Genomic DNA, 525,840 nt, shown 5'->3' with positions numbered 1-525,840 from the left:
ATGGGACGAGGCTGATTCATTGTCAAATCATGTAGAATACCGATTCAGTTTTTTTTGAAAATTATATAAATTAAATTAAATAAACATTTTGGGATTTAGATGACAACAAAAATCGAGATGACAGTAAATCTCTACCTATCATGCAATTTGAAGATATTTGGCATCCTTTTTTCAAAACTTCGATTCCATGCACTTGGGTGGTTTTACGGTTTTCGGAAGACTCAAACCTTGGCAACTTTGCGACAATAATAAATAAGTCCAACTCTAGAGATGGGCAAATCAAGACGGGTCTATGGTACTAGGTGAGGCCGTTTCGTCACTAAGTTGGTTAGGGGAGCGGTATATGAAAACAGTACGGAAGAAAGCAGAAGGGGAATTATTTCCTTGAAGCGTGAAAGAGACACACTGATCACGAGCGAGCTTCGGCACTAGCGTATTGTGTTTTGTTTACAAACAAAACACAGTAGACTTCCAAGATGGCTGAAGAGTGGTTTTAGCAAGTTGGCCCACCTTAGGATATACTTTTACGCGCCTTGGGGCAAATCAGCTCATCATGGTGAGCGGCTCAGAGCCGTTCAGCTCATACAAGTGAGCTGTTCATTTGGAACAGCTCTTCAGCTCAGTTGAATTTTGCAGTTGTCCACACAATTGCATATGAAACGTAATCACCATGGGACATTGCATAGTGTGCATTTTCTGAATAGACGGAAAGCAAAAAATAAACGAATTTAATTTGTAACTGTACAAAAACTAGAACTGATATGAATTCTAATAATATAATATACAACAAATACTGAATGCTTTAATCCAACATTTCCATTGGCACTCGTTACTTATGAATTTGTTTTTAAAATTAAATAATCATTTGCCAAACAAGTTTTATTAAATCTGTTCTGCTATAATATTGTAACATATGAAGAATATAATTAGACATATTTTGAAAATCCAATAAATCAATGAACTATCCAAGCAATTTCAAAGACTTATCACTTATTTTGTATTCTTTGAAACAATCTCAACACTCTAACCTCAACTTCCACTTCCAACCAACTACATCCGTGATTATTTGAATGATAATATTATGGGCCCTATTCCTATTCGTTGTAAGCGCGTAGTTATAGTTGTATTCATTGTATCGAGTCGTACTATAGCTTGTTGGAAAGGTAAGGCGCGCTATAATATAGTCCTTGACAGTGTTTTGTATGGTTAAGTCGTTCGTGAGTTATAGTGTCGCAAATATGGAGCAAAATAAAGAGAAAATCCGACATATTTTGCAGTACTACTATGACAAAGGCAAAAATGCATCTCAAGCTGCCAATAAAATTTGTGCAGTTTATGGACCCGATACAGTTTCCATTTCCACCGCAACAAGAGGTCGTCGAAGATGCGCCACGCTCCGGAAGGCCTGTCGAAAATTGCGACAAAATCGCTGAATTAGCCGAGAAAGGCCGGCATAGTAGCAGCCGTAGCATCGGCCAAGAGCTGGGGATAAGTCATCAAACCGTTATTAACCATTTGAAGAAGCTTGGATTCACAAAGAAGCTCGATGTATGGGTGCCACACACGTTGACGCAAAAAAACATTATTGACCGTATCGACGCATGTGAATCGCTGCTGAATCGCAACAAAATCGACCAGTTTTTGAAGCGGATGGTAACTGGCGATGAAAAGTGGGTCATTTACGACAACGTGCAGCGCAAACGGTCGTGGTCGAAGCCCGCTGAAGCGGCTCAGACGGTAGCCAAGCCCTCATTAACGGCCAGGAAGGTTCTGCTGTGTGTTTGGTGGGATTGTCAAGGAATAATCTATTATGAGCTGCTTCCCTATGGCCAAACGCTCAATTCGGACCTGTACTGCCAACAACTGGACCGCTTGAAGGTAGCACTCATGAAGAAGAGGCCATCTTTGATAAACATAGGCCGCATTGTCTTCCATCAGGACAACGCCAGGCCACACACTTCTTTGGTGACGCGCCAGAAGCTCCGGGAGCTCGGATGGGAGGTTCTTTTGCATCCGCCGTATAGTCCGGACCTTGCACCAAGTGACTACCACCTGTTTTTGTCCATGACGAACGAGCTAGGTAGTCAGAAGTTAGCCACAAAAGAGGCCTGTGAAAATTGGCTATCCTAATTGGTTTTTTGCCAATAAGGAAGCGAGCTTCTATAACAGGGGTATTATGAAGTTGGCATCTCGTTGGGAACAAGTCATCGAACAAAACGGCGCATATTTGACTTAAAACAGATGATTGTAACTAATTTTATGAACAAATGAAAATTTAAAAAAAAATACCGCAGGACTTTTTTGACAGCCTAATATATCTTTTGGTTCCATTGATATTTTTCCTCGAGCATATGGGTTCGTCACTCAGACGTTTTGTTATTATGGATTTATTGGGGGCAATGTTTGTTCACCTAATCAACGATTTATCAAGAAAAGTCTTAAATCTATATATATGTATTTCCAATAAAGTAGTTGTTTTCAATTACTCACTTTCGTTCAATATGTGAAGACCCTTTTCGTGCCGTGTTAATATATTCAAAATAGTCATCTAGCATCCCTGGATATGACTTCAATGTTTACATTTGGTTGTGTTGTTTGGAAGAGGCCCATTTAAAAATCTGTAAAATCTAGCAATTACTGAACTGAATTTGATGGTTGCAGTTGAAAACATACACTGCTTATACAATACTAGTTTAGCCGTGAAACAATTTTTGAAGATAAAGGCGGAGCAGAAGAATACCGATGCTTTCAATCGACAAGGTGAACAAACACATCAAACAAACTATTCGATTCGACTGATTCATCGACGAGCGCGGCAAAATGGACGTCGAGCCAGAAGAGCTACTCGTCTGTTTTTAGTTGAGCTCGGCTTCTGGAATATGAAAACAAATGAGACGAGCACTCGTCTGCTCGTCTCGTTTTCTGGAATAGGGCCCTATATCAGCCTTTTCATGCCAAAACGATATAGCAGTTCTCAGATTTTCGGCAAAAGTGTCAGTTTTGTTATTTTTTTTTTTGCAAAATATTTCACCCGTACTTTTCTATTTTTTATTAGGGTGCCCATTTCAATTTTAGGGTTGTCCGAAAAATCATCCCCTTTTTTTCCAAAAATGCCTTTTTTCAAAAATTCATTACTTTTGAACTACTGGACCGATTCAGATGATCGATATATCAAATTGAAGCCAATTAGCTACTCTCTATCAGCAAACAACTGTTCGACTTGTTTCCTATCAGCCTGAGAGCTTTGTTTTCCTTTTTTACGACTAGCGGCCACGGCAATCATCACGCAGCACAAATCATCACTCAACATGTAGACTTCATGAAATTCCGGCAGGGACTGTTTGCTCAATGTGGTTGCACGTCTGTGCTCGTGATTGTGCAACATTTTGCACAACCTTCGATATCGCCTCCACACGGTACAACTTTTGTACGAACCAAATTTGTAAAATTTGTAATTGTATTAAATAATCTGGGCCTATTCACCTAGAGTAATAAATAAAATTATTGAGATATTGAGGTTTGGTTTTGGTTGGGGTGGCATATTTTTCCAAGGTCAAAGCAACATAAGGAACCCCGTGAAGAGCAACATGTGATAAGGTATACAAGCTTTAGAAAACATAACATTGTAAGTCGTTATCCGGTGGTGGTTCATTTTATCCCAAACAACAAAGTAATTTCGAATGCGAATTAATCGCTGAAATCGAAGAAATATCTATCTACCTCTCATTGAATATGTGAACAGTTGTCAAAAGGAACCCCTTGTAGAGCAACATTTGATAATGTATATAAGCTTTAGAAAACATAATATTGTAAGTCGTTATCCGGTGGTGGTTCATTTTATCCCAAACAACAAAGTAATTTCGAATGCGAATTAATCGCTGAAATCGAAGAAATATCTATCTACCTCTCATTGAATATGTGAACAGTTGTCAAAAGGAACCCCTTGTAGAGCAACATTTGATAAGGTATATAAGCTTTAGAAAACATAATATTGTAAGTCGTTATCCGGTGGTGGTTCATTTTGTCCCAAACAACAAAGTAAATGTTTATTATTTTTCATATTTGACGGTTTCATCCAGACTTCCTGTGCACGCGTTTTATTTTCGAGAGACGAGTATCGATTGTATCTTCCTCACAACCCTTCCATGTGCAAGTGATGAGATCGGGCTTTAGCACACGGGTTTGGGATTGGCTCTTTCTCTTTTCTTTCGTAAAATATTGAGAAGTATTCAGACTTCCTGTGCGCGCGCCTAAATTTCGAGAGACGAGTATTGATTTTCTCCTCCTCACAACCCTTTCAAGTGCAAGCGATGAGACCGGGCACACGAGCCTGGGTTCGGCTCCTTTGTCTTCTCTTTCGTAAAATATTGAGATGCGCTCAAGAATACCTCATTGTACCTCAACATGAGCGATGCACATGTGTTGGTGCTCGCGAGACTTTTTCGTGTATCTGCCTCAATGTGACATTTGGTGCTGTCGGGGGAAGTTGTGCTTCTGGTGTTCAAATTTTAATCTTCGTAATATGGCACGTAGAACAATTAGTGTTTCACAAAAATATCGCTGTTGAAGTCATCCAATTGATTGGATGACTTAAGCAGCACTTTATTTGTTGCAGGAATGAGGCTGAACAGGGCAAAGCACATTGTCTCTTCTACGTGCGTGCGAGATCTCAGAATCAAATGTCGCTTTGAGCCAGTTACACGAGAAAGTCTCGCGAGCACTAATGCACGAACATCTCTTCGTGTACACAACACATGTTCATCGTTCGCATCGAAATGCGACGAGGTATTCCTGAACGTATCACAAAATTTTACGTAAAAGAATAGAAATGGCCAATCCCAAGTTCGCGTGCTAAAGCCCGGTCTCATCGCTTGCACATGGAAGAGTTGTGAGGAAGAAAAATCATAGGAGGTTGTGTCCAAGATACGACCGCATTGTTGACGTAGAACTTGGCTGTTATTTTATATAAGTCGCTTGTTTATACCTTCGGATATTATTCTATAATGCTGTGAAATTTTAGAAACAACTGCTTAGTAGAATACTCTCTGAGATGTTTTTTTCATTGTAGAATCAGTTGACGATAATTGATTGATGATTCATTCTTGCCTTCGCAGAACAATACACTAGCTGATCGTATGTCGCAATTTATTTCATGTCAATGCATTGAATATTTACCTCGAATGCTATTCCGGTGCCTTTATCGCAATTGACAGACTCGGCTACAGTCGATTAAATACATGTTGCACCAGCACCATTATTCCACATCTCATAACTACATCAATATATCTTTGGCATCGCGAGGAAACAACAACAACGACAACACTTGCAAGTATCAAATATCATGCTGCATGTTATTAAGTAATGCCTTAGTGGAATTGCACCTTCAGTCATCGTTCGTAAAACGTAAACCAAGCGCCAAACAAGCGTTCGTCATAGCATGCATACATAGCCATACATAGGTGGCTTGAAACTACTAGGGATATAAACACTTCTCATCATTTTGCGCTATTCTCAAAAGAAACGCTTCTGTTTATATTACTGGTCTCGAAAAAAGTTACTTTTTCATGCTCGAGATAAGCGCAGCTGTCACGCAGCTGTGGAGGAAATTAGCTACTGGCAAGCGAAACCTAATCACATACAAAATTCCAGAACGACATTTACTTTCTTGGTGACTAAACAAGCGAAATAAACTCTTTGTTAACATCAACAACCTCGAAAACAGTAGCATTGCTTTATTATGATTAAGATTAGCGCAAATGCAATCCTAGTTGAAGGCAGTTTTGCGACTGGCACGCGAACCCAAATAACTTATAACATTCCAGTACGACATTCAAGATGCTTGGTATTCCCCAATGGATTTTTTGACGCACAACCTTAATGCCTGCTTCGCCATAACATCAGTTCAATGCATTCATGCAATGTCAAAGGTACCAACGAAACCCTTATGATGACGAAAAACAAACAATGTTAATTGCTTGGAAAAAGACTGGATTATGCCACATAGCTTGTACTCTGCTGTAACACCCATCGATGCGAATTCGCTGATAAGTTTGTCAAGAGCGACCGCCTTCACCACCAGCGGGGGGAGCTTGAATCTGATTGCTGCCTGGGTAATGGCGTTTACATTTTCGACCAACGCGCCGAAGTCGCCTACTTCGCTGTTGTTCGATGCGGTGTCACACTCGCGAAGGTTCGGTTCAGTGCGAACGCTTTTCACTGCACCAACATCGCGTGCATCATTGGATGACGCTTCGTTTTTTGCAGGGCTCGAGCCAGCCTTCCTCTTCTTCTTGCTCATCACACACTACGCGAAGCGTCCAATTTATAACGCGGAAAGAAAAACAAACGATACGAATAACGCGAAAAATGAACTGGAAAAACCACACGACGATATCCAAGTTGAATTACCACTGGTGGGATCCAATCTTGGATCGAAGCGCAGCGAAAACAAAGTGAACTGGATTGCTCAACAGTCCGATACCGAATGAAAGTTTGCCTCAGCGAGATCCACTGTTTATACTCTAGGCAAGTATTCCCCTTCATTCTTCTTCTTTTCCTTTGTTCACGGAGACTTCCTATCAACGATATCCCCTTCGTTGCTCGTCGATAAGTTGCTCGTTATTGACAGCTCTGTTCGGAAAAGCACACAAATGGACAGAACAAATGTATGGGAAAATGGAAACGCTTAAAGTTTTCATGTATTTCAACCATTTACAAACCAGGAGATTCTAATGTGTAGCATATTAAACAAATCTTAGGGAATTTCCGATTCGTTTGGTATGTAAATCGCCTAAATCCGTTCGCGGCAAAACTAGTTATTAACTTTAACTTTATTTCATAAAAACGTGACCTGTTTTCTGATTTGGCACCCTTAATGAAAGACGTAGTTCTACGTCAAAAATCGATACTCGTCTCTCGAAATTTAAGCGCGCACAGGAAGTCTGCCTGCTCAGCTGCCTTCTGTCTCGCTCATTTGTTGCAGACAGCTCCCAATGACTTTGTGAGATGCGAGATTGGATAACGCAAAGCACACTGTCTCTTTTGCGTGCTGTACGAGATCTCGGAAAGTATAGTTCCATCCATGACAGGATGTCTTAAATAGTTTCTAATGTTCTAAGAATAGGATAATCAAGAAGTATCAATTGGTTTTTAGTATAATTGTCGAAGTTTGAGCACCGGTTCATTTCAATTCATTTCAACCGCATTTCCCCTACCTATATACGTTGAAAATTACAAACGAGCTTTTTGCACATCGTATTTCTACAAGTCTTTTAGTAAAATTTGTCCATCAGGTTCCTGCCTGTTCATGTATTTTTTAAAGATTTTTCCACTTAGAGATTAAATTTTCTTCACAATGTTTTGTCAATGCTGCCGGTCCATGAATGCAGTTCCCCAACCTTGGGCTAGACCAACTCTTACCAAGAACAGATACACTTGGTCCTTGTTCTTTACCGTCGATCACAGCGTTACCACCAAGCGGGATTGAAACCCGCACTTCGCAGGTTGCAGGAGAGTCCTCTGTAATACCATGGACAGACATACAACTGTACTAGCGCTGTACGTGTACAGCGTTGTACAGGTACCACGATAGCATGACACACATACTTTGGTTGTACATTGTACCGCATGTCAGACTGACAATCAGAAGTTTGAATTTATTGCATTGTATTTTCACCAATATTTCAATGAAAAAGGTTTTTATTTAGCGTCTAAACTATCGAACACAACAAATATGTTTCCAATCTGAGTTATTAACTCAAGAGAAAGTCAATGAAAAGAATGTATACCAAATGTTTTGATTCGTTTTGTTCATGCTACCCACCACTAACCGTCTATGGCGCTGCGCACAGTACAACTGTAGCCATGTACAGCGGAAAAATAGGTCGGTACAGGTACAGCGATTGTACCGAGTTGCTTGCATGGTTCTAGCGCTGTACATGGTGACAGACATACAAATTTCGAAGTACAACGCAAGTACAGCTGTATGTCTGTCATAAGTATAAGTCTCAATCAATTCCAACATATCGCCTAAGGGTGAGTTTAGACTAGTGATATATTCGTGTGAAGAAATATGATGAGATTTATAGAAATCGCATCAACCGTTTACACTAGCGCGAACTTATATAATGAATTTATTCATATTTTCGGTGAATTTATTCACCTGAAGTAGAACTTTATCCAACTTTAGTGATTTCTCACCAGTAAGAAATTTACCAGCGTTTACATATGCCTGAATTTATTCTATACATTCTATACATATATACCTCGAAGAAGTGTATCATATATATTCGTTTACATCTATTTTCGGGTGAATAAATCCATCTATTGCTATAGATCTTCCTAATGTGAACCCGCCATAAGACCAAATACTTGCTAGCTGAAGGGGCTGATTGTCACAAAATCTCTCTTGGTAGTAGCATTGTAATCGACGACGACAAAATCGAGGTGGTCGACGAGTTTATCTACATTGGCTCGCAGATAACAACTGACGACAACAGCCGTGGAATTCGAAGACACATAATCAACGGAAGTCTTGTCTAGTAAGGGCTTCATAAATCCCTGAGATCCAACAAACTTCGACTCCGTACGGAGTGTACCATGTACAAATCTCTTATACGATCGGTAGTCCTCTACGGGACGATGCTCGAAGAGGACTTGGTGTTTTCAAAAGCCGAGTGCTCAAAACAATACACGGCGATAAACCATGAACTGGCACAACTCTACGGCGAACCCAGCTTTCAGAAAGTCACCAAAGCTAAACGAGTGCGATTTGCGGAACATATTGTTAGAATGGTGTACAGTAACCCCACGAATTTTATGGGGACAAAAAGAGGAGCTCAACGAGCGAAGTGTTTGGAATGCAGCCATGGACCGGGTTTATTAGTGAACGTCGTGCAGATCTAATCACAATTCGATGTAGAATCATTGTAAATAAAGTATGTGTGTGTATTGCCGCGACTAAGTATAGGGTTTTTCAAAAAGAGCGCTATAATATTTTTTTAAAATAAAGCAAAAACGATTTTGGGACATCGATGAATTTTTTTTTCATGTGAAAGTACATTTGATGCCATTATGTATGGAACTCGATTTCTTTTGCATGGTCACCATGGGCACGCTTGCAGAAGTCCAGCAGCAAAACACAATTTTCGACGATTTTCAAGCATAAATTGGCCGTTACTGCTACAATTTCACGTTCGATATTCGTACGAAGTTCATCAATCGTCGCTGGCTTGTTGGCATAGACCATAGACTTAACGTAGCCCCGCAGGAAATAGTCTAACGGCGTCAAATCGCACGACCGAGGCAGTCAATTGACTGGGTCATTTCGTGAGATAACACGCTCACCAAACTTGGTTCTCAATAAATCGATTGTTAAATTCGCTGTGTGGCGCCGTCCTGTTGAAACCAAATATTGTCCAAGTCCATATCATCCAATTCAGGCCAAAAATATTCGGTTATCGTTGAGCGGTAGCGATTCCCATTTACAGTAACGTGCCGGTTTTGATCATCACGGAAGAAGTACGGCCCAATGACGCCACCGAACCATAAACCGCACCAAACCGTAATTTTTTGCGATGCAATGGTGACTCATGCAGTACGTGTGGATTGCTGCCTGACCAATAACGCAAATTTTGCCTATTGACGAAGCCAGAAAATGAGCCTCATCGCTAAAGATGATTTTTCGATGGAAATACGGATCATTTTCAAGTTGTTGCTCAGTCCAATTCACGAACATACGACACTTCTGGTGGTCAAACGGCTCCGATTTTTGCGTCAGTTTGATCTTTTAAGCATGTAGGTCAAGATCTTTTCGCAAAATTTCGCCACAATAACGTCACAGAGATGCCCAACGCTTGTGAACGACGTGTGAGAGACTGATTTGGGTCTTGCTCAATTGATGCGTTAGCGGCAGCAATATTCTCGACACTTCGGGCACTTCTTTGTCTGACTGGCACGGGAACATTCTGTACTGTACCTGTGGATTCAAATTTTTCCACTAGATGCCCAATTGGTGATTTGGCAGGACGATTATGACTATAGATTGGACGTAGCGCTCTTTAAGTTGAAGCTATAGACTCCGAATTTCGGTAGTAAATTTTAATAATTTCGACTCGTTGTTAAGTCGTATATCTTCCCATTATGAAACGACAAACCTTACTGAAGAGAAATGTCAAGAGAGTGGGAAAAAATATGGCGTCGTTTGAAATATTGAAATACCCGTTAGAAGTTTATAAATCAAATAGGAGAGGAGATGATACAAGAGTTCGATAGAGGAAACATCAACGTTGAAATCGGCGTTTCTTCATCCGCTCAGTTCTTCAAACGAATTTGGGTACATAACACGAATGCTTTCTCCGTAGAGAATAGATGGTTTACTCGCATAATCGTGAATTTTTTGTTCACCGCATCGAATCATGGTTTCCACCATATGGCATTTTCGACATAACAACAAAACCGTATATTATTGTGTTACATTTCATCGTGTATATATTATAACATAAAACATCCTCATCTCTGCTTTGCTGCCGTGTATAGCACTTACATAGTGATCTTGTGATCAATATCTGAATAAAAGCTTTTAAAAAATTCTTATCGTACAACCACGTGATCATCTGAGTAACCGAACTAGCTCCGAGGTGATGCGAAATGATTCTCATTCTACAGACGAAATTACGGTTGGAATTTCTCGAATAAATACGTAATATACATATATGATGATTAAAAATGTTTGAGCTAACCCGAGTAATTAATGCGCTTATGATTTTTATTAAATAGATAAACATCTCACAAAACGTTGGAAGGATTAAGTTCCAACAGACAAAATACTTTTTACTGTAAATATACGTTCGGTGCTCAACGCTTTCTCGTTAGTGAACACTAATTCCTAGACAAATGAGAACTTTAACAACAAACGAATCTTTGTTCCCCATTTGAAGCACAATATGAAAGCACATTTAGTAGTTTAAACATTCGAGACGATGTGCGATTTGATTTTACGAGTGGTGGAAACCCACCCGCACGACGACGGCATTATGTAGTGTTTGTAGAATTGTTAACATTCTATCGTCTTTTTTTGTGCTTGAATGGTCCTACTTTTAGCTGAGGTAAACCTGCCGCAGTATTTAAGCCTTGTTATCGATCTCAGTCATTTGTAAACTCTGCACGGAGAACGGTTGCTTCGTTATGGGAGTCAATTCGACATTTTGCATCGGTGCTTCCACAGCGTCAGTTTCAGGATCCTCACCAAGCAGCCGAGCCAAATTACTTTCCTTCCATCGGCCCGAATTGCCGTTGATGGTCTTGTCCTCACAAACGCAAAGGAAAAGTGTATCCACGACCATCTACAAAAGAAATATCTTTTTCTTAGTAACCTGATAATTTAATGAACACTTTGGGGAACTACTTACCTCGTACAGTGATAACACGATATGAGCAATGAAGAAGGAGAAGATCGTTATTATTATAACCGGAGCGATGTAAAAATTCACGTCCGGCTTGTCTCTCAACATCAAAATGCTAATCAAACCGCAAAGAGTGGCCACAGCCAGTTTTCCCAGGAACAAAACAAAGTCACCGATTCCGTTGATTGTGGCCACTTGAAGAGCGTTTGTGACCAATGCGTTCCAGGCCTTAAATCGTGCGTTTCAATAGAAACGTTTTGATAATTATTGATTATTCGTATTTTTTTTCGAAAGGATGTGTACTTACAATTTTTGCAGCCGGACAGAAATTGACACTTTCAATCGCGATCACGGTGTAAGCGTTGTGGTTCAGATACCGAATAAATGTCTCCAAAAGCCAGAAGCTGCAAATGCAACACTTCAGACAGCAGCTGGCACATTCCGATCCTTCCTGTTGGTGGCGTTTTAGTCTAAACGAAGAGACGACAAATAAGTTCATCGCTAATAAGCCTGACACAACAAAACCACTCACTTGGCATATAGATACGTCAATATTAATCTTGGAATTTTAAACAGTGTGATGATAAACGATCCCTTGGCGACGGAACCGAGATGGTATTTGATCAGTTTGCCAATGGCATGAATCACTGGGGTGTCGGTGGGTTTGCGGAAGTACCAGTAAGCAACAGCTCCGGCGATTGCTAGCTGTTGGCAGGCGAAAATGAACTCCGTCGTCCAAACGAGACCGATGATGTAGATCCATAACATGTGGCGAAGGTAGTCCGCTTCGGGGTATTCAACCAGATCGAACGCTGTTCGGAGATTACGATATATCATTGTAATGTTTAAATTTTTGATTGTGCATTCTGTCAAATATATACTGGGAACCGAAATTTTAAATTTCTCTGCTGAACATTTTCCATTTTTTAAAAGTTGGTACTACTGTCAGTGGCCTTAGTATCAAATTTAAGTGTTTGTTTACAGCGTGATTAAGAACAAGTAATATCAGTAAGTATAAGGCAGGTATTTTCAGATTTTTTTCAAGGTGGAGCACTTCTTATAGCAAAAATATTTGACGGAGCACCATTTTTATAATCAATAGATCAGTGAATCTCTGCCAACGCGAAGAGAAAAAAAATAAAAAATTCTCGAATTTTTCGCAAACATTACCCTTTTCTCACGTGTAATTGCTATGAAAACCAGTCTGTACTTGGGTTCAATTTTCATCAGCGCGCGTTCATGACAAACAGTGATAACACGATATGAGCAATGAAGAAGGAGAAGATCGTTATTATTATAACCGGAGCGATGTAAAAATTCACGTCCGGCTTGTCTCTCAACATCAAAATGCTAATCAAACCGCAAAGAGTGGCCACAGCCAGTTTTCCCAGGAACAAAACAAAGTCACCATTCCATTTTTTAAAAGTTGGTACTACTGTCAGTGGCCTTAGTATCAAATTTAAGTGTTTGTTTACAGCGTGATTAAGAACAAGTAATATCAGTAAGTATAAGGCAGGTATTTTCAGATTTTTTTTAAGGTGGAGCACTTCTTATAGCAAAAATATTTGACGGAGCACCATTTTTATAATCAATAGATCAGTGAATCTCTGCCAACGCGAAGAGAAAAAAAAATAAATTCTCGAATTTTTCGCAAACATTACCCTTTTCTCACGTGTAATTGCTATGAAAACCAGTCTGTACTTGGGTTCAATTTTCATCAGCGCGCGTTCATGACAAACATGAGACAAACACACACACACACACCATCGACAAAATCAACAGATGAAAAGACGAGAATGAAGACACACCAACCGGAGAGGCGAGCGTGTTCGCAAGGAGCGGTAATCTCCAGAGATCACCAATTCGCAACCAGACAGCCATAGCGAACCCTACTAGAAATAATCCTGTAGGATCCACAACAAGGAGAGATTAGCCAAATACAAGTGCTAACGCATAAAGCCAACACCACCACTACCTTAGAAGGACTGCAGGTCGGGAGGTCTAGCTTGATGGAGGTCAAACAGAAAGTAAACGAGCTTTACGAGTTCATTAAGGACAAAAACAATGTCCACACTAAGATCAAATATTTAGTCACAAGCATCAAATCGGCCGTAACGGCTGCTGACCGTAAACAGAAGGAGATAATCACCCGAGCAGAGTTTGTTGAAAAGGCACTCGCTGAAGCAAGGGAGAAGATGTCCGTCAAGATACAGGAGACGCCGAAGACGCCTCGAAATCCACTATCGGACAAAAGAAAGAGGGATACCCCAGGTGATGAAGAAGACTTGAAGAAGGTTAAAAATGATAACCTGGGAAATAAAAAGAAAGGTGAAGGCAGTGGGTGGCGTACTGTCGAAAACCAGACGGAGAAACATAAGAAGAAAGAAGAAAAGAAGAAAGTGGTGCAGGAGACAATAAAACCTAGGTCCCGACGCGAGCGAAGCAAGGGAGATGCCCTAATCATCGAGGTGAAGGCAGGAGTGACTTATGCATCACTCCTACGGAAAGTGAGGGACGATCCGGAGTTGAAGGAACTGGGAGAATGTGGTGAAAACCAGGCGCACCCAGAAAGGAGAGATGCGCTTCGAGCTCAAGAGGGATCCGGCGGTCAAAAGTTCAACCTTCAAGGAACTGGTTGCGAAGTCGCTCGGTGAGGAGGCGAAGGTGAGGGCTCTATCCCAGGAATCAGTGGTCAGTGGAAGTGCAGAAATCTGGACGAAATCACGACAGACGAGGAGCTAAGGCGCGAATTGATAGAACAGTGTAAGCTGGGCAATACACCAATAACGATCCGTATGAGGAAGGCGTATGGTGGTACTCAGACGGCGTCGATTGGCCTTCAACAGTCGCAGCCAATAAGATGGTAGAAACGACCAAAATAAAAGTCGGCTGGTCGATTTGCTCGCTGAAGATGGTGCCTCGGGTGACCAAGCGGATGGAGAGATGCTTCCAGTGCATGGGCTTTGGACATCAGGCAGGAAGCTGCACCGGCCCCGACAGGTCTGACCTGTGCAGGAGATGCGGTGAGAAAGGGCATGTTGCAAGAAACTGCTCGAAGCAACCGAAATGTCTACTCTTCAAATCAGAGAACGGCATGCGACAGGAACCTTCAAGTGTCCCTCGTATAAGAAGGCGTTAGCCGAATCGCAGTAATGGAGGTAACCCAGATCAATTGCAACACAGCTCATCAACTGTTGTGGCAGTCGACAACAGAGACAAAATGCGATGTTGCAATCATAGCGGAGCCGTATCGAGTACCCCGTGATAACGGCAGATGGGTGACGGATAGATTAGGGATTGCTGCAATATATGTGATGGGCAGATATCCTATCCAGGAAGTGGTTGGAGGTTCACATGAAGGTTTCGTAATCGCCAAAATTAAGGGAATCTTCATGTGTAGTTGTTACGCACCTCCGAGATGGACAACTGAGCAGTTCCTCCAGATGCTAGACGCAATGACCGAGGAACTAATCGGTAGAACACCGATCGTCATTGGAGGCGACTTCAACGCTTGGGCGGAGAATTAGAGAATGTAGATGTAACAACGTTAGAGGGTACAGTAGGGTGCCAAAGAATGTATGGGGAAAAAACGACCCTCAAATTAAAAAAAGTTACCCTATACAAAATGTTCACCACCTCGAAAAAACATCCTATGCCAAATATCAGTTCAATCGGACTTAAGGGAAAGTGGCGCAAAGCTTTCAAAGTTTGAGTTTTTTGAAAATCGAAAAATCACCCAAGGGGAAATCGGGGTTTTCGAAAAAAAAATTGATGCCAAATGTCTTGAAATTGCATGAAACGTGTCATTTACGTTCGAAATTCTTCGGATCGTTTGGCGTTTACTCGCAACCGAGTAAATGATAAAGTATAAATCCGGCTTAAGTGCTGGAAACTTTTTCAAGAGTCTTATGTGAGAGAACGGGATGTATGTACGCGTGAGTTCATGAGAGAGAGAAAAATTTGGGAGAAAATTCATTCGAATTTGTTGTGCTCTCGCCATTAGAGGGCAGTCGAGTTCATTCACCATTTCAGTGTATATTGGCAATCGCTTTTTTATAGCTGTGTGTGTTGAGTAAAGTAAAGCAAAATGGAAACCTGCACTGGTAAAGAAAAGAAAAATGACTGACGAAGGACGTGTATTCCAGGTAAAATTGTCCGAAATATACTTTATTATGCGGGCGCTACACGATTCGTCCAACGTTTGACTCGAATGTTGGACACAAACATTTGACTCAATGAGTCGACAAATGTTGTGACGAATGTGCATTCGGTCCAGAACATCGGCGAGTAGTTGGATCGAATGCTTATTATTTTTGTTTACCACCGAAAACATTTGGAAATTGGATGACGATGCGAGTATAGAAATTGCAGCCGTAGCAAATATACTTATATCGGGCTGTAAATCAAAAATGCTTGAAATTAACATTATTAAACTGCAATATTTTGCCGCAAATTTTGAATTTTAGGAAACATTTTCATAGTTCCTTCATCTACAACTTGTAAATTCGGACGAATTATGTAGCGGTGTATCGAAGGTATCGAATACCATCGAGTGTCAAATCGAGCGAATGACAAAAATCCTTTGACTCGTGCCACTCGCGTTGGAAGGTAATCCACCACGAACGGATTACCTTCCAACGCGAATATTCGACATTGGAGGTTCGTAGTTCGTCCATCGACTACACGATGCGTCGAACCAACGAGCGTCCAACATTTGGGGGTGTTCATAGCATCGTGTGGCGCCGGCTTTACACACGTCATGGTTTATTTGATTTGTCATGAAGCTGATGCTGTTTTGAAGGTTCAATCTGAAACAAAAAATATGCTGTATGTGCTGGAAAATCGGCTGAGTTAGGAGCGAAAATGGTTTGTTTGAAAGTTTGAAAAAACGAGCTGCCGACTATGTATTTTATTCAGTGATGATAGATGAGAGAAAGATTTCGAAGTTACCGAGGAATTGGCTTGCGTTTTTCCTGTGGATGTAGGATTCGAGGATCTCTTGATCCTCCAAATCATCAATCAACTCGCACGCATTGGTTCATCGTGAGTTCCATGCTTCTTTTCTTCGTTCTTTTTCTCACTCGAAAACAAACTCATGTTCAAACAACAAAATTTTTATTTTTACCATTTTCTATTATTTTCTAATTTCTTAAGTGTCGACAACTATGAAAAATATGGATGCACTTTGATACTTCAAAGCACATGAAAGAATTCTCCAATTTTCTCTACCCCGTTCAATTTCAATGATTTACATGCCGCTAAAAACATGCAGATTGAACTCATTGGAACGCAGTGTGATTTAGAGCTGCGTGACAAATTTGAAAACTATGATGTCTTGGATTTCTTTTCCAGAACTAATAAAACATGCTTAGTTTATTACTTCTTTTTTTGAATCCACAGATATTTGCTAGAAATTGTTTCAGTTCTGAAAGAAGTGAAATCAAAGTCAAGGAACAATTCACTGACAGTCACTTGGAAAACACGCTTCGCATCGCTATCTCTCACATTCAAGCTGATTTAGATAAAATGGCTCAAGAAAAGTAGTTCGAGTAAAATCGAAACGGTGTTGGAGTATGTTTGTATTTAGGAATTTCCTATATTGAAACAAACAAAAAACTATGGATGGGTTATACCTATGATATAACCGCAAGGTTGACGTAGGACTGCCGTTGGCTTATTAATTATTTGTGATTTTTCAATTAGTAATAATCGCACTTCGAATGTTCCTCATTGGGTACGATAGCGCCGCTGCGCAGAGCTATCGATTAAATTATTGATTAAACTAGTGCATGAATGAAACAATTTACGAATTCAATTGCAAACAAATCTCAATTTAGGTCAATTCACGCATTATGGTAGTGGTTATCGCTGCAAATAGTTATCAACATTTTGCCTAATCATCAAACGGTATCCGTAGAAGTTCAGTGAGCTGGCGACATGAAGGGGCATGCAGTCTAGAATAACCGAGCCAAAGCGTTGCATTTGTATCCGCTTTTATAGACCGTGTTAGCAAAACGCATTCCGGAGTGTAAAAATGCATGGGGGTATATAAAGTACTGCCGAGATCTGGAATGCCGATTTTCCCAACTTATTGATTTCGGAATCTATGTTGGGAAAACACATTCCGGTTTGCAAAAACGCAAACGAGTACAAAAGTACCCGCTGCTTGCATCTATTTTGCCATGTCGATTTCCCCAGGCTCCATGGTTTAAAAGTCTGTGTTAGGGAAACATTCCGATTTGCAGAAACGCAAACGAGTACAAAAGTACCCGCTGCTTGCATCTATTTTGCAATGCCAATTTTCCTTGGCTCCATGGTTTTGAAGTCTGTGTTAGGGAAACATCCATTCATTCCTGCGATGGTACCTCAATCGCTGTTCAATTATAACTGAGTGGATTTCCGAGCGGCGCTCGCTTATATACCGTTTGGTGATTTCAATAGTTTTGAAAGCAATTTTAAGGCTATTGAAACAAGTTTTTGGATAAAAAAGTAACAAGTATATAAGGCGTAGACATTTTATCTTTCGAATGAAGTGTTTATCATGCCAATTCGTTCAGTTGTTTAGGAGCTATTAACGCTCAAAATCTCGGTCTCCGGCGTAACGCTTTTGTTTTCGAAACTTTGATTTACATCCCGGTATAGAAATGAAAGACGTAGTCCTACGTCAAAATATTGTGGAAACTTTTTGATGATTCAAGGAACGTCCAATTTAATCGTGATACCGTATTCACATAATCAAGTATAGCCATAATTATATCAGTGAAATCGCTACTGCTCTCAGCAAAGAAATTTGAAGCAAAGAAAAGTGGTAATATTGCAGTCGTGTAGTTCGATGTTCCTCTCACCAAGTTTCGTGGTCCCATCAGTAATCATTCAATTTCCTAACAACGATAAAGTTCGGTCTGTACGAGAAGCGTGTGGCAATTGTCATGCCATTTTAGTGCGGGTAAACGGAAAACTGCTCAAACCGTTTTCTATCAATGAACGATTTATGTTCCGTACACTAAAACATTACAAAGAAACAGCTGATAGGCCCAAAAAGAGACGTCCGAGGTCGGTACGGTTGCACAGTGTTATCTATGTTATTCATGGACGCGTTCAACGTAATTCTTTTCGGAAATAAAAGCGTTCATCAGTCGAAATGAATTGGAGAAATTAATTGATGCGTACATCGATGTGTGAGTCGTTTATTGACGGCCAGATTGAAGCGAACTTGTTCGGAACTATGCAAAAAACTCCCAGAATGATTAAAAAACGAAACTAGCAACAAATCTATCAACTTCATCTTCGCAAATGATTGGCCATTTGTCAATCCATCGGATTATTCACTTTGGGCCAAGTTCGAGGAGCATGTCTGTGGACGTTATCATTGGAATTACCAATCGTTAAAGAATTCTATCGAGAAGCTGGAGCGACTAACGATTGGCCTTAGCGTTTCCGACTCTGCGTGGAGAAGAGATGGTCGAATAATTTTGCCAAAAATTCTGGATACTTTTATACCTTCAATAATATTTTTGGGTTTTTATTCCATTTTGTTTTTGAGTCACGAATTCAACAGGTATAGAACTGAATGATTTCTAATTTGAAATAAAAAGTGAGTCAAAAAAAGTACCAGTTAAATTTGTATGTTTCACATTTCATTATGAACAGTAGTGAGAAAAAAATAATTGCGCCCCGCGGCTATAATGAACATTCAAATGCGGCCCGCACCATGTTTATATCTGGCCGCCACTGCTATAACTGATGAAAATATCGACAAAATAAAAGGAATGTACTCGTAAAACGTCGTTTAAGTTCGAAAGAGCTAGCCCGTGAATTAAATATCTCTTACCATTCGTCATATTTTGGTTGATGTTCGGGCATGAGAAAAGTTCGCAGTACGGCTATTGCCAAAAGAACTCAATTTTCTTCAAAAATTTAATAGCAATCAAGTGACTGAAGACATGCTTGAACGATCCAATTCTGATGTCACGTTCAGCCAATTATGCGCAACGAGACATGAGTGTGACTCTTTCTATTTCCGAAACTCAAATTACCGCTTCGTGGGACCCGTTTTGACAGCATTGAAGACATAAAAAAATTCTCTGCGTGAACTGGAAATTATTCCTGAATACAGCTATAAAAAGTGTTGACAGGATTGTTCGTTGGAAAATATGTATTGCTTCCGAAAGAGCCTATTTTGATGGCGATTACAGGTGTCGGTTAATCGTTCAATTAGTTCAAATAATCGAATATCTGCAATTATAATCTTGTAATTATGTATCAAATAATAAAAAATCAAAATATGAATAAATCGAATAATGATCACAGTAATCGCGATTAATGAAAAAAGGAACTATTGTCAAGATTAATACATTTTTAGGTTAAGAGTTAGACTATGCAAACTTTCTATCCAACAGCGACTATTTAACGTCGACAACCCGATAGATGCGACTCTGGTATTCAAACTCAATTATAATACAAATTCATACAAATTCAATCGGATCGGTGCCATAGTTATAAAATATGTAACATGGTTTATTATCCAATATGCATTTTATCCTTTTATTCAATTTAAAATCGAAATTACATACATAACAAGTACATACATTTGTACATTATATAATAATAGACTCCGAAAACAACTTCATGTTACATAAAATTTGTGATTGGTTCGACAACTCGCAAGCAGATCGGACAAGTTTTTAATCGATCCAACAAAGGTGTTTTTTTCACATCGAATAATAGTGTTCTTTTTCACCGGTTGCGCTTGCGAGTGGAGCGAAGTTTAAAGTGGTGCGCGCTGAGGATCCAAATCAGACACATTCATCACACACGCCACACAGCCGCGGCAAGTAGAAATTTATTTTTCTTTTGTTTCCCTATCATTCCTTCTTCCTTCTGTGCACGATTTACACCATTGTTCAACTTTGTGTTAACCAAATCGGCAAACGTTGGCATTAGGGGTGATCATTATTTCTTACATACCGTTGAACTTTTATTGGAATTTTTTTTCATTTTATCATTTTATTTAACATAAAATAAATTGAATTTAATATTCGCATCATAACCCTATAAAAAATATTTTTTTCACTTATTTATTTATTTTGATTATCATTATATTCTGTTCATATCGAACAGTTGACCGATTTTTTTGATATGGCTGAGGGCGGGAAGGATCCCCCATCGACGCTATTGAATATTTCCGATACCGATCCTCCTCCTGAAGAGCAGGAAGATGAAGCTGAAGTTGAGGAAGAAACTTCTGTATATGAAGTTGGAAGTTCCGAAGATGAGGACATTGACGAAAAACAGGATTTTCGTCCAAAAGAATACCATGAAGGCTCCAAAGGCCCATTCATTGTATACTTTAGACGAAAATCTAAACCTCTCAATGTCATTCGTATCTCGAAGGAACTTACTCAGAAGTTTTCTGCAGTTACCGAGATTACACGGATGGGGCCAGACAAACTACGAGTTGTCGTCTCAAGCAGGACCCAAGCGAACGAAATCACGCGCTGCGACCTCTTTGCGATTGAGTATCGCGTATACGTGCCCTGTTGCAACGTCGAAATAGACGGCGTAATAACCGAAAAGGGTTTGACTCGAAAAGAGATTATCGATGGTGTCGGTCGCTTCAAGAACTCTTCACTAAAAACTGTGAAGATTCTTGCATGCGATCGACTGAAATCTGTGTCACAAAAAAATGACAAAAGGGTTCTCAATCGGACAAACTCTTTTCGTGTGACTTTTGAGGGTTCCGCCCTTCCAAACTACGTTGCAATAGGTGCACTTCGTTTACCTGTTCGGTTGTTTGTACCCCGGGTAATGAAATGCAACAAATGTATGCAACTCGGTCACACGGCCGCCTATTGTTGCAACAAAAAACGTTGCGCAGATTGTGGAGAGAGCCATGATGAGAATCCTTGCGCGAAAGAGCACAAGTGTCTTCATTGCGGCGGGACTCCTCATGATATTATTCAATGCCCGGTGTACAAACAACGAGGGGAAAAAATCAAGCGTTCCTTAAAGGAACGTTCCAAGCGGACTTATGCAGAAATGCTTAAGAGTTCCGTTCCAACGACTCAGGACAATCGCTACTCCATTCTGCAGAACGACGAGCCTGTTGCTGACGCTCCCAATGCAGGAAGTTCCGGTACATCGCAGGGTGCCGTCAGGAAAAGAAAAATTACTTCTTTTCCTTCACTCCCCAGAAAGACGACCGAAACTTCCCAAGTTGGAATGAAAACTCGAATTGAACGTGCTGAGAATAGACCGAAGCAAGTACCTCCTGGTTTAAGCGGTTCTTCTACGCACCAGGGGTCCTCAGCACTTCTCGGAGCAGCACCCACCTGGTCTGTTCCATTTTCGCGGTCGAGGCAACAGCCACAATCTGGTTTGCTTGCGCTTTCTGACCTGGTGGACAACATTTTAAATGCTCTAAATATAAATGACCCTCTTAAAAGCATAGTATTATGTTTGCTTCCGATTGTGAGAACATTTTTGAAAGAAAAATGTGGTTTTTTAGCAGCGTTCATTTCCCTCGATGCCTGATTCAGTGCAAGAGGTCAAGGATTTGACCACTGTAATACAGTGGAATTGCAGAAGCATCATCCCTAAACTAGATCAATTTAAATTTTTAGTTCATAGTTCTAACTGTGATGTATTTTCCCTCTGTGAAACATGGCTTTCTTCAGCCGACGAGCTGAATTTCCACGATTTCAACATTATTCGCCTCGATCGAAATGACTCGTTTGGTGGCGTACTATTGGGGATTAAAAAATGTCACTCCTTCTATAGAGTCACTCTCCCATCGATGATAGGCATTGAAGTTGTCGCTTGCCAGACACAAATCAATGGCAAAGACTTCTGCATTGCCTCGATATATATTCCTCCAAGAACCATGGTCGGCCGCCATCAGTTTTTTGATATCATCGCGGCATTGCCGGAGCCGCGGCTAATCTTAGGTGACCTCAACTCCCATGGAACAGCATGGGGGTCACTCTACGATGACAGCCGTGCCACGTTGATTTATGATCTGTGCGACAACTTCACATGACAGTTTTAAATACAGGGGAAGCAACTAGGATAACCAACCCTCCTGCACGGGCAAGTATGCTAGACATATCACTTTGCTCTTCTTCATTATCCCTGGATTGCACGTGGAAGGTAATCCAAGATCCCCACGGTAGTGATCACCTGCCAATAATTTTATCGATCGCCAATGAATCAGGTTCTCGTGAGTCAGTCGATATTGCGTATGACCTCACGAAAAATATTGACTGGAGAAAATTTGCAGAAATAATATCTGAAGCACTTGTTTCAATGCATGAACTTCCTCCACTCGAAGAGTATAACTTTATATCGAGTTTGATTTACGAAAGCGCACTTCAAGCTCAAAAGAAACGTGTTCCTGCTACCACTTTCCGACGTCGTCCTCCATCACTTTGGTGGGACAAGGAGTGCTCAAAGGTCTACCTTGAAAAATCATCCGCTTTCAAAAAATTCAGGAAAACTGGATTAGTGGAATGGTTTCGAAAGTACCAAGCTCTAGAAGCCAAACTAAAAGGTCTGATTAAAGCAAAAAAGCGTGGATATTGGCGGAAGTTCGTCAATGGTTTGTCAAGGGAGACAGCTATGAGCACTCTTTGGAATACGGCTAGGAGAATGCGTGGCCGGAACCATACAAATGAAAGTGAGGAATACTCTGACCGTTGGATTTTCAAATTTGCAAGAAAGGTTTGTCCCGATTCCGTTCCTGCACAAAACGTCGTACGCGACATTCCGCTCCAAGGCGATTATGAGAATTTTTCGATGGTAGAATTCTCAATTGCACTTCTCTCATGTAACAATTCAGCTCCGGGGTCGGACAAGATTAAATTCAACTTATTGAAGAATCTTCCCGACTTGGCAAAACATCGTTTGCTGAACTTGTTCAACAAGTTTCTGGAGCTGAATATAGTCCCGCATGACTGGAGACAAGTGAGAGTGATAGCCATACGAAAACCCAACAAGCCGGCTTGCGATCACAATTCGTATAGGCCGATTGCAATGTTATCCTGTATTCGTAAATTGTTAGAGAAAATGATTCTACTTCGTTTGGACAAGTGGGTTGAAACGAACAATTTGCTGTCAAATACGCAGTTTGGCTTCCGCCGAGGTAAAGGAACGAACGATTGTCTCGCGCTGCTATCTTCTGAAATCCAAATCGCATTTGCTCGCAAAGAACAAATGGCTTCCGTTTTTCTCGATATCAAAGGGGCATTTGATTCAGTTTCCATGGAAATTCTCTCAGAGAAACTTCATAATCGTGGACTTTCACCAATTCTGAATAATTTCCTGTACAATTTACTCTCAGAAAAGCACATGTTTTTCAATCATGGCAGCTTGAAATCTTCTCGTTACAGTTTTATGGGCCTCCCACAAGGCTCCTGCCTAAGCCCCCTCTTGTACAGTTTTTACGTCAATGATATAGATGATTGTCTAACTAGAGATTGCACGTTGAGACAACTTGCAGACGATGGAGTTATTTCCATCACGGGTACTAATCCCGCCGTTCTGCAAAATTCCTTGCAAGATACCCTGAACAACCTGTTCACGTGGGCTCTCAAGCTGGGTATCGAATTCTCTACGGAGAAAACTGAAATGGTCCTTTTTTCTAGGAAGCACGAACCCGCCCAATTCCAGCTTCACCTATCCGGCAAAACGATCAAGCACTCGATGTTTTTCAAATACCTTGGAGTATATTTTGACTCTAAATGTACCTGGGGAATACACATTGCGTATTTGAAACAGAAATGCCAGCAAAGAATCAATTTTCTCCAAACAATAACCGGAACATGGTGGGGTGCCCATCCAGGAGACCTCATTCAGTTATACAAAACAACGATATTATCAGTGTTAGAATATGGCAATTTTTGCTTCCGATCAGCTGCCAGGATTCATATTCTCAAGCTGGAGAGAATACAATATCGTTGCTTGCGTATAGCCATGGGGTGTTTGCATTCGACACATACGATGAGTCTCGAAGTTTTGGCAGGAGTACCCCCGCTTACTCTTCGGTTCACAGAATTATCCTACAGATTTCTCATCCGTTGCAAGATCATGAATCCATTGGTGATTGATAACTTCGAAAATCTACTCCAACTGACTCCTCAGTCAAGTTTTATGTCTCTATACCATGAGTACCTTACCCATGAAGTGCACCCTTCACCGGGCATCTCCAACCAAGTTTGCTTCCCATACTTTTGCAATTCCTCTGTCAATTTTGATCTGTCCATGCGACAAAAGATCCATGGAATCCCAGATCATCTACGCTCCGATTACATTCCGGAGATATTTTCGGCAGAATATGGGAAAGTTAGATCTGATAAAATGTTCTTTACTGACGGTTCATGCATAAACGGGTCCACTGGCTTCGGCATCTTCAATGAAAATTCCAGTGCCTCTTTCAAACTCAAAGATCCTTGTTCCGTGTATGTCGCTGAACTGGGTGCGATATATTACGCATTAGGGATCATTGAAACATTGCCCATCGACCACTATTTTATTTTTTCAGACAGTCTCAGCTCAATAGAGGCAATCCGCTCAATGAAAGTTGATAAACGCTCATCTTATTTCCTAACAAGAATAAGACATCTATTGAGTGTTTTGGTCGAAAAATTATTCAAGATTACCTTAGCATGGGTTCCCTCTCATTGCTCGATTCCGGGGAATGAGAAAGCGGACTCGCTAGCTAAGGTGGGCGCTTCAGAAGGCACACTTTTTGAAAGGCAAATTACTTATAACGAATTTTTTCACATTCCTCGTCAGGACACACTCGTTAGTTGGCAGCGCATGTGGAGTGAAGATGAGTTCGGTCGTTGGTTACACACGATTATCCCTAAGGTTTCGACGAAAGCTTGGTTTAAGGGATTGAATGTCGGTCGTGATTTCATTCGCGTGATATCTCGGCTTATGTCCAATCACTACAACCTAAACGCGCATCTCTATCGAATTGGGCTCGCAGCAAACAATCTTTGTGATTGTGGCGATGGCTACCACGACATCGAGCATATTGTCTGGTCGTGTATCCGGTTCCATGCTGCTCGCTCTCAGCTCTCTAGAGCACTGAGAGCAAAAGGCAGACAATCGGATATCCCCGTCCGGGATATCTTAGGTAGCCGTGATCCTGATCTTCTGCTTCATCTATACCTGTTCCTCAGGAACGCCGATGTCAACGTTTAATGATTTTTCCTTCGTTGTGTCCCTGTTTCGTATCCCTCCTATTCGATCTATAAACTTTTACTTAGTCGCGGCAATACATACACACACTCTTTACAGATACACGGGCCAAAGGTTGTGCAATCCACTGATGATTCAACAAAATTTGTGTATTTGTACTGCAATCCAAACCACCACTATATCGATACTTCGATCGTCTAAATTGGTTCAGTAGTCCAAAAGGTATGAATTTTTGAAAAAAGTCATTTTTGGAAAAAAAAAACGGGAAAAGTTGATTTTTCAGAACACCTTAAAATGTAAATAAGCATCTCTAAAATAAGGCACGTTAGTCACTTCCTACTGACAAAATTCTCGATCAAATGGTGACTGACAGAGTACGATGCAGCAATTTGCCTGTTACTGAGTTTTGTCAATACGCTTTGACCGATCAAGTAGGCGGTAAAATTGTCCATAATGAATTGATGATTGTCGCAGATTGCATTTTATTTTCATCGATCAAAACTTCGGTTTTAATTCCGGTTGTTGTTTCTTGTATTTACTGAAGTAAATACTATGTCGAACACGCGAGAACGTGTGAGCGATTGGGCAACTGAATATATAATTGACCAAAGCTTGAACAATCTCCACACGCTGAAATAATGACGAAATTTCTCTTTTCGGTGAAATTTCTGCCCGATATCGAAATTCACGCATTTGAAAGTCCGTTTAGACTCATTTATATCATTTATTCTCCTCGAAGTTTTAGCATTTTATATAAGAATGGTATTCAGGTAGCAACGTGAACAAATGCATCCTGGTAAACGTGTAAACTTTCATTAGGTGACATGGTCTTGTCTTGACGATCATAGTGCACTGACTTGCAACATGCTTTGATGGTCAAAACACTCTGACAAACTGTCTAGCATCAAAGAGTGAGGAAATTGTTTTGTCGGTTTATATTTTGTTGCACGTCGTTTGGTGGTAATGTTGCAATGGTCGTCATAGTAGCCCAAATATATGCAGTGACTGTGACAAATTGCAGCTCTGATTTGAACAAGTACTAAAATTGAATTATTCAGCAGTGACATGTTAGGCGTGACGCTAACCACTCGACCACGGGAGCAACAATTTTGGCTGGATCTTTGAATACAAATGGCCAATACTGCTTGTTCGCGACGATCGCGACCCGAGCTATAAAACGAGCGGAGAAGAGGAGAAGAAAGGATGATGCAATCGCATGCACACATAGCATATGTTTTTTTTTTTTTTTTTTTTTCTTTAAAGAGGTGAGGAACGCTCTACCAGCCTTACCTGGGAAGGGTTAACCCAGACGTCGAGTGGGGATCGCACCCACAAAAACCAAGCCCTCTACTCGTTGCCTTATTCCCCCTGGGACCACATCTAGGCGACTACTTCAGGGGGCGGCTGTGCTCATGCACTTCTCGAGTTTTCAACGCTAACTAGCGTTGTCCTTCCCTTTTTCTCAATATTTTTTTCTTTCCATTCGTTATTAATTCCACTGCGCTGATGTCCTCTTCGCAGGCATTTTGAATTTACCCGTCGAGACGTGAACCGATTAGGAATTGCCCTCCAACTTGACGCGCGCCCCGTCACAGTCACCCTCGCAGGATTTCTCTTCCCAACGGAGCGCCGATTAGGCAGTACCCTCCAACCTGACGCGCACTCCGTCACAGCTACTCTCGTGGGGTATTCACCATTTTGATCGTGGCTTCATCCTTGATGCTCGTTCCTTCGAAATGTTCGCGGTGTTCCTCCATCCAGGCCACGATCAGGCGTTGTCAGGCAGGCCTTTTGCTGTTCTCCGCGGCAGTATCTGTTTACCTGTCGAGACGTGCACCGATTAGGAAGCGCCCTCCAACTTGACGCGCGCCCCGTCACAGTCACCCTCGCAGGATTTCTCTTCCCATCGGAGCGCCGATTAGGTAGTGCCCTCCAACATGACGCGCACTCCATCACAGCAGCTCTCGTGGGGTATACACCAGTTTGAAGACGCCCTCCTTGACACTCACTCCGTCGTAGTTATTAAATCGGCATCCGTTTACCTGTCAAGACGTGCACCGATTAGGAAGCGCCCTCCAACTTGACGCGCGCCCCGTCACAGTCACCCTCGCCGGATTTCTCTTCCCAGCGGAGAGCCGATTAGGTGGTGCCCTCCAACACAACGCGCACCCCGTCACAGCTACTCTCGTGAGGTACCATCTCTTGCAACAGCCGTCGCCGTTGTTCACCTTTCACCGTCGGACGTTGTCAGCACTTTGGTCAGCCCTCCACCTTCGCTGCAGCTCCGACATGATTTGTGTGATTGCACTGCTCACGGCATTCCAGATCATCTCGTCGCGACACATCTCCTCCACAATATTCCCGACATGAAGTGCAGGCAGCCCCTCGCGCCTTTCGGTGAACCTGGGACAGACAAAAACGACGTGCTCCGGTGTTTCCTCCATATCTCCACACTCCGGACAGAGGGGTGAAACTGCGTGCCCGAACCGGTGTAGATATTGCCTGAAACAGCCATGCCCAGACAGAAACTGCGTCAAGTAAAAGTTAACTTCACCGTGTTTCCTGTTCAACCAGGTCGAAAGTACCGGTATCAGCCTGTACGTCCATCTACCATTTTCTGCCGTACCCCATTCATACTGCCATTTGTCCAACGACTCCGCTCTCATCAATTTCCGGATACCTCTGCTTTCCCGTCGCTTGTAGCACTCGCTATCTTCCGCCAGAGTGATGCAGATGGGAATCATTCCGGCGATTACACACACAGCTTCTGTCGAAATGGTCCTATAAGCACTTACGACTCGCATGGCCATGAGTCGGAATGTGCTGTTCAGCTTCCTCCGATTTCGGTGGGTTTCCAGAGCCGCCAACCAGGCAGGGCCACCATACCTCAATATCGACGAAGATACACTTGCCAAGAGACGCCTCTTGCTGCTGCTTGGGCCAAAGCTATTTGGCATGATCCTCGCCACCACGTTGATGGCCTTTGACGCCTTCCCACATGCATAGTCGACGTGCTGGTTGAAGTTCAGCCGGTCGTCGATCATGACTCCGAGGTACTTCACCGCCCGCTTCGAAACGATGGTATGTCCTCCGACCGATACCTCTGCCCGCAGCACTGCCTTACGATTGCTCACTAACAGCACCTCGGTTTTGTGATGTGCCATCTGGAGCTTTACGCTGTCCATCCAACTACCGATCATGTCTACAGCCTCAGTCGCCAACATTTCCACCTCCTGAAGCGTCTCGCCGATTACCGTTGTTACGATGTCGTCCGCGAAGCCCACGATCTCCACACCTCTGGGTAGCTTCAGCCTTAGAACACCGTCGTACATCGTGTTCCAAAGCGTAGGACCTAGGATGGAACCTTGTGGAACTCCCGCCGAGATATTCTTCACTATCTGTCCCCTGTCTGTGTTGTATACCAGGATCCGATTCTGGAAATAACTCCTCAGTATCCTGTACAGGTAGCTAGGGACCTTCAATCTGTGTAGCGCCTCGGCGATGGCCTCCCAGCTGGCACTATTGAAGGCGTTCTTCACGTCAATCAAAATCACCGCGCAGTAACGGTCGCCTCTTCGTTTTTGTTTAAGCGAGACCTGAGCTTTCTCGATAACTGTCCGAATAGCGTCCACTGTCGACTTTCCTTTCCGGAACCCGAACTGCATTTTCGACAATCCGTGGTCAACCTCCGTGCATTTCACCAGTCTGTTGAGAATAACCCTTTCCAAGAGCTTTCCCAAAGTATCCAACAAACAAATAGGCCTATACGACGCTGGATCTCCAGGTGGCTTTCCTGGTTTCGGGAGCAGCTCCAACTTTTGTATCTTCCATTCCGCAGGGAAGAGACCGTCATCCAGGCATTTCTGCAGCACCACCCTGAACATGTCGGGGAAAGCAAGGATCGCCGATTTCAGGGCCACATTGGGGATTCCGTCGGGGCCGGGTGCTTTTTTCAACTTTAGACCTTTTGCCACCGCGATGAGTTCTTCGTTGGTGACTTGTGCGTTCTCTGCATATAGCATATGTAGTGCAGTGTAAGTGTAGCTTACACTGTCAGTTTTTCCTTCATTCAGTTTGTGATAACATCGAGAAATTAATGGTGTGTTCTAGCCGATGAAATTTCTCTGCTGGTTCTGCTGTGTGCCGCTGAAGGTTGCATCTAAAACTAATTTTTGGGTATATATTTTTTTGGTCAACATTTGTACGACGTCGCCCGCTATGCAGTCGGCTCCCCAGACTTTAATTGCCAACATGCACGCAAAAAAATAGAAAGCTTCTTTCTATTCAGCGAATGTTTTCTTTGAACGAAACCAAGGATTATTTAATCAGACTTGCAAAATGTGCATGAACGATCTATAAACTTTTACTTAGTCGCGGCAATACATACACACACTCTTTACAGATACACGGGCCGAAGGTTGTGCAGTCCACTGATGATTCAACAAGAGCCAAAGGTTGTACCGCTCATGACAACTCTACACGAACTGATGATTGCGCCGGCTAGTGTTCATTCTATCCTGGATTCCTCGAGTCGAAAAAGACGCACCACGCTAGATATGGGGTGCAGACTAGGGGGTCGTTGCTGATTAACGGTCAGCTGCATCCCAATAGGAAGTATCCCATGTCGGGCACACGTACAGAGCACTGAAGACTGCAACAATTATGAGAACACTTGTAATACTAACCTTGAGCCAACCGCGAGTAATCGGTTACATATTACTAACATAGTTGTAAGCAAACATTGTTAAATTATTGAACTCCCGGCCCCGTTAGGCTGACGCCATATGAGCCTTAATAAAAATATATATTTTGGGACATGAACTTATAGCCTCTTAGTTCGAGCAATTTTTGAAATGGGAACTAAATTTCAAGTTCGTTTCTGTGAAAAAGTATTCTACGAAGAAATGTTTTGGGATGAGAAATACGGGTCCACTATTGTTCGACAAGGAACAAAACTACCAATTTTTACGAAAATCTGAGATCCACTGAATCCACTATAGCGGTTTGACATGGAATGGCTGTATATCGACATCGAAAAAAAGTTTTTTTTGCCGTTATAACGAAACATTTTAAGCCGTAAATCGAAAACGTGACTTAATTGAAGAGGACCGTTATAGCGAAATGCCGTATAGCGGGGTATGGGTGTATGCTTCTTTTAAACTAGTAGTTATAGGGCCCAAGTAGAAATTTTCAAACAAATCAGCTATTTCAACAACATTCGAGAAACACGTAATTTTGAAATGTATGTTGTAAAATGTAAAAATGTATGTTGGTACAATAAAATGGGTGGGTTATATCTAAGATATAACCGCAAGGTTGACGTGGGACTACCTTAGCTTAGCAATCATTTGTTTGTATTGATTAAATTTTTGATTGAATGAAACGATTTCCGAGTTCAATTGAATCCAATATTTTTGCTTTGTGATTAAAAAGATTGTATGATGCCATGTAAGGTCAATTCATGCAATTTGATAGATCATCGGAGTGTTCTTCATTACAAGTAAATTTATGACTGTCATCTTTTTACGATTGGTATGATGGCATCTTTGTTTTGAAGTTGAATATTAGTATAACTAATTATTTCTCTCAGTGTAATGATTAATCGATTATTTAGGATGATTAATCGTGTCGAATAACAAACTGCTGGAAAGTATTCGATTAGCTGATGAACGTTTAATTTCAAAAATCGGGGATCACTACTTACATGTATTTGCAAAGCCAATTTCCCTACGCTCCATGGATTTCAAGTCTGTGTTAGGGAAACACATTTCAGTCGGAACAAAAATATCCCTAACTTTCATGTATTTGCAATGTAGATTTCCCCAAGGCTGCTTGGTTTTGATGGCTGTGTTGGAGAAACCGTAAATCGGGCCAATCAAAACCATGCAGTTAGGACGATTTGATAACGCTTAACATTTTACAGTTATTCAATTGTTTCTCTAATGAAAAATAACATTTTACTAATTGCGACAGAAGCGTAGAAATATTCCCTATCAATTGATGCACACATCTTTCCGATCCAGTAAGAAATGTTCGAGTTATAAGCATTCGGAATCTTTCATTTTTTCCTGCATGTTCTGTGTTTAGGTTTTCATTTTACCCCCCACATACTCCGGTTAGACGTAATCCCACGTCGAAAATATTGTGCGTCATTTCCATGATGTGCCCTTTTTTCAATAGTCCACAAAAATCATTAATTGGTAAATTTATCAATATACTGAAACTGGGTCGTTCAAAAAGTAAGTTTCAGTGCCCCAGCGCCATCTCGCATGAAAAGTTGAAACAATTTCTTGGAATTTTTTTCTATGTGATTTCACAACATTTTTAAGCAGTTTGCAAGAAACCTTTGTCGGATCGGACGCGTCGTTCGTGTTTTATTGAGTTTTAAAATGGATGTGCCGCTTGAAAAATCGTCCAAATATGAGTTACGTTCTACCATTCGTTTTCTGACCGCGAAAAGCAATAGTGATGCTGAAATTCATCGAGAATTGTGTTCAGTGTATGGTGTAGGGTATGTGAGACTTCAAATGGTGAACCGATGGCGGAAAGAGTTCCAACAAGGCCGAGAAGAGGTGTTGATGAAGGGCATGCGGGGTGACCTACCGAAAAGTTGGACGCTACGCACTTCGCGCTCGGAATAGAAAAACTCGTGCCACGCTATGAAAAATGCCTCGAACATTACGGCGAGTATGCAGAAAAATAGAAAATAAAACGTAGAATCCGAAAATCACCGTATTTTTTGTCCTAACTTTATTTTTCCGCGATTCATGAGGCACTGAAACTTTTTTTTTAACGACCCTCGAACCATTTCATTCAAAAACCATTATTCTGAACTTTGATGCAAGAATTTCAGAATTATATTTAATGTAGCTTTTAAAATTGTCATAATATTTTTTATTATCAACGTCTGTTCATTATTATTACAAGAAAATATATTAGCTCGATTAATTGAATATTGAAAGATGTCATAACGATTAATCGATAATCGAATAAACGAAAAATTTAGACATCTCTAATGGCGATAATATAAATTTAGACTATAGATAAAATATTTCTTTAAAACACAAATACCTGGAATATATTTGATAGAATGTGTATTGAGATATGAATACTTCATTTAAAAATATCAAACCGATGGTTAGCCACAGCTCTGATATTGACAATGATGTTCTCTTGTTCTTCATTTTCGTTATGCAATGATGGAACTCAACGAAATAAATACTAAAGGTTGATTGTCTCAATACCAATGTATTTATCATGACTATCATTAGTATTCTTGATTTGACCAACGACAAGGAAAGACAGTCACTTGGTCGATGTACGCAAATTAAACGAGAAACGATGTTTGATGAGAATACTTACACTTATAGGTGTTGTTATTTACGGTTCCATCTGATCTGGCCGCACTATCGCTCTTGTTGGGATTCTCCTTTAGCTGAGTAAATGGTAACAAAGGTCGCACATTCGGATAATTAGCGGTAGCCAAACAAACAACCACCACCACCCAGAAGGAAAGAAATATGCACAGTGCAATAAACGCTAGCACAGGAGGCCCGGCAAGACCAGGAATTTCCAGCATACATTTACCCGCTTCCTCGAACAGAGCCGCCAATCCGCTGATTTTCTCGCGCAAATAGTAAATTATCACTAGCAAGATGATCATTATGAACGTGGCGAGGATCGCAATCACGTAAATTGTGGTCTCATTCCGAACCAACTCCTCCAAATATGACAACTTGGGATCGGTATCCAGACTATGTTTGGCCTTATAGTAGCTCCACCAGAGGATCCCAGTGAGTCCAATGCTAGCAACAGCGACAAAGATGCAAATCAACCACGATATAATGGAAGTCAGCCAATGAAGCATCGTTATCAAAATAATCGAGAATATTAAACTCAATCCGCATATCAGCACGATGATGGGCCACGTTTTGTAAATATCGCTAAATAGCTGCTGTGCTGCTCCCCAAGAATTGAACAGTGCATACATATCCTTAACCTGACTCAGTGGGGCATTTTTGCCGGTGGGTATACAACGATGGAGTACCGGCCGGCCTTCGTAAACTGGAAGCTTGGGACATGGTCCTGCGAAAGCGAAATATTTTGGGCCGGTTGCTTCTTGCGTCGTCAGTAAACTCATGTTAAAATCATATCGGCAAAACTTGGCATCACGTTCTTCGTAGTATCTATACAGCTCCATCGCATTGGCGATGTCTCTATTGGGGCACTCCTTCACACAGATTTTCAGCGATTGGCGCAATTCTTTGATATCCAAGAAAAACAAGTACGGTTTGTCCAGTGTGTTCATCCCGGAAAGCGGGAAGTGGGAGAATTTTTCGTTACTCTTGACGCCACATGTGTTACCGAATGAGTCGTAGCCATTGATGATACGCAGTGGGTTGCCGTAAACAAAGGAGAACACTGCAATAACAAGCTGGGGATAAAAAAGAACGATTAAAAATAGTGAATGGATGAGGAAGACTCTTAATTATAACAATAGTCATCGGTTCATTGATGAGTCACATATAAGTCATCATACGCTTCCTGGTAAAGTAACGAACTGTGAAACAATGAATCAGAAATGTCTTTGATGTCAATAAAAAAGGAATAAACATTGTCATTTATTGAAAATAGCTAATAAATAATATTCATTTTTTTTATGTTATCATGCAATGAAAATCAAACAGCATGCCCAAAAATAAATGTTGTCCTAATATGACATCTAGTTCAAAGAGGCTATTCTACTGATATCAGCGTACGCGCAAAAGAAGTTCATACTAATTGAGCTTTTCCGTGCATTTCCCTCACAAGGACATCCGAGATATTTTGATAAAATACGCCATGAGGGACGCACTATTTGACCTAAATTCTCAGAGTTGTGGGAAATTACATTACGAACATATACCGGAAGGGGCAGGCGGGCGTGGTTGTGTGCGCTAATTACGCCTGTGTATTCCATACATGATGTTATGCTACGCGTATGAAAAAGCTCATCTTACTCACCAAAGCAATCCAAAATAGAACGTAAACGATGAGCCAAAAAATATCGGTGCAGCCTCGCACGGCAGTTGGCTGATGCTGCTCGGATGGTTTGCTTTCGAAACAACCCATTGATGGTCTTGTTTAACAGAACAATATGTCTGTTTTCTACAGAGGAAATAATTAGCCACTACGAATAAAATTCCATACGGGTGACGCGATTCACTTGCCTGTGCACTTACTTCTGCGGTGCAAAGATGTTTATTGTTTTGATGGCGTCGGTTTTCGGCTTTTCTCGGCAAATGGTGGGTTCACATTCCGAAAGGGCGAAACTCAGAAACAGGAACAACGATATCACAGACATTACTATATCACAGATGTTTATTTTCACGCACTGTTGCATAATCCGCCAAATAATATTAGTTACAAGTTACAAGTCTAGAAGTTACAAATTCTAATATTTTGCGTTGCATAATAATCATACATCGGACTAACAATATTAGTACATGTTTTATTAGTAACGCCTCTTTAATCTGTAAAAGTCACAGTTCGTTTATGGATATTATGGTTTTTTCCCCTGTTGATATGTGAATTCCCTGACATAACCCAGTATCATTGCATTGACTTCCTAGCCCGAGCCAATGTAAAGTTCATTGTCATCATTTTCTTAGTTCCAAAACAAAATCCAGATGTCTCACTGATCGTTTACATTTGGCGATAGATCGCCAATCAGCAGATGCAGCTTTGAAATGTTAAAATTTGTTTCGTAGCCGTATCTGAAATCTTTTGACCACAAATTGGGCTTTTGGGAACCTACATTAAACTCTGGCATGGTCAGGTACTAAAATCGTGACATTACTGAAATTAGCTGAATCGACATTGTATTATGTGCTGAAACGCTTCTGTAAACGTGTAAGGCAAGGTGCAAATTTAGACGCATATAGCGCGAGTAACTTGGCGCGATATAACGCCTGTTTTTGTGGCTAATGGAAACAGATAGAACGGCGCAAATTGGCCAGATGACGCGAGATGGTGGAGCGCTCGTGAGACACGACTCGCGCGACGCTGTGGCTGAACCACAGTTTCTCGTGCTGGTCATGCCAGATGTGGTAGTTGTGTTGGTGAACAATCATATAGCGCCGTGGGTTTGACACTGTATGGCTGTACTGGTCGGGTGATTGTGTTAGTAAATAAATATATCGCGCAACTCTGTGTTAATCAGTCATTGTATGCGAGTGGCATGTTATTTACACCAAACTGCGACTCAATATGCGCTCCACCACGCTACGTTTGTGGCACGTATGAGTCGTGTTGGTAGTCTCGCGTTCGCTTACGAGCGCTATACGCTTCTCAATTTGCGCCTAGTCTGTTGTTCAGATGGATCAGACGACGCGTCAGTGAAGAACGTAAAATCGGGAGATAAAGTTGAAAGTATTGAGCGCGTTTAGGGCAAACCCGAGACTCTCAAGCTACGACATCGCCAAAAAACACAATTGCAGCTGGGCGACAGCGTGGCTTGGGCGAGGCGTGTGTCGCTAACGATTAATCCTGTGTGTTCTTACCGATGTGTTCACACCAGGCTGACGTGCCGCGAGCGATGTTTTGGCGTGTTGCTGACGTGTAAACGAAAACATCCATGCCGGTGATATTTGTACTTCTCCGCTTCTCTCTTGCATCCGTTTGTATGTATTAGTGACATAATTTATAACTGCACACATGTGAGAGGAGATTTTCCATACATGCCTTCAATTTGATTTTATTTTATTATTCATGATTTTTGATTTTTACGTTTTTGTGATTTTTTACATTTTTTACCGTCGCGATTTTGACCCGGATACGTTCAACTGTGCTGGAATATTTCAAAGCAAAACCAAACTACATTCTTTCATTCAAAAACACACATTGACAATGTCCATAAAATACGCCGAAAACACGAAAACAGGCACGGTGTAATGTGAGTGAATTAAAATATCGTAGCGAGAAGTAAACACGCCCCGCTGTAGTGAGAACATGACCTTAATCCTTCACACTTATGGCTACATTTATCTAATGAGTCTAATGAATCTTGATAAAATGATTATAATCATAATCATAATTAGAAACGATTATCAGGAACAATTGTCCTTCAAAACTCTTTCATTGCTTGAAAAAAATATTTAAACTAACTTTTCAAACTATTAATTAGGATATTCATAACTATTAATTAGAATATTATGTTTGATATGTGGCAATCATAGCCGGTTAGCGTTTCTGCTTTGGAAATGTTGCAGATGACGAAGTTCATCGTGGCATGAAGACTACTATATCAATGAACGTAAGTTTGACTGTCCACTCATCGTTATAGCTGGGCTTAGAACACCGTCGCATAGGCTATCAACGCTTGCATTATCACAATCTAGGGCACATGCCACCGCTTTCTTGTGTATACGAAAACGAAACAATTCGTCATTCATCGATTGAATCTGTAATTTCAATTCATGTCCTGCGTTTCATTTGATTTACTATTTAAAACTAAGTTCAACATCTATATGGAGACACACATCTTTAGAATGACTACGCGACGTGAGGCATAACGCGGCATTCTTATTCCATTTCGAGTCGCGTGCTAACTAAGAACGACATAAAACAATACTTTGTGCTTTACTTAGCAAACATTAAATCTTACAATTTATATGTTCTAAGCCGTATATAAACTGGGATCGAATCATCATAGTATATGAGGGGCTTAGAATGCAAGGGGTGTATGTGACTTGATCGATTTCTCTTTATCGACTTTCTCTTTTGATCATAACTTAACTGCAAACACATTCTCTTGACAATGTGGATGATAGGTCAGAACCTCAATTGTCGGTTTCTAGAGAAAAATCAAATTGGAACGTTTTTGTGCGCTGAGTTATTCACGAAAGAAAAAGTTGATGAAGAGAAATCGATCAAATCACTTACACCCCTTGCATTCTAAGCCCCTCATATAATGTCGATTAAAGTATACATCGTGTGTATTTGAAATTATATGAAATGTGGGAAATCCGATTTTATTCATCATGATAGATTATGTCGTAATTCGGTATAACAAGCTTCTGTTTTATAATCGATTCAATCGACATCATATGCATATCAAACAGATGTAGTTCGTGAGTTGAATAAACGTATAATTTAAATAAATGGATTACTGTGAAAAATCGTCTTACATGCTGTAGAAAACTATTAAACAGTGAATCATGTTAGATCTCAAATGAGGACATATAAGAAGAGCATCCCCCATAAGCGCAAGCAGATCAACACCGACCTACCGATAATTGCGGTCAGAATAGAATCTCCAATTCCGGTAGTTATTGTCTCCGTTTACCTACCATGTGGCAAGATCCCGGATTTGAGACGCAAACTGCTAGAGGTGCTTGAGAGCTTGGAGGATCCTAAAATCGTTCTGGGGGACTTCAACGCTCACCACCACAACTGGGGGATGCAAGCAACGGACGTAAGGGGGAACATCATCGCTGATTTTTTCGAATCGTTGGAGCTCTCGGTCCTGAATGACGGTACCGACACCTTCTGTCGAAGTCGTAGCAGTTCAGCCATCGACATTTCCGCAGCCAGTATTGATTTGGTAGGTAAACTGGGGTGGAATAAAGCAAACGACCTACACGGAAGTGACCATTATCCGATTTCAATTATCCTCAACGCACCGTCGCCTCAATCCACCCGAAGATCAAAGTGGATTTTCGACAAAGCTGACTGGGATTTCTACAGGACTTCCTCCAGCCACCTGATCGCCCGAGACAACCCGACCTCCATGCAGAAGCTCAACGAAATCATCATCGAGGTAGCAGAATCCGCCATCCCTAAAACAAAGCCCAACCCTGGAAAGAGAGTGCTGCACTGGTGGTCTGAGGACATCAAAAAAGAAATCAAGAAACGGAGGAAGTTCCTGCGTGCGACAAAACGAATCCGGCACGATGGTCCGGAGAAAGAAACGGCAATGAACAGATACCGAGCGCAGCACATAAGGGTGAGGCGAATAGTGAGACGGGCCAAACTAGACAGCTGGACCGGCTTCCTGGAATCCATCAACGAAAGTCAGTCCTCTGCGGACCTATGGAGACGTGTTAACGCGCTGAATGGGAAAAGAAGATTCCAAACCCCTATCCTGCATGCGAATGGCACGACCTACAGCGATCCAGTCGACACCGCGAACATGCTAGGGGAATATTTTGCTGAACTGTCCTCGATTTCGGGATACGATTCCGAGTTCATCCGACAACAAAAAGCGGACACGAACTCAGTCGATCGATTCGTGGTTCCGAATGATCGGGTTGGAAAACCGTTCAACAAACCCTTCTCCGTCGAAGAACTCATCGTCGCTCTGCGCTCCACCAAAGGGGAGTCCACTGGTCCCGATCACATCGGTTATAAGATGATCAAGCAGCTATCCCCGTTAGGTCAAACCAGTCTCCTCGACATTTTTAATGATCTCTGGTTAAAGCACGACTTCCCTGCGGAATGGAGACATAGTATTGTGATCCCCATCCCCAAAGTCGGCCAGAACAGCTGCTCCGTGAAAGGATACCGACCAATATCCTTGACCTCCTGTACGTCCAAGACCCTAGAGAGGATGGCGAACCGACGGCTCGTCACCTACCTGACCGAAAACAAGAAGTTGGACTGCCGACAGTTTGCCTTTCGACCGGGGATGGGCACAAACACGTATTTCGCATCCCTTGGAGAGGTGGTAGCTGAGGCCAGAAAAAATCGACAGCATCTGGAGATGGTAGCCCTGGATCTAGAGAAGGCGTACAACCGAACCTGGATTCCATTAGTTCTTAAAACACTGGCTGACTGGGGGGTAGACGGCAACCTGCTGCACTTTGTTCAAAACTTCGCGACAAACCGGACCTTTGAGGTAAAAGTCGGGAACACCAGCTCCAGGCGTTTTCATGAAGAAACTGGTGTACCTCAAGGTTCCGTCTTAGCCGTCACCCTCTTCCTGATAGCGATGAACAGCCTGTTCCGGGTTATACCGAAGGGAGTATGCGTATTCACGTATGCGGACGACATCCTTTTGGTAGTGGTGGGGAACACGCACAGGGCACCACGCATCAAGATCCAGGCAGCTACCAATGCTATCGGTAAATGGGCTGTCGAACGAGGTTTTCGACTTTCGGCGCAAAAGAGTGGTCACATGGTGGTATGCAGTCACAAACACCAAGGTTGCAATTCGGGAGTCAAAATCTACAACGACCGCATTCCCCGCCGTAGAACGTTGAGAATCCTAGGAGTGGTGGTCGATTGCAACCTGAACTTCCAGCACCATTTCGACGAGGTGAAGAAAAGCTGTGCCACCCGGTTAAACCTCTTAAAAACCATCTCCAAACCTCACCGGAGTAACAACCGAACGATCCGTTTACGGGTGGCCAAAGCCATCATCAATAGCCGCCTCACCTACGGTCTCGAAGTGACATGCTTGGCCAGAGATAAACTCCTAAAAACTCTATCACCGATTTACAACAATGCACTACGGATTATCTCTGGTCTGCTACCATCAACACCAGCAGCCTCGGTATGCGCCGAAATAGGAGAACCTCCGTTTGACATTTTTGTGGACGCGGCGATAGTTTCCAGAACTGCGAGCTTTCTCGCTAAAACCAGCGGAGGTAAGGAGACACACCTGACTGTTTTAACGAACGAAATCTTGCAGCAGGTGACACACTCAAACCTCCCATCGATAGCTAAACAGCTTTGGTTTGGGACTAACGACTGGAGGTTGCCGGTGGTCAAGTGGATGATACAATCAGGAACAACTTTCGAGCTGGGGCAAGCTCTGTGGGTCTGGAGCAAACCTTTGTCGAACTTGTCTCAAGAAAATATCACAATTATGAAATTCGCTACACGGACGGTTCCAAAGGGATGCAAGGAGTTGGTTTCGGGGTAAGCGGTCATAATAACTCTCTTATTTCCAGCAAGAAGCTCGTCGACATTTGCCAGGTTTTCTCGGCCGAAGCTGCCGGAATATTTGAAGCTGCCACTATACCGTCAAGCAAATCGATCCTGATAGTTACCGACTCGGCTAGCGTCATCGATGCCGTTGGCGCGGCTATAACTAGGCACCCATGGATACAAGCTATCAGGAGGTATCTGCTGCCGGATACAGTCCTCATGTGGGTCCCCGGACATAGTGGCATAGCCGGCAATGAAGCGGCCGACCGTTTTGCTGGAATCGGTCACCTTGGACAACTTTTGACGCGCAAAGTACCGCTAGACGACATCAGACTATGGATCGCCAACACATTCAAAACTTTTTGGGCGGAAAAATGGTCCGTTGAAGCGACGTTGTTCCTCCGGAGAATCAAAGGATCCATCACCAGATTCGAAGACGTCAAAACGATGAGAGAGCAACGAATCTTATCCAGGTTAAGAACCGGCCACTGCAACATGTCACACAACTTCAACAGAGGACCCTTTCATCCCCTTTGTGACTTGTGCGAGGTTCGCAATTCAGTCGAACACATCCTCTGTATTTGCCCAAAGTATGAGAACCTCCGGAACTCACACGGGATCAGCGGGAGCATTCGAGATGTGCTTGGCGACGACCCTTCACAAACTACTGCACTGCTCTGTTTTTTGAAAGATGCCGATCTGTACTTTAAAATCTGACCAAAAAACTTGTGATTAAATCGAAGATCCTTGTTCCTTCCCCTTCGCGATAAGGGGAACAAGAACAGTCGGCATCTTCGAGTGGCGCGGATTCCCCATCTGTGGCCTGGGGCCATGGCAAGCGGACATCCTCGTCAAACCAGGGGAAAAAAAAGCTCAAATGCGTAGAAATTCTTGTGACGAAATCTGTTTTTGTTTTATTGTTTTATTGTTAATTGCTTGTCCGTATGTGCATGTAAAATGGATAGTAAGCGCACTTTGCGGCATGGTTTCGGCCGTTTTTACTGAGACGAACCAGCCCAGGAGGCTGAAAGTCTCAAAAATAAAGAAAAAAAAAAAAAAAAAAAAAAAAAAAATGAGGACATATCATATCATATTGTGAATTTGACACATCGAGATCTACGATGACGTATGTACAGTAGTGACGTTTGGTGGTGATATTCATTTAAGGAGGCAAACTAATCTACCAGATCAGCAGGTCCGAATGCAGTTTTGAATTGTCAAAATTTGAATAAAGTTTTTTCTTCATGTTATTTGATGAGTAAAAGGCGTACAACTAAACCATACTTATCGTTTTTCCACAAAACAATTGGACATATCAACAAACACAGCATAATGTGAAAAACAAGTTTAAATAGGAAAATAATCAAAAATCTAACAAATAACCATTTGAAAAGAGTACAGAATACGTAATCTAGTAAAACGGTTGAAAACACTCATAAAAAATTATCATGCTGTAAAAATTTGCACAAAGGATGTCTACAATAATGTGCAATTAGAGGATCAAATCTAGATCAACATGTCAAAAGGGCCTATCTTCTTCAACGATTCTCTTCATCTACATTCTCTTTCATTAATAACATAGCAGTAACATCATTTCCAGATGTGTTCGACGATAAGAAGTGTCAAATGGGACCTCGTTTATCAAACTACATGGCTAAACCAAGACGGGTCTATGGTACTAGGTGAGGCCGTTTCGTCACTAAGTTGGTTAGGGGAGCGGTATATGAAAACAGCACGGAAGAAAGTAGAAGGGGAATTATTTGCTTGTAGCGTGAAAGAGACAGACTGATCACGAGCGACCTTCGGCAATAGCGTATTTTGTTTTGTTTACAAACAAAAACAAAAACAGTAGACTTCCAAGATGGCTGAAGAGTGGTTTTAGCAAGTTGGCCCACCTTAGTATATACTTCTAGGCGCCTTGGGCAAAACTAGAGCTAAATTTGTCTGAAAGACCATGGTTATCGAAGAGAAAGTCGATGAAGAGAATCGAGCAATGAAGATAGGCCCTTTTGAGATGTTGATCTAGAATTGTTCAATTCTAGATCAACATATCAATAGGGCCTAACTTGAGTGTGACAGTTTCGAAAAAAATTACTTTGAAATTTTAATTTTCTTTTTAAAATATTTTTTTAAATAGTAACGTAATTAAAATCATAATGACACAGAGGTGGGAAAATATATGCTTCATTTATTGATACGGCGCTGTACGAAGAATCAATACTAACATCACACATTTTTGGAATGAACGAAAACTTAAATATGTAGTATCTTTATACTTGTAGATTTCAGTTATTTCCTTTTTGTTAGATCCAATGTTTGTGTTGTTTTGATAAAGATCCTTTTAGATATGCCCTTTTGTGATTTGATCCTTTTCGAGTTGTTTGGTTATTGATCACTTTGGTTGTTTTCAACCAATCCTGCAGCCAACATGAGACAGATGGGCAGAAGCTTTGCTTCAAAGTTAGCAGCCTAAAGCAGAGCGGAAACGAGACGCGTCAACGGTACGAATCTAGGAACAATAACATGAAGACGTGTTTGCAGGCAGAACAGAAATAGTGCGATGAACTGCAGAATCGATATCAAGATTTGGCTCCAGCAGGAACACCAGAACATTCAGGCGACGACAACGACTTGGCGAAGAATGACACCTCCCACCGTCGCTGGAAATTTAACTGCAGAATGAGCGCAAACATCGGAAGCAAGCGGAGGAGAAAGCTGCTCGTGCTGAGTGCGGCGAGGAGTGCAAGCTCAAGCGCCAGCAGATGGAGATGGAGATTCAGAAACTAAAACGTGATCTGATCAGCTCGGAGGACACGAAACACAATGCCAAAAGCAGAATCGTATCATCGAGCAGGAGATGTGCAAATTCGAAATGCTCTGTCCGGATTCATCGAAACGTTCCTACCCACTGCATGTTGTAATCAATACGAAAATGCATAACTATTTCATATTTTGCTAAAAGGAACACCGATCCAATCCAATACCGAGCAAACACTAAACTGAATTTAAACCAGGAGGCTCGTCCGATGTGTGCTGCTAACGTTCATGTCCAAAGACGAAAGAGATTCATGAGGGCTGTTAACATGTTGATGAGATTCAGCCGATGCAGATTCATAACTTCATCTTCAAACTCCTCTCTATAACTGAAGACTTCGTTTAGTACAGTTGACGGTAACGCCTTTAAAAATATGGCTTGCAACCTGAAATTTTTTCATTATCTTTATTTCTAATGACAAAAAAAACGAAACCCCAACTTGCTCTTTGCTTCGATACGTTTTTCCTCCAATGCATTGTGCTGCTTTGCGGACAATTTTGTCATCCCATCTAATACCTGCTGGAGTGCTACGTTATACGAATCTTTTTGATGACATATGTAATCCTTTGTTGAGCCCGTGACTGCAGTTGACAGAAAATATAAAACGGATGCATTCAATAAAAAGCCATACTTTTTTATTAGATCCGATTGAAGTTAGATCCTTTTGCATCAAAATAGTCTATCTACAAAGTTAAGCGTTATCTTTTAAGCCGTTTTTCAAAATGATTTTCACGTGTTTTACTATGTATTCTGAGTAGTTTTTGTTATTTATATGGATAGAGGGTTGAGTTCTCAAACCAAAAATTCATTAGAAAGATTGTTTGCATTTTCGAGTTAGGCCCTTTTGACATGTTGCTCTAGAATTAATAGTGTCGCATTATAGGTCTGTCAAATTAGCTAGATGTCCAATTAGAGTGAAATTACTGTAGTTTTATTCAACGATACAAAAATCTGCTCACATCTCTCTGCTTTGATGCAAATGAGTTCTTCGTATTGTAAACACAGGAACGTCAAGCATTTAGTCATTATTTTTTACGGTCCGAAACTATTCTTTAAAATATTTAAATATTTGATCATATCATCAATCATTTTTTGTTGTAATCTGCATTCAAAAGCTGTGGTATTTCCTATATAACAATTTTTATTTCAGTCAAGTGATTTGCCGGACCAAGAGGAAGTAGCACAAAAATGTCGATGCGCCCAGATGATCACCGTCGAAAATGGGACCGAAAGGAGTATGAGCGTTTAGCTCAGGAGCGTATTTTTGCCGAAACGAAAACACCCACCGAAGATGGTAAGGAGAAGGGAAAAAACACTTGGAGCATCGAATTATGAACTGGATAATTGTTTCTTCCAGAGCCCCTCACAAAGGAACTGCTCAAACAGCGCGAGTACAAGGTCGACCTGGACTCAAAGCTGGGCAAGAGCATGGTTATCAACAAGAGTACACCTTCCTCCCAGTCTGGCGGATATTATTGCAATGTGTGTGATTGCGTGGTGAAGGATTCCATAAATTTCCTGGACCATATAAACGGCAAGAAGCATCAGCGGAATCTTGGAATGTCAATGAAGGTCGAACGAAGCTCGCTGGACCAGGTCAAAGAACGATTTAAAATAAACAAAAAGAAAACCGAAGAGAAAAAGAAAGACTACGAACTGGAGAGTCGCGTAAAAGAGGCTAAGGAGGAGGAAGAACGCTATCGGGAATATAAACGCGAAAAGAGAAAAGAACGCAAGCGAAAGATCGAAGAGGTTGATGAGTGCGAGGGTGGAGCTTCAGAGTTAGCCGCTGTTATGGGATTCGCTGGATTCGGAGGGAGCAAAAAGAACTAAGCTTACTAGTATTAACGTCGTTTAAGCAAACTATTTTTACACCGATAAGATGGACGAACAATCTGCAAACGTAGAACACTGAAAGATCTATTTATAGAACTGGAACCTCATATATTTTGAGTTCTCTGCTTCTTTTCCAGAACGTCTACGGCATCTACGTTGGCCGGAATTCTGGGAATATGGGCAGTTAAATCCCTTAGTGTATTCACTGAAACAGTAGATGATATTGACTAGCCGACTCGTTAGATGCAGCATTGAAACAAACAAATAGAGAAATACATTGCAGAACTCATTCCAATCATATTAAAGTGACATCTTACCATATGAAAGAAATCAGTTTGTCTTGAATTTTTCAGTTTTTATTTTACTCCAAATGCGTTTCTTATAACAATACTCTAACGTCGAATATACGTATTCTATTCACTATCATCCATGTTTACTTTATTTTTATTTTTTTTCGCTTTTACCTTTAGCGTCTTCTTTCCTTTATCAATTTTCTTGATAGTCTTCTTAGCTTGAGCCAATTTCTTCAACTTTTTAATCTGTTCCTTTTTCTTCATGCGCTGATGCTGCTCGTCGATAGCTCTTCTCTCTTCCTCCTCAGCCTTTTCTTGTTCTTCCTTCGCGAGAAGTTCCTTTGCTTTCTCTTCCTCATTACCCTGGAACACATCCGCCAGCTTGTCGAAATCATGCGTCACCTTGGGAGCATTAACTTCCTGGTTGACTTTCTGTTTCTGCCTGTTCAGATATTTATCCTTGGCGGCATTCTTCAACATCTGCCGATGTTTCGCTGGACTCTGGTACATTGGATTTTCCCAAATTGCGTCCCCACTGAACGACCCTTCGAAGATTTTTATGGGATTCATCACGAATCGTGGTCCCACCTCGGATAAGCCGCCATCCTCCGACAAAATCTGATAGTGGCGATACCAGATGCGGTGGTCCAGATAAGTGAAACTAATCACCCGATCGACAAATGGTTGACTTTTTGGGTGGTGATTAGGGACACCGAAAACCTGCGTCAATAGCTCCTTAATAACGGCCAAATGCGGATGCTTCGTAAACTCCTGATCAAACGATAAGACGGGACGTGATCCCCGTAAGCAATTTCCGGTAAGCTTCATTTCACCCATCGTGTTTATGTTCTCCACCAGAAATTTTACCGATGGGCCCTTGTCCACATTTGACAACCACAGATACAGATCCCGTTTGCGGCGCCCTTCAAACAGCACAACCTTGCTGCAATGTTTCATTACACTCATTTCATTGACCACCGATAGTGTTTTCCAGCGTTCCATTTTAGGTTCGGAACGATGGTGAGGCATGAGCGTTTTCAAGTCCTTCATCAGATATCGATCGCGGTGATTGATTCCTCGAGCACAGAGAACAAGCACACGCTGCCGGTTGATCCATTTACTCTGGAATAACAAAACATCCTGAATATAGCAAATTCATAATATTGATTGAAATATTCCTTACCTTTTTCGGGATCGGCTCATCTGAGGTTCTTGTTTCCTTCAGGTGGATTCCTTCATCTTCGGAGGATGCATCCAAATCTTCAATTTTTCGTTTCTTGGTTGCTTTTGTTTTTTGCCTATTTATTTTAGCTTTAACTTTCTTGCCGTTGGCTTTAGGCTTCCCAGGCACAGTTTTTATCTTCATTTTGAAAGCAACTTTCGAAAAAAAAGTTCAATTATCGGAAACAGAAGTCAGTCGAAAATATATGACGGGCTGCGCTCAAGAATATGAACAACACACGCGGTTTGAAATGTGTTTTGAGTTGTTTCGGCATGTTTACCTCAGAGGGGTGGCACGATGGTTTATTTCGATATAGCTGTCATGTAATTAGCATATAGGGTAAAGTTTTTTTGGTCGAGGCAATATTGAGTACACTCAAAATGAATACTATTAATTTGGTTAGTTATTTCTCAACTGCATGTTGATTTGTACATTAATTAGCAGACAAAAAAAGGTAGCGCACGCAAATATCAAACAGATTAGGGGTTGTCCACATATCACGTGGACAATTTAAAGGTTGGGGGAGGGGGTGTAGGTGTTACAAAACTGTCCACGCTTGTCCACGGTGAGGGAGGAGGGGGTAAAGATAATTTCCACGTGGACACATAAAATGATTTTTTTACATACATCTACGTCTGATCTGTAAGTTTCTCGTTTCTAATTGATTAGACCAATTCAGCAATTGATGGTACTGTGTAAAAAGGTTCTGAGAATGCCGGTTAAACATCCATACTACAACACGCGGTCAATTTTTTTTTTGTTAGTAGAGGATTATTCGTTCCACCAGGATGAAGATATCACTACAGATTGTTAGTATTGTAAAATCAAAAATGCTCGACATTGTTTTTTTAGTTGGGGGTTTCTATCCAGCTTCCGTTTGCCGTTCTTGTTGCAAATCGTGACATCAATTTTGAATGGAAAAATCTTGGGAAAATTGACAGAAACTATGTTATAAGCTTACATAAAGCAATCACTCGATAAATTACAATAAATAAAGCTGGACGAATCGTATTAATCAATATGAAGGACGTCGTGTTAGACCAGAGTAACGTACGGCATCACGACTATGAGTTTGGCCGACAACTTGAATGTTGGACGATCCAAAATTCTATCACACTACGAAACCTTTTCATAACTTGAACAACGTGATGACAATATTACTATTGCAACCATATCGTGACTTTTCGAGCCAGCAATGCTGTTGGGAAATTGAATTCCTTGCAGAGAATGTGGGTGATGCAGTTTGTTTGTGAGTGACAAAGTAGAACGGCTCGAAACACATATGGGCGAGGCTATCGAATACACTGTTGTAGCATTTTTAGACTATCGACTAGCGTGAGTTGAAAGTGTGCTTTATGATCTTGGGATGCTGGTTAAACGGGAGCTTCACGCAAACGAGTGTGAAGCAGTTCCCTGCAGACCATTTCGTAAATTCATTACGAAACGATTGATCAACTTTGAGATGCAGGATGTATACCCATTGCCAGAAACAGTTATAGCATTTTTTATGCACAAAAGCTAGCCGAAGACAACATAAATGGAATTCGGAAGAAGAGCGATATAAAAAATCTTCCCGGGTAATGTTGAAGAAGTCAACGAATAAAGAACAAATAGCTACTATGGCATTGCGCACCAATGACATAACGCTGAAAAATAAGGATTTTGAACCCCCTCTCTCCCTAATGTAACGCAAGACATATAGCATTACATGTAACATAACCTCGACCCGTGACTACTTCATTTTTTGAACATCATCATATCTTTATTCATTGAAAATCATCATACTTGTTCGAAGATATGCAAATTAAACGACTCCTCAGACTCAACATCAAATCCATGCTCAATATTGTGGAAATTTAGACTAAGGCTATTCCCAGTGGACATTCCGGGCACCGACCGTCACGTATAAGAAAGAAAGAAAATTAAACTCGGGAGTACCAGAAAAACTACGCGTATATTTATTTGCGTACTGCGGTGGAATGAAATACGACATGGATGTTCGTTTCACTTCGCTGCTGTTCGATTCAACGACGGCGTTTAACATCTACAGTGCTGCCATATAATTGGAAAATTGTTGTTGTGTTTGGCAACACAGATCGTTTTGTCATGAATATGAAAACCATCAAATGATTTTGTTCAATGCATAATTTTTTTTTGACACTTATGGCGGGTTTACATTAGGGAGATCTATAGCTATAGATGGATTTATTAACGTGAAAATAGGTGTAAACGGGTGAGAATAAATATGATACACTTTTTCGAGGTATATATAACCAAGACGGGTCTATGGTACTAGGTGAGGCCGTTTCGTCACTAAGTTGGTGACTAAGTATATGAAAACAGAAGAAAGCAGAAGGGGAATTATTTGCTTGTAGCGTGAAAGAGACAGACTGATCACGAGCAAGCTTCGCCATTAGCGTATTGTGTATTGTTTACAAACAAAACACAGTAGACTTCCCAGATGGCTGAAGAGTCGTTTTAGCAAGTTAGCCCACCTTAGGATATACTTCTAGGCGCCTTGTATATAACTTGAATAAATTCAGCATATGTAAACGCTTGTGAATTTCTCACTGGTGAGAAATCATTAAAGTTGTATGCAGTTCTACTTCAGGTGAATAAATTCACCGAAAATATAAATACACCGAAAATGTGTAAACGCTAGTGTAAACGGTTGATGCGATTTCTATAAATCTCATCATATTTCTTCACATGAATATATCACTAGTCTAAACCCACCCTTAGTAGCCGCCACACAAATTGTTACCGCGTGTTTTTTATTTTTCTAAATTAAATGCTAATTTTTCCCTGATAAACTGCGTGTTTCATTCGATAGATCCGAAAACTGTCTCTGGCCAACAGGTTATGGGCCCAGCGGAGCAGATGGACAAAGTGTGCGGAACCGTTTTTTGATTTGTTTGTTTTTTCAGTCGGATTTTCGTCTCGGTTCGTTTGTTACTGTATTACTCAGTAGCTTGCCTGATGAATACGAAACACTCGTAACTGCGTTGGAGGTCCGTTCAGATGAAGATCTAACATCAAATCTAGTGAAAGGAAAGTTAATAGATGAGTGGCAAAAAAGAAAGAATCGCTATGATAATGATGAAGATTCCGAGGTGGCCTTGCATGTTGGGGGCTGCCCACATACCACTTGGACAATTTTTGCTGGGAGTAGGGGGTATGAAAATGTCCAAGCTTGTCGGAGAGGGGGGAGGGGTATAGACTATGTCCACGTAGACACGAAAAACAAATATTTTTTCAAATATAATCACAGATACATTCTAAATTAAATAAAATTACAAATTACGGATTTTACAGAGTGATCGAACATTCTCGCTCAGTATGGGATGAAGGTGGCCCCAACGTTCGTAATGGTTCAATCATGTTCTACACTGATGGGTCGAAAATGGGAATCAGAACAGGTGCTGGAGTGTATGGTCCCAGAACAAAAATCTCTGTGGCTATGGGAACTGGCCAACAGTTTTCAGGCAGAAATAGCTGCAATAATAGAATGTCTAAATGTCTGCCTCAAAAGAAAGTATAGACATGCTAACATCTGCATATTCTCTGATAGTCAAGCGGCACTTAAATCTCTAATTGCCTTCAAGTGCTCTTCAAAAATTGTCTGGGAATGCATTTGCCTTTTACGGCAATTAAGTCAGATAAGTTCGGTACAATTGTACTGGATTCCTGGCCATTGCGGTATAGAGGGCAACGAGCTAGCAGATGAACTTGCCAGGAACGGCTCAAACTCACCATTCACTTGTCCAGAACTATTTTGTGGACTCTCCGACTGTGTGTTGAAAAGCGAGCACCCAACAGGGAAAAAAAATCCCGGATTTATCAATAAACGAATTGGGCCTGCTTGAGAGTGCTTCATATATTTTTACTAATATCATTGAACTTCTTCACTGAAATCCATATTCTGAAAATAACTTACGTAAACTATGAGCGACCGAGATATTTTGTATGATCCTATAACTTTTGTAGTTGCGGGCTATGCATAGACGTTCATAGCTCAAATCTATAAAAATAAACGATTCCATGATGGTTAAGTTTTCATGATGTGGGAAATTTTTCGCTGTTTCCGATTTTATAACTTTATTATAATGCGTCGTTAAAAAATCCCTAGAATACACAGATACACATCATTACAATCATTACATTCACATCAGTACATTCAATACATTCATTCATGTTACTACATAGATTACATAATTCACTTCATATTCATTGTCTTCATCACAATAAGCTGTATCAGATAAGTTTCAATTTTTCAGGATCGCTATGTCTCAGGTAAGTATCTATTTTCTAGTATTATTGATCATGATAATCAAACATGTATTCAAACAATTCTTTCTTTTCAGGTTTATTCCTTGTCTTTGTTATGCAAAATAGTCTACTACTCACGTTTAATCTCTCGCTAAAATTCCCCAATTTATGCGGGCTGGGCTTCTAAGATTTTTGTTACCTATAAAAGCTTTCCTTTAGAGAGTTTGAATAATGTATAGATTTATACCTGTTACCTTTTTGGAAGGCTAAAATTGGCTCAATTTATATTTGATTATTGTATTCAATTCACTCTAACTTGTATTTCTTTCTATCGATGTTTTGTTATTCTTATGCTTCTCTTGTGACAATTCGCGATGCAATGTTATTCAAGTGAGGTTAGCCACACTTCGCAGGGGTGTGACACTACCCCCCAGTACGACGCTGGTGCTGAAGCGGCTTACTCTCCTTAGAACTCACGTCCAGTACAGCGATCTTGACCGCCGGTCTTTCCAAAAGGCCGTGCATAGTTTGCACTGTAACTCGACGAACCTGATTGTCTGTGGAACGGACAACCTTGACAATACGACCCTTCGGCCAGCAGTTTCTAGGAAGATTACTATCTACCACAACAACAAGATCTCCTTCTTCAATTGGTTTCGTTGGTTGGAACCACTTCGTCCTTCGTGTTAAAGTCGGCAAGTAATCCTTCACCCACTTCCTCCAAAACATGTCAGCGTACTGTTGCGACATCTTCCATGATTGCTTCAGGACGGTGGCTTTGTCATCAAATGCGATCGGGGGCTTACTTCCGTTTGAGCAACCCAATAGGAAATGGTTGGGTGTCAATGGTGGCTCAGTATCAGTATCTAGTGGTACGTGAGTGAGCGGTCTTGAATTGATGATCATTTCGATTTCCATCAGCATTGACCGCAATATCTCGTCGGTTGGTAATCGTGGTGGGTTGAACTCATTTAATATTCTTTTTACGGATTGCACTAGTCGCTCCCAACAGCCTCCGAAGTGTGGAGCGGCCGGTGGGTTGAATATCCACTTCGTGTTTGGCTGGACGATCTCCGCCATAAGCCTACACATGTCTACCTGTTTCAGAGCTTCCCGTAATTCTTTTGAGGCACCGACGAAATTAGTTCCATTATCGCTGATAATTTCGAGTGGAGCACCTCTTCTTGCGATGAAATTTCTCAGTGCCAGAATGCAAGAATCTGTGGTTAGTGTGTGTGCGATCTCGATGTGGATACCTCTTGTCGTCAAACAAGTAAACAGAGCTCCCCATCTTTTCTCTACATGTCTCCCCACTACAACCATTATTGGCCCAAAATAATCAATTCCGGTGTATGAAAATGGTCGTTGAAATGCCGCCAAGCGTGCAGGTGGAAGGTTTTCCATATTTCGGAATCGCGTGTCGGATTTTGCAATGCTGGCAATTTTTTCGAACGCGGTTATACTCCGATCTGAGCCGCGGAATGTGGTATTTGAGCCGTATCTCATTCATCACGGTCTGATGATTTAGATGACGGTACGCGTCGTGATAATGTGCGATCACTAAATCGGTCACATGATTCCGTCTTGGGAGAATGATCGGATGCTTAACGGATTCATCTACCCATTCACAAGCTGCAATACGTCCCTGCATTCGGAGAACTCCAAAATTGTCGATAGTCGGACACAAGGTGTACAATGAACTGGACTTCGGTAAAATACGCTCCCATGGCTGTGTTCCTGGAGCGATGTTATTCAGTATTTCGAATTCGTCAGAGTAGACTTGTCTTTGGGTTTGAGAATATATAATCTGCTCTGCACGATCTAATTCCTTTTGCTCGAGAGGTCTTTGTTTAGATGGCATGCGATTGACACTCTTCCGGAGATTTGTAATGAATCTATACACATATGCAACAGTTCTTAACAGTCGCTTCCATTTGGTGAAACGTTCGAAACACATCAATGGTGAAATGATATGGTGATGGAAAACGCTAGAACGTATCTCTTCTGCAGTCGTTCCTAGTTCACCAGAATCGCCTGGCCATTCACTGTCGGGCTTCCACAAAAAGGTCGGTCCATGAAACCAGCGACTTGTGGGTTGTAGGTCGGGCAACCTTTGCCACTTTGTCCCTTCATCAGCCACGTTCGCTCTTGTAGGAAGCCATCTCCACTCATCTACTACTGTTGTCTCGAGCAATTCACTGATCCTGAACGCTACAAATTGGTGATAACGTCGGTGATCAGATCGTAACCAGCATACCACATCACGGGAATCAGTCCAGAAAACGCGGCGTGAGATCTTTATTCTATGCGACCGTGTGATCCCATCTGCCATGCGCGCTCCGATGACTGCAGCTTGCAATTCCAACCGAGGGATCGAAAGAAATTTCAGAGGGGCTACACGGGTTTTTGATCCAACCATTGCACACTCTATCGTTTCATTTTGTTGGAATCTGAAGTATGCCACAGCAGCTACCCCGCTTTCGCTTACATCGCAGAATATGTGCAGCTGCACCTCCGTGGAAGCATCAGAAGACGTTATCTGGCGATAACATCGAGGAACGCTCACTTTCCGGACTTCAGGGAGAACTTCGATCCAAACTCTCCATTTTTCGGCATGTTTTCCAGAAATTTGTTCATCCCAATCACAACCACTACGCCAGATTTCTTGCAAAAGGATTTTTAGATACATCAAGTAATTGGCGATGAGCCCCATGGGATCATACACCGCCATCAACGTTCTCAATACCTCTCGTTTCGTGGGCATTCTTGCTCCTGACAACAGATCTGCATCGTGCTTTGATGAGATTCTAAATGTGAACGCATCAGTTGCCGTATTCCACCACATTCCCAGAACCTTCTCTGTCGCCATCTCTATGTTCAAATTCTTCTCCGTTCTTTCTCCGATACACTCTGTAACCTTGGGTGAATTCGATAACCAATTTCGGATCTCGAATCCTCCTTGAGAATGCACGAAGCGCACTTCTTTGGCCAGCTTCAATGCCTCCTCTTCAGTCTCCACACTGGCTAACATATCATCGACGTAATGTTCGTATTTAATACAGTCGACCGCCCGGGGATACTGATCCGCAAATCTTTCGGCGTTCTGGTTTTTAATGAAGTGGGCACTACTCGGGGAACATGCTGCACCAAACGTCATGACGGTCACCACATACACGTCCGGATCTTCAATGGGACGTTCACCTCTCCATAGGATCATCTGACTACGCTGGTCTTGCGGTTTCATCATCACTTGGAAGAACATTTCGCGAATATCTCCGACAACCGCGATACGAAATTCACGAAACTTATGGAGAACTGCGAGCAACGATACCAGTTGATCTGGACCCGTGAGCAGAAAAGAATTCAGGGAAACTCCATTCACTTTCGCGGCCGCGTCAAATACGATCCGCATTTTCCCCGGTTTATTTGGGTTAACAATCGGGAATATTGGTAAATACCAGTCGTTCGGAAGCCTTTTCGTTTTCTCGGCAGGTGTAAGTCGCCGGATGTAACCTTTTGTCACATATTCAGACATTTTAGTGGCCATTTCCATGGCTAACGCTGGCTCCCGCCTCAATCTTTTCTCTAGACAAGCATTGCGCTTCAACGCCATTGCTTTGTTGTCGGGCAACCGCACCTGATCGTACCGCCATAATAGACCTGTCTCATAACGATTTCCCTTTAAACGGGTCTCATCTGAGAGAATTTTTAGCGCACGTTCTTCGTCCTTGGATAGGATTTGTTTAGACGACCCCGTAATCCCCAATGAATCTACCATAAAATACTCTTTCAAAGCCACATTCAGCTCTTTATCTACTTCTTTATTACACTGACAGATGTGGAAACTATGGACACCACTGAAGCCTGCTTTCAATGGTCTAGATGTCATCGAGCAGGGCCCGTACACGATCCAACCCAGGCGGGTCTTGGATGCTACTGGTTCATCATCGGTTCCTTCAGCGCTTCTGATCGTACGGCCAAGGCGACAGTTATCCATACCTATTAACAGTCTTGGTGACACGTTACTATAGGACTCAAGCGGTAGTCCTTTTAGGTAGAGGTATTTAGCTACTAACTGAACTACTGACAAGGACTGCTTTGGGAGCGCCAGGCTTCGAACTGTGTGGACCTTCGGTAACTCGTATACTTCACTAACGTCGCAATTGCCAGAAATCTTCACTCTCAGCTTTATCGACTCGTTTTCTTCCCTTTGTTGACCCCCGGTCCAATTCAGACACAGTGGATGCGATGTTCCTGTAAGATTCAGTTCCTTCATCAAGCTGTGCTCCATAAAGGTAGCTGACGAACCGTCGTCGAGAAAGGCGAAAGTCTTAATCGTTCGTCCTTTACCATAAAGAGTCACGGGTGCGTACCGAAACAGAATATTTCCAACCATACTGGAATGGATATGACAATTCTGCGTTGTCGTGCGTCCACCCGAGGACGTCGATGGTTCTACCGCTTGATCGTTATATCTATGGTCGTCGTGCAGTAATTTGTTGTGCATAAACGAACAACCGTTCTTGCCGCATGGAGCTCTAATATGGCAGGCCCCGAAATGCTTCCGTAGACACTTCCTACATAGTCTCCAATCTTTGACAATCGCCCACCGTGAACCGATGTTCATGTTGAGAAACTCGTGACACGTTTCCAGGCTACTGCATTCTCCCTGACACACGAAACAATCTCGCGAACCGCCTTCTGCTCGAGTCTTCGGGGTGTGTTCTTCGACAGGGTTAACATCCGAATGGATATTTATGTAATTGTCGTCCCTTCGACCCCTTCGCTCTGGTTTCGGAACTACCATGGATGGAATAGTGACAACGCTGGCTGCTTCCACCAATTTCCCCAGCCAATCTCCAAGGTCAGACAAGGTTACTCTTTCTAGAGTTTGTCGATGATATGCCCAGTTCAATCTAATCGAGGGAGGTAATCGCTCCACCAACTCATGTAGTAGAGCTACGTTACACAAATACTCATCAAGACCAGACGCATTGATAGTAGCACAAACGTTTTGAACGGCTACTCCAAAATCGATTAACGTTTGTAGCTTCTCTGCTTTCGGTAGCGGCATTTCCCTGATCTTGTTAATAAGTGAATGCACGATCACCTCTGGTCTACCAAACAATGTTCTCAACGTGGCGATGGTTCCCGAAAGGTTTGTCGGATACAACAGACGGCAACGTACCGCTTCCAAGGCTTTCCCCTTAAGACTTCGTTGAAGACGCAATAAATTTTCTTCGTCGCTGTACCCGCAAATTCTAGTCGAGTTCTCATAGCTTGCAATGAAGAGCGGCCATTCTTCAGGGTTGCCGGAGAACGTCGGTAATTCTCGACTAATACATTGTCGTGCCGAAATTTGGCTTTGACTGAGCGTGGAAGCGCAAAACAAACTGCTGGGATTAATCGGTTGAGACCCACTCGCCTGAGGATTCAAATCTGCCGCATTTCCGTCTTGCACGCCAAATCGCAGCAATAGCTGCCTTCGCTCCTCCAAATGCCTTTTCTCTAATGATTGCCTCTCCTCCAAAAGCTGCAACTCCCTTGACAATAAGTCTCGCGCCTCCCTATCCTCGTTCGCAATACTCTGAGAGGGACGAAACCTCGTTGAATTTGCCGTTGGTTCACCGCAAAATGAGCCCAAGTCACGCTGAATAGCCTCCGCAGGCCCGTGCACTCGACGTTCCGTAAGTAGTTGACGTTCGTATATTTGCCGCTGGTCTGAGAGGGCCTTCCGATGTTGATCATCTTTTTCCATCATGATCTTCTCGAAGTTTTTCATCTGGCTGTTCAACTTCTCCTGCATTTCTGTTAATTGCATCTGTATATCCCGAACTGATGTAGGCTGTCCATCGTTTGTTGACATAGCCGTAGCACCTGTAGCGGTTGGCGTTGAAGTACCGGTTGGGATCTGAGCTGCCGCTCTAAGGCATTTCTCGCAGCTCCAATCACGATCCTGTATACTCGCATCCACACCAACGCACACGAAATGATACCACCGCTCGCACACATCACAAGCAACCATCCGACTATCATCTGGATTTCCGCAACATCCGCAGCTTATCTGCTGAGATTGATTTACAGGAGAAGTTTCCCGCCTTTGTACATCATTCATTTTAGACATAATGACTTTGCCTCCCGATCGCATAAACGGATTTTTTAAAATGTGGGAAAATTTTCGCTGTTTCCGATTTTATAACTTTATTATAATGCGTCGTTAAAAAATCCCTAGAATACACAGATACACATCATTACAATCATTACATTCAATACATTCATTCATGTTACTACATAGATTACATAATTCACTTCATATTCATTGTCTTCATCACAATAAGCTGTATCAGATAAGTTTCAATTTTTCAGGATCGCTATGTCTCAGGTAAGTATCTATTTTCTAGTATTATTGATCATGATAATCAAACATGTATTCAAACAATTCTTTCTTTTCAGGTTTATTCCTTGTCTTTGTTATGCAAAATAGTCTACTACTCACGTTTAATCTCTCGCTAAAATTCTCCAATTTATGCGGGCTGGGCTTCTAAGATTTTTGTTACCTATAAAAGCTTTCCTTTAGAGAGTTTGAATAATGTATAGATTTATACCTGTTACCTTTTTGGAAGGCTAAAATTGGCTCAATTTATATTTGATTATTGTATTCAATTCACTCTAACTTGTATTTCTTTCTATCGATGTTTTGTTATTCTTATGCCTCGCTTGTGACAATTCGCGATGCAATGTTATTCAAGTGAGGTTAGCCACACTTCGCAGGGGTGTGACACATGATGTTACACATATAGTTTTTTCATAAAATATAATTTTCTATAGATTTTGTTCTATCTCGAAAACAGTTAGTCTTAGGATAATAATGTATATATAGTTTTTCATGCAGAATTACGTGTGAAATCTTTTTTTCGCATTGCTTAGAATTTTTCAAAGTATTGGAATCCCGTCAATTTCTAGGAATTAATATTTACATTTGCGTGAATCATTGCATGGATCATTGCATCACTAGTCTTGAATCAATGACCCAGTGTTCTATTGTTTTTAGAAAATTCCGCATTGAATGCAGCTGTAAAACATTTGTATTGATGGATTGAAGTACCTTTTAAAAGTGAAATTTTTTTTGAGGATTTCCCCCCTTAGAGAGGGGGAGGGGTCTCAAACTATGACGAAAACCTTCCCCGGCCCTAAAAACCCCTACATACCAATTTTCATGTTGATCGGTCAGTAGAAATTCCATGCTAATATATATATATATTAGCACGGTCAGTAGAAATTTCATGCTAATATATATATATATTAGGGCCGGGGAAGGTTTTCGTCATAGTTTGAGACCCCTCCCCCTCTCTAAGGGGGGCTACCATACAAGTTAAACACAAATTTCGGCATAACTCGAGAATTAATCAAGCAAATGAAACCAAATTTGGCATGCGGAGGTTTTAGGGTGCAATAAATTTTTTACGGTGATTAGACACTCCACCCCCCTCTCTAAGGGGGAGCTTCCATACAAAATTAAACGGGGTCGATTAGAAGATCAATCAATGAACAGTTTTGGACCCATGAACTTGCTCATAGTAAGAAGACGTGAATGTTTGAAGGTATTGATAACAAAAAAACAAATTTTGGGCGGTACGAAGTTTGCCGGGTCAGCTAATGGATTTGAAAAATAAAAAAATTATAAAATATTTTAATACGCTTTCAATACGCCCTGAAAATTCTCCGATATTCCTCGGTTTTGAATTGCGCTACCGACTAAAGGTGAATCGAAAATTCAGAGTGAAGATGAATCGGCATTTGCTGTGATCGATCATATTCCGGAGTGGGCAAAGAAATTACAGTAACACTGTAACACTGTAACACTGTAACTCTGTCATAAAACAATGCATTTGTCAAAGCAATAACTGGATCTTGTATAGAACATTTTCATGTTTCCACAACTGCCCATCGATTTGCTGTGCGATCGTTATGTCATGAGATATTCATAATCCAAAAAGATAGGAGATAGGATTCGATCGAGAATATCTCTGCAGGAAAATCTAGTAAGGTTCTGTGTTGGTCAACTGGAATTCCATATGAATCAAACAGAAGCAAATTAATCAAGTTGATTGGATTATTACTGGCGTCTATGTGATATCAACACATTTTTTGCAAGTGTTTAGAAAATCGTGAACTTAAATTGTATTTAAAATGCTTTTAAATCCATTTATTTTAATTCAATTGGCGCTTGCAACCACAACTAATTAAGCTCAATGATCAATCTTTGAAGTTGTGTAGTTTATATTCAGATGCGGATTGTTCCTCACCTGGTCAACTGTACATTGCGTGTTTTCGTGTTAGCAATCAGATAGCCTTTAATTCTTCGCTGCTAATAAAAAAAATATAAAAATATCGTATACTCAAAAATATTTCAAAATAAAACTCATATAAAACATGTGCTTCGTTATGCTACTCATTTCTCTACCATACAAGAACAATAGGCCACAACAAAGCAGGTACAGAGTACAGCTAGTAAAATTTGAAATATAAACAACTTAAATGGAATTTAGGCGTAAATCAGTTCTTTTCTTAATTATATTAATTTAAAAAGGAAAACTGTCCACGTGTACAAAGGGGGGTAGGGGTATGAAAATGTCCATGCTTGTCCACTGAGGGGGAGGAGGAGTCTAAAACCGCGCTTTTTCTGTCCACGTGGTATATGGACAGCCCCTTACACATGCTCTCAACTGATTCGAGATATTCGTTTTTTGAGTCTTGGTTGTCTCAAGGCGCCTAGAAGTATATCCTAAGGTGAGGCCGTTTCGTCACTAGGTTAGGGGAGCGGTATATGAAAACAGTACGGAAGAAAGCAGAAGGGGAATTATTTGCCTTTTGCGTGAAAGAGACAGACAGATCACGATCGAGCTTCGACACTAGCGTATTGTGTTTTGTTTACAAACAAAACACAGTAGACTTCCAAGATGGCTGAAGGGTGGTTTTAGCGAGTTGGCCCACCTTGGCGCCTTGGGTTGCCCAATGTGTAGACCAAGGCGCGTAGAAGTATATCCTAAGGTGGGCCAACTTGCTAAAACCACTCTTCAGCCATCTTGGAAGTCTACTGTGTTTTGTTTGTAAACAAAACCCAATACGCTAGTGCCGAAGCTCACTCCTGATCAGTCTGTCTCTTTCACGCTTCAAGGAAATAATTCCCCTTCTGCTTTCTTCCGTACTGTTTTCATATACCGCTCCCCTAACCAACTTAGTGACGAAACGGCCTCACCTAGTACCATAGACCCGTCTTGGTGTAGACGGCCTTAGAGTGCTCATACACTGTTTGATCGAACCCAAATATTCGACTCTTTTTAACAAATATATTTTAATCAACGTGTACTGATCAAATATCTTCGACACAAAACACGACAAGCAAATATTCAGTAATTGGATGTCTTAAATATTTTTTCGGTCTGTTCTTCGAACCTGTCGGTACATGGTTAGGGTACCTTAAATATTTCATTCGATTTTTTTCCATGATCGATGTTTGACATTGTTTGTTACTGTTGATAATTGTAGAGTGGCAAACAAAATTGTATTTGTACATATTTCAAACCAAACTTTATCTGTCAAAAAGTATCAAATATTTGACCTTCGTGCAAACAGTGTACCACCACCTTTAGGAATCACCCTGTATCTAGAAATTCGAATTTGTCATTTCCATGTAATTCGAGCTGTCATTTATTGTTATTCTTTCTTCGATTGTGATTTTGCCAATTGGAATCATTCAATCATTCTCTGTGTCTATCTCGCTGCAGCCAGTCGGGAGCAGCGTCGGTTCGCGTTTGTGTGCTATCTTTCTCTGTTGTGCAAATGGCACAGCCCGAGGAGTGAAATAAGCAGCAAACTATTTTTTTAACATGGTGGTGCAGTTCCGTACAGTCATTTTCATTGTTAGATAGAAGTACGGCCAAACTAAAATAGTGAAACGTTTAGTTTTGTATTTTCGTTGCCGGGATTTGTCGGTTGAAATTAGCAAAAGTGCCAGTTTATACGCAGCCAATTGGAATCCTTTTCTTATCGGAAACATGATTTTTTTTTTCAACCTAGCTGGCGATTGTCAAACTGAGAACAGATTAGTGTAGAACTAGAAAAAACCAAAGTTTTCCTTTTTTAATTTGCTTAGGTAAACTAAGCACTAGAGTTATTCTGTAAACTACTAAGATAGTTTTCGAAGCAAGTGAAAATTGTATTTTTTCTGAGTGAAACACCAGTGTAACAATGGACGGTGATTCGGAAAAGCAGCCGCTTCTCAAGCAATCATCCCAGTCAGGCCAACCAGATTCCGGTTCGGAGCAAGGTAAGTTGAAATAGTATTATAGAAATCTCCACTCTCATCGAGACGGAGTGTTGTGAGACTTTTTTTGGTTTCCCTATCAGGTTGCTTCAAGCAATATTACCGAAGCCAATATAGCTTAGTTGAGCGGGCCTCTGCCTGAGACGGTCAATCAGAATGTCTTAGCAAGTGTGAGTCAGACACTGCCTTCGGCTATCGTTTGTTTTTCACAGCTGCTCCAGTTTTTCGCCACCACCCCGACGACGATGTGTTTCGAGTGGCAAAAGCGGAACGTTTAGTTATAAGCAACAAATTCTGAAGCTCAATTATTCTAATTTGATAAAGTTTCAATCAGTTGATGGATACAGCATTAATTTGATAACATTTATGACTCATAATCATATGCAACCGTACTACAGCGATGCAGTTAACTGGCGTAGAGGCACTGCAATCTTGTTTGCACTTCAAACACATTTGGAATAATACGCGTTGTTATCAGCATCAACATTTTTGACAAATTTAAGGGGGTTCAAATTTGGTTGGATTTTTCAATTACGGTTTTTTGTAGTCCTACGTAACAGACACAATTATTTCTAATCACCCTGGAAAACTATTACTGATTCGTGCTATGTGAACGACATGTTTTCAAACTGTCTGTAAGTCCTATCATATGGCGAATCATGGATGTCATTTTACACTCTGAAACGTATTCCTACATTAATAACACTGGGGATACATCTACATACTCATTACCCTCAATAAAGCTATGTTGTTCCTCAAACTTAATCTCATTGTAATTTCATAAATTCGTCAGACAATCTGGTTTCATGAAATTTTCTAGCACTGTTTTGAAAATTCACAAAACAATGGAGGGTAGAAATAAAAAAAGTTAAATACAGCTTTGCGTCTAGAGAATTTAATTTTAATTTTTTAATGTAATGTATACAAGTGCGAACCGGAGAACTATCATGCCAGAAAACTTTGGCATGGAAACCAGTATATTTATTACGAATAATGTAAAGAGTACAAAAATCAGCGAAAATCAGGATAAATTGAGTGTTCGTCGGAATATCATGGAGCGTGCCAAAAAATCTGGGAATCTTGAAAAATCAGTAATACCAGGGACAGACATACAGCTGTACTTGCGCTGTAAGAGTACAGCGTTGTACAGGTACTATCGTACCATGACAGACATACTTTGGTTGATCATTGTACCGTATGTCAAACTGACAATCAGAATTTTTCCAATTTTCACCACATATTTCAATGAAAAAGGTTTTTATTTAGCGTCTAAACTATCAAACACAACAAATATGTTTCCAATCTGAGTTATTAACTCAAGAGAAAGTCAATGAAAAGAATGTTTGTCAAGTGTTTTGATTCGATTTGTTCATGCTACCCACCACTAACCGTCTATGGCGCTGCGCACAGTACAACTGTAGCCATGTACAGCGGTAAAATAGGTCGTACAGGTACAGCGATCGTACCGAGTTGCTTGCATGGTTCTAGCGCTGTACATGGTGACAGACATACAATTTTCAAATACAACGCTAGTACAGTTGTATGTCTGTCATAAGTATAAGGTTGGCATCCCTGGCTGTCAGAGAGCTTTAATTCGGTTGATAGAAACATTCAAGTTTATGATGTATTTTTTGAATAAAATTAAGAACAACACTTCTAGGTTTCTAATTCTAAAATGTTACTCAAATCCACTTATTTGGAAGTTTCACCACTGTATCCTGTATACATTTTTACATCTTTTAAATGGAAGCAACAGAATTATCCAACCTAGCGTAATTTTTAAATTAGAGTCAGAGAGCCGAAAAAGAGAAAAAGTTCAATAACTCTGTCATTGTTCAAACTCAAACATGTGCATAGAATGTTTTTTTTCATCTAATATCCTCTATCACCTCCTGTAAGAATTCGGATTTTTAATTTGGGAAAAGTATTTTATGAGGGGATGGATCAAAAATTAAATTCATCTTTTACAATCAAAAAACGAAAAATTTCATACATATTTTATACAAACAAATATTTTTTTTGATTCGATTATAAACAGGATTCGAGTGCTCCCGTGGCCGAGTGGTTAGCGTCACACCTAACATGCCGGGGGTTCGATTCCCGCTCTGGTCGGGGAAATTTTTCGTCAAAGAAATTTCCTCCGACTTGCACTGTGGTCACGCGTATTCTAGAGCTTGCCACTCGGAATGCATTCAAGGCGTATTATTTGGCATAGAAATCTCAACTAAGTACTAGTCAAAATGACGTAAGTAATATTAAGTTGAGACTTCCTCTAGGAATGTTAGTGCCATTCAAGAAGAAGCAGAAGATATACCGGGTTCGATTATATACAGTGAAAAGAAATCGAAGACTGTATATAATCGAGTCCGCGCTGTAATTGTAATAGTAGCAGGAAATTATATTCCCGCGAAAAATGGGTCAATCGACTTAAACGCTTCCAAGAATTCGAGAATTATAAGTTCGGAAACTTCCCAAACAGGTGTTATCGGTGACATAGCAGCCGATATGCTCGAAAAAGTAACTCAAAATTGGACTTCACGTATGAATTGTCTCAAACGTAGCCGTGGCCAATATTTACATGAAATAATCTTTAAAAAATAAATGGCAAGGATTACTTTCCAATCCCCAATAATAAATTTAATATTTTTGACATTTTTTCTGTAAATTATAAACCAAATGCATAAAAAATCATTCATTACTAAATCGCGCTGCCTGCCGGTGCTTCCATACATATGAAACACAAATTTCTGCAAAATTCGAGAACTAATCAAGCAAATGGTACCAAATTTGGCATGTGGAGGTTTTGCGGGTCAAAAAATGTTTTTATGGTAGTTTGATACTGCTTATAATTTTAGAGATTCCTACATTGTAGAGAGTGTTATCTTAATGTCAAACCAAACTCGGAAACTTTACCATCAATGCAGGAAAGTGGAGAAAAGTGAAGGAAAGCGCGATGCGTCTGATTTAGTAATTGAGCTCTAACACAACGGCACCTTTTACCAACGGATATTCTGATTTCCTATCTTTCTTTTCATAACTATATCAACAAGACGAGAGACGAATTTTCGGAAATGAATTCAGCAATTCGAGCAACTCGAGTCGACATCAGTTACATCAGACATCAGTGGTCCAATTTAGCCCTCAAATTATAAAACACAAAATCATTTCAATTATTTTCAACTTCTTTTGATGCAGGGCGTATGATCATGAGTTTGTTAACGAGACCGTGTCACAAACATGAGTGTAAGTGCTAATAAAACAAACATTGAAACTGGGAGATTTATCTCATAGGGAATAAATTTTCAACGATCCACGACAGCTCAAAAATAACTCCTCTGTGAATGGCGACAAATTTCCTTTCCAGCAATAATCGCATGCAAAAACTCCGTTACGTGGCTGGCGAGTTCAATTTTAGACAACGTCAGCTGAAACTCTGTTAGTGTTTCTGATAACTGCTGACATACATAGTTGCCCACAGAAGTACAGAGAACGATCAAGCGCTGGAAAGATGGCATACGTATGATTAAATATGTTCTTCGACTTTTTCTTTCTATTATAATTGATAAGGATTCATCACGAGTGTTTGTTTACATTGGTTCTCCGGAGTGTACGTGAGAGAACACTCACTTTCTTCCTAGCTCTTGCAAATCTCAATTATTAAAACGAGGAAAAAAACATCTGCTTAATCTCATCTTCCTTTCTATATTGTAGCAATCGTCACGGCATCTTCGATCGGGCCGGATGAGGTTCCACCTCCGTACCAGCAGGAGCAGCAAAATAGTGTTATCGTGACTTGCCGCGTGTGCCAGGCATTGATAGACATCTCTTGGAAGAAAGAACAGCACGTCGTCAAGTGCTCACAGTGTAACGAAGCTACGGTAAAGTAATGAGTACAGTCAAAATCGAATATAATCCGTTACTAAACAAGCTTTCAGTCTACGAGTAGTTTATTTATTGCCTAAAACAGCTGGTTGTATAAATGTTTACGTTTCGCTGATCCTTCTCAAGATAACGGGAGTATATCGGGTTTTGTAATATGTAAAAAAGTATCACGATCGAAGTCATACAAGTGTCCTCGTATAATAGGCAGTGGAATCATGGGAGTAACATTGTTCTTGTGCTTATTTACAGCCTATTCGAAATGCACCACCGGGTAAGAAGTATGTCCGCTGTCCCTGCAACTGTCTGCTCATTTGCAAGAGCTCTTCCCAGCGAGTGGCATGCCCGAGGCCTAACTGCAAGCGCATCATAAACTTAGCTCCAAGCCCGGTGACGCCGCCACTGCTTTCAATGCCAGGCATGTGCCGTGTAACCTGCGGTCATTGCCACGATACGTTCTTGGTAAGTTACCGAGCTTTTCTCTTCATCGCATTCGCTTCTTTGCTTTAGAATGCCGTATATCACTGACACTGCCATTCGCCCTTTTAGTTCGATACGCTGAAGAATAACCTAGCCAGATGCCCCCACTGTCGCAAAGTTTCCTCGGTTGGGGCCGAATTCTGTCGCAAACGGCGCAACTTGCTGTTCCTCGGTGGATTGATATTTCTAGCTATTGGAATGGGTGTAACATACGGAACCTTGTCTTATGCTAGGGTGAGTAACGAAGGAAACCAATCTAACCAACTAATGATGTATCATTTCGGAGCACTAACACGATTCATGGGATATTTCGATTATTTGGGTTTCGAATAAATCCTTGTTGTTCGCTAGCAGATAAAGTTTCTAGAATTGCGTGCGAGGCCAGCAATATACGATTTTTGAATCATAGATCCTTCAAACAAAACTCGAATTTTTAGAAAATCGAGGAAATTAAAGTTTGAAATTTTATACAAGCGAGTTAGAAATACACAGTGTAATGATATAACAGAATTGCTGTTTAGCAATTGCTTGAATATATACAAGATTTTTTCATAATTATCTAGCATTTATTAAGTCAAATTCAACTTTCGATGCAGCTGACCATTAACCCTTTCATTACGGCAGTGTGCTCCGCCGAAGTGCTACCCCTGTACGGAGCACTGCGCCGAAAAGTATGCACATCGCGTTGGTGTGATCGAAGAGCAGTATGAATTTCATGTCGTCTAAAGACGACGCTCGTACACACAGGACGTCGCGCGGATGTCGTCTATAGACGACGCAGGGTGTCGACTACCTGGAAAACCCTTGAAAATCAGGGAATATCAGGGAATTCATGAAATGTCAGGGAACATCAGGGAATATCATGTAATTTCGTCCTCAATCTTGAAAAAATGCAATTCCGACGATTAAATTTTGATTACTGCAGTAATCAGAAAGACAATGATACAAAAAAATTGTATTTGACTGTAGGTTTTTCAGTATGTAGTTTGGTTTAGTCAGTAGGTGGAGTTAGTCCTTCAGAAGGCTTCTACATTCGCGCTGTTTCGGCTGGCAGTTGGCAGATATGTATGCGTAAGCAGAAAGTTACGTTAGAGTCATACATTTTTCTGGCATTCTTTCCCAACTGTTAGCTGAAGCGAATGTATGGATTTTTGACAATTTTCATAGTCAATTTTCAAGCTATACATTATCGTTCGTTTCGACGAGATCTTTGAGACGAGGATGAGAAGGGAAGCCTGGACTTTCAAAATGGAGAAGAAAAGCTTTTGAATTTAGGTGCAATCCACAATTTTCACATGGTGCAACCAATGATGGATGGATACAAAAAACTCGTCAACATTTTATGACAGACAAATCCTGTAATTTCGTCTGGTATGCGAAGGGATGTTACTGGTTTCCGTCATTGATTCCGATCAAAAATTGGCTGGAAAACGATTCGAGAAGCTTTTGACTGTGGCACTGAAACGGTTAACAAATTAACAAGTTTATGATGCTATGTTTCACTTTGGAGATCAATATAAATGTCGATCTCGAAATTCTCATTCGCTTTATCTAGAAGACAAGGAAATTTGGAGAAAAGAAGGTTTTGCAGTCTCGTGAAAATGATCCGAAAGACCTTCGAAAATGTTAAGCTGACAAAATGTTTTAAAACTATAAGTACAGAACTAGTAGAAAATTTGATTGCTGGTATGCATCTGGAATTTTCCTGAGAAATTACTGAAAAATCAGGGTATATTAGGGATTTTTTTTTGAGTTTTGAGTCGACACTCTGGTTAAATCACACGTAATTCACACAAGAGGTGGAGGAACAAATATAACCTGTGGGTGTAGTTGTAGTGTCTGATTTTCTGACACAATTGCTCGAAGAAAATTGTGACAAGATCTAACGGGACAATGTAGTTTTGAGATAGAAACAGCGAGGAGTTGATAGAGAGCGGTCGAATATACGCTGTATGGAAGTGCGAAGAATAAACGTTATTGCTATTTTAAGTTTCTGTTTACTACAGCAGTGTGTGTCAAGAAAAAAGGTACATCACGTGCAATAAGAAATCATGAAGAACAATAAGAAATCATGAATCAAAAAATCTTCAGGCGATTCCATAAAACCACGTATACTATCGGTCCATCTCAAAACATCAAAACATTCCACACATTCCAAAAATCTTTTTTTTAAATATTTTTTTACTGGAGAGCGAAAGCTTGTGTGAATTTAGGAGTGTGTTTGGATTTCTTTGTGACTTGTTCCGATCGTTCAGTTAGTTTTTGTGAATTCCATAATTACAGATTGATTGTTTTTTTTTCAAATATAGTCTTGAAACTATAAAGTTCCCTCACATCTAACATTGGAAAATGCTGATTAGGAGATACTCAATGGAGGGCCTAAGATGGATGTAACGACCATTCGCATAGATAATTTTGTCATATTAACAAATATACCACTATGCACATAAAACAGAACAAAGAAAACACGAAAGTGGACTTTGGACACTTTGCACCAAACGATAGACCCTAGAACAGTGATTGCCTTCAAATGGACACGCGCGAATACCTGCAGTGAAGCAGAATCAAATACATATTGAAAAAAATAATTTTAGAACTATCAAATTTATTTTAAAAATATTAAATAATTTTTTTGAACAAAAATTAACATATTTTAAAAAATCTTTTGAAATGCTCTCTGCTCTCATGGATTCGCTTGCATGATCTGCTGCAGTAACTGCATCGTTTTGGTATCTCATCTGTGAGAAATGAATAATAATGTTACAAATTTGCAAATCATATTACTCTGGAATAAACACTCACGACATATTTCGTCAGTGATATAGGCAATCCAGTGGGTCAAAACTATGGACAGGAGATTCGCCTCGGAAGCTCGTAAATACGCAAAAAACACAAGAAAAAATATTAATAAAGTTATCAACAGAAAAACAAAACAATCAAATAATATAAAGTATGAATCAAGAAAATTATTATCATCAAACGGGTTATTGTTAATATACCATGAAATATATAACAAAAATGACATCAAAAATCACAACATTAAATAACAATGTACAACAATACACAGAAAACAATACACAGGAAACGTTAACAGGACAAATAATAAAAAACACTACAATGAAAACAAAAACGAAAATAAATCAAGAACTCTAAAAAAAAACATAATAAAAGCAGAGACTACAAAAAAAAACATCACTACAACGAATTAATCGAAATCAACAAAGGAAAAATCTAAAACAACAATACAGGAATCTGAATAAAAAAACCGCTACAGAATACAGAAATATATTAAAACTGAATGCAACAAAAATAAAGAATACAATGACAACTCACAACAATAACCAAAAACCATAACATAAAATTGATTCCGCTACCTCGCCTACCATTAATAATAAGGATTCAAAACGACAACGATTGACAAAATTTACCCCTTTTGTTGCTTTCAGTCGTTGATTTTCCTGCCGCAGTTTGATATTCTCTGCTTGCTCCTTCCGAAGATCTCTCTCAATCTTCATTCTCTGGAACACCGCCATCTCCATCTCGGTTGCATCCAATGGCTCCCAGTCGAACAATTCCTCGTCATCATCAACGAGAATTACTTCACTGGGAACCAGAGGCGGAGGCGTTTCATCTTCAATCATTCTCTCGTTCCACTGCTGCATCTGGTTTGGCTTTGAAATTGGCTGCAAAAAAAGAGTTTTGTTAGTACCATACAACACACTCAGAAATGATTTTTGTTACCTTAATGACGGAGTGTTTTCCACTCGATTCTCCATGCACTCCGGGTTCCCGGTTGGCCCAAGAGCGTTTTGGGACCAACGACCCGGTGGGAATCATCGACGTGAATGCCGCTCGCTGCATATTGAATTGTGATGGGATTTATACTTGCTTCAATCTTCAAAGTATAAACCTCAGTGAGGAAACGTATCGCACAAACAAAAAGCTTGCTTAGATTGAATTAGAAATTAGGAAATGAAATCGGGTCTTCATTATTTTTTAGTCACCATGACATTGTATATTATGTCATGTGTAAGCTGATTTTGTTGTGATTCTGGTGATGGTATGCAAATTAAGTTATTTATTAACTAGTTTCAAGCTTTTAATATAATTTCTTGCAGCTTTATTGAGCATGATGGAATTCGTCTTCAATGGAAAATTGCAATGAACATAGCAAGAATCTTTATTGAAATTGCCGAACCCAGTGAATCCATATTTTGTGGGTGTGTTGCAAAACGCTTACACAGTTTTCGGAAGAATTACCTCAAAATGGCATTCAACTATATCGCTCGGAATAAAGAATTGTTCGACCAAGGAGGAATTAATGAAACGCAAGAGCCAAAGAGATGTTTCTCTTGGTGAATACTTCTAGTGTAAAATAAAAGTAGCGAACTAGCAACCTCAGTTCATTAAGTGTTATTTTGAAGAGCCGCGATTCTTTGCTTGGGCCAATTGTTTGTACTTCTGGTGAGCTTTTGCATGTCGAACCGGCGAAGATGTTAATTCGCGACATGATGATTATGTCGCGCGTGCTCTGGTGTTCAATCCGGAAACCGGATTGCTCTTTCGATAGTGTTCCGATACGTTCCACATACGTCATCAACTGTTTACAATCGTCTCCAAAACCTTTTTGTAAAGCGGCAAAATATTTATCGATCTGGCTTCGTTGATTTCGGTAATTTTGGTATAGGAATCACCCCCGTCTTCTTCCATGCTTCTGGCAACATACCCAGGCTGTCGACTAACTACCTTGAAAATCAGGGAATACCAGGGAATTCAAACAATGTCAATGTCAAACAATGCCAGGGAATATCAGGGAATTTCGTCATCAATCTGGAAAAATGAAATTCCGTCAATTAGAATTTTGAATATTGCAGTAATTAGAAAGTGAATGAAACCAAAAAAGTTGTTTTTGACTAGTTTGACTCTCTGTAGGTTTTTCAGTATATGTTGTTCACTTTTGCTTGTAGGACTTAGAAGTACCCTTCAGCGCAGCGCAAAAGTAGACGGCTTTTACATTCGCGATATTTTACTAGTATTTGGCATCAGTATCTGCCTTTCTGCTTCGACCAAATCCCTTCCTTTTCTTCTTGGAAAACTATCGATAAATTCATGTTTGAAAATCATTCTATGAAAGCTGAGCTCCCCTGTGGTGCCTGGAAAAAGTTATGTAGCACAATTCATTCCACACTGCTGAAAAAGACATGGTTATATCGAGAAGAATGTTCCACGACAGCAAGGGGGCTGAGAAGGGATAACTAGGGCGTGATGTAATGAGCTTTATTATGATTTTTGGCTCGATGAAACTTTGTAAGCTATATATTGTCGTGGGTTTCGACGAGTCTTTGAACAAGACTACAAAGAGGCTACAGATGGATTTGAATGTTTTGGGGTGAAGAAAAGAAGGATTTGGTAAATCGTTACATGACGTCAATGTTCTTGGGAGCATCAGGAATCAATTTGCACCTTTTAAAGAAGGCATGGGAATTGTATATTTGAACAAACTTCTTTCTTTGTTGATGGACGTTATAAACGTGAATTGTTCATATTACGAGAGCTGTAACTGGTTTTCAAAATGGAGGAAAAAAACTCTTGAATTTGGTTTTTACTTAAAATGGTCTTCTTACTCTCGTTAGAAACGCCAACATTGAGAGGATTTTTGCATTAGCGAATGTTTTTATGAAAACAAGTTTAAGATGCTATACTTCACTGTGTGAGCTCTCTTTATTGTCATATGAATCAAAGTGATTAAAACGGCTACGGGTAACAGAAGTGGAATCTCCGGAGATAAAACGGGGAAAATTTTGGAAAACGCACAAAAGGGAGCCCAAAGATTGCAAGATAAAGCATTTCGTTAGAATCGTAACAGTTTCATGAAATTGATCCGAATCAAAATGAAAATGTCTCATTTTGTACTAATATTATATTATACACTCCTTCAAGATAACTTTGAACTGTATTAGTAAATCATTTTTTTAAATCTTTTACGAAGCTTATCAGTCTTCGTTAAACTCAATTAAAAATCACAAACATTTCATTTATTGGAAAATATCGACAGACGTTCTTAAATTTCATTGTTTAAGCTAACTAAATGTTTTAGGAACTACAGCTAAAGTACTTTTAGAGAATTTAATTACTAGTCTACTTCTGGAGTTTTCCTTAAAAATTACTGGAAAATCAGGGAATATCAGGGAATTTATTTATTTTTATCACCCCATATCTAGCGTGGTGCGTCTTTCTCGACCCGAGGAATCCATGAGCGGTACAATCCTCAGCTGTTGGTGAATGATCAATGGGCTGCACAACCTTCGGCCCGTGTATCTGTAAAGAGTATGTGTTTGTACTGCCGCGTATATGAGTATGGGAGGTGGGGAAATAGGGATATATCAAGAAGAACTTCAATTATATCTTCAGAAACTCATGTTTCTCCAAATCTAAATGCAGTTTCTTGCATTTCAATATACAGGGAAACTTCGATATAACGTATCCTCGTTATAACGTACTCGATATAACGTCACTCGATATAACGTCACTCGATATAACGTCACTCGATATAACGTCACTCGATATAACGTCACTCGATATAACGTCACTCGATATAACGTACATTTTACTTCGATATAACGTACACATTTCCAAAGTGTAAAGGAAAAAAAAATTCAATGTTTTTTTCCTGATAGAACAATGAATTGTCTGTATTGTGATGCTAAAACAAGTTTTGTACCTTCAATCAATCCCGAAATACAGCTGGTTTTTTGATTCCGGATTCTAAATGAATCATGCTTTAATCAACACTACGAAGGGAAACATCATGTGAAAGGCTGGCTTCGTCTTCTGATTGAAGTTATTCATTAACTTTACTAAAACAGCAACACAATAATGTATTATAGACTACGTTTGTGAGTCGATATAACGTACAATTAGATACAACGTACAATTTTGATAGTGAAATGTACGTTATATCAAAGTTTACCTGTACTATTTTTCGAATCAATCGGCTCAAACTTTGAAAAACTTCAATGTTTTCACTAAAATTAAAACAGACCGAAAAGTAGTTATAACGTACCCTCGATATAACGTCACTCGATATAACGTACATTTTACTTCGATATAACGTACACATTTCCAAAGTGTAAAGGAAAAAAAAAATTCAATATTTTTTTCCTGATAGAACAATGAATTATCTGTATTGTGATGCTAAAACAAGTTTTGTACCTTCAATCAATCCCGAAATACAGCTGGTTTTTTGATTCCGGATTCTAAATGAATCATGCTTTAATCAACACTACGAAGGGAAACATCATGTGAAAGGCTGGCTTCGTCTTCTGATTGAAGTTATTCATTAACTTTACTAAAACAGCAACACAATAATGTATTATAGACTACGTTTGTGAGTCGATATAACGTACAATTAGATACAACGTACAATTTTGAAAGTGAAATGTACGTTATATCGAAGTTTACCTGTACTATTTTTCGAATCAATCGGCTCAAACTTTGAAAAACTTCAATGTTTTTACTAAAATTAAAACAGACCGAAAAGTAGTTATAACGTACCCTCGATATAACGTCACTCGATATAACGTACATTTTACTTCGATATAACGTACACATTTCCAAAGTGTAAAGGAAAAAAAAATTCAATATTTTTTTCCTGATAGAACAATGAATTGTCTGTATTGTGATGCTAAAACAAGTTTTGTACCTTCAATCAATCCCGAAATACAGCTGGTTTTTTGATTCCGGATTCTAAATGAATCAAGCTTTAATCAACACTACAAGGGGAAACATCATGTGAAAGGCTGGCTTCGTCTTCTGATTGAAGTTATTCATTAACTTTACTAAAACAGCAACACAATAATGTATTATAGACTACGTTTGTGAGTCGATATAACGTACAAGTAGATACAACGTACAATTTTGAAAGTGAAATGTACGTTATATCGAAGTTTACCTGTACTATTTTTCGAATCAATCGGCTCAAACTTTGAAAAACTTCAATGTTTTTACTAAAATTAAAACAGACCGAAAAGTAGAACATTTTCTCGATGATTACCCGCATGGACATAGTGGGGGGGATATGGGCAGTAGAGTGTCAATGGATGTATGAGAAAAAAGTGACATTCAAATTCTCAAAGGGAACTTGATTAATCCTTTTAGATTAAGTCCTTTTATTAAAAACATTGAAGTTTTTCAAAGTTTGAGCCGATTGATTCGAAAAATAGTATATTGAAATGCAAGAAACTGCATTTAGATTTGGAGAAACATGAGTCGATCACACCAGCGCGATATGCATACTTTTCGGCGCAGTGCTCTGTTCAGCGGTAGCACTCCGACGGAGCACACTGCCGTAGCGATAGGATTAAAAATGTTGTAGAAATTGCCACAAAAACTTTATTGGATACGCTAAAATTTGCGATCCGCGGAACATTTACAGTTGCAGACTCTCACGCATTAACGCTACCGGATTCGCATTAAAATTTATTCTGAGGCTGAAGTAATGAGGGCGAAGTTCCTATCCAACGTGGATAAGGAATCGAGGCGGCCCAAAGCCTACAGAAGACGTTTCCTTAGTTAGAGTAAGTGTAATACATCTTCCATACTTCAAAGCAAATAATAATCGGGCAAACGTAATGCGCCAGGTAAATCTATGTCGTTCGACGCTCGCTAACTTTCGGTCGGACGTAACTAAAGGATCACTCTTATGTTTCAAACTATCCGAGCAATCGACGGAACACATGTTTGCTTGCAAGATCCCGCCGCTTCTGACGGCGGGCCGGCGGCTGACTCAAATTACGTTACTTCGGCGGCTTGGGGTCGCCTTCGTTTCCTTATCCACGTTACATTGACCTCGGAATAAATTTTATTACGAAATAGAAATTCCCAACAAAAATGGCAGGAAGTGTCAGCGGTGCTCGACCTTGCATAATGTAAAAGCCACAATCAAAACGAAAACAAACAAGAGCCCACCACTCATTGAAGAATTTTGGGTAATTCTATAGAATTACAGTAGTGGTCAGATAATGTAAAAGCCATTACCAAAATAAAAATATTAAGAGCTCACCGCTATCGGCACCATTACCACCGTTCGCAATTTCAGAGGCCTGGTTTGCATTTTCACCTTTATCAAAGAAAAAAATGTGGAATGTGCCGCAATTTCTTTTTGTCGACTTCTCTTGTTAACTCCCTGTAACTCACAACTGAATAGAACAAACAAAAAATCACAAAAATTTGTTTTTTTGTTTGGAATGCCACCTTGACAGCTAGCATAACTTAAAATTGTATGATCGACTTTACGCGATATATTTATTGCAACAGCCATCTAGCGAGAAAATGATGGATTTCTTTTTACCCAACCTAATACATATTACTATGAAACTGTTTTAGCGGATAATCCACTCGCGAATGATCGGGTATAACTGTATCTAAATTATATTTTACCTTTTTTTCACATGTTCTAGAACACAATTTTAATTTTTAAAAAAATGTATCCGTCGTAATTTTTCCCCTCTTCTTTTTCAGGAGCATAACGGAATGTATATTGCCTACATCAGCCTGTTTCTGATCGCTCTGTTACTGTTCGTCAAGACGATATACTATTGCACCTTGAAAGTGAGTAATGTGGAGGGACCGATTTAAGCGAACGGGGAATCTTATGCGACCCGGTAGGAGAAGGGAGCAGGTCTGCCTTGCGCTTGCCTTGGTTTTGTTTCAAAAAGTTACGTTTCTCCGTACGAAAGATAACGCGAAAACGATTCAAACTAAATCTGAAACTAGAGAATACACAATCAGAAGATCCCACACACACACATATATACACACATTCCTAAGGTAGCAAGGGGAGAGGTTTCGGTTCCAGTTGAGAACGAAGAATCTTTTCATCGGCTGAGTTGTAAATTATATGAAATGTGCACAACAACGTGAACATCAACATATTACGAACGAATACAGTGAGCATATTTGGAAACACTACATTGAATGAAAAAGAGGCAATTCAGAAATATGGATCAGATTGGGTAAACTCATATATACAAATGTCTGAGTTACTGATGATTGTGTGTACTTTTAATTTTTTACAATTTGTATTCACTCAATCTAAATTTATATGATGTATAAAATATTCAGATAAGTGATGAAAATATTTTTTTTGTGTTTATAAGTCATATTAAAACTAATCATTGCATAAGTATAATAAATATATTGGCCGACGGAATAAACCGTTGTAATGAGCATGTGATAAGATGAAAGGTTACAAGAAGGTAAAAATTATCAACTCAAAATAGAACACATTTGGAGTAGGCAGAGCAAACAATAAACATCAGACAGAGGTTAAACATCTTACACTCTATATATCAAAAATACAATTATAAATACCGGCTACATTTAAATGGTTATTCCGAAATAAAATATAAAGAAATCAGTTACAATTTACATTGAACCGACTAAACGATGAATGATCTATAGGAATACTACATGTGGCATTATTTTAATGTAGAACGAATGCTATGCTATTACCCAACTATCATAGATCTTCGGTCACAGCTTATCCGTTTCTAGCGATTCATTGCTATCAATCCACTGAAACGAACTCTATAAATACAAATCCGTCATATTAACTCTCATATGAAACTCGAACAATTGCTACATTTCAATAATATTGGTTCACATCATCAAATACTCTCCCCTTTGAATTTGTTTCGCTGAAAATGATATCATAAGGTATAGATATTACAATAGCATGCTTGGTAACAACAAAGTCAGCAATCAGGATGTTTATAGCTCTTTGATGTGGAAATTTTATATTCGAACTGAAACCATACCGGAATTATAGACAAACGCATACGGAACAGATCATAGTAAAGGTTGGTTAGAAAAAAAGTTGTAGGAAGCCATTGAGTGTCGTGATTTGATTTAGTAGAACAAAAAAGAAGTCCGCATAATTTCTCTTGCATTTTTATGTTTTTTTTTGCATCAACATTTTTTCAGCGGAATGATTGGCTGCGTAGATTGGGTTGTTAGTTCACAACCCGCCTCCAATCGGATTGAAATTGTGCAAAGGCTCTTGATACGGAATGAATGGAAAGGGCAGCAAGAAAAATTTGGGGCTATATGTGTTAAGAAGGGCACTCGACCACATGAATCGTTGAGGACACAGGAAAATTTGACAGAATTTATTATCACATACTGCTATCACAATATCAATGTCGATTCCAGCTCCCAAAGATAATTACTATCTGAATAGAAAAAAGTCCGAAATCCGAATAGAAGGTAGTCACATTTTGTAAAACATCAGGAAACAAACCGTTTATATTTTTATTTTCTTATTTCTCAGTTTTCTTATTTTCAGTCACAGTCACTCAGCGCTTTCCTACCAAAAAGCTCAACGTCGGCCCCTAGGGACATTTTTTCCTTATACTCCCTCAGATCATATTACTTAATTGGTAATTGTGCTTGTAACGGAGCTTGGCGCTTATGAAGGAAATTATTGCTGCACCTTATCACATTCTTGCGTGGATTTTAGGTGTTGGGTTGGGTAATACGTTTTATTTTCTATTTTTCTACATAATCGCCGTAACGTTCGAGGCTTTTTTCATAGCGTAGCACAAGTTTTTTTTATTCCGAGCGGAAGATGGGCACTTTTACGGGGAAAAAGTTTTTCAAACAACAACTTTTTCATGCTTTCTTTGAAAAAAATACAACTAATCCTAATTTTGTGCGAAGTCAAGATTGCGATATAGTGTATTCGACAAAGTTTTAGACCTTATTAAAATATGAACTTTTGTGAAGACATCAACTTTCTATCTTTTATAGTTTTTGGAGTATAACGGGTGTTAAATAAAAAATGAGAATTTTTTCAATACCTTTCAGAAACTCAAATAAAGAGCTTAAAATTTTCTTTCCCCAAGAAAATAGCTCTTTGGGCTCCCTAGAAACAGTAGGGGTGTTTGGTTTTGCTAGTTTGAATTTAGTCAAAGCAAAGATGGTGTCGAAACAGCACGTGCTCCGCGAACGCATTGTACGGTTCTACGAAACGCATTTCCAGCAAGGAAAAAAGTTCACGGTGGCACATTTTAAGGAAGAAAATGTACCTGTCAGTACGGTATATCGTATCGTGGGTTCCCTGAACGTAGAGCGGAAGGTCGGAAGTGGTCGTCCGGTGACGATAATGACGAAATGACGAAGCAGAGGAAGACATCGTTAAAGAAGCTGTTTGACAACAAGGACGCAACCAGCCTGCGTAACGCCGGTCTTAAATATGGCTGCTCTCGCGTATTGATCCATCGGACCCTGAAGATGGAAGGAATCGTCTGCAGGAAGAAGACGAGGTCGCCGGAGTACTCTGAGGACCAGATTGAGACGGTTAAATCACAGTGTCGGTGGATGACCAAAAAATACCGCGGGACGTCTTTCGTTCTGGACGACGAAAGCTATTTTCCGCTGTCCAAAACGCATATTCCAGGAAATGATAATTACTACTCCAGCGACAAGTCATCCACACCGCCTGAAGTGAAATACAAGTTTAAGCACAAGTTTGAAGAAAATGTTATGTTGTACATCGCCATTTCCGACCGGGGCATTTCAAAGCCTTGGTTTCAGCCGAGCGGTCTGGCAATTAACCAACAAATCTATCGAGAAGAGTGCCTCGATAAAATCCTGCTGCCGTTCCTGAACGAGCATCACGCGGATGGGAAGTACGTCTTCTGGCCGAACAAGGCGTCTTCCCATTACGCCAAGAAGACGCTGGCGTATCTTGAGGAGAAAAAGATACCGTTCGTGCCAAAAGATCGTAACCCAACAAACTTGCCCCAGTGCCGCCCAATAGAGGATTTCTTTGGCTCACTCAGTGCCCTAGTGTGTAAAAACAATTGGAGGGCCAAGGACACGAAGCAACTGACTACAAGAATCCGGAATTGTATCCGGAAAATGGACGTAAGTGCCGTACAACGTTCTTGTGAGAGCATCGCGACAAAGTTGCGTCAAACAGCAGACCACGGCCCTTACTCAAACATTCACTGACATTTTTTTGAAGAAAATACATTATGTTATTAATAAAAAATACTGAAATCGATGATTTATATGTGATTGAAAAAATTCTCATTTTTTATTTAACACCCGTTAAGTTATTTTTTATGAAGACTTCTGAAATTAAAAATGTTTTGCTCGTAACATTTTTGTATGTAAATTCTCATTTCATACAGAAATGACTTATATTCCAAAAACTATAACACATAGAGAATTGATTTCTTCGACAAAAGTTCATATTTTAATAAGATCTAAAACATTTTGAAATACACTATATCGCTATCTTGACTTTAAACAAAATGAGGATTAGTTGTATTTTTTTTTAAAGAAGACATAAAAAAATAGTAGTTAGAAAAACTTTTTCCCAGTAAAAGTGCCCATCTTCCGATGTATGAACGACTTGTTGGAAATTGTAAAGGTCATTCATATATATATTTTCGTGAATTTAAAAAAATACGTTTTGAGAAAAATTAATTTTAATTTTTAACATAACTTTTTTTTCAGCAATTTTTTTTTCCAAAAAAATGTTGGTGAAAATTTTTTGTCAAAATTTAAAAAAATCCTAAGTTTCATCCTTTGACAATAATTTTGTAGGTATCATAGTTTTTAAGTTATAAATTTTTGTAAAAAATTAAGAAAAAATTTTGGTTTTTTTTCCAAAAAGTAGTCTAATTCTTTTTCGAATATTTCAAGTTGCTTGAACGACATATGTCTTTACACCCACAACGTTTCACTACTATCTGAGATGATGCTGCCAACAGCCAGTCGAGTTGACATGAAATTCGTCAGTGTTATCGAGTCGTTGACCGCCGAACGCCTGTTTCATCACCGGGAATAAGTGATATTCGCTAGGGGCGAGGTATGGGGAGTAAGGAGGATGCTCGAACACAGTCCATTTGAATTTTTTCAATTGCTCTTGAGTTACGCGAGCAGAATGTTCTTAATCGCGGTTCTTGAGGTGAAGGTGGAAGCTAGCCATTGTAGTAGTATAGGTAAACCCACGAGTTAAAATTGGGTAATAGTGTTTGTGAGAGAAGAGCAAAGCACACGTAAATAGATCAACTCACTTATCAGACAGTGTGGCTCTTCATGGACACGAGTTTTTGAATACATTTAAAAAAAAAATAACAATTCAATACAAAAGCAAAATGTATGAACGATATGTTCCGATGAACAATTGCAAATATAAATATATATCGAAGGTGCTTTTGCATATGAAGTAAAATTCTGATAATACGTCAACGTAACATGAGCAAATTTATAACACATGCGAATTGGGGCTCTTTTGGTATGAACAAGTTCTTCCGCATAATAACTCGATGTTGATAATTCCTTAATATTTTCCTTCGTTGATCGTATTGTTTTCACATATTCATGTTGGAGAGCCTCAACTCTTTTCTTCGTTGGCCGAGGCATTTAGATTGAATTTAATACTTTTCCGTTTAGTGTTTTTGAAAGTATAGGCAGCCGTGGCAGTGCTCCGAGCTCTGCGATACAATTTTCTTACCCAATGTAAAAGTTGCAGAACTTACATTATAGACCCATTAAACGTAAAAATAATAATTGTGTTGGTATCAACACAATTTTGTTTGCTATTACTCAGGAATAACATTTTATTGAGTGGTTTTTATATATGTTTCGATGATGTTGTCTGGCATCAACTGCTTTTTGTGTACAAGTGAAATTTTATGTCGTGTTTTTTTCCGTTGTTTATCGTGTTTAATCTCGTTTTCGTGTTATCATTGTTTATTAGTGTACTGTTGTGGAATCTGTTCGTTTGTATACCGATTTTTTTTGGTCGTGGCTAATATTACGGTTTGCGAGTGTTGTGCCTTTTTGACGCAAAACAACAAAGCCGTACTGCTCTCCACGTCGATTTTTTTCTCTCGAAGCGCCATCTACCGGGATAATAGAGAAGCACTTAAAAGCTCCTTCAATTGCACGCTACATCGTCTTCTTGCATCCAACCGACTTGCACTTGTATCGTATTGCCTACCCAAAGGCGCATCATCATGACGAAAAACTGCGCAAAGTTCTGCAATGCAATTACGGGCATCGATTACGTCGTCTGCCGCGGCTATTGTGGTGCAGCTTTTCATATGAATGCATGTTCTGGTATATCTCGAGCGCTGCAGTCGTACTTTACATCCAACAGAAACAATCTTTTCTGGATGTGTGACCAATGCGCAGAGCTATTCGAAAACTCGCATTTTCGTGTTATCTCACGTCAGGCCGATGGAACTCCTCTCCGCACGCTTACGACGGCGATCTCTGAGCTACGCACCGAAATAAAGCAAATGCACTCTAAACCTGTAGACCATTTTTCACCCGCTACAAGCGTACGCTGGCCAGCGCTTGAACAGCGCAGAGCTGCAAAACGACCTCGTGAGATCGAACCCACTATGCGTGCTGAGAGTTGCCAAGTAGGGAGCAAAAAGCCGATGGCAAATGTTGTTTCAGTGCCTATTTGTAGCTATGATACCGATCGGAGGTTCTGGCTGTATTTATCAAGAATTCGTCCTGACGTCACCACGGAATCGGTATCTGCCATGGTCAAAGCCAATCTCGGGATTAAGGATGATATTTCTGTGGCGAAGCTCATCCCAAAAGGTAGAGAGTTGGATTCCCTCACTTTCTTATCCTTCAAAATTGGGTTCGACCAATCATTGAGAGAAAAAGCACTGGATCCATCAACATGGCCTGAAGGGTTGCTTTTTCGGGAATTCGAAGATTATGCCGTACAAAAATTTCGAGCTCCACCGAAGTTCAAAAAGCCTACTACACCGTTGCTACCACCAGAGACTATATCCCCTCCAATCGTGCCTATTTTGGATTTGAATTTGATTCCTCCAGCCCGGGACGCACCAGTTTAAGCCGTTCGGAAGGCCCCTATCCCCCTATCACAGTCGTGTCCCACCCGTCATCGGCCAGCAGTCGTCCCGGACCTGTGTTTAGACATGGGAATGGGGTCTTCCAGCAAATTAGCACAGGCGAGTACAACCCTTCAAAAATCAAATTGCTACCTGATACTCGTCACGTTTCTAGTCACATCTCGTCACCAAGAATGACAATGTCATATAGTCGTCGTTCATCTGGTCGTCTATGGTTACTTCCAACGGAATGCACGCAAAACAGCATAATGGAAGCTCCCACGCCACCCGGCACAGTCGAGCACCGCTCTCGTCGCTCCGCTGACTTTTCCTGCCATCCAAGACATTCCGTTCCTGTGTCCGGAACTGGCGAGGGAGTCTTCCAACTTGCTACCTCAGGCAAGTACGACTACAGTACCGTTTTTTCGATCCCTGATACTGGTCTCATTGACAGTGCCGCTTATTTCAACGATGGGGTAGATATCGTACCGAACCCTGATGTCTCCTTGGATTCCGCTGCACCAATTATCAAATATGCATCGTCACCATCACCACTGATCGATTCTGGCGAATTAACAGTTTATTACCAGAATGTCTACAACAGCTGCTGGATCGTTTCACCGAATGGTGTACACGGAACATGCTAACGCTAAGCATTCACAAATGTAATGTTATTACGTATCACCGCAAGCTCAATCCGATAACATTTGATTATTCAATTGACGGACAGTCTCTCGATCGTGTTCCTAAAGTTCGTGATCTTGGCGTCATCCTAGACTCATCATTTACCTTCAGATTGCACTACAACGACATGATTTCTAGAGTCAACCGGCAGCTGGGATTTATGTTTAAAATATCCCGAGAATTTAATGACCCGCTTTGCCTCCGATCTCTATACTGCACTTTGGTGAGATCGATTTTGGAATCTAACTCTCAAGTATGGTGCCCATATCAATCAACGTGGACTGCTAGGAACGAATCAATCCAACGGAAATTTGTCAGACATGCCCTTCGTCGTCTTCCGTGGCGGGATCCTATGAACCTTCCCCGATACGAAGATCGATGCAGATTACTGGGATTGCAGACATTACAGCAGAGAAGGAGCATTGCTCAAGCTATGTTTATCGCAAAAATTTTAAACGGTGAAATTGACGCACCTGAATTGCTAGGGCAACTCAACATTTACGCCCCTGAACGATTGCTTCGCCAACGGAATTTCCTGCTGCTTGAGCCCCGGAACACTCTATACGGACTACATGACCCAGTGCGCTCCATGTCCGCTAGCTTCAATGAATTATTCGTCTATTTTGATTTTGTCTCTACTGCGTCTGCATTTAACCACCGACTCCAGGAACTGAATAGATACCACTGACAACGAGGACTGCCATGGACAAGGGCTCAGTTTCCACTCAGTTATTTTGTTTTTTTTATGACTTGACTACAGTTGATGCTCACTGTTATTTTTTTTTACTTTAAGTGGCTTATATGTTGTGTTCAAAATGTACTGTTTGTTTATATATATATTGTTTGTAAGTCATGTAAAAGATGTGGGGTTTTTATGCCTTCCCTTGTCTGGCTTTTCCCCATCACATATTTAATATTTCATTAAGACAGTAAAAAGTCAGATGAATAAAGAAATGAAATAAATAAATAAATAAAAAATCAGTGTTGAAAAAATAACGATATCTCCACCAATAAAAACAAAACCATTGCTGAAGATTGAAAAACGAAAATTCAACTTCCAGAGCACTTGCTCGAGCTTTCCGACGTTTTTCACTATACAGTGTGAAAGCAGATGAAAATTTAACATCTTGTGAGTATTCGATTAGAATTTGGTTGATATTACTTGATGGGAAGTGTGCGAAAAGGATAATTTTCTTCACACTGTTTCGCAAAATTATTGATTTTCGGACGAGAGGTGAGGGAGAGAGATGAAAGAAATGAGCGCCATTGTGTCAGCCATTTGTGGCTAGCTTCCACCTTCACCTTAATCGGTTGCAAATCTAAAACATCACAACAGTACGGTGATGAAACAGGCATTCGGCGGTCAACGATTCGATAACGCTGAAGAAATTCGTGACGCAGTTACATCGTACTTCAAAAAATTGGACGCTACGCACTTCGTGCTCGGAATAGAAAAACTCGTGCCATGCTATGAAAAACGTTACGGCGATTATGTAGAAAAATAGAAAATATAACGTAGATTACGAAAATCACCTTGTTTTTTGTCCAAACTTTATTTTTCCGCGATTTCTGAGGAACTGAAATCTATTTTTTGAACGACCCTCGTATATCATTAGATGACATGGTTTTTTTACGCGGATTTTCCAATTAACGCGGATATTCCAATTAACGCGGTTTTTTTTGACGAGGATTTTCCGATTAACGCGCTTTGTTCTAACGCGGATTTTCGAATTATCGTGGTTTTTTTACGCTGATTTTGCAATAACGCGGATTTTCCAATTAACGTGTTTATTTAGCGGTTCGCTTCACGCGGTTTTTTTTACGAGGTACTAAGGTTTGAATCAATTAGAATTCGGCCTAATTCATGCCTACCAGGGATATAGGTAGGTAGGTAAGTAGGTAAGATTGTTCATCTTAAAGCAGCGAAAGATTTTGGATACGCCTACTACGCGTATCCAAAATCTTTCGACAGCAAATTGTTTGGAATAGCTGTATCTTTCGACAGTAAAAATCTAACGTTTTGTTTTGAAAAAGTAGGGAAGCCGACAGAAGAAATTTGATTTTGAACACTCACATTCAATTCGACGTGGTCAGACGCGCTCGAAATTTGTACAACAATGTTTTGACGAAATACGAAGGGTGAATTCTGATGAATAACGTAACCAGATGAAAGCAAAGGAGATGTGCCAAGAAAATTTAAGTTCGTTTTCGCTGGAAGTTCTTGATTTGGCAAGGGATTGGTGGCTGTCGACAGAAATCCAATGTTCTCGTCACAAATAAGAATTTCTACAGAAACGTTTTCTTCCGTTTATTAATGCTCATAAAGGTCCGGTGACGATGTGGCCAGATTTGGTAAGCTGCCACTACAGTCGAAACCCCTCCCCCCTCAGAGAAGTGGAAGGAGAGTTTAACCACCTAAGAAATGTTTTTTGTCCCCTAAAACCTCCACATGCCAAATTTCGTTTCATTTGCTTGATTAAATCTCGAGTAATGCAGAAATTTGTGTTTCCTTACTCAAATGGTCCACAGAAGTCCACAGAATGGTTCTGGACCAGTGAATGGTGAGTTTGAGCCGTTCCTGGCAAGTTCATCTGCTCACTCGTTGCCCTATATATCGCAATGGCCAGGAATCCAGTACAATTGTACCGAACTTATCTGACCTAATTGCCGTGAAAGGGAAATGCATTCTCAGACAATTTTTGAAGAGCATTTAAAAGCATTGAGAGCTTTAAGTGCCGCTTGACTGTCTGAGAATATGCAGATGTTAGCATGTCTATGGGCCCTATTATAGAAATCGAATCGAGGATTCGATACAATCACTATCACTATCACACCGAGTAAAATCTGGAATTATAGAAATCGAGGAAAACTGCTCGATTCGTTAGCAAGCTCGAATGTCAGCGGTTGTGATGAAATATTTTGAAACAAGCTTGAAATGTTTCACGAAGCACTATAGAAAGGATGCCAAATCTTTTTTAGAGGCATCTGCTATGAAAATGTATTTCCAAAAGTGTTAATATGGTTATGTTTTGGAGAAAACTGATATTCCCTCAACGAATGAAGCTTAATAGGCGTAATGCATGCATGGATGTGTAATATAAACGATATCATGGAACAATTTGCTTTACAAAAATATAATTATTAGAAAATGAATCTTTTCATTTATTTTCACAACTGCAATCTATGGAGTTCCGTAAGGAGACAAACATAAATTCCACATTATTAAGGAAAACATTTTTTTTTATGTAATTCTCTTTTAGCGTCGATTACTTGTTGTAGCGGCGTCAATAGCTTTATTGTATTGGGCCACCACCCTGAATTCTCGCTTGTTGTGTGCTAGTGTTTGTTTACTTTTCACCTCATGTCAATCCAAATCTGTAATTTAAAAAGCTTTAGCATATGGTATAGAAAGTTTGGTATAGTATAGCAATAAAAAAGAAAATTGCTGACAAAAGTAACACGTAAAGGGTGTGTCACATCAAATTGCATCACGGAAAAAACCCTGTAGAAATTTAATTTTTAGGAATTATATCTTCAGCTTTCGCTTATAATCAGATAAGAGTGTATAGATTACGTTGGCCATGCTTCACTGTCAATTTTTCGTAAATTTGGAAAAATGTCGTCGAACGAAAAAGAGCGTCATGAATTAATCCTGTGCACTCATTTCGAGAATCCGGAGTTGTCACGTCGGGACATCGGTAAGATGCTGGGAATCGTCCAATCCACGATCAGCAGAGTACTAAAACGATACTTTGAGAACCTAACCATCGACCGGAAGGTGAAGAACGGCAAAAATGGATGCTCCGTCAGTGAAAAAGATCACAAGCGCGTAGTTAAGCAGTTTAGACGTGATCCGAGAAGTTCGGTCCGGGATGTCGCCAATAAGCTGAATTTGTCAAGTTCATTCGTTCAGCGGACCAAGCAGCGGGAGGGCCTGCGTACATACAAGGTTCAGAAGGCTCCTAACCGCGACGAAAGGCAAAACATGGTGGGGAAGACGCGAGCCCGGAAGCTGTACACCGAAATGCTGACGAAGCCGCATTGCCTGGAAATGGACGACGAAACCTACGTCAAAGCGGACTTTCGTCAGCTGCCGGGCCTGTTGTTCTTCTCCGCAGAGGACAAATTCAGCGTTCCGGAGGAGATTCGCAAGCAGAAACTATCCAAGTTTGCCAAAAAGTACATGGTGTGGCAAGCGATCTGCTCTTGCGGAAAGCGGAGCGCCCCCTTCGTGATGACCGGCACGGTAAACGGGCAGGTTTACCTTAAGGAGTGCCTACAGAAGCGCTTACTACCACTATTGAAGCAGCACGAGAGCCCGACCATCTTCTGGCCGGATCTCGCTTCGTGCCACTATTCAAAGGACGTGTTGGAGTGGAACGAAGCCAACGGGGTCACCTTCGTGCCAAAGGAAATGAACCCGCCCAACGCGCCGGAGCTTCGCCCAATAGAGAAATATTGGACGATTATGAAGCAGACCCTCCGGAAGAACCCAAAAGATGTCAAATCGGAGGCGGACTTCAAGAGAAAATGGATTTCTGTTCAAAAAAAAACTACAACCTGACGTTGTACAGAACCTTATGGACGGGGTAAAGAGGAAGGTGCGAGCATACGGGCTTGGGCTCGAAGTATGAATAAAAAGAAAATGCCAAAAGTTGTTTAATAGTTTTTATTTTACTGTCTAAAATTTTCAAAAGGATCGGTCTACTGGACGAATTTCTACAGCGTTTTTTCCGTGATGCAATTTGATGTGACACACCCTTTACTAACATACGCTAGCAGGAATACGACATTTTTAGGTAGGAAATTCGTTTGATAGTAATTCAAATAATATGATATAATTTACTAATGAAGTTGTATCGTAGAAGAAACACTTACTTTCTGGCATTCTGAACCAAGACGCATTGATGGTCTCAGCGCATTAAGCTCCTCACTGAATTCCTCCCACGTTTCCTTAACCGGGATTTTATTTGAACTGCCTCCACAAATAACTCGAGCAATGTTTACATTCGCTTCCATTGGTTCAACGAGTCGTTCAAACAGGTGGTGATTTGTCTGTCCACTCGTTTTCAGCCACTGAAATATGTGCTGGAAGTAGGTTCTGCATTGTAAATTATAACATAATTAATATGAATAATGTTGGATTGAACACTTACCTTGTATAGACTATTCTGGCAGCACCGTAAAACAAATACTGATCAAAACAAACGAACATGTGTTGAAAATTGCATATATTCAAGCGTTTCTGAAATGTTTCCTAAAGGAAAATATCAGGGACGCAAACCAAAACAAAATAATTCTCTGAAGATATGCAACAAGTGAACCAAACAACTCGAAAAGTTGTGACACTTGCATCGATAGCTATCACTCGCTCGGTTCTATCGAATTGCTCGATTTCTATAATAGTAAAATAGGTCTAACGAGCAAAATTCTTATCGCCTCGATTTCTATAATAGGGCCCTATATTTCCTTTTAAGGCAGATATTTAAACATTCTATTGCTGCTATTTTTGTCTGAAAAACAGTTGGCCAGTTTCCCATAGCCACAGAGATTTTTGTTCTGGGACCATACACTCCGGCACCTATTCTGATTCCCATTTTTGACTCATCAGTGTAAAACATGATTGAACCATTACGAATGTTGGGACCACCTTCATCCCATACTGAACGAGAATGTTCGATCACTCTGTATGCAATGTCATAATTAGCCCTACGTCCAATCACTGTTCATCTCTGAGGCCGGTCCAATGGGTAAGAGATTCAGGATGCTCAAGTGACCAGTTTTGTCTACGTCTAGAATTTTTTTTCCATTTTTTAAGTTTAGAGCGCTTTTTTCCTAGCCTCTAGCTGAACATATTGGTTCAAAGGTACCAGGTGAAGGATAGCCCCCAATGCATTTGAAGGAGTGCTTCGCATCGTTCCAGTAATTGCAACGCATGCTAGTCGTTGGAGTTTGTTTAACTTTTTTGTAGCTACAGTCTCCTTAGTCTTTGGCCACCATACAAGTGAGGCATAGGTTATCCTAGGCCGCACAATTGCAGTGTGGAACCACATAACCATTTTTGGCTTAAGGCCCCATGTTCTTCCTATCATTTTGGAGCATGCCCATAGGGCTGAGTTGGCCTTGCTGATTATTGAATCTAAGTGCGCATTCCAGTTTAGCTTAGCATCCAAGATAACACCTAGATATTTCATGCTGCTTCTTATTTCCTCTTTCCCAAGATGTAATGACTGCAGATGCAGTTTTTTCTTTTTGGTGGAAGGAATAATTGTTGTTTTTGGGGGATTTATGCTCAGACCTTCTGTGATACACCAAGATTGTGTAAAGTTTAAGGTCATCTACATTCTGCTCGATATCACGTCGTCGAACTTGCCACGTACCATTATGACTAAATCATCGACAAAGCCTACAACATGAATCCTTTTACCTTTAAGCTCATCGAAGGTCGTCAACTACAAGAGACCAAAGGAGAGGTGATAGCACGCCTCTTTGTGGGCAACCCTTTGTTGCAATCACAGAATCGGACGACCCACCCAGTTCCGAGGTTATTCGTCTATGTGTGAGCATGCCCTGGATCCATTCGACTATACAGTTATCGAAGAGTCTTTTTCTCATAGCTTGTGCCATTGATAGATAAAAAGCATTATCAAAGGCACATTCGATGTCAATAAACGAGCATAGAGCGGTTTGTTTTGACGAGAGAGATTTTTCAACTTTTGTTACAAGCGTGTGTAGCGCTGTTACTGTGGATACTGGTATTTAGATATTGGGCATTTGCACAAGAATACAGACTTTATGTATTCATATAATACTTTTTCCATTCTTTTTTCCAGTATTGATGATAAACTAATTGGTATGAATGCCTTCGGGAGTGATTTGCACGTTTCCCCGCTTTTGGAATGAAAACTACCTCAACAAGGCTTCATATCGAAGGAAGGTGCTCTAGTATCAGACTTGCCTTAAAAATCTCGATTATCGTTTCGTTTAATTCTTTTGAAGCTGATTCAAGCTGCTGAATCGACCTTATTTTTGAGTATAGAGTTTTTGACTCGAGTTCAAGGGAATACCGATCCCAGTTGATTTTTTTTGGGATCTCAGTATTCTCTTTGAACTGTCATGCCACCATCCCATTCAAAAATAATGTGTCTATGATCAGACAAAGAAGCCTCTTCGGAAACGTGCCAGTTATGAATCTTGTCAAGAATAACCGGGCTACACAGCGTTAGGTTTAAGACTTTTTGTCTGATTGCGTTTATGAATGATGGTTCATTTCCTCTGTTAGCAATATTCATATTGTTTGACGAGAGAAATTCTAAAAGACACTCACCTCGGTAGTTAATGTCGGTATTTGCCCACATAGTGTGATAAGCGTTGGCATCACAACCGATGATGAAGTCCTTGTTGATTTCCCTACAGTAGTTAACAAACGCCGCTACTACTGTAGGAACGTCGCCAGGAACGTAAGTCGACGCAATTACCATGTCGGATCTTCCTTTGGCGGTTGGTACTTTCACTCTGATTGCGACGATGTCCCTTTGAATGAACTCTGTAATAGGAAAGCATTTAATGTTTGCATTTACTAAGACAGAGTGGAGAAGACAGAGGGAGAATTGGAATCCCATCTGTTTTATTGAAATTATGGTCAGATTTTTTGCTTGTTCCAGTGTCCATGTTCATTATGGATCTGGTGTGATGGGGGTTTGAAGAAACTCACCTTTTTCACTTGTTGTAGTTGAAGTTCCTACCCTTGCCTACCTTGCGATTGCCGTTGAGTTTGAACCACTTGGGCCAGGAAAATTCAGATTGTCAAGTTTCTTGTTTTTCGGAGAAACTTCTCGAGGAAACTTCGGTTTACCAGAAACCCTGCTGACGACTTTTTAAAAATTTCGTGGCTCCTCAAGTTTGGAGTCACTGGGCTCTGAAGACTTCAGATTACCTGGGTTTTTGGAGTTATGAGGTTTCTGGTTTCTTGGCACCAGATCTCCTTCGAGCACACTGAAGTTTTTTTGAGTTGTGGTTTGGCTCTGCTTTGGATTTCTTTTCCTCAGCTTAGTTTCGCCAAATGGGGAGTTTATTTTGAAGTTGTTGCTAACAAGTTGACGCATTGAAGCTTCGTTGACTGTTAGCGTCCAATCCGCGTGGATTTCATTGGGATTGGATCTCTTGAGTATACGCCATTTATCGGTGGAGAGAATCTCGTTTTGGCTCTCTATGATGCTTTTGAGTCTCTCGTCGCTGTATGTTGCACTTTGTAGAAAAAAGGCATGAAGAATCTTTGGACGCGGAATATTTTTTGCGTCTAGCGCAACCAACGTTATGTTATCTTCTAGGGTTATCATGGGAACCACTTTCTTCAACCATTCCGAAGTTTGATGGTCTTTACAAGAAAGGATTAGATAATCCGACTTATTTGAGCAGTTGAAAAACTTGGGTTTCACCGGTTCATTTCTTTGTTGCTCTATTGCAGTGAGTAGAGGATTCTGGATGGAATCTAGCTGAGCTGTAGTCAGTTCAGTGTTGGGATAGTTCTCCGGGAGAATTCCAACTTTGATCTGCTCTAAGGCTTCTTTGAAAGAGATTCCAGATTCGATTGTGGTTTTAGTGATGTTGTTTTGAAGAGTTTTATGTGCATTCAGCCCCGCTCTTTGACGGGGGCAAAGATTTTGCTTCGTTTTTTTAGGAATCGGTTTTTCATCACTACTAGGTAGCTCCGATCCTCGGGGGCATTTTGTTTGCCCAGAGATATGCAGACTCAGTGCTTTCAGCCGAGCTTTCTTTGCAGGTATCCCAGCTGCGACCAAGATCTTCAGCTTCCTTCTCTGACCCTTGGCGAGGATCTTTTTCCACGAAGAGTGGACCTCGGCTGAATCTACAATTTTAGATCCAGTTTTTATAGTGACGCTACATTCGTCACTATCATCCTCTAGCAATTCACAGCGATTCGGTGTGTTGAGGATGGAAGAGGAGCATGACTGAACATCCACGGTGCGTCACTCAGTACTTCATCCTCTTCTATACTCATAGAGTCGATCTCTATGGAGGTTTTTTCGACAGAGAGAGGCTGCCGAAACCTGAAGTTTTATTATTGTTGTCATTTGGATTATTCATAGAAGTCCCACGAGTCTTGCGGTAAAGAAGGTCCGCTGCATCAGTGACCGGCTTAATGCGGCAGGGGCAGACGATACTGTGGAGGGTGCCCTGGTGCTCCACAGGCTCCGTTAACGGCAGGGTCTAGATCCCCCCTACCATTCATTCCTCGACACGGGTCGCGGTTTATCCATTACTTTCTTTACAACCATCCTCCTTTTTTGGGGCTCTTCATTATTTAGACTTGTGTTTAAAAATGACTCCTTGTCTTCATCTGCATAATTGAATAAACAGTAGTAATGTAGTAATGGCTTTAATGGTCTTTTTATGTACATTTTTGAACAGAATGTGGTTCAGGATTCTACCACGTTATTTTATCTAACCCGTTTAAAGGATATAAGTTCATACAGGAAACTATTTTCTTCAGGGCTTTCATTTGATGTATCAAAAGAGAAAAAAAAAGATTTTGAACAATGAAAACACTCAATTCAAATGCCATTACTACAAAGAATCACAGTCCTATGTCAAGATCCCGTACGTGCCCCTAGTCCTAGACTCGTCAACTTTTTGGAAATTGGGCTTTTTTTTCTTTTCATTTTTACGGATGGCTTAGAGGGCATGCGACAACTCGCTGTGTCGTTAGAGGACCATCATGCACAACTCTGTTTTGAGTGATGAACATAGGCACACATAACTTACACCCTCAGAGGAGAGGAAACCCCCTTCGTCACGAGCAGAGATGCCAACCTTCCTGATTTTTCAGTATTTCCCAGACTTTTTGGCACGCTTCCTGATATCCTGACAAACACCCAATTTTCCCTGATTTTTATAAAATGATCCTGATTTTTACTTTTGCTTTTTGCATTTTTACTTTTTACTTTTTGCTTAGAAAAAAAATTCCATATAAATATACTGGGAGTTTTGCTGGTTGTGTATGAGAACTGTCATAATAGTCTAGATTAAAAAGCTTTCTGGTCCGCGCTTATATTATGCTTACGCTTCCTTTCGATTATACTTTATTTGTTCGCATTTTCGAAGGTACAGTGTCGACATTTTTTGAATTTTGAAGTTAACGTGAAAGAAATATAATCTATAAGAATCACATGCCCGAGGGTTCTCGCAATTCAATCTCAATAAAACGAAGATTAGGAACAGAATTGGAACGGAAACGATGAAAGGAATATTAGCGACCAAAAATTATGTACAGTTAAATAAAAACGATACAGGTTTCATTACATGTTCGCAGCAAATAACATCCAATGTACAAGAATTTTAGAAGTAAGAACGTGTAAGCATCTTTTTTTTATTAAACTGTAATTATTATTAAAAAGTTTTTTATTTCTTGAAGAATATATTAAATTGTTTGTAAAGCAAGAAGTTGTAAGAATGATCCGTGAGACACGACAAATGAATTAGCAGGTACACTACATATGTTTAAAATCTCCGTTCATGTGCATCAGTTGAAACATGGTTACGTAAAACGACTTGTGCGTTTCATCTATGCATCGATTTTTTTTAAAAGCAAATCGTGGCGGGTGATGAAAACAGGTCATTTCAAAAAATCAGACTGGCGCGGTCTTCACCTGAAAAAAAATTATGATCTGGTTCAGGTGGTATTGGAGAGGAATTCTGTATTGTGAGCTTCTACCAAGCAACCAGTCGATACATTTCCACAAATACTGCTCGCAACTGGTCAAATTAGCTTCCATAATAAGATAATGTTTAGGCTACCTGAAAGATTTCAGAACTTCCTGAATTGATTGCAAAACAACACTGTGCATATAAAATTCAAAAAGTAATACTTTTGTTTTCTCAAAAATGGGTACGAACTTTCCGGACAACCCAAAATGAGCTATCCTGATTTTCCCTGATTTTATTTTTCATTCTCCCTGATTTAAAAAAAAATAGTTGGCAACCCTGGTCACGAGACACCAGCGACTCCGCGGTGAGGTAGGCATAGAAGTTACTGAACAACAGTGGGCGATAACAACCGATAATTTGAGCTTTATACGTCGCTTAATAACATTTATTGACTAATCTACAACGTACCACGCAGAATAAACCCTATTTAGATGTTTGATTAAAATATTGTCTTCATAATTCAAAAAAAACTTGGACTTTTTAGGTGGTATTTTTTAAATACATTTATTTAGTTCTATTATTTTGAGCATATCAGTCTGTGACATTTTTCTTTGGTAACAAATTAGATGTGCTAGTCACCGCTTGGTGGCACTGCTTGATGGTGCAAGGAAACCTATTTGTTTTTGTATCATAATGTTTTGACATTTTAACGCAAGTGCTTTTGGGGCGCGCATCGTTATTAGGATTTGACTTCGGATTTTCCCTCGGGATACTGAACCAGCAAAATATGTCTGAACAAGTTGATGAATTGGAAAGTTCCGAGCTCGGCACGAAGGAATATTGGGAGTCAAGCTATGATACGGAGATTCGGAACTATAGAGACCATGGCGATGTTGGTGAGGTATGGTTCGATGAGGACAGTCAGCTGAGGATTATCCGATGGATCGAGAAACAAGAGGATCGGATAAGTCAGGATGCTTCTATAGTTGATTTGGGTACAGTGATGGTTTATTAATTCCCCCAATTTGTTTTAATACTTAATTCATGTTTCAGGATGCGGTAATGGTATGATGTTGATTGAGTTGGCACGTGAGGGTTATTCACATTTAACCGGAGTAGATTATTCGCCCAAAGCGATAGAGCTTGCCGAAGCGATTTGCAAGGACCAGAATCTTTGTATCAGCTATAAGGTGGTAGACTTATTGAACGAAACGGCAGTGCACGAATTGGGAAAGTTTTATGTTGTCCACGACAAGGGCACATACGATGCGATTAGTTTACACCCAGAAGATTCTAAAAAGATGCGAGAGATTTATATGAAAAGTGTTGATAGTCTCTTAGACGACGACGGACTATTTATTCTCACTTCGTGTAATTGGACTGAGAGTGAGTTAGTGAGAAGCTTCGAGGGAATTTTCGAACTGCATGCAGTTGTTCCAACGCCCACATTTAAATTTGGGGGTTCCGTGGGGAATGTTGTTACATCTGTGGTATTCGTTAAAAACAAGAACAATAAAACTGGTTGAGATTTTGAAATATGCTTTTTATTTATCTGTTGTTCTTCAAAGTGTTGTTCGGCTGATTTCCGTATAAAATCAGGAAGGAAGCAAGAGGGACAGAAATAACCACACAGAATAAAGAGTAATGCCACAAGTAGGCTAGAAATATTCTGACGCGGAAAAACATGACGGGTATAAGAATAAGACCATCTGATGGTCTGTTTCTAATGATTTCTGATGAGAAATTAACCGGGCAAACGCGGTCGACTCGGATTGCGTCATCTCGGTGGATTAGGCCGCCTCAATATCTTTTCCTCGTTAAATGGGGACTTTGCCTCCGTGACATTAACCTCAAAATAAATTTCGAAACACGAAAAAGTAATCTATGTATACAGTCATTCCATACCAAACCGATATACAGGCAATTCTGTTTTTGTGCGGTCCCTTTCCGCATGATTCCTCGTTTGTGCGACTCTTTTTGTGCGATTTTATTATGTCTTGAATCACACAAACTAATTGCACAAATAATAATATCGCACCTAAACAGTCACATAAATGATAAATCGCACAAAAAGCAACCGCACAAAAACAGGTTTTCCTGTAGTGGTTCTCAGATTTCCATGAATAGTTTTAGCTTTGTTATTTATCGCAAATTATTAGACCCATATTTTTTTATTTTTGATGTAGAACTAAGTCTTTCAAGAAGGGTGCCAAATCAGAAAACAGGTCACGTTTTTATGAAATAAAGTTAACGTTCATGACTATTTTCACTGTGAACGAATTCTCATGATTTGCATACCAATCGAATCGGAAATTTTCTAAGATTTGTTTGATATGCTACATTACAATTCGCTAATCTCTAAACGGTTTAAATTCATGAAAACTGGAATAATTTTTTTCCCCATACATTTGTTCTGCCGTACTCGCTTGTCGTTGTGCAGACCGGAATATGTGTCCCTAAAACTTACATTTAAACTGAGAAGCCTGGAAAATCGTCATTTCAGTTACTTGAGGTGAATGAACTTTCGCGGTTCGAGAACTACGTAAACATGAGATGTGCAATAATTTCAGAGGGAAATGTAAAATACAATGATCATTTGACAATTCTTCCGTTCACATATTTTGGTAGTCCTAGTCATCATATCAAACGTAAAAGGACGTTCATCAAATTTATTTGTAACGAAGAACATAATCTATTACAAAAATTTCGATGCATTCTAAAATAATCTTCGAAGTGGTAAACAAGTGGATTGCGTAATATAATTGCGTAGTTCTACGTCGAAAATATGCAGTCGTGTCCTAGATACAACTCCTTACAATTTTTTTCATTAGGGTGACTATTCCCATTTTAAAATGCCTTTTTTTTTCAAAAGTTCATGATTTTTGAACCACTGAACCGATTTAGATAATCATCAAATTGAAGCCAATGAGTTAGCCTTTTATGGATTTATGGATTATGGAAATCGATTACATTTTTGTAATTATTGATTGTATTCGTTTTCTATTGTTTTCATGACATTGGACAAGAGCGCGGTATATTTTTTAAATATTTTTTTCTCGAAAGCTGGGGATTTTTTACATAATATACCTTGATATCAGAGATACTATTTTTTTGGTTTTAAGATATGGTTTTCAAAGTTAATCGGTGGTCCGAAAAACTTTTACCTTTTTATCTAATGAAGCAAGTTGAACAAAAATTAGCATATGGAGGTTTTAGGGAGCAATAAATGTTTCTATGGTGGTTCAACACAACTACACCAAACAAATCAAACACTAATTTCTGCAAAGCTCGTGAACTAATCAAGCAAATGAAGCCACAAGTGGGATGTGAGGGTTTTTGGGTACGAGAAATGTTTCTATGACCTCTACCTCCACTGGAATGGAAAGGGGGTCTCATAAAAATATTACACATATTTCAACCAAACATGACAATTGAAAATTTTCGGAAAATTCTTAAAGAAAATGGTAAAATTCAAAAAATTCAATTACATAGTGATAAATGTTATGAATTTTGACGAATGTATTGATAAGAACAAAACTTGAGAAAGGAGTTGTCCGATTTAGGGCTGTCTTTATTTTATTATATTTCCTGTATCAAACATTCGTTCCATGTAACAGAGAAACATGTTATTTGCAAGTGGTTGAAAAATCTTGAACGAGAATTATGTCTGAAAATAATTTGATATTATAAAGACAAGTTTTAGTAGAAGTACTGAGAAATTTATAGTAAAAGGTAAATTTGAAGGGTCGATTAGAAGATCAATCTATGAACAGTTCTGCGATTGGACCCATGAACGTTTGCTTAGCAAGAAAACGTGAATGTTTGAAGGTGATAACAAAAAAATAATTTTGGGCGGGACGAAGTTTGCAGGGCCAGGTAGTTTATAATAAAAAATACGTTTTTTTGTGTGAAGCATTTGTACTCATGATGTCTTTCCTCACGTCACAATATGTCTAGTCTACTTGTGATATTACATTTTCTTCTGTGCGGTTCTGGGCGGTCCGCCCGGGGTGTCACCCCTGTAAGGATAATATACTTGTCATGACCATGACAAGTATATTATATTGAAAAAAAAACAGGATTTAACATAACAATTCACTATGGAGAAGTTCATTTTATAGAATCTTTCTTGGTTTTTTTATGTTCATTATTTCGTCATACTACATCTTTTATTTCTGTACGGGGGTGTAAATTCAAAGTCTCGAGAACGAGGGGGTCGAAAACGATTATGATTTTTCGTCTGGGTGTCGTAAAACGAATTTCAATGAATATTTTGAAACTTTAGGACATTACCTAAAGTGTTACATAGAAGTTTTTTTGAGAAATCGAAAAATTGCCAAAATGATGGCCATTTTTGTTAAAAATGAGTTATTTTTCATGAAAAATCGCTGTTTAGAAGCTCATGGAAAAACATAAAAATGAAAAAACGGCTTTGTAACGCTTTAGATAATTATTTTTTACATGCTGATAAAAAAAATTTAGCCAAATTGGTCGAGCAAATCCTGAGATATTGATACCACCAGCTGAAAAGAAACATGGGTTTGAGAAGAATGCATTTAAAAACTCGTACAGCAATGCCATATCCCTCACACTTTTGGCTGTAATTTTCCAATGAAATCAAATATCGAAAGATCCTTTTAGGACAACAAAACAAAGATGTTTTTCGACCTTTCAGACCGGGGTCCCTCTTAAAAGACTGTCGATGGAGTGCTCATTATAATGGTGTGAAACCAATTTATGGGCGGATCACAAACACTGGAGTATTGCGCGACTCAAATACTGGATCATGTGCATCGGGAATTCCCGATGAAAATGACTAATGCACTCCAACATTTCCAAGAAGAACGGTCAAAATCGTCTGAAGAAGAAGCCGAGTGTAGAGGCTTAGTGTTGCGTATTCCATTGAGCCCCCAACAAGAGAGCGAAAGCTAACTTAACGGGAAGCACTTTTACAAAATGAGTGTCGGTCTCTGCTCCAAAAGATATTTATTTGATAATATTTATTAGAGTCACATTTCGACATCCGCAAATAATCCATATTTTATTTGTTTTCTTGTTTTGTAACTGTTTGATTTTGCATTCGAAAACCAAAACTGAATATTATAGGGGGGTGACACCCCAGTAACTCGCCCCGGGTGTCACCCGGTCACGCTACGCCACTGGTTGTTATATAATGTGTTCAACCAACCTAATATATACACATACGGCAATACATACACATACTCTTTACAGATACACAGGTCGAAGGTTGTGTAGGCCACTGATCATTCAACAAGAGCCAAAGATTGTACCGCTCATGACAACTCTACACGAGCTGAAGATTGTACCGCTCAGTGACCATTCTACCCTGGATTCCTCGAGTCAAGAGAGATGCACCATGATTGATATGGGGTACAGACTAGGGGGGCGTCGCTGATCAATGGTCAGTTGCACCCCAATAGGAAGTATCCCGTGTCGGCCATACATACATAGTACTGGAGACTGCAACATCCCAATTATGAGAATCTTTGTAATACTAATCTCGAGCCAATTGGTTACATATTACTAACATAGTTGTAAGACAAAAAATGTCAAAATATTGGACTCCCGGCCCCGTCAGGCTAACGCCACATGTGCCTTAATAAAATATATATTTTGGAAAAAAAACCAACCTAACCTACCTTCATTTCATCAAATTTGAACAAAGAATGTATTGCGGAATCTAGAAATGATAATTAACTTCAATATCGCTCAAATACTTCCACAAAAACTAAACTATGATAAGTGTTCTATTAAGGTGGGCTGTACAAAGATTCAAATGCCAAAAAAAAAATAGAATGGACGACTCTGATTTGTCAAAACATTTTTATAAATACAGTAAGGCGGTCACTGGATGCAGAAAAGTGGTCGTACGAATTGTATGCAATAGTGAAAGGAAACAACCACATTGAGTTGTATTGGTGTGGTTCAGCCGGGTGCTATGATTGATGCTAGGATCGTTAGCAAAATCTCAAGCAGAACTGTCAGTGGGATACCCAATTCATATGAAAACAAAGGGAAAATGTCAGTGGGATACCCAATATGTTGGCTCCTGTCAGTTCAATGGGGGTTCTCTAAAGACGTCACCCGGCTGGTGTGGTTACATTGCTTCCCCCTTGCTTCGTTCGAATTCGTCAGCTTCTATCGAACAAAATTGTTTGTTTCTATTCGTACAATCAAATTTTCGTGCGTACTCCTATCCAAGGCGCTTATATCAATGTATAACAGGTGAAGCAACATCATCACTTCAATAAGAAGGGGATTACGGTTTGTGGAGCGGGGGTTGTTTGTTTTGTTATTGCTAGGATACGCCATTTTTGCATTTCCACATGCGAGAGTAGTGGATATGAGAATGAAATTCTACAAAACCATTCTATCTTTTTCATATAAATTCGCGAAACCCGAACATAGTAGGCATCGTTCGAATAAGCGTTGTAGCAGTTTGTAGAGAGCCGCCGGCAGCGTTCTGATGCTGTTTGTAAACAATACCGACAGCATTTCCAATATGGCTGAAAGTGCATTTTATATGATTGTTTCACCTGGTACATATAGAGGCGCCTTGCTTCTATCCAAAGTAACCTTAGCCTAAGGCGTCGTGAAACCTTGTCAAATTATTACCCTAGCAGTAGTTTTGTGATTGTAATAAGTTCATCTACCACTGAGAGCTTGTGCCGATTTTAAGGAAAACTTAAAATTATAATTAAAACTGGTTTGTTCCACAATCTTTCGTCAAAAAACTGTCATTGGGTTTTTTATACTATGAGCACGGCGAGTGGAACAGCACATCCCTGTCGAACTCCAAAATGCGAGGTTGTCGAAGAGACATGAGGTCTGACGTTACTCTGGTGCAACGCGACACCCTTTGTATTCATTGATACTGAACGGATCTCTGCCCTCAATTCGTCCAGTTGCGTGCTGTATTTATTGAAATTTATAGACTGGTTATTTGTTTGTAGCCCATAACATAGAATTTCTTTTCAATACCACCAGACATACAGCATGACTTTCTGCGAGTGAGGACCGGCTTTGGGAATAGATAACGGTTTATGTCGATTATTTTTTTTCATTCTAAATTGTTGTTAATTATTAGGCTTTTCATCGCCCATCAAACGGCGTTTTTAACGCTTATAGAACGAGTCGTAGATAAAGATGTGATCAATAGAGTTTGTTTCGGTCAAATAATGTGGAACCCATATGCCCTAGCAGTTTGTGTAAGCTTGCTTCACCAGATGCTCAGGGACGGTATGTTTTGATATCTGTGTGAATCTGTTAATTCATCTGTCATGTGCCGAGTATTATTATTCTTGATAGATTCCTCGATTTATTTGTCATCAATGGCGGTACGAACTTTCCGGGCCAACCCTTGGAAGAGTATTTCCCAATTTACCACATTTCAATAAAGAGCAATAAAGAGGATCGCTGCTAGAAACCCTTCTTCAGAGATACGACCCGACACCTCAAATAGAATTTTTTGTTCGTGTTCCATTTTTGCAAAACCTTGAAAGTTCTCAAGAGATAGAAACGAAGTGGTTTTTTATCATGAACGGAAACTGAATCAAAACCTGCATTTGAGAAAACAATGGCGACCAATTTCAATACTACAATACTAACATCCTGTGGTGTTACCTTCATTCTGGTGGAATGAATTATCATCTACTAACAATGGACAATAGCTCACAATTTATGTGCATTACTTTCAATATATATATTTCAATGAAAATGGCCAAGAAAAGAGATAATAGAGAAGTATGGATTAGGATTGGGCGATCTCGGATCGGTATTTAGAAGATCGATCTTTTCCTTTCCGATTTTCGATTTGTTGGATCTATTCTTTGTGCTCCAAAAAATCGCGAAAATCGATCTTATCGATCTTTCCGATCTTTTTGATCGTAGAAAATTTTATGTAAATTTGTTTTCAACTGAACATTGATTTTAATTTCACCAAAAATCACCTGACAAATTTCATAACCATTGGATCCATTTCAAGTCAAGGCTTCCATTTATCAAATTGGTGGTCGTAAACTTAGAAGATGCAGTTTTGTAAGTTTGGTCGTTACAAAATTGGTCACAAGCTATATTTACACCATCACATTCACTAGGCTGACAGCGAAAATTGTTACGAAATTGGATGGTGACATCGGGTCCAGCCCAAACGTTCTTTTCTAGAACAGAGACTACTACTAAGGTTTCGACTAAATGTCAGACGTATGGAACGGTTGGATTTTATGTGATTTATGTCAGCGGAGTTCTGGACAAATATCAGTTGTTAAATTACTAATAATAATGTTCAATTAATTTATTTAATGTAATGATTTCAAAACGGCACAAGATGAATGGAAACGTAGAAAACGTAATTTTTCTGGGCTTTCGAGTTTTTTCTTGTTTTATGCTGAGAATCAAAATAAAATGCCTTTGATGTTTGAATAGAAATGTGAAATGTTTATTCCACGTTTAAAGATAAGACGACAATTGAATAGAATACGTAAATAAATAGTACAAATACATTCGATTTTTCAAAGATTCAGCAAAGATCGATTCTTTGGTACCGATTCAATCAGTGAATCGATCCCTATGCTGTTTAGAAAATCAAAATCGAGATCGATCTTTTCTCAAAGAACGCCCAATCCTAGTATGGATACATGACCGGCACTCTCAGATTCTCTTTACACAGTGCCAGCAACTGCTAAATCGGACGAATCAATTAGAAACGAGGGCGAATAGGTTGTGAAAATTGCATGCTACCTACATAAAAAGTTTCTTTTTGTTTTGACACGGACCGATCGCTACATTTATGCATACAGATTAAAAAATGGAGAATAATTTTATTTGTCCACGTGGAAATTATCTATACCTCCTCCCCCCTCATCATGGACAAGCTTGGACATTTTCGTATCCTAACCCCCTAACCCCCCTAAAGTTGTTCACGTGGTATGTGGACAGCCCCTTACTGCTCGGGTGTGCGAGCCGCCTTAGACAAAAGACTTACTTTTTTGGCGATGTTTTCAGTCAATAGTAGGAATTTTATGGAAATAATATCTCCCAAAAATCCAAATACACTATCATACTGAAATGTCTTCACATACTTCATATTGTATTCAAAATGTCGTCACAAAATCAAATGTCTTCACAGCAAGTCAAATGTTTTCAAAACGAAGACATGTTGTCAAATCTGCCATCTCTCCTCCTTCCATGCCAGAATACGACCAAGACCCCGACACATAGTCGTGTTTTGGAGCTTCCGAACTCGGATTCTGGCCACTATTTGTTGTTTTATTATAAACAGTTGCTCTGATGAGCTTGAATTTGTTTATCTATTTTTCAACAATAGAACAAAAATGATGGGAAAAATTATAATTAAAATAGTTACAAGCTGATGCAGTGAGGTGGTTCAATCGGCGTGCACGATATCCAGCTCTTCTGGATATCGAACATATTCTGAATTAGTAAAGATGTCGCTATCGCACTAACCTCGGACAAGTCAAAAACATTTTTTTTTACAAAATGGCGGCCGTTTAAAGCAAAGAATGCTGTTTAAAACGATTTTTTTACGTTTATCGATTTAAAAAAAAATTAAGCTTGAAAAACTGTTTTTTATGGGTTTATGCGATAGAGATGTGCATACATATTTTATATATATTGTATTCATATAAAGACGGCATATATCGGTTCAGTTGAACTTGAGATATCATATACGCCAGTTTGATAAAAACTAGTTTCGAGAAAAACGTGTTGAAGCTTATTGTTATGACCGTACTATAACTCGGTAATTAATGGGATTTTCGAATAGTTCTTTCTATGGTATATTCTTGGATGCCTAAACTTCAGAAATATGCAGATTTTGTTTTAGTTTTTCCAAATTTATAGACTAGAATACTGCCTTGAAACACTTGAACATAGACAAAATATTGATGGGTAAGGTACTGTTGGGTTCTGGGTCCGGGATTGTCCTGGTATTCTTGTGGAGCTAAACGTCTATGGACCCGAGAAAATCCTCCGCCCAAGAAGTTTTCTCGGCTCGACCCTCTAACCTCGGACGGAAACTACAATTACGTGAATTAATAGAGATATCCCTATGCCCTTTCGATTTCGATTTGTCTTTCCTCCCAGTTGAATCGATCTTAGAATTCAGTGTTTTTAGTTTTCCCAATTTTTAGTTGAAATCGTTATTCTCATCGAAGCACAATTAAATATTTTTCCGTGTAGTGTTCGGGTAGTAATTGTAGTAGTGGCAATGAGATAAGGATGTCTACTTCCAATATTATTCCTTCTGGTTCTCGTCTAGGTGTTTGAAGCTGTTTTGTTTTTTAGAAAACGAGAAGAGGGTAAACTGTATGTGTGGAGCCCATTATTATATCGGAAAGCACATAGACACGTATCGTCTGTCACAATGGCTGTCATCGGTATCAGTAATAATATCGTTCGATTACAACATATCACAAAAGAATATGTTTTAGTAAGAAATTTGATATTTTAAAACTACAATTATTTTATATATATTAAAATGAGCTGAGTCTAAATCAATTTTCTGGAGCAGCACTGTTTGCAACAACGGTCGAAATGATAATCTTAGCACGGGAACCGTGTGCATATATATCTTTTCCAATTGCTGCCGAAATATAAACGCACGAGCTAATTAAGAACGTTTTTGTGGTTGAGTATTTGCCGAAATAAAAACATCCTTCGAATACAGAGTACACTTGCTGTCGAATCGGTTTCCGAGTGGTTTTTTTCCCATCACACTTGCGTAAGCTTCGTAGAATGAGACAATTTATACATTAACTATAATACTAAGAGTGTGTGTGTATATGTTTTGTCTGCGGTTTCACTTTTCTCTTTTTTATAAATATTTATCTAGTTGTTTTCTGTTTTTTGTTTTCCGTGTACAGTTTTTCCGCATCTTCATCTCTCTGCTGTTTCACTAGTTTTCGTTCGGCCTGCTCTATTGGTTTTATTTCTTCATGTGTACTCCAAAGTGTTCGTTCGTAGAATATCTGTTTTTTTGCCCTAATTGTATTAACCAGAACACATATGTTAAAATTTCCGTTTATTGTTTAGCGTCTTTAGACTTTAACACAGATTTTGTCCACTTTACGCTTTCGTTTGTTTTTTTTCCTCTTGCAATAAGTTTATCTGCTTTGTTTTTAGTTTCTGTTTACATAGGTATTTTCAACGTTGAACATCAAACATACATGAGCTGTGTTGGGGATGAAATGGGCATTCCAATGGTTTATTTTTCACTGTTACCTGTCTAACGCTATTGGACAATAGAGTTTAGCTCGTTGAGAAACCACCGAGCGAGAACAATCGGAATATTGGCCACACATAAATGAAACTACAGAATCGATTCAATGTCAGAATAGGGTACGTGTTCAACTATGATAGAATTTTACAGGTTTCCGCTACAATTTGGCATAGGAAATTGCTGCGTTCTGCTTCTCTAGGTAAGGTAATCAATTGAATTTACGGGTAGTTTTAGTGTGAGTTTGTAATCCAGCAGCTGTCTGAAACGGAGAAAGTACTATTTCCTATTTTAATTCGATTATAGTATCCTACCGATTCTTCATTTGTCGTTGGTTTGCTTCCGGTGAATTTCATATTTTGTTTCATTCCTTCATAGATTCCGGGTTTCCACTGTCCAGTAGTGGATGCGTTTCATTTCTGTATTCTTATGGTAGTAGAAATTTTGTTTTATCCTTGTTTAATAGCTACAATTAATTTTATTCAACACGTAAGTTATGTTCGGCTTTCTCTTCCGTTGCTCTATTACTCTCCATTTAACTTAATAAACTGGTTTAAATTTACTTACTTTACAAATGTCAATTTTAAAAACGAATATATGAATGTGCTTTTGTTGTTTTTTTTTATTTTTCCATGTAAGAGTTCGTAATTAACGTTTACTCGTAGGTTTGATTGTGTCAGTTAGTGTATGAGTGTGTCGTGTTTCCGCTGTTCATGTGTGTGTGTGGGTGTTTGTGTGTGTAAACTTCACAGTTAAAATTTGATTTTCTTATATTTTTTGTTGTAATATCTTGGGCTATTATGATAGGTTACTTTCGACTGCAAAGCCGCTCTGTTGTTGCTGGAAGATGTATAACTCGATTTCACAGTTTATCAAGTTTTTTTGGCAACTATCCGCTGAAACGCAATCAGTACTCATTATCAGCAACAGGTTTAGTGTTTTTGGGGCGCACGAATTTGCTTTCTTCGAGGGAGTTGCACGATGATCAATGTGTGTTGTTATGGTTTTGTGTGACGGTGATGATGAATTATTTAAAAGGATGCTGTAGACGCTTACTGGCGATTCTTGCGGAGACCTTTGGGAGGAAAAAAAACAGAAAAAATATTAGTTTTTCTATTAGGAAATAGGTTTCGTTAGTATTGTAATGTGCTGTAAAACAACTCAGTGCATCAAGTCGACTAAAGTTCATGTATCTTACAATTTTTATTCGTTCTCGCATAGAATTGTTCTATGACGAAACTATGAAATGCACTCAAATTCTTCTACCGCTTGACGGCATCTGGGAATTGTTCATTCATACTCGCGTGGATTCTCATACATCTATTGGATCTATCCAGCAGATCTCGTGGGTTGTATTTCAATTTAAAACCTGGGACAGATTGTTTCAGAAATTCAGGAAAAAAAGTATACCAAGAAACCTAACAATAAGTCTGAAGATTCCCGTATTACATATTTGATTAGGTGTATAACTTTGCGCTCCTTGTTTTGAAAATTGTGACAGTTAAAAGGAACAACTTCTGGAGAATCTGTATCTTCAGAACATATGCTTGAGCATTGACATACCGCAAAATGACCATTCTTGGGTACGAAAGCGACCCTGTTGGCTTCGTATCACTCCAACTCTTCGTATCATCTTTTGAGTAGTGGCACGAAGCTAGATCCAGTCAGAAGATTGTGTTGCTTCATAAGAGGGAACAGACGCTTCTATAGACACTCCTTGATCTGCTCGTTTACAGTCCCGGGAATCACGAACGGCACACTCCGTTTGCCACATGAGCATATCGGTTGCCAAAACATGTATTTCTTGGCAAACTTTGGAAGTTTCTACTTCCTTACTTCCTCCGAAATATCAAACTTGTGCTGGGCGGTGAAGAACAGTAGCCCCGGAAGCTGCCGAAAGTCCGCCTTGACGTAAGTCTCATCATCCATGATGAGACAATGACTTTCCCACCGTATTTTGCCGTTCGTCACGATTTGGAGCCTTCTGCACTTTGTACGTATGCAGTCCCTCCCGGTCCTTGGCTCTCTGAACGATAGACTTAGACAGATTCAACTTTTTGGCCACATCCCTGACCGAAGCATTGAGATTCCGCCGGTTTGTTTGTATGACATTTGGTAATTATCTACCGCATCAAAAAATATCTACGGTGTGGTATTATGGCAGGGTATGTTATTATTATTAAGGTATTATTGAATTTAGGAATTTATCTCAAAAATTTTCTGCTATGCTCTCCTATGCCATTTTAATACCACTTTTTTTTCGGATGAATCAACATTCAGCTTCAATGCATCTGAAAGAGGAATTTAGCAGTCGAGGAACTTAGCATCGTCAAGAAATCTTGGGGACCTTGATGCCGTTGACATTTAATTATTTAGTTACAATATTTATCTGTAACTAGCTGATCCGGCGAACTTCGTTTCACCTACAATTGATATCTTGATTTGAATCATTTTAAACACTTAAATTCCCACAGAAATTATTTTTATGTACGTGATCTATACTCGTGGTATCTCATTTTTTTCACATATAAACCTAACCCAGACTAAGACGCATCAAACTGTTTAAATCCGTTGCTCCTATCTTGAGTTCAATCGTGAGGAACGGACACCAAATCATTTTTATATATATAATTATACATAATTTGCTGAAAAAATGACAATTTCCCATCTTTCCGAATGGTCCTCATAGCATATAAACCTGACGTAGACTAAGACGCATTGAACCTGATACTGATAGTTAAATCCGTTGCTCTGCTGTTGAAAACTGATTTCGACCAGGTCTAAAATCGACCCTTATTAACTAACGTAAGTTCTTTTTTGAAACTTTCAAGATACTGTTTAAATTGTGTAATGTGAAACAACTTGTTCTAAGAATGACTAATATTTTAGTAGAAAATATTATTGTTATAATTTGTCTTAATTATTATTAATTACACTTTATGTCTTTTTATTGTTGAGAAAATAATGTCAAGTTTACTCACCTAACAAATCGCAATGTTTTTGAATTCGTAAGTAGGGGTAGTGGGGGCAAATTGGTCATGGGGGCAAAGTGGTCACCTGCTTGTTTGGTAGTATATCTATTGACTGTAGATGCCGTATTGATAGTCACCTAATGTTTGAAGAATTTAATGACTTTTGAGTCACCCTGTACTTCAGTAGAGCTGTCGCATGTCAAAATATAAATAAAAACAGAAATTTCTCTCTCGATAGCCATTACGGCGTAGTTCTGTGCGCATGGTTACTAAGGAATTTCTCGTGAAATTTTGTTTATTCAATCTGATATATTGGACAAATCATCAGTTTGGACAACTGTTCATATATTCTAGGAGAGGTGAACAGATATTTCGTTTAATCTCAGCGATTAATTAGCATAGAAATTATTTTGATGTTTGGGGGCAAAGTGGTCATAGGTGAATATCGACTTACAATGTTCTGTTTATTAAAGCTGATATACCTCATCACACCCGTGGCCGAGTGGTTAGCCTCATAACTAACATGCCGGGTGTTCGGGTTCGATGCCCGTTCTGGTCGGGGGAATTTTTCGTCAAAGAAATTTCCTCCGACTTGCACTGTGATCACGCGTATTCTAGAGCTTGCCACTCAGAATGCATTCAAGGCGTGTTATTTGGCATAGAAATCTCAACTAAGTACTAATAAAAATAATGCAAGTAATACTACGTTGAGACGGCGAAGTTCCTCTAGGAACGTTAGTGCCATTGAAGAAGAAGAAGATACCTCATCACATTCTGCTCTTGAAGAGGATCCTTTTGTGGCTTTGACCCTGAATAAATATGCCACTTCAACTAAACCAAGCCTCATTATACGGAATGTTGTTTGTTTCATACTATGTTTTTTTATGCATAAGAAATTTGAATTGAGACTCTAGGTGAATAGGCCAAGCTTATTTTATATAGGTACATACTATATCAAATATGATTTGAACAAATTTGGACGAAAAAAAAACGCATAAATCTATCCTATTTAGCTTGATATGTGTGGGTGACCACTTTTTTCTAACGATGAAAAGTGTACTATTATGAATTTTTATAATAAAAGCCGTTTGCTATCTTGAACAACAACGAGTTGAACTATAATATTTTCCGAGAAACGGGAATTGAATCGATATGTGGACGCTGAAAATCTGCATATTCCTTAGGGTGACCACTATGCCCCCACTTCCCCTATGTATAAGATGAAGATAAAATTTTCAAAGAATTTTGGCTATAGGGGGTCGATGGTATCACTTCATTCTGGAAAGTGGGTCTTTTGTCCAAAATATTTTGAGTATCCCTGTTCTAAAACAACTTGGTTACTATGAATGTAGCACTGAATGGGGATGGATTGTTTTTCATTAAAACATGGAGTGCGACTTTCTTTATGCTAAACGTCTACTATGAGAACTGTTGTTATGCGAAATTCACTGTCCCATCTCGTTCATCAAATGCCATCAGATCAGAACAAAAAACACATCGTATCACATCGTAACATCGTAGTGCAAATGGCGCTTACGTCACATTATAGTGGAAATGGCTTCACTTCGTTTTCTAGTATTTACGGGATATTTTTTCACATTTCTATATAACTTCGGTGTTTCCTCGAAGTATTTGGTATTCTTCAATTTGGAAAGCAGAGGCTTTCATTGACGATTGAAACTGCTACACTCTGTCCAACTTCTATAAGACCTGATTCTATTTCGTTGCAACACAAACCGTTATAATTTCAACGAGATACATTCATTGAACGCTTAGAATAAAGTATATTTAACGTCAATTTCGTTTAAAAGAGTTTTTTTTTATTTATTGTGCTTAAATATGATAATTTCAGCTGTCAAGTTTCTATAAGACCATTTCAAAATTCATAAGTATTATCAATGAAAAATTCAAAACGATCGGCTGATTTACATTGGTAACCTTGCCAATTCGGCTAATAACCTGGAAAATTCGTGTTGGAATACAATTTACCAAATTTTCTGAACGGATTTCTCGATATTATTCCATGTTTCCGGAATTGAGACCTCGAGCTCCTCAATCGTGGTGTACTGTTTTCCCTCAGTGTAGATCCTGCGTACAAGGATCCCCCTACAATTTTCAACAAGATTCAAGTCTGGAAAGCGAGTCGGCCAGTCCTAAAAATTAAGTTTTTGGTCCTTAATCCATTGCTTAGTTTTCTTGCTGGTATGAATAGTAGCATTGTTTTGCTGGAATGTGAATTTTTTGTGACGATATCCACGCAAAAACGGTAGTAGAGAGGACTCCAGAACATGTATGTAATCCTTGAATGATATGAAAGCTATCTTGAGCTTTCCGGTTGGACAGAATCCCGCCCAAACTATGCACGAGCCTCCACCAAAATTCCTGGTTGAAAAATACTGTTCCTTCTTTCGTACATCGCGCCAGTACCCGTTGAAACCATCAGGGGCATCCAAATAGAACTTTTTTTTCGTCAGTGAAATTAACCTATACATTGAAAAACTTTTCGTTATGATATATAGCAAAATGTATTCTTTTGGACACATCCTTTATCACAAGATACCATGTCCCACTGTCGGCTCATGTGAGCTTTGGCAAAACTCAGACATCTTCCGATGTGAGATGGTGTAAGGTGAGGAACTTTAACTTTTTAAGCCCTCTTTATGTGAGAATATATTACCAAAATATGACGGATTGTCACCCGAGCAACATTTACATTGGAATATTGCTTTATTTGCATAAGCGATTTTGAGGTATTCGAAGCTGTTCTAGTTATTTCCCGCTTATCTCGGTCAGAGAGCTTCGATAAACGTGGAGCTCTCTCCTTCTTACCGTATCCTTGAGGATTTTCCAAATAATTGAGCACTACTTGATGGGATCGTTCAATTCGACGAGAAATTTCTCTGATACCAACATTCGCTTAGTGAAATGCATCGATTTGTCTTTCTTCTTCCTCCGTGAGCACTTTTCCCTTCGGCAGTTTCCAGATTTATTGATGAAATCAACTAAAACAACGAAAGATGTAACTGGTCTTATAGAAACTTGACACTTGAAAAATACAAAAACATTCATTTACGTTCAGTGCTTGCACACACACATATGAAAATCATGCAATGTATGGTAGTTACCAATACCTACACACTAGAATATAAATTGAAGCATTGTTTGTTTACAATGACACAAAGAAGCAAGATCATCATCTGGTTTTATAGAAGTTGAAAAGAGTGTAGAATGTGCTATATCAATTATTATAGAAATGTTACATTTCGCATGCGAAATATCGAAATATCGGTTATCCAATGGAAGTTTCATCCGTTTCTTTCCGCAGTAGGTTCATTATTGAGTGAAAATTGATCAATGAGAGTGACTTCGTAAGGCCCTGTGATACATGAATAGATCGATCAGATGATACTCTATAAATTTGAGTAGGAGCTTGGGTAGACTGTATACTTCGTACACCCAAACTAGCGTTGGTAGAAAACATGTCATCTTTGGCAAAAATGATGCCATTCAGTGTGCTGGAGAGTCAAATGCGCAAATAATGAGCTCTTTAAAAACCTTCAAAATGGTTTGTATGTATGCGTGCAGACATCTCTTTCTGTTTTCTTTTCTCATTTCATTCATGTGCAAAAAAAAAGTCCATACGACGTCAATGGGGATCGAAACAAGGCCGACTGGAATGCAACTATTTTATACGACCACGCTATCCATATGGCTAATGATGCTTCAGCAGTTGTTCAGCGAATACATGATAATATAGCACCTGATCATAAAATGAAGTTGGGAAGTGTTTTGTAAGAGTAAAAAAGCAGCGCATGAAGGAGAACAATATCTATCTCGTTCTGGGCCGTATATGTGGCAAAGTATACGGAAAGCTTATTTGACTTTTGTTCCGCTCGCTCGTATTAATCTTATATTGCTGTACCATGTATATTATACAAATGCTTACCAGTATTTGTGAGTCATTACATTTTCTGCTATGTTATGTCTCATTTTATGTCATAAATAAGGATGACAAAACATGAGCTAAAAATCAATTTTGGTTGTAGTTGCTCTCCTTGATTGACCTGAACGAACTTAAATAAAATAACAGATATACACTGCGTTTCACAACTATAGAACCACTAATTTTTTCGGAGTTTCCAGAGATATGTAAGAAGTCGGTTGAATTGAAGTATACAGTGTAGAATATAATAACTATCTTCATTTAAAAGACTGGCTTTTTTTGAACTTTATTGTTGTGTCCAGGCGCGAAACATAAAAAAAACTAAAATTCCAGTGTTATATAACTTTAGAACCGGATGGAAACACTCTCTACGAAACTAACGCCAATTTAACATGAATTACGATAAGTTTCTAATTCGTAGATCATCTCTAGTTCTCAATCAGTTCAAATAACACATTCGGGGTGGTTACGACCATGCTGCGCCATGTTGTAGTGTGTATCTAGTTCTACGCAGAGGATACTGCCCGTTGAGGCTCTTCAAATGACTCGTACTGCTTGTATGTTGCATCCACTATTCGTCCGATCACTCCTCATAAGTTCCTGACAGGGTTTTGATTTGGCAAACAGAATCAGAAGCAAGAAGAAGAAATTCAATAAACCATGCCATAACCTTCAGGTTTCGATGAATTGATGTCAAATTACCCAATTATCACATACCGCTCGAAGTAGGGTCAAGAATAGCATCATAGCAGTGGAGAAATGTGGAAGTGGTGTGAACAAAAATGAGATGATCTTCGCTCTGGAGCAGCATGTAAAGAAAAAACTTCATCCACACGCCGTTCAAGAAAAGCATTTCAGAAGATGATTACTCTCTTTTTTTGAAACGACATCACAGCTTTTCTAATAAAAAAGTGGAAGGATCTGAGCCTAGGGGCACGGACGGAAGTTTGACCTAGGATTGTTATTGTTCAGAACACTTGATTATTTTAAATGTAATTCTTTTCATTGTTCAGAAAACTGTTAGTTTGACTCTTTTGAAACTCTAAATAGTAGCCCTGAAAAGGGCCGTTTGTTGTTTGTACTCATAACCTTCAAACGGTTTGTAACGAACAAAGAAAGACAATAAGCTTCTGGCAGGAAAATACTCACGATTTCGTAATATTTTGAGGTAAAATATACATGAAATCATGAAGTTGCTCTATTTTTAATTGATAATTATGGTATTGTGTTTTCTTCCCATTGTCTTTTTCCTATTATACGGCATCGAGAGCAGTAGCTTTTTCGGTGAAATAATGTTCGTTTGCAGACTATCACAATCAAGTCGTATTGGTTCTACTGCTCAATCTATCATAGAAGGAATATGAGTCATGAAGAATATTAATATTTCATTTTGTTTCATTTTTGTGATGCGATGTAATGCCGATCTCAATAAGTTTTCGCATGATAATCGCTGTTTCCTCCTAATTAATGAACGATCACTGTATGGGTGACATTTTCGTCGTTGCTTCGATGAAATCTTGCATGAAGTTTGAGTGATGCATGAAATCTTGCATCTGATTACTTTAACATCATGCTAATTTGTAAGATAGAACGAATTATTGCGCGCAATTTCGTGATACATACAACATTCATGGGAACGAAGCTGGAAGAAAGAATGTATAATACATGATTTACCTTCGCATCCGCTCGCAAAACATAGCTCTTTTATTTGTTAAATAGCTTACTTGTTTTATTATTTCCACTGTTGATGTTTTAGGCGAGAAAAATGCTGGATAATTTTTCCGTCTAATGGTATATATTATAACATATATCGTAAGAACGATTCTGCGTAATATGCATTTGAAAACTCTTAATAAACGTTACATTTTTCGTAGAGTTACCCCCCTATATAGAAATCAAAGACGTAGTCCTACGTCAAAAGTCACAATCCGTTGAAGTGACCAGAAAACGATCGACTGATCAGTGACATTGTGACGTTCCTGCGAGATAGTGTCGAGATGAAACAAACAGCCGATATAGTGGTTTTCAGATTTTCGTCCAAAGTAGTTATTTTGTTCTTTATCTGCAAAAATTAGACCCGCATTTTTCAATTTTTGTATTATGGTGCCCATTTGTTTCCATTTTAGGGTCATATCTCGACATATCTCGATATCAGAGAGTCTTTTCTTTCGTTTTTGAAACATGATTATTCCGGTGGTTATGATGTTACCCGCTGGTCCGAAAAATCATTTCTATCCCTTTTTTCCAATACTAAAATTCATAACTTTTTATTTTATTTTCATTATTACTGGACCGATTCAGAAGATCGACATATCAAATTGAACATTATGAGTTAGTTGTCTTTGAAAAAAAAATAATTTCGCGAAAAATTTAGATTCTCGTTTTTGTAATTATTGATTGAGTTAGTTTTTCGTAGTTTTCTTGGTTAAAGATAGAGGGCGCTATATTTTTTTCTGGAGAGCTCGAAAATCAGAGAGGGGTTATTTTTTGTTTTTGAGTTATTATTTTCCAGATTGAACATGTTTTAAGCCATCGTTCAATATTCATGTGTCACTAGACTAGACCTATGCGACTAGAATTCAATTTCCCCGCAAGTGTGATTAACACATCGGCTTCAATTTGATATGTCGATCATCTAAATTGGTGCAGTGGTTTAAAAGTAACGAATTTTTGAAAAAAGGCAGTTTTGTGGAAAAGTGGGAAAACGTAATTTTTTGGGCCACCCTAAAATGGAAATAAGCACTCTAATAAAAATAATTCAAAAATACGGGTCTAATGTTTTGTGATAAAGAACAAAATTACCACTTTTGATGAAAATCTGAGAACCACTTTATCGGTTGGGCAAGGAATGGCTGCAAAGAAAGTTTATTTGTTGTTTGAATTTTTTTCGATGATTTTGATTGAATTATGATTGAATTGAACTGATTAAATAAGTGTGTAAACAAAATTAAAAGCTTTCCCGGCAATATTCGGCCTAATTATGATGACTTCCTTTAACAAGATTTTTTTTTTTAAATTCTGAACCCCGAAGGTTGTCACTTAATTGATATATAAGTTGCAAATACGGTATTGTCTCTATTCGGTAGCCATTTTGTATTTGACGCTTCATTTTATAACTTAACACAGGAAGACGGTGAGCCGATATACCTTACCTCTATTGTTTTGTTAAACAAAACAGCCAATACTGAAAAGGCAAAAATCTTTTGTTGGATCGATTTTGAGATAGTATTGGACTGGAAATCGTGGTTCAGCTTGACATGTGTGTTTGCCGAACGTACTTTTGTGAAAGCCGAAGACCGGAAGGCAGCGTCGACGAATAGAGTGGCCAGTGCTTCCGAACGGAACCCCAAACTCTTCATCGATAATAATAAACATGCCTGGAGTTTCATTGACAGTCGTGAATCGAGCTTAATAAGCAAGTCGACTTATAAGAAACTAGTGACGCCCAATCGCGACAATTCACTAAAAATATCTGGTTTTACAGGGTATTTGTACACGTGGTTTCAAAACGAGTGTCTTTTGCCATTCCTGAAGCAACACGTTCACCGAACACGTTGCTCCTCTGGCTCGGACGTCATTTTGATAACTGAAGAGCAAATGCCAAAATCTCTTGATGTTAAGGAAGATGCTCTCCAATCATCCCTTTATGCTTTCCAATGTATACTTTTTTCAGTAAGCGTAACATACTTTTCTATCATAGTCGGAAGAGTTGGGTTACGGGTAGTGGAAAAGTTTCCCTAATTTGACTGAGGTAGACAATCCATAATTTATCTAATCATTAGTATTCATCAGTGAAAAATGTTGTTTTACAAACAATAGTGCATAAAAGTTCCACCCGTGAAGAATACTGTTAGTTTTTTTTGTGCAAACCGTTACCGTTGCAGTTGTCCTATCGTTGTGCTCCTGTGGTATCTTTTTGTTTCTTGGCAAATCTTCGCTTCCATTTGCGCACTGTAAACAGAGTTCGATGATTTGATGTCAATAAAACAGCATGACACTAGAACATCTCCACTTGAGGGTGCACTAGTTGGTGACTTATTCGCTAGTTTGGCCAATGTCAATTTGTGTTGGAATTTTGTGCTACATATTTCTCAAATCAACAAAATTCAGTTAAATTTTGTCACAGGTCATTTAAAAGGGTTTTTTTTACTGAATCGCCAATTTTATTCGATTTTCTACTGTGAATTGTTCTCCTTGGATACACCATCCACTGAAATTCAATTGGGTCGAGTCCCGTGGCATAAATTATCTTCCGATTGTCCGTAACTGTACTCGACCGCAGTGTTAGATCATGTGTTTTGTACCTAGTTTCTTAGTAGTAGCAAATTTTGTGGGAGAAAAAAATCCTCTGAAGCTCACCTTTTTCCTTCTTTTCAACCTTTGCTGGCTTGTTCTGTTTGTCTTTCGATTTGCCCTGATTGCAGTTTTTGTTGACCACTCGCGTCGACTGGCAGGTGGCATCGCTGCTCGATTTCAGACTATCGGTGCGGGACATCTGGCCGTTGGGGGCACACTCGGACCAGGCTCCTTTGTCGTAACGGCATGCTGAAACCAAAGCAGACAGTTGGTCATGCGGAAGAATGCGTCAAAAAGAGAGATTGATGCCAGGTGGAATTCCGATTGTCTTGGAATAGGCATTCGAGATCGAGTGTAATTGCTGAGAAGTCATATTGCTAGATTTTTTTTAGTACTCCGACTGGCATCACTGCAGTATTAATATTCCAAAGCACTATACGTTACCCTTTTTGCATTTCTTCTGAATGGTGCGGGTCTGGACGCAGGACGTTTCACCCTTTTTCAGTGCCAGCGTTCTGGAACGAGTGTTGGTCTTGGCGTCGCACTCTGTCCACGGTCCCTTTGTGTAGCGGCACTGCGAGTCAGCTAGGTTATCCCGATGATGAGAAATAAATATATATTCAAAGTTATTTGGAGCTTGAGACATTTTTGTTTCAATCCTTCATTGAATTGGATTGATTGGTAGGTTAGTAGCATACATACACTCACACGGAATCACTCGCATACATTAGTTCAGGATACTTTCAGTATTTTCAATCAATAACAGAGGTCAGAAACCCTCCAAGATATTAAGAAGTCTATTGGCGATCTAACGTACAAATCTACACCTAGGCGGCGCTGCGGTGAAAGTGATGATGGTTTTAAATTTTGCAATGTTTATTGGGAGTTTATGAGAGGTTTGTTGTTCTTTCCATAAATTACAATGTTATAATCATAAAAGATTATTTGACTGCGATGAGTTTGGAAGAAAATTAATTCTGCGCAATTTTATATATAACATGTTATTTTCTTACCTCTTACAGTAGTGAAAACTGTTAAAGATTGACAATGGTTGAATCAAATAAGAAAATTCGAGAGCACAATCCAAAACAAGTATAAAAATGCATGGTTCCTGGATGTGAGAACTACCTTGGAAAGCCCGGAAGTAAAATATACGTGATTTGTTTTTGAGTTTTAGGTTACATTATCATCATTTTTTAGTTCAAAAACAAAATCCAGATGTCTCATCGATCGTTTAGGTTTTGCGTTAGATCGCCAATAAAATTAGGGAGATTGGGATCTCTGATTTAGTTTGTGGGTTTCGCGATCACACACGTTACCATTTATCATGCAAGCAGAACATCATCCCCATCGGTTAGATGTTAGTTCCTCAGTGCTATGTACAACTTACTTTTCAATTACCAGGATTATGTGGCATGAGATGGACAAATGCTTAACTCAAACCACAAAAGTCTTGTAACGAGTTGTTAGTGTATAATATGAACAATAAAATAAAACTTAAATGTTACGTTTATCGACCAAATATCAAACCAATATCAAATCGAAGATAAAACGATATAAAAAACCGCGTCGTGGGGTTGGAACTTACTTTGCGCCTGCTGTTTAGTGTTGTCGAGTTTGGATTTTATGTTTTGTTGTTTGAGTTTCTGGAGGGTGGCCGACGAGGAGGTGGGTGATGATGATGATTGTGATGATGAGGAGTTGGAGTTTTTGTCTTTTTTGCGGTCTTTCTTACCAGCGGTTCCGGCGCCTCCGTTCTTGGTGCCCCGTTCGTTACGGATCAGAACCTCGCGATCGTCCTCCTGCCAGATTTCTTTCAGCCCATTATCGTTGACGGGTTTGACCGCCTCGGCGGCGGCAGCCAGCGACTTCTTCGGCGAGGACACATCTGCAGCAGCCGCGGCTGGAGTTCCAAAGGTCTGCGTGGGGAAGGTGGATAGCGACGCCAGCGCCAGGAACGAAATAACTAGAAGGTTCATCTGAAAGCAGAAGAAGGAACCTTAGTTAGCGATATTAGCCGTGGGTGTAGGGAGTAGTAACGATAAAAATATACATTGTTTGTTTTTATACTACACTAGCTGACCCGACAAACTTCGTCTCGCCCAAAATTTATGTTTCATTATCACATCCACGGTTTCTTACTAAGCGCACGTTCATGAGTCCAGCAGCCTCCATGCCCTCAAAGGCCCTCAAAGGGGTGTTGGTAGGTGTGTAGAACCATCATAGAAACGTTTCGTGCTCCTTAAAACCTCCACATGCCAAATATGGCTCAATTTTCTTGATTAGTTCTCGAGTTATGCAGAAATTTGTATTTCATTTGTATGGGAGCCCTCCTTATAGAGGGGGGTGGAATGTCTTACCACCATAGAAACATTTATAGCACCATAAAACCTCCATATGACTAATTTGGTTTCATTTGCTTGATTAATTCTCAAGTAATGCAGAAATTTGTGTTTCATTTGTATGGCAGCCCCCATCCCTTAGAGAGGGGGTGGAGTGTCTTACCACCATAGATACATTTATTGCACCCTAAAACCTTCTTCTTCTTTTTGAATGGCGTTAACGTTCCCTTGTGGAACTTTTGCCGTCTCAACGTATGCATTAACTAGCGTCATTTATTAATACTTGGTCGAGATTTCTTAAGCCAAATAACACGCCTTGAATGTATTCCGAGGGGCAAGTTCTTGAATACGCATGACCACAGTGCAAGTCGAAGGAAATTTCTTTGACGAAAAATCCCCCGGCCAGAACGGGAATCGAACCCGAACACCCGGCATGATAATGTGAGACGCTAACCACTCGGCCACGGGTGCCCTAAAACCTCCATATGCCAAATTTGGTTTTATTTGCTTGATTAATTCTCGAGTAATGCAGAAATTTGTGTTTCATTTGTATGCCAGCCCCCGTTAGAGAGGGGGGAGGGGTTTCGAACTATCATAAGAACCTTCCCCGACCCCAAAAACCCTTACATACAAATTTTCATGTCGATCCGTTCAGTAGTTTCCGAATCCATAAGAATCAGACAGACAGACAGACAGACAGAAATCCATTTTGTTTATATATAGATGGGCTGAGTTTTCCAACAGATAGCGCCACTAAAAAATTAACAAGATTGACATTTAGTTTATTTGTTCACAAAATACAATTATTTAAGTGTCACTACCAGAGCATTCGAATAGAAAATGAAAAAAGAGGAATATCGTATTTTGATCAAACGTTGTTTTTTGATGGGAAACACTCCTGAATAATCGATGCAGTGATTGACGAAATGTTATTCCACTACTGCTCCTACGTGAATAATAGTTAAACGGTGGTTTAGCAAATCTAAAATGGGTCGTACAAACACCGCAGATGCATCTCGCCGTAGGAATTTCAAAAGAACGAGTGGGATACATTTTGCACACCATTTTGGACATGAAGAAGCTATCCGCGTGATGGGTGCCGCGTTTGCTGACCGTTGACTAAAAACAGCGGCGAGTTGGTGATTCAACAGCCGGTTTGGGGTTGTTGGAGCCTAATTGAGGGGACTTCTTTCGACGTTTTGTGACAATGGGTGAAGTTTTGGATCCATCACAACATTTCTGAGTCCAAAAGGTAGTCTGCAGAGTGGCACTGAGGCATATTTCGAGGATTTAGACATTTCGTACCACAGAAAGGGAATCGAAATGTTGGAAACTCGGCATACCAAGTGTATTACCCGTGAAGGAAACTATGTTGAGGAATAAATACAGTTTTGCCCAAAAAAACACAGTTTTCATTAAAAATCTCGGGACTTTTCAGCCCATGTAGTATAGAGCTTCAAATTTGAAAGTTCGTTTGCCTCTATGATAAATTACACAATATAGCCTTTTTGGCGTAAGAATTTTTCCTTTTTTCCACAGTTCAGTTGTATCTAACAATTGCGTGGTAATCTAGATTGAGTGTGTAGTGGAATAATAGCACTAGTGTGTTGCTTTTCTACCTGAATAAAGAGATGGATGACTGTTTTTCAACAGTTAATTGTGTTGTACATTTACCGGAATATCACATTGGCGATCCTGCCATGAAGTATCCGCTGGATAGTAGAATAAATTTACAGTCAAAACAGTTGTGTCGGTTCAAGCCTAAGGCTAACTTGTACTAGAAGTTTTTAGTCGAGTATACAGTGAGGAAAATGTATTTAAACGCAGGAAAATTTTTGTTCGAAGTCCTCAAATAAGGGATCATAAACCTGTCTTCACAACTATATTTGATTGGTCGAGATATCGAGACATCGAGGACTTGGACTGGCCAGCACGTAGTCCAGACCTGGGGAATTCTTGCACGGCGTGTATACAGCGATCCGAGATCCCTTCACTGCTGCAACGCCTTTAAATCTCTTGATTTCCACGCCGAACAGAGTTTTCGGAACTATTCGCGGAAAGCAAACTAAATATTGGCTATCGTTTTTCCTCAAAATGTTCACTAAATCATGATTTTAATGGGACAACAGTTGCAATTACTTTGGATCAATTATTATTTGTTGTGCTATGGTAGCACTAAAATAAGGCATTGCGTTCAAACAAATTTTCCACAGTGTAGCTCAAGGCCAAAACAGTTGAGTTGGGTTAACTTGTACTAAAATGTGAAACAATAAATAAAGGAATAAATGAAATTAAAAAGTAAAAATTCGTCGAGTGTAGTTCAAGGAACAGTTGAGCCGGGTCAAGACCAAGTTGTTTAAGTCAAAACGGTTTAGTCGGGTAATAATGTATTCGGATGGAAGTTAACGAAAAAAATCAATCAGTGAGGACAGAAACCTCGGTCGCAATCAGCAGTGGTGCGGGGAATGCATATGAAGGAAGTGTTGTTGAGCCTTTAAAAGCAAGGTTTCGTCAGAAGTCAGAGCCCGTTCCGATACGCTGCAGTTCATCCTGAAATGTTCAGTTATACAAGATTTTGTGCTGTACCCGGAAGAACTTCTTCGAAGCTATGCAAACCATTATCCGCCAAAAATGGGGTGCTCCTTTAAGGTAGTATTCTTGTCTAGAAGAAGTTTAGAGTGTATTAGAGTGTATTGTTACACTGTATTTTTATCGCTGTCAGTTTTTCGAAAATTGGAAAAATATGGCCTCATCCGCAAGTACCTCAACTCTCTCATCGGGACATAGGAAAACAACTCGGAATCGTGCAGTCAACGGTGAGTAGCGTGGTTAAACGTTACTACGAAACTCTGAAAATCGAACGGAAGGCTAAATACGGTCAGGATGGATATTCTATTAGTGATCAGGATCACAAGCGTTTCGTGAAAGCGTTTAAGCGGAATCCCAATGCTTCGGTCAGGGATGTAGCCAAAAAGTTGAATCAACCCATGTCTTTCGTTCAGAGAATCAAGGTCCGAGAGGGACTGCATACATACAAAGTGCAGAAGGCTTTCGTACCCAAGGACATGCACCTCCCCAACGCACCGGAACTAAGAAACATCGAAAAATACTGTGCTATATGAAGCAGCTACTACGGTAGCGTCCGAAGGAGGTCAAATCTGAAGAGGACATGATGAAAAAGTGGGTTTCCGTACACAAGAAGCTGCAGCCAGATGTTGTACAGAACCACAAGCTTACTAATGGATTACATTTTATTGTCCGAAAATTTGATAATTATGAATTTTTGGAAACCAAATTCAAAAATCTTATTAGTGTCAAAAAACGCAGTTACTGGCGGGTCAATGTCATTAACAAAGGGAAACTTGCGCTTCTTTCGAGCAATGATTCAGCTCCTGGTTCCGATGGAATCAGATTTAATCTTTTGAAGAACCTTTCAAACGTTGCTGAGAAACGTTTATGAGGGACATTCAATAACTTTATTAAGTAAAATATTGTCCCTACCGAATAACGAATAACAAGTGAAAGTGATAGCCATTCAAAAAACGAATAAACCAGCTTCCCACCACATCTCATACAGACAAATAGTCATGCTATCGTTCATCTGTAAGCAGTGTTTGGATGTCGATCAAAATCGAATGATACACAATGTGTCATACAAGTAACCTCTCACGAACATATAACCAAATATGAGTGGATCATTCAGATACTTGTATGAATGACAGTAATCACTTGTGTTACACTAAATGATTAAGCCAAGAGAGGAACGAAGACTGTTGTTTGCATATTCGAGCTGTATTAAACATCGCAAACCATTTTCAAAGCCTGCATACAAGTTTGAACCGCATATTGTGCGATTCACATAGAACGTTACGGAAAAGAACTGTCCACGTTCCGTCAACGTCTTCACCAATTCACACATGCAGTCAATACTCACACCAGCACCGTCACGTCAAATGTCAAATGAATGATTTATTAAATGTTATTCATGGTGTCGCCACCTACAACAGTTTTAACTTGCAATGACCTCTTTCGAATCAGCATACCTAGAATCAGTTCTAAATATGGAGAAAATCAATGAAAATCATTGAATTATGTTATTTGAATGCTTAAACCCCGTAGTCCCGACCTTTATTCAACAATAATAATATATAGACTATTTTTCTCGGCTTGTCGCGAATGATTTTGACTCCGAAGTTTGGAATCAAGAGATATGTTGGCATAAAAAATACAACCGAAATCAAAACAAAAGCCGAGACACAAAGTCCAGACAAAAACCCAACGAACCGTCCCTCTCCGTCAATTATTCTTTTCTACAAATCCTGCCGGTCATTTTCGTTGAACGTAAGCTGACGGGTCGTTACGTTGCCGGTGTATGTGAATGTTTTCATAAGAATTGCATGGTAGAATAACTGACGTAAGTGGACGTGAACGTGACGTGGATGTTGTATGTGAATCGCACTTATATCGTCCCGCTCTACTATAGCGAAACCCACTACACAGACAAGTGCAAAGCAATAAATGATACAAGAAAAATTACGTCATCATTCGGCTATTTGCGGAGAGCAACGAATGGGAAAAGAGAGCGGTGTTGCTAGTAAAACTATGCGGTTTATATGAATATACATATTTTAAGGGATAACGGCGTTAAAAATGGAAAATATGATCTGTCTACCCTTCCCTTAGCCACTATCGAGCTAAATATGTGCTATGCTTTGATGTTAGCTTCTCGAATTTCTGCAGATCTTCTGTTTTTTTTGTCCCATTTGTTTATTTATTTAGGCTCATTAGAATTTTAGCTGTAACATAGCCGGATTTAAATCGTGAACATGTTACATGTTTTATCGTATCTATAAATTGTACATTACACAGTAGCCATTTCTCAGGCATAAGAGTATTCATTTAGGAGTAAGAGTATTCCTCCTGTTCCTCCATTGTTCAGTTAAACCATCGGATAGCGAGACAGTTGATATAATCATTGTTGTGTTATTTATAGCACAGCACAGCCCGATGTTTTTAGCAGAGCGAAGCATTTGTATGGATGAATCGATCTCCATTCGAGCGTAGATCAATCTCCATCGCTTTTGATGGTTGCGTGGGCGTAGTTATTCTATAACAGCACAATGATGGTCAATTGAGGGCCCCCGATCTTCAGTTGATTTCGATCATTCTATGAAGGAAGAAATTCGTGTAATTCCAGATCATCTCCGATCGTCGATATACCTCATATTTTTCTTCAATATATAACCATATCAATTCTTCAAGTATGTTTTTCGATAATGGTTCAAGAATCAATGGATCCATTGGCTTTGGTATCTTTAATGAACATCAAATTTGCTTCCATAATCTAGAAGACCCTTGTTCAGTGTATGTTGCGGAGCTGGCGGCAAAATATCACGAAATTAGGACCATTGAGTCCTTACCCCATGATCACTGTTTCATTTTCTCGGATAGTCTTAGCAGTACACAAACCATTCATCCCTTGAAACAAGAGACACAAGCATCATATTTTCTTGTCAAAATCAGGGATGCATTGAATATTTTTGTTAGTAAAAGCCTCCGAATCACTTTCATTTGGATTTCTTCCTATTGCTGTAATCCCAGCGAAGTGAAAGCTGATTTTCTCGCCAAGATGGGTAGTATGCAAGTCATTGTTTTTTTAAATACCTACTGCAATATGCCGCGAAGTTCATTTGACGGTGAAAAACTAAACGAACACGGAACATCGTAGAGCAGTTAGCGCCGAAAGGGTGCGAATAATTTTTGGTTTTAAGTCTGTCCACGTTAAATTTCGGACACCAAGATGATGCCAGTAAAACAAATAAAACCGATAATACAACAAAACCGATTGTTTATTTTAGTGAAATAGACTTCTTTCTAAAACAAGCAAAGCTTACTTCGATGTTAATTACGTTGTCTGTAAAATTCACGAACTTTCTTGGGAACATCTGCCATTAGGTTCCGTATCCTCAGATATGCTGGCAGCGACGCTTTTCCATCTCCTCTTGAACTCATTAATGCCATTCGCTTTCTTCTGAGTTTCGAATAGATTTCGCTTGATCAGAGCCCAGTACTTTTCCACTGGACGAAATTCTGGACAGTTCGGTGGATTTGCTGTTTTTGGCACATAATTGACCTCAGGTGCATTATACCATTCCAGGATGGATTTTGCATAGTGACAAGAGACCAAATCTGGCCAAAACAACGCTGGAGAGTCGTGGCTTCTTATGGAGACATTCCTTCTCGTAGACATCTTTGTTGATAGTGCCGGTAGAGACGAAAGATTTGGATTTTCGGCCACAACTGCATATGGCCTGCCAAACCAAGTACTTTTTGGAGAATTTAACTGCTTCTTGGTCCGGAAACATCCGACTACGGCATTCCTTCACATTGCACTATAAAAAGCGAGACCCGGAAGCTGTTTGAAGTCTTCGAGAACATAAGTTTCATCGTCCATTATGGTGCATGAACACTTTTGCAAAAACTGGGTGTAGAGCACCCTAGCACGGCTTTTTGCAGTGAAATTTTGCTTATCATCACGATTGGGCATCTTTTTCACTTTGTACGCCTTCAGTCCATGCCTCTGCTTCACCTATTGTACACATGATTTTGATTTTCCAACCTTTCGAGCCACATTTATAACTGAAAGATTGAGATGTTTCTCAATAATTGCAACCACCTTTCGGTCCATCTGTCGGGAGCATTCTTTTCGATTTGTTCCGCTTCCAACCTTCCGATCCACAGTTAAGCGCTGGTTAAACGATTTGCACACACTAAACACGGTACTCTTCGGCAGTTTTAGCTTTTTGGCGAGATCGCGTACCGACAGTGTTGGATTTTGCTGCCGTTCACGCAAAATGCGTTTGCGTACTTCCATTTGATTCGACGCCATTTTACCAAACTGAAGAAGAATGTAAACATGTTGAACATCGAAATAAAGAGGAGGATTTCAGCTGTCATGTAAGTGAAATATTTCATATGGCTTCATATGGTCCTGACTACTCTCAGTTGGATATGGATAATCAGGATAATACCGACGAGGCAACGAAGGAATAAACTATATTTTTCATGAATTATTGTTCCGTAGTTATAGGCTATTAGACTTAGGTTAATAATTTGTGTAGTTATAATTATTTACACTTAAGTTTCAAGATAAAAGGTAAAAACCATCCGCCCACAACAAATCACACTATGAGCAAACTATCGAGCATATAGGAACCTTTCTGCGTTTCAACACAAACTGTTCCTGGGACTGTTCCAAACTGGGATGTAAACTCAATTTCATCCTCCCTGTAGTGTGGCTATTCGCTCTGGAAGATCGACAGTAGCTACCACTACTCTCCACCAACGAGCGAAGCGTCCTAAATTTGATCAACACGTTATGGTTCCTTCCATGCACAAAACTCATCTCTATCATACGGCAGCAAACGACGCCCTCACCTTTTTTCTGTTGCCCTTGTGCACCCGTGCAGCATGCTAGTTCCATGCGGCTGTCTATCTAAACAGCAGTCCCCCGGGGGGACCAGTATTGCTCCGCGTGTGCGATTCATGACCGCTCTGGCTGCAGTGTGGGAGTGTGAAAAATTACGCCCGCTTCCTGTCGTTCAGCAAAGTTTGGTTCGAGTGGCGCATTTCCGGGTCTCGGCCACAGACAGAGCGACGGATAAGCGTGAGGCAATCAGTTTTAATTATTCAGAAGCTGGTCGCTCATTTCGACCCAACTCCGATGGTCCGAGACCCCACTTCTCCCCCCACAAAAAAAGGGTGCACCAAAGTAATAAACTTTGCAATTGAGCCCGGAATACTGCACAAAACGGTCGGAGGTTGGAGTGGAAGAAGTTTTTGAAAGGTTTCAGTAATTAGAATTTATTATTATTCAGTTGAGAGTATTCGTTCGTGTGTGTGTGAGAGTGTCTGCCCCGAGATTTGAAAACAGTCAGCTATCCGACCATACCCGGCTGTGGTCCAGTTTGGTTGCTGGACTGGCAAATATCGTTCGAAATTGGCCAAATGGTGGATATGGGTTTTATGGATGTGATGTGGCTAGGCAGAGTGCATCACCGACGGGACCGATAAAGGCCGGCCAACTTGATCTAAATGGTTGTATGATTCGGTAAACTCTCGAGTCCGGGTGTCGATAGTGATTAAAATTTGTGATCAAGAGCTCTATCTACAGCGTAAGTGGGAGCCTTTGGCCGGATGCTGAGGCCAACATTTTGTGCTTGATTGATTTCTAATGGGACAAGATTTAATTACGGAGTTCCATGTGCAGATTTTCGCACTTGGTCAATGACTATTATGAGTGCAATGTATTAAATCCTGAGATTCTCCTTCGAATGGTTCTTCTAATAACATCTGATAATAGATTCTGTCAATAGTATCAAAGCAAATAGAATGACTGAGGGGTAATATTTTGTTGCTTTCGTTTCTGCAGAACCGATTCTAATCGATTTTTACAACACTGGAAAAATCGATTAGCATTTCTATGATGCTTCTATTTTTTCGTGAACTATTCAATGACGCTTATGTGCACGTCCATTGGCTGATGGAAGAGCAGTTCATACTCTCGAATTGTCTGTCTGAAGCGTGAGAGCAATAAATAACGTTTTTTTCAATGGAAAAAGTTGCTAATATTCAGCTCAAATCATTGTGGATCTGGTCTTCTGTAGGCGGAGGATAGTTGCAAACTTTCTATTTCGATTAGAGTAGTTCTATTGAAAAATTAATGGCATTTCCGATAAGAGAAAACTATAGAAAACCATTTATACTACTAATACAGAGTTACAATAAATATTCAATATATATTATGATCAACCTTGGCAATTTCTAAGCAGAATTTGGGTTTGCTGATATTGATCAGATTTTCATTCAATATGAAGAAGCTTTATTATTTAATCCATTAGTGGACAAACATATCGAGAAGAAATAAAAAATCGACTTATTTCTGTTTTTCAAAGATTTTGTGGACTAACACAATGGGAAACAATAGGAAATAACACGGTGCTTATGGTGCTATTACTGGATTGCTGCCAATATTCAACCGTGTAGCTTCTATGTTCGATTTTAGTTTGTCACGTGAGTGTATTAAATGTAATTTCTTAATGTTTTTCAGATCTAGTTTTCACTTGGGCAATCAAAAATTTATTATGTTAATATATTTAAGAAAAAACTACCATTGGGCCTGTTGGCGAAAAAAATGTGAATAAATGTAAATAAATACTATTAGCATTATCAGCCAGCTTTCATTTAATTCCTATAACGGACAGCTATACTCAACCTGCGGCCCACTGGACTCTTCAGGCGTGCCTGGCCTGTTACTGTTTCGTATGTATAATCACGAAAAGTTAAGAAATCATCTCGGAAACATGGACAATAATGCAGTTTGACACATTACACGTTATTTCACATTACACATTTACACATTAACGTTTCAACGTTAATAATTATTTTAGCTCTGAGCGGATTTTGATGTTCCCTATCGAATCGGAAATTCTCTAAAATTTTTCGGAACGATTCCCTAACCCGTAAAAAATTTAAATTAAGTAACATTGGAAGGATACACATTTTCCTATCGTGTTCCCGTGGCTTAATTTGTATCAGCAAGATACAATACTTGAATATCACTGCTGATCAGACGAGCGTAAATCGGTCGTTTGAAATGCAAATGCAGCATTCACTCTACGGACAATGTCGATAGAGAAAATATTGCAATCTTAGTTCCGTAGTTTTCTATTCATTGAGTATTCACAATTCATCAGTCATTTAAATTTTAATTTAACTTAACTTGGTCTTTTTCGAGGCTAGAGGCGAATGAATTGATTAGTTTGAGAGCCTCTCTAATTCAAAACAACAGCATCATCATAATTCAAGTCATCTTGTTCCAGTTATTAGACAGCAGTCTTTTTCAGTGCTGAGGTCCCAAACACACTGTGGTTTTGCACGATTCTAAAGAAGAATAAAAGATATATATCGCACAGTATTTTATTCGGTGAGGGCATCACGTCAATTTACATACCGTCGGGTGAAAAGTGCCTTTGTATTTTTGCATCAGATTATATTTGAAAATCTTTACTGGGGTGTGAGTTTAAAACAGGAGCGTTAGGTTTGAGATGCAAAATTTCGAGCGTTAACACCTCTGTCAGTCAATCAATGTCAATAACTTTATTCGGAATTTAAATGATGTATGAATAGTGCTGGTTACTTATTGACCCAAAAACTTGTCTCAATAGCTGAAAACTGCTTCGAAAGCAAACCGTTGAAATCACAAAAATATATAAATATTATTCATGATTTCTCGATGCATGTCGTTGATTGTATGCATCTTCTGATATGAAGTCGTATCAGACTTCAGCAAAGATAACGTTGTTATTTGACTGTAAATATTTTATATACCATACAAACCGTACTTTTCATTGTAAATATATAGATGAAACATATGAAATCGTGTAAAACACATATTTTTACATCAAATATGAGACTTTTCATAATTAATTTTCCATTAAAAAATTCATACAAATTCAGACAATTTGGGGGGGTGGATCTGATACGTTTTAAAGGGCTTCATGATCCAGGAACATATATTTGGAAACAATAAAGTAAAAATATTTTCGCAAATCGGATTTCAAAAATCAATTTTAAACTAACAATACAATATTATTGATTATTTATTTTTGAGAGTCGGGAATTTCGCGGAATCATGCGGGAAAAAGTCGGAAAAATGCGGGAATACAAAAATTTAAATTGAGTGGCCACTCTGTATCCAGCATTAGGCCGCGCTCTACCTTGGACATAGTTGGACAATTCTCAACAGGCGTATACGTGAAGAGTGCTCTCATGCTCATGTTCGGAAACCACAACGGTGCTGCGCGATCGTCAAGTGCAGCAGAGGCAGAAGAAGAAGATCGGATGCAAAGTGGCCTCCAGGGTTTCACAATTCCGAAACTAAAGTATGAAAATGACTTTTTGTGAGTATTTTCGTTTATTTATTTTTCGCTACATACCATTAAAGGATTGGATCTTATTCACAACATTGTCCAACTGCTGAACGCGCCGGGCTCCTCTTCTTCTTGTTCCTACCGGATTCGATGAGAACACAATCTAGAATTCCGAACTCTTTTGCTTTCAATTCCGGACACTCTTATGCATCTCTTTCAATATGAAATTTAATCGTTTACTTTGATTCGCAGTCCGGATTTAAAATCATTTTCAGAATGTGCATTTTATTCCGGACCTCGGTTTGTGGAACACAAATCTTGGTTTTAGTTGGTCGTTTGATCTTTGAAGGTAAACTGGGGGACTATTTATTACAATCGTAGTTCATATATGTGTGACATCCATTACCGAGGAATCACCCAACGCGCTCTAATGAACCGAATCACTGCTTCGTTGCTGTTGGAGTGTCAAATGTGGCGATGCTGTATGACTCGTAACGTGCGTGTGTGCATCAAGTATATGTATACAAGGTGGGATATTACTGTGAGGCATATCGGCAAGGTTATTAGCTTATGGGTGCCACACATCTTCTCTCTTCTCCGAAAAAAAAGAGTCGATGAAAAAAAAATGTTGAGAAGAACAAATGCATGTGGGTTTTATTTCAGTGTATTTTCCTTCACAGAAAATATTTGAACCATCTTTGGGGATTTGGCTCCTTTAAACTTATGTAACTGAGCCTGTAAAAATAAACGATTTAATAAAAAAAAAATCTTTGGGATGTATGAGCCTATTTATGACGTTTAACCAACAAAATATCGAGTCAAGTTCTGTTATCCATACGGTCGTCCCTAGCCGTACTTTTTCTGCGCGGTCGTCCCAATCCGCAGGTAATTTTACTTCCACTCTTACACAGCACGGTCGTCCTGATCCGCACTCTTATCATTATAATTCTTTTCATACGGTCGTTCAGATCCACATATAATTTTTCTTCCATTTTTACACAACACCGTCATCCCGATCCACACTCTTATCATTATAATTATTTTCATACGGTCGTCCCGATTCGCATATAATTTCTCTTCCATTTTTACACAGCACGGTCGTCCTGATCCGCAGTCTTATCATTATAATTATTTTCATACGGTCGTCCCGATCCGCATACAATTTTTCTTCCATATTTACACAGCACGGTCGTCCTGATCCGCAGTCTTATCATTATAATTATTTTCATACGGTCGTCCCGATCCGTATATAATTTTTCATCCATTTTTCCACAGCACGGTACTCAAAATGCATATTGATGTTTACAAAAATGTCCAATTAAACGTGTCGCATTACAGGTCTACCCAATTAGCTAGATGTCGAATTAGTGGTAACTTACTGTATTACGATTGGTTACTGTATTACGAATAATGTTTATAAATCCGATTTCTTCACAACACTTCACACATACAAACGTATTAACTCACTTGCGTTGTGGGTGATTGCTAAGTAAAAAAAAAACGAATATCCAAATTTCCTGCTAAAAATTAGCAGTCTGGCAGATCGCCAAAATGTGTGACATCCATTACCCAGGAATCACCCAACGCGCTCTGATGAACCGAATCACTGCTTCGTTGCTGTTGGAGTGTCAAATGCGTCAAATAAACATCCAACTTACGGTTGTGTTCGAGATAGCCGAGGCAATGCATCGATGGTCACGTTCACAGTATATATTGAGCCATAACTTTCACGCAAGGATGCTGTGTGAATATCACCCAAAAAATCGACTGTTAACAAGACTGCTAGAATTGGGCGATCTTGGATCGATATATAGAAGATCGATTTCTTCCATTCCGTTTTTCGATTTTTTGCATCGATTTTTTCGAACTTAGAAAAACTTTTTGTAAATTTGTTTTCCAGCGTACATCGTTTTTAATTTCACCAAAAATCACTTGATAAATTCAATAAACAAAATATCAACATTTGGATTGCTATGGAGCGCCCCATTAAGCTTGCTGGCAAAGTCAGTCTGATTCTTCTACGATTTACTTTCATACAAATTATATTAGGTACAGAAGTAGTAGCAGCTACAGAGGTGTGTGATCTACTACAACTCATACTGGTTCATATGATCACTGAACTGGGAGAAGAAATGTCTTCTCACTTAGGCAAGACAATATACATTTTACTGGATCCCCGTTTAAAGATTATCAAATGATATGGATGCCATACCATTTGATAATGGTATGCTATTGTTGTGTTATTGATAGTACCAATTACCAATGCAGCAGACCGTAATGGGACCGGTAAGGGACTCGGATTACTGTCAAATGATGATTGTTGCGTGGACGTAGTAGCTAGAATAACACACAAAGATGGTCAGTTAAGGACCTGAGTTATAAGCTCATGATCGTTCGCTTAGTAGCGGACACGCAACCAATCAGGCTACGAAGACCCCCTAAAAACCAATTGTTGAATACAAGACTAGGAGGAGCAAGAATCTAATACCTCTGGAGGTTTTTTCGGAGACCCTCGGAATTTCCTACACCAAAAGATTGTAATATTGGGCTCGGATTCAAGAGTTTTCGACTATATTCCAGACGTTTGGTTCGGTTAGCTCTTATGGGATCGTTGTCTGCTGAGTTCTGGGCAGATACCAGTTGTTGAATTTCTAGTAATGCTTTTTCAATTGATTTATTTAGTTAAATGATTCAATGACGGTACAAAAAAAGGAAAAAAGCGATTCCTTCAGGTTGTCCTTAAGGATGTCAATGTAGACATCTACTGCCACGATTTCGTGAATTCGCACCATATTTCCAACACCAGTCGAGGAAGAAAAAAAAATTACAAAAATGGCAAAACTTGTTAATTACCTGAAAGAGTAACACTGCCGTTCAACGCATAGCAGTACCAAAAGCTTTAAGCATTTCAATATACTGGGTTTTTTATAAGCAAAGAACTATTGTTTAATGAAATGTGAAAAGATTCCCTCATTCGAATCAATCAATCTTGGTTACAAGCATAAATATTCATGGTGGGACAGTAATGCCAAGAATATCAACATGGGACAATTGAATTTGATGTTGTTTTTTGAAATACTGGGAACAAACAATAAGTATTTTTGTGTTTCTCCGAAAGATTATGTATTAAAACATCGTTTTATGAAGAATGGAGTAATCTGCAACACTTTGCAGAATATAAATATCGTTGGTTTTAGGCAATCTTCCGAAAAACACTTACACATATCCACGCGATGTGAAAATTCCATGTTTTTGTTTGAATACGAACATGATTCTCGCTAGTGTTGAGTGTCTATCCCCAACACGAACAATGATACACAAACATAGACATGTGAAAACAAACACGATGTTTATAATTCAAGAACATCATGTACAAACATATCACCCGATGTCGCAGTATTCATTACTTTCGTTTCGTTTCTTTTCATACACGGAAAGAAATTATTCATCCCAAAACATTTCTTCGTAGAATACTTTTTCACAGAAACGAACTTGAAATTTAGTTCGCATTTCAAAAATTGCACGAACTAAGAGGCTATAAGTTCATGCACCAAAATATATATTTTTATTAAGGCTCATATGGCGTCAGCCTAACGGGGCCGGGAGTTCAATATTTTGACAATGTTTGCTTACAACTATGTTAGTAATATGTAACCGATTACTCGCGGTTGGCTCAAGGTTAGTATTACAAGTGTTCTCATAATTGGGATGTTGCAGTCTTCAGTGCTCTGTACGTGAGCCCGACATGGGATACTTCCTATTGGGATGCTGACCGTTAATCAGCAACGACCCCCTAGTCTGCACCCCATATCTAGCGTGGTGCGTCTTTTTCGACTCGAGGAATCCAGGATAGAATGAACACTAGCCGGCGCAATCATCAGCTCGTGTAGAGTTGTCATGAGCGGTACAACCTTTGGCTCTTGTTGAATCATCAGTGGACTGCACAACCTTCGGCCCGTGTATCTGTAAAGAGTGTGTGTATGTATTGCCGCGACTAAGTAAAAGTTTATAGATCGTTCATGCACATTTTGCAAGTCTGATTAAATAATCCTTGGTTTCGTTCAAAGAAAACATTCTCTGAATAGAAAGAAGCTTTCTATTTTTTTGCGTGCATGTTGGCAATTAAAGTCTGGGGAGCCGATTGCATAGCGGACGACGTCGTACAAATGCTGACCAAAAAAATAATTACCCAAAAATTAGTTTTAGATGCAACCTTCAGCGGCACACAGCAGAACCAGCAGAGAAATTTCAGCGGCTAAAACACACCATTAATTTCTCGATGTTATCACAAACTGAATGAAGGAAAAAACTAAAAGCTACACTTACACTGCACTACATATGCTATGTGTGCATGCGATTGCATAATCCTTTCTTCTCCTCTTCTCCGCTCGCTTTATAGCTCGGGTCGCGATCGTCGCGAACAAGCAGTATTAGCCATTTGTATTCAAAGATCCAGCCAAAATTGTTGCTCCCGTGGTCGAGTGGTTAGCGTCACGCCTAACATGTCACTGCTGAATAATTCAATTTTAGTACTTGTTCAAATAGCTAATAATAGCGAATGTTACATGAATTCAATATATAAATTGATGCGTGCACTAAATAATGATATCAAATGTGAAAAACTCTCATATCAATCGATGTTTATTTTGTTCAGAACAGAAAAATAGGTTTATTTTATTTGCTCAATAATTTTGATGAAGCACCCATTGTCATGAAAGGGAATTTTTTCCATGTCAACATACCAACACACCACGCGTTGAGTGGTGGTGGTGTGGTGTCCGATTCGCTTCTTCTACTCTACGCACTGCCGGTGCTTGGGGTGAAAATGTAAGAGAAACTGTACACCATGTTCGAACATCATGTGAAACATTGGGATTAAACATCGTATGTCCAAACATACCACGAAAACAAACATGTCACATTTTCTAACATAGGTACGAAAAAATCATGTTTGTACTCAAACACAAAACTGTGAACAGCAGCGTGGACATGTTTATTCCGGACGCAGTGTTTTTTGTGAAACATGGAAGACTGGTTTTAGGTATTTGCTAACAAGGTGTACACGTGTTCTGTTAAGAAAAATTTTTATTTGTTTTTTTAATTAGTTCGTTCTTTCAAACCAGAAATGAGTACATTAGCCCTGTGAAAGCGTGACATAAAATTCTTGTACTTGAATCGATTTATTTGAAATGGATCTACACAAGATATATGGTGGGACAGTTTTGAATAGAATATCAACATGGGACAATTGAGCTTGATGTTGTTTTGACGTAGGACTACGTCTAACCGGAAGATATAGGGGGTGAAATGGAAATCTAGGCACTGAACAAGTAGGAAAAAATGCAAGATTTGAAACGCTTATAACTTGAGCATTTCTCAATAGATCGCAAAGGTTTTTGCATCAATTGATAGGAAATATATCTACGCATCTATCATAACGAATAACATTTCATTTTTCTTGAGATAAATAATTCAATAATTGTGAAATATCAAGCATTGTCAAAATGCACTATGTGCCCATTTTTGATTGGTCCATTTTGTGCTACTCAAATCGTACCGACCAAAACGGGCAACCAGAGCAGCAGCGAAATAGAATGAAGCACGATTGGAAAGGAAAAAGGAAAAAAAAGAAACATTGGTCGCAGTCTCACACATGCGTAATTCTCGAGCCAGCCAGTCAGCTTAAAAATCCCCGCTCCGCTGCCGTAACGATCATTCTCATTCGAACCGTACACCACATCGGTTCGCATCACAACACATCAACAAACCAACCCAAGCAGCCATGTCTGGTCATGGTAAAGGAGGAAAAGTGAAGGGAAAGGCAAAATCCCGCTCGAACCGTGTTGATCTGGAGTTCCCCGCAAGGGTAGCTAGGCCGAGCGCGTTAGTATCAGTGCATCAGTCCACCTAGTCGGCGTTATATAGTTTCGGCCGCCGAAGTGGAAAAGCTGCTCGCGACGATAAGAAAACTCGTATTCAGAACAGACCACATTCGGTTCTGTGGACATCAAGACAACAACAGGCAGTTGCAGCGAGTGGCAAACGCAATCGCAAAACGACAGCAGGTAGCGGAAGAAAAAAGTTTGTTCTTTATACAATCTGCTTTGGTGGCAAAACCAGAACAAGGCGGCATCGAGGGCGTTCGAAATGGTTTTTCTTAAAACCACGAGTACTAAGTTTTCTAAATTGGAACCATTCCATAAAACAAGGCGCTTTTCAGGGCCATAAACCTTCCAAAAAAGAGTTTAGGAAATACAGTTCAATGCTTTCTAAAACATTATCCAAAATAATAATAAAACACAGATTGATTTTTTCATAATTTGTTTGCCAGGATCTGATGAGTATGTAAATTTGGCAGTTGTTCTGAGCTTATTGATTTTCACCAATTCTTAAATTGTTTCTAGATTGAAAGTACAGTAATTTACACTTATCTCGACATTTAGCTAATTGGACGGACCTGTAATGCGACATATTTAGTTGGACATTTTTGTAAACATAGAGTTCGGGGTCCAAATTATGACCCCACATTGAAAGTCGACACTGTACCACTGTCATCGCAAATGATCAATTACAGGTTAAAATTACCTCCAATCCGATACTGAGTGGTGGTAATGCGACGTGCCATTGAATGTAATTTATTGTACAATATGTCACAAGCTGGATGGGAAGAAATTTTCCAACTGTAAAAGCTGTGGCGAGTGGCAAATGCAATCGCTAAACAGAAAGGTTTAGCCGAACAAGATGGGGATATCGAGTAATAACAAAACAATAAACTCTTTAGATTGAAGATAATTTTGTGATCCTGAAAAGGACCCTTTTTAGCCTGCATGTGAATCCAACGAGCGAACAAATCGTAATGAATGTATTTTTTTGCCATCGCTCCCTTTTAACGCTCATTCGTTCGTCTCGTTGGACTCGCCCCTCTGGCTGAGTCTGCCGATTTGTCTCTATCCTGTGAGTGTGTACCGCTAGAGTATAAAGCACGCGGACCCCAACAAAATATCTTATTTTCTTTCAAACCGTATACCCGTGTGGTTGTACGGCATCGGCATCGTGGACGTAACAAAGGAGGACAAGTTAAGGGAAAGGCAAAGTCTCACTCGAACCGTGCAGGTCTCCAGTTCCCTGTTGGTCGCATTCACTGATTGCTCCGCAAGGGTAACTAGGCCGAACGGATTGGTGCCGGAGCACCAGTATACCTAACAGCGATTATAGAGTTTCGGCTGTCGGAGTGCTCGAGTTAGCTTGCAAAGCTGCTCACGACAATCAGAAAACCCGCATCAAGAACAGAGCAGCTTCGGTTCGGCGCTCATCAAGGCAACAATTAGTTTCAGTGAGTGGCAAAGTGTTTCTCCGGCACGTTGCATCAAATGTAATTTACTGAACAACATGTCACAAGCTGGATGGGAAGAAATTTTCCAACTGTGAAAGCTGTGGCGAGTGGCAAACGCAATAGCTAAACAGGAAGGTTTAACCGAACAAGATGGGAATATCGAGTGATAACAAAAACACAACACCAAAGGTTCTTTTAAGAACCATCAACATATTCATAAAGAGTAAAAAGTAAACTAATCCATTTTTCAGGTAGATAGGTAGGTATTCACGTAGGAGAAGAAAATAAAACAATATATTTAAAATATATATTTAACAAAAGCTGTCCCCTTTGTATAGTCCTACGTCACTCCGGTTATGTCCCCGACATTACCCACCCGTCTTTTTTAAAAGCTGGGAACAAACTGTAACTTTTTTTGTGTTTTTTTCCGAAAGATTAGGAATAAAAACATCGTTTTATGAACAAAAGCTAAAATTGTCAAAAAGTAACATGGGACAACTATGCGTAGAACGGCAGAATAATTAATACACATTTCTTTGAAATTGCGGTAGTAGTTTTTGACGAAATAGTCCAGAATTCGAGAAAAGGTTTTTAAATATGCAAGGTGGGCTTTTTATGTCTATCACTGAATAAGAAAATTTCAATTACGACTGTAGGTAAAAAGGCCCAGTTTATTTCATACATGTTCGTACTATTTCAATAATGATTTGAACTAATTTACTTGAGAAACGACGCATAAATCTATACCGTCAGACCGTTTTGGGAACCCTATTATGGCAACCTTTACAACACTGATTATACGGTCGGCGTTGTGTCAGAGCGGCTGAAGTCATTTTTATTTTCCATCTTGAGGAAAACGATTTCAAAATTTATAGCTCTGTATTTTTTGCATTTTGCAATTTTATTCTTCATTTTTCCCATGTCTCGCCATCACCTCTCAACAATGTCATAAAAGTAGTTCTGGCCTCTATGTTTTTTATGGCTTAAGTTATGTTTGTCTCAACGTTTTGTGTTTACCTTATTCAGACCCAGTGAAGAGTTATCACACAGAGAGACCTTATGTTGTATGCTTATTCTTGTCTAAGATATTTAAAAAATGTTCTAAAACGAATAAAAACCTAAAAATTATGAAAATTTACAATCCCAGATAGACGTATGGAATATACTAGAACAACCAACATAAATACAACGTCCGTGGTGCGTGGGTTTAGATGGTTTTATATCTAATATCAAGACTTTAGAAATAATTATCCTTCTGAATGATTTTATAATTTGAAGTGCCTGGTCGTAATCGTCAATAATTCTCCTGTACAAACTGTATTTCGGCAAAACGGCATACCTAATATTATCACAAACAATATCAAGTGCTTTTCATTGGCTTCCGAAATGGTTACATTATCATATCTGCGGAATCGCCTCATTTTTCATCCAATTCCGTTGGATTATACGGTGGCCGACGAAGCAACCCCTCTAGGCTTATCACGGTCTGGAATGGGGCATTACGACTAATGATGCTTTCTCTGAGCAAAACCCCCCCCCCCTTTTCGAAAAAGCAAGGTGATATGTTTTCGCAAAAATTAATAATGGTTTCCACCTGAATGCTCATGGCTTTCCGGCCTCCGGCGCACACTTCCAGGAAATATGTGAATGATAAATTTGATCCCATTTAAATTCATTAAAAATAGGGTAGCGGTCGGATTCTCGGTTGTGTGATGGAGAGAAAAAAAAATCATCGCCGAAGGGATTAAATCTGGCCGAGATGAGACGAGCAGTGCGCGTCCGTGGGCACAATTTTACAATATTGCTGAAGCGTACCTATTCAAATATAATAAATCCTTCGAGGGAAACAACTAATAATGAACGAAAGGAAAATTACGGACATTAGAGAGCGGACGTCTGCGGTCGATTACAACAGAAGGGGAGGACCCATTTCTGTCAACATTAGATAAGGAAAACTTATGCAATTCTGGGCCCCATGAAAATCTTCTTCATGAGTTCCCGTTGTATAATGTTTAGTTTATCTTCCACAATGTTCCACCCGATGTGGCTATCCATTTCGCCATAAATTGAAGCACAATTGGTCGGACAGCAATTTCCACCGAAAAGCTCTATCCGGTTCCGTTATGAGCTCCGACAACTTCAAATGATTTATAATGGTTTATTAATTGGATGCTTTCAGCAAGCGGGTGACCACAAATGGTCCAAGCGTTCAATGGGTGGGACACTAAAGCCGAACCTGGTTTCAACTTGGTAATATTTTTTTGTTATCCGGGATTGAGCGTTGGTATAAAACAAAAATCTCCTGAATCGATTAGGTTACTGCTCTTTCTTTTTTCTTGCTTCATTGCGTAATCGTTATTTAAGACCTAGGGATTGTAACTTTTTTTTTCGTTCGCAAACATGGATTACACGGGTTGACTGGAGCGATATAAATATATTGCGACCTATACTGTAGCCGAGAATTTGAGGGCAGAGTTGTAGGGAGGAGAAAATTTTTCATAATGGTTGTTTTTTTCTCGTTAAATTGCTGTGGCATACCTCTCTGAGTACAATCAAGGCGTGATATTCGGCATAGAAATCTCAGCTAAGTACTAATTAAAATGACGCAAATAACACTATGTTGAGAAGGTGAAGTTCCTCCAGAAACGTCAGTGCCATCTAAGAAGAAGACCCTTTGATGCTGTACCACCTTGTGATCCGGTACTATTCACTCCATCCAGCCACCGAAGCCGAAATAATGAACAGTGATAATCTGCAATTCCGTTTCTCGAAATTGAATTCCTGTGAACCATTTGTAGTTTGTGCGTTCTCTCGGCAATTCTTCCCGGGAAGAGCTTTCCGCTTCGTTTGAATTATTAACGGTGCCATCGTGCCCTTTCAATGGCAAAAATGTTGGCCAAATTCCTTTTCCAATTTCTTTGGTTGGAGGAGTTGGTTCTGTCGGTACGACAGCACAGAGCAACAAAGCGATGGATTCCGTAAGTGTAGCAGTATACCCGCCCGCCGCCCAATCTCTTATCAGCTCGTTTCTTGGTGGAGCACTTGCTCGTTACTGGGGGTTTCTCTTCGTGTTTGCTGCTTTCCGTACATTTTAATGCGCTCTTCACTGCCATCAAGATTCATAATTTTTCGCTCACCTGAACATTATTAGGGTTTATCGTTTTATTGCTTAACAATTTTATCAGTTTTCACGATGATTCGCCGTCAGTAGATAGCGGATCAAGGAAATGTACAATTCGGAATTTAGGAGTGAAAATAGAGAAACTCCTCTGCTCTAACCATCTCTGATTCTGACGATATTTTGCAAACGATTTCCGTATAGTGGTCTAAGTATTTCCACGAATGACTTGTTCTGGCTGAAGACTAATTTTTGAAAAAAGGCGCGTTTATTCTGGAATGATATTTTCATACAAAGAATTTCTGTGTATTCTCCATAATTCTCCAATTTTTTGTGTGAAAATTGAAAGATTTAGCAAACATTGCGAATAGTTATGCATAAAAATCATTTCTTGGAATAGTTTAACATAAAAATCATTTCTTGGAAGTCTACATTTAGGGCATCTTTTGTATATTATACTAGCTGACCCGGCAAACTTCATCCCGCCCAAAATTTATTTTTCGTTATCACATTCACGTTTTCTTACTAAGCGTACGTTCATGGGTCCAATGGTAGAACTTTTCATTGATTGATCTTCTAATCTATCCTTTAAAATTACCTTTTACTATAAAATTCCTAGTACTTCTACCATAACTGGTCATTATAAGATTGTTTTCAGACACAATTCTCGTTCAAGATTTTCCAACCACTTGCAAACAACATGTTTCTCCCTTAAGCCTGGTTTAGAGTTCCCGTGAACGTGAACTTGAACAGGTGGTGGAATAGTACGATCATTTCACGGTGAACTACATTGCGAACAAACAACTCAAAAATTAGTGGTGAATAGAATGATTTTGTTCACGCTCACGTTCATATTAAAAGTTCGGAGTAAACGTGAAGTAAATAAACATCGATCTTCAATAAAGTAATTCGGATAAAATATACAGTTCTTCACGAATCAACCCGAAGCAACGAAGTTTTTTAACCCGCGCAGAGATCCTATTGAATAAAATTTCATTCATATCAGAATTTTGATTGAAAACTTGAAAATTGCTAAACATATCCCTTTACAGTTCACGGTGAAATAATGTTCACAATGCTTTGGGACATTCGAACGTGAACATGAACGGGGAAATATTTTGACGTCTATATTCACCACTGTTTTCACGTTCACGTTCACCGAAGTCGGTGAACTATGGTGAGTTCACCAACATCTCGATTCCACGGTAGAAATTCGGTTGTGAAATATTGAATTAATCCACTTTTATCAATATGAATTGTGTTTAAACATGTTTTTCAACTAGAAAATGTTTCTTCCTATCGTTTCAAGATGTTTTCCTTGCGTTTTATATGTGTACTGATGAATTATTAACGAAAAAGTGTTTCTCCGCGTTCACGTTCACGGGAACTCTAAACTTACCTTTACATCGAATAAATGTTTGATACAGAAAATATGATAGAATAAAGACAGTCCTAAATCGAACAATTTCTTCCTCGAGTTTTACTCTTATCAACACATTCGGCGTTCCATTTTCATTTATATAGATAGAAGAAGCTATAGGACTGAGTTTTATCACATTAAAATCAATTTCTACTTTCGAACAAAGATCAATTTCGTTAGCGCAAACATCAAATGGACTAACAGCACTTGTCACTATGTAATTGTAGAACATATGGGAATTAATTTTCCGAATTTTCCCTTTTTCTTTCAGAGTTTTTTGAAAATTTTCAATTGTCATGTTTGGTTGGAATATGTTTGATTGAAATATGTGTTTTAATTTCTTGGAAATCCCCCCCCCCTCCTATCTAGAGGAGGGTGGGGTGTCATACCATCTTAGAAACATTTCTCGTACCCAAAAACCCTCACATCCCAAATTTGGTTCCGTTTGCGTGATTGATTCTCGAGTAATGTAGCCTCCCTTAGGGAGGGAGGAGGAGTGTCAAACCACAATAGAAACGTTGCCCCCTACAACCTCCATATACCGAAATTGGTTCCGTTTGCTTGATCAGCTCTTGAGTTATGCAGAAATTTGTGTTTCATTTGTATGGCAGCCTCCCCTTAGAGAGGGAGGAGGAGTGTCGAACCACCATAAAATCGTTCACCGATCCCTAAAACTTGTGTATATCAAGTTCGATTCCATTTTCTTGATTAGTTCTTGAGTTATGCAGAAATTTATGGTTTATTTGTATGACAACCCCCTCCCCTCCCCTTAGAGAGGGGAGAGGAGTGTCTACTCACCATAGAAACGTTTCTTGCCCCTTAAAACCTTCACACGCCAAATTTAGCTTCATTTGCTTGATTGGTTTTTGAGGTGTGCAGAAATTTGAGCTTTATTCGTATGGCAAACACTAACACATTTTTATTAAATTACTGTTTTAATTTAACACAGTATAATGTATAGTGATGCCACGTCAGACTAACTAAAAATGATAAGAATACTGTTCTTAAATGGTTACTATTTCGCTTTAATTTCCCATACAAATTCCCATACAAATCGTTTTCGTTTATAATTCCCATACAAATCTGTAAATGTAATGAATAAGTATGGAAAAAGTTAACAGTGTTGTTGACATGTCCGAATTCATGGCAACGACGAAACCTTTGCAATGTTTAGTTTCGTATTGAAAGAAGTTCATTAACTATGGACAAGTGTATTGTGTTTTGTTTACAAACAAAACTGATTAGTAGGAATACGCAAAACCGTACGGACAACCGCTCAATGTGCTTCCACATAAATGAAAGTGCAAATGTTACAACTCATTTACATAGTGATACAAGTTTACATAGTTTACATAGTGATACAAGCTAATCTGAACAAACCGTTGAGCTTGAGCTTGAGCTTGGGTAGACTGTACAATTCGTAGTTGCTCTCCGTGGTTGACCTGAACCAACCAAATTGCACAAAGAACACACAGAATGACGCTTGGGACTAGCAAATCATTCTCGTTGTGGAATTTTCGGTGATTCGAGCTTTGAATGGTCAATAACGACGCCGGCCACGTCCTTACAGTCACCAGAGGAAGGGAAGGAATGTTAGTATGATATTCGCCGCCCGAAGGCCAGAAGGGTCGCCCCTATAGCGTGGTTCCCTAGCGTTTACCATGGAAGGGATAGTTGTTAGTGGGGAGGATTAAGAATCAGGATTCACTGCGGTAAGTGATGTGATTATGTTGTCATGGACCCTGACGCCGGAGATTATTAATATTAGGTTACCTGAAAAGGTTATCGAAAGAACTCCTCTATGATGGCTCGAATCGACGATATTTTATGGGATCGTTCGCGCCTAGTGCTCTATTCTAATCCCTGAAGGTTCTGAATGGGCTATCTGAGAAGGTAACCGAAGGAACTCCTCTACAATGACTCCAATCGCGTATTGACAACTTAATTTATTCTTTTCACGCATAGTACTCTCTTGTATTTTAAAATTGCTACACCGGAGATTATTATTAAACTACCTTAGATGTAACCGAAAGAACTTCTCTACAATGGATCAAATTGGCGATTTATTTTATGACTTTTCGCGCCAAGTACTCTATTTTAGTTTCAAATCGCGATGTCGGAGGTTATCAATGGGCTACCAGAGAAGGTAACGAAAAGAACTCCTCAACCATAGTCCGAATCGGTGCTATGTTCTGTGTGTTTTCCGGCATAGCACTGTATCAGAGATTTAGAGCGCGACGCTGGAGGGCTATTAACACGTTGAGCCTCGATTTTTCCTTGCTATACTTTCCGTTCAGTCCGCATCTAGAGCATTTACACACTATCAGTTTCGATCCCCGCTTTCCAAAGATATTTATTGTACAACGTGAAAAAAATCATAAATTCGATCACATAAAAAGTCACAGGTAATCACATATCATAAAACATCCGAAGACAAACAAGGTTTCTTTATAGTTGATTATTTGTAACTATCAGTTCCAGTGATCAACGTTTTCCCGACGAAAAGCTTAACGTCAATTCCATGGGACCAACACGGGGCTCAACGTGTTAATGAGCTACCTAAGATCACTTTTTGAAGCATAGAAGTACATATTCTTATCAATATAAATACAAACTACAGATAAACATAGTAAATTATCTAACAAAGCGTCCAAAACCATTCAAATACTAAAAAAAATCCTAAAAATAGAAATTCAAAACCTAAAATTGTAAGCGTAAATTCTGGAAAAAACAATTATTATCTAATACATGAAATAGAAAATAAAACACATTTCTCAATACCTAATCCATTGTAAATTTTTAAAATTTCTTCATCTAAATCCTACAGATTTCAATAACCTAAAATCACTATTCGTAAGTTTAAAATCTCGATATCTCGAAAATAAATCTAAAATTCTAAACTTGTGGCTGAAAGAAACGAATTTTATTTGATGTAACACACATCACTACTGCGGAATTCGCTGTAAATAATATTATTATTAAAATAACTATTATTATATAATGGACAGTAATATTAATTATTAATAATTAAAATGTCATTGGTACTATTCAGGAAAAAAATAATAAGAACCACAAATTTGGCAAATTTGGCGATTAAATAGGGAAACTGAGAGCAACATTCTGAGAGAGCTGATATGGAAGCAATCGTGCCGTTAGTTTTCTAAAAGGAATAGAACTAAATGAAATATGTAATGTAGGAGAAATGCATTAGCTGTGTGTGTAAGAGAGATTGATAGAGAAAGAGGGGGAGAATTCGAAACAAAAAAAAAATATCTCATGCTGAAGGCCGCATAGCATAGCGCCATGCCGGCGATCTTGTACGGTGGCACTCGCACCTCGGCACACACACCTCGCACTTGCAAAGCGAAAACTGACCGCTAGAATCCTTCAAAGATCAATCGAGGTCACATCGATATCAGAGGAAGCCGAATCGTTTACAACAACCACAACGAAGAAAACGATCGAACAAAACGAAAAGTTTTCACTAACACACTCACAAGTGAAAAAAAAGACTTCGTCCGTTTCATCACTTTACAAATCCATGTTTCCCAAGGAGCCCGATCACAAACGCCACCTCACGGTGAAAAAGTAATGGAATTTACAAAACCTTGCACACACCCGGAGCATAAATGTTGGCCGTCGGGCCCAAACTCAACACGTCCCCCCGTGTTAGACTACCACACATATTCCCCCAACACTCAGCAAAGAAGCGAGAGTTTGACAAAAGAGAGAGACTGACCTTTCTACGATGATGCGATATATAGAAATGGAGCTCAGAAAAATAGTTACGACAGTAGAATGTTGAAAGATAGAGAGACTAAGAGAAATGAAGTAAAAGAAATAGAGTAAAGTAAAGTAATATGACTTAGCTTGTTTAAGTCATCCCGTCACTAGCGCAAACATCAGTCACATGCCAAGGTTTACATTGATTTTCTCTCTGAAGACCTCTCCACACTACACACACATAGGACGCAGCTATATGTGTCGTCACACACAAAGGATAAACAAAATGGAGGCTTCGCAAAACTTCGCGCACCGCGTATTAAATTACTGGTTAAACATGTTGCTGCAGTTTTCTCCGATTCATTTAAACACAAAAACACATTTTGAAAGCACCTCACGACGCAACACTTGCTTCAAACAAGCGCTTCGGATTTTTTTTAGAAACAGTGCCCTTTTTTCTATTACGATATTGACGCTTCGAGAGAAAACCCGAAATATAGATATACACAGAGCGAACGAAAAACACAACCGCACTCGATCACTGCTCGCGCGAGACTCCAAGCTAATCTGAACAAACCGTTGTCGAAAAAATGAAACGAAGAAATACGAAATGCTGATGACTGCTCGCTGGCTGGAGCGAGACCAGATTGAAAATCGCCAATGAAGTTTCTTTCATACGGAGCATCCATATTTGTTTTCTGCTTTATCTCTGTGCGTCATGGAAAGCTCTCTTCTTAGCTTACTTTGTGCATATTCTGGGAATGCAAACAATTCTGCGCGTCCATTCAACATGGTAGCGATATAGAAACTGACTGTTTGCCGCAGCAAGGATAGTACTTATTGTGATGCTTCTTGTTCATTTTTGGTTTGAGTAAGTTGATGAATGATGTCCAGCTTAGCTACTGCTTTTGTTATGCTATTGATAAAATTATTAAACTATTAGTATTAAAATTATGCCTACGTAGCGAAGGTGCTGATTTGGGTCGGCACAGTTTGAGAAGGGCATTTTGGACCAATCATAACGAGGAAATTTGGATCAGATAATGCTTTACATTTTCCATTTATTAAATGGGTTTGTTCTAGTAACTACTAGTCAATCCCTTTTATTTCATACCCATATTGATGGGGTTTAAAGAAAATATGAAATCCACCATTTTGTAGTCTTGGATTTACATTTTTCATAAATTACTGTATTCTACTAATCAAGCTCTTTCATTTGATTTGATATATATATATATATATATATATATATATATATATATATATATATATATATATATATATATATATATATGGCGCCATCTTGTAGAGGTCATGATGTGAACATACAATAAATAATGGAATTAATAAAAAAACATTTGAATGTTTCTACAATAATTGATAAATAATTTCTCTCAAAGAATTGCAAAGAAAACACGTGTCCGGATTAAAAAGCAAAAGTGTCCGGAATTCAAAGCATGATTAAAAAAGTGTCTGGATTTAAAATCACGACACGATAAAAGAAATTTCAAATTCTGAACAAATATAACATGATTTTATAGAATTCTGTGATTCATAACTTAGATGAAGGCCTTCTAATTCTATAGGAACCCTAATTTTTCATGCTATGATATGTCAATATTTTTTTGTAGTTGAAGTTATATTCGTAAACGCTTAAGCGTCCGGATTTCGATGCATTACTATATTAACGAATAAAAAGTTGAGTAATTATCAAGATGGTTAGAGGCGAATGAACTGAATAGTTGAAAGCCTCTTAAAAACAAAGAGTGAAGTGAAGTGCAAGATGGTTAAGCGGTTTGTAGTTGGTATCAAAGCAGTAAATACTGCTACGTTATATTTATTTGACTTGAGAAGTTCTTTAACTGATAAATCATTCTTAGTTTTTAGAATTCCATCAATTAAACCTTTAAGCGGACAGTGTGTTATATCACGTAATGTCGCCATTTTCGGTAACCGTCACATACTGCCCTTGCGCAAGAGTTGCGGCTCAATATGTACTGTGAATGTGACCACATCAGAAATAAATGTACAGCCGCAAACACGACCATCAGTTGAACGTTTATATGTTCTCTTTCTGTCGAACGTACACAGAAAAACGGTGAAAATATGCTATTTTCATCCTATCATCCGTGGACATAACCATCCTTTAATTGCGGCTAATTTGACTGTAGTTTTAATGTCATTTGACTTGATGTCAGTCACCGGTGACTGACGTGGCAGTCAACGTGTTAAGCAGATGTTGTCTGTCGAGAGAGCAGTTCTATATTTCACCGAAGGTAAAAAATGTCCCTGAATCAGTGAAGGCAGTTTGCTCCAAAGAAGTCGGCAAAAGGGTTATGGTTTGGGTCATATGCGAATGTAAAAATCATCCCGTCCATTTATTACGACAGACACAATCAATGGAAATATTTACGTCTGAAAGTTTCTGCAAAAAAAATGCTACTGTTGATCACGCAGTCCCTTTCATTCCGCGCGGCGAATGACGTCAGATGACTCAAGTCACGGTGTCTCCCGCAAGCGAATGGCGTGACTATAGTTTGTCACTTAGACGAAATTTGTAGTCGTGTCCTCATAAGTAATCGACTCGGGTATCAAATAGGAGGTGAGCAGTTTCTGGCTTCCACAATAAAGCGAGAAACTTTGCCATCTCATGTCACTCGTCGCGCGGAATAAAGGGGAGTATAATAATTCTGCAATCTTTTAGCCCCCTGCCGTTACTGTGAAAGTGGAAAGTGGTACGAAACCAACGCCACATGTGTATCAAAAGGAAACACTTGGAACCATCGAACAGTGTTTTAAAAATTGATGAAAGATTGGCCCAAACGGGCTACAAACGGTTGCGAATGGCTTCGTACGTAAGGTAATGAGCCGTGTTAAAGGAAATCAAGAACTCGCCAATCCTACGAAAAAACTTGAATTAAAATTGCGAAGAAAACATAATTATGAAATATCTTTGAGACTTAAATGTATATGACGGATTTAAACAGTCAGTCAGGGCCGAAATCTTCGAAGGTGGAAAATGAAGACCGACTCTACTCTCAGTAGCTTCGCTTCGACTAGGACTACTACGGCAGTCGCCGTTAACAGAAAGTGAATTGACTAGAAATTAATTGACTAGCGTTGAGAGCGAGAATGACTGATGAATTATTCTAGTCAATACTTATCCTAACTGACGCGACTAAAGAATACAAATCTGTGTCTTCATTCAACTGACTTCAATCCACACTTCCATTTCCTCCTGACACTTATTTCATACCCGCGTACACAATCCACCGTGAACTCAAACCAACGAATTTAGACAGTTATTAGGTTGTTACCGATCATTTTTTAAGTCATCGGTCACAATATGTGGTCTGTGTCAAATAATATCTGTTTAGTGTGTAAGTAAAATTTTGTTTTGTTGTGACTGGTTTAATTGTTGTTAAATGTAAATACCTTGACAAAAAATCGATCTAAACCGACTAACCCGACACAGGGCCGACGTGGTATGACATCAGGCGAAAAAGACATCTGTCAGGATTGACAGATGTCTTCCCGGGAGGAAATGGAAGAAGGAAATGGAAGAAGGAAATGGAAGCAGGAAATGAGCGAGAGGAAAGGGAAGGAGGTAACTTAGAAGGAGAGATTGGGTTGACTCGGGCACTTGGAGTGGAGAGTCTTAGAAGAAAAAAAGGATTTTTTTATATTTATTGAGAAGGAGTGAAGGACATTGTGTTGGAAAGCTGAAAAAGTAAAGTAGAAGTAAAGAGTCGTGGAAATAGTGAGTGGTAGTGTGAAGTGGAAGAAGCTGGAAGGAAAGAACACCTTCTGACCACCTCAGCAGGACCCAGAGCGACACGAAACCATTCTCTAGTGCGTCCTGTATAGGTGCTCCGGCCACCTACCATCTCCGAAGCGATAATATTTCACGCACTCCACGTGCGAGAGCGGCATCCTTGCCGTCGAGCTACGACGAGCTCATCCGTCAGGACCAATAGCATCCCTCCTCCCGGCATCATCGACGATAGCAGCGCGACGACAACGACCACGAAGGACGAAGCTAAGGGCCCCAATGATTACGGTGCCGAAACTAACCCTAACCGAATTTACAGAAAATGTATAAAAATAACCTAACTTTTCTCTCTCTTCTATTCTTTAATAAACGCCAGTCCATTTGCATAGACAGCTTCTTGTGTCCACTTTCCGCGGTTCGTTTTTCGGTATTGAAAACAATGTCGAAACATTCTTCCCGAGGTCCAAGTCGACCCTGAGAGAAATAACCACGAGGTGAGCTTAGTCGGAAAGTACGGCTAAAGCCGTAGTTAACAAGGTATGCTAAAAAATTCCTCGCGTTAATATTAGTAAATAGCGTGCAGTTTGGGCACAACATTGCACGCTATTTCATACATGTGAGTAATTTTCGTCTACGATACAAAAGAATCTAGCTCACCTGTAGAATGTGTCAAACCACGATGGACTCAAACATCGATACATGCATACGTGGCACATGAGAGAGAGGAACGAATTCGTTTTGGGGGAAGTGAGATAGTCGAGTCGTAGAGGGGGAAAGCGACTAAACGCCCGACTGACTGTTTAGTCGTTTTGGCGGAGAAACTGCGAAAATGGTTTGATCGATTCGTCATTTGGAGTTGAAATGCTCGTTTGCAGGGTTACCAACTATAATTTAAAAAAAAATCAGGGAGAATAAAAATAAAAATCAGGATAAATCAGGATAGCTCCTATTGGGTTGTCCGGAAAGTTAATGTCGATTTATGGGAAAACAAAAACATCATTTTCAATCGAAGCCCAATTCCCCAATCTTTCACCATCTTTCACACAGTTTAAATATTCTATCCACCCAGAACATGTTTGCTTCCTCTTCGAAGACTGCTGCGAGCCATGCATATGAGAAACAGGTTGCTTGGTAGTAGCTCATAAGACAGAATCCATTCCAAATCTCACCAGAAACAGAGCATATCTTCCTTCGGGCGAAGACCGGATATGTGAAAGAATTAATAAGCCTGGTATAGATGCTTGCATAAGCGGAAATGCTAGTGTTTCACTTGACTTTTTGATCGTTTATATTTTTTCTGAAAAACCTACAGCATCACTACAGTGCAGAGTTGTAGAGCAATCAATATTCAAATTTTCATTTTCATTGAATTCATCATCCATGCTTTGGAATCTTTACTCGACAAATGAGGAAAGCATATGAGCAGTGGAAGACTTGTTCAATTTTTCCTAATTTTTATGATGTTTAGTACTGTTATAGATATATTTGCAATAGTCCTATCATTAAAGTTGATTCTACTGTGAATCAGATGAACAAATTATATATAAAATCTTTTTATATTGACTGCGGATTCAAAATTTTTCTCTTGAGTAATTTTGGAAAACCACGAAACAATTGAGAGTAGAGATAAAACAATGTTAAGTACATATTTGTGCCTAGAGAATTTAACTTAAGGTATGATATATACAAGTGCGAACCCAAGAACTATCATGAAAGAAAACTTTGGCATGGAACATATTTATTACAAATAATGTAAAAAGTACAAAAATCAGGAAAAATTTGGATCATTTCAGAAAAATCAGGATAAAATGAATGTTCGTCAGGATATCAGGGAGCATGCTGGAAAATCCTGAAAAATCAGGAAGGTTTGCATCTCTGTTCGTTTGTGTTAAAATCGCTCCTAAAAGTCTTCAGTGAGGAGTTTAAAACGGACTAGAGAGAATGTCAACATTCAATATTCAACTAGATTTCTCGTTCGAATCTCATTCTAACACGTTTGCTTGCGATTATCAAACAATCGCCAAGACGACAATGGGACACACTATACTGTCAACTACATTGCTCAGAGCTGTTCTCGGAACATCCAACGCTGCTGGTTGCTCCCGAATTGTGAAACCCAGCAAATTGCTTTTCATTTACATTTACACCCAGCGGCTTCTGCATGTGTAGATCGATCATGACATTCGAGGGACAGCAAAACCACCAGCATCATATTCCCTTTCTGCAGGGAGGGCAGCTTTGCATCGTTTCGCTTTGCCCCACAAAAATGAACGTCATCATCTGTACAGACCCCCGCGGAAAGCGATCCCGGGTGGGTGTCTTTGGTAATATATTTCCAATTTCGAAACTTGTCATATCTCTTCCACGATCTGTTGGAATTGTAATCTATGTTTGCATGTGAATGTGGCTTCTGGCTGAGCCCCGCCCGACGTGTGCCCCCCAGCGAACGAAGCTTTCCTGCCGGGGGCTTCTTCCGGTGTCACGCTGGGAAAACTCATCTGTCTTGTTTAACCACGACGTTTCCGCTTACAAATTGTGTTACAGATTGGCATGGTAATACGGCGGAACTATCGTGCGGGAAGAGCTTTACTTCGACACGTTAAACAATGATGGATAGCTGAATCGGCAAATCATCATGAAACCTACGAGAGGATACACTTTTACCTTTCGCCACTGTGCGTTTAAAGTTCTGAGTGTGCATTCCTCTCCGGGCGACAAACCCCGCTGGGAATTATCGTGGAAGAGATGATATGAAATATTATCTTCCGGGCTCTTGCGATTTTTTCCCGAGCTCCGGTCGTATATTACTGTCCCATTGTCGTCGTAGGGGTGGAAAATCTCGTATTTTACGAGACGCGCCCAATCCTCGGCTTACACATCCGTTCGAGCCTTGGTCTGTTCGATTCAACGTATGTAAATACTTTCGCGAATGTATGCTGTGTTTCGATGCGAGGGAGGAACGTTTCAACCATTCGCCAGGCTCGATGTGATTATTCCATTCTTTTTTTCTTTGTCAGTTTTTCATTATCCCGACGAGGTGCGGGAAGACAGCTGGATAAACATTTGAGCAAGGAAATTGAGTTTGAGCAAAACTAGCGGAGAAACACTATAGACGGAAGCGAAGGTGTGTCTGTGGGTAGTGGTCACGGTGTGTTGCACTCATTCGATCGATATACAATACTTTTTGGTGAGAATGGTGTCACGTGGAACAATCTTTGACTATTGTGGATGTAAATCAGATGGTAATCTTGATCTTTAATTCACTGGAATCGACGGCTAGAAATATTACGTTTTTTTCACATGTATTCTTTACATGTTTTTTTCACTGGTCTTGTTACTTCTAACTTTACCAAGTGTATCATCAATGAAGACGAAACGTGAGTTTATGAGTACGGCACGCAGCAATACAGAAATACAGTTAGACAATATGCATTGGTAAAACGAGGCAAACTCCTTGTAAGCATAACATAAATTGTATTTTAAAATATTCACTGCGTATTCTGGCTCTCTCCCATCTCAGTTAATATTTCTTCTCTACAAAAGAAACTGAACTATGATGTGGTTGTACCGAACCCATTTGCGCCATCATTCAACAGATAAATACAATCGCTACCATTCCGTAGATCTTTTATTCAAAATTAGCTGCACTAACGTTTTTAATCAAGCTACTCGTGCTCGAAAAATATTAACGTTTGGCGGGGAAAAGAGTGCTGAATATACCCATATTCGTTTCGAGTCAGCATTCCTGCTCGCATTTCTGCCTCACAATAGCCCCTCGTTATGGACATTTGTTTCAAAGGAGAGTACGTCCGAAATTTCTCGTTCCATCATATTCCCCATTGGAGCGAGCAGCAAACATCCCCTGGAAGAAGACGGTCGGACGGACGGATGAAAGTGGATGGTTTGGGAGCGTTTTATTTTCTATTTAGTTCCCATCCTTTCTTCCCGAATCCAGCAGAGATTCCTTAACGCTCCAACGCTATTCCCATTCCTCACGCACAGTCCACTTTGAGGGGGGAGATGGTGTTCATTCGCCGCCACTCGAAAAGATGATCCGGCAAAAACTGCCACCCCCTTGCAAAAGAATATATGTACAAGACTAAAGTGCTTCCACATTCCTCGGCTTGTTTCCGTTCAACTTTTTTTTTCTTGCTCTCGTTCTTTTATCCTGCAATCCTTCCATAAACTGTTACCATCTTCACCGAAATTTCTTCGCCCGTTGCAGACGGATAGCGAGCGTTCGAGAGGGGCATTCCAAGGGGCTCGGAACCCCAGAAACGGCCAAGGGGAGGGGTGTGGAGTTGGTGATTATATACATATAGTTTTAATGTATTTCTTCGTGTTTGAACTCATAAATATTGATAACCCTTAAGTGCCGTTCCCATCGACACCATTTACTGCTGCTGCTGTCGCCTATAGATAGTCTCTGCGTTGCGTTGCGTTGACGCAGGGAGAAGATTTTCACTGACATCTCGTAATGGCCCACCTCTTATCGATAGGATTGTGACGATGGGGTCGAGTGTTTGCGTTATTTTCGACACAATGTAACGATTTAGGTTTTCCGCACATCAGCACATTGGTCGCTCTGATTCTTTCGTTCCCGTCTGCTGGATATTGGTGGGGATATTAAAAATGATGACAGTGTTTAGCAAAAAAGATTGGATAGAAATAAATCCAACAGTTGGCTTCCGTTTGATGTTTCCCCGAATGTTTATTGATTTTCCTGATCAAATTGAGATAATGAAGGCTGATTTTTTTTAGGTTCGGTCTTTAAACGGTTGTTCCTGACCGTTCACGCTTGACCGTCAGTTGTTTAAATATATCAAAACGTGGAAAAGTTCGATGTAGAATAAATCCCGAAAACCATCTTATGTCTTATGTTGAAATACGTTTAAGTTTCGGTATTTTATTTCGTTCCGCGAGAATCCGCGTTTACAAAATCACATCACTAGCCGCAGTGAATCTCGATTATTATCCTATCGTACTAACAACTATCCCTTCCATGATAATTGAAGAAGAACCACGCTGTAGAGGCGACCCCTCTGGCCACGAATATAAGACTAACCCTTCCCTTCCCCTTGTGACTGTAAGAACTTGACTTGAGAATGGAATTCTACTCCCAAGCCCCATTCACTTTGTTCTTCGTGCAATTTTGCTGGTTCAGGTCAATCACGAAGAGCAACTACGAAGTGTACAGTTTACCCAAGCTCAAGCTCAAATCCGTGGCGGATTCTCGATGAAAAGATACTTCGTATCGGTTTTCATACCGTTAGGTAAAGAGTGTTTGTGTATGATTGAATCACACGTATGCAATTTTTAATTGATGCATTTTCAATGGTGGTATAAATACAAAATCACCTGTGGCGACACTGACTGTGTTTAGAAGAAAACAGGATTTACGTGTAAAGAAAATGAGGTCACAAATTTCGGCATTTGGTCAGCTGGTGTATAGTTTTAGCGAGAACAATAATCCACGCAAGTTATCGGTCCTGTTCAAGGCCTCCGAGGTTCCTCTCCTGTGAAACAGGGCAGTGATTAAGTTATCAGTTCTCAAAATTTCGATGCATTCTAAAGTAATAATAAGAAAGATGGGTGGGTAATGTCGGGGACATAAGCGGAGAGAGGACTGCATAGTTTATTATGTTGCTTCTTATTTCAGTGCAAATGTGATGTGAGTGAACTAAATTCTTTCACTGAGCGTCACAAACCGTTCACAAAGCAGCGAAGCAGTACAATTTAAAAATTAACCGTCTGTCTCAGCATTAACAATTGCTCGCTGTCTAGAGCGACACCGAAAAAATTAAATTTATTGGAAATCAAAATAAAAAAAAAATAATTGATATAAAAAATACTCATTTATTTTCTACAAAATATTGCATTTACTTACTAATTTCATATTTACATTCACTTACTATAAATACTACATTTGCTGTAAATCACTCGTGCATTTGATGACGCTTATACATAGTTTTCTTAAATTTAGATGTCATCCTATCATTCAATAAAATTTTCGATCTGCCGCCACGATGTTCAATCAAATCTTTCAATCTTAAAATTGCGTTCATCGTGTCGTTTCTGAACCAAATTCGAAGCTTATTGATCAGATGGTCAGAAAAAAAGACGGGTGAGTAATGTCGGGGACATAACCGGAGAGACGTAGAACTACGCCAAGAACAGATCCCAGAATGATCAACTTTTCATGTACAAAATTACAGAAAAAAAATCAAAGGATAAAATAAAACCTCAGCACTCAGAAAACACTCAAACGTTTAGATTCACATACGAAAAAATCAAAATTTGTCGTGCAAATGTCATGCGATGCAAATGTTGCAGGGGTTATTTTTCAGCCGGCAACGAACACATACTGGATGGCAAGCATATCGTAATAGGAATTTACCGTCTGGTATTGTGATAAAATTGGGCTTTGCACTCCTCATGAATAACTATGTTCTACTAGTCAAGTCCTTCATTTGATACCCATATATAATATGTAATCCGCCATTGTGTGGTGGCGGCCATTTTGGATTTGCATTTTTCATAAATAACTGTGATCTACTAGGTAATCCCTTTCATTTGATACCCATATTGATGGGGCTTTGAGAAAATATGTAATCCGCCATTTTGTAGCGGTCGCCATCTTAGTTTTCCAATATCATGAAATATGCAGTTTTATAATGACTGCAGAGATAAAGGTGTGTTCCAAATTTCAGATCAACCGGTCAACAGGAAAGGGGTCAAATTTCAAATAATGTGGTACAGCGCCATAGACAAACATGTTACATACAAACATACAAATATGTCACAGCTAAATAAAACCGTTTAAAAACTCTAGCATTCTATCAAATCGAGCGCGATTAGCCACTCATTCATCCGGCGCGACGCTTCCACCGCTTTTAACACACTTTGATTGCTCTCCTGCTCCACATCCCATTGAAACTCCTGTCTCTCACTCTTGCGGTATCGCACCGCATACATCCCCGGCAAATGCAGCAATCTCTTATGCTCAAAATCAATTTCAAGATAGCGTGTGTATTTGGAACCAAAATCCATTCATTAATTGAGGAGGTATTAGCGTTCAAAAACTGAACACTTTTTCACACCGAAATATTAAAATAGGCCCCTATACTGAAAGGTTAGACGTAGTCCTACGTCAAAAATGATCTACATATGCGAAGGAATGAGGCATAGTGAGATCGTTATAAATCTCAGTCTCAGTGTCGGAAATGCGAGCGAACCGTTGATTCTCTAGAGCAGCCATATTTAACCTGCGGCCCACCGGGCTCTTCTGATTGGTCCGCCTGGCCCGTTACCTTTTTGTGTGTGTAACAATTGTAAAAACGGTAGAAATAACCTAGGAAACATGAGATGAGAATATTGGAGTTTGACACATTACACATTAATAAACATTAAAAAATATGAAAATGAAAATATAAATAAAGGAAAATATAAATATGAAATATTTACCTATTTTTTGACATAAGACTACGTCTTTCAGTAATGATAACAACTGAGAGAACGGGTCATGTTTCATCATGAAATAGTTTTAACATTAATAATTTATTTTAGCTCTGAACGTGTTTTGAGAGTTCGCATTCCAATGGAGTCGCAATTTGTCTAAAATCTTTCAGTACATTATACATTACGGTTCCCTAACTCATATTTTTTTTTCTTTCTTTATTAAAGAGATTTTCAGCCAAAGGCTGGTTCATCTCTACCCTAACTCATAAATGATTAGTTAGGGAAAATTAGAAGAATACCCTTTTTCCATATCGTGTTACCGTGGACGAATATTACAATATTTCAATATTACTGCTAATCAGACGAACATAAATCGGTCACTCGAAATACAAATGCAGCATTCATTCTACGGACAATGTTGATAATGACAATACTGCAATCTTAGCTCCGCCATATTCTATTTATTGAGTAGAAACAAGCCGTTCGCCATTTCGAATTACAGTATTCACAATTCATCATTCATCTAGTTAGCGACCAGACAGCTGTCAGACAGCAGTCTTTCTCAACGCTGAAGTCACACACACACACACACACACACAGTAGTTTGGCTTTTCGCCACAGAATGCATCTTCAAAATATGCAGGAAGCAAGCACAGTGTAGAGCAGAATCAAAGCAGAGAAGAAATATTAAATAGGCGGTACGTCGGTTTTCATACCGTGTACGAATTGTTGATTTTATGCGTTAGCCACTACCGTTATAGGGACAAATATATAGCCGCCTGGAGCCGCACTGTATAAAGTACGAGAAGAATGCGGCGATGCTTACTGAGTGCGTTATGCATATTGTTCTCGCGAGTGCAATAATGAATCACGAATCAACAAAACAATGGTCCTATTCAGGGCCACTCAAACTTTCGACTAAAGAGTTATTTTAGAAATTTCGATGGATTCGAAAAATCTATTTTATATTTATTTTTGACTGCAGGGAACGAGTGTGTTATGATTTATTGGTGTAGTGATGTTGTTTTGAATTATAGAGACTTTAACGTGCTTAGTTCTCAGTTCTCAGTCTCTAGCCTTGAAAGAGACCAATTCGAAAAATCAAACTAAACAACTCGGAAAACCGTGTTGCCGTTCGGTCAGTATCTAGATGACTGACAAATCGTGAATGACATATTTGTTTTTATTTTCAATCGATCATTCAATTTTCTTGATTAATGATTATTGTTTCCGGGTTGAAAGTGACGTAATGTGTTTTTCCGCATTGAGAGTTCTGTTCTTCGGTAGAAACTGAAAGTGAAAATTTGTTTTGATGCTATTGCGTTCGCCAACCTCCACACAATAGATTTGGTTCGGACTTCCTACTGCCGTTTTCTTTCATTCTCCTGTTTTCTTTCTGTGTTGAAGATGTAATTTTGCTAAGAGATACTAGAAACTACTTTTATATAAGATCTTCGGATATCCGGCAGCCAGATATTCGGCTTTTATTGGCGAATACGAAACTGGGAGAAACTGAAGCAAACAAAGGATAACATTTTAGAATGTTTTAAAAAAATTGTTTACATAAAATTAATGAACTATCATTAAATTTTCCGTATAGAACGAATATCCTTTGATAGAGTATCAAGTTTACTGTAAGGAATATTGAGCCAATTTTTTTCTGTTAAGGATTTAATAACAGAGAAGGTTATAATGATGACATTTTTGTGGATATATTGAAGAAAAATCAATATTAGTCGAGAAAGAGTTAGTACTACGAATCCAAATAAGTAAAGAACATCAATCAATTATTTCCATTCAGGGATGAGTATCTGAGAGAGGGTACACTTACTTCACCACAAATAAAATTAAACGAAGCAAAAGAGACAAAACTGAATTGAACCTTACACGCGAAGCTCACGACACCTTTTGGGGCCATTTCAACGAAGTGGCAAACAAAAATAATATTCAGCGTCGTGTTCCGGAAAAAATCCCATTGTTAACGAAATCGACTGTTATGTGGAAACATTTCGAATCTATCGCAGTCATTTGGTGATCATTGAACTCTAAGCAGTACCCCCAATTGACAAGGTTTGCTAGAGTTTATCGTTCAGCTGCTTGCACTAGTGTTTACAGTGAAAGACATCGCCTAGTAAATTTATAATGGAAGTCATGAAATAATGTTCTGAGTTAATTAAATTTATATTAATTGTGAAAAAAAATCTAATATGAATGAGAAATTATAGATTATTTTCTAATAACCGGTATCCGGTCGAATAGCAAATATTGGCCGGATAGGCCGGATACCGGATAGTTACCGGATATCCGTTTCATCTTTAATCTGTATCGTACAGAATATGAACCAAAAAATCGAAAAAATCTGAACCTTTCCAGATAAATCTGTACTTGTGGCAATACTGGTGCGAAAATGAAAAAAAAATCAGCGTGTAAACTATGTTTTATCAATACAGTAATTATTAAACTTTCCATCTGTAAGGTACATCAATCATCAGTTAATATGAGAGGCATGACCAAAACAAAAGGACAAGAGCTCACCACTCACTGATAAATTTTGGGAAGGTTCATAAAATTTCCATAGAACTTGTTTTCGCAATCAGTACCGCGGATCATCTGCTCACGTATAATCGAGCTTTAACTGTATATTCAAATTGTCCTTTGGTGTTACTTCACTTGCCCATTTCAGTCGGTAGAGGGGCTTTTTCCGATTGCTCATTCAATCTTTGCAAATTCGTGCATTGTTTCCGGGTTAAAGTTGTATCATAGAGAGCTATGTTCTTCGGTAGAAGAATGAATATAAAAATTTGTTCCACCGCGGTTGTAACTGCCTCTGCCGCCACCACACACTCGATTCGGTTCGGATTTTCTGTTTTCGTTCTGCGTAAGATGCTGCATAGTACGATTTGTGTTTTTTTTGAGCGCTGGCGATATAATTTTGCTATGAGATACTAAAAATGACTTGGATATTCAATAAGCTCAGTGTTTCAGTTTGATAGTGAACAATCAACAGTAGGTTCATGTTAACACTTTAACACATTAAGGACCAAACATTTTGGGGCAACCTGGAACGCTTCATTTGTTCGGATTCCACGAATGAAATCGTTTCCTTCTATGTGGATGAGACGAAGGCAAGCCATCGGTGGGCCTTGTTAGATTCTTGGCGAACCAAGGATTGAACCTCCAAGTGCAGAAAACACGGGTTAATTCGTGATCTATCCGTAACAGACGGAACGCGAAACATGAGAAAACTCGTGAGCGGTCCGCAATATGTTAAGGACCGGGAAGAAATATGTAAGACATACGCCTGGGACCGCACGTTTTGACTTGTGTGAAGTTGCTTGCTTTGCTTGCAAGTTTTTAAGGGGCTTTAAACTTTGCAGTTCATTCGCCTCTATGTGTGAAGTTAGCGGATGAAAGTTCAGCGGATAAAAGTTTTTGTTGCGTGCAAGTTTCTGTTCAACGTCTTGCTGGATTTAATGAATAAATCATTATTTCAGTTGAAATAAATTGACTGTTTATCAAGTAACAACGTACAAAATCATGCTCATTAGATAGAGAATTGAAACATTCATCTTTCTACAAAATTCATTTTTTTTCTTGATCGTGACTGAGAAAAGTTATAGACTGAAATGTGAGCATGGGTCAATACATGAAAATATACAGAATTTTAAAAATCAAAAAAAGTTGTTCGAATAGAGTTATTGGAGTTATTCGATAGAGAAATATTTCACCTATCTCCCAGCCACAATTTGATTAATTGGGAAAGGGTCTGATAAAACTTATAGGCCAAGTTGTATGGGAGGGAGTCAACAGCGAGTAATCGGTTTTCTACCTTGCTAACCATAGAATTAGGAAATAAAATGTAGTTGAGAATTCGGCTCCTTTAAACTTGTGTAACTGAGCCTGTAAAAATAAACGAATTAATAAAAAATATGTTGTATGGGAGAAATTTAAAAAATCGGAGATGTATGGGAGAAAATTGAAAAAAGTTATTTGAAAGGACCGAAAACACATTCTCGAGATAGTACTCATTCGATAAAGAATATTTTTATTTTTATTTTATTACTAGCCAAATTTTCATTGGCCTGAAAAGGGAATGAGAAAAGTTATTGGCCAAAACGTTCACGAGTTGTACGGGGGAAAGGGTCTGGCTGGGTAAGCGAGTAAACAGTAAAAAGGAAGTAAAAATTTCTATTGTATAGAAATTTTGACTATTTTTCGAATCCCTATCCATAGGATCTATGGTGAAGAACGTACCTTTCAATTTCTAGCACGTCATTCTCAGTAGCTTTGAGATAAAAATATGAAAAAATGCATCTTACTATGATATATCGAGAAGTATAGTAAAAAAAAATTCTAAAAAATTGAAGTACTAAAAAAATCTTGAAATATTGATTTTTTTTAGTATTTAAAGATTCAGTACTACTATAATTCGTATTTAAATGTTTTCCTACGCCTTTCATATTAATTTGTGATTTTTTTCAGATAATAAAAAGATAATTCTAAAATATAATAAAAAAAATATATATATATATTCTAATATAAATTAAATCCATGTAAATTATGATTTAAAGAGATTCATATCCCATCTTCATGCGTTGATATTTCACGATTTTAAAACATTTCAAAAATCGCCTAAAAATTTCGACTTCGCACTCTGTTGCTTAATTTTTATTCGAGTGTAAAAAGTTCTATTTCCAATTTCGATAAATTTATTAATTTCCCTCCTACAACTTGTAAACATTTTGGTCCATACCTTTTCTTAGACTCTTTTCCGGCCAACGGAAATTTGACTGACATACAACTTGGCTTATAGCTTTTCTCATACTCTTTTTCGATTAATAAAATTGTGGCTGGAAGATAGGTAAAATAACTTCGATAACTTTATCCGAACAATGATTTTCAAAATTCTGTAAATTTTCCTATATTGACCCATGCTCACGTTTTAGTCTTTAACTTTTCTCTGTCATGATCAAGAAAAAAATGATTATGTGGAAAGATGAATGATTCAATTCTGTTACTGTTACTTGATAAACAATTGATAAACTTGATAAACTTTTTTTTTTATTAAATCGTTTATTTTTACAGGCTCATTTACATAAGTTTAAAGGAGCCAAACTCCTATCTGTATAGTTACAAGTATATATAAACATTTTTTATTAATTCTAATGTTAATGAAGTAGAGAACCGATTACTCGCGGCTTGCTCGAGTTTAGAAGGATGACATTTTGTTTCAGGAAAAGGATGGGATATAAGGATATGTTGACAATGTTCACACTCACATTCGCACTCACATTCATCATACTCAATTCTTAAGCCTATCTTATATCTAACATGTATTTACATTTCACCTTATTCTATTGTTAGTAAGAAGGGATTTGATTTCTCGCGAAGGAAAAGGAAAAGGAAAATATAAGGATATAAGGACAATCACACACGAAGATCGATAACTTTTAAGAAGACATATATTTGGGACATGTAATCAAGGTCTAACCGAGCCAACACATCTCTCACCGGCACATTGGGCTGCCTTCCTCTAGCCCGAAGAGAGTTTTCTAAATTCGTTCTGGCAACAAGATACTCCTCGCACGACCAAACAACGTGTTCGATGTCGTGGTAACCTTGGCCACAAGCACAGATATTGCCATCGGCAAGATTAAAACGAAAGAGTAGCGCGTCTAACGAACAGTGATTGGACATGAGTCGAGAGAAGGTGCGAATAAAGTCCCGACTTAAGTCCAGACTTTTGAACCATGGTTTGAGGCTAACCTTAGGGATAATCGAGTGAAGCCACCGACCCAATTCATCTTCGTTCCACTTACGTTGCCAGTTAGCGATGTTATTTTTACGGACTAAAGAATAAAATTCATTGAAAGCGATTTGACGCTGATAAATATCGCCTTCAATTGCACCTACCTTTGCCAATGAGTCAGCCCTCTCGTTACCCGGAATTGAGCAATATGAAGGGACCCAGACAAAGGTAATGACATAACAGCGTCTGGTTAAAGCACTCAAATTTTCTCGTATTCTCTCAAGGAAGTACAGCGAGTGCTTTTCCGGCCTCACTGAACGGATAGTTTCGACAGAACTAAGACTATCCGTTACAATGTAATAGTGTTCAACAGGTCGTGAGGCGACGCTGTCCAGCGCCCAATGTATTGCTGCCAATTCAGCAATATACACAGAGCAAGGATTCTGAAGACTGTGGGAGGTGCTAAAAATTTCGTTGAACACTCCAAATCCTGTGGACTCATTTATAGTGGACCCATCAGTAAAGTACATATTATCACAATTGATACCCCTATATTTTTCATCGAAGACCGTTGGAGCGATCCTCGATCGTTGGTAATCTGAATATCTATGGATATCTTGCTTCATGGACAGATCAAAATGCACAGAGGAATTGATGTAGTCAGGGAAACAAACACGGTTGGGAATATACGAAGAAGGATCAACCTGCATGGAGATGAATTCATGATATGAACTCATGAACCCGGAGTGAAAATTTAGCTCGATCAGCTGCTCAAAATTTCCGATCACCAATGGGTTCATGACCTTACACCGGATGAAGAACCGAAGAGATAATAAATTGAAGCGATCTTTTAGTGGGAGTAGGCCTGCCAAAACCTCGAGACTCATGGTATGCGTTGAGGGCATACATCCCAACGCAATACGGAGACAAAGATACTGAATTCGCTCGAGTTTAATGAGGTGTGTTTTGGCAGCTGATCGAAAACAGAAACTGCCATACTCCATCACTGAGAGAATAGTTGTTCGATACAACATTATAAGATCTTCGGGATGGGCTCCCCACCAGGTGCCGGTAATTGTACCGACCCCAAGATACTTGAATGACATAGCATGAGTGATCGGTTTACCCAAAAGTTGAAGCTTTGGTTTTGCTGGTTTATGCTTCCTAGAAAAAACCACCATCTCTGTTTTCTCCGTGGAGAATTCGATCCCTAGCCCAATGGCCCAGGTTGAAAAATTGTTCAAAGTATCTTGTAAGGGTCCTTGCAGGTCGGATTCGTTTGATCCTACGACAGACACCACTCCGTCATCTGCAAGTTGTCTTAGGCTGCAATTTTGTGTAAGACAATTGTCGATGTCGCTTACATAGAAGTTGTACAAAAGGGGGCTTAAACATGAGCCCTGGGGGAGGCCCATGTAGGAGACCCGATTTACTGTCGAATCCCCGAGAGAAAAATTCAACTGTTTCTCACAAAGCAAGTTATATAACATATTATTCAACAGAGGCGGCAGACCACGAGAGTGTAATTTGTCTGACAAAACCTCTATTGAAACAGAATCAAAGGCCCCCTTTATGTCCAAGAATACTGAAGCCATTTGTTTTTTTTCGGCGTAAGCCATTTGAATTTCTGAAGAAAGCAACGCAATACAATCATTCGTCCCCTTGCCCCGGCGGAACCCATATTGTGTATCTGAGAGTAAGCCATTCGTTTCAACCCAACGATCAAGGCGAAACAAGATCATTTTCTACAACAATTTCCGTATACAAGACAGCATCGCTATTGGGCGGTACGAATTGAAGTCGGACGTGGGTTTTCCGGGTTTTTGAATAGCTATAATTCGCACTTGTCTCCAATCATCTGGAACAATATTATGCTCCAGAAACCGATTGAATAAATTCAACAAGCGAAGTTTCGCCACATCAGGGAGGTTTTTCAACAAGTTGAACTTAATTCTATCCGTTCCTGGAGCCGAATTGTTACAAGAAAGGAGAGCAAGAGAGAATTCTACCATCGAAAACTCGGAATCAAGATCGCACCTACCTTGTGGTATATCTCGAACAATTTTTTGCACAGGAGCGGAATCAGGACAAACCTTCCGTGCAAAATTAAAAATCCATCGATGTGAATATTCTTCGCTTTCATTCGTTGAAGAGCGATTTCTCATGTTTCGAGCCACTTTCCATAATTTTTTCATTGACGTTTCTCGTGACAAACCTCCCACGAAATTTCGCCAATAAGCACGTTTTTTCCCTTTGATTAAGTTTTTAAATTGATCTTCAAGGGCTAAATACGTTTGAAAATTTTCAGGGGTTCCACGTTTCCGAAAAGCTTTAAATGCATTCGATTTTTCTACATAAAGCTTGGAACATTGGCTATCCCACCATAGATTGGGAGGCATTCGGGAAATGGTGGAACCTGGGATGGGTTTCGTTTGAGCGCGAACCGCGCTTTCATATATCAAACGAAGTTATACTCCTCCAATGGAGGCAAACCATCTCTGGAATTGATGGCTAGAGCAATTGCGTCCGCATATTTTTTCCAGTCAATGTGTCTTGTGAGGTCATATGCCATGTTTATAGATTCAGAAGAATTCGAACCAATGGTGATGGAAATTTTGATTGGCAAGTGGTCACTGCCGTTGGGGTCCTGGATTACATTCCACTTGCAATCTAACGATAGTGAATTCGAGCAAAGCGAGAGGTCAAGAGCACTTGGGTTAGTAGGAGGTTTAGGAACACGTGTTGTTTCCCCAGTATTCAAAACGGTCATATTGAAGCTGTTACAAAGGTCATATATCAACAATGAACGATTGTCGTCGTACTGTTCCCCCCAGGCAGTTCCGTGAGAGTTGAAGTCTCCCAAGATCAATCGTGGCTCAGGAAGGAGTGAGCACATGTCAACAAGTTGATTGCGGCTAAAAATTTGAATGTATCCAATTTAGGGATAAGACTACGACAATTCCACTGTAAAACAGTGATATCTCCGGCCTCTCTATTTAAATTAGACATCAAGAGAGATAATCATTGCAAGGAGGGGCCATGTTTGCATCAATTGTTGCAAAATTGTCTTTAATACTGGAAGCATTGAAATGACAATGGTTCTGATGGAGTCGGAAACATTAAAACACTTGAAGATTTGGTCCAAAGGTCAGACAACTTTATAAATCCCGATTGGGAAGTTGAACTGGACGGAAACACAGGGTTGAACTGGACGGAAACACTTGGGCCAGTGGCGAAGCTCCCTTTAAAGTATCCGCAAAAGTGCGTTTCGAGCGTTCCTTCAAAGAGCGCTTCTGTTTCTCCCAGCGACTCTTGTAAGTTTCACAAACTGAGAGCTCGTGTGGGGATCCCCCGCAATATGGACATTTATGCTCAGTCGCACTGCAGGATTTCCCCTCATGTTGCTCTCCGCAAGTGGCACAGCGCTCCTTGTTGGCACAATAATCTGAAGTGTGACCAACTGACTTGCATTTTTGGCAAGTCATGGGCTTTGGCACGAAGAGTCGCACAGGCAATCTCAATTTGCCCACCATGACGTAGTCAGGTAGAGCGGAACCAGCAAAAGTTACTCGAAACGAGTCTGACGGCGTGAATTTAGTTTTTCCCTCTTCTTGGGATACTTTTCCTAGTTGGCGGCTGTCCAAAATTTTAACACCCACCAACGGGAGTCTTTTAAATTTACCAACTCCTTCTTTTATCATTTCGCACGTCAGACCAGTTTCAGTTACCACCCCCGAGATTTCTACGTCATGGGAGGGCACGTAGACGCGATACTCTAGGGAGAATCTCTCGTCGATCACAATTGCATTCGCGTGTTTCCGATCACTCACGACAACACGCAGTTTGTTCGGTCTAACCTTAGAGATTTCGACCACGGAGGAATATAATCTTGCCAGATCTTTCGAAACCTGAATGACATTAATTGACTTGCCTTTTGGTTTAGGCAGGAAAAAAACAACCCATGGACCAGCTCCAAGTGCATCGTCTGGATAGACCTTGTCACGAGGAGAGGAAACAACTGAGGGGGAGGACGAGGTCGATTGTTGAACGGGAGCGGGATCAGTAGGGCTGGGAGGCAAGTTCGGTAGTAGAGCGGAAGCGGGAGCGGGAGATTGAGGGGGCGAAGAGGAAAAGATATAAAATAATATAATTTTTATTTTTTTTGTATTTCTAAACCTAACATATATTATACCTAAATCGCATACCAATGCGAATGAAATGAAACGGTGTCCCAATCGAACCGCGTGGCAATCGCTCGGCACATATGCAACGGTATATCGCACCACAACACGATGATGGAATCGATGACGATGCTAAAGCACACACAGCGATGATACGGCACACGCACCGCGTCCGCCGGGGAGGACTTCTTCCTCACGCTGGTAGTGATTGCTGCTCTCCTCACTCGCGCAATAAAGAGAACCCCGTTAGGGCGAAATAACTTCACCAGCCACGAACTGATAACGGTATAATCTCCACTCTATAATAGACGCGAACAAATTTGCGACCGATGTCTTCGGACTGCGCGAGCTGAATGAACTTGATAAACTTGATAAACAATCAATTTATTTCAATTGAAATAATTAATTATTCATTAAATCCAGCAGGACGTTGAACAGAAACTTGCACGCAACAAAAAACTTTTATCCGCTAATTTCACACAAGTCCGTAAAGATGGAACGCGAAAACGAGAAATCTCGTGAGCGGTCCGCAAAGTGTTAAAGCTGAGTTAATTTGACAATTTGCTGTGCATTACAAAACGTTGGAAGCGATGTATCATTTCACGGAAAACTCACGGAAATCTATTCCAATTTACAGTAGACTGGAAAGGCGTCGTACACAAATTACATAACGCTAAAAACCCGGATTTTGGACCCCCTCCCACCCTACGTAACGCAATTTCCTATCTCTAATACATAGAAAGTAACACAACCTCGCCCCCCCCCCCCCCCTTAACGCGTTACGTTATTTGTGCACGACGCCAAACACGTGTGACAAATCAATTATAGCGCACAAAGCTTCAGGAAATCAGTTTTCCCTTTCCGAGCCAAAGTCTGAGTCCATCAACCGATATTGCACGAACCAATATAAAACCCAATTTCGACACCCACACACAACAGCGTACGCAAGCTGATCCCACGGCCCGAAATAAAAGGCTTTTAATGGTGGTGATAGTCTCACGTACGCCTCAAATTTTGGGTCCATCGTTGTGTGCGCCTATCCATATATTGGTTACTTTTTCTTCCCATTTGCCTGTGGCTGGGATTATGCCTTAGTCACGAGTTTTGCTACGATTGGAAGCTTTCAGTATCCCCCGTGACGCTTGCTCCTTCGTAGACGTAGACGAGATACTTATTTGCCACAGAAAGTGTGGCACGAATTGCAATTCTAGTGAGGGGGTGTTATGTTTGACCGGCCGGACCGATGGGTGGCTGGAAAGTGCGATGGGGGTGCTACCGAGTAGAGCACATAAATGATTTTTCTTGCTGCCCATGGTTAACCGCAATCGAGATTTGTCCCAATCCTAGAGTGTTTGTGGAAAACCATGAGGGAAAGAAGAAGCTGAGCTGTTGACAATAGAATGCTTTCATATCGATCTTGGGGAGTTGGCTGTGTATGTGTGTGGGTGCGTGTAACGAGAGCCAAAATAAAGGGTTGCAGTTCGGATTGCTGTGCGGCAGATGATGATTGCGTGTGGATTTCAGGGGTGTGAAACGTGAGTTCACGTTCAATCGTTAGTTTTAATTGGATGACACTCAGTGACTACAACGATGAAAATTGATTACACTATGGGTGAGTTGATCCTGATTTTACATCGAATTGGACATATAATTTAATTAGTTTGGAAGTATTGATTATTTGCGATGAGGGTTACATTGTTGCGTCAGATATTACAATGGCAAGGTGATAAATCTGTCCAAGCCAATGTATTCAAATTTAAATGTTATCATTCAATCTTTCTCCCGCAATCTGGAATCCTGCTACATCTTCGGCATAATAATTTTCCCCACCTAGTAGACTTTTTTCAACAGATTAAATCTCGTTTAACGGTCGTTTAGGCTCTCGGAAATACGTTACGGCTCTGGAGCTTTTCCCACAACGAGTCCTGTTTTCCGCTGGCACCTCAACCTTTTTCTTTCATCGTATTTTGGGAAAGCGAATTCTCGGAATTCGTTTTCCGCACATGAATAAAGTTGTTACAGGAGATGAATTTTGGAAACGTTCCTCGAAGCCACTTTCTTTTTTTTATTCGCTGGCTGCTTGCCTCTAAAGGGCTATTATTTTTTCATGTTCTTCCATTGCGCGACTTGGGGCGGCCTCGGAGCGAGTATGAGAATTGGCGAATGGAGACTTGCGTTGACCTCCACCCCCACTCACACCAATCGGTAGTCCGGAATAACCGTACCGAGAAACGATTCAATTGAATGATTTCCATTTCCAATTTGATCGGCTCGGGCCGAAACGTAGACGCGGTGAAATCGACGAATCCGATGATTGAAGCCAAGCGGCAAATCGTGTTTAGATTACACAAAGATTGGGTTTTTGCTTTGGTTTCGCTGGGTTTTTTTTTGTATAAGCCGGGAATGAGTGGGCGGTGATTAGTTCATTTGTGTGATTGGTGGGGAAATTTGATGTTATTTTAGGTCGTCTCTATGTGGAATTTGATTGACTATTTTAGAAAGGGCTTTTTTCGTTAATTGTTACCTTTAGAATCACACGGTGGTTTTAATTAATTACCTGTAACGAAAAGAAAAATGATTTAGAATCACTCCATGTCAGGGTTACCATATCTACAGAATAATCTGTATTTCTACAGATTTTTTAGACTTTTTGAATCCAAGAATGTGTAGATACAGATTAAAGTTTTTTATTGGTTTCATACAGAATTTACAGTTTTTTTAAATACCGTTCCAATAATAATTATGGCTTGATGTTCATAATATGCTTCCTATCTTACCTATTTCATTCATATAGCCTTTGAATCTTTTAAAATGAGAATCATCTTTTTTCGACATTCATGTGTAGCATAATGTCCTACATTCTGATGCAAACGTCTGCATTATCGGTTATCGTTACAACAAAAAAAATAACAGTGATTATCTTTTTCTTACTAAAGCACAGAGATTGTAAATTTTGAGAGAGCGCTCATACTGTCGTGGGAATTCATTTGCTTTGAAACTTCTTTTTTGCAGGATCTAAAATATCGGTTGCGCCACGAAAAATGTCCAATTTTGAGTTTTTCATGATCCACCATTTCTTGATAGGTACATGATGTCTCTGCACCAACCGATTTGGACGCTCCCTAATAATTTATTGCAATACAATTAGAAAATTTCCTATAGTTAATATGAAAAATAGCGTTCAAAATTATGCTTCTAATTTTACATATATTTGTGTAGACTGCAAGGTGTTTCCCTAACACGGACTAAACCGATTTTCCAGGGTATCGACCTGATTTTCCAGTAATTTTAGAAAAAAATTGAAGACGTAGATATATTAGGTTGGGAAGAAGAAACCCACTATTTTTGCGTGAAATTCAAAACTTTATTTAATATGCTTCGGATTGTTCGTTTTGGGTCAAATATGCACCGAATGGCAAATTTTATTTTATTCTAACACCGTTGTCGACTATTCGTACAGACTGATTTTGTTTGCTCACATTGCTCACAAACTAGGTATAATTAGTAATCTTAGATTTAAACACATTTTTAGTCAAATTGAAGTCAAATACGTCACAAATAGCATTAAACATACGAAGACATGTATCAAACGGGTTGTTGTAGCCGTAATTCGTTCTGTGGTAAGGAATGGCTAGTAAACATGAGTTCCGAAAGCGTCGAGGAGGAACGTTCAACGGAATCTGTGCGAGAAGTTCAGGGCAGTCAATACCTCCTTGAATGATGTCGAAAATGAACATCCGCTGCATTGTAACGAGTCTGGTCGATAGTGGCTCAAATCCAATTAGTCTACACCGGTCGGAATAAGGCGGAAGATTGATAGGGTTGTTCCATGGAAGTCGTCTCAGAGCATAACGTAGAAACTTTTTCTGCACCCGTTCGATCATCAGTGTATGAGTTAGGTAGAAGGGAGACCGAACAGGGGCAGCGTACTCCAGAATGCTTCGTACCAACGAACAATACAGTGTCTTTAAAACGTAAACGTCGGTAAACTCGTATGCATGACGGCGAATGAATCCCAGCACAGAGAAAGCTTTAGCCGTCATAATGCCCACGTGCTCAATGAATCGTAGTTTCGAATCGATCATGACTCCGAGGTCACATATGGACGATATACGTTACAACGTTGTCGTTTCCATTTTATATTTAAACAGGGTGGGGCGGTTCGAGCGACCAAAGGAAATTTGTTGCCATTATAAAGGTAGCTTCATAATGCCTCTCTCATAGAAGTCCTTATTGGTGAAAAACTCTAGCAATTGAGTTTTTCAAACTTCTCTTGATCCCTGTTTCTTATCCAGTTTGCAATGCGAGAATAATATGGCAATCGCTTGGTGCTAGGTCCAGACTATATGATGGATGCATTAAAACATCCCAATCAATCTTCCGGAGTTTCTGGCGAGTCACTGTAGACATGTATGACCTGATGGAACACAACACTTCTTCTGTTGGCCAATCCTGGATGTTTCTGGTCTATTGCTGGCTTCAACGGTTCCGTATTTGACAGTAAACGTAAATATTTGACGAAATTGCACATCTCGGTCTTAACCAAATAAATCATGTAAAAAATTTCCAAAAATATTATCTAGACCTATTATTCACTAACATCACCGACGACTTTTGTGTGAATGAGTCCATTTTCCTCTTTGGAAAAATGAAAAATTTCACACAGCAATTGAATACTCAATCTTTATACATAATAGACAATTGCCCATCGACTGGGAGTATGAAGAAGTACCGGAATATAACAAGACGAACTTTGAAGCAATCAAATGTAGCCTACAAGCCATAGAATGGCAAACTTTATTAAACAGCGAACGAGATGTCAACTTAACTGTACATATTCTTCACGAAATTCTGAATAACATAATATCAGAATTTGTGCCGAAGAAAAGAAGACGAAGAAATTCAACCAGCAAATATCCTATTTGGTTTAACGTTCAAATAAGAAATCTAAAGAATAAAAAACAAAAAGCACATAAAAAATACAAAATAGACAAAAGTCATCAAAATTCCCAAGAATTAAATTTTGCAATTAAAAGTGCACACGAAGAGTACAATAGAAAGGTCGAAACTGAAGTCAAATCATGCCCGAAGAAATTCTTTAATTACGTAAAGTCTAAGTTCAAAAGCAATAACTTCCCATCGCAGATGCATCTCGATGAGGATGTGAGGAATTTTTCGAACGAAATTTGTAATCTCTTTGCAGATTTCTTTCAGGAAGTATATACCACATTTTCCGAAGAAAATCGCGATCGGAACTACTTTTCATTTTTACCGGATTATCCAAATGACATATCGGTGAACTATCTTTCACAACAGGAAATATGCCATGCACTAACAAAATTTGACGGAACAAAAGGACCAGGACCTGACGGAATAGCACCTATATTCCTAAAGAACCTGGCTGAGGAACTCACCCTTCCCTTACATTGCATTTTCAATATGTCACTACAAACTGGAATATTCCCAGAAAAATGGAAACAATCTTTTTTGGTACCTATCTTTAAATCAGGCGCTAAATCTGACGTACGTAATTATCGTGGAATTGCCATTATCTCTTGCATTCCTAAACTATTCGAAGCAATAGTCAACGAAAAAGACTTCCAACAAGTAAAGAATAGAATTACGTGTATGTAACATGGCTTCTTCAAAGGCCGCTCAACTGCAACTAATCTGTTGGCTTTTGTGACTTTTATTTTGAATGCAATGGAAAATGGCAAACACGTAGAAACTCTTTACACTGACTTCAGTAAAGCATTTGACCGCATCGACATTCCATTACTACTCTTCAAATTGCAGAAAATAGGAATGGAACAAAGACTCTTAAACTGGCTCAATTCTTATCTAACAAACCGTGAACAAATTGTTCATTTTCAAAATTCTCTTTCAAATCCAGTAAAAGTCACATCGGGAGTCCCACAAGGCTCTCATCTTGGTCCTCTTCTTTTCATTCTGTACGTTAATGACATCTCCTTCGTTCTCAAGCGTATCAATGTACTTGTGTATGCCGACGACATGAAGCTTTTCGCGGAAATTGGAAATGAAAACGACATCGAAGCATTTCGAAACGAAATACATGTATTCCATACTTGGTGTGATAAAAATCTACTAACACTGAATGTGAAAAAGTGCAACTCTATAACATTTAGCAGAAAAAAACATGTACCAAATATTGTAATATGTCTTGGAAATCAAAATGTAGAAAAATGTGAAATAGTTAGAGATCTAGGCGTCGTCATGGACTGTAAACTCACATTCATAGAACACTACAACTCTGTAATAAATAAGGCGAATAGTGTGTTAAGTTTTGTCAAACGCTTCTCACATAACTTCCAGGACCCATACACAATAAAGCTTTTATATATTACATATGTAAGGCCTATTCTGGAATACTGTAACATCGTTTGGAACCCGTATATGGTCGTACATGAAGAACGCATTGAGTCAGTCCAGAAACAGTTTCTTCTATTTGCACTTCGTAAACTCAACTGGACCTCATTTCCACTTCCTTCATATGAAGCACGTTGCATGCTCATAAACATCCAAACACTAAAAGAACGCCGTGAATTTGCAATGCTTTCTTTTGTTAATGACCTAATTTCGCAACGAGTACAGTCAGCTGAATTACTAGAAAAACTAAATTTCTATGTACCTGGGCGTCAACTAAGAACGCGAAATTTGTTTCTAACCAGAACATCCAGAACAAATTATGCAAATAACGCCCCTATCAATCGCATGATGCGTATATACAACCAGCACTGCGAAATAATTGACACAACAATGAATAAAAAACAGCTAAAAAGAAACATGTACCGCAAAAATAATATTTAACCTAAGAAAACATTGTAACATTAGTGTATAAGTGTGTAGTCTACATTTGTTTGACGAAATGAATAAATAAATAAATAAATAAAAAAATAAAGTAAAGATCTGAATTTCGTGTATTGCACCAACAATTTTTGTATTTAAATTTAAAAAAAATAAAGAATTATAAAAAAAGTGCACGTAGTTAGCTGTTACAGTATCGGCACAAATAAACACCATTCACAATTTCAGCGCTCTGGCTTGCATTTTCGCCTTTATAAAAAAAGTGGAAAAGGTACCGAATTTTCTCTTTGTTGGCTTTGATTGTTAACAATCTGTAACTCACAAATGAATGGAACAAACAAAAAAAACAGCGAAAGATTTTTTTGTGTAAAATGTTTCCTTTACAATGAGCATAAGCTTGAAATTGTATGATCGATATTACGCGAGTGATCAATATACTAAGGCCAGCTACCGAGAAAATAATGGATTACTTTTTCACCAACCTAATATACGAAAATGCTTTGAAAATGCAATAAGCTAGAACATACAAATTAAACACAAATTTCTGCATTACTCGAGAATTAATCAAGCAAATGAAACCAAATTAGTTGTATGAAGGTTTTAGGATGCAATAAATGTTTCTATGGTGGTTAGACAATCCTCCCCCCTTTCTAAGGGAGGGGGGCGCCATACAAATTAAACACAAATTTCTGCATTACTCGAGAATTAATCAAGCAAATGAAACCAAATTAGGCATATGGAGGTTTTAGGGTGCAATAAATGTTTTTATGGTGATCAGACACTCCACCCCCTCTCTAAGGGGAGGCTGCCATACAAATGTAACACAAATTTCTGCATAACTCGAAATAAAACCAAATTTGGCAGGTGGAGGTTTAAGGGTGCAATAAATGTTTTTACGGTGGTCAGACACTCCACCCCCTCTCTAAGGGGGAACTGCCATACAAATGAAAGACTAATTTCTAAATAACTCGAAAACTAATCAAGTAAATGGAGCCAAATTTAGCATGCGAAGGATTTAGGGGACACGAAACGTTTCTATGGCGAATAGACACTCCACCCCTCTCTCTGAGGGGAGGTGAGGGACTGCCATACAAATGAAGCATACATTTCTGCATGATTCAAGAATTAATCAAGCAAACGGAACCAGATTTGGCATGTGGAGGTTCTAGGGGGCAAGAAACATTTCTGAGGTGGTTCAACACTCCACCCATCTTTCTAAGAAGAAAGGTCTGCCATATAAATGAAACACAAATTTCTGCATAACTCGAGAATTAATTCAAAAAATGGAGCCAAATTTGGCATGTGAAGGTTTTAGGGGGCACGAAACGTTTCTATGATGAATACACTCCTCCCCCTCTCTAAGGGGGGCTGTCATACTAATGTAATTGAAAATTGAAAATTTTCGGAAACGTCTGGAGGGAAAGAGGAAAATTCGGAAAATTAAATTCCCTTATGTTCTACAATTACATAGTGACAAGCGTTGTTAGTCTATTTGATGTTTGTGCTAACGAAATATCTTTATCTTCTTCTATCTATACCAATAGAAATGGATTGCCGAATATGTTGATAATAGCAAAACTCGAGAAAGGAATTGTCCGATTTAGGGCTGTCTATATTCTATAATATTTTCTGTATCAAACATTTATTCCATGTAACGGAGAAACATGTTATTTGCGAGTGGTTGAAAATTCTTTAACAAGAATTGTGTCAGAAAATAATCTAATATTTTTGGTAGAAGTACTAGGTTACTATAATGTTCCTAGTACTAGTACTTTCTAGGTTAATTCAACGGGGTCGATTAGAAGATCTATCAATGAACAGTTCTGCGATTTGATTCATGAACTTGCGCTTAGTAAAAAACGTGAATGTTTGAAAGTATTGATAACAAAAAAAAATTTTGGGCGGGACGAAGTTTACCGGGTCAGCTAGTTTCTCAATAAAATATAAAACTTCTAATACAGTCTAATGATTGGCATCTGCAGGATCATTCTAGCAATTTTGAAATATCGGAATCTTGGGACCTCTAATAACTACTGGTATTCCGTAACTCTGTCCAAGAAACTTTCCAGTTTTGGAATGAACGTTCTCATTTCGCTCTCACATGCTACTGTCGCTTTGACCGCTTTTGTAATTCCCAGTTGAAACGGTCAGTGCTCCTTTCAGCAACAAGAAAAGCTACCAGTGCATTGAGCCTGGTCACAACGTTACTCAGTGACAATCCTTTGGTTTGTAAATAGTTCTGCGCTAGATCTACCTCACGAGTTTGCCGCAACCATCACACCTGTGTGACTCAGAATCATATGCCATCTGTGATACTGCGAAAAACGAGTATACAGATTCAGAAGTTCTAAACAATGTCCTTCACAGTGGATTCTCGTCAAAATCATGCTGTCCTCATAAGCTCTAAGAGTGGTCTGCAAACTATTTAATGTTTTTAGTTTTGCTTTCTCAACAAAACCTGAACTCCTCGATTTTATCCTGACATGGCGAGAGTGTAATCTACAACATGTGTATCGATAAGATAGGAATACTCTTACACCTTAATGGCTACTGTGTAATAGACAACCCAAATTTTCGAAAGATAAAAAAAATGTACACGAATAAATTCGGCCCTGTTACAGCTGAATTGCTCAACGGGCCTAATAAAATAAACATACAGTAAAATAGGATATTTCTTCTGAACGACAAATTTAATATTTTTTTATAATTGTTATTTATAAATGTATTTATTTTTTCCTTAAATTCAACGGCTTATTTGCTTTATGTACGCCTGCCGTTTCTCTTAATTTTGTACTAGCTCATCAAGAGCCGAATATTCGGCCTCCGGATAACCGGCTATCCGGCCAAACCACTATCCATTTCATCACTAAGTTATTCCTCAACAAAGTTTCCTTTGAGAGCAATACACTTGGCATAGCGAGTTTCCAACATTTCGAATCCCTTTCTGTAGTACGCATCGTCTAAGTCTTCGAAATATGCCTCAGTGCCACTCTACTGACTGCCTATTGGACTCACGTTCACGTTTCTTTGTTTTTAAGAGGCTTTAAACTTTGCAGTTCATTCAATTGGACTCAGGAGTTTGGTAACGGATCTAAGTTTCATCCATTGGCACAGAATTTTGTAACAAGCCCACTTGATTACGCTTCTACTACGCCAAACCGGCTGTTGAATCATCAACATACCGCTGGCTTTGGTCGACGGTCAGCAAACGCGGCACCCATCGCGCGGATAACTTTTTCATGTCCAAAATGTCGTGCAAAATGTATCCTACTCGTTTCCAGATTGAACAATGCATGTTTGAATAAAGAATGGAAATTTAAACAAAAATATGCCTGATTTTTTTTCTCTCTATTAAAGTGACTTTCAACACATTTCGGCTGGTTCGTCACTTTTACTTCCATTTTTGGAAGAATGTCGGGAGTGAGAATAGAACTCGTGATCTCTGTGTGAGAGGTATGGATGTTACCACTACGCCAGATCACCTCCTCAACATACCTGATTGATTATATAGAATGAGAAAGTCCTGCTCTGTCCGTATCTTAAGTATTAGTTTCATACTAAATTCATGTCCTCTTTTCAAGCGTTGACAGTTCTCCAGTTTTTGAATTGTTGTCTTACTACGCTAGCTTTCAATTTATTAGAATCATTACATTTTTGTATATACCTGAAAAGTTCAAAATGAAGGTATTTACGTTGCGCGATGTAAACAAGCATGTCCTAATATCTGAATACCCATTACACCTCAATTAAGCATTCAATTTTTTTCCACAGTGTACGAGGGCAGTCCGATAAGTACTTAGTCTACAGAAAAAAAAACAAAAATTTTGGAAAAGTGGCGATGTATTTCTCAACATAGTCTACGTTTAGCTCGATACACTTGACCCAGCGATGCTCCAACTTCTTTAATCCATCTGAAAAACACATTTTCTCGAGGTCTGCAAAGTGTGCATCCGTAGCGGCGATGACCTCCTCATTCGACTCAAATTTATGCCCGGGGCGAGTGACTTTTTTAAGTTTGGAAACAAAAAAAAAGTCGCGCGGGGCCAAATCTGGAGAAAACGGTGGATGGCCCCAGCAGTTCGTAGTTCAATTCGACCAATTTGGCCGTGGCGATGGCGGAATTTCCATGTTTTCCATTTTTATAAAATCCGCAGACACGCCCGCTTCTACACACGGTCAAAACAAAAGTACGAGTCAGATTCGGCTGAAATTTTGACAGTAGCCGTTCACGAGAATGTACTACTCGATAATCTCCCTTACGATACTGACACTATCGGGCGATGAGGCACAAACAGTTAGAATTCCAACAAGATACACCAAGATACATTCATATTTAACGTCAATCTCGTTCAAAAGATTTTTTTGTTTATTTATTGTGCTTAAATATGATAATTTCAGCTGTCAAGTTTTTATAAGACCATTTTAAAATTTATAAGTATTATCAATGAAAAGTTCAAAACTATTGCGCGATTTACATGTCAATTATTGGCAACCTTGCCATTTTGGGCTAATAACCTGGAAAATTCGTGTTGGCATACTATATACCAAATTTTTCTGAACGGATTTCTCGATATTTTCCCATTTTTCCAAAATTGCTCTTCAATCGTGGTGTATCGGTTTCCCTCAGTGTAGATTCTGCGTACAAGGATCCCCCTAAGATTTTCAATAGAATTCAAGTCTGAAGAGCGAACCAGTCAGTCCAAAAAATTAGGTTTTTGGTCCTTAATTCATTGTTTAGTTTTCTTTCTGGTATGAATAGTAGCATTGTTTTGCTGGGTTTGCTGGTGAATTTTTTGTGACGATATCCACGCAAAAATGGTAGGAGAGAGGATTCCAGGACATGTATGTAATCCTTGAATGATGTGAGACCTATCTGTCGGTCGCACAGAATCCCGCCCAAACCATGCACGAGCCTCCATCAAAATTCCTGGTTGAAAAATACTGTTCCTCCTTCCGTGAATCACGCCAGTACCCGTTAAACCATCAGGATCATCCAAATCCAACTTTTTTCGTCACTGAAGATAACCTAGCAAAGTTAAAAGTAAAAAAATAAATGAAGAACTTTTCGTTATGGTATATAGCAAAATGTATTCTTTTGAAAACGTTCTTTGTCGTGACATACCATGTCCTACTGTTGATTCATGTGAGCTTTGGCAAAACCTAGACGACTTTCGATGTGAGATGGTGTAAGATTAGGAGCTTTAACCTTTTTAGCCATCTTTATGTGACGACTTTTTATCAAAATTTGACGTATTGTCTCCCGTGAAACATTTAAATTCAAAGATTGTTTTATTTGCATAAGTGATTTGGAAGTATTCGAAAGTGTTCTAACTATTTTCCGAATATCCCGGTCAGAGAGCTTCGATTTACGTGGATTTCTCTTCTTTTCAATGTATCCTTGAGGATTCGTCAAATAATTGAAAATTAATTGGGCCCAATCCGACGAGCAATTTCTCTTATTCCAACATTTTCTTTGTGAAATGCATCGATTTGTCCTTTTTCTCTATCCGTGAGCACCTAGCTACCAGACGGCACCAAGGCTTCACAAATGATATTTTTTAAGCCCGAGTTGTTTAGTTTGGCTTTTCAAGTTAATCCATTCCAGGTCTAGAGACGAATGAAATGAGAAAGCATGAAGCCTCTATAATTCAAGACAACATAATTACACCAACAAATTTAAACTCCTGAGCACTCCTGAACCTTCAGCAAAAAATAAATATAAAATTAATTTTTAGAATGCATCGAAATTTCTCCATCTTTCGCTGGACTTGCTGGAAATTGTAAGGGTTACTCATATAATTTTTTTTTGAGAATTTAAAAAAGTACATTTTTGAGAAAAATGAATTCTAATATATTAATTTTTTTCTCAGAAAATTAAAAATAAATTTTTGATATTTTTTTATGAAAGTTCAAACAATTTTTTACATTTTATCCTTGACCAGAATTTTGTAGTTCATAATTTTTGAGTCATCAATTTTTGTATAAAAATTAGAAAAAAATTGACCTTTTTTCAAAAAGTAGTACATATTGAAATATGACGTGATGCAAAAATACAGAGGCACTCCTCACCAAATTGCATGCAAATCGCCACCGAACAAAATTGATATTGGTATTGGTACTGTGCGATATCTAAAGGGTGTGTCACATCAAATTGCATCACGGAAAAAATGCTGTAGAAATTCGCCCAGTAGACCGATCCTTTTGACAGTAAAATAAAAACTATTAAACAACTTTTGGCATCTTCTTTTTATTCATACTTCGAGCCCAAGCCCGTATGCTCGCACCTTCCTCTTTACCCCGTCCATAAGGTTCTGTACAACGTCAGGTTGTAGTTTTTTTTTGAACAGAAATCCATTTTCTCTTGAAGTCCGCCTCCGATTTGACAACTTTTGGGTTTTTCCAGAGGGCCTGCTTCATAATCGCCCAATATTTCTCTATTGGGCGAAGCTCCGGCGCGTTGGGCGGGTTCATTTCCTTTGGCACGAAGGTGACCCCGTTGGCTTCGTACCACTCCAACACGTCCTTTGAATAGTGGCACGAAGCGAGATCCGGCCAGAAGATGGTCGGGCCCTCGTGCTGCTTCAATAGTGGTAGTAAGCGCTTCTGTAGGCACTCCTTAAGGTAAACCTGCCCGTTTACCGTGCCGGTCTTCACGAAGAGCAGATCGCTTGCCACACCATGTACTTTTTGGCAAACTTGGATAGTTTCTGCTTGTGAATCTCCTCCGGAACGCTGAATTTGTCCTCTGCGGAGAAGAACAACAGGACCGGCAGCTGACGAAAGTCCGCTTTGACGTAGGTTTCGTCGTCCATTACCAGGCAATGCGGCTTCGTCAGCATTTCGGTGTACAGCTTCCGGGCTCGCGTCTTCCCCACTATGTTTTGCCTTTCGTCGCGGTTAGGAGCCTTCTGAACCTTGTATGTACGCAGGTCCTCCCGTTGCTTGGTCCGCTGGACGAATGAACTTGACAAATTCAGCTTATTGGCGACATCCCGGACCGAACTTCTCAGATCACGTCTAAACTGCTTAACTACGCGCTTGTGATCTTTTTCACTGACGGAGCATCCATTTTTGCCGTTCTTCACCTTCCGGTCGATGGTTAGGTTCTCGAAGTATCGTTTTAGTACTCTGCTGACCGTGGATTGGATGATTCCCAGCATCTTACCGATGTCCCGATGTTACAACTCCGGATTCTCGAAATGAGTGCGCAGGATTAATTCACGACGCTCTTTTTCGTTCGACGACATTTTTCCAAATTTACGAAAAATTGACAGTGAAGCATGGCCAACGTGATCTATACATTCTTATCTGATTATAAGCGAAAGCTGAAGATATAATTCCTAAAATTAAATTTCTACAGCGTTTTTTCCGTGATGCAATTTGATGTGACACACCCTTTATCTCTCATTCTTCATTAGAATCAAGCAAAACTGCTGTGTTTGACATCAGCATTGAGAAAGACTGCTCTGATAGCTGGAGCGAGACGACTTGAATAATGATGATGATGATGATGATGTTTTGAACTTTACAGGCTTTAAAATGTATCCGTTCATTCGCCTCTATTCTTGAAAAAGACCATTTTGGAAAATTAAACTAAACAATCGGCCTTGGGAAAAATAATTTCGAAATCCTCGCTGTCGTCTGGTCGCTAGCGCCCTTAAATCACGTCTGATTGAGCTGAACTTTTACGCAGGTCATTTTTTTTGGGCTAATAAACAAAATGTACATGGTCGGTTTTTGAAATTCGACATGACCGTTTTCGCTGCCACCCTAGTGTAAATGTACCACATTCCACATTTACACATTAGTTAGTTGTGTCAAACTTCATTATTCTCATGTTCATAGATGATCATCTCATGATTTCTAGTTCATTAAGGGTGCCAAATCAGAAAACAGGTCACGTTTTCATGAAATAAAGTTAACGTTAATAACTATTTTTGCTGCGAACGGATTTTAACGATTCGCTTACCAATCGAATCGGAAATTTTCTAAGATTTGTATGATGCTCTGTCAGCCATTGTCTGTATATGATTTAAATTGATGAAAATTGGAAGCAATCTCATTTCCCCATACAGTGTGTTCTGTCCACTTGAGTGCTTTCCCGAACAGAGCTGTCAATAACGAGCAACTTACCGACGAGCAACGTAAAGGAAATTGTAAGATTTCAAGTCTCCGTGGATAAAGCAAAAGAAGAAGAACGAAGGGGAGTATTTGTCTAGTGTATAAACATTCGATCTCGCTGAAGCAAACGTTTGTCAACATTCTTCGTGAGGACGCCGGCTAGACAACACCGTTGCTGGGCGAGTTGGACGGCGAGGGATCGAGTGCCTTTCTCAAGGCAATTGGGGTGGAGGAGTAATATGAGAAAAGAGTAGATTTTTCCAATGACCTTTTTGAAGGCTATAGATGAATGAACTAAAGAAGTTTAGAGTCTCTTTAATTCAACAAGGAAAGGAAAGGCAAAGGTTCAGTTTCGTTCTATATACGAAGCAATGAACATCGCTTGTTCTCCCTTGTTTTGCGCCATCACATGTCTTTATTTCGGACTGAGCTGTGGACGCGACCAAGTTACTCACTCGCTGATGTCTCTGGCATTGTGTGGGGAATCATCAAGCCAGGCTATCGTAGGTTCACCAAGAAAATAATTGTTCTGGAATTCTGCCTGTGATTTGGTTTCGCATGCCGGTAGCAAAACTCATTTCACCAAGGATAACAGCAGGGGGTCTCCGTAGCCACATTGGTTGCGCGTTCGCTTAGTAAGCGATCGATCGTGAGTTCATAACTCAGGGCCCTCATTGACCATCTTTGTGTTGTTTCAGAATAGCTACGTCCACGCAACAATCATCAGCGATGGAGATCGATCCACGGTCGAAATAAGATCGATTCATCCATACAACTGCTCTGCTCTGCCAGACACATCGGGCTACTGTTCTATAAATAACTCAACAATGATCAATCAACTGTCTCCGCTGTCCGGTGGTCCAACTGGATAATGGAAGAACAGAAAGAATAACTCTTACGCCTAAATGGCTACTGTGTGAATGTACCATTTGTAATGGTATAGAAGGAATACTGGCGAATGGCAACTGTGTAATGTGCTAATTATAGATATGATAACCATGTGACATGTACACGATTAAAATTCGGCTCTGTTACAGCTAAAATGCTAATGAGCCTTAAACAAATAAATGGGATAAAAAAAAAGGATAACAGCTAAGCTAATCTAGACAGGCAATATTAATAGAAAGGGCTGTTAATATTTTTATTATAGCTTATATGGCGTCAGCCTAACTGGGCCGGGAGTTCAATATTTTGACAATGTTTGCTTACAACTATGTTAGTGATATGTAACCGATTACTCGCGGTTGGCTCGAAGTTAGTATTACAAGTGTTCTCATAATTGGGATGTTGCGGTCTTCAATGCTCTGTACGTGAGCCCGACACGGGATACTTCCTATTGGGATGCAGCTGACCATTAATCAGCAACGCCCCCCTAGTCTGCACCCCATATCTAGCGTGGTGCGTCTTTTTCGAATCGAGGAATCCAGGATAGAATGATCACTAGCCGGCGCAATCATCAGCTCGTGTAGAGTTGTCATGAGCGGTACAACCTTTGGCTCTTGTTGATTCATCAGTGGACTGCACAACTTCGGCCCGTGTATCTGTAAAGAGTGTGTGTATGTACTGCCGCGACTAAGTAAAAGTCGCAGAAGAGCAGGTTGAGTATGGCTGGTCTAATCGATTATAACTATGTCAATCAATTATACTAACAGGTCAACTGAGGATAGTCAGCTGACTATCTGACTGACTATGTCCGTAGTCAGTTAGTAATGACTTTTGGCTTCTTCACGTAGTTTCTCCGCCAAAACGACTAAACAGTCAGTAGGGGGTTTAGTCGCTATCTCCCTCTACTGAATCGACTATATCATTTCATTCTTCCCAGTCAAATTGTCCTCATTGCATTATGAAGTGACTTCCCCCAAAACGAATTTGCTCCTCTCTTTCTCTCTCCCATGTTCGTGTGCATGCATCGATGTTCGAGTTCAATGTTGTTTGACATACGCTACAGGTGAGTTAGATTCTTTTGTATCGTACACGAAAATTACCCACACGTGTAAAATAGCGTGCAGTGTGTGTGCGTGCTATTTTGCACGCTAATTACCATTGTTTGCTAATTGATCCATTCACTGAAAAAATCGCTTTCGTTCGTGCAAATATGATCATATAGAAATCATTTCCCCCAGCGGCATTCTTTTGTTGTTACGTGCTGCAAATCACGACACAAAATAGAACGATACAACTCTGCATAGGTTCGCACTTCATGATACACCAGTACGCAGGCAAAACCATCATATACGCTTTCGTTGCAGAAAGTTTATTTTCTTCTTTGCCTCTAACATATACATATCGAACTTCTCCTGATTTTCTGATCCGGATTTTTAAGTCTCAGAGAGTGCAAACTATATGATTATTTAGCTCGATAGAGGCTAAGGGAAGGGTAGACAGATCATATTTTCCATTTTTAACGCCGCTATCCCTTGAAATATGTATATTCATATAGACCGCATAGTTTTACTAGCAACAACGCTCTCTTTTCCCATTCGTTGCTCTCCGCAAATGATGACTGAATGATTACGTAATTTTTCTTGTATCATTTATTGCTTTGCACTTGCCTGTGCAGTGGGTTTCGCTATAGTAGAACGGGACGACATATGCGGTTCAAACTTGTATGCAGGTTCCGAAAATGGTGTGCGATGTTTGATACAACTCGAATATGCAAACAACAGTCTTCGTTCCTCTCTTGGTTTAATCATTTAGTGTACAACAAGTGATTACTGTCATTCATACAAGTATCTGAAGTATAAGTGGGTAATAAGTGGATCATATTTGGTTATATGTTCGTGAGAGGTTACTTGCATGACACATTGTGTATCATTCGATATTGATTGAAATCCAAACACTGCTATTTACTAATACTAACGCGAGGACCTTTATAGCATACTTGATAAATGTCTAAGTTCGTTGGTTTGAGTTCACAATGGGTAAACAATAAACCGTTCATTGATGGGGTAACTTCTTTTTTGCATCAGAAATCATGTTTTCGTTCCTCTTTATATGGGCGTAAAAATAAGATTGCGTACGCGGGTATACATTTCGTTCCTAGGGGAGTAGAATTGTGGATTGAAGTCAGTTGAATCAAGAAGCAGATTTGTATTCATTAGTCGAGTCATTTAAAATAACCACTGACTGGGCTAGTTCACCGGTCATCCTCGCTAGTCAACGCTAGTCAATTCATTTTCTAGTCAAGTCACTTTTTGTTGTGGGCGACTGCCGAAGCAATTCTAGTCGAAGCGAAGCTACTGAGAGTCGAGTCGGTCTTCATTTTTCACCTTCGAAGATTTCGGGACCTGGATACTAAAGCTAAAAATACGGTTCAAAATTGGATTTATTAATTTCATACAGATTTCAATATAGATTTCTAAGAATTAACTAAGATGAAAAAAATGTTTAGACCAAAAACACAGATTTTATTATGACAACCCTGCTGTAACCCCTTATTCAAATAATGGTAGAGAAAGAGTTTCGTGGGAGACAGTATGGAAACACAAAGTTGAAGCGCTTGTATTTTTTTAAAATGAAAATGAAATGAAAATGAATATCGCGCGGTGGTAAATAAAAATTCAAAATTTCTTGAGTTGCAGCATCTTCCTCATTTCGTTCCATTTGCATTTGGAAATTTTCCCTTTGTTTCGCCGATTCTATAGCGCGTCACTCACTTCATGAAACACTTCCATTTCATTCTCCAGAAATGTGTCAGTGCTTTTGAGTGTTATGCTCAAAGAACGAAAGCATAATCCCGGGGAGTTTATATACCCGACAAGCTTGCGCACATCTTCAAACGTTTAATGCGGTGTGATTGTGTGCACCACGCAACACTGTGCAATATGATATACCCTTAAGTGGATCCCTGGCGCTCATTTTCCTCCCAGAGAGCCTAGTCATCAACGGCATCATCATACGCTGAAAAGATGTGGGTGAGGATGAAAACACCTCCTCATCGTCTCCTCTGAAAAGACACAAAAGAAACACGACAGCTTAAGCTGTTGGTTCGCCCCGATCTCTCCGCTTAGTGTCTCCACATGAGAAGCGACTTGAGACAGGCGCTTCAGCAGGATGTGAACTTGAAACGGGAAAAAGCTTGAGTACCGCAAAGACTCGTTTGGAGAATGCCACCGTCTCTTATGTCCCTGCGGCAGAAGGCGACCAAGTGATAAACAAAGTGGAATCTGTTTCAGACAATATGCCGGTGTTACAGGTGATATCGGAAGTGGTGTGAAATGGTATTCTCCCTTTTTTTCGACGTATGAACTATTTTCATCACTTCGAATCGCAAGAGGGGTATTGTTTTTATGCCCGAGATGAACTTTAATTTAACTGAAACCTTTGTAATCATTCAACTGGAGCGTAAATATTGAACTCGGGAAAATCGAACCACTCAGCTCGATTTTAATCCTACCATTAATTGTCAGATAACAGAGTCACCGCAAGCAACGAGTTTACCCGGCAGGCACTTTCAGTTCTCGCTTCCGGTTCACTTACGGTGTTTGTATTAAAATTCAATCTTGCAGGGCCTTATGCAGCTGATACCAATTTACAGCCTGTTTTTCCACAATGCGTTCGGATTAATAATTCATTTGCAAATTTCCACCCATCCACCCATCAACTGGAGGGACAAGGTGGGTCTGATATGGGAAAGAGCGCGGATATATGCACTACTTCCCTCGGCATATATTGATTCCGGGTTGTAGCCCATCGCGATCGTTGGCCTTTCGGGAGTGCAGAGCCCCGTGAGGCTCGTGATTCGAGTGGAATTTCCCAACTTCTCTTAAAACTCAAATGTGCATATTTCACGATTGCGACCACATTTGCCAGATGCAGTGACAGAGCATTACCTCACACAAATGGCCGACTACTGAATATTGCCTTGTTAGCACACGAACTGTGCAGCCATCCTTAAACAAATATATATGAAGTCATATTTTATGACCTCCCGCCGCGTTATCGAGCCGGGGGATGCATAGTTAATCGCGTTGTTAATGTGCATTGATAATGTCGGGACGCTTATTAAAATATTTATGAAACCAAGGTTGGTGAAGTGATTCAGCAAACGTAGTTTGTCTTTTTCTCTCAACTATAATGTATGATGAGCGTGATGAGTTATTCAAATTTTGCGGAATAAATTCAACATTAGAATATCAATTTATTTCCAAGAGCAGACGAGGGATCACGCTTGGATGAGTGCGAAATTTCTGGGAAGCGGCATAAATTGAAATCTGTCTTCATTTGCGAAATGTAGTCTATTAACACGTTGAGCCTCGAATTGTTCTTGCCAAGCTTTCCATCCAGCCCGCATCCAGAACACTCGCATTTGTTTCGGTACCCGCTCCACAGGTATTCATTATATAAAGAGAAATAGTCAAAAATTTGACTATAAAGTGGTCACAAATCGCGACCGAAAATAAACCATTTTCATTAAAATTTACTTATTTTGTGACTGTCAGAAGCTCAACGTCAGTCCCTAGGTACCGACACGGGGCTCAACAAGTTAATTATATTTAAGTTTAGCCAGAACTGTTGGATTTTATTATTTCAATGTAATATACGTGAACAACGACAGTAGAAAATCACTTAATTTTTTTTGAAAACTAGAAGTGGGTTATATCTGTGATATAATCGCAGGGTCGACGTAGGACTAACGTTGGCAAAGCAATCAATAAGTAACAAGCATATGACTTTTAAACATTTCCTCTTCCGAGTAAAGTGGTTACTATACCTCTTCGTTTAGCCGGAAAAGTATTATTAACGTTAAAAGGAAATACTCCCTCTCGAAAATACCCAGCGCAAATTATACCCCGTCACCAAACACTGACAATTGGAATCATCGGTCGATAGCGTTAAAAATAACAAAAACCCTCTCTTACTGTTACAGCATTTGTATGATATATATATATATGCCATAGCAATATAAGATCAATATGGAGGGCGAACCAAGAGACACATTGCAAATAAGCATGCATTAACTCTTTACGCTTACTTTGTCACATACACGGCCTCCGTCGCGAAAAGGATACAGGTTCACGTTTATGCTCTCCTTTTTGCTCCTAGAAAACACTTTCCATGGTTACTTTTATAAACCAACTTCATTTTATAATGAGGTGTAATATTCTCACGTATTTACGCAACAGCACCTGTGGTTATGTGGATAGAGTAGTCACGGAAAAAAGCTTTGCATTTCACCCGGCCTTGGTTCGATCCCTGCTGGACTTTTTTCGGCCAACGCTAGTTTGGGTGTGGAACGATTCTCGTTATGTGAATATATTTTTAACTAGATGACCCGGCAAACTTCGTCCCGCCCAAAATTTATTTTTCGTTTTCACATTCACGTTTTTTTTACTAAACGCACGTTCATAGGTCCAATCGCAGAACTGTTTATTGATTGAATTTCTAATCTACCCTTTAAAATTACCTTTTACTTGAAAAAAAAAATATTATGATAGACTATTTTCAGACACAATTATTAAACAAAAATTCAGGATTTTCCAACCACTTGCAATTAACAAGTTTCTTCGTTACATGGAATAAATGTTTGATACAGAAAGTATGATAGAATAAAGACAGGCCAAAATCGGACAGTTCCTTTCACGAGTTTTGCTCTTATCAACACATTTGGTGATTTATTTTTATTTATATGGATAGAAGAATATAGAGGAGTGCGTTTTATCACAAAAGATCGATCTGAGATCGCCCAATCCTACTAGTGACTAGTAGAACCGAAATAACATACCCATTCCAATCGTCAAATTGTAATTTTGTACTGTATTCACTGCTAGTGTTTTAAGCAAAAAAATTGCTGGATAAATTTCCTGTCTAATGTTATACAACATAACATATACCACACTAACGATTTGGCTTAATATGCGTTTGAAAACTCTTAATGAATCGTAACATTTTTCGTTGAGTGACCCCCTATATAGAAATCAAAGACATAGTCCTATGTCAAAAAACTATATATATATATATATATATATATATATATATATATATTATATATATATATATATATATATATATATATATATATATATATATATATATATATATATATATATATATATATATATATATATATATATATATATATTGCGCATATTTGACTTAAAACAGATGATTGTAACTAATTTTATGAACAAATGAAAATTCAAAAAAAAGTACCGCAGGACTTTTTTGACAGCCTAATATATATATATATATAAGTCAAATATGCGCCGTTTTGTTCGATGACTTGTTCACAACGAGATGCCAACTTCATAATACCCCTGTTATCGAAGCTCGCTTCCTTATTGCCAAAAAAAACTCGGATAGCCAATTTTCACAGGCCACTTTTGTGGCTAACTTCTGACTACCTAACAGGTGGTAGTCATTTGGTGCAAGGTCCGGGCTATATGGCGGATGCAAAAGAACCTCCCATCCGAGCTCCCGGAGCTTCTGGCGCGTCACCAAAGAAGTGTGTGGCCTGGCGTTGTCCTGATGGAAGACAATGCGGCCTCTGTTTATCAAAGATGGCCTCTTCTTCATGAGGGCTACCTTCAAGCGGTCCAGTTGTTGGCAGTACAGGTCCGAATTGAGCGTTTGGCCATAGGGAAGCAGCTCATAGTAGATTATTCCTTGACAATCCCACCAAACACACAGCAGAACCTTCCTGGCCGTTAATGAGGGCTTGGCCACCGTCTGAGCTTCAGCGGGCTTCGACCACGACCGTTTTCGCTTCACGTTATCGTAAGTGACCCACTTTTCATCGCCAGTCACCATCCGCTTCAAAAACGGGTCGATTTTGATGCGATTCAGCAGCGATTCACATGCGTCGATACGGTCAAAGATGTTTTTTTGCGTCAACGTGTGTGGCACCCATACATCGAGCTTCTTTGTGAATCCAAGCTTGTAAATCTCGTGTTACGGTGTTTGTTACCGAACTCCTCCGAAACTGTTCGACCGATTTTGATGAAATTATACTCAAAATACTTGGTAGGTATGAGAATAGGTTGTAAACTATATATGATACCGGTAGGATACCGATAACCATACATTTAATACCGAATAGGGTGGCTCTATGCAGAAAAAAAGAAATTTAAGGTTATACCATACATATAACCGTAAATTTCGACCCCAATTCCCTATTTTTAATTGCGATTTTATTATTTTTGTGTCAAAAATATTCTAATAATTTTAACGTTGTTCGTTTTTTCAACAGAACGAATTTATTTAAGTTGTTCAATGACTGATGGCGTAACGCCCGCTTCATTGAACATCCATCTACAAATACACAAGTAACATCAATTCATCTAAAGCAAGGAGCATCTCCGACGAGCTGGAAGCCTTTTTGAATGAGCACAATGAGTTATCGAAATTCTTAAAATCACATTTTCTCGGATTACAAAATGACAATCACGCTATTGCCATCAACCCTGATAAAACATCAGCTGGAGAGCACGTGTGTAGATCCAAAGCACAAGCACTGCTAGAATCATGATAGCACGGTGACACGAGAAATTTAATGCGAAGAAAAAACAATAATCTGGAATTCATCGTTGACACACACCGTTCATACGACCCTCGCTATGTTCTTCTTCAATGGCACTAACGTTCCCAAGGTTTGCCTTCTCAATGTAGTACTACTTGCGTCATTTTTATTAGTAAATAGTTGGGATTTCTATGACGAACAATACACCTTGAATGTATTCGGGAGTGGCAAGCTCAAGAATACGCGTGACTACAGTGCAAGTCAGAAGGGTTTTTTTTTAACGAAAAATCTCTTTCATAAACATTAGACCAACGAGACCCCGTCACAGATACTTAATTCATTATGAACATCATTTCTCATTTTGATTTAATATTTATGAACATGCGACGAAACAAACAGAGGGTGCGCTGGAAGGATTTTTATGTTTATCATATGGTGATTTGACATGGTCAAGAAACGCCAATTCAAGATATCGTAAGCTGTGCCAACAATTTATGGTCGACATATAAGCGAAGGTAGAGAGTGAACGACTGCAATTCTTACTACACAATCAACAAAAGCGGTGCGAGAAATGATACATTCACTTGCGAGACACTGTCATGAGCAACGCCGACACAGCTTTAGTTATAGCCAGGCCAAAGCGCAATGAATTGTCATGACATTGCGCGTGTGTTCAAACACAAAATGAAGTTCGATCGTATTCGTCCCCACATATTGTTGGTTGTATTCTGTTGAATGGAAAAAGCGCAATTTTGCATACTGTTCAAGCTCAAGTCCAATCGAGTTGAGCAAATGTGACAACCTTGCCACGCAATTCGACGTAAACAACATTGGTAACATGGAGACCTGAAGCAAAAATAGTAAATAGCAAAAAATTTCTATGAAGCAAAAATAGTAATGGTTTTTCGGGTGAAATAAACACACAAAATTTAGCATTCAAACACATTCAAAACAAATTTAGCATCCAAACGAAATCGAATAGTAATTTTCATTCAAATTTCAACAATTTAGAATTATTTCCGGAATTATGCCGATCAGATAGAGAGTACATTGAATCACAAATACGGATGACTCATTTTGACCATTGTTTCGCGACAAGGCGAACGAATTTAAGAGTGTAAAAGTCGATTTCGATCGAATTGTAAAATCCGATCACTCATATGCATATATGAATATTGAGTTCTTCAAATCGGTGAAGAGTAATAAAAACATCCATGAATAAAGGAAGCAATGTGGCTGTGTTTCAAACTTAGATTACCGATGTGAATACTCCTCTAAACTAAGCCATGTTGAAAATCACATGCACGTATTTTTTAACAAGGAGACAGCAATAAATATTGATTTTCTATATTTCTTTTTTTCTACTTTACGACAAACTTATATTACTTTTTTCAGTTGACGTTTAACTTTTAAGAGGTCAAACATGTCAGTTACGTTAATGAAATACACCAAGAAACATCATATAACCTTTCGTTCAAATCATTGTTTATCATACAGGCTCATATATATATATATATATATATATATATATATATATATATATATATATATATATATATATATATATATATATATATATATATATATATATATATATATATATATATATATATATATATATATATATATATATATATATATATATATATATATATACTAGCTGACCAGGCAAACGTTGTTCTGCCAAATAAATTATTTCTAGTGAATATTTTGGGTGTTGAATAAAACACACTAATGTATTGTAAGTGTGTTTGAATATTTTAACGATCTTTAAAATAAATCGAATGTGACCGATAAATAAACGAATTAACATTTGACATAAAAAAAAAAAATTTTTTTTAAATCTTTGGGTGATTTTGCGATTTTCAGAAAACTGAAATTTTGAGATCTGCGACAATAGTAAATGAAGTCCGAATAAGTTAATATTTGCAAGAGAGCATTTCATCGTACAAATCAACATTTCGGAAGGGAGTCCCGTATGAAAAATCGCTATGACGATTTTCATTGAAACCCTAAACCATACGGTTTGCCTCGTATTCCGAAAAAACGTCCCTGAGTGTCGATTTTTGACAAAAAAAACATTTTCGAGATGACAGTAGATCTCGACGTTTCATGCAATTTGAAGACATTTGGCATCATTTTTTTTTCGAACATCATTGCCACAAATAAAAAAAAAGGAAAAAAAATTATCGGACAACCAACGAGCAGGAAAGCGTAATCCCGAATATCAAATGTATGCGACAATAGTAAATGAAGTCCGAATAAGTTAATATTTGCAAGAGAGCATTTCATCGTACAAATCAACATTTCGGAAGGGAGTCCCGTATGAAAAATCGCTATGACGATTTTCATTGAAACCCTAAACCATACGGTTTGCCTCGTATTCCGAAAAAACGTCCCTGAGTGTCGATTTTTGACAAAAAAAACATTTTCGAGATGACAGTAGATCTCGACGTTTCATGCAATTTGAAGACATTTGGCATCATTTTTTTTTCGAACACCCCGATTTCCTTTACTCCCCCTTTAGGTAAATTTGCAGTTTTCAAAAAACTCAAACTTTGACCGCTGTGCGACAATGGTTAATGAAGTCCGATTGAGTTGATATTTTGCATAGGGTGGTTTTTCGTGGGAATCAACATTTTTAATGAAGTTTTAATGAAGCTTTGAAAATTCGAGATGGCTATTTTCATTGGCACTCTATTGGGCATATTTCAAGTGAATTGTTTATCATACAGGCTCATATATATATATATATATATATATATATATATATATATATATATATATATATATATATATATATATATATATATATATATATATATATATATATATATCGGGGAAATCGGGGTGTTCGAAAAAAAAATGATGCCAAATGTCTTCAAATTGCATGAAACGTCGAGATCTACTGTCATCTCGAAAATGTTTTTTGTCAAAAATCGACACTCAGGGACGTTTTTTCGGAATACGAGGCAAACCGTATGGTTTAGGGTTTCAATGAAAATCGTCATAGCGATTTTTCATACGGGACTCCCTTCCGAAATGTTGATTTGTACGATGAAATGCTCTCTTGCAAATATTAACTTATTCGGACTTCATTTACTATTGTCGCAGATCTCAAAATTTCAGTTTTCTGAAAATCGAAAAATCACCCAAAGATTTAAAAATCGAAAAATCGAAAAAAAACCTGAGTGTCGATTTTTGACAAAAAAATGTTTGAAATGACAGTAGATCTCGACGTTTCATGTAATTTGAAGACAATTGACATCAATATTTTGGTGATAGTTTTAATTAGCATAGGGTAGTTTTTCGTGGGAATCGACATTTATAATCGAGTGCGCTTCCAAAATTCAAGGGTCACTTTTTTCCCATACATCCATTGGCACTATAATGCCCAAGCAGTTTCAATAGGTTGCAGATGTGGGATATTTGGAGGATTAGATTACTTCGGGACGAATTCGATGTAACGTTTACGAAAATTTGAAATTCAATTCACAATGGTCTCATCTCAACGACACCCTTTTTTCAATTAAATGCTGCTTGGCAGAATTAACTGACTGTAATGTCTTTTCCATAAAAGTGATTCTTCATTTTGTAGAATAAAAAGTAAACAGTGGTTCTTCATGTTGTCGAAAGAAAAAAGTATTCATGATTGAATTTCTAGATAAAGTTTGTAAAATTCACATGAGTTTAAGGAATTCGTATCGTCCTCGTTTAAGCGAATTTTCGGGCAAAATAAGCCCTAATGTAAAGTTTTCCCGAGGATTAAAATACACTGTGGTTGCAACCGAAGGGGTTTATGTAACGGCGCAGCAAAATTTCTATTCAAGATTTTTCGATGCTTTTCTACAAATAAAAAAAAAGGAAAAAAAAATATCGGACAACCAACGAGCAGGAAAGCGTAATCCCGAATATCAAATGTATGCGACAATAGTAAATGAAGTCCGAATAAGTTAATATTTGCAAGAGAGCATTTCATCGTACAAATCAACATTTCGGAAGGGAGTCCCGTATGAAAAATCGCTATGACGATTTTCATTGAAACCCTAAACCATACGGTTTGCCTCGTATTCCGAAAAAACGTCCCTGAGTGTCGATTTTTGACAAAAAAAACATTTTCGAGATGACAGTAGATCTCGACGTTTCATGCAATTTGAAGACATTTGGCATCATTTTTTTTTCGAACACCCCGATTTCCTTTACTCCCCCTTTAGGTAAATTTGCAGTTTTCAAAAAACTCAAACTTTGACCGCTGTGCGACAATGGTTAATGAAGTCCGATTGAGTTGATATTTTGCATAGGGTGGTTTTTCGTGGGAATCAACATTTTTAATGAAGTTTTAATGAAGCTTTGAAAATTCGAGATGGCTATTTTCATTGGCACTCTATTGGGCATATTTCAAGTGAATTGTTTATCATACAGGCTCATATATATATATATATATATATATATATATATATATATATATATATATATATATATATATATATATATATATATATATATATCGGGGAAATCGGGGTGTTCGAAAAAAAATGATGCCAAATGTCTTCAAATTGCATCAAACGTCGAGATCTACTGTCATCTCGAAAATGTTTTTTGTCAAAAATCGACACTCAGGGACGTTTTTTCGGAATACGAGGCAAACCGTATGGTTTAGGGTTTCAATGAAAATCGTCATAGCGATTTTTCATACGGGACTCCCTTCCGAAATGTTGATTTGTACGATGAAATGCTCTCTTGCAAATATTAACTTATTCGGACTTCATTTACTATTGTCGCAGATCTCAAAATTTCAGTTTTCTGAAAATCGAAAAATCACCCAAAGATTTAAAAATCGAAAAATCGAAAAAAAACCTGAGTGTCGATTTTTGACAAAAAAATGTTTGAAATGACAGTAGATCTCGACGTTTCATGTAATTTGAAGACAATTGACATCAATATTTTGGTGATAGTTTTAATTAGCATAGGGTAGTTTTTCGTGGGAATCGACATTTATAATCGAGTGCGCTTCCAAAATTCAAGGGTCACTTTTTTCCCATACATCCATTGGCACTATAATGCCCAAGCAGTTTCAATAGGTTGCAGATGTGGGATATTTGGAGGATTAGATTACTTCGGGACGAATTCGATGTAACGTTTACGAAAATTTGAAATTCAATTCACAATGGTCTCATCTCAACGACACCCTTTTTTCAATTAAATGCTGCTTGGCAGAATTAACTGACTGTAATGTCTTTTCCATAAAAGTGATTCTTCATTTTGTAGAATAAAAAGTAAACAGTGGTTCTTCATGTTGTCGAAAGAAAAAAGTATTCATGATTGAATTTCTAGATAAAGTTTGTAAAATTCACATGAGTTTAAGGAATTCGTATCGTCCTCGTTTAAGCGAATTTTCGGGCAAAATAAGCCCTAATGTAAAGTTTTCCCGAGGATTAAAATACACTGTGGTTGCAACCGAAGGGGTTTATGTAACGGCGCAGCAAAATTTCTATTCAAGATTTTTCGATGCTTTTCTACAAATAAAAAAAAAGGAAAAAAAATTATCGGACAACCAACGAGCAGGAAAGCGTAATCCCGAATATCAAATGTTTGAACACCGAACAGTTCATTTATTATATTGATTGAATTTTCGGCCTCACTTCCGCCCTTGCTCCAACTGCTGCTCGCCACTATCGCTGAAAGAATTTTGTGCACTAGGTAAATAACAGAATTCCCTCCTGGGCGGGTGGTTAGTGTTTGCGTCGAATGGAAACGCGCACAAATTTGCTTTATCCGGTCGAATACGAACGAACGGGCAGACGAATGGGGCCCAACTTTTTTTTCTCTTCCTGCTGGGGTTTATCCTGGGAGTACAAGCAAGTGCCAGAGGGGTGAACCAATTTGTTATAGAAAGATTGGTCTTGTCTGTTTTGTTTAGCTGTGGAGATTCTGTTGACCAGCGAAGGAGCAATTTGTTATGCGAAATTAAAATACACGCTTTTAGCATTTTTACGATTTCGGCTAATGACTTAGAGGGTCATCCCTGCGTGAAAACATGAGAAGTAAATGCTAGCAATGCTTTAGAAAACAAAAAAATTACGTCGTCGAATCGATAACATTTTCGTCGCATTGCCTACATATTAAATCACAATGAATAGCGCGTCTCCACTTGAATCGATCGATTTCTAAATATTGCGACAGATTTGGTGGAGACGCTAGGTTCTTTGAAAGCGATCTAATTTAAAATTTCTCCCATTCATATCAATTGGCAAAGTCCGTTGATTAATTTGAAATTACTTTTCGTGATTGTTTCCTACGCAAGTTCAGTTTTGAACTGCCATAGTGATTTCTCCTAGTCCTCTCACCTGCCCTCACCCCACCAAAAGTCAACATGACGACGAAATTCCAATCTGAGCCGTTCGGAAGTATTTTCCGTGTTTGTTTACAGCTTTCTCAATTTCGAAACTGGTAGCTCAGGTGTATAATTATGGCTGCTTTCTAGTTCCCTTCCCCTCTCAATGGAGGGAATTAAATTTATCCATCTTGTTCTGTATCACCTTATCGCTGCCTCTGTTTCATCCCCCACGTGGCGACGAAAAATGGGGCGGAGGTGGAATCTTGAAAACGCTTTCGGTTCAGCCTAAAATTGCTGGAACGTGTTCGGTTACTTTGCGAACAATTTACATTTCCCCGGTGGGTCCTTTCGGAGGCATGTCGGCAGTACACGTGGTAAAATGGCTTACATAAATGCGAGCGGCGCGCTAATATGGCTGTTTCGCATTGTTTTGCCCCATTCGCTTATCGCAATCTGTGCTGATGTGAACGCGTCTATGCGCTATCTCGCTTATCTCCGGTAGAAAAACGTTGAAGCTAATGTATTTTGGTTGATAATATGGTAAATTTCAGGCGGTTTCTCAGGGAGGCAAACTTTCTGTTTCCGAATGATTTATGATCTTTCCCCCCGTTCGATCGTGACAACTTAATCTTCAACCCTCAAGCACAGAATATTGACATTTTATTTTGTTTCGTCCATTTACACCATCAAACGTCATAGCGAACAAGCTTCAAAGGGTTGATGAAGTGAAAGCAGTCTATTTTTATATTTTCGTCTATTCAAGCGCCAGCAAAAAAGGACTCTTTTGTGTGTGTTTGCTTCCATAGATTCACAGCTCAAGTTTCCACTTTTGCTCGCTCTCTTTCCACATCCATCAGTAAACAAACAATCGGCGGGGGGAAAATGGGGGGGTGCGGTTTTTCACAACATATGAAATTTTCAGCTCATCTTAACTCCTGTAGGAGCGCGATGGAACGAGAAACAAAAGCGATCGTGATGGATGATGTGCGTACCACATTGCAAAGTGTCATTCCACTCGGGCCCCGGTCTGACATATGAAGTGTTTCGTCGTGTTGCTGAATTCCACCACAATGGAAACGGGGTTCATGCTGTAGGATCCGTTAGAGACACTCACCGGGGAAACCGTGAGACAATGGTGAAAATTATTCGTCCAGGCGTCCTAATGTATATCTGTTCAGCGGAGTGGAATCGGGTGTGAGTGTTCGTTCGAAGCGCTATGAATACATTTCACACAGCACAATATTACCAAGCAAATATAACGATTGTCTGTGCGGTAAGTAAGGTGATCATGCAGAAACGTTTTTTTTTCCTGTGCTGTGAAATAAGTATGATGAAAGTGATTTTTACTTCGAAATACGGTTAGAATTTCCGTAAACAAATATGATCTTTATACATATAAGGCGGTATTAAATTTACATGATCAATAAATCGTCGACAACGATGATTTGTTTTAAAATGTGATAACCCCAAACAAAAATACTCATACTTCAAACATAACATGTATACAATTATGAATTGGGAATTTGAGGAAACCAAACGCGCATGATATAGTGATAACATACATATAATGCTTGTGATGTGTGCTGTGTGTGCTTATGGTGGAATGTTACATGAAAAGAGCTTTTGCGGACAACATAACCTTGTTTTTTTTTTTATTAATCCGATTATTTTTACAGGCTCAGTTACATAAGTTTAATGGAGCCAAACTCTTAACTATATTTCAACTAGCATATATCAACATGTTGTTTCCTTAATTCTATGGTTAATGAAATAGGAAACCGATTACTCGCGGTCGACTCGAGTTTAGAAGGGTGACACATTTTCATTAGGAAAAGGATGGGATGTAAGGAGATGTGTGTTTACACTCGCACTCACATTCACATTCACATTCACATTCTCATTCACACTGACACTTCACACTCAATTCTTAAAACTATCCTTACATTTAATATGTGTTTACAATTTAACTTATTCTAATGTTAGTAGGAAGGGAACCGATAGCTCGCGAAGGACGAAAAGGAGGGGAAAAGGATGTATGAACAATCACACTCGAAGATCGATAGCTTTAAGGAAAACATATATTTGGGACATGTAATCAAGGTCTAACCGAGCCAACACATCTCTCACCGGCACATTGGACTGCTTTCCTCCAGCCCGAAGGGAGTTTTCTAAATTCGATCTGGCGACAAGATACAACTCGCACGACCAAACAACGTGTTCGATGTCGTGGTAACCATGGCCACAACCGCAGAGATTGCTGTCGGCAAGATTAAAACGAAAAAGCAGCGCGTCTAACGAACAGTGATTGGACATGAGTCGGGAGAAGGTGCGAATAAAGTCCCGACTCAAGTCCAGACTTTTGAACCACGGATTGAGGCTAACCTTAGGGATAATTGAGTGGAGCCACCGGCCCAATTCATCTTCGTTGTTTGCGTTGCCAGTTAACGATGGTATTTTTACGAACTAAAGAATAAAATTCATTGAAGGCGATTTGACGCTGATAAATTTCGCCTTCAATTGCACCTACCTTTGCTAATGAGTCAGCCCTCTCATTACCCGGAATTGAGCAATGTGAAGGGACCCAGACAAAGGTAATGACATAACAGCTTCTGGATAAAGCACTCAAAATTTCTCGTATTCTTTTCCGGCCTCACTGAACGGATAGCTTCGACAGAGCTCAGACTATCCGTTATAATGTAATAGTGTTCAACAGGTCGTGAGGCGACGCTGTCCAGCGCCCAGTGTATTGCTGCCAATTCAGCAATATACACTGAGCAAGGATACTGAAGACTGTGTGAGGTGCTAAAAAAATTGTTGAACACTCCAAATCCTGTGGACTCATTCATAGAGGACCCATCAGTAAAGTACATATTATCACAATTGATACCCCTATATTTTTCATCGAAGACCGTTGGAGCGATCCTCGATCGTTGGTAATCTGAATATCTATGGATATCTTGCTTCATGGACAGATCAAAATGCACAGAGGAATTGATGTAGTCAGGGAAACAAACACGGTTGGGAATATACGAAGAAGGATCAACCTGCATGGAGATGAATTCATGATATGAACTCATGAACCCGGAGTGAAAATTTAGCTCGATCAGCTGCTCAAAATTTCCGATCACCAATGGGTTCATGACCTTACACCGGATGAAGAACCGAAGAGATAATAAATTGAAGCGATCTTTTAGTGGGAGTACGCCTGCCAAAACCTCGAGGCTCATGGTATGCGTTGAGGGCATACATCCCAACGCAATACGGAGACAAAGATACTGAATTCGCTCGAGTTTAATGAGGTGTGTTTTGGCAGCTGATTGAAAACAGAAACTGCCATACTCCATCACTGAGAGAATAGTTGTTCGATACAACATTATAAGATCTTCGGGGTGGGCTCCCCACCAGGTGCCGGTAATTGTACGGAGAAAGTTTATTCTTTGTTGACATTTTTTACTCAGATACCTAATATGGGCCCCCCAAGTACATTTGGAGTCGAACCAGACCCCAAGATACTTGAATGACATAGCATGAGTGATCGGTTTACCCAAAAGTTGAAGCTTTGGTTTTGCTGGTCTATGCTTCCTAGAAAAAACCACCATCTCTGTTTTCTCCGTGGAGAATTCGATCCCTAGCCCAATGGCCCAGGTTGAAAAATTGTTCAAAGTATCTTGTAAGGGTCCTTGCAGGTCAGATTCGATGGATCCTACGACAGACACCACTCCATCATCTGCAAGTTGTCTTAGGCTGCAATTTTGTGTAAGGCAATTGTCGATGTCGCTTACATAGAAGTTGTACAAAAGGGGGCTTAAACATGAGCCCTGGGGGAGGCCCATGTAAGAGAACCGACTTACTGCCGAATCTCCGTGAGAAAAGTTCAAATGTTTCTCACAAAGCAAGTTATATAACATATTATTCAATAGAGGCGGCAGACCCCGAAAGTGTAATTTGTCTGACAAAACCTCTATTGAAACAGAATCAAAGGCCCCCTTTATGTCCAAGAATACTGAAGCCATTTGTTTTTTTTCGGCGTAAGCCATTTGAATTTCTGAAGAAAGCAACGTAAGACAATCATTCGTCCCCTTGCCCCTGCGGAACCCATATTGTGTATCTGAGAGTAGGCCATTCGTTTCAACCCATCGATCAAGGCGAAACAAGATCATTTTCTACAACAATTTCCGTATACAAGACAGCATTGCTATTGGGCGGTACGAATTGAAGTCGGACGCGGGTTTTCCGGGTTTTTGAATAGCTAAAACTCGTACTTGTCTCCAATCATCTGGAACAATATTATGTTCCAGAAACCGATTGAATAAATTCAACAAGCGATGTTTCGCCACATCAGGGAGGTTTTTCAACAATTCTGATCCGATCCCGGAGCAGAATTGTTACATGAAAGGAGAGCAAGAGAGAATTCTACCATCGAAAACTCATAATCAAGATCGCACCTATCTTGTGGTATATTACGAACAATTTTTTGCACGGGAGCGGAATCGGGACAAACCTTTCGTGCAAAATTAAAAATCCATCGATGTGAATATTCTTCGCTTTCATTCGTTGAAGAGCGATTTCTCATGTTTCGAGCCACTTTCCATAATTTTTTCATTGACGTTTCTCGTGACAAACCTCCCACGAAATTTCGCCAATAAGCACGTTTTTTCCCTTTGATCAAATTTTTGAACTGATTCTCAAGGGCTAAATACGTTTGAAAATTTTCAGGAGTTCCACGTTTCCGAAAAGCTTTAAATGCATTCGATTTTTCTATATAAAGCTTGGAACATTGGCTATCCCACCATAGATTGGGAGGCCTTCGGGAAATGGTGGAACATGGAATGGGTTTCGTTTGAGCGCGAACTGCGCTGTCATAGATCAAACGAGAAAGGAAGTTATACTCCTCCAATGGAGGTAAACCATCTCTGGAATTGATGGCTAGAGCAATCGCGTCCGCATATTTTTTCCAGTCAATGTGTCTTGTGAGGTCATATGCCATGTTTATAGATTCAGAAGAATTCGACCCAATGGTGATGGAAATTTTGATTGGCAAGTGATCACTACCGTTGGGGTCCTGGATTACATTCCACTTGCAATCTAACGATAGTGAATTCGAGCAAAGCGAGAGGTCAAGAGCACTTGGGTTAGCAGGAGGTTTAGGAACACGTGTTGTTTCCCCAGTATTCAAAACGGTCATATTGAAGCTGTTACAAAGGTCATATATCAACGATGAACGATTGTCGTCGTACTGTTCCCCCCAGGCAGTTCCGTGAGAGTTGAAGTCTCCCAAGATCAATCGTGGCTCAGGAAGAAGTGAGCACATGTCAACAAGTTGCTTGCGGCTAACCGTAGCTCTCGGAGGCCAATACAAGCTGACAATACAGAGGTCTTTTCCTCTGATGTTTGCATGACAAGCAACAGCTTCAATCCCTCCAATAGGTGGAAGGTCAATTCGAAAAAATGAGTGGCACTTATTGATCCCCAATAGCACCCCTCCGTATCTGTCATCACGGTCCAAGCGTATAATATTGAAATCATGGAAAGAGAGATCATCTCGAGAAGAAAGCCAAGTTTCGGACAGAGCAAAAACATCACAATTGACTTTATGAATTAAAAATTTGAATGTATCCAATTTAGGGATGAGACTACGACAATTCCATTGTAAAACAGTGATATCTCCGACCTCTCTATTTTAATTAGACATCAAGAAAGATAATCATTGCAAGGAGGGGCCATGTTTGCATCAATTGTTGCAAAATTGTCTTTAATACTGGAAGCATTGAGATGACAATGGTTCTGATGGAGTCGGAAACATTAAAACACTTGAAGATTTGATCCAGAAGGTCAGACAACTTTATAAATCCCGATTGGGAAGTTGAACTGGACGAAAAAATAGGGACAGTTGGGGTTTTTGATGTCCCCTCGAGTGCTGGGTCGTTCGAAGGTGAACTATTCCCACGGAAGCCAGGAGGAACCTGATTTTGCTTGTCCGCGGCACTCGATTTTTTAGGCAAGCTAACAGGGGGTATCACCGGGGGGACTTGTTCTTGAACTTTGGGAGTGGTCACATTCTTGCGCCGGGGATTCCCTTTGGAAATAAACGGTGTGTCCCCGCTAGCTGTGTCCGCTTCCATTTCATCAACTGGCAACGAGAAAAAAGTATTGTGTGTTGAGATTGGTTGTTGTTGTTGTTGGGTCAGTGGAGAAGCGCCCTTTAAAATTTCCGCAAATGTGAGCTTCGAGCGTTCCTTTAAAGAGCGCTTCTGTTTCTCCCAGCGACTCTTATAAGTTTCACAAGCTGAGAGCGCGTGTGGAGTTCCCCCGCAATATGGACATTTATGCTCAGTCGCACTGCAGGATTCCCCCACATGTTGCTCTCCGCAAGTTGCACAGCGCTCCTTGTTGGCACAATAATCTGAAGTGTGACCAACTGACTTGCATTAGTTGCAAGTCATGGGCTTTGGCACAAAGAGTCGCACCGGCAGTCTCAATTTGTCCACCATAACGTAGTCAGGGAGAGCGGAACCAGCAAAAGTTACTCGAAACGAGTCGGACGGCGTGAATTTAGTTTCTCCCCCTTCCTGGGAGACTTTGCCTAATTGGCGACAGTCCAAGATCTCGACTTCCATCGAGGGGAGCTTCTTGAACTTTCCATTTCCTTTTTTAATAAATTCACACGTCAGACCCGTTTCTGTAATCACTCCCGCAATTTCTACGTTATGGCAGGGCACGTATGCGCGATATTCTAAAATGAACCGCTTGTCGACAACAATAGCGTTAGCTTGCTTCCGATCAGCCACGACAACACGCAGTTTGTTCGGGCGAACCTTGGAAATTTCGACCACGGACCATTCGAACGGTTCCCAGCGAACCGCGTGTCGATCGTACAGCACAGCTGCAACGGTGTATGGCACCACAGTGCGATGATGATTTCGATGACGATGATATGGCGATAAACACGCCAGCACACAGCGTCCGCGATGCAGGTCTTCTTCCTTCCGCTTTGTTTGCTTCACACTATTGCAGTCCAAAAATCCCGTTTGGGTGAAACAATTATTTCACCAGCAGCGAAAGTAACGGTATCACAACAGTATCACAAGATAACGGTATCACCAGACGGGAGAAAATACACCCGGCGGCATCGACTTCACGAAGACGAATGTGAACATAACCTTGTTGTTCTCATTTCTTTCATTACTTGTCTCGGAGTTTGGTATCACTCTCTCACAATTCATTCATGCTTTGTAGATGTGTAAATTTTAGCTAATTAAGCATTTTTGCATACTCAATTTTTACAAAATCAGTCTAGGATTTCATTTGTTGAGAGCGAAATTTTGCTGTGTGTTGTTGATGCGGATATATGTATTTCATTAAAGTTGCTAAGAATGTCACGTTGTCATGATGTAGTTTTAACGTTAATAACTAGTTTTGCTCTGGACGGATTTGATTTGACGTTTCAAAAACCAATCGGATAGGAAATTAATTCTATAAGATTTGTTTGATTCTTTGTTTTTAGCTATACATAACGATTCCTTAGTTCATATATGGTTTAAATCGAAGAAAATTGTAACCATTCCCATTATCCCATAGATTTGTTTTAAGCATTTCTGTGCATTCCTACTCCTACCGCTAATAACGAGTAATCAATACAATGGCAAGTTTTAATTTTTATTTACCACATCGAATCAATAGCACGAAAATCGCTCACTCGAAATGCAAATGCTATGCTTGCTCTGAGGATAAATGAAATTCCATTTATTCCACGTAACGAAAGGCGTCGAAGGGATTTAGTGTTACCCGACATTTTAGTCGATTCTAGAATACGAATATAGTGAATAAAAGTAACTCGAGCTCAGACCAAAAACTACCACGATATTCCCGAATGCGAATGACGGTTCTAAAGATTTGAAGTCTTGTTCTCCGGAATAAAATAGGAGCCAGAAAGTAAGTCGGGAAGTGAAAGGTTTTTTTAATGTTCATGCTGATGTCACACACATTCGAGACCAAGAAAGAGAAAGTGTTGTGATTTGTACATTGGAAATATGGCATAAGGTTTTTGGTGAATCTATGTGAGTTTCCATACTAAATTCTAAAATCTAAAAGAGAGTTGGTTCCGATCTTTTAATTTGCTTTTTCAATGCTAGAGGCGAATGAACATTATGGTTTGATGTTTCTGAAATATAAAGAATAAGAAGAACGTTTCAGATACATACTAATTGTAGTGCGTGCATTGACATAAAGATACGAATTGCTAGATATGGCCAGCTTGTGTATTGTTCTCGCAAGAGCAAGAATGAACCATGAATCAGCCATCTTCATGTTCTACAAAACCAAGTAAACTATCCACCACCACCACAATATTCTACCAAAGAGTTAATACTGATATTTCGATGCATTCTGAAATGTGTCCAAACTGTTGAACAAGCGAAATGAATAAAATAATATCGTAGACCTACGTCAAAAATGCGGTCGTGTCCTGGAACCAACCCCCTGTATTGTTTGATGAATAAATCGATCAAGAATCAACAAGTCCTTCAAAAATATGTATAACGAGGGACTTTTATATCAATGAAGTCATACACTGAATAAATGTGTTAAAAAATTGCCCAGAATGTATTTAGTCTTTTTTTGGAATACGAAACAAAACGTATGGTTTAGGGTGCAAATGAAAATTGTTATCTCGAATTTCAAAATGTTACCACATAGAAAATGTTCACCACATCGGAAAAACACCCTATGCAAAATATCAGCTCAATCGGACTTAAGAGAGAGTGGCACAAAGCGGTCAAAGAATAACGTGAGCGTGTGATGTTGCGTCTAGGATAAACAATTACACCTCGTATAGCGGACTCGTTTCCATTTGTTCCTATCCTTTGCCAAGCTAGTTGGTATTGATTGTTATTGTTATGATTCCTTTTTTGTGTTGTGATTCTTGTGTTGTGTGGTAAATATTATGTGCGGTACAAATGTTTGTAATTTATTAATCAAAATGATTTTTGCAAGCTGTTTGCTGGTGATAAACCAAGAGGTGAGTAAACGCCGATATAACATTCATTGATTGTTCTTATTTTTTAGGTGCAGAATTGTGTTTTTAGAAGTGTTTTATAATGTTGTCATGTAATTTTGTGTCATGTGTCTGACACTGTTAATCAAACCGTGACCGGAATAAATCACCGCAGTAAACACAATATTTCTAGCTTACTAACAGTTTGGCTGAAATTTTAAAAGGTAACACAGTAAAACAATTTTTTTTTTTGGAAAATTCAATTTTATTATTCAACATAATTGCCTTCGAGGGCGATACAGCGATTATAGCGATCTTGAAACTTGATACCATTTTTATAGGTTTTCGGTTTTTCCTCAGAATAGGCCTCAGTATTGGTAATCACTGCATCATCGGTCTTGAATTTCTTGCCAGCAAGCATTCTCTTCAGGTCTGCGAACAAAAAATAGTCGCTGGGAGCCAGATCTGGAGAACATGGTGGATGCGGAAGTAATTCGAAGCCCAATTCATGCATTTTTGCCATCAACACACGAAATTCGGATTTTTCAATTTTTTTTTTCACAATAACAAAAATTGCTTCACTCTCAATGTTGTATCTCGCGAACCAATTGACCGATTGCTGTCAAACTAAAGAGACACGTATCCATTGAATGATGGTGCTTTGTGACAGTCAAGAAGCTTTTTGCAAGAGGCGCCATCTAGACGTCAACCTTATGAACTTTTCAGCCGAACTGTTGGGTAAAACGTTCAAATGATCTAGTGGAACGCTAAATTCAGAAATATTTTTTTATCTGAAATTTTATAACATGGAAGGTGCGACCTAATCAAACATAATTCCAGAATTCTAATATATAGATCACTGCATAATTCAGAGCACGGAACCGTCAGTTTGACAGTTTTACGTCGTTTGTTTAAGCTCCCATTCGTTAACAAATGCAGAAGCAATCCACGCAGGAACGTTCAACACGCACCTTGACACCTGATGTATTATTATTTTTTATTCCATATTTTTCGTGAATGTAAAAAAAATCACCAAAGACGCTTAACACTACAGAAATGTCAACATTTGTGTTAAAAGAAAAAATCACAAAAGATTGAGGTAAAGTTCGATGCAGTGATCTATAACCCCATGCACTTCAATTAATCATATTGTCGAGCAGTTTTAAGGTCATCTCCTATCAGCGATTTCATGGACATGAAGCAATAAATACGAATTTTTTTCGAGTTTTACCCAAATAAAACTGTATTTTCTAAAGGTTCTAGAAGAAAAGATCCTAAAATGTTGCTTCACAGTTCATGTGGTAAGAAACGTCGTTTTGATCTGCTCGCATGATATGATTATTTGATGGTTTATTTCGCAGTTTTGAGAACCACATAACAATACTACGCGCAGCTTCGAAGGAAATTTTATCTCTCAAACTTTGGTATGGATAAAAAAATAATTTAAAATTAATCAAAGTCGATCATCTATAGATATAAAAATCGAATGTTGTCTGTCTGTCTGATTCTTATGGACTCGGAAACTACTGAACCGATCGACATGAAAATTGTATGTAGGAGTTTTTGAGGTCGGGGAAGGTTCTTATGCTGCCATACAAATGAAACACAAATTTCTGCATTACTCGAGAATTAAACAAGCAAACGAAATCATATTTGGCGTGTGGAGGTTTTAGGATGCAATAAATGTTTCTATGATGGTTAGATATTCCACCCCCCCTCTCTAAGGGAGGGCTGCCATACAAATGAAACACAAATTTGTGCATTACTCCCGAAGTAATGAAGCAAATGAAACGAAATATGGCATGTGGAGGTTTTAGGGTGCAATAAATGATTCTATGGTGGTTAGATACTCCTCCTCCCTCCCTAAGGAGGAGCTGCCATACAAATGAAACACAAATTTCTGCATTACTCGAGAATTAATCAAGCAAACGAAATCATATTTGGCGTATGGAGATTTTAGGATGCAACAAATGTTTCTATGATGGTTAGATACTCCACTCTACTCTCTAAAGGGAGGCTGCCATACAAATGAAACACAAATTTCTACATTACTCGAGAATTAAGGAAGCAAATGAAACGAAATTTGGCATGTAGAGGTTTTGGGTGCAGTCAATATTTCTATGATCGTTAGATACTCCTTCCCTCTCTCTAAGGGGCAATACGAATGAAACACAAATTTCTGCATTACTCGAGAATCAATCACGCAAACGGAACCAAATTTGGGATGTGAGGGTTTGTAGGTACGAGAAATGTTCCTATGACACCCCTCCCTCCTCTGGAATGAAGGGGGAGTTCCAAAAAATTAAAACACATATTTCAATCAAACATATTCCAACCAAACATGACAATTGAAAATTTTCGGAAAACCCGAAGAAAATGGGAAAATTTGCGGAAATTCAATTCCCGTATGTTCTGCAATTTCATAGTGACAAGCGTTGTTATTCCATTTGATGTTTGCGCTAACAAAATTGACCTTTGTTCGAAAGCGGAAATTGATTTTAATGTGATAAAACTCACTCCTATAGCTTCTTCTATCTATATGAATAAAAATGGATCGCCGAATGTGTTGATAAGAGCAAAACTCGAGGAAAAAATTGTCCGATTTAGGGCGTCTTTATTCTATCATATTTTCTGTATCAAACATTTATTCCATGTAACGGAGAAACATGTTATTTGCAAGTGGTTGGAAGATCTTGAACGAGAATTGTGTCTGAAAATAATCTGATATTACAGGATTTTCCAACTTTAAATTCCGAAAGTAAATTGAAATAAAACGAATCGAATTTCGAAATTCGAATTTCGATGAAACTTTTATTTCAAATTAAAGCTTGTTTTATGCCATTATGTGTGAAATACAACATCATTCAAATGTCCACCTAGGGCTTCCTCGCACACCTTGATCCGGAACAGGTAATTTTCGATGACTTATCGGCACATATGGAGCGGTATCTCGGTTATAACTTCACGAATGTTGTCTTCCAAATGTTCAAGAGTTTGCGGAGAGTTGGCATAGATACAGTCTTTCGCATAACCCCAAAAAGAAGTCTAGCGGGTTCAAATCGCATGATCTGGACGGCCAATTGGCATCACCAAAACGCGAAATTATGCGTCCCTCTAATTTCGTTCGCAATATGGCCATGTTTGGTCGCATTGTGTGGCACGTGGCGCCGTCCTGCTGAAACCACATGTCATCCGTATATCTTCAATTTGTGGCAAAAAAAATCGGTTAAAATGCGGCCATAGCGCTCACCATTCACAGTTACCGTCTCGCCGTCCTCATTTTCACAGTAATACGGTCCGATGACTCCACCAGACCATAATGCGCACCAAACAGTGACTTTTGGCGGATGCAATGGCCTCTCAACAAACACGTGTGGATTTTCTGAGCCCCATATACGGAAATTTTGGGTGTTCACATAGCCACCGAGCTCGAAATGTGCCTCATCGCTGAAGAAAATTTGATGCGAAAATTCAGTATTTTGCTGCTGTTGTTCGTTCACCCAATCGACGTATGCCCGACGCATTCCATGGTCACTACGCTCTAATTTTTGTACCAGTTGGACTTTATATGAATGTAGGTGCAAGTCCAAATGCAAAATTCGTCACAATGATGTGTTTGACAAGCCCAATTGTTGAGCACGCCGTGGAATCGAAACATTCGGGTCATCCTCCACACTGGCAGCAACAGCAGCACTATTTTCGGCCGAACGCATATTACGATGATGCACAGGTTTCACAATATCCGCTACGGATCCAGTTTGTTCGAATTTACGCACTACATTAGCGATTGTGTGCTCTGTAGGCCGTCCATGACGACCAAAATCCGTCCGTAATGCAAATTTAACACGTTGTGCGATGCTAAAACGATCCATATTGTAAAATGGCAGACATTTAACTAACGATATGACGCTTTGGTTGACAGCTATGTCAAACGGTTGTTAGCGCAGGGCTGTATACTTTCGGAAGCCCGAAATGGGAAACCCTGTATAATCACGAAGTCGGGACGAAGTGAATCTTTGTTTTTTAAAAAATCCTGTCGGCGAGGTAAGGAAACAAGAGAAGATTAAGTTTAAGGAATGGCATCCAAACTTTAAACGGAGTTTTGCATTAGTTTTCCGGTCAAAGATGTACGAGATTGTCGCACACGCTATGGAATATAGGCTGCTGGAACTAAAATTTATTTTTTTGTGTTACGGCAGCATCGACAGTTAAATAGTTTTTGCGTGAATGTCAGACAGAGGCACCGACGGTTTCTTTTCTTTTCGATGACCTAACGGGACTTGTGAGACCTGTTATGGAGAAAATTATGAAATCCGAACGACTGAAAGTCGTTCCTCACAGAAACCATTCTACTGCTATCTGTAAGTATTAAAATTGGATTTGCAACATGATCCGCAATCAACAAGCAAGGAATTCCGCAAAATTTCTGATGATGGTGTCCTAATATTTCGTACCAGCTATCGTGAGTTCTACTGTGGATTTTTAAAGAAATTGTTCATACAATCCCCTTTGACATATCGCACTCGTTACCTAACGTGTATTAACCCGGATGTGATTTTCAATTTTTCGGATATAGCGAAAAAACGGACGGAGTTATGCTTGGAAGTATTCGTCAATAAACAACATTTGCCCGGCGTTTGTGCAGATAAAATAAAAAATTAGTATGGACAATTGTGTCCAACGTCTTCTGCTGAAATTGTATTATCTGCATATCAAATAAAAGATCAAAGATTGAAATGTAGATCCAGCATACGGGTCGAACATGTCCTTAACATAAATCAACATTTTAAAGAAAAAGGAGTCAGATTCTGGGTCATTAAAAATGCTACTTACTTCGTGTTATTTGTTTCATCTCGTCTCATATGCTCCTATTCCTGCTAAGCATTTTTATTCAGCGTTTTTTTAACAAGATAGATTTTCTGTGTAATTTTAATATGGATTTTAGGGGCAACTCAGGAACTGATCATAGAAGGTATCCGGGAAATGCTCGGAATATGTTTGGATGTGACCAATGAAGTTCTGGTCAGTTACTCTAATAAATTAAACTTTTTGGATTCGGAGTAAGTAGAGGTGGGGTGGATCTCATACGTTTGAAAGCGATTCAGGTCCCAGATACATTTATTCCAGAAACAATTCCGTCCGTTTCCCCTGAATCCAATATCCAAGCAAAAATTTGGTGCTGAGATACACACCATCCAATTTTTTGTCACATGCCGAACTTGGAAACATAAAGTAAAAAAAAACATTTGCAATTCGGGGTTCAAAAATCAATTTGTAACTAACGAAACGACACAATATTATTAAATTTCATTTCTGTGAGTCGGGAATTTCGTGAAGTCATGCGGGAAAAATGCGGGAATTCAAAAATTGAAATTGGGTGGCCACCCTGTGTAATGACGAGTTTTGGTAGAAGTACTAGGCATGCTATAGTAAAAGGTAATTTTAAAGGGCACATTAAAAGATCAATCAATGAACGGTTCTGCGATTTGACCCATGAACGTGCGCTGAGTAAGAAAACGTGAATGTGATAACGAATAATGAAGTTTGGGCAGGACGAAGGTTGCCGGGTCAGCTAGTATTAAATAAAACGGTCTTATAAAATAAGTTTTCTTCCAGTTTTTTGAGAGCAATCTTTCAGTTTTTTGAAAAATATTATTGGCAACCCTGTGTTGTTCTACTGCATGGAAAATTTAACGCAAGGATCTTGGTTTTAATGCGTAAAAGATACAGCTCGTTCAAGGACTGAAGCCGGGCGATCTGCCACAGCATCGCGTATAATTTAATTGGGACAAAAAATTTAGTATTGAAGGTCAAGTTCAGCCGATGAAAAAGATACGAAATGCAATTAGCAGCAATGAGACACCTATTGGCATATTGTTTGCTTTAGTTGAATTTGTTCAAGTATTCTCCGACAATTTCGGCTACGAACAAAGTTGGTGAAGGAAAGAACTCTACAAAAGACCCATGAAAACATTCTGTAACCAATAGCTTTCTTATAAGGGTAACCGGCTTATTACACGCTCATACTGCGAGCAGGGATTCCGAAGAGTTTCCGCCTGATTACGCCCAAATTACACCTGAACCAGACAGAGCATGCATGCATCGTCATTCTCCATGATCGCCATCGTTGACGGGCTTTCTGCGCTTCCACTCTTTTACAACTTGATGAAGCAAAACATCTCTGTCACGCGCCGCCTCAGCGCCTCACCACGTTGCTCGCTGTTGGGAAAAAGTCCATCTCCACGTGCTTCCGCCAGCTTGTGTGTGTATTGAAGGAGAAAAAAACAACCTTTGCACAAGGAGCATCGCATGGCAAGGACGGAGGAAATATTCTATTAGATACCATGGGCATCTCCGGAAAACAACCAGAGTGTGTGTGGTTCTACGTGAATCCAATAGGAAAAACTCTTGGAAAATTACCTGTCGTAAAAGGAGGATAAAAATCTTTAACCACTGGCAGCAGCACTATGTGGCCGCAGTTTAGGCAGTACTTTGATATGATATGAAGCGTTACATAACTAAACGAATGTTTTCAACGCCTTTTTCCTCGATCCAAAGTTGGAGCGCGCCGTAATGCTGCGAACGCTGCCGCAGACGCAGACTCTGTTCGGGACTGACTCGGTGGTAATATGATTAAAAATTTAACACTCTCTATAAACGCGGTTGTTTGATGAGATTCTGCTTGCCGTCGAGCCACGATTTGATGTCTGTCGCCTGAATTAGTGTTTTTATAATGCAAAGGTGGAAATCTCTTTATGAGACGGCGATGATCGTTCATACTATAGCTTTCGTGCGAAATTCCACCACTGTAATCTATATTTATGAGCGTAACCACATTTTGTCAACCTAATTTTTTGCGTTTATGAAGTCAGCACAATTTTTGCATAAATCAAACTTACGTTTGACTGAGTATGAATGTTTAGTTTTTACCATTTTGATTTCCATTGCTGGCATTTCTACTATCTCCGCTCTTCTACTTTAATTTATTGACGCAAAAGCTCCACAAAACGGAATACACCAAGCGTTTGGGCATCGTTCCGCAACATAAACATGAGCGAGCAAAAAAAAGCTGCAAATGGAGAAACTCTTCTCGATGTAAGTACACACCGCACCAAGTTGTATTGTTCCAGCAGTATCTTTCAGGAGGTACTTTTCCACTTTGCACGTTATAAGATCTTCTTCTCGACGGAGCGCTGCCTGCCGGAAGCATCCAAGCGTGTTTGGATCATTTGAGAAACACAGAAAAACGCTCAAAACGATGATTTTTTTTTTGCTCTGGTGTTTTAAAGCTATTCGACATTTCGAACTCGGTACCATCGCTAGATTGGAAACGAATGGTTTGAAGGTATCATGGATACGCTCGTGTGAAGTTCTACTCAATGTTACTCGATCCATGTGAGACTAGTTGTTTGATGTTTCTTTTCGAACATGTACGTTGTTGAATGTAACACCCGGAGCCTGAGTTTCTTTGGTATTTAGTTCATATGTGTACATTGAAGACATTTTAATTATTTTAATGGCCAAATCTCTTACAGTTAGGGATTTTCTGTTTGTTTTGTATAATATGAACGTCATTTTACAATTTATATCTATTTGAGGGGGCAACAACTAGATTATTAAAAAAATGCACTCTTTAAGGGTGATGTAAATTACTCGAACTACAATCTTGCGGTGCTTTTTTAGGCACTTTTTTAACCTTTCAGACAATTGAACTGACGAATTCCATGCCAATTCGACTGGCCGTGGGCAGCACCATCACAGATAGTAATGAAACGTTGTGGATGTAAACACATGGGTCTTTTAAGCAAATTTGCATATTTGAAATACAAGTCGGACTCGATTATCCGGAGTATTGATTTTTTTTTCACTCCGGATAATCGAATTTTCCGGATAATCGAATCCTCCGGATAATCGAATCATAAAAAAAAGAATTTTCTCTCGGTAAACATAATATAATTATGATTTGCACTAATTTATTGAACTGTTTTATTAGCTTGGACCCGTTTGTATGTTTGTGACTTTGTAATTTTGTAACTTTGTCTGTAGCGCTGTACCACATTGATAGAAATTTAACCCTTTTTCTGTTAACTGTTTGATCTGAAATTTGGAATACATCTTTATCTCTGGTGTCATTATAAAACTGCGTATTCCATGATCTTCAAAATCCAAGATGGCGGATTATGTACATATTTTCTCAAAAACCCATCAATATGGGTATCGAATGAAAGGGCTTGATTAGTGGAACTATTTATGGAAAATGTAAATCAAAGATGGAGGCCGGACGGATTACATATTTTCTCAGAACCGTTTCAATATGGGTATCAAATGAAAGGGCTTGACTGATCCACAGTTAGTTGTTTCATCATATACCCCACGATTTTATTTTAGTCTCATCATTGCCCTAGATTAATGGAGGAATGGATGTGATAACTACTAACTGCCATTTGTCTATTTTTTTTCCTAGCTTTTAGTACATTAAACCGTATAACTTAGAAAGTTTTTTTTACTTATTTTATTTTCTAGTTTTTAGTAAATTATCTGTATCATTAGTATACCTCTCTACAATAAAACTATTCAACTTTTTTATATTTTTATTTCTTACCTAACTTTCTTCGGAATATTTTGATGATGTGCTGTATACTATTAGTCAAATCACTTTATTTGATATTGAGGGAATTGCAAATAATAATTATATTATGTTTACCGAGAGAAAATTCTTTTTTTTATGATTCGATTATCCGGAGGATTCGATTATCCGGAAAATTCGATTATCCGGAGTGAAAAAAAAAAATCAATACTCCGGATAATCGAGTCCGACTTGTATTTCAAATATGCAAATTTGCTTAAAAGACCCATGTGTTTACATCCACAACGTTTCATTGCTATCGGTGATGGTGCTGCCCACGGCCAGTCGAATTGGCATGGAATTCGTCAGTTCTATTGTCTGAAAGGTTAAAAAAGTGCCTAAAAAAGCACCGCAAGATTGTAGTTCGAGTAATTTACATCACCCTTAAAGAGTGCACAACAATTGGTTATTTGGGGACTGCGACCATCTTGGATTTGCATTTTTCATAAATTACTGTGTTCTACTAGTCAAGTCCTTTCATTTGATATCCATATTGATGGGGTTCTGAGAAAATATGTAATCCGCCATTTTGTAGTGGCCGTCATCTTGGATTTGCATTTTTCATAAATAACTGTGTTCTACTAGTCAATCCTTTTCATTTGATATCCATATTGATGGGGTTCTGAGAAAATATGTAATCCGCCATTTTTTAGTGGCCGCCATCTTGATTTTACGTTTTTCATAAATAGCTTTTCTGCTAGTCAAGCCTTTTCATTTGATATCCATATTGATGGGGTTCTGTGAAAATGTGTAATCCACCATTTTGTAGTGGCCGCCGTCTTGGATTTGCATTTTTAATAAATAACTGTATTTTACTAGTCAAGCCCTTTCATTTGATACCCATATTGGCTATTCAATATGGAGTTATTATACAAGTTATTCAAAATTTCAGAAAATCAGAAATAAAATACTCCGGATAATCGAGTCTAAAATTCGGGATAATCGAATCCCGGATAATCGAGTCCGACCTGAACTCAAAAAAAAAATAGACTACTTTTTGAAAAGGGGCAAATTTTTTTCTTTATTTTTAACAAAAAAATGTAACTCGAAAATTATAATACCTATGAATTTCTGGTTATGGTTTTCATAAAAAAATACCAAATTAAAAAAAAATTCGCTGAACAAAAATATTTTAACGATAAAAATTAATTTTTCTCAAAAACGTATTTTTTTTAATTCTCAAAAACATCACGAAAAACATGAAAAAGTTGTTGTTCGAAAAACTTTTTCCCTGTGAAAGTGCCCATCTTCCGATGTATGAATTACTTGTTGGAAATTGTAAGGGCTGTTCATACATGTTTTTTTTTGTCAGAATTCAAAAAAAAAGTTTTTGAGAAAAATTAATTTTAATTTTAAAAAAAATTTCACTGATTTTTTTTCCAAAAATTTGTTTGATATTTTTTAATGAAAACATAAATAGTTTCTTACATTTCATTTTTTGATCGAAATTTGCTAGGTCTGGTGGATTTTATTTAAGAAAATTTTTTAAATTGGAAGTTTTTTTTCAATTCTTTTTCCCAAGATGTTATACCTATTAGATCTACAAAATGTTGGTTGAGAAATGAAATGTAGGAAATTATTTAGGTTTTTGTTAAAAAACATCAAACGAATTTGTGAAAAAAATTTCCTTGAAAAAAAATATTTTGAAAACTAATATCCATTTTTTTCGAAAACGTGTGTTTTTAAAATTCTGAAAAAATAGATATAAATAGCGCTTACAGTTTTCTAACAAGTCACTCAAACTAGGAAATTTTTTTTCTGAACAGTTTTTTTAAACATTTTTTTTAGGATAAGTTGGTTTTTTTCAAAGAAAATATGAAAAATTTGTCGTTCGAAAAACTTTTTTTTCTGTAAAAGTGACCATCTTCCGATTTATGAACGACTTTTTGGAAATTATAAGGGCTGTTCACATATTATTTTAATGGAAAATCTTTTTTTTTCAGTTAATTTTTATCGTATTTTTTTATGGAAATTTAAACAATTTCATTCATTTTTTCCTTTGACCAGAATTTTTTAGGTATCATAATTTTCGAATAATATTTTTTGGTAAAAAATTTAGAATAATTTTTGGCAGAAAGTATTTCAAATCGTTATATTTTGAATTGAAATAATTGTTTATTGTTTTTTTTAATGTTGTTCTGACTTTTACTTCACCATTTGTCTGCACATTTCTTGATATTACCAAAAAGTCTAGTTATTATAATATAAAATCATTATCAAATACAGTTTTCTGTTGAATATTTTTCACAATCTTAAAACAAAATCGAGTTCTTCTATTCCGTGGAATACATATTCGATGCCGGAAAAGTAAAATTTTATTCACAATTCTTAGTTCAAAAGTGCGTTTATTCCACTTGAAGTATCAAATATGATTTTCGCTTCACAATGACAGAACACGGAACTCGATGCTGCCAACGCGCATTCAAGATAGTGCTGCGACTATTTTCCTTCACTCCTTTTTTCAAAGATGACAGGTTGTTATACTTTGTCCCTACAAAGTTATTTCAAGGGAACTTCGAATCTATGAACAGCATAAAAAACATTGAACAGTTTCGCAAAAAAAAACAAACATGTTCTGAGATGATAAAATTTATATCCTGCTTGAAAGATGACGAGTGATTGTGGAATAAAACTGTGCATATAAAATTGAAAAAATGTTGCTTTTGTTTTCTTAAAAATGAGCACGGACTTTCCAGACAACCCAATATAAAATATCCTGATTTCTTCTGATTTTTATTTCTTTTTCCTGATTTTTGAAAATTTAAGTTGGCAACCCTGCCAACAACGTTTCACTGTTATTTGAAATGATGGTGCCAACTCCTAAGACGAGTTGGTATGAAATTCGTTAGTTATCCATTATTTTTGCGTGAAATTCGAAACTTTTTTTTGTCCGATTCTGGCCCAATATGCACCGTTTTATTGCAAAATTTGTTGCTTTTCGAATGGTTGCTTCATAATGCCTTTCTCGTAGATGTCTTGGTTCTTATTGACGGAAAATCTAAGCAACAGATTTTTACAATTTTCTCTTAATCCCAATTTTTTCGTTCACTCAGGAAGTTTTGCAATGCGAGAAGCACAAAAAACCAAGTCAACTAACATTCACGTAAGAATGTTGATAGGGTGCGGCACTAGGTTCCGTCATAAGCACTAATCACTGTCATATGCTCTGGAGAGCACGAGGAAGAAATGTGAGCTGAGGGAGAGATATGATATTGCTCAGGTTTTTTTTTTCGTGGCACCTGCTTGAAAAAATCGCGTAAATTGAAAAATCCACATGAGAAACCACGTGAATTAGAAAATCCGCGTGAGAAAGAAACTATGGTAAGAAATCCCGCGTAAGGAAAGATTCTACACCCATACCTCGCTATACGGCCGCTCTTTATACGGCATTTCGCTATAACGGCCCTCTTCAATTAAGACACGTTTTCGATTTACGGCCTAAATATTTCGCATAACGGCATGATATCATGGGTTTACATGATTCGTAATCGCGGTTCACAAAAAAAATTATGCCAAATGTCTTCAAACTGCACGAAAAAAAAATTTTCTCGAAAATTTACTCTGAGAAAAACGTGTTCTTGGATGATTTTTAGGTTTTCAAAAAACTCAATTCATCCGTTGATCTTTGACACATATTAAATGTAATAATAAATGTTTTATGTTATTATTTTATGTAAAAATTAATGTACTTTTTATGTATGTATTTTTAATTTAAATGAAAAAATGCATTTTGAATAAATCATGTTACATATTTAACAAATTTGGAGCCGAACCTATTGAATTTGTATGAATTTGTTTTAACATATACGGCTTTTCGCTGTGCGGCCAAGTTTCGTGGAACGTATCTAGGCCGTAAAGCGAGGTATGGGTGTATTTTGATATTTTACTTTTCCTAAATGGTTACAATTTCACAAAGTATTCAATTTTCATAAATTTTCAAAAATTTATTTCTCCATTTTGGTGAGGTTTCCAAGGTGCATACGTCATATTTGTTAAATTAGAAGAGTTTTCCAAAAACAAAATACATCGAAGGGGGGTGTTTTGAGACATTAAAGTTTTAATATAATAAATCCAATTTATCAGTATTATTTTTTAACAATTCATTCAAATTGTTATATCTCACTAATTTTCCAACAAACACTATATTTTGATCTGGATTTTGAGTTGAAATTTTCCGGATGAAAGATGAAAAACTAGCAATCTCAAGTAGAGAGATATCATTGACTCCATTTTTGACGTATTTATCATGGTTGGACTTCAACATTTGTTCTTAGATCATTTCGATTGGTGTTAAACTATTTCTAATTTCTACTGTTCTATTCATCAGATCAGGGTTGCCATAGATACAGAATAATCTGTATTTCTACAGATTTTCAAGACTTTTTAAAAACAAACCTGTAGTTACAGATTGCAGGTTTTTTATTCTTGTTTCACACAAATTGTACAGATTTTTTAAAATAACGTTCCATTGTTAGCTATGAACTAATTTAATATTTTTCATTTTTTCCTGTTTTCTTATGTACTTCATTCGTTTGTTTATTCATCAAATTTTGTGTTTGAATGGGTATCATCTCTTTTTGAAATTCAGATGCATTGTGAAATTTACTTTTGTAAATCTACTTGAATATTCGATAAGTTTAGTGTTTCAGTGTCGCTCCAGACAGCGAGCAAACGACAGTACATGTTAATGTTGAGAGTTAATTTGATAATCTGTCCAAATTGAAATTTTATGTCTTTGCGAATCGTTCGCATCGATCGTTTATCGATCTGAACAAATAGTAATTTGAAAGGAACATATATGATCAATACGCCGGGGGTTGCAATTTACAATTAGGGTTTCATCGGTTGCCTATCACAAAAAAAAATGTGACAGGGCACTGTCAAGTTACAAAATCACTGATTTGTGTCTCTTCTCCTGAAGCGATCGTTTTTCCGGCATTATCAATATTCGCTTGCTGTTTCCTTCAGAGTAGAGTCGCCCAAAGTATCAATATGAGTTTTTTGTGTTTCAGTTGCGGAATTTTACAAATAATAAAAATGATAAATGTTATCGTGGATTCCTCATTTTTCATTATAATTGACCTAATGTTTGGGGAAAATTAGCAATCTACGTACAATACGTATAATCACAATCAGTTTTCATCATTTGAACTCATGTTAGACTCAAGCATTTGATGGGATAAGCTTTCCAATTATAGAAGAAATCAAATTGTATTTATGCATACGTATCCACAATCATCTCTCAGCACTAGAAAGAACGTTTTAATCCAAGATTGGAATAGATTAGGTTTTCAATTTCGAAAAAATGACATCTCACAGTCAGCCAATCCAAGAAAAACCATAGCAACGGAATAAAAACCCCTGGTCGTCCTAGAGCCGAGCCTCTACATACATCTGGCTTTGTCTGAACATTCTCAACAATGGATTGGCAAGATTTATGCTGAGAATACCGGAGCTCAAATGAAACACATCGACACTAGCTTTTGTTTCGCATGTCCTGTGACTTCTCTGACACCTTGAGTACTCTGTATATGATATAAACTTCTGCCGTGTAATTTCAACTGCCGGCGTTTGCCACCAACCGCACATCGGGAACCGAGGGGACGTCTCTCGGTTTCCTGAGTCTGCTGTGGATCACTGCTGCTGCAGTGGGAGGCAAGAAAATGAAATAAAAGTGTTCATTAAAAGTTTCCGCTTCACTTGCGGAACGACTGGACTATAACATTGATAGCAACAGCTTTACATACGTTTCGGACCGTTCGGCGTGATACGACGACGAATGCAGGCAGCTTCTGTGCTTAACCTCATACTTGGCAGCCAGGGATTAATACTAAGTGCACTCACAATCTCGTCTGTGGATGATTGGCAGTATTAGGTTCGTTTTCCAGTTTATTCTCACTTCTTTCCGCTCAGTGGTAATCTCGGGCAGACAATGTGAAGAGCTATTCTTGTAACGGTTCAAAATTAGCGATTCATATCGGCAAATCGCTCACTCAATGCTATGAAAATGTTATGAAACCCCACCGATGTTGCACCATTGTACACAGCTTCATCCACGCATCATGATCTCGGCTCTATCAGACATTGTTCACAGCAGAAATACCGTACCGACATGATCCCATCATTTAAAAGAAAATATGAAAAACAAACGCCCTTCCTCGCTTTTGTATTTCTCGACAGGAAAATGTTCTTATGTTTATTCCCCACAGAACAAACCCCTCACCCTCCTTTTCCTTGACGCGCCCCTAGTTCAACAAGACGCTGGCTTTCGCTTGGATAAACATATTCCCCCCAAAGGAGACGAAAAAGAACTCGGCAAAACCGGATCCACCCATTCCCCTGTCTGCCATTACAAGTCCTAAAATGGATGTGCATGTGGGTGTGTAAGTATTGTTTGCCAAGATGCGCTTCCCCGCTTCGGAGCACTGACAAACAGACATGGATATGAGGGCACAAGCGTACAAACATACGCACTCCATCAACCCGATCTCCTCCCACCCCAACGAGCCAACGTGGCTCGCAGGACGACTTACTCAGGCGAAAATGGAACAAATGACAGCAAAATTTCCCACAATTGTCAGGCGGCAGCATCCGTACGGGAGAACAGTTTGAACTTCTGGCAGGATAAACCGACTTATGAATTCTGGTGGGATCCTTTGCATTATTTCTTGTGAATGGGTGAAATCAGTACTAAATGGGCGTAAATATGTTTCATTCTGATCGGGCGGAATTTGGTTCGTGTTTGGCTGTTGGAACCTTGTGCAGAGGGGCCACCGAGAATTGGGTTGGAATGAAATTACAATGGCCCGAAATGGGCTTCATAAGCAGATGAATTTGGGTTTAGTGATATATAAAAAATCAAACCGAACATGAATACAAACCGCAGCATTAGCATATTTGGTTGAATCAACGCAAATTATTAATACAGTTGTATCGCTTACAGATTAAAGGGTGTGTCACGTCAAATTGCATCACGGAAAAAACGCTGTAGAAATTTTATTTTTAAGAATTATATCTTCAGCTTTTGCTTATAATCAGATTAGAGTGTATAGATCACGTTGACCATGCTTCACTGTTAATTTTTCGTAAATTTGGAAATATGTCGTCGAACGAAAAAGAGCGTCGTGAATTAATACTGTGCACTCATTTCGAGAATCCGGAGTTGCCACATCGGGACATCGGTAAGATGCTGGGAATCGTCCAATCCACGGCCAGCAGAGTACTAAAACGATACTTCGAGAACCTAACCATCGACCGGAATGTGAAGAACTGCAAAAATGGATGCTCCGTCAGTGAAAAAGATCACAACTACGCGCTTGTCAGTTTAGACGTGATCCGAGAAGTTCGGTCCGGGATGTCGCCAATAAGCTGAATTTGTCAAGTTCATTCGTCCAGCGGACCAAGCAGCGGGAGGGCCTGCGTACATACAAGGTTCAGAAGGCTCCTAACCACGACGAAAGGCAAAACATGGTGGGGAAGACGCGAGCCCGGAAGCTGTACACCGAAATGCTGACGAAGCCGCATTGCCTGGTAATGGACGACGAAACCTACGTCAAAGCGGACTTTCGTCAGCTGCCGGGCCTGTTGTTCTTCTCCGCAGAGGACAAATTCAGCGATCCGGAGGAGATTCGCAAGCAGAAACTATCCAAGTTTGCCAAAAAGTACATGGTGTGGCAAGCGATCTGCTCTTGCGGAAAGCGGAGCGCCCCCTTCGTGATGACCGGCACGGTAAACGGGCAGGTTTACCTTAAGGAGTGCCTACAGAAGCGCTTACTACCACTATTGAAGCAGCACGAGGGCCCGACCATCTTCTGGCCGGATATCGCTTCGTGCCACTATTCAAAGGACGTGTTGGAGTGGTACGAAGCCAACGGGGTCACCTTCGTGCCAAAGGAAATGAACCCGCCCAACGCGCCGGAGCTTCGCCCAATAGAGAAATATTGGGCGATTATGAAGCAGGCCCTCCGGAAAAACCCAAAAGTTGTCAAATCGGAGGTGGACTTCAAGAGAAAATGGATTTCTGTTCAAAAAAAACTACAACCTGACGTTGTACAGAACCTTATGGACGGGGTAGAGAGGAAGGTGCGAGTATACGGGCTTGGGCTCGAAGTATGAATAAAAAGAAAATGCCAAAAGTTGTTCAATAGTTTTTATTTTACTGTCTAAAATTTTCAAAAGGATCGGTCTACTGGGCGAATTTCTACAGCGTTTTTTCCGTGATGCAATTTGATGTGACACACCCTTTATACGGTACAAAAATTCTCAGAATATTTACTGAACTCGACATACCGTTGGCTAAATTACTCGTAGAATTCCACTGAAAGTAGTGGATATTCATAGTTCATTTTGTATTGTTTACACCTGTTTTTCATCACAGTCGATCATGTGCAAACTTTGAAATAGAAATAGCCAAGCTGACCAAATAGTTCAAAAAGTAAAACGGGACAAAAGCATAAAAAACAAAATTTCATATTGACGTGGAAGCAGTCTTGCTAGTGGTCATCATCGTATGAATATTTAGGGAGACGTATGTGCTGTTTCATTAATGAACATCATAAAATGAACAGTCAAACGACCATCTAACTAAAAATATCATATGACATTTCGACTTTTTTTCGTCTTGTTCATCAGATATTCATTGTCCTGTAATTAAACAACAGAGCAATTCCAAATGAAATCCACAAATGACAAAACATGAGTATTTCTGATTCGAATGGATGTTTGTATTCCGTTTGGGTTGGAGGAAATATGAGTTTGTCACAGCATTTGGGAATTTTTTGACTCAAGTGTAACTTTTGAAAAGGGCGTATCGATTTTAGTAAGAGAAATCTTTGATAATTTATATCTATATATATATCATATATATAGATATAAATTATTGAATGAAATTTGAAATTGTTCATCGGAACACATCGTTCATAAATTTTACTTTAGTATTGAATTGTTATTTTTTCCAAATGTATTCTAAGACTCGTGTCAGTGAAGCGCCACACAGTCTGATAAGTGAATTGATCTATTTACGTACAAAAATCCAAACAGACGAAACAAATTGCTCTTCTCTCACAAACACTATTGCCCCATTTTTACACGTGGTTTTACCTATACTACTACAATGACTTCCTTCCACCTTCACCTTAACACTCCTATACTAGCGCATTGGTCTGTCAGACCGAGAAATCAATAATTCGTTCGTTTCTCAGAAAATATCAACACTACGTCTTTGCGATTCTATCTGGCTTCGTTATTCGTCGTTCGTCATCGTTTTACGTATCGCATGTGTTGGTACAGAGGGGACGTGTGCCACTTTTTTAACACTTTCGGTCTGACACACCGACGCGAGTATAGGAGTAACTTTTTTGGACAAGTGCCTTTTTCGTATTCTAGAATATTGTTGAATGAAATGTATAAATTAATGTTACTGTCGTGGAATATTTATTGAATATAATGCATAAGATCATTACCGAACTATTCTTATTTGATTTCAGTCCCTTTTGTAACTGGATAGAACGGATCCATATATTGACTTTTCGTCGATAGATTTATACATCTATGGTCATACATATACAAACACTTGTGAAAGAATTTCACTTGTGGAAGAACTGTAAACAGTAAACTATAAACTAATCGGTAGCTTATGGTAATTTTTAACAGTTACAGTTTCGGGTATATTTTTTTATAATGGACAATATCGACAAGAAAACAAGAAAAAGAAAAGGAAATTCCTAGAAATCCTTTTATATAATCTTTTTATGCCCCATCTAAAAAGCATTAATTCTTAGTTTATCAAGAAACAGAGACAAAGAATATTAGAAATATGCAAACTTTATATTCCAGAACCTTTATCATCTGGTAATTATCTATAAGGTCGTTATACATTCTTCTTTTCTATAAAAGACCCGAAAACCACACAACAACTGCATGAAATGTAAAAAATTTGTTTGTTTCGAGCATGCGGTTATGCTATGTTCTGATTCTTACTCCAATGAAACCACAATCGATTAATATGTTTTTATGTTATTTTATAGCTCTTAATACTTCCATGAGTTATATTCAGTTGCATACCTTCAATTAATAACGGTGAAAATGCGAATTTCGTTATTTGTGTTGGAGTATCAAAAAATACTCAACTCTAAAGGAGGCTGAATTAGATGACTATTAGAACATAATAAGGACAAAAAAAACATATTTTTTTGAGTTTTTTCATTCAATCATACCCTCTTCTTCAAATAAATGCCAAAAAGCCTGAAAAATACACAATGGCAACATTACAGAGAAATTCAATTTTCGGTCTGTGACACCGTGCGCGAGTATACGTGTTATGATTTTTCTCGCGAGTACAGGAGGGTTAAAGGATGATTATGACCACGAATGATAGAATGAAAATACCATATTTTCACCGCTTTTCTGTGTACGTTCGACAGAAAGAGAGAACATATAAACGTTCAAATAATGGTCGCCTTTGCGGCTGTACATTTATTTCTGATGTGACTGTTGGAACCGAGCAATGCATTCTTTGGTCACATTCACAGTACATATTGAGCCGTAACTCTCGCGCAAGAGCAGTATGTGATGGTAACCAAAAACATCGACCGTCGTCCGAAAAAATGAAATATTACGAATGCTTATAACTTAAACATTTCTTAATAGATCGGAAATGTGTTTTCATCAATTGATAGGATGTATTTTTATGCGTCAATCACTATTATTAAAAAAAAATCATGAGATTAACAATTGAATAACTGTTAATTATTTTTGTTCTCACCGAACTGTGTTTGCCTAACACGGACTTCAAGATCAATGTACCTGTGGGAATCCGCTTTGCAAATATACATGCAAGTCGGGATCAGTGTTGCCACATTGAAAGCTGTACCAGACGGGTTAACAATCTTTGTCATCTCTAATTTTTTTCCAAAAATCTGTACCATCGAAAATATTCGTTGCAGAGAAAAACGGTATTTATTAGCATTAAAAATATACTAATTTATTTACTACAAATACTACATTTACATTTGCAAGTCACTCGTTGGATGTTGGATTATGCTTATACATAGTTTTGTGAATCTAGATTGCATACTACCATTTTTTTCAATTTTCGAGCTGATTATATTCAGAAAAAATCGCTCGACAGTCTCCGAGGAGTGATGCATAGTGAGAACGTTACAAACAAGGCATCAAAGCGCTGAAAAGGCGAGCGAACCGTCAATTATTTTTAGACATCCAGTTAGAAGCGAATGAACTTCAAAGTTTAAAGCCTCTTAAAAACAAAGAAAGAAGAAAGACATCCAATTTTTGTCCACCAACCCTGCACATGCTCATTTCCTGAAATTGTGATTTGCTTACGAAGTAATTTTATCTTTAGGCCACAGAATTGATTCTCTACATCTTGTACATTCCCATTGTAGAATCCTGGAAACGCTTCTAATACTACGTTAATGCTAGTCAAATTGGAAAAGTTTCTGGGATTCAACATTGCCGTAGACTTGAGCGTTGAATCATCAAAATCGAATCTTTTCTCATTTGTTTGATCAGTTCCACGAAAAAACTGCTACAGATATCCTTTGAAATGATCTGCCTTTCGCTGTCCATTGTTCTGATAATTTCTTCTGCTGCTAATCCAACCTAAAATTTTGTCACTTTTCAAATGATCTTCATAGGGGGTCTTCGTAGCCACTTGGTTACGCGTTCGCTTACTAAGCGATCGATCAAGAGTTCAAACTCAGGGCCATCAATAGACCATCTTTGTGTTGTTATAGAATAACTACGTCCACGTAACCATCATCAGCGATGGAGATCGATCCACGGTGGAACAAAGATCGATTCATCCATACAACTGCTCTGCTCTGCAAGAAACATCGGGCTGCTGTTCTATAAATAACTCAACAATGATCAATATCAACTGTCTTCAGTCTTCAGTCTTCAGACTCTTCACTGTCCGGTCTGCCGAACAATGGGAGAGCAGATAGAATACCCTTACGCCTAAATGGCTATTATAGTGTAATTAACCATAATGTAATGGAACAGAACACCTAAAACGCCTAAATGGCTACTACTACTAATGTGTAATTTAAAATTAATAGAAACATAAACATATGTACATGTACACGATAAAAACCCGGCTCTGTTACAGATAAAATGCTAATGAGCCCAATAAATAAATAAATGAAAAAAAAATGATCTTCATATTTCATAGCATTGGACATTGAAACAACGTAAGATTCCTCGCAGATATTAGTGAGAATGATCAAATAAAAATCTTTCAGCTCTTCATGTAGCATCGTGAATTCAGGTTTTTCAGCCTGGAACAAACGATTCAATCTGTTGATCTGAGGCAAAACATACGTCGCACCGTCCGACGCGAATCCTTTCAGACGATCCTTGTAAGGAATTTCGTCCTTATGATACTGATCTATCATTGCATTGTAAATGATTTTATGATCAGCAGCACCAAGCGATACTTCGGCGTGAAAGTATTCATGTACCTCAATGTTGCTTGTAAGAAATTTCACAAATGGAAAAAAAACTGTACCAATCTGTACTTTTTGACGAAATTGTGCACTCTGTACCGTACAGAATCTGTACCAAAAAAAACGAAGAAATTTGAACCACTCCAGATAAATCTGTACGTGTGGCAGCACTGGTCGGTGGTATTTTTATTCCCACCGAGATGTGTTTCCCTAAGATGGATTTCAAAAAAAAATGCCTGGGGGAATCCGCTTTGCAAATATATGAAAGCTGTGAGTACTTTTGTACTCGTTTGTCTTTGTACAGACCGGAATATGTTTCTCTAAAACGTACTTCTAAGCTGAGAAGTACGGGAAAATCGTCATTTCAGATACTAGAGGTGAATGAACTTTCGCGGTTCGATTAATACGTAAAAATGAAAGACGCAACAATTTCAGAGGGAAATGTAAAATACAATGATCGTTTGACGATTCTTCCGTTCACATATTCTGGTAGTCCTAGGCATCTTACCAAAAGTAAAAGGACGTTCATCAAATTTAGTTGTAACGAAAAATATAATCTATTACAATGCATAAATTAACCTTAGATGGCAACTGTTCAAACATTTTACTTACAAAGCAAATATGTTGAATTCAATTGAATTCGAAAATTGTTCCATTCAATCGATAATATAATCAATACAATACAAATGATTACTAAGACAACGGTAGTCCCACGTCAACTTTGCGGTTACCCATTTTTTTTCTTGAAGAATTTTATATAGTGAATAGAACCATACTATCAAACATTCAGATGTATTTGCTTTGTTTTTTTACAACGAAAGAATATTTAGTTGATGAAAGTATTTTACGAAGACGATTATGTTTCTCAGAAATTTTATCATGGCATTTGTCATATTCAAGATTGGAGTTTTGTTTGAAAATTATTATAGCTTTCATGGCTTCAACATTGAGCCGTGACTTTTCCGTTATCCACACAGTGATGCCAACCTTCCTGATTCAGGATTTCTTAGACTTTTTGGCACAAAATCAATAGGCTCATCGCTTTATAGTTCATCTAGCTCGAAATTGCTGTAATTGAAACTCAACAATTGAATTGGGTCGTTGGGTGAACAAGTAGGGGAGGTGGGGTAAGATGGGCATGTTAAGCAGAACTTCGGCTCGGCTAAACGTATTTTTCGATGATTTTTACTGAAATTGACATACCAAAACAGTTTTTCGACGCGGGTAATATGGACATGTAGTGGGGAAAATATGGATAGGTTTGCAATATACGAGGTGTAGAAGTTAGTCGCTCGTGAGATAATATAATAATAATTTATAATAATTATGAATCATATAGAATAATTTTATTCAATCAAGGTCTGAACTCATCACGAATGTCCGTTGAATGATGAAAAAATCGAATTGATCCACCTAGAAGTGATATTGTGCTTTTCAGCAGTATAAACGGACAGATCCTCAATTATTTTGCTTTTGGTTCCAGTCCGCTTCTAGACAATCCACCTTTGGCGATTTGATTTCCATTAATAGACGCAGGGCATTCCATAGAAATAGAAAAAACTGATTTTTCACAGTCCATCTCACTCCCACTGGCAACTGTCCGTTTCAGTAAAACTACTTCAATAATTGGAACTTTCCACCCAAAATTGAATTAACTTTTTCGGTAATATCTAATATCACTTCTCTGTTAACTTACAAACCAAAATATAACAAATAGAGAAATGAATTTTGAAATTGAACCACTCATAAAGCTTAATATCGAAGCCGCAAAAATTACATCCACACGCAGAATTAAATATGATTTTCGGTTTTTGTTTCCCTTTTCTACTTTTAATCAGTATTCATTACCATAGGGTAGTTTAAATATTACAGAATAACTTGAATGGATTCTTATTAATAGAAATTTGATATTCGTAATGTAACTATACAAATCCTGTTACCTGTTCATATTACCCCCACTGTCCGTCTTACCCGCACCTCCCCTATTGATTCTCGCCCATAACGCACTAAAGTGGCTGATATGGCTAAGAAAACATTGCCTCTGTCGCTGGAATGTTTCTGTACTAGCATGCTGTGCAAATGGAAACGCCTTCGTGTTGTGATTGATAAACTTAAATCAGCTCACAGCGTTATGCTTCCAAAGCTTATGAAGCATGCAGGCTCGATATCCGCGTGGAGCTGTTTCTTCTCTTGATGATGCCAATCAAAGCAATATCGCTGATTCTGGCTCGTCTTCTACGACATCAGAGAGCAATTGATTCGATGCAAGGAAACTGCACTGAATATATGAACAAACCAATTCCCGACGGTATCACACTAACAATTTGAAACAGAAAGGCATCTACCAGCCGCTGCAATAGTGTTCTCTGTTTTGAAAAAAAATACCAGGATACCAGGACTGATTGAGCGGAAGATTCCCTCCCAACAATAGTGGTATTGAAAAATCATCATTCGGAATAATAGACGTGAATATCGAGCACATTTTGGTTGAATCATTCCAGGAATAATTTATCTGAACAAAAAAAATCTCTGGATACAAGTAATGAAAATAGTCATGGTGTTGCGGGCCGCACAAAAAAAAATTAGAAGGGGCATGTTCAAGACACAAGCGAATTTTTAACATAGAATAACGAAAATATTGTCGGAGAGAACAAACACTAAAGAAATTTAATAATAAAACTTTGATACAGATATTTGATAACAATGACAAGGGCCGATAATAGAATGCTTTTACTGAGAGATTAGCATCAACGTTTCGCGAAGGAATTTGAGTAGATTGTCAAATTAATTCCAAGCAGTAACATGTAATGTTGATTGCTTGCTGTCTTGAGCACTAAAATTGAAATATTGAGCTTCTTGAATATATAAGAAGTTTTTAGTATCTCTTAGCAAAATTACATCTCCAACTCAAGACGAAACGTCTCAGAAGACGAGACGCAGAACAGCAACAGAAAATCCGAAACGAATCTATTGTGCGGTGGTATCGAAGACCAAAGCAATAATATCGGAACAAATTTTCAGCCGGAGAACACAACTCTCAGCGCTGAATAATACCTAGGGTATTTTTTAACCCGGAAACAATAATTGATTTCACGAAAGTTGAATGATCGATTGAATAAAATCACAAATGAGTCATTCGCGATTTATCAGTCATCCAACTAGCGATCGGATGGCAGTACGGCTTTCCAAATGGTATTGCCCAAGGCCGAGTTGTTTAGTTTGATTTTTCAAATTGGTCTTTTTTCAAGGCGAATGAACTGAGAAAGCATAAAACCTCTATAATTCATAACAACATCATTATACCGATAAATCCAAACACACTACTGAATTCACAGAGGCTCCCTTCAGTCAAAAATAAATAGTTAAAAGTTTTAGTGGCCCTGAAAAGGACCAATAGGTTTGCGCTGTTTTGTGGACGAAGCTGAAGATAGTTGATTCATGATTTATTCTTGTTCTCGCGACAAAAATAAACGCGCACAGAACAATACACGTAACGCATTCAGTATGCATCGCGACATTCTTCTCGTACTACACACAGTGCGCTCCAGGCGATAGTATAAGTGTGCCCCCACTACCGGTTCCTACTTAAAAACGCATAAAATCAACAATTCGTACGAACGAAACGAAAACCGACGACGTACGTGCTATTCAATATTTCTCTTCTGCTTTGATTCTGCTCTACACTATGTTTGCTTCTTGCATATTCTGAAGATGCATTCTGTAGCGAGAAATATTGATCAACACAGTAGCAAAATAAAACTGAGATTGGCACTATATTCAGAGAACTTTCACTGACACCCAACGATATGCGACAAATCGACAAATCTTGTCTAAGATGGACTTTCAAGCAGGTACTCATATTTATAGATTTTTGTGATTTCAAGCTTTCGGAGCAGTTTTGAGCTATTGAAACAAGTTTTTGGATCAATAAGTAACTCATACATGTTACAGTGTTCGAATGAAGTGATTAACATACCACTTTGTTCAACTCACAGAGGTTTCAACTCTCGAAGCTTTGCACCTCGAACCTAACGCTCCCGTTTCAATAATTTTAAACTCACACTCCAGTACAAATTCAAATATGATGTGATGCAAAAATACAAAGACACTCTTCACCAGACGTTAATTATATGGTAAAATTAATTGACGTGGCGCCCCCACCGGATAAAATACAGTGCGATATATATATATATATATATATATATATATATATATATATATATATATATATATATATATATATATATATATATATATATATATATATATATATATATATATATATATATATATATATATATCCTTCATTCTTCTTTAGAATCGAGCGAACCCACAGTGTGTTTGTGTCAGCATTGAAAAAAATTGCTGTCTGGTAACTGGAGATGATGGTGTTGTTTTGAATTAGAGAAGCTTTAAAACTAATCAGTTCATTCGCCTTTAGCCTTGAAAAAGCCTCGGCCACTCGGACTTCAGAAAGGTCATTTCGAAAGCCTTGCTGCCGTCTGGTCACTAGTTAGATGACTGATGAATTGTGAATGCTGTAATTTGAAATCGCGAGTGGCTTGTTTATACTTAATGAATAGAAAACGGCGGAGCTGAGATTGCAACATTTCCTCTAGCAACATTGTCCGTAGAACGAATGCTGCATTTGCATTTGAAGCGATTTACGCTTGTCTGATTAGCAATGATATTTAAATATCGTACCTCTCTGATACAAATTAAGCCACGGTAACACGATAGGAAAATGTGTATTCTTCCAATGATCCTTAATTTAAATCATTCATGGGTTAGGGAAATGTAATTATAACGTACCGAAAAATTTTAGAAAATTTCCGATTCGATTGGAAACAAAATCCGTTCAGAGCTAAAACAATTATTAACATTGAAATCATTTCATGAAAAACGTGACCTGTTTCTGAGTTGGTATCATTACTGAAAGAAATAGTCATATATAGAAAAAACTAGCTGACCCGGCAAACGTTGTTCTGCCATATAATTTATTTCTGGAGAATATTTTTGGTTAGCAAAAAATAACGAATAGATTTCAAGAGTGTTTGCATGTAATCGTTCTGATCTGTAAAATTGATCCAAATGATGATTTTCACTGCGAAACATACATATGCGTACCTCTTATTTCCGAATTTTCCCAATTTCCCTATTTTAAATAACCTTCTTTTATATATAAAGAAACGCATAGTAATTTTTTTCTAATCAGCTTAAGTATTCTTCAAAGTAGTCTATTGTTCTAATTTGGGTGAAGACAAACTCACAAAATATATGGATGACGCAGATCTGATCAGCCGTTCTCCCGTGATAATTTTTTAAACGTACGTGGGAAAATTTTTCTTTTATATATAAAGATAGATAATTCATCCTTTCATATCCATATTTTCACTTTATATATTTAATAGATATTTAATAGATATTTAATCTACTAATATTAATTAACTATATAACTAACTAATGTGTAAATGTGTAATGTGAAATAATGTGTAATGTGTCAAACTACATTATTCTCATCTCATGTTTCCGAGATGATTTCTTAAGTTTTCGTGATTGTTACCAATACGAAATGGTAACGGGCCAGGCGGGCCAACCGGAACAGCCAAGTGGGCCGCAGGTTGAGTATAGCTGCCCTAGACGAATAATTATATTGCACAAACCAAAATATTGCGCCATAATATTGAACGTCTATGGGCCGCTTAAGATGTATGCTAACTGAGTCACTCAGTCGACAGTATGTTGATTTATGTTGATTATTATTATGTTGATTTAATAAGTGATCACAGATTACCTTCCAATGCTTTACGAAATCGGGTTGCTCCGAGTATGGCAATTACCTGGAAATAGAAAGAAAAGAATGTTGTATGTTAATGGACTTTTGATGTAGGGGAACGGCGGGTAATACGGACAGTGGGTAATATGGACAGGTGGTTGATTTGTATAGTAATAATTTGAATTTCAGATTTCTGTTAATGAGAACACCTTCTACATGTTGTTCTATAATATTTAAGCCACCCTATGGCAATGAATACTAATCAAAAGTGGGAAAAGGAGACAAAAACCGAAAATCATACATGAATCTGCGTGTGGATGTAATTTTAGCGGCTTCGATATTAAGCACTAGCTGACCCGGCAAACTTCGTAAATGTTTGATACAGAAAATATGATAGAATGAAGACAGCCCTAAATCGGACAATTCCTTTCTCGAGTTTTGCTCTTATCAACACATTCGGCGATCCATTTTTATTTATATAGATAGAAGACGATATAGGAGTGCGTTTCATCACATTAAATCACATGGCAGTCCCCCCTCAGAGAGGGGGGAGGAGTGTCTAACCATAGAAACATTTATTGCACCCTAAAATATCCACATGCCAAATTTGGTCTCGTTTGCTTGAATAATTCTCGAGTAATGTAGAAATTAGTGGTTCATTTGTATGTCAGCTTCATTTGTAAGGCAGAGAGGGGAGAGGGGTCTCGAACTATCATAAGAACCTTCCCCGACCTCAGAAACCCCTACATACCAATTTTCATGTCGATCGGTTCAGTAGTTTCTGAGTTATATATATATATATATCCAATCACTGAACTCTTCATTAATTGATTACCCTTTGACCCTTTACAATTTCCTTTTACAATAAATTGTCTAGTACTTCTACAAAAATTCGTCCATATAATATAAAATTATTTTCAGACACAATTCTCGTTCAAGATTCTTCAAGAATTTGGAAATAACAAGTTTCTCCGTTGCATGGAATACATGTTTGATACAGAGAATATTACAAAATAAAAACAGCTCAACATTTGGCCTTTCATTTTTGTTTATATTGATAGAAGTTTAAGGAATGCGTTATTCCGTCTGAAAATCCTTTTCCACTTTCGAACAAAAATCAATTTCGTTAGCGCCAACATCAAATGGACTAAAAACGCTTAGCTAATTGTAGACCATATGGGAACTAAATTTTCCGATTTTTCTCTCCGCTATATTGATCTACGGGAAGATGCGAATACGACGAAATACAGATGACTCAAATTGAACCATTCCTTCCTCGGGTTTTGCGCTTACCAACACATTTGGCCTTCCATTTTTATTTATAGATATGAGTAATTCCAAATTAAATCGACAAATGACAAAACATGAGTATTTTTGATTCGAATGAAAGTGTGCATTCCGTTTGGGTTAGAGGAAATATGAGTTTTCCACAGCAATTGGGAATTTTTTGACTCAAGCGTAACTTTTGAAAAGGGCGTATCGATTTGAGTGAGAGAAATCTTTGATAATTTATATCTCAAAAACTATGAGTCGTACCGAAATAGTGTCTTAGAAGAGTTATAGAGTATTGATGGTTGAATATGAAAAAAATATTTAGTACTCTTTTTTTATTTACAAAATAAAAATTTAATATGCAATATCCAAAATACATATTTTTTAATTTTTTTAAAATTTTTTCATACAAAATAGAAGTGATGCCGAAAGTTTAAAAAATGAGCCCAAGATGGTAAAACTATTTTTGCCGAACTTTGTGAAACATCGAATTTTTAGGAATTTTCGAAACTTCGAATTTTTGTATGTTAACAATCATTTTTAGCCACAAATTATGAATCCTGATGTGATTTAAAACAAAAAAGGTTATTATCAATCTCCTCCTAAATGTAGCCATTCTCGAAATATTTAAAAAAATATTTTTAATTTATTGTTTTTTATAGTTTTTTATAGGTTGCATTTAGAAGGAAATTGATAATAACCGTTTTTTGTTTTAAATCACATCAGAATTCATAATTTGTGGCCAAGAATAATTGCTAACATACAAAAATTCGAAGTTTCCAAAATTCCTAAAAATTCGATGTTCCACAAATTTCGTTAGAAATAGTTTTACCATCTTGGGCCCATTTTTTAAATTTTTTACTTGACTTCTATTTTATATGAAAAAACATCAAAGTATGCGAGAATCTGTTTCCAATTATTTTCTCCAAAATGCCGCCGTTGAGCGGAGCACGAGGAAGCATCCGGGAGAAGAATTCACACGCTTTTCCGACTTTATAGCATGCGTCGAGCAGGTTAACGTAGTTGTGAACCCGATTGTAATAATTATGGACAGCACCGATTTTTAGAATTCAAAATGCAATTGAAACCATCCGTGTTAAATAAGATAATTCCGTTCGAAATTATCCGATGTAATACAGATACAGTTCGCGAGGATATTTTGAGTTTTGTTACAAGATGGGTTCCGATGGAGCATTTAAGAGAATGCAGCTGTTCACCAAATCCGACATTTACCCTTTAAGCAACACTCAGCTTCAATTTATCCGAAAGAGGAATTGAGCAGGCGAGGTAAGTAAACATCGTCAAGAAGCTTTGTCCCTTGATGCCTGAAGAAAAAAGATACTCCATATTGGGGAATTCTTGTAATCAACAATTAAATTGATGAATTTGAACTGTTTAGTTCTAATCTTTATGTGCTATATGCGAGGAAAGTAATACACTTCAATCTAGGATAAACTTTTCCTTTAGGATGAGTTTGATTTTATGAAGCTTCTTAGTACATGATTTATAGTTCCCGAAACCAAATTTGCTATTATAAAAGTAGCATTGCATGGGGATGAACTGTTCTTGATTAAGATATTTGGCATAACAAGCTTTTCATTGTTTTTACAAGAAAGATGTGACTATTATTATGCTGAACGTTCATTACGGATGTTGTTATGTGAAATTTGCTGTCTCTGCTCGTTCATCCTACGCTTTCCGAACAGATAAAAAAAAATCAAGCCGCATCACAATCAAATTACGTCACATCATAGGAGAAATGGTGCTTGCCTCACATCACAGTGGAAATGGCGCTTGCGACACTCCGTTTTTGAGCTTTTACATGGTCATTTGTAAAACTGTAAAACTTCACAGCTGTTTGGAAGGATTTGGCATTCTTTATCGATCTTGCGTCACTATGCGATATTACGGCAGAGTAGGAGTAAGATGGACTGTGAAAAGTCTGTTTAATATATTCCTAAGAAATGCCCTGCGTCTATAAATGGAAATCAAATCGCTAAATGTGGACTAAATGAGAAGCTGGCTGGAACCAAAAGCAAAATCGAGGCAAAATGAGTATCTGTCCGTTTATACTGCTGAAAAGCACGATTTCACCTCTAGGTGGATAAATTCGATTTCTTCACCATTCAACGGATAATCGTGATGAGTTCAGAACGTGGTTAAATAAAATTATCCCTCTCGCGATCGATAAACCTCTACGCTTCGTATTTTGTATTTTACAGGTTTGTAGTCCATATTAACCCCGCTATATGTCCATATTACCCGCATCCAAAAAAATGTTGTAATTTTCGGTCTGTTTTGATTTCAATAAAAACAATGAAAAACACGTTTTTTGTAAAATATTTGACTAATTAGGTAGAAAAACAGTATATTGAATTGCAAGAAACTGCATCAAAGTTTTGGGAAACATAAGTTTTCAAAGATATAATTGAAGTTCGTCTTAACATGTCCGTTTTACCCCCACCTCCCCTATATTCTATTGAAATGGGATTGAAAAAGGGATGATGACAGCAAAAACCAATTGTCTTCTATTTGCAAACATCTGCGCTACACCCATTTTTCAAGTGAGATGAAAATGATTTTAATTTATAGTAGAATCTCAATTATCCGCGAGCCGATGATTCGCAGTGCGGATTATCCTCGAATGCGAGTTCGAGTAATTGTATAGGTCTTCGCGAAAGTGATGGGCTCTTGCTCTATTGGTCATGTCATTCCCATCATCTGGACACTATTGTCCAAGACCTCACAAATGAATAGTTCAATGATTTTTATGATGATGATATAATATAGTATTATAACTTGTTTTGTGTTTGCACCCAATTTTAGTCCTTTATTGCGTTATGCGCGATTCCCTTTGTCCGCGATGATCTTGCAAATCGATTCCGTGAATGATCCAAGTTTTACTGTGTAACTAGTAATATGTTTCTATATGTGACAACAAGATAATGTTCAATAATGAAGAAAAAACTTGTTAGACATACCATAATCCTAATATTTGTAGCGCAAAGATTTCTAATTAAAAAAAACAACGAATCAACAGATATAGTTGAAATCCTCATCGTGTTAAATAAAAACGAATTAAGCAAATAAAAAATCTAAATGACGTGGACGTAGTGGCACATCGTAAATCAGCTCGAGGGCAATCATAAAATTAAATTGATTCAGCCCAGGTTAGCGTATGTCGTAAATTTTCTCGAACACGGCTCGATTAATTTGTCACAAAAATCAATCAACAGCACCACATTTTCCTGCCCATTATCGAAGTCGATTTCTTTCCCAGCTATGGCAGGGAAAAGTCCTCTCATCAAACTGTGTGTGTGTTTCGAGAATTGGCTGGGAAGTCTGCGAGAGGGGGAGTAGGAGCGGGGTGTGCGCATAAATTCACGAACAATGAATGCTCTCCGCATCCGAAATGAACATAACTTTTTCGCCGTTCCGATTTTATGGCTACATATTCCATGGAATTGATGCTGCCATTGTTGGCGATGGAGTCGAACTTTTTTTTATGGCCCCGAATCCCGAATTGGTACAATGTAGGCCAATGCGTCACAATGCTGCGCCAAAAATCCATCACATCTATGTCTATTTTTGCAATTAAATAATAAATCGACGTAGAAAGAGCGAGCGCTCGGAGCAGCTCGAGAGCATTGCAAAATTTTATGGATGCCCGTCAGACCGTAAAAAGACTTTTCGTCACAGCGATACCGGTCAGAAAGGTTATCGACTGAATTAAATAAACCTGGGCCGGAACGATTACTGACTGACGGTTGGTGCCAATCTTCTCTCTCTCGTCATCTGCGAATTTCGGCGCCATTTGTGATAACAGGGATGGGTTACATTGTTATCAATGTTGCAAACATTTCACCACTGTTTTGGACTGATTAGGTACTTAATGGCGCAAAAAATGTGTGTTGAGAGTTTGAAGATATAAATGATGATAATCACATCATTATAGCCATCTCTAACTTCCTGCATTAGCGAAGAAATGTGGAGCTGAGTAGAACGGTTTTTTCCCTCGAATTTCCCAAGCGCATCACCATTGGAGCTGGGGCATGGAAAAATTATTAGCACAACACAAGCGATGCAATTTTACGACCTCCTGTCCGGGCGGTATTCCACACTGGGGTTCCAAGCAAATCCATTCGCGATAGAGGGAGAGGGAGCGGGAGGCAAAAGCTTCAGTCTGCTACAGCTATTCCACAGAACAGACCACGAAACTTTTCAACACTTGGAACCACATCAAGCCGACTGCACCGGGGAGCAGCCAAAGCCAGAGAATAACGAGAGATCATATTTTAACAAGACGACAGACGACTGGAGCGAGAAGAAATGCATGGCGTAAAAAAGTGAGCAAACGCTAAAAAGCTCGCGGGGAACGACGAGGCACGGGGGGAAATAACAATTTTCTTTTCACAAGAGCAAAGTTACGAACAGCACAACTCTGCATCTGGAGGGCAACGTGAAAGCTAAGTTGGGGGTAACAATCTTTACCAACTTTACCTTAAAGTCAAATCTCGCAAACTTTGCATAATCTTTTTTTTTCTCCTGTTGTTAGCGGACAAAGAGGTGAGGAAAAACTTTCCAGTTTTCCATAGTTTTCGGAGCGAACATTTTTCGAAAGGAAATGCGCAACACTATTGTCATTTGGGCAAGATGGAATGGGTTAGTAGTTACCAGCAGTGCAACCGAGAGCTGGTTCTGACTTGACAGTGATGACAAAATGTAGTTATGAGGCAATCTCTGCTTCACAGTTTGTTGCAGTCGTCGTACATTAAGTGTTACTAGTTACTCATTCACATCCATTCAACATAACTAAGATATAGCGACACTGATTGAGCTGTAAGGAAGTTTTTCAAAATTGTTGCACCAAACGCAGGTAGAAGGATTTTGTTTTAACCAATTTTTTACTGATAAACTTTCGTAAGCACAGACAACACAGTCAACCCACATCTCGAATTAACTCACAGCAGTAACATGTACTGTTGATTGCTCGCTGTATGGAGTGACACTGAAATAGTGAACTTATTGAATATCCAAGTAGTTTAACAGTATCTCCTAGCAATATTATATCTACAACGCTCTCAAAAACACCATTTTCCAAAGAAATAAACCTTAGGGTATGCTATGGGTATGCTTTCGCAGAACGGCAACAGAAAACGCGAACCGAATCGATGGTGTGGTGGTTGCGACGGCAGCAACTCCCCAAGAGTAAAAAGTATGAGATCCATAGATGTAATTGTAATTGGTGAGACATGGCTCAAAGCTGAATACTGTTCGATTTATAACATTACTGGGTATACAGCTGTATTTTCGTGTCGAGAAGTCTCTGCTGGTGGTTTGGCTGTTTTTATGAACAATTTAATAAGAAATAGAATCATTGACAATCAGACTGTGAATGAATGTCATTTGATACACACCGAGCTGTCTCTATAAATGGTCAGTTATTTGAAATCCTAAGTGTATACCGTCCTCCTTCTTTTGACTTCAACAAATTTCATGGCAAGTGCTTCAAAGTCTAGACCCCTATTTGGTGATATAAATGTTCCTGTGAATCTGTCAAATAATAACATTGTGTTACGGTACAGTAGCCTCCTAAAATCACTGGGATTCGTGTATTCGAATACTTGTGTAACACGTACAGTAAGTAATAATATTTTAGACCATGTTGTATGTAGACTTGACGACGCGCCATATCTTCGTAACGACACGGTTTTTTTTTCAGACTTGAGTGATCATTCGTTGATAATCTTCTCATTAAAATTATATGGATGTAAGGAAAACTAAACTGACTAAGACTATTGTAGATCGCAGAAGTCTTAACGCCTGCTTCAAAGATTTCCTGAACACGGTTGTTTGCGGAGAGAGCGTCGAGTTGTGTTTGACTAATATTACGTCAACGTACAACTCAATGTTATCTGAATGCTCTAAAACTATTTCTGTGGAGATAAAAAGTTGTAAGAGGTTGTATCTAGGATACGACCGCATATTTTCGACGTAGAGCTACGCAATTATATTATGCAATCCACTTGTTTACCACTTCGAATATTATTTTAGAATGCATCGAAATTTTTGTAATAGATTATGTTCTTCGTTACAAATAACTTTGATTTACGTTTGATATGATGCCTAGGACTACCAAAATATGTGAACGGAAGAATTTCAAACCATCATTGTATTTTACATTTCCCTCTGAAAATATTGTACATCTCATGTTTACGTAGTTATCGAACCGCGAAAGTTAATTCACCTCTAGTCTCTGAAATGACGATTTCCCCAGGCTTCTCAGTTTAAAAGTACGTTTTAGGGATACATAAGCAACTCCCCAAGAGTAAATGGTCTGCACAACGACAAGCGAGTACAAAAGCACTCATCACCAATAAACACCCCCGATTTACATGAATTTGCAAAGCGGATTTCCCCAGACATATTAATTTTGAAGTCCGTGTTAGGGAAACACAGCTCAGTGGGAAAAAATACCCCGACCTGCATTTATATTTGCAGAGCGGATTTCCACAAGTGCATCGATTTTGAAGTCTGTGTTGGGGAAACCGTAAATCGACCCAATCAAAACTTGGCAGTTAGGGTGTTTAAAAAACACTTTATATTTTACAGTTATTCAATTGTTCATCTCATGGAAAATGACATTTTATTAATTGTGATAGACACGTAGAGATATTTCCGATCAATTGATGCAAACATCTTTCCGATCTGTTGAGAAATGTTTGAGTTATAAGCATTCGAAATACGGGTAGGGTTAGCTCACAAATCGGCAGAACAAATGTATGGGAAAAAAGAAGTTCTTCCAGTTTTCATTAATTTAAACCGTTTAGAGATTAGCGAATTGTAATGTATAGCATATCAAACAAATCTTAGAGAATTTCCGATTCGATTTGTATGCAAATCATGAGAATTCGTTCACAGTGAAAATAGTTATTAACGTGAACTTTATTTCATAAAAACGTGACCTGTTTTCTGATTTGGCACCCTTCCTGAAAGAAGTAGTTCTACGTCAAAAAACAAAGGAAGAAACTGTTCTTGGATGTCTTTTGACCTTTGGAAATTGATAAAAATGAAAAATAAAATTCTGAAAAAGGTTAAGACTAGACCAAATGACTCGAACTTGAAAGAGATGTTAATGCACTTAACAAGCAAAGTTATCTCTGAAAAACGGAAATGTAAAAGAGTATATTTCCAACAAGTTCCAACAACTACTGAAATCAATCCAAAATTTGAAAAACAATTAATTGTTCACTTGGACGCTCTACACATAAATCAGCAATTACACTAACCCACATTGCACAATGGTCCAGGAGATGCATTGGAGTGGAAATTGGCAATAATTATTTCTCAAAAATTGGGTAGGAATTTACGAACAAAATTCCCAGAAATAACGACCACACACCGCTAACCTATTCTCGATATGTCCAAAACTCGATCTTTCTGCACCCATCAACACCAAATGAAGTTTCGATAATAATAAATAAACTGAACAGTAAAAAAAATTGCGGCTCTGATAACGTTCCGGCACAAATAGTTAAAGAAAACTCGTCAGCTTCCGCTAGAATCTGCTCAGACATGTTCAACAGAATACTAACCACAGGTAATTATCCTAATTGTCTCCAAGTAGCTAGAGTAGTGCCAGTCTTCAAATCTGGTGGATCCTCGAATTCATGTAATTATCGACCAATTCAACGCTTTCTCTATTCAACAATATTTTTGAAAGGGGGTCTCCGTAGCCACATTGGTTGCGCGTTCACTTAGTAAGCGATCGATCGTGAGTTCAAAAATCAGGAACATCGTTGTGTTGTTACAGAATAACTACGTCCACCCAACAATCATCAGCGATGGAGATCGATCCACGTTCGAAATAAGATCGATTCATCCATACATACTGCTCTGTTCTGCAAGACACAACGGGCTGCTGTTCTATAAATAACTCAACAATGATCAACCAACTGTTTCCGCTGTCCGGTCTAACTGGATAATGGCTACTGTGTAAATGTGTACCACATGCAATGGTATAGAAGGGAATACTCTAACGCCGGAAAATGACAACTGTGTAATGTGCTAATTATAGATATGATGAACATGCGACATGTATACGATTAAAATTAGGCTCTGTTACAGCTAAAATGCTGATGAGCCTAAAAAAATAGTGTATTATAGATTTTCACGTGCTAATTCATCTAAGATCTAAAATTTTAAAATAATAAATTCCCAAATTTTGAATTCATTTAATTTTAATATTCTAAAATTCTAAGATTTTAAATGGATTTCGATAAAGAGTACGATAAATAATTCATTTTACAGGTTTTCATTATCAGGATACCTAGAATAATATTGTCACGTATTTTGACACATGGGATTTTAGAAATTTCGTTCAGATGGGTGGTCGATAGTTCGCATTTGCATAATCACATCACTTACCTCAGTGGATCCTGATTTTTATTCCGTCCCACTAACAAATATACCTTCCATGATATTCGCTAGGGAACCACGCTATAGAGAAGGCCACGACCCCTCTGGCCTTCGAAAGGCGAATAACATACTAACATTCCTTCCCTTCCCCTGGAGACTGTAAGGACGTGGCCGGTGTCGTTATTGACTATTTAAAGCTCGAATCACCAAAACTTGCACAATGAGAATGATTTGCTACTCCCAAGCGTCATTCAGTGTGCTCTTTGTGTAATTTCGCTGGTCCAGGTCAATCACGGAGTGCTACAGTATATATACAGTCTACCCAAACTCAAGCTCAAGCTCAAGATCAAGGTAAGTAACGAGTTAGACTATGTTCACAAATAACAAAACGCTGTCAAAAGCTTGCATATCCGATCACTGGAAACGCCGAAATCGCCAAGACGAAATGCTCTGTTTCTCAATGATCTAAGCATTAGTTATTACATTACGTTATTATTACAAGTAAGTTATTTTTAACATTACATTAGCATTGAACTTAATCGATTTTTGTTTCTTTGTTTATTTTTAATATCTGTTAATGTGTTAATATCTAATCACCGATAGATTTTATTTTATTCACAAACGTCGTGGAACTTTACCCTACCGCTGTTATACAACACGATATTAACAATATCATCCATTTAAGAATACTGGATTTCTCTGTGTGAGTTAACCCTGCGTTATCAAATAATATCTCCAAAAATATTGAAAAAAAGCAGAAATGACTTCATGCGCTTGAAAAGCTGGATAAACACCCCATTGAATATTCCGACCGTGGCAAGCGAGTAATATTTCAGATGAACTGACGGAATATTTTCCGGACAAAAAATGAATTTAAAAAACGAGAGTGGATTGCTGTATTCCATGTCAGCTTCACTCTCGATGGGACGACAGTCAGTTACACGAGAAGTTCCCCAACTGCCATCACTCCAGCGTGAGACGTAAAACAGCACTTTAGATTTCAAAACAAAACAAAAAAGGAAACCAAAACATTCGGTGGCCACCAATAGAATGAGGTGCATGATATGAAAGTATAATGAGTTTGCAAATTGCTTAGAAGACTTTTTTCATACTTTTTTTCTCCCCCTTCAGCTTCTCCGACTTCTAAGAGGTCCGAAAGAAGTTTATTATTGTTGGTGGTTTTTTCTCTCCCCATTGCTTCCAGCTTCCATTCCACAGGCAATAAAACGAGCGAGAGTCTTCCGCCGTTATCAGTTTTGTGTAACTTTGTGGTTTTGGTGGGTGAAGATGTTCGTTTACTCCCCCACACTCCATCAACACGCCTACACAGCCCGTTCCATTTGCGACTCGTGCCTGACGTCCCGACACGTTTGCGGTTGCGTTAACGAACGAATGAGCTATTTTAATGAAATTGAAACTCGTTAGCAAATTGCGAAGTTTTATAGGTACGAAGTAATTCATTAGTATATCAGGAGTTACTCTCAGTGTGTTGTCAGGAAAAATCTGAAAGGAATGAAGGGATTCCGCACAAAAGATGCTTTTTTTTGCAACAGAATAAAGTAAACGCATCAATGGATATAATTTGCGGGAACTCTTTGTAGTTACTTTCATATTACTTTTTTCATGTTCCAGACTTTTGCAGCAGCTCATGTTCGGTGTATTCAATGCAATAAAGAGTATTTTAAGAATCAACGGGTGTTTTCTAGTTGATCGATGAATCTCCCCAATCATTTTCTCTTTTTTTTTGGTTCAGTTACCTTCATAATCCACCCATTCCGGAGATTTACAACCCCGGGCGAACGCTCAAGTTTTAACTCACCGTACGTTGCGATAGCTTCATTAAATTATCCCAAAATTTACCTTCATCTATCACCGTCTACTTCTGCGTATAACCCGGAGACATTTAACTCTCGGTCGAACCTAAGGCTTTTCCACTTATTAATCGTATTCTGTATCCAACGTCTGCCACGTGGCTAACTGGAGGCTACGAATAATAATTTGATTATGCTTTTAGTTGTGCCCGGAAAAGATAATAAATATGGCTGTCAAACATTTCTTATATTCAATAAGAGCACGAAGCTCTGTCCTGTAGTCATGAATTATGCATTTTTCCAGATTAATTTCTCTACGCGTGGCTGATAATGAATTTGAACCATGCGGGTAGATTTTCTTCCCTCTTAGATTGATTACTGTGACGAGTAACACATTGATTGAATAACATAATTTCTTAAACATTTGGTGAGCTTACTTTTAAATACGTTTAATATGATTTCATGACCTCAATAGTTTGTCAAATGTCTGACTTTCCTAAAACCGATGGAATCAACTGTTACAGTCGGTGCTATCAATACAAAACAAACTGATCATGATAAACAAATATTGAAATGCGCAAAAATAATACAACCATCCGATCCCCAAAGATAAACGAATTTAATGTTGAAATTCTCAGAAGCTCTTTATGGAAAATATCTGTTTGTGAAAAAAAGCAATAACAAAAATCAGCTCATAGTGTGCGGCTTTGTGTACGGAAACACCGCCCACCTGGAAAATCCCGATTGAATCCCGTGCGTTTATAGTGCCACATACAGCAGCCTGCCTGAATTTTAAAATTAAAGCTTCCCTCCGTCTACGGTATGGGTGGTGCCAACCGGAAGAAAGAACAGCTCGATAGACAGCTAAATAGATAGATGGGATTACCGAAATGGGATTTCCTCGCACAGCCGAAGTGCTTAAGCTGCTTAGTGGCAGGCATCGCCTTTTGGCAGCAGCGAATACACACCCACCCAACGACGTGGATCAAGGTGGCTGCAGAAACGACACGACATCATTGGGCAACAGGCAACCAGGAGGCTTCCGCGTCTGATATCGGCACCACCAAGACGGATGAATTTGGTCTCAACAGTGGCTCAAATGACATAATAAATCATTCTAGCGATAAATAAGTTTTGCACTCGCATCCGGCTCGTACATGAGACACTAGCGAAAGCCACAGCCCGTGTGGAAGACAAATCCCACACCGTAGACAGATATGAGGCGCTAAACCTGGGCTTATCGGAACCTGCTGTTCTTCGTCGGCGGAATCGATGATTTTCTACTAACCTGCCCATGTTTGTATAGGAGATGTATGCGACAAAATGAACAAAATCCACTTTTTCGCTGTTACGCATTCTACACAACATAATACGTATGATCAACATGCGAGCACACACGGTTCAGCTTGATGCGATCGGACATTTTGTGCTATTTTGCTCGCGTTTCGGTAACCGCTATTGTTATTGACTACGGTGCTGGTGTTTTTGACGTAGAACTACGTCCTTCATTAAGAGTGCCGAATCAGAAAACAGGTCACGTTAACGTTAATAACTATTTTTGCCGCGAACGGATTTTGGCGATTTACATACCAAACGAAACGGAAATTCCCTAAGATTTGTTTGATATGCCTTACATTACAATCCCATAGTCGGTATATGGTTGAAATTGATGAAAATTGGAAGCATTCCCATTTCCTCATACATTTGTTCTGTCCGTTTGTGTGCTTTCCCGAACAGAGCTGCCAATAACGAGCAACTTATCTACGAGCAACGAAGGGGAAAAAAGTCTTATTGAAACTTTACAATAAGGTATGGTCCAGCGGGAATATTCCCAATTGCTGGAAAGAAGGTCTGATAGTTTCACTTCCGACAAACCAGACAAAAACCAACATCTTCTGGACAATTTCCGACCTATAACTCTTTTGAGTTGTGTCGGAAAAGTTTCAGAAAGGATAGTTAATCGACGCCTAAAGACCTTCTTAGAGTCTAATAAGCTACTAGATCCAAGACAGTTCGCATTTCGTGCGGGAAAATGCACAGAAGATCACCTCGAAGAATTAGAGGCTATTGTACATGACGTTATCGAGAAAGATCACCACGCAGATGTGGCCTCACTTGATCTTAGCAAAGCATTTGATAGAGCATGGAGGTACCCAGTATTGAAGAGTCTCTTCGACTGGGGGATCTGTGGAAGACTAGGTTTTTATATTAAAAGTTTCCTAAAAAATAGAACCTTTAGAACCATAGTCAACAACACAAAATCTTCACTAAAAATCCAAGAAAATGGAATTCCCCAGGGCTCGGTTATATCACCAACCCTCTTCTTGGTCATTATGCAATCCCTTTTTGCAAAAATTCCTGATAATGTAAAAATCCTTGTTTATGCAGATGACATTGTGCTAGTTTCAGTTAGCGTCGCTGCATCAGCAACAAGGAAAAGACTTCAGAGAGCAATTGATTCCGTTCTAGACTGGGCCCAAAATCTTGGTTTCGAAATATCTCCGGAAAAATCTAAAGTTCTTCATATATGTAGTCCAAAAGCTCACTTCAAAATTTCCAACCCCAGAATTTTCGAAACCCAAATCCCCTCAGTCAAAACTCTTAAAATACTCGGAGTATCCTTTGACAAGAAACTTAGTTTCATGCCACATGCTCAGGCGATCAAAAAAGACGCCCGAAACAGATTAAATTTATTGAAGGCAATTTCTGGCAACCTAGTTTCCGGACATAGGAAATCTCTTTTAAGGATAGTAAACGCTTGGTTAATTCTAAAAATTCTCTATGGAGTAAGCATCTTCAGCAGAGGTGGCGAAAAACCGCATAAAGCGATCGAATCGGTATATATATAAGATAGCCATCGGTGCCTTTGTTACAAGTTCCACTCTCGCTGTTATGGCGGAAAGTGGGCAGCTTCCATTCGATCGGCTCGTTACGAAGATTGTAACCGATAGAGCTATCCGTTACCTTTCAATTCCTGACCGCGACCATGATGTCCCATTAATATCTCGGGCGAAGGACCGATTCAAAGAACACACCAATCAGGATCTTCCCGATATATGTGTACATTCGACGGTTATGGAAAGGAATTGGAATGTAAAACCGCCGAACGTCAACCTTGATTTACTCGAGGAAGTTCGTGCAGGAGATCTCCAATCAAAAGTAAAGGCATGTTTCAATCACCTCGTAGAAACAAAATTTCAGTTTGAACATGAAGTTTACACTGATGGTTCTGTAAGCACTGACGGTGTCGGTTGTGGAGTTTTTGCTAACCAATACACTGGTAGCTTCTCGCTTCCTCCTCAATGCACAATTTTGACGTAGGACTACGTCTTTCATTTCTATACCTGGGTGTAAAATCAAAGTTTCGAAAACGAAAGCGTTACGCCGGAGACCGAGATTTTGAGTGTGAATAGCTCCTAAACAACTGAACGAAATGGTATGATAAACACTTCATTCAAAAGATAAAATGTCTACGCTTTATATACTTGTTAATTTTTGATCCAGAAATTTGTTTCAATAGCCTTAAAATTGCTTTCAAAACAGGCTATTGAAATCACCAATCGGTATATAAGCGAGCGCCGCTCGGAAATCCACTCAGTTGTGATTGCGCAACGATTGAGGTACGATCGGTGGAATGAATGAATGTTTCCTTAACAAAGACTTCAAAACCATGGAGCATGGGGAAATCGGCATTGCAAAATAGATGCAAGCTGCGGGTACTTTTATACTCGTTTGCGTTTCTGCAGAGATTCCCTAACACAGATTTCAAAACCATGGAGCATGGGTAAATCGGCGTTGCAAAATAGATGCCCGACTATAACTGCGGGTGCTTTTGTACTCGTTTGGGTTTTTGCATATCGGAATGTTTCCCTAACACAGACTTCAAAACCATGGAGCATGGGGAAATCGGAATTGCAAAATAGATGCAAGCTGCAGGTACTTTTGCACTCTTTTGCATTTTTGCAAACCGGAATGTTTCCCTAACACAGATTTCAAAACCATGGAACCTAGGGAAATCGGCTTTGCAAAATGGATGCAAATTGCGGGTACTTTTGTACTCGCTTGCATTTTTGCGGGTACTTTTGTACTCGCTTGCATTTTTGCAAACCGGAATGTTTTTTCTCAATACAGATTCCGAAACCAAGAAGTTGGGAACATCGGCATTGCAGATATATGGAAGTCGGCAGTACTTTTACACCTCCATGTATTTCTACACTCCGGAATTTATTTGCTAACACGTTGTACAAAAGCGGGTACAAATGCAACGCTTTGGCTCGGTTATTCAAGACTGCATTGGAAGGTATCCCTCCATGTCGCCAGCTCACTGATTTTCTACGCATACCGTTCGATGAGTAGGCAAAATGTTGATAACTATATGCTGCGATAACTACTACCATAATGCATGAATTGACCTAAATTGGGATTTGTTTGCAATTGAATTCGAAAATTGTTTTATTCATTCACTAGTTTAATTAATACACACAAGAGATAGCTCTGCGCAACGGCGATATCGTACCCAATGAGGAACATTCGAGATGCGATTATCGCTAATTGAGGAAACACAAATGATTACTAAACCAACGGCAGTCCTACGTTAACCTTGCGGTTATATCGTAGGTATAACCCATCCATAATTTTTTGTTTTTAGCGCAGAAGCTTTTTCGCTTCTAATCGCTACCCAGGAGTGCACACATGATTCTCTTCCTACTGTTGTATTTTCTGATTCCGCGAGCTGTCTCCAGGCTCTTCAGAAAGGTAAAAACCTTCACCCATGGATCATTGCAATAGAAGAAGCTGCTTCTGACAAAAATATTACCTTCTGCTGGGTTCCTGGTCATACCGGAATTCCTGGAAACACTGCCGCCGACAAATTAGCCGGTAGAGGCAGAACCCAAGAACCCCCTAATATACCCATTCCTCGCTCTGATGCGAAACTTTGGGTAAAACAACCGGTCCGCCAAAGTTGGGACATAGCCAGGAGAAACAGCAGATCAACTTTTCTTCAAAAAATTAAAAACAACACTTTTCCATGGAATGACAGAAACAACAATAAGGAAAGACGACTTCTCACCGTCTTCGAATCGGCCATACAAAGGTCACTCATACATATCTTTTTCAAAGAAATAAAGAAAAACCTCAATGCTCTTGCAACGAGGCACTCATCTCTGTAAGTCACTTGCTACTGGATTGCCAACATACGAAGGATGCTAGAATTAGGAATAATATTGAACAGAACCTAAGGGACATATTAAGTAATAATGACACTCAGGAGAATCTTCTTCTTCTTCTTCAATGGCACTAACGTTCCTAGAGGGACTTCGCCGTCTCAACGTAGTATTACTTGCGTCATTTTTATTAGTACTTAGTTGAGATTTCTATGCCAAATAACACGCCTTGAATGCATTCTGAGTGGCAAGCTCTAGAATACGCGTGATCACAGTGCAAGTCGGAGGAAATTTCCCCCGACCAGAACGGGAATCGAACCCGAACACCCGGCATATTAGTTATGACGCTAACCACTCGGCCAAGGGAGCACTCAGGAGAATAACTTTATTGAATTTTTGAAGAACTTTACAAGAAAATATAGAACATTTGAAACAAGAATAATAAAAATAGTAGAAAAGAAAATCGGAGACGAATGAATCGTTAGATTTAAAGTCTCCGTAAACAAATAAAAAGAAGAAGAAGAAGAAACGAAGGGGAAATTGTAAGATTAAAGTCTCCGTGAACAAAGGAAAAGAAGAAGAACGAAGGGGAATATTTGCCTAGAGTATAAACAGTGGATCTCGTTGAGGCAAACTTTCATTCTTCGTGAGGAAATCGACTGAACAACATCGTTGCTGGGCGAGCTGAACGGCGAGGGATCGAATGCCTTTCTCAAGGCAATGGGGGTGGAGGAGTAATATGATGGATAAAGTAAAGTTTTCCGAGGGCTTCATTGAAGGTTAGAGACGAATGAGCTGAAGCTGTTAAAAGTCTCAAGCAAGGAAGGAAGGTAAACTTTCAGTATCGTTATGTATTCAAAGCAATGAATATCGCTTGTTCTTCCTTGTTATGCGTCATCACGTGTCTTCGTTTCGGATTGAGTTGTGGACGCGACCAAATTACTCACTCGATGTCTCTGGCATTGCAATCATTGCATCAAACTGACGCCATTGCATTAAGGTTCTGAGCTACACAATTGTGTGGGGAATCATCAAGCTAGGCTATCGTCAGCTCACCAAGATCTATTGACTCAAAGACTGAAGAAGCTAGCATTTAAACAGTAGAAGATCTGTTGATATTTTCATTTATATTGCAGAACAAAACAGGATTGAAGACAGTAATTAAGCTTGGTTGTTTTTCTATGTGCTATATTGTACAGGGTCTTTCAGATTAAACGTTCACGTAAAAAAAAATAGCTCCTTATAATTTTTTTTCTCTCAGTCGATGTCGATCATTGATCGTCCCTACTTCGAAACGATAATATTTGGCTACTTGTTCAGTCTGATTGGATGGTTTTTAGTGTCAAGATGTACAATTTACAAGAACGTGTATTTTTAGTGGAATCGTATTACTCGAGCAACCGAAGCCTTAATGAAACTTTGTCCTCTTATGGTAAGAATTTCAATATTTCTTGTCGTAGATTACTTTCTCTAGGGCAGTGGTTTTCAACCTTTTTCGCTCCATTCCCCCCTTTACGAAAATTAATCCCAGTGCTTCCCCCCTATCAGTAATTTTGTAAGAAAGTCTGTGGCATATCAGTAAAATATTGAAAGAATACGAACGAGTTTCAAGTTATATCCGCAACCAATTTGATTTTATACTTGTATCTGATCACAAAAAAGGTATATTCTTGAGAACGTTGTCGAAAAGCATGTGATCTTCGATATGCAAACACACTCTGTTACGGTGTTTTGTTTCCATCAGCAGCATTGTAGGAAATTCTGATTAACATAAATACTACGAAAAAAACACACTCGTAACGATTATTCCGCATATCAGTCAGTCGGAAGACCTTTCAAAACATGTCCAAATATTGTTCTCTGATCTAAGGAAAATATGTTTCAAGTTTAATTTGTTGTAAAAAGTCTTAACATACAAATGGTTTGCCTGCCATACAAATGAAACACAAATTTCTGCATTACTCGAGAATTAATCAAGCAAATGGAATTAAACTTGGCATATAGAAGTTTTAGGGATCGATAAATGTTTCAATGGTGGTTAGACACTCCTCCCCCTTCTCTAAAGGGGGGCTACCATACAAATGAAACACAAATTTCTGCATTACTCGAGAATTAATCCAGCAAACAGAACCAAAGTTAGCATGTGAAGGTTTTAGGGTGCAATAAATGTTTCTAATGTGGTTAGACACTCTTTCTCCCTCTCAAAGGGAGGGGGGTGCTGCCAAACTAATGAAACATAAATATCTGCATAACTCAAGAACTAATGAAGCAAACAGAATCAAAGTTAGCATGTGAAGATTTCAAGGTGCAATAAATGTTTCTATAGTGGATAGACACTCCTCGCCCCTCTCTAAGAGGTGACTGCCATACAAATGAAACACAAACTTCTGCATAACTTGAGAAATAATCAAGCAAATTGAGCCAAATTTGGGATGCGAGGGTTTTTGGGTACGATAAATGTTTCTATGATGGTATGACAACCCTCCCTCCTCTGGAATGGAGAGGAGGTACCATAAAAATAATACACATATTTCAACCAAATTTATTCCAACCAAACATAACAATTGTGAATTTTCTGAAAACTCTGAAAAAAAAAGGAAAAGTTCGAAAAATTCAGTTCGCATATGTTCTACAATTATATATTGATAAGCGTTATTAGTCCATTTGATGTCTACGCTAACGAAATTGATCTTCGTTCGAAAGTGCAAATGGATTTTAATGTGATAAAACGCACTCCTATATCGTCTTCTATCTATATAAATAAAAATGGATCGCCGAATGTGTTGATAAGAGCAAAACTCGAGAAAGGAATTGTCCGATTTAGGGCGGTCTTTGTTCTATCATATTTTCTGTATCAAACATTCATTCCATGTAACGGTGGAACATGTTATTTGCAAGTGATTGAAAAATCTTGAACGAGAATTGTGTCTGGAAGTAATCTGATGTTATAATGACGAGTTTTGGTAGAGGTACTAGGAAATATAGTAAAAGGTAATTTTAAAGGGTAGATTAGAAGATCAATCAATGAACAGTTTTGCGATTGGACCCATGAACGTGCGCTTAATAAGAAAATGTGGATGTGATAACGAAAAATAAATTTTGGGCGAGACGAAGTTCACCGGGTCAGCCAGTATAGAATAAAATTTGTGATAAAATTGAAGTGATTGGTGATTTCAATATTTGAATCGTTGTAGCGAAGTATAATCGGATGTCGATTTTATTGTAAATAATAGACATAAAATTAATAAACGCAATGGGTAATGAAGTGGTTGCATTAAGTATTCGGAAATCCGACCTTCGAGTTTCTTACCAATTCCAAAGCAGCACTTATCTCATTTACAAACAGCGAAATTACCTACAAAAAGAAGAAGAAAAAAAGTGTTAATGATTGATGACATAATTTTCAATTCTAGAAAAATGGAACAAAATTCAGACGGAAAGCTGGGAAGAATTATAGAGAAACTGTCCTTTTTCAAATGTGAGAAAAGAACTGCACAACTTATATTCCATTCACTACAGGTCAATTGTTTATAATTTTCAAGTAATCTATTTTATTCCCTGAGTTAAGTTTCATATTATATTCACATGCTGCAACTGGTCCAATTTTTTTCGGGAATCGAAAACTGTTCTGTCACATCAGCTGTTGTACTCAAATGCTACAAAATATCGCGGCGGCTGATAGTTCTATGTATAGGGGATATAAAACAAATAAATTCGAGAGGAAAATATAAAAAAAACACATATTAACACCCACATGTAGCGCCAGCTCGCCTGATCAATAAAATCAAATTGGCAATGCATTTTATTTTTAGCGTTTCCATTTTGTTATGCGTACATTTCGCAACGTAAATTAAATTGAACTATAAACAGCTGTAAACATCCAGCGCGCGGCTGTTGGCGGTCAACAAGCTTGGTGCGGTTCCTGCGGAAGACGACCACGACCACGACTGGATGGTGCGCCGTCCATCACGGAATGGAAAATCCATTTCGGCGGTAATGAAACACGAAATACGGGCCGCCCCATTTTGGAATGTTATCACGATTCGGAACAAGTTCTCAATTAAAATGCTACATTTGCGATTAATGGCACGCTCTGAATACTAAATTCCGTTCCAATTTGATGGAACGTTGAGTGAGAGATTTCGGCTCGGTTCGGCTTGCTTTTCTGGAAAAGGTAAAAGATGTCCCCGGGGAGGCCGGTTGAATAAAAAATGAGCGGGCGCTGCCGCTGAGTTGGGTTCGAGGAAAAGTGCGTGAAAATCGACAGGTGCTAAAGATAAATGAATTTTTGTTCTGCCTCTGCTGCTACTGCTGATGTCGCTTCTGTCGTTCCCACTCTAGAGGGAAAGATGGAAGACGTGAAGAGCATTAAACTGTCACCAGAACGGTGCTGTCCGTCCGCCTTCTGCCTTCCAAAACCAGATGTCAGCAAAGGTTGGAGGTTTTACAGCTTCGATGAGCACAAAAAGCCTCCGAAGGTCTGTTTCGTGTTGAAATGTTCCATCCAATCTGATAATGTTTCTGGAGGAAGATAAATTATTTGGAAGGATGCTGTCATTGTTGAGTTCGCGGGAAAAAGTTTATTTTTTGTCCGTGTGTGAATGATTTCTATCAAAATATATTCTTGGAAATATTTGTATGAGATTGCTATTTTGGAAAGTGAATATCGATTAATTTCTCATAATCACATTCCATTCAGATTGGGTCTGTTGACGACATCCTTGAGCACAAGCCTTAGTATCACTCAAACTATAACAGAATTGCTGGTCATTTTCTTCAATGGGGTTGTAAACTGTATGATTTCGGATTCCTCTCTTCACGTAGAATACAAAGAATATATGCACATGATCATGTAGAAAGATCGTTCCAAGTTTTGCAAAAAGTTACATCGCTTAACAGAGGCCGCAATAGTAATACGAATTGCCTTAGTTTTTACGACATATAATTTGTCAATACTGCCGTAGCTAATCAAAATTCCAAACATATCTTTTGTCATAACTGTTTGAATTAATGAAAACATTGTCATGAAATATGAAATATTCCTTCAATGCTAGGTTCTTACTCAAGAATTGATTTGATGTCGGAATTTTCGTGACGAGAGGAATACAAATGAATCCTCTAATTTGATGAACAGCAGTCGTTCTGCTGTGATGAGGATGCTCTACGAAGTCTTTATGATAATCACCTGGCTTGGGCTAGAGATATTACGTCAGATATTGAATGCTATAAATCATCGTTAAAAATGATCCCTTGTAGACCATCGTTCCAAACGTCATAATTTTCCTTCGTATTTAGATGACAGTCGACCGTGTCGGGCTGGCTTTAGTTTCAGGTCGTCTTTTGTTTTTTGATGTGACAAAAAAAAAGACAATTTGCCTGACATAATCTGCGAATACACCACAGAAAAGCATTTTGTGTCAGATTAGTTTATGTGGACATAGAATAAATATTTTCGATAATAATGTGCGTTGAAATGTACAGGTCGACCTTTTCTCGTGCGATTCCTCATTTATGTGACTCGTTGTGTGCGATTTTATTCTCACATCGAAACTTGAAGCACACAAACCAATCACACAAATGATAAAATCGCACAAAAAGGCTCAAACTTGCACGAAAACAGGTTCACCAGCCAATCCCGTATATGACCAAAGAAAATCTACTTAATTGCTTGTCTACCATTGATTAATAGAAAATAACCACACACAAACAATTCAAAGCCTATTTTTTACAGTGATTTTGGGAATTTATTTTTCAATCTTGCAAGGATATGAGTATATAGAAGCTCCATTTACAATTACTGATAATGTCTATGGATCAGCATTTTTATAGCAACAGGCTTCCATGGTCTTCGCGTATTAATCGGTACTTCCTTCATATTAATTTGTTTTTTCGCCATATTAAATTGCCAAAACCCATCGTTTTGGATTTGAAGCAGCAGCATGATACTGGCATTTTGTAGATGTAGTTTAATTATTTATATATATATTTCAATTTATTGATGAGGAGGGTAATTTATGAAGCATATAGGTATATAAATGACTTCCAGTCAGTAGGAATAAATAATTTTAACACTTAGAGTAAATGATCTTGGTTTGTCCGATTTAGGGTGTTTTCACGCAACTAGTAAATGCAAATCGATTTTTCTTCATGAAAATCACATATAATCAATACGAGTTTGAAAAGCCCCAAGTTTCTAGTTGCTAATACTATCACAAGGCATTGAAATTATTCAAATTATGATCATGGTTTGTCCACTTCTGATCATGGTTTGTCCGGTTTTGGAAATCACCATTTTTGAATGAAAAAAATCAAATTTTCAAGTAGATGTTGTATTTCTCATTGCTTGAGTTTACTGTTATCATATTGATTCATTCATAATTTAGGCTTTCTTCAGGATATTGCCATTTCTTGGGCATTTTAACAGTGTTCACCTCAACACACTCAACACAGAGAAACTTTATTACTGCTATGCGCGAAGGACACAATAAACAAACTGCAGCGCGTCAAGCGGTTGCCATAGAAATCATGTGGACAAAACAACATTAGTGAATCGGACAACTCATGATCAGAATTGAGATTATCTAAATGTGTTAATTACATGGCTTAGCTATGTGAATCTGATACAAATGGTGTGCAAGCATAATGTTTACAATATTTGTAAGTGTTAAAATCCAGAAAAGGTCTGAATACGTGCCAATAGTCATCTGGTGATTGATTAAAAGTTAGCTCAAGTGAGGGGCGCATTGACACCAATAGAAGGTAGATTTTATTATCCTTCAAAACATGTGAATCGGTAAAAATATACTATAAAACTACTGTAAATCATGAAAAAGATAATTTTATTTATATGTTTTGAAACATTCGAATACCTGATTTGACACAGGTGCGCTTTCAAAAAAGTGGACAAACCATGATCATATTTTCGACTGGACCAAAATCATTTACCTTACATGAATAAGTTTAATTATTTTAACCATTTTTACACCCAAAATGAAGTTTTAGCTCATGTTTTGGCAATCTGATTTATTACATTAAACGAGCTTAAAAATAACATAAAATGTGCTACTGCCCATTTGTATAATATATATGCCATAGCAATATAGCTTGAGCTTGATCTTGAGCTTGGGTAGGCTGTACAATTCGTAGTTGCTCTCCGTGATTGACCTGAACCAACCAAATTGCACAAAGAACACACAGAATGACGCTTAGGACTAGCAAATCATTCTCGTTGTGCAATTTTCGGTGATTCGAGCTTTGAATGGTCAATAACGACGCCGGCCACGTCCTTACAGTCACCAGGGGAAGGGTAGGAATGTTAGTATGATATTCGTCGCCAGAATGGTCGCCTCTATAGCGTGGTTCCCTAGCGTTTATCATGGAAGGGATATGTTAGTGGGAATGCTTAAGAAAAAATCAGGATTCACTGTGGTAAGTGATGTGATTCTAAAATCATAAATTTAAAATTTTTTATTTAGATTTTTAAATTTTGAATTTTGAATTTTTAAAATTTTGAAATTTTTCAACTTTTTTAAATTTTTGATTCAAAATATTTAAATTTTGAAGTTTTCAGATTTTAAGATTTTAATTTCTTGATTCTTAGATTTCCCAACTCTCTTCTGCTGCGCCCCAATTCAGCGCGCATCAAGAGCATCTGCACAACATCAGTGTCGGTCGGGAAGCAATTCGACTAGAAAATAGTCACACTCTGCGAAACATCCGAAAACAAACCGTATACATTCTCACTCTATCATTCTACAACTGTCAGTCCCAGTCAGTCAGCACCCTGATATATAATATATGCCATAGCAATATAACAGCAAAACGAGAAAGAGGAGCATTGTAAATAAGCACGCATTAACCCTCTATAAGGCCGTGGAAACTATATTGCCAACAAGAAAATAAATTTTTTCGCTGCGCTTTGAATATTATTTCAATATTTTGTTCAACCAAAGACTTCTGAAGGTATCTGGGAATACTCAATTTTTTAGGACTGCTGAAAATGTACGATACTAATTTGGGAAACGTTTTTATGTTAATGTTTTTATGTTAATAACAAAACCACGATTTTAGAGCGCCAACAGAAAATTTTGTTTAAATTCGTTGAAATTGTAACAAGTTGATAAGTTTTACACTGGAAATGTTCTATTCTACGGTGTAAACGGGATCTACCGCGTAATATCATGCATTTTTTTTCAATAAAAAAAATAGTGTATTTGATGAAAAATTGGAATCCTTGATTTTTTTTTGTAAGTCTATATAAAAAAAAAATTTCACTGCACTAGAAATATTGTTTTAATTTTTGTATAACCAAAGGGGCAATAAAGTGATTTTACAAGGCAGCCAACAGCCAACAGTATCTTTGGAATTAACGGGCAGTGGCAACTATATTGCCACCAATTTTTTCAACTGTTTCAATAGTTCATTTTTTATTAAAGATAAATTATGTTCTCTGACGTTGAAGTCGATCCCTTGGCTAATTTCCACGGCCTCATAAAGGGTTAAGAAAGACTCCTGTCTGGAAGATTGAAAAATAGTGAACTTTCGTGATTTTTTTTCGGATGTTAGATGAAAATTCGAAAAATTGTTAAAATGGCGGTCATTTTTGTTATAAATGAAATGACTTCATGAAAACTCGCTGTGTTTTGAAAAAAAGAGATATCAAAAAAGACTATGTAACGCCTTAGATAATTCATTTTTATATGCTGAGAAAAAAAAATCCAGCCAAATTGGTCAAGTAGATCCTAAGATTCCACTTCAATTCCACTAGCTGAAAAAAATGGTTTCGAGAAACACGCGTTTAAAAATTCGTACAGCAAGGCTATATCCCTTTTTCGACGTTCCAGAACTGGTTCCCCCCTAAAACCTTTTCGTATACTTTGTCATATACATGGCCTAAACCGAAAAAGACATAGATTCACGTTTCAGCTCTCCTTTTTATTCTTAGAAAACACTTTCCAACTTCATCTTATGATGTGGTGTAATATTATCACTTATTAATGCAATATCCCCAGTGGCTATGTGGATAGCTAGATTGGGGGAGATTGTGATTAAAATTTGTATGGAATGAGCTAAATTTAAGAAAAAACATATTCAGAAAATCTGAAATTTATTGCACCTAAAACCTCCACATGCCAAATTTCGTTTCATTTGCTTGATTAAATCTCGAGTAATGCAGAAATTTGTGTTTCATTTGTATGCCACGTTGTCCGGAACATTCTTTGTAGAGCAATTACTTTATAGCCAGGTGATGTATATTGAGTATTCTATGGCCATGGGGGCTCTCTTAGGAAGTTCGTGTAGCTACTGTAGTAAATTAATCTTATGTGTTGCTAAGTTCTGTTTATTCATAGGGAAGCGGATGGAGAACGAACAAGTGAATTCAGGGAAATGAAGCGGGCAAAATAATAACATAATTACTTCTTAGGAAGACATATATGTATAACATAATATCAAGATCGCAACTACTTAAGCTATCATGGTCTGACATGTGTGAGTATGCCCTTTTAAACTCTAAATCAACAGCCAGTAAAATTCTTTCAATACATTTTTTACATTACCAAACAAAATGATCGATATCATGATAGCCTGGACCACAATCATTTAAATTATTAGTAGAAAGACCTACACGATAAAAACGTGATGCAGGTGAGCACGAATTGATTAGACAAACACCTGAACATTAATCTTAAAAAAAATTCCTAGATCATCTCTCCATCGATTCTGCCAACTGATAAATGCCTAGTATCGGCAAGTGGAGAATCTCTATATATAATTCATAATACGCACCGACTCACATTGTGAGCTAACGCCCGTACGTAGGCAACAAGATTGCTCGCTGCTTTGTGAAGGGAAACGAATGGCTAGTAAAATCGAAATAACATACCAATTGACAATGACGATTAATCATGTTGTTTACTTTTTTACTATATTCACTGTTCATGTTTATACAAAAAAAAAAAAAATGCTGGATAAATTTCGCTTGGTATACAACATAACACGCAATAACTATTTTGCGTAATATACGCTTGAAATCTCTTAATCAATCGTTACATGCTTCATTTTCAATTTCGTAGAGTGACTCCCCTATATAGAAACCAAAAACGTTGTCCTACGTCAATATTATTCATAAAACTTGAGTTTTCTTCTGTATGCTAGCTCTTATCGGTATTAAATATACAGAAATCGGAATCCTAGCCGCATGATATATACTTTACGACCTATTCTCATGCCTAGAAAATTTTCTGTGTATAATTTCATCAATATCGGCCGAGCAGGTTCGGAGGAGTTCGACCACAAACACCGCGACATGAGATTTTTTATATGTAATAGAAGATAGTAAAAATCGTTCGATATCTTGAACAACACTAACTTAGGCTAGAATATTCTTTGAAAAATGGTTGATTGTGGACGCAGTAAAAGGGCATATTCCTTAGGGTGTTCATTTTATCACCTCTTCCACTAATGACATTGTAGATATGGTGCATGTGACTGTAAAGGTAAAAAAAGTCACACCTTTTACATGGCCGTTGTAAATTGTAGCAGTTTAAATTTTGCCGGAGTATGTTATTAAAATTTCTTCTAAACGAAACCACAGGGAGGAGCAGGAGGCACCTAGAAGCAATCTTTTTTTTCGTGCTTTCTGCACTCTCTGCCCGGTTCACTCCGAAGGATCGGAACGGGTGAAATCGAACATGCAAAATGCACCCAGTGAACCACAGCTTTCGCTCCCGGTTTTTGCCAGTAACAAGCGGCAAAGGGTTTTTTCCCTCTTCTGTTGGTTCCGGTAGTGTACAAACCTGCAGACAGACTACAGTGTTCGCATTCCGACAGAGTGTAACCGAGATACGGCAGATTCATAGCACGTGCGGTGACATCTATCTGATTCCATTACCTCACCCCGTTGGCCCCGGGGGTTTGTGCCAGCTGTCTTGGCCCCCCGACCTCAAACCAGACGACGGCTATGTGGTTCCATCCCGGAGGAAGCGTTTAAATACTCTCCCTTCAGCTCAGTCTACTTTTGTTTAAATTTTAAAGCGGAGGAGACGAGCGATACCGAAAAAACTGCCACAGAGAGGAAATTTTTAATTAAAATTACAGCATGAGTAGATGTTTTACGTCTGCCCCTTGCAGCTCCATCTCTGCAGCGGAGAGGCAACCTGGGAAGCACGAAAAAGTTGTGTAAGGATTCCTCTGCAGGAATACATATAGAAAGAGACGTTCCGAATGGAGCCGGAGTTATTGAAGGGAAAAGAACAAGAAAGTACGTATAAATTATGTCACCGCAGTAAATTAGATAATTTATCATCACTAATGGCAGAATCATTACACTAATGATGTGACATGTTATATAGCAAAAAGTTATCCATGCGGGGGAGTCGGCCACCGGGTGGCGCAGGAAAATAAGCGTCAATATAGAAACTAATTCTACGTTGGAGGGATCGCGAGCCAGAAGCACTTTCGAAGTTATTACGAGGACGCTTCGGAGAAGGAATGAATGGAATCAATTTTTCTCCCTGAACGGCCCTCTGCTCGAATAAATGGGCACCACTGGAGAGTGGTTCTGGCAAGCAAAAAAAAACTTGTCATTCTTTTTTGTCGTTGTAATATTGGCATTCCTTGTTCAGGCCAGGAATGATAGCATTGGCACGAATATTCTGGTGATCAATACTTTTTGTAATTCCCTGGAGATCATCTACACTAATTACATCACGTGTGTGAATATACCTTATTACAATTGGCAATCGAGACGATTTTGCATAACTTCCGTCTCCGCTTACACGATTTCAGGGGTGCAGAATGAACCGAATAAATAGGAATGAATTGAAAAAAAAATGACTGAAAGAAGCACCTTTGGTTCAGCCAAGTCCTATCATTGGGAAAACTTTTTAATGGAAGTTGAGCTTTTCATGAACATTACCCAGCTTGTAAACAGCCGCGAATGAGATGTTCTGTTTCACCGACCAAAAATAGAAATTCTTCTTCATACATTTTGTCCTCAAGAGAATAGTCTTCAATGTTCGGATTGTTAGAATCTCTAAGCTGGTTGGCTGCCTCATTTGCCACTATACCGATTTCCCAGTCCAGAAATAGTAAGGTAGGGAAAAAATTATGAATATTAAGCCATAAATAAATATTGGAACGTAATTTCAAAAATATGTAAATGCTGTATGAAATTCAAAAAATCTGTAATTTGTAACTACAGGTTCTTGGTTTAAAAAAGTCTCAACAATCTGTAGAAATACAGAATATCCTGTAGATATGGTAACCCTGCATGACAACCGTCACAAAGTCGAAGATTTGATTCAAAATGACCGGCGAATCACTCAACAGCGTATCGTAAACCAAATTGGACTATACAAGGAATGTGTTGGCTCCGATACTGAACACTTCGCGAGTATTCTGCTGACCTTGTGCCTTGAGATTTTAATTTTTTTCCTCTCTACACCCAAACTAGCGTTGTCAGAAAGCATTTCATTTTCGGCAAAAACCATGCCATTTCGTGCCTTGAAGCGTCCAATGGGCAAATAAAATCATCTGTCCCCCAACGCTTTAAAATGTTTGTATGTATGGAAGCAGACATCTCTTTCTATTCCTTGTTTCATCTTTTTTGCGATTGCACCCAAAAAAAAGTCCATACGACGTCAACGGGATCAAACCAAGGACGGCTGTTTTACACGACCACGCTATCCACAAAGCTAATGATGCTGTTGTGTAAATGCGTGATAATATTGCACCTGATTATAAAATCAAGTTGGAAAGTGTTTTCTAAGAGAAAAAGGAGAGCACGAAGAAGAGAAATATCTATCTCGGTCTGGGCCGTGTATGTGGAAAGGTATGCGGAGAGCTTATTTGTCTTTTGTTTCGCTCGCTTGTATTAATCTTATATTGCTGTACCATATACAGGTCGGACTCGATTATCCGGAATTTTAGATTCGATTATCCGGAGTATTTCATTTTTGATTTTCGAAAATTTTGAATAATTTGTATAATAATTCCATATTGAATAGCTGATATGGGTATCAAATGAAAGGACTTGCAGAATGCAGTTAATTATGAAAAATGCAAATCTAAGATGGCGGCCACTACAAAATGGCGGTTATCATATTTTCTCAGAAACCCATCAATATGGGTATCAAATGAAAGGGCTTGACTAGTAGAACACAGTTATTTATGAAAAATTGCCGCCACCACAAAATAGCGCCATATATATTTTTTTCACAACCCCATTGATATTGGTATCAAATGAAAGGGCTTGGCTAGTAGAATACAGTTATTTATGAAAAATGCAAATTTAAGATGGCGGCCACTACAAAATGGCGAGTTTTTTGGCGATGTTTTTCAAATACCTTGGAGTATATTTTGACTCTAAATGTACCTGGGAAATACACATTGCGTATTTGAAACAGAAATGCCAGCAAAGAATCAATTTTCTCCAAACAATAACCGGAACATGGTGGGGCGCCCATCCAGGAGACCTCATTCAGTTGTACAAAACAACGATATTATCAGTGTTAGATTATGGCAGTTTTTGCTTCCGATCAGCTGCCAGGATTCATGTTCTCAAGCTGGAGAGAATACAATATCGTTGCTTGCGTATAGCCATGGGGTGTTTGCATTCGACACATACGATGAGTCTCGAAGTCTTGGCAGGAGTACCCCCGCTTACTCTTCGGTTCATAGAATTATCCTACAGATTTCCCATCCGTTGCAAGATCATGAATCCATTGGTGATTGATAACTTCGAAAATCTACTCCAACTGACTCCTCAGTCAAGTTTTATGTCTTTATACCATGAGTACCTTACCCATGAAGTGCACCCTTCACCGGGCATCTCCAACCAAGTTTGCTTCCCATACTTTTGCAATTCCTCTGTTAATTTTGATCTGTCCATGCGACAAAAGATCCATGGAATCCCAGATCATCTACGCTCCGATTATATTCCGCCGATATTTTCGGCAGAATATGGGAAAGTTAGATCTGATAAAATGTTCTTTACTGACGGTTCATGCATAAACGGGTCCACTGGCTTCGGCATCTTCAATGAAAATTCCAGTGCCTCTTTCAAACGCAAAGATCCTTGTTCCGTGTATGTCGCTGAACTGGGTGCGATATACTACGCTTTAGGGATCATTGAAACATTGCCCATCGACCATTATTTTATTTTTTCAGACAGTCTCAGCTCAATAGAGGCAATCCGCTCAATGAAAGTTGATAAACGCTCATCTTATTTCCTAACAATAATAAGACATCTATTGAGTGTTTTGGTCGAAAAATTATTCAAGATTACCTTAGCATGGGTTCCCTCTCATTGCTCGATTCCGGGGAATGAGAAAGCGGACTCGCTAGCTAAGGTGGGCGCTTCAGAAGGCACACTTTTTGAAAGGCAAATTGCTTATAACGATTTTTTTCACATTCCTCGTCAGGACACACTCGTTAGTTGGCAGCGCATGTGGAGTGAAGATGAGTTCGGTCGCTGGTTACACACGATTATCCCTAAGGTTTCGACGAAAGCTTGGTTTAAGGGATTGAATGTAGGTCGTGATTTTATTCGCGTGATATCTCGGCTCATGTCCAATCACTACAACCTAAACGCGCATCTCTATCGCATTGGGCTCGCAGCAAACAATCTTTGTGATTGTGGCGATGGCTACCACGACATCGAGCATATTGTCTGGTTGTGTATCCGGTTCCATGCTGCTCGCTCTCAGCTCTCTAGAGCACTGAGAGCAAAAGGCAGACAATCGGATATCCCCGTCCGGGATATCTTAGGAAGCCGTGATCCTGATCTTCTGCTTCATCTATACCTGTTCCTCAGAAACGCCGATGTCAACGATCAATGATGTTTCCTTCCGATCTATAAACTTTTACTTAGTCGCGGCAATACATACACACACTCTTTACAGATACACGGGCCAAAGGTTGTGCAGTACACTGATGATTCAACAAGAGCCAAAGGTTGTACCGCTCATGACAACTCTACACGAGCTGATGTTTGCGCCGGCTAGTGACCATTCTATCCTGGATTCCTCGAGTCGAGAAGACGCATCACGCTAGATATGGGGTACAGACTAGGGGGGCGTTGCTGATTAATGGTCAGCTGCATCCCAATAGGAAGTATCCCGTGTCGGGCACAGGTACAGAGCATTGAAGACAGCAACATCACAATTACGAAAACACTTGTAATAATAACCTCGAGCCAACCGCGAGTAATCGGTTACATATTACTAACATAGTTATAAGGCAAACATTGTCGAAATATTGAACTCCCGGCCCCGTCAGGTTGACGCCATATGAGCCTTAATAAAAATATATATTTTGGATAAAAAGACGGGTGGGTAATGTCGGGGACATAACCGGAGTGACGTAGGACTATACAAAGGGGACAGCTTTTGTTAAATATATATTTTAAATATATTGTTATATTTTCTTCTCCTACGTGAATACCTACCTATCTACCTGAAAAATGGATTAGTTTACTGTTTACTCTTTATGAATATGTTAAGGGTTGAAAAGAACCTTTGGTGTTGTGTTTTTGTTATCACTCGATATTCCCATCTTGTTCGGTTAAACCTTCCTGTTTAGCTATTGCGTTTGCCACTCGCCACAGCTTTCACAGTTGGAAAATTTCTTCGTATCCAGCTTGTGACATATTGTTCAGTAAATTACATTCAATGCGACGTGCCGGAGAAGCACTTTGCCACTCACTGAAACTAATTGTTGCCTTGATGAGCGCCGAAACGAAGCTGCTCTGTTCTTGAGGCGGGTTTTCTGATTGTCGTGAGCAGCTTTGCAAAGTCAACTCGAGCACTCCGACAGCCGAAACTCTATAATCGCTGTTAGGTATACTGGTGCTCCGGCACCAATCCGTTCGGCCTAGTTACCCTTGCAGAGCAATCAGTGAATGCGACCAACAGAGAACTGGAGACCTGCACGGTTCGAGTGACACTTTGCCTTTCCCTTAACTTGTCCTCCTTTGTTACGTCCACGATGCCGATGCCGTACAACCACACGGGTTTACGGTTTGAAAGAAAATAAGATATTTTTGGGGTCCGCGTGTTTTATACTCTAGCGGTACACACTCACAGGATAGAGACAAATCGGCAGACTCAGCCAGAGGGGCGAGTCCAACGAGACGAACGAATGAGCGTTAAAAGGGAGCGATGGCAAAAAAATACATTCATTACGATTTGTTCGCTCGTTGGATTCACATGCAGGCGAAAAAGGGTCCTTTTCAGGATCACAAAATTATCTTCAATCTAAAGAGTTTATTGTTTTGTTGTCACTTGATATCCCCATCTTGTTCGGCTAAACCTTTCTGTTTAGCGATTGCATTTGCCACTCACCTCAGCTTTCACAGTTGGAAAATTTCTTCCCATCCAGCTTGTGACATATTTTACAGTAAATTACATTCAATGCAACGTACCGAAGCGCCACTCAGTGTCGCATTGGAGGCGATTTTAACCTGTAATTGAACATTTGCGATGACAGTGGTACAGTGTCGACTTTCAATGTGGGGTCATAATTTGGATCTCTATGTTTACAAAAATGTCCAACTAAATAAGTCGCATTACATGTCCGTCCAATTAGCTAAATGTCGAACTAATTGTAAATTACTGTACTTTCAATCTGGAAACAATTTAAGAGTTGGTGAAAATTGAATAATCTTGAAAGTCCCCAACTATCAATAAGCTCAGAACTACTGCCAAATTCACATACTCATCAGATCCTGGCAAACAAATTATGAAAACATCAATTTGTGTTTTATTATTATTTTTGATAATGTTTTAGAACGCATTGAACTTTATTTCCTAAACTCTTTTTTGGAAGGTTTAATGGCCCTGAAAAGCGCCTTGTTTTATGGAATGGTTCCAATTTAGAAAACTTAGTACTCGTGGTTTTGAAAAAAGAACCATTTCGAACGCCCTCGATGCCGCCTTGTTCTGGATTTGCCACCAAAGCAGATTGTAAAAAGAACAAACTTTTTTCTTCTGCTACGAGCTGCCGTTTTGCGATTGCGTTTGCCACTCGCCACTCGCTGCAACTGCCTGTTGTTGTCTTGATGTGTTCTGTTCTGAATGCGGTTTTTCTTATCGTCGCGAGCAGCTTTACCAGCCAACTCGATCACTTCGGCGGCCGAAACTATATAACGGCGGCTAGGTGGACTGGTGCACTGGTACTAACGCGCTCGGCCTAGCTACCCTTGCAGGGAACTCCATATCAACACGGTTCGAGCGGGATTTTGCCTTTCCCTTCACTTTTCCTCCTTTACCATGTCCAGACATGGGTGCTTGGGTTGGTTTGTTGATGTATTGTGATGCGAACCGATGTGGTGAACGGTTTGAATGAGAATGATCGTTACGGCAGCGGAGCGAGGATTTTTAAGCTGACTGGCTGGCTCGAGAATTACGCATGTGTGAGACTGCGACCAATGTTTCGTTCATTTTTTTCTTTTTCCTTTCCAATCGTGCTTCATTCTATTTCGCTGCTGCTCTGGTTGCCCGTTTTGGTCGGTACGATTTGAGGAGCACAAAATGGACCAATCAAAAATGGGCACATAGTGAATTTTGAGAATGCTTGATATTTCACAATTATTCAATTATTTATCTCAAGAAAAATGAAATGTTATTCGTTATGATAGATGCGTAGATATATTTCCTATCAATTGATGCAAAAACCTTTGCGATCTATTGAGAAATGCTCGAGTTATAAGCGTTCCAAATCTTGCATTTTTTCCTACTTGTTCAGTGCCTAGATTTCCATTTCACCCCCTATATCTTCCGGTTAGACGTAGTCCTACGTCAAAAAAAAAATGGCGAGTTACATATTTTCAGTAATTTATGAAAAATGCAAATCCAAAATGGTCGCCATCATAAAATGGCGCCATATTTTGTCAGCCCATCAATATGGGTATCAAATGAAAGTGCTCGACTGGTAGAACAAAGTAGATCATGAAAAATCCAAATCCAAGATGACCGCAGTACCCAAATAAACAATTACTTTTTAATGGTTCCATTCAGATTGCTCTGTTTGTATGTATGTTCGAGTGTTTGTAGGGTTGTCCCACATTGATAGAAAATTGAACCCGTTCCTGTTGACTGATTGATCTGAAATTTGGAACAAACTTCTAATTCTACTGTCATTATAAAACAGCATATTCCATGTTCTTGAAAGATTTAATTTGGCCACTGCTAAAAAATGACTGAATGACTTAGAGTACACTACACTATGAACAATATAAATTCGAAAAGGCCACCGCCATGAAATGGTCGACTATGTATTTTTTGCAATCCCCTTAATATTGGTATCAAATGAAATGATTCGACTAATAGAATACAGTACATCATCGAAATATTCCGAAGAAAGTTAGGTAAGAAACAAAAATTGAAAAAAAAAACATATAGTTTGGAATTGTTTTCATGTAGAGAAGTATACTAATGATACATATAATTTACTAAAAAACTTGAAAATAAAATAAGCCAAGAAACTTTTTAAGTTAAACGGTTTAATGAACTAGCTAGAAAATAATTTGGCAAGTAGCAGTTAATAGTTATCACATCTGTTCCTTCATTGATCTAGGGCAATGATGAGACTTAAATAAAATCGTGGGGTATATGATGGAGCCACTAACTGTGGATAATGGAAATCCAAAGTTTATTTCTTACCTATTATTTTCGGAATATTTTCATGATGTACTGTATTCTATTAGTCAAATCATTACCGATATTGAGGGAATTGCAAAAAATACATAGTCGACCATTTAGGAGGCGATCTTTTTGAATTTATGTTGTTTATTATGTTTCGTGTTCTCCATGTCAAGTCATTCAGTCATTTTTTAGGGATGGCTAAATTGAATTTTTCGAGATCATGGAATACGTAGTGACAGTAGAATTGAAGGTGTCTTCCAAATTACAGATCAGTCAAGAGGATTGGGTTCAATTTTTTATTAATGTGGGACAACCCTACAAACATTCAAACATACATACGAACAGGTCAAGGTGAATGAAACCATTTAAAAAGTAATTAAATGTTTGGGGAATGCGGCCATCTTGGAATTGGATTTTTCATGATCTGCTATGTTCTACTAGTCGAGAACTTCCTTTTGATGCCCATATTGAAGAGGTTTTGAAAAAAGTTTTCATAAGTGATTGTGTTCTAGTAGTCAATCCCTTTCATTTGATACCCACATTGAAGCTGTTCTGAGAAAATATGTATTTCGCCATTTTGTAGCGGCCTCCATCTTTGATTTACATTTTCCATAAATAACTGAGTTCCACTGGTCAAGCTCTTTCATTCGATACCCATATTGATGGCGTTTTGAGAACATATGTAATCCACCATTTTGTAGCGGCCGCCATCTTGGATTTGGAAGACCATGGAATACGCAGTTTTATAATGAAACCAGAGATAAAGATAGGTTTCAAATTTCAGATCAATCGGTTAACAGGAAGGGGATTAAATTTCTATTAATGTGGTACAGCGCTTCATGCAAAGTTACAAAGCTACAAAGTCACAAACATACAAACAGGTCAACCTAGATAAAACCGTTTAATAAATAAGTGCAAATCATAATTATAATACGTTTACCGAGAGAAATTTGTTTTTTTATGACTCGATTATCAGGAGTAAAAACTATGGATGGGTTATACCTATGATATAACCGCAAGGTTGACGTAGGACTGCCGTTGGCTTAGGTATCATTTGTTTTTGTGTGTTTTCAATTAGCAATAATCGCACTTCGAATGTTCCTTATTGGGTACGACATCACCTCTGCGCAGAACTATTGTTTAAATTATTGATTAAACTAGTGAATGAATGAAACAATTCAAAAATTCAATTGCAAACATATCCTAATTTAGGTCAATTCATGCATTATGGTAGTGGTTATCGCAGCAAATAGTTATCAGCGTTTTGCCTAATCATCAAACGGTATGTGTAGAAGTTCAGTGAGCTGGCGACATGAAGGGGCATGCAGTATTGAATAACTGAGCCAAAGCGTTGCATTTGTACCCGCTTTTGTAGATCGTGTTAGCAAAACGCATTCCGGAGTGTAAAGATGCATGGAAGTATAAAAAGTACTGCCGAGATCTGGAATGTCGATTTTCCCAACTTATTGGTTTCGGAAACTGTGTTGGGAAAACACATTCCGGTTTGCAAAAACGAAAACGAGTACAAAAGTACCCGCTGCTTGTATCTATTTTGCAATACCGATTTCCCCTGGCTCCATGGTCTGTGTTAGGGAAACATTTCGATTTGCAAAAACGCAAACGAGTACAAAAATACCCGCTGCTTGTATCTATTTTGCAATACCGATTTCCCCTGGCTCCATGGTTTTGAAGTCTGCGTTAAGAAAACATTACAATTTGTAAAAGTGCAAACGAATACAAAAGTACTCGTTGCTTGCATCTATTTTGCAATGCCAGTTTCCCCAGACTCCATGGTTTTGAAGTCTGTGTTAGGGAAATATTTCGATTTGCAAAAGCGCAAACGAGTTCAAAAGTACCTGCTGCTTGTATATATTTTGCAACACCGATTCCCCCAGGCTCCATGGTTTTGAAGTCTATTTTGGGGAAACATACATTCATTCCTGCGATGGTACGGGTAAGGTAAGGTATTGTATTATAGAAACTTGAAACTTTTTCAGTTCATTCGTCTCTAGTCTTGGGAAAGGCCCTTTGAAAACTCTCCTCTACTCCAGCTCTACCACCTCCACCCTCTAGCATTGAGAAAGGCACTTGATCCCTCGCCGTCCAGCTCGTCCAGCTCGTCCAGCAACGATGTTGTCCAGTCGGTGTCCACGCAAGATGATGCGATGGTACCTCAATCGCTGTTCAATTATAACTAAGTGGATTTCCGAGCGGCGCTCGCTTACCGATTGGTGATTTCAATAGCCTGTTTTGAAAGCAATTTTAAGGTTATTGAAACAAGTTTTTGGATCAAAAAGTAACAAGTATATAACGCGTAGACATTTTATCTTTCGAATGAAGTGTTTATCATACCATTTCATTCGGTTGTTTAGGAGCTATTAACGCTCAAAATCTCGGTCTCCGGCGTAACGCATCCGTTTTCGAAACTTTGATTTTACACCCCGGTATAGAAATGAAACACGTAGTCCTACGTCAAAAAAAAATCAATAATCCGGATAATCGAGTCCGACCTGTATATTACAAAATGACAAAACATGAGCTAAAAATCAATTTTGGGTGTACTCAAGAGAGACCTTGAGGGTAATCGTTACTGCTCGGACAATGAGGTGAAGGCAGCTATCCCGACCTGGAGTCGAGAAAAGTCTGCAGAATTTTCCAGTGACGATTATGATGACGTTATGAGTGACGTCAGGATTCTTCTATAATCCAAATAAACAATCAATCAACAAACCCTCAACTCTCTATTAAAGGATATTGTTTCTAAACGGAAGATTTAACCGTCATTCATTATTTTCGTGTGAAAATATGTTCATTTCTCTCTAAAATCAGAGATCGAAATGCTCACCGATTTGAGAGGAAAAACATTCGTTTTCACCCACAGGGAAAAATAATTGAGAATATGGGAGCCGAGAAAATGTTAGTATAGTGTGGCGCTTTCGCTGCGCCTATATTCGATTGCTTTAGCCAAGTGCATGAGTCAAACATAGGATGCATAAGTTTTTGTGACTTGTCTTCGAAATATTCACCACTTGTAGTTGCCAACGCAAAAATCCGTAACCTAGGCAATTTTTGAGATTTGCACTCGACATATTCGAAAATTAATTTTGGCAGTAACAATTTCAAGAACATTCTACCAGACTGAGGTGAGATGGATTCACTTAGTATAGAACATTCCAAACAAAAAACATAGAATAGTACAAAATATTCATCAGCGCGGAAACATCATCACCAACAAAATAATGTTTTTTTTTGAAAAATCCTTCATTCGAATTGACGGAGCAGCAGGCAATCTAACCGGTACCCAAGTTTCCCCATCCAAAGCTTTTGAAAACGATACATCATCCACTATTAATAAACTATAAACGTGAGGCTCAGATGGTTTGCTTGCGTCCATTTTTTTTCCTTCTCCCCACTCTGGCTCCATTTGACTATCAGACTCGCTTGCATTGGTCGCAGTCAGTTTTCCAGCTCGTTGCTAGACGAGTAAATGGAGCATCCCATATTCTGCAGCACGATCGCTGGCTTGACTTTGGCTCCGGCCAAGGTGATGGGTTGGACTCCAGCCAGACCTGGCGTGCCGGGGTATTCTACCTAGTAAGGGTGAGGGTAGTAAACGAACCAGCCGCTATAGACGGTACACTTGACTCGTTCTCCAGTCCCTCCCTTTCGGCAATTCCGCAGACGTGCAACGATAAAATTGAAAGTCGCTGCCAAACACCCACATACGGTTGACGCCCACTTTAATGGCCTCCATTCTTCGAATGCCATGGGCCAAGTTGTACCATACCGTACCGTGCCTGGAATGATTTGATAACACCGCGTCTGCTGTCTGCTATGAGCGACTTCATAACATCACGTCTGGGACATTTCCGTTTTTTTTTGCAGCAAAAAGTTTTTTTTCATACTTTGAAGCACATCAGCAAATCACATATTTCAAACTGAAATCCTCTTTGTCTATCATTTATTTCCACTTTCTTGATTACTACTGCTGGTATGGCAGAGAGCAGGTTATCGGTATGCGTCGCCTCTAATCGCACAATGCACTCCGTCGTATTTAACATTACTCGATGTCGCTATTTCGGAAAACGTCTTCATCGATCACCACGAAAAGGGGAGAAATCAACGAAACGGTTGCCAAATTCGCAATCCCAACTCACTTATCTGCCTCCTCCGGCTGTCGTGCGATTCGAAATGAAGCAGGTGTCTAACCATCACAGCTTGTCTGACAGCACAAAATTGATGACACTTGGGAAAATAATCTAGCGGAAAAATGCGAACTGGCGAAACGATTAATCACGGGCAAACATTTTCCAGCTTGATCGGGTGCCAATAATTTACGCTTACAGCCAGCCAACCAACGCCCGCATCGGCCATAAAATGTTGCACGACTTCTCAAGTGGGCGAAGATGTTTTGAGTTTTGGTTTATTCCGTCGCGGTTGTCGCGGGGGGAAAACTCACCGATCTATTAGTCGGTTCCGCAGTTGCTCGGAAGATTGACATTATAATTTTTCGATGTTCCCAGTTCATGATGTGGATCAGGAAAGAACAAATTTTTGATCTCTGCGGAAGACCTTTTTTTATTCAAATAAGAAATCTTTTCATACACTCTGCCCAACTTCTTTAAGACCATCCTGAATATATTTCGTTGTAACACCAACAGTTAGAATTTCAAAAAGGTATTTTCATACATTTTTGAATGCTTATACTAATGTATATTTAACGTCAATCATTACAGCTGTCCAGTTTTTATAAGACCATTTCAAATTTCATAAGCATTATCAATGAAAAGTTTCTTAAATAATCGGCAGATTTACATGTCAATCATTGGGAACCTTGTCATTTCGGTTAATAACCTGTGTCTCCGCCTAGATAGGTTCTAAGCGGAGTTCCATAGTGTTGAGCTGAGTAGAGTTCCGAAGTAGATGATGAGTAGACTGCCTACCCGATGTGGCGAAATGAAGAAATGATCGAAATACAGACAAGACGCTTGTTACGGCTTAGACGGAAAGCTATAAAAGCAAACACATCTCGATTTTAATACAAACAACTTTATTCAAACACTTTACATTACACTAAATACTTAACACTAAACACAACACTTTGAACAATATCCGCAGCAGTAGAACCTGAATCCGCACCTGCAAAGAAAGAGTAATTAGTGATGCTATATATCTGAATATTAATTACTTACCTTTTCAACACGGAACAGAACCTGATACACATTATTTGCACCTCTTGAAACACAACAGCACAACAAAACAACATCTAGACAATCATAACAATCACAAACAATAACAAGCGAATTGTCAAAGGACCAGGAACGGATGGAAAAGAACCCGCTATTCAACGCGCAATTGTGTTATAGCGAATATTCCAGACGCAATCCAAACAAACGCTATTCAAATGACTGTGGGCCAATCGCATATAAATAGGGCACGAAATGTTAAGAACAGGTCAGTCGCAATAAACTCATCGATCAGTATAGGTCAACCTTCTTGTCTATATTCGATCTCATTTCTACTCATCAACTCTTCGGAACTCTGCTCAGATACCTCTCTGGGCGGAGACGTTATTGGCGCTGTAGACAGGATCTCTACTCTTCATCACCACGGGACTCAGCTCAGATACCTCTCTGGGCGGAGACATTTTTGGCGCTTTAGACAGGATACTCTACTCAACTCTAAACTACAATCAACTCATCGGAACTCCACTCAGATACCCCTCTGGGCGGAGACAACTTGGAAAATTCGTGTTGGCATACTATTTATCAAATTCTGCAGAACGGATTGCTCGATACTTTCCCATGTCTCCAATATTGCGGCATTGAGCTGATGAATCGTGGTGTATCGCCTTCCCTCCCTGTGTACAAGGATATCCCTAAAATTTTCAACAGGATTCAAGTCTGGAGAGCGAGCCGGCCGGTTGCACAAAACCCCTCCTCCACCAAAATTTCTGGTTGAAAAATACTGTTGCTCCTTCCGTAAATAACGCCAGTACCCGTTGAAACCATCAGGACCATCCAAACTAAACCTTTTTTCGTCACTGAAAATAACCTATACACTGAAGAACTTTTCATTTTGGTATATAGCAAAAAATTCTTTTGAAAACATGCTTTGTCATGACATACCATGTCCCACTGTCGGTTCATGTAAGGTATGGCAAAACTCAGACGTCTTTCGATGTTTTCATACACCATAATTTGTAGCATGTACCTTTTAAGCTCTCTTTATGTAAGATCTTTTTACCAATTTTTTTCCCGGGAAACATTTGAAATCAAATATTGTTTTTGCATAAGCGATTTTGAGGTATTCGAAGCTCTTCTAACTATTTTCCGATAATCCCGGTCAGAGAGCCTCGATCTACGTCCTTCTTCCCGTATCCTTGAGAATTCGTCAAATAATTGAGCACTACTTGATGGGATCGTCCAATACGACGAGCAATTTTTCTGATACCAAAATTTTCTTGGTGAAATGCATCGATTTGTCTTTCTTCTCTCTCCATGAGCACTTTCCCTTCGGCATTTTCCATTTTGTCGCTTTTTTGTTGCCAAATTCGATTTGCGGGCTTCTCTAGATGTTTCTGATATCCCCATCTCTGCTCGATCGATTCGTTCCTTGACCGATTTTCCGCAGAAATTGTTGCACTGCGGTCCAATTTCAAGCTTAAGTTCTTTCATTATCTCCAAAACGCCTTATAGACCATTATTGAAGTTACAGGTTGTTAAATTTGCTGCAATTTCCAATATTTTATTTACACAATGAATATTTTTCGAAGACATCGAGTAAATATAAGTCTTAGGGTGAAGGTATAAGGAAGTCACAAATGGCTGCCACAATGGCGCTCATTTCTTTCATCTCCTTCCCTTACGCCTCGCCCGAAAATCAATAATTTTGCGAAACAGTGTGAAGGAAATGATTGTTTTCGCCAACATTTCCCATCAACCAAACTGTAATCGATTACTCACAATGTACTAAATTTTCATATGCCGTCGCACTGTATAGTGAAAAACGTCGAGCTAGTGCTCTGAAAGTTAAATTTTCATTTTTCAATTTTCCACAATGATTTTTTTTTGTATTGGTGAAAGCATCGTTATTTTTTCGACACTGATGCCAGACAACATCATTGAATGTATGTTTTAGCAACTTTAACACTGGTTAAGCAAATTGTATTGCAGAACTCGGAACACTGCCACGGCTGCCTATGCTTTCAAAAATAGTAAACGGAAAAGTATTACATTCAATCAAAATGCCTCGGCCAACGAAGAGAGGGGTGAGGGCACTCCAACGTGAATATGTGAAAACATATTTACTAGTGCATAATGTATAAAAGAGCAATTAATTCAAAATCCTGTTTCTTAACATTATATCCATGAATGAATTGTTTTTTTTAAATATTTTTTGACGAGTTAAAGGTTTGATTTTTGTTACATTACCAGAAAATTACCTTCGTAAAATGCTAGTAATTATTTTTATTTGTATTTTTGATGATTGTCAGATTTAAATAATTTTCAAAAAAAATTCAATCGTGTGGTGTGTGCATTTCGAGTTGCAGTTGTATACCTGGTTGTATAGACATGTTTGGAAAGTGTATCTGAATGCGATTTTATGGAGGAATTTTTCAAAGATTACACGTTCCAGATTCCTGAATCTCGAAGTTTCTATTTTAGTACTATTCTTGATTTTCGATTTCGTTGGATTTATAATAGTTCAGGTCAGTTTAGAAATATATGCTTTTAGAAATGAACTGTATCTTTTGTGTAGATATTTGGGCAGGTGTGCAGGTCTGCATGTGTAGTATGTGTGAAGTAAACTTGATTCTTGTTGCTTGTTTATGTTTTTTCAATTATTTCATTAGGCTTTCAGGTTTCCCATGGAGATACCCCGTCGTCGGGTGTTCAAATACATGAAAGTTTAGAAAGTTAACGACGCTATTACTGGCGTGATAATTTATCGACTCGTTTTACTATAAAGGTGTTTTCCCGGTTACCCTGTTAGGTTTCCCAAAGAAGACCCACCGTCGTCAGTATTGAGGCTGAACAAAGACTATGCACGTTCAATAACGTAATATATTGCAGGTCTGATTGATTTTAGATGAGTTCTCTCGGTTACTTTCTCAGGTTTCCCATAGTTAGCTCTCCGCCATCACGATTGGATTTCGGTAAAATGTATGTACGAGAATTAATGAAATGTATAGCCAGTCTAATTAACTTAATAGGTTTTCTTCTCAGGATGCCCAAAGATAAATTCTGCTGCGTGTTGCGACACATAAAGATTTTCGGAATTTCGTTTCGTCGAGTGGTCGTTTGTTTGCGTTCAAATAATTACATCACTTACCTCGGTGAATCCTGATTCTCAACTCTCCCCACTAACAACTATCTCTTCCATGATAAACGCTAGGGAACCACGCTATAGAGGCAACCCTTCTGGCCTTCGGGCGGCGAATACCATACTAACATTCCTTCCCTTCCCCTGGTGACTGTAAGGACGTGGCCGGCGTCGTTATCGACCATTTAAAGCTTGAATCACCGAAAATTGCACGACGAGAATGATTTTCTAGTCCCAAGCGTCATTCTGTGTGTTCTTTGTGCAATTTGGTTGGTTCAGATCAATCACGGAGAGCAACTACGAATTGTGCAGTCTACCCAAGCTCAAGCTAAAGCTCCAACGTGAATATGTGAAAACAATACGATCAACGAAAGAATATATTATGGAATTATCAACATCGAGTTACTGTGCGGAAGAACTTGTTAATACCAAAAGAGCCCCAAATTCGCATGTGTTATAAATTTGCTCATGTTACGCTCGCGTATAATCAGAATTTTACTTCACATGCAAATATACCTTCTACATAAATATTTATATTTGTAATTGTTCATCGGAACACATCGTTCATACATTTTACTTCAGTATTGAATTGTTCTTTTTTTTCAAATGTATTCTAAGACTCGTATCAGTGAAGCGCACCACGGTCTGACAAGTGAATTGATCTATTTACGTGTACTTTGCTCTTTTCTCACAAACACTATTACCCCATTTTCACACGTGGTTTAACCTTGCTGTACATTTTGTGTGAAGCCTCCCAAGAGTCTTTCCAGTAAGTCATCATGTATGTCTTTTCGTATGATTTTCCGACAGCATCTACGCATCCAGCAACAGCGTGTTAATCATTATTCGTGCTCGCAAAAAATGCTAAATACATCTTCAAATGTACCTTAAACAATAACCATAATTTCCCGAACACTTCACTTTATTCCTAACATCCGAAAAAAAATCACGAATATTCTTTAATTTTCGACCTTCCAGACAAGGGTCCCCCCTTAATGACGCTGTAAACAAACTAAATGACAGATCGCGCTTCAAATTGACACTAAGAACACTGACAGTAGTACTAACTATTGAAAAAATGAGAAATGTTCATTGGGAATACGTAAAAATTTCAAATTCCCGGTTCTGTCAAATATCAGAACGTATTGTCGATCGACCAACTTGAGAAAGCAGAATCGATCACGGATGTCTACTGTGCTGCATTATTTGAAGAAAGAAAAATGATGTCATCGGAGATGAATGACCAACAAAGAAAAGAATCTTCCTCTTCAAAGACAATGTACCGCTATAGACTACTTCATCATTCAGCATATTCATCGGATTTGGCTTCTAGCGATATTTTTGACGTAGAAATACGTCTTTCATTAAGGGTGCCAAATCAGAAAACAGGTCACGTTTTTATGAAATAAAGTTAACGTTAATAACTATTTTTGCCGCGAACGGATTTTGGCGATTTACATACTAAACGAATCGGAAATTCCGTAAGATTTGTTTAATATGCTATACATTAGAATCCCCTGGTTTGTAAATGGTTAAAATTCATGAAAACTCTAAGAATTTCCTACATTTGTTCCGTCCATTTGTGTGCTTTCCCGAACAGAGCTATCAATAACGAGCAACTTATCGACGACCAACGAAGGGGAAATCGTAGGATTTGAAGTCTCCGTGAACAAAGGAAAAGTAGAAGAATTAAGGGGAATACTTGCCTAGAGTATAAACAGTGGATCTCGCTGAGGCAAACTTTCATTCGGCATCGGACTGTTGAGCAATCCAGTTCACTTTGCTTTCGCTGCGCTTCGATCTAAGATTGGACCCCACCAGTGGTAATCCGACTTGGATATCGTCGTTTGCTTTTTCTGTTCGTTATTCGTTAGTCGAATCGTGTGTTTTTCTTCCCGCGTCATGAAATGAACGCTTCGCGTAGTGGGTGATGAGCAAGAAGAAGAGGAAGGCAGGCTCGAGCCCTGCAAAAAACGAAAACAGAACGAAATTTCGAGGCAAGCGTCATCTAATGATGCACGCGATGTTGGTGCAGTGAAAAGCGCTCGCACTGAACCGAGCAACCAAAATCAAGCTTCCCCCGCTTGTGGTTAAGGCGGTCGCTCTTGACAAACTCATCAGCGAATTCGCATCGGATGGGTGTTACAGCAGAGTACAAGCTATGTGGCATAATTCAGTCTTTTTCCAAGCACTTAACATTGTTTCTTTTTCGTCATCATAAGGGCTTCAGTTTAATGCATCAATGCATTAAACTGACGTTATGGCGAAGCAGGCGTTAAGGTTGTGCTCCAAAAAAATATTTGGGGAATACCAAGCATCTTGAATGTCTTACTGGAGTGTTACAAGTTATTTGGGTTCGCGTGCCAGTCACAAAACTTCCTTCAACTAGGATTGCATTTGCGCTAATATTAATCATAACTAAGCATTGCTACTGTTTTCGAGGTTGTTGATATTAGCAAAAGAGTTTATTTCGCTCGATTAGTCACCAACAAAGTAAATTTCGTTCTGGAATTTTGTACGTGATTTGGTTTCGCTTGCTAGTAGCAAAACTTCCTTCTCTAAGAGTTACAGCTGCGCTTCTCTCGAGCATGAGAAAGTAATGCAAATTTTTTGAAGCCAGTAATATTAACAGAGGCGTTTTTTTTAGAATAGCGCAAAATGATGAGATGTGTTTATGTTCCTAGTAGTTTCAAGCCACCAATGTATGGCTCTGTATGCATGCTATGGCAAACGCTTGTTTGGCGCTTGGTTTACGTTGTACGAACGATGCCTAGAGGTTCGATTTCTTTGAGGCAATACTAAATAACATGTAGCATGATATTTGATACTTGCAAGTGTTGTCATTGTTGTTGTTTCCATGCGGTGCCAAAGATAAATATATTGATGTAGTTATAAGATGTGGAATAATGGTGCTGGTGTAACATGTATATAATCGACTGTTGCCGAGTCTATGTCAATTGCGAAAAAGGCCACTGGAATAGCGTTCGAGGTAAATTTTCAATGCATTGACATGAAATAAATTGCGACATACGATCAGCTAGTGTATTGTTTTACGAGGGCAAGAATAAATCATCAATCAATTATCGTCAACTGATTCTACAATGAAAAAACTATTTCAGAGATTATTCTACTAAGCAGTTGTCGAAAATTTCACAGCTTTATAGCATTATAATATCCGAAGGTATAAACAAGCGACTTATATAAAATAACAGCGTAGTTCTACGTCAAAAATGATGTCGTATCTTGGACACAACCTCCTATAATTTTGTTTTCGGATTAAAAAAAATTGTTTTTTTTTATTAAATCGTTTATTTTTACAGGAAAAGGAGCCAAACTTAAAAAAAAAAAGGTTGGCGGGAAGAATATTTGCTCCACAAAAAAAGGTCATAACTGGATCACCTTATTGAGCTTCAAAAATTGTTCCTTTATCAACTGTACATCTTTGTGAACTTTCGAAACACAATTCGAAAATAAACACCTGCCGTGCCTTAACGGTCTCTTCTGCCAACGAAAATTTATTGTTAAGAAGTCACGGTGAAGTGGTTCGAAATCAGGACTGTGCGGTAATTGAGTTTTCGAGTTCTCGAACTGTCAGTGGATAGACGAGATATGAGACCGTTAGCTTGATGGAAAGTGGCCAAATAGCGTTTGTTTGATCTCCTCATAACAATTTAAAAATCCATTCAGAATCAGCTGTTTTAGGTTCCCCTTTAGGTTACCACATGACGATTGATTCATGTGGTAACCTAAAGGGGATTTTTCAAACACGCTTTTTCTTCGATGTTACTCTGAGTGTGAACATTTCGTTTTGAATTTGAAACTGGAACGTGAAACTTCATTTCACGGTACCAATATAATGTGCCCTGTATTCGGTAGGATCAAAAGGGTTGTGATCTATTATGGGCTACCTAAAATCTGGTCAAACGTTCAATGGAGATTCTACAGGCAATAATTGATCCGTTCCAGGCGATCTTTACGACCAGACACGAGTCGACCATGACATCGCTCGGTCTCATGTTGCTGCTCGAGTCAGAAACTATTTGGGGAATAGCTCTTCCAACTACAGTGGAACCCCGATTATCCGCAGAATAGTCGGGCTAGCTCACCGCGGATCACGAAAATCGCGGATAACACAACAAATGACTAAAAATGAGATGCAAACACAAAAAAAAACAGATATCTCAGTATGAAAACAATGTTTTATCAATACAGGAATCATTGAATTATCCATCTGTAAGGTCGTCAAAGAAATTTCCTCCGACTTGCACTGTGGTCACGCGTGTTCTAGAGCTTGCCCCTCGGAATACATTCAAGGCGTGTTATTTGGCTTAAGAAATCTCAACTAAGTATTAATGAATGACGCTAGTTAATGCATATGTTGAGACGGCAAAAGTTCCACAGGGAACGTTAACGCCATTCAAGAAGAAGAAGGTCGTGTACACCAGTAGCCAAATAATGTGAAAGCCATGACCAAAACAGAACAAAAACCTACCATTCATTGTCAAGTTTAGGGTAGGTTCATAGAATTACTAAGGAACTCGCTTTCGCGGATAAACCGCACCGCTACTGTATTAATTTGTTTCGTTCGATGCAGAAAGCTTTGAGTGGGATACGTTTCACTTCAGTACAGGGTAGTAAAAATTGACTGGATTAATTCTTGGCTTCAAAAGATGAACGCTTTTTCCGCGACGGAATCCCCTAAGTTGCCCGGAAGATGGAAAACAGTACTGGATAACGAAGACTAATACTTTGAACAATGTATGATTTCATTTCATTATTCAAATAAAATTCAAAATTATTCATGCAAAAAACGGAACGGCCTAGGTTGCACGCCTATTAGTTTCGAGCACTTGATGAGCCTTTAACGCGGATCGTATCTTATTGAACCAGTAAAAAGAGCCTTCCGCAACTAACGAGAATTTAGCGTACCAACATTTTGGAAGCATAGAATCGAATAACTTTATGATGCGACACAAATCGGATGGGGTTTCTTCGGGATTTCAAATATGTATGTCCAAATTTCTTGTATGATGTTCATGCTCTATACATCTCGACAAAAACCAATTGATAATTGATATAGGGAAATGCGGAATCAAAGTCCTATAGATTATGAATGACAGCTATATTGGTATTATTTATTCAACCCTTTGTAAGGTCGTGGCAACTATATTCCAAAAATATTCTTTTCGCTGCACTTGGACTATTAAGCTCAACATTTTACTTAACCAAAAACTTCTAAAGGTATCTGGCAGTACTACAATTTTTTTTGCTGCTAATAATGTATGATATATGAAAATATATGATATATGATATATATGTATGATATAAATTTGGGAGTCATTTTTATGTAACAAAACCACGATTTTAGAGCGCCGGCAAAAATATTCTGTTCAAATTGGTTGAAAACGCAACAAATTGATAAGATTTTCACTGTAAACGTACTATTTAGGATCCACTGTGTGAGATCATGCAGTTTTTTTTAAATAAAAGAAATAGTGTATTTGATGAAAAATTCAAATTTTAAATTTTTTCTTTGCAATTCTATATTTAAAAAATCTTTTTTTTTTGCTGCACTAGAAATATTGCAAATCGTTGAAATAATCGGTATCGTTGCACTAGAAATATTGTTTTGATTTTTGCATAACCAAAGGCGTAATTTGTTTATGAGGTTAACGATCTGTGACAACTGTATTTCCACCACCTGTTTCAATAGTTCATTTTTTTCAGAGGTAAATATATGTCATGTAAGAACTATTTTCTTTGAAGTTTGAGTCGATTCATTGCCTAGTTTCCACGGCCTTATAAAGGGTTATATTGCATCGGATTCTTCACAATTTATCACTGAACTACAAGCAGTAATATTCTCCTGGATGTCTGCAAAAATGTTCGAATTGCCTACCCGAACCAAAACAAAATCCATTTTTACCAACAATAATAAAGAGTCATAAAATATCCACTCACATCTCGCTGTGAGACTACACTCACAATGATAGTTGGTAAATGTGACTAGTTTTGTGGTGAATATTTGTAACCCGTTTGCCATTTGCTGCCGGATTGATTATTCTCGAGATGGAAAATGAAAGGTGGGAAGATTTTATAAATCTGTGACGTCACATATTTTGTTTATGTATGTTACTTTTCTTATAATAGTCCTCTACATAGGAAAAGTGTTGTTATTAAAAGTAAAAATGAAGCAAATGAAATGAACGAACTAATTTTTTTTCCTAAATCAATGCTAGCGTCACAAGGGCCCGACATTTTAACAGAAACTGAAATTTCAGTATTTTTGAAGTATTCTAACTTGTTTTCAATTCAATTTTACTCCTCGTTACGTCGACCAAAAACATAAACGAACAAAGTCATAGTCACACAATCTTTTGTTCCTTTGACGGATAAACATTTGACAGTGCATGAGAAAAAAGGTTTCACGTTTTGACATAGGACTATGTCTTTGATTTCTATATAGGGGGTCACTCTACGAAAAATGTAACGATTTATTAAGAGTTTTCAAACGCATATTACTCAAAACGGTTATTGCGACATATGTTATGTTATATATCATTAGACAGGAAGGGGGGTCTCCGTAGCCACATTGGTTGCGCGTTCGCTTAGTAAGCGATCGATCGTGAGTTCAAAACTCAGGGCCCTCGTTGACCATCTTTGTGTTGTTACAGAATAGCTACGTCCACGCAACAATCATCAGCGATGGAGATCGATCCACGGTCGAAATAAGATCGATTCATCCATACAACTGCTCTGCTCTGCAAGAAACATCGGGCTGCTATTCTATTAATAATTCAACAATGATCATATCAACTGTCTCCGCTGTCCGGTCTAACTGGACAATGGAAGAACAGAACGAATACTCTTACGTCTAAATGGCTACTGTGAAATGTAATGTACCATACGCAATGGTATAGAAGGAATACTATAACGCCAAAAAAAATGGCAACTGTGTAATGTGCTATTTAATAGATATGATAAACATGTGACATGTGCACTATTAAAATTCGGCTCTGTTACAGCTGAAATGCTAATGAGCCTGAAATAAACGAATGGGATAAAAAAAAAATAGACAGGAAATAAATCCAGTATTTTTTTTTGCTTAAAACATGAACAGTGAATATAGTAAAAAAAGTTAACAATTTGACGGTTTATTAGGTATGTTTTCTTGCGATTGCACTAACCACTCGCATTCCTCCCCGACGCAACGAGCAATATGTTTGTCTAGATTCGGACGTTAGCTCACAATATGAGTTGATGCGTATAATAAGTTATTCTCCATTACCGATAATAGGCATTTATCAGTTATTGTATTGTATGTTGCCCAATCAATTCGCGTTCAATTCACATTTTTATCGTGTAGGTTTTGCTACTAACAATTTATGCAATTGTGGTCCAGGATGTCATAATAGCGAGCATGTTGGTTGGTTATGGATAAATGCAATTAATGAATTTAACTGGCTGCTGAATTAGAAGATCGAAAGGATATACTCACGTAAATCAGATTATGATAGCTTGAGTAGTCGCGATCTTACCGGGCTAAAAAGTTATTACAAACAATGTTCCGGACAACGTGGTAACGAAGGACATTATGCTATTTATATCTATAATATATTTTTGTAGTCATAGATTGATTTGACTCAGGCTTATATTTATGTAGGTCTTAACTATTTAGACTTGTGCTTAAAAATGATACATGATGACTCCTTGTCTTCATCTGCATGATTGAATAAACAGAAGAAAAGGGTAGCAATGGCTTTAATGGTTTTTTTGTGTACATTTTTGAACAGAATGTGGTACCGAATTCTACCATGCTTTGTCATCCAACCCGTTTAAAGGATACAAGTACATACAGGAAACGGTTTTTCCAGGGCATACATTTGATGTATCAAAAGAAAAAAAAAGATTTTGAACAATAAAAAACTCAATTTAAATGCAATTACTACACACAATCACAGTCCTATGTCAAGATCCCGTCCGTGCCCCTAGGCTCAGACCAATAAACTATTTATTTTTCAATCCGTATGACTTAGATTGAGGCGAAAAGTTTCTGCTTGCGTCTTAGTTTTAGACGACTGAAGTTTTCAGCACCCTAATTGTGAAAAAAGTAATTACAATTGCTGACAAAAGCCAAACTTCCATGAAGTTGCTCTAGAATCCAAACATAGTAGACATTAGAATACTATTTCTGAAAACAAAGAAGAAATTAAACATTTTAGTTGGTAATATGTTCTGTTTTTTTCATAATGCGAAAAATATTAGTTTCTGTACATCCTCTTTCAACGTTATTCGTTGACACATTCAATTTTATACCATTTGAGTAACTGACTGGTATGCCTGCTATGTGAACCTCCTATCTTCCTGGCTACTAACACAATCAAAGTTCAACACAACCAAAATCCGTGAATCTTCCCACCTTCTATTCTTCATCTCGGATTATTCATGCATTCAGAGCAATAATTTGATGAATAATTCGTTTACATACACACATACTACACATTTTTGGTAGTGCATTGATTGCAGCAATAAAAGCTGAAATTTAATCGAATAAATATGTAATAACCAGGATTATATTAGGTGTAATGCCAATAAGTAAAGGTATCCGCGATGATGTATAAGGTTAATTCGTCAACTGAACCATCGCGTCAAACGTTTCAGACCGATGAAATGAAGTTGACGACAATGTTTCATTCCTACGGTCATGTTGATATTCTCAAAATGGTTGTCATAAAAATCCAATGATAAATGTTCAAATCCAACGATCAAAAAAGCAAGAAGTTTTTTTTCCTATAATAATCCATTACATAGAGAAAGTATTGCTATTAAAGAGAAAAATAATCAAATTAATAAAAATGAACGAACTACATTTTTCCATCAATTAATGCTAACGTTCAAGTTCATAATGGCCCAGCTGACATTTTGGCAGGAACCGGAATTTCATTGGGATGTTCTAAACCTAATTAAAATTCTATTTTACTTCCTGTCAAAGTTCAATTAGGTTTTTATGACTCTGGACGCTAGAATTATATTATTACAACGTTTTTCTTTCATTAAAACAACTAAAAATACGGGTTACACGAATTACAACACTTTTTTTTATTCGATTTAATAAAAAATGCAAATAATCAGAATGAATACATATACTCAAATGAACATACTTCGATTATCGTGTTTGTTTTTCTCATTTTCCAGAGTTTTTCCGTATTTAATCTGTGCTGTATCAACGCTTCAAATTTATGAAAAACGCTTCAAATAGCGGCAATAAAGTATCACTATTGGAGACGAAAATGTATTTGAATATTTTGAATAAAAGTTTCCAGATTTTTCAATAGCTTCGTTTGTCAGTAGCATGTAGCAGTAATCACAAAGTATTAGAAAATTTCTGCAGATGGATATTTATGTGATTTGTCTTTCGACTTTTGTAAGAAAGCAGTATAGCGGTTAATTTCGAATTCAAATGAACTTGAGTTATACACACCGATAGACATTGATTACATGCATTTTTTTTTAAAAATAATTGACGTTATGATTACTTAATGGAAATGTTGAAAAAAGCATTTGTTTCAACATGGTCTTGAGACGAATTAAGACGACTCTGATAAGTTGTTGGATCGAGTGGAGCGAAGTCATAAGGATTATTCTTGGGTAAAAATCAGGTTCGGACACAACCGTAGATAAAAATCTCAAGTTTCGAAAACTTTTGTTTCTTTGAATCGAAAAAAAATGACAGATAGTGGAAGATGACTGACTACATGAAAAAAAAATGGGTGGGTTATATCTATGATATAACCGCAAGGTTGACGTGGGGCTATCTTAGCGTAGCAATCATTTGTTTGTATTGATTAAATTTTTGATTGAATGAAACAATTCCCGAATTCAATTGAATTCAATATATTTGCTTTGTGAGTAAAAAGATTGTATAATTACATATAAGATCAATTCATGCATTGTGATAGATTATGTTCTTCGTTACAAATAAATTTAATGACAGTCCCTTTACGTTTGGTATGATGCCTAGGACAAAATATGTGAACGGAAGAATTATCAAACGATTATTTTATTTTACGTTTCCTCCTGAAGTTCGCATCTCTCAAATGTGCGTATTTATCGAACGGCGAATTTGCTTGATTTAATGAACTTCAGGCACTCAGTTTCGATTTTGACATGTACATCGAACGCATATTGTTTAATCAATAGGCGTCATCGCAGCAATCGGTTATCAACATCTTGCCTAATCATCAAATGGTATGCGTAGGCATTCAGTGAGCAGAAGATATGAAGGCATATCCTTCAATGCAATCTTGAATAATCGAGCCAAAGTGTGGTGTTCGTACCCGATTTTGTAATCCGTGTTAGGAAAAACACTTTTCGGAGTGCAAAAAAAAAAACATGCGAGTGCAGAAGTACCCCCGGAAGACCGTTTTAAGGAAACATATTCTAGTTTGCACAAAGGCGAGCGAGTACAAAAGTACTCGCAGTTTGCATTTATTTGCTGAGCCGATTTCCCCAGACATCTTCGTTTTGAAGTCTGCAAAACACATTTCAGTCGGAACAAAAATGCCCCCGACTTGCATGAATTTGCAATGCCAATATCCTCAGACACCTTGGTTCTAAAGTCTGTGTTGGGGAAACACATTTCAGCCGGAACAAAAACACCCCCGACTTTCATGTATTTACAATGCCGATCTCTCCAACGCTGTTTGGTCTTGAAGTCTGTGTTAGGGAACATATTTCGGTGAGAACAAAAGTCCCCATACTTTCATGTATTTGCAATGCCGATTTCCCCAAGGCTGCTCGGTTTTGATGGCTGTGTTAGGGAAACCGTAGATCGGGTCAATCAAAATGAGGCAGTTAGGGCGTTTAAATAACGCTTAACATTTTACAGTTATTCAATTGTTTATCTAATGAAAAATATCATTTTATTAATTGCAATAGAAGCGTAGAAATATTCCCTATCAATAAATGCAAACATATTTCTGATCCAGTGAGAAATGTTCGAGTGATAAGCATTCGGAATCTTTCATTTTTTCCTGCATGTTCTGTATTTAGGTTTTCATTTTATCCCCCATATATTCCGGTTAGACGTAGTCCCACGTCAAAAGTAATAAGATTTTATTTCAAGCAAAATAACTTGAACAATAAACTTGATTGATATCTTGATATATTGATATATTGATATTGATATCTCTGTATTATCCCATGTCAACAAGATAGATTTGCACTTTTACTCTCATGTTTAGGTTATCTAATCAAATTTATTTGCCCCTAGTAGTACAGTAAATGGCAACTGTTATTTGTTCTGCAATGAAAGTACGAACATAAGTAAGGCTTAGTGAATATTTTGGTTAAGAGCGGCTTCTCATTCAACTCGTTAATTATTCTGTACACAATTTTCTTAGCTAACAATTATACACAATTACTTTGAATCTAATTCTGCAGAAAAGCAAAAAAAAATGGTTCCATCGAAATCGGATCCCAAATTAAAGCAGCCCTCAGTACTTTCACGTCTTCCCATCTTCCATCGCCTGTTTCGGACAGGGGCCAGGGACCGCTGCTTGGTGGGTGGAATCAAACGCTGGGTTGTATCGCCGAGGGGCTGCAACGGTTCGTGTTCCGTTGCAGCAAAACCGAAGCTGTTAATGCCGATGGGAGATTGCGCCACAACATAATTTGGTAATTTGCACCATTCTCGAATTACAGCTGCCCGGCCGAACATGAGAGTGGTTCCGAGAGGAGAGCTGTCCGCAATCGAAGGACGTAAATAACGAGAAGGGTATTTCCGGGTTTTTTTTCGATTCCGCTGCTTCTCGGAAATGGACTCTTTGAGCCGTATGAAACTGGAGCTGGAGCTAAAAATTGCGGCGGGGTTTTCTTCCTCACTGGCAGCAGCGCTCTTTTCGTTTTTTTCTCGTTGGGATTAGATGATTTTTTTACAGTTCTATTCTTCAGGGTTAATGAAAATGTTTGATTGCTGCGCAGAAGCTGGGGTCAAGTGAATGTCGGAGAGACAAGGAAGGGAAAATTGATGGAATGTTGGAAATTTACGACAGAGAATTGGGTGTATGCCTCCAGGATGCTTCCATTAATTAGTACATGATTTTTGATGGAATGAATTCAGATATCAAACACAGGTTCATATTGTGCAAAACGCTGGAAGCGTTATGTCGGCTGGTAATTCACGTGTACGAGAAAAAACTGTCAACTTCTAGTGTCCTTCCATTCGATGAAAGTCCAAATCTTGAATTTCATGCCAACTCGACTGGCTGTTGGCAGCACTATCTCAGAGAGCAGTGGGACATTGCAGGTGTAAATACATGGGTTTTTACGTAGAACTACGTCTTCCATTATGGGTACGAAATCAGAGAACAGGTCACGTTTTCATGAAATAAAGTTAAGGATAATAACTATTTTCACCGCGAACGGATGTTGGCTATTTACATACAAAAGAATCGGATAAGATTTGTTTATTATGCTATATATTACAATCCTCTGGTGTGTAAACTATTTAAGTTGATGAAAACTAAAAGTATTTCAATCTTCCCATACATATCGTCAACTGTTTCTATAATAAGAAACCATTTCAGGGCGAACAAACCATTCTTCTGAACAATTATTTCTAAAATTTCGCAGCACTCTAAAATAATATCCGAAGTTATTAACAAGTGACTTGAACAAAATAACAGCGTATTTTTATGTCAACAATGTGGTTGTGTCTTGGGCACGATCTCCTATAATTTTCTACGCTACTTTGCATACTTGAAATATTCAAAAAAGAATCGGAATCGGAACTTTTTGAAAAGGACCAAACAAAATTCTCGATTTTTAACAAAAAAAAATGACTTTAAAACTATGATACCTATAAAGTTCTGGTCAAAGAATGAAATGTAGGAAATTGTTCAAATTTTCATAAAAATGCCAAATTTTCAAAAAATTATTTTTTCTTAAAAACTTTTTTTTTAAATTCTCAATAAAAGTAATAAATAGCTTTATTTATTTTACAAGTAGTAATTTTTCAAAGACAAACATGAAAAAGTTGAGGTCAGAAAAACTTTTTTCCATTAAAAAGCCCATCTTCCGATGCATGGATGACTTGTTAGAAATTGTATGGGCTATTCAAATATTTTTTTTCAAAATTTTTAAAAAACATGTTTTCGAGAAAAAATTAATTTTGTTTTTTTTTAAATGAAAAAAAATTCAATGATTTTTTTTCAATTTGTCTAATATTTCTGAATAAAAATATAAGTAATTCCTTATATTTCATTCTTGGACTAAAAATTTGTAGGTATGATAGACTTTTTGTAAGAACATTTTCAGATTTTGAGTTTTTTTTCAACTTTTTTTTTTCGAAAAGTTCAAATTTAAAGACTATGAGATCTACAAAATGTTGATTAAAGAATAAAACGTAGTTGTTGGTTAAAGGATGAAATGCATAAATGTGAAATTACTTAGGTTTTCATTAAAAAAATTCCAAACAAATTTTTGAAAAAAAAATTTCAAATTTCGAAAACATGTGTTTTTAAAACTCTGAAATAAAAGATATAAATAGCCTTTATAATTTCCAACAAGTCACCCATACATCGGAAAATGGCCAAGCTTGGCAACAACTTTTTCATGTATTCTTCAAAAATTAGTATTAATGTTTAACTCGTACCGTTTTTATTGATAAATCATCGCGATTTACATGTTCTGCTAACTTTTTTATATTTAAAAACTTGTCAAGAACATGTCAAACGCAAGACTTAACACACATAAATTTAACGAGCGAAACAAAATTTTTTCAAGAGTCTTCATAAAATATTTCCTTATATTCCAGGCACTATAAAAGATAGAAATTAAACGAAAGGTCATATTTTAATGAGACTAAAACTTTGTCGAATACACTATATCGTTATCTTGACTTTAAACAAAATTAGGTAATCCTTGTAATTTTTAAAAGAAAACATGAAAAAGTTGTTGTTGCAAAAACTTTTTTCCTGTAGAATTGCCCATCTTTCGATATATGAACGATTTGTTGGAAATTGTAAAAGCTATTCACAATATTTTTTGAGAATTGAAAAAAAACGTTTTAGAGCAAAATGAATTTAAATTTTGAAAAAAAAAATCTATTCAGGGAAATTAATTTTTTTTTTGTATTTTTTATGGAAATTTAAACAATTTTCTACATTTCATCATACGACCAGAAGTTTTTGAGTTTAAAAAAAGTTTTGAGTTTTTGAGTTATAATTTTTTGTAAAAAAAAAAGAAAAAAAAATTGCCCGTTTCAAAAAGTAGTATTACTCTTTTTTGAAGATTTCAAGTATGCAAAGTTGCTTGAATGACCCATGTCATTACACCCACAACGTTTCACTGCTATCTGAAATGGTGCAGCTAACTCCTAAGACAAGTTGCCATAAAATTCGTCAAATACAGCATTGAGTGACAGTAGTTTTTGTAAATCGACCTTTCGAATGTTTCTTTTTTAGTTCATCACATGTGTCCATTAGGTGTTTTCCATTTAATCTTTATAGTGCTTTCTATTTGCAAATAATTTGAATTTAAATATATTTGACGCTTAGACGCTCGGATCAAAAAATACAAATAATAGGCAGTTGAAGAAACGAAGCATTATCGTATGCGTGATAATGTTTGCACTATCGTACAAATTAGGTTACCGTTTCACGTGTGCATACAATGCTTTGGATACCTTTGCATGCACGTAAGTTATGATTCATGTCATAACAGGCTACGAGTGAAAGAAACTCATTTCCTTAGGTTGACAGTTGCACCATGCCGAAGTGGCAGCGTATTCGTGATTTGTCCCACGCGTAAATGCCGCAAAAAGATATTTCAATCGCTGTGGGGGTGTCCCGGTGAGTCATGACTAGGGTCTTAGATCGCGAAAAGAAACGGAAATTATGCGTGAAAGTGGCCACAGGTCGTTCAAGTGGTCAGCTCGGAATTCGACGGTTATCGCTGCTATCAAAGGGAAGATTCGTGCGAACTCAGTGCTCGAAATGGCAAAGGAACATGGGATCACCGACTTTACGACACGGAATATCGTAAAGGGAGATTCGATGGATGATTAACATAGTTTAAGACTCTCAGAACCTTCCCCATCTATATAAATAAAAATGGAAGACCAAATATGCTGATAAGCGGAAAACCCGAGGAAGGAATTGTCCGATTTGAGTCGTCTTTATTTTTCTATGTTCGTCTCTTCCCGTAGATCAATATAGCGGAGAGAAAAATCGCTAAAATCGAAATTGATTTTTTTTCGAAAGTAGAAATTGATTTTCAGGTGGAATAACGTGTGTTTTGACGTGTTTTAAGCATTTAAACAACTTGTAATAAGGTAATAGATAGACTTAATTGCTCCACACCACCCTGTTTGTTGACAGCCATTGCGAATTTGTTGATTTATTTACTTTCTACTATAGAAGCTGTAAACTACAAAGTCCATTCGCCTCAGCCTTGAAAAAGACTAATTTGAAGATCAATTAACGAATAGTTCGGGGATTAAACACATGAAAGTTCGCTTAGTAAAAAAAACGCTATTCTGGGCGGGACGAAGTTTGCCGGGTCAGCTAGTTTTGAATAAATAAAAAGATCGAAATCAAATTTTTTGAGATTTTTTTTAAATTTTTACATTGTTCAATGGTGTAAACATTACCCCGCATACGATAATTCTGTTTGAAAGTCTTTCTACCTTCTATGTGGCATACCAGTATCGAAACGAGTTTCTGGGCTGCGAATTGTTTCGTTTCCTTGTTTGGGTTTTTTTTTCAAACAATGATAACAACCAATGTCAATAAAACTTTACTGTTTACTTATGAAACAAGGACAAAAACCCATCAGGGCACTATTTGTTCAAACGTGTAATGAAATGAAAACAGTATCCGTTTTATATTTATTTATCCATGTTTAGAGAGTCGTAAAAACGATTATTTTTTCAACGAGGGAAAATTGAAGACGTATAACGATGGGATTTGTAGACGGATGTGTGTGAATAGGTGCTATTAAAATCTCATCCAACTAATGTAAGAAAAACTGATGTTGAACTTCAGACTAACGTTCACTGTCATATTGTAAGCGTAAGGATGTAGCCGATGTTATCTTTGGGGTATTTAAATGCATGAATTAAAGAAACATTCCTGTTGACCTTTGTCCCGATTTGAAGCGAGGCAAAATGTTCGATCAGGCTCTAGCTGTGATGTTTCCACAGTGCTGTTAAGTCTTATTTATTGCACTGCCCTTTCGTATCCCTTCTTTGATCTCCTATTCAACTTATAATATCCGTATCTCTCCAGACACGTACGGACAAGCCACAATGATTCCAATTTTCGTTCAAAATTTCCCTCTTCTTATCGGTCACGCATATATGTCATCCCAAAATGACTGTGCGCACCACCAAATAGAATAGGAAATTCGTCCCCACTTTACACACACCGAAAGCGATTCTGTTTCATAATGATAACCTTTTCAAAACACCGACCAACAGCAGCAGCAGCAACCCGGAATGACCATCGTGAAAAAAATGAGAGCTTTCAGTGTCAGGGAAAAAGTTATATAACAACCAAAATATATTATGTTATGCACCGTCATACGATGCCCGGGAGGGACTACCATTCAGCTGTCAGACCGTGTGCATGTGAATGTGAATGTGTATGTGAGAGAGACAACGAGAGCAAGCTCGCTAACATCTAGTCTTTGTCTTTTTTTCTGGTTCACCCAATCTCATTTATTATCCCCACCCGCGCGTGCCTTTGACCGAAACGTTCCTGAACAATCACGGCTGTATCTGGTTTCAAGGGAGACCCCCCGAGGCATTATATTTCTCAGTGCTGCTCCTAACACGTATCGGCCATCCCTGCCTGCCATCACCCACAATCGCGCTACCCAGGATAAAGTACGACTCAACCCAACCACGTACCACTTTCACCCGTCCTTTTTCCGTCCTCTCTTTCGATCTCTTACTCTTTCTCGCATTTCACTGCCTTCACGATAAGGATGCTGGGGAGATTCGGTTTTGTGACGCCACGCAACACGAGGGCCTCTATCGATTCGTCTTCTCGTTGACGCTCAGTTGGAATGATTAATTTCCAGTGTGACTTCGGATCGATTTTTCCTCCGGGCCAACGGGGCTAAGAAGTGGTCCGCGGAGGATTAACCCAATTTGGTTTGATTGCTTTGGAGCAGGCATATTTTCGGCTCGTGTTACGCTGTGCGTTGGAATTATGGTAACAAGGGATCAGAAGTATCACTTGAACTTCAGACAGTCGTCAATGCTCAATGCTTTTAACCAATTAACGCTAAAAAACCACTAGTTGTTAGTTACATAAACGACTAATGTATACAGGGGCAAGTTGAAACAGAAGGGTAAGTTAACCATAACTTTTACTAGGAATGATGGATTGACGTGATATATTTCTTCAATAAACAATACCTTTCAACCAGGGTTGCAACATTTATTTCTGAGTAATTCCAAATGAAATCGACAAATGACAAAACATGAGTATTTTTGATTCGAATGAAAGTGTGTATTCCGTTTGGGTTAGAGGAAATATGAGTTTTCCACAGCAATTGGGAATTTTTTGACTCAAGCGTAACTTTCGAAAAGGGCGTATCGATTTGAGTAAGAGAAATCTTTGATAATTTATATCTCAAAAGCTACGTATCGAAATAGTGTCTTAAAAAGAGTTATAGAGTATTGATGGTTGAATATGAAAAAAAATTACACTGAGAAAAGAAAATTAGTACTCCTTTTTTTATTTACAAAATAAAAATTCAATTTGCAATATCCAAAATACATATTTTTAATTTTTTTTTATTTTTTCATACAAAATAGAAGTCATGTAGAAAATTTAAAAAATGGGCCCTAGATGGTAAAACTCTTTTTGACAAACCTTGTGGAACATCGAATTTTTAAGAATTTTCGAAACTTCAAATTTTTGTATGTTAACAATCATTTTTAGCCACAAATTATGAATCCTGATGTGATTTAAAACAAAAACGGTTATTATCAATCTCCTTCTAAATGTTGTCATTCTCGCAATATTTAAAAAAAATATTTCTAATTTATTGTCTTTTTTATAGTAAATAATCCCTTTTAATATGTTTGCCGTGTTATACCGTCATGTTCATGAAATTTTATGAATTTGCTTATGATTTCCAACAACTTTTCCAAATACATCATCATGGTTCATTTTTCGACTCAAGCGTAACTTTTGAAAAGGGCGCATCGATTTGAGCAAGAGAAATCTTTGATAATTTATATCTCAAAAAATATGAGTCGTACCGAAATAGTGTGTTAGAAAGAGTTATAGAGTATTGTTTTGTTAATTTGAGAAAAATATACACTGAGAAGAAAAATTAGTATTTTTTTTATTTACAAAATAAAAATTCAATTTGCAATATCCAAAATACATATTTTTTATTTTTTTAAAATTTTTTCATATAAAATAGAAGTCATGTAGAAAATTCAAAAAATGGGCCCAAGATGGTAAAACTATTTTTGACGAAATTTGTGGAACATCGAATTTTTAGGTATTTTCGAAACTTCGAATTTTTGTATGTTAGCAATCATTCTTAGCCACAAATTATGAATTATGATGTGATTTAAAACAAAAAAGGTTATTATCAATCTCCTTCTAAATGCAACCATTCTCGAGATATTTAAAAAAATATTTCTAATTTATAATCTTTTTTATAGTAAATAATCTCTTTTAATATGTTTGTCGTGTTATACCATCATGTTCATGAAATTTAATGAATTTTCTTATAATTTCCAACAATTTTTTTGATTGATCGAAGTTTCGCTACGTTTTGTATTAACCCACATGTCTTCGAATGTTTCGTAACGTAACTCCTAAACATATGTCTTTACCTTAACGATGTATTTGGAAAAGTTGTTGGACATTATAAGCGAATTCATAAAATCTCATGAACATGATGGTATAACACGACAAACATATTTAAAGGGCCTATTAACTATTAAAAAGACAATACATTACAAGTATTTTTTTGAATATCTCGAGAATGGCTACATTTAGAGGGAGATTGATAATAAACTTTTTCGTTTTAAATAACATCAGGATTCATAATTTGTGATTAAAAATAACTGCTAACATACAAAAACTCGAAGTTTCGAAAATTCCTAAAAATTTGATGTTCCCCAAACTTCGTCAAAAATAGTTTTACCATCTTGGGCCCATTTTTCAAATTTTTTACATGGCTTCTATTTTATGAGAAAATTGAAAAAAAAAATTAAAAAATACATATTTTTTGATATCGCAAATTAAAATTTTATTTTGTAAATAAAAAAAGAGTACTAATTTTTCTTCTCAGTGTATATTTTTTTCAAATTAAGCCAACAATACTCTATAACTCTTTCTAACACACTATTTCGGTACGACCCATATTTTTTTAGATATAAATTATCAAAGATTTCTCTTACTCAAATCGAAACGCCCATTTCAAAAGTTACGCTTGAGTCAAAAAATGAACCATGATGATGTATTTGGAAAAGTTGTTGGAAATTATAAGCAAATTCATAAAATTTCATGACCATGACGGTATAACACGACAAACATATTAAAAGGGATTATTTACTATAAAAAAGACAATAAATAAGCAATATTTTTTTAAATATTTCGAGAATGGTTACATTTAGAAGGAGATTGATAACAACCGTTTTTGTTTTAAATCACATCAGGATTCATAATTTGTGGCTAAAAATGATTGTTAGTTTCGAAAATTCCTAAAAATTCGATGTTCCACAAAGTTCGTCAAAAATAGTTTTACCGTCTTGGGCCCATTTTTTAATTTTTCTACATGACTTCTATTTTGTATGAAAAAATTAAAAAATATGTATTTTGGATATTGCAAATTGAATTTTTATTTTGTAAATAAAAATAAGAGTACTATTTTTTTTCTCAGTGTACATTTTTTCATATTCAACCATCAATACTCTATAACTCTTTCTAAGACACTATTTCTGTACGACTCATAGTTTTTGAGATATAAATTGTCAAAGATTTCTCTTACTAAAATCGATACGCCATTTTCAAAAGTTACGCTCGAGTCAAAAAATTCCCAATTGCTGTGAAAAACTCATATTTTCAAGTAGATCGCCCAGCTTGCTCTGACCGGTGGATTTGCGAAATATTTGACGAATGGAATGGTCATTTAGTTTTTTTTCGATTATTGATTTATACTTCATCGTACTACATAAGTATTTTATCAGACAAATACCAGTCTCATGCTTTATTTTCTTTGTTTTAAAGAGTAGGCAGGAAACTGATGGATGCGATTTTCAGTTCTGATTTTCAGGTTTAGAATAGAATATTTTCGTAGTCCTGCGTGAACAATGCGGTAGTGTTTGGCGAACCATTACTTTTTTTATGTCAACTTTTTTTAAATAATATTCTGTGGATAAGCAGTAGGTTTAGCACATTTTCTAGTATGATCGAAGAAATTCTGACAAAAGAGACAAAATAGAAAGAGAAAGATTTCAATCTACGAATCGCGCCATAGTCGAGATTTCCTTAGTCGCGCTCGCTGACGTTCCATACGCGAAGCTAGTGATTCAACCGGGGAGAAGAAATGATGAGGCCGAATAGTTGGATAAGGGTTTGTAGCAAACATTGAGAAAGCAGCAGCTACATCGCTATTTAGAAGCTGGATTTATTTACAGCTAGCAATAGCGGCTAATTGCTATCAAATCTTTTTTGTGAAAATCAAATGCTAAGTTATTAGTGGAATCGTCATATTTTACGGGTCCGAGAAAAGGCATTTTGACAAAAAAAGCAGCACGAAACTGTCACCGAGTAAAACTTTTGCTTTGATGAATGTTAGATTGAAGGTAAGGCTTCCACAATTTTTGACTCCAATTATCTGTTTCTGATTCATCGTAATCATTTCATCGACGTTATATGCGCTAGAAGACAAAAATCTGGAATTCGATGGACCAGCAAACAGGAGGTCATTGCTTAACTGAACAAGGTTAAAGTTGTAGTTCGTCCAGAATATTAAATCAACATAAATTCAAACTAAAAACAGACTAAAACTAAAGAAAAGAAAAAAAACAAGAGAAACAAAAACCCACTGCTTTTCGGTATCCTTACGATCAGTTCTATGGCGAGTCCTCAATTGATGTATTGTTGAAATGCGATTAGATCAGAAAACAAGTTCGATTGTATGATTTGTCGGAAACTTTGTGCTCATGTATTTCTTATTTTAATTTATGATAGAAGATTAGACGAAATCTAACAAAAAGCTTATTTGACGGATAATATTATCATATTAAAAAAAGTCGTTGCTATTGATCACCCTGTGTTATAATAATACAGCGGTTGTACGCTAACTGGGCGGAATGGACAGCCCAATTAACGAATTCCGCTCTTTAACTGGGCTGACTTTTCAAACGTCAAAAAACACCGAGAGGAACGTTAATGATGCACTCAAAAAATATTAATTGAAAAATATGGAAGCGCAAAATAAAAACTATACTGGAAGAAATAATTAGTAAATATAACGAGTTTTTGGAAAAATTCAACCAATCTAGTCATTTCCTACCGTGCTAATTATTGATTTAGCCTACAAGGTGGAATGGTTAAGCATATATGTCAAGCCGCACCATGATTCGAAAGCCGAATATCGGCTACATTTATCCGGTGAAAATGCACGTGTTACAATTATATCAAAACTCTTACCTCCGTATTGCCCTATGGCAACAATTAAAATATTTATTGCGCTTTTCTCACCACAGTCACATATGACACATTCAAGTTTACGTATGCTATCGAGTAAAATAGACTAACCTCTGGTGGGCATGTCCATTGAATTTGACATTCAATTTACATACCCCAGCAAACATTCAATAGCATAAATTGGCATATTAGAAGTCGCATATAAAGTGAGATCGAATAAAACTCATATACAATGTCGAAGGAAGGATACATTGTGTACATTTAAATACAATACAATGCGAAAACCACTATTTTATTTATCAGATTAAGTCTTAATTCCGTATAACAAACATCGGTTTTATGATATACACTATCGTAAAATCGATCTATACGTAATAATTTATGCATATCAGGCTGATGCAGTTTTGTAATTCGCATGGACATATTTATTAAATCAATGCAGTACTGCGTAAAAATTGTATTACCCCAGCAAACATTAAATCGTATAACATTTGCATAAGCAAGGTCGCATATAAATTCGTATCAAATAACAATCGTATAAAATATCTATCAAAGGATGCATCATGTATATCCGAAATCGTATAAAATGCCAAAATTTCCTATATGATTGATATTTCCTATATGATTGATGGACTCGTATATCGGCATAACTATCATCCTAGTATCGCGATATACAGTATCATATACGCATATTCTATGCAGTTTATATAGCATTGTCGAGTTAAATCGCATATCAGTGTAAAAAGCATCGTATATCGTTAGATACGGCTTTGTATGCGTATGAAATATGGCATATACGTATATCACCTTCACTTTTGCGTGTATATGCCAGTTATATGCATCATATATCATATAGCGTGTTCGATGTATATGTATTGCCTCTAATTATGGCTATTCATACGATTTAACGTTTGCTGGGACATGCTGTGGGAAATCGTTCTACAGTCAATCATATTAGATCGTAATTGTGTCATATTACATCGTGTTAGATTTGTGATGTCGTCCTGCAGGCTTACGAGACTGTGCTCTGCCTTGCGTTCCACCATTCGTTGAGCGCATCGCATGCAGCCTTTATGCGTGCTTTCGAACCTCTCTCACGCAGGCCACTTCGAACCGTATCATGCGCGTCATCGCATGCCTCTAATACGCAGGCTGCAAGACTGTGCTCCACCTTGCTTCCAACATCCGTGACCACATTGGATGCATCCATCATGCTTTCGTTCGTACGGAACCATCAAAGCACACATGAGTAAAAACTTTTACAACGTCCTGATACATCATTTATATCCCATAAATATTCTTATACATACAAATGACGATTCGTGAGGTTGTAATCACAGTTGACGCAAATATTTTTCGCCATTTGTTTTTTTTTCTATGTCTGTAATAAATCGTATAATTGAATGACAATATTTATTTATTTGTATATGTATTTGTGTATATTGTTGTCTGGCAAGCATGTATATGCCAGTTAGGTGCGTCATATACCACCCAAAATATTGTATAAATGATGATGTATATACGCTGGTTATACGGTTAATTGTTTGCAGGGTTCTTCAATTATTTTCCAGCTGGTCCACCTCATCTATTGCACAAATATTGCGCCAGCAAAATTATTCCAATTCTTATGCTGGATCTATAAGCTGGATCGATGTTGAACCGAAATTCTGCTATAAATGTTGACATTTGTATTTAACATTTACTCACGTAAAATGTACGAATAGTTAGTACGGTAGAAAATGATTATCGAGCTGGTACTTGTCAGAATAAAATTTGTTGTATAAATATGTACTAATTATTTCTCTCAGTGTATTGATGATTATAGATCTGTGATACATTGGAGTACCGCTCACCAATGTTGTTGTTTATGCTATATTTGACGTTTAACTGATTTTAACTGGGCCATACCCAGTTAGAAAGCAGCCCAGTTAAAGAAAGCCAAGTTAGTGAAATAGCGCTGTAGTATGATAAACCGTAAAAGTGACTAAAATGGACTGCACCCATTCCAACGATTGAAAATGAAGGATGAATTTGCCATAAATATAATTTATTTCAATTTCAACAACAACATTCGGCTTGGAGGCGCTGTGTCCTTAGTTTTGTTGGGAGAGTTCTATCCATTCTGTAGATACTTGCTTGCAGATGAAATGAAGTGTAATTTATTGCGACTCGCAATTTCCAGTAGGTTTATTTTTTTTCGTCTGGCCTTCGGTGCAATATATAAATTAAATCTCTTTTCATTACAACAATTCCCGTCCATCGTACCACAATGGTCTGGCCTTCATTTCATTCCCGTTCCTTCAAATAACTCATCCATTGGTATAATGCAATGGAACACAAATAAAACAACGTTGCTGCAGTGATCTCTCTTCGTACAAATAATAAAAAAAAACACGCTTCTTGTATAATTGCAAATATTGACTCGGAATAGTTGCTTGGCGCGTTCCCAAAACGGTTTCTCATTTTCTTAGTTAAATATCGACATTCGGTCGACGACGACGCTAACAAAGTTCTAACTTCAATTTCCCTCCGTTTATTTATTCCTTATTTCCGTCTTATTTTGAATGAAATCGATCCCTCCCCTGAGAGGATACCAATCCACCAATTCGCATTCGGGCCCTCCGTCTCCCTATCTCGTTCGGTGCCAACAAAACTTCGCCTCTCGCTTTTCTTCTCCGCTCGGTGTCAGATTTAGTTCCGTCGACATATTTGCCCGTTGGAAGCGAAGAAAAAATATTCCCGACTCGCTGAAAGCTTGCTCCCCGGTGATGTATACTATACATCCCTTTGCATTTTTCCAACTCCCCAGACAGGGTCCGCACAGATTACCTTTCCCTGCCCACTTCTAAGCACACCAGACCCCGTTTCCTCGCCTCAAACTCAAACAGACGCCAGAAATACGCGAATCCACGACAGCTCCCGGCGATTGGCGCGAGAGCACGAGACGCAGAGTGAAATGCTATTTAGAAAATTGAATTTATTTTTAATTTTCGATCAGTAATATCCTTCGTTTGTACACACACAGCCCAACACGCAAACCCAGGACCCCCGTACTCGGGTTTCTTCAGTTCCACCGGTGAGTCGGTGAGTCTCTCATCCTTCTGTCGATCTCCCTCTTGGCTGTGCGCGCCCGAAATTGTTGGATGGCAGTTGTTGCAAACAAACAAAACAATTCAGGTCGATCTGAACGTTCGGCAAACCCACCCACACAGGATTGGTGATTGCATTCTGACAAAAATTGCGCACCGAACCGGAGGAGGACATGTGTGGGTGTGGAATTTGGAATGGAATCTGTGAGAGTCGAAAAAGTTTTTCTACTGGAATGTTTGTTTGCGATTTGTCGCTGTCCAGTTCCATTAGCCATTATTTGAAAACAAATTGATAAAATAGTTGGTCAAGTGGGGGGAATGTGACATTTCAATTAGCGACATGTATTCAGGTCGGAAACATTTGTGAAGCTTCGAAGGAAAATCATCTCAACTGAATTCAAAGGGTAAAATTTTCACAATAATTTCAGCGAATCCGTAGGAAAGTAAGTAAGTACATCCAGGCACTCATAGATTGTAAAACATATGTTCACACTGAGAACTGTGGGAATTCATTCCTAAAAAATGTTGAAACAATCCTAAACTTCTAAACAGAAAATATGAAAAATTTAGTGAATCAAATATTGACATACCGCTGAACGAAAGAGCGAAAGAACGGTTCGTTCAAATGAACAGGTTCACTTAGGTGAACGATTAACGACTGCGTCGATCATGAAGGTGAACTCCTTTGCCTATCTCTACTCCATTGTGTGGTATCCTAAATGATTATTGCATGTTTTTTATCGGACGGACTAGGTGAGTCGATGCATAATAAAATTACATTTACAAACATTTATATTTCCAAACATTCGGGCCCGATTTAGAGGCTTGAAGGTTGATAGAGATTATATCAGAAAAGTTGTTGTCTAATCATATTGCGCTCAATGCACGTCTCAATCTTGTAGGATATGATATTGAGTACGTTGGTGATGTCGAAAATTCTGCAATGAAAGAACAAAACTGGCTCCCGAATGGGTTCGAAAGGATATACTCAAGCATATCAGTTCGTGGTATCTTATCAGGAAGTTCTAATGGTTTTATTTCGCCGACTACATTTCCCCAAATCTACTTCTCTTTTCTCCTTTCTTTTTCCTATAATTAAGTAGCACCCGTTGGGATCAGTTCACTACAGAATCCACACATACTCAAAAAGGAAGCAGTCACGGTCATAAGAGGTCTAATCAGTATCACCAGGCGATATGATCAGGGTTGCCAACTATATTTTTCAAAAATCAGGGAGAATAGAAATAAAAATCAGGAAGAAATCAGGATAGATCAAATTGGATTATCCGGAATGTTTTGTGTAAATTTTTTGGAGAACAAAATCCCAATTTTTGTAGGCTGACATACATTTATTTAATTGTATATGCACAGTTTTGCTCCACAATCTTTCGTCATCTTTCATACACCTTGAAAATTTTATCCTTCCATATAATGTGATAATGTTTTCTCGACGAAACTGTCCAAGGTACATACCGTCCATAGAATCGAACTTTTTGCCCTTCAAATGATTTCACAGAGACCTGAACCTATGATAATCTGAGCTTGTAATAACCGGTTGGTTTAGCTGGTGAGATAGGATGTGTAATTTATCGAGACATGAAGTTTTGTGTTGATCTGATGGGTAGATTATGCCTATCACATAGACTAATTCATGATGTTTGTCCTGGATCACTACCTTCAATTTGTCCAGTTGCTAGCAGTCCTTATGGGAATTTATCAACTGGTTACTTGGTAGAAACTTATTGTACAGAATTCTTTTCCACAGACACAGAGCATGACTTTCTTCGGCTGAAAATATACTTTTGGGTTAGCTTAAGGTTGTTCATTTCACGTATATCTTTTTTTGACGATCAAAATTGTTGTAAACTATCAATTATCATGTAAATTAAAAAATAATCATAATGGATTTTCAGGTGGAATAAATGCACTACGTGTTTTAAACATTCAAAAAACACCAAGTAATTATTTTCTTTCAAAATATGAAAAAATTAAATGGCATTCGAGCGCGCCAATCTGATAGAGAATCTTTATTTCACGTCAAAGTTTAATAAATGTCGACACTGTACTTTGAATAACGTGAATCGCTTCGGAATAAATAATTAACGAAAAAAAGACCAATCATTATACAAGTGAGGGCCGGAGCATTTTTTTTTTGTAAGCTATTCTGACAGTTTTCTTACAGACAGTTTCATTTTCAAGCAGGGAAACTTTTAAAGGAATCCCGGTATATTTTTTACGGATAGTTTTTATTGTGATAAAGCAAAATTCAGGATACATTAGCATAATTTCGGAAAAATCAGGCAAAATTGAGTGGTTGTCAGGATACGAGCTAAAAAGTCTGGGAAATCCTGAAAAATCAGGAAAGTTGGCATCCCTGGATATGATTATTACGACCAACCACAGGCAATGCTTCAGGTAAGGATAATATTGTTGAGGTAAGCTAGCTACTTAAATCTTAGTTAAAAAATGCACTGAAAAAGTGTCGCTTCCTATCTTTTTCAGCCTAATTAAATAAACAAAATGAAATAGATGTACGATCGATTAGTATTTCTGTAGGGACGATTTTATTAATTTTGATTTTTATGTCACTTATGAACGTCGATATAAGAAAACCAGATAATGTCGTGTTTTCATGTTAATGTTGGAACATCTATCTGTTTTTTCTTTTAACAGTTTACTATTGAACATAGACAGGATTGATAGTTAATAGATCTGGATTCTTTCTGCCACTACAATTCTTACAACCCGTTTGAAATTCACATAACAAAAGATTTTTTCAGGGCCATCATTTGGAGTACAGAATCAGTTGTATTCACGAATTTATGAACAATTTCAAAAACACAATAAATAGATGTAATTTGTATATGTAGATTGTTAATTAATATTCAAATAATAAGTAATAAGAAAATCAAAATAGTTCAAAGAGAGGCATTTATGTCGTCCTGGAAGGCAAAGTGCTAAAGATGTGAGTCATATCTAGTGATGTCCGGTAATCCTACGATTAAAGAATTAAATAATTAATCATTGCAAAAACAATTATATTTATTGCAAAAAAAAACGAATAATTTGCTTCGGTTATTGATTGCTATTTGAAAGTGATAATTTTTTCGCAATCCTTCGAATCGCTCAAGGTAATTGTACGAAAATGAATTGACAAAATATGACTGCGTGGTTATGGACGAACAAACCTACACCCAGGTAGTTTTCGAACAAATTTCTGGGCAGATATTTCATACCCCGGTTAATCGGAAAAGCGATGAAATCAGGAAGTCGAAATTCCTAGAATAGATATGGAGCAATTCTACACAAAATTAGCTGAGAACAGCCGACTTTAACGCGACCCTCTACATTTTTTTTGGAACCTTGTACTACCTTATGTACGACCTATTGTGAATACCCAAAATCACATTTTTTTACAATAGGACCAATTTTAACTAAGACTGATTTTTTTTAAAGGTGTACTCAAAATCATTGATCTTTTTTTAAGAAAATCCTAAATAGAAATCCAGATATCCAACATATTTATCAATTTTTCGTTAAAATTGCAAGGATTCGGGCAGCTGATTGACTGATTGGTCGTGGAATTGATCTATGACTATAGTCCACTCTCAGGTCATCAATATACTAATATACAACATGTGGCTGCGTCAAACATGTCCGGTTCAAACTGTGTGAATCAAGACTGTTAAAAATATACTACTGTCCTGCTTTTATACACCGCCCCCTAACGCATCTATCAACCAAACGGTCACGCCATAAACCATAGAATCGTATTGACTTTTTTTTCTTGATACATGAGAAAGAGAGAAACGAATTCATTTTAGGGCGAGTCGTTCCAATATGCAATGAAGTCCATTTGACGGGGAAGAATTCGTAGCCACATTGAGATCGACCGTGAGTTCAAAACTCAGGGCACTCATTGATCATCTTTGTGTTGTTACAGAATAACTATGTCCACGCAACAATCATCAGCGATGGAGATCGATTCAGTGTCGGAGTCCTGGCCTCTCTCTATCCATATGAAAGCTCTGCTTGCAACAAGAGAAACATCGGGCTGTTGTGCTGTGAATAACATAATGATCATATCAGCGGTCTCCGCTGTCTGGTGGTCTAACTGGATAATGGAAGGACAGAAAGAATACTCTTACGCCTAAATGGCTAGTTTGTAATGTATGATATGGTATAGACGGAATTCTCTTACGCCAAAAAATTGCAACTGTGTAATGTACTATTTATAGATATGATAAACATGTGACATGTACACGATTGAAATTCTGCTCTAATGCTAATGCTAATTTCTTAAAATTCTGCTATGCTAATGAGCCAGAAATAAACAAATGGAATCACAAAAAATGCACTGGGATCTCTGTCAAAGTTTTCCTGATTGGAAATGAGAACCGTTAAAATATCTCTCCGGTCCGGTCATATATAATGCTTACATTAAGTTAAATTCTCCTTATAGAAAACAGTAGGGTAACACGGGGTGAGTTGGACATACGGGGTGATTTGGACCACCCCATTATCTCAAAAAGTACGACTCAACTTGGATTTTTTATAATGTCATTTTCTTTTATTATTGAACCGTATGTAACTAACGTAAAAAAACTTTGGTAAAATTCGACAGGTGGAAGGAAATGGTGGCATGAACACAACAAGCACTTTGATTGTCAAAAAATGTGAGTTTTCCGATCGTGGTTTTAAGGTTTCTCCCGCTGATTAAACAAACTTTCCGTGTATTGTGCAGTAAAGTTCTGTTCGCCTACAGAAGAGGGACAATTTGATGCAGCGAAACTGTAAGTTTGATAACAATAAATGAAATTAATTGCATTTTAATTTTTGCATGTTGTGTGGGGTAACATGGACACGTTTCTGTGGGGTTAATTGGTCCTACAGATTTGAGATTTTTCTTTGGTCTAATTGATTCCAGATGCCGCTGAATTACAAAAAGAGGATGGGCAAACAATGTTGGAAGAAGGAGGAGCTTGAAAGAGCAACGCAGGCTATCAAGAACGGATTTTCTCAGACCAAGCATCGAAAATGTTTGAAAATGCTCGAACATCCATGCAGAATTCGAGATGGTCTCAATCCATTTTTTCTGGTCTGGAATCTGGCCAAGACACCTGGTATCGATCCCAGAACATGGTTACTGATTGTAACATTATCCCAAAATACTTTACATAAACATAAGTATGTTTATTTCGATGAAATACACACTGGACCAAATCACCCCACAGATGGTCCAAATCAAGCATCAAATTTTAATATCCATAAATCATCTCTTTTATTTTATGATATATTTGGTAGTTTAAAGCTTGTTATAATGATTAAACATTATTGATTGAGAGAAAACAAGTGTAGCTTAGTATACAATGTGACATTTTTTATTTAGACTGTATTGGTTTGGAAATATTATGCGATTTGCTTAGGTGGTTCAAATTCCCCCTTTTCCCCTACCTAACTTCTTCATAAATAAGTATGATCGACTGAGTAAAATTTCCAGAATCCAGATCCTGAATTATTTCCGCTACGCGATTGTTTCGAGACTTTTCGAAACAGTGCTGGATAATCTCATTGACCCGAATATCTAACGAAATTAGGCCATAATAACGAGATTGAGTTTGGGGAACAACATTACCTTGAATTATGTGTGTGTACGAGTACGAGTAGTATGAATAGTTGATGAAAGAATCCAGAGTGTTATTTTTTTTTGAATTCAAAGTCAATATAACGGGATTTCATACAACATTTACTCGTTAGATTCAAAGCGAAATCAACTTTAATGGTAAAACTATACTAAAGAAATATATAATCGGAACAAAAAACATCAAAATTGAAATATGCTCAGCAATTCATTCACTGCTGGTATACTTCCGCATTTGGCGAGTAAAGATTCTTTCCAAAATATGGAAACGAATGTAGTATATCAATGGCTGAAATATCAACTCTATGGCCAGCATAAAAATATATTGAACAGTTTTGAAGGACGAGAATACAAACAAGTACGAATAAATTTAATGAATGGGAGTCTGCCTATAAAAATGAAGCTTTTGTTTTCCCGAAAAACGGCACGTTCTTTCCGTACAATCCAATATGAGCTATCCTTACTTCTTCCTGATTTTTATTTTCATTCGTCCTTGTTTTTTTTCAAATTATAGTTGGCAACCCTGCTGTTGAGTCATGTTGACGGAGAAACTGCTGGAAGAAGCCAAAACTCATTACCATTTGAATATAAAGGCGAATGTTTTCATAGTCCCATGACTATCCTCAGTTGAATATGACTTTGCCAAGCGTTGGTCAGGGTGCATAATTGATACTATCGATAAAACTGAGGAATATTTATTTTTGCTCCGAAGATAAGTACCGTCATCCGCGGGCAAATTGATCACCGGGGTGAAATTGATCAAACGTATTACTGAAAACAAACCCAAATTTTCAGAGGTGTTATGTAATTTAATTTTAAACTTTTTTAATCTGATATGTTTAATAATCATCTGAAGATTCTTTTTTTCAATGGATCTCAACGAAACTCTTATTAAATTGCATGAAAATTAACATTTTTCTGAATAACATTTTCGTTCCTATTTTTCACTATGATAAAAAAAACATTTTCAACACATCAAAACAATACTTATAGACGCTAAACATATTAATTCGCTTCTAGTCGATACTTGATGAGTTGAATAAGTAATCAAATACTTGTAATTACTATTCAAACTAGTGAGAAAAAACTATTTAACAAAAAAGCACCACGAATGACCAGAACCGAATCCCATCATGCGACATATCGATCGTCTTGGTTTGTTAAAACTAGCTCATTGGTGACCATTTCAAGAGTTCTTGGCCACATTAGGATAACCCGAATAGTCAGATCAGTGTTTAAATCGAGTTATGGAAAGGCATGACGACACCTTTAGGTGGATTAAATCAGGTTTGTGTCACCTCAAACCCTTGAATTATCATTAAAATGGCCGTAGGTGAAGAAATAATTGGTTTTCTATACATTTTTGTGCATATGATACTAGAAAATCATGAAAAACATAGATTGATCAATTTCACCCCGAAGCCACATTTTGGAATTTTCGGCTAAAAAGTTTCCAAATTAGCGCTTAAGGATTTTTTGAACAAAACTTACCATAACGTTTTGTGGGCTTAGCACCAGTACTGATTTGAAAAATAATTGTAAATTGATCTAACAAAAAAGTTCGGAAATATTCACATTTTACTGAAATTAGTGATCAATTTGCCCCCGGTTTACGTTATCGAAACTACGCAAACCGTATTTACGAACACATAATTAAACTTCTGGCATTCTGATATCAATCTTTTATCTTGAAAGAATTATCTTAAAAACAGATGTCCTTGTCGCTGTTCACAATTTCTTCGAATCACTCAAGCAAAGAAGCACCATGCAAATTTTCCAGTTCAACATCAACAACGATTACCTGTAAACAGACACACCCAGTTTTCAAGCCATCAGCTTTCAACGAATATCACTCAATCGGATCCAATCAATCATTCAACTCCCAGGACGACGGGAGTTGTTCGATTAGTTTTTTCAGCGAACAATTCCAGCTTTGGCATTCTGTGAGACATGTTTTTTTTTCTCTATTTACCCCGAAAAGGACGTATTTGATTCCGAAAGATGGAATGGATGGGCGTGTGTGCATGTGTCAACTCTCAGCATGGCGCGCGATGAATGCGAAGAATACAAACATCGCAGGGTTTCCAGTTTAATTTCCTCTCCCAATGCCTTACACTGCTTACACACACAACACACTCCATGGAGCAGAAGAGACCATCGCCACACAGCATCCACGAATGTGCCCCAGTGAGACATTGTCGTCATTTTATGGCTTTCTCATTTCATTTTCCCTCGTTTTAGTGGCGACAGCACACGAGAAAATGCGGGGAAACGCAGAATGTGTCAAATTTGTTACCAAGAAAAACAGCAAACAAACGTGCAATGGAGAAATCGGTCAAAAGTGTTTGCAAATAAAACGTTTATCTTTTTCACTTAATCTTGAAATGGAATCAGTTGGCGACAACTTTCGACAGGAAGTTTTATGTGCGTTCTGCGTGGGTATCGTTGCTTTGTCGAGGCGAAGATGATAATACGGTTAACTTGTTTTTTCGATACAACCGGGTGAATGCATTTCGGACTATTTATAATAGTCCGAAATGCATTCTTACTGACAAACAGTCTGTATGGTGACATTATCAAATGTTACACTATTATTTTGACTTTCTTACGTTACCTGAGGCGTGGCGAAATACTGTACCTGGAAAGAGAAATAATGGTTTTTGCGTGAGTACGTATTTAATTAGGTTTATATCAATGTCCTGGAAAAAAGATGGTAGAGTTTCGAGCGACATAGCATGCGCTGCCATAACTATTTCTCGAATAGTGACGTCAGTCGTTGTGTTTATCTTTGATTGCCAACCGCATCCATGTGAAAATGTTATTTTCAGGAAGTAATTTAACAACATTTTTAACATTTTTCTAGAATTACCGCTGAATATGAGACTCAAGTAATAGCGTGCAGTGAATAATTGTGAAATCTCGTCGAAAAAGACTGATATAAGCTACTTACTTGTGCCACTTTAACTCCCTCACGTTTGTAGAAACAAAAGAAGTTTCATTATTTTAACGTTATGAAGTTGATGTTTCGAAGGCTCTCAGTGTCGGCGTGTATGTTGTGAGAGAATAATCGCCAATTTATTACTCTCTGGACCTTTTAAGCACATAAATAATCGGAACCTTTTAAGCACATAAAATTGGTCGGTGTTAAGTCAGAGTGGACCATGTCGCAAAATTGAAAATTTCAAGTTATTGATTACATTTGGTTAAGCATTATGTAAACTACATACCACATACCACTACATTTATCAGATTTGGAAAATCACGCATACAGCAGGAATAATTGATCGAAATTGTTATGTTAATTGTTAGTATGCAGTCAGAGCGGACCATCTACCATTTACCATGGCGAAATGGCTCTATATCATGTGCAGACAGACAGACAGAGTGCCAACAAAACATTTTCTTGAAGCTTATAGCTTCTTTGTAGAAATATGCTTGAACTCGTTGGTGTAAAATTTGCACATTCTGGGTATATTAAAAAATAAACTTGGTCCACTCTGACTGAACGGATGAGTGAAAAACGCTGGTCTTCAGTGATCGCAAAATCTACTATTTCAGAGTGAGATTTGGGCTGTAGCGATGACAATGAATTCGAATTTGACGATTATATAGACAAATACTGTCTAAGATGATTGAAAGTGGGAAGTCTATGCTTTAACATGCTTGCTGTGCAATCATATGCTTGCCTGTAATAGATGATAAAGGTATTATGCTGAACGCAACAAAAATGTTTATGCAGTTCCAACCTCACATCCCTTCTCGCTCTAATTTTCATAACAGAAAAGCACACTTTAAAAAAATGCTTCATTTGGTTCAGTCAAAGTGAACCATGTACGAATAGGCAGCCAAATTAGGAATGGTAGAGATGGCTGGTGTTCAACTGGAACCAACATAAATGATGTCAAAAATGATATTGAAAGCAATTTGGGTGAAAATTATCATGCTGTTGTTCCCATATCGGTGCCAAGATTAAAAATTGTGGGCATGTGCGATCAGCATTCCTCCGACGTTTTCATTGACTATTTAAAGAGTCAAAATGAAAACATCGCTATTAAAGATGTAAAAGTTTTGAAAGTTTTCGAAAATCCACGCTTCACATACAACAAGTATAGCGCTATGATTGAAGTAGATGTTGACACATATAATAATTTACTGAGTGCGACAAAATTTAATGTGGGGTTTGATCGGTGCTCCGTAGTTCCCGCGATTAGTGTGTTAAGATGCTTCAAATGCGGAGAATTTGGACATAAGAGCACGGATTGCAAACAAAATTGTGAAACGTGTTCAATATAGTATTCCGGGATATAATGTTGCTGCTTGTTTATCACATTCTAGACATACTGGCGGTGTTGCTATTTATGTCAAAGAATCAGTTCACTTCAATCTTCGCCTCAACGAAGTTATTGATGGAAACTAGTTTTTGGGCATTACAGTTGAACGTTGCATGAAGATGGGAAATTATGGTATTTTGTATCATAGCCCCAGCTCAAGTGACCAGCGTTTTGTTGAAATTTTAGAAAACTGGCTCAAAATGTTCCTTGATTCTAGCAAATTAAATATATTAGCTGGTGATTTCAATATCAATTGGCGTGATGACTACAATTCGAACCATTTGAAGCGCTTATCTGATTTCTTCAATTTGAAACAAACAGTAAATGAATTCACGCGTATTTCCAGGCACAGTAAAACTTTAATTGATCATGTTTATTCCAATTTTGAAACTTTCAACACAGTCACTGATACCAATTTGAAAATAACCGATCATGAGACCATGAGAACATGCTGTTTCGAATCTTGTGACGAGAAGCCTGGATTTTCCATTCGAGGTCGATAATTTAGATGAATCAGCAGCTGTTCTAACTATTACCTTGAAAACGTGTACAAATCAGCTAGTGACGCAAAAGTTTGTACCTTTGAAAAACTCGAACAGCTGGTACACTTTGGATCTTTTGCGCCTTAGACGTGAGAAAGACAAATGGTACAACAAATTTTGTAGAACAAATTATGGAAATCATTGGAATATGTACACGATCGCGCGCAATAGATATTCACAATCGATTAAGAAAACTCGTTGTGAATATATTCAGAGGAAGAATGATCAGCATAAAACCACAGCAAAGAGTTCTGGAAAATTTTGAAATCTTTATTGAAACCTAGTAATAGTAAACCGCGGTCCATAGCTTTTCATGGCACACTTGAACAGTCTGAACAGACTATAGCATCTAAGTTTAATGATTATTTTGTCAATAGTGTTTCATTGATCAATCAGCCCATTGAATTGGTCGATGAACCTGATGAAATAAAACAGCCGGTTGATAGTAATTGTAGATTTGAAAGATTTCACCCAATTACATTAAATGAACTTAGAACTATTTGCTTTTGTTTAGGAAAAACGGCTGGAGTGGATAATGTTAATGCTAGAGTTATTCAAGATTGCTTTCATGTTATTGATAACATCTTCTTCTTCTTCTTCTTCTTCAATGGCACTAACGTTCCTAGAGGAACTTCGCCGTCTCAACGTAGTATTACTTGCGTCATTTTTTTATTAGTACTTAGTTGAGATTTCTATGCCAAATAACACGCCTTGAATGCATTCTGAGTGGCAAGCTCTAGAATACGCGTGATCACAGTGCAAGTCCGGGGAAATTTCTTTGACGAAAAATTCCCCCGACCAGAACGGGAATCGAACCCGAACACCCGGCATGTTAGTTATGACGCTCACCACTCGGCCACGGGAGCACGAATTGATAACATCTTGCTGGACCTTATTAGTAAGTCTTTATTAACTGGGCATGTGCCTCAGGTGTGGAAGGAATCTTTCATAGTTCCTATTCGAAAGGTTGCTGGAACGATTAAAGTCGAAGAGTTTCGTCCCATCAACATGTTGCACACATTAGAGAAAATATTAGAATTAGTTGTGAAAGGCCAGCTGTTGCAATATTTAAATCTCAACGCTTTGCTAATACCAGAACAATCGGGATATCGGGAAGGACATTCCTGTGAAACCGCATTGAACTTGGTGTTAGCAAAATGGAAAGAGAAATTAGAATGTAAAGATACCATAATTGCTGTTTTCTTGGATCTAAAACGCGCTTTCGAGACAATTTCTAGGCCCTTGTTGTTGAATACGATTAAGCGCTTTGGAATTACGAGTACTGCATATAAATGGTTTGAAAGTTATTTGTATGACAGAACTCAACGGACTATTTTTAATGATTCAATTTCCAGTCCCGTAGGGAATAATCTTGGAGTACCTCAGGGAAGTGTATTAGGGCCCCTTTTATTTATTATGTACATCAACGACATGCGACGAGTTTTACGATTTTGTGATATTAACCTTTTTGCAGATGATACTGTGTTATTCATTGCAGCTAATGATTTGAATCAGGTCGTTTTATTTTTGAATGGAGATTTGTGTTCTTTAAGTAGATGGTTGAAGTATAAGCAATTGAAGTTGAATATAAATAAAACTTAATTTATGGTAATCTCGCGAAATCGTTCTAATGAAAACGTCTCAATTGTAATTGATGATGAGACCATTGATCGCGTTCGGGAGATTAAATATCTTGGCGTGATTATTGATGACAAACTCAAGTTCAATACTCACATTGACAATGTCATCAAGAAAATTGCCAAGAAGTATGGAATCTTATGCCGATTGAAAAACGATTTGACTATTTGCAGCAAAATACAGCTATACAAATCAATCATCTCTCCTCATTTAGGCTTTTGTTCTTCCATATTATTTTTAGCCAATGATACACAAATATCGAGATTACAGCGTTTGCAGAATAAAATAATGCGGTTGATTCTAAAATGTAATAGATTCACTTCCTCATCTTTGATGCTGGACGCTCTAATCCGCGAAGCAAAGAATTGTCTATTTAACTATGGTGTTCATTTTTAAAGTAGTTAACGCCTCGATATTTGTGTGATCGAGTTGAAAGAGGAAGTGATTTCCATAGATATAACACTAGAAACGCGAATGAATTAAGAACACCTAATTTCTTGTCATGTGCTTCACAAAATTCGTTGTACTTCAAAGGAATAAATGTTTTCAACTCGATGCCAAGACATATTAAATGCGCAACATCACTTACAGAATTTAAAAGGCACTGTATTTCACACGTGAAAGCTGTCTTTAATTAACAGTCGAACGATTTTTTTTAAATTTTATGACGAAGATTTTTATTGACGAAGTTTTATACGAACGGATAATTAATGTGGACAATTTTTTGTAGTTTGTTTTAATATTTTCAATTAACCTGATGAAGTTTTTTAACGGATTATATTATGTAGACTATTTAATTTTTATAAATTATCTTTTTTTTTAAATTTGTGTTGATCTCTATTATGTCTGTCATGATCTGGTGATGATGGACTATTTTTATTTTTATTTTGTTGTTTTTATAGTTGAAAAAAAATAAAAGATAAAATAAAAGTAGTCTACAAAAGTTTGAGCGTCGCGCGCGTGGCACAGATATAAAGGATATTAAATTGAAAGATTTTGAGGGGCCGGTCTAGGAATTTTTCGTAAAGGAAATTTTCTCGATTTCTCTTAATGAGGATATTCATAGTCAATCCAAAACAAGGCTGGCGGTTGGACTTGTGCTCTGGTGGACCACTTGGCTGCAAGGGCCTCGTCGGGACCGTATCGGCTCTGTGGCGGACATAACTGAGTATTGGCATGTCTTTTGACATTGCAATTTTTTGGAACTTATATCTGTCAATAAAATCAGTGCGTTTTTTTTGTGTTTGCTATACTGATTTCAATGTTGAGAAAAAATAAATAAATTATCTTTTAGATAACTCGTCTTGCTCAAACCTCTGTAGGGGAAGGAGGCGGGACCATCATCATCAATAAATGCCTTTTTTGGCATGATACTTGATGTTTTTTACAATTATCATACGTCAAAGTATTGCCAGAGAGTAGCTAACCTTTCTGAGAACAATATTGAGCGAAAAAATTAAATGCTTTGAAAATTGCGGATCAGTGAACTCCAAGTTCGTTTTTCTCGAAATCATAAAAATGTCACATGGTTCGGTCTGACTTAACACCGACCAATTGTCATCTGTTAAAAACCAACAGTTGGATGATTTCATGAAAATTTTGGCTCAGATTATCATGCAACCGTGAGTTGTTTTTTTTTTGTTTCTTCCATATACATTCCATATTGATTGCAAAAAATTACGACACGATATTTTGCTTGCCAATACATATATACTTCGCCTACTGCTCACCTCGATATGCACCTCATTGGGTTTATATCTATTGGTTTCGAGGAGGTATGTATTTTATTCGGTACAAGAAGACCGATTACTCATAACAGTGCAGTCACAACACAATCAGCCCATTAAAAAAAGAAAAAAAAGTACTCTAACGTTACAATCAGTCAGCTAACGTTGCTGCACACAATTGACTCTTTCTCTGTATCTCTCCGTGTCCCGAACCCATTACCGTAACAATGGTCTGTTTTTCCGCGTCTAAAGTGTATGCATACACACTCGGGTGTGATGATGAGAGCAAGCAAACAGAAACGTGTTTCACGCCACCGTTTCCGACCCTCCCTCCTCTTTCCGAGCCCTTACTATGTCGTTGGAAAAGCACTACCCAACAGGCTGTGTAGTAACTGTATCAATCTGGTTAAACGGCTTCTTCCCTCGGAACACTTGTAGGGCGAGGCCACCCCTGCACGCATTCAAGCACACGTACCTACGTGAGAGGTGGAGTGGGTACAAACTCTTGAGCTCGCAACGAGCATTAACCGCGCGCGTGGGCATCCTCTCGAAGACTCCTCTCGTCGTTTCTTTGTTTGCAGCGCATATAAGAATGCCGTTTGTAGTGGGCCCGTTGGTGGAGATGCTCATTGACATTTATTAACATTTATTCTATTTGGTATAATCAGCGTACGATTGTTTTAATCAGAAATCAACGGTTAAATCCAGTTATTGAGAAATGTTTTTTGAATATTTGTCTGACAACTGTTCAACGAGATCTTGTGTGTCAAAGAATTAAATTTTCCTGTTTGAAATAAAAATTTAAAATAAAAAAAATATGTTCCCACTTGAGGGCGGTTAAAAGTTGTACAACAAGGTACTACGGGCGAAATTACCACGTTAAGCCCCGCGTCGGTCCCTGGGGACTTCGCGCCGATCTCACCGGACTGACAGTAGACTTTTCGTTCGGAGAGTGTCGGCATTTGGAACGGCAACAACAAAGTTACAAAATGATATTTAGAAAAGTCCACTATCGATTCGTTGGGACCGACACGGGTCAGATGAAAAGTTCTTTGTCAGTCCACTATTTCGGTCGGGGCTCAACGTGTTAAATTACAGCCACTTGGTATAACCAGAGGTCTGATAAAAGGTACAGTAAAAGGAACGAGCCTAGTTATTATTATTATTATTATTTGATTTTTATTCATGTAACTTAAGGAAAAAAATCCTTTTTAACTACGTTACACTGTGGTGGGATATTCTGATAAAAAAAATTAACATATCATTACAAACTATCATAACAAGTTCCTGAATTTTGAATTTTATTCAAGTTCCCCGAGTAGACCCCTTTTGAAGCTAGAAATAGTTATAGACGATTGAAGAGCAGGTGATAAGCGATTCCAATATATAACACCTCTAACTAACATTGATTGCCCATAGTAAACAGATGAATTTTGTGGACTTTTGGCATTTTCTTTTTATTCATACTTCGAGCCCAAGCCCGTATGCTCGGACCTTCCTCTTTACCCCGTCCATAAGGTTCTGTACAACGTCAGGTTGTAGTTTTTTTTTGAACAGAAATCCATTTTCTCTTGAAGTCCGCCTCCGATTTGACAACTTTTGGGTTCTTCCGGAGGGCCTGCTTCATAATCGCCCAATATTTCTCCGGCGCGTTGGGCGGGTTCATTTCCTTTGGCACGAAGGTGACCCCGTTGGCTTCGTACCACTCCAACACGTCCTTTGAATAGTGGCACGAAGCGAGATCCGGCCAGAAGATGGTCGGGCCCTCGTGCTGCTTCAATAGTGGTAGTAAGCGCTTCTGTAGGCACTTCTTAAGGTAAACCTGCCCGTTTACCGTGCCGGTCATCACGAAGGGGGCGCTCCGCTTTCCGCAAGAGAAAATCGACGAACTTGTGGACTCGAAACTGGATTCGGACACTTCCCGACACTTTTGTGCTTCGACCGATCAAACTGCGATAATTCTAGGACTTTTCTTCCACTTCGGATCAAAAGAAAACTTTTCTCACTTTTGTACTTCACTTGAATTTCACTATTTCGCTATGGTTTATTTGCGTCTGAACTTTAGTTTAATACAATGTTTGAATTGCCACTGAAATTTTACGACTGAACATTTCACTATGATAGTTCCTACTGAACTTTTCACATCGTTGGCTTAATTGTTACTGAACAATGTACTGAACATTGTAATCTAGAATATTCGCTATAAACAATGGGGCTTTGTTTTATAGCAGGTTTGTTTCCATGCGTTTCTATCCTATGGCAATGTGATTGTTATTGTTTTGATTCTGCAATGTTATTGTTCAATATTTCTTTCCATTTACCCCAAATCTTCAAACAATATTCCATGACCAAATTGCTACATCTTCCATCATGAGCATCTCTAATCCTGCAGTATTCCTCTCACACATCCCATTATGCGACATACTCAGCATAACGAGATTGCAACTGAAGAAGGGTTGCTGCTGCTGCTGCTAGAGTGAACGCGAGGGATCGGAAGGTAGCGGAGCTCATGCAAGCCGACCGACCGAGCAAGAATCAAGAAGGAGGAGTGGGTGAATAAATGAACGTAGCAGGAAACAACATTGCTTTCAATTTACTGCGCATTAAGGTACAATGCTCATGTTCCAAGAACGCACGAAAGGCGGAAAGCAGGACGGGTGGATTATGTGTGAACTGGCTTCGCATGGCATCTACTCGGGAGGTCTCCATCCGAACGGGTGTAAGCCAGGGAAAGAAATAGAGTGAGAGGAGACAAAAAAAAAATGAATAGCGACCGTGCGAGAGTGATCTCACGCACGTTAAATCCAATATTACGACTTGTTTTATATTTATTATCGTCTAATATCGCCATTTTACTTCCAGTATTGTCATCTGACATCTCGGGCTTTTTGGATGAGCATTCCTCCCTTTCGGGAGCGGGAGCACGACGGAACAACATCGTTATGGCCCGCGTAATTCAAGGGTGGTGGCGGACGATTTGATGACAATCTTTCATGTTTGATGGGGCGTTTCGGTCGTTACTTAATGGATGATATTTTTACGGAAATGACACCGAAATAGCTTAGCAGTAGATTTGCGTCAAAGAGAGGGAATAATTGCATTAGTTGATTGACTTTATGTGTTCAGGTGATCGAATGACTGGTTGGTTCGTTCGTCATACGCACGTCATTTTGACAGGTGAACGTGAGAAGTGTTTTACCTTCCGCGGAAAACTGATTACTGAGGATTATGTCTGTTTTCTGTTGAATTATGTGCGAATGGTCGTGAAATGAAACAAAATGAAACACAATTAGGATAATTCACTGTAAGTGGACGGTATGCTCAGAAATCGAGCCGAAAATAGATCGGTAATCATTGGAACTTAGGTAATCTGCTGACATTGTACGATTATTGACATATTCTGAGAAAGATAAATGAGATACACATCGAGAGAAATAATTTCCCGAACTGCTTCAATTTCAGGGAGAAAGATAAACATTATAGACTCCTTAGAATGAATATCTATAATCGAAGATTAGTAGATCCGTAATATATGTAAAATATGCAGCACATTGACGTGAATTATGTTTTGTCTACAATTTTCGAATTGTCTTTAAAATTGTAACAAAGAAATTTCATCATCATAACGATAGTATCCATATATGGTTTCATCTGTGGATTTAGTCGCCATATTTTCTGATAGCCTTAAACCTCCTCTGCTTCTGTGCTTCTTGCAGTGTGCGTTGCCCTTGAATGCATTTGTGTCACTAACCGTTTCGGGTTTCAGTTTTGTTTATTCCTTGAAGTTTCAAATTTAATTCATTTAGCTTTGCTACGGAGAAAGGCGAGTTCATGAAGCCAACTATAACGATTCCAATGAAGACATAATTAAATGACAGTTGTCAATTTAATAATTCATACTTCTCTAGTAATGCTCTGAATCGACGTCTCTACAATCGTATAAAATTATCTATTTATAAAGCCAAATTCATTACATTATCTGATATCAATATTTTTGAGCACAGTGTCTGCTGATGGAAGATCGTAATGCAATTCGCAATTTGGAATATGTTTTGCAAAGATTTATAAATCCATTACCAACCATGCAAGGAGTAATTATTGTATTATTATATTGGAAAACCTGGTTTAGAGTAAAGGACTTGAACGAGTTGTATTTATCTTGACCTCTCGTTTGTTTCTCTTTATTGGTGAAATTGTTACTAGTTCTTTTCTAACAGACATATCCTGGAAACATACACTTTAACACTAGAACTACCGAGACCGTCAATTTGACGGATTTCAAATTTCATGGTCACAAATTTTATATAATTTTTATGTATTGTTCTAAAATTTTATGATGACTTTTCATGAGATGTAAGGATGGTTTTTTATTCATATTCAATTTCTGTTTATCGGCTTTTACTTCCATAATCAGTACCACCTATACCTATTTCTACCGAGACCCGTCAAATTGACGGATCTGGCAATTTCAAAGTTTATAACAATCTATGCATCATCCACGGAATGGTGGACATCAATACGTATTTGCATTCAATTAGACATGCAATTTCGTGCAGTATACGCACAATAGTTGTCCGATATGTTTGGAGTTCGGAGTAGTTAGGAAATTTAGACTGTAAACAATAGAGAAAGTATGATCACTCTATGCTGACAAAATTGTTATAAAAGAGTAAATAAGGTTTCTCTACAGGATGATATTGAATAGGAGTCTAACTGAGAGTAAGAGACAGACTCTTTTCTCTTTGAGTTTGCAAAACCAAGAGATTAAAAAAATGAGAATTTTTGTGTCCAAAAAATGGGGACCTTCTTTTTTTCACGAAACGATGTGTAGAAATCGATTTTCAGAAATCATGAGATTCATTCGTTTCGACAAAAAAGCGAACGGAATGCTCGATTACAAACTGATAAATTTGGATTAGTTTCTGAAACGTGGGAATTATTCATTGAGAACAGTCAAGCTTGTTACAAACTTGATCAAAATAAAACGATAGACGAGCAACTGTTTCCTACAGAGGCAGGATGCAGATTTCTGCAGTATATGCCAAATAAATCAGTCAAGTTCGGAATTCAATTTTGGTTAGCTGTAGACGTGGAGAGTTAATACTCAGTTAATATCACTACATATATTTTTTTACAAACATGGAACACGCAACAAACCACGTGCCAAGAAAACAAGTCGTGTTGGAACTGTGCGATCAAATAGAATAGAACTGCCAGGAACAGCTAAAGTGGTGAAAGATAACATGGCTCTTTACTCTACAAAACTCTACAAATCAGATGATATTATTCTGATAATTTATAAAAATAAACCTCGCAAAGAGTACTGCTTCTTAGCTCTAAGTATAGAACGGTAAAAATAGATTCCAATAGAAACAAATACCTCAAATTGTATCGATTTACAATAAAACCAAGTTTGGAGTAGATGTAGTTGGCCAGATGGTACGCTAATTTAGCGTAAAAGCAGGGTCTCGTAGATGGCCATTGCAAATGTTCTACAATATTTTGGACTTGGCAGCAATCAATTCGTGGATTTTATGCAAAGAGACATAACCAGGAATCAAGTCTTGTTTCTATTGGCAGAAGAACTTTCTAATGAATATAAGTGCTGCAAAGAACAAGCTTCCTCCAATAAATGGATTGTACTACAAAAAACTCAACTATAAGACCTGAAGAACGAAAATCTTACATAGCTAAACCATAAAATTCACGCATTTTTATGAACTCAATTCTGATCATGAGTTGTCCAATTAATTAATGTTGTTTTGTCTACATGATTTCTATGGCAACCGCTTGGCGCGCTGCAGTTTGTTTATTGTGTCCTTCGCGCATAGCAGAAATAAAGTTTCTCTGTGTTGAGGGTAAAACTTTTAAAATGCTCAAGAAAAGGCAATATTCTGAAGAACGCCTAAATTATGAATGGATCAATATGATGACAGTAAATTAAAGCAATGATAAATGCAACATCTACTTGAGAATTCGAATGTTTTAATTCAAAAATGGTGATTTCTAAAACCGGACAAACTATGATCATTTTTTGGACAAACCATGATCAGAGGTGGTCAAACCATGATCATAATTCCTCTTTGAGGAAAATCGTTAAAAAACATAACAATTTGATTAATTTCAAAACCCTTATGGTAGTATTAGCAACTAGAGACTTGGGGCTTTTCAACAAACCCAAACTCGTATCGATTATATGTGATTTCTATGAAGATTTTCGATTTGCATTTACTAGTAGCGTAAAAACATCCCGAATTGGACAAACCAAGATCATTTACCCTAGTACACTTTTCAGCATTAGAAAAAAAGACATTATTTTTGCTTGGAGGTAAAGTGGTCACTCGCACATATCAAGCTAAATGGGATAGAATAATGCGTTTTTTTCGTGCAAATCTGTTCAAATCATATTTGATATAGTAGGTACATGTATGAAATTAGCTTGGCCTATTCACCTAGAGTCTCAATTGAAATTTTCTCATGCATACAAAAACGTAGTAAAAATCACATAACATTCCGCAAAATACTACGGCCTAATGGCTATCGAGAGAGCAATTTCTGTTTTTATTTATATTTTGACATGCGACAGCTCTACTGAAGTACAGGGTGACTCAAAAGTCATTCAATTCTTCAACCATAAGGTGACTATCAATACCGCATATATAGTCAATAGTTATACTACCTAACAAGCAGGTGACCACTTTGCCCCCCATGAACAATTTGCCTCCACTACCCCTACTACATTTGTTGCAGTTTGAATTTGTATTTTTTTGAGAAAGATACATGAATTGTTGAGAAATATCCAAATCGGTTGATGCAAAAATCTATTACATTATTGCTTAGTGAATCCGATTGGATACGAAAACACTGAAATGAGTTCACATAAATCGATGCTTTCCAAACGAGGTAAGCGAAAGTAATACGAACTGTTTCTAATACTTCGAAAATATGGATGCGAAAAAACAGTCTTTGAATTTGAGCGTTTCTCGGGAGACAATTCGTCAAATGTTGGTCAAAAATCATTATATAGAAAGGAGTAAGAAGGACTGACTAAGAAGGAGTTTAGCTGAAATTTACATTCATCGACAACGGAATACGATAGGCTCACATACATTTCATTTTTTGAAATTTTCAATTGTGATAGAATGATCAAACGGAGATTGATGACGAACCTCGAAGAACGTCATCTCCTGGATCCTCGACAACATGCTTTTCGTCAAGGCAATGGTACCAATAAGTATTTCAGCCAACTTGGTCAACACCTTCACGTGATCACGCGAGACCACCTCCACGGGGAACTCGCTCTGTTGGACATATCCAAAGCCTACGATACAACCTGGAGATATAATATCTTGGACCAACTCCATCAATGGGGTATCGAAGGTAATTTGTTCGAGATAATTCGCAGTTTTCTACAAAATCGTAGTTTCAAAGTTCTTCTCGGAGGAGTCACCTCCACCAGTAAACTGCAAGAAATTGGAGTACCACAGGGTTTTGTGCTATCGGTTGCTCTTTTCCTGATAGCGATGCAATCGTTATTTGATGCCATACCCCAAAATATTGACGCTTTGCTATACGCAGATGATATTCTGCTAATTTCAAAAAACTCTTTACCAGAACTAGCAAGAAGAAGTCTTCAGGAAGGAATCTCGTCTGTTAATAACTGGGCGAATTCTGTGGGATTTAGGATCTCAGCTGAAAAATCTCAAGTTCTTCATTGCTGCAACAATAAGCGTCACAGGAAAAAACTACGTTCTTATCTTCTGAACGGTAAGTCCATTAAACGAGTCAATTCTGCACGAATTCTCGGTGTAATGGTGGACAAAAAACTCACGTTCAATAAACATATTAAGAGTACAATATCGGACATTAAAAACCGCCTTAACTTAGTTAGCGTTATAAGCGGTCGAAGCCGAATAATCTTCAACATTGGAAGAAGCTTAGTCTATTCCAAACTTACTTACGGTATTGAACTCTTCAGTCATGCCACCTGGAAAACGCTTGAAGAACTGAGGCCTAGCTATCAAAAGATAATAAGACTAGCATCAGGGGCCTTTAGAACGATTGTACAAATTCCCATTATTAACCTTCGACCATGGTATAAACGGGAACCTCAGATTGATTGGTCAATTAAAAACTCTGTGCGAGCTGGTGAAAACAGCAGCATAGTTTTGGCCATTTTCAACAACCACATCCACAGTAAATACTTTATACACCACAAAATCTATACAGATGGATCCTTTGATGGTTTACAAGTAGGTATCGGCATTTTTGCAAATAACCTGCAAGTTAAGTTCCAACTCCCAAGTATCTGTTCGGTATTTTCAGCTGAATTAGCGGCACTTCTTATCGCTACATCAAAGTGCGAACACAACAGAAAGACGGTTATTTTCACCGATTCTGCTAGCGCGCTTGAGAGCGGAAGTAGCAAACATCCATGGGTACTCGCAATTGAAGAGAAAACTGCCCAAAATGATATCACCTTCTGCTGGATCCCAGGTCACTGTGGAATCCGCGGTAACGAAGAGGCTGATCGCCTAGCCAAAGAACGGAGAACATCCGAACTATGGAGCACAAGCGTCCCATCTGATGATATAATCAGATGGGTTAACTCATCTCTGATGACGTGCTGGGAGAACGAATGGAACATCTGCAGAGATACTTTTTTGAGAAAAATTAAAAACACTACCCATCCTTGGATTGATAGAAACCAAAGATCTTTTCAAGTATGTCTAACACGTCTTCGTATTGGACATACCAAATTAACGCACAGGTTCTTGGTTGAAAAAACCGAACCACCCATTTGTAATACCTGTAACGTCAGGCTGACCGTAGAACATTTTCTACTTGTCTGCCCACGTTACAACCTTAAGAGAACAAAGTTTAAGATAGCTGACAACCCAAGGACAGCCCTAGCAAGAGATAACTTGGAGGAGGACAAATTACTGCATTTCCTGAAGGAGACGGATCTTTTGGAGCTCATTTAACCACTATACGATTATATGTTATATGTAACCGACTTAATCACATCATACATACTAACACCTAATGCCGGTGAGCTAATATATGTGTTACCAACGTATTACATATGTTAGGTCACACACATTTTTATTTATTAAAAAAAATATATATATAAAATACAAAAAAATTAGTTAGATATGTAGTTAGATATCACAAATCAAACACACCCACACACACACTTAGACACACACTCACAACAACATACACAGATGTTGGTTTTTTTGAAAAAAAAGGCTCTTCTCCGACATTCGAATACAATTTTTGCGTGGATGGCACACAAGTCAATTAATATCTTTTAATGACCATATAATTCTCTTTCAGCTTCCTGGGCTAGACATCATTTCTCATTTTATTTTCTTTCAGCGTGTTTGATATAATTACCTCGTATTTCTACTACCAGGTGACCAAATATGCCTCCCATTACTAACGTACTTCTCTTCCAGCATATGTTATACGATTATTACACTATATACATGATTTACCGGAAACGAGAGCAGAGGAAGCATGCGCGAAATTTGATATAAAAAAAACTTAAGGCCTTTCTCAAGGCTAGAGGCGAATGAACTGAAAATTTTAAAGCCTCTTTAATCCAACATCATCATCATCATCAATTGTGATTATACAAATTCTTCAAATCAAGAAAATTTGAAAAAAATCAACAGAACAAGAAATGTTCCTGGAACTTTTAACTTTTTCAGGTTATCTTACCTGACGAAAAAAGATCAATCCCGTTGGTCCTGATGAGTTATACGGATATCGAAGTGATTCCCCGGGATACTGGTTAGAAGAATTTACATCGAAGGAAAGCAGGATGCTTCTGTAGGTGAGCTCAAGACTGAGGTTCCAGAACCACGGGAAAATATCGAGATATCTGTTCTGCAATACTTGGTTAACAGTATGGCCAACCGAGTTTTTCGAGTGATCATCTGAAACGGGTATTTCTTCGTGTTTGATCTCTCAAATGCGTTGAATTACTTCGACTTGTTAATTTCAGTGCCAGGAGGAATTATCTGCGTAGCTTTGATTTCATTTGCATCCTTGCAGCGCGCTTCAATAGGTGGGTAGGTAATTAATCACGAAATTAACGTATCCAATTCAGTTTAACAGGAATGATGATTGAATGTATCTTTTTTGTAGCTTTGACATGGTTTGAAGTTAATTAGTATGAGATCTTTCTAGTGCATGAGTTTATAAATATAACGAATAAAATGATTAATAAATACTCACATTTTTTTCGGTCAATAATATATGAAATTAAAAACGATCTCTCCTTACACGACGAAAATATTGAATATCGAAAATATATTTCATTTTCGTCACATAAGTCTACCGGAATTCTAAAGTAGACCTACTTTTCTTAACAACTTCCACACAAGGAGTAAATGTTGGTGAGAAAATTTCACTCCAAGACCGAATTTTTATCCTGTGCTATCAATGAATCTGAACGGCAATTAAATCGCGGCGCAATTCGGAATTCCAGGAGGCGTTGTTGTTTGGATTAGGTAATGAACAAAACCGAAAAATAAATTCACGAGAGGATACAAAAATTAATCATCAGATCAGAAAAGATCAACGCCTCACTCTTGCGTAGTGAAACAAATAAAACCATTGATTATGATCGAATCATCTAACAACACAGCGCTGGAGATGTTTCGAAGGAATACTTTAAGCGGATGGGATCATTCATCGCGATACCATCTGTCAGAAGTTTCCTACAAAAGTTGTTTGTGTTGTGCGTCAAATTTGAATGATGCCCAGATGACGTATTCTAAACAGTTCAAAGAGGTACTTTTGCTTTTCGGGCACAAACCCCTAGAAAGATACGCTATCAGCTGCTGCTTGACAAAACTGGGTTGAAGCTAAACTTTTAAAACAAATTTTGCTTCAATCCAACCATATGGTACTAAGAATTTACAGGAAAACATATCGAAATCGATGTGCCAATATTCCTCAGATTGCGTGAAACTGATGAACAGCCGTGAACGTTAGCTCATCATATGATGGAAGGATGCCAAAAGTAGGGAAGGTGCTGACAGATAGTATAAGGAAACAGATTCGATTAGTTCGTCCAAATACAAGCCGTGGCCACTCAGATGTCATGAGGTATGTCAACACGCTAAATTTAGCAACACTGGACGGAAAAACTTAATTATGGAAAGAAACTGGCAGGACCCTACTCTGGCTAACAAACTCATTCGACAAGGTTTTGTCATGATATAACCGATAGATTTTAATTTAAATGATTACCTTCTAATATATTGTTTTCCGGGATTTGTGCGTTTTGGCAGCGAAACTTAAAGCTCCAACAACAATAATGCGAATTCGAATTCAGGAAACACTCTGCAACAAAAATGGAATCACAATTTAACAACTTTATTTCTGCTAGTTTTATTATGTTGTTTATGTAAGCACAAAGTTCTGGTTTCTGAAATCACTCATTTGAATTTCTTTTCGTCGTAGGCTTGCTTGTATCTAGTTTACTTCTCACTCGCAGGGAGGGAGCAATAAATCACACATTCACAAATTCAATCGATCGGAACTCTGATTTGGCAGCAGTACAACTTCATTATCGGGATTTTTTATGTTACCAGCGATCTTGTTCACTTGTTCTTCCACTTGTATGTTTCTTCGTACAGATCTTAGCAAATGTCAGAAATAAAATCACTACGCTATCAATTTCATATTAATTCTCCACTTTTTTATAGCCTGTATGAACTTTTATCTCTCCAGGGTTCTCTCACTCCCTCACGATATATCCCCAAGCGAGCAAGCAGCAGAAAGTGTAATTTTATTATCAATATTTCCGTCCGCCATCGAGGGCATCATCCCGGAGTACTACTCCTTCGCCCCGGATCCCCCTATTCTGAGCACAGCAGAAGTCTTCGTTCAACCGTTGCGCCTGGTGTATGTTTTCTTCATTGATTTTATTACCCTCAATTAATAACGGCGATCTTTCTGTACGTTTCCTCTCCGGACTTTCTCCGCAGATCACAGTCTCCCTCTTCCCCGGGCAGTACCAATCAATTGCTCTGTTATTTTTCTAGAACGCACACAGCAACCACTAACTGCATAGCAGTACCACGTTTCGATTATATTTACCAATTATCTCAATTGAGTGCAGTTTATTTTTCACGCTGTTCTGTACCAGTTACCCGATGAGCTTAAGGTTTTTTTTAGTTCATGTCAATCATCTCAAGTACGACATCAATTCAATTCATGAATCCTTAACACTCGAAAACACCCATAACTGTGTTCCTTCTATCCCAAAACTAATCCTTATTACTCCTTCACATAAAAGTTTCTCCCACACTCAACCCGATTCGAATGACACAGGATAGATAAGAGTACTATCAGAAGAGGACAGAGAAAGATGAAACTACACACAGAATGCTAAATCTCACTCACTAATGAAAACACCCGTTCCGAGGAGCAGAAATCCGCCGCGATAGATCAGGACGATGGCTCACAGTGTTATGAGGCACGGAGTCTGGCCGTGATGGATCATCAGCATCAGTGCGCGATTGCTCTTAGATTCGAGCGAGCGACCGAGCGAGAGAAAGTTCGTTCGTTCTCGCGCTCTTTCCTTTTATCACCCTCCAACGCTCCTTTTTTTCCCCGAATGCAGCATTCTATGTCGCTTGCACAACACTCGGCTCTCTTCGTCGAGTTTCTCTTTGCTTTTCATCTCGATCGATCGGAGCATAAACATTCTGCTGTCAAGTTTATGCTTCTTATATGTTGGGAGGAAGGTGAGTATAGAGTGTCCAGGATAATCCACACTATACGTTTGTCATTCAGTGATGTGGAATAACTTTTCTTGCACATTTGTTGTAAAACTACTGTTCTTATATTTTTTTTCTGTATTATAGTGATTTTAAGCACTTTTGGTTGGTTCGACACTTTACTTCCATTTTTGGAAGAATGTCGGGAGTGAGAATTGAACTCGTGACCTTTAGCGTGAGAGGTACGGATGTTACTGTTTTTATTTTTATTTTATTTAACAGTTTGACGGAGTCACAGCGAAAAATGCAGAGCATTCTGTGAAAGTCTCAGGCCTCAAGATGTTAATATTCTTCGTATATCCGACGTATTCATCCATTGTGGGATTGATTTCTCCGTTTCTTAAACTAAACAGCTATCTAGTTACTATTATTCACAATTTCACACATTATGTACACATTTAACCCTTTGTTAGACCGTGGAAACTAGGCAGGCTATCGATTGAAACTCCAGAGAACATAATCCTTACATGAGGAAGAACACATATTTACCTTTGATAAAAAATTAACTATTGAAACAGTTGGAAATTTTGGTGACAATATATTTGCCACTACGAAACATGAAATGAGAACAATGAAGTTTGACCTCTCGCACATCGACCGAATGGAGAAGTGTGGGTTCCCATTCCAATCATATAATCTACGAAACATGAAATAAAAAAAATGCAAAAAAAATAAATACATAAAAAATAGTTGCCACTGCCCGTTAACTCCCAAACAGCGCCTTGTAAGTTCACTTCATTGCGCCTTTGGTTATGCAAAAATCAAAACAGTATTTCTAGTGCAGCGAGAATTTTTTTTATATAGGCTTACAAAAAACAGGAAGTGGGTTATATCTATGGTATAACCGCAAGGGTGACGTAGGACTATCGTTGATTTAGAGATCATTCGTTTGAAGTTAAATCTAAACCTATTCTGAATGAATGAATAAATGAATATTTGGGGGACTTCGAAAACGAGAGCGTTACGTTGGCGGCACAAGGTTTTATGCATCCAATATTGGATACAAAAAACCTTGTTCTGAAGAATAATCTTCAGAAGCTTTCCTGCTAACTGCACTTGATTGACAAATCACAAAACCAAATGTATGTGTTCACAGTATTATATGGATAGAAAACATTAACATAAACTCTTTCGCTTGAATGTAACCACCTGTTGATTGCACTAGATTGAAAAATCACAAAACCAATTGTATTTGGTCGCAGCATTACATGAATAGAAAACATTAAAATAAACTCTTTCGCTTGAATGTAATTTTCAAATTACATTTTTTCACTGGCAAATTATTTTTCAGCAACGATCACTTCTTTCCAGGTTTCTTCTCGATAACCAGCAAACGAAAAGAGTTGCGCGCGTGTATGTGTGTGTGTGTGGCGACTGCTTCGATGTCTTCCCGGGGAACCGTTTTTCGATGCTGATACTCTTTTGGTCACCTTCTCTTCTCCATCTGATCGAGCGGCTTTTCTGCGTTCCCTCACAGTTAAAACAAGCTGATTGCGTTCATTGCGGTCAGGTCAGGCCAGGTAATGAATCCCTCGATCCCTCGCCGTCCAGCTCGTCCAGCACGTTCAGCTCGTTCAGTAACGATGCGTTTCACCACCAGAATATCGATTAAGTATGTTTTTCGTGCGTGATTGAATCGAGAGAAGATGTGGTTTACGATAGCAATTTCGAAGGCAAACTAAAGGGGAATGAACTCTCTGAGTTTAAAACTTTCGGCGACTGAGCAGTAATCGATTGAAAATTTTATAATTTTCGCGATACGAAACATTTTCCGTTGCGCGCGCAATATTGGATACGAAAATATCCTACTGATGGGGAAGAATAATCTTCAGAAGCTTTCCTGCTAATTACACTTGATTGAAAAATTACAAAATCAAATGTATTTGGTCGCTGTGTTATATGGTTAGAAAATATTAAAATAAACTGTTTCGCATTAATGTATTTTTCAATTCCCAGGGCAGATCATTTTTCAGCAACGATTAGATTTTTCCAGATTTTTCTCGATACTCGAAGCCCATCAGTGGTTAATGCTAACTCGATAACCACCTGTTAATAGCACTTGATTGAAAAATATTTGGTCACAGTGTTACATGGGTAGAAAACATTAAAATAAACTCTTTCGCATGAATGTATTTTTCAGTTCCCAGGGGAACTGGCAGATTATTTTTCAGCAACGATTGGATCTTTCCGGAATTCTCTCGATGCTGAATGGCATCCAAACGAAGAGTTCCGCGCGTGTATGTGTGTGTGGCGGCTGCTCGGATATCTTCCTGGGGAACCGTTTGTGGCATCACTCTCCTCCTGATGGATTCCCTTCTAGCCTAAGGTGCACAAACAGGCTCTTGGTGACAGCGTTCATTCGCGCTTTCATGATAAACGAAGAGCTTCACCACAACAGCTGTTTTGAAAGCAATTTTACGGTTATTGGAACAAGTTTTTGGATCAAAAAGTAACAAGTATATAACGCGTAGACATTTTATCTTTCGAATGAAGTGTTTATCATACCATTTCGTTCATTTGTTTAGGAGCTATTAACGCTCAAAATCTCGGTCTCCGTCGTAACGCTTTTGTTTTCGAAACTTTGATTTTACACCCCGGTATATAAATGAAAGACGTAGTCCTACGTCAAAAAAAATGAATTTGAATTTTCATCAAATACACCATTTATGTTATTCAAAATACTGCATGATTTTACACAGCACATCCTAAATAGAACGTGTTGGCGCACCGAAATAGATGTTATTTCCCTTTTTATAACTTCTCTCTTTTATTCCACACAGATTGGAACAAAATATAAAATTCCTATTAAAAACAATATGTTGTGACTATTCTCTGATTGGACTTAATATGTTGTAACTCACGTTTACTATCTTCATCCGATCAGAATCTACTGTATTCTGACCTGACGAGCGTTGCCAACTTCGTTGAAGTTCTGATGTTAAACTCCTAAATTAATCTACATTTATAATTATTTGAATTAGATATAATTTTCACTAGGTTTAGGCAATGTTTTACCTCTATGATTATTCTAATCTTTAAGATTGATTAGATTTAAGTAGCGTTAGGATTTACACTTACACTCCGGGCTGTGTATATCACTCAGATAGAAAATTTTCAATTTGATTATATGAAATCGCGGTTTTGTTACATAAAATGATTCCCAAATGTATATTGTACATTTTTAGCAGTCCAAAAAAAGGTATTGCCTTTACCTTTAGGTTTTTTTGGTTAAGTAAGGTTAAGTTTGGTTAGGAAAAATATTGAAATAGTAGTCCAAGTGCAGCGAAAACAATATTTTTTGTTGGTGAAGTGGCAAATAGAAGTAAAATTATTTACGGATAGGGACGTCCGTATGAAAAAATGATAATGATAAGGGAGCGGATTGGGACGACCGTGTTGTGTAAAAATGGAAGTAAAATTATTTGCAGATCAGGACGACCGCGCAGACAAATTCCCAGTTCTGGCAACACGGGTATCGTTAGCTTAGTGATCAACAAAAAAAATATTAGGCTGTCAAAAAAGTCCAGCGGTATTTCCGCGAGGTGTCGTTGTAAGCGCGCTAGTTGTAGTCATTGTATCGAGTCATACTATAGCCTGTTGGAAAGGTATTTTTGCGCGCTATAATATATTCCTTGACAGTGTATTGTTTGGTTAAGTCGTTCGTGAGTTATAGTGTTGCAAATATGGAGCAAAATAAAGAGAAAATCCGACATATTTTACAGTACTACTATGACAAAGGCAAAAATGCATCTCAAGCTGCCAATAAAATTTGTGCAGTTTATGGACCCGATACAGTTTCCATTTCCACCGCACAACGATGGTTTCAACGTTTTCGTTCTGGTGTAGAGGTCGTCGAAGATACGCCACGCTCCGGAAGGCTTGTCGTCGAAAATTGCGACAAAATCGCTGAATTAGCCGAGAAAGACCGGCATAGTAGCAGCCGTAGCATCGGCCAAGAGCTGGGGATAAGTCATCAAACCGTTATTAACCATTTGAAGAAGCTTGGATTCACAAAGAAGCCCGATGTATGGATGCCACACACGTTGACGCAAAAAAACATCTTTGACCGTATCGACGCATGTGAATCGCTGCTGAATCGCAACAAAATCGACCCGTTTCTGAAGCGGATGGTAACTGGCGATGAAAAGTGGGTCACTTACGACAACGTGAAGTGCAAACGGTCGTGGTCGAAGCCCGCTGAAGCGGCTCAGACGGTGGCCAAGCCCTCATTAACGGCCAGGAAGGTTCTGCTGTGTGTTTGGTGGGATTGTCAACGAATAATCTATTATGAGCTGCTTCCCTATGGCCAAACGCTCAATTCGGACCTGTACTGTCAACAACTGGACCGCTTGAAGGTAGCACTCATGAAGAAGAGGCCATCTTTGATAAACAGAGGCCGCATTGTCTTCCATCAGGACAACGCCAGACCACACGCATTTCTTTGGTGACGCGCCAGAAGCTCCGGGAGCTCGGATGGGAGGTTCTTTTGCATCCGCCGTATGGCCCGGACCTTGCACCAAGTGAATACCACCTGTTTTTATCCATGGCGAACGAGCTAGGTAGTCAGAAGTTAGCCACAAAAGAGGCCTGTGAAAATTAGCTATCCAAGTTTTTTGCCAATAAGGAAGCGAGTTTCTATAACAGGGGTATTATGAAGTTGGCATCTCGTTGGGAACAAGTCATCGAACAAAACGGCGCATATTTGACTTAAAACAGATGATTGTAACTAATTTTATGAACAAATGAAAATTAAAAAAAAATACCGCAGGACTTTTATGACAGCCTAATATATCTCTGTATTTTTCCAGTACCTAGGTATGTGTAGGGAGGGCGATTATTCATGAGCGTTTACCGTGTTTGGTGGAAGGCAAGGCAAGAGCAACGTCTCGTCGTTTTGACGTAGAACTAAGTCTTTCAGGAAGGGTGCCAAATCAGTAAACAGGTCACGTTTTTATGAAATAAATTTAACGGTCATAACTATTTTCACTGTAAACGTATTCTCATGATTTGAATACCAATCGAATCGAAAATTCTCTATGATTTGTTTGATATGCTATACATTATAATTCGCTTATCTCTAAACGGTTTAAAATCATGAAAACTGGAAGAACTTCCTTTTCCCCATACATTTGTTCTGCCGATTTGTGTGCTAACCTTACCCGTATTTCGAATGTTTATAACTCGAACATTTCCCCAACACAGACTTCTAAGTCTATGAACCTGTGGAAATATACATGCAAGTCTGGGGTATTTTTGTTCCCACCGAGCTGTGTTTCCCTAACACGGACTTCAAAATTGATGTGCCTGGGAGAATCCGCTATTTCAAAACGTGCAAGTCGGGGGTATTTTTTTTCCTACTGAGCTGTGTTTTCCTAACACGGACTTCAAAATTAATGTGCCTGGGGGAATCCGCTTTGCAAATACATGCAAGTCGGGGGTATTTTTTGGTGTTGAGTACTTTTGTACTCGCTTGTCGTTGTGCAGACCGGAATATATTTTCCTAAAACGTATTTTTAAACTGAGAAGCCTGGGAAAATCGACATTTCAGATACTAGAGGTGAATGAACTTTCGCGGTTCGAGAACTACGTATACATCAGATGTGCAATTATTTCAGAGGGAAATGTAAAATACAATGATCGTTTGACAATTCTTCCGTTCACATATGCTGGTAGTCCTAGGCATCATATCAAACGTAAAAGGACGTTCATCAAATTTATTTGTAACTTGGAACATAATCTATTACAAAAATTTCGATGCATTCTAAAATAATATTCGAATTGTTAAACAAGTGGATTGCATAATATAATTGCGGAGTTCTACGTCGAAAACATGCGGTCGTGTTCCAGATATAACCCCATACATTTTTTTCCATGTCCTATTCCTACCATCCTGCGCCTTTGTTCCTACGGCACGTATTTCCCATAATTTGCATCAACGTACCTCAACCTTTTCTTGAGTTGGTCTACAATTCTAGCAAATAATTAAACTGAATAGCTGCTGAAATACTCCGTAAGGAGATCAATGACCTACTGATTAGATCTGAATTCTCTATTCCTCATACAACTGTGCGTTGGTAATGGTGGTGGTAACTGAGCCACTGAGAGCAAGGCCACTAGCAGAACCTCAAGCAGCCTTTGAGTTCCCGCAGACTGCAGACTTTTTATCGGACGATAGTTTGGTTGGTTTCTTAACCCTTCCACGCTCAAGGGAAATATTTTTCCCTTCTACAAACAACGTTTTAGATTGTTCAATTATTATTGAATTGATATTTTTTTCACTGGTTGTCAAAGTAAAACGTATGTCCAAGGCAGCAAATGTGTTTCTGAACGAATAAAAAAAAAAAAAACAACTGACAAACATGGTCCGATCTGACTTAACAAAGACCACATAATGAATGTGTTATGTGCAATGTCCAATTGTGCTTCACAAGTGAACGAAATTGTTTTGTAGAATACTATAACTAACTATTTATTTTACTTTTCTGATAATTTTTATTATGTTTTTTGTATTACAAAGCAATTAATAAAATAACGATATAATAAACCGAACTTTTCGTTTATTTACTTTTATGGTCCATAGGGAAAAATATTTCCCATGAAATTATAGGAAACCTATACACCCTGCTATGTTTTTCTGACGATATTTTGTTACTTTTCACCCACAATAGCTAAAATATTGTGTTGTATAGGCATATTTACACCCAAAGTTAATTTTTAGCACTTGCTATGGCACCCCGATTTATTACATTACATGAGCTAAAAAATAACAGAGAATGTTCTACTCCCTAATACATGCATAGCATTTGTAAAATATATATGCTAGAGCCAATATGAACGAACGAAACAGGAGACACATTTAAATGATAGCATATGAAAGCTTTTCGTATAGTTTGCCAAATACACGGCCCAGACAGAGAAAGATATATTCTCGTTCATGTTCTTCTTTATCCTTTAAAACACTTTCCAACTTCATTTTATGATGAGGTGTAATATTATCACATTTCTATATAACAGCACTGGCAGCTATATGGATAGCGTGGTGGTGAGAAATAGCTTTGCATTCCAGCCGACCTTGGTTCGATCCCCATTGACGTCGTATGGACTTTTTTTTTTGGCACAATCCCAAATGAAATTAGAAGAGAAAACAGAAAGAGATGTCTGATCGCATACATACAAACCATTTTTAAGCTTTTAAAACAGCTCATTATTTGTGCAATTTGACTCTCCAGCACACGAAATCGCATCATTTCTGCCAAAGATGAAATTTGACGTAGGACTACGTCTTACATTAAGGGTGCCAAATCAGAAAACAGGTCACGTTTTTATGAAATAAAGTTAACGTTAATAACTATTTTTGCTGCAAAAAATTTTTGATTATTTGCATACCAATCGAATCGGAAGCTTTCTAAAATTTGTTTTATATGCTATACATTACAATCCCATAGTCTGTACATGGTTTAAATTGATGAAAATTGGAAGCATTCCCATTTCCCCATACGTTTGTTCTGTCCGTTTGTATGCTTTCCCGAACAGAGCAATCACTAACGAGCAACTTATGCAGCTGCTAGAATAGAAACAACGAAGGGGGATAGCGAAAAGATAATATTTGCGAAGTAAACTTCCCCTTTCGTAGTAAGTAAGCTGTCGCTAGCGTATAAGTATTGCATCTCCTCTGAGGAAAATTCTCAGAATATTTCTGTGCCCGAAACAACAAAGGTCGCTTATTCTGCTCGTTTTGTGTTTTATATTTCCCCTCGAGCTGTGAACGCTAGCGAATATTTCACTTGAAGTTCATCTGGCATTGCAATTAATTGAGGCAATAGAAGAGACTTATAATCATTTGCACTCTTCCATTTTTTCGCCTGCTCTGCCATGGCTCGGATGGTTGTGTTCATTGCAATGCCAGATGCAGACGTAGTCCTACGTCAAAATAATTGCACAGTTTTAAATCATTTGCCAAAACATGAATCCAAAATGAAGCTTGATGTTTGGGTGCCACATGAATTAACCCAAAAAACATATTGGATCGAATTTCCATTTGTGAAGTCGTGGCCAAACGGAATAAAGTTGACCCATTCCGCAAACGGATGGTGACTGAAGATGAGAAATGGGTTACATACGACAATATTTTGCGAAAACGATCGTTGTTAAAGCGTGGTGAAGTAGTTCAATCGGTGGTAAAATCAGGACTAACGACCGGGACGGTTCTACTGTGTATTTGGTGAGACTAGAAAGGAATAATTATGATATGCTTCCTGAGGAGGCAATCTGGCGTAGTGGAATCATCTGACCTCTCTCGCTAAAGGTCACAAGTTCAATTCTTACTCCCGACATTCTTCCAAAAATGGAAGTGAATTGGCGAGCCAACCAAAAGTGTTGAAAGTCACTATAACACAGAAAAAAATAGTTGCTTCCGTATGTCCAAATACTAAATTCAAATCTTTGCTGTCACCAAATGAACCGTTTGAAGTTAGCGATTGATCAGAGAATTTTTTTTAACAATTTCATAACGCTACCTTTAAAATGGCAACAAATTATACAACAAAACGAAAAATGACGAAAATCGAATGTAACTTTTAATTGAAAGCAGTAAATGTCCTGACATGTAGCCCATTCAAATAATATTCAATATAGGCCATTCGAGCAGTTTTAATCGTCAAGTGAAAGCTTCTGCTTTCAAATTTAAATGAAACGATGGCAGAAAAGAACGAAATTGAAGAATCGATGTTTCAGTGTGCGTAGAGAATACACACAATCGAAAATGACTCTGGCTGAAGATATTAAAACTCTTTGACATAGGATTACGTCTTTCGGGAACATATTGGGGGTACAAATTGAAAAGCGAAAATCTACCGCATCGGGAAGAATCCAATTTCAAACGCCTATTGCTCAGTCATTTCATGATGGATTGATGAGATTTTTGCGTCGATCGATTTCGGCACTGCATAACAATTTTTTACATTGAATAAAATAATATATGGCATGAAACTAACTATCGAACAATTGGAAAATTTAAACCAGACGGAAATAGCTCGTTCTGGTTGGTCGAAATTGAAGGTACATTGTACTCAGAATTATTGCTCAGTTAATTTCTGATAGATTTACGAGAGTTTTGCATTAAACATTTTGGGCACTCCATAACAAATCATTACAGTGAAAAGCCTTCAAAACCAAAGTGCTTGTGAAAGCCGGCATTGCAAATACATAAAAGTTAGGATGAGCTCTTGTTCCAACCGAAATGTGTTCCCTATCACAGGTCTCAAAACCAAGGAGCCTGGGGAAATTGACATTGCAAATATATACAAGTCGGGGGCATTTTTATATTGCAAGTAAGGTGAGTGATACGATTAATTCTAGTAAATAAAATTTAAATTTGAAATTTCATATCAATGACCGATCATGCATTGTGATACATTTGGCACAAGTGTAGGGGTTAAATTGTATATGGTAGTGATTGTGTTAACATGACTTGAAATATGAAACGATTTATTTAAATTCACATAAATGAAAACCAATGTATGTTTCCGCTCGAGAACGGATTGTCCAGTTCATGCTGTCTGTTTTGTTGTGTTCATTTTCACCCAAATAAAGTTCATGTGGCGAGAAAACTTGGGAAAGTGAAGAAATATTCGAAAAAGTGATTTCCCATATGCTCTATATCGTATTAGGTGCTGATAGTTCTATTGAAATTTGCATTCCGACATAATAATAAAGACGGTTAATGCATTTACTGCTTATACTGTGCGTCTGTGGTTTTATGGTGATGTGTTTGGGTACGGTTATAATTATATAGCATCGTGTTCCGTTGGGTTTGAAGCGAAAATGAAAAGTAAAAAATATAAAAGAAAATTACCTTTTCCATTCCATGTTTCCATGTTTCCCTATAATAAAGTAACATGTTTTTGCTGGTGAGAAAAATTGATAATTGTGTTCGATAATGACAATTATCTTATATTAGATTGGTGAATTTTTTTTCTTTATTTAATCCATACATAACAGGAGCCACCTCATTCAGGGCCAAATAGGGCGGTTTTCATCATATCTCATTCCACTTCGGCATCTGCTATCTTGATACGCACCATCCAACGACTAATAACCATCCTCCTGTCATCATCACTCGGTTGTAAACACTGGTGGAGTGAAAAAACAATACCCAACAACCATTTTTCATGGCCATCAAATCATTATCAAAGAGTTTAACGATGTAATTTTTCACACATATAAAAAATCAGCATGCAGCAGATAGTCTAAAGGAATTCTACGTCAAGTATGCGGTCGTGTCTCGGATACAACCCTCCTGTGACTTTTTTTTTTATCTTTCAGTTTCGAAACTGTCCAGGCACGTTTGCTACATAAATCAGCATCCAATGTTGCATAACAAAACAACCAATAGATGGTTGAATCAATAAGTCTCCTCTCGCTCGCGTTCTTCCCCTGGACCAAATACATTTTCTGTTCATCGATATTCTCTCCCACTGGATTCATCGCTCTCGTTTTTTCCTTTTCTCTCATTCTCCCACGAAAAATTCCAGCTCAACATAAGCCTGGCAGCGATGATGATGATGATGATTTTGATTATGCCAATAGCTGATATTCTTTTTTGCTCGATTCTCAAGAGTATTATGCTACGGGAATTCTTGTCGCCTGGTCAGCTCGGCTGGCGATACTCCGCTGGAAGCCAATAATAAACGTCGTGTCATTCCCGATCCCAGTCCTGAAGAGATCAAAAGTTGCTTTCGCTTGCTCTCCCGTTGCCCGATTCCTCGGTATTATGCTTGTTCTCAATGGACCTGTTTATGGGGACGATTATGTGCTGGACAGGGTTGATTGCTGACTGCGTGTGCCCACTCGGTGATGTTTGAGATGTAGATACTGATGGGGGGAGCTGGTGGGAAGGTTTACAAGTGCGATAGGTAACGGCGGTCTGTGACACATGCTGGCAGCCAGTGGTCCCGGCCGTGTGGCCGTGAGAGCCTATTTGTAGCTACGTACAGATACTTCTGCTGAGTGCAGATCTTGCCTCGAGTGGGCACAGTTATAAACTGTACGATTCAGGACTCCAGCTGGGTTTTGTGTGGGTTGAGGTACGAACAGATGTACATAATAAGTTTCGGAGAATTTTATGTTTACTCAAATGAACGTGCGTTGTTTGCCGTGGCGGGCGAAGGTGGGCAACCATTTCGGGAACTGCCGCTTGCAGGAAAAAGGAACTTTTGCTGGGCTGGAGAGGACTAGAGTGATAAGTTGTTGAGAATTTGTTTTGGATTTGCTTTCGGTGTTTGATATTTTGCATCGCTTGTTATTTGTCCAAGAAAGACGGTAAATAATGGCGAAAATTGTTTGTTTGAGGGAGAGCTGTATTTGATGTCGTTCGCCATTCCGGACGCGGGCCTGTTTGGCAGCGGCAATGTTTGGTACCTTTTGGTCCCTTCCGGGTTGAAGCGGGTTGAGCGCTTGAACTAGGTGTTTTTTTTGACGTTGCATAATTAGTGTGAAAATTACAATTATAAATGGTTCCATTCCGTAGCGTCTGTTCTCATGAAATGCATTGGAGGAGTATGCAGAATTAATTGAATAAGAATAACCTTATTTCTTGCCTCTCTTGTAAATTGAAGAAACCGTACGCACGATATCATAGAATCTTATCTGGATAAACTTGGCATGTAATCTAATAAAGATAATAATTATCAGTTTCTGTACCATTGGAACAATATATAACCAATACTTAAAGTATCAGAACATTTGTTTATCTTTTGTATATTCATTTGATGTATTATCATTTGATGTATTCAAACAGCCATTCCATGCCAAACCGATATACAGGGAAACTTCGATATAACGTACCCTCGTTATAACGTACCTTCGATATAACGTCACTCGATATAACGTACATTTTACCTCGATATAACGTACACATTATCAAAGTCCAAAAAAAAATTATTTGCATATTTCTTTTCTGAAAGAACAATAAATTATCTGTATTTTGATACTACAGCTTGTGTTGCATCTTTAACCAATCCCGAAATACGTCTGTTTTGTGATTCCGGATTCTAAATGAATCATTCTTCAATCAACAGAACGTAGGGAAACATCATGAGCAAAGTTGGCTTCGTCTTCTAATTGAATTTATTCATGTACCTTACTCAAACAGCAATACAATAAAGTAATATAAGCTACGTTTCAGAGTTCTTTATTATGCTTCGATATAACGTACAATTCGATACAACGTACAATTTTGAAAGTAAAATGTACGTTATATCGAAGTTACCCTGTAGTAGTTCTCACATTTTCGTGAAAAGTGGTTGTTTTGTTCTTTATCGCAAAACATATTGGAACATATTGGGGTACAAATTGAAAATCGAAAATCGAGCACATCTTAAAAATTGTCCAATTTCAAACGCGTATTGCTCAGTCACTTCATGATGGATTGATGAAATTTTTGCGTCAATCGATTTCGGCACTCCATAAAAATTTTTATAATGAATAAAATAATATATGGCATGAAACTAACTATCGAACAAGTGAAAAATCTCAACCCCTATCCTAACGGAAGTACCCACATCTGATTGGTCGAAATTGACGACACATGCGGCGGTTCCCTAACAGAGACATCTAAACCAAGCTGCCTGGGGGAAATCAGCGTTGGAAATACATGAAAGTAGGGGTAGCTTTTGTTGTCACCGAAATGTGTTCCCTAACAGAGACATCTAAACCAAGGTGCCCGGGAGAAATCGGCATTGCACATATATGGAAGTTGCGGGCAATTTTATGTTGCAAGTGAGGTGAGTGACACGATTAATTCTAGCAAATAAAATGTAAATTTGAAACTTTAATGTTGGTTGCTTCGTGAAATTTCATATCAATGACCGATCATGTATTGTGAAAAATTTAGCACAAGTGTAAGTGTAAAATTGTATATGGTGGCATTTGTGTTAAAAATGACTTGATATATGAAACGATTTACTTCAATTTTCCTAAATAGCCAAGCAAGGTGTGTTCCCGCTCGAGAACTAGTCGTTCGGTTTAAGCTGTTTCAGCTGTAAAGTTGTGTGAATTTTCACCCAAGGAAAGTTCATACAGCGAGAAAAGTTGGAAAAGTAAAGAAATATTCGAAAAAATGATTTCCCATTTGCTTTACATATAGTATTAGGTGTTGTTAGTCCCATTTAAATTCGCATTGTGTTGAATAAACACTCAGAAAGTAAAAATTATAAAAGAAAAATACCTTTCCCATTTCAAATATGTTTTCGCTATATTGATGTAACATGTTTTTACTAATGAGAAAAATTGATAATTGTTTTCGATATTGATAATTATCTTATATTACATTGATTTTGAGTTTTTGAGGTATTTTTTCATTATTTCATCCATATATAACACAGGAGGCATCTCGTCTAGAGTCACAGAGAGCGGTTTTCATCATATATCATTCCACTTCGGCATCTTTTATCTGATACGCACCATCTAACGACTAATTATCATCCTTCTATCATCATCACTCGGTTGTAAACACTGGTGGAGTGAACAAACAATATCCAACAACCAAACAAAACGGCCCTTTTCAGAACCACCAAATCATTATCAAAGAGTTTAATTCTTCAAACATATCCAAAATAAACAGATAAACAGCCTAACGGAATCCTACGTCTATGCGGTCGTGTCTCAGACACAACCCTCCTGTGACTTCAGTAGGGTGACCATTTCCATTTCAGGATTGTCCGAAAAATCAACTTTTTCCTCTTTTTCCCAAAAAGGACTTTTTTCAAAAATTCATGACTTGACCAGACCGATTCAGATGATCGTCATATCAAATTAAAGTCAATCAATCCTGGTTATTGTTTTCATAGTTTCGGTTCCAAGGGCGTTATATTTTTTCATATTTTTTCTGAAAAGCTAAGGATTTATCACATGACATATGTCGAAACCAGAGAGGCGTTTTTTTTCGTTTTTGAGTTATGATTTTTCAAAGTTAACCGATGGTCCAAAAAATCTTTTTTTTTCCAAAAATGACTTTGTTTAAAAAATTTCAGATGTTCGATGTATCAAATCAAAGCCAATTAGCTAGCCTTTATTGAAAAAATAACGTATTTGCCGATCAATTGAATCCTAGTCGCACAAATCCAGTCTAGTCGCATAGAAATATTGAACGAAGGCTGAAACCATGAGAATGATGCACAATATTTTTATTACACCAACATAATTTTTTTTCTGTTCAAAATTACTTAATCTTCGAATGTTGTTGAAATAGCTGAGTTGTTTGTATATTTCTGCTTGGTCCCTATAACTACTAGTTCAAAAGAAGTATATTTATAGAATCATTGACCACGAGTATAATATATTTTCCTTGGCACTCTGAATTTGAATACTACTATTTTAGAACGGGAGCTGAGACTACTTTCTTCTAGTCTGTATTTTACTCCTGCAGACCCTGAATTTGTCTTCCCAGTCTCCTCCACCACCAGGGAATCTTTTTTATGCTTCAACCGTGAATGGTGGTGGTTAACCGATGGATTTCGATGAAACACCATGGCGGTTATCACTCCTATACTCGCGCATAGGTCTAAAAAAAATGCATAATATCATTTTCGGACTATTCTTATTTGATTTTAGTCCTGATATTAGCTGTCGCCGGATTGAACGGATTCATATATTATTCGTCGTTAGATTCATACGTGCAAAAGTAAAGTACAAATGTTTGACATTCGTACAGTTGTTCACTGAATACAATAGTCACACATATGCACACTTGAGAAAGAATTGTAAACTGTAAACTATAAATTATTCGGTGACTTATGGTTATTTTTACAGTTACAGCTTCAGGCTTCGGGAACAATATAGACAATTAAACAAGTCGCAGGAAGTTCTAAAGTCGCAGGAAATCCTTTTGTCATCTTTTAAAGCCCCATAAAAAAACAGGAATTAAGTTTTTGTTAACCAAGAACACAGAAACAAAGAATATTAGATATAGGAAAACTTGAAATTCCAGAACCCTTATCATCTGGTAACCGTCTAGAAGGTCGTTATACATTATTCTCTTCAAAAAAGACCCTAAAAACACGCTACAACTGTATGAAATGTAAAAAAATATGTTTGTCTCGATCATGCCGTTATGGTATGCTCTGATTTTTTTTACTAATGAAATCTTAATCGATAAATACGTTTTTATGTTATATCTTAGCTCTTTATACTTTCATGAATTATATTCACACAGTCCTCTGTATATTTATACCGTTTCCCCTCGCGCACTTATTGACGACACGGTCACACCTTTATTCCACACATCTTGGGTAAAACCGACAGCTGATTTGTGTTTCATAGACAGGGAAAAGACTATTCGTACAATATTGACGCAAACGAAACTGGATATCAACAATTTCATCAGACATTTCCAGAAAGTGACGGCAGAGGTTCTGTCTGAAGGGAAGGGTTACTCCGAAACGTTCTTCTTCTTGTATGGCGTTAACGTTCCCTGTGGAACTTTTGCCGTCTCAACATATGCATTAACTAGCGTCATTCATTAATATTTAGTTGAGATTTCTTAAGCCAAATAAACACGCCTTGAATGTATTCCGAGGGGCAAGCTCTAGAATACGCGTGACCACAGTGCAAGTCTGAGGAAATTTCTTTGACGAAAAATCCTCCGGCCAGAACGGGAATCGAACCCGCACACCCGGCATGATAATGTGAGACGCTAACCACTCGGCCACGGGTGCACCCAACTCCGAAACGTCCTGTGGCGATTGACCAAACTCATCACATATCTCCCTGTTTTGTTTCGAATAGGAGGGTACGCTTACCACTACACCATCGGCACCGGCAATCGATTACTCATGCTAGCCGACAGCACAACCTTCCGCCCCGCTGTTTTTATTTCTTTCAGTGAGCACCAGGGTTACCGTATCTAAAGAATAATCTGTATTTATACAGATTTTTCGGACTTTTAGAAATCAAGAATCTGTAGATTCAGATTACAATTTTTTTCGATTTTCATACAGATTTTCAGATTTTTCAAAATAACGATCCACTATTAGTTATGGCTTGATCTCAATCATATTTTTTTCTAATTCACTAAGTTTATTCATATAGCATTCGAATCAGTCTGAATGAGAGTCATTTTTGCATTCATATGTATCGTGTAGTACAGGTCGTACTCGATTATCTTAAGACTCGATTTCATGTGATTCGATTATATACAATTTTGGACTTGATTATATACAGTTTTTTTTTTATATTTCAAATATGACTTATTTTAAGAAGAAATGTAACATTTCAACGTTAAGGTGAAACATAAGTGGCTATTACATGTACAGTGGGGCAAAAATAGTGATTTTTGATGATATTGCTTGAATTTTTACCAGGAAATGTTTATATCGATATTGCACCCAAAATAAGAAAGATAGAAGTTAGGTGTCAAGGAACAAATTGTAGAGCACTTAGAGAGCTTCAATTTAATTGATAGAAACAATCTAGTTTAATATAGTTTTTTAGAATAAAATTAATGATAACGCATCAAAAATTATTCACTTTTAAGTTTTTCACTTTCAAAATGTTATTGAAATCCACTAATTTAGATGTTTTACTACTACATCCTGTACTGATTTTTCTTATCTTTTAAATGAAAGCAACATAATCGTCTTCCGTAGCGTACTTTTTAATGTAAAGCCAGTTTAAGGCAACAGAGTCCGAAATAGAAAAAAGTTCTATAACGCTGTCATTGTTGAAATTAGACCATATGCGTAGAAGGATTTTTTTCATCAAATATGATCGTCTGTCACCTCCTGAGAAAATGAGGATAAATTTATTTTTTTTCATGTGAGAAAGGTGTTTTCTAACTTCAAGGGGATAAATCAAAAATCAAATTCCTCTTTTATATTAAAAAAACAAAAATGCATGAAAAAAAAAACCAATCAAAAAAAAAATTGTTTTTGCTCAATTATATACAGGATTCGATCATATACAGTGAAAACAAAAATCAAAAACTGTATATAATCGAGTCCGCGCTGTACTGCTTTATCATGTTCAATCTAAGATGAAAAGATGCAGAAGTCTTAGTCATCGGCTAGCTCTACAATAAATAAATAACACTGTTTATCTTTTTCCTACTAAAGCACAGTGAATGCGAATTTAACGTGGATGCCATCAACATCGTCAAATTCATTATAACTAAGCCAATCAATGATACTAAAGTTGAAATTATGCTTCGGAATATAAATGTAATCCTATGCGGTCGTATTAAATTTCGACATGTGTGTCGTACTGGTCGCAATTACTTTTACCTGAAAAGGCAGTGATGCATAACTTTGTGAGATTATGTAAGATGAACAATACTCCTTTATTTTTTGTAAACTTCCGATAAGTATTTACTAAACAACGCTTTTATGTTTATGTATAATTTTTTTTCTATAATTCTTCGTGTGATACCTTTCGCATGTATCACAAAAATAATTATTTTGATGTGTTTCACCTTTTATCTTTCTGTTTGAACGTACAGAACAATGCTCTTTACATCTACACAGTGCCGCAATACATGGAGTTTTCCATTAATTTTTGCCTGAACCATGTATGACAACTTTTGTTTATATTGAGTATCGTTGTCTATTATTCATAAAAGCACCGTTTTGATTCATGAATAAGTTCACAAGACATTAAAATTCGTTTAGAAAATGTGTGAACTGATACATTGTTGTATAAATTATAATATTAGTATACTTCTCTGCTGTGGTGGCAAACGAACGCAAAAGGGTAATACAGATTTCTATACAGATTTTCTGAGAAAAAACTCAGATAAAAAATTTTTTGAGACCAGAAACTCAGATTTTATTATGGCAGCCCTGGTGAGCACATATTTAGAATATAACATCGAAACTTCCATCTCAATATAAACGGCGGAATTAATGTTTTGATTCGCTTCGCGAAAGTGACGATTTGGAGCTTCACTTTGGCGTGAAGGATGAAACGAATGAACGTGAAGCGAAAGGAGCGAGCATTAAGGATGAGAGAATATTTTTATCGAGCGTAAAAAAGATCAACAATATATTGAGCCAGCGTGGATAAGCTGCAACAGTAGTAATGTAGAAGTTTCATTATTGAGTGACGATTTATGAATGAGAGTGAATTTGTGAGCCACATCTTAAATTTTTTGGTACTAATTGGTCGAAATATATTAAAAAATATTCCCATACCGGGAATCGAACCCGGGCCTTCCGGGTGAGAGCCGGATATCCTAACCACTAGACAATATGGGATGTAAATTCCTCATACTTCTCCACTACTCTCTTCAATTGACTATCAACAACATTTTCACAACAAATTTTTTTCATTACATGGAATTTAACATATTTCTTTTTTTTAAAAAGGTTATTTATTTTGTAAATTTAGTATCAATTTCTTATTTCTCTATTTGAAAATGCTGACATTGTTTCCGCATTATTCGTTTAGCGTAAGTAAATTGGTATCTCGTGATTCGGTCTAATTTCCATTACGATTACAAAGGGAAACTAATATTGATAAATTAAATTAACTGAGCTCAAAACAATGTAAGTGCCCGGCTAGCTCAGTCGGTAGAGCATGAGACTCTTAATCTCAGGGTCGTGGGTTCGAGCCCCACGTTGGGCGAAAAGTCTTTTTTACATTTCAAATTGAAAATTTCTTAGTAAAGCTCCGAACCTACGGTCAGCTAAAAAACTGCTCGATAATCGGTGAAACAGTAAAGCTACAACGCAACCTCTTTCCAGCAAAATCAACGTATTCGTGCTTCATTTGAAGATCTGTAAAACGCGATCGGTTCGGTGTTGAGATAAAACCAAAAGAAGAAATCCCAAAATTACTCTCTTCATCACAAAGCACAAGAATGGTTAAAATATATATTTTTGTAGGTTTTTTTATTAGGCTCTACGGGAATTATTCTTCTGCATTTTTAATGAACTTCCGATTTTTTGCTGAATACCTCCCATCATTTCTTGCACAGTGACATGCTCGACCATTTCTTAATAGACCGCAACGATGTTTGCATCAATTGATCGGAAATACGTTGATTGATTGATTGGTTCTAACTACGTATCTATCACAAAAAATATATATATACTAAAATGCCAATCTCGAACGCGCTAAATCTCATGTTTTGATTGTTCCAATTTGTGCTACTCAAAATGCATCGATCAAAACAGGTAACTAGAGAAGCTGCGGGATAGAGTTTGAACACATCCATACCACTGCGAAATCAAACGAAGCTGTCCATCGTGTATTCCATTCTCAATACACATCCTGAAGAGAAGCGAAACATCGCAACGTAAGCCATACACCCTTATGTGATTCTACCGTCAGTCAAATCGAATAAATTTCGCAATTGCTTTCCAAATCGATAATCTGGTTTGATGGTGGGTACCGAGGATCGATCATTCAGTTTTCACGAATTCGTGCATTGTTCCCGGATTGAAAGTGGCTTACATTGGTGTAATGGTGGTGAAGTGGTGAAGATGTTTTCACGAGAAGAAGAATGAATACATTGGCGTTTTTTAGGACCTCGAACCTTTCACTAAAGAGTTATTTCAACACAAATCAATGCAACAGTTTGACAGTTCTTGGTGTAGTCCTACGTTTCTCCGGTTTTGTCCCCGACATTATCCCTATATTATTCCGCTTTCATCAGTCTCCAACATCCTGGCTCTAATGACAGCTGGCTAAGTCGTGCCAGAGTTTCGCGGGACCTTCGTGTGATCGAGTGAACTTGGTCTAGTCTGTACGGTTTTTTGACAACCATGTTCTGTTTCAGCATCCTGTTGGGATGTTTGCTGGCATGGAAGGACCAAAATTATTCTCGCATACAAATTTGTACTGGGCGTCGAAGTGAAACTTTCCGTCAAATCATGTCCGGAGACCACGAATTATTCCGGACTGCCCTGAAGATTTTCGCTCGTAGTTTCCAGTCATAAGTTCCGCTTCTATGTTTGGTTTGCTTTGCACGATCCATCATCAATGTTTCCCGGTAACGTTTGACCACGATATTAACGGTCGATTTGGTGATCATTTCACCATGTTGAGCTTTCAAAGTGAGTGTGTAGAATTTTTTTTTTGTAGAACGCACGGGATTGGACGAAATTTTCCTCTTGTCCTCGGAAACAGCTTTCTTCATCCAAACTGACCTCGGACAAACCGAAGAGGTACTTAGACAACAGGACCAACAGTAGCCGTAAACGATTGCAAAAAATTAAAAAAAATGACGAGTTCTGTATACGTTTTGTTACTTCTGAGCACTCACACAAGTAATTAGCCATTCCATGACAACCCAATATAATGATTCTCATATGTTCGTGAAAATTGATAGTTTTGTTATTTGTCGAAAATTATTAGACCCGATTTTTTTTTTTTCATAAAGGTGCCCATTTCCTTTTAGGGTGGTCCGAAATTTTTTTTGACGTTTTCCAAAAACGACTTTTTTTGAAAAATTCATAACTTTTCAATTATTAAATCGATTTAGATGATCGACAAATCAAGTCAAAGCCATTTAGCTAGTCTTCTTCAGAGAGTGGAGGTCATCTGGCGTGATTGTAACATACATACCTCTCATGCTAAACGTCACGAGATCAACTCTCACTCCCGACATTCTTCCAAAAATGGAAGTAAAAGCGACGAACCTGCCACCAGAGTTGAACGTCACTATAATACAGAAAAAAAGTATTCTTCAGAATATTACACTGGGAAAAAACTGGATTTTGTTTTCATAATTATTGACTGTTTTTTTTAAAGTTTACATGGTTTATGGACCAACGGACGTTTACGGACGCTATTTTTTTATATTTTATCTTAAAAGCTGGAGTTTTTTTTACACATCACACATATAGTGCACTCCAGTCCAAAGTCATTTAAACAATCAAAAACAAATTCAATCAATTACAAAAACAAAATCCATTTTTTTATAAATATATAAATATAATATAAGACTAGGTCATTATCTTCAATTTGATATGACGATCATCTAAATCGGTATAGCAGTTCAAAAATTATTAAGTTTTGAAAAAAGTCATTTTTGAAAAAAAAGGGGAAAACTTGATTTTTCGGACCATCCTAAAATGAAAATTGGAACCTTAATGAAAAACAAAAAAAAATATAAATAGACGAGTCTAATATTTTGCGATAAGGAACAATATGGATATAGACTATATGGATAACTGTGATCAGATGACGAGAATCCCATTACCAGAACAAAAGAGCAAAAGTCTGTAACCTACCAACTAATTTCGTAAAGGCCTTCTTCGCTCGGGGATAATCGGTGTTTTACTGTATTTTATACATAAAAGTTTAAGAACAAGAAGTGGGTTATATCTGTGATATAACCGCAAGGTGGACTTTGAACTAACGCTGGAATAGTAATTATTTATTTGAAGCATAAAGGGTGTGTCACATCAAATTGCATCACGGAAAAAACGCTGTAGAAATTCGCCCAGTAGACCGTTCCTTTTGAAATTTTTAGACAGTAAAATAAAAACTATTGAACAACTTTTGGCATTTTCTTTTTATTCATACTTCGAGCCCAAGCCCGTATGCTCGCACCTTCCTCTTTACCCCGTCCATAAGGTTCTGTACAACGTCAAGTTGTAGTTTTTTTTGAACAGAAATCCATTTTCTCTTGAAGTCCGCCTCCGATTTGACAACTTTTGGGTTCTTCCGGAGGGCCTGCTTCATAATCGCCCAATATTTCTCTATTGGGCGAAGCTCCGGCGCGTTGGGTGGGTTCATTTCCTTTGGCACGAAGGTGACCCCGTTTGCTTCGTACCACTCCAACACGTCCTTTGAATAGTGGCACGAAGCGAGATCCGGCCAGAAGATGGTCGGGTTCTCGTGCTGCTTCAATAGTGGTAGTAAGCGCTTCTGTAGGCACTTCTTAAGGTAAACCTGCCCGTTTACCGTGCCGGTCATCACGAAGGGGGCGCTCCGCTTTCCGCAAGAGCAGATCGCTTGCCACACCATGTACTTTTTGGCAAACTTGGACGGGCTCGCGTCTTCCCCACCATGTTTGCCTTTCGTCGTGGTTAGGAGCCTTCTGAAACTTGTATGTACGCAGGCCCTCCCGCTGCTTGGTCCGCTGGACGAATGAACTTGACAAATTCAGCTTATTGGCGACATCCCGGACCGAACTTCTCGGATCACGTCTAAACTGCTTAACTACGCGCTTGGGATCTTTTTCACTGACGGAGCATCCATTATTGCCGTTTTTCACCTTCCGGTCGATGGTTAGGTTCTCGAAGTATCGTTTTAGTACTCTGCTGACCGTCGATTGGACGATTCCCAGCATCTTACCGATGTCCCGATGTGACAACTCCGGATTCTCGAAATGAGTGCACAGGATTAATTCACGACGCTCTTTTTCGTTCGACGACATTTTTTCCAAATTTACGAAAAATTGACAGTGAAGCATGGCCAACGTGATCTATACACTCTTATCTGATTATAAGCGAAAGCTGAAGATATAATTCCTAAAAATTTAATTTCTACAGCGTTTTTTTCCGTGATGCAATTTGATGTGACACACCCTTTATAACTGTTCTATCTTTTGTATAAAATTATTATTATACCATTTCGTTGAGTCGGAGCAGGATTATTAGCGGTCAAAGAAAGAATTACGCAGCACAAATAGTACCCCTCTACCCACCAATTGGAAACAACGATTGATTGCGGCATTCGCAAACAAATGATTTAATAACTGCTACTTTCATCAATGTGATTTCTTATATTAAACATTTCGTATTCTTCACTATTACATCCATTATCAATGGCATCCATCTGAATCGAATTATCATCGATACTTCGGTTTTCGCTGAATGCTCCGTCCAGTCCAAATTTATCCTTTGTATAAAATGATTGTCATACCATTTCGTTGATCCGGAATTATTAACACTCAAAAAAGGAATTGATTCCTCCTCGGAATTATTCAGGAGAAATAATGAACCCAAGTGTTCTGAAATCTTCGAAAAAATCAATTTTTGTCCGCTTAACTCTTCAAACTAAGAAATGGACACATTTCAAACTCAATTATAATGTTTGCGCATAACATGCTTATCATTAGAACAACCGAAACCGTCAATTTGACGGATTTCAAATTTCATGGTCACAAATTTTTAATAATTTTTATGTGTTGTTCTAACATTTTATGATGACTTTTCATGAGAGGTAAGGATAGTTTTTTATTCATATTCAATTTCTGTTTATCGGCTTTAACTTCCATAATCAATACCTATGCATCATCCATGGAATGGTGGACATCAATACGTATTTGCATTCAATTAGACATGCAATTTCGTGTGATAACAAAATTGTTATAAAAGAGTAAATAAGGCTTCTCCACAGGATGATATTGAATAAGAGTCTAACTGAGATTCCATTTTCTTTTCTCTTTGAGTTTGCAAAACCAAGAGATTAAAAAAATGAGAATTTTATTCCATTGTTATAACGTGTATTTTTGTGTTCAAAAATGGGGACCTTTTTTCACGAAACGATGTGCAGAAATCGATTTTCAGAAATCATGAGATTCATTCGTTTCGACAAAAAAAGCGAATGGAATGCTCGATTACAAACTGATAAATTTGGATTAATTTTTGAAACGTGGAAATCATTCATTTAGAACAGTCAAGCTTGTTACAAATCTGACCAAAATAAAACAATAGACGAGCAACTGTTTCTTACAAAGGCAAGATGCAGATTTCTGCAGTATATGCCAAATAAATCGGACAAGCTTGGAATCAAATTTTGGTTAGCTGTAAACGTGAAGAATAAATACCTTATAAATGGCTTCCCCTACTTAGGTAAAGATGAACTTAGACCATCAGGGGTACCATTGAGCGAATTTGAAGTATTGAATCTACCAAGCAATTATGTGAACTGTGGAAGAAATATCACTACAGATATATTTTTTACAAATATGGAACTCGCAAAAAAAAAACAAGTCTTGTTGGAACTGTGCGATCAAATAGAAATTTTCAGGAACAGCTGAAGTGGTGAAAGATAACATGGCTCTTCACTCTACAAAACTCTACAAATCAGATAATATTATTCTGACAATTTATAAAAGTAAACCTCGCAAAAAAGTACTGCTTGTTAGCTCTAAGCATATATCCGTAAAAAATAGATTCCAATAGAAAACAAATACCTCAAATTGTACCGTTTTACAATAAAACCAAGTTTGGAATAGATGTAGTTGACCAGATGGCACGCTAATATAGCGTAAAAGCAGGGTCTCGTAGATGGCCATAGCGAGTGTTCTACAATATTTTGAACTTGGCACCACGAGCGATGTATACTTGCAATACATGCAACAAATACGTTTGTGGCAAGTGTTCATCCAGAATAACATGTTTTTGTAGACATATAAATGTAAATATAAACCGTTTTTGTTTATTTTTTTTATAAACATATAAAGTGTTATATTAAATGTTGTTTATGTCAAATCACATTCTTTTATTAAAATAAACTAAGTCAAAAATACAACAAAAGCGCGTATCAGAAATCCGTCAATTTGACGGGTGCGGTAGAACTAGGTATACATCAAACGTAGGTAGTTCTAGTGTTAAAGTACTCTATAAACATTCCCTCAATCAATGTTTCCTAAATGCCCTGAAAATGTGTTCTATGGCGAAACATAGGCTATTTCCGAATTCTCCTCACCATTAACCCTTAGAGTACGGAGCAGTGTTGCCACATTTAAATCTGTACCAGAGGAATCAAAAATCTTTCTCATCTGTACTTTTTTCCGAAAATCTTTACCATCGAAAATATTCGTTGTAAAGAAAAAAAAAATTATCAGCATTAAAAAAATATTCGTTTATTTCCTACAAATACTACATTTACATTTGCAAGTCATTCGTGTGTTTTATGATGCTTATACATAGTTTTTTTTAATCCTCATTGCATACTATAATTTTTTTTATTTTCGAGTTGCCACCATGTTTGACCAAATCCTTTGATCTCAAAATAACGTTCATCGTATCGTTGCTGAGCCGACTTCAGAGCTTATTTTTGTTCTGATTATATTCAGAAAAAAATCGCTCGATAGTTGCCGAGGAATGAGGCATAGTGAGAACGTTACAAACAAGGCATTGAAGCGCCGAAAAAGCGAGTGAACCGTCAATTCTTTTTACGCATCCAATTTTTGTCCAGCAACCCTGTACATGCTCGTTTTCTGAAATTGTGATTTCCTTACGGAGTAATTTTATCTTTAGACTACAAAATTAATTCTCCACAATTTGTACATTCCCATTGTAGAATCCTGGAAACCCTTTTAACATAACGTTAATGCTAGTAAAATTGGAAAACATTGCCGTAGACTTGAGCGTCGAATTATCAAAATCGAATCTTTTTCTCATTTGTTTGATCAGTTCCACGAAAAAACTGCGACAAATATCCTTTGAAATGATCTGCCTTTCGTTGTCCACTGTTCTGATAATTTCTTCTGCTGCTATTTTGTCGCTTTTCAAATGTTCTTCATATTAAATAGCATTGAACATTGAAACAACGTAAGATTCCTCGCAGATGATAGTGAGAATGATCAAATAAAAATCGTTCCGCTCTTCATGAAGCATCGTAAGTTCAGGTTTTTCATCCTGGAATAAACGATTCAAACTGTTGGTCTGGGGCAAAACATACGTCACACCGTCCGACGCGAATCCTTTCAGACGATCCTTGTAAGGAATTTCGTCCTTATGAAACTGGCCAATCATTGTATTGTGAATGCTTGTCTGATCAGCAGCACCAAGTGATACTGCGGCACAAAAGTCGTCATGTACCTCAATGTTGCTTTGTTCAAATGTAAGAAATTTCACAAATGGAAAAAATCTGTACCAATCTGTACTTTTTGATGAAAATCGGTACTCTGAACCGTACAGAATCTGTACCAAAAATAACGAAAAAATCTGTACCATTCCAGATAAATCTGTACGTGGGGCAACACTGGTACGGAGTCTATTTAGCCTATTTAGCCCTGCAATAAGCAAATGGAGCCAAATTTGGCAAGAAAATGTAAGAAATATTTATATAGTGATTTGACATTTCTCCTTCCTCTCTAAAAAGGAGCTGCCATACAAATAAAGCACAAAGGACCTGGACGGGTAAGGAAGTAAAAAGTGCCCCCAAACCAAAACACCAGCTGCATGGTAAATATTGTATAGGATATCAAAAAAGAAATTTTGGCGGTTTTTTTGAACTCCTATGTGTTTTGACGTAGGATCTATAGTGAAAAACGTACTTTTTCGTTTATTTCACGCCATCCTCAAAAGCTTGGAGATAAAAATTTGAAAAAAAAAACTGAATGTGCATCTTACTACGGTGTATCAATAAAAATCATCAAAAAAATTTTAATCAAAAATTGAGGTACTAAAAAAAATATTGAAATTTTGAAAAAAAATCTTTTGGGATTTAGAGATTCAGTACTACTCTAATTCATATTTAAATGAGTTCCTACGGCTTTTCTAGATATGTGTGATTTTTTTCAGTGTTACGCGGCACAAAAAATATTTTTTTTATATTTCCAAGGAGTCTGGCTGGGTAAGGGAGTAAAAAGTGCCCTCAAACCAAATCACCAGCTGTACGGGAAATATTGTATAGAGTACTAAATAAACCATGTTTGCAGTAGTACCATATATTTGAGTTCTTATATGGTACACCATAGGATCTACGGTGAAAAATGCACCTTCTCGTTTTTTTTCACGCCATTCTCAATAGCTTTGAAACAAAAATATGGAAAAAAAATACTGAAAGTACATCTTACTAAGGTGTATCGATTAATATTTTCAAACAATTTCTTCATAAAAAAATCAAATATTAAAAAAAAATTAAATTAATTTTTATTTTAATTTTAAATTATTTTTTTTTTATTCTGAGTTTCAGTCCTAATCTAGTTTGTATTCAAATTTTTTCCTTCGTCTTTTTTAGGTATATGTGATTTTTTTTCAGAATTTTTAGAGTGCTTTTTGCGGTACAAAAAAAAAAATATATATATTTTCAGGCATTTCGAAATTTTGAAAGAAACATTACTTTGAAACCCACTTTTGCTTTAAGTTTTATATAAATGCATTCGTGTGTGTTGTTTTTCCACATGTAGCGTATTTTTTTCTTGAAGTTTTAAGACGATTGCGCGTAAAAAATATTTTTTTGGCCTTTGGGCATCTTTAGTTTATTTTGAATTTAGAGACCCAGTATTACTCTGACATTCATTTAAATTTTGTTTTTTATATGTCTAAATTTTGTCGGTATATTTAGAGCATTGCGCTGTACAAATATTTTTTTCTCATATCTTGAAATATATGAGATTATCTTTACATCGGATTTAGATGGTTTACCAAATTCATAGGAGCAAGCAGTACGATAGAGCTCTGTGAAAAAAATAATGTCCTTGTGGGAAGATCATTCGGAATAATGAAAAAAAAACTTAAAAACATCCAAATTATTATTATTTTTTATGTTATGTATGTTTTTATGTAATATGTATGTTATTACAATTGAAAACCACGAATACAATAAAATAATCGATTTCGAGAAAATAAAAATAATAATGCAGACGATGAAGAAAATTATGTTTGTGTCTCGCAATGCTCTTAAACATTCAGGGAAAAATTGCACCACATGTAGAAAAAATTATAGGAGGTTGTGTTCAAGACATGACCGCATTATTGACGTAGAACTACGATGTAGTTTAATTCAAGTCGCATGTTTATAACTGCGGATATTATTTTATAATGCTACGAAAATTTTGAAATAAAGTTTGGTCGCATTGAAATGTTTTTTTTTGTAGAATCATTTGACGATAATTGTTTGATGATTCATTCTTGTGCTCGCAGAACAATACATGCTCGAGATAAGCGCATCTGTCATCCTTAGTTTTGCTACTGTCAAGCGAAACCAAATCACATACAAAATTCCATAACGAGATTTACTTTCTTGGTGACTAAATAAGCAAAATAAACTCTACTTGAATAACTTGGTATTTCCCAATCATTAGATGCATGTGCATCATTAGATGACGCTTGCCTCGAAATTTTATTGCCCCCGGTAATGCGTTCGTTTTTTGCAGGGCTCGAGCCAGCCTTCCTCTTCTTATTGCTCATCACACACTATGCGAAGCGTCCAAATTATGACGCGGAAAGAAAAACACACGATACGAATAACGCGAAACACGAACTGGAAAAACCACACGACGATATCCAAGTTGAATTACCACTGGTGGGGTCCAATCTTAGATCGGAGCGCAGCGAAAGCAAAGTAAACTGGATTGCTCAACAGTCCGATGCCGAATGAAAGTTTGCCTCAGCGAGATCCAATGTTTCTACTCTAGGCAAGTATTCCCCTTCATTCTTCTTCTTTTCCTTTGTTCACGGTGACTTTATATCCTACGATTTCCCCTTCGTTGCTCATCGATAAGTTGCTCGTTATTGACAGCTCTGTTCGGGAAAGCACACAAATGAACTAAACAAATGTATGGGAAAATAGAAACGCTTAAAGTTTTCATGAATTTTAACCATTTACAAACCAAGGGATTCTAATGTATAGCATATTAAACAAATCTTAGGGAATTTCCGATTCGTTTAGTATGTAAATCGCCAAAATCCGTTCGCGGCAAAAATAGTTATTAACGTTAACTTTATTTCATAAAAACGTGACCTGTTTTTTGATTTGGCATCCTTAATGAAAAACGTAGTTCTACGTCAAAAAGACACATACGAACGCATTTAAATAAAAATTAGAACAGAAGCGGGTCTCAAAGTTATATTTTTTCAAAATATCGAAATGCCAGAAAATATAATAATTTTTTTTGTACCGCATATTTAATTGTATTTTTGTAATTACATTTTTTGATGAAAAAATTGTTTGAAGATATTTATCGATACACCATAGTAAGATGTACTTTCAGTATTTTTTTTTCCATATTTTTGTCTCAAAGCTATTGAGAATGGCGTGAAAAAAACGAGAAGGTGCATTTTACACCATAGATTGTATGGTGTACCATATAAGGACTCAAATATATGGTACAACTGCAAACATGGTTTATTTAGTACTCTATACAATATTTCCATATAGCTGGTGATTTGATTTGAGTGCACTTTTTACTCCCTTACCCAGCCAGACCCTTTGGAAATATAAAAAAAAAATTTTTTGTACCGCGCAATACTGAAAAATATCTGAAAAAATCACAATTATCTAGAAAAGCCGTAGGAACACATTTAAATATGAATTAGAGTAGTACTGAATCTCTAAATCCCAAAAAAAAAATTTCAAAATTCCAACTTTTTTTTAGTACTTCAAGTTTTTGATTAAAAAAAATTTTGATAATTTTTCATGATACACCGTAGTAAGATGCACATTCAGTATTTTTTCAAATTTTTATCTCGAATATTTTGAGGATGGCGTGAAATAAACGAAAAAGTAAGTTTTTCACTATAGATCCTACGTCAAACCACATAGGGGTTCAAATAAACCGCCAAAATTTCTTTATAAATATCCTATACAATATTTGCCATACATGCCATGATTTGGTTTGGGGGCACTTTTTACTCCCTTACCCGTCCAGGCCCTTTGTGCATAACGTGAGCACTTATCAAAGAAAAACTAATCTTGGGAGACTTAAAGTCCCCCACTCCGTATTCTAAGGTTTAAACATGAAGATTACGTCGAATAACTAAACATCTCAATTTCGGATCCATTTTTTCGGAAATCTGTGTCAGTATATCTGTGTCAGTGCGAGAGTATACAGTATGAAAATTGAAACGTAAATTACATCTAAAAAAATAACATATTACATCTAAAATACAATGGAAACGATGGGAAGTTGTAAAATGGTTAACGAACAGAATTTTTTTTCATAAAAGTAGTAGAAGAATAATGGTGTCAATCTGTCCACATTTTGCCTACGAAAATTTAGTTTCAATCAAACCAACAGAAACGCAAAAATGTTTGCCCATAAATACGGATAATGCTAAGTCGAATGACAATTATGAATTTTGTGTCATATTCCAGCGCTAGCATGAAATTAAAGCAGAGCAGTGTCTTTCGTATGAATTACGATAAACACATTCATAAATTCGGTCGTTTTGCATTCCTCGAACAGCGATGAATTCATATTCTTCCCAAAACTAAAGCCTTCGACACCACTCCAACTTACAGCCAAATTTGCATACCAAGAAATTGAAAACGCCGGCTGTTGTTCGCTCCAGAACAGTTCATCTCAAGCGCATGGTAATACAAAAGACCTCCGGAAATGTTGAGTCAAACATTTATCCGCAGTTGTCGGCTATTAAAATATGACTAGAACTGTGCTTCATGACCACGCTCCTTCAAGTGGGAGCACCACCCGAGCTGGGGTGATTTTTGGAAACTTTAGTTTCTGAAGGACCCTTCACGGTTTCGTACACCTTCTGTCTCACCTTCCCTTCGGCAGAGCCGAAAGCTGCCTTTGATCTGCATAAGATTTCCGGCAGTTTGCGACAACGACAACGACAGGCGACCAAAACCCTTGCGCTTTCATAACAGCGGAACGAACTGAAACAAGCAGTAAAATTTATGTAGATTATTTGGCAATTAAATTCTAATTCACAAAACAAGCAGAACGAGTTTCCGACCCGCCAACCGGGGACCGATTCCGGTTGGGCGCCGGAATGGAAAAGGTGTCTTCCGTCAGTGAGCATGCGTCAGGCATCCACCTTCACCGGGAGACCTTGTACTCCGGCGGCGGCGGCGGCGGCCTTTGTCTGCTGTCGATTTACTGATGCTGGTGAAATAAAACGAAAGTCCTTCTGCCACCAACTGAAAGTTTGAAGGGAGGGAGTTTCACATTCGGTTTGTCTAATCGCACGACATCCGCTGGGTAATCTTTCGTTTGCTAATTGAAGGCGAATATTTTGACAAAATAATAACAAATAATATTTCGCGTTTTCTTGTTGGCCTTCAGAGCGAGCCAAAGGAGGATTCTTTCCTGGAAAAGGACTTCGATACAATTTGGTTTCTGGAGTAACAGTTACCACGATAAAGAAAAAATGAAGACCATTAGCTTGAGATAGAGCTCGAAATAGGACGAAATACAAGTTTGAAGTTTATGGCTTTGATAATTTCATATACCGAAAGTTGTAGGTGTTGTAAATTATGCTGTGAGGTTCAATTAACTCATGTTAGGAGTAATAATGTATTATTATAATTTACAATAAACTTATATAAGTGCTCCAGTCTTCGATCAATCGAGAAAATATGGCAGGGGCTTCAAGCATACATTAGGCTAAAGAATTATCTGCAAAATAAGTTTTTACTTCAATATTTGCTAAATTACTGCAGCTTGAGTAAAGCACTACGAAAACTATTTTTTTTTAATTTGATGATAATTTGAATAATATACCGTTCTGAATCATATTTCGGACACTTAAGACATTTGATGCACAGGTATTACACTCTGTCCAACTTCTATAAGACCACCCTGATTCTATTCCGTTGCAACACAAACAGTTATAATTTCATCAAGATACATTCATACATTGTTGAATGCTTAGAATAAAGTATATTTAACGTCAATTTTGTTCAAAAGAGTTGTTTGTTTATTTATTGTGCTTAAATATGGCAATTTCAGCTGTCCAGTTTCTGTAAGACCATTTCAAAATTCATAAGGATTATCAATGAAAACTTCAAAACGATCGGCTGATTTACATGTCAATAATAGGCAACTTTGAAATTTCATCTAATAACCTGTAAAATTCGTGTTGGAATACTATCTACCAAATGCTGCTGAACGAATTTCTCGATATTCTTCCATGTTTCCGAAATTGCGACCTTGAGCTCTTCAATCGTGGTGTACCGTCTTCCCTCAGTGTAGATTCTGCGTACAAGGATTCCCCTAAGATTTTCAACAGGATTCAAGTCGGGAGAGCGAGCCGGCCAGTCCAAAACACTAAGTTTTTGGTCTTCAATCCTTGTCATTGGTAGCATTGTTTTACTGGAATGTGAATTTTTTTTGCGTGGATATCGTCGGTAGGAGAGAAGATTGCAGAACATGTATGTAATCCTTAAATGATATGAAAACTGTCTTGAGGTTTCCGGCTGCGCAGAATCCCGCCCAAACCATGCACGAGCCTCCACCAAAATTCCTGGTTGAAAAATACTGTTCCTTCTTCCGCAAATCACGCCAGTACCCGTTGAAACCATCAGGACCATCCTAATTGAACTTTTTTTCCTCTGTGAAGATAACCTATACATTGAAGAACTTTTCGCTATGGTATATAGCAAAATGTACTCTTTTGGAAATATTCTTTGTCACAACATACCATGTCCCACTGTCGGTTCTAGTGAGTTTTGGCAAAACTCAGACGCCTTCCGATGTGAGATGGTGTAAGATGAGGAGCCTGAACCTATTAAACCCTCTTTGTATGATGATTTTTTACCAAAACTTGACGAATTGTCACCTGAGTAACATTTAAATTGAAATATTGCTTTATTTGCATATACGATTTTGAGGTATTCGAAGCTGTTCTAGCTATTTCCCGCTTGGCCCGGTCAGAGAGCTTCGATTTACGTGGAGCTCTCTCCTTCTTACCGTATCCTTGAGGATTCGTCAAATAATTGACCACTACTTGATGGGAACCTCCAATCCGACGAGAAATTTCTCTGATACCAACATTCTCTTGGTGGAATGCATCGATTTGTCTTTCTTTTCTCTCCGTGAGCACTTTTCCCTGCGATATTTTCCAGATTTATTGATCAAAACAACTAAAACAACGGGAAAATGTAACTGGTCTTATAGAAACTTGACACTTGAAAAATACAAACACATTCGTTTACGCTCAGTGCTTACACACACACATATGAAAATCGTGCAATGTATGGTAGTCACCACTGGAATATAAGTTGAAGCATTGTTCATTTATAATGGCACAAAGCAGCAATATCATCACCTGGTCTTATAGAAGTTGGACAGAGTGTATTTGGTTGATATTTTTAATAAATTAGTTTAATATTCTTTCAAACTATCTACTATGGTACCAATTTGATTGAAATAATCAAAAGTTATCGAAAAAAATGTTTTCCAATTGATGCGGATAAGAAGCAAACTTCGGACACTATTTATAAAAAAAAAATTTCGTAATAAATTTCATGAATTCGAATATCGGACACTCTGTTTGAGTAACGGTTTCTTGCGTCTTAAGCTAATTTATATTTTTTTACAATTACTAAAGTAATAAAATGATCAAACATGCGAAAATAACAATGACTTAGCCTGTCTGAAAATCTACTGCACATGTAAGTGTGTTAAAAATTGTCCTGCACCATTAATGCCTTGTAAACTTGTAATAGAACTTTTACCACTTGTTTTTACTCTCAAGCAGGGTTTCTCAAAGTGGTCGATATCAACCACCTGGGGTCGATTTTGGTGCTCAGGGGTCGACATAAGCGAAAACTGAAATCGATCCCTATTAATAAACACAAGTTCTTGCCTGAAACTTCCAAGACACTGTATGAATTGTGTTGCGTGAACCATCTTGTAATAAGAATGATTAATTTTTTACTAGAAAGTATTATTGTTGTAGTTTGTATTAATAACCATAAATTTCACATGACCTTTACTGAATTTTATGTCTATTTATTGAAGAAAAAATTATGTCAAGTTTACTTACTCAACTAACCGCAAAGTTTTTGAATTGGTGAGTATTTCGTATGAATAAGACAAAGATATTTTTTAAGAATTTTGCTGAAAGGATCGACAGCATCACTACATTCTGGAAAAGGGGTCACTTGCCCAAAATCAAGTCATTGTAATATCAAATTATTTTCAGACACAATTCTCGTCCAAGATTTTTCAATCACTTGCAAATAACATGCTTCTCCCTTACATGGGAATACATATTTGATACAGAAAATATAATAAAATTATGACATCTCAGATATGACGATTCCTTCCTCGAGTTTTGTGCTTACCCCTTTGCTTGATTAGTTCTCGGGATATGCAGAAATTTGTGTTTCATATGTATGACAGCCTCCCCTTGAAGAGGGGGGGGGATGAGTGTCGAATCACCATTACAACATCTCTTATCTCCTAAAATAAATAAATTTATAAGTCCAGTTTTGAAGCATGATATTAGCTTTAGCATCATTGATTGGCATAGTTATTATTGATAAGACGATGCTGATGGTGTCCACGTAAAGCCACAATAAATATGGTTGTAATAAAAAGGTAGCATAATGAGGAAACAATTCAAAAACTAGAGAACTGTCGATGCTTGAACAGGAGACATAAAGATACTATGAAGCTAATGCTTAGGATACGGACAGGTTTCGATATCATTTTTCATTGATGTATTATTCTTGGCATATATTGCTAAATAGAGTAAGATAAAGTGTTCTGGCCTCCGAATCAATCTGAGTGAGTTCAGGTGTTTCAGTTTGTTTTATTAAATTTAACAATCAATAACATAACGTAGTTAAAAAAAAACAGTGAAATAGGTTTGGTCATCAAACCGTTAAAACGGTTCAAATTTCGTTTAATTTCTTTGTTTCGGTCGTTGTGGACGAATTCAGCATTTTAAATGGTTACTATAAATGCCTAGACCGCAAAGCGTTTTCTAATTGCGGTGTTTTGCGCCTTGCGGTCTACACGAATATATGGGGAATTAGATGCTCTATTTTCAACGCTATTTTGACATATTAGCTTTAAGAAATTTTATAATTACATTGCAATAGATTGTTTGGGAATGTCCAAATCGATTGATACAAAATCATCACAAATCAAGAAACCGTCATAAAATGTCTGAGCATGAAGCACACAAAAATGATTTTTTTCATGTACTCTCCATATATTCTCGAAAATGTAATCCCGCATCAAGACGTCTCGATCCTTCTTCTAGATTTTTTTTTAAATATACCAAAAAACTTTGAAAACAAATTAAATTTCACGACAATTACTCCGATTTTGCATTCCGCCAGATTTGCATTTTGTTCGTGTTACAATTTCGCATTCCCTATTTCGAACGTTTTGCCCATTTAATATTCGAAAAGAAACAGAAACAGAATAGATCGATTCACTTATCAGACTGTGTGGCGCTTCACTGACACGAGTTATTCTACCATGTACTAGAATACATTTGAAAAAAAAAATAACAATTCAATACTAAAGTAAAATGTATGAACGATGTGTTCCGATGAACAATTGCAAATATAATTATATATAGAAGGTGTATTTGCATATGGAGTATAATTCTGATTATACGCGAGCGTAACATGAGCAAATTTAAAACACATGCGAATTGGGACTCTTTTGGTATTAACAAGTTCTTCCGCACAGTAACTCGATGTTGATAATTCCTTAATATTTTTCTTCGTTGATCGTATTGTTTACACATATTCACGTTGGAGAGCCTTAACCCTTTTCTTCGTTGGCCGAGGCATTTCGATTGAATGTAATACTTTTCCGTTTACTATTTTTGAAAGCATAGGCAGCCGTGGCAGTGTTCCGAGCTCTGCAATACAATTTGCTTAACCAATGTTAAAGTTGCTAAAACTTACATTATAGACCCATCAAACGTAAAAATAATTGATGTCAACCCAATTTTATTTTATTGATTTTTATGACATGAAACGCTATGACTCAGGAATATCATTTTTATTGAGTGGTTTTCATAGCTATCTCGATGATGTTGTCTGGCATCAGTGTTGAAAAAATAACGATGCTTTCACCAATACAAACAAAACCATTGCGGGAAATTGAAAAATGAAAATCCATCTTGGACTTAATAGTGAATAAGTGGGAATAAGTGATAGTCACTAGCAGGGTTGTCAATAATATTTTTCAAAAAACTGGAAAAGTTTTGTTTTAAGTAGATCGGTTTTGATTTATCTAAAATGATTCCTTTTACCTATTTCATCGCTTGAGAAATCGAATTTCCTTCGAAGCCACGTGTAGTATTTATATTTACTTCATAAAATAGCGAAATAAACTATTCATTTATAATAACATTCGAGCAGATAAAAGTTTCCCGCTACTCGAACATTACTGTGAAAAAAATATTTGAGGATATTTTTTCTAGAACCGTTAGAAATAAGTAAAACTGGAAAAATATCGTATTTTTTGCTGTATGTCCATGGAATCGCTGATAGAAGATCGTCGCTAAACTGATCGCCAATGTGATTCATTGAGGTGCATGAGGATACGGTTTCTGGTTATAGATCACTGCATCGAACCTGACCTCAATCCTCTGTTATTTTCCTTCTATCGCGAGTTTTGACATTTCTGTAGTGTTTCTTTTGACCATCTTCATTGCTATCTTTTTCGCACTCACGAAGAATGTTAAAAATATTGAAGGCAAAAAATTGTACTGAAAATAAATGAACTAAATTTTTTCATCAATTTCGTTTCATCATTTCATAAATTTTTCATCAATGAGCCTCAACTGACATTTTGGCAGGAACTGAAATTTCAGTATAATTGACTTCAAAACTTCTCCAAACTTAATTATAATTCAATTTTATTTCTCGCCAATTGTTAAGTTTTAATGATTCTGAACGCTAGAATTATATTATTTGAACTTTTTTCTTTCATTGAAACTTCCAAAAATACAAATTAAAAAAAAATACAAGATTTATTTATCCGAGTTCATTCAACAGATAGAAAATAAGAATCAATGCATAATACTTGAATGAACATATTTCGGCTATCGTGCTTTGTTTTTCTCATTTCCTAAACTTTTCCCATGTTCAATCTGTGCTGTATCAACGATTTGATGAAAAACGCTTCAAATCGTGGCAGTTATGTATAACTATTGAAACCGGCACTTAACTTGAATATTTCGAATAAACGTTTACTGAATTTCCGATACCTTCGTCTTTCAGCTGCGTATAGCAGGAATCTAAAGTCACAAAGATTTCTCCAGAAGGATAATCTTTCTCGGGTGAAATTCTGGTTCGACCAAAAAGGTAAACAAACAAAGCCCGAGCCACGAAAACGTTTGTTCTTTTGATCGGAGAAACATTTGACTCCGCATCACATAGATTAATACCAATTTTTTGATAAAATATTTATTATAATGAATACAAACTTTACATGTTTTTTTGTTTTTCTTCGTTTTTCCTGGCACTTCATTTAATCTGTTCGCACATTGTGTAGTTATATTTAAACTTCATACTCTCGTTTACTTTTATACGTAAAAAACGTAGTTTTTCGTAGCCAGTATACCTTCATCATAACGTTTCTCAGTCTGTTTCTATTCTACGTTTTGTTGGATATATTCAGAAATAGTTCTCTCCGCAGTTTCCGCCAGGATAGCAAGAGTGAGGGAGAGATAATATTTATACACTGTTAATTTAATTTACATAAAATGAGTAAAACTGAAGGACACATAAAAAACTGGATAAAACTGGATAATATTTGAAAAAACTGGAAGTTTTCAGCATTTAACTGTCTGACTGGATCGAGATAAAAAAACTGGAAGAATCCAGTTTGAACTGGAACATTGGCATCGCTGGTCACTAGGGGCGAGCTCTGGGGAGTAAGGAGGATGCTCGAAACAGTCCATTTGAATTTTTTCAATTGCTCTTGAGTTAAGCGAGCAGAATAGGGCCGCGCATTATCATGGATGAGGAATACTCTTTTCGTCAATAAACCCGGCCTTTCGTTCTTAATCGCGGTTCTTGATCGGTCCAAACTTCACAATAGTACGGTGATGAAACAGGCGTTCGGCGGTCAACGATTCGATAACACTGAAGAAATTCGTGACGCAGTTACATCGTACTTCAAAAAGTTGGACGCTACGCACTTCGCGCTCGGAATAGAAAAACTCGTGCCACGCTATAAGAAGTGCCTCGAACGTTAATAACTTACGTAAATCACTTTGTTTTGGTCCTAACTTTATTTTCCCGCGATTTCTAAGGCACTGAAACTTATTTTTGAACGACCATCATTTGAACGGCATCGATTATGACGGCTTTTAATTAAACCACTTTTTTTATAACATTCACTTTTCTACTCTTTCACAAGTGTAGGAAGAAAAGACGACTTCACTTGCCGCTTCAGCATTATTAAAACAGTTATCAAACGTAGTCCCATGGGTTGGATTTCATGGATTTCAGGGTTTCGGATTTTCATACGGATATTATACAAGTATTGTATAGAAGACAACCCTGAAACAAGAGTCATTAATGCGACCATATTTGATAAAAACTTCATTTGATCAAAATGACATACACAAAAATTGAAACAGTTAAAACAAAACAATCGTTCGGAGCAGTAAAATGATTTGTAGTTATTTCACTCGAATCGAAGCCGGGTTATAATCGGAGTAACGATAGTTGCAGAAAGTTCAAACCGTTATCTGCCCGATAATCACAGCTGCCAGGCCCAATCCCGTTGGATAATTAATTAGGATACGCTCATCCTTTGGCTAAGCATAAATTATTAATTCAGCTGTCCCAATTATCCCTTTTCATCAGTCACTGTTTCCCTCTGGCCTCTGCTCTGCTCGCTGCTGCGGCGATTCCCGACTCGTTTGGCCGCTGCGATATCAATTCGACCCTTTTCCGTTCGTTCCGCGTTTTGGGCCCTTGCCAATCGGAACTTTGGCATATGGACCAACGGAGCTCGGCGATGCCGGTCTGTAAATCGAATTAAAGCACAGCCTGAGAAAATCCCTCCGAATGATTCGGTAGGGATTTTCAGTCGCACAAAAAGAGCTTGTTGACCTTTTCCAGATTACATAGACTCTTTCTCTTTACCGCTCAACCGTAAAGTTCTGTTGTATGGGAAGCTACTTATGCTTAAGTAGAGGAAGAAAACATGTCAATTGCACTTGTACTATTTCCAGTCAAGTCTTGATATTTATCGTTGTGAACGGTAATATCCGGAGGCCTTCAGAGAAGAGAAATCATTCTCGTAATGAGTTGTCACCCCATCGGACAAGATTGCATATCCAAACATTGGTCACTGGAACGGGGTTTGCCTGTCCGAGAATAGACATGGAACACAAACTTGTTCAACTTGCTCAGAGACTCCGCTCCTAAACCAAACCTACCAAACTGGAAACTGGACGAAGGCGTAAGGTCTGAAATGGTCTCCGTTTCCTTAGCTTCTGCTCTCAGAGTAATCTTCATATCTGATCTAGTTTCTCGTAGAATAATAGAAGTCAACTTTTAAAGTAGTTTTCCATGTTCACAGTCAGCTACTTCATACAACCATAGTTTTATTCCACTCTGCTATTGAGCTTGAACATAAGTTTCGACTTCTGCTTAAGGAGGATTGTAAAACTAATTTTCTTTGCATATTAAGTGTTATGAAGCATGAACCAAAATAATGCATAACACGCTGCTACCCATGTTGTCATCGTGGAAAATGTCTGGCCATCTAACGAAACTTCCCCCGTTTACGTGTATTCCGCTCATCCATCCGCTAAAGACCGCTCAACAACACTGCACTTCATACAAAATTGCATTTTGGCCATCCAAATTTCAGCATCCCAGCCATTCGAAAGATACTAAAACTAAACAATTTACTCCTGCTTCCCCCCGGAGTGTTCCTTGGCGCAAAAAATCTTCGTTCTGAGGAAATAGGTAATTTATGCAAAACGAGATATTGCGATGCTTGAATTTATGGGCTGCTCCTCGTTAAATCGCCACCTCCTGTCGCCACTGGGGTCCCTGTTAGAACAGGGACCAATCACTGTGGACAGAATCCGTGATGGCAAACCATGAAACTGGATGGCTTACACAACAACAACAACAACAACACAACGGCCATCCGTCGCCGCCCGGAGGGAAGATAAAACTTACACTTTACGAGGGGCACTTTGGCACTTCCATGCAGTGAGAATCTCCAGCGGTGCGGCAGCATCACGAGCGTCAAGGTTGGTGAAATTGGTCAAATCGTTTGATGGTCCCATTGGGAGGATGGGTCCGTTCGCGTGCGTTCCGAGTGCCACACGAAAATGCTGTTATCGAGATCTTTCGAACCCGATTGCTAAGACAATTAGGGAAAAGAATTGTGACCCTGCAGAAATAATGACTCGGTCGGCAAATTTCCGTGCGTATCGTGTCTGCAGAATTGCTTTTTTTTTGCTTTTTATTGACCTTCTGGAGGGCCCACATTTGCTGGTTACCTGCAGTAACGATTTGGCAAACGATTGGCACGCTTATTTATGACGCTTATCTGGAGCGCTGAAACATAAATAGCAGCCTGAACTGTCTAAAAACATAACTTTTCAAGCTGATTTGTACTGAGTTTCAAACGCGAGTTTAATTCGCATGGTGCATTGTCTTGATTTCTGGTGCGGGAAGACGGGGTAAGACCGCCCCCCTAAGAAAACCTATTTTCAGTTAAACGTCCATTAGGATTTCCCCTATTTGTTGTGCTGCATATCATTGAGTATAAAGTAATCCACTACTAGAAAATGTGTAACTGTTGATTGTATAACTTTTTTTGCGTTTTTTCATTAATTTTCGAATAGATAAAAATTTACTTTTTATTTTGCTGGCGGGGTAAAACGGTCCACGACGGGGTAAGACGGAGCGAAGCTATTTTCAAACAGTTTAGTCTAGTAAAAATAACAGGAACAGTGTTGTCTAAGGTACTAAATGTTTAGGGTTGTACATAAACTACACACAAACTTCTGAAAAGGCCATCCATATTCCACGTGCAATGTTTTGAAAATATTCGTGAAAAATTCACCTAATTTTCGGAATCTATAAAGACGACTATCTATGTGGGTCTAAAATCTCTCAAAATCTGTTCACGTAAAGTCTGAATGACTCCGAAATAGCTATTTCTAGTTCCGGTTCGATATGTTGTTTCGTTCAGCCAGCTCGAATGCCAGTTCCTTGACATCTCGCATTGTGATGGCGTAAAATCGATTCGCCAGCCGCAGCGAATGCTCCATCAGTTCTTGTTCCTGAGTAGGGGTAAAAACCTTTTATTTATTAACACTTTAAGGACCGGGAAGAAATATGTAAGAGATACGCCTGGGACCGCACGTTTTGACTTGTGTGAAGTTGCTTGCTTTGCTTGCAAGTTTTAAGAGGCTTTTAACTTTGCAGTTCATTCGCCTCTATGTGTGAAGTTAGCGGATGAAAGATCAGCGGATAGAAGTTTTTGTTGCGTGCAAGTTTCTGTTCAACGTCTTGCTTATCAAGTAACAACCTTCAAAATCATGCTCTCATTAGATAGAGAATTGAATCATTCATCTTTCCACATAATTCATTTTTTTCTTGATCGAGGAAGAGAAAAGTTATAGACTGAAACGTGAGCATGGGTCAATATAGGAAAATGTACAGAATTTTGAAAATCAAAAAAAGTTGTTCTAATAGAGTTATCGAAGTTATTCGATAGAGAAATATTTCACCTATCTTCCAGCCACAATTTGATTAACCAGAAAAGGGTCTGAGAAAAGTTATAGACCAAGTTGTGTGGGAGGGAGTCAACCGCGATTAACCGGTTTTATACCTTACTAACCATAGAATTAGGAAATTGTTCATAAATAGTTATAAAAATATAGTTAAGAATTCGGCTCTTTGAAACTTATGTAATTGAGCCTGTAAAAATAAACAAATTAATAAAAAATAAGTTATATGGGAGAAATTAATTATTTTAAAGAAAATTGAAAAAAGTTATTTGAAAGGACCGAAAACACATTCTCGAGATAGTGCTCATTCGATAAAGAATATTTATATTTATCTTCAGCCAAATTTTCATTGATCGGAAAAGGGTCTAAGAAAAGTTTTAGGCCAAAATCTGTACAACTTGTATGGGTGAAATAAAATAATTTAAAGAAAATTTAAAAAAGTTATTTGAAAGGACCCAAAACACATTTTCGAGATAGTACTCATTCGATAAAGAATGTTTTTATTTATCTTTAGTCAAATTTTTGTTGGTCCGAAAAGGGTATGAGAGAAATCAGGAATCTCTAACCCCCAACCACTTCCTGTTGGGGAATTCGACGGGAATCCATGAAGAAACCGAAGTCAGTGGATATGTTGGACTCCGAAGTAGCTGGAAGCAAGCCCAGCACATCACCGGGGAGTTTTGGAAGAGGTGGATTAGAGAGTACCTGCCAGTGATAACTCGCCGATGCAAGTGGTTCGAGGACACCAAGGAGCTTGAAGTGGGCGTTCTCGTTCTCATAGTTAACGGAATTGACCGTAACCATTGGATTCGTGGACGCGTGGAGAAAGTTATTGCAGGGCGTGATGGAAGAATTCGCCAAGCGCTGGTGCGAACAGCGGTGTTCTACGGCGACCAGCAATAAAGCTGGCGGTGATAGACGTCGGAGACCAAAGTAAACCTATGAAGCCCTCAGGTGATTCGGAACAACACATAGGTTTACGGGCGGGGGTATGTGACGACAACACTACTCGCAGCAGCGACGCCGTCGACACACTCTCCAGCAGGCCTGACCCAACGAAACTGTCACGGGTGACAAGCGAATAGGGGAAATGTCAAATCGGTGGAGAATGATTGGTCATCACCGCATTTGACTAATTATTACTTCTTAAAGAGAACAGTACGTGCGTTCAAATCGATCTAAATTGGAAATTGTAAGACTACCTAGAATATTCTTATACTATTTAAAAGCTTATGGACTATAAGAAGGTAGATGAACTTAAATACTTAAAACAGGGCCATAAAACTTATACAACTACAACCTTAACTATATTTACAGTTATCCTAAAACGTGGGTAGAGATAAGATCCCTCCAATTATACCATTCATAGAATTCCTACACTAAAATCGTGAGTTAAAACGAATTATCATCGTATTTGTCAAACTGAACAGAAATATATTTTTAGCTTGAAGCTTACACTACAAAATAGTCGTTTGCTTTCGAGTTTTGGTGACATAACCCCACAGTACCTTTCAATTTTTAGCACGCCTTCTCAATAGCTTTGAGATAAAAAATAGAAAAAATACTGAAAGTGCATCTTACTACGATATATCGAGAAATATAATCAAAAAATAAATTCCTAGAAAATTGAAGTACTAAAACAATCTTGAAATATTGAATGTTAGTATTCAGAGATTCAGTACTACTATAATTCGTATTTAAATGTGTTCCTATGCCTATCATTTTATAGATATGTTTGATTTTTTTCAGATAATAATAAGATAATTCTCCTATATGGTTCACTATAAGAGCTATAGTGAAAAAATGCGTTTTTCTTTTTTTCCCCATTCTCAATAAATTGATTGAAAATTTGAGAAAATACTCAAAGTATATCTACTATGGTGTACCGCGACAAATTATAGTAAAATTATATCCCTTGCGTAAAAAAATCCTGAGTGTATAGAATTTATTAGAGTTTTCAAAACTGTTTTTCGATGATTATTTATTGAACTATTTATTATCAAATACGAATTCGAAATTTTTAGGTTCATACAATAATATCTCAGTACTGAATGGTCCACAACAACGTTATAGAACTCAAATAAAAGATAGTTGATAACGTTAACTGGATTTGCTACCTTTGAAAAAATAGAAAGAAATCGATTTCTCATTTCTTCCCGATATTTTTATCCACTACATCTACATACATCGAAATACAAATTTCTCTGTAAAATATTCCATGTAAATCCATGTACATTATGCTTTAAAGAGATTTATATCCCATCTTCATGCGTTGATATTTCATGATTTTAAAGCATTTCAAAAATCGCCTAAAAATTTCGACTTCGCACTCTGTTCCTTCATTTTTTTTCGAGTGTGAAAATGTTCTATTTCCATGTTCGTTAAATTTATTAATTTCCCTTCTACAACTTGTATACATTTTGGCCCATACCTTTTCTCAAACTCTTTTTCGGCCAACGAAAATTTGACTGAAGATGGATGAAAGTATTCTCTATCCAATGAGTATTATCTCAAAAATGTGTTTTGGGTCCTTTGAAATAACTTTTTTAAATTTTCTTTTAATTAATTAATGTCCCACAATTTGTATAGGTTTTGGGCTATAACTTTTTTTAGACCCATTTCCGACCAATGGAAATTTTGCTAAAGATAGATAAAAATATTCTATGTCGAATAAGTACTATCTCGAGAATGTGTTTTGGGTCCTTTCAAATAACTTTTTCCTTTTTTTTAACATAATTAATTTCTTCCATACAACTTGGCTTATAACTTTACCCTTTTTCGATTAATAAAATTGTGGCTGGAAGATAGGTAAAATATTTCTCTATCGAATGACTTCGATAACGCGATTCGAATAACTTTTTTTTGTAAATTTTACTATATTGACCCATGCTCACGTTTCAGTATATAACTTTTCTCTGTCACGATCAAGAAAAAAATGAATTATGTGGAAAGATGAATGATTCAATTCTCTATTTAATGAGAGCATGATTTTGAAGGTTATTACTTGATAAACAATCAGTTTATTTCAAGTGAAATAATTCATTATTCATTAAATCCAGCAAGACGTTGAACAGAAACTTGCACGCAACAAAAACATGTATCCGCCAATTTCACACAAGTCCGTAAAGAAGGAACGCGAAAACGGAAAATCTCGTGAGCGGTTCGCAAGGTGTTAAAAATTTTTACTGCCTTTGATTTGTTGGCTTATGTACTTTCGAGGCATTTGTGTGTAAAGAGACGAGCAAAAAGATGGTATTTTATTTGATATGAAAATCATTCAATATCACAACATGTGGCGCTTTTACCCCGTCGAAAATGGTCCATCTTCCCCCCCCCCCAGAGCACTTTTTGCATCATTTTGCACTTTACGCGCATTTTATATTATATTTTACATACCTTATCACGCAGGCAGAATCGGAACAACCTACTGAAGGACTGGGATACTGGCAGCTAACGGAATATACAGTTTTTGCTGGAGAAATCCTTATTTTGGTTACCTTGAATATTAGATCGCTTGCAGCCACAATGGACGAAAACTTTGTTTTGTTTACAATTTTGATATTTCGTGCGCCCAAGTTTTGCCAAGTGTTTCGAAATGACAAAAATATGCTATTAATGATTCTTGCGTATCATATTTGCCAAAATACAGAGTATTCCTTATAAAACTAGAAACGGTCCGTCTTATCCCGTCTTCCCCTATGTTTCGAATACGCGTCGCACACGTCTCGGTAGATCAAGGGAAATCAGGGTAAAACCGACACTGTGAGTAAGGAGTGTATCGAAAAGTAATCTTAAACTTTCAAACATCAAAATAAAACTGAAAACGTTCAGAAAGTGTTTACAAAAGTGAATTTTATTAAAGAATATTAAGTTTACATAGCAATGAAATGAAAAATCAAGCTTATTGTTGATTTATAAAAAATGATCGAACCTTAGATTCAACTCCACTCATCAAATTCTGCACAGTAGTCTTAGTGCACTTTCTGGACGCTGCAGACCAATTCTTCTTGAATTCTGACATATTTTTAGACACTGTACCTTCCTTCTTGAGCTTGGCCTTGACAGTTGCCCAGTAACGTTCAATTGGCCGCAGCTGGGGACAGTTAGGTTGGTTGAGGTCTTTTTCGACGAACATGATGTTGTTTTCTGAAAACCATTGTAGAGTGGATTTGGTATAATGTGCCGATGCCAAATCCGACCAGAATAGATGAGGAACCTTGTGCTTTCTATAAAGTGGAAGCAATCTCTTTTTCAAGCATTCTTTCAATTAAATTCGAGCATTTTTAGTCCCTTTTGTGAAAAAATATGACGATCGCATGCCACACGTGCAAATGGTTTGCCAAACGAGCACTTTTTGGCCGAATTTTTCCATCGCAACAGTCGTATCCGCTAATGGTACACTCTCTCCAATCGATTTGATATAAAACTGAGGTCCCGGCAGTGTTCTGGAATCTTCTTTGACGTATGTTTCGTCATCCATGAGAATGCACTGGTTGGGATTGTTCAAAATTTCGGTCCTATTCGGGATTACTTGGTCCGTGGTTTCGTCCACTTCTGCTGAGATCCTCGAAAGAATACTTATCAGCGAACTTGCGATGATTCGCTTAAAACTTTCTGGACAAACTTTGATTTTTTTTTATTTTGTGGTATATAACAACCTTTTCGGTGCACCAATCGTGCGCAATTTTCTTTTTAGTTTCCAAATCAATCCGCGATATTTCGAAAACAACTTCATGACTGCGACTTGTATTTCGATTTTTGACATGTAAACAAAGCATGCTTGGATTACACGACAAAAAAAAGTTCACACGTTTGTGTGTAATAACGTGTTACAGGTTTAAGGCTACTTTTCGATACACTTCTTATGATATATCAGGTTGAAATGTTTGTGTTTCACGATTTTTGTTTGTATTTTTTGAAAAGTTGAGAAAATTTAAACAGATGATTCGATATAAGAAACTAGAATCCTAACCTAGAATATTATAAAAATAATATGATACATGAAACATGGTGGTGCTATTTTTATTTTGCTCAGTGTATCTCGTTTGGTCATAATGGTCCATGGTCCATAACAAATACATTCCCAGCTGTATTTGACAATCTTGAAGATAGGTCAGAACCTCATCTATGGGATTCTATGGCAAACTCAAATTGAAACGTTTTTGTAGTTGAGTTATTAACTGAAGAAAAAATTGACGAAGAGAAATCGATCAAGTCACTTACACCCCTTTCCTTCTGAGCCCCTCAATTGGGAAAATTAAATTACACTATCAGAGTATTCATTATCTTAATCGCTATAGATATGGTTTCATCTCGGGAGCAATTTTTTGGTTAACTTTAAATTTAAAATTAAGTAAGTTTGCTAAAAAATGACAGAAATCTAGAGGTAAATTAATTTTAACACAATAAAGATTTTGAAATTGATATTTTGGGCAAGTTTTTCTTAACGTTTTCTTACGACGAAAGTTTAGAAGAGCAGTGTGCCACAGAGAATCTACAGAATTTTGGGAGCAGATGAACCATTTTTCTTAGAATTGAGGGGCTCAAATGAAACGAGTATAAGTGATATCATCAATTTCTCAACCTCGACTCCCTCTTTTGGTCATAACTTAGCTGAAAACACATTCCCAGCTGTATTTGATAATGTGGAAGATAGCTCAGAACCTCATCTATCGGATTCTATAGCAAACTCAAATTTGAACGTTTTAAATAAGAAGTTGATGAAGAGAAATCGATCAAATCACTTACTCACCTTTCCTTTTGAGTCCCTCAATTGCTATCTACATACTGCGGATCTCAATCTTAAATTACAAACATTAGATCCAAATACTCTCCTTTCCACTGAAGGGAAGCGTTTTTCGGATTACATGTTGGTGCAGTGCACAACAACCTTCTCTGATCAATAACAAATAGGGTAACTGGGGGTGAGTTGGACAAACGGGGTGATTTGGACCACCCCTTTATCTCAAAAAGTACGGCTCAACTTGGATTTTTTATAATGTCATCTCCTTTTATTGTTGAACCGTCTGTATCTAACGTAAAAAAAACTTTGGTAAAATTCGATAGGTGGAACGAAACGGTAGCATGAACAAAACAAGAACTTTGATTGTCAAAAAATGTGAGTCTTCCGATCGTGGTTTTAAGGTTTTTCCCGTTGATTAAACAAACTTTTCGTGTATTGTGCAGTAAAGTTCTGTTCGCCTACAGAAGAGGAACAATTTGATGCAGCGAAACAGTAAGTTTGATAACAATAAATGAAATTAATTGCATTTAAATTTTTGTATATTGTGTGAGGTAACTTTAACGTTTCTGCGGGGTGAATTGGTCCTACAGATTTGAGGCTTTTCTTTGGTCTAATTGACTCCAGATGCCGATTAATTACAAAAATAGGATGGGCCTGGTATAGATCCGAGAACACTGTTGCTGATTGTGGCATTATCCCAAAATTCTTACATAAACATAAGTATGTATTTTTCGATGGAACACACACTGGACCAGGTCACCCCACAGACAGTACAAATCAAGCCGCATCAAATTTTAATGTCAAAAAATCATCTCTTTTATTTTATTATATGTTTGGTTATTTGAAGCTTGATTTAATTCCCCCCCCATTCCCCCTAATGGCAAAATAACGTTGTTGATGAAACGTGATATATGACAAGTGAAATCAACCTTATTTTTATTTATTTATAAACAAGATGAATTCAAACATTGGATAAAAGATTGCCGTTTAGCGTTTTCGGATATGGGGATAATAATTTAGAGGAATAATCGTAAACTATTTTCAGACAAATTTCTGAGATAATATTTCAAACAATGAAAATTTATTATCGTAATGCTAACGTCTCAGTGTTTCAATAAATGCTCCCTGATTGCAGTACAAACCAGGTTGTTGAAAGAAACCTGGATTTTACTGCAATCACTGACAATTTGAATTTGAAAGCAGCTGTTCTCACTAATGTTTTGAAAGAGTGTACCAATAGCTTAATTTTTGAAAAACAAATCGACTTGAATAATTCGAACAGCTGGTGCTGTTCGTCGCATTTGCGCCTCAAACGTAAACGAAATAAACAGTACGTAAAGTTTCGTAGAAGTAATTTGGAATATGATTGGAAAAAGGTACACCTCCGCGTGGAACATGTAATCACAAGCCTTGAAAAAGACTAGATATGAGTACATTCAGAGGAAAATTGGTCAACATCAGAATAACAGCAAGGAGTTATGGAAAATATTGAAAAGTTTACTCAACACTAAAAATATTATGTCGCGGTCCATAACTTTCGAAAATTTAGAAGAACATTTGTAATCCGAGACGGTCGGGTCTGAAGGAATGTTGCTAGTGAACGGCTTAAGCGCCACTCCCGAAGGAGGCCGTTCACCACTGTTTCGGTGCCCAGCTGAGACTCTGCCAAAGGGCAGGTTTTTTCCTTTGTACCCCCAAACACAGAAAGGTTCCAGGTTCGACCGTCCCAAGCACTTTGGGAAACGAACTGATTGCTGTGGCAATTGTTGCTAGCAACAATCGACCTCAGATCGACAAATCGACGATCTTTCCCTAAACTCCACTGCACTATCCTTCGATTGGCTCTTAATCCTTTCTAAACTTCTCTATTAATTCATCATCTCTCAAGTAATTTCACCTAATCAATCGTGCTTTTGTCCCGTGCTCATTTCCATCTATTTTCTCTTTCACCCAACAGTATTCGTCGTCTCACTCCACACACTTTCATTCATTTGTATTATTGGGGTGGGTGGTTGTTATTTGTGTGCGTATCATAAACCATTTAATATTCATGCAGCGGAAAAATACATCGCTGCGACCTAGGATTTCGGTATCTCACTTCAATTCAATTCAACACGTACGTGGTAGGTAAATTCACTCGTTGTATATGATCATATATAATTTCGTCAAATTTGGGGTTCGAACCGGGTAACCTTATCATCATCATGGGGGCCAATGATCCCGGTCGATCAACTCGCTCGGATACGATCGCTACTCTTATGTTTTCACGACCGTACCGGCACCAATGATTCCTCCAGCCCGGGACGCAACAATATAAGCCATTTGGAAGGCCCTTATCCCTCCATCACAGTCGTGTCCTTCCCGTCAACGGTCAACAGTCGTCCCGGACCTGTGTTTTGGCATGGAAAAGGGGTCTTCCAACCCTTTTAGTGCAGGCGAGTACAATTCCTTATACTTCAATTTCGTACCTGATACTCGTTACGATTCCAGTCACATCTGGTTACCAAGTATGACAACGTCGCATAATTACCATCCATCAGGTCGCCCAGGGTTACTCCCAACGGAATGCACACAAAACAGCATGATGGAAGCTCCCAAGTCGCCCGACACAGTCGAGTGCCGGTGTCGTCTCTCCGCCGACTGTTCCTGCCATCCAAGACATTCCGTTCCTGTGTCTGGAGCTGGCGAGGGAGTCTTCCAACTTGCTACCTCAGGCAAGTACGTCTGTAATTTCGCTTCTTCGCTCCCTGAAATTGGTCCCATTAACAGTGACACGAACCCTGAAGCATCCGTCGATTCTGCTGCTTGTCGGTCACCAATCATCGAAACAGAACATCTTTCATCACCGTCTCCGCTGATTGTTTCTGGGGAATTAACGGTTTATTACCAGAATGTTCGGGGAATGCGGACAAAAGTTGACGACGTTTTCTTGGCCATTTCATCCTGCCATTATGATGTAATTGTGCTGACGGAAACTTGGCTCGACGATAAAATTTTTTCATCACAAGTTTTTGGAGATTCGTACACAGTTCTTAGAACAGATCGCAGCAAAGTCAACAGTCGTAAATCAACTGGCGGTGGAGTGTTGATTGCTATTTCAAGTAACCTCAACGGATATATCGATCCCACATCTGTAAATGTTACACTCGAACAGGTTTGGGTCAAGGTGAAGCTGCAATATTGCTCAATGAGTATCGGTGCTATTTATCTACCACCTGACCGCAAAAATGATTTAGCAAGCGTTAGTGATCATATTGAGTCAATTGCAGCGGTCTATTCCCGCCTTGGGGATAATGATCTTGCCATTTTGCTTGGTGACTACAATCAGTCGGGACATGTCTGGAACACTCCAAGAAACGATCGTCCTTCCGTTGATGCCTTGCAATCTAGCATTTCTGTCGCTTGTGCTTCGTTACTAGACGGTTTCAGTTTGCACGGTTTATCTCAAATCAATCATATTACCAATCAGAATGCACGAATTTTGGATTTTGCCCTGGTAAATGAAGCTACGCTCTCACGATGCCTTCTCGAAGAAGCAGCCGAACCGCTCTCCGTTCTTGACTCCAACCATCCTGCTTTGGAGCTGACAGTTAGTCTATCACAGTCCATCGTACTTGAAAACATTCCGGATGAACCTGGACTTGACTTTCATCGAACCAATACTGAAGGCTTACTAGAAGCCCTTCGCCAAACTGATTGGCATTTCTTAGAATCAGCTGACGATATAAACGTTGCAGTTGATTGCTTTACAAGCTTGCTTAAAAGTCATTTGGTTGATTTCATCCCACTGCGCAGACCGTCTCCTAAGCCACCCTGGGGAAGTGCACACCTAAGACATCTAAAATGTCTAAGATCGAAGGCGCTTCGAGTTTATTGCCGATCCCGGTGCTTATATACCAAGCAACATTTCGCGCGGGCTAGTGACAGTTACCGAATATATAACCGCTATTTATACAAACGCTACAACATACGGACTCAAGAAGATTTACGTAGACACCCTGCACATTTTTGGAAGTTCGTGAAGTCAAAACGGAAGGATAACAATGGGTTGCCCGCGGAAATGTTTCTGGGCAACGAGGTTGTTCATTCAACTGCAGAAAAATGTAGATTGTTTGCAACTCACTTCAAAAGCGCATTCAACGACACGATTTCGTCAAGAATCTTGGACGCTTGTAGAGATACACCAAGAGACGTGTGCCATCTGGGAAACCTCGACATCACACCGAATCAAGTGAAATTCGCCATAAACAAATTGAGATGTTCAATATCCAGTCCTGATGGAATACCTACCTACATCCTTAAAAAATGTTGTGACGAGTTGGTTTCTCCACTCACGTCCATCTTTAATCTGTCATTAAGGCAACGCTGTTTTCCCACAAGCTGGAAGACGTCTATCATGTTTCCTGTGTTTAAAAAAGGGAATCGGCAGAATGTTGAGAACTACAGAGGAATAACTTCGCTTTGCGCCTGTTCCAAGGTTTTCGAAATTCTTATGAATGACCTACTTTTCGACTCTTGCAAGAATTACATTGCCATGGATCAGCACGGGTTTTATCCGAAAAGGTCAACTACCACGAACCTAGTTCAGTTCGCCTCCTTTTTGTATAAAAAACATTGATGCTGGTGCCCAAGTCGACACCGTCTACACAGACTTGAAATCTGCCTTCGATAGAGTTGATCATGGAATACTGTTGGAACGATTAGGGAGAATCGGTATCTCCGCGGATATTATCAGCTGGTTCAAATCATACCTCTTAAATCGTAGGCTCACTGTTAGCATTGGGTCGGTAACTTCGGAACATTTCTCGAATTTATCTGGCGTGCCACAAGGGAGCAATCTGGGCCCCTTGCTATTTTCAATATTTATTAATGAGCTATCTGTCATACTACCACCCGGCTATCGACTGCTTTACGCTGACGACGTCAAAATCTACATGGTCATGAGGAGTATTGAGGACTGTTACGCTTTACAACGGCTGCTGAATCGTTTCACTGAATGGTGTACACGGAACATGCTTACGCTAAGCATTCATAAATGCAACGTTATCACGTTCCACCGCAAGCTCAATCCGACAGAGTACGATTACGCAATTGACGGACAGTCTCTCGATCGTGTATATCAAGTTCATGATCTCGAGATCATCCTAGACTCAGCATTCACCTTCCGATCACACTACAACGACATTATTTCTAGAGCTAACCGCCAGCTGGGATTCATGTTTAAAATATCCCTAGAGTTTAACGACCCACTTTGCCTCCGGTCTCTATACTGCACTCTGGTGCGATCGATTCTGGAATTTAACTCTGTAGTTTGGTGCCCATACCAGTCAACATGGACCGCAAGAGTCGAAGCAATACAGAGGAAATTCGTTAGATATGCCCTCCGACGTCTTCCGTGGCGAGATGCATTGAACCTTCCCCGATACGAAGATCGATGCAGATTGCTGGGACTGCAGACACTGGAACAGAGAAGGAGTATTGACCAAGCTGTGTTTGTTGCAAAAATTTTCAACGGAGAAGCTGACGCACCGGAATTATTAGGACAGCTTAACATCTACGCTCCTGAACGACTGCTTCGCCAACGAAACTTTCTGCTTCTTGAGCCCCGAAATACTTTGTACGGCCTCCATGACCCTGTGCGATTCATGTCGGCAAGTTTCAATGAAGTTTTCGCTCACTTTGATTTTGGCTCTACTGCGTCCGCATTCAAACACAGACTCACAGAACTGAATAGGATGAACCACTGACAACGACATTAACTATGGACAAGGGCCCAGTTCCCAATCAGTTTTTTGTTATTTTTTTTTATGATTTGACCACAGTTGACGCCTATTATTATTTACTTTTTTATATTTGTTGTGTTCAAAATGTGCTACTTTTTTATACTTATATATGTTTTGCATGTGAATGAAAAGATATGGGGTTTTGGCCTTCTCTATTTGGTTTTTCCCCATCTTAATTCATTAAGACAACAAAAAGTCAGATGAATAAATAATAAATAATAAATAATAATAATAATAATAATAATAATATCGTAATGCGCATGGAATAGTTTTTGGTTTTGTTACTCACGACCTTTTGAGTGCGCTGTCCAATATACTTTCTCTGCTGTTTGGATTAGCGAAGTTCTTCCGCTGTCGTCGATATCGCTGTCGCTCTGCTTAGCGGAGTTTCATCCGCTGCCGTGGACGTTGCTGATGCTTGGACCAGCGGGGTTTCCTCCCGCTTAAGCCGGTCGTCGTCGTTGCTGTTACTGTTCCCTGCCAGCGCTTCGCGCTCTTCAGGCTATGGTTTCCTGGCACCTTATCGCAGCGCCGTGGGGTCTGGAGCGGCTCTAACTGAATACGGTGTGTCGGGAATTTGCAGCTGTTGGACAGAATGGATATATGTTCCCACCCACGTGGAAAATCAGCGCACAAATCATAACGGAACAAAAGCAAGCACATGTTACCTAAGAGTTTCACCACGATGAGCACGATTTCACTCCCTATTTCTCCTTATAGAGCCACTAGCTTAGCCACTACTTCAAAGTTTCTACGTGGGGAAAAAAACTTTAAATTAACAAAAAATCCTAGGACTGGCTTGTTCAGAATAAGCCGCGACTCACTGACCTACGCTAACACACCGAGGCTCCTGGCGATGTCCGCCGGGTACCAGCCTCTACCACGATCCAGGATAAAGTGGCCGCTTAGAGTTTTAAAGTCCTCAGATCAGTCAGGCGCGAGATCAATTTTGTCGTAGTTATGTAATTGCCACAAAAGTGCTCAAGTACATAACGTTTCTAAAGCCAATTATCGCGCGCAACAATTGCCTCAATCATTAAGGCCATCCACCTTTAATCCCAAGTGCCTGATTTTGCCGGACCATCCGTCCAACCCATATTTGGGCACAAAGCACCTGCTCTTTTGCAGAGTTTCAAACCTGAAACAGGAACAGCTCTTTCACTCCCCCTTTGGGTGAGGATGCAGCTCAACGTTCCCACAAAAGACATGTTCCAAAGAAGAAAATACTGAGTGCCGCGTCGCTAGAATGGAATGATTTTTGTCATCCCAGTTCTATCGACGTCTGGGCACTCAGTGGAACCCTACAAATGCCTCTTGTGGAAAGTTGCCCAAACGAAGCAGTTCCAAAGCTTTGCAGAATCAAGGGGCCAGCATATCTGAATTTGTGTACCATGCTACACATTCCGAACAAATAATAGCCGAAAAATTCAACAATGTTGAATTTTTCGGCTATTGTTTTTTCGGTGTTGAATTGGTCAGTGAACCTCAAGAAATAATACAGCCGATGAATAACAATAGTAGATTAGAATGTTTTCTACCCGTCACATTTGAAGAGTTGAAAGGTATTTGTTTTTCTTGCAGGAATCGGCTGGTATCGACAATGTCAACGCAAAAGTGATACAAGATTGCTTTCGTGTTATTGGACAGAAACTGCTGGACCTGATAAATGAATCATTGCAAACAGGGCACGTGCCTGTATTTGGAAGGAATCCATTGTGGTTCCCATCCCCAAAGTTAACGGGGACGGATAAAGCCGAAGAGTATCGCCCTATTAACATGTTACACACATTAGAAAAAGTTTTGGAACTTGTTGTGAGAGGCAAGGTGCTACTGACACTCGACCGCAACGGTTATGTTTTTAGCGCCATTCTAAAAGAGAACAATAGCAATAGAAGTTTTCTCCTGCTACCGAATGCAAAGCTTTTTTCAAAGCTAATTTCGGTCCTAAATAAAGCGTTTCTTACAGCAACAGTTGTCCGGATACCAGGAAAGGAGGAAGCAGCCGAGAAGCCTCCAACGGCCATTCAGGAAGTTGGTTCGGTCGGATTGGCCACTTTGACCGGCAGTTTTCACTGCCCCTTGCGTGTCCCGCTGTTTGCACCCGTCTCATCAGCAAAGTTTTCCTGTCAGTGACGCGCGATTTTGGCGCAATTTCTGCTTCAACCACCAGCAACTCAGGAGGTGTGAAAGGAGGTCTTCTTCGCTTCGTCGCTTCGAACCGCTGCGGCGATCGCCCTGCCGTCGGCGGTATCCGGTCCCTTCCCCGCTACCCCACTAACATTAGGTGGTGATCTTCGAGGAGGTCCTTCAACACGATCGGTGAGTGACCAAACTTTTATTAATACCAGGAGTTAGTGAGAAATAGGACGCCCAAAGGGTATAGGTTAGAAAATTTTTACTACATATCCCAAATTGATTTTAATTTAACAGACATTTAAAAGTGACTTTTCCAAGTGTTTTTAAAACAGTGAACTTTTCCTCTAGTGTTTTTCCGCCAAGTGATTTCGGTGTTCGTTCTTGTAACTGCGTTGGCATTGTCCCCCGCCGTTACTGTCCTCCGCCGTTTTCGTCCCCCGTCGCACGTCGTATATTCTACCTCGGTGTGTGAATATTTTTCCGCGCCTGGCTGTATTTCGATATAGCCAGGCCCCGATCATGGCTTCCAGCAGCTCCGGCGCCGGAAGGCCAACCAACATTTATAATGGTGTTACCACCACTCGTACCTTGCCCAGATGGGCTGACCCTTTTGGTGGCAACTTACAAATATTACTGTTGAGAGCCACTGAAGGCAATCTTCTTCCATCGAATCCTTTTACTGTTTCCAAATCGATCCAAGGAGTGATCGGTAAGGAATTTAAAGATGCTAAACCTCAACGCGACGATAAAAATCGCCTTCAATATGCGCTACATCTACGAGATGAAAAACTCGTTCAATTGCTTCTGGGTACAAAATCGCTGATCGACTTTGTTAAACACCCATTGAAATTTTATACCATCCCACCTTGAACCAACGCAAATGCGTTGTGTCCTGTCGTGACGTAATGTTTTTAAACGAAGATGTCCTCCTATCTGAACTAGCCGACCAAAATGTGATCGGTGTTAAAAAAATTCTACGATTTGACCCAGTCTTGAAGGAAAGAGTTCCTACTTCAACCATGATCCTCACCATTAACGGAACAGTTATCCCTGAAGCAATTAACTTCGGATTCCTCCGTGCTTCAACCAGAAACTTCTACCCAAACCCGATGCAATGCTTCGGATGCTTCGCTTTCGGCCACACTTCCAAAAAGTGCGCCAAAAAAATCCAACTTTGTCGTAACTGCGGTGTAGCCCACCCTGAACTTAACACAAATAATGATGATAAAGACAAAATTAAAATTTTTATTTGCAATGCTCCTGCCTCTTGTGTGAACTGCAAGGGAAATCACGCCTCAACCAGTAGGAAGTGCCCAGCATGGATCGCAGAGGATAACATTACCAGAGTCCGAATTGACCAAGGTGTGTCTTATAAGAAAGCTAAATCCATTTTTGAGAACAAAAATGGTCCTTCCTTTGCAAGTAAGCTGCAAGAAAGACTAGAGAAAACTGGAAAAAATTACAGGGAAGGACATCACTTTCTGCTGGGTCCCAGGGCACTGCGGAATCCAGGGTAATGAACAGGCTGATCGTCTCGCCAAGGAGGGTAGGCTCTCCGAACTATGGACCACCTCCCACCCAGCAAATGACACCATCAGATGGGTCAGTCAATCCCTCAGATTGAGCTGGGAGTACAGTTGGCATTTTTCCCGCGACCTCTTCTTAAGAAGGATCAAGAATACTACCCTTCCCTGGAAGGATAGTATTCTCCGATCTACTCAAGTATGTCTGACACGTTTACGTATCGGGCATACATTTTTAACACACAAATTTATCATGCGTAGATTGGAACCAACACTATGTGAGTCGTGCAAAGTAAGACTCACGGTGGAACACATATTAATCACATGCCCTAAATTTAATGCTTCAAGAATAAAGTTTCATGTTGCAGACACCATAAGGACAGCACTATCGGACGACGCCGTCGAGGAAAAAAGGACCATCGATTTCCTAAAGGATACAGGTTTATTCGATCAGATCTAATGTCTAATTACTACATTTACCTATACTGATAAAATTTCGTTTGTTTTCTCTTCTAATTTCAGCAAAAGATGAGCAGGTTTTTTACGCCCCTTTTAGAAGCGAGCTCCTCAAGCACACTAAAAGGGGCTTTTTCCCTGCTCCAATTGTTTGGTTGTGTTTTTGGCCCCAGAGCCGTGTAGGGTGCGGCGATACGACATACATCCATAGCGGTTACTAGGACTGAGTCGAGCGAGAATAACGAATTTTGCAATAGTTTTCTTAGTTTTCCTTCCAGTTAAATTTCCCGCCCTCAAGGGCAAGAGACGAATGAACTCTCAGAGTTTAAAGTCTCTCTAATTCATTACCTGTTACCTGTGAGAGGCCAGCTTATGAAATATATTAATAACAATAATTTGCTAATGCCGGAGCAGTCGGGATATCAAGAGGGCCACTCTTGTGAAACCGCTCTGAATCTGGTGTTAGCAAAGTGGAAAGAGAATATCGAAGGTAAAGAAACTATTTTTGCTGTATTCTTGGATTTGAAACGCGCTTTTGAAACAATTTCTAGGGTCTTATTGTTACAAACATTGAAACGCATTGGAATTGTAGGGACATCATACAAATGGTTTGAAAGCTATTTGTGTGATAGAACTCAGAAGACTCGTTTTAACGATTTTATTTCTGTTGCCATCGGTAACGCACTTGGTGTGCCGCAGGGAAGCGTGTTAGGACCCATTTTGTTCACGGTTTTATTTAGCTTGCTCTGTAATCTGTTTGTAAGTTTGTAACATGTTTGTCTGTAACGCTTTACCACATTAATAGGAATTTGAAACCCTTCCTGTTGACCGATTGATCTGAAATTTGGAACACACCTTTATCTCTGTAGTTATTATAAAACTGTGTATTTCATGATCTTGAAAATTCAAGATGGCGGCCACTACAAAATGGCGGATTACATATTTTTTCAAAACCTTATCAATATGGGTTTTTCCAAAACCCCATCAATATGGGTATCAAATGAAAGGGCTTGACTAGTAGAACACATTTATTTATGAAAAATACAAATCCAAGATGGCTGCCACTACAAAATGGTGGATTACATATTTTCTCAAAACCTAGTTAATTTGGGTATCAAATGAAAGGGCTTAACTAGAAGCATACGGTTATTTATGCGTTATAAACGAACGAGCTTGACTTGGAGAACACACTATTTATTTTCTGCAATCCACTCAATATCGGTATCAAATGAAATTATTTGACTGATAGAATACAGTACCGTGGTTTTATTATAGAGAAATATTCTAATGAAGCGGATATTGTACTAAAAACTACAAAATAAAATAAGTAAAAAAAACTTTTTAAGTTAAACGGTTTAATTGTGATTCAACATAATAATGTACTAAAAGCTAGAAAATAATTAGGCAAGTAGCAGTTAGCAGTTATCACACCTCTCCTTCATTAGTCTAGGGCATTGATAAGACTAAAAAAAAATCGTGGGGCACGTTCGTTTTCCATTATCCACAATTAGCGAGTTCCTCATATGTCCCACGATTGTATTTTAGTCTTATCAATGCCCTAGACTAATGAAGGAGAGGTATGATAACTGCTAACTGCTACTTGCCTAATTATTTTCTAGTTTTTAGTACATTATTATGTTTAATCACAATTAAACCGTTTAACTTAAAAAGTTTTTTTTACTTATTTTATTTTATACATCAATGATATGCGGCGAGTTTCACGTTTTTGTGACGTTAATTTGTTCGCGGACGATACTTTTCTGTTCATCGCAGCTAAACAGTTAAATGAAACCGCGGTGCATTTGAACGAAGATTGTTACGCCCCTCGGACTGAGCGCACCTTAACATCCAAATGGCTCTTCGAACGTTGTTCAAACCAAGGCGCTTGTATCAATGTATAACAGGTGAAGCAACATCATCACTTCAATAAGAAGGGGATTACGGTTTGTGGAGCGGAGGTTGTTTGTTTTGTTATTGCTAGGATACGCCATTTTTGCATTTTCACATGCGAGAGTAATGGAAATGAGAATGAAATTCTACAAAATCATCCCTTCTTTTTCACATAAATTCGTGAAAGCCGAACATAGTAGGCATCGTTCGAATAAGCGTCGTAGCAGTTTGTAGAGAGCCGCCGATAGCGTTCTGATGCTGTTTGTAAACAATACCGACAGCAATTCCAATATGGCTGAAGGTGCATTTCATATGATTGTTTCACCTGGTATATTTAAAGGCGCCTTGATTCAAACTCTGACCTAGTTCCAGTACAATGGACGGAGAAAGGGGAAAAAAGAATCCATAGCAACCACTGTTCGAAGAAATTATAAATAGTAGGCATAGTTGAAAAAGAAAAATCTAGAGATAGTTGGAAAAGAAACAAGCAAGTGTGCAGTTCGGAAAAAATAAAGACTTAAACTTAATTTAGAAGTTTTATGGATTGCCAGGTTAGATTAGATTACTTTCTTACAACACAAAAATACTCTAACATTATACTCAAAATAATCAGGCTTAGCTAGAAGGCAGATTGAATATCCCTGAGTGGGCTTTCTGACAAAAAAGGCAACAGGAGTCACTAAAACGTAAGGCAATTATATCAAAAATATTTCTATGTAACTAACAATAAAATTTCCATTAAAGGAAATTTAATCTACCCAGCAAACATAGTGGTGATTTGTTTTTCGGAAATCGCACTCCTGTTGGCGAAGCCAACAATGATCTTCATTCTCTCGCTCGGTGGCTAAAATATAAACAATTGAAGTTAAACGGGTTACAGAGATTAAATATCTCGGAGTAGTTATTGATGACAAATTAGCCTTCAAATTTCACATTGATAATGTCATCAAAAAGATTGTTAGAAAATATGGCGTCATATACCGTTTGAAGAATGAGTTAACCGTATGAAGTAAAATCAAATTGTATAAATCACTCGTCCCACCTCATACAGACTTCTGCTCATCCATCTTGTTCCTTGTAAATAGCACACAATTATTGAGATTGCAGCGCTTACAGAATAAGATCATGCGATTAATATCAAGATGTCATAGATACACTTCCTCTAAAATAATGTTGGACGCGCTACAGTGGTTATCTGTTAAGCAAAGGATTTATTACTTGACAATGGTGTTCATCTTTAAAATTTGAATGGAATGCTGCCTCGATATTTGTGTGATCGAATTGAACGAGGAAGTTATTTCCATAGTTATAATACTCAAAACGCGAATGATGCAAGAAAACCTAATTTTCTTTTTAGTAGGTCGCAAAACTCACTTTTGTATAAAGGAATAAATTTCTTCAATTCGATGTCCAGACATATTAAAAGAGCGGCAACAATGGCTGAGTTAAAAAAACTGTGCGTCATACATGTGAAATCTGTGTTATAAGTTGTGTAGTCTGTAATAATTTACAGGTGCATAAGCTACAATGTTCGTACTGATGATGATGGATTTTTTTATTGCATTATTGTATTTATAATTTTGAGATTGAAAAGATATACACAAGAGAAGTTTACGAATGTTTGAGCCACGCGCGCGTTTCAGTAGACATAGGATCTAGAATTTGAACTCTGGTGAAAACAGATATACAATGTAAATTTTTTAGGATCTGCAGTGGAAACCGGATTCAATCTCAGGATAGCCCCGTTAGAATACTCGTAAGCTGTCGTGTTAGCAGATGGTTTTATCGAGGTTTTTCTGTACTGTGGCAGATCTCAGAGTAAGTCTCTAGTGGAAACTTCAAGATTAAACCAAGATAATTCCCGATAATTCAAGGATCTTTCCGGGTTGGAAATTTGCTTGACATGCATTGGAATCATTTTTATCAGTTTTTGCCTATTTCTTGATGTTTCTATGATAGTTAATTTATGTCTGCAACAGAACCAGTTCGTTTTATTTTGCATACTGGGATTTCATGAACATTATTAAAATTTAATATTATCTTAAAGATAAATCGTCCTGCTCAAACCTTTGTAGGGATATGAGGTGGGACCATCATCATCATCATCTCAGAGTGAAATTGCGCCATTACAATAAAACTCCACCCGGATTTACCTTGTACGTTCATGCATTTTCTCCACTGGAATCCTAACTAATCAAGGCTTTACCGTCACTAACAGCAACGAACTCTGCGATGCGTCTAATTTATGTCAGTACAAATTATCATACTTTTGCGGGGGAAATTTTCCTTTCCACCTCTTTTTTTTTTGCATATACTCATACTCAACCGATTACTCTCCGACAGAAGTCGTCGGTCGGGAAAAAGTTTCGCGTGACTTCTCCTCCAGCCTTATGTCACTAATCCCATCCGCCATTGTACCGAAACACAAGCGCCTGAACTCGCTCGTGTTTCGGTCAGAATCATTCAAGAAAAGCAGATCCCGCCGGGTTTTTTTTATGATTACAGCTTTTGGTTTGGATTTTAACCGCAAGAATACCGCCGGATTTGCTTCGCCACGGGCGGGTAACGTGCGGCGCGTGTATTCCGGATTAAATTTTATCTTGCAACCATTTTCTTCTTTCGCAACCGGAAGAGATGCCGTTTATCCGATGGCAGCGTCTGCGGGTGAAGTCTCGCGTTCCGTCATGGCAGCTCGCGTGTATCCGGTTTTTTTTTTCCTAGGGGGGCTCCGTTTCGCCTTCACCTCGCATTGTATGTTCGTTGCCTCGTGATGGTGGTGGTGAGTTTACTTCTTGATTGTTGCCCTCTGCGGCTTCTCCAGCATCTTTTGTGTTGCGTTGATGTTCCACGAAGAGGAAAGTGCGATGATATTTAATTTAATATTATGATTATGATGGCATCTTTTGTGAATTAAACGAGCGTGATGATGATGTATGGTCCAAACAATGGGAAGAATACGGTCGGCATTCGTACTTGACTTCATGTGTGCTATCTGAGGCCAGGAAATACGTATGCAGAGAGAGAATAAGCGTGGCTTTGATCAATGAGCGCCACTGGATCCTCAGAGACCACGACTGCGAGTGATGAGGGCGGTATACGATGGAATAAAGTTCATTAAAATTCTAGTGGAAAAATGTTACATTTGATCAGAAACATTTGCCCTTATGTGCAATAATTACTTTATCTTGAGTTTGAGACACTTAATGCTATTCACTTTCAACGTCGATTTTTCTTTCAAATGATTAGCTTACAACCAAAACTAAAATTAATAGTTTAGTGTAGAGATAAAGGTTTTCTTCTTCTTCAATAACTCTAACATTTATAAAAAAAATCCACCTTGGTGTATTCTACGTGGCAATCTCTAGAATACGAGTAACTTGCACTTCGTTGCAGTCATCCATGCGACATCGTCGACGTTCTTTCTTAATTCCCCAAAACCTGGATGAGCTATTCTAAATTACTCCGATCTTCAAAGTCCCACAACAACCTTACAGTTGAAAATTACAGAGATGTTTCGATTTTATGCTCTCTGTCGAAAGTGTTTGAACAACTAGTTCACGATGCTCTATATGCCGCATCCTGACCATTTATAACGGGAGTCCACCATGGATTGAATGATTTTCACTCGAGCGTTTCCTGAATCATGTCAGGAGTTCCATGTAGCGTTCTTGGACGGTTGATATTTATATTATTCGACTGAAATCGTGTTTGCTGATGTACGCTGACGATCTGAGTGATGTCATCTCACCTAGACTGCTGCGCCCTTCAAATCGACCGACGTGACCGAACTTTTTCTGCGGTGCGCTGAAAACGGGATGGAAAAGCCTTCGTGACCCCTAGATTTATTCAACGCAATACAAATGAGTTCACCTATGTATATGCAATTAAGGGGAGACCCCGGTCTGACAGGTCGGAGAAAAATCGATTTTTTGCATTTTTGGAAAGCTTATCTGCCGTCCTACGCTTAGTTGTCCCATGTTACTTTTTGACTTTTGTTCATAAAACGTTGTTTTTATGCATAATCTTACAGAAAACACAAAAAAACACATATAGTTTATTCCCAACTTTAAAAAAAAAACAATATCAAGTTCAATTGTCCCATGTTGATATTCTAATCATAACTGTCTCACCATGTATTTTTTGTAGATCCATATCGAATAAGTCGGTTCAAGTACATGAATTGCAGGCCTAATGGTTTGGAAGAACGAACTAATTCTCTAACAAATAAGAAAAAGTTTAACAGAACACGTGTACACCTTGTTAGCGAATGCAACAATAAGATTTATATTCTGCGAAGGTGTTGCAGATTACTCATTTCTTCATAAAACGATGTTTCTATGCGTAATCTTTCGAAAAAACACCTAAAAAATATTGTTTGTACCCAGTATATCAAAAAACAACATCAAGTTCAATTGTCCCATGTTGATATTCTACACCCAAACTAGCGTTGGCAGAAAAGATGCCATTTCCTGGTCATGAGAGTAAAATGCGCAAAAAATGAGCTAATTTGAAGCCTAAAAATGGTTTGTATGTATGCGTGCAGACATCTCTTTCTGTTTAATTTTCTCTTTTCATTTGGGATTGTGCAAAAAAGAAAGTCCATACGACGTCAATGGGGATCGAACCAAGGCCGGCTGGAATGCGAAGTTACTTTACACGACCACGCTTTCCATATAGCTGCCAGCGCTATTATAAAGGAGCGTGATAATATTACACCTCATCATAAAATGAAGGAAGGAAGGTATTGAATTAGAGAGACTTTAAACTCTGAGAGTTCATTCGTCTCTTAACATAAAATGAAGTTGGAAGGTGTTTTCTAAACCGATAAAGGAGAACATGAACGAGAATATATCTTTCTCTGTCTGGGCCGTGTATTTGGCAAACTATACGAAAAGCTTTCATTTAAATGTGTCTCCTGTTTCGCTCCCTCATATTGACTCTAGCATATATATTATACTAATGATCTACATGTATTGGGGACTAGAACATTTTATGTCATCTTTCAGCTCATTTAATCCTTTAAGGATCCACTCGGCCAATTTGGCTGAATTTGTTTTCAGCATGTAAAAAAGAATTATCTAGAGCAGGGTTTCTCAAAGAGGTCGACATCGACCCTATGGGTCGATTTCGTTTTCCAAGGGGTCGACACAAACGAAAATTGATTTTGGGGGTCAACGAGGTCTAAAAATCGACCCTCATTAATTAACACAAGTTCTTATTTGAAACTTTCATGATACTGTATAAGGATTACGTGAAGCAACTTGTTAAAATAATGACTAATATTTTAGTATATCTAATGAAGTCATGATCAAATTTAAGTCCAAACAAACATAACAAGCTTGCAAGGTCGCAAGTTTATTAGCGTTCTGAAATTCGTTGGAGCTTGAATGATAATACACTACTCGACTAATTTAATTCAAGAGATTACAAAGTGATTACACATAATCAGTTCATTAATGTGAACTTAAATGAAGTGATTGAAAAATAATTAAAGAGATATTTAGTTACTTACGCGCGTAGCGTTTACTTTTATTACTTCAGGGTACTTGGTAGGTGTTAAGTCAGACTGGTTCATGTGACATTTCCATGATTCCGAGAAAAACGAGCTTAAAGTTTAGTGATGTAAGGGATTTTCATTTATTATTCACACTAATATCGATCCGTTATTCTTGCTGTACGCTTGATTTTTAAATCTGATAAATGTGGTATGTAGCTTACAACATGCCTAACCTGATGCAATCAATAACTCGAAATTTTTAATTTTGCGACTTGGTCCCCTCTGACTTAACACCGACCACTTGTCACCGAAAATTATGAATGTTATGGTTTTTTTTTGTTTTCGTTTTTTTATGCTGATTGTTGGCTTATGTAAATTTTCTATATAATAGCCAATATATCCAAGTTTATGAATGAGTAGACTCGTAAGAATATCAGAAGCATCTAGTACTTACACTCACAAAAATGCGTAGTAAAATAAGCTACAAAATCTTTGGTACTTCTAACCTTTTGGTACGTACGAGGTCGGTTCAAAAAGTATCGCGACTTTCGAATTTACGCGGGTTACGTTCGGAGGGTATGTTCGATATATTCAAGATCAACAAAGAAACCGTTCGAACGCGGAGATTTACAGCCTTATTCTGTATTCCGACGGATTTTCATTTCGTTCGAAACCGTTATTTCGTTCGAGTTAAAATTTCCCAATCGCTATTTCGAACGTTTCACCCATTCAATGTTCGAAGGTAAGCAGATCGAACGAAATGCAAAAACAACTCGAACGTAATACAGAATGGAATTTTATTAAGTCGTTCGAAATATTTCGAATCGATCGAAATACAGAATAGGGGTGTTAATGCTTCAACTCACCAAAATTGAACTGTATTTAGATAGATTGGAAGAAAGTCACCACATCAATTTGATGCAAGGTGCGGGTACTTTTGTACTTGCATACATTTCTGCAGATCGGAACGTGTTTCCCCAACACAGATTTCAAAACCAATTAGCCTGGGAAAACGGCATTGCGAAATAGATGCAAGATGCGGGTACTTTTGTACCCGCATGCACCTTTACAGTCGGGAACATGTGCAGACTTCAAATGCGGTATGAACACATTGCTTTGGCTCGGTTATTCGAAGATATCCCTTGATGTCTTCAGCTTACTGAACTTCTACGTATACCGTTCGGCAAAATGTTGATAACAATTAATAACGTTCGAGAAGTACGTACACTTGGGAGATGCAATAAATTCAGAGGGAAATGTAAAATATATTGATCATTTAATCATTCTGGCGTTCACATATTTTGAAAGTCCACGAGAAAAAATGAAATGAACAAGGCGACATGCCATACGACTTGCAACGAAGAAAGTAATCTATCACAATGCATGAATTGACCTAAATTGGGATTTGTTCGCGTTCGAATCCGGGATTGTTTCATTCAATCACTGATTCAATCAATAATTACACTCAAATTCACTCAAATGACTACTAAGCCAACGTTAATCCTACGTCAACCTTGTGATTGTATTTTAGGTAAAACCCACCCATAGTTTTTGACGTAGGACTATTTCTTTCGGGAACATATTTTCAAAAATTAGTAACCTACTTTATTTGTAAGTAACTTGTATTAAACATTATTAATCACACTTGTAATTAACTGAAGTTCATGTATATATTTATTTTGTTGAATTTTAATGAGAAAATAATGAAAATAATGGCTATAGTGCTCTATGGTATCACTTCATTCTGGGAAAGGGGTCTATTGCCCAGAACAGTTTGAGAACCCCTGATTTGACGCGTTACACACACGTTTTTTGATATCTTATTTTTTGGATTTTTTATTAACTTCTAAACAGCGATTTTTCATGAAAAATAACTCATTTTTTACAAAAATGGCCACCATTTTGGTAATTTTCCGAGTTTTCAAAAATCTCTATGTAACGTTTTGGATATTGTCCTTAGTTTTGAAATACTCATTGGAATTTGTTCTGCGTTGCTTCAAAACAAGCAAGGTACCGATTTTCAGACAACATCTACACATCCAGCTGTTAACAGAGTAATAATCATTAATCGTGCACTCAAAAAATGGAAAATACATATTCAAATATACCTTAAACAATACCCAAAATACCCGAACACTACACTTTATTCCTAAAATCCGAAAAAAAATCATCAATATTCATTATCCTTCGACCTTCCAGGCAGGTGTCCCCCCTAAAGGCATCACACTGTTGAATTTTCCGCAGTAACACGGAGTAAAGGGTGTGTCACATCAAATTGCATCACGGAAAAAACGCTGTAGAAATTTAATTTTTAGGAATTATATCTTCAGCTTTCGCTTATAATCAGATAAGAGTGTATAGATCACGTTGGCCATGCTTCACTGTCAATTTTTCGTAAATTTGGAAAAATGTCGTCGAACGAAAAAGAGCGTCGTGAATTAATCCTGCGCACTCATTTCGAGAATCCGGAGTTGTCACATCGGGACATCGGTAAGATGCTGGGAATCGTCCAATCCACGGTCAGCAGAGTACTAACACGATACTTCGAGAACCTAACCATCGACCGGAAGGTGAAGAACGGCAAAAATGGATGCTCCGTCAGTGAAAAAGATCACAAGCGTGTAGTTAAGCAGTTTAGACGTGATCCGAGAAGTTCGGTCCGGGATGTCGCCAATAAGCTGAATTTGTCAAGTTCATTCGTCCAGCGGACCAAGCAGCGGGAGGGCCTGGGTAGATACAAGGTTCAGAAGGCTCCTAACCGCGACGAAAGGCAAAACATGGTGGGGAAGACGCGAGCCCGGAAGCTGTACACCGAAATGCTGACGAAGCCGCATTGCCTGGTAATGGACGACGAAACCTACGTCAAAGCGGACTTTCGTCAGCTGCCGGGCCTGTTGTTCTTCTCCGCAGAGGACAAATTCAGCGTTCCGGAGGAGATTCGCAAGCAGAAACTATCCAAGTTTGCCAAAAAGTACATGGTGTGGCAAGCGATCTGCTCTTGCGGAAAGCGGAGCGCCCCCTTCGTGATGACCGGCACGGTAAACGGGCAGGTTTACCTTAAGGAGTTCCTACGCTTACTACCACTATTGAAGCAGCACGAGGGCCCGACCATCTTCTGGCCGGATCTCGCTTCGTGCCACTATTCAAAGGACGTGTTGGAGTGGTACGAAGCCAACGGGGTCACCTTCGTGCCAAAGGAAATGAACCCGCCCAACGCGCCGGAGCTTCGCCCAATAGAGAAATATTGGGCAATTATGAAGCAGGCCCTCCGGAAGAACCGAAAAGTTGTCAAATCGGAGGCGGACTTCAAGAGAAAATGGATTTCTGTTCAAAAAAAAACTACAACCTGACGTTGTACAGAACCTTATGGACGGGGTAAAGAGGAAGGTGCGAGCATACGGGCTTGGGCTCGAAGTATGAATAAAAAGAAAATGCCAAAAGTTGTTTAATAGTTTTTATTTTACTGTCTAAAATTTTCAAAAGGATCGGTCTACTGGGCGAATTTCTACAGCGTTTTTTCCGTGATGCAATTTGATGTGACACACCCTTTATACAACCACTGCTTGGTCGTCTTAACATACAGTTCAGAAGATGTAACGTAGCTTCATTTTGTACGCTCTTCAACAACTTATGTGGAACGACTCATAAAATTTGCCGGACTATCGAAGACTTTGCAAGCTCAATGGCTCTAAGACTGTAGCTCAGCCATACTTAACCTACGGCCCGGCGATCTCATCTGGTTGGCTAATCTGATGTTATTCTATTTTGCACTATTATGTGCATACAACAATAACGAAATATAAGAATAATTTCCTTCTTCGGGGCTAGAAGCGAATGAATTGATGGCTAGAGGCTAGAGGCGAATGAATTGAGAATCCAAACCATGATCATCATTATTCAAGTCCCAGTTTCCCTCCAGCTAGCATTCAGCTGTTTTTCTTAATGCTGATGTCAGACACAGCTATTTGCACGATATGAAGGAAGCATGATGATGATGATGATATTGAATTAGAGAGACTTCAAACTTTTCAGTTAATTCGTCTCTAGTCTTGAGAAAGGCCCTTGGAAACACTTTACTCTACTCCTGCATTACACCTCCACCCTCGCTGCCTTGAGAAAAAGGAAGAATGGATCCTACACAATGACGTATTCTTGTTCGGTGGAGGCACCGCGTCGATTCTCATGCAAACACAAACACTTCCAAAATAGGTGTATGAGTAACGTTTGTGAATTGTGTGTTGGCCCTTCTTTTCGATAGTTCCAAACTGCTTTGAAATCAAACTATTGAAATCACAAAAATCTATGAATTTAGTAGAGTGTTCGGATTTCTTGGTGTAATAATGATGATGATATTTTGAATTAGAGGGGACCCTCAGGTTTTTTTTAGTTCATTTGCCTCTAGCTTTAAAAAAGGCCAATTTGGAAAACTTAATACTCGCCCTTGCGAAAGGCTATTCGGAGAGCTGCCACTGCCATCCAGTCGCTACCAGGATGACTGATAAATCATAAATGACTTATAGGTGACTGTATGCGGTCAATCAATTAACACGTTGAGACCCGCTGACACTGAACTTTCCGCGTGGTCCGCGTCGGTCTCTGTGGACTTACAATTGACTTTTTGTTAGGAGAACGTTGGTCACTGTGACCGACTGTTACAAAATTAGAAAATGAATCAATTATGTTTTTTTTCGGATGTGATACAGAATGCAGATAGTGTTAGTCGAATTTTTGACTATTTTCTTTTTATCAAATAAATTTCTTTGGGAGCTGGGACTGACACTGGTATTGTGCAAGCACTCCCCCTTAAGTACTTTCTCGCTCCTTTGATGTGGACTAAATGGAAAGCACAAATTTCGTGAATTCATTGTTTCCAGGTTAGAAGCGATGTAAAAATGCAGCACATTTCAAACCGAATGTGAAGAAAATATTTTTTGGCGGCGAGAGCTGCGTTCGTTGGTGCAAAACTGGAGGTGAAATTTTGTTCCACACACCCGATTCAGCTCAGATTTTCTGTTACCAGTCTGAATGTTCTTTGGAGTATTATTTTTGAAAGCGTTGGAAATGTAACTTTATTTAGAGATACTTAAACACTACGACTTGTCGTGTCGCTAGCAACTTATCGCCCATAATTTGGCTAGTTTAACTCATCAAGCAAATTGTTTGCATAATGTCAGGTGTTTTTATTGCTTTGGTATGCGAAGTACAACAAAATATGTTGCCTGTTGCATATTGCGTATTGCTGCTTGTTAGTTGCTTATTGCTCCGGTGTACGAGCGGCCTAAGATTTTCATTATTGAAATTCTCTAATGTTTGTTTCTCGCCATTTATAACTTTGTGGTCCTATGTTAATAATGTCTTGGACACCACTCTTTTTTATTTAATTTTTTTTCGGGCCGCAACACCATGATTCGCATGTGTTTGTGGCCCCTCTGAAATGTACACTGATATACACTTAAAGAAACTAGCCGGAACGCTTTCGGCTACTCTTGATATCTGATTCCCATACCGGGAATCGAAACGGGGCCCACCGGGCGTGAGCCGGATATTCTAACCACTAAACAACATGGGATATTAGTCATCATTTCTTCTGATTTGAGTCGAACAGAATGCGAAATTCAAGTTCGATCGGATCGGAAATTCTGTCGAATTCCGAATCCAATCGGTATATGTCTCATTTTTTTTCGAATTTTCGATTGAGGATTATGATGGAAGTTCACTGTACTAAAAAAATGAACATTTTTTACCTGTTAAATCACTAAAAATATGTCTCCATTTGTTATCCTATGACATGAACTAATCTTAACGGGTGAGTCGTGTTTTCGTTTGTTCGCGAAATAAAGTTGGCAACTTCAGGTTCATATTGAGGTGTCCATCGATGGAGTTACAAAAATACAATAAAACATTTAATAAATTTTTTTTTTTTACCAAGCGTGATTTCATTTAGTCCGCTACTTATGACTCATTTGTTATAACGATTCGTGAGCAGGGTTGCCAACTATAATTTGAAAAAATAAAAAAAAAAAAGAAAATAAAAATCAGGATAAATCAGGATAGCTTATATTGGGTTGTCCAAAAAGTTCATGTCGATTTTTGGAAAACAAGAACATCATGTTCAATCAAAACATTATAATTGAATTTTATATCCATAGTTCTGTTTCACAATCTTTCGCCATCTTAAATAGCTTAAATATTCTATCCTCCCACAACTTGTTTGCTTCCTCGTCAAGCCATACATGTGAGAAACAGGTTGCTTGGTAGTAGTTCATAATACAGAATCCATTCCAAATCTCACCAGAAACAGAGTATATCTTCATTCGGGCGGAGACCGGATGTGTAAAAAAATTAATAAGCATGGTATAAATCCTCGCATAAGCGGAAATGCAAGTATTTCGTCTGACTTTTTAATCGTTTATATTTTTTACGAAAAATTTTACAGCATCACCACAGTGAATTGTATAGAAATCAATATTCAAACTTTCACTGAATTCATCACCCATGCTTTGGAATGAATCTTTCCTTAACAAATGAGAAAAGCATATCAGCAGTGGAAGACTTGTTGAATTTTTCCTAATTTTTATGATATTTAGTACGGTTATAGATAACAGTTCGGCTGAAAAGTTTATAAGGTAACACAGTAAAACTATTGCGTAATCCTTTTCAGGTCTGCGAACAGAAAATAGTCTCTGGGGGCCATATCTGGAGAATACGGTGGATGCCGAAGCAATTCGAAGCTCAATTAATGCAATTTGGCCATCGTTTTCATAGATTTAGTCAAGTCAAGTATATTTTTGCAAGAGGCGCCATCTTGACGTCAACCTTATGAACTTTTCAACCGAACAGTTATATTTACCATAGTCCCATCATTGAAGTTTATTCTACTTTGAATCAGACGAACAAATTACAAATAAAATCTTATTATATTGACTGTGGATTCAAAAATTTTCTCTTGAGTAATTTTACACTATGAAACGTATTTCTATATTAATAACTCTGGGGATACATCTACATACACATTATTCTCAATTAATCAATGTTGTTCTCAAACTTAATCTCGTTGTAATTCCATAAATTCGTCAGATAATCTGGTTTGATGAAATTTTCTAGCACAATTTTGAGAGGCCACGAAACAATTGAGGGGAGAAATAAAAAAAAGTTAAGTACAAAGTTTAACTTAATGTAAGATATATACAATTGCGAACCGGAGAACTATCATGACAGAAAAAATTGGCATGGAAACTAGTATATTTATTACGAATAATGTAAAGAGTACAAAAATCAGGAAAAATCAGGATCAGTCCAGAAAAATCAGGATGAATTGCGTGTTAGTCAGGATATCAGGGAGCGTGCTAAAAAGTCTGGGAAATCCTGAAAAATCAGGAAGGTTGGCATCTCTGTTTGTGAGTGTTCATACTTATTACTTGCATAATTATACAAAATCTGTCTACTGTCCAAATTCCCTCCAATCAGATTCCAAACCATGTGCCCGGCTAGCTCAGTCGGTAGAGCATGAGACTCTTAATCTCAGGGTCGTGGGTTCGAGCCCCACGTTGGGCGGTTATTTTTAGCCATTTTCAATTATTATACAATTACCTAGCTGACCCAGCGAACTTCGTCCCGCCCAAAATTATTGTTTTGATATAAATTCTTCAGAACAAATTTCTAAACTTTTTCTCATCATAACACTATGCTATGGGCCGAATACAACAAATACAACCAAATAAAGACGGCTCAAAAGGGACCTTTCCTTTTTCGGATTTTGCGATTAGTAACACTTTGGCCTTCCTTTTTTATTTATTTATATTTATAGATAGTAATGCGTTATTCCGCCTGAAAATCCATTTCCTCCTTTAAACAAAGATCAATTACGTTAGTGCAAACATCAAATGGAATAACAACACTTATCATGATGTAATTTTCAAACATATGGGTATTCAATTTACCGAATTTTCCGAACTTCCTTCAGAGTTTTCCGAAACTTTTCCGACTTTTCTATCCGCTATATTGATCTATGGGCCAAGACAAATACAACAAAATAAAGACGACTCAAATCGGGCCATTCCTTCTTCGGGTTTCGCGCTTAGCAAAACATTTGGCCTTACATTTTTATTTTTTTTTTAATATATATTTTATTAAGGCACATATGACGTTAGCCTGACGGGGCCGGGAGTTCAATATTTTGACAATTTTTGTCTTACGACTACGCTACACTATATTAATAACATGCGAATATATGTCTTTTTTACATAGAAATATTTACTTTTAGCGTCAAAGCCATATACACAGAGAAAAATAGAAATGTCTGTTATGACTATGATCCATATCAATGGAAGCAGATTGATTTTTCAAAAAGTTTCACAGAAACAATGCAAATTGCACATTGCGATTGTTTAGCCGGATTAGGTGGGAGCATGCTGAAAATCCTCTCCTGTTATTTTTTCGATTCAAATCTAGTGGAAAAGTCGCTCAATGAACATCGCGAAATAGGTGCTAGTAAGTTAAGCAATATGCGTCACACAAAATCTCTCGTTCGGTAAATAGCTTGCCTAACTGTTTCACAAAGTTCATGTTAGCTCTATGAAATATTTCGCGCGAATAGAAAGATCGCAACTAAATTTAAATCATCTACAAGAACGTCGATTGATAATGAATTCGCTTCTGCTGCATGGAAGCTACGAATGTAAACAAATGATGTTTGCCCAACATATGCTCTGCATGTATGTGTAGCAAGAGCCCTATAGAGAAAAATCTGAATTTGATTTCTTCAATTAACACGTTCACGCCGGCCCTGTAATTCATGCTCCTCTCCCACCAGCGGCTGCGCTTAATGCTTTCCGCTCTATCATGGTTTGTCCGAAAAATGATAATGGTTTGTTCGGTTTTGAAAATCACTATTTTCCAATGACGAAATTTGAATTTTCAAGCAGATGCTGCATTTCTCCTTGCTTTAGTTTATTGTCATCATATTGGAGCATTCATAATTTAGGCTTTCTTCAGAATATTGTCTATTCTTGAGCATTTTCAAGAACAGCCATTAACACAGAAACTTTATTTCAACTACGCGCGAAGGACACCATAAACAAACTGCAGCGCGCCAACATCAGTGCATCGAACAAACCATGATCAAAATTGAGATCATCGAGATGCATCAATTACATGATTTCGATACATAAACCTGATACAAATGGTGTGCAAGCATGATGTTTACAATAATCCAGAAAAGGTTGGTTAAAAGTTAACTCAAATAAGGGGCGCATTGTCATGAATAGAAGGTAGACTTTATAAACCTTTAAAACATGTGAATCCGTGTATATATCCTTTAAAACTACTGTAAATCATGATAAAGACAATTTTATTTATATGTTTGGAAACATTTGAATACCTGATTTCACTTGTTGTTATATGCTACGAATCATGACACAATAACACAATAACGATGAGACAGTTTAGTGCGGGCAACTGGTGACACGCGCCGGCGTGAACGTGTTAATTAGAGAAATGGAGTGTGTATAACACGGATTTATTATAATGCTTTTTAAAAATTTATTTCAACATCTATAAATTGAAAACCTGCTACATTCTACAAAAACATTTAATATTACTTATACGACATATTGGCTACCTACGTACTGGAAAGAAATAGTTATTGTCGGGGATCGAACTTGGACCTCCCAAGCGAGGGCGTGAGATTTCCAAATTATAGGAATATATTAAAGTTTTAGGCAAATTATAGGAATAGCTTCACATCAGTTATGTTTCTTATTTTCCCATTGTTCGGTAAGATATATAAACAGATATTCATATACAGTGACTTAAACTCGTAATCGTACTCCACCATGCAGATCTCTTTTCCCTTCTTTTGAAAGCCGAAAACAACCTTTGGGAACATTCTATTTAGATAAGGTCATAGTGTCATATGAGAGTAAAATGGTTTGCTATCTGTTTTGAAAATAATGGTTTTTATTTCTCTTAGAATGCTCAATGGTCCAGGAGATGCAATTAAGTGGATATTAGCATTTAGAGCTCGACAGTTATTCTCTAGACAAAAGCTGTCTTAGACAAAGTTGTTACTCATGATAGAGCGCTCGCTTTTATGTTGTCAAAAATAGGGTGACCAACATTTTCGATGAAATAAAAAATCTCGCTTTCTTATCTTTATAGATAGAGGTAAACATAGTTCGACAAGATTGTAGCTCCAGTTATTTGAGCGATCTTTGTAGAACAAAGTTTTACTCTATCTCTTGAAAGAACCGATATAGCGCCTTTTTTCTAAGTTACGTTAGGGTCACCATGAAAAACCTGTTTTTTTGCTCTAACTTTTATGTTTCAAATTTTACATGCAAACTGTCTTCAAAAGACTTTTAGAGCTTACTAATACAAACATTTTTCGATGCAGAACTTGTCAATATCTCAACTTTACTCAAAGTTATTGATATGTCTCCTCAAAAAATATGCTCTTTTCATTTGTTTGTCATTCTTTCTGGGGCAAACGTAAACAAAGTTTATTGGCGGCATTTGAAAGAGCATATTTCACTCTACATGATTTGTGATTTGCAAAACTATGTTATTTTTTATGTTTGAGTAAATTAAAATTGGAATCAATACCAACATTTTGCGATGCAGAACATGTCAATATCTTAATTCTGCTCAAAGTTATTGATGGGGTTTCATCCAAAAACTCATGATTACAATTTGAATTTACAAAAACACAAATAATAACATTGTTTTAAAAATCACATATTATATATAGTGAAATCTATTCTTTCAAATTCCGTCAACAAACATATTTTATGTTTGCCCCAGAAAGAATGACAAACAAATGAAAAGAGCATGTTTTTTGGGAAGAAATATCAATAACTTTGAGTAAAGTTGATATATTGACAAGTTCTGCATCGAAAAATGTTTGTATTAGTAGGCTCTAAAAGTCTTTCGAAGACAGTTTGCATGCAAAATTTGAAACATAATAGTTAGAGCAAAAAACAGTTTTTTTTATGGTGACCCTATCGTAACTTAGAAAAAAGGTGCTATATCGGTTATTTCAAGAGATTGAGAAAAACTTTGTTCTACAAAGATATCTCAAATAATTGAAGCTACAACCTTGTCGAACTATGTTTACCTCTATCTATTAAAATAAGAAAGTTAGATTTTTTATTTCATCGACAATTTTGGTCACCCTATTTTTGATAACATAAAAACGAGCGTTCTCCACTTTCAGAGACTTTAATTGTGGATGCCAATCGATTTCCGGATTTTGTTTTGTTGACATTGTAAAGCAAATATATTCACTCAACATACGCTGCTGAATGTTATCGAAAAGGGTCTTACAACCGAATTTTTGCCCCATGGGATTTTTTTTTGAGTAGCCTGAATTCGTAACCCAAGCCCATGATTTGTACATTACCTGCTACAACGAATTGAGGAAATTGGCGCATCAAATCATTAAGGTTTTTGTATCTTGACGACATTTTAAGGGTATCTGAAATAAAATCGCATTGAAATCTGTTTAACGAGTTCAATATAGAAGTCACGACACATCGATTTGAAGCTTCCTAGCTGCATCCAATCGTTTTTCCGCTTCTGCTTCATCAATACCAACGTAAACATCTTCAGGCTTCTTCAGAAAGACTTCAAAATCTTTCACATCTAGGTCAGCATCAGCGAATCGTTGCACGTAGCTTTGCATACATAAGTTACCCGTGTTATATTTATATTCTGATTGATAAGTGCGTTATTGACATTATTGATGAGCAGTAGAACAATGTTCAGAACAGCATAATCGGTTTAGTCATAGGATCGTTTGAATGAGCCAATATACGATTGGCGGATTGATTAGGGTCATACTTATCTTGGATCGAAAATAATAGTCTTCAAATCGCTCGAGATTTCACTAAACAATTGTCTCCAACGAAAGCCGTCTCGTTACGTTGCGTTAAACAATTATATAAATCAAGGTATCTATGCATGCACTGTAATAAATTCAATATTTAAAATTGTATTCGAAAAAAAATCTGTAAATTCTGTATCTTTGCTGAAAATCTGTAATTCTGTATATACAGATTTTGTATCTGAAATTTGGCGAAAAATCTGTAAAATACACAATATTCTGTATATGTGGCAACCCTGCTCAAACTCATATTCGTACGGTGGTTGAAATTTCAACTCGATTTCGAAGACGTTGATAAATTTCAGAATTCAATCATTAGTATGGTATCCCTTGTTCATTGCAACTACCTTTAGCCGTTATCTACGAGCTTTTTGGTGTTATATTCATCCATTTCGTCATCAAGCGGCTTTTCAAATCAAATGGTTTCTGAATTTCCTACACAGATAACTTCCTCAGTTTTTTCCTGGGATTGATGACGGGAGATTGTGGAAGAATATCAATAACTTTTGAACAATTTTAATGTGACCATGTGCGAACTTCATGTGCCTCGTGCTCTAGGTCATTGCTTGGTAAAATTTGACTCCTCGATTCTATTCCATTTTGTTGACACTTTGCTTCATATTTTTCTTCAGGATGTTCAGGTAAACATTCTGATCCATTACACCATCGATGAGACCAACTCACCCATACATGCACCCTCATACCATCCATCCACCACCATAATGTTTAAACGTTGCTTTCAGATTTTTAACGTTTAACTCATCGTTTGGCTTCCTCCATACCAAACGACAACTATGGGAGCCAAAAATATTAAATGTGTGTTCCGTGCTGTTAGGAAAAATCAAATTGAAGTTACTGATTTATTTTGCTGGGAACGGTTTTTCCCCTCTGTGCTCCGGTATTCAAGTTGTTCTTCCTAGGAACATTACCAACTTTTATTTTGCTCAATTTGATTTTTATAATATGATATGATTGATTTTTTGTATTCTGGAGTGGCAAGCTCTAGAATACGCGTAACCACAATGCAAGCCGGAAGAATTTTATTGATGAATTTTCATTTAAATTCAAATAATTAATAGCAGTTAATTATCAGTAATAGACTGCCGTTCTACGCATAGTTGTCCCATGTTCCAAAATCAGTAACTGAGAAAAACGCAATCAAAGTTTTCTCGCATATTTGTCTACCAAAAGCTTTAAGCATTTCAATTTAGCAATACATCGGGTTTTTTATAAGCACTTTACTATTGTTTAATGAAATGTGATGAGATTCCATCACTGAATCAATCAAGCTTGATAACGTGTTTAAAAATTTATGATGGGACTGTTATGCCTCGAATATGAACATGGGACAATTGAACTTGATGTTGTTTTTTGATATACTGGGAACAAACAATATTTTTTTTGTGTTTATTCGAAAGATTATACATAGAAACATCGTTTTATGAAGAAATGGGTGATCTGCAACACCTTCGCAGAATATAAATCTCATTTTTATTAGGCATTCCCTAACAAGGTGTACACGTGTTCTGTTAAACTTTTGACGTAGAACTACGTCTTTCATTAAGGGTGTCAAATCAGAAAACAGGTCACGTTTTTATGAAATAAAGTTAACGTTAATAACTATTTTTGCCGCGAACGGATTTTAGCGATTTACATACCAAACGAATCGGAAATTCCCTAAGATTTGTTTAATATGATATACATTAGAATCCCCTGGTTTGTTCATGGTTAAAATTCATGAAAACTTTAGGCGTTTCCATTTTTCCATACATTTGTTCTGTCCATTTGTGTGCTTTCCCGAACAGAGCTGTCAATAACGAGCAATTTATCGACGACCAACGAAGGGGAAATCGTAGGATTTGAAGTCGCCGTGAACAAAGGAAAAGTAGAAGAATGAAGGGGAATACTTGCCTTGAGTATAAACAGTGGATCTCGCTGAGGCAAACTTTCATTCGGCATCGGACTGTTGAGCAAACCAGTTCACTTTGCTTTCGCTGCCCTTCGATCTAAGATTGGACCCCACCAGTGGTAATCCAACTTGGATATCGTCGTTTGATTTTTCTGTTCGTTATTCGTTATTCGTATCGTGTGTTTTTCTTCCCGCGTCATAAATTGGACGTTTCGCGTAGTGTGTGTGAAAAAACGAACGCATTACCAGAGGCAGTGAAATTTCGAGGCAAGCGTCATCTAATGATGCACGCGATGTTGGTGTAGTGAAAAGCGCTCACACTGAGCCGAGCCTTCGCGAGCGTGACACCGCATCGAACAACAGCAAAATAGGCGATTGCGGCACGTTGGTCGAAAAGGTAAACGGCTTCTTTGGTGCTTTTGAGAATGCATCAATACATTAAACTGACGTTATGGCGAAGCAGGCTTTAAGGTTATGCTCCAAAAAAATATTTGGGGAATACCAAGCATCTTGCATGTCTTACTGGAATGTTATAAGTTATTTAGGTTCGCGTGCCAGTCGCAAAACTGCCGTCAACTAGGATTGCATTTGCGCTAATATTGATCATTATGAAGCATTGCTACTGTTTTCGAGGTTATTGATACTAACAAAAAGGGTTTATTTCGCTTGTTTAGTCACCAAGAAAGTAAATGTCGTTCTGGAGTTTTGTATGTGATTAGGTTTCGCTTACCAGTAGCAAAAATTCCTCCACTAAGGGTGACAGCTGCGCTTCTCTCGAGCATGAGAAAGTAATGCTATAAACTTTTTTTGAGGCCAGTAATATTAACAAAAGTGTTTCTTTTGAGAATAGCGCAAAATGATGAGAAGTATTTGTTTTCCTAGTAGCTTCAAGCCACCATTGTATGGTTCTGTATGCATGCTATGGTGAACGCTTGTTTGGCGCTTGGTTTACGTTGTACGAACGATGCCTAGAGGTGCGATTGCATTTAGGCAATACTAAATAACATGTAGCATGATATTTGATACTTGCAAGTGTTGTCATTGTTATTGTTTCCAAGCGGTGCCAATGATATATTGATGTAGTTATGAGATGTGGAATAATGGTGCTGGTGTAACATGTATATAATCGACTGTAGCCGAGTATATGTCAATTGCGAAAAAGGCCACCGGAATAGCGTTCGAGGTAAATTATCAATTCTTCCAAAACAGAAAAGAGTGCATTAGGCCTGCTGAAAGTGTGACATGAAATTTTTGTACTTGAACCGACTTATTCGATATGGATCTACAAAAAATACACGGTGGGACAGTTATGAAGAGAATATCAACATGGAACAATTGTACTTGATGTTGTTTTTTTAAAAGTTGAGAATAAACTATATGTTTTTTTGTGTTTTTCCGTAAGATTATGCATAAAAAAAGTTTATGGGTCTGAGCCTAGGGGCACGGACGGAATCTTGACATAGGACTGTGATTGTGTGTAGTAATTGCCCTTAAATTGAAAAACTCAATTGTTCAAAATCTATATTTTTCTCTTTTGATACATCAAATGGATGCCCTGGAAAAACCGTTTCCTGTATGTACTTGAATCCTTCAACGTTATATGACATTATATGGGTTATATGACATAACGTGGTAGAATTCGGTACCGCATTCTGTTCAAAAATGTACACAAAAATACCATTAAAGCCATTACTACCCTTTTCTTCTGTTTATTCAATCATGCAGAAGAAGACAAAGAGTCATCATGTATCATTTTTAAACACAAGTCTAAATAGTTAAGACCTACATAAATATAAGCCTGAGTCAAATCAATCTATGACTACAAAAATATATTATAGATAAAAATAGCATTATTCCCTTCGTTACCACGTTGTCCGGAACATTGTTTGTAATAACTTTATAGCCCTGTAAGATCGCGACTACTCAAGCTATCATAATCTGATTTACGTGGGTATACCCTTTCGATCTTCTAAATCAGTAGCCATAGATAACACGATCATTTATTGCATTTTTACATAACCAAACAACATACTCGATATTATGACATCCTGGACCACAATTACACAAATTGTTAGTAGTGAGACCTACCCAATAAAAACATGAATTGAGCACAAATTGATTGGACTACATACAATATAATATAAAATTAATGCCTATTATCGGTAAATGGAGAATAATTCATGTTACGCATCAACTCACATTATGAGCTAACACCCGAATTTAGGCAAAAAGTTTTCTCGTTGCGTCGGGGAGGAAGCGAGTGGATATTACAATCGAAAGAAAACATACCCAATTAAATCGTCAAATTGTTAACTTTTTTTTTACTATATTCACTGTTCATGTTTCAAGCAAAACTAATCTGGATAAATTTCCTGTCTAATGATTATAACACAAAATATGTCGCAATAACCATTTTGAGTAACGTTTGAAGACTCTTAAAAAATCGTAACATTTTTCGTAGAGTGACCCCCCTATATATAAATCAAAGACATAGTCCTATGTCAAAACAACGTTTTATGAAGAAAAGTGAAAATCGTCAAAAAGTAACATGGGACAACTATGCGTAGAACGGCAGTAGACGTCATACTCAATTTGAAGTTTTGCTGTCAACAGATGTGAGGGACATTATTTTCGTATGACAAAAACATTGCCGGAAATTTAAATGAAAACCTTTTGTATATCAGATTTTACGATGTTTGACGCTGAGAAAATGTAATTAGAAACGTTACACTACCTTTATGACCAAAAAGGAACGTTCACAAGCGCACGGTTTTTTTTCAGTGCCGAACAAACAACTCATTAATGTTCCTCTCGGTTTTATTTAACCTTTGACATGTCAGCCCAGTTAGCGAGTGGAATTCGATAACTGGGTTGCTACTGTACAAGTTTGCACAATTTTACCGACATAACAGAAAATTGAAATGGACACGTCTGGTGTATGCCATCCTCAGTAGCCGCTATTTGTCAGGGGCACTGGATTGTATAGTAAATGCGTAGTATAAGATACAACGAATCGAATATGTCGCACTTCAAAGCTAGCGAAGTGCTTTCTCATCCTAAATAAAGCGTAATAACGGGGCTCTTCGTCTCCCGCAGCAGGGGAACTAAGGTCACGAAGCTAAGGTCTTGACTGATCATATAATGGTGACTTCCATGCACACATACATTCGCAGATGATGAATGTTGATAGCTAGATCGACTTCTGTTCTCACGTGGGACTTGGAAGCCACTTTTCTCTATTTCAGACACTAATCAGACGACGATTTGTGATGAATGATGGGATTTGAATACGCGACAAAGTCTTCAGATGATTCAAGTGAAATAATAATGCTCCACCATATCTCGAGCTGCAGCAACCTCCCCATCTGTTTTAAACTTGTTATTTACTTATCTGTTCGTACCTGACAAGATACACGGGTTAATTATCTTCCACTTTCGCAATCATGAATTAAATTGAAACACAATAGACGGGCAACTTCCACAGTTTCTTCCCCACAATTCATTGATTGTGATAGCAATTCCATTTCCAATCATGCCCTCTGCGGGAGAAGAAAATTCATCGATTTTCTTTTGTTGCATTTGTGCCCGGGGATGGTGGCCGACGGTTTGCCGGAATCATGAACTGCAACGTGCGCAAGGATGCTGTTGTTGCGAAATCAAACCAACAACGTTTCCTTAGCATCTGCCAGAAACACATTTTGCTTCGGGAGATAAAAGATAATGTACCTATAGGTAGGTACCGTTTTCGCAACCGCACCGCACAAACATTTATGGGCCACGTGCACACACCACGGACCAGCAGGAACTACAGGAACAATAATAGATAAATATTGCACAGTATTTTGTTGCGCTCAGTGGTTCATCTCCTGGTCGGGAGATGGCATAAACTTACTTCTGGCGTGGAGTATCCGTTTGGCGCTGTCTTCAACTCGAGTGTATATCTGAACTCGCTCTTTCGGAATTTAATGCACTTTCAATGATGATTTGTTTTGTTCCTCTCGTAGCAGCGAGTTGCAAGATATGGTTGGAGATGGTTTCATCGTTTATCTTGCTGCGCTTTTGCAATGACACGGAAAGGCATTTGTGTCTCTAGTTACGCTGTTGTATGTCGAGAGAATGTTTCGGATGAGAAGTAGTTTTTGAATAGTATTCGCTTCAAGAGCGAGTTGGGTGGGTTGATCGGAATATGAGTACACATTATTACATCATTGCGGTTGTACATTTTTTTGTGTTACGGGAAATATCACGTGTTACATTGAGATTTGCCTAAATGTTTCGATGCATAGTTATATGTCATTTTTCCTGGGACTAAATTGTTGGATTCTTTTATCAGCTCCACAAATGACAACTGTATCAATTTAATCGTGTCAACTACAGCATCGAGCCTCACTCGTGGCGCACTTGAATAATATAGCGGGTTAGACGTGCGAAGCGTATATATTTGACCCGCTCTTTTGGAAATTAAATCATAGACTAAGGGGTTAAAAAAGTTCTTAATTTAATATCAGAATAATCTCTATCTGAGTGGAATTTCCTGAAAAAATTAGTGGCATTTTACACAAAAATCAACAATGTTGTGATTCAGTGGATGGGGGCTGTCCACATACCACGTAGACAGAAGAGCACGATGTGAGACTCCTCCCTCTCCTTCCGAGGACAAATGTGGACATTGACTTTACCCCTCCCCCTGTTTTCCACATGGTCATTCTGTTAAAAAAATGTTTTTTGTTAAAAAAATATAGGTTGGTAAACGACTGCACTAAGCGTACCATCGATACTTCGCGTATCTGCAGGCATAAGTACAGTAACTCCTATTTCTACCTCCCCGTGGTGCCAGCTGAGGTACGAGTAACCATAGTGAAGATCGGGTAACCAACCCCGGTGGAATCTTGGTCGTATGCAGACAGGGAAGGGGGCCCATCCGAGCGTCTGTACTAGAGATGGGCGAGCGCTCACGAGCCGCTCATTTGAGCCGGTACGTCAGAAAGGGCGTACGATCCACGGTTCTTTAAAAATGAGCCGCGGCTCTCAAATGAACGGCTCTTATACGTACGGCTCTTGAATGAACCACGGTACAAAAAGACCCACGGTTCTTTTATGAGCCGTGGCACTTTTTGAACCGCGGTTCATTTAAGAGCCGTTCATTTGAGAACCACGGTTCAAAAAAGAACTGCGGTTCATACAAGAACCGTGTTTCTTTTAAGAGCCGGCTTATTGATAAAGAACAGTGAATCGTACGCTCGTTCTGACGAACCGGCAGTGTGGCTTGCGGCAGTGTGGAAGAAATATATGTTTCCCATGCTGCTTTTTAAGCGGTTTCATTTAACTGCTTGTATGTTTGTAAATTTTGGCGGATTACATATTTTCTCGAAACCCCATAAATATGGGTATCTAATGAAAGGACTTGACTAGTAGGACACAGTTATTTATGTAAAATGGAAATCCACGATGGCGGCCGTCATAAAATGACAGACTACTAATTTCGTCAAAACCCCATCAATATTGGTATCAAATGAAAGGCTTGCCTAGTAGATCACAGTTATTTATGAAAAACGAGCTGACCCGGCAAACTTAGTCCCGCTCAAAATTTGTTAGTTGTTATCAATACTTTCAAACATTCACGTTTTCTTCTTCTTCTTCTTCTTCAATGGCACTATCGTTCCTAGAGGAACTTCGCCGTCTCAACGAAGTATTACTTGCGTCATTTTTATTAGCACTTAGTTGAGATTTCTATGCCAAATAACACGCCTTGAATGCATTCTGAGTGGCAAGCTCTAGAATACGCGTGATCACAGTGCAAGTCGGAGGAAATTTCTTTGACGAAAAATTCCCCCGACCAGAACGGGAATCGAACCCGAACACCCGGCATGTTAGTTATGACGCTAACCACTCGGCCAAGGGAGCACACGTTTTCTTACTATGAGCAAATTCATGGGTCCAATCGCAGAACTGTTCATTGATTGATCTTCTAATCGACACCGTTGAATATCAGATTATTTTCAGACACAATTCTCGTTCAAGATTTTTCAACCACTTGCAAATAACATGTTTCTCCGTGACATAGAATAAATGTTTATGCAGATGTTTTATACAGAAAATATGATAGAATAAAGACAGCCCTAAATCGGACAATTCTCGCGTAACTTTTGAAAAAGTCCTATGTAACAAATGTAAACAAATCGAGTTAATGGATGCACGCTATTAGTTTTCAATCATTGAATGTATTACAAAAACAATCGTTCACGTATCTATCTTCTTCATCTTTTTATCGCCGATACAATATCCAATATCCAATGTACAGATTCGGATTTTAAGCGCCCGGTTGTTACTTCGGACGCTTCTTTCCTCCGACGCCCGAAACGTCCGAAGTAACAAAGCAGTCAAAACAATACGAAGTCGTACTTCGGTCGTTTCGAGTTTTTGTTTCATACAGGTGTTGTTACGGATTTCAGTGCAATTCGACGAGTGATAACAATAATAATCTGCCTTTAGAATGAAATGCTGTTATTTGGATTGTTGTTTAGTAGTTAGTTTCAAATTCTTATCGTGCAAGGTAATATGTACAATTTGCAAATGCGGGTAGTCAAAACGTCCAATGTAACATTTTTTGCTCCTAGTCTTCAACTTTAATCTCAAATCACGGAACAACAGTTACGATTGGTTTTTCAGAGTTATTCTTGACTGCTAGCGGTGAAAGGAGCAATAAAGATCGAAAGCTTTTAAGACAATTCGCGGAATAATGTTTGGGTTTTCAACTTCGTTTTTCTCGAGTTGACGAAAATGTAACATTGGACCTTTTCAAAAGTTACGCGAGAATTCCTTTTTCGAGTTCTGATCTTATCAACACATCCGGCAATCCTTTTTTTTGTATAGATAGAAGAAGATATAGGAGTGCGTTTCATCACATTAAAATCCGTTTCCAGTTTCGAACAAATATCAATTTCGCTAGCGCATACATGAAATGGACTAAGAACACTTGTCACTATGTAATTGTAGAACATATGGGAATTTAATTTTCAGAATTTTCACTTTTTCCTTCAGAGTTTTCCGAAAATTTTCAATTGTCATGTTTGAATGAAAAATTGATGGTTGAAATATTTGTAATATTTTTATGGGACCCCTCTCCATTCCAGAGGAGAGAGAGTGTCACACCATTATAGAAACATTTCTCATACTCAAAAACCCTCACATCCCAAATTGTGCTTGATTAGTTTTAGAGTTATGCAGAAATTTGTGTTTCATTTGTATGGCAGCCCCTCCTTAGAAAAGGGGTGGAGAGTCTAACTATCATAGAAACATTTATTGCACCCTAAAACCTCAATATGCCCAATTTGGTTTCATTTGCTTGATTAATTCTTGAGTAATGCAGAAGTTTGTGTTATGTGATATGTATTTTTTTTTCAGAACCCCTCAATATGGGCATCTAATGAAAAGACTTGACTAGTAGAACATAGTTATTTATGTGAAATGGAAATCCAAGATGGCGGCCGTTACAAAATGGCAGACAACTAATTTCGTCAAAACCCCATCAATATGGGTATCAAATGGAAGGGCTTGACTAGTAGACCACAGTTATTTATGAAAAATGTAAATCCAAAATGGCCGCCACCTCAACATGGCGAAATATGTATTTTTTTTTCAAAACCCTCTCGATATGGGTATCTAATGAAAGTACTTGTCTAGTAGGACACAGTTATTTATGTAAAATAGAAATCCAATATGGCGGCCGTTATAAAATGACAGACTACATATTTTGCCAAAACCTCATCAATATGGGTATCAAATGAAAGGACTTGACCAGTAGAACACTGTTATTCGTGAAAAATGTAAATCCAAAATGGCGACCGTTACGGGGAGAAAACTGTGTCGTTATCGAAAACTGCTATATTCTCCCGACTGATAATTCGACATGATCAACATTATATGAATCAAGTGAAATCAGTTCTAGTGATTGTAAAAAAGCTCTGTATGAATTGATTTCGGAGCTGGTAAAGCGATCTACAAATCTTGAGTCAGACGAATTAGTAGCCTAATAAATACTGCTAGATCCTCGCTTCAAGCAGCAAGGTTTTGGGGATAACAGAAAGTACAACTATGCACACCAGTCGTTGATAAGGATGCTAAAAATGACATCCATGGAATACACACCTACGAAACTACCACAAATCGTTGGTGATGAAGCGCTGTCATCTGAATGGGAGGAGTTTGATGCAATGGTTGGCAATCTACGATCCTCACATGATCCAAAAGCTGCTGCAACATCTATTGTGGATCCACATTTGCTGAGACTAAGCGACCCCTCGTTTTGGTGGAATGAAAGGAAATCTATCTCTCCGCGGCTCTATCTTTTTTTTTTTTTTGAAAATATTATGTATTCCGGCGACTTCAGTACCATGTGAGCGAGTTGTTCCGAAAGCAAGACAAGTTTGCAGTGAAAGATGTAGTCGACTTTCATCAGATAACATTGAAAAGATAATGTTTATAAATAAAGAAAATAAAAAGATCATTGTGATGGAAATATATCAAAGAAAACCTTCAGTAAAGAAATATTTTTACTTTCTCTGCACTGATTATTGTTTTAAACCTTATTTTTTACGTCTTCCATTCTTTACATATCCGAATAAACCAATTCTTGAAAAGAGCCGTCGAGCCGCCTAAATGAACCGGCTCTTTACATTGAGCGCACGGCTCTGAGCCGCTCACTGAAATGAACCGTTTTGCCCATCTCTAGTCTGTACACCATGGAGGTGCGGCTTAAAACAGCGTCTGATCCCCATGTCAGGGGCGACTTATCACTGTCTTCGTGCCAGCGGGGACTCTAAAAAGAGGTGTGCACGACGGTCCTCCGGCGAGACAGTGGATTGGTGCAGGCCCTGCAAGCCATCCATAAAAATAAAACGCTCAGGAAAATTCACAAAGAAATTCGAGACAGGACAATCGAACTAGACCCACGCTAAGAACACGGACTAGAGATTGGAAACTCGGAACATGGAACTGCAAGTCTCTCAATATTCTCGCGAGTACCAGAATTCTTTCGGAAATATTGAAAGCCCGCAATTCAACATCGTAGCGCTGCAGGAGATATGCTGGAAAGGTTGGATGGTGCGATGGTTCCATGGTGGGTATACCATCTACCAGAGCTGCGGCAACATATAGAACGATATAGACTGGAGCGAAGGCAGCAAACACATCCCTTTCGGGAAATAAGCGTCGCCTGGAAGAGAAAAAGTGTGAGGAGATGGAACTGCTTTATCGTTCTCGAGAATCGCGGAAGTTCTTCAAGAAACTAAACGCCTCGCACAAAGGCTTTGTGCAGTGAACAACGATGACGTACCACCCACGACGATGGGTGAAGTTACGAAGGCTAATACTCAGCTCAAGAACCACAAAGCAACTGGTAAGGATGGCCTCGTAGCGGAGCTCTTCAAGGGAGGTCCGGGAAAACTTGTAGAGTGTATGCACCGGTTGATAGTCAGGATCTGGGACACAGAACACCTACCGGAGGAGTGAATGGGCGGAGTAATCTGCCCCATCTATAAAAAAGGCGACAAGCTGGATTGTGAGAATTATCGTGCCATTACAATCCTGAATGGTGCCTGCAAAATTTTGTCTCAGATCCTCCTCTCCCACCGTCTATCGCCAATAGTAGGGGAAAAGGGGGGAATTTGGACAACCTAAGCAAATCGCCTAATAGTATTATATATTAAATTTTCATTACAAAAACAAAATCCATTTTATGTGTGATATTTTTTTCAAAGAAGCCTATCTTATTGGCTTCAATTTAACATATCGATCATCTGAATCGGTACACTAGTTCAAAAGTCAGGAATTAAAAAAAAATCATTTTTGGAAAAAGGGGAGAAATAGATTTTCCGAGCTACCGGTTAATTTTGAAAAATCATGACTTAGAAAAGAAAAAGAACACATCTCTGATTTTTGGATATTTTATGTAAAAAATTCTCAACTTTCAAGAAAAAATATTTAAAAAATATATAGTTGTCTGCGAGATCATGTGAACTATAAAAAACAAATACTATCAATAATTACGATATCAAAAAGCTTTCAAAAAAGCTAATTGGCTTTAAATTCATATATCGGTCATCTAAATCGGTTCAGTAGTTCAAAAGTTATGAATTTTTGAAAGTTTTAGAGAAAATGGGGAAAAGTTGATATTTTTGGACCAGCCTAAAATGGAAATGAGCCCCTCAATGAAAAAAGAAAAAAAAATACGGGTCTAATTAATGTTTTGCGATAAAAAATCCAAGCTACCACTTTTCATGAAAATCTGAGAACCACTATATCGGTTTGACATGGAATGGCTACATACACACATCTATTACCATTTTGCACTGTCCTCCAAACAAAGTCTTCTGTTAATGTTATTGGCCTCGAAAAGGGACGATTGCTTGGTGAGGTGCAGTTGCAGTTGTGTTGCGTGGATGCCATCTTTTGTGGAGATATGTTCGCGACTGGAACACGCATTCGAGCAGAAGAATAATTTTCCTTGTGAGACGGCGATGATGGCCCAAACATACACACACATGCGCAAATACATGCTTAAACACGCTCACGCTGCCGGCGGCGAAGGGGAGTTAATCAAAGCTGTATAATAGTACAATCAAATGCGTTCTCCCGGTAGGGAGCGCCGCCTGATGATCTAGGCTTGTGCGAGTTATAGATGATAAGCGCCTGAGTGAACGTGTTAAATAACTACGAAGTCAAAACAGAGGGTCTGTTTGGGATCACCTTTTTGAGGTCGGTCCAGGACCACACCGGCTTTTTTACGCCGTGTACTACAGGTAACAAGAAATTCCATTTGTATAGCTTGTTTTCATGATCAGATCAGAAACAATCTAAATTTCTTAGTTGTGTCATTTTTTGATATTTAAAATGAACATTTAAATCATTTTCCGTACAGGTCGAAAATCTATCGTTCCTTTTTTAGGCTTTGAAAACACGCTTCAAAACGGTAGAAAGAATAGAGCAGGAAAAAAGGTCACCATAGAACCAAATTGTGACATCCTCTATTTGACACAACTAAAATTCGGTAGCTAGCGTCATTCTCGAGATCCAAAATCGGTTTAGGACAACCGGTTGGATTAGGGCTATCTTCACCTAGTTTTCTGTCATTTTCATGAGATTCAATCGTTGGATTCTTTTATCAATCCCACAAACGACAGCTGCATCAATTTAGAACAAAAAGTTCTGGAAACAATGGTGGCATGTAGAAAAGTAGCGATAAATGAGGTACAGTACCAAACATGTGAAGTAAACCTTATGGGAACTAAATCACGTGATTTTGTGACGTCTGATCGGTTGAAAAGTTGAGCCCTGCAGTAATTGTTTCCAAAGCATATTACCTAGGTGCGTTAAACTCGTTACTTCTCATACTCCTCATTTTTATCAAAACAAGAACAGAGTCTCATTCACCCAATCAAAATAGTTTTCTCTACGCAACACTTGGTTATGTTTCTCGTTGTATTATAGTATAATTTTCATTGCAAGCAGTTTCGTCATTCGTGCCTTTACTCTAATTGAATTTCGTTTTGTAATCAAATGAAACCAGTCCAAATTGTGATAATATCTTAATTCTCGGGCAAAATTAATTAGTTTTCCATTTCCAGCATCGTCTCGTTCGTGCTGTAAATTAAATTGAATATTGTTACTTCCCCCCAGGAAATCGTTTGATTGAAAGCAAAAGTGAGGCAGACTTTTTTTTGCAACCTCAAATGAAGTGAAAAGCTCTTCTTATGGGCGTTTACGGTGGAAAGATATAATTCTTTAAAAAATACTCTTAAAGTCGATTTTGTTAAAGGCTTCAAAAAGCTCGGATCGAGTTGATTCACACCATGAATTAGCTACTTATCAGATTTTATCAAATTAGTTTCTCCGCTTCGTTTTCCACCATCCAGATTCCATTGCTTCCTAAGAATTTGCCAGGAGATTCCTACAATGTACAATGTTTGGGGATCTTCGAGCGGCGAAACACGGTAACAACAACAAAAAACATGAACAATTTAGCTCAAATTTCGTTTTCGTGGAACGGAACAGAAAACAATCGAAAGCTCTGTAGCGAAAAGGCCACAAAGTTCACGAGAATACGATAAATTTTGCCCAACAAAGCACGAAAGATGCGTAGGCGTATCTCACCTGCACACATCAACAAACAAAAAAAAATAAATGAAAGGAAGAAATATAAACGGAGAACATTTGATACAGTATGTGCGTGGCGATGTCTGCAAACTTCCATTCACACAGGCGGAGAAGAAAAATTATACACCTGATTAGAGAGAGTAAAGCGGGTGGAAAAACGACCGTTGTGTCTTCACATTACCAGCACTTGTTTGATTAATGCTTTGTAGGTGGGATGTTTTCCCTGGCATTATTTATCAGGCAATGGTCCGTGTGTGTCTGCAAACTAGATGAATGGGAAACTAGGAAGAAGATAATCTAACACATAAACACTGAGTAGCAGTTAATTATAAGTCTGCTGTCTACCGGCACAATACTGAAATCCTTCCTGATCGATCGATTGGGATCGTCCCTCCCAACGCAATTTTAACTCGCTTGCCTGAGGCTAGCGAAAATCAACTTAATCCGAGTATTTGAAGCACGAAATTGGATCTACACGATGCGGATCGGGGAAAAAAATATGAACTGGTGATGTGGATATAACGCGGCACGACAACTACTGCCTGATTTCAGGGATGTAGAAGCGTGAGGGGTGTTTATTTAAAATCAACTTGTTACGCATCCCACATTAGAGAAGTAATATGATTAGGATGGCTATACGCTTCACATAGATTAGGAAATCCGTAATTAAGACGGGTATCAAAAGTAGGAATACCACTTCTTATGAATCAGAGACTTTTATGCAGGATAAATCAGAAATATTATCAATTTTCTCAAAAGCGGCAGCAGTGTCTGATTTCAACAAAATACACTACGCCCACTCATGGAATGAAAACTTCCAGATTTACACAGTTTTGACACATCTAACCACTCTATAGTCGCGCACTGGTCTCACGGACCGAAAAATCAATAATCCGTTGATATCAACATTATGGGCCCTATTATATAAATCGAATCGAGAAGCCGATACAATCACTACCACTATCACACCGAGCAAAATTTCGTATTTTGTAAATCGAGATAATCTCTTACCGAGCTTGAACTTCACGTGTTGCAAATTACAAATATATAAGCGTTTTTGAAACATTTCTCAAAGAAAAATATCAGGAGTCTCTCGGGGGCAGTCATCGAGTGAAGACCTGTTTCTCGATCGCTCTGCGCTCTTTGGCTCCCATACAAATGAAACACAAATTTTTGCATTACTCGAGAATTTATCAAGAAAATGAAACCAAATTTGGCAAGTGGAGGTTTTAGGGTGCATTAAATGTTTCTATGGTGGTTAGACACTCCTCTCCCCTCTGTAAAGGGAGGGGGTGGTGGGTGACGGTGAAAAAGTATTTCTCCTTTGTGTGCACAGTTTGAATGTGTTGGTTTTGTTCATTGTGCTGGATGAGATTTAATTTATGTGTATAAACTATAGGTTTGCGAGAAAGGACATGCTAAATTTCAAAATCCGACCATGTCCATTCTGTTTCTTGGCCTAAAAAAATGACCTGTGCCAAGTTTCAGCTCAATCGGACATGATTTAGAGGTGCCTCAAAGCGCTCAAAGTTTCGATTTTTTGATCATCGAAAATTTTGCAAGAGCACATGAAATTTGGAAAATCGAATTTTTTTTTCGATGCCAAATGACTTAAAAATACATAAAACGTCTAGATCTGGTGTTATCTCGAAAAAAAAAATTTGGCCAAAAATCGGCTTATTGAGATTTAGCCTGAGTGACCAAAAAATCAAAACTTTGAGTGCTTTGAGGCACCCCTAAATCATGTCCGATTTAGCTAAAATTTAGCACAGGTCATTTTTTGGGCCAATAAACAAAATGTGTATGAAGAATAAACAAAATATGGTCGGATTTTGACATTCGATTATGAATTTTTTTTCCATACATCCATTGCCACTCTAATGTCTATATTACCCGCATCGAAAAAATGTCTACTTTTGGTGCGTTTTATTTTCAGTAAATAAATGAAAAACCACATTTTTGAAAAACATTAGTCCGATTATTTCGAAAAACAGTACAGGGAAACCTTTTTTGTGCGGTATTTTTTGTGCGATTTTTTTGTGATTTGTTTTGTGCGATTCTCTGTTCTTGTGCGGTTTTCTTGTGCCATTTTTTGTCCGGTATATGAAAAGAAGCATATTTGACGAAGTTATTCCATTTAGTTTTTTTCGATGTGCGATATGCATTTCATTGCGAAAAAAGCATATCTGCGTCTGAATTTTCCACTTCTTAAACCATTCCCGTTCTTCCATCAAATGCTCTTAGTTGCGCATGACATGATTTCTAATAGCAACAAGTTTCAACATGCAACTAAAAGCACAACACAGCCACGCGCAACCAAAAAGGCAAACTGTCCCATCGCAAAGCAGGAAAACAAAAGAAAATCGAACGGTAAACGGCGTGGATTCAGGTTATTTCCTTAGGGAAACTTTTTTTATGCCGCACAAAAACAGCTTTTTTTCAAATTGTGTACCGAACACGATTTTTTGAAGCTACTGGTGAAGTTTTAAACGATCTTTTTATGCGATTTTTTTGTACAGTCCCTATCCCCCGCACAAAAATGGTTTGCCTATATATGGAATTGTAAGAAACTGCATTCATGTTTTGGGAAACATGACTTTTCAAAGATACAATTTATTGGGTTAGATTGCACCAAGTCAGGAAAGAAAACACGATATGGTTGTGGTTGACTTTTTGCTGCAAAACATTTTATTAGAATTTGGTGGGATTTCATCTCATGTGACTCACAATTTTGGTGAAGCTATTACAAAGAAAAGATCCTATCAGGACGACCAGTTAGCTTTAGTTTTTTACCCACTCTAGAATTGATTATATGTATATATTATATTATTTCAACTTAAATATGGAATTCAATTTGACTCACGTAATTCAGAATATTTTTAAATTTATGATTTCACTTTGAATTATTTAGATAATAGAAAACTTTTGATACGATTCTTCTTTTGATCGACAATTTTTATCCTTTTCAATTCTTTTCTGTTTTGTATCTTCAGTTTGACGTTTTGTTTTCTAATTTTTCTTTGGTTTTTGTGGCCTGTCGAAGAGTGCGTTGCGGAATCGAATCTTCACTGGATAGAGCGGCTGTAGTGTTATCGGTATCGGGTTTTTGCCGTCACACAATTGAAGTTCTTCTTAACATGTCCGTCTGTCCCTCACTTCCCCTAAGCATTTTCAACACACAAGAGTGGTTCAAGACTTACAAATGTTAATGTAGGTAAATGTAAATATGAAGTTAAAAGTAAGTTAATATAATATTATGTAGAAAATATATGAGTATTTTTTATGCTAAGATAATTGATTTGTTCTGCAAATATATTTTCGATAGTAGGGTAACACGGGGTGAGTTGGACATACGGGGTGATTTTGACCACCCCTTTATCTCAAAAAGTACGGCTCAACTTGGATTTTTTTAAATGCAATCTCCTTTTATTGTTGAACCGTGTGTAACTAACGTTAAAAAAAACTTTGGTAAAATTCGATAGGTGGAAGCATGGTAGCATGAAGCACTTTGAATGTTAAAAAATTGTGAATTTTCCGATCAGGGGTTTAAGATTTTTCCCGCTGAACAAACTTTTCGTGTATTGTGCAGTAAAGCTCTGTTCGCCTTCAGAAGAGGAACAATTTGATGCAACGAAACTGTAAGTTTGATAATAATCAATTAAATTAATTGAATCTTAATTTTTGCATGTTGTGTGGGGTGACATGGACACGTTTTTGTGGGGTGAATTGGTCCTGCAGGTTTGAGGCTTTTCTTTGGTCTAATTGATTCCAGATGCCGCTGAAATACAAAAAGAGGATGGACAGACAACGTTGGAAGAAGAAGTAGCTTGAAAGAGCGACGCAGGCCATCGAGAACGGATTTTCTTTGACCAAGCATCGAAAGTATTTGAAAATGCTCGAACAACAGTGAAAAGATCCATGCAAAATTCGAGATGGTCTCAATCCAATTTTTCTGGTCTGGAATCTGGTCAAGACACCTGATATCGATCCCAGAACACTGTTACTGATTCTAACATTATCTCAAAATACTTTACATAAACAAAAGTATGTTTTTTTCGATGAAATACACACTGTTTCTATTCTTCGTGCCGGAATTTTGGAGGAACGGAACGTTAATTTTCATGTTTTTAGTGAAAATTGTGAATGTTTCGCTGCCGTTGAGGAACGGTTTATGATAATCATATTCGGTAAGGCCATAGGATTTCATCACAGACAATAGTTTCAACTGCTTCGAGTATCTCCAATTATTCATGATATTTTAATTAGTTCTTTAGTGTTTAACCATGATATATTTATATTATTGTTGTTCACTAGAAGTGCTTGATGTTCAAGTGCAACTAATCGCCAACGAGGAGTCACAGAGGTTTCATTTTACGTATTTGTATTTGCGAAGTGTTTTCCGATGCCGCAGATTTTGTGCCTCCTCGCGCTCAAATTGAGTGCCTTGCGATGGAAAAAATGTTGCCACATCCTGCTTGAAGAAAATAGTTTTTCTGAATGAAGAATCAGCTGTGTTTTTGTAGTGGGCCCAAAAAACCTGCAGCCTTATATTTTCTTACTAAAATTCAAACCAGCGGATCAACATGATTTTTATTTAATTTGATTTATTTTTTGATTTTTAATCTTATTTTTAATTACTTAGTCTGAATTAAATTTTATATCTTCTTCTTCTTCTTCTTCAATTGCACTAACGTTCCTAGAGGAACTTCGCCGTCTCAACGTAGTATTACTTGCGTCATTTTTATTAGTACTTAGTTGAGATTTCTATGCCAAATAACACGCCTTGAATGCATTCTGAGTGGCAAGCTCTAGAATACGCGTGATCACAGTGCAAGTCGGAGGAAATTTCTTTGACGAAAAATTCCCCCAGACCAGAACGGGAATCGAACCCGAACACCCGGCATGTTAGTTATTACGCTAACCACTCGGCCAAGGGTGCACCAAATTTTATATATAACATATTAATAAAAATCAAATTTAATTGAAATTTGCTGTAGAATTGTTATAAGAATTATTAAATCCAATATTTATTAATCCATTATTTGTCCATAATGCAATATTAAAAGGATCATCTAATATAATACTTTTTATTTTTGTATAAAGTGCAAAAAAATATTCAATATAAAATTGTATGTTTTATTAAATGAATGTTTTCCACATACTCGAGTTGATATCAGTCTGAACTTAGGGTCATGTGAGAGAGCCGCTCACATGGGTCAAGCTCTTTCTTTCTGTGTTTCTCTGTGTACTTTACATAATAGTAATAGTAATAGTAATAGTAATAGTAATAGTAATAGTAATAGTAATAGTAATAGTAATAGTAATAGTAATAGTAATAGTAATAGTAATAGTAATAGTAATAGTAATAGTAATAGTAATAGTAATAGTAATAGTAATAGTAATAGTAATAGTAATAGTAATAGTAATAGTAATAGTAATAGTAATAGTAATAGTAATAGTAATAGTAATCGTAATAGTAATAGTAAAAGTGATAGTAATAGTAACAGTAACAGTAACAGTAACAGTAACAGTAACAGTAATAGTAATAGTAATAGTAATAGTAATAGTAATAGTAATAGTAATAGTTATAGTTATAGTAATATTAATAGTAATAGTAATGGAGTAATCCCTTGGTTTAACTATCATTTCATATGAGAACTACATTTGAATTATAACATAATCGGCAAAAATCTGACAACACTACTCACTATCGGTTGTGTTTAACGTTTGCTTAGCATGAGCACGTAGAATTTACCCCTTTATCAATATTTAAATTTCTCCCGTGTTTCATCACTTCTCATCATCGTTAACAGTTCACTGTGATTGCTTGGTAGGTGTTTCGCAGTTGACTATAAATTTAATCAGGCGTAATGTAATTTTCGCTCAAAAAATTACAAAATAAAGTGGCCGAAATTTGAATCCAACTTGTTCCCTACGATTCATATTTCGGACAGTTGAAATTGATGATAATACAATGTGAGTTTTCAGGCTTATTATGGATGTAAAGCGTAGATTCATATAACGCAACATATTTTAAAACCTTGTATAAATAATACACATGTTTTTCAGCTTCAGACCATCAGATAGATATGAGGGAAGTTGGAATTAGTGGACAATGTGCAACTGGATGAACTTCTAACAGAAGAAACCTTGAATCCTCCCTATGTTGCCGTGTATCCTGGTAATTCATCAACTCATGGTAAGGGTAAGCCTTACGTTACTCCTGTAGTGACCACAAGCGAGTCCTGGGGCATGTTGTATAAAGAAGTGGAACCTGCGGAAAAGTTGATTGAAATGACGAAGCGCCAAAAAAACATGAGGAAAAGAAAAGGAAAACTGAGTTGAAACGGGAAGAAAAAGAGATCCAAACATCAGCTAAGCTGAGAAAACAGGAAGAATGGATGGAGCCGGAAGAAAAACTTGAAGAATTGAAAAAGACAAAAACAAGCTGCAAGTTTAATTCAGTTTAAGAAAGAGAAATTGGTACAAATAGATAATGGCAAAATAGATGTGATATGTAACAAAAATTAAGAATCAAGATTCATACTCCGATGCCTTCAAATATTTTATTACTTTGGACAACAAATAACATGAATTCAAATATATAATTATCATTGAAGCAATATAAGCCTTACGGTATTTTAAACCATGAAGCAACAATGAAACATGAATAAACGGCAAGCATTATGGGGAAAATAGAAAATATCATAAAAGAGGTTGTTGAAAACTATTTCAAGCCAATTAAAAAATCAAATGGTTAAAGTTCTATTACAATTTAACCAGCCATCAATGGTTGTAGTCATTTTTTATGGGGAAATGAAAATGCTTCCATTATTTATCAATTAAAACCACTTACGGGTTAAGGATCCTAATGTATCATCCTAAACAAATCATAGAGAATTTCCGATTCAATTTATATGCAAATTATTAAAACTCGTTCGTAGCAAAAATAGTTATTTCATAAATTTCATAAAAACGTGCCCTGTTTTCTGAATTGCCATCATTACTGAATGATGATGTCCTACGTCAAAAAGCGCCGACGGATCCCTCTTCACCAGGGATGCCAGATGTAAAAATATGTTTTCATTCTGAAAGCTTTTGACTTTCTGCAAAGACATTCAATTTCGAGGAGATATTTTGAAGACAATTTAAGGGATGTGAAAACTTGTATGTGTTTTCGTTTCGAAAATAAAGTTAATCAATCCTGGAGATGGAGAAGAGTATCGGTTCACGATAGACGTACGCGTTGAAGCTTCTCTTTAATCTCTGAATTTCAGTCGTGAACAGTGAATTTGGTTATCGAAAAGTGTGCACAGTTTCGAAGAACTGGTTTTCCTGTCGCAGTGAAGCCGAAATCAACGATATTCGTTGAATTTCGGCAATATTTACGGAAACATATTGTTGCCGGCTTCGTTTGTGCTGATAGCTATTACAAATGTGTTAGTGGCAGTATGATTATTTCTGCCTTCTGTATAAGTATCTCAATTTTGTTTTCATGAGTGCGATGTACTAGTGTGTGTGTTTGCCTAGTTGAAAAAGCGCAAAAGTGATAGTGAAAATGAATTTTGTGTTACTTTGGGCAACATGATGCCCGCGCAGTTTGCTAGTGAAATATAAGTTGATTTAGTTTGGGAAAATAGAGGTGTCACCAATTGATATTTTGAGTTTTGGTGAACAAATTATAATTTTCAATAGAATTTCTGTCCTTGATTTTTAAACTGATCCACAATTTTCGTTTTAATTTTTTAATATTAATTTTTGGTTTTTAATGGTTTTCAGAGGTGTTGGAATGTTTAATTCAGAAATATAGAATTTGTCCGTTTATTGTGAAGGGGTTCTCCAAGTTACCTTCTATGGTCACCCTTTGATATCTTTGATATTCTTCTACCCCACCGTGTTCATACATTTGATTTGGGGCATTTCTTACCGACAAATGATTAAGAGTTCGCGATTATAGAATCACATCACTTACCGCAGTGAATCCCGATTCTCGACCTTTCCCTCTAACAATCATCCCTCCCGTGTGAATCGCTAGGGAACCACGTTATAGAGGCGACCCTTCTGGCCCTTGGACGGCGATTATCATACTAACATTCCTTCCCTCCCCCTGGTGACTGTAAGAACGTGGCCGGCGTCGTTGTTGACCATTTAAAGCTCGAATCACCGAAAATTGCACAACGAGAATGATTTGCTAGTCCCAAGCGTCATTCTGTGTGTTCTTTGTGCAATTTGGTTGGTTCAGGTCAATCACGGAGAGCAACTACGATGTGTACAGTCTACCCAAGCTCAAGCTCAAGCTCAAAATAAAGTTAATCAATCCAGACATCTTCTCAGTGCCACGACAATTTTCATATCCATTTGTAACATTGGGCTCTGAACTCAGTCTCAGTCAGACCAACATTTCAAAAAACAAAATTCCTATTTCACAAATATCCTTGCCAAATGGTTTAGAGGTTTATCATTTAGAACATAACGCTCTCGAAAACCTCGGAGACACAGGACACATTTGGCAACCAATGTAATTAAAGTAGAATAACAATTCTAGCTAAATATTGTTACGACAAAACATTTCCTCGTGCCGGTCTCGAATAAGGTCGCAGTAAATGTAATTGAAAGTCGTTCTTATGTCCCTTGAGTTGATTTCTTTTTTCCGCCAACCGGCTTCTAAAGTTTTCGCTTTGTAATGTTGGCTAACTTTAACTTCGGTGCGAAATGAGTCTACGGGGGGAAGGACAAGAGAGGAGCAAATTGCAATTTAAATAATTCCAATTCGCTTTAGCTGGTCCTGCTGTTGATGCAGCACCAATAACGGACACTATTCGTTACAGTCACTGATTACTGTTTAACTGATTGGACCCGGTTGGGCCATATCATGGAAGCAATTGAAAATATTCACACAACCAGATAGGGTAAAAATTGTAACCTCTCCACGCGTGATATCCCTCCAGGGAGGGCAGATAGAGGTTGTGGCAAAAGTGATTATTTGGGTGGAGTTTTTAAACTTTGCGCACTGAATATTTAATCAGTGGCTGCTGACGGGCAATAAAAGCGGTTCAATTGCTGCTGGCACGTGTGATTATCGCAGCAGGTGTATCCAACGGATTTTCATAACTAATTTGGTATGTTTCGGTTGTCCAACCTGACAACTGTTTATTTTCCTGTACCTCGTTGGCCATATTCGTGTATACCGGACCAATCGGACAGTCACTTTTTTGCATGTTTGTTTATTTTTCTTTCAACCATTTAATCAAATATAAAATCACCAATATTCAGTTATGTCGATAGGGGGTGATGTACTATTTATCAGTTTGAACAACACCCTAGATGCAAAAAAAAACACTACTGATGCGCGACATGCTTGTACATCGATAAATACATGAAAACACTAATTATTATCATCATCCAATTTACATACGATAAAATTTCGTGTGTTGGTATGATGATTCCTCATCTATCTTTCCCGTAGGAGAGTCGTACCGATAGCGTATTGCGATAATGAAATAAACCTAGAACAAAACAAAATCAAATTATATTTAGACATGGTTTATTGAATAACTTTGAATCGATACTTCAAAGAAATTTTACTTGATCTTGCCAAACTATTACATCCTATCTGTGAGTAATTAATTTCAGCCAAACTATTTGGAACGTCACAATGCATCGGAAATATCTTCGTCATCCCATATGGTCAGTTCAGGGGGATTATCCAGTCCATCGAAGGCTATAAACACCTCTTTCTGTTATTCATGGAGAAAATAATTCACCCGTCAGTTCACATATGAGTAGATGCTTGCGGCATACCCTTTTGGACAGGTCGCTGATTTATTCCATCGGGAAAAATATTGTTTACCTTGCCAAACATGTCAACGCGGTCGCGCTATCCGCTGGAGAATATAAATGACAATAATAAAATGACTTTTTTGAGATGAGAGCGCAATGATGGATCCATTTTGATGGTTGCAGTTTCTGCATCGTTATTATTTTATCAATCTTTTTTTTTTTTGACATTAACACAAATTTGTGCGTTTAGTTTGTAGATTAATAAACAAAGTTAAACGTGCTCAAAACTAAATGTTAACAGCTAATATTGCAGATGTGATGCGACTCTTTCCGTCGGCTCAATGGTCTAGGGGTATGATTTTCGCTTTGGGTGCGAGAGGTCCCGGGTTCAAATCCCGGTTGAGCCCGGATTTTCCTTTTTAATTGTCTCTCACTTGTCAATTCGACAAAACAAGTCACAGGTACATGTGCCTTTAAAAGGGCATTTAAAAGGACACCTAAAAGGCATTTAAAGTCAGGTTGGGAATCAAGACTGATTCTTACACAGCTAATTGTTCGTAAATTCTATTTTTTGTGACAATTTGTGAAACAAAACTAAAATATACTAAACTCAAATATGCTATTGAATATAGAAAGTTTGACAATTTTGGTGACATTCACACAGAGTTACGCTACAAATTAAAATTTTTCCAATTGAAAGCTGCTTTGGGGCCTGCTGATTTGGTGGAGATTGATTTTCTTCCCTAAATCACCATATCACCACTAGACGTCAAAACTGTTCATAAGACATCGCGGATCTTGATTTGTCAACTTTTTAATATGATATAATATCGCCTCAATTACGATCTAATATGATTTACCGTTTTACGATTTTCCACATAATGTAAAGGGTGTGTCACATCAAATTGCATCACGGAAAAAACGCTGTAGAAATTCGCCCAGTAGACCGATCCTTTTGAAAATTTTAGACAGTAAAATAAAAACTATTAAACAACTTTTGGCATTTTCTTTTTATTCATACTTCGAGCCCAAGCCCGTATGCTCGCACCTTCCTCTTTACCCCGTCCATAAGGTTCTGTACAACGTCAGGTTGTAGTTTTTTTTTTGAACAGAAATCCATTTTCTCTTGAAGTCCGCCTCCGATTTGACAACTTTTGGGTTCTTCCGGAGGGCCTGCTTTATAATCGCCCAATATTTCTCTATTGTGCGAAGCTCCGGCGCGTTGGGCGGGTTCATTTCCTTTGGCACGAAGGTGACCCCGTTGGCTTCGTACCACTCCAACACGTTCTTTGAATAGTTGCACGAAGCGAGATCCGGCCAGAAGATGGTCGGGCCCTCGTGCTGCTTCAATAGTGGTAGTAAGCGCTTCTGTAGGCACTCCTTAAGGTAAACCTGTCCGTTTACCGTGCCGGTCATCACGAAGGGGGCGCTCCGCTTTCCGCAAGAGCAGATCGCTTGCCACACCATGTACTTTTTGGCAAACTTGGATAGTTTCTGCTTGCGAATCTCCTCCGGAACGCTGAATTTGTCCTCTGCGGAGAAGAACAACAGGCCCGGCAGCTGACGAAAGTCCGCTTTGACGTAGGTTTCGTCGTCCATTACCAGGCAATGCGGCTTCGTCAGCATTTCTGTGTAAAGCTTCCGGGCTCGCGTCTTCACCACCATATTTTGCCTTTCGTCGCGGTTAGGAGCCTTCTGAACCTTGTATGTACGCAGGCCCTCCCGCTGCTTGGTCCGCTGGACGAATGAACTTGACAAATTCAGCTTATTGGCGACATCCCGGACCGAACTTCTCGGATCACGTCTAAACTGCTTAACTACGCGCTTGTGATCTTTTTCATTGACGGAGCATCCATTTTTGCCGTTCTTCACCTTCCGGTCGATGGTTAGGTTCTAGTATCGTTTTAGTTGTCTGCTGACCGTGGATTGGACGATTCCCAGCATCTTACCGATGTCCCGATGTGACAACTCCGGATTCTCGAAATGAGTGCGCAGGATTAATTCACGACGCTCTTTTTCGTTCGACGACATTTTTCCAAATTTACGAAAAATTGACAGTGAAGCATGGCCAACGTGATCTATACACTCTTATCTGATTATAAGCGAAAGCTGAAGATATAATTCCTAAAAATTAAATTTCTACAGCGTTTTTTCCGTGATGCAATTTGATCCCTTTAGTACAATTTTTAGCAGTAAGTACTACATTGATTCAATTTATATGTTCATGAGACCAGAGCTGCAATCCATCACCGTCAATGTCACAAAAAAGCTGACCATAGTCACTCAATTCCTCTCACGGCACGTGAGATCCAAATATTCAGTAGTGATACTCACTATTTTGTTTCTGACACCTAACCAAATGACGGTTGGTTCCAATGCCTCTCACTGCCGATCGCTCTGTTTACAACTTTACGTTACGAGAGCGGTGGTTGTGGCGTATGATGGTAGTAGAAATGTGAGTGATCAGACAGTTCCAATCATTCTTGACAATCGCGACGGTTGTTTAGATTCGTTTGTTGAAGTAGAAGTTGTTGTTGTTGTTAGAGATGTCTAAATTTTTCGTTTATTCGATTATCGATTAATCGTGGGGCCAATATTCGATTCATGCGAACAATTGTCTTTCAGTATTCGATTAATCGAGCGAATATTTGTTTCTTGTAGTTGAAATGAACAGACATATATAATAAAAAATATTATGGTGTCATGATTTTAAAAGGTACATTAAATATAATTTTCAAATGAACATGGTGCAGCATAATGGTTTTTGAATGAAATGGTATTTAAGTATATTGATAAATTTACCATTTCATAATTATTTTGCGGATCATGAAAACGATCCGATTGAAAACCGACAATGCGTGTTTTTTTTTTATTTTGTGTTAATCATTACCAGAACTATTGAAGTTTAGTTAATAAACGTGTGATGAACACAAAAATTTAATTTTTTCATAAAACGAAAGAAAATTGCGATCTCAAAGAATCGCTTAAAAATCATCCACTTGCATTGAGGTTTTATTGAGAAACTTCTTATACCGTGCCATTAACTGCGCCACGAACAATTCCAGATGGAATATATGTTTGCTTCCTTGCTGCATCCGGTGTTCATAGTACCCGGCAAAATTCAACGTTTGCGTCTTCAGACTCGTCGCAATTTTTAACCAGATTAGGTACCAATCCATAGATTATAACATTCGATAGAACGCCTTGGGATAGCAGTTCATATAGCTGTTTCGTCACCACTTCCAGCTTCTGTGGACTTTGTTCGAGGACAATCTGATTGGCGGTTTCTCGAAGGAATATTTGCCTGTCGATTTACGGCACCTTATAGTTGACCGTGAACGGTTACAGTTGTACCTTGCAAGCTTCCAGCATGAGGATAGCGTAATTCTTTTCGTTAGCTCCGAAGGAATGTGCTGAAATGCAAATAGTGTTGTTACATTGAAGAAACAAACAAATGACAATCTTACATAGAAAATTTTATGAATATCCTCCTAAGATAGAGCCGGCACTCTTACTCAAGTAACGACTCCTAACCGCGGTGATAACCCGCGAAGTAGAATTGGCGCACAAAATCAATCTGCACGTAGACAAATACTTTTCAATGGTTCTTCTCAGCGCATCCTGGGTATCTTTGATCAGCTAATCCACTTCGGACAAGACGAGTCTCATATTCCCTCTACCCACTGGGATCAATTTGCTTGATCAAATTCGACACGACCACCCTGTTATATATCACGGCAACCGATGTATTCAACTCGATGTGGTAATTACTGCTGATGCTCCTGATTTCCACCTTCCGGTTCGAGGGCGTTGTGAAATTCATTATCTCATTGCGTAGCCGTTCCGCGCCCGGTTGGTAAAGTTTCCGTAGCAGACACATGATGCGAGTTTTGTTACTGGCCTGGAAGGGCCGTAGAACATGCGGGAAGTCTCCCTGGGAGCAAAGATTGATCAGATGCGTAACTTGCGTTTTGTGGTAGTCCAGTTTGGATAGCTGGCGCGGTCGGTAGCGGTCAACCCAGAGAGCCATTGTACACAAAAATATTTGATGTATAATGTATACAAAAATACTTGGTGACTTGTTGTTTTCGTGTTGGCCTTTGTCAAAGTAAATGTCATCACCTCCAGAGTAAAAAAAGAGTAGAAATGCCATATCCCTGCAGCTTGCAACTGAAAATATAAGTCTGCAACAGGATAGGCAGGACATCAAACATCAGTAAAATTGCGAATATGTCTACAAATTTAGCATCGTTGCAACAATGAGAAACAAATTTGGTAAAAAAAAATCGAAGTCGAACGTGTTTCAAAATGCATCATTTTGCTAATTTCAAACCCGATCGGGATCCGCAATAGAGGGGATAATCAAGGCATGTCATTCCACAAACTAAGTACTAATACAAATGACACGTGTAATACTACGTAGAGTCGGCAAGTGCCACTAAAAACATTAAGGCCATCTGAAAAGATGAAAAGAAAATACATGCCTGAAAATACAATATTCTTCAAATTGTATTTAAAATGAAACTGTACATTCACATCTGGCATCCCTGGCCGTAAAGAACGAACACAAAGAGGCGAATGTTGTGAATATCGCCAAACACCAAACCATCAGCTAGACTTTTGAGTGTCGCACTATTTTGACATTTCAGCAACAGGACACTCACCAAAGAGCTCGGATTTCTACTGTCAAGTAGAAGCTCACCATGTGTTAGTGTTGTGATAATACTCTTCTCACACTATTGAACTGGCTTTGAGATGGTCACCAAAGATAATCGTCGTACAAAATTTGTTGATTATCTTTGTGTGCCATCACTTGATTCTCACGACAAATCGCAGCTCTACATGAGACTCGCAAACTGCATCATTTTTTTTTTTTTTTTTTTATTTTTTATCTGTATTATAGTGACTTTCAACTCATTTGGCTGGTTCGTCACTTTTACTTCCATTTTTGGAAGAATGTCGGGAGTGAGAATTGAACTCGTGACCTTTAGCGTGAGAGGCATGGATGTTACCACTACGCCGGATCGCCTCCTCAAACTGCATCAGCCTGATATGCGTATATAAGATTTTATTCGATATTCCACGCGGGAAGTGACGTGAGATAGCAAAGTTTCTCGCCTCATTGTGGAAGCTACTTTACTTTTCAACTTCTTTTTGATACACGAGTCGATAACATATGAGGACACGACTTCAAATCTCATCTAGTGACAAACTATAGTCACACCATTCGCCTACGGGAAATGCAGTGACTTGAGCCATCTCACCTCATTCGCCACGCGGAATAAAGTATTCTTCGATCGACATTATGTATGATTTTGATTCCATCTCACTACTTTATATGCGACTCAGAATCTGTCAAGTTATGCGATTTAATGTTTACTGGGTTGGGGTAGTGTCATTCCATATTGTTTAGTGGTTGGATATAAGGCTCTCACTCGAAAGGCCTTGGTTCTATATTCGGTATGGAAACAGTTTTCGTCCTCAATACCTACCTAAGTACCAAAAGTGCATGTCGATTACGCAGACCTAATATTTTGGGACATTGACATAAATTTTAAAAATCCATTCAAGATTTTAAAGAAAAGTCGGTATATCGTTTCCTATTTTTGAAATTCAAAACATTATTTTTATTGGAGATGCGGGGCATCGATCCCCGTACCTCTCACATGCTAAGCGAGCGCTCTACCATCTGAGCTACATCCCCATGTCTATTGATCTGAGTATGTTTAACAAGATGTCATGGCGCGAGATGTTTATTCGTACAATAATTGTATATGGCTAAAAAAGACAATCGCCCAACGTGGGGCTCGAACCCACGACCCTGAGATTAAGAGTCTCATGCTCTACCGACTGAGCTAGCCGGGCGCTTGTAGAGTTCGTGTTTTTATATCAATTTGTGCACTCTATAGATGGTTATTGACAGACAAAAACCAATTCAAAATATGTTTATGTTCCGCATTATACCCTGAACAATTACAATGTGGAAAAACACTACATTGTATTCTATATTATTTGAAAATAGTCTGTATCATGACAATCAAATTATTTATTATTACAATAAAAAAATCAATGGTGGAAGTTGTTTGAAGACAAAAAAAAACGAGTTCTGTTTGAGATTAACTGCAAACAGTACTAAATTTATCATTAAAACATCTCAGCTACAATTTTGTTAATTTTTTTTTGTTATTTCGAATTTGTTAAACTTGAGTTACCGTTCTGAATCATATTTCGGACAATATCATATTTCGGACACTTTGTTCTAATATCTTGAAATGCTTAATGCACTGATGATATAACTATCAAATTAATATCCTAATTGCCTCTTTAGAGTAATCCCTTGGTTTCACTATCATTTCACATGAGAACTACATTTGAATTATAACATAATCGGTAGAAATCATACAACACTACTCATTATCGTTTGTGTTTGACGTTCCCTTAGCGTGAGCACGTAGAATTTACCCGTTCATAAATATTTAAAGGGCCAGGCCGGGTAAGGGAGTAAAAAGAGCTTCCAAACCAAATCACTAGTCACTAGCTGTATGACAAATATTGTAAAGGATATAAAATAAGAAATTTTGGCGGTTTATTTGAACCCCTATGTGGTTTGACGTAGGATATATAGTGAAAAACGTACCTTTTTCGTTTATTTCTCGCCATCCTCAAAAGATTCGAGATAAAAATTTGAAAAAAATACTAAATTTGCATCTTACTACGGTGTATCAAGAAAAATTATCAAAAAAAAATTTCATCAAACATTTTAGTACTAAAAAAAAATTGAAATTCTGAAAAAAAAATTATTGGGATTTAGAGAATCAGTACCACTCTAATTCATATTTAGTGTTTCTATGGCTTTTCTAGATATGTGTGATTTTTTTAAGATTTTTTCCAGTGTTGCGCGGTACAAATTTTTTTTTATATTTTCAAAGCGTCTGGCTAGGTAAGGGAGTAAAAAGTCCCCCAAACCAAATCACCATCTGTATGGCAAATATTGTATAGGATATTAAATAAGAAATTTTGGCGGTTTATTTAAACCCCTATATGGTTTAACATAGGATCTATAGTGAAAAACGTACTTTTTCGTTTATTTCACGCCATCCTCAACAGATCCGAGATAAAAATTTGAAAAAAATACTGAATGTGCATCTTACTACGGTGTATCAAGAAAAAACATTAAAAAAAATTCATCAAAAATTTTAGTACTAAAAAATATTGAAATTCTGAAATTTTTTTTTGGGATTTAGAGATTCAGTACTACTCTAATTCATATTTAAATGTGCTCCTACGGATTTTCTAGATTGATAAATATCTTCAAACTATTTTTTCAAATATCTTCAAAATATTTTTTCATTTAATAATAAAAAATATAAATACACAGTACAAAAAAAATGTTATAGATTTTCTGGCATTTCGAAATTTTGAAAAAAAAAATTAACTTTGAGACCCACATCTGCTCAAATTTTTCGTAAATTTTTCCTGAATTTTTAAGAGCATTGCGACGCACAAAAGTAATTTTCTTCATCGTCTGCATTATTTTTTTTTTCTTGAAATCGATTATTTTATTGTACTCGTGGTTTTCAATTGTAAGATTAAAATAAAAGAAATAAATCGAATTTTTTTAAGTGTTCTTCTCATTAATCCGAATGATCTTTCCACAAGGACTTAATTTTTCCTCTATCGTACTGCTGACTCCTATGAATTTGGTAAACCATCTAAATCCAATGTAAAGATAATCTCATATATATTAAGATACGAGAAAAAAAGTTGTACAGCGCAATGCTCTGAATATACCGACAAAATTTAGACATATGAAAAACAAAATTTAAAAAATATTAGAGCAGTTTTGGGTCTCTAAATTCAAAATTAATTAAAAATGCCCAAAGGCCAAAAAAACAATTTTTTTCGCACAATCCTCTTAAAAATTCAAGAAAAAAATACGCTACATGCGGAAAAAACAACACATACGAACACATTTAAATAAAAATTAGAGTAAAATTAGGTCTCAGAGTAATATTTTTTTTTCAAAATTTCGAAATGCCTGAAAATACAGTAAACTTCGATATAACATACATTTCACTTTCAAAATTGTACGTTGTTTCGAATTGTACGTTATATCGAAGCATAATAAAGTACTCACAAACGTAGTCTATAATACATTATTGTGTTGCTGTTTTAGTCAAGTTAATGGATAACTTCAATCAGAAGACGAAGCCAGCGTTTCTCGTGATGTTTCCCTTCGTACTGTTGATTAAAGCTTTGTTCATTTAGAATCTGGAATCACAAAACCAGCTGTATTTCGGGATTTATTGAAAGTACAAAACTTGTTTTAGCATCACAATACAGATAATTCATTGTTCTATCAGATAAAAAATATTGAAAAAAAATTCCTTTACACTATGGAAATGTGTACGTTATATCGAGGTAAAATGTACGTTATATCGAGTGACGTTATATCGAGGGTACGTTATAACGAGGGTACGTTATATCGAAGTTTCCCTGTATATATATTTTTTTGTACCGCGAAAAACACTCTAAAAATTCTGAAAAAAATCACATATACCTAAAATAGACATAGGAAGAAATTTGAATACAAACTAGAGTAGTACTGAATGTCAAAATAAAAAAAATTAATTTAATTTAAAATAAAAATAAAAATTAATTTAAAATTTTTTTTAGTGTTTGATTTTCTGATGAAAAAATGGTTTGAAAATATTGATCGATACACCTAAGTAAGATGTACTTTCAGTTTTTTTTTCATATTTTTGTCTCAAAGCTATTGAGAATGTCGTGAAAAACAACGAAAAGGTGCCTTTTTCACCATAGATCATATGGTGTACCATATAAGGACTCAAATATATGGTACTACTGCCAAAATGTTTTATTTAGTATACAATATTTTCTATACAGATGGTGATTTGGTTGGGGGATTTTGACGTAGAACTACGTCTTTCATTAAGGGTGCCAAATCAGAAAACAGGTCACGTTTTTATGAAATAAAGTTAAAGTTAATAACTATTTTTGCCGCGAACGGATTTTGGCGATTAACATACTAAACGAATCGGAAATTCCGTAAGATTTGTTTTATATGCCTTTATATGTTTTATATGACTCTATTGTACCCTGGTTAGTAAATGGTTAAAATTCATGAAAACTTTATGTGTTTCTATTTTCCCATACATTTGTTCTGTCCATTTGAGTGCTTTCCCGAACAGAGATATCAATAACGAGCAACTTATCGACGACCAACGGAGGGGAAATCGTAGGATTTAAAGTCTCCGTGAACAAAGGAAAAGAAGAAGAATGAAGGGGAATACTTGCGTAGAGTATAAACAGTGGATCTCGCTGAGGCAAACTTTCATTCGGCATAGGACTGTTGAGTAATCCAGTTCACTTTGCTTTCGCTGCGCTTCGATCTAAGATTCTAAGACCTCACCAGTGGTAATCCAACTTGGAAATCGTCGTTTGATTTTTCGGTTCGTTTTTCGCGTTATTCAGTTGGTGCAGTGAAAAGCGCTCGCACTGAACCGAGCCTTCGCAAATGTGACACCGCACCGAACAACAGCGAAGTAGGCGATTTCGGCGCGTCGGTCGAAAATGTAAACGCCCAGGCAGCAACCAAAATCAAGCTCCCCCCGCTGGTGGTGAAGGCGGTCGCTCTTGACAAACTCATCAGCGAATTCGCATCGATGGGTGTTACAGCAGAGTACAAGCTGTGTGACTTAATTCAGTCTTTTTCCAAGCAGTTAACATTGTTTATTTTCCGTCTTCATAAGGGCTTCGTTGGTGCCTTTGAGAATGCATCAATGCATTAAACTGACGTTATGGCGAAGCAGACGTTAAGGTTGTGCACCAAAAAATTATTTGGGAATACCAAGCATCTTGAATGTCTTACTGGAATGTTATAAGTTATTTGGGATCGCGTGCCAGTCGCAAAACTGCCTTCAACTAGGACTGCATTTGCGCTAATATTGATCATAATGAAGCATTGCTACTGTTTTCGAGGTTGTTATTAACAAAAAGAGTTTATTTCTCTTGTTTAGTCATCAAGAAAGTAAATGTTCTGGAATTTTGTAAAGGGTGTGTCACATCAAATTGCATCACGGAAAAAACGCTGTAGAAATTCGCCCAGTAGACCGATCCTTTTGAAAATTTTAGACAGTAAAATAAAAACTATTAAACAACTTTTGGCATTTTCTTTTTATTCATACTTCGAGCCCAAGCCCGTATGCTCGCACCTTCCTCTTTACCCCGTCCATAAGGTTCTGTACAACGTCAGGTTGTAGTTTTTTTTTGAACAGAAATCCATTTTCTCTTGAAGTCCGCCTCCGATTTGACAACTTTTGGGTTCTTCCGGAGGGCCTGCTTCATAATTGCCCAATATTTCTCTATTGGGCGAAGCTCCGGCGCGTTGGGCGGGTTAATTTCCTTTGGCACGAAGGTGACCCCGTTGGCTTCTAACCACTCCAACACGTCCTTTGAATAGTGGGACGAAGCGAGATCCGGCCAGAAGATGGTCGGGCCCTTGTGCTGCTTCAATAGTGGTAGTAAGCGCTTCTGTAGGCACTCCTTAAGGTAAACCTGCCCGTTTACCGTGCCGGTCATCACGAAGGGGGCGCTCCGCTTTCCGCAAGAGCAGATCGCTTGCCACACCATGTACTTTTTGGCAAACTTGGATAGTTTCTGTCGCGAATCTCCTCCGGAACGCTGAATTTGTCCTCTGCGGAGAAGAACAACAGGCCCGGCAGCTGACGAATGTACGCTTTGACGTAGGTTTCGTCGTCCATCACCAGGCAATGCGGCTTCGTCAGCATTTCGGTGTACAGTTTCCGGGCTCGCGTCTTCCCCACCATGTTTTGCCTTTCGTCGCGATTAGGAGCGTTCTGAACCTTGTATGTACGCAGGCCCTCCCGCTGCTTGGTCCGCTGGATGAATGAACTTGACAAATTCAGCTTATTGGCGACATCCCGGACCGAACTTCTCGGATCACGTCTAAACTGCTTAACTACGCGCTTGTGATCTTTTTCACTGACGGAGCATCCATTTTTGCCGTTCTTCACCTTCCGGTCGATGGTTAGGTTCTCGAAGTATCGTTTTAGTACTCTGCTGACCGTGGATTGGACGATACCCAGCATCTTACCGATGTCCCGATGTGACAACTCCGGATTCTCGAAATGAGTGCACAGGATTAATTCACGACGCTCTTTTTCGTTCGACGACATTTTTCCAAATTTACGAAAAATTGACAGTGAAGCATGGCCAACGTGATCTATACACGCTTATCTGATTATAAGCGAATGCTGAAGATATAATTCCTAAAAATTAAATTTCTACAGCGTTTTTTCCGTGATGCAATTTGATGTGACACATCCTTTATGTGATAAGGTTTCGCTTACCAGTACCAAAACTTCCTCCACTAAGGGTGACAGCTGCGCTTCTCTCGAGCATGAGAAAGTAATGCAACTCTTTTCGAGGCCTGTAATATTAACAGAAGCGTTTCTTTCGAGAATAGCGCAAAATGATGAGAAATGTTTATATTGCTAGTAGTTTCAAGCCACCAATGTATGGCTCTGTATGCATGCTATGGTGAACGCTTGTTTGGCGCTTGGTTTATGCTTAGTTTGTACGAACGATATCTAGAGGTGCGATTCCTTTGAGGCAATACTAAATAACATGTAACATGATATTTGATACTTGCAAGTGTTGTCATTGTTGTTGTTTACATGCGGTGCCAAAGATATATTGATGTAGTTATGAGATATGAAATAATGGTGCTGGTGCAACATGTATATAATCGACTGTAGTCGAGTCTATGTCAATTTCGAAAAAGGCCACCGGAATAACCTTCGAGGTAAATTTTCAATGCATTGACATGAAATAAATTGCGACATACGATTGTTTTGCGAGGGCAAGAATGAATCATCAATCAATTATCGTCAACTGATTCTACAATGAAAAAATCATTTCAGAGATGATTCTACTAAGCAGTTGTTTCTAAACTTTCACAGCATTATAGAATAATATCCGAAGGTATAAAAAAGCGACTTATATAAAATAACAGCGTAGTTCTACGTTAACGATGCGGTCGTATCTTGGACACAACCTCCTATAATTTTTTTACTCCCTTACCCAGCCAGACTATTTGGAAATATGAAAAAAAAAACTTTTTGGTACCGCGCAACACTGAAAAAACCTGAAAAAAAACACGCATATCTAGAAAAGCCGTAGAAAACACATTTAAATATGAATTAGAGTAGTACTGAATCTCTAAATCCCAAATTTTTTATTTTTTCTAAATTTCAATTTTTTTTTTGGAACTAAAATTTTTGATGATTTTTTTTTAGATCCTACGTCAAACCACATAGGGGTTCAAATAAACCGCCAAAATTTCTTATTTAATATCCTATACAATATTTGCCATACAGCTAGTGATTTGGTTTGGGGGCACTTTTTACTCCCTTACCCGGCCAGGCCCTTTCTCCCGTGTTTCATCAGTTCTCATTTTTTTATCCCAACAGTTCATTTTATTAGGCTCATTTAGCACAATTCAGCTGTAACAGAGCCGAATTCATTCGTGTACATTTTTTATCTTAAGATAACTTTTGTTGTGTATTACACTGTTACCATTATGAGGCGTAAGAGTATCGCTATCTATCGATAAACATTTGTTTTTATCTATAACACAGTAGCCGTTTAGGCGAATGAGCATTCCTATTCTATCGATGTACAACACATGTCACCTTTTTCGGCGTAAGAATATTGCTATTGTTCGAATGTTCACAGTTGGGCTGTTCACAGCGGGACTGTTGATATGAGGCTTCCTTTGTTGCGTTATTAATAGTGGCAATTACCCATACAGCAGACCGAAAATGTGAGCGGTAAGGGACTGGGATTACCGACACATGATGATTTTTGCGTGGACATAGTAGCTAGAATAACACACTAAGATGGTCAGTTGAGGGGCGCCCTGAGTTATGAGCTCATGATCGTTCGCTTAGTAGCGAACACGCAACCAATTAGGCTACGAAGACCCCTCAGTTCTCATTATTGTTAACAGTTTACTATGATTGCTTGGTAAGTGTTTCGCAGTTGACTATTACATATAATCAAGTGTAATGTAATTTTCGTCCAAAAAATTATAAAATAAGTGTCCGAAATTTGAATTCAATTTGTCCGAAATTTGATTTAGTGTCCGAAGTTTGATTCTTATTGAAAAGCATTTTATTCGATGATTTTTTTATGTTTTCAATGAAATAGGTACCAAAAGTAGAAAGCTCAAAAGCATATTGAAAAAAAAATATTGAAAATATCAACCAAATAATACTTGTGCATAAAGTTTAGATCTGTTTTCTGCATCATATGCCTTAACACGTTTGTCGCCCAAAGCGCCGTTTTTGAGTTTCTCACGAAGCCCAAATTTCGGATGAAGTATTAAATGAAGATCAAACATAGTTTGTATACTACTTTTACATGATCTAGTGAATTTTTTTTCTCTATTTGAAGACGAATTGACAACAATAGCACATGCCAAAGTCATATTATACGAGTTTCGCAAAAAACTCCAGTACAAACCTTCCGTGCTATAAATTGATAAAGAGTATAGTATAAAAATTGTATTAATATAAATATGATTTTATTGATTTTCTTCATATACTATAGTTACATTTAGGTACCACTGAAAAGGCGACCATTAAAGGACAAGCATCGAAAATGATTTCCGCTTGAGGCATTGGAGCAGCCGCCACACACACAAACATGCGCGCAACTCTTTTCGTTTGGTGGTTATCGAGTTAGCATTAACCACTGGTGGGCGTCAAGGGTCGTGAAGAGATGTTATCGTTGTTGACAAATAATCTGCCAGTTCTCCTTGGAACTATAAATTACGTTAAAGTGAAAGAGTTTATTTTTTTGTTTTCTATTCATATAATACTGCGATCAAATACATTTTGTTTTGTGACAATCAAGTGCAATTAACACTTTCGTCGCCCAGAGCGATTCGGTCGACTGCTAGAAAAATAAGAAAGCAACGACAATAATGAATTCGGGTTCGATTCAAGACTACTTTTCCGTTGAATCGGAATGAAATCTAATCAACGACTGCTGATTAGAAAACTTACAAAAATAATTTTTCAGCCAATTGTACAGTTTTGCCAATGATAATAAAAAATTAAATTCAACCGAACGTACTATATTCGATGACGACAAAAAACTACAATTTTATAATAGGAATATTATGTTCGATCGATTGCGAAGATTTTGTGAATATATCATACCAAGAACATATGTCACTTTTCTGGGAAAATAATCGTCATAAACTATATCACATTCGGCAACTCCGACTTTCCACGTTTCCATTTTTCTTTGCGCTTGATAGATAAAAAGCTAAAAGAAGAGGCAAGTTGCAAGTTTTTAAACGGTTTTATTTAGCTTGCCCTGTAACATGTTTGTATGTTTGTAACATGTTTGTCTGTAGTCAATATGGGTATCAAACGAAACGGCTTGACTAGTAGAACACAATTATTAATGAGGGATGCAAATCCAAAATAGCCGCCACAACAAAATGGCGATATATATTTTTTCGAAACCCCATCAATATGAATATTAAATGAATGGTTTTGCCCAGTAGAAATCAGATATTTATGAAAATACAAATCCAAAATGGCGGATTACATATTTTTCAAAAAGAACCCAATCAAAATGGGTATCAAATGAAGGGGCTTCACCAGCAGATCACAGATATATATATTTTTTGCAATCTCTTCATTATCGGTATGAGATCAAATGATTTGACTAATAGAATACCATGGAAACATTCCGAAAACAATTAGACAAAAATCAAACATTTAAAAAAAATTGTGGAATGTTTTTATTGTAGAGAAATATACTAATGATTCAGATAATGTACTAAAAACTAGAAAATAAAAAAGTAAAAAAAAAACATTTTATCTTAGTCTCATCAATGCCTTAGATTAAAGGAAAGGGTGTGATAACTACTCGCTGCTACTTGCCTAATTATTTTCTAGCTTTTCGTACATTATCTGTATTATTATCATGTTTTATTACAATGAAACCGTTAAATCCAATTTTTTTTTATTTTTTATTTTTCCTTTGAATGAGAATAATAATTGCGCAACTCGGATAGGCCCCTGTTTATTCCAAAAAGTTTTTTCTTAGACGCCATGTGTTTTTTTTCATCCTCAAAATGTTCACCGGACGGCCTAATTTTTGTTTTGTCAATGTTCAAAAAGTTTATTGCCAAAAGTTTTAAAAAAATAATTACTCGAATGTCCTTTCCAGTTAAAATTCTAAACGACCTATATCAATTACGTTATTACATTGCATAATAATAATTACATATTGACGTAGGAATACGTCTTTCATTTCTATACCGGGGTGTAAAATCAAAGTTTCGAAAACGAAAGCGTTAGGCCGGAGACCGAGATTTTGAGCGTTAATAGCTCCTAAACAACTGAACGAAATGGTATGATAAACACTTCATACGAAAGATAAAATGTCTACGCGTTATATTCTTGTTACTTTTTGATCCAAAAACTTGTTTCAATAGTCTTAAAATTGCCTTCAAAACAGGCTATTGAAATCACCAATCGGTATATAAGCGAGCGTCGCTCGGAAATCCACTCAGTTCTAATTGAACAGCGATGGGAGCATGTTGTCGCTGTTGTGGTGAAGCTCTTCGTTTATCATGAAAGCGCGGATGAACGGTGTCACCAAGAGCCTGTTTGTGCACCTTAGGCCATCAGGAGGAGAGTGATGCCATAAACGGTTCCCAGGGAAGAGATCGGAGCAGCTGCCACACACACACATACACGCGCGGAACTCTCCGTTTGGATGCCATTCAGCATCGAGGAAAATCCGGAAAGATTCAATTGTTGCTGAAAAATAATCTGCCAGTTCCTCAGGAAATTAAAAAATACATTCATGTGAAAGAGTTTATTTTAATGTTTTCTATCCATGTAACACTGCGACCAAATATTTTTCAATTAGGTAACAGGTGGTTATCAAGTTAGCATTAACCACTGGTGGGCTTCGAGTATCGAGGAAAATCTGGAAAGAACTAATCGTTGCTGAAAAATACTCTGCCAGTTCCCCTGGGAATTGAAAAATACATTGATGCGAAATGTTGTCTAATGTTTTCTATACATATAACACTGCAACCAAATACATTTGGTTTTGTGATTTTTCAATCAATCGCAATTAACAGGAATGCTTCTGAAAATTATTCTTCCCCATCAGTAGAAAATTTTCGTATCCAATATTGTATGCGCGCGCAACGGAAAATGTTTCGCATCGCGAAAAACATATAATTTTCAATCGATTATTGCTCAGTCGCCGAAAGTTTCAAACTCAGAGAGTTCATTCCCCTTTAGTTTGCCTTCCAAATTGCCATCGTAAACCACACCTTCTCTCGATTCAATCACGCACAAAAAGCATACTTAAGCGATTTTCTGGTGGTGAAACGTAATCATTTTTCGTGAGGACATCGACAAGACAACATCGTTATTGAACGAGCTGAACTAGCGGAACGAACTGGACGAGCTGGACAGCAAGGGATCGAGGGATTCATCACCTGGCCTGACCTGACCTGCACGCATTCAATTTGTTTGGAACTGTGAGGGAGCGCAGAAAATCCGATTTATCAGAAGAAGAGAAGACGACCGAGAGAGTATCAGCACCGAGAAACGATTCCATTTGAGATATCGAAGCAGCCGCCACACACACACATTATATATATATATACGTGCGGAACTTCTTTCGTTTAAATTCCATCCAGCATCGAGAAGATTACGGAAAGATATTATCGTTGCTGAAAAATAATCTGCCAGTTCCCCTGGGAATTGAAAAATACATTCACGCGAAAGAGTTTTTTTAAAATGTTTTTCAACTGCGACCAAATACATTTGGTTTTGTGATTTTTCAATCAAGTGCAATTAATAGATGCTTACATATGACATATAACACTGCGACCAAATACATTTGGTTCTGTGATTTTTCAATGAAGTGCAATTAACACGTGCTTATTGAGTTAGCATTAATCACTGGTGGGCTTCGAGTATCGGAGAGAGTCTGGGAAGATGTTATTGTCGCTGAAAAATAATCTGCCAGTTCCCCTGGGAATTGAAAAATACATTCATGCGAAAGAGTTTATTTTAATGATTCCTAACATATAACGCTGCGACCAAATACATTTGGTTTTGTGATTTTTCAATCAAGTGTAATTAGCAGGAAAGCTTCTGAAGATTATTCTTCCCCATCAGTAGGATATTTTCGTATCCAATATTGGATGCATAAAACATTGTACCTCCAACGTAAAGCTCTCGTTTTCGAAGTCACCCAAATATTCATTTATTCATTCATTCAGAATGGATTCAGATTAGACTTCAAACAAATGATCACTAAATCAACGATAGTCCTACGTCACCGTTGCGGTTATACCATAGATATAATCCACTTCCTGTTTTTTACAAACATTTTGAGAATTACATTTTTTTTTATTTTTGTACGCTTCTCCTTGAATAGTAAATCTGAAAGCGAGGGGAGTAGTGACGACGAAATAGTGCGAAGCCATTTTGAATTTGCATTTTCATAAATAGCTGTGCTCTACTAGTCAAGCCCTTCCATTTGATACCCATATGGATGGGGTTTTGATAAAGTTAGTTTGCTAGTTTGTCTCCGAATTTCCATAGTCAACCACACCTCCTCTCGATTCATTAGCCAGCAAAAAGCATATTTAAGTGATGTTCTAGTGGCGAAAACCTATAGAGTTGAATGAACTGGAAAGTTTGAAGCCTCTTGAAAACAAAGAACGGAACGATGACGAAAACCATTCAGTATGTTTCGAACTGTGAGGGAGCTCAGCAGGGCCGAAGAAAACCTAAGAATTCCTAATCGTTTTCTGTTTTATTACAATTTCATTACACAATGAGAGTGAATTCCTTATTTTTTTCTATTTCCGGAAAAAGTTTCTCTAGCTGAGTCACGCTGAGCGTATCAAGAAATTTTCATTAACATAAAAAAATATCAAATTCTGAATTTATTTTGTTAGAGATTTAAGCGGATTTTATTATTTGTTTTTACGGAGAGGATTTTCCTGTATCAGATACAAGTTCTCTAAAGAGTGATTGTAGTGAATCACAGAAACGTCGCACATAGGAAATAATATTTGGGAAAGTAGTTAAATTCAAACATGGTGGAAAGTAGCTAGGAGGTTTAGTGTTTTGAAATTTCAAAGAAACTGAAAACTCATCTATTACGGAAATCAGAAGCAAATAACAGGCTGACCAAACATAATTTCAGAAACTATTAATGACGAAGGTCTCCGATTCGAACAGATCAATAGAGTTACTTCCACGAATAAAGCATCAATCAGTGTAGCTGCAATCGTTTTCATCGTTCTGAGCAGTCTCGAGTACGATCTGAATGATTCAAAAATAACTCACCAGGAAGCTAATGGTCGTACGTTTCAATTCGTCCGCATCGTTCGACCTGCATATGAGTTTTAGTTTCTAGTAAACACGCCAGCCTCCACGCCGATCTCCCCTCACTCTCTTCGCCTGCCTGGAAGTCGAAAGTATTGGCTATATCTTATTTATGTTTCGGTCATACACCGGTTTATTTTCAAACTTTATAAATATTAGTATATTGGCATCGATCCACCGCCCGATCGGGAGCTCGAATTTCGAAGGCAACCCAAAAATATACAAAACACCACTCTCCGCCGGAATAAATAAACCAGAGCACAATTTCATTCTGGCCCGCTCGAGCAAGACGGAAAGCCGGGACCGGGAGCAGATAAATGATAAATTAGTATCAACGATTCATAGCAATGATTCGTGGGTTTTCCGTGGTAAGCCAACCACAAGCGCGCCAATTTTGTCAACTCGGCTCGTTATATTTTCTGCTGTTGTGCGACTTTCGATATGGCGGATTTTTTTTTTTTTGCATTCGTCTCGTCTCGTTCAAGTTTCCATTGCAATTTTCCGACATGTATTGCATACTCAATCAGACCCGCAGTCGCTTTCTGTTTATGTTTTGGCGAATTAGCCGAGTTTCCTGGTTCGATTCTGGCGGGATTGGCGATTGTTTCGGTGGTGGTATATTTTTGGATCGGCGCAGAAGACGCCAGGCCTTGAATCATACCAATCGAGATTTTTGAACGATGACGATGCAGGTGTTAAATTGATGCGAATTATTTCAAACAATAATAACGATAATTGCACGCCGCGCTGCCAAAATCGAACGGCTCCCCACGACGGGGTGAGGGCTTTTTGTGATTGCGATGCTATTAAAATTAATTTAATCTTGATTGTTTGCATATTTCTGATCGGGCGGTGAATTGCAGTTGCAGACACATTCCGAGATGGAAATTCAAACATCGCTTTCCCAGAAGGTACACAATGCAGAATGTATGTATCTTCAAACAGTGCATGTATATTAACATACTAACAGTGAACTAAGAAAATTGTAATAAAAGACGGGTGGGTAATGTCGGGGACATAACCGGAGTGACGTAGGACTATACAAAGGGGACAGCTTTTGTGAAATATATATTTTAAATATATTGTTTTATTTTCTTCTCCTACGTTAATACCTACCTATCCACCTGAAAAATGGATTAGTTTACTGTTTACTCTTTATGAACATGTTGGTGGTTCTGAAAAGAACCTTTGGTGTTGTGTTTTTGTTATCACTCGATATCCCCGGTTAAATCTTCCTGTTTAGCTATTGCGTTTTCCACTCGCCACAGCTTTCACAGTTGGAAAATTTCTTCCCATCCAGCTTGTAACATGTTGTACAGTAAGTTACATTCAATGCGACGTGCCGAAGCACCAATCAGTGTCGCATTGGAGGCAATTTTAAACTGTAATTGAACATTTCCGATGACAGTGGTACAGTGTCGACTTTCAATGTGGGGTCATAATTTGGACCCCGAACTCTACTAAATATGTCGCATTACATGTCCGTCCAATTAGCTAAATGTCGAACTAATTGTAAATTACTGTACTTTCAAACTAGAAACAATTTAAGAATTGGTGAAAATTGAATAATCAGTAAAGTCCCCAACTATCAATAAGCTCAGAACAACTGCCAAATTCACATACTCATCAGATCCTGGCAAACAAATTATGAAAAAATCAATTTATGTTTTATTATTATTTTGGATATTATTTTAGAAAGCATTGAACTGTACTTCGTAAACTCTTTTTTGAAAGGTTTAATGGCCCTGATAAGCGCCGTGTTCTATGGAATGGCTCCAATTTAGAAAATTTAGTACTCGTGGTTTTGAAAAAAACCATTCCGAATGCCCTCGATGCCTCCTTGTTCTGGATTTGCCACCAGAGCAGATTGTATAAAGAACAAACTTTTTTCTTCTGCTACCATCTGCCGTTCTGCGATTGCGTTTGCCACTCGCCACTCACTGCAAGTGCCTGTTGTCTTGATGTCCACCGAACCGAATGTGTTCTGTTTCGAATGCGGGTTTTCTTATCGTCGCGAGCAGCTTTGCCAGCTAACTCGATCACTTTGGCGGCCGAAACTATATAACGCCGGCTAGGTGGACTGGTGCACTGGTACTAACGCGCTCGGCCTAGCTACCCTTGCGGGGAACTCCAGACCAACACGGTTCGAGCGGGATTTTGCCTTTCCCTTCACTTTTCCTCCTTTGCCATGTCCAGACATGGCTGCTTGGGTTGGATTGTTGATGTGTTGTGATGCAAACCGATGTGGTGTACGGTTTGAATGAGAATGATCGTTACGGTAGCTGAGCGGGGATTTTAAGCTGACTGGCTGGCTCGAGAATTACGCATGTGTGAGACTGCGACCAATGTTTCGTTCATTTTTTTCTTTTTTTCTTTCCAATCGTGCTTCATTCTATTTCGCTGCTGCTCTGGTTGCCCGTTTTGGTCGGTACGATTTGAAGAGCACAAAATGGACCAATCAAAAATGGGCACATAGTGCATTTGGACAATGCTTGATAATTCACAATTATTCAATTATTTATCTCAAGAAAAATGAAATGTTATTAGTTATGATAGATGCGTAGATATATTTCCTATCAATTGATGCAAAAACCTTTGCGATCTATTGAGAAATGCTCGAGTTATAAGCGTCCCAAATCTTGCATTTTTTCCTACTTGTTCAGTGCCTAGATTACCATTTCACCCCCTATATCTTCCGGTTAGACGTAGTCCTACGTCAAAAAAAAAAAGTGACCGTTGATACTAACCCTAGCCTCTATACGTGTTTCATTTAATAATAATATGGTGTTAATTGCAACATTTCCTGAGAGCCACTTTCTCTTGAATTTAAACCAAACCTGGGTAAAACAATTGAGACATGATTGTTAGCATTCATGATCGTGTGACTGTTGGAGATGTTCAGAAAAATCCAGGTTTGGCTCTATGCCATATTATGCGATCAGTTCACCGATTTGTTCGGGAATGAGACTCGATGAGTTTAGAGACATTCTCATCCACCGTCTTTCAGTTCATCAGCAATCATTCAAACAGTGATTCGTTGACCAGGAAATCGCACACGTTCGTATTTCTATCAGCACAAGGACATATTAGACGCAATAAAATCACCCATTTTGCTGTTCGCTTGCTCAGGCCTTGTATGTTTATAATCAGAATGTATCGATAGTTCCCTTCAAACATAATATGTTCATCGAACTAGCGTGAAATATTGAACTTATATCATGTCGTCAAAACTTGTTTCCATATTTCAAGCACTTTATAGATTCTTCGATAAATCGATGAATAAACTAGAAAACTTCCCGAGACGTGTTAGTGTTTTTTTCACAATTTGATAACTTTTCTGAACTACTTGAACATGCTAATAATAATCCGAAACACATTTTTCATATCATAACATAAACATAATTTATGGTAACAACACTGAACAAAATAAACAAGTAAAACCATCGGCTCAATGGTCTAGGGGTATGATTCTCGCTTTGGGTGCGAGAGGTCCCGGGTTCAAATCCCGGTTGAGCCCGGATCGCCTTTTTTTTGGAGAGTAAATTGTAAGTTCGTCAAAAAGTAGGTATGGATTTGAAGTTGAAGTCTGTGTCGGGGAAACACATTTCAGTCGGAACAATAAATACCCCGACTTTCATGTATTTGCAATGTCGATTTCTCCAACACTGCTTGGTTTTGAAGTCTGTGTTCCCACATTGCGGTGAGAACAAAAATCCCCATACTTTCATGTGTTTGATATGCCGATTTCCACAAGGCTGCTTGGTTATGATGGCTGTGTTGGGGAAACCGAAAATCGGGCCAATCAACACGAGGTAGTTAGGGCGTTTAGATAACGCTTAACATTTTACAGTTATTCAATTGTTTATCTAATGAAAAATAACATTTTATTAATTGCGATGAATGCGTAGAAATATTCCCTATCAATTGATGCAAACGTCTTTCCGATCCAGTAAGAAATGTTCGAGTTATAAGCATTCGGAATCTTTCATTTTTTCCTGCATGTTCTGTGTTTAGGTTTTCATTTTACCCCCCTATATATTCCGGTTAGACGTAGTCCCACGTCAAAAAATAAACCCTAATTGGAGCTACAGGCAAAACTGTTTTTGTGCGATTCTTTATTTGTGTGACTCATTTTGTGCGATTTTACTATGAAATCGAGATCAAGTCCCGACAAACCTGATGGCTCAAACAATAAAATCGCACGGAAACAGTCACGCAAATGAGAAACAGCACAAAACGCGATCGCACAAAAACAGGGGTGGCATTGCGAAAATTCGAACTCAAATCGAATTGGTTTTAGTATTATGTATCTTTTTCTAGTTCATATGTTCGGTGTACTAGATTTAGAGCAAAATTTGTCTCGTAGAGAAATGTAAAATTTATGGGTTCGTAAACAAAGCTGGTCAAAGGCATGTCAAAATGGTCGAAACGAACATAAATCACTCGTTTCGGAATGCGCAATGTCACCCCAGGTTTGCCTGTATTTAGTCGTCACCCAAGGAGGGAGTGAAGGAAATCGGGATTTTCGAAAAATGTTTTTTGATGCCAAATGTCTTAAAATTGCATGAAACGTCGAGATCTAGTGGCATCTAGAATTTATTTTGTCAAAAATTGACACTCTGGGACACTTGGTTTGTTGACGTAGAACTACGTCTTTCATTAAGGGTGCCCAAATCAGAAAACAGGTCACGTTTTTATGAAATAAAGTTAACGTTAATAACTATTTTTTTGTCGTTACTAACGGATTCTGGCGATTTACATACCAAACGAATCGTAAATTCCCTAGGATTTGTTTGATATGCTATACATTACAATCCCATAGTCTGTATATGGTTCAAATTGATGAAAATTGAAAGCATTCCCATTTACTCATACATTTGTTCTGTCCGTTTGTGTGCTTTCCCGAACAGAGCTGTCAATAACAAGCAACTTATCGACGAGCAACAAATGGGAAATTGTAAGATGTAAAGTCTCCGTGAACAAAGGAAAAGAAGAAGAAGAACTAAGGGGAATATTTGCTTAGAGTATAAACAGTAGATCTTGCTGAGGCAAACTTCATTCTTTGTGTGGACACCGATTGGACAACATCGTTGCTGGACGAGCTGGACGGCGAGGGATCGAGTGCCTTTCTCAAGGCAATGAGGGTGGAGGTATAGTTCAAGAGTCCAGTAAAGTTTTCCAAGGGCCTTTCTCAAGACTAGAGACGAATGAACTGAAAAGTTTAAAGACTCTATAACACAAAACTTAACCTAACCTAAGGCAAACTTCATTCTTCGTGAGGACATCGACTGGACAACACCGTTGCTGGGCGAGCTGGACGGCGAGGGATCGAATGGTTTTCTCAAGGCAATGAGGGTGGAGGAGTAATATGAGGAAAGAGTAGAGTTTTCCAAGGGTTTTTTTTGAAGGCTAGAGATGAATGAACTGAAGAAGTTTAAAGACCCTTTAATTCAACAAGGAAAGGCAAACTTTCAGTATCGTTCTAGATACGAAACAATGAACATCGCTTGTTCTTCCTTGTTTTGCGCCGTCACATGTCTTCGTTTCGGACTGAGCTGTGGACGCGACCAAATTACTCACTCGTTGATGTCTCTGGCATTGTAATCATTGCATCAAACCGACGCCATTGCATTAATGTTTCGAGCTACACAATTGTGTGGGGAATCATCAAGCTAGGCTATCGTCAGCTCACCAAGAAAATAAATGTTCTGGAATTTTGTCAGTGATTTGGTTTCGCATGACGGTAGGAAAACTCTCTCCACAAATGATGACAGCTAAGCTAAACTGGCAATATTAACAGAAAGGGCTTTTGTTGAGAAGAGCGCAAAACAAAGATTAGTGTGTGTATATTTAGTTTCTTCAAGCCATCGATATATGGATATTTGTGTGCGTACGTGCGTGCTTCATAACCCGTACGTAAAAAAATGTCAAATGATTCTACAATAAAAAAAACATTTCAGGGCGACCAAACTAGTGGAATGGTTATTTCTAAATTTTCGTAGCATTATTAAATAATATCCGCAGTTATAAACAAGCGACTTGAATTAAACTACAGCGTAGTTCTACGTCAACAATGCGGTCGTGTCCTGAACACAACCTTCTATATTTTTTTCAGTTGCAAATATTGTGAACATCATGCTTGCTCGTCATTTGTATTAGATTCATATATCTACATTAGGGTGGCAGCGAAAATGGTCATGTCAAATATCAAAAACCGATCATGTACATTTTTTTTATTGGCCCATAAAAATGACCTGTGTAAAGTTTCAGCTCAATCGGATATCATTTAGGGGTGCCTCCAAGAGCTCAAAATTTTGATTTTTTGATTCTCGAAAATCTTCAAAGGGGGCAGTAAAGGAAATTTTGAAAATCGAATTTATTTTTTAATGCCAAATGAGTTCATGAAACGTCGATCTGGTGTCATTTCTAAAAAAAAATTTTTTTGGCCGAAAAGCGACCTTTTGGGACTTAGCCTGAGAGACAATGAAGGCATGGAAAAAAAATAATTATCGAATTTAAAGAACCGACCATGTACATTACGTTTATTGACCCAAAAAATGACCTGTGCAAAATTTCAGCTTGATCGGATATGATTTAGGGATGCCTCAAAGCTCTTTTGATTTTTGATCCTCCAAAATTTTCCAAGGGGGAAATTTCTATAATAGTAATTTTTTTCGATGCCAAATGTTTTAAAAATGCATAAAACGTCGTGATCTGGTGTTATCTCGAAAACAATTTGTTGGCGAAAATCATGTTCGATAGAGCTGAAACTTTGCACAGGTCATTCTTTTGGACCGGTTTCTGAAATTCGATGATGAATTTGTTTTCCATACATCCCTTGCCACCCTATTCTACATCATGTAATTAATGCATCTCGAGGACCTCAATGCTGATCATGGATTGTCCGATGAACCGATGTTCGTTTGTCCACATGATTATTATGGCAACCGCTTGACGCGCTGCAGTTTGTTTGTTTTGTTTTTGTTGTCCTTCGCGCAAAGCAGAAACAAAGTTTCTCTGTGTTGAATGCTGTGTGTAGTGTGAATTAATCACTTCGGAAAATATTGAACACTTCTATAACTGAATCGAATTAAATATAACCCTTTATCCTTTCTCCTCAAGAAACAAAAAAATCCTCTTGTTTTATGTCAAGTATTCAACTGATCTCATTTGCCTGTGTCAGTTCCCTTATCTAGCCAGCGAATGGCACTGATAACGGCAATGTTTCTAAATGTGCGGCTGAATCATCAACATCCCACTTATCCCCGTAAGGCTGAGTGTTGACTCCAGCGTTACTATTTCCTCAAACATCCAGTACCGCCAATTTCGAAACAGGTCTCCTAAATAACCAATCTGTCGTCTGGACAACCGCTTGTCGAACTCGACCATCTTTCCCTTTCGTCACGTCTAATACACGGCCACGAATTAATCCGTTGCACTTCTTGTCATCGATCAAGATCACCACATCTCCAACACCAACAGGCTTGACATCCTCAAACCATTTGGTACGCCTCGTTAGTGTTGGAAGGTATTCGCGAACCCAGCGTTTCCGAAAATGGTCCAGATCATTTTTTTTAATCGTCCAAGTGTTGCTGATAGTCTTGTCGGAAAGCCCCAATTCACTCGAAGGTTGTTCAACACCCCTCAAGCTCCCCAGAAGGAAATGGTTTGGGGTGAGTGCTTCCAGTTCCGGTGAATCTAGTGGTAAATGTGTTAGTGGGCGGCAACTGACGATTGCTTCTGCATCCACCACCAGCGTCCACAGGGCGAAGTCATCGAGTTTGTTGTTCTGGGGTATACTGGTTATAGCTACTTTAACAGAACGCACCAGTCTCTCCCAAAAACGCCCACCACCCCCCCCCCCCATGGCGGGGATGCTGGTGGTATGAAAAACCACTTAGTCCGTGTGTTGTTAAAGGTTAAATAAGTAGTGATTTCATGTTAATAAAATAGACTTCTCTCTACAACGAATATTTTCGATGGTACAGATTTTTGATACAGATTTTTGGAATGAAAAGTACAGATGAGAAAGAGTTTGAACCCCTCTGGTACAGATTTGAATGTGTCAACGCTGGTTGCAGCTACTTCTTTATCGATTTTTTTATCGGCTCTCGCAACATTCCCACAAAATATCGTCCGTTGTCGGAATAAATCTCTAGCGGTGCTCCTCTTCGATCGACGATTCTGCGGATGCACTCTATGCAGGACGGTCTATCGTACAACGAGCCTACAAATTCGGTACGGCCTTCGAGCCTTATTACTCCTCGAACAAATATTGACTTCCTTTTGAGGTCCTAATAATGAATTTCAATTCAATGAAATTTTGATAGCTGATACAAATAGGCGACTTTCTTTTAGAATGTATTGCATTAGGCTCTTTTAGGTTAATTCAATTGTGCGTGCGTTTACTCCTGGGATTGCTATGGAAATATAGTTTAATCTTTGGGAAAATGTACGCAATAATAATTAGTTTTATCTGCCTACTACAGCTATAGTGTAATGTAAATTAATCACTTCAAAAAATATTGAACACTTCTATAATTGAATCGAATTGAATATAACCCGTTATCCTTCCTCCTCAAGAAACAAAAAAAAATCTTCTTTTTTTATGTCAAGCATTCAACTGAACTCATTTTCCTGTATCAGTTCCCTTATCTAGCCAGTGAGTGGCACTGATAACGGCAAGGTTTCTAAATGTGGGGCTGAACCATCAACATGTCCAAAAAAGGCAATATTCTGGAGAAAGGCTAAATAATGAATGGATCAATATGATGGCAGTAAATACAAGCAACAAGAAATACAAAACCTACTTGAAAATTCGAATATCTTCATTCAAAAATTGTGATTTCTAAAACCGGACAAACCATAATCATTTTTCGGAAAAACCATGATCAGAGATGGACAAATCATGATCATAATCCAACGTCTTGATTATATGTGATATTCATGAAGAAAAATCGATTTGCATTTACTAACTGCGTGAAAACACCCAGAATCGGACAAACCAAAATCATTTACTCTATAAATAATACCATGAAAACTAGTCAGACTCATGTTAACACTAAACCTACCATCATTTTATATATACCGATTCCAACCGCTGGCGGTCAAATGACCGCTTTTCGAATAAACGTTATGTTTTTTTAAATCAATTATGATCAAAACATAATTTTTCATAAACAATGAAACACAATTAATTATCATGTAATAATCATAAAATATTCAACATTTTCCATAAACATATCTTTTTCATGTAGAACATATGTTTATTATTTTCCTTTATTTGCACCATCCAATTTGACAGGTTTTTCGTCTCTCTGAAATTGCACTTGATTCTCCTTAAGTTTTATCCATACTTTTCATTCCTTGTTCCTGAAAATCTTGATATTCAGTGGCAAGTTCCTCCTCCAACTGAAATAGAAATTCTTGTCGCGATATGTTTTCTCCTGTTGTCTGCTTGTACAAAATCCAAGCATTTATACCAGTCAAATCCAAAATGTTGAAAAATACATGAACAGGCCATCTATCAGATATTTATTTTGTGTTATACTTTTTATACTTTTTAGACATTTGGTCTGTTATATTCACACCATATTCAGTGTAGTTATAATATGAAATAGTCTCAGGTATACATTTACCTATTTTTTCCAAATTTTACGAACTTATGTTTCGAACTCAGCGAGAGAACTTTTTTGTTCGGTTTGCTTTTATAAATTGTTAAAGTACAATTTTCTGATTTGTAAAGCTGCGTTGCAAAACGTGCAATCATTCTTTTGTTCTGCAGGTTTGGGCAATTCCATCTTGTTCGCTGAAATAAAGTCTGCTTCATTTAATATTGGAACACAAACAATTGCGTGTAGTTCAGTCATTTATTAACGAATTCATAATTTGTTTTTCATACAAATGTAGCATTTTCTTTACTCTTTCATAAAAAATTATTCATTGCTGTTTCGAAGAAATTCTCGTACTTTTCCCGTAATACGGCACATTAGGCGGCGCACACCCTTTTCGTCCACCGTTTTGGCGATTTGATTCCACCAGTTCTTCATTTGAGTCATGTTCCTAACAAGTTTTCCCTTTGCCTTAAGCCTCCGCTTCGTGATTGCCCAGTATTTCTCTATCGGCCGGAACTGGGGGCAGTTTGGGGGGTTGAGGTCCTTCGGTATTACGCTGACCCCGTTCGTTGCGTACCATTCCATAACCGTTTTGCTGTAATGGCAGCTTGCGAGGTCCGGCCAAAACATTACTGGACGGTCGTGGGCACGAATAAACTTCAGAATCCGTTTCTGTAGGCACTCTTTTTTGTAGACTTCTGATGTCATTGTCTTGTCAGTGAGAAAGACTTTGGTTTTCTGTCCACAACTGCATATCCCCTGCCAAATCATGTACTTGCGGGCGAATTTATCCGCAAACACGAACTTAAATTTTGCAGGTACATCCCCCCGAGCCGTCGCCAAATAAAATTTTTGACCTGGGATTTGCCCAAAGTCCGCTTTCACGTAGGTCTCATCGTCCATCAGAATACATCCGTCGAACTTGGTCAGCACTTGGTCGTACAGCTTTCGAGCACGGATTCTGGCCACATTGTTCTGCTTCAGCGTCCGATTTGGCTGTTTGCTGGCTCGGAATGACCTTATTCCTTCCCGGAGACGAATTCGTCGCATCGTACTGTGAGCGGCCTGGAACTTATTGGCCAAATCGCGGTCTGAAAGATTGGGATTCCTCTTGACGGCCTTGATGACTTTCCCACGCAGTTTCCGGTCGACAGTTCCACTCCGACGCTTCGAATGCGGCTTCCGAGCCGTCGTCAATGTTTCCTTGTACTGCTTGATAACACGCCATACGGTATTTCTGGGCATTTAAAGCTGTTTAGCTAGCTTAGATGCCGACAACAATGGATTTTCAAGAAAACTGTGCACAATTTTATCTCTCCGTTCGGCTTCCATGGCGGTTGTTTACAAAATGCTATCGTTTGGTGTTATGACATAAATACATGGTGAAAGGTAATGAATTTCCCGACACGTGGGTGAAAAAAGTTTCCAAATCCGTCCACTAGGAGCGCCACAATGAGCAAAAGAATTTGTTCCAATATTAAATGAAGCAGACTTTAGCCCCTATCAAAGTAGTTCTTCCTGATAGGAGTTTCGTTACTAAAGATTCACTTGTCTCAGAATTACCATTATCGTTGGTTATATCCCTTTCGCACCCTGTGGTTCAGTGGTTCAGTGTTTCACTTTCCGAAGTGTGAAAATCCCTTTTCAAAATATTTACTCTTAACGTTTGATACCTACCAAAATGTAATTCCAAACTGAACGGGTTTGTGGGCATACATTGAGTAAATTTATAAAATTTATAAAAATTATATTATTTCCACCTTCGTCATAAGAGCGAATTTGTCAGTCTGTAAACGCTTCGTTCGTCTCCTTCACCAAAACGAAAATTCACATGATTTCCGGGAAACAATCTCTGTTCATTGTTCGCGAAAAAAAATCAGGGCCCCATTTTTTATTCCATAAATATAAAATGTTGCAATTTCTCGTTTGATGCGCACCACGTGCATATAGAATTGGGAATTCTGGGAATTCTGCAGAAGTTAAATTCCATTCGGATCCAAACACTCGACGTGCTTCACCTTCTGTACACATTTTTACATGTTTCATAATTCGTTGCTCAAGTAGCAACGAAAATGCACTCCTTACTTCTCCCATCATTATATTGCGTTTCGCAAACCCAGTTGGTCCGGGCGTTTCTCTAAAAATTGTATGAAACGTGAATTTCCCAGGTCCAGAGCTATGAATTTTCAACAAAGATATTCCATAAGGTGAAGTTTCCATACCCTGAATGTTCTGTTCGCAATGATCATCGGAGCTAGAAAACAATTTCATTCTTTTTTGTTCCCTACGTGTGTTCACAATGTTTCCTTCCTCATTCTCGGTGTCGAGTAGATCAAAGATTAGATCCAATAGATCATATATACTTTCCATATTCTCAGAATTTGCTTCGTGTATTTCAGACCATAATTCGTTATGATCGTTTATTTCTTCTAACAACATTCTTTTTTTTTACATGCTGGGAATAAATTTCTGAATTTGTATTTTGATAATCCATCAATAATAAATTAAAAAAATTATCACTTACTATTTTTTCAAAAAAAACTTAAAAAACTTAAAATGCTTGCTTGAGCTTCAATGCAAAAAACTTCATAAAAAATCATATATTCTTCAGCGGTCAAATGACCGCTCATGGTAGGTAAAGGATTATCAGGAAAAACAAAAGAAGAAGAGAAGTAGAGTTTGAAAAATAAAGTAGCTTTATAATATAGAAAAAGTCGTGTAGTAACTTCACATGAAATGAAAACCTGGAATTTAACAATTTTGATTAAAATTTCAAAAGCGGTCAAATCGGACCGCTCTGGTAGCCTTAGTGTTAACTTTACAAGAGAATTTTTTGGAGGAGAAAACTTCACATGGTTTTTTTGAAACCTGAACTGGAGATGGGAATCACCTTGCACGACGGAGCTCCGTAAATGAAGTGTTGCCTCAAGGTCCGTCGATTGAAGGAAGGGGAAAAGGTTAACGGTGTTCCCGACAATCGCCATGATGTGTTGCCAGTATTCATGATAACTCACTTCGTTAAGTGGTGCCAACTTCTTAACTGAGCTAAACTCGTAATCTGTTTGTTATTATGGAATGTTGCATTTTGTTATGTATACCTATTTAAAAGCCTATTTTGACTTATTATTTCATGGTAGCAAAGTTTTTAGAAAAAAATAAAGACAGTTGTGCAATGATTCAGGGTAAAAAATACGCAAAAGGGTTTCCGTCTCTAAATATGAAACTGAATCGAAGATCATGTTTTCATCCAGTAGAATCCACTGCTTCATACGCTTCGCTCGAGCTGCGACAATAACAAACGAAAAATACATCATCACCAATTCGAGTCTCAAGGTTTATGACCTTTGTATCTCTGTTTTGCTTTCACTCCATTTACCGCTTTTTCCCATCTATGCGGCCGCGCATACATTACCCCACATGCATACACTCCGAACGCATGCTCTCCCGTTCCGACCTGGCATCATCGGGTCTATTCCCACACCACTCGAGACTTCTTGCACTCTCGGTGGAATCTTCTTTATGCTACACCATATTATGGATGCTCCGTGTCGCCTTTCCCCAAGTTCTCCTCGAAGCAACTGCCAGCGGCCGTGTGGCAAGCGAAACCAACCGATTCTCAGGCTGGAATTGTTTTATCTTGATAGCAACATACTCTGCGGAAGAGCAAAATTCATCGTGCCTGTGATTTAGAGCCGCTCGAAAACAAAGAGAATCATATTTAGGCCCGAGGTCCCAGGCTGCTGAGGCTGTGCCGCTGTAATTCCACAAGCCCCCAGGAAGACATCCAGGGCATAGATAGGAACCTATTTCACTGCTGGGGTTTCCAGCCCACGCGACTTCTATGCGCCAGGTGAGCAAAGTGCTGTTATGAAATGAAAATACGTACCGAAACACACACACACACACACACACAAACAGGAATACGCGCTCGCTGGAGCCCCCTTCCCGGCTGTTTGGAGGCATTTTGCATATAAATTATTCCGAAACCATCGAGATGTGCCGCCTTCGAAAGCTTCTATCTCCACCCACATCGTACACGCCCTGCTTAATCCAATGAAAATGCTTTAATTTATATGCACGTGAAAAATTTCATTTTAAGGTTCTAATCCTCTGTATGCTTTTCGGGCAAGAGACAAAAGAGAGGTGCATTTCGTTAAATTCCTCGCTGAGAAACTGTGCTGTTCAGTTTTTGTTAGATGTTGCAGTTGCATCTTCTGGGTCTAGAAACTAGAATGTTTCATCTTCTGAGTTACCGCAGGATGCTATAGTAGATCAAATGATAATTAATTTCCAATTTATTCGCGGAATGACTACATCACGTCAAATTCGCTCTTATATAACGTTCTTTGTCCGCAAGCTCCCCGCCCAATTAGTCGGATTCTATCCAGCGAAGAGAAAGTTTAATCAGCCGTAATCACATCCGCAGAGGAAAGCCAACTCCGAATCATTAAACCGAGTGGGAATTCGAACGAATGCAAAACAGAAGGAAAAAAAAGAGAATCCCAATCTCATATTCTATTTAATCATTCAATTAATTAGGCCCATTACACCGGTTTTAATTAGATTCCATTGTGTCGCTGATTTAGGTCTCATTATCGGCAAACGTTCGGTCCCTACTGTTTGGCGAACATTGGTACCGTTTTCCGTTTGGCTTGGCTCAGGTGATGCTGCAAAATTTACCTCTAAATACATACTCACACACACATACGTGAATGTACACATGTTCCAACGGCAACACGCAGATTAGCATCAGCATGAGCGCTTTGCTGCTCACCTACCGCATCGAAAATGCTCTAATCGTTCGGGAGGACTAGGGCAAGGTACTAACCGAAACCAACTAGCTACCGGGATGGTGGAGATTATTGCGAGAGGATGGGGATTTTGATGGGATTGGGTGCTTACCGTTGCCTGTCGGGGTGGATAATTACGATATTGTCTCCATGGCAAGATCGCATAGGTAACCAGGCGAAATGTGACGGTTGTCTGGTAGAAGGGTGTTTTTTGTAAAATCTTATCTACGCAAACATGAGTATTGTGGGATTACGATCTAGAGTTCAACTATCTTAATGTCACGTTTTATCTGAATTATCTAGTGTGTATCTTGTAAGCATATATTCCTTCTTTCCTTCAAACTGTCATTGAACTGGGAAAGCATGGGCGAGCTACGGACATAATGAGCACACCGTGCAAAAAGAACACCCCTCGAAACAACGTATTCTGCAAAAATTGTTTCTCAGATTGGGTTATAATACACTCGACAAAAAAAAATAGTGGATTAGAGTGCGGAGTCGCAATTTTTAGGTGACTTTCGAAATGCTGTAACTTATAGAAAAATTAACGCGGAGTTTCTCGGTTTTCAAAATCTATATAAATAAAAATGTAAGGAAAAATCTGTTGGTAGGCGGAAAACCCGAAGAAGGGCTGGTCCGATTTTAGCCTCCTGTATTTTCACCTCTATTCCGGTACACGATCGGGTTTGAAATTAGCAAAATGATGCATTTTGTAACCCGTTCAACTTCGAGTAAACACATTTATCAATCCGTTCGACTTCGAATTATTTCGAAATTTGTTTTCCATCATTGCAAGGATGCCAAATTTGCAGACATTTTCGCACTTTTACTGATATTTAATGTTTGTCGTAAACTCTATCCTGTTGCAGACTTATATTTTCAGTTGCAGACTCCAGGGATATGGCATTCATTTTCTTTATGGCTTGATCCAGTTCCCTGCACTAACAACCTCTTTTTCCAGACATCACGTCGCGATTCACACGGTTGCAAAGATAGCTGGCAGTGTATAAAACACATCAACATTCAGATTTTCGTCGAAGACCTTAAAAAAATCATCTGGCATCTCTGGAAGTGATGACATTTACTCTTGTAAATTCCTAAAGGGTAATGTTTCTCATCTGTGTATAAAAAGTTCAATTTAAAAGCAATTGCTTAGGACGAAAAAACGCACAAGCGAATCATATACGACCATTCGTCAACGACACACCACTGAAACCACCCGTTGCAGACGCAGAAACTATCTTCGGTTTAATCATTCGAGAAAACAAATACCAGCGGACATAATCTACGACGGTGACAAGTGCCTATCCTTTAACGACGTTTCGCCGCAGGGTCCGGTGCATTTCCTAGTCATTCCCAAGCAGCGAATCACAAAACTTGAAGATGAAACCGCGAAGGATGTGGAAACGTTCAGGCATTTGATGGAAATTGCAGGTCATCTGAGAAAATAGAAAGCCCCAAATGGATTCCGATTGGTAATCAACAATGGAGACCATGGGTATCAGATGATTCACATTCACATTTGTACATTATTGACGGCCGTTAGTTGAGTTGGCCTCCAGGATAATCTATAGTTTTCTGTTTTTGATGATATGTTACCGCTATCTATTTCATCGCTGTCGGAACTGAATGTATTTAAAGTTATCCTTCAAACTGTTATTCCTTTATTGACAATTCATTTGACACCTATCTCGAACTATAAATTTCTCATATTCCCTACTGTAGTAGCTGCCTATCTTTGGCCATTTCTCGATAAGCAACGATAGCCAAATTAAGTTGAACTTTTTTGTGCTCTGTGGAGTGCCGACTCCATCTGAGCAGGATATTCTCGAAATTTCATGTTGGAAGCTTACAAGGTACAACAGCATCCGTTCACGGTGAACCAGTAGGTGCCGGAAATCGACTGGCAAGTATTCCTCCGAGAAACCGCCAATCAGATTGTCCTCGAGCAAAGTCCATAGAAGCTGGAAGCTGTGAGGGAACGGCTATACGAGCTGCTATCCCAAGGCGTCCCATCGGATGTTATATTCCGTCTATTGGTACACAATCTGGACAAAAATTTTAAATTTTAAATCGAAATCTATATCATTTTATCTTGGTTTCACCTTTAATTCCAATGTATTCCAATACGCAATAAATTATTTTCTGCAGAAACTATAACTTTCATAACAATTTGCCGTTTTTGTTTTTGTTTTGGTTTCACAGTTGTCTGAATGCTGCGATGAAAGTTCGATATTCGAAATTCACCGCTCTTGAGGATTTGAGGCGAACGGGTGGGATGCCAAGTATTCGAACTCGATCGGATTGTGAAATCCAATCAATCCAATCGCCGATTGTGAACCGGAATGAGGGTGTTTGTTGTATTCGTCTCTTCCCGTAGATCAATATAGTGGAGAGAAAATTCGGAAAATCCTGAAGGAAGGTTGGAAAATTCGGAAAATTGAATTCCCACATGTTCGAAAATTACATCATAATAGGCGTTGTTAGTCCATTCGATGTTTGCGCTATCGAAATTGATTTTTGTTCGTAAGTGGAAATGAATTTTCAGGCGAAATAACGCATACAAATGAAACACAAATTTCTGCATTAATCGAGAACTAATCGAACAAATGAAATGAAATTTGGTATGTGGAGGTTTTAGGGTGCAATAAATGAATCTATGGTGGTTAGATTCTCCGCCCCCTTCTCTTAAGGGGAAGCGGGACGGGGCTGGTTCTGCCATACAAATGAAACACAAATTTCTGCATTACTCGAGAATTAATCAAGCAAATGAAACCAAATTTGGCATGTAACATAACGGAAAAACTTGTTATTTGCAAGTGGTTGAAAAATCTTGAACGAGAATTGTGTAATCTGATATTATAATTTCGAGTTTTGGTACTAGGTACTAGGTACTAGTACTAGGAATATTATATAAAAAAAGGTTATTTTAAAGGGTAGATTAGAAGATCAATCAATGAACAATTCTGCGATTGGACCCATGAACAGCGCTTAGTAAGAAAACGTGGATGTGATAACGAAAAATAAATTTTGGGCAGGACGAAGTTTGCCGGGTCAGCTAATTTAGATTTTTTTTTCGAACACATTTTTATCTGGCTTTGTGTAAGTTTAATGAATCGATTAGACCAATACATTTTTTTCAAACCAATTTAAAACAAATTAAATTAACCGTTTTAAACAACTTTCATTTGATTCCTAGAACGTTCTTGTAGGACCTTTCCATACAGAGATATATCTGTTAGAATGAAAAATTACCTCTTCGTCTTTGATGGTGAATAATTCAATAAATAATTATCACACCGCAAATCGATGGGTAGTTTTGAACATTCCAATAAATTTTGCATAAGGTTAATTGCTTAAACGAAAAAAAAACATATTAGGAGTACAAATTGAAAAACGAAAATCGACCACATCGTAAAAAACATATACATATTTTATGTATATATATTAGGGTGCCAATGAATGTATGGGAAAAAAAACGACCGTAAAATTTCAAAAAGTTACCCTATACAAAATGATCAACACCTCGAAAAAACACCCATGCAAAATATCAGCTCACTCGGACTTAAGGGAGAGTGGCGCGAAGCGGACATAGTTAAAGTTTTTTGAAAATCGAAAAATCACCCAAGGAGGGAATAAAGGAAATCGAGGTTTTCGAATTTTCTATTGTGATGCCAAATGTCTTCAAATTGCACGAAACGTCGAGATCTAGTGACATCTCAAAAAAAAAAAAATTCTGTCGAAAATTTGCAATCCGAGACTTAGTTTTTTTTTCGAAGTACAAAACGAAAAGTATGGTTTTGGGTGCCAATAAAAATAGTCATCTCGATTTTTCATTCGGAACATGCTACGGAATGTTGATTTGCACGATAATATACCCTATGCAAAATATTAGCTCATTCGGACTTCATTAACTGGTGTCACAAAAGTTTGAGTTTTTTTGAAAAATGAAAAACCACAAAAAATCAAGATTTTAAAAAAAGTGATGCCAAATGTCTCAAATGTGCATGACACGTCAAGGTTTACAGTTATCTCAAAAAAAATTTTGTCAAAAATCGATTTTTTCAGATAAAAAAACGACCAAGCGCCCAAAAAAAATTTTCCCATTAACTGACAGAATGTCCCTCTCGGGATAGTCATGTTTCCTCTCATTAGAAAACTGGACCGATTTTCAATGGGCACCTTACACGATCAAAAAGATTGACAATAAGTGTCTTCAATATCGTTACAGCTAGACTTTCAACATCCGATCTAACCTCAATCAATATTTCGCCACCTTACACGGTCAATATCGCCCTCAACCCGAGACAACGAATCATCAGATCAGAAGGCTAAAAGGCAATTTTCAATTGGTAAAATTTGAATGAAAATAACTACTTGGTATTATTTGATTCGTTGAAGCGCGTAGTCCTAACCCTAACCTATTTCCACTGAATTTTCAGATATTCCTACTAAAATTTATTATTATACTATAACGTCAATTTCAGACATTTATTTTTGGATGGGATTTTCTCACCACTTGCAGAAAAAAAGTGATTTGCATTCACATAGAATACTAATTTGATTCGGACAAGTTAATTTTCATTCATAATTTACACTTTAAAACTCGTTTTTCCTTCTCAAAAACACATCATAATACTCGCTTCACAAATACAGACTGTTCCTTTCAGTTTCAGAGGTTATATTATATGCAAGCAAATGTTTTGATTCCATAAACTAGCTGACTCGGCAAACTTCGTCCCGCCAAAAATTTGTTTTTTGTTATCAATACCTTCAAACATTCACGTTTTCTTACTAAGCGCAAGTTCATGAGTCCAATCGCAGAAATGTTCATTGATTGATCTTCTAATCGTCCCCGTTGAGTTAACATTTTACTAAAAAATTGCTAGTACTTCTACCAAAACTCATCATTATAATATCAGATTATTTTCAGACACAATTCTCGTTCATGATTTTTCAACCACTTGCAAATAACATCTTTCGCCATTACATGGAATAAATGTTCGATACAGAAAATATGATAGAATAAAGACAGACCCCTCCCCTCTTCTCCCCTTAGAGAGGGGAGAGGGGTGTCTATTCACCATAGAAACGTTTCGTGCCCCCTAAAATCTTCACATGTCACATTTGGCTCCATTTGCTTGATTAGTTTTCGAGTTATGTAGAAATTTATTTTTCATTTGTACGACAGCCCACCCTAAGAGAGGGGGGGAGGAGTCTCGAACCACCATAGAAACATTTATTGCACCCTAAAACCTCTATATGCCTAATTTGGTTTCATTTGCTTAATTAAGTCTAGAATAATGCAGAAATTTGTGTTTAATTTTCTATGGTAGATTTCCGACTATTCTGCGGATAATCGGGATTCTACTGTAACTTGAATTAACACGTGATGTTTTCTCACTTGTGATTTCCCCAGATCTTCTCATCCTCCAAATTTTATAGCGAAGTGTGAAGAAACACACAACTTAGATTAAAGTGGCTGCCCCGCTCGCTAGCGCAAAAATGACCGGGTTCAACGTTAAAAAATTCCTAAAACGTTGTTAATTTTCATTTACTCTCTCACCATCACAATGTCAGTTTTCTTTGAGGTTTTGATTTGTATCGTGAAAAGTACCATATTTTACTATTTAAAGTACCGTAACTTACATTTAATGCGACACTTTTAATTGGACATTTTTACCTCTAATTGGACATTTTTGTAAACATCAAGTTCGGGGCCCAAATTTTGGTCCCACATTGAAATTCGCCACCAGACGTCGATACTGTACCACTCTCATCGTCAATGTCCAATTACAGGTCAAAATCGCCTCCAATGCGACACTGAGTGGCGCATTAAATGTAAATAACTGTATCAGTTTTCCACAAATGTTTTGATTTTCCGAGGCATGCGAATCGTTGACCTTTCTAACAGTAGGAACAGTTAAAAATAAACTATTTTGTGTACTAATTGTATAATCTGGATTTGTTTAAGTTTACCTGTTCGTATAAGTTTTCGACGATATAGCGCCGTAAAAAGACCAGTTTCAAAAGGCAGCACAGAAACAACACATCCTGGGTACTAGTTCCGTTATTTTAACTTTAATGGTTCACCATCTCCTCTATCTCACGTATTATTGACTTTTTTTTTAAAAAAAAAAGTAGCAAAACACGTAATATTCGCAACAAAAAAAAACACTTGTTATGAATTGCTTTGCGATCGCTGCTTTCCGTCAAAGCTAAGATGTCATAGTTGAGAGTGTATAATTGGATCGTGTCCTTACACACTTCAAGTACAGATTACCTTGTCATAAACGTACCCAGAGGTGATTGTTTCTATACTTGAAGAATTGTATAGTTTTATATCGCACTAGCTGACCCGGCAAACTTCGTACCGCCCAAAGTTTATTTTTCGTTATCACATCCATGTTAATTATTAAGCGCACGTTCAGCGGTCCAATCGCAGAACTGTTCATTGTTGATCTTCTAATCTATCCTTTAAAATCTTTTTTTACTATAAAATTTCAGTACTTCTGCCAAAACTCGACATTATAATATCAGATTATTTCCAGACACAATTCTCGTGCAAGATTCTTCATCCTCTTGCAAATAACATGTTCGTTCCCCGAGTTTTGCTCTTATCAACACATTCGGCGATCCATTTTTATTTATATAGATAGAAGACGATATAGAAGTGCGTCTATATACCAAGTGTGATTCCATTTGTTTCATTAATTCTCGAGTTGTTCAGCACCCTCCCCCCTCTTTAGAGTGGGGAAAGAAGTTTCAAACCACCATAAAAACATTTATTTCTCCCTAAAGCTTCCATATGGCAAATTTGGTTCCATTAGCTTGAGGAGTATCTAACTACCATAGAATCATTTATTGCACCCTAAAACCACCACATGCCTAATTTCGTTTCATTTGCTTGATTGATTCTCGAGTAATGTAGAAATTTGTGTTTCATTTGTATGGCAGCCCCCCACCCCCTAAGAGACCCCTCTCAAATTATCATTAGAACCTTCCCCTACCCCAAAAACCCCTACATACCAATTTTCATGTCGATCGGTTTAGTAGTTTCCGAGTCCATAAGAATCCGACAGACAGACAGAAATCCATTTATATATATATACTAGCTGACCCGGCAAACTTCGTCCCGCCCAAAATTTGTTTTTTGTTATCAATATCTTCAAACATTCACGTTTTCTTACTAAGCGCAAGTTTATGAGTCCAATCGCAGAACTGTTCATTGATTGATCTTCTAATCGACCCCGTTGAATTTACCTTTTACTATAAAATTCCTAGTACTTCTACCAAAACTCATTATAATAATATCAGATTATTTTCAGACACATTTTTCGTTCAAGACTTTTCAACCACTTGCAAATAACATGTTTCTCCGTTATATGGAATAAATGTTTTATACAAAAATAAGATAGAATCAATACAGCCCTAAATCGGACAATTCATTCCTCGAGTTCTGCTCTTATCAACACATTTGGCGATCCTTTTTTTTTTGTATAGATGGAAGATGATATAGGAGTGCGTTTCATCACATTAAAATCCATTTCCAGTTTCGAACAAAGATCAATTTTGCTAGCGCAAACATCAAATGGACTAACAACACTTATCACTATGTAATTTTCCGAATTTTCCCTTTTTCCTTCAGAGTTTTCCGAAAATTTTCAATTGTCATGTTTGGCTGGAATATTTTTGATTGAAATATGTGTAATATTTTTATGGGACCCCCTCTCCATTCCAGAGGAGGGAAGGGTGTCATACCATTATAGAAACATTTCTCATACCCAAAAACCCTCACATCCCAAATTGTGCTTGATTAGCTTTCGAGTTGTGCAGAAATTTGTGTTTCATTTGTATAACCCCCACCCTTAGAGGGCGGGAGGAGTGTCTGACCACCATAGAAATATTTATTGCATTCTAAAACCTTCACATGCCAAATTTGGTTTTATTTGCTTGATTATTTCTCGAGAACTGTAGAAATTTGTGTTTAGAGTAATGCGGGGCAAAGGTGTTTTCAACAATTTTTTTAACGGAACCCACAAGAAGAAAATTGATTTGAAGAAATGCACTCCAGAAATGCTCAAATGGCCCGACAAAGGCTTCGGGAGGGAGTCTCGAAGTGTCGGATTGCGGCAGACCTCGGTATTTCTGAATCAACTCTGAGGAAGAGGCTCATATCAGAACATGATTTATGATTTGAATCTTCTTTTATTGACATTTCTACTTCTGCTGGAATGTGTCAGCGGGCACCTAGGGCGGTTCAGATAGGTATTTACGAGTGAGCAGTCTTAGGATCTGCTGAGATTTCTATGGTATGACTCTCAAAGATTTACGGCGCATGGCGTTCGATTTTTCGGAAAATTTTCCAGCATGAATTCAACAAAGTTGCGAAGCTATCAGGAATAGATTGGGCTTCTAGCTTCATGTGGAACCACCGTCTGTCTCTTCGAACCCCACAACAGCGCAACGAAGCAACAGCGCTCCAAGGCAAAGCGTCGGAATCCTAAGAACCGAAATCCAAGATGAGGAATAAAAATAAACAATTGCTTAAATATAATTCAAAATGAATTTGAAATGATTTTTTTTTATTTTCACCATGCAATCAATTGAATAACGGTTATGCTTCGTTTATGTTTATGTTTTCACAATGAACTTCATATCAATATTGTTTTTTTTTCAACAATGAGTTTCAAATAAATCAAGTGAAGGTAACTATGTATTTATAAATTTGATCTATATAAATAAAAATGATTTGGTGTCCGTTCCTCACGATTAAACTCAAGAAAGGAGCAACGGATTTGAACAGTCAGTATCAGGATCGATGCGTCTTAGTCTGCATCAGGTTTATATGTCAAAAAAGAAATTATATACCGCGAGTATAGATTACGTACATAAAAATAATTTCTGTGGGAACTTGAGTGTTCGAAATGATTTATATCAACATATCAATTGTGGGTGGGACGAAGTTCGCTGAGTCAGCTAGTTTGTTAATGAAAACGAATTCTGTTTCAATTGTTGGACATTTTCGGATATCTTATATTGTCAGTCTCCTTCCTCCCAAAAATTTCCACGTGGTATGTACAACTATAACACCCACTCTTCTCCACCCATAAAAAAACACAGAACATCCCCCTCCTGCCTACTGGACGGTGCCTACACTCTCTAGTAATGATGCTTCTCCCGCTTCTGATGATAAAGCATTTATTTTTGGTATAAGTTATCTCAGAAGTTCAATTCAATAAGTGCGCATCTTTGCCCCCACACTATGGGGCAAAGGTGCGCTTTTGTCTTTTTGTATTAAAATAGGTATTTGTCCAATTACAAACACAACTCAATAAATGCTTGTACTACGTTTCGAAGGAAATATATAAAGTTACAATTTGGTAAGCAAACGGAATTTTATTTGCTCTTATTCCAAGAGTTATTGGACGACAACAGTTAGGTGTGCACCTTTGTCCCGCATTACTCTAATTTGTATCGCAGCCCCCCTTAGAGAGGGGGAGGGGTCTCAAACTATCACGAAAACCTTCTCCGAGTCCAAAATCCCCTACATACCAATATTCATATTGATCGGTTCAATAGTTTCCGAGTCCATAAGAATCAGACAGAAAAAGACAGACAGAAATCCATTGTTATATATACAGATTGACGGTGGGCCAGATCAGCTAATTGTAAACTATTAGTATATTGTATCACTACACCAAACATGTAGCTTTATACAGGCTCCATTCTATTATTTTCACTAATATCAAAATATCATCTTTTTGGAGATGCGGGGCATCGATCCCCGTACCTCTCACATGCTAAGCGAGCGCTCTACCATCTGAGCTACATACCCATGTCTCTTGATTATGGTGTCAAGGCGAAGATGTAAAGCTCAAATGTACAATAATTTGAAATGACTAAAAATATACGCCCAACGTGGGGCTCGAACCCACGACCCTGAGATTAAGAGTCTCATGCTCTACCGACTGAGCTAGCCGGGCGCTTGTAGAGGAATTTGCGGACGCACCTCGCTATACCAGATTAGGTTTGTTAACTCTACCAATAATTTACTATTTTTTCAAATTCGTTTTTTGACATTGTTTATGGTAAGGAAGCGTCCTTAATCCTCTACAATATACTATGTTTGGAGTGAATGCAACACTGGGAAGCATTTAAAATTCGTTTGAATTAACATTCCGTCAAAAACACTTTATGTGATTAGGGATGTCCCTTTGTACATTATTTCGGACCATTAAGATCCAGAAACATTCAAAATCCGCATATTCTTTTTTTTTCCAAAACTTTCGGAATCCACATTGCCCGTTGATGATTGCGGCAGATTTCCACAGTCCGTTGATATCCACGCTTCTCCTTCGGCACCCGGCATGTTACAAGCACAAGCAGCATTAATAAACCCACCCACAAGGCACGCGTACGACACACCAAAGGAAAGATAAATCTTATTAAAGCAAAAGGTATTCCAGGATTGTTAGCACTTTGGTTCCAGTTTAGACTGTGTCTTTCAGCACGGGACCCGAAAACTAAACAGCCGAAGTGGCAAACGGGTATGGCACATTTTCCTCTTGATTCTTGCTGGGAAGCAGTTCTGAAACCATCTAGATTTGCACTGTGAATCCCATCCCTGTTTCGTGGTCTTATACTAGTCATCATCGTATCATGCATCATTTAGCATTATGGTTGGGTTTTCCTCACCTCGCCGAGGCAGAACCTGACGGTCACACTTTCCACACTTTTGCCAAATGAGCCAAACTACCGCTTCTCCCAGTTGAGAAATTCTTCAGCATCCGGAGGAGGTGATAAGGAAAACACTAGTTTCCCTACCTAACCTCACCATCACATTCCAAAGAATGGACAGCCAGGATTGGGTTAATTATGTTCGTCATCCCATATACTGCTGCTGTCGTCTCATGCTCAGCACTTGTGTTCATGCCTAATTTTATGCTAACTACCGTCACAAATTTTCTCGGCATTCTCGTTGACTGGGAGTGGAATCAATTAAATGACAATTAATGCCCTCGCTCTAGAAAAGGGTCCAGAGGATAGCTCGTGTGGCGTTATTTTAAATTGTTTCGCACAGCCGGGGGTTACTAGTCGTTTGCTAGACGATGGTTTATGGCCAATTGAGGGTGATTTATTGACAGTTAGGGATTAGCCATATGATCCATGCATATTTCAACGTATGGTCAGACATTTTTTGTATTTCAATGGGATGAATTAATAACTTCGGTTGTCTCCTTATCATAATAAGCGTTTCAGTTTGTTTCTTTCCGAAGTTTTATGATGTGTATAGTTTATCAATTTACCGGTTTTTTTTCTTTCTCGTATGTTAGTTAATATGAGGTCAAGTGTTTATTACTTAAAATGGTCTTGTGAATTTAGTTGTATGTAAAGATACCAATCAAGTCGATGACTGCATCACTAGAAGCAAAATTTATTCAGTATTGTTATTCATAAACAACAGGACAATAAAGTTCCACTTAATACCAATAATATCAAAACCACTTCTGGATTTCACTGTGGGTGAAAACAGCTGAGGAAAATTTCGGTAGTCTCAAAGTATGAAGTTATCCCCTTGTACAAAATTTCATTACTCTGTATCTTTGTATCCTTGATTTATGATCAGACAGAAGCCCATGTTGTCAAAAAAAACTATGGGAAGGGCCGAGCTTCACTCTCCAAAACACAACAAGAATTGAAGAAGGGAGAAGGCCAAGCAACAAAGTTTGGGAGTGAACAACACGCCGACACAATAGCTGCATGTTGATCACAAGAATAAAATAGATGGCGTCAATTATCCCTATAGAATACAAATTGAAAAAAAAATACTTTGAGATTAAATCATAGGGAAAAAGAAAATGTTCAAGATGTTTAAAGTAGTATTTTTCTTCGAATTTCATTTGATGTAAAATTCAATACCACCCAAGTAACCATTATGCATTAGCATATACAGTAAAGCAATTTATATTTACATCTCAACTACTTACTGCAATGAATTAGCATTTGCTTGATGTAAATCAGCTTATGCAATACTATTCAATATTTTTTCAAAGCATTGCTTGAATTTCTCGAAAATCGTAACAGAAACTCTTTGAATTCAACAATTAAAGCCCGAACAGAATAAATCAATCCCTTCCTCAAATTTGTGAATAAATGATTATAACCCTCATCAAAGTTCAACTAAAGCACATTTGAAGTTGAACTTTGATTTTCTTCCTTACACAATCGTACCTTGGTCGATGCGGCAAATATCTTAAACGGTATAACGAACTGTTTTACGCCGTGAGATATACTATTTGCGCATCATACGGTGTGACGCCTATATGCAATATGATGTAAACTAGTCGAAAAACACATTTCAATGATTGGTTTCCTAGCAGGGATGCCAGATTTTCTCTCGTCTATATCCGTCCAAAACTCATATTTCATGTAGGGAAATGAAGTTGGTTTGTCCGATTTTGGGTGTTTTTACGCGACTAGTAAATGCAAAACGATTTTTCTTTATGAAAATCACATGTAATCAAGACGAGTTTTGGTTTGTTGAGAAGCCCAAGTCTCTAGTTGTTAATAATACCATAAAGCGTACACATTATCCAATATTTTTAATTATTTTTAACGATTTTCTTTAAAGAGAAATTATGATCCGGTTTGGTGCTGTTTGAAAAATCATCGTGTTTAGAGGAAGATATTCGGATTCTCAAGTAGATGTTGCATTTCTCATTGTTCTGAGTTTACTGCATTTTAAAGAAGAACAGCATTCAACACAGAGAAACTTTATTTATGCTACGCGCCAAGGACCTCATAAACAAACTGTAGCGCGCCAAGCGATAAGACCAGTTACATTTTTCGTTGTTTCAGTTGTTTTGATCAGTAAATCTGGAAAATGCCGAAGGGGAAAGCGTTCACGGAGAGAGAGAAGAAAGACAAATCGATGCATTTCACCAAGAGAATGTTGGTACTACTCTGATACCAACATCATTTGGCGAATTCTTAAGGATACGGTAACAAGAAGAGAGCTCCACGCAAATCGAAGGTCTCTGATCGGGATAAGCGTGAAATAGCTAGAACAGCTTCGAATCGCTTCGAAATAGCTTCAAAAAATCCTCACATAAAGAGGGTTTCAAATGTTAAAGCTCCTCATCTTACACCATCTCACATCGGAAGACGTCTGAGTTTTGTTCGGCTCACATGAACCGACAATGGGATAAGGTATGTTATAACAAAAAATGTTTCCGAAAGAATACATTTTGCTATATACTATAACGAAAAGTTCTTCAACGTATAGGTTATCTTCACTGATGAGAAAAAAAAACAATTTGGATGTTCCTGATGGTTTCAGCGGGTACTGGCGTGATTTATGGAAGGAGGAACAGTATTTTTCAACCAGGAATTTTGGTGGAGGCTCGTGCATGGTTTGAGCGGAATTTTGTGCAACCGGAAAGCTCAAGATAGCTTCCACATGATTCAAGGATTATATACATGTTCTGGAATCCTACCGGTTTTTGCGTAGATAACGTCTCAAAAAATTAACATTCCAGCAAAATAATTCCTCTATTCATACCAACAAGGAACCTAAGCAATGGATTAAGGACCAACAACTTTTTTTTTAATGGCCGGCTCGCTCTCCAGACTCGAATCCCGTTGAAAATCTTAGGGGGATCCTTGTACGCAGAATTTACACTGAGGGAAAGAGGTACACCACTATTGAATAGCTCAAGATCGCAATTTTGGAAAAATGGAAAAATATCGAGAAATCCGCTCAGAAAAAAATTGTAAATAGTATGCCAACACGAATTTTCCATGTTATTAGCCCAAAATGGCAAGGTTGCCAATTATTGACATGTAAATCAGGCAATAGTTTTGAATTTTTCATTGATAATACATATGAATTTAGAAATGGTCTTATAGAAACTGGACAGCTGAAATTATCATATTTAAACATAATAAATAAACAAACAACTTTTTTGAAAGAAATTGATGTAAATATACTTCATTCTAAGCATTCAACAATGTAGGAATGTATCTTGGTGAAACTCTAACTGTAACGAAATAGAATCAGGGTGGTCTTATAGAAGTAGGACAGAGTGTATTTGTAAGTATTATAATGCAGAAGAGGCTTGAATACGTACCGAATAATCATCTGGTGGTTGATTAAAAGTTAGCTCAAATGAGGGTCGTATTGATACCAATAGGAGGTGGACTTGATAATATCTATATACTCGTATATAAAAATGGATTTCTGTCTGTCTTTCTGATTCTTATGGGCTCGGAAATTACTGAACCGATCGACGTTAAAAATTGTATGTAAGGTTTTTTTGGGGGAAAATGAATGGTAAAATTCGAAAAATTCAATTCGCATATGTTCTATAATTACATATTGACAAGCGTTGTTAGTCCATTTGATGTTTGCGCTAACGAAATTGATCTTCGTTCGAAAGTGTAAATGAATTTTAATGTGATAAAACGCACTCCTATATCTTCTATCTATATAAATAAAAATGGATCGCCGAATGTGTTGATAAGAGCAAAACTCGTGAAAGGAATTGTCCGATTTAGGGATGTCTTTATTCTGTCTGAAAATCTATATACAGGTCAGATTCGATTATTCGGAGACTCGATTATCCGGAGAATCGATTATCCGGGATTCGATTATCCGGAATTTTAGACTCGATTATCCGGAGTATGTTGTTTTTTTGATTTTCGGAAATTTTGAATAATTTGTATAATAATTCCATATTGAATAGCTAATATGGGTATCAAATGAAAGGGCTTAACTAGTAGAATGCAGTTATTTATGAAAAATGCAAATCCAAAATGGCAGCCACTACAAAATGGCGGATTTCATATTTTCTCAGAACCTCATCAATATGGGTATCATATGAAAGGGCTTGACTAGTAAAATACAGTTATTTATGAAAAAGGTGAATCCAAGTGTGAATCCCATCAATATTGGTATCAAATGAAATGATTTGACTGATAGAATAAAGTGCATCATCAAAATATTCCGGAGAAAGTTAGGTAAGAAATTATAATAAATAAAAATTTAATGGTTTTAATGTAGAGAAGAATACTGATGATACAGATAATTTACTGAAAACTGGAAAATAAAATAAGTAAAAAAACTTTTTAAGTTAAACGGTTAATGTACTAAAAGCTAGAAAATAATTAAACAAGTAACAGTTAGTAGTTATCACATCCGTTCGTTCATTAATTTAGGACAATGATGAGACTAAAATAAATTTGTGGGGTATATGATGAAAAAACTAACTGTGGATAATGAAAATCCAACGTTTATTTTTTACCTAATTTTCGTCGGAATATTTTCATGATGTACTGTATTTTATTAGTCAAATCATTTCATTTGATACCGATATTGAGGGATTGCAAAAAATACATAGTCGATCATTTAGCGGCGGCGACCTTTTTGAATTTATGTTGTTTATTATATTTTGTGTTCTCCAAGTCAAGTCATTCAGCCATTTTTTAGCGACGACCAAATTGAATTTTTCACGATCATGGAATACGTAATTTTATAATGACAGTAGAATTAAAGGTGTCTTCCAAATTTCAGATCAATTAGTCAACAGGAACGGGTTCAATTTTCTATTAATGGTTGTTCCACAAAAATTTAAATGGTTTACAAACATTAAAACATACATACAAAGAGTTCAAGCTCGATGAAACCATTTAAAAATTTATTAATTGTTTGAAAACTGCGGCCATCTTGGAGTTGGATTTTTCATGATCTGCTATGTTCTACTAGTCGAGAACTTTCTTTTGATACCAATATTGATGAGTTTTTGAAAAAAATATATATGGCGCAATTTTGTGGTGGTGGTCATTTTGGATTTGCATTTTTCACAAATAACTGTGTTCTACTAGTCAAGCCCTTTCATTTGATATCCACATTGAAGCGGTTCTGAGAAAATATGTAATCCGCCATTTTGTAGTGGTCACCATCTTTGATTTACATTTTCCATAAATAATTGTGTTCTACTGGTCAAGCCCTGTCAATCGATACCCATATTGATGGGGTTTTGGGAAAAAATATACATAATCCGCCATTTTGTAGTGGCCGCCTTCTTGGATTTTCAAGATCATGGAAAACGCCGCTTTATAATGACACCAGAGATAAAGATCTGTTCCAAATTTCAGATCAATCGGTCAACAGGAAGGGGGTTTAATATCTATTAATGTGGTACCGCGCTACATACAAAGTTACAAAGTTACAAAGTCACAAACATACAAGCGGGTCAACCTAGATAAACCCGTTTAATAAATAAGTGCAAATCATAATTATATTAAGTTTACCGAGAGTAAATTCGTTTTTTTTTCATGACTCGATTATCCGGAGGATTCGATTATCACTGTGAAATGGACAGTCATATCTATAATCACATCCAATGTATGATGGAAAGTGAAGGGAAGAAGGGATTGAACTCTCTTTTATATTGCTTTCCCTTTTCGTTCTATTTCAGTCCAGTAACTGAAATACAGACACTGAGAGAGAGTGAAATTATTCCTCTCGCGAGCGATAAACTTCTACGCTTCGTATATTATGAACCTGTCCATATCCCCCCCACTACATGTCCATTATACCCGCACCGATAAAAATGTTGTACTTTTCGGCATGTTTTAATTTCAGTGAAAAACATGGAAAAACACATTTTTATAAAACATTTGTCTAGTTATTTCGAAACCCAGTATATTGAACTGTAAGAAACTGCTTTTAAATTTTGAAAACATGAGTTTCCAAAGATACAATTGAAGTTTTCCTTAACATGTCCGTCTCACCCCCATCTCCCCTATATTTAATACCGATTAGTTTGGTCCTATGCCAAAAAATAGTTTTTTTTTGTTTTTTTTTCTCCAATTTAGCTTCAAAAAATACACATAACCAGAAACTTCCACTCTCATCTCATATTGTTAATTGCGATATTAGTACTTTTGTATAAACAATATCAAATAATTGATCCGCCGTTCGATTGTCAAACACAGCGAATTTATTTATGTTGTTAAATGATAGATAGCGCCACGTCCGCTTCATCGATCTTTCACCCACACATGAGCAAGTAACCTCCATTCGCCTAAAGCTAGGCGCACAGCCGGTTAGCTAAAAGTCTTTTCGAATTAGCACAATGAATTATTAAAATTATTCTTATCACACATGCTCGGATTGCAAAATGACAATCACGCTATTGTCGTCAATCCTGATAAAACTTCGGTTGAAGAGCACGTTTGTAGATCCAATGCGCATATTGTTAAAAACATTACTGGAAGCATGGTAGGTGACTGTGCAGCGTCGCGCGAAGAAGTGTGATTCGAAGAAAAAACAATTATCTGGAATGCATCGTTGACACACACACATACGGCGCCCTGCACTGTCTTCTTCAATGGTACTAACGCTCCTAATGTTCCTAACGTCCGCCATCTCAAGGTAGTACAGGGTCTTACAGATTAGAAATAACTCGGATTTTCAACTGCATCGAAGTCGTAATGTTAGGACGCGTCCACATTACGCCAATCGGCCTTGGCCGCCCGGTAAAGCCGACTAAATGTGGACGTACCGCCCGGGCTTGCCGACGTGCCGAAAACCGACTAGAATCAAACCGAACCCAACCCGAAACAAGTGGGTCCGGTTCGAGAAAGTTGAACCAAAAAAAACGAAGTAAATTAGCGTTGACGACATTGTGCTTCGTGTGTTCGTGACGACTTCGTGCATCGGATGGGACTTCGGCTTCGTGCACCCGATGGGGCGTCCACATTACATAACGAACCGAATATGCCGCCTGGTACAGACCGATCGGCATGATTCGGCATGATGTGGACGCGCCTTTAGAGTTGAGCATGAAGAATTTTGTTCACCGTTTGAAATGCGTTATCGAAAAAGGGATGGTCACATAGAAAATGTCCTAAAATAAGTTATATGGTTTTTAAAAAATTAAAATCGGTTCACTTATATAGAAGTTATTAAAATTTATTGCGTGGGCGTTTAATCTGAAAGACCCTGTAAAACTTGCGTCATTTTTGTTGCTACTTAGTTGAAATGTAAAGGGGAAGTGGGGGCATAGTGGTCACCCTAAGGAATATGTCCATTTCCAGCGTCCACATACCGCTACAATTCCCGTTTCTCTTAGAATATCATAGTTCAACTCATTGTTGTTCAACATAGCATAAGGCTTTTACTATAAAAACAGAAAGTGGGTTATATCTATGGTATAACCGCAATGGTGACGTAGGACTATCGTTGATTCAGTGATCCTTTGTTTGAAGTTGAATCTGAATCCATTCTGAATGAATGAATAAGTTAATATTTGGGGGACTTCGAACACGAGAGCGTTACGTTGGAGGTACAAGGTTTTATGCATCCAATATTGGATACGAAAATATTTTACTGAGGGGGAAGAATAATCTTCAGAAGCTATCCTGTTAATTGCGATTGATTGAAAAATCACAAAACCAAATGTATTTGGTCACAGTGTTACATGGATAGAAAACATCAAAATAAACTCTTTCACATGAATGTAATTTTAAATTCCCAGAGGAACTGGCAGATTATTTTCCGGATCTTTCTCGATGCTGAATGGCATCCAAACGGAAAAAAATCCGTGCGTGTATGTGTGTGTGTAGCGGCTACTTCGATGGTCACCTTCTCTTCTCCTGAAGGATCGGCTTCTCTGTGCTCCCTCACAGTTTCAAACAAACTGCTTGCGTTTCAGGGCAGATCTCGATCCTTTGCCGTCCAGCATCCTCAGCAACGATGTTGTCTTGTCGATGTCCTCACGAAAAATGAATGTGTCTCACCACCAGAATATCGCTTAAGTATGCTTTTTGTGCGTGATTGAATCGAGAGAAGGCGTGGTTTACGATGGCAATTTGGAAGCAAACTAGAGGGGAATGAACTCCCTGAGCTCGGAACTTTCGGCTACTGAGCAATAATCGATTGCGGGCGCATACAATATTGGATACGGAAATATCCTACTGATGGGGAAGAATAATCTTCAGAAGCTATCCTGTTAATTGCGATTGATTGAAAAATCACAAAACCAAATGTATTTGGTCACAGTGTTACATGGATAGAAAACATTCAAATAAACTCTTTCACATGAATGTATTTTTAAATTCCCAGAGGAACTGGCAGATTATTTTCAGTAACGATTAGATATTTCCACATTTTCCTCGATACTGGAAGCCCACCAGTGGTTAATGCTAACTCGATAACCATCTGTTAATAGCACTTGATTGAAACATATTTGGTCACAGTGTTACATGGATAGAAAACATTCAAATAAACTCTTTCACATGAATGTATTTTTAAATTCCCAGAGGAACTGGCAGATTATTTTCCGGATCTTTCTCGATGCTGAATGGCATCCAAACGGAAAGAATTCCGCGCGTGTATGTGTGTGTGTGTGTGTAGCGGCTGCTTCGAGATCTTCCCGGTGAACCGTTTGTGGCATCACTCTCCTCCTGATGGATTCATGTCTGGCCTAAGGTGCACAAACAGGCTCTTGGTGACACCGTTCATCCGCGCTTTCATGATAAACGAAGAGCTTCACCACAACAGCGACAACATGCTCCAATCGCTGTTCAATTATAACTGAGTGGATTTCCGAGCGGCGCTCGCTTATATACCGATTGGTGATTTCAATAGCCTGTTTTGAAAGCAATTTTAAGACTATTGAAACAAGTTTTTGGATCAAAAAGTAACAAGTATAGAACGCGTAGACATTTTATCTTTCGAATGAAGTGTTTATCATACCATTTCGTTCAGTTGTTTAGGAGCTATTAACGCTCAAAATCTCGGTCTCCGGCGTAACACTTTCGTTTTCGAAACTTTGATTTTACACCCCGGTATAGAAATGAAAGACGTAGTCCTACGTCAAAATTCAAAATAGTACATTTTTCATTATTAGAAAAAAGGTGAAAAATGGATCTTTTTTTTTCTTGGAGGTAAAGTGGTCACCTAGTGGGGGCGAAGTGGTCACTCGCACATATCAAGCTAAATGTGATAGATTTATGCGTTTTTTTCCATCAAATTTATTCAAATCATATTCGATATAGTAGGTACATGTATGAAATAAGCTTGGTATATTCACCTAGAGTCTAAATTTAAATTTTCTGATGCATACAAAAACGTTGTAAGAAACACATAATGTTCCGCAAAATGAAGCTTGGTTTAATTGGAGTGGCATATTTTTCCAGGGTCAAAGCCACAAAAAGAACCTCTTCAAGAGCAGAATGTAATGAGATATACTAGCTTTAGTGAAACGAACATTGTAAGTCGTTATGTACCTATGACCACTTTGCCCCCAAATATCAAAGTAATTTCTATGTTAATTAATCGCTGAGATTGAACAAAATATGTGTTCACCTCTCCTAGAATATGTGAGCAGTTGTCTAAACTGACAAATCGTCCAATATATCAGATTGAATAAACTGAATTTCACGAGAACTACGCTCGAATGGCTATCGTGAGAGCAACTTCTGTTTTTATTTATATTTTGACATGTGACAGTACTACTGAAGTACAGGGTGACTCAAAAGTTATTAAATTCTTCAAACATAAGGTGAATATCAATACGCTGTCAATAGTCAATAGTTATACTAGCAAACAAGCAGGTGGCCACTTTGCCCCCCATGACCAATTTGCCCCCACTACCCCTATGCCAAGTAACACGCTTTGAGTGTATTCTAAGTGACAAGCTCTACAATACTTGTGACCACAGTATAAGTCAGAAGAAATTTCTTTGACGAAAAATTTCCTGGTCGCTCTGAAGGGACAACACGGATATTGCATGAACATTGGAGAACGAAATCTCGCCATAATTTATTTATTTATTTATTTATTTGTCACTGTCTCGAATTGTTTATAATTCCATAGTCTGAATCCTTATATTAAATTCTTAATTCTATTTTTAAAGACTGCTTTCGACACGTTAAAATCGAACACGGCACAAGCACTATTGAATTCACGGAAACAATTCTCTAAGGGGTTATGGAATCCGTAAGAAGTCCTATGGCGATTGATAAACAACAAATCTCGCTCACATAGTTGTCGAATTGGTACATAGAGTGATACATTATATAATAAGGATGGACAGTCAAAATTTACATTTAACAGATCAAAGATCATCATTCATTAAGAACATCATTACTCATTTTGAATTAATATTTTTGAACATGTGGTTGGAGGGGACGAAACATATAGGAGCGTGCGATCGATCGATTTTATTGGTGTCGTATAATGATTCGACGCGGCCAGCACAACTTTATTCTACGATTTCTTGAGCTGTGCCAACAATCCAAGGTCGACATATACGCGAAAATAGAAAGCGAACGACTGCGATTCCTTCGACACAATCAGCAGAAGTGGTTTGAGATAGAATACATTGACTTGCGAGATGCTATCATGAGCATCACCGACACAGCCTTTGCTGTTGCCAGGCCAAAACGTATAGATTGTCACGTGTGAACAAGAATATAAAGTATGTAATGAGCTCCATTAAAATATTCCTTGTACTCCATCCAACATAGTGCTGGATGTTTTTTAGTTGAACGGCGTAATTTCGTGCGTATTCCATGATTGTGAAGCAAAAAAAAAGTAATGAATGTTCGATGGAAATAAACACGCTTTCGAAGCAACAATCATAAATAGAAATAGGCTCTACCGTATCAAATGTGTGTTCCGTGTAACAGAGTAATACATGTAACAGAGTTACGGTCAAGAAAGTAATATTGAATAAAAATTGTATAAAGGGTGTGTCACATCAAATTGCATCACGGAAAAAACGCTGTAGAAATTTAATTTTTAGGAATTATATCTTCAGCTTTCGCTTATAATCAGATAAGAGTGTATAGATCACGTTGGTCATGCTTCACTGTCAATTTTTCGTAAATTTGTAAAAATGTCGTCGAATGAAAAAGAGCGTCGTGAATTAAACCTGTGCTCATTTCTCATTTCGAGAATCCGGAGTTGTCACATCGGGACATCGGTTAGATGCTGGGAATCGTCCAATCCACGGTCAGCAGAGTACTAAAACGATACTTCGAGAACCTAACCATCGACCGGAAGGTGAAGAACGGCAAAAATGGATGCTCCGTCAGTGAAAAAGATCACAAGCGCGTAGTTAAGCAGTTTAGACGTGATCCGAGAAGTTCGGTCCGGGATGTCGCCAATAAGCTGAATTTGTCAAGTTCATTCGTCCAGCGGACCAAGCAGCGGGAGGGCCTGCGTACATAAAAGGTTCAGAAGGCTCCTAACCGCGACGAAAGGCAAAACATGGTGGGGAAGACGCGAGCCCGGAAGCTGTACACTGAAATGCTGACGAAGCCGCATTGCCTGGTAATGGACGACGAAACCTACGTCAAAGCGGACTTTCGTCAGCTGCCGGGCCTGTTGTTCTTCTCCGCAGAGGACAAATTCAGCGTTCCGGAGGAGATTCGCAAGCAGAAACTATCCAAGTTTGCCAAAAAGTACATGGTGTGGCAAGCGATCTGCTCTTGCGGAAAGCGGAGCGCCCCTTCGTGATGACCGGCACGGGAAACGGGCAGGTTTACCTTAAGGAGTGCCTACAGAAGCGCTTACTACCACTATTGAAGCAGCACGAGGGCCCGACCATCTTCTGGCCGGATCTCGCTTCGTGCCACTATTCAAAGGACGTGTTGGAGTGGTACGAAGCCAACGGAGTCAACTTCATGCCAAAGGAAATGAACCCGCCCAACGCGCCGGAGCTTCGCCCAATAGAAAAATATTGGGCGATTATGAAGCAGGCCCTCCGGAAGAACCCAAAAGTTGTCAAATCGGAGGCGGACTTCAAGAGAAAATGGATTTCTGTTCAAAAAAAACTACAACCTGACGTTGTACAGAACCTTATGGACGGGGTAAAGAGGAAGGTGCGAGCATACGGGCTTGGGCTCGAAGTATGAATGAAAAGAAAATGCCAAAAGTTGTTTAATAGTTTTTATTTTACTGTCTAAAATTTTCAAAAGGATCGGTCTACTGGGCGAATTTCTACAGCGTTTTTTCCGTGATGCAATTTGATGTGACACACCCTTTATGATAATGATTTTATATCATGGATTAAGTTTTGGTGGAAATGCAAGAAGATTCAAAGAAAAATAATTTAGTTAAAGCCGGACTATGTCTTCTAAGTATTCAAACAACATCGAGTGATAATTTTCATTCAAATTTTAACAATCTATAATTACTTTCAGGTCTGTTAATGTGATAGAAAGTAAATTGTTCCACAAAAACGGATGAATTATTTTGACGATCATTTTTCGCCGGGGCAAAACACATTTCATGGCACGATTGAATTTAAGTCGAACGGATTTCATAATGCAACAGCCGATTTTTGGTAGAAGTAGAAGTACTAGGAATTTTATAGTGAATGGCACTTTTAAAGGGTAGATTAGAAGATCAATCAATGAACAGTTCTGCGATTGGACCCATGAACGTGCGCTTAGTTAGAAAACGTGGATGTGATAACGAAAAATAAATTTTGAGTGGGACGAAGTTTGCCGGGTCTGCTAGTAAGAGATAAGGATTGTTCATATTTTATCATTCTGTGAGAGTTGCACAATGTAACAGCAACAGCTGTTCTATTTTTGGGTAAGTGTTCAATAACCAGATAGCACAACTCTGTACCAGCACTGTTATTATCCCCTTTGTCCCAAAATTAACTCAGATTATTCAATACCAACCAGCGTCTATGGAACATGTCACGTCTAGACACATTAAGCGCAATTGTCTTAATGTCATTTTTCGTGCTTTCTTCGTCAAGCTAATTAGACTTTTGCTTTCTTTTAGACTTCGTCTAATTTTTCGTACCTAATGGAGAACATCTTCAGCCAATGGCTTTCGGCGGAATTTCATGCCTCTTTTCCACACGCTAATATTGTATAGCATAGCAACAAAATGCAATTCATATACGAGTCCTCAGAGCAATGGTTTAGACGGGAGTTTCTGCTCTAACTTAATTCCGAATATAGTTGAAAATTCTACACTATGAATAGAAAAATTAGGCGGTTAAATAGATTAACTCTATTAAGAAAATGCACCGCAAAGCGAGCGATTGTACTCTTTAAATCATCCACATCACGTTAGACTCTCCTGATTCAACCAGTCTATACCATATGAATGAAAGAACGACTGTCGGACGCGACTTCGAAACGTGTGTTTCTCCCCAGAACATAGTTGGGGCCGCATTGTTCTCACAACTTTCATTAATTCATTAATCCTCCTTTCCTCCCACTCTTTCGGTTCACCGCAGTTGCATTCATACTTAACACATACACAAGTAACTTCTTGGAGCATAAGCGAGCATTAATCTGACTGCTGCGTTTTCGAGGCTCCCATTCAATAAGCGCTTATCGTACCCGGTGGTGGCCTTATTTCAGCAGTAGTTGTATACCCCGCATGTTGTTATGGTGATGATGTGGTGTTGGTAACATTCGGTTGAGGTATGAAACATACAACGCAAAGGTGCTGTCCAGTCGCGTAGTGTTCCCTCCCCACGTCAATGTGAGTCAAGTCAGTTTATTAACGTATCAACTCGCGCGGCGTCATCACCCCCATTTGTCGCGTTCTTTGCGTTATTGCGGTGTTGTTTTTCCGTTCAGAAGGTGAGTTTTCCAGAATGTTTCGCGATTTGTGAGCGAATTTCATGAAGAAAGTTGCGGTTATCCCCGTTCGTTGATGTGAACATCGAAAAATGAAGGAGTGAACCTTTAATTGGGCAACGTCCGAGAAAGTACCACACCCAAAGTTGAAGTGATCAGATCGTGGAATGTGACCAGTTTTTACATGGATGCGCCGCTGTAAATGTAAACAAACAGGGCGTTTTCGGAGTGTAGAAGAGACGCATCAGTGCCGAAGTCATCATTAGAGATCAATTCGAGAATATGTTAACCAGGTTAATGAATTAAATACATCTGATTAGGCGAAGATCAATTTTTTTATTGGTGCGCTGCATAATCTTTGACAGTTGAGAGCTGATTTGTGTATTTCGTATGGGATCGTTTTGCATCTATGTGTGTGAGTGCACATTTTTCGAATTGGATTAAGTCAACACGTACACACACGCGTACTAAGCACGTTAGGCAGCATAACCGCGGAACACATTTCTCTAGCAGGATTGTTTTCTGATATCGAGTTTTAACTTCAATGCTTTCTCTCTGACTCGCAAGTGGCTCAATGGTCTAGGGGTATGATTCTCGCTTTGGGTGCGAGAGGTCCCGGGTTCAAATCCCGGTTGAGCCCGTACTTTTTTTGGTTGAATACTATCGTTTGTGTGAAATATTTTGGTGATAAGTTATTTTCGGTTTATTAAACAAAGCTTTTTCCTCTCCCAAAAAACATACAAATAGAGACATTTAAGCGTTTTGTATACAAACATATTTAAATGCGCTCGATCAGCTTGAAACAGACATAAGACATGATATTCTATATTTCTAAATTTTGTTGCGACAAAATATAGTTATTAATTCATTATTCAGTGAAGGCTATTAACTAAATTGTATGCGACTAGCTTTGAGTGAATGTTATTTTTCTTAATATTCAAAATTGACACGGTGTGAAATTGAATATTAAAAATAAAATGGGTGGTTTTCTTTGACATTTTGTGAAATTTCCTATCACATGCGCAACTTAATGTTAAAGCGCAAGGCATGCGCCAAACAATCGTTATTACGCATATTCTTCATTTACTTCAGGTTCGAATAGTGATCTGTTTACGTTATCTGTGTTTACCATCTTCACAGTAAAACCGCATGCCCGGCTAGCTCAGTCGGTAGAGCATGAGACTCTTAATCTCAGGGTCGTGGGTTCGAGCCCCACGTTGGGCGGCTATTTTTAGCCATTTTAAATTATTATACAATCAATCTTTGCATGCCGTGAGGTCTTCTTCTACAAATAATACCGAACAGAGATGGGGATGTAGCTCAGATGGTAGAGCGCTCGCTTAGCATGTGAGAGGTACGGGGATCGATGCCCCGCATCTCCAATCCAAATTATATTTTGAAATATGAATATAAAACGGAACTATCTCCACTTTTATTATAATAGCTTTATTAAAAGGATGAATCTACATAATCCACATGTATTTCACTAAATATCAAGAAGAAAAAGTTTATTCCCATACCGGGAATCGAACCCGGGCCTTCCGGGTGAGAGCCGGATATCCTAACCACTAGACAATATGGGATGTTGATCAATTGTAATCATTAACATATCGATAATAGGTTTTCATACAATCATAGGCCCTATCATATAAGTCGAATCGAGAGGTGGTCGATACAATCATAATAACTGGGCCCTATTATAGAAATCGATTCGATAAGAATTTTGCTCGTTAGACCTATTGTACTATTATATACCAAGCAAGTCGATAGCATCAACCGAGTGATAGCTTTTGGTGAAAATGTCAGAATTATTCGTGATGGTTGGTTTGCTTGCTGCATAGCTCAATAAATTTTTTTTGTTCTGGTTTGCGTCCCTGATATTTTCCTTTGGGAGACATTTCGGAGGCGCTTAAATTCATGAAAATGCAACGTATGACAATCGAGCTCGGTAACAAATTATCTCGAATTAAAAAATACGGAATTTTCTCGGTGTGTTAGGGATAGTGATTGTATCGACTTTTCGATTCGATTTTCATAATAGGGTTCCAAATCGTATTTTCTGAAATTCACCCATTGCATCATATTTATGTGATTAGCTGACCCGGCGAACTTCGTCCCGCCCAAAATTATTTTCTTTATATGAATTCTTTCGAACATTCATGTTTGCTTACTAAGCGAACGTTCGTGGGTTTAATCGCAGAACTCGCCATTGATTGATTTTCTAATTGGCCTTACTAGCAAATAACATGTTTCTCTGTTACAGGTTTGATACAAAAAAGTAAACTTCCTCTCATAATTTTTATTTTCAAAGCGTATAATTACACCCGAGAATTTATTGGCATTTTCGCTTCACACCAACGGAAAGCGAAGCTTAATTCCGCAAACGCAAAATTCAACTGGGCTAACAACGGCGTCATTGTAGAACATGTGGGAATTAATGTTTTCGAAGTTTCTCTCAAAGCTTCAAAGATTTCAAAATTTTAACCACAACATAACATTGATCTACGTACATAGACGAATACAACAAAATAAAGACAGCTCAAATCGAACGATTCCTTTCTCGGGTTTACGCTTACCAACACACTTGGCCTTCCATTTTTATTTATATAAATTCTCCACCAAAATTAACAAAATCATTGATAGCACAAAGAAACAATTATTAAGTTGGTTTAAGAAGAAATTATATTCCAATTTTTGAAATTTTCCTTGTTCTCGCATTGAGTACCTGAAAATGTATGTTCTCATAATTTTTGTATTATGAGTTAGATAACTACTATTCATTTTCGAGTATCTCAACATATCTTTGTATGTAAGAATGTATAAAAAAGTTTGTGAACTTTACACACATGCGCCCGGCTAGCTCAGTCGGTAGAGCATGAGACTCTTAATCTCAGGGTCGTGGGTTCGAGCCCCACGTTGGGCGGCTATATTTTTTCTGCCATTCAAAATTATCATCCATCCAAACTGTACGTGTCGTGATATCTTCTGGTACAAACCATAATCAATAACCATGGGGATGTAGCTCAGATGGTAGAGCGCTCGCTTAGCATGTGAGAGGTACGGGGATCGATGCCCCGCATCTCCAAAATAAATTATATTTTGAAATAAAAATGGTAAACAAAACTATCTCGACTTTTATCAGCAACATCATAAAATTGTTGAATCTGCATAACCTACATGCATTTTACTAAGTATCAAGATGAAAAAGTTTATTCCCATACCGGGAATCGAACCCGGGCCTTCCGGGTGAGAGCCGGATATCCTAACCACTAGACAATATGGGACGCGGATCAATCATAACCATTATCCTATCGATAATACTTATTTTGTGATTTCATAAAAAATTAACAAAATCATAGATAACATAAAAAACAATATCATAGATATAGGGTTGGGGAAAACGCTTTGACGCTTTATTTAACATACCTAAAATTATTCAATTAAAGTCAAATATGCGCCGTTTTGTTCGCAAACTTGTTGCCATTTAGAAGGCAACTTCATTATCCCCCCCCTTATTTGCAAAAAACTCAGACAGCCAGTTTTTGCAAGCCTCTTTTGAGGCCAACTTAGTATCACCAAGAGCGTTTTGCATGGACCGAAAGAGATGATAATCACTTGGAGCCAGGTCCGGACTATACGGTGTGTGCAATAGCACATCCCATCCGATAGTTCCCATAGTTGAGCAACTCATAGTGGACGATTCCCTTCCAATCCCACCAAACACACAGCAAAATCTTCCTGGCCGTCAATCCGTGCCTGGCGATGGTTTGGGCCGGCTCACCGCGCTTCGACCACGACTTTTTTCACTTTAGGTTGTCGTACGTGATCCTCTTTTCATCACCAGTCACCATCTTCTTCAAAAATGGGTCGAGTTCGTTCCTTTTCAGCAGTGCATCGCAGGCGTTGATTCGGTCTAAAAGATTTTTTTGCGTCAACTCGTGTGGCACCCATACATCTGGTTTTGTTTTGGAATCCAATCTTCTGCAAATGGTTCCAAACGGTTTTATGGTCTATACCCAGTTCCTGGCCAATCGAGCGAGTGCTCACATGCCGGTCTACTTGTATGATTTCAACGATTTTATCGGTTTCCACGACGATTGGTCTACCAGTAAGGGATGTATTTTCGACAGCCACTACATCAGAACGAAATCGATCAAACCAACGCTGTGCTGTGCGAATCGTTACAGTATCGGGTTCATAAACTACATGAATTTTTTCGGCCGCCTTCGTTGCAGTTTTACCTCGCAGGTAGTAAAAAATGTAAGGAGTTGTATCTAGGACACGACCGCATATTTTCGACGTAGAACTACACAATTATATTATGCAATCCACTTGTTTACCACTTCGAATATTATTTTAGAATGCATCGAATGTTCTTCGTTACAAATTAGTTTGATGAACGTACTTCTACGTTTGATATGATGCCTAGGACTACCAAAATATGTGAACGAAAAATTTTTCAAACGATCATTGTATTTAACATTTCTCTTTGAAATTATTGCACATCTCATGTTTACGTAGCTCTCGAACCGCGAAAGTTCATTCACCTCTAGTGTCTCAAATGACGATTTTCCCAGCCTTCTCAGTTTAAAAGTACGTTTTGTGGAAACATTCCGGTCTACACAACGACAAGCAAGTAGAAAAGTAAAAAATACCCATGACTTGCATGTATTTGCATAGCGGATTCCCCCAGACACATTAATTTTCAAGTCCATGTTAGGGAAACACAGCTCAGTGGGAAAAACCCGACTTGCATGTATTGACAAAGCGAATTTCCCCAGGCACATTGATTTTGAAGTCTGTGTTGGGGAAACCGTAAATCGGGCCAATCAAAACATGGCAGTTAGGGCGTTTATGTAACGCTTGACATTTTACAGTTATTAGTTATTACAGGTATTAGTACGTTTTCTCGTGTTTCCCATCTTCACCATCAGCTTTTGGGATGTTCTTTTCATAATTTTCTTAAAATGCGGTACATCATCTTTCTGTTTTGAATAGTCCATCATGGTCCCCTTTATCTTTTTGAAAAGCTTATTTCTTTTAGAGGCACGCGAACCCAAAATTTTGTTCTGCCACAAGTAAATACCTCTCATTTTAGAGACTCATTCTTTGTGCGAGCAATTATTCTGTGGAACCAGCAACCAGTTGAAATTAAAATCATTCGATCACGCGGACAGTTCAATCGTGAATGCAGAGATTAGCTAGAAGGAAGAAATTACAAATTAGAATTAGAAGTAAGTTATTCATTGAATTCTGATCCAAAATATAAGATGTGGTCGTATTGAATCCGATTGCAGAATTTAAAAAGGAGAAGTCCTTACTCTGCAAGTATTTATGAATGAATAAAATGAAATGAATAAAATGAAAATGAAATGAATCATCCATCTCATGAAAAATAATATTTTATTAATTGTGATAGACGCGTAGAAATATTTCCTATCAATTGATGCAAACATCTTTCCGATCTGTTAAGAAATGTTCGAGTTATAAGCATTCGAAGTACGGGTAGGTTCAGCACACAAATCGGCAGAAGTTCTTTAGATTTAGCGAATTATAATGTATAGCATATCAAACAAATCTTAGAGAATTTCCGATTCAATTGGTATGCAAATCATGAGAATTCGTTCACAGTGATATAATAGTTATTAACGTTAACTTTATTTCATAAAAAGACGGGTGGGTAATGTCGGGGACATAACCGGAGTGACGTAGGACTATACAAAGGGGACAGCTTTTGTTAAATATATATTTTAAATATATTGTTTTATTTTCTTCTCCTACGTGAATACCTACCTATCTACCTGAAAAATGGATTAGTTTACTGTTTACTCTTTATGAATATGTTGATGGTTCTCAAAAGAACCTTTGGTGTTGTGTTTTTGTTATCACTCGATATTCCCATCTTGTTCGGTTAAACCTTCCTGTTTAGCTATTGCGTTTGCCACAGCTTTCACAGTTGGAAAATTTCTTCCCATCCAGCTTGTGACATATTGTTCAGTAAATTACATTTAATGCGACTTTGCCACTCACTGAAACTAATTGTTGCCTTGCCGAACCGAAGCTGCTCTGTTCTTGATGCGTGTTTTCTGATTGTCGTGAGCAGCTTTGCAAGCCAACTCGAGCACTCCGACGGCCGAAACTCTATAATCGCTGTTAGGTATACTGGTGCTTCGGCACCAATCCGTTCGGCCTAGTTACCCTTGCGGAGCAATCAGTGAATGCGGCCAACAGGGAACTGGAGATCTGCACGGTTCGAGTGAGACTTTGCCTTTCCCTTAACTTGTCCTCCTTTGTTACGTCCACGATGCCGATGCCGTACAACCACACGGGTTTACGGTTTGAAAGAAAATAAGATATTTTTTTGGGGTCCGCGTGTTTTATACTCTAGCGCAATTTAAGAATTGGTGAAAATCAATAAGCTCAGAACAACTGCCAAATTCACATACTCATCATATCCTGGCAAACAAATTATGAAAAAATCAATTTGTGTTTTATTATTATTTTGGATAATGTTTTAGAAAGCATTGAACTGTATTTTCTAAACTCTTTTTTGGAAGGTTTAATGGCCCTGAAAAGCGCCTTGTTTTATGGAATGGTTCCAATTTAGAAATCTTAGTACTCGTGGTTTTGAAAAAAAAACCATTTCGAACGCCCTCGATCCCGCCTTGTTCTGGATTTGCCACCAAAGCAGTTTGTATAAAGAACAAACTTTTTTCTTCTGCTACCTGATGCCGTTTTGCGATTGCGTTTGCCACTCGCCACTCGCTGCAACTGCCTGTTGTCTTGATGTCCACCGAACCGAATGTGTTCTGTTCCGAATGCGGGTTTTCTTATCGTCGCGAGCAGCTTTGCCAGCTAACTCGATCACTTCGGCGGCCGAAACTATATAACGCCGGCTAGGTGGACTGGTGCACTGGTACTAACGCGCTCGGCCTAGCTACCCTTGCGGGGAACTCCAGATCAACACGGTTCGAGCGGGATTTTGCCTTTCCCTTCACTTTTCCTCCTTTACCATGTCCAGACATGGCTGCTTGGGTTGGTTTGTTGATGTGTTGTGAAGCGAACCGATGTGGTGTACGGTTTGAATGAGAATGATCGTTACGGAAGGAAGGAAGGTATTGTATTATAGAGACTTTAAACTTTTGCAGTTCATTCGTCTCTAGCCTTGAGAAAGTCCCTTTGAAAACTCTACTCTACTCTACTCCAGCGCTACCACCTCCGCCCTCGATCACTTCGGCGGCCGAAACTATATAACGCCGGCTAGGTGGACTGGTGCACTGGTACTAACGCGCTCGGCCTAGCTACCCTTGCGGGGAACTCCAGATCAACACGGTTCGAGCGGGATTTTGCCTTTCCCTTCACTTTTCCTCCTTTACCATGTCCAGACATGGCTGCTTGGGTTGGTTTGTTGATGTGTTGTGAAGCGAACCGATGTGGTGTACGGTTTGAATGAGAATGATCGTTACGGAAGGAAGGAAGGTATTGTATTATAGAGACTTTAAACTTTTGCAGTTCATTCGTCTCTAGCCTTGAGAAAGTCCCTTTGAAAACTCTACTCTACTCTACTCCAGCGCTACCACCTCCGCCCTCTTTCCTTGAGAAAGGCACTCGATCCCTCGCCGTCCAGCTCGTCCAACAACGATGTTGTCCAGTCGGTGTCCACACAAAGAATGATCGTTACGGCAGCGGAGCGGGGATTTTTAAGCTGACTGGCTGGCTCGAGAATTACGCATTTGTGAGACTGCGACCAATGTTTCGTTCATTTTTTCTTTTTCCTTTCCAATCGTGCTTCATTCTATTTCGCTGCTGCTCTGGTTGCCCGTTTTGGTCGGTACGATATGAGGAGCACAAAATAGACCAATCAAAAATGGGCACATGGTGCATTTTGACAATGCTTGTTATTTCACAATTATTCAATTATTTATCTCAAGAAAAATTAAATGTTATTCGTTATGATAGATGCGTAGATATATTTCCTATCAATTGATGCAAAAACCTTTGCGATCTATTGAGAAATGTTCGAGTTATAAGCGTTCCAAATCTTGCATTTTTTCCTACTTGTTCAGTGCCTAGATTTCCATTTCACCCCCTATATCTTCCGGTTAGACGTAGTCCTACGTCAAAACGTGACCTGTTTACTGATTTGGCACCCTTCCTGAAAGACGTAGTTCTACGTCAAAACTAAAATATGGCGAATTTCTTGCTCAATATTAAAAAAAATTATGAAGTTGGTTTATGAAAAAAAAATCCCAATTTTTTAAATTTTCTTCGTTTTCGCATTGAGTACTTGGAAAAGTATGTTCTCATAAACTTTGTATCTTGAGTTACATAACTACGAGTGGTTTCTGAGCATCTCTACATAGCTTTGTATGTAACTATGCATAAAAAAGTATATAAACTTGGCACACAAGCGCCCGGCTAGCTCAGTCGGTAGAGCATGAGACTCTTAATCTCAGGGTCGTGGGTTCGAGCCCCACGTTGGGCGGCTATATTTTTTCTGCCATTCAAAATTATCATCCATCCAAACTGTACGTGTCGTGATATCTTCTGGTACAAACCATAATCAATAACCATGGGGATGTAGCTCAGATGGTAGAGCGCTCGCTTAGCATGTGAGAGGTACGGGGATCGATGCCCCGCATCTCCAAAATAAATTATATTTTGAAATAAAAATGGTAAACAAAACTATCTCGACTTTTATCAGCAACATCATAAAATTGTTGAATCTGCATAACCTACATGCATTTTACTAAGTATCAAGATGAAAAAGTTTATTCCCATACCGGGAATCGAACCCGGGCCTTCCGGGTGAGAGCCGGATATCCTAACCACTAGACAATATGGGATGTTGATCAAATATAACCATTATCCTATCGATAATACGTTTTTTTATACAAACATGTCGCCTTTTCTGAAATGCATTCATAGCATAATATTTATTTTGTGACATGTAATGCGACTTATTTAGTTGGACATTTTTGTAAACATAGAGATCCAAATTATGACCCCACATTGAAGGTCGACACTGTACCACTGTTATCGCAAATGTTCAATTACAGGTTAAAATCGCCTCCAATGTGACACTGAGTGGTGCTTCGGCACGTCGCGTTAAATGTAATTTACTGTACAACATGTCACAAGCAGGATGGGAAGAAATTTTCCAACTGTGAAAGCTGTGGCGAGTGGCAAACGCAATCGCTAAACAGAAAGGTTTAGCCGAACAAGATGGGGATATCGAGAGATAACAAAACAATAAACTCTTTAGATTGAAGATAATTTTGTGATCCTGAAAAGGACCCTTTTTAGCCTGCATGTGAATCCAACGAGCGAACAAATCGTAATGAATGTATTTTTCTTTCTTTCTTTCTTTGTTTTTAAGAGGCTTTAAACTTTGCAGTTCATTCGCCTCTAATGTATTTTTTTGCCATCGCTCCCTTTTAACGCTCATTCGTTCGTCTCGTTGGACTCGCCCCTCTGGCTGAGTCTGCCGATTTGTCTCTATCCTGTGAGTGTGTACCGCTAGAGTATAAAACACGCGGACCCCAAAAAAAATCTTATTTTCTTTCAAATCGTAAACCCGTGTGGTTGTACGGCATCGGTATCGTGGACGTAACAAAGGAGGACAAGTTAAGGGAAAGGCAAAGTCCCACTCGAACCGTGCAAGTGTGCAGTTCCCCGTAGGTGTATCCGCCAATTACTCAGCAAGGGTAGCTAGGCCGAGCGCGTTAGTACCAGTGCACCAGTCCACCTAGCCGGCGTTATATAGTTTCGGCCGCCGAAATGATCGAGTTGGCTGGTAAAGCTGCTCGCGACGATAAGAAAAACCGCATTCAGAACAGAACACATCAAGACAACAACAGGCAGTTGCAGCGAGTGGCGAGTGGCAAACGCAATCGCAAAACGGCATCAGGTAGCAGAAGAAAAAAGTTTGTTCTTTATACAAACTGCTTTGGTGGCAAATCCAGAACAAGGCGGCATCGAGGGCGTTCGAAAATGGTTTTTTTTCAAAACCACGAGTACTAAGTTTTCTAAATTGGAACCATTCAATAAAACACGGCGCTTTTCAGGGCCATTAAACCTTCCAAAAAAGAGTTTAGGAAATACAGTTCAATGCTTTCTAAAACAAATGGTCGTGATGGACGTACATGGGGATCAAAGACAATGTAAAGATGTATTCCATGTACGGGGCTAGGTGGTGAGCCTTCATAAAAAAACGCAAAAACACAACGCCAAAGGTTCTTTTCAGAACCACCAACATGTTCATAAAGAGTAAACAGTAAACTAATCCATTTTTCAGGTAGATAGGTGCGTAGATTCACGTAGGAGAAGAAAATAAAACAATATTTTTAAAATATATATTTAACAAAAGCTGTCCCCTTTGTATAGTCCTACGTCACTCCGGTTATGTCCCCGACATTACCCACCCGTCTTTTTGTGATTTATGAATGGAAAACGAAAATAAATTGGCTATTCAACATCTCTGGAAAAAGGGTCTCATTGACTTATAACAAGTCTCCAGGATTAATGAAAATTATGTAGAAATATAACAACTGCTTATCCTCAATCCACTTGAAAGTTAATTGCTGTAGGAATTTCGAACAACATATAGGGTTGGGGAAAAATAAATGTCGTATTTCTGATCGCAATTTGACGCTTTATTTGACATACTTAAAATTATCCAAGATAAGTCAAATATGCGCCGTTTTGTTCGAAAACTTGTTGCCATTTAGAAGGCAACTTCATTATCCCCCCCCCCTTATAAAACCCCCCTCCTTATTTGAAAAAAACTCAGACAGCCAGCTTTCGCAAGCCTCTTTTGAGGCCAACTTAGTATCACCAAGAGCGTTTTGCATGGACCGGAAGAGATGATAATCACTTGGAGCCAGGTCCGGACTATACGGTGTGTGCAATAGGACATCCCATCCGATAGTTCCCATAGTTGAGCAGCTCATAGTGGATGATTCCCTTCTAATCACACCAAACACACAGCAAAACCTTCCTGGCCGTCAATCCGGGCTTGGTGATGGTTTGGGCCGGCTCACCGCGCTTCGACCACGACTTTTTTCGCTTTAGGTTGTCGTACGTGATCCACTTTTAATCACCAGTCATCATCTTCTTCAAAAATGGTTCGAGCTCATTCCGTTTCAGCAGTGCATAGCAGGCGTTGATTCGGTCTAAAAGATTTTTTTGCGTCAACTCGTGTGGCACTCATACATCCAACTTTTTTTGGAATCCAATCTTCTGCAAATGGTTCCAAACGGTTTTATGGTCTATACCCAGTTCCTGGCCAATCGAGCGAGTGCATGCCGGTCTACTTGGATGATTTCAACGATTTTATCGGTTTCCACGACGATTGGCCTACCATTTGTAGCACAGATCGTCTTTGAATAACCGTATAGTATGACCCGCTGCGATAAGTACAACACAAGATATGTTTAAGTGTTGCCATATATTGACAATATACGACATTTCTTTTTCCCCAATCCAATATATTTCTACATCAGGAATTGATCTTAGCCCTTCGCTTTTTGAAATTCATTTTTCAATATTCGTTGTCGCTTTAGCTGACGTGACTATAATAACACAAAAACTTATAAAATATCTGTCCATCTTCATATTTCATCGTGTTCTGTCAATAAAATTTTTGAATCCCACAATCCATAATTCACAGATTAAACCTCATCCAACCAAAGCTCAGGAATTAATCCATCAGCCAGTAACCATCACCACAACAGCTAGGCAGTAAACAGACTCATTTCTGTGAGCCTCACCGCAAGGACTTTCGTTGCGGCGAACGTGACAATCCACCGGCCTCTGGGCTTCGAGCGAGGATTGCTCCAAATGGTGTATAATGTCAACGATAGACGAGCGCCTCTCCTATCTCGATAATCCATATTTCAAGGGTCACATCTACGGCAATTTCAATCCGTTCTACGTTACCATCGCGATCTGCACCGTGTTGGGAGTGTTCATTTTCCTGCTCAATATCGTTTGCGGCTGTTGCTCCAAGTACAAATCCTACTGGCAGGATCGACACACAGGTGGGTGACAAAATACCTGAATCAATTTAGCCTCTACAGCAAAAAATTGATTGTGCAAAATTTAACAATTCAACTATATTTGTTCCAGGAAACCGTTGGCTTGTTTCTATTTGGTCAGCAACGCCCCATAAACAACCGCCCCTGGATCTGACCGAGCTGAAGGACGTCCGTTCTTTCCAGCCAATAAATGTGAGTATTTATGACTAAAATATGCACAACATTCTATGCATCGGTCTCTTATCTCCTCTGTGTACATCCAATCCAATCAATTTCGTTGTTTGCTTCGTAACGGTTTATCATTGCCAGTGGTCACTTCCAGACTCATTGCAAAATGCAGCATCAAACCATAACTCACCAGTTCCAAACAGTGAAAGCCAGCGCCAAATACCGACAAAATTCCCTGTAACAATTTCCATCATCGGTTGTTACATAAATTTGATTTCTCCAGGGATAGCAACTGTTGCCTCTGTTGTTGCAAAAATATTGTCATCAACGGAAAAAAAAGTATTAACATTTCCGGCATTTGGCTCCCATCAATAAGTTGCTCGAGTTTTGGTTAGGGGATCATAAACAATTTGGTAGCTATTTCCCGCCCGAAAGCGTCCATCGTGGTGGCTTTTCCAATATCGAGCCAGGCTGCGACCGGTCTGATACATATTAAATAGCTGACGGGCAGTTCAATTCCAGCCTTTCGCATCGTTTGGATATCACTCTCTGTGGTCACCAAAGTTATGCCGTAGCCAACTTTTGCCAAACTAGCTGTTTTGCTGGTGACCACGCGGACATATGTAAAGGGAATATTAGTTTGTATGGGATTGTAGTTCGCACTATCGTCGCTTCTGCGAGGCAGATGATAACGCCCGGAGCCAATCGGAATCGAGGCCAATAACCGCACGGTCACATACGGAATGACGATGCATAGGCAGTATCGTTCACACTTTACAGTGGTGTCCGAAATTTTTTGTTGATTGGTTAAAAGATTAGATGGAGTGATGAACATGTTCATAAGATCATGAAGCAATTTGATGGCTATGTCTATGTTTTCTGAAAATTATAAAATAAGGATGACGTGATATTTTTGACGTAGGACTACGTCTAACCGGAAGATATAGGGGGTGAAATGAAAATCTAGGCACTGAACAAGTAGGAAAAAATGCAAGATTTGGAACGCTTATAACTCGAGCATTCCTCAAAAGATCGCAAAGGTTTTTGCATCAATTGATAGGAAATATATCTACGTCTCTATCATAACGAATAACATTTCATTTTTCTTGAGATAAATAATTGAATAATTGTGAAATATCAAGCATTGTCCAAATGCACTATGTGCCCATTTTTGATTGGTCCATTTTGTGCTCCTCAAATCGTACCGACCAAAACGGGCAACCAGAGCAGCAGCGAAATACAATGAAGCACGATTGTAAAGAAAAAAGAAAAAATATGAACGAAACATTGGTCGCAGTCTCATACATGCGTAATTCTCTAGCCAGCCAGTCAGCTTAAAAATCCCCGCTCCGCTGCCGTAACGACCATTCTTTGTGTGGACACCGACTGGACAACATCGTTGCTGGACGAGCTGGACGGCGAGGGATCGAGTGCCTTTCTCAAGGCAAGAGGGTGGAGGTGGTAGCGTTGAAGTAAAGTAGAGTAGATTTTTCAAAGGGCCTTTCTCAAGGCTAGAGACGAATGAACTGCAAAAGTTTAAAGTCTCTATAATACAATACCTTCCTTCCTTCCGTAACGATCATTCGCATTCAAACCGTACACCACATCGTTTCGCACAACACCACATCAAAAAACCAACACAAGCAGCCATGTCTGGACATGGAAAAGGAGGAAGAGTGAAGGGAAAGACAAAATCCTGCTCGAACCGTGCTGGTCTGGAGTTCCCCGCAAGGGTAGCTAGGCCGAGCGCGTTAGTACCAGTGCACCAGTCCACCTAGCCGGCGTTATAGAGTTTCGGCCGCCGGAGTGCTCGAGTTGGCTTGCAAAGCTGTTCACGACAATGAGACCATACCACATTCGGTTCGGTGGCAACAACTAGTTTCAGCGAGTGGCAAACGCAATCGCAAAACGGCAGCAGGTAGAAGGAGGAAAAAGTTTGTTTATACAGACTGCTTTGGTGGCAAAACCAGCCACCGTAAAACAAGGCGCTTTTCAGGGCCATTAAACCATTCAAAGAAGAGTTATTTAAAGTTATTCACAATACCAATGCATTCTAAAGTGACATAATATGACATATAATATGAACTGAATTATTTTGTTTATGCTTGTTTTTGAACTTATTGGTTGCTGGGGTCTTTTAAATTGATCATTCAGTTTTCACAAACCCATACATGGTTTCCGAATTAAAAGTGGCTTCAAATTGTATGCAGGATGGCATTAACGAATTTTCTCGGTAGCAAGAACTGCTTTCTTTGGTTGATAACTGATGTTGAAAATTGACTGACGTTACATCCGCATTGTATAGAAAAATAACTAAGGAGCAACATGATGAGCTATGTATTTCCTGCTGCTCTGTTCTTATTTTAAAGGACTTTAATCCGAAGGTCATAAGTCCCTGTATTTACTGTTGGTTTTTCAGAACGCTTATAGCTCGTTTATTTCTCGACAGATCGTAGAGTTCGTCTCCAAAACCTCAGTTCTTTTTCATTTTTATTTACTTTGTTTGCGGAGATACAAATCTTACAATTCATTCGTCTCCGAAACCACAGTTTAGGGTACGGTAATGTGCTCAATAGTGAAATATATGATAGTGAATGAGCTGATGACCACCTATGCATTCCCTATCACAGCCATCATTTTGATTGTACGATATGTGCATACGCCAAAAGATGCCCGTCGTTGAACATTTAATGAGTACAAAGCCTTCAGAAAAAAAATCAAGAAATCAACTATAAGACAGTGAGAAAAAAATGAGAAAGTTTGTGAAAAAATGCAAAAAACACAACACCAAAGGTTCTTTTCAGAACTCCTAACATGTTCATAAAGAGTAAACAGTAAACTAATCCATGTTTCAGGTAAATAGGTAGCTATCCACGTAGGAGAAGAAAATAAAACCATATATTTAAAATATATATTTAGAAAAAACTGTCCCCTTTGTATAGTCCTTTTTTGTTACGTTCACTTCTGTACAGGTCAGTTGACACTGGAATGATACTAAATGCAAGCCACATCCTATCGTCCATTAGTACAAAGCTGCGTTGAGTCTAACAAACAGTGTGTCAGGTGCAGATCAATCATAAAACCCTTGAGCTCTTAATTCTCACAATTTAATATTCCCGTGCAAATAGGAGTACCATCCAAAGGTATCGCCAGAGCCAGGCTTAGCTAGCTCTGAGAATGTTCACGTATAGGCCTGAAACTGTCACACATACCCGGATCGGCCTGACTTTGTTCATTTGCAAACATTTAACGTAACGCTTTGAACCAGTAGGCATCTCCTCGGAGATTATTGATTAATGTTGACCCTAATCTAATTAATGATTTAAATGGATACTCTCGTAGTGTTCATAGCACTCACACACCCACACGCTTCATTCGCAAATTGACTGCGTGGGCGATGCCGGTGCGACAGTTGGACGATGTTGGTGGGGGAAGGAAACAAGATCGAAACTAAATATTAGATGAATGTTCCCGTTTCTTTAGTCCGCTGAAAGTGCAAACAGAGGTCTGCTGAAACGCATTCGACGCATTCCAGTGCGAACGGTGTCTAGACTCTCGAGTCTAGTTTGAAAATAATGACCGTACTTTCACTATTTCAACGTAACCTTACATTTCTTGGCGAAAAGTCGATTGTAAGACTATCTTGATTTCAGAATGTTTTTAACGTAGAACTACGTTTTTTAGGAATGGAACCCTCAGAAAACAAGGCGTCTTTATGAAATAAAGTTAACGTTAATAACTATTTTTACTGCGAACGAATTCTGATAATCTGCATACCAATTGAATCGGAAATTCTCTAAGATTTGCTTCATATTCTATACATTACAATTCTCTAATCCCTAAACGGTTTAATTTAACTAAAACTGAGAACATAAAACAAAGAATATTTTTGCCATCCATTATATCATTATTTTTTTGTCAACCTTTTAACAATAAAGCAAAAATTAAACGAAAAAAACAGAAAGTGGGTTTAAAAAAACAAAAAGTGGGTTATATCTATGGTATAACCGCAATGGACTATCGTTGATTCAGTGATCCTTTGTTTGAAGTTGAATCTGAATCCATTCTGAATGAATGAATAAATGAATATTTGGGGTACTTCGAAAATGAGAGCGTTACGTTGGAGGTACAAGGTTTTATGCGTCCAATATTGGATACGAAAATATCCTACTGATGGGGAAGAATAATCTTCAGAAGCTATCCTGTTAATTGCGATTGATTGAAAAATCACAAAACCAAATGTATTTGGCCACAGTATTACATGGATAGAAAACATTCAAATAAACTCTTTCACATGAATGTATTTTTAAATTCCCAGAGGAACTGGCAGATTATTTTCAGTAACGATTAGATATTTCCACATTTTCCTCGATACTGGAAGCCCACCAGTGGTTTATGCTAACTCAATAACCACCTGTTAATAGCACTTGATTGAAACATATTTGGTCACAGTGTTACATGGATAGAAAACATTCAAATAAACTCTTTCACATGAATGTATTTTTAAATTCCCAGAGGAACTGGCAGATTATTTTCCGGATCTTTCTCGATGCTGAATGGCATCCAAACGGAAAGAATTCCGCGCGTGTATGTGTGTGTGTGTGTAGCGGCTGCTTCGAGATCTTCCCGGGGAACCGTTTGTGGCATCACTCTCCTCCTGATGGATTCATGTCTGGCCTAAGGTGCACAAACAGGCTCTTGGTGACACCATTCATCAGCGCTTTCATGATAAACGAAGAGCTTCACCACAACAGCGACAACATTCTCTAATCGCTGTTCAATCATAACTGAGTGGATTTCCGAGCGGCGCTCGCTTATGTACCGATTGGTGATTTCAATAACCTGTTTTGAATTTTTTTTTTTAATTTGAATCACCATGTGGGCAATTAATCATGTTTGTTGTAACAATATCGAACAGTCACTCATATTCTGGTATCCGATTGCATTGAACTTCGATCGGATCTCACGATTCGTTCTTTGCATTCTGAAATCCGATCGACGTCAATTCAATCGTGCTATGAAATGTAGCAATCTTGCCTGGACGCAAAATAAACATTTACTTTCTATCAGATTAGCAGACACATAATCAATTTTAAATTGCTGAAATTTGAATGATAATCATCACTCCATGTGCAATGTGCGAACTGCTTGGCGTGGCTGTCACATTTGCACAACTTGATTGAACTTGAGTTTCGATCCGTTCGGGCAATTCTGATTCGATCGGATCTCAGTATACAGGACATTAGTTGATCGGTAGATGGATCTAGAATTTTCGAGGAAATTACTCTATCGTTTTGTTCAGAGCGTATTTTGTCGACTAACCAAACTAAAAATATGCGTATAAGGTAATCCTTGCTTTTTTCATTCAACCGAATACATCCAGCAATATGTTGGACGGAATATGTATAATTTTTTAATGAAGCTAATCAAAGACTTCATTTCTTTTGTTTGAACCCACTTGCTGTCATGGCAATGCAAACTTTTTGAACTAGCAACAACAAATGCTGTGTCGGTGTTGCTCGTGATAACGTCTCGTAAGTACCTTTGCGTATTTGCGTAACCCTCCTGTACTCGCGTGCAAAATCATAACTCGTATACTCGCGCTCGGTGTCACAGACCGAAAGTTGAGCTTCTCTGTAATATTACAATTGCGTATTTTTAGGCTTCATTGGTATCTATTTGAAGAAGAGGGTGTAATTGAACGAAAAAACTCCAGAACATATGTTTTCTTCTTTTGCATTCAGTTTTAATAGTCATCTAATTCAGCCTCCTCGAAACAGAGTAGACGGATTTCGCGCCAACTCGTCCATGGGATTGGCAGGACTCTCTCAGAACCTAATGAAACTTTCTGGGCGTAGAGACCTTACCTAATTAAGCAACTTGGCATACTTAGTTTTCCGAAAATTTAACTAGATTAACATATGGAAAGGGCAAAATATATTTACTCGAAAATGTTAAGTCCTACGAAGATGTTAAGTCAAATACAATATGTTTCAATTCAGAGAGCAACGACAGCTCGCAAACAATAGCCATCTGCCAAAAATCTCTTGATCTGTCGGTCAGGTATCGAATAGTTGTTGTAGATTTAGGTATCTAAAGCCTGTCCACGTTAAATTTCGGACACCAGATGATGCCAGTAAAACAAAAATTCCCGAAACCGATTGTTTATTTCAGTAAAATAGGCTTATATCTAAAACAAGGAAAGCTTACTTCGATGTTAATTACGTTGTCTGTAAAATTCACGAACTTTCTTGGGAACATCTGCCATTAGGTTCCGTACAGTATCCTCAGATATGCTGGCGGCGGCGCTTTTCCGTCTCCTCTTGAAATCATTAATGCCATTCGCTGTCTTCTTAGTTTCGAATAGTTGACCTCATATGCATTATACTATTCCAGGATGGATTTGGCATAGTGACAAGAGGCCAAAACATCGCTGAAGAGTCGTGGCTTCTTATGAATGGTAGCAACCACTTCTGGAGACATTCCTTCTCGTAGACATCTTTGTTCATAATGCCGGTAGAGACGAAAGATTTGTATTTTCGGCCACAACTGCATATGGCCTGCCAAACAGAGTACTTTTTGGGGAATTTAGACTACTTCTTGGTCCGGAAACACTCGGCTACGGCATTCCTTCGCATTGCAGTATAAAAAGCGAGACCCGGAAGCTGTTTGAAGTCTTCGAGAACATAAGTTTCATCGTTCATTATGATGCATGAACATTTTTGCAAAAACTGGGTGTAGAGCACCTTAACACGGCTTTTTGCAGTGAAATTTTCTTATCATCACGATTGAGCACCTTTTTCTCTTTGTACGCCTTCAGTTCATGCCTCTGCTTCACTTTTTGTATATATGATTTTGATTTTCCAACCTTTCGAGCCACATTTCTAACTGAAAGGTTGGGATGTTTCTCAATAATATCAACCACCTTTCGGTCCATCTGTCGGGAGCATACTTTTCGATTTATTCCGCTTCCAACCTTCCGATCTACAGTTAAGCGCTGGTCAAACCATTTGCACACACTAAACACGGTACTCTTCGGCAGTTTTAGCTTTTTGGCGAGATCGCGTACCAACAGTATTGGATTTTGCTGCCGTTCGCTCAAAATGCGTTTGCGTACTTCCACTTGATTTGACGCCATTTTACCAAACTGAAGAAGAATGTAAACATGTTGGACATCGAAATAAAAGAGGTTTTCAGCTGTCATGTAAGAAAAATATTTCATTGATTAGTGGAATATTTCATAAACTACACTGAAAGAAAAGTGTCCGAAATTTAACGTGGACAGGCTGTATTAAGAGTCACTGCAAGTCACTGTAGATATAATATTATAATAATAAATGGATTGTAGAGATACCTAACGGATGAATAAAATGGCTCTGCAGTTGTTTGAAAATTACCAGTCGTGACCGGCAGTATATATAAGGTAGCGGAAAAGAAAATGCATTATTTTGTTTCTGCGTAATCATCAGAATTCAACAGAGAAAAGTGTGACATTGTTTAGCAACACGAGTCAAGCCGTGATCTCCAGGATTTGCAAGGATTACAAATGCAGTGCTGGTATTAACAACCCCAAAGTGTAACCGTAAGGTAGACCAGTTGAGACCAAAGCACTGTATATTACTTGATAGTACAGGAACCCACAATTTTTGTGTGTGTACCATTCATGAAAATGTAAAATTAATTAATGTAAGAAAATGTAAAATGTTAAATTAAATGTAAAAGAGTTTGAGAAAATGTTATGTGGTGATCCAAAACGCCACAGATTGCCATCTTCGTGCTTTTAAGGATTGTGTTTCCAAAACACCAATTCATGAAGGAACAGCTCTTCTATGAGAAGAAATCGTTTTTCAACAATGGCTGACCACAGACCGTTGTAATTTGGAAACGATTTTAAAACCAAACGATGAATTTGTGCCGTAATTCGTTGATAAAGTAGACAAACTCATAAAGCATGACTTTATTTACAAACAGCAATCTGTATTTTTTTTTGCGAAATAAAAAAGAATCTTTGACCCAAGGAGAAATAATATTAATTTGTGAGTTTTCAGAGAATAATTCATCCATAATTCAAATTGCGGCACAGGGTTATCACTGGATTAACTCGCAAGCAACTATTCGCCCATTTGAAATATACTACAAAAAAGATGGTAAACTAGAAAACGTGAGCTTTATAGTTATTTCAGAAGTTTTAACACACGACACTGTGGCAGTGCAGTTGTTTAGAGAAAAATTGATAGAATTTGTCAGAAAGCAGCACACTACAAAAACAAAAAGAATTTCGCCAGTCTGTGTAATTTCAAAAAAGTTTACGGACTAGAAGCAGAATTGCATTTCTTTGCCATCTCCCACGGGAAAGGACGTTGTGATGCAATAGGAAGGACAGACATACAATTTTCAAAGTACAACGCTAGTACAGTTGTATGTCTGTCATAAATATAAGGCAACGATAGTCCCTCGTCAACGTTGCGGTTATATCATAGGTATAACCCACCCATTTTTTTTTTAAGATGGGGCATAAAAGGATGATATACAGGGTCTTTCAGATTAAATGCTCACGCAACAAATTTCATTAACTTCTACAAAAATGAACCGATTTTTATTAAAAAAAATGAAAATAAAGCTTATTTTAGGACATTTTCGATGTGACCACCCCTTTTTTCGATAACGCGTTTTAAACGGTGAACAAAATTCTTCATGCAAATTTTGTGGCTTATTAACCTAGCAACGGTCCTTCACGTACCCCCAGAGGAAGTAATCGACGACGAGAAATGATGAAATTCTTACCATAAGAGGACAAATTTCATTAAGGCTTCGGTTGCTTGTGTAATACGATTTCACTGAAAATACACGTTCTTGTAAATTGTACATCTCGACACTAAAAACCATCCGATCAGACTGAACGAGTAGCCGAATATTATCGTTCCGAAGTGGGGAATGTAGTGCTACACCCAAAGTTAATTTTTAGCACATGTTATAGCATCCCGGTTTATTACATTGAATGAGCTGAAAAATATCAGAAAATGTTCTACTCCCCAATATATGTATATCATTTGTATAATATAGGGCGCTTGCAGCGTGCATATGTATTATTGATCTGTTGGGCAGGCAAAAGAGATCGCTGCATAGGATTTTTTATGGATCGACAATATTGAGTTTGTTTGAATAATTATTTTAGCGAATAGTTATAGAAATTACGCGCTACACTATAGTAATAACATGCGAATATATGTCTCTTTACATAAAAATATTTACTTTTAGCGTCAGTGCCATATATACGGAGAAAAATAAAAATTTCTATTATGGCTATGATCCATATCAATCGAAGCAGATTAATTATTCAGAAAGTTTCACAGAAAAAGTGCAAACTGCACATTGCGATTGTATAGCCGGATTGTGTGAAGTGTGCTCCCATTCAGGCTTCGTGCTTTTTGCCCTAAAATGCTGGTTTCGTGAAGAAGTAAACTATAATGAATATTCCTGTGCAGATATCCTTAATCGGTGGTTAGTTTCGCCAAAAAAGCAGATGATTATGATAAAATTAAGAGCATAAGAAAATTGATCGGAAACGAAAAAAATCAATCAATTGGCTAATTCATGGAAAATACAAGGAAGCATTTGAACGTGAGCTCGAGCCTCTGTGTCTTGAATCTAGATCCGAACATGCTGATAATCCTTTCCTGTTATTTTTTCGATTCAATTGGTGTTCGTTGCATTCTATGCTGCACTTCGGGTTGCTGCTGGTTGTATTTGTGTTATGCACCACACACTGCATTTCGGTAAGGAGTGAGAGGCTTGGATGGGAAAAGGGATAGGAATAGGAAGGAAGGCTACTCTAATTGATACTTGCTCCTCTTTCGCGATGTTGGTCGCGAACAGGCGTCTTCCGACTTTTATCTTTCTGTTTGAATATACAGAACAAATCTCTTTGCCACAATACATGGAGTTTTCCATTAAGCCTTACCTCAAGGACTCATACTCTTACTTCTTCTTTATACTGAGTACCGTTATGTAATATTTATATGAGCACCGTTTGGATTCGTGAACAGATTCATGAGACATTGGAATTCTTTTAGAAAAAGTGTGAACTGATATATTGTTGCATAAGTACAAGATTAGTATACTTCCTTGATGTGGTGGCTGAGAGCAGACAAACGATCGCAAAGGCCTAAAATAGTGTAACACCAAATGGGCCAACCAGAAGAGCTTAGTTTGTCTTCATATTAGAATTATTCATGACAAAGTTTGGATGAAAATATCTACGCAGTCTAGAATATTCTGGATTCGAAAAAACAAATAATGGTCTCTCATTTCAAACATAATCAAACTAGTCAGAGACGCATGGTAATAGAGTTATGATTCGGTTGCCGATACGTGAATCATTTTAGCTAGTACTATGATTCTCTTCCGCACTCTGACTGAATGAGATTTCGATGATAAATACCATACTACCCAGAATGTACGTATTTCTGCGTTTAGAGAATCGTGCCACGAAGAGACACTTCTAATTCATCTAAAATACTGTTTATAGAATTATGGTATGGTGGTTATAAAAAAAAAGAATTCCCAAATAAACTCATAATCGATTTTCATCTAATAACTTGTTAACTCTCATTCGCGAAAGCTCTATGCCCTTCCTCACAAACCTATAATAATCAACCTTTGTCCATCCCTCGTTCCAGCCCGACATCGAACGTCCGGTTGAGTACACAGTCTCTCATCACCGTCCACAACAGCAGCAGCACCCGCAGCAATTCGGTCGTGGCGGCGGATATCCGGAGGAATACGTCGAATTACACAAACGGGAAAGCGACATTTAAAAGTTGACGCGCGAAGTTCGATTGAAAAACAGAATGGCATTCATCGTTATCTATCCGGCGGTGGCCATGCTCGCCATGTTTATCGTCCTCGTTATAATATTGATCCTGAGATGCGGTGGCCGACTTGGTCTACGTCATCACGCTCTGCCAGACAACAACGACCTAAGGGAGCACACATATGCTCAGAAAATCAGTTACGCCTGATAGGATGTAGGCAAGGTATGTTCTCGCCAGTGTCCACATAAAATGGCAGGGAATCCAACATTCACTTTCACACTCCCCCATCGGGAAACATTCCACGAGCAACATAGGAAACCAAATGTCTCAGATTGTAACAGATTTTTATCTCTGAACTTTTCACTTCTCAACCCCTATCAACAATCGTATTCGGGAACGAACAAAAAATAAAAACACACACATTCTAACAGAGAAGCTATGAAGGTTCAACATGGACCAGCCGGAAATACCCAAATCAAAGAAATTCGCCCATTCTCCCGTTCTATCAATTTCCTTTTTCTCCACTCGGCCTTATTAGATTGTTGGGGCAGATGCATTGACAAAGAAAAATACATTCGTTATTTTATTTCCGGCCGGTCAAATATCATTTTCACTAGATTCAGGAAAGCGGAAAAGAAATAACATGCAACGGGTAACACTTCTGCTCGGCTGAATGCGCCTAATTGAAACGGATTCCGTCCAATTTTTGACTTGATTATCTTCATATATGACAGAAATTTTTATACAATGTTTTGTATTGTAGCTTTAAGATATATTTTTCCAGTAAATTTAACGCCAATTGAAACCATACCCAATATTATGACGTTGTTTGTAAAATTGATTGATCGTGATAAGCGAATGAACTCATTAAGAGGCGTCCAATTAGCGTAAATATATTTCACAACTGCTCCCAAAGCTCCTCTTAGAACGAAAAACAATGTACCGACTCCCACATATCCACATAAATCCGCTGGGAGTGGTGCCGATGCGGTTGCAACTTTACATCGCAAAATAGATCATAAAAGTACAAACAGAGAGAAGACCAAAAACAAACATCGGTGTTAATTGGAATCTACGGTTAAAATTCGATTGAAGGTTTCGAATATAATTATACATTAAAAAATAAATGTAATGACATTTGCGAATCGCACAAACACACGTAATGAGTTAAAATGTGAAAGTTCGAACGAAAAATAAAATTGCAATCTTCTTAATGAGTTTTTTTTTCGTGTTTCATATTAATATGTATCGAACGCATAATTTCGATGTGTTGTATCCGAAAGCCGCCCCTCCATACGTTCTTTAATATAAGCTGGATACTATTTGGATATGGAAAAGATTTTCAATTCCATAGTTCCAATGCCCTACAATAGAATTTTAATTTTGTACTGAAAGCCATGATATAAATCCAATACACTGACTGAACACTATTCAAATTGACGTTGAAGACAATTGAATACAGCTGTTTGCAAACGATTTGTTAGTGACCAACGAAATTTACGACCACCTGCCCGCCTTCGTTAACTTTTGATCAAAAACCAGTGATGTTATGAAGTGATTGGTTGAATTGAAGTACGCTTAAAGGGTGTCCCACATCAAATTTCATTACGGAAAAAACGTTGTAGGATAATACTTATTAGGTATTTTCTCTTGAAAATTTGGGTAGAAGTAGCTTAAAGTGTAACATAGAGTGTAAACTGTATTTTCATCGCTGTCAGTTTTTCGAAAATTGGAAAAAATGACGTCACCTGGCAGTCTTCAGAATGCAACTCGGTGCTGATGCGCAACAAGATTTTTGTACCCAGTTGAGCTCCCACTCTCCGAATGAGCACGCTCCGAAACACAGATGAAATGTTTGGTTGTCAGCGCCGTTCTTACGCCCAGTTTAAGCTGAGTTTTACGCTGAAATTCGCGCCGTGCTTGCGCCGTATTTCTATACTGCGCGCTTGAATCTGGATTGCTCTTTCTGTTGAGGTATTTTTCTTCACACAAGCGTATGCGGTTCAGATGGGGGCGCGCTGTTGTTTTAATGCTTTGCTTATAATATGCGTGTGCCATTGGCACGGCACGTACCATGGCACGACAAAATTATGTACCATTTGATACGGCACAGAGCTGTGCCATGGTACACTTGGCACGGTTGGCACAGCTGGCACGTTTGGTACAAATGGCACGGTTGGCACACTTTGGCACAGCTGGCACAGATTGGCACAAATGGCACAAATGACACAAGTGGTACAAATGGCACAAATGGCACATTCGGTACACTTACTACGAATGGTATATTTCAGTGCACAGATTCAAATCCCTATTTCTACTAGACGGTTCTGTTGCTTGCCCTGTTTGTATGCAGGGGATCGATTCAGTGCTGGTTTTTCAAAAGTAAAAATAATTATTGTTTCCCGTTTGTTTCTCTGATTACTAGTGTACCGACAGAATATTTGGGCCCTTGTCAACACAACTTTATCTCTGCTATCATTATAAAACTGCGTATTCCATTGTCTTGAGAACCCAAAAAATGACGGAGTGCATATTTTCTCAAAATCCCATCATTATGGGTATCAAAGGGCTTGACTAGTAGAACACAGTTATTTATGAAGAATGCAAATCCAAAATGGCCGCCACCACAAAATGGCGCCATATATATTTTTTCGAAACCCCATTTATATTGCTATCAAACGAAAGGGCTTGACTAATAGAACACAGTTATTTATGAAAAAATGCAAATACAGAATGGCCGCCACCACAGAATGGCGCCATATTTTTTTTTTAAACCCCATCAATATGAGTATCAAATGAAAGGGCTTGATTAGCAGAACACAGTTATTTATGATAAAAGCAAATTCAAAATGGTCGCCACCTCAAAATGGCACCATAAATATATTTTTTTCGAAACCCCATCAATATGGCTATCAAATGAAAGGGCTTCCTTAATAGAACACAATTATTTATGAAAAAATGTAAATAAAAAATGGCCGCCACCATAAAATGGCGCCAATTTTTTTTTTTTGCAAAACCCCATCAATATGAGTATCAAATGAAAGGGCTTGACTAACAGTTATTTATGATTAATGAAAATTCAAAATGACCGCCACCATATATAAATATATTTTTTTAAAACACCATCAATATGGCTATCAAATGAAAGGGCTTCCTTAATAGAACGCAATTATTTATGAAAAAAGACGGGTGGGTAATGTCGGGGACATAACCGGAGTGACGTAGGACTATACAAAGGGGACAGCTTTTGCTAAATATATATTTAAATTTATTGTTTTATTTTCTTCTCCTACGTGAATACCTACCTATCTACCTGACAAATGAATTAGTTTACTGTTTACTCTTTATGAACATGTTGGGGTTCCGAAAAGAACCTCTAGTGTTGTGTTTTTGCGTTTTTTTTTTTCACAAACTTGATTCTTGATTTTTTTCTGAAGGCTTTGTACTTATTAAATGTTCAACGTCGGGCATCTTTCGGCGTATGCACATATCGTACAATCAAAATGATGGCTGTGATAGGGAATAGATAGTCATCAGCTCATTCACTATCACATATTTCACTATTGAGCACATTACCGTACCTTAAACTGTGGTTTCGGAGACGAATGAATTGTAAGATTTGTAATCTTTAATAATCTAATTTATAAATCAGTTTATATTATATGTCATATTATGTCACTTTAGAATGCATTGATGTTGTGAAAAACTTTTAATAACTCTTCTTTGAAAGGTTCAATGGCCCTGAAAAGCACCGTGTTGTACGGTGGCTGGTTTTGCCACCAAATCAGTCTGTATAAACAAACTTTTTCCTTCTTCTACCTGCTGCCGTTTTGCGATTGCGTTTGCCACTCGCTGAAACTAGTTGTTGCCACCGAACCGAATGTGCTCTGTTCTGTAGGAGGGTTTTCTTATTGTCGTGAGCAGCTTCGCAAGCCAACTCGAGCACTCCGGCGGCCGAAATTCTATAACCGCTATTAGGTATACTACTGGTGCTCCGGCACCAATCCGTTGATGCGATGTGATGTGAAACGATGCCATACAACCACACTGATTTACGGTTTTGAAAGAGAATGATATATTTTTCAGCGGATCCGCGCGTTTTGTACTTTAGCGGTACACGCTTACAGGATAGAGACAAATTGGCAAACTCAGCCAAAGGGGCGAGTCCAACGAGACGAACGAATGAGCGTTAAAAGGCAGCGATGGCAAAAAAAATACATTCATTACGATTTGTTCGCTCGTTGGATTCACATGCAGGCTAAAAAGGATCCTTTTCAGGATCACAAAAATATCTTTAAAGAGTTTATTGTTTTGTTATCACTCGATATCCCCATATTGTTCGGCTAAACCTTTCTGTTTAACGATTGCGTTTGCCACTCGAACTGTATTTCGTAAACTCTGTTTTGGAAGGTTTAATGGCCCTGAAAAGCGCCGTGTTTTATGGAATGGTTCCAATTTAGAAAACTTAGTACTCGTGGTTTTGGAAAAAACCATTTCGAACGCCCTTGATGCCGCCTTGTTCTGGATTTGCCACCAAAGCAGTTTGTATAAAGAACAAGCTTTTTTCTTATGCTACCTGCTGCCGTTTTGCCACTCGCCACTCGCTGCAATTGCCTGTTGTTGTCTTGATGTCCACCGAACCGAATGTGATCTGTTCTGAATGCGGGTTTTCTTATCGTCGCTGGCAGCTTTGTCAGCTAACTCGATCACTTCGGCGGCCGAAACTATATAACGCCGATTAGGTGGACTGGTGCAATGGTACTAACGCGCTCGGCCTAGCTACCCTTGCGGAGCAATTGTCGAATACACCTACGGGAAATTGCAGACCAACACGGTTCGAGCGGGATTTTGCCTTTCCCTTCACTTTTCCTCCTTTGCCATGTCCAGACATGGCTGCTTGTGTTGGTTTGTTGATGTGATGTGATGCGAAACGATGTGGTGTACGGTTTGGATGAGAATGATCGTTACGGAAGGAAGGAAGGAAGGTCTTGAATTATAGAGACTTTAAACTTTTGCAGTTCATTCGTCTCTAGCCTTGAGAAAGGCCCTTTGAAAACTCTACTCTACTCTATTACTCTACTCCAGCGCTACCACCTCCGCCCTCTTGCCTTGAGAAAGGCACTCGATCCCTCGCCGTCCAGCCCGTCCAGCAACGATGTTGTCCAGTCGGTGTCCACACAAAGAATGATCGTTACGGCAGCGGAGCGGGGATTTTTAAGCTGACTGGCTGGCTCGAGAATTACGCATGTGTGAGACTGCGACCAATGTTTCGTTCATATTTTTTCTTTTTCCTTTCCAATCGTGCTTCATTGTATTTCGCTGCTGCTCTGGTTGCCCGTTTTGGTCGGTACGATTTGAGGAGCACAAATGGACCAATCAAAAATGGGCACATAGTGCTTTTGAACAATGCTTGATATTTCACAATTATTCAATTATTAATCTCAAGAAAAATGAAATGTTATTTGTTATGATAGACGCGTAGATATATTTTCTATCAATTGATGCAAAAACCTTTGCGATCTATTGAGAAATGCTCGAGTCATAAGTGTTCCAAATCTTGCATTTTTTCCTACTTGTTCAGTGCCTAGATTTCCATTTCACCCCCTATATCTTCCGGTTAGACGTAGTCCTACGTCAAAATGTAAATAAAAAATGGCCGCCACCATAAAATGGCGCCAAAATTTTTTTTTCAAAACCCCATCAATATGAGTATCAAATGAAAGGGCTTGATTAGCAGAACACAGTTATTTATGATAAAAGCAAATTCAAAATGGTCGCCACCTCAAAATGGCACCATCAATATATTTTTTTCGAAACCCCATCAATATGGCTATCAAATGAAAGGGCTTCCTTAATAGAACACAATTATTTATGAAAAAATGTAAATAAAAAATGGCCGCCACCATAAAATGGCGCCAAAATTTTTTTTTCAAAACCCCATCAATATGAGTATCAAATGAAAGGGCTTGACTAACAGTTATTTATGATTAATGAAAATTCAAAATGACCGCCACCATATATAAATTATTTTTTTAAAACACCATCAATATGAGTATCAAGTGAAAGTCGTCGAATATACAGTATATACAGACACTTGAACACCTCCGACGTCGAGTTTGTCTTTATAGAGGTAACCTGGCGCCAATAATATTGTAACACGACAAGGCTCGTTCACACACTTCGCGTGCGACTGAGACTCTGAAAAACCTGAAGATTTAATTAATTCCACCAATTCCCCGTATTTTCCCGACCTTGTGTCTTTTCCTCTACTAGGATAATCATTACAGCTCCGACAATGAGGTGATAGCAGCCATCCCTTCCTGGATTCCAGAAAAGTCGGATGAATTTATCAGTGATGGTATGAAAAAACTTGTTACACGTCGAGAGAAATGTGTAATGCTTGAAGGGTGATGTCGAAAAAAATACATGTTTTGAATGCTAAGATTTGTTTTTTACCCAACCATGTTTTTATTTCGTTTTCCACAACCGTGTATGTGCATTATTTATCAGCCTACATCCGTATGTTATTGAATAAATACTCCTGCGCATATGGTAGGATTTCAACAATGACGGAGTTATAAAACTATATATAAACAATTTTCCTAGCTCTATGGTTAGTAAAAGTTCGGCAGAAGAGATCATAAGATCATAAAAAATCAAAAGTCTACTTGACTATCACAAAGCATCATCTTTCAATGGATACGCGTCAAAATTTGACAGCAATCGGTCGATTGGTTCCTGAGTTACAGTATTGAGAGTGAAGCAACTCTTGTTATTGTGAGAAAAATTGAAAAATCCGAATTTCGCGTGGTATTACATTAATTGGGCTTCGAATTGCTTCCGCATCCACCGTATTCTCAAAATCTGACCCCAGCGACTATTTTCTATTCGCAAACTTCAAGAGAATACTTGCTGACAAGAAATTTAAGACCTATGATGAAGTGATTACCGAAACTGAGGCCTATTTTGATGAAAAACCGAAAGAGTACTATAAAAATGGTATCGAAAAGTTACAAGATCGCTATAAACGCTATATCGCCCTCGAAGGCAATTATGTTGAATAAGAAAATTGAATTTTGCAAAAAAATAGTTTTACTGTGTTATCTTATAAACTTTTCAGTCGAACTGTTGAGATGGTAATCGATTATATAGGGACAATTACACACGAAGATCGATAGTTTTAAGGAAAACATATACAGGGTAACTGCGATATAATAAAAAAAAATATTCCTTTACTATTTGAAAATGTGTACGTTATATCGAGGTAAAATGTACGCTATATCCAGTGACGTTAAATCGAAAGCACGTTATAACGAGGGTATTTTATATCGAAGTTTCCCTGTATTTGGACATGTAATCAAGGTCTAACCGAGCCAACACATCTCTCACCGACACATTGGGCTGTCTTCCTCGGGCGCGAAGGGAGTTTTCTAAATTCAATCTGGCGGGATACACGGGTTGTTTTAAAAACTCGTTAATTGGAGAGCTATTGAAGATTCTGGATGTTAGACAACTGCATTCAGCATCTTTGGGAGACAATAAAACAGTTTACAAGCCCTCACATTCTTTTCGGGTGACTTTCGCCGGTTCTGTTCTCCCAAACTACGTGAAAGTAGAAAATGAGCAACCAGAGCAACAATCAGCGAATGCAGTAAAGGGTGTGTCACATCAAATTGCATCACGGAAAAAACGCTGTAGAAATTTAATTTTTAGGAATTATATCTTCAGCTTTCGCTTATAATCAGATAAGAGTGTATAGATCACGTTGGCCATGCCTCACTGTCAATTTTTCGTAAATTTGGAAAAATGTCGTCGAACGAAAAAGAGCGTCGTGAATTAATTCTGTGCACTCATTTCGAGAATCCGGAGTTGTCACATCGGGACATCGGTAAGATGCTGGGAATCGTCCAATCCACGGTCAGCAGAGTACTAAAACGATACTTCGAGAACCTAACCATCGACCGGAAGGTGAAGAACGGCAAAAATGGATGCTCCGTCAGTGAAAAAGATCACAAGCGCGTAGTTAAGCAGTTTAGACGTGATCCGAGAAGTTCGGTTCGGGATGTCGCCAATAAGCTGAATTTGTCAAGTTCATTCGTCCAGCGGACCAAGCAGCGGGAGGGCCTGCGTACATACAAGGTTCAGAAGGCCCCTAACCGCGACGAAAGGCAAAACATGGTGGGGAAGACGCGAGTCCGGAAGCTGTACACCGAAATGCTGACGAAGTCGCATTGCCTGGTAATGGACGACGAAACCTACGTCAAAGCGGACTTTTGTCAGCTGCCGGGCCTGTTGTTCTTCTCCGCAGAGGACAAATTCAGCGTTCCGGAGGAGATTCGCAAGCAGAAACTATCCAAGTTTGCCAAAAAGTACATGGTGTGGCAAGCGATCTGCTCTTGCGGAAAGCAGAGCGCCCCCTTCGTGATGACCGGCACGGTAAACGGGCAGGTTTACCTTAAGGAGTGCCTACAGAAGCGCTTACTACCACTATTGAAGCAGCACGAGGGCCCGACCATCTTCTGGCCGGATCTCGCTTCGTGCCACTATTCAAAGGACGTGTTGGAGTGGTACGAAGCCAACGGGGTCACCTTCTAGCCAAAGGAAATGAACCCGCCCAACGCGCCGGAGCTTCACCCAATAGAGAAATATTGGGCGATTATGAAGCAGGCCCTCCGGAAGAACCCAAAAGTTGTCAAATCGGAGGCGGACTTCAAGAGAAAATGGATTTCTGTTAAAAAAAACAGGAAGTGGGTTATATCTATGGTATAACCGCAAGCGTGACGTAGGACTATCGTTGATTTAGAGATCATTTGTTTGAAGTTGAATCTAAATCCATTCTGAATGAATGAATAAATGAATATTTGGGAGACTTCGAAAACGAGAGCGTTACGTTGGAGGCACAAGGTTTTATGCATCCAATATAGGATACGAAAAACCTTGTTCCGAAAAATAATCTTCAGAAGCTAACCTGCTAACTGTACTTGATTGACAAATCACAAACCCAAATGTATTATATGGATAGAAAACATTAAAATAAACTCTTTCACATGAATGTAATTTTAAATTCCCAGAGGAACTGGCAGATTATTTTCAGTAACGATTAGATATTTCCACATTTTCCTCGATACTGGAAGCCCACCAGTGGTTAATGCCAACTCGATAACCACCTGTTAATAGCACTCGATTGAAATATATTTGGTCACAGTGTTACATGGATAGAAAACATTCAATTAAACTCTTTCACATGAATATATTTTGAAAATTCCCAAAGGAACTGGCAGATTATTTTCCAGCAATGATTAGATCTTTCCGGAACTTTCTCGATGCTGAATGGCATCCTAACGGAAAGAGTTCTGCGCGTGTATGTGCCGATCCTTCGCCGTCCACCTCCTCCAGCACGTTAGGCAACGATGTTGTCTTGTCGATGTCCTCACGAAAAATGAATGTGTCTCACCACCAGAATATCGCTTAAGTATGCTTTTTGTGTGTGATTGAATCGAGAGAAGGTGTGGTTTACGATGGCAATTTGGAAGGCAAACTAGAGGGGAATGAACTCTCTGAGCTCGGAACTTTCGGCGACTGAGCAATAATCGATTGCGGGCGCATACAATATTGGCAACGGCGCTTTTGGATCTCGGACTGGAACGTCACCCTCTGGCGCCTTGGAAGGAGTTTGCAGATTTTACCTGTTTTTTCACACCTAAAAAACTAACTTTTGCTTCTAGCAGCCTTTCTGAAGGCTAAGTTAGTCCTCAATATAGTTTTAGTTTACAGATTTGCTGCAGCAGACGACATCCGTTTATTTCGACCGCAGTGAGCGGTGCTTACCGGCGTGTCGGAAAAGCGCGCGCTTTTCGGCGTCACCAACGCCACGCCCTCTTTTTTCTTTTGGGCAGTGTTGGCAGTTTATTTGTAGCGATTAGTGATTTTAAATATAAAAAATATAATTTAAAAAGAAGACGTGCGCTTACGGACAGTGAAGTGACTGGTGAAAACAATTTCAAAAGCTTATTCGTGATATTGGTGGTTTTACAAGTGCTCTGGTTAAAAAAGTGTGAATTTCTGGGCACATATCCCTAAGTGTAAAGCCCCCATAAATATTATATAGTGTTTTACCCCGAAGAAAACCCCAGTCATCGGCTATACCTAGGGTGTAGCCAGACAACAGCATGGCTTCAAGTAGCTCCGGGCCTCCGGGAGGCCGAGCTACAAACATGTACGAGGGTAAACCTACCCAACGTACCGCTCCAAGGTGGGCCGACCCGCTAAACGGAAATCTTCAAATCCTGCTACTTCGTGCAACAGGAGAGAAAGTAATCCCGACTAATCCGTTCGTAGTAAGTAAGACGATCGCCAACGCTGTAGGCAAAAAATATTACACAGCGCGACCGCAACGAGACGACAAGAAGAGGACTCAATATATCCTTACGGCCAAGGATGAGGATATCATCGGTAAGCTCCTTCTAATTAATCAACTGATTGACGAAACCCCTATTGAAGTGCTTTACCACCCAACCCTTAACCAACGCAAATGTGTTGTTACTTGCCGTGATGTCATGGACATCAAGGAATCCGAACTGGTTACAGAGCTTTCCGATCAAGGTGTGATCGATGTCAAGCGCATCACCAGGAAGGAGAATAATATTGTTGTGCCAACTGCCACTCTCATTTTAACTATTCGTGGAACTGTTGTTCCAGACTTCATTAATTTCGGATTTATTCGGGCTGGGACTAGAAATTTCTATCCCAACCCAATGCAATGCTTTAAATGCTACAAATTTGAGCATACAAGCAAACAATGCAAACGCGATAACCCGCTTTGCAGAAATTGCGGTCAAGAACATCCAAAACAAAAGGATGGAACTAAAACCTGCAACGCTTCAGCATTTTGCGTGAATTGCCAAGGGGACCATTCCTCTTCGAACAGGAAATGCCCCGTATGGCAATGCGAAAATAATATTACTAAAATCCGAGTCGACTATGGTATCTCCTATAAAGAGGCAAAGGACAAGTACAATGGACAAATTAATGGACCAACATATGCAAGTGTCTTGCAAGACAGACTCTCCAACTTGCAAAAATCAGTAACCAGCTGCAACTGTGAATGCAACTGCGCTGCAACTGCCTCGGCCGTTTCGGCCTCTTCCAGCCGCGAAAGCACCCCTTCAATTGATACTACACTCGACACTACCATGACAGATTCGACAACTGATAGTTCAACAGCTGAATCTGAGAGCGAATCAGTCATCTCCATGGATACTTCCGATGTTCCAAACAAAAATAAAAATAAAAGAAAGATTGCGAAAGGCTCATCTTCAGATTCAGATAAAAAATCCGAAGATGAAACCCTAACTAATAAAGACAAGAAAAGAACAAGAAATGAACAAAAACAGACACTAACAACAAATAACAATACAACCCCAACAGAAAACAACAACAACAACAACAACAACACTCATCAAACAAAAAACAACAATAACAACAACAGCAACGCACATTCAACAAAAAACAACACAAACCCAACAAACACTCCAAAAACCTCTACATCAAACAAGAACGACACCAACACCCCGAAGAAAGCTTCTCTTCCCAAGGGTAAAAGATCATCGAACTAATCATCTTTGGATAGTTCAAGCATACACACAATTAAGACTTAGCAATTAGAGTTAAAAACACCAACTCATTCACTCCAATACAGAAATTCGGGATACAATGGAACATCAGAAGTATCCGACAAAATATTTTAGAACTAAAAATTCTTATTTCGAGCTCTAATCCCACAGTCATAGCCCTTCAAGAAACTATGACACCAAACAATTTCAACAAACACTTCATCCCAAAGTACATCACATACTTCAAAGAGGGTCCCAACCCCTCTAAACACGGAGTTGCAATCGCAATCAAGGATGGCACTCCACATGATCTTCTGGCAATTACCACCGACCTTCAGGCAGTGGTAGTACGCATTAAACACCCCTTTCTAATCACTGTCGTCAGCATCTACATCACTAATAATTCTAATCCGGCCACTCTACGAGGCCAACTGGACCATCTGTTCTCCCAACTTCCCGCCCCAATCATACTTATGGGTGATTTCAACGCCCACTCATACGCCTGGGGAGGCGCATACCTCGATCAAAAAGGATCTATAATCGATGATTTTATCTCCGACCATTCCCTACTCCTTCTAAACAACGGCCAACACACCAGAATTCATCATACTGGTACTACTTCGGCCATCGATCTTACTATGGTATCACACAAACTCTCTTCAAAACTTTCTTGGAACATTCACGATGATACCTGCGGCAGCGATCATTTTCCAATTCTCATCTCCTTCGGCCAATCTTCTCCAGAGTTTCCAACAAGGCCAAGATGGAAATTTGAATATGCTGACTGGGCTGGCTATCAATTTGATATTGAAAACCGCCTTTCCGCTAAACAAGACTGGACAGCCGAGGAATTCTCCAAAGTTGTCCTTGAGGTTACAATGTTGCACATCCCTAGAACCAGTGGCATCCCTGGCAGGAAATGCGTCCCATGGTGGTCGCCTGAGGTGAAGGCAGTGATCAAAGGTCGACGTAAGGCCTTACGCAAACTCAGAAAGGCCCATCCGGATAACCCTCATAAGCCCACTCTGCTCACAGAGTTCCAAAGGGCTCGCAACGAAGCTCGAACTGCCATTAATTCAGCCAAACACAATAGTTGGGCTAAATTCGTCAGCGAAATTAACCCTAACACGTCGACAAAGGAGTTATGGAGTAAGATTGGTAGGCTTCATGGCAAGAAAAGAAGCAAAGAGTATAATCTTCTTATTAACGGTCAATACACCAATGACCGGAAAATCATCGCCGAGGCGTTCGGAGATTTCTTTGCATCTGCCTCCTCCAATCAAAATTACGACCAAACCTTTCAAACCCACAAAACGGAATGCGAAAAAATTCCCATCGATTTTCATACCGATGTGGAATTTGACTTCAACAAAAACCTCTCCCTCAAAGAGCTCGATTGGGTACTGAACAAAGTCAAACAAGGATCCACCGGACCCGATGACATCAGCTACCCGATGCTAAAGAAACTACCCCATCTCGGGAAAAAAGCACTTCTGAAGCTCCTCAACAAAGTCTGGGACAGTGGAACCCTCCCCAGTTGCTGGAAAGAGGGTTTAATGATCTGTATCCCGAAACCAGACATGAACAATCATCTTCTCGATAATTTCCGCCCCATCACTCTTCTAAGTTGTGTTGGGAAAGTCATGGAAAAAATAATAAATCGACGCTTAACGACCTTTCTCGAGTCAAATAAGCTGATTGATTCCAGACAATTCGCATTCCGCCCGGGAAAAGGTACAGAAGATTGCCTCGTAGCAATCGAAAAAATCCTAGACGACGCAACTGAAAAATTACAGAACATAGATATCGTTTCACTTGACCTATCCAAGGCCTTCGATCGGGCATGGAGATACCCAGTGCTGAAAAGCCTTTTCAACTGGGGGATTCGTGGGAGGTTAGGCCTCTTCATAAAAAGTTTCCTTGAAAACCGGTCTTTCAAAACCATCATCAACAACCATAGGTCTTCTTTAAAAATCCCTGAAAACGGTTTCCCCCAAGGCTCAGCACTTTCACCTACCCTTTTCAACATTGCTATGCAATCCATCTTCGAACTAATTCCCGATCACATAAAGATCATAGTCTATGCAGATGACATAACTCTTATCTCTACGAGCTGCTTCGGCTTAAATCAGAGAAAGAGGCTTCAAAAAACCTTAGACTCCATCCAAAACTGGGCTCTAAAAACAGGTTTTAAAATTTCCCTGGAGAAATCCAAGCACATGTACATTGGAAAACATCTCAGTAGGAGAACCTATCTTCAACTTAACAAAATCTCGATCTCCACAACGAGGACATTGAAAATACTAGGAGTTACTTTTGATAAGAAACTCAACTTCTTACCACATTCCCAAAAGACCAAAATAGCCACCAGAATGAAGCTGAACATCCTCAAGGCTATTGCAGGCAACCTAGCCTCTGGTCACAGAAAAACACTGCTGAATATTGTAAACGTTTGGTTGGTCCCAAAAATCCTATACGGAATAGGCACCTTCAGCCGCGGAGGGGACGGTGTGTTAAACACCATTCAACCAGTTTACAATAAAGCAGTCAGGATTGCAATCGGAGCTTTTCCCACTAGCCCCACTCTTGCCGTAATGGCTGAAAGTGGTCAACTTCCCCTCAAACACCTGGCGACAAAAGCCATCACAAATAAAGCCATCCGTCACCTGTCACTTCCCGACAGTGACCACAATGTCCCACTAATACGCAGGGCCAAAACATTATTCAACAACCTCACAAACAAAGACCTCCCCAATATTTGTGAACGGCCATCTGCTACGGGAAGAAATTGGAACGTCAAACCGCCGAACATTAACCTTGATCTTCTTAAGGCTGTCCGAGCGGGAGACCCTTCTCCAAAAATCAAAGCTTGCTTCAATAACCTCATTGCATCCAATTTTCAAATTAATCACCAGGTGTATACAGATGGTTCAGTCAATGCCGATGGAGTTGGATGTGGAATTTTTGAGAGTAGATACATAGGTAGCTTTTCTCTTCCACCGCAATGCTCCATCTTCAGTGCGGAAGCTTTCGCTCTTTTAATAGCTACCCAAGAATGCACCCATGGTTTCCTTCCTACCACAATATTTTCCGACTCAGCTAGCTGTCTCCATGACCTTCTAAGTGGAAACAGCAAACACCCATGGATAACACAAACAGAAGAGGCTGCTTCAGATAAAAACATCTCCTTCTGCTGGGTTCCCGGTCACTCAGGAATCCGCGGAAACACAGCCGCCGACATATTGGCCGGCAAGGGCAGCAAAATGGAACCCCCAGACATGCCCTGTCCTCCATCTGACATTGTCCGCTGGGTAAAACAGCAAGTCCGTAAAAGTTGGGACATAGACTGGATAAACAGCCGTCCCACTCATCTTCATCAAATCAAAAATTTCACTCTCCCTTGGGAGGACCGTCTCAATAGTAGGGAAAGGCAAGTCCTTACCCGTCTTCGAATTGGGCACACTAACTTCACCCACTCACACTTGTTCTACAGAGCCGAAAAACCCCAATGTGCTTGCAACGTAGCACCCGTTTCCGTTAGCCATCTTCTATTAGAATGCCAACATACCAAAGATGCTCGAGCCCGACACAATATAGGTCAGAGTCTCCGAGATATCCTCAGTAGAGACGAGACCCAAGAAACCAATCTTATTGCGTTTCTGAAAGAAACCGACTTCTTTGGTAAAATCTAAATCGAAACATTAAATACTTTTGAAATTGTTCATTTATTACAGTTCGCCACTTCACGGTCATGTATGCGTGTTCATGTGTGGATATACATGTATGTACCTACATACATGTATATACACGCATCTATTAATACATATTCTCACATCTATATTCCATACATTACATTAATTAACTGATTTCCTAACTTTACAGCCACACTCACCAAGGAGGATAAATTCATTAAATAAACCTCTCCATTTTTCAGCTCTACTATATACCATTAAATTTAAAACCACTATATTTTATTATCTATTCAAACTGTATTTCATTTCATTTCACCCCACCCCACACCCACTCCTCCCCTCTTTCCTTCCCATACCACTCCCACCTCCTTCCACTCCACTAATCCCACCCAAATCCTTTCCACTCCTTTCCTTCCTATCCTCCTGAGAAGGGCCTTTTTGTTTTTTTTTTGGTTTTGGAACGCGCCTTTCGCTGGGTCACTTGTGCTTCGTTACTGCTTTGGTCCTCGGATCAGTAAATATTTACTTTTCTTTACAGCATATATTAAATATCTTATGAAGCATAGGATCCCTTCCTACCTTCTTCTTTAACCGAGAGTCGAGCGGACAGATCTGATGAGTGATTTTTTTGGTTTCCCTTTCGCCAGTCCCCTCTGGGCTGGTTTTATTGTGGCTCTTCACTGGGCTAGAGGCGAATGAACTGCAAAGTTTAAAGCCTCTTAAAAACAAAGAAAGAAAAGAAAGAACAATATTGGATACGGAAATATCCTACTGATGGGGAAGAATAATCTTCTGAAGCTATCCTGTTAATTGCGATTGATTGAAAAACCACAAAACCAAATGTATTTGGTCACAGTGTTACATGGATAGAAAACATTCAATTAAACTCTTTCACATGAATATATTTTGAAAATTCCCAAAGGAACTGGCAGATTATTTTCAGTAACGATTAGATATTTCCACATTTTCCTCGATACTGGAAGCCCACCAGTGGTTAATGCCAACTCGATAACCACCTGTTAATAGCACTTGATTGAAACATATTTGGTCACAGTGTAACATGGATAGAAAACATTCAATTAAACTCTTTCACATGAATATATTTTGAAAATTCCCAAAGGAACTGGCAGATTATTTTCCAGCAATGATTAAATCTTTCCGCAACTTTCTCGATGCTGAATGGCATCCTAACGGAAAGAGTTCTGCGCGTGTATGTGCCGATCCTTCGCCGTCCACCTCCTCCAGCACGTTAGGCAACGATGTTGTCTTGTCGATGTCCTCACGAAAAATGAATGTGTCTCACCACCAGAATATCGCTTAAGTATGCTTTTTGTGTGTGATTGAATCGAGAGAAGGTGTGGTTTACGATGGCAATTTGGAAGGCAAACTAGAGGGGAATGAACTCTCTGAGCTCGGAACTTTCGGCGACTGAGCAATAATCGATTGCGGGCGCATACAATATTGGATACGGAAATATCCTACTGATTGGGAAGAATAATCTTCTGAAGCTATCCTGTTAATTGCGGTTGATTGAAAAACCACAAAACCAAATGTATTTGGTCACAGTGTTACATGGATAGAACACATTCAATTAAACTCTTTCACATTAATATATTTTGAAAATTCCCAAAGGAACTGGCAGATTATTTTCAGTAACGATTAGATATTTCCACATTTTCCTCGATACTGGAAGCCCACCAGTGGTTAATGCCAACTCGATAACCACCTGTTAATAGCCGCGCGTGTATGTGTGTGTAGCGATGTCTTCCCAGGGAACCGTTTGTGGCATCACTCTCCTCCTGATAGATTCCCTTCTGGCCTAGGGTGCACAAACAGGCTCTTGGTGACACCGTTCATCCGCGCTTTCATGATAAATAAAGAGCTTCACCGCAACAGCGACAACATGCTCCAATCGCTGCTCAATTAGAACTGAGTGGATTTCCGAGCGCCGCTCGCTTATATACCGATTGGTGATTTCAATAGCCTGTTTTGAAAGCAATTTTGAGACTATTGAAACAAGTTTTTGGATCAAAAAGTAACAAGTATATAACGCGTAGACATTTTATCTTTCGAATGAAGTGTTTATCATACCATTTCGTTCAGTTGTTTAGGAGCTATAAACGCTCAAAATCTCGGTCTCCGGCGTAACGCTTTCGTTTTCGAAACTTTGATTTTACACCCCGGTATAGAAATGAAAGACGTAGTCCTACGTCAAAACTACAACCTGACGTTGTACAGAACCTTATGGACGGGGTAAAGAGGAAGGTGCGAGCATACGGGCTTGGGCTCGAAGTATGAATAAAAAGAAAATGCCAAAAGTTGTTTAATAGTTTTTATTTTACTGTCTAAAATTTTTGAATTTTAGGCGAATTCTACAGCGTTTTTCCGTGATGCAATTTGATGTGACATACCCTTTAACAGCGAAGAACAAGAAGAAAATAACCACCGAGGAAGCAGCAGCAACATTGCAAGAGGAGCAATGACTGTACCATCAATATCAGAAGACTAACAACATCAACAACAGCAGCCGCTTAGCAATGAGATTCTTCCAGTGTAAAATAGAACATTTAGTGAATTGAAGAATAAAATGAGGAAAGTGTAAATAGTTATACATCATGTTTCATTCTGCGCTACTCGAATCCCGAATCCACCGAGAGTTTTCTGAAAAACATTCCAAAAGAGTTGCATGCTCTTTTCAGAGCATTGGCGCGGAGCCACAAGGGGCCCCCACCCATTAAAAAAGGCGTGAGGAACACAAGGGTTCCTTCCACGCACCGGTTGTCTCCACGAAGGGAGCAACCTTCTAAATACAGTCCACCCCTAGTTCCCAGCAGACGGAACACTCACCTCACTTGCAATATGAAAATGCCCCCTTGAATAATCCTTCATGAGATGACTGAGCAATAAGCGTTTGAAATTGGGCATTTTTCACGATGCAATCGATTTTCGTTTTAATTTGTACCCCCTATATGTTACAGAAAGACATAATCCTACGTCGAAATTGTGCACCTTCCACACAAGTCGTACATGTTATCATTGAGAACTGTTTTTTTTTTGAGTGTGTACCCCTATGTTACACTGAAGGCTTTCGAAGTATTAAAATTGTGCATTCTTTATGAAACATAAAATTTTCTCGTATTTTATTCGTTTTTTCAGCTGGAAATTTTCGTCCATTTTTCGTTTTATAATTTTTTTGAAAGGCTTTTTCGTATTTATTTTCTTTTTTATACCCTCGTATTTCACCACTTTCGTTCGTCTGGTTTTGTATTGTTTGTTTATTTCACACACGCGCACACATACATACACACGAATGATCACATGCACACCCGCTCGACTTGTATATGGGCTTATGATTATGTTGATGTGTCTATTGGTTCGGACTCTGAATTGGGAAGACGGACATGCAGAAGTGGTGTGTGGTTTGTTTCGTTTTTCTATGTGAAGCTGAATCCGAGCTACAACTGCAATTCAGTCGTTGAGATCAGTTGTTATCATTGCACTTGAGTTGTTCAGGTTTGAAATGTGAAGAAATGTGGATAGTAGTTGTTCAAAACATTGTGACATTGCACCCAACATGTCCGTTCTTCCCAATTTAGGTGTGCGGTTTTAATCATACCTCTCTCTGACGAAGGGAACCATTCTTTCCCTTGACAACAAAATATATTAAATATATGATTTTGAGAGATAAACCATATTCACGTAAACACAATACACTATATATTCACTGTATCTTTTCTTGATTCGTTCGTTTGCTCTTCCACTTTTTTAGAAAAACGGAAACAGTAATGAAACAGGCCATTATTTTTTGAGAATTTGTAGATAATTGAATCCTTTTGAGCATTCG

The 525,840-nt window shown here is 38.3% G+C and overlaps 10 protein-coding genes and 14 non-coding genes across 33 annotated transcripts; 14 read left to right on the top strand and 10 right to left on the bottom strand.

Annotated features, from left to right (window-relative positions):
* Window positions 1–10,462: 10,462 nt before the first annotated feature.
* LOC129768930 (choline transporter-like 1) lies at window positions 10,463–34,872 on the bottom strand. Its single transcript, XM_055770879.1, has 6 exons — window positions 34,608–34,872; window positions 32,967–34,038; window positions 11,935–12,214; window positions 11,710–11,872; window positions 11,409–11,630; window positions 10,463–11,342 (listed from the first exon to the last, which is right to left on the bottom strand). Exons 1-6 carry the CDS (start codon window positions 34,713–34,715, stop codon window positions 11,124–11,126), a joined length of 2,064 nt encoding a protein of 687 aa, XP_055626854.1. The 5' UTR covers window positions 34,716–34,872; the 3' UTR covers window positions 10,463–11,123.
* A 9,462-nt stretch (window positions 34,873–44,334) lies between these two features.
* Window positions 44,335–45,471, top strand: LOC129768164 (zinc finger matrin-type protein 2). Its single transcript, XM_055769622.1, has 2 exons — window positions 44,335–44,623; window positions 44,687–45,471. Exons 1-2 carry the CDS (start codon window positions 44,518–44,520, stop codon window positions 45,160–45,162), a joined length of 582 nt encoding a protein of 193 aa, XP_055625597.1. The 5' UTR covers window positions 44,335–44,517; the 3' UTR covers window positions 45,163–45,471.
* A 28-nt stretch (window positions 45,472–45,499) lies between these two features.
* Window positions 45,500–46,959, bottom strand: LOC129768162 (ribosome biogenesis protein BRX1 homolog). The gene is made up of 2 exons (XM_055769618.1): window positions 46,642–46,959; window positions 45,500–46,580 (listed from the first exon to the last, which is right to left on the bottom strand). Exons 1-2 carry the CDS (start codon window positions 46,822–46,824, stop codon window positions 45,579–45,581), a joined length of 1,185 nt encoding a protein of 394 aa, XP_055625593.1. The 5' UTR covers window positions 46,825–46,959; the 3' UTR covers window positions 45,500–45,578.
* A 5,329-nt stretch (window positions 46,960–52,288) lies between these two features.
* Window positions 52,289–57,064, bottom strand: LOC129766743 (uncharacterized). The gene has a single exon (XM_055767341.1). The coding sequence runs from the start codon at window positions 57,062–57,064 to the stop codon at window positions 52,289–52,291; it is 4,776 nt and encodes a 1,591-aa protein (XP_055623316.1).
* A 3,637-nt stretch (window positions 57,065–60,701) lies between these two features.
* On the top strand, window positions 60,702–76,430 carry LOC129768163 (type 1 phosphatidylinositol 4,5-bisphosphate 4-phosphatase). 2 transcript variants are annotated; one of them, XM_055769620.1, is made up of 6 exons: window positions 60,702–60,883; window positions 61,030–61,279; window positions 64,988–65,154; window positions 65,408–65,617; window positions 65,705–65,869; window positions 75,155–76,430. In XM_055769620.1, the coding sequence occupies exons 2-6, from the start codon at window positions 61,201–61,203 to the stop codon at window positions 75,269–75,271; spliced, it is 738 nt and encodes a 245-aa protein (XP_055625595.1). In that variant the 5' UTR covers window positions 60,702–60,883; window positions 61,030–61,200; the 3' UTR covers window positions 75,272–76,430. The 2 variants fall into 2 exon arrangements, with proteins under 2 accessions (XP_055625595.1, XP_055625594.1); XM_055769619.1 differs by having other exon boundaries at window positions 60,702–61,279.
* A 4,237-nt stretch (window positions 76,431–80,667) lies between these two features.
* LOC129766741 (uncharacterized) lies at window positions 80,668–81,528 on the top strand. Its single transcript, XM_055767340.1, has one exon. It carries the CDS (start codon window positions 80,668–80,670, stop codon window positions 81,526–81,528), a length of 861 nt encoding a protein of 286 aa, XP_055623315.1.
* A 12,058-nt stretch (window positions 81,529–93,586) lies between these two features.
* LOC129769652 (EEF1A lysine methyltransferase 2) lies at window positions 93,587–94,413 on the top strand. The gene is made up of 2 exons (XM_055772038.1): window positions 93,587–93,872; window positions 93,931–94,413. Exons 1-2 carry the CDS (start codon window positions 93,665–93,667, stop codon window positions 94,401–94,403), a joined length of 681 nt encoding a protein of 226 aa, XP_055628013.1. The 5' UTR covers window positions 93,587–93,664; the 3' UTR covers window positions 94,404–94,413.
* An 8,905-nt stretch (window positions 94,414–103,318) lies between these two features.
* LOC129765010 (protein FAM133-like) lies at window positions 103,319–468,044 on the bottom strand. Of its 7 annotated transcripts, none has more exons than XM_055764758.1 (7): window positions 468,034–468,044; window positions 324,529–324,621; window positions 116,934–117,324; window positions 115,790–115,930; window positions 115,409–115,594; window positions 114,926–115,000; window positions 103,319–105,209 (listed from the first exon to the last, which is right to left on the bottom strand). In XM_055764758.1, exons 3-6 carry the CDS (start codon window positions 117,322–117,324, stop codon window positions 114,939–114,941), a joined length of 780 nt encoding a protein of 259 aa, XP_055620733.1. In that variant the 5' UTR covers window positions 324,529–324,621; window positions 468,034–468,044; the 3' UTR covers window positions 103,319–105,209; window positions 114,926–114,938. The 7 variants fall into 7 exon arrangements, with proteins under 7 accessions (XP_055620733.1, XP_055620730.1, XP_055620736.1 ...); XM_055764755.1 differs by lacking the exon at window positions 468,034–468,044 and adding an exon at window positions 325,687–325,820; XM_055764761.1 differs by lacking the exon at window positions 468,034–468,044 and adding an exon at window positions 325,687–325,820 and having other exon boundaries at window positions 117,081–117,324.
* On the bottom strand, window positions 344,237–344,308 carry Trnae-cuc (transfer RNA glutamic acid (anticodon CUC)). Its single transcript has one exon. It is a non-coding gene; the product is annotated as a tRNA-Glu (tRNA).
* On the top strand, window positions 344,606–344,678 carry Trnak-cuu (transfer RNA lysine (anticodon CUU)). Its single transcript has one exon. It is a non-coding gene; the product is annotated as a tRNA-Lys (tRNA).
* Trnak-cuu (transfer RNA lysine (anticodon CUU)) lies at window positions 397,906–397,978 on the top strand. The gene has a single exon. It is a non-coding gene; the product is annotated as a tRNA-Lys (tRNA).
* On the top strand, window positions 426,483–426,554 carry Trnap-ugg (transfer RNA proline (anticodon UGG)). The gene has a single exon. It is a non-coding gene; the product is annotated as a tRNA-Pro (tRNA).
* On the bottom strand, window positions 431,940–432,012 carry Trnak-cuu (transfer RNA lysine (anticodon CUU)). Its single transcript has one exon. It is a non-coding gene; the product is annotated as a tRNA-Lys (tRNA).
* Trnap-ugg (transfer RNA proline (anticodon UGG)) lies at window positions 448,087–448,158 on the top strand. The gene has a single exon. It is a non-coding gene; the product is annotated as a tRNA-Pro (tRNA).
* Window positions 468,045–468,958: 914 nt separating the features above from the next.
* Window positions 468,959–469,031, bottom strand: Trnak-cuu (transfer RNA lysine (anticodon CUU)). The gene has a single exon. It is a non-coding gene; the product is annotated as a tRNA-Lys (tRNA).
* A 14,428-nt stretch (window positions 469,032–483,459) lies between these two features.
* On the top strand, window positions 483,460–506,695 carry LOC129770394 (uncharacterized). Of its 3 annotated transcripts, none has more exons than XM_055773213.1 (4): window positions 483,460–483,675; window positions 495,344–495,713; window positions 495,802–495,902; window positions 506,558–506,695. In XM_055773213.1, exons 2-4 carry the CDS (start codon window positions 495,524–495,526, stop codon window positions 506,693–506,695), a joined length of 429 nt encoding a protein of 142 aa, XP_055629188.1. In that variant the 5' UTR covers window positions 483,460–483,675; window positions 495,344–495,523. The 3 variants fall into 3 exon arrangements, with proteins under 3 accessions (XP_055629188.1, XP_055629189.1, XP_055629190.1); XM_055773214.1 differs by lacking the exon at window positions 483,460–483,675 and adding an exon at window positions 483,682–483,965; XM_055773215.1 differs by lacking the exon at window positions 483,460–483,675 and adding an exon at window positions 484,065–484,087.
* On the top strand, window positions 484,241–484,312 carry Trnap-ugg (transfer RNA proline (anticodon UGG)). Its single transcript has one exon. It is a non-coding gene; the product is annotated as a tRNA-Pro (tRNA).
* Trnak-cuu (transfer RNA lysine (anticodon CUU)) lies at window positions 484,824–484,896 on the top strand. The gene has a single exon. It is a non-coding gene; the product is annotated as a tRNA-Lys (tRNA).
* Trnae-cuc (transfer RNA glutamic acid (anticodon CUC)) lies at window positions 485,184–485,255 on the bottom strand. The gene has a single exon. It is a non-coding gene; the product is annotated as a tRNA-Glu (tRNA).
* Window positions 486,523–486,595, top strand: Trnak-cuu (transfer RNA lysine (anticodon CUU)). The gene has a single exon. It is a non-coding gene; the product is annotated as a tRNA-Lys (tRNA).
* Trnae-cuc (transfer RNA glutamic acid (anticodon CUC)) lies at window positions 486,885–486,956 on the bottom strand. Its single transcript has one exon. It is a non-coding gene; the product is annotated as a tRNA-Glu (tRNA).
* On the top strand, window positions 492,085–492,157 carry Trnak-cuu (transfer RNA lysine (anticodon CUU)). Its single transcript has one exon. It is a non-coding gene; the product is annotated as a tRNA-Lys (tRNA).
* Trnae-cuc (transfer RNA glutamic acid (anticodon CUC)) lies at window positions 492,447–492,518 on the bottom strand. Its single transcript has one exon. It is a non-coding gene; the product is annotated as a tRNA-Glu (tRNA).
* Window positions 506,696–506,728: 33 nt separating the features above from the next.
* LOC129770395 (uncharacterized) lies at window positions 506,729–507,910 on the top strand. The gene has a single exon (XM_055773216.1). It carries the CDS (start codon window positions 506,729–506,731, stop codon window positions 506,897–506,899), a length of 171 nt encoding a protein of 56 aa, XP_055629191.1. The 3' UTR covers window positions 506,900–507,910.
* The last annotated feature ends 17,930 nt before the right edge of the window (window positions 507,911–525,840 follow it).

This window comes from Toxorhynchites rutilus, chromosome 2 (assembly GCF_029784135.1).
Source record: "Toxorhynchites rutilus septentrionalis strain SRP chromosome 2, ASM2978413v1, whole genome shotgun sequence".
Taxonomy (NCBI): domain Eukaryota; kingdom Metazoa; phylum Arthropoda; class Insecta; order Diptera; family Culicidae; genus Toxorhynchites; species Toxorhynchites rutilus.
Note: the sequence above shows the minus strand (reverse complement) of the source record. Positions and strands in the feature narration are given on the sequence as shown.

Bases quoted from the DNA above. Each gene is read 5' to 3' on its own strand.
- LOC129768930 (XM_055770879.1), bottom strand. From the start codon at position 34,715: ATGGGTTGTTTCGAAAGCAAACCATCCGAGCAGCATCAGCCAACTGCC. The intron at 34,039-34,607 runs GTGAGTAAGATG...TTTTATCCCCAG, and splicing joins TTCTATTTTGGATTGCTTTG to CTTGTTATTGCAGTGTTCTC. The intron at 12,215-32,966 runs GTAAGTATTCTC...ATCTCCGAACAG, and splicing joins AAATAACAACACCTATAAGT to CGTTCGATCTGGTTGAATAC.
- LOC129768164 (XM_055769622.1), top strand. From the start codon at position 44,518: ATGTCGATGCGCCCAGATGATCACCGTCGAAAATGGGACCGAAAGGAG. The intron at 44,624-44,686 runs GTAAGGAGAAGG...TGTTTCTTCCAG, and splicing joins GAAAACACCCACCGAAGATG to AGCCCCTCACAAAGGAACTG.
- LOC129768162 (XM_055769618.1), bottom strand. From the start codon at position 46,824: ATGAAGATAAAAACTGTGCCTGGGAAGCCTAAAGCCAACGGCAAGAAA. The intron at 46,581-46,641 runs GTAAGGAATATT...TTGTTATTCCAG, and splicing joins ATGAGCCGATCCCGAAAAAG to AGTAAATGGATCAACCGGCA.
- LOC129766743 (XM_055767341.1), bottom strand. From the start codon at position 57,064: ATGAATGATGTACAAAGGCGGGAAACTTCTCCTGTAAATCAATCTCAG.
- LOC129768163 (XM_055769620.1), top strand. From the start codon at position 61,201: ATGGACGGTGATTCGGAAAAGCAGCCGCTTCTCAAGCAATCATCCCAG. The intron at 65,155-65,407 runs GTAAAGTAATGA...GCTTATTTACAG, and splicing joins CACAGTGTAACGAAGCTACG to CCTATTCGAAATGCACCACC. The intron at 65,618-65,704 runs GTAAGTTACCGA...TCGCCCTTTTAG, and splicing joins ATTGCCACGATACGTTCTTG to TTCGATACGCTGAAGAATAA.
- LOC129766741 (XM_055767340.1), top strand. From the start codon at position 80,668: ATGACGAAAAACTGCGCAAAGTTCTGCAATGCAATTACGGGCATCGAT.
- LOC129769652 (XM_055772038.1), top strand. From the start codon at position 93,665: ATGTCTGAACAAGTTGATGAATTGGAAAGTTCCGAGCTCGGCACGAAG. The intron at 93,873-93,930 runs GTACAGTGATGG...TTCATGTTTCAG, and splicing joins TGCTTCTATAGTTGATTTGG to GATGCGGTAATGGTATGATG.
- LOC129765010 (XM_055764758.1), bottom strand. From the start codon at position 117,324: ATGAACCTTCTAGTTATTTCGTTCCTGGCGCTGGCGTCGCTATCCACC. The intron at 115,931-116,933 runs GTAAGTTCCAAC...GGGATAACCTAG, and splicing joins CACTAAACAGCAGGCGCAAA to CTGACTCGCAGTGCCGCTAC. The intron at 115,001-115,408 runs GTGAGCTTCAGA...CTCTGTTTACAG, and splicing joins GGTTGAAAAGAAGGAAAAAG to TGCGCAAATGGAAGCGAAGA.
- LOC129770394 (XM_055773213.1), top strand. From the start codon at position 495,524: ATGTCAACGATAGACGAGCGCCTCTCCTATCTCGATAATCCATATTTC. The intron at 495,714-495,801 runs GTGGGTGACAAA...TATTTGTTCCAG, and splicing joins CTGGCAGGATCGACACACAG to GAAACCGTTGGCTTGTTTCT. The intron at 495,903-506,557 runs GTGAGTATTTAT...CCCTCGTTCCAG, and splicing joins GTTCTTTCCAGCCAATAAAT to CCCGACATCGAACGTCCGGT.
- LOC129770395 (XM_055773216.1), top strand. From the start codon at position 506,729: ATGGCATTCATCGTTATCTATCCGGCGGTGGCCATGCTCGCCATGTTT.